We start from the raw sequence: 576,716 nt of genomic DNA, 5'->3' as shown, positions 1-576,716 counted from the left end.
AACACAGGGCAACGGAAATGGAGCCCCTACCCATCTCTGCCCACCTCTGCCCTAAGAGACGCTAATAAATAATAAATAATTAAATAATCTTGTTTCTCTAGGTTTGACATCTCCTCCCTGTTTCCCATGAATCCTGTCACATCTCTCCATCAGAGCCCTCAACAATCAAGGCTGTGAGGGGCCGGCCCAGTGGCGTAGCAGTTAAGTTCACATGCTCTGCTTTGGCAGCCTGGGGTTCTCAGGTTCGGATCCCAGGTGCAGACCTACACACCACTTGTCAAGACGTGCTGTGGCGGCATCCCATATAAAGTAGAGGAAGATGAGCATGGATATTAGCCCAGGGATCTTCCTTGGCAAAAAGAGGAGGATTGGCAAAAGAAGTTAGCTCAGGGCTAATCTTCCTCACACAAAAAAAAATCAAGGCTGTGAAATGGAAATCTGGTATACTAGACAGGTAGGTTGCAGAATTTTTTCCTTTCTATCTTGTTTTCCTCTGATTGCAAATTGCTTAAACTGTACAAAAAGGTTAAATGTGTATTTTTATTTTTGTCTTATGTATTTATGCCCTGCCTTGTTCCAGAAATATTTTGGGGGATTATTAAAATGCATGCCTTTTAGGATCATCACAAGACAAAATTACTAATTATAGTGATTGTCATGTCTTCAGCTTATAGCTACCCCAAGCACCTTGCCCTAGACTTCCTGTTCAAGCTCCTTTTTCAAGTACAGGTACTAGTGCAAGTTCTTCCCAGAGAAACAGCTAAGAAACTGCAGGCACCACCAACGAGGGACGCTTCACTTCTAATTAATAAAAAGTAGCTTAGAAATTCATGTTCCACTTTTATATTTGAACTGCACATTTACATAAGGAAAGTGTTTTCCCACTACGCTTGGAATTTGTGTTTCACTCTGCAAATGGCCCACGTCATTGTAGAAGTTTCAGTGGGATCAGACTTGATTCGAGGGTTTTCAACCAAGTAGAGTTCATACTTTCTTGCCATCCCTATCATTTCTTACTGTCCAACCAGGAAATTGAAATTAAGAGGAAAACAAAAACCCTAATGATTTAATGATGATGTAGCCTTAAAGTCTTTGCCTACATTTTCTTGGTCTTCTACTAGCCTCTTTTTGGGGGATCTTTTTTAATTTAAGCACCAGCCCAAATATTTGCTCCTAGGATTCAAGTCTTTGTCCCTTTTTCAAACATAACATGACATCCAAATTTACTTCGCTCATGTATATAGCTTTTTTGAAAGCCTTTAGAATTTACCTTTCTCCTGAAACTCTGCTTTGAGAAAAAAAGAATATGTAAATGGGTTTCCTTTCCTGTCTCTGCCAAATATAAGCAGTGTGTACATGAGCATGAGCAAGCGTGTCATTGTCCTAGTGTAACATGAGATATGCCCAGGCTGCAACAAGCCTTGTCCAGCTCACTCTGGAAGGAGACCTCTTTATCTGGTCCGCCTCCTGAGACCTGAATCTCATATGAACTTATCAGTTGACTTCACCTGGCACAGACACGTATATAAAAAAATCCGAACAGACTCTAACTTAAGACTTGATAAAGAGTCCATTGAAAGTGATGAAGCCCATGCTATGAAATAAAAACTAGAGAGAGATGACTAATTAGTATAAGCGTGTGCGCACACACCCAGCAGGACCGCAGCTACCACTGCCACACCCAGAAAGCAAACTACAATACTGTTCTGAAAAGTTTTGGTATTCACTTCCAAGCGTTTCTTACTAAGGAATTGGTGGAAATTCTTAGCCCCATAGGGCTAAAAGTCCTATCCTTGTCCTAGCCTCTCTGTATGCTCTCTTGCTGCCATAGTCCCAATACTGTCACCTGAAGACCCATTTCCAGGGGTTCTGGGCTTTTTCCTTGTAGCAAGGCATTTCATATCAGCTACAAATGATTCTCCGTCTGCGGTTGCTTTAAGTGGCAATTTTAGGTGTACAGTCTTTATCAACGACAGCCCTACACAGTTGCTTTCATTTGATGCCCTCTGAAATGCTGGCACCTGTTTGACCTGGGCATGATGGTTGTGCTTGGGAGACTATCTAACTCTACCTTTATTCTGCACCTTGAGTGATCTCGCCGTTGAGGCTCTGTTCAGCCTCCTCCAAGGGACTACAGCATTTCGGAGGGTATTTAAAGCAACTGACTTTAACTTACAGATTGGATCCAAACTGAAAGAGGTTTCCCAGATTTGTGGAATTCTTGATAGTCCCTGGACAGCCCCATTATACATGGTCCCTGGGGCCCATGCTCAAGGCTTTAGAGTTTAATCCCTTAGTCCTCACAGTCTTGTAGGAACACCAGGGGTTTTCAACCGTAGGGTCAGGACATCATGTATATTAGGCATAAGGTGTATTGGAAATAATTCATTACTGAAGTTGGAAAATAACTGACTTATTTAATAAGTCAGAGCCTGTTCCAGGTTATTCCTGTAACAGTGGCAACTCCAGTCACTCTTTCTTTGGGGAGAAACAGCTGTGGACATCTGTACTGGGAATAAAATGTATCCCAAGGTCTATTTTATCTGCGCCATAGGCTCCTAATTCTTGTGAAGATAAAAACTGTTATTGTTAGTAGTCCCTCCATTCACCCCCCTCCCATTTTGGTGTCTCAATAAAATCTGAGTACATCCAGAGATTGTGTAGCACATGGAAATGTCAACTAATCATAACAGTAGAGAAAGAAGTGGCAAGAGGAGAAAATTTAAATGCCTGAGCTACTATTGATCAGTTTTATAATCAACCTGTGCAATATAAACCTAGAAACATCCATTCTAAGTAGGACCATAAGAAATTGCCAATATTTGACCACTTCTGACCCATGAAAGCAACAATTTCGTATGGTTCAATTTAATGTTATTCACATTGCATTAAAACAAGCTGGGGAACAGACGGACAAAAGTCATCCAATCCTACCCAATGGATCAGCAGTAGGGGGAAGAAGGCTGCTCAAAATGTTCTTATTTTGTTTTGTTTTATTTTGTTTCATTCCATTTTTAACCAAAAGGACTTCAACAATACACAGTGCTATAAATGCTTCCTTGTTTTTACCCAAGTTTGGGTATATACATCTGAGAATAGCAATGGAATTTCTTCCTCAGCTCTGGAACATTCATTGCTGAAAAAAAGTGCATCAACAGAGTTTAAGAATGATTGGTCTAAGTCCTCTAGAAATGGAAAGCTATTATTTTAAAGTTTCTGAGGAAACACCTAACAAAGAGAAATAAATTATCCTTTTACTTGAACTTCTCTGAGTTTCTCCATCAGTCCCAGGGTACTATTTATCTGCTGCTATAATTTGATCTCAAAATACAAATAAAAATGAGATAACGTGCATGAGGGATTTAGAAGAATGGTTGTATTCTTTTTAAAATTTTTGTTATATTTTAATTTCCCAAGCTAATCTGTTGTTGCAAGAAGAGTATTCACTAAATGTATTATAAATAAGCATTACCTTGCTCAAAATTTTTCAATATGGGAAGTTTTATTTCCTTAATTTATTTACATGTATATATGGAACCAGGTCATCCATTGCCAAGATCATAACACTACAATCTCAAAACAAAGGTGTAGCTATAAGTAGTTTAAACATTAACATCCTTTCTCTTCCTCTGCTTACTACCAAACTGTCATAGACACAGAAATGCTCAGCTCTTCAGGTCTTGCCTTTTAATCAAAAACTAAAAATCTACACATGGTGGAAATGCCTTATCACGTGAAGGCTAGTTTTATCAAGTGAAGGTCAATTTGGATCAGAACAGGTATTAGGAGCTATCTTTACCTGTTGATATTTCCAAAAGATTTCATTCTTCAAAGATGAAGGAAAAAAGAATATGGAGAGGAACAGAAATGCTTAATTGGTTGTTCCTTGATTAGGGAACAATAACCATACAATTTATTTTTTCAACACAACAGTGGCACTACACGTTGTGTTAGTCTGCTGGGGCTGCTATAACAGTATACCACAGACTGGGTGGCTTAAACAACAGACATTTATTTCTCACAGTTCTGGAGGCTGGGAAGTCTAAGATCAAGGTGAGGGAAATTTGGTTTTTGATGAGGGCTCTCTTCCTGGCTTGCAGAAGGCCCCTTCTCACTGTGTCCTTGCATGGTGGGGAGAGAAAGAAGAGAAAGAAAGAGAGCACCCTGGTGCGTCTTCCTCTTCTTGTGAAGACGCTAATCTCATCATGAGCGCCTGATCCTCATGACCTCATGTAGATCTAATTGTGTCCCAAAAGCCCACTTCCCAATACCATCGCTTTAGGGGTTTGGGCTTCAATATATGAATTGGGTGAGGGGACACAATTAGGTCCATAGCACCAGTTAACAAAAGAAAAAAAAGTACCTCTTAAAGTTCTAATTCATCTTAGAAAGCACTCTGTAGACATCTGAATTTAACCAATATTTATAAAATACAGAATGGCCATTTTAAAACTAATGTCCTCAATGTTCTAGACATATCTTGCATCTTTAGTAAACTGTGGCTACACACCAAGAAGCATAGATTACTTTTTCCTTTGAATATTTATATTTCCTTTCTTTCTACTTATTCTCCTGGCTTTTTTTTTTTTTTTTAACAATTTGTCTTAGTGTGCTAAAAATAGCTTGTGTGCACTGTTTTTCCTTTTGGCTTTATTGTTACCAACTGATTTCTAATTGTTTTGCGACTCGGAAAATCTCATATGAATGCAGGAAGTATATTCCATTGAAGCTCACGAGTGGATTATTGCAACCCTGGATTTGGGGCCACAGTTCTTCCGGCCTCTTCAGCACTACCACTCCACCACGCTTCATCATACACCCTTTTGGAATTTATTTCTGCCATTGTAGAATCTGGGTATTAAATGCTCTCAGTTGCTATAGTTAGATAGAGTCTATTTTTAGTTACAAACTGTTTCCCTGAGCTACATACAGCTGCTCGTTAACACTGGAAGCCTTTTTCACAAAGCTTATGTTCTTGTCCTTTCTTTTCAATGCCCAATAGGCTTATGAGGGAAAACACGAACACCGGTTATATTTGGTTTTCTACTCAGCCATGTCAAGCTGTAATCGAGAGGAAGTTATAAATACACTATGAGGAAAATACTCTTGTTTCTCTTAAGTAGCAGTTTAGTGCCACACAGTATTGTGGTAGAAAGGGTAGAGAGGAGCCTGTATTAAAATAAGAGGTTAAGTAAATTAAAATTTGACTTTTTGAAGGCATCGTCCAATATGTGGTGTTCATGTTCACGTTACACGGCATCAAAGAGCGCCTGAGACACAATAGGCACTCATTCCATATTTGTGGAATTCAGAAGGGTTAACAATGTGTAGCAGGTATTCACAAAAGATTGATTGCTTGAATGAATATATTATTTTGCATAGTTTACACTTTGAGATCAGAGAGAACATTCTCTGAAGCAAATTCCCTGAAAAGGTGAGCATTGCAAATCCACAAACTGTCCAACACATTTCTAGCAATGGGTTCAACAGTCAGAGTTTGCAACTCTCTCCTCTGTGGTAATGAGCTTTCAGTAACACAGATGCAACAAGAGGCATTCCTGCATCTGGAACTCCCGGCTTGTTAAAATTCTGATACCTGTTACCAGCCAATTGCCCCATGCTCAATCCCATCTCACTCCTCACCAGATCGTAACACATTTCCTAACTTCTCTTGGGGGCCTAGTGACCAGCACCAGGAACCCACCCAACATCTTCTTTGGCACCTGTTTCATCCTTCTCAAAGGGCTCATACACATCATGACCACCCGCATCTTCCATTTGTTTACTATGCTCAGTGTAGTCTAGGATATATTGTAATGGAAAGGCAGTGGCTTTGGCACCCAACAGGCTTGCATTTAAATACAGACTCATCTACTTTTACCTGGAGTGGGTAAGAGAGTACCTTGAGCAAGTTGTTTCATCTCTACACTGTAGTTTCCCTGTCTGAGTCATAAGGGGAAAAGATCTAATTCACAGGGTTGTCCTGAGAATTTCATGAAATAATTAATGTAAATAATCGAGTTCAGTTCCTGGCTCTGGAAGGAAATGTTCTATAAGCGGGGACCATTATTATTCATAAGTCTAGGAATTTCACCTCCAGCAATCATCCTAAACTTTGACTTCTTCCTTTTTTTCTTTCTTTCAATTTCTTCCCATCACACCTAAGTCTCTTTTTCCCTCTCAATTTATCTTTCTCTTCTGTTCTTTGTTCCAGTCACAAATCAAAACAAGACTACTTAATGATTCTAAGAGCAGTGCTACTGATATACACACAGACAAGAAAGGGGAAGGCATCAACATTGAAATGAAATATTTGAGATGAAATATAGGACTAGGGTTAACAAGTGCAAACACCTTAAAAATAAGTCCAGAATATCCCAAAAATCTTCTTCAAAATGTCCATAGAAGTCTCCCTCTACTTCAAAGTTTGATGTGCTTTTCTTTGAGCAATCAACACTTCAAAAGAAAACACTAGTTCTTATTCAATTTCTCTTTTGGAGAGCAGTATCAAATAATTAATATTGCTGGGTTTTGATGTGGGTTTCCATTAAAAACTAGTACTCCAAGGCCGGACTCGTGGCTTAGTGGTTAAGTGCGTGCGCTCTGCCGCTGGCGGCCCGGGTTCGGATCCCTCGCGCGCACCGATGCACCGCTTCTCCAGCCATGCTGAGGCCGTGTTCCACATGCAGCAACTAGAAGGATGTGCAGCTATGACATACAGCTATCTACTGGGGCTTTGGGGGGAAAATAAATAAATAAATAAAATTATAAAAAAATAAAATAAAATAAACTAGTACTCCACAGAAGTATTTTCTAACATTTTTATTGCAGATATACCATATGTCAGCTCCATGATGGGTAAATAGACAACCAGAGATTAGCCTTGGAAACTAGCAAATTGTAAAAGTGCTTCCATAGAGAGCATGTTCCAAATTCCAAAGAAGTGGGTTACAATCACATACGGAATGACTTGGTAGCAAGTTGAAACGGGCATCGTCAAGCATTTGCCCACACCTAACACGTCTTCCTTTCTCTGTTTTATTGTTAAGGAGTTAGACAGCTCTCCAAAACAGATAAAAGTGCAGGAACCCAGCATCCAAAAATGAATGACAGTAGGACAGTGGTCCACTTGCTGAGATAGTACCACTTTTCATCACAGCAAATGTTTGGCCAAGAAATAATCATCTGTCCTTCTCTAGGAACACCTGTAACCTCAGCTTTATTTTTTCTTTTCATTTCTTTTCTTTCTGGTTTTTAATGAGGGCCTTATTATATTGCAGGTGTGTGTCTTGTTATTATGATCAGCATGGCAGCTTCATGAGAAAAATAAATGGAAACTTCCAAACTTCAAAAACATGCACCAGACATTGTCTCCATCAATTTTAAATTGCACATGAAGCAAGTGCTCACATACATCCCTGCTTCAGTTTCTCTAGAACTTTACTGTCCAATATAAAATTCTTTAGAAACATGTGACTACTTAAATTAAAATGAATTAAAAATAAGTAAAACTAGGGGCCGGCCCAGTGGCATAGTGGTTAAGTGTGTGTGTTCCACTTTGGTGGCCCAGCATTCACAGGCTCGGTTCCTGGGCATGCATTGATGCACCACTTGTCAAGCCATGCTGTGGTGGCATCCCATATAAAGTAGAGGAAGATGGGCACAGATGTTAGCCTAGGGCCAATCTTCTTTAGCAAAAAGAGGAGCCCTGGCATCAGATGTTAGCTCAGGGCCAATCTTCCTCACAAAAAATAAATAAATAAATAAGTAAAGCTAAACTTCAGTTCCTTCATCTCAGTAGCCACATGTGACTTGTAGCTACAACATTGGACAATGCAGATATAGATCATTTCCTTCACTGGAGAAAGTTTTATTGAACAATGCTGCTACAGAATATGGATTTTTCATGGTAAAACAAAGCTGGAGGTCTGCTACTATACCCAGATGATGAATTTTTGGAGAGAACCTTTGCTGTTCTGGACCAGTGTTCAAATAAAGACTTCTCTATTTCACCGCTCAACTCTTTTGTACTTAGTGTGGTGTCATACAAGAAAGTCATCACTCTGCTCCTCTGACTTAGTGACTTGTTGCTTCAGAAATAGCTAAAGTCACAAATTCAGACTTCCGACCCTCTCACACAATTCAGCAGGCAGTGAGCAGCCAAGGCGTCAACCTTTGTTCTAAATCACTTTATTAGCAAGCGAATTGGGCAAGGGCAACAATGTAGTTATCATGTTCTCCCCAAATGCCACAGAGACTGTGAGCATGTAGCCAAGGCCATAACACGGTCTTGGAAATAAGGCTTCCGTAGTTTCCTGGGAGGCATTTATGACACTTATAAAAGTGACTCTTCACATTTTCAAGAACCTCAACACACAGATCACCTGCTCAGGGAGGGACGGCAGATAACAGAAGACTATTTCAGCCTTAAGACTGAGCCAGTCTCTTGCAACAGTGATCTTAGAAAATATTCTTCTGACCTACTGCCCTTTATTATTTAGACACTAATTTCCACCTTCTAAAACACATCTATTAAATTTGGTAGCCCAATAAGTGTTTTATTAAATATGGGTTGAGCTGGCTTTCACTTAACTCTGCCACAAGCTGATTAAATTAAAAAAAAAAAATTGTTAAGAAGATCAAAGTTCCTTCTTTTAATTCCTTTAGATCCTTTGGGGAAACCAATGTTTATCTCTGTAAAGTTCAAGTCTGCATAACTAAAAGTCAGCCATATCTGACATCCAACCACAGAATCTTGAGGAGGCCATTTCCCCTTCCTTCCTCAGTCTTTGTATTCCCATTCCCTGCTTAGACTACAGTTTGGAAGTCGCTGAATGAATTCACAAGTACTACTGTTTGCACTTTCACACACTGTTTACAGGCAAAAGTATCAGGTTTCACAGCGCCGTAAGGAAGTTGGCAACCACTTCAAAGCAATTTGGAAGCATCTATTACTTTATTAAGCAAGGGCAATAATGAGCTACGAAGCGCCAACGTGCTCATGTGTTCCAGCTTTTCCTGCGTTTCATTGCAAACACCACGGTCTCTCTTTTCCTGCTTAAACACCAGTTAGTACATTGCCGTTAAAATTACAGATCTGACAGAAATCACAAATAAAGAGCTAAAATCACATAGCTAAGTGACTTACACAGCTATGAGTGCTACGGAGGGGTAGAAAAGTCTGCTGTAAAATAATTGGTCCCTTGTCACTTTGCCTGTAGCCATATGCGTTTTGTTCCCCCATTCCCTTTATTTCTGCACTTTCTGTATTTCTACAGATATTGTGAGACCCAACATTAGTTATAAATGGTTAGTCCCTACAATAACTCAACAGATATTTAACTGTGTGTTTCCAATTAGTCCAACACTTGCTAACCCAAGTGGAGATGGTGTAAGTGCAAGTATTCTGTACTATATTCAAGGAACATACCATCTAGTCTTGGAGATAAGTCTAACCCACGTTAAGCAACAATGACAAATTGTACATTTATTAAATGTGAATTTGGGAAAAAGAATTATCCTCCTTGGTCCCTTTCTATTTTAATGCCATATGAATTCTAGGACAGTGTAACTAGGGGGTTCCATTGTGCCTTACAGGCTGTAAGTCCTGTATATGTTAAGACCTGAGGTGACAATTGAACTGCCATTCCTAAAACTTGAACTTGTCCCTTTTAACAAGGCTGGTTCTTACCAAGTGATCCCTCGCACTTAGCATCTATTTGTCAGCAGCTAGTGAAACTCTAGCCTAGCTAATATCTACACGTACCTCTCTCCTCTCTGATGGTCCACACTGCGGTGGATACATGGAGGTGAATGACTTTCAAAGCCACAGTAACCAGGTCTGTCTTTTTAATGTTATCTTTTAGCACTTGGTCCTGCAAGCTCCTATAAATGAATAAACTCCACGGATGCCAAATGTTAAATCTGATTATTGGTCTTCCCATTTACCTGTAGAATAGATGTGGTTTGGTGATTATAATCCCTCTACCACCAAAAAAATACAATGCTGAAGAAGATGGAAATGGTATCTACCTGGGAAAGCTGAAGCAAAGTTTAGAGATTATCATGAATATAGCTAGCCAGGCACTTGAGTATTTCAGGACTCAGGCCTGAGGCCAAAGACTGTTTGAGGAGCATAGCATACGGCACAGCATAAAGCAGTAGGAGAAGTGGAATGTGTTGCCATGTGTCCCCAAATCTCCTGTTCACATGATGTAGCCACTGCCTGCCTTTTCCTTTTTATTAAGGTCAAAGTTAATTACCTCCTTTGACCATATCAGAAATATTCATCTAATAATTAAATAATGAGTAGCAAAACTCCAATTGCATTTTACCAAAAATTAGAGTTAAAGAGCTGAAGTTTTGCTCTTTGCCCTACACTGTTCTTGAGTCATGAGGTCATTTCCCACAGACACAGCTAGCCCAAATCCAAAGAGGTTCAATTCCAATAAATATAGAAGGAGAAAAAATATTTCCGTATGCAAAGGGCTAGTAGAAGGAATTGAGAGAAATGAGAAAATAATCCATATTCACAATTGTGAAGAGTGAGTTACTAAGAAGTGATTCTGCTTTTTTAAACAATTATTCATCCAAATGAGTAATGGATTTCAAAACAGTCACCTTAGAAGTTGACTTATGCCAAAGACACACTTCTCCTCAAAACATTTTTCAACCCTGACTTTGGAATTGCCTTCAGCTCCAATATATGAGACACATCTGAAAATCTAGCCCATTATTTTAAAATCACTCTTCAGTTGAAGCCCAAACAGTATTGTCTGGCTTGATCAGTCACTTTATGAACCCAGAATGTCAGTTGATTCAGGCTGTTTTAACAAAATACCGTAGACTGGGTGGTTTATAAACAACAGACATTTATTTCTCACAGTTCTGGAGGCTAGGAAGTCCAAGATCAAGGGGCCAGCAGATTCTATGTCTGGTAAGAGACCACAGTTCATAGATAACTATGTCTTTTTGTGTGTCCTCACATGGTGGAAGGAGAGAGGGAGCCCTCTGGGATCTCTTTTATAAGGACACTAATCCCATTATGTATTAATCTCCTGAGAGCGCTCATGACGTAATCACTTCCCAAAGGCCCGATCTCCTAAAACCATCATCACCTTGGGCATTAGGATTTCACATATGAATTGTTGGGGAGGGACACAGACATTCAGTCTATAGCACCCAGCTTGATCCTGAACTACTGTTGGCTTTTCTCAAATATAAATATGTTCTCTAATAATGAAAGATGCCACTAGTGAGAAAGCTCAAAAGAACAAGTCACAGTCTCTGAAGATCATTTCCAAAGGGTCTTTCACAATTGTTGGAGCAGAGGTAGTATTATTGTAATAAATTCACTGCTTCCTGAGATAAGTTCTCTAAAGGACTTCCATGTAAATATCTAAGGGCTGTGTCATGCCATATTGTACCTCCCAGTGCTATGGGTTTCTCTAGTCTTTCCCATAAGGGATGTACCCTTTAGTGTCCATTTCTCTACCACCATCACTCCTGCTCCGTAGGTTTCATTTCTTTCTTGTTAAATCCTGCACCCAATGTCAAATACTACATTTTCCAGGAAACTTCTCTTGTTCAAGCAGCTTACCCTCTGTCAACTCAGCCAAAGTTGCTCAGACATTCCTTTAGCTCTCTCTGTTTTTCTGCTTGAGATATCTCATATTATTTTCCTGTGTTGCTATCTTTTTGTATATGGTTTCATATCTTCTTCTCCAATTAAATTGTAAGATATTTGAAGGCAAAGACGTCTCTTGAGCTTCATTGTATTTACCATACCTTCCAACATTGTGCCTAGTAAGTAATAGGCACTCAATAGATATTTATTAATTCATTAATTGCAAGATGACTCTCTTTCCATCTAACTTTTATCTCATATTTTCTCCTTAAAAACTTTTGGGGACTGGCCCAGTGGTATAGTGGTTAAATTTGCGTGCACCACTTCACAGGTTTGGATCCCTGGTGCGGACCTACACACCGCTCATCAAGCCATGCTGTGATGGCACCCCACATACAAAAAAAAAAACAGAGGAAGACTGGCAACAGATGTTAGCTCAGGGCCAATCTTCCTCACCAAAAAAAAAAAAAACTTTTGGCTATGTAAAGAATAAAAGAAAAATGCATAAGCCATTAGATACACTCTTAACTTTGTGTGCATAATAAAGCTCCTCATCCTTGGTTTGGTCAAAACAAACATTTACTTAGCACCTCCTATATGAAAGCCACTATTCTAGGTGCTAAGAATACAACTGCATAAGAATGGAGCTTACAATTCCAGGGAGGAGAGATGGAGATAGTTGACTAACAATAATAACAACTACAAAGCAAAATATATATTTTATCAGATGATGACAGTTGCTCTAGAGAAGGAAATAAAGTATGGAAGAAGAGTAGGGAAGTCAGGGTAAGTGGACCACGAAGAGGGCACACTTTTAAGTAGGATGATCAGGGAAGACCTCAGAAGGAAGGTGGTATTTGAGGAAAGACCTGAAATGCGATATCAAACCTTGTAACGTGTAGAGAACATTTGGGATGCTCAAAGAAATAATGATGCTTACAGGCTGTTGTAGAAATTTTTGCCCTTTCAATGAGTAATCTGAGCCTGATATTCCCTGTCTGGAAGCCCAAAAGTGGCTCCAAAGCCTCCTGTGCTCACTCATACCTAAAAATTAATCACAGTGTGCCATTAATGTTTTATTATATGTCTCCCTCCAAAGACTATGAGTAATATGAAGGCAGGAATTATTTCATTTATCAATACAAACCTTATAGTATTTAACACAATTCCTGGCCAATGGTAAGAAATCAATACATGTTGGTTGAATATTGAATAAATCTTCATTCAGGGTAAACAATTCATCTCATCTAAATTCAAAGCATAGCTTACCCTAATTTGAGTCAAATGATGTTTGTGTAGATACTTTTATTTTTTTTAAAAGATTTTATTTATCTATTTCCCACCACCACCCATCCCCCCACAAAGCCCCAGTAGATAGTTGTATGTCATAGCTGCACATCCTTCTAGTTGCTGTATGTGGGACACGGCCTCAGCATGGCTGGAGAAGCGGTGCGTCAGTGCGCGCCCGGAATCCGAACCTGGGCCGCCAGCAGCAGAGCGCATGCATTTAACCACTAAGCCACAGGGCCGGCCCTGATACATTTATTTTTAATGTAAACACTTGGCAAACTTCTTTTGAAATAAAGAATTAAATTTCTTATAAAAGGTCGAGTAAAGCTGGCCGCATCACCTCTTTTGACACTTCTGTCTAGATCACGGAGAATTCACCAAAATATGGATTTAAAACTGGGTAGCACAGTTGCTACTGTCCAGTAAAAGAAAAACAACTAGTACAACAAGAGGTATTGTGGGTTCCCAAAGGAAAATTTTGAACTAGCACACATAGTACTAATTTAGCCCTAGAGTTATTAAGATGAGGAAAGAGTAAAGCTCAAGTCATCCAATCACTCAAAGACAAATGAGATGACTGCACAGTCTCCGTGGCATAATCACGGTTGTGTAGAGACATAACTTTCTTGCAGGCTTTTAATTTGGGGGAAGGAATGTGAGGAATGCCAGTTTCCTAACAATGATCCACACGTCATGGAAGACAAGTTTTCTTTCTCTTTTAACTTGCCTTCCGTTCCCCCTCTTATTGACTGTTAGAGCCCCCAAGACAGAGAAACCTAGCATTCAGTCATCTAGTCATCCGTCCAGAATGGCTGTTCACCTGAGAAAGGCTATCTGTGGAACGACCCTGAAAGCTGACATCAATTCTCCTGTTGATGAGTTCCCTGGCAACACAGCATTGTAAGGAGTTTTATTCCAATCAAATAAAATCTATGGTAATTATAGTTGATACAACAGGCCAAAGTCATTCGGTATCACTCAATACCCAACGGTGAGCATTCCACAGTGTCTCTTGAAGTGCTTAGAGAGTGCAGAGGACTCAGGGGTCCTATCATATGCTCCTTGGCCCTGACTTAGGGTGGCAGTTCCAGTGAAATCTGCTGCTGGCTTCCAGCCAGCCAGGATCCTGTTTACTAGTATTGTCCTAGTCATTTAATAGTTGGCCAGGTCCAGTTGTTGTTACTAATGGTAATTCCCTGCCATCTCCAGAGGTGACAGGGTGCCTATAAAAAGCTACTATAGTCACTCTCACAGCTCAGGCTCCATCTCCCTTCCACTTCTGATCCGCTTGACTCTTCTGGTTTCCCTCCCACCGACGACTCTCTTTCTCTGCAGGGGTCCTTCAGATTGGCAAACTAGCTAAGTGGTTTTATTTGATGTTATTTTCAATTTCTGGCCCAGATGCTCCCTCTTGGGGCTACTCCTTTAATGACTGAGCATTAGCACCCAAGGGCATGGGACAGCCATCCCTGGCCACCTCGGTACCATCCAACAAGTGTACCAGGCTACTGCTCATCCAGGAGGGCACATGGATGGAATATCATCTATGGCCCGATACCAAAAAATAAATAGAAAACAAAAGAAATAAAAGGAATGTACTTAATATCTGTGAAACAATATGAATCTGTCATTTTATCATTCTAAGACACACTTTAAGCCAAGGAATAGTGTAAAGGGAATCAACACTGTGTTCCTCGATGCTCTGGGCTCTGGGTATGGCCAAGACATCAGTGAGAAAAAGATGTGGTGTCTAGATGAGTGAGCACAAGATGAATGGAAGCTCAATTTTGACAATTTTTATTATAAAGAAATTTTTTTTGAAAGACCTAATCATGAACTACTTCAGGAAGCTTCCTAAGTCTTCTGTTTGTCTGTGAACACAAAGTTCTGCCTTTGGGGTACAGTGAATATTATGGGATAGCCTAGAGATCACCTCTAAACTGGTAGGCAGAAACCCCTGAAGCTTAGATTTCAAAGAAGGCTGGAGCTGGGTTTGAAATAATTAATCTTTGTTTTACAGCTGAAATAAACCAAGGTCTTGAGAAGTTAAACGGTGAACCCAAGACCTTACTGGAAATTTCTACTGAGTCTATTCAGACTTCTGTCCCTAAGTGTTTAATCGAGTTCATACATGGTTCACTTTAAGTCTCATCTTTCTCCAAACTCTACCTAATGATGCTCAATAGCCCTTCCCTGGGAGAAGAAACACCATGTGTTAATAAACAAGTAAATTATATGTAGTTTCCCCCAATTTACTCAAAGAAATGAACTCTGAGGTCTCCCTCTGACTCAGCACTCCCAGATTCTACTTTACCTTTGTGGACCTCTATCTCCCCCAGTCAACTGTAAGCCCCATAAAGGCAGAGACTGTCCTCATCATGGTTTTCCCAGGATTTAGCACATGATTCATTATTAGCACTCAATATGCAGTTATTGGATAAATGACAAATCCTCCTAGTGTTAACTGTAGGGTGGTCAACATTTAGACGTATCGACTTACCTGTCCCTATCAACTCTGACTAGTGAGCTATCTTGGTTATTTCATGGAAGTCATGGTTTGATTATCCTATTAACTGGTTATATATATTCTGTCTATAGATATTATTTTCATCTATAAACTCTACTAGTCTACCATGGGCACCATAACTGAAAAATAATTTGCATCAAGGACCATAAAAATATTTATGCTATTTGATTAGATAGTTATACTTTTAGGAAATCAAATTTTAGGAAATAACTCCCAAGGTAGGTGATTTATAAATGTGCCTAAAAGCATTCATAGGACTATAATTTATTTTAAAAAATTGTCCATGACTAAAGAGTGAACAAATAAATTAGAGTACATTCATAATATATAGAACCATTTAATAACTATCAAGTGCCTGCTATGTCCAGGCACTATCCTAGGCAACTGATGGACATTGGTTAGCAAAACAGACAAAGACCTCTGCCATAGTGGAGTTTGCATAATTTGAAAATTATGTTCTTAAGTGTTTTTAGTTATGCAGAAAAATGCTTAAATATTATATTAAGTAAAAAAGCAGAATACAAAATTATATACTCAACATGATCCTTATATATTACTATATCTACAGAAAAATTATTTAAAAAGTCAAAATCTCAATAGAAGTTGTCTCTGAGTGTTGAAATTGTGTCATTGTTATTTTTCACTACGCTTTTCTATATTTCAGTATTTTAAAAAATTATTTTCACTAAGAAACTTTCATAATCAGATAAACAATGGAGTATGTAGGATAGTAACACATCCACCTGAACCACAGGAATCTGGAACTCTTGTTCTAAAAACTCCTGCTCTGTGTTCCTATAAGTAATATCACTTTTTTAAACTATAAATTTCCCAACCTACAAAGCCGTTTTTAGCATCCCTTCATCTGGCAGCCAAGAATAGCAAGCAATAACCTGCCATGAACAATCACTGCTCAGTGTTAAATGTGTTTGGGGCTGATAAGTTAACAAGTTGATGGGTCAATGTAAACTGCATTATGAGATATTACATATTCTAATACCCATGGAATTATTTATATAATGCTACTTGTATGCAAAGTAGATTGAGCATTTATGAGCATAATACACACACACACACACACACACACATCCAACAAAGGTAACAACAGAATAGTAGCCAGGTGCTGAAGATTTCTAAATCAGTCTTAATGTCATAGAATTTTATTATTATCAATACAGGTAACTCTTAAACTAAACATTCTTTAATTTTCACCCCTTTGTAAGACTTTGACTAAATAGATATTTAAACACTAGGAAAAAAAACTCTATCAGACCATGTGTCCTAATTTTTGTTTCAGAATCTAAGGTCACCTAAACAAAAGAGCAGTAGACAAATGCTCATGGAGTAACCTAAATAGAGAATGACATTTTTAATCCCAAACAGGTTATCAAATGCTTACAAACGCATCAAGTTGCTCTACTGTCATTTTTCTATATATCTGCATTTCTTAAACACACACACACACACACACACACACACACACACACAAATGAAGGTGAGAAAGAAACTAAGCTGAGCAGAAGGAGGGTGATTTAAAGTCATAATAAGTTAGGTGAAAGTGAGTAACAGGGACAATGACACAAGGATCAGAAATTATAGCATCTCGGCTCTGGTGAGTGGGATTGGGGGAGGATGTGGGGTGGAAGGAGAGGTGAGTGTTAGACTTTTCTGAAGTATATGGAACTAATCAATCAACACCTTTGAAGAAAAAAAAAGGCCTCAAACACTGTATTAATACTCAAAGCAGAATAAGTTCAAGATTATCTGTCTAACCAAAAGATTAGCTTTCAGAGTAAAGCTAATGACTACATGAAAGGAAAGAATGACAGGCTCAACCTCTTGCAGTAGGTACAAGTACCACAGTCATTGTACAATAAGTAGTGACAACTTATTGCTGCCCTCCCAACTAGGTGACTTGCAGAAAGAGGACACTATGGAGGGATAGGAAAGCAATACAAAAGATTGTTCGAATTCTGTTCTAAATTGGTAACTAAAAGAAAAGCAATCTCTTTCGTCCTCAAGGTCCAAAGAGCTTCCCTACTATGACATGTGCACAAGCCAGGCTTAGAGAAACACCATGGAGGTCTGAGAGTCTGTGAAGCCATGCCACCAAGGGCTCAATTCCGAGGACACAAGTGGTGGGAAGAGGCCGGCTGTCCTGGAAGTATGTATAGATTCCATTCCCTAAATAGCTTGACCCTGTACCAGGTGAGGAACACTAAGAGAAAGGGAAAGGGAAGGGGACTCAGATTGATTTTTCCTGTTGTATTAATTTTTCCTATTTGTCTTTGCTTTGTTGGGCTTATTTCTTAATATAACGGCAATACATACTAATACATGTTTATTACAGAAAACATATAGATTCACAATAACACAAAAATAGAAATAAATACCCCCTATAACCTCATCACTCAGAGATACTCAACCTTAACATTACGACATATGTCCATCCAGCTGTCTTTTTCTTTTTTACAATGTATAAAGTTGTATTTTTTCAATTGGGGATCATTATGAACATGCTGCTTTGTAACCTGCCTCTTAAATTTTAAATAATATCCTGATTAAATATTCTTTTAAAACGTGATTTTTAATGGCTGATGTAATGCTGTCATATGGATGTCCTCTAATTTAGCTAACTATTACCATACTCAGATTTCAACTGATTCTGACCTACACATAGTTTCTGAGGCATATCCTCATACATAGGTCTATAGCAAATCTCTTCTTTATTTTTCTTCTAGATAACTTCCTCGAGGTGAAACTGCGTGAATGGCTATGCATACTTTTCAGGTATGTGATATTTGATGTCAAATTGTCCTCAAGAAAAGTCTGCTGATCTATACTTCACCAGCAGTGTATGAGGCTGCACATTCTCCCCACATCCTCACTAACGTTAAATATCACTGCAAAAAGAATCTGTTGGGTTGATATTTAAATATAAGTATTAATTGTAGTTTTAATTGCAATTTTTTCACTTATTGGTGAGGTTTCCCTTATACTTATTCACTTCTTGTATGGTAACATGAAAATAAAACCAAAATGCAGTTTTCTATTGCACACAGCCTTTGCCACAAAAGCGGATGGAGCCTACACACTTATCTCCACTCTTTCCCAACTCCTGAGGTACTATTCCTCACTGTCATTTTTCCCACTAAAGTGACAGTAAAAGGGTTAATGAAGAGAGGAAAGAATAGCAGAAGAGGGTGTCAAAAAGTTTGGAACAGGGAAAGTGATGGACATGCGGGAAGTGCCTTAGGTTTCAACTTCGGTGTTCCTGAAGGAGAGGACTCAACAAGGAGCACATGAATTTTTGTCAGAGAATATTGGAAAAACTCAGAACTTGATATTAAGAATAGTTCAATCCTGGGGCCAGCCCAGTGGAGTAGTGGTTAAGTTCACGTGCTCCACTCATCAAGCCATGCTGTAGCGGCAATCCACATACAAAATAGAGGAAGATGGGCAGAGATTTTAGCTCAGAGCCAGTCTTCCTCAGCAAAAAGGGGAAGATGACAATGGATGTTGGCTCAGGGCCAACCTCCCTCACCAAAAAGAGAAAAAAAGAATAGTTCAATCCTCATATTTCCTCTTCTCACATGGCCTGACAGCTGCTCCTTCCAGAGGAAGATGGTGGGTGGTTATCTAGAAGGAGGTCATGTAGCTAGCCCACTGTGCCCAAGCAAGAACATCGGACTGGTATTCTGTACAATTTAGCATTTGTTAATCTCAAAGTGTCTTGGTTTGGACAAAAAACTGTATGGTCACCATACTGGGTTGAATTGTGTCCCCCAAAAGATACCCACCTGGAACCTCAGAGTGTGACCTTATTTGGAATAATCTTTGCAGATGTAAAGAAGGTAAGGATCTCAAAATGAGACCCTCCAGAATTAGGGTGGGCCATAAATCCAATAAGGAGAGCACTTATAAGAGACAGAAGGGAGAATACAGAGACACAGGGCAGAAAGCCACGTGACGACTGAGGTAGAGAATGAAGATTACACTGCCACAAGCCAAGAAACATCAAGGATTGCCAGCAGCCACCAAGGCTAGGAAAGAGGCATGGAATGGTCTCCCTCAGAGCCTCCAGAAGAAACCAATCCTGCCAACATCTTCATTTAGTCCTCCTGGCCTTCAGAATTGTGAGAAAATAAATTTCTGTTATTTGAAGTGACCTAGTTTGTAGTCCTTTGCTATATGGCAGCCCTAGGACACTAGTACAGTCACCCTGATCTGGAGGGTCCATCGTAGGGGGTTGAGGGAATAAGGCACTCATAGTTGGAGGAAGGTAAAGTGAAATGTGCATGTTGAGAGATCAGACACCTTCATCAGCCTCCTTTCCCTACCTAGTTCCAGAACTCAGTTTCCAGCCCTTCCCAGCACAGGCAGGAGATTGGAAGAGATTTCTCTGGAGAAGCCAACTGCCCTGGCTAGTACCCTCTCCTGTGAGGCCCACATGTCCACAAGCTCTGCCCAGGCAGACACAGCTTCCAATCATGTTTCCATGCAGCACTCTTAACTATAAATGGACATCAAATAATCATAAGTGGAAACAAATGCAGAGAATTAAGAGAATGGTGTGCAGACATTCACAAGTCATTGGAACACCACATTCTCTAGGAAACTGTCTCTCCTACCCGCAGCCCCAGATCCCTCTATCTTGCTCTGAATTCCTACAGTATGACCTAGCTGTCTTAGTCCTGTGGCATTTATGAGAACGTTTATATCTATTTTACTCTCTCTTTCAGATGCTGAGTTCTATATTTTATACATTTCTGTCTTCCACACAGTGCTGGTTCCTGTCAAGAGTCTCCGTAAATATGACTAAAGCTAAAATAGGACTCAGAGTGTAGGACATTTTCCCCCCATACATATATATTCGGCATAACCTTGATGAATCAACCAGCAAACCCATGCCCTAGGAGTCTCCATGGTTGGACACGTTATTCATAAGTGCTTCCATGGATTGAGAGCTTCTAGATGCCAGGCACTGCACTAAGAGCTTGACTCAGATTATATGGTTCAATCTTCACAGCAACACTAGAAACCAAGAAATGCAATTGCCCTCCATTTTATAAGTAAGGAAACCAAGGCTTCCAAAGGACTCCCAACTTGCCCAGTGTCACGCAGACCAGATTCAGATGCAGGCAATCTAACTCGTGAGCCCGGGGCCCTTAAATCTTAGCCAGGTTCTTCCTCTGACATCATATGGATCATTTGTGGTCTACAGCAATAAGATTCACTCATCCCTCCTCCATTTATAGCATCCCCAGCACTAGAGGCTGCAGGCACTCACAGGTTAAATCTGAGGGCTTATCCCAGGAAGACTGAGAGGGAATTCACTGGCCAGTGTCATAGGTGGGGCTCCCATTTGTGGAGAGGAAAGCAGCCAAGCCCAGAGCCTCACACAGGATCCTTCCAGGCCTAGCTGAGGTTCAGAAGAGTCCCAACCAATAGGGCTTCCAGTCAGTGCTCCTGTGTGGTAATTAGACTTGATTTGGAAAAGTGAAGAGCACGAGAAGTGAAAGGAATAATTCTTCTTCTCCTTACCCTTACCTTCACATCTGCACAAACTCAGGCAAACACAGCCCACTCCAGACAGTACTGTAGATGGAATATAGTCTTGGTAGTAGATGCTATGGATAAAAATCTAATCTGGTTCCCACACCCCTCCTTGGGAGCATCATGGGGCAGTGATTGACCCTACAGAATTAATTATTACTCTTATAGAATTAATTATATACTCTTAAGAGTATTAAGTTAATTAAATACTCTTAAGAATTAATTATACTTAAAATGGGGGGCTCATGTGTACCCATGAGGAAGCTCATTGACCTTGCAGACTGTAGTCAGCTGAATAATGATCCCCTAAAGATATTCAGGATGTAATCCTTGGAACCTGTTAATGTTACCTTATACGGCAAAAGAGACTGTGCAGGTGCAATTAAATTAAGGATCTTGATCTGGAGCGATTGAATGCCAATCAATTGAATGCCACTGCTGATGGCTAGAAGATCTGCTTCTCATTTCTTCTGACCTTCAGCGTGTTGGCTTAGAGGAAGGTGTAAGTATAGGGCAGGCTTCAATAGGATCCATATGCCCCAAAATCTATTGAGATCATCTGCTTTTCCTCAACAGTAGCAAGTAAAATACCGCAAATTCATAACAGTCATCATGATGTCACAGTCGCAGACCACTGTTTCCCTGCAAGCCCACCCCATATAGGTGTACAAAGGCTGAAATCACAGTGCTGTGATGTCTACAGATCCAGGGCAAAGTATAAAGTTCCTCTCTCTCATCATCAATAGGAGGGCAACGAAGCCAGAGAACAAAACGAATTTAGCCACTGTAACTCAATTCCTGTTGTTTGGGTCAAGTAGACTTTAAGTAAGAGCTCTGAGGATATTGTTCAAGACATTTGATAAATGGTGTTTGGCCACATTCCAGGCACTTCTGATCTTCTGGCAGCATTGGGTGGTAGAAAGCAGGCTGGTCTTAGAATTAGACAAACTCACCTTTGACACTTCACATCTGGGCCTCAATGTCCTCATCTCTAAAGTCCAAGTATTGGATTAGATCTGGGTTTACACACCAGAATCTTTTATTTACTGATTTCATTGGTCTGAGTTGTCAAAATAGTTTAAACATCATTTCTCTACGTAGAGCTTAGAAATAGTGCTGCTTTTTTAGAATATAAATGCAATGAAAATTATTTTTCCTTTTATAGATAAAAATGTGTAGATTAAGCAGCATCTCTTTTTAATTCTAAATAGAAATGACTATTTTTTGAAGGGAGTATTTCAAGAGAGCAATCAAAATAATGCCAGCTGGTACTATAACTATCATATTTATGATAGTCAAGTCCTGTGCTGTTTAACCAAACATTTAATGAAATATTATATTTCAAAGCCCCTCGTTTGATCCTAGGTGTAAATGTGTCTGCATGGTTAGATCTTTTGCTGAGCTTGAACGAATGATATAAACTTGTAGAAGCTATCACAACATACACTTTGTCTTTAAACACCTCCTGAAATAAACTTATCAAGTCTCGAAAATCAAGACACTCTGTAGAAAGTGCTGATCATTACTTGTTAAAGAAATTAATTTATGCAGTACCACAGGTGCCATAGGTGAGAAAGTGCTTATCTGTGAATATTTTCCACAGTCATAAACCTGCTAAGAAAATGCATTTGCAGCTCATCAGGCTATTAACTCTGTGTTATTTACTTTGCAAGGGCTTCCTCTTTCTCTTTCACCTTTGTTGAAGGAAGTGTTTAAGTTGCTGGAAGGCAGAGCTGGAAGGTTGGAAAGACCCTCTGCACAAATGAGCATTTCCCAAAGACTTGGAGATGAGAGTGATTCTGTAGGTCTGCACAAGGCCGAGCTTCCTTCCTGCCCCCTTCACACAATGGCTCTTCCTCTGCATTACATCACTGCCCTGCCTTTTGGCTGCTCTAAATTAACTTCTAGGAATCAAGAACACCCATGTCTACTGTAGATATGTTCATCTCTCTATACAGCGGCAAGGCTAAAGGCTTCGAAAAGGGATCCCAACTCCACGACTTGTGACCTTGAGCAAATCGCTTAACCTCCCTAAATCTTGGCTGGGAGCATTTGAAATGGCGGAGCAGGGTGACCCTCATTCTCTCTTCCCCTTCACTTCCTCCCTGACTCAACACTTGTTATTTCTGGCCTCACCAAGATCCAAGCAGGGAGAACGGAGCAGGAACCAGGCGAAAAGTTCTGACTTGCTTTGGACTGTCTTGAAATGGTCCCATGCCCTCTGGGACTACGATTGTTCAACCTGATATTTTCTCTCATGTGTGCTTTTATGGGTTCTCTAGATACCTGTTCCTGGGATACTCCAAATACAACTTTGTCAGGAGCAGAGCCTTCTTCATCAGGTTCCACTGAGTCCCTGTCTTCTTTTGTTCCCAGGACTCTCCACAGCTGGGATCTCCAGGACGGTATTCCAGTCAAGGGTTCCACACCTGGGTCCTGGAGTCATACCCCTTGACCTTCCATCAGAAGGCAGGGTCAGTAGTTCCCAGATGTAGCCCTTGCTCTGCTGACACAGCCACTTTGGTTTGCTTAGGTTTGTGTCAGGCACCCAACTACTCTGATCTATAACTACAGAGATTAGACCTAGCTCAAAGGAGAAAGTACTCCTAACCTCAGCCCTTGGAGAAGGTTGGGACTTCCAGCAAAACTCTTTCCACAAAAATCCTCCTGACAAATCATCTCCTAAATTGGGTGTTCTTGACTCTTTTATATCCTTCATCTAGGTGAAAGTCACTTGGGTAAGGAATCCAAGAGATATAATTGGTTCTAGAATATATCTTTTTGTTGTTGTTGTTGAGGAAGATTGTCCCTGAGCTAACATCTGTGCCAGGCTCCCTCTATTTTGTATGTGGGTTGCCGCCACAGCATGGCTGATGAGTGGTGTAGGTCCATGCCCGGGATCCAAACCCGTGAACCCAGGCCGCCAAAGCGGACTGCCCAGAACTTAACCACTATGCCACAGGGCTGGCCCCTAGAATATATCCTTTGAAATGTGCATATGGATGATCTTCTCATAGGTAAATTTGGTATCTAACATTTATCACATCTTTTTAAAAAATGAAGATATAATTCATAAACCACAAGATTCACTTGTTTCAAGGGTACAATTCAGTGGATTTTAGTATATTTCCAAGGTTGTGCAACCATCACCACTATCTAATTCCAGAACATTACCATCACCCTAAAAAAGAATCCTCATGGGGCTGGCCTGGTGGCATAGTATTGGGTTTGTGCTCTCTGCTTCGCAGCCTGGGGTTCACAGGCTCGGATCCTGGACACAGACCTGCACACCACTTATCAAGCCATGCTGTGGCATGCATCCTACATATAAAGTAGAGGAAGGTGGATGTTAGCCCAGGGCCAATCTTCCTCGGCAAAAAAAAAGGAAGATTGACAACAGATGTTAGCTCAGGGCTAATCTTCCTCACACACGCACACAAAAAAGAATCTTCATTCTCTTTAGCAGTCACTCCCTATTCTCCCCTCCCCACAGCCCCTGACAACTACTGATTTACTTTCTGTCTCTATAGATTTGCCTGTTCTGGACATTTCATATACATGGAATCATATAATACATGGCTTCTTTCACCTAGCATAGTATTTTCAAGGTTCAGCCATATTGTGGCACATATCAGTATTTCATTCCTTTTTATGTCTGAATAATACATTGTATAGATATGCTACATTTTGTTTATTCATTTGTCACTTGATGGACATTTGGGTTGTTCTCATTTTTTGGCTATTATGAATAATATGTGCAAGTTTTTGTGTGGATATGTGTTTTCAATTCTCTTGGGTATATATCTAAGAGTGGAATTGTTGTGTGACACTGTAGCTCTGTGTTGAATCTTTTGAGGAACTGCCAGACTATTTTTCAAATGGCTGCACCATTTTATAATCCCAAATGTATGAGAGTTCTGATTTCTCTACATCTTTGTCAACACTTGTTATTATCTGTCTTTTTTATTATAACCACCCTAGTGGATGAAATAGTATCTTGTAATTTTGATTTGCATTTCTCTAATGACTGATGATGTTGACTGTCTTTTCATATGCTTATTGGCCATTTGTGTATCTTCTTTGAGAAATGTCTATTCAAATCCTTTGCCCATTTCTTAATTGGATAATTTGTCTTTTTAGTGTTGACTTGTAAGAGTTCCTTATGTATTCTCGATACTAGACTCTTATCAGATACATGATTTGCAAATATTTTCCCTTATTCTGTGGGTTGTCTTTTCACTTTTTTGATAGTATTCTTTGAGGCATACAGATTTTTAATTTTGGTGAAGTCCAATTTATCTATTTTTTTCTTTGTTTGTGCTTTGGTTGTCGTATCTAAGAAACCATTGCATAATCCAAGGTCACAAAGATTTACACCCATTTTTTCTAAGAGTTTTATTATTTTACCTGTTACATTGAGGTCTTTGGTCTGTTTTGAGTTAATTTATATATACATTGTGAGCATTTATTGTATCTTGACACCACATTAAAATGTCCAACTCAGCAGCCTGTTACAAAAGTAAATCAACTATATTTTTGTAAATAAGAGGTAGCAAAAAATATCTATGCCAGGGGCCAGCCCGGTGGTGCAAGCGGTTAAGTGCATGTGCTCAGCTGCGGCGGTCCGGGGTTCCCGGTTCGGATCCCAGGCGTGCACTGATGCACCACTTGGCACGCACCACTTGGCAAGCCATGCTGTGGTGGCATCCCATATAAAGAGGAGGAAGATGGGCACAGATGTTAGCCCAGCGCCAGTCTTCCTCAGCAAAAAGAGGAGGATTGGCAGATGTTAGCTCAGGGCCCATCCTCCTCACAAAAAAAAAAAAAAAATCTATGCCAGAGTGACATCATAAACATGGCAGAGTGAGCTGTTCCCTGTGTCTTTCCTGCTTCCAACTACAACTAAAAGGACATTCATTGATCAGCAGAGAATACCCACACAGCACACCAGGACACCTGAGAGACTCGAGCAGCTGTATATCTGAAGGTGGATGGACTACACCCCCACCAGGAGGTGGTGGAGATAGGTGAGCACCCTCTGGACCCCTGACAGCCCAACACACATGGGCGACTACTTTCCTGGCTGGAGCCATCACAGCACTACTGTGGCCCCGAGGGTGGGCGCATACCTTAGCGCAACTGTGGAAACAGGTGACGGCAGCCCTGAGGCCCCCATGTGATCACTTCCCTGCCTAGTGGGGGAGCCCTCAGGGCCACACAGCCCACAGAGAGCAGCACAGGCTTGGACCCAGTGGGGAAGCCCCACCCGCCAAACACAAAGGCCGGTGCTACCTAGGAGCAGAGGGCAGCTGAGCTGCCTCTCAGGCAAACAAGTTCCCAGTGGCTGTGAACACCCATAGTACCGCTGAAGCCCCAAAGGGAGGAAGCGTGTCTCGAGGGGACTGTGAGAGCAGGCGGCAGTAGCCATGAGCCACCCCCCCACCCCCCCACCCCACCCCCACCCCCCGTTAACAACACTCTTGTCTGGTGGGAGAATCCACAATCCCACCCTGTCCCAGGGAGTAGCTTTGGCTCTGTCCGGGAGGGGAAGTCCCACCCACAAAGCACAACAGCTGGTGCGACCTAGGAGCAGAGGGTGGCTGAGATCCCAGTCTGGGCAAACCAGATCCCAGCTGCCGTGAACACCCATAGTACTGCTGTGGCCCCGAAGGGAGAAGCATGTCTTGGAGACTGCGGGAGCAGGCGGCAGTAGCCCTGAGTCCCCGTGTGATCACTCTCCCATCTGATGGGAGAATCCACAATCCCACCTGGTCCCAGGGAGTGGCTTTGGCTCCTCCCAGAGGGGAAGTCCTGCCCACCAAGTACAACGGCTGGTGTGACCTATGAGCAGAGGGTGGCAGAGATCCCAGTCCAGGCAAACAAGCTCCCAGCTGCCTTGAACAACCATAGTACCGCTGTGGCCCAGAAGCAGGGAGCACAATCCCTGGGGTCTGTGGGAACAGGTGGCAGTGGCCCTGAGCCCCCCCACATGACTACTTTCCCATTCAGTGGGAGACCCCACAGGGCCACCGCGATCCCAAGGAGTGACCCAGGCTTGGACAAGCACAGCTGACAGGGATCGCAGCAGTGGGCTCAGATTACACAGCTCCTGCCCCCCGGCAAAGTGGCAGCAGATGGAACCTGCATCCAGAAACTATCACTATGCAGCGGCACAAATCCACTCCATCAAATGGTATAAAGAAATTTATTAATACTCCAGACCAGAAGGAAAAGACAAACACCCAGAAACCAATCCTGAAGGCATGGAAATCTATGATCTAAATGACAAAGAATTCATGACAGCCATCATAAGAAAACTCAATGAACTACAAGAGAATTCTGAAAGACAGTTCAATGAAATCAGGAACCAAATTACTGAACAGAGGAAATTCTTCACAAAAGAAATAGAAACTATAAAGAAAAACTAAACGGAATTGTTAGAGATGAAAAATACAATGGATGATATAAAGAAAAATCTGGAGTCCTTAAACAACAGTGCTGATAACATGGAGGATAGAATTAGCAATCTGGAGGATAGGAACACAGAAATGTTTCAGATGGAGGAGGAGAGAGAACTTAGACTAAAAAGAAATGAAGAAATATCTGACTCAAAGGAAATGCAACATAAGGATTATAGGTATTCCAGAGGGAGAAGAGAGGGAAAAAGGAGCAGAGAGCTTGTTCAAAGAAATAATAACTGAGAACTTCCCAAACCTAGAGATGGAGTTGGAATTACATGTAAAAGAAGCCAACAGGACTCCTAATTACATCAATGTAAAAAGACCTTCTCCAAGGCATATATTAGTAGCTGGAAAAAGTCAACGAGAATGAAAAAATATTAATGGCAGCAAGGCAGAAGAGAATAACCTATAAAAGAAGCCCTATCAGGCTTTCAGCAGATTTTTCAGCAGAAACCTTACAGGCTAGGAGAGAGTGGAATGATATATTCAAAATTTTGAAAGACAAATCTTTCAGCCAAGAATACTATATCTAGCAAAAATATCTTTCAGGTATGATGGAGAAATAAAAACTATCCCAGATAAACAAAAGCTGAGGGAGTTCATTGTCACAAGACCTCCCCTACAAGATTTGATCAAGAAAGCCCTCACCTGAAAAAAGAAAAAGAAAGGGTTTACAAAGCCTTGAGCAAGCAGATAAATAGGCAGACAAAATCAGAAATTACAACTGTCTATCAGAACAGATTAGCAAACACTTAATTATAACTCTAAAGATAAAGGAAAAGAAAACATCAAAAGTAAATATTATCACTTCATTTTAACCACAAATTTACAACACATAACGGAAGAAGTTGTGATAACAACAACTAAGAAAGGGAAGAGGAGAGAGATGAAACCTGCATAGATTAAGAGAACAAGAGACTATCAGGGAACGGACTATCTCATGTACGAGATCTTTTATACAAACCACACGGTAACCACTAAACAAAAAATCAGAACAAAGACACAATGATAAATAAAGAGAAAACTGAGAAAACCATCATAGAGATTCACCAAACTGAATTAGCAGTCCAAAATACACGAGGCAAGAAACAAGGGAAATACATAACAACTGAAAAACAGATAAAATGGCAGCATTTAGCCCTCATATATCAATAATCACTCTAAATGTAAATGGATTGAATTCCCCAATCAAAAGACACAGATGGCTGAATGGATTGAAAAACAAGACCCAACAATTTGCTACCTCCAGGAAACACATCTCAGCTCTAAAGACAAACACAGGTTCAGAGTGAAGGGATGGAAGACGATACTCCAAGCTAATGGCAAACAAAAGAAAGCAGGTGTTGCCGTACTTATATCAGACAAAGTAGACTTCAAGATAAAAAAGGTACTGAGAGACAAAGAGGGGCAATATATAATGATAAAAGGGACACTCCACCAAGAAGACATAACACTTATAAATATATATGCACCCAACACAGTAGCACCAAAGTACATAAAGCAACTATTAACAAACCTAAAAGGAGATATCTACAACAACACAATAATAGTAGGGGACCTTAACACTCCACTTACATCAATGGATAGATCATCCAGGCAGAAAGTAAATAAGGAAATAGTGGACCTAAATGAAAAACTAGACCAGATGGACTTAATAGACATATACAGAGCACTCCATCCAAAAAGAACAGATTACACATTCTTCTCAAGCGCACATGGAACATTCTCAAGGATAGGCCATACGTTGGAAAACAAGGCACACTTCTATAAATTTAAGAAGATTGAAATCATAACAAGCATCTTTTCCGACCATAATGCTATGAAACTAAAAATCAACTACAAGAAAAAAGCTGGGAAAGTGACAAAGATGTGGAGACTAAACAACATGCTACTGGACAACCAATGGATCATTGAAGAAATTAAAGGAGAAATCAAAGAATATTGGGCGACAAATGAAAATGAAAATACACCGTACTAACTCATATGGGATGCGGAAAAAGCGGTCCTGAGAGGGAAATTCTTAGGTATACGGCCCACTTTAACAAACAAGAAAAATTCCAAATAAGCAATCTTAAACTACACCTGACAGAATTAGAAAAAGAAGAACGAACAAAGCCAAAAAGTCAGCAGAAGGAGGGAAATAATAAAAATTAGAGCAGAAATAAACAAAATTGAAACAAAAAAAAAAAACAGTAAAAAGGATCAATGAAACAAAAAGCTGGGTCTTTGAAAAGATAACAAAATTGACAAACCCTTAGCCAGACTCACCAAGAAAAAAAGAGAGAAGGCTGAAATAAACAAAATTAGAAATGAAAGAGGAGAAATCACAATGGATACCACAGAAATACAAAGGATTATAATACTATGAAAAACTATATTTCAGCAAATCTAGAAGAAATGGATAAATTTTTAGACTCATACAACCTCCCAAAACTGAATCAAGAAGAAATAGAGAACCTGAATAGACCAACCACAAGTAAAGAGATTGAAACAGTAATCAAAAACCTCCCAAAAAATAAAAGTCCAGGACCACATGGCTTCTCTGGAGAATTTTACCAAACATTCAAAGACGATTTAATACCTATCCTTCTCAAACTATTCCAAAAAATAGAGGAAGATGGAACACTTCCTAACACATTCTATGAGGCCGACATCACCTTGATACCAAAGCCAGACAAGGACAATACAAAGAAGGAAAATTACAGGCCAATATTGCTTATGAACATAGATGCAAAAATCCTCAACAAAATATTGGCAAACAGAATACAGCAATACATTAGAAAGATCATACACCACGATCAAGTGGGATTTATACCAGGGACAAAGGGATGGTTCAACACCCACAAATCAATCATGTGATACACCACATTAAGAAAATGAGGAATAAAACCACATGATCATCTCAATAGATGCAGAGAAAGCATTTGACAAGATCCAACATCCATTTATGATAAAAACTCTCAACAAAATGGGGATAGAAGGAAAGTACCTCAACATGATAAAGGCCATATATGACAAACCCACAGCCTACATCATACTCAATGGGGAAACACAAAGCCATCCCTCTGAGAACAGGAACAAGGCAAGGGTGCCCACTCTCACCACTGTTATTGAACATAGTGTTGGAAGTTCTGGACAGAGCAAGTAGGCAAGAAAAAGGAATAAAAGGAATCCAAATAGGCAATGAAGAAGTGAAACTCACGCTATTTTGCAGACGACATGATTTTATACACAGAAAACCCTAAAGAATCCATCAGAAAACTATTAGAAACAATCAACAACTACAGCAAAGTTGCAGGGTACAAAATCAACTTAGAAAAATCAGTTGCATTTCTATACTGTAATGATGAACTAACAGAAAGAGAACTCAAGAATACGATCCCATTTACAATCACAACAAAAAGAACAAAATATCTGGGAATAAATTTAACCAAGGAGATGAACAACCTATACAATGAAAACTATAAGACATTATTGGTTCGGGAAACAAAAGAAAAAATAAACAAGTGGGGTTTCATCAGACTAAAGAGCTTCTGCAAGGCAAACAAAACCAGGATCAAAATGAAAAGACAACCTACCAGCTGGGAGAAAATATTTGCAAGCCATATCTCCGACAAGGGGTTAATCTCCATAATATATAAAGAACTCACACATCTGAACAACAAAAAAACAAATAACCCAATCAAAAAATGGGCAGAGGATATGAACAGACATTTTTCCAAGGAAGATATACAGATGGTCAATAGGCATATGAAAATATGTTCGACATCACTAATCATCAGGGAAATGCAAATCAAAACTATACTAACGGGCCGGCCCCATGGCTTAGCGGTTAAGTGTACGTGCTCCGCTCCTGGTGGCCCGGGTTCGGATCCCGGGCGCGCACTGACACACTGCTTCTCCGGCCATGCTGAGGCCGTGTCCCACATACAGCAACTAGAAGGATATGCAGCTATGACATACAACTATCTACTGGGGCTTTGGGGGGAAAAATAAATAAATAAAATCTTTAAAAAAAAAAAAACTATACTAAGATATCACCTTACACCTGTGAGAATGGCTATAATCACCAAGACAAAAAATAACAAATGTTGGAGAGGATGTGGAGAAAAGGGAACCCTCATTCACTGCTGGTGGGAATGCAAACTAGTGCAGCCTCTATGGAAAACAGTATGGAGATACCTCAAAAAATTAAAAATAGAAATACCTTATGATTCAGCTATCCCACTTCTGGGTATTTATCCAAAGAACTTGAAATCAACAATCCAAAGAGACTTAGGCACCTCTATGTTCATTGCAGCATTATTCACTATAGCCAAGACGTGCAAGCAACCCAAGTTTCCATCAACAGATGATTGGATAAAGAAGATGTGGGGGGCTGTAACAGTGGCACAGCAGTTAAGTGCGTGCACTCCACTTCAGCGGCCTCGGGTTCACAGGTTCGGATCCCAGGCATGCACTGACGTACCGCCTGTCAAGCCATGCTGTGGTGGCATCCCACGTAAAGTAGAGGAAGATGGGCACAGATGTTAGCCCAGGGCCAATCTTCCTCAGCAAACCGAGGAGGATTGGCATCGGATGTTAGCTCAGGGCTGATGTTCCTCACAAAAGAAAAACAAAAACAGAAGACGTGTTATATATATACAACAGAATACTACTCAGCCATAAAAAAGACAAAATTGTCCCATTTGCAACAACATGGATGGACCTGGAGGGTATTATGTTAAGTGAAATAAGCCAGACAGAGAAAGACAAACACTGTATGACCTCTCTCATATGTGGAATATAAACTAACACATGGACAGAGAGAACAGTTTGGTTGTTACCAGGGGGAAGGGAGTTGGGGGGTGGGCACAAGGGGTGGAGGGGTGCATTTATATGGCGACTGACAAATAATAATGTACAACTGGAATCTCACAATGTTATAAACTATTATGACATCAATAAAAAAATTTTTAAAAAACAATGCCATTAAAGAAAAATATTTTAAGCACTTTAATATACTTATTTGTTATAAAGTATTTATTGGTATGTACATTATAAATCATCCTTATGTCTTAAAAGAGATTCCCTAAGGTCTTTATTAGGCAACAAATTATTGACATTATTTGACTTACTATTTTTACTGGAAAGCAATGCAAGTAGCATTTCTTTAAAATGCCATAATGCATAACTTTTAATGCATTTGATTTATTCTAATACTCAATAACTAATTTCTCTAAAGAAAAATATCTATACAAATTAACGTTATTACTCCTATGGCTATAACCTATATCAGGCACATTTTAACAAAATATTATTACTCAAAATTGTTCTTGCTAAAGTGTAGGTGGATGATAAAGCAAAATATCCTTGCAGCATTCTGATCTCTTCTTAAACCATGCCTTAGATGAGATGAAGTGTCAAGGAATAGAATTGTTGGTAGGCTACTATTGGAACTCATTGCATTTAAAGATTTTTGTTTATTTATTCATTTATTTCTTCCCCCTAAAGCCCCAGTAGATAGTTGTGTGTCATAGCTGCACATCCTTCTAGTTTCTGTATGTGGGATGCCGCCTCAGCATGGTCGGAGAAGCGGTGCGTCGGTGCGCGCCCGGGATCCGAACCCGGGCCGCCAGCAGCGGAGCGCGCGCACTTAACCACTATGCCATGGGGCCGGCCCCACTCATTGCATTTAGAAATTCACGAAAACACAAAGAGAAGAAATTTCTAATTCAGTGGGTGTGAGAGGAGAAGTGGGGAAGGAATCTAAAGGCAGGGATGTAAAAACAAAACAATTCTTATGACAGACACACCTGAGAAGCAATGCAGGATGTAATTTTGAACTTAGACTTCCTATGTCTGCAACTCAGTTCCACTACTGATCTGTTCTGCGAACTTGAGCAAGCTAACCTGTGTAAGCCTCAGTTTATTCCTCTGTAAAATGGGTTTCATGCAGTATCTGTCTTGTAGGATTGTTATGAAGATTAAATGAGTTAATGCAGGTAGAGCCTCTAGCTCAGTTCCTTGTTTATAGACAGAACCTAATAAATATTAGCTTTATTATTTATTATCGTTATTATTCAAAAAACAGAAAGCTTACACAGGGCCCCCAAATGAATAAAAAGTCTTAGCTTCCAGAATTAAACTCCAATTCCTTGGAGTTATTATATGATACATAACTTCAGAATAAGACCCCAAGCAAAACGTTTCTGTACACAGGTGAATTTAGTTGTCATTCCAGTCTTTGGCCATAAATTTCAGAGACCTAGTTCCCACCTGGGGGAAAACGAGCTTGGAAGAAACATGGAGTGGTTATTACACAATGAATACAGTAGTTCCCCCTTATTCACGGGGGATACGTTCCAAGACCCCCAGTGGATGCCTGAAACCGCGGATAGTACCGAGCCCTATATACATTGTTTCTTCCTATACATACATATATGAGGTATGACAGCAAAATTAGCACAAATTTCTTTTTCATTTTTCACAATTTCACGAATAGAAGATTCATTCTTACCGTAGATCTTAGCAACCTCAGCAAACGATTTTTTTCTTTCCTCCTTAGGTCGAGAACTTGCAACTTTTCACTTCAAGGAAGCGCTTTATGGCTTCTCTTCGGCATATCTGAATTGCCAGCATCGCTACTCTCGCGCTTCAGGTCTATTACTAAGGAAAATAAGAGTTACTGAACACAAGTACCGTGATACCGGTCTCTGATAATGAGACAGCCACTAGTGACTAACACACTCTATACCTGGGTACACTGGACAAAAGAATAATTCACATCCGGGGCGGGACAGCCGGATGGCGCAAGATTTCATCATGCTACTCAGAAGGGCGAGCAATTTAAAACTTTGTTGTTTGTTAGTGCCATCCAGTGGATTCTGACTCCTAGCGACCCTGCGCACAGCAGAGCGGAACTCGGCGCTATCTTTTTGCGCCATCCTCTCACTTTCCGGCGCTGTCTCAGACAATGCTCCGCTCTATTCGTAGGGTTTTCACGGCCAATTTTCTCAGAAGTGGGTGGCCAGGTCCTTCATCCTAGTCTGTCTTAGGCTAGAAGCTCCTCTGAAACCTGTCCACTATGGGTGACCCTGCTGGTATTTGAAATCCCGTTGGCATAGCTCTCAGAATCACAGCCACACGCAGCCGCCACAGTCTGACAACCGACAGATGGTGTGGTTCCCTGACCAGGAAACAAACCCAGCACCATGTATTGTTTATTCCTGGAGTTTTCCATTTCGTATTTTCAGACCGCAGTTAACCGAAGGTAAACCACGGAAAGTGAAACCATGGATAAGGCGGGACTACTGTACTGAGGAAGAACCACCTAAGTAAGAACAGTGGAGACAAAATAGCCTAAAATGAATTATATATATGATAACTAAAGTTGCCAGTGAACCAATAGGAAAGTGCAAGACGCCTCAGCTCTAGCATAACTCTGACAATAGGTGGAACAGACCTCTTAACGTGTCTAGGTTTCAGTCTTCTCACTTGGCTAATGAGATTTTGGATTTCATCAGATGATCATTCAAGTTCACTCCAGGTTAAAAAGTCCTGTGGTTACACTTCCAAAATAATTGTGACCATTCATTTAGTTTCAATTTAACCAAGACTGTATCAGAAAGCAACAGTGGAAGGCTTATCATGAATAGTGAGAGACCGTATAACCACAGTAGCACAAATTTTTAACTTGCTTTTCAAGTTATCTATTTAATATTTTGGATAGATAATAGGTTCATATAATTCAAACAACAAAAGGTATACTATAAAAAGCCTTCCTTCACCCATCCAGTTCCAACTCTGCCTCCAACACACACGTGTGCACACACACCAGCAACCATGATTTCAACTTCTTATTTTCCTTCCAAATACTGTATACATGCAAGCCAACACAAACATCTTTTTTTCCTCCTTTTCTATGTACTGAAAATATATAGTGCTCTCTCCTCTGCCCCTTGCTTTTCCCACTTAATATATCTTAGGGATCCTTCCAAGTCAGTAATAAGGATTTTCCTATCCACACATCTATGGACAGCCAATTTTCGACAAGGGAGCCAAGAACATACAATGGAGAAAGGAAAGTCTCTTCAATAAATGGTCTTGGGAAAACTGGATAGCCAGCCACATGCAAAAGAATGAAAGTAGACCCTTACCTTACACCATACACAAAAATTAACTCAAAATGGACTAAAGACTTTAATGTAAGACCTGAAACCATAAAACTCCTAGAAGAAAACATAGACAGTATGGTCTTTGACATCAGTCATAGCAGTATCTTTTCCAATACTGTGTCTCACCAGGCAAGGGAAACAAAAGAAAAAATAACCAAATGGGACTACATCAAACTAAAAAGCTTCTGCACAACAAATGGGACTACATCAAACTAAAAAGCTTCTGCACAACAAAGGAAATCATCAGCAAAGTGAAATGACAACATAACAATCAGAAGATGTTTGCAAACCATGTATCTGATAAAGGATTAATATCCAAAATATATAAAGAACTCATACATCTCAACAACAAAGAAACAAACAACCCAATTAAAAAATGGGTAAAAGATCTGAACAGACATTTTTCCAAAGAAGATATACCGATGTCCAACAGACACATGAAAAGATGTTCAACATCACTAATTATTAGGGAAATGCAAATCAAAACTACAATGATGTATCACCTCACACCTGTCAGAATGGCTATAATTAATAAGATGAGAAATAACAAATGTTGGAGAGGATGTGGAGAAAAGGGAACTCTAATACACTGCTGGTGAGAATATAAACTGATGCAGCCCCAGTATGGAAAACAGTATGGAGATTCCTCAAAAAATTAAGTATAGAACTACCGGGGCTGGCCCCGTGGCTTAGTGGTTAAGTTTGCGTGCTTCGCTTTGGCAGCCCAGGGGTTCACAGGTTTGAATTAGGGCACAGATCGAGGTACCACTCATCAAGCCATGCTGTGGCAGCATCCCACATACAAAAATAGAGGAAGATGGGCACAGATGTTAGCTCAGGGCCAATCTTCCTCACAAAAAAAAAGAAAGAAAGAATGGAACTACCATATGATCCAGCTATTCCACTGCTGGGTACTTAACCAAAGAACATGAAAAGATGAATGTGTCAAGATACATGCACCCCTACTACTTAATGAAGGAAATCATATGGTATTTGACCTTCTCCCTCTGACTTATTTCACTTTGCATAATACCCTCAATGTCCATCCATGTTGTCACAAATGGCTGGATTTCATTGTTTCTTATGGCTGAGTAGTGTTCCATTGTGTATTTATACCACATCTTCTTTATCCATTCGTCCCTTGATGGGCACTGAGGTTGCTTCCAAGTCTTGGCTATTGTGAATAACGCTGCAATGAACACAGGGGTGCATGTATCTTTATGCATTGGTGTTTTCAAGTTCTTTGGATAAATACCCAGCAGTGGAATAGCTGGATCATATGGTAGTTCTATCCTTGATTTTTTGAGGAATCTCCATACTGTTTTCCATAGTGGCTGGACCAGTTTGCACTCCCACCAGCAGTGTATGAGAGTTCCCTTCTCTCCACATCCTCTCCAACACATGTTGTTTCCTGTCTTGTTAATTATAGCCTTATGTTCATTGCAGCGTTATTCACAATAGCCAAGACTTGGAAACAACCTAAGTACCCATCAAGGGATGAATGGGTAAAGAAGATATGGTATATATATACAATTGAATACTACTCCGCTATAAAACAAAAGCTGAATCTTGCCATTTGCTACAACATGGATGGACCTCAAGGATATCATGCTAAGTGAAGTCAGACTGAGAAAGCCAAATACCATATGATCTCACTCATAAATAGAAAATGAAAACAACAACAACAAACAAACACATAGAGACAGAGATGGATTGATCATTATCACAGGGGAAGGGGGCAGGGAGGAAGATGAAAGGGGTGACAGGGCATATGTGTATGGTGATGGATGGTAATTAGTCTTTGGGTGGTGAACATGATGTAGTCTACACAGAAATTAAAATATAATGATGTATACCTGAAGTTTATATAATGTTAAAAACCAATGTTAGCTCAATAAAAAATTAAAATTAAAAAAGTCAAAAAAGAAATATATCCTTGCAAATTGCATGTTGTTTTTTTTTGTGCATGCATTCTTTTATTTACATAAATGATATTGTGATGTATGCCTCATTCAATTTGTTACCTTTTCCCTTAAGCACTGTTTTAAAACCTATCCTCGTCACTTTGCAAACATGGAATCCATTGCTTCTAATTGTTGCGATAAACTCAAAGGTGTGCATTCACTTGATTTTACATCTCCTCTCTTCCTGTGATGGGCACCCAGATGATCCTCAAGCCTCCTGCCGCCACAAGTTGGTCTGCGATTAACATCCTTGTACTTGGCTCCTTAGGAACACGTGTGAGAATTCATCTGGTGGAATTACTAGATCATAGGATATGTATCTATTAAATCTGACTGGAATGACTGACCAGCCTACACTCCTACTAGCAGTATATAAGGATTTCTGTTCCCCAAACTCCACTGATTATCTAGTTTTCTAATTGTTGTCAGTCCAACAGGTGCCCCCAACATATCATTGTCATTTTAATTCTGATTTTGATTTCTCTTCAAATACTAGTTAGCTTTTGGGATCTCCTCATCAGTATTCTGCCTGTTTATATCCTTTGCTCACTTTTCTAATGGAGTTGCTCTATTTTTATTTTTATTTTTCAAGAATTTCTTGATTAATCATGATATTAATCCTTGGCTTTAGACATTGCAAATACCTTCTCTAATTCTGTCATTATCTATCCATTTTAGTCATGATGACTTCTGTTGGATGGAAATCCTTATTTTTGACATAATCAAATTTCTCAGAATTTTAGTTTATGGTCTTGCTTTTGAAGTTTTATTTTAAAAATCTTTCCCCACTAACTTTCTGATCACCAATTTTGATTCATGTTGGGGGGAGCAGGGCGGTCCCACACATCCAAGCAATTATCTGACACCAGCTGGGTATCCTACAATTCAACTGAATTCTAACACTACCTACCTGGAGATTAAGGGTTCAGTGCCACAAGACTGCCCCTCTCCCCCTTCAGACACCAGTCACAAGTCCAGGTTGTCCCCTACGCTTCTGACTAACCAGATATAGACTGAAAGTTCCAATGACCCCTTCCTTGGGTTCAATTAATTTGCTAGATTGGCTCACAGAACTCAGAGAAACATTTTATTTACTAGATTACTGAAGTGTTATAAAAAGATATAACTCAGGAACAGCCAGATGGAAGAGATGCGTAGCGCAAGGTATGCAGAAAGGGCACAGAGCTTCCATGCTCTCTCTGAGCGCACCACTGTCCCCAAATCTCCACATGTTCGCCAACCTGGAAGCTCTCCGAACCTCATCCTTTTGGGTTTTTATGGAGGCTTCATTACATGATTGGTTACCTGGAGGCTTCATAGCATGATTGATTAAACCTTCGGCCATTGGTGATTGAATTCAATCTCCAGCCCCTCTGCCCGACCTGGTGGTAGGGGGCAAGACTGAAAGTTCTACCCTCTAATCACATGATTGGTTCCACTGGCAACCAGCCCCCATCCATAGGTGACCTAGGTGCTTTCCAAAAGTCACCTCATTGACATAACAAAAGACACTTTTATCACTCTCAACACTTACAAAATTCCAATGGTTTTAGAAGTTATGTGCCAGAAATGGGGATGAAGGCTAAATATATATTTATTATAAATCACAATATCACACCTACTCTAGGTAACAAAGATATTCTTCTACACTTTCTCCTACTAACTTGAGATTTTTCTTTGAGATTTAAGTATTTAATTAAATCTATTTAGAGTTCACCTTTATTTGAAATACCCAAGAAGAATCTAGTTGCATTTTTCTCCAAGTTTTTCTGATACCACCTTAACTAGATGTGTAGTTGTGATGGTTAACTTTATGTGTCAACTTGGCTGGGCATGCCTAGATATGTGGTTAAAAATTATTCCAGACATTTCTGTGAGGGTGTTTTTGGATAACATTGACATTTAAATTGGTAGATTTGAGTAAAGCAGATTCCTCTCCATAGTGTGGGTGGGTCTCATCTAATCAGTTGAAGGCTTGAATGGAACGAAAGTTGGACTTCCTCTGACCAAGAGAGAATTCTGGAGTGGATAGCCTTCAGACTTCAACCGCAGCATAGGCAGCTCTTCTGTGGGTCTCTAACTTGCTGCAGATATCGGATTTGTCAGGCCCTATAATCATGTATTATGACTTTGTTAAATTAACATTTATTAAGTAGAGCTTCGGAGTGCTGGATGGTGAGCTGTAGTTCAGTAAAAACCAAAAGAGAAATTGAAATGGAGAGGTTTATTACTCACAGGTCCTGGAGGAAGTACACAGCACACCTCGAGGGGCCACGTGGGAGGTCAAGGCAGAGTGCAAACAGAAAGAGAGACAGGTCCTGGGACACATGCCTTTATTAGGATCTATGGGAGGAGTGCTTTGGAGTTCCTGAGCTAAGTCTGGATTGATCAATTCAAACCAAAAAGAGCAGGGTTTTGGTAAGTTCGGTGGGGTCTTATCTAAGGGGCACACAATGGGAAGGTCCTGGGAGGCAGGGAGACTATTTGTCACAAGAGCCCTGGGCAAGTCACAACAGGAACTTACATTTACTTGTGACTCTCAGGCTGTTATATAGGACATGTGCTTGCATGAGGGGCTAGTGTCAGTTTAAGGCCCTTACAGGCTGCTTGGCCACACAAAATGGAGGCTGAGGCAGCAATGACATGGAGTATCTTAGCTAAACTCTCAACACCATGTGAGCCAACCCCATAAAATAAATCTCTTTCTCTCTGTATATATATATGCACCCATCTTATTGGTTCTATTTCCATAAGGTAGCACTGAAATTATAGGTAAATTGTCCCAACCAAGAGCATGGATATCTCTCCATTTCTCTGAACATCTTTGACGTCTTTTATTAATATTTTCTCCATAAAGGTCTTGTGAATTCTTGGTTAGGCTAACTCCTAAAAACTTTATACTTTTGTTGTTCTTGTGAATGGAGTATTATTTTTTATTACATTTTCTAGTTGAATATTGCTGTTGTGAAATGTTATTGATTTTTGTAAGACAATTTTGTATCCAGAGGCCTTGTTGAACTCTCTTCTTAGTTCTAAAAATTTACCTATTGTTTTATTTTTCTAGATTAGTGATCTTACCATCGGCAAATAATGACAGTTTTATTTCTTTCTTTCCAATGTGTACTCCTTTGTTTTTGTTTTTTGTTTTTGTTCCTTGTAGAATTGGCAAGAATAATTAGTTCTATGTTAAGCAGAAGTAGTGGACAGCTTTGTTTTATTCCTGGTGTTAAAGAAAATACACCTAAAGTTTGTCCATTAGTTGTAATGTTCGCAGCAAATTTTCAATACATACATTTTTTAGTTTAAAGAAAATCCTTTCTAATCTTAGAGGACTACGGTTTTCATGATAAATGGGTGTTAACACCCATCAAAAGATTTCTTTACATCTCTTGAGATAATCACCTGGTTTTTCTCCTTTAGTTCATTAATGAAATGAATTACATTTATAAAGTTTGCAATGGTGAACCATCCTTGTGTTCTTGGGATAAAATCTCCTTGATCATATTGTATTTTGTTTTAAATACATTATTGGATTCAGAGACTCCTGTTTTATTTAGAAATTTTACACTTACAATATTTAATGAAATGGGCCTATAACTTTCTTGAGTGTGATTATGTGAATTATTTTTATTTGGTTTTGGAATTAAGATTACATTAGTACATAAAATGAGCTGGACAGACTTTGCTCATTTTCTTTCTTCTTTCCTTGTTTATTTCTCTTTTCTTTGTCTTTTTTTTAACTACTTCTGAAGACAAAAATTAACTGTTCCTTACAATATTGATAAAACTCACATGTAAAATTATCTGGGGTAGGGGTTTAAGGGGGACAATTGAGATTTTTCACCATCGTTTTAATTTCTTTAGCACTTGCTGTTCTATTCAAGTTATCTATTTTGTCCTTCATTTTATATTTTATATTTTGACATTTTACATTTTGCCAGAAATGTATGTATTTCACCTGGACTTTCAAACTTGTTACAAATAAATATGTATTATACTTAATTTTTTTAAATTACCCCTTAAGTTCATAGCTATTCTCCCTTTTTTCTCTGAATTCTATGTTTATTTGTACCTTCTCTCTTTTTTTCTTCAGCAGTCTTACCAGGAGTCTTTCTTATCTTATTAATATTTTCTAAGCATTTTGCTTTTGTTGATCTTTATTATTGTTTTGTTGTGAATGCTGTTTCCATCCTTCTTGTTTCTTTGGATTTTCTCCATTGCTCTCTTTCCAATTCCTTGAGTTGATTAGCATTTTTATTTTATTTTTGTACCTTTCTTGTTTTCAAATAAATGTATCTAATACATTTAGAGACATTGATACATAGATCAATACATTGATAAAACTCATTCAAAGCACTACTTTCTTGTCAAACAATTTTAAAAGTCAACTTTATTGAGATATAATTTATGTAATATAAAATGTAGCCATTTTAAGTGGACAGGTTGATGAGTTTTAACATATATGTGCCCCTGAGTAACCAAGCAGTTAAGATACAGCACAATTCCACTACCCCCCAAAATGTCCCCTCCTTCCCCTTTTCAGTCAATATTTTTTGATCCTTCACCAAAGTAACCACTGATCTGCTTTCTAGTACTACAGATTAGTTTTTCCTTTTCTAGAACTTTACATAAATGGAATCATACAGAATGTACTCTTTATGTCTGGAATTCTTTACACAGCATAATGTTGTTGAGATCTATCCATGTCATTGCATGTATCAATAGTTCATTCCTTTTTATTCCTGAATATTATTCCACTGTATGGATATACCACAATTTATTTAGCTTTTCACCTGTTGATGGACATTTGATTTGTTTCCAATTTGAGGTTAATATGAACAAATCTTCATGAGCATTTGAGTACAAGTATTTGTATTGTCCCTCAAATTTTAAACTATAGTATTTTCATATCTTTCATTACTAAATATTTTAAAATTTTCTTTATAATCTTCTTATTAATTTGAGAGTTATTTAGTAACATGTCATTTAGTTTCCACATATAGAAGAGTTTTTAGCTTTCTTTTTGTTAATTTTCTAATGTTTGCATTTCCCTTCTATTCTGGGGTCAGTTTTTATAACTTGTTATCCTAGAAAAATTATGCATTACAACTGAGTCCACAAATTTATTTTTATGAAGTTATGCAGTATAGTCCCTCCAAGTCTTTTAATGCCCTCTATTTCTGTGGTTATTTTATTATTATTGGTTTTTATTTTCTGTATTCTTTTTCACTTGTTTAGGTTAGCTGATAGTCTTCTTTTGCATTGTCTGGGTTTTTTTTTCCAAAAAACAGATTTTTGCTCAACTCTTTTTTGTTTTCTCATTAATTAATTTATGCTTTTCTCTTTGATACTTTCTCTCTCTACTTTCCTTGGATTTATTTTTTTCTCTTTGTTACTTTATCTTCATTTCTTATATATATAAATGGAATAGAGTAGAATTTCTAGTTTTATAACATAGGTTCTGATATGTAGTGTTTTCATTTTTTTTTATGTCCTAAATATTCTGCAGTTTTGGTTTTGGATTCCTCTTTGACTCGAGAGTTACCTAAGAAACTTAAAAAAAAAATTCCAGGTGAATAGAGCTTTTGCTATTGTTTTTTGTTTTTTTCTTCTAGTTGTTTTCAAGTATGATCAGGGGATGATTTTTGTATAGATTCTACATTTTGGACTTCACTTGGTTTCCTCTGTGTCCTAATATATGGCCCTTTTTTGGTGAATTCCAAGGACACTTGGGGGAAAAAACGTATGCTCTGTGTTCACGAAAGAGAGTGTGATATATATCAATTAGATTTCCCTTGTTGATCTGGTTATTTAGGTCACCTACTGTTTTTATTACTTTCTATTCACTTGATCTGCCATGGACTAAGAGAATGCATGAAAGTCCCTTCCTGTAAAGTATTTCAGTCTACATTTTGTTGTATTGAGATTTTTTTCTTTATGTTTGCTAATACTACATTCTTAGGCTTATGTATACTCAAAACTGTAAGATTCTCATTCTGAATGGCACTCTTTACCATACTAAACTATGATATATTTATGGTTATAAAGTCAACCATTAGATGGGAATTATTATGGTTCTGTTTCCTGCCCAACGCTCTTTCCTCCACTATTCAATTTTAGTTTATAATATTTATCTTTACGCTTTAAATATGCTTTTACTTCTACCACTTGCTTTATCACTTATCAATTATATGTTGTGTCTCTTCACCTGAAAGATCAGGAAGTCAGCGTACATGCATGAGCTCCATTACATGATACTATTACTATCATGTTGACATCATCAGGGTTTATAACATTTACACTCAGTTCCATAACAAAATATTGGTAGCAATCTAAATGGAATCTATTACCACTGCCAGTCCTTTGCTGTGCTTTTGATTCTGGTTCCCAGCCCTCCCCCACAGGTCTTCGTTCTCAGAAGAGAGGAGGCCTTTGTCCCTGTCCTGTCAGGCTCCAGGGCCGGGAGGACTAAAAGGAATGCAGCCGATTTGGAAACTTGGGACTCTGGAAATTTGGAAACTTGTGGAACCATAGGCAGGGAGTTAGCCCAAAGCACAGAGTCCAGGAGCCTGTGGAGACTGCAGTGTCCAGCAGCAGAGAGAAGGCAAAGCAGTGTGAACAAGAAGGACTTGTCTGTGAACACAGCTGATGTGCCCCTGAAGACTAAGGAAAATCTGTGCAGAGACTGAGCAGGGGACGTAAATCTTCTTTGAGTAGATGGGGACACTGAATCACGAACACTTGGGTTTAAGTGGTAAAGTGGTCACATGTGACCCTCCAGGCTAGATAGGCCTGGGAACACTTAGACTACATTTGAAATTAAAATGTGACTCAGTAGGAAAATACATTTTTTGTAGATAAACAATGAGGTCTGCTTAAACAGAAATGTGGGATTATAGATGTTTATACGAAGCTCTTACTCTAATAGAGACAGATGTGTACTTTTGTCTTTCAATAAGAATCGAAGTTAGAACAGGATAAAAGAAGAAAATATTCTCTACTACAATTACCATCTTTCTGTGAATGGAATTTAAACCCGTTTTGTCTTTCTGGCCTTTCTACTCTCTACTGTAATGCGCACACACACACACACACGCACACACACCCATGGTAGCCTTCTGGTGTTTTCCTTCAACACGCCTAGGATTTTATATTTCATTTCCAACTGTCCAAATCCTCCTCCCTCCCTCCCTGGAGTCTTCAGGGGCACAGGTCCAGAAAAACAAAATCACCTTGTCACAACCCTTTCCTGTTCCCCTCATCCAGAGGCCACTTCTTCCTCCTTTGAATTCCCGTGATATTTTATCTGTACCTCTCATGGAGCTTATCTCCTTCTGGCTTGTATTAGAGTTGTTTACGTGTATTCGACATCACGGTCAAGAGGAAAGAACAACTGCTGGCTTGAGAGTCAGACCTGTCTGAGGATGGATCCCAGGTCCATCCCTCACTAGGTGGGTGGCCTTGGACAAATCCCAATTCTTGGGAGTCTCCTTTTTTTTTGGCAAATACAAAAATAATATTCTCTCTCCTAATTGTTTTGAAGGTTAGAGATAGTATACATAAAGCACAGTGATTGGTAAAATACAAAAAAGAAGTCAATCATTATTATTATCATTAGTTATGAGGTTATTTTTGTTATTTCTTACGTCCCCTACTAAAGTATTTATTTACTCATTCATTCAACAGATATTTATTGAAGACAAACTATGGGTCAGGCACTGGAGGCCACATGGAGAAAAAGGCAGAAAATAAACAAGTAAGCAGATAAATACAGAAATCACTTCAGAAGGAGATAGCACTATAAAGAAACTAAAATAAAATATACAACAGAGAGCGAAAGAGGCTGGGGAAGATAAGCAAAGGCCGCGCTAGGAAGGGAGCCTTTGGACTGAGACCGGGATAAAGGGGACGCACCTGCGAGAAATTCCAAAACCAGAAAATTTCAGGAGGGGGCGGTGAAAGTGAAGGCACTGAGCAAGGAATGAGCTGACAGCAGAGTGAGCGAAGGAAAGCATGGTAGAGGGTGGACAGAAAGAAATATGCAGGGGCCAGTCTCTCAGGGTCGCGTTGGCCCTATAAAGAGCGTGGATTTTATTCTCAATGTGATTGGGAACTTCCTTGAAGACATGGTCCACTGGCTTGAACTCAGGGTCATATCTGCCATTGTATTTGCCTCCTGGAGAGCTGTTGCCCAGCAGCCAGCCCACAGGTTTTTGTGAAAGGTGGAGACGAAGGGAGAGAAGAAAGAAAAGAGGAGAGAAAAAGGAGGGAGAGCTGGAGGGAGGGATTGAAGATCACAGTGGACATCCACACAGACGAATCTGATGGTTCTCTCCATTGTCAGAGGCTCAAGGACAGACCCAAGCCGGCCTTGGTGGGTGGAGAAATTTTCCATCCTCCCGCGAACATTTGGTGTCACACTGCTCTCTTTCCTCGGGTGGTCCCAGATGGTGGTGGGGGCTGGGGAGCTGGGAGGTCTGTGAGAAGAACAGCTCATCGCTGCCTCTGGCTCTCATCGCTGGCAGTTCTGTCTCTCAGGTCGCAGATAACAACTGTCAGATGGTCTTACTGTGAAGCAATAAGCTTCCCCAAAACAAGAGGCCGGCCGAGCTCCAGAAAAGCTGCAGTCTGGACAAAACACACAAGCCTGGAAAAAATTAAAAGTTCATGAGCAACTGCACAGAGCACCTCAGGGAAACACAAGGGGTTAAACCTAAGCACACAGTGTTCCCAACGCCCTTGAACCAGCAAAAAATAATCACACATCCTTGGTAAAGGGAAAAAGAAATCATGAGAGAAACAAGTCACTGTTCCCACAAGAGAACTAAAAATAATGCCATGAAAGGTTGGTCCAGCCCAAAAATGGAGGGAAAGAGAAATGAAAAACAGTAGGAAAAGGCAAGAAACAAGATAGGAGGAAGTTGGCTAGAGGCAGGGCCTGCTCAGCACAGCCCAGCTCCTTTGTCTTCTGGGGAGAAAGCCCCCCCTTCACAGCCTTGGGGTGGCTGAACCTGCCTTGGCAGGGTCCCCCCGACACCCTCCTCTCTAAGAGCACCGGGGTGAGGAGAATCTAGACTACAAATGAGGCAGAAACAACAGCCTCATCTTAAATATTTTTCTTTATTAATTTTGGTCTTAAATATAAAAAGAATTGAACTCAAGCCTGGCCAACCCCAGCGGCCAAATGGTGCAGGGGGTATTTGCTAATAGACAAGCACCTCCAAAAGAATGCTCATGGGTCAGAACAAAAGAGCAGCATTTGGATGAGAAAGAAGAGTGAGAGTGTGAGACTTGAGGACCGTATATGAATCCAACGTGAAGGTTAGCAAGCCTGGATGGGAGAGTTTCTAGACTTGCCTCATATCTTGAGGAAGGTAATGCAGTAGTTGGAATTAAAGGTAGAACTAGCTCATGTGTTTGTTATTGTTTTGTGTGTGTGTGAGGAAGATGGGCCCTGAGATAACATCTGCCAATCCTCCTCTTTTTGCTGAGGAAGACTGGCCCTGGGCTAACATGCATGCCCATCTTCCTCCACTTTATATGGGACACCGCCACCACATGGCTTGACAAGTGGTGTGTCGGTGCGCACCCAGGATCCAAACCGGCGAACCGCGGGCCGCTTAACCGCCTGCGCCACCGGACTGCCCGTGTTTGTTATTCTTAATGTCCAGTTTCCTCTTTGGTGCCAGTTTTGTGCTCAGAAAGTTGCACAAGCTCATTTCTGAGAAGCAGTACCGTGATCGCAAAATTCCATCTGTGGCTTCAACATTCACTTTCCTTGGAGCACAGGCCTTTTTCACCAGAAAGATTGGATGAAGACTTCAAGCAAGGAAGTACTCCTTGTGTCTAAAGCCTTTTAAACTTCATATTTATAAAAAGGTAGACCAAACTGTTTTGGCACGAAGGAAGAGATTTTGTCCAAAAGTTGTAAAAATGTTGAGAATTAAAATTATTATACAAGGTCTACAATGTATGGAGTGCCAGCTATGGGCAAAACATTATTCTAAATGCTCTGCATATGGCAGGAGTGCCTTTAATGCTCACCAAACCTCTGCAAAGTAAATATTATCATCTCCACATTACAGAGAGTAAAACTATGGCTCCAAGAAGTTAAGCAATTTCCCCATGGTCTCTTAACTAGTAAAGTGGGATTTCCAGGTTGACCTAGGACTGTCTAATTCCAACACTATAGCCCTTTTCTAGAATAAAAACTCATCATTCCATGACCACAATAGAAAAAATTAAATGGCAGATTTCAACTGCATGGTCATCTTTGGTGAAAATCTTTAATAATTGACTATATTTTCATTGGAGTTTCAACATTTTTATGGAAGATGTATGGTGGGCATCGTCTTCTTACCTGAAATACTGTAGTGTAGTTTCCTAGGGAAGATATTTTGAGTTTATACTCTCCAAAGAGAAATGCTCTTTTTAAATTTTTGGCTGAGGGTTTCTTTGTGTCATGAAGATCAACTCCTTTGCTGGGGCATGGGAGTAAAAATAGATTTCCCATTAGTAGCAACGAGTAGGAGTTGTTCGTCAGCCAGAAGAAAATTCTTTCATTATTTTCCTGCTTTAGTTCTTTTTCTTGCCAACAAGTAAGCAAGGTTCATTGTAAACTGGGTCAGAGCCAACTTCATGTATGGGTGGAGTAGGTGGTTACCTACAAAAGATGTCTTGAGGGACGTGAGGACAAGGGTATGAACCCAGGCAAGTCTTGATAGCACCAGCCAAGCAGGGGCCCCCACCCCCCAAAAAACAAAGGAGAGAAAAAAGTTAGCTTTGATGAACTTATCCAGAATTAAAATTATTCAGAAAATCTAGAAAGAAGCTATTTTAATTTAGCAAACATGCAAGTTTTATGTCATTGTCAAAATAAAGTTTTATTTTAATTACATATTGAGGAGAAGGACTGCCACATCATAATACTTTTCAAGTCTCAGTGCCTATAAAGTGCTAAATCTGCCCCAACTAAACTAACCATCTCCCACTAAACATCTCCCCATGCGGGTACCTAAAATCCTACCATTAGCAATTAGTTCCCATTTGCTCAAGTGTTCTCTTGCCACTTGGTAAGTTGTCTTTTTTGAGGCAAATGCCCCGGCAGTTAATACATTAATTTCATATACTTGTGGGAAAAAATAACTAGTTTATCAGATGTTTTTCTCCACTCCAGAAAGACCCAGGCTCCTATGAAAGCATTTGGCAAAGGGGGAACACTCAACCTCAACCAATGTGTAGAGTTGAAGGGAGAAAAAGTAGAGGCTTTGCTGACCTAATATTTTGCCCTAGGCCAGTCCCTAACTCTATAAAATTTGCTAGGGAATCACAAAAATCATGAAATTCTATGATTCTAAGAAATCATCTCTCTGCTTTGAAACTTTGGTTCACAGCCATACCCATGAAAAACACTGCCTTTGACTTCAGAGTGTTGACAAATTTCTGAACCCCAGGTTCAGATCAGATAACCCTCCTATTTTATAAACAAAGTAGCAGAGGGCCAGAGAGAATGCTTTACTCAAAGTCACCCAGTTAGTTAGTTAGAGGCAAGGCAAGGACAAGAACTGAAGTATTCACTCGGTCATTAAAAGAAATAACCTCCATCAGATGTGCGTCTGTCAAACATTTCAGCGAACACAAATAGTAGGGTTACTCTGTTCAGGAAAAGTTTGTTTAGCTCAGCCAAACTTATTTTATTTTTCAACAGATGAAGTAAACCAGATTCAGAACTCTACATTTTTTTCACATATGGGGCATGGGAGCCTGCTAACTGGAATAGTTGGTGTGTGGTGGGGATAAGAGGGGGAGTAAAATTAAATGAACAATTTGAATTTAAGCCAGAAACACGCTGCTGATGTAAAAAATAAGTTGGCTGTTTTAGACACATCGTTAATATTTACTCCTTAAGTTATCGGGGGGGAGCCTGTAGTGTACGTGTGTGTACGTGTGTATGTATATGAGTAGTGTGGTGTGGTATGGTACGTGTGTGTGTGAATGGGTAGTATGATGGGCATGTGTGTGCGTGTGTCTGTGTGTGAAGGGGTGGTGTGATGTGCCTGTGTGTGTATGTGTGTATAAGTGGTGTGGTGTGTGTGTATGTGTGTGTGTGAGTGGTTTCGTGTGCATGTATGTGTGTGCGGAGGGTGGTGTGCTATGTGTTGTGCATGTGTGTATGTAAATGGGTGGTGTGGTGTGCGTATTTGGCTATCACTTCTGTCAAAAACAAGTGGGAAGCTGCATTTAACTCTGTGAGGAAAAGCCCTTAATTAAGAATTGAGCTATAAGAGGTTAATGAGAGACAGCCAAGGAGCGCTCTGTCCCAACTGAACCAGAAGCCCTCAAAAGCACTAGAGAGGAAAGTTGGACTTGGGACGTGGGAGTCGGGGAGGGTGTACAGGTTGTGTCTGGAGTATGGAAATCAAGAACTTTCCACATGGCATTTTCTGACAACCCAGTATCATAAATGTATATTAGGATTTCAAAGAACGTGGATCTTTTTTTCAGTTTCCCTGTCTTTCAATTATTGAAACTTTAAAAGTTTCTGGAGTTAGGTGGAACTGAGTTGGAATCCCAGTCTACACTCACCCACTGAGTGACCCTAGACAAATTCCCATCTCGACCTTAGTTTATTTTACTCTGTCAAATGGTGTTGTATATAATATCTACAAAGCTTTGGGATGAAGGGGTAGGTGGGTTGAGCTGATCCATGACCAGCGACAGGCATGGAGCAAAATGCTCGAGAAATGTGAGCTGTAAGCATTATCGAGTTTTCGCTATACCTGGTCCAGGAGGAGTTCTTAACTCAGGGGCAGCAAACTGGAACCTTAGTTTCTTGCTTTACTTGAGAATAAGGAGTTGTAGCAGCTGATAAGGGATTCCATCCTTTGTGATTCTGTGATGCTTTCTGGCCTCTTTGAAAGTCAGCTGTGGGAGCCTTTCCCCCCCGCCCGCCTGCTCTGATTCTCGTCATTTCAGCATTCTGGCCCTCAGTGCTGTCCCATGTCAGCGCTGCACCTGTCCTCCACTCTCCACCCAGCTGGCTTCAGGACGAGTTCTGCAACCCTCCAGGACAAGACTTCTCAAGTCTGTGCGCCAGCTTCACACACTGCATACTAGGCCCATGAGAGTACCCCAAAACTTGCCAAGAGGGGGGCATCAAAGCATTTTTGGAATCCATTTTAATCAACCTGGTATAAATAGGATTTTAAAATAAAGTCACACTAAATGCGGGTGGAGCTAAAAACCAAATTCCTTAAGCTTAAAACAAGTGGTCCAGACAAGCTGAGATCTGAGATCACTTCCAGAACCAATATGGGAGCTCCAAGAGGGCAAGAACTGTGTCTTGTGCCATATCTCTCACACATAGCATATAATAGTTCTTCAATAACACCGCGGGTGTGATGAATGAATAAATATTGGGATTTTATAACAAAAAAAATACCTAGGAATTGCCTTCCTATCTAATGACTCAGTTTATAGCAATGATTCTTTTTTTTTTAATCCAGTAATCCTCAAATATTTTATCTTCATCTCATAGGTTACCAGGTATTACCTTCCCGACCGGAATTCATGCTCTTGGCCCTGATTTCCATTCTCAGCACTGCAGTTGAGGATAAGTTAGAAATGGAGACTGTCAAAGGATGCCTGTTGATTGTCTCTCCTATGAGTTGAGGTCCTGCTGTTCTGGATATCACAATCTGCCTTGAACTTCCTTTGGAATCTCTTGAGGAAACCCAATCTCTATTTAAAAAGACAAGCTTTAACTGAGTTCTACCATTTTCTTTTGGTGGGGGGGCTGTTAATCTAGAAAAACTGAGGCACCAAGAAAAAGGTATCATCTTAGGTTTACTCTAATTCAACTCCACATGCCTAACTGTAAAAGTATTTTAGTGATTGTAGATGAAATTTACAGAAGTCCTTTTAGCACTTCAATGATCATCACATAGGGATGAAGAGAGAAGAGTAAGCTCTGTCCAATAGCACTGTGATTGTAGAAGCAGAGCTCCATGATGCTCCTTTAGCAGGTCCAGGAGAATTTCAAAGACCAGGGCAAGAGACTTTGCCTCATCCTAATTCTTTCTCTTGAAAAACATCTATCACAGGGGTCAGCAAACGTTTTATATAAAGGGCCAGATAGTAAGTACAGTCATGCATGCATCACTTAACGATGGGGATCCATTCTGAGAAATGCATTGTTGTGCAAATAGCATAGAGTGTACTTACACAAATCTAGATGTTATAGCCTACTACACACCTAGGCTGTATGGTAATAATCTTATAGGACCACTGTCATATATGTAGTCTGTCATTGGCTGAAACACATGACTGTATTTTACTTTTGGGGCCATTTGGTCTTTGTCACGACTACTCACCTCTGCTGTTGTAGTGCCATAGGCAATATGTACATAAACGAGCGAGGTTCTGTTCCAATAAAACTTTATTTACAAAAACAGGCGGCTGGGCTGGATTTGGCTCACAGGTCATAGTTGGCTGGCCCCTGATTTATCGATCATGGAGTGGTGGGATGGATGGTAATTCTAACATGTGGGGATTCACTAACATTCTCATCCAAACCCCTTTGTATTTTTTATAATATTTTGTTTTATTTCTCATTATGAAAATGAGATACAATCATTGTAAACAATTGAGAAAAATAGAAAAGATAAAATAAAAATCATCCATGATGACATCAGACATACACCACTTAATATTTTAAGATATTTTGTTTTGTTTTGTTTGGGATCTTCTTTAATAGAATCAAGATAATGTTTTATAATATTGTAAGTGCAAATTTACCTAATTCTCTTATTTTTATGCTATTTTCTACATAAGTTTAGAGTGATTTCACTAATTTCTACTTTATAGATTGTTTGATTTGTTTTTTCAGGAGCAGTGAGGAACTCCAGCAATATCATTTCTTCTCTCACATTTACAATTAGGGGCTATGGTGGCTGAGATCTGGAGCAACTTACACAGAGAAGGGAGCAGAAAGTATATATCTAGTGACGCCAATAACAAGCTTCTCCAAGGTCAGGGCGGAGAACAACCCTGGAGAGAAAGTGAGTGTGTGTATGTCTGTGTGTTTTGGGGAAACAACTTGTTACTTATTTAGTTTCCTGAGGCCCTTGTTAAAGTCTGTGTGTTATAAGCCCTTCAGGAAATTCTGTATAGGAAGCGTACAGTCCAAGCTTCGAGAAGTACTGTGGGTTGACGGGGTTCAGGACATGCTACCCCAAAATGTGGCACCTTGGCATAGCGAGTATTTTAAGCCAAAGCAGTTTGAGAAAACAGCAGAAGCAGGAAGGTCACTATGACCTTCTTCCCACCCTTGTCTCCTGAAACTGGTCATAAAACCCTCATGTGACTGGTGCCCTCCCTACTCCTAGAGGAAAGGAACAGCCTTATCTCCAGAGACAGAGATGCCGCACAGAAGAATCCCAACAAACAGGCCTTGCTCTTTCCCCCAGTTTCCTACACTAACCTCCAACTCCTTAACCCATCGTATTCCCCCACGACTACCTACTCTTCACCAAACCTCGCATAAAAATACTTGTCTAGTTGCTGCTTTGAGTCTTCATTTCCTCATGAAGGCTCCCATGTCACGTAAAACTTACATTAAATAAATTTGTTTGACTTTCTCCTGTTAATCTGTTTTTGTCGGTTTAATTTTCAGACCCAGCCAGAGACCTCAAGAAAGTGGAGGAAAACTTTCTCCTCCCCTAGAGGGTATATTAGAGAGGGGATTCCTGTATTGAAGGAGCTTCAACCATTCTTTCACTTCTGGTGAGGACTCATTCTCCAACTCAGATGATACTCAGGCATCCGCCCCCTCCACATTTTCCCCATTGCCATTCTTGGTCACTTATCTAATCATTGGTATCCCTAACAGAGAACGTAAGAAGTTCTGATGTAAAAGGTTTATAGGAGGTGATATGTAAGACCAAATGCCCAAAACCACAGGTGCTGGGATTTTATGTGGCTTTCACATTTCACCTACTGCCCTTGTGTGTTCCTAAAAGAAAACCAAATATTTCTATTCTGTGGCTGAAAAGGGGTGTCCTTATTGAGAAAAACAATAAGGAATCATAAAAAGATTTTTGACACAAATGAACTAAGCCAGACACAAAGATAAAGAACAGAAATAAATGTCAAAAGGCCCCATTACTTTGTAGAGTGAAAGTCATAAGTTGCACAGAACTTTACTTTTGGGCTCATGTGAGATCATATTTGCTCAGCAAATTAGTAACGCAAGGCAGCTGGAATGATAGTGTTTTTAATGTACAGAACTGATTTTTCTTTAAGTATTTGGAAACCAGAGACTTGCAGTGGTGTCAATGAGCATACAAACTTTGCCATCCATCGCCCTTGGATGAGACGCTGTTCCACCCCATAGTAGCCCAGGACCACAGACACACTCCTTTTCTCTTCTGCTGGCACATTTGGGAAAGAGGGCTAAGGATAGTATCTACCTCTGGGTTGCTGGAAGGACGAAATGAGATAATTGATGTAAATCCTGGTGGCTAATCTAGGATGAATGCAGAATAAATGTTCCTATTGTTTATAATAGAATCAGTGAGGTGAATTACAAATTCTCCTTGACTATTAATTCTCACAGGCCTTTTATTGACAATATTTTAGTTGCTATAGTTTTTCTGTAAGTGTGTAAAGGTAATAAGACAATTATGCTATAAATTGCACCATTATTTCATTCCAACTAGACTTCCCTCAAATTAATACTAATTAGTGATGTTTACACGTAATTTCAATAGAGGTTAGAGTGATGTTTGCTTTGCAATACCCCTGGGAGGGATAAATCAGTTTTTTGATTTTTTTTTTTAAGAATAAAGGGAGGAAACTAATATAAAGTGAAGCTGAAATAATGACTTCAAGCATTTATTCAATCATGTTGTATGCTGCTTCTTAACAATGAAAATATCATTTACAATGCCAGGCAGAAGGAAAATCCCTCTAGGTTGGTGCATCAAATGAGGAAAGACAGAAAACTCAACTCAGTCTTTTTACTCTCAGGGAGCATCATGCTCATTAAAAAAATTTTAATTAATCTTAACTCTGTTTCTAAAATGTTCAGTAATTTGAGTTCACCCTAACAACATAAGACTCATCAATCATCTACTTAAATTGTTTAAGCAAGGTGGCTCGATTTGGGAGAGGTGGGGGGAGTTGGCTGTTTCTATATTGGCAACATGGTTTACTATTTTCAAAAATCATTGGTGTTCTATCCCTTCTAGCGGTGAAACAATCCAAAACACCCCTCTCGTACAGAAATCAGGATTTCTCAAACTTGCCAACCCTAAGAGTCACTTGTTTAAACACACAGTCCTAGACAGCCCCAGGGAATCAGCATTTCTAATAAATGACTCTAGTAATCAGACACATTTGGGTAACACTTCCTAGCAGTGGTTCTCAGCCCTGACCATGTACTAGAATCTCCTGGAGAGCATACAAAGGAGCAGCTGTAGCAGCAGCAACAACCGATGCCGAGGCCTCATCCCAAAGTAAATCAGCATCTCTGCAGTTGACCTGGCCATTGATGTTTTTTGAAAGCTACCCAGAGGATGCCAATGTGTAGCCGGGGCATCTCAGGCCCCATCCCCAGACCCCCTCAATGGCAATCTGCATCTGAACCAGCTCTTCGGGGATCCACGTACACAATGAAGGTTGACAAGGCTGCTCTAGTGCCTATAAGAGAACACATATCCTTCCACCCTGGGGAGGATGGATTTTTGCTCCCCTCTCCCTCTTCCCATTGCACCACCACCAACAAAAGCAGCTTAAAATCTTTTCAGAGGTCTTTTTCTTTATACTCTTGGCCATGGAAAGTCAACTGAAGAGGGCCAGGGTGAGGCAAACCTATCTGTTCCAAAATTATTTATTAAAGTATGTCAAATACTGTAATCTGCTCTTGCCCAATCAAATGCCCCAGCAAATTTTAATTGGCAGTTTGTTTCATGTCTCATAGTCAAAAGCATTAAGGATCACTAGCATTCACATCTGTGAATTCATTTAGACAGTTTTCTTTAATTAACGATGAAGACACTACAGTTCTAAGCACCAGACAGAATCAGGGGGGAAAAAAACTAAAAATAAGCATAACACTATAAAGAAAACTTGGAAAAGTGAAACACTTCTAAATAAAAATATATACCTGGCCTGGTACCCATTACATATATACATAATACATATGTTATACACATATATACAATAAATGTTTTGGTAGCAATACAGACCATGCATTGGTCATTTTGTACACAGATGAAGTAGCACCATGAGCAGCACCACCATCTTAAGATGATAAACCAAACTGCACATACATTAAATGAAAAAATATATATGTATTTAATTTGGCCCACCCTGTAGCCAAGAGGTGTAAGGAAAGAACTGGGTAAGAAAAATTGTTCCGGGAACTATATTCTTAAGCCAATAGCAAAGTTCTAAAAAGAGAGAGGGAAAAAAAACAACACAGCACTAAAGATGTCTATATAAATACAGACAAGTTTTCCTGTTGACTGATTTTATCCTATCATGTGGCATATTGGTTAACACTGGGGAAATTAACAACAGAAGCAAAGAGAGAGATTTAAATGCCAGCTGAAGTAAAAGTCTAAAACACCAGTTCTCTTGGTGTATATATCACAAAGGCCAAGTCATCAAACTAGGAAAGGAAGACAACTCTCCAGCTACATCACATGTTTTCCAATCTTATTAGCTAATTATAAGCTCTTTATTACTGATAAATTCCTTAAGAGTAGGGTCAAACACCTTCAATATCATTCTACCTCCTCTGAGAACCTAAAGTGATGCTCTGGTCACAAGCAGTGAGGGAAACCCAACATGCCATATGACCCACACATTCTCTGTCCACTCTTAGGAGACTGATTTACAGAGCTATCGAAGGACTTCCAAGATCTCCTCTGGCTTGGCTTTGGAAACGACCCAAAGGCATCAGTGTTTAACTCTTGATGTTCTACTGACTACAAGAAGGCTATTTTTTGCTCTCCACAACTAAGTTCACAGACTGGAGGTCTTTCTCTTAGTATTGGCGAGGTCGTATTTCCTCACATCCCTAGAAGTGCATGCTTCTTCCTCTCAAATTTCTCAGCGGGCCGATATGAATGCAGCATTACCTCTAACAAACAGACACGATGTCCTAGGAACACTAACTCCCCTGTCAAGTCATTGCAAAGAAGCAATTTCATATTTGGCCTCCATCCATTCTCCTTTGCATGCTTTCCAAAGGGTCCTGTCTCTCTCCAATCAAGGTCTTAACTCCCAGTGTCTCTGGTTTCAGCACCTCCTGGTGTGATGGGTTGACCTAGAGTGCTGCCAAAGCAGTGGGAGCACTTCACATCTATCCCATTTTTCATGGCTCTTTTGTCAGTGGACGATGAGCTCCCCTCCCCCCGTGTTAAACCACCTGCAGTAAACAAAATTCAAGTTTTCAACTACATGGCATATTGCACTCAGGATGCAAGATTGAACAAAACCGGGCTTCAGTATTGAAAAATACTGTTTCTCACAGTATAGTAAAATTGTTTCTTAATAGTTTAAATGTCTCAAATTTACAAGATGGCTAGGAGACAAGAGTCAGAGAAAGAAAAATTAAAAATACCTACTTCTGGCTAGATGATTTTTAGTAAATCCATTTTCACGGTCAACCTAGATTAGTCAAGAGAGTCTCTGACCTTTTGAAAGTTAGCAAGAAATAGCCACAAATGTAACATCAGTACTGAATTGTCATTATTGACTCAGGTGGTTGATCATTAATGGATTCTCTTCACTTCTAGCTGGTTCTGGGACCTTTTTTTTTTTTTTTTTTTTTTGCCCAGAATGAAGATATCATCAAAGTCATGAAATCTATTTGTTCTTTCCACAAAGGAGAATTTTAAAACTCTGCCTAAGTCTCTAAGAAAGAACGCTGTGAAAGGTTGGTTTCAAGAAGAAAAAGCCACTAACTTACAGCTTAACCAGAGGCCACTAGAAGCCCCATTAATGTAAGCCCTTGGCTGGCCTACAAATACTTTGAAATGGATAAAAGCCAACACTCCTCAATAGGAACTGAACTCAAGGACTTAGCAGCTGATGTTGTGCAAGGTCAACTCCTCATGTAGCCAGACCATGAGTTTTTGCCTTAAGATACCAGCAACTTCCAGTTTTAAATCAGTAAAGTTTGATACCACCACCAAACCCAGCTCAGGGACCACTAGAAGCAGCTTAAATAAGAATTTCTACCTTTATGTTATTGGACTCAAGAAAACATCAGAGATGGCTTTTCCAGTCTGTTCATCTCTGTTCTCACCCACAATATGTTGATAATTCCACATGCAGAGGTATCTTGGTCATACATATTCAAAGATTAGGTTTCTTGAAAAGTAACAACCAGCTTTACAGGAAAATGGTTGGGGCTTTTTTCATTGATTTCTCTTTACTTACGTCCTCAATGGAAGAGAGCAGGAAGTTTGCTTTCTTTCCACACTAGCAAAAGTATGAGTCAGAACACTTGAAAAATGAAAGTTAGTTTGACCAAGAAAGTCTTTTTTATAAAGGAGGGAAAAAAAAAAACAACTTTCATATCAGATTTTTAACATTGGTAGTGTTCTCTAATAGGAAATGATGTAATCCAGCCAGTGCCTTGAAAACAATGGACTCTTATGACTACAGACCTATTTATCTTAGAAACTAATGAGCATGCAAATGGTTAGGATCTGCGACAATGAACATCAACAGTCTGTGAGGTACATGCCATCCGGTTGAACTAACAGTAACACAGGTCCCAGCAGTGTAAGGGGTTCCATTGATTTCCAGCCCCTTTTCAGTAGAGCAGGGGTCCCCGACCAGTCGATGAGGGGCAGCAGCCACTGCAATGTCCCCCAACCCTGGCCCCTTTCCTTGTAGCCCCTCCCCCACCCAGGAAGCTCAATGCTTTGGAGAAATAAAATATTGCTCCTCTCAATAGCAGGGGTGGGAATTCCTGATAGCGAATTTACACAGAGCCTGATATTGGCATTAATTCACTTTACCTTTAGGAAGTTTCCTGGTAAAAAGATGAAAAACTCTGTAGGCAGTATCTTTAAGTACGTTCATTGCCATTTCTTTTTCACAAGGAAAAATTCCAAGATGTGTGTACTTTCCAAACAAGAAAAGGATTAACATTTTCACTGCTGGCTAGATGTTTCAATAGCAGGTCATTATGCTTTGATGTGCTCTTTGTACACTGGGTTTGATTGACGAATCACTAATAGGCCAGTACCCACCAGGGCAAATGGGCCAAATTATATTTGGTTAAATAATGTAACACTGGAAGTTTTCCAAAAACATGAGATAAGGGTCTTAAGGAAAGTGACATGTAGCCCTGGTCATGATAAAAAACACTTTCTGGAATTTTAATTTCTGGTTAGAAATTAAAGACAAGTAGTCACTTGTCTTACCATCTTTCTTGAGACCATGCAGGAAATGAAATACCCTAACGTGTGCACAGAAAAAAATGGTGGTAATGGACCAGGAAGCTTACAGAAGTCGGGGGAGGGGGAGAAGAGAAAAGATCAACAGTCTCTAGTTTATTATGAATAGAAAGAAATTTCCAGAATTTACAAACACCCACATTGTTCATTCCAAAGAGAGCTTTTGATTTGAAGGAATCACCCATGTTTCCTCCTCTTTACAGTATATACAATGGAAGACTTTGATCTCCTTTTCTTATAATTTTGCTTCCATTCAATTGCCAATTTTAAGCTGACACTTGAAAATACCCAGTAGACTATATCATTCTTCAGTTTAATTAACATGGCCTATTGCCTTACAGGAAAAATACAAAATTAAGATCAATTCTTGTAAGGATCTCACCTCAACATCAGGGCTATATTACAAGAGATAGTATCAGCAAATAAATCTATACAATTGAGAATCATCTATGGCACTAGGATTCTTATTATATTATTTTTCTGAATTACAGTCTTAAAACAAGGTTCGTACCCTATCCATACCTGTTAGCCTTGTTTTAAGCATTTGCTTCACTCTTTACAACAGAACATTGTATACCTCAGTTCCACATCCAAAAAAAAGATGTGCTGTAAGAAATGTTACATTTTAATTAAAAAAATTACACATATGAATCAAAACCTATGTTAAATATTTAATACTCTCTCCACCCAATGCGAACAGTTTTGTATGAAATAATTTACAATGATGCTTTGTCGTACACAGTTTCAGCAGCAGATGAAATAAATGTTATCTTGTAAATGCAATGAGAGTAAACCCATTCTCTCGTGGCATGGTGGTGGGCCCAACAGCTCATGTGGCCAGCTAAGTCCTTAAGGTTGAAGATGAAGTTTATGCAGACTCATTGTTCTGGTGTCACAGTGCTTTTTTGCTTGGCACAATATAGAACGTGCAGTTCAGTCAACGAACTCCTGAGGATTGTTATAAAGTAAACAAACTGAAATGGATGCATCGTACCATCTACTGAGGAGGAGGATGTGAGGTCCTGGTTGTGAATCATGAAATATTTAGAGTCTGGGTACCCATGAGTTAAAGGAGGATTTGCTGAGGTCATTTAGGTCTTCATTCTGAAAAGGAAAAAGAAAGAATTCGTCACCACAGCACCTCAAAATGCATCACGTTTTTAGGATTTTTCTTTAAAAAGGGGGCAGTATCACCGGCCCAATGGCGTTGCAGTTAAGTTGGCACGCTCTGCTTCAGTGGCCCAGGGTTCACAGGTTTGGATCTGGGGCATGGACCTACACACCACTCATCAAGCCATGCTGTGATGGTGTCCCATATACAAAATAGAGGAAGATGGGCAAGGATGTTAGCCCAGGGCCAATCTTCCTCAGCAAACAGAGGAGGATGGGCAACAGTTGTTAACTTAGGGCTAATCTTCCTCACCAAAAAAATAAAAAATAAAATAAAATAAAAAGCGGGCAGTATCAGATAAACTGAAGTTACAGCAGAAACAGTACTGTGTGCTTAAAAAAAAAAAATCAACTGTATTTTTTTTCTTTCAAAATCCAAGAGTCTAAAGCAATCACAAACTCAAAATAATCAACATTAGACCAGTAAACAAATCGATGTGATCTGGAGGTTTCAGAGGTTCAGCAACACAAAAATACAAAATGCTTTGATGTTCTTATGATCAAAAGAAAAATGTACATATAGTTATTGTGTAAAACTACTACAAAATATGGTAAGCAGGTTACAGTCATGTTATGCTTAATCTTCTTTTGGTTAAAAGTCAACGGCAGATTTTAGAATTTGAAGTTGCAGGGCCTAACATTACAAAATCTGCAATCAGTTTTTGAAGTGACATTGTTTGCCCTGAGAATTTTAGATGTAAAAGGAGACCCAAGTGAAACAGACCTAGTTAATCATTAAATAAAAAAAGAAAGGGATTCTGATTTAGATCTAATAGAAATAAGTAATTGTGGCAGAAGCACAACATTTCTTCTATGCAGTTCAAGAAGGCAGACCTCAGGGGGCATTATCCCTTCCCCTCCAGAGAGGAAACACCTTTTTCAACCTCATAAAGCCTCTTTTGACCTCAAGTATTACACTAGATGGTCCTTCTGAGGTCCATATTTTTCAAGTATTCAAAAGTTGTCTATAAATATCAATATTTATAGAATGTCCTGAACAGTATTTGGCACAGGGTAATCAATAAAAACTTGCTGAAGGAATAAATGGTTGCATTAAGTACCCTGGAGGATACGAAGTTGAATTCTGCTACAGGCCCTGCTTTCTAGAAATTCTAGAAAGGAAGGTAAGCTCCGTTCATAAATAGATAGAATACAAGGTAGAAAGGGGGTGAATTCCATGATAGATGCACACGAAAGAAGCTCTAGATGCACGGAGGAGGGAAAGAATCCTTCTAGCTAATATAAGGGAAGTACCTTGCTGACACATTTAGCTCAGTTTGGAAGAAAAGGAATAGTTTGGGGATGCGGAAACAGGGATTGTATCTATCTTGCTTTAGTGTTGCATCTGCAGAGCTTAGCATAAGGGCTGGCATGTAGCAAGTACTCAAGAAATATGAGTTAAATGAATGATAGGGACAAAGCACACTTCCCACTGAGGGCACATGATAAAACAAGGCCCAGGGGGAGGAGAGCGCAGGCAAGGACTGGCCAAGTGAAGAATGTGGCGTCCCTGGAGAACACGGTATCAGAGAAGCGGTCGAAGGAGTTAAGTCTACAAATGTAGGTTGGGGTAGATGGTGAAGAACCTTGAATGTCAAGTCAAGACATCTTTATCTAAGTGCGGGGATAACAAGGACATGCCTTGTGACACAATCAACGTCCAGCAGTAATAATCCATGTCAGCTACAAGGATAGTGATGGATTCTAAAATTCACTCCACGTACACGTTGACCAATATAATTTTTTTGTCTCTCTCTGTCCTCTTCAAAGGAGAGGACGGCTGGGATCAGTGAGCATTCACTATTTACGTAATGGCTTTCAGGTAAGTTGAAATTTACCAAATGAGGAGTCTAGTTTTACGAGCAGATTTCGTTTATTTTAAAATATTGACTCCACTCCTAAACAACAGTCTGTTTTTCTACTTACAAATAAAGACTTGATATGGAGACACCAATGTAGAGACAAAAAAGCACTCCAGGCATCTCTCTTAAATTGCCAGAGAAATAGGATTTACTTTGTGTGGTTCCTACAAGTGAAAGGAAAATCCATCCTTTCAAAAACCCCGGAGAACCATCTCCAGATCTCTTGACTTTCAAGTTTCTCCTGAACTCATATTGTGATCTATCAGAATGTTCCTACCAGAATATCTAGATACGGCTTAACACAGCTTCCACAGCTCTGGGCCTACAATTAGGAAGGAAGCCCATACTTTATTATAAGGGCAGAGACACACAAACTGCCAAAGATAAAATGGGGGGAAAGTGAAGGTCACACTCATGCTTTCATTTTACATCTGGCTTTCATCCAGAATGGCTGAATGAACAGCTTAACCCAGGAACACACTGTATCCAGTTCTGTCATCCTGTGCGCCAACCTGCACAGATGCAGAAGGGCGGAAATTGGGGGCCCTAGGAGGAAAAAAAAATATGACTTCACTGGATGCTGAAATCTACTGCTTTGGGACACTCTTAAACCGTCCCTGTAATTTTCCACAAGTCTGTATGTTCAAAGAGCAGGAAATAAAAGGATATATCAATTCCATAATATACCTTCCCTCTAAAGTCTTAGAATATTACTTCTCAAAGCCTTTCATCATAAATCCTGATTAATACATGTCTCAGCCACTAACGCTACCAACCGGTGCTATCAACTTAGGAGTCTATGAAAAAGTGCAAGTGGGAAGTGGGAGGTGACACGGACATGGAGGGGATGGGAACAGAAGGCTCTAAGGCAATAGAGGCCTGGAAAAGTCTAAAGGGAAAGTCTGAAGTTCACATCTGTTTATCTTTGTACAAGGATGTGTGTGTGTACATAAGTTTAGCTACTGAGTAAATGACATGGATTTTTAACAGACATCCATCAATGAGAAGTGTCCTTCATTGCAGCCACCTTGGGGTCTGCGTACTTATTCCAATCATGCAGCCATTGTTCGAAGCATCTCTGGAATGCCTTCTCAAGTTCCCATTTCTTTTTTGCAACTGCCTTCTCCGCCTTGGGCATATTCTTTTGAATGGTCTCTATAGCAGCCAGTCTAGGGCCTTTGAGGGCACATTTGATCTTTGGAGACAACCAAAAAGCTTTGAGAGCCAAATACGGCAAATAAAGGGGCTGATTAAGCTGGTAATGGTTCCCAGAGAGGTATTTTCTATAGCCAAAGAACTCCAAAACTCAAGTTCTGAAAACATAACTGTTCACAATTGCTCTGATGAGTTTTGTTGGAAATGAACTCTCATAACATGATAGACAGACCGTAGCATATGCTTCATGGGACTTAAGTTCATCTGCCTCTACCCCTGCCTCTACACACTTGCAATCAAGAAGGCTGGGCTTGAATAAAGCAACTCAAAGAAAAGCAAACATGTATATCATACATTTTTGTAATTTAGGAATATGTTTTTTAAAAAAAGCAATACCCATACTAGGCTTCTGCAGTCATCCAATTCAATAAATATCTGTTGAGTGACAAATAAAAATGCAATGATAAAGACTACCATAAGCACTGAACAGGAAGATATGGCTACAAGTATGTTTAATGCACTTTATATATATAACCCCAACTGACTCCAACCAACCATATGAGGCAAATATTGCTATGAGGTTTTACAAATACAAAAACTCATTCGTAACACGCACAAACTGGAAACAAAAAAGCAAAACATTTCCTTGGAGAAGAGCTGTGCAAATATCAAATGGTGATGTTCCTGTGATATGTTCTCTCTAGTTACACCATTGGGGAATAACTTCGGAACCCAGAAATACAATGCACCTGTCAGGAGATTTAGCAGCAGGAAATTGCATTTTGACAAAATTTCATCACCACATCAGCATCCACTGTACTCTTCGTGTGTCTTCTCGTAAGATAAAACCCACTTAATCCTGTTGCCAGTAATGAAAAATGTAAATTTTAAAGCATTATCAAATAAGTCAACACTTGAGCAATGCTACTTGAGACCTATGGATTATTGTATTATTGCATCCGGGAGGAATTTACATCTTCTGGACTGGACCCACTTAAACTATGCCTACTAGAGGGGAAAACAAATAAAGCTTCTGCTTCCGTTCACACTGTCTCAGCCTACTGATTAGTCTTCACTGTGAAAGCAGCTGAAAACAGTATAAGGTTATGATATAAATACAGTAAAGGGATCCACACCCTTTCAGTAACGCATTTTTAGTCAAACCCATTGACAAAAAGTTTTTATCTTGTATTTAAACGCCTTGAAACTTCCTGCCAATTTGTTGAGTCAAATGCAACATAGTTATAAATATCTGGTTAGAGCATTACCAGCAGTTTCCACTTTTACTAAGAAAATAGGAGTGGAATATTATAATTTGCTTGGCTATTGTCATATACTAAAATGTAGCCAGAAAGTAACTCTTTCTCATCCAACTAGGCTTGGAAAACAAATGTCCATAGTAATGACTTTTCTTCAATGGAGATCATTGTTTGTAATCCTATATTGTAGATTCAACTAGAAAAATTCATATAAATAAATTCCTCCACTTAAAGAAATGTCTCAAAACAGCGTATTTCTTTTTCTCTTAACATAAACAGTTGTGACTTAAAAAAAATTCTTGAGTATAATATAGAAAATTTAGAAAAGACAGCAAAATGTAAAGAAGAAATAAACATTACTTGTAATTCCCATTCCTGGGAAAACCACTATTCAGCTGTGGTTCTAATTTAACTATTTACTTAAAGGATTTGAACTTTTAAAATGCTGCATTTAATGTCAAAAATGTTTGAATAGGAGAGGAAAATAATGTTTTAATCATATTTAGATCTTTCCCCATTTGTCAAAATCTGTGATGAGAAAATACGTGAAATGTTAAAACTAACTTTTTATTCATTTTTTTCCCCCCAAAGCCGCAGTAGATAGTTGTATGTCATAGGTTCACATCCTTCTAGTTGCTGTACGTGGGACTCGGCCTCGCGTTGGACGGAGAAGTGGTGCCTCGGGGCGCGCCCGGGATCCGAACCCGGGCCGCCAGCATCAGAGCGCGCGCACTTAACCGCTAAGCCACAGAGCCGGCCCTAAAACTAACTTTTTAAACCTTCTAGGTTTTCTATCGCTTTCCCATCCTCCCAATTCATTACGTGTGGGGAGAAGTACAGCAGTTTGAAAGCAGAAAAAGCCTCTGAATTCACTCAAGTCCTTAAGTGAATGGCACAGGCAAACTATTTGGAAGAACCAGGAGGAAAGGACTCTTCTCAGAGGAGAAAAAGATTCCCCATTTCAACTGGGAATAGAGAGAAAAAAGATGGAAGGGATGTCAGAGCAGAGAGGTCGGTAGGTAACTCTGCTCCTTGTAGGAGGCTGAGCACGGCATCCGTGACATCTCTCTACATCTTGTCTTCCCAGCTCTGTTGATTTTCACACACTTGCATTCAACTGCATATCACTACTATGACCACAATTCATTTCCTTAGCTACCTCATTGATGCTGATGCAATTAATTCAAGGTACCACTAATTTAGAGCCCATCAAGTCTTCTAGAATGCTTACAAATTAATAAAACACTGCAAAAGTATTGTTCTTAAGCATACCTGAAATCTGGCAAACGGCCCAGTAAATATTTTTTGTAATCATCAGTATCAAACACATTTCTAGTTTCGGTAGTGTCTAGGTGTTCCTCATTTTAATACTCACACCACGCAATCTCAGAGGGATACACGAGACCACTGATCCATTTGATGGACTGTGAAACCCCTTATTAAAGGAATTTCCTGGCTTAGAGTTTGGCTTCTACCATGTGGGTTAGATGGTGGCATCTAAGGAGGAAGCAGCATTCCCAGCCCAGCTCTGTTAGCTATGGTATCACCCAAGGAAAAAGGAAAGAAAAGGTAAATCCAGAGAGCTTCAAGTTTGGGACATCAGGCGAATCTCTTTTTTTCACAAGGTACAGCTGGGAAGTGTGGGGACAAGCTGAGACTCTGGGAAAGAACAGACCTAAGTGGGGGAAAAGCATCTGTTTTAAAGCTTTCAGACCATAATCACCATTTAAAAAAAAAAAAAAAACATCAAGTTAGGATTGAACTAAAGAACTGAAGTTAGAGGTAAGACCATGATATTTGCTACTTGTTGAAAGGAGAAAGAGGATGTAGCTAAAGAAAGGAAACCAATATCTTTTAAAATAGGCCAGAATTGAGCTGGAAAGACTTGGTTTCATGGTCTTAAATGGCAAAGGGGAACTGACCAGCCAAGCCAAGTGCTTTAATGGAGCTGCTTAAATAGCACTTTCGCCTGGTGCAAGTCACATGGGTGAGGGCTGGAGAAAATAACAAGGTTGCTGGCCAGCCCTCCTCGTGTGCAGGTTGCCAAGGAAGAAAATTCAGGGAGGGCTGCCAACATGTGAGAGGGCATCTTGCTGCAGTTCCCCTTTTGTCCCAGGGAAAGACCTTCTGGCAGGGCTGGTGACTCCAGGAGACCACCAACGAAGAAAGGCACACGTGTTATGAAAAGGAAGGACGAGAAGGAGTGACCGAGGAGCCCACCATCAAGCCTGTGGGCTACCGCTGTGGTCCCACCAGGGTGAATTCTGTCAGCACTGGGGATTTCTCCCTCCCCAGCAACAAAGGGCAGGAGAAGGGTCTGGAAGCTTTTCAAGAGGGTTAGGGATTTATGGCGAAGATAGATGAAAACACAACATACGGCTGTCAACAATTAAATGTATTCTGTCAATGATATATTTAGGAAATCTGAATAAACACTCAGAAATCTTTTAAGCCAAAGAATATTCACTTCAATTATTTCCCATTCCTTTTATTAACAGGAGCATGCTGAGAAAACAAAGGATAATTAACAGATAATTAATGATAAAGTAAATGGAAGTCAACACCATAAAAGCCCCTCTCCAAAAAGATCAACAAAATGTCTCCAATCTCTCTTCTACCAAAATTATAATATGTCTGCACGTATATGACAGGCAAGGTAGAGAAACTCAGAAAAATAATCCCTCTATATTTCAAGTCAGACCACATGTGCTGTGGGACAGGAAGCTTTAATTTTAACAGACCTCAACCAAAATAAACCTGTTACTTGAAGACATGAAAGTAATATGATATCATCTTCCCTACCTGAGAAAGTCATAAAAGTCAGCCTTTCTTCTGCTTTCATGGGAGCGATTTCTGCAGTATTTTTTCCCTCCCAGGAATTACATTCCAGTTCTGAGGTTTATATTGTAATTTCACATCACTTTTTTTGGGGGCGGGGGGGAGGCGCGGAATGTTTAGAAATATAGGATATAGGTTTTATTGGTCTGGCTTTGATACAAACCAGTAGACTTAAATGAAAATCACAACTTAGTTTACAATGTGGTGTAGAGATAGCAAAAAAGTGTTTGCAATACTGTTTCTGTAATTAGGCAAAAGGGACTCAAGCCGACCTTCTCCCACTGCTTTTAGTTTTTTGGTTAAACACTAAATAGATTTCATTTTCTTTGCCCTCTCTCTGGAGTCGTATCATAAATTGCTTCAAGAAAGCAAGGGCCTGATTTTACATTTGAGTAATTGTCCGGCTACCCAATTGTCTCTTATCAACCATCATCAGCTTTTCCGTAATAGCACAGGAACCAGAACACAGAACAAGCGTTCACACAGACGGCCCTGGGTTTGCAGCGGGCTGAGGTAAGGATCATTAACACCACTGACATCACTTCTGGCAGCCGGAGAAAAGGGAAAACCTGTGTTTAATCTATTTCCTACTCACCACAAGTCTTAGCCGGAGTCCCCGATAATATGGGTTGTGGTTGACTTTATGGAAGAACTCAGTAATGCAAGAAAAATGTACTGAACTGAACAAGCCTCTTGTAAAGGAAACACGAGGTACCTCAGCTGTGTGCCCTTGATCTCTTTCCCGTAGGTTTTTTGGTCATTCAACTGGCCTAACAGAAGACAGGGCCATTCCCAAGGGTTCTTATGCAAGTCAAGCTCAGAAGAAGACTTTCCCTATTACACACACCTAATTATTATCTCCTGGAAACCATCATCATAAATCACAAACAAAAAGATTTCAGCCTTTGTCTTCCTTCTTGCTTTGAGAGTACCAAGGGGGAAATGTTGGGAAGAATTTAATCTGGGATTCTTTGAAGTTAAGTGAGCTGTTTTGTTTTGTTTTAAGCGGTCTAAATAATGAATACTCTCTGAAACTGGTCATAAATATATAAGTATACGGCAGCATATTTCAAATGTATTCAATACACAATTCTCATTCATTTTACCTTAAGAATTCTTGTTAAAGAAATGCAAGTCTTAAAGATTTCTGGGCTATGAGAGCGATTCTTAAACAAAAGTCAGTGTTCAGGAGGTTAGAAAACTGTACCGTCCATCTTAGACTACAGAAGCCACAGGTGGGACCTCTACTTAATTGGGCTACGTTAAAGATAAGCTCTAACATTGCTTGCAATAAAGTAATGCAATAAATGTGTGTTTCCCTTGAGCTGCCACTACTTGAGTGATACGTGAGTGACCTGTATACAATTTTGAATTCAACAACGTAATTGAGGAAACTCAATCCAAAAACGGTTATTTTGAGAATGAAGATGGAGCTATGACATGGCTGTTCTGCTTTTTAAAGACAGCTCAGTTTTAACTCAAAACTTATTTCCAAGTTAAAATTTAAAAGGAGACTAAGACAACTTACATTATCTCTCCTTGTTCTTTGTGATTTTGAGTAAGTTACTAACCCTCCTAAATCTCAATGTTTTCATCTATCACGTGGAGATACCAGTACCCATTTCACAGAGCTATCATTGAGGTTAAATGAGATACTACACAAAAAAATCTTATCATTGACATAATAAGCCCTTAAACATTAGCTCTCATTGTAACCACTCGTTAAGAGCTAGAAATCCTTGGATTGTATATCTTCTCCTGATACCTGAACACACACCAGCCAAAATGCCCTGGTGGAACGAGCAAGCAAGAATGAATGCAGAGACCAGATGCCAGCCAAGGACTGATGCTGAAGCCAAGATTAGGATGTGTCTTGGGAAGAGAGACCAAGCTATTTCAGAGAGAAGATGGATATGGGGGAAACGCCAGAGCAAAAAGTGAAAGTAGTAGTAGTGAAGCTAAAAAAGAGGACCCTGTGATATGATTTTAGACAAAGACCTGCCTACCTACACAAGGAACAGCATGAGTTAAGTATTAGGACTAACGGCATTAGCGTATCTTTGAGTGTATCTGAGACTCACACTCTCTACAGAGACACCGTGGAAAGGCCACATCGACTGCTTTCCCAGAAGAAATGAGAAGCTTGAAGCCCCCCACGCTTTCTAAGTCAGCGAAGGAAAGACCTATAATGCTCCAAGAAAGAATTTACAAAGAATTCTCATGAACAGGCTCACATGGATGTTCAGCGAGATTCCTACGCACTATTTCCAGGTTCTAAAGCATGTTTCTAATTGTCGGGGGGAGGAACTGGGTGGCTTTTGTTTCCGCATTCTTTTCCCCAATCTCTCATCTGAGGGAACTGAACAGGAGTGTGACCCAGCCAGTCAGTGCTGCCCGAGTAACTTGATGAAAAACTGAAATTGCTGCCAGATGCACACATCTAATCGTTGGCAGCTGCAAGAAGGAAAAAAATCGGAAAGATAATCTGAAATAATTGATAATGTATACATTGCTTGCATCTCGAAGGTCTTTGAAGCAGACAATGGTGCAGATTTCTAACCAAGCGCAAACACTTCTTTACTGTCTTGGATAAGGAGGCAAAAGTCTTCCAGCTGACAAAGAGGGGCTGGACTTCCACCCGCTGACCCCAAAACTCCAGGTCCTTTGCTTTCATCTTTCAAGTCTCATTTCCACTTCGCTCTTGTTCTTCTCTCTTTTCTCCATTATCTGACATCTCAGCCTTTTTAATTTGGAAAGTGGCATTTGCTGAGTTTTCACACAGCACGCCGAATTAAACTGCATCGCGTTATTGTGGTGCTTAGCTGGCTGTCTGGCTGAACTAGAAGCATCCTGAGGACAGTTCCGCCACATTCTTAATTAAGAGGTGGTGACAACTCCTAACTAAGGGATCCTTATTAAGAATATTTACCAGCGAGGGGCTGGTGAGGGGCTCACCGTCCCAAGGGAGATAAATGGGGTCTGTGAAGGTGACCCTCAGGCCCACTGGAGTGCCAGGCAGGAGCCACCTGGACTTCAGCTGAAACATGCCTGTGGGGCTAAACCCACTTCTCTTTACAGAGACCTTCTAGCCTCTAAGCATTTCACTAAATCTCTAGAGCAATAGTTCTCAATTTGGGTGGGCAGGAATAATTTCTCCCCCTAGGAGACATTTGGTAACGCCTAGAAACAGTTTTGGTTGTCACAACTGGGGTTGGGGTGAGGTAGGAGAGATGCCATTGGCATCTAGTGGGTAGAGGCCAGGAATACTACTAAACATCCTACATTGCACAGGATGGCCACCTGCAACAAAGAATTATCTGACCAAAATGTCAGCAGTGCTGAGGTTGAGAAACCATGCTTCAGAGCTATTGCCTTTAGCTGAGGAATGGAGGAAGCCACCAAATACGCTTGTCCACTGTTTCTGGGGTCCGCACCAGTTCTAGGGATGAGTGTGAGGGAAGAGATGTTCCTGTTCTGAGGCCCTCCTTTATTTCTGACTGCCACGCCACGGCTTCAGAGTCCCAATGTGTGCCTGCCATGCACATGGCCTTTCCCAATTTATCACTGATGGAAACTTACCAATGCTGTGTCCCATTCCATCACGACCTTTTACTAGATTACAGCTAGTTAATCTGATTAACCAGTCCTGGCCCATGTTTTCATGTGTCCCTCCTCCAAAGAAAAACAGGAACCTTGTGGATGCAATGTAAAAGCAAGGAGTAAAAAGGGGCGAGTATCAGGCATTATGGAGGCCAAAGCAACAGAGTTTGGGCAAGACTAGCAGGGTGTGATACTGCTTCACCTCTTCCGACCATGAAAGCGAGATCGACCCCACAAGGAAACACACATTTTATCTCTCCCAGGTTTGTATCTTCACCCAACTTAGCTGGTGCCTCCTGTATGGTCTTGGACAAGTCCTTTGACCTCATTTTGCCTTCACAATTTAATAAAATGGAGAAAATATCTAGTCCTCACACAATCATTGACAAATCCAGCGAGAAAACAGAGAAGGTCATTGTGAACATGAAGATGCTTTCCTTATGCTACTTGTGACTATTAGTCCTGCTCATTCCCCTTCAAATATCTGGGACTAAAACAAAATTAAGGATAGGTCCCCTCTGTTCCAGAATTAGTTGACTTTTTAAAATAAATCCACTAACTTGAAGAGGCTACTTCTAAGTCAGAAAACTGTCTCCTACGTGTTTTTTTTTCACTTCATGAAATAAATACCCACCTTGGAAGATGATTTATTACCAAAAAAAAAATAGTCAAAGTACAAGACTGTGATAGAAATTCCAGCTGCCGTTTCTAAGTATAAGATGTTTTCCCAGGAAGACACTTTTAGGTCTGTTTTCCCTAAACTTAAAACTTGAACAAAAAGAGTGGGGGGCAGGGCATATCATCAATGAGAGTACACAGCGTTCAAAATTCTAAAAATTAGACAAGGAACAAAAAGAACAAGTTGATTTCCAGGTGGTTAAATACAAAGTTTTTGAGATTGAACCCTAAGGTAATGGTAATAAGAACAGATCCTCTTTAAATACAGCCACAGAAGCTGCTGTGGTCTACAGTACACAAAGAAAACAATAGCTTCTATTCTTTCTAGCCTGTAGCCTGAGACGCTGACAAAATGCCTTCAAAATAAAACCGAACCACGCAATTTCGCCATTACTATCCAACAGCGACAGGCTATAATTAACACTTAATTAACAGCCCTATGAAGAGCTTTGCTTAATGCTGCTCAAAAATTGCCTTAAATTTTTTCCATAAAACGATGTCACACATGGACAATGGGCTACCTCTTTGGTTTCTCCAAAAACTTTCCTTCTGTCACAATATAAGAAAGAGCATGACTAGGTCAATGTCACGTCAAGCCTTATTCTTCAGAGATCTCCTGTCTTCTTGTCCTTCCACTCTGAGCTCTCCTCACTCCCAACCATCGGCAATACCCAACAGGGCCCCTAAACATAGCCACTGACTTGCCACACATCATTTCTTCTTGGATCCTCCCTAGAGAACTTCCAGTAGAGACAAAGGCCTTCCCAGAGTCTTTCAAAGAGAAGTGCAAGGATTGAGAGCAACCAGATCTTTGCTAATTCCCATTCTAACGCATAGATAGAGAAAGTCATTAGGAAGATGACTTGGGAACCATTTGATGTAAGTAAATAAGCTGGGACCCTTCACCCCGGAGGCCTTCTGCCCCTGCCTTTCGCCCTTTGGTGGTTTAGTAGCACTTCTTCCAGGGATACATCCAAGAAATAAAAGGACAACGCAACAAAAACTCAACTTAGCAAGTTTTTCCAGCTGAGAGTTATGAAAGTGGTAAGGAGGATCATACAACAACTAACCAAAATACACACATTACAATTATTCCCATTTTTGTTTTAGATGCCCCATTCCTATTTCTACAGGCAACTTCCACAGCCTGACCAAGTCACTGTATAAAGAATTGATGGATTAATATGAACCGAACAATCAAAGCAGCCCCAGGCCTGGTATTCTGGGGACTTCCTTGATCATGTGGCTATTGTTAAGAATTAGAGTCATCATTAAATGAGTTGCCAAGCTCATGAAACTGTAGTTAGTAGATAGAGGTAAGACTTGGGATCTCCTCACTCCCAAAGTAGGACTCTTTCTAACCATGAGTCACTAAAATCTTAATAGGCCAACTACTTAGAAAAACAAAATGATCCCAATAGAAGAAAAACAGGGTGATATTCAGTAAAAGTGGGAAGCAAGATTTCTAGCAGCCAAGTCATTCAACTACAAAATGGAGACTTCTACAGGTGATGGGAGTAAATATATAGCAGAAAAAGACCCCCTAAAAAAGTCTCTGAAGACTACATATTCATTGTAAATAAAGAATACACATCAATTTAGTTTGAAATATTTTAACATCATGGGTATTAAATTAACAAGAATGTAAGACAAATGCTTGCTAAAAATATTTCCACTCTTCTAGTACCAAGTGTAGATTTGGTCTCCACTGTCAAGGCATACTAGAGAAAGTGCAGAGTACATAATAACCAAATTATGAAGAGATAAAATAAAGCAGTGCTTGTCAAACTTTAATGTGATAGGATCTCCTGGGATTTTGTTAAAACGCAGATTCTAATTCTCTAGGTTTGAGGTGGGGCCCAAGATTCTGCATTTCTAACCAGCTCCCAGGTGATCCCAACGCCGCTGGTCTGAGGATCACACTTTGAGTAGCAAAGGAGTAAAGAACCTCAAATGAAGCGGGAAACATACTATTTAATTTATAAACAAGAATAGTAAGAGGGCTTAACTTAGAAAGAGGGCTGCAGTATAAGCCATCTGTTCTCTACCTCCATACGGTAAATGGGTTTCAACTGCAGAACCAGCTTTGAACTGGAACAGGAAAAAAAATTTCCAGGTGGAAAGGTTCTAGAACAGTTAACTGGAGAAGAGTGAGAAAGCTCCGCCTTGGGGGCTCTTGAACAACACAGGAGATCTGGATGATTGCAAAGAGGACACTGGGAAAGACAACAATAGCTAGAATTCCTTAAAAGACTCCACACTGGTGGGTTTATACCCTTCTTGCTGTTCAGGCTAAAGGATAAGAGACTGTTGGATTGGGGGCCGCCCCGTGGCTTAGCGGTAAAGTGCGCGTGCTCCGCTGCTGGCGGTCCTGGTTTGGATCCCGGGCGCGCACAGATGTACTGCTTCTCCAGCCATGCTGAGGCCGCGTCTCACATACAGCAACTAGAAGGATGTGCAGCTATGACATACAACTATCTACTGGGGCTTTGGGGGAAAAAATAAATAAAAAACAAATAAATAAATAAATAAAAAAGAGACTGTTGGGTTGGGAAGAGGGGGATGGAAACTGTGACCCAGTACGCTCCTCTCTCTTTAACAAATGAATGCTGATTACTTTGATGTCTGGCGGTCTTGGTCAAGAGGAACTGAGTAGGGCCATGTGTGTTAGCTCACAGATGTTAGAACCAAAATAAACAGGCCTTCTCCATAACTCAATGAAATACATACACCCTGCCCCTCCAGGCATCTTTTACCAAATAAACCACAAGGCGCAAACTGAAGGTTAGTTCCCAACATCACATCTTTATTATTTGAGGGGACCAGCAGGTAGTGAAAACCACCAAATTGCCAACTCAGATCTCATCTCTCAAATAAATGAGTAGAACTGACATAATTAAATGATTGTAACAATCTACATCTTCAACTTGAAATATCAAAAGTACTGATATCAAAACATGCTCCCATTTTTCCATTGACCATTAACTTATCCTCCACAATCCTTCTTAAGAACAAGGATGATTCCACGTGCAGATATCTCACCCCTAGAACCACAGATGCGTGCAGAGGAAGATCCAGAATTAGCATATTTTGTGGTATCAGGGGAAGCATCAAAGCCATAATGACTCAATGATACCAAAATTTGGAAAAGACTAAAAAATAAGCACAAAAAGATGGTCTGTATGTGCCAATAACTGCCATTCAGGTCAATAGACAGAAGCCAACTGGTCCCAGTTTCTACAGGAAGGCAAACAGCTTCGAGTCAAGAGCATGCCCTTCAGTCCGATTTATTAGGAAGTCAGTTACAAGATTCCATTTTGCCATCAATGAAGTTTTACAGCAGTGCACAGGCCTCATCATTTGATGGCAATTTCCTTTACTGGTCCTGACCCTGTGCTCTGACTGGGCGGAACAGCTTTAGTGGCCCGGAAGAGAGGCCCTGGGAAGGCAAGCATAGGTTTCTAATGGCTTTCAGAGATGGTGGGAAAATGATGAGGTGACCAGAGTACACCCCAAGAGCTAATTCCAAAACCACTGCTGGGCAGTGCAATTCACATGCCATTGCCATTCACATGAGTTGTTTTCCTAACCAGTTGGGACAGAGTGAGAACACGTCACCAAGGGCTACGGGATACAAAAGGAATGGAAAACGCCTGCAAGGCGCTTACTGTCAGACCCATGTGGCCAGAAGACAGCAGTAGGACCCCAGCACCCCCCGTGCCACTTACTGGCACTCAGATACTTGATCAACCTCACTGAGCTGCAGTTTCTGGTAAAATGGTGATAAAAGTGCCTAACTCATTGGGGGTTGTTGTAAGGATTAAATGAGATGATAACTGTAAAACACGTGGCACAGACTCTGACAATTAAGCAATTATAGAACAGTTCATTCATTCCATCCAGCAGCAAGAAGCCACCAGAAACGATCGTGGGAGGGGGACGGCAGAAAGAGGAACTGAAAGGGGATAGAAGGTGCCTGACACTGAGGCTCTCTGCTCTTTGCAATACTGCTAATGTGTCTCCAGAGAGGAGCACCTCAAAAAATGGTGTCATTGAAACCCCACAATTACCCTCATCATATGACACCACAGGTCTTAAGGAATATTGTCCAAGTTACAACTGTTTTATCACTGGGTATGAAGGTGCTTCCTATTTTGCTTTGAACTCATATTTTTAATAGTTGATCCATTATTTAAAATGGATTGTCCTTAGCAATTCTAAAGCACCCTAAACTTTTGTACCCTGAATTTTATACTTCATTAGCTGAAACATATAATTATATCTAGGCATGGTAGAATCATACAATACTCCAAATATGCCATGAAATTTAATTTTCTGAGCCTGTGACTAAACTGCCATTTGATTAACCTCCTTTACCAAATTGCTCTTGAGGTTTCTTATCTCCAGCTCTCTACTTGATTCATCACAGTGTTTTATACATCATTGACACTTAATATATAACTGTTTATACTGTCTAAACAAGCGTCTACATATAGGAAAATCATATGTACTCACACACAAATTCTAAGGTCCATATGACTTGAGTAAGGGTAACTTCAGCCAAAGAAAAAATGGGCTCAAGTTTTTGTGAACAGACCCTAACATTTGGCACTGATTAAAGGAGGGGTCTCTTGGGCGGGCCCTGTGGCTTAGCAGTTAAGTGCGCGCGCTCCGCTACTGGTGGCCCGGGTTCAGATCCCAGGTGCACACCGACACACCGCTTCTCTGGCCATGCTGAGGCCGCGTCCCACATACAGCAACTAGAGGGATGTGCAACTATGACATACAACTATCTACTGGGGCTTTGGGGGAAAAAAAAAAAAAAAGGAGGAGGATCGGCAATAGATGTTAGCTCAGAGCCGGTCTTCCTCAGCAAAAAGAGGAGGATTAGCATGGATGTTAGCTCAGGGCTGATCTTCCTCACAAAAAAAACAATAAATAAATAAAGTAGGGGTCTCTTAACCTTTTAAAAGGGTTATCCCCTTTTGATAAATATACTAAAAAAAAAACAACCTATTTTTTTAATGCTACAAATTAAATATCATGACTAAGAACATAAAGCAATTTTAATATTTATTATAATTGTTTTTAAATTACACTTGTATCCTCCTCCTTCCCTGAATATTTCAGTAACAGCCAACATCTGTTCCATGTCTGGCAGTATGTTAGAGGTTTTAATATGCATTATTTCATTTAACCCCCACAACCATCCTGAGATTGTACTACTAGTCCCATTTTAAAGATGAGGAAACTGAGGTTCAGAAAGGATGAGTAAATGAAAGATCTCGAAGCTAGTAAATGGGGCAATTGGGATTCAAAACCCATGCTCTTTACCACAAATTTATAGACAATGCTATAAAAAAGCATGGGTGGAAGTGCTGTCAAATCTCTCATCTAAATAGAGTCCACTGCAATATACAAAGTTATTTTTATAAAAGGAAACAGGGGTAAGTTTCGTGTTTACAAAGGGTAATGAGAAATTACATAGCGAGATGCCATTCTGATAATCTAAACTAAATCAGCTAAAACAACATTTCACATAACAGGCACCCAGATATCAGAAAGACCTTCATTTCTGGAAAATAGTCTGCAAAAGAGATTGCCATCATAAAAGTACACTTTTATCCTTACTATGTGCCCTCCTGTAAAAACACTCAATATGAAATCACTCATTTCTTGAAGAGTCTAGACAGCGGCAGACACAAGCAACTGGGTGTGACTAATAGATTCTGACACACAAACACAAACAGAGCCGAAAGGTAAAGCACGAGCCTTGACATTTATGGGCTCCATAAAACAGAAACCCTCTTCTCTCCACGACTGCAGCTCTTCTGGCCCACTGCTTCCAGGGCAAAGATCTAGTATATCCAGGGATATTTTTATCCAACAACTTTTCCTTCAGTCCTTCCGTCCTTTATTTAGAAAGCCAAAATAAAAACAAGAAAAAGTATACTTATAGAGATATAAGCCATACACTGTAATAGGTGAAGTCCTTTGACTTCAGTCCTTCTGAAGAACAGAAGATTAAAAAGTAAATCAGAAGCAGCTGCACCTCCCCTCCCAATTGTTTACATTCTTAGACATCCACTTTTTAAAAATATTCCCCACGTAGATCAAAACAGGCTGTACTTTGAGAAGGGGAAAACAATGACGTTAGCTTTAAGATATTATACAGTTTACATATAAACAGAGCTGAGTTTATGCGTATTATTCCAGTTGGCAGCAACTGGTCTGAATGGTCAAATGGAGGAGCTATAATTGTGTTAATTATCTCCGTCTACAGAAAACTCTAAAAGATATATGTAACCTTTAAAATGGTATCTAGCTTGAGTGTATGTTCCCTATCGGATGGTATCGGATACAACTGGTTTAACAAATCAAAATAGTCCAAAAAGCTTTTTCAAGTTGAACTTGAGTGGTGCTAGGCCTAGGTGACACTGGATACAATTATTGGGGGCACTCTGTCCCTTCATCCCCTAATTCCTTCCCTCCTCCTCCCAATTTTTTTTTCCTTTCCCTTAATACTTTCTCCCTATCACTTAGTGCTACCCATAAACACTTGTTAGCATCATTATTGATACTCAGGCTTGTGTGGGTGGCCCCACAGCAACAACCATTTTTTTAATTCTTGCCTTTGAGCATTAAAACATTAATGCAACAAAAAGCTAACCTTCAGAGTATGGCTCCCCCACTCCCAACAGCGTATATGCTTATGGAAGAGGAGGAGAGAGGTGTCAAATCTCTCAAATTCTAGTTTGTTCCATTTTCAAGAGATCAGCAGTTGGCAAAAAGTCTTTAAAACACCATGTCCATTCACAGACCTCATGCAGTTAATTTGAATTGTCCATATAAAGGGAGATACTTCATTCTAAGTATCTTTTAAGTTTTTACCACAAACCCACTTCCATCAGGAGCAGCCAATTAATATCAATGGTAGGAGAGCCAATAAGTTCAGGCAAATAAAAGCTCTAGCTGCCCTGAACGATCATCAAGAAAGCATTTATCCTATTCCCAAGCGTCTGAGGTACAAGTCAAGGTGAATCACCGACTTCACCTCATTGAGAAAGTTCTGATGTTAAAATCCCGCATCACCGACCTCACTGAATCAAAACATACGCTCTATTGAAGGTGGTGAAACAGCCCCGGATATGAATCCCTTGTCAGTGAATCACCGTCACCCAAAAGTTACTAACCACTATAGTCATGCGCCGCATAATGACATTTCGGTCAAGGATGGACCACATGTACAACAGCGGTCCCATGAGATTAGTACCATGTAGCCTAGGTGTGTAGTAGGCTGTACCATCTAGGATTGTGTAAGTACACTCTGTGATGTTCCCACAAGGACAAAATCGCCTAACAACACATTTCTCAGAATGTATCCCTGTTGTTAAGCAACACGTGACAGTATTTGTAAACACTAACCTTGCAACTAGAAGTCAATGTCTTGACATACAAAGAGGTGGCTCTCCGTATTAACACACACCCAAAGGTTTAATGAGGACGAATAAATGGAAACAATATATTTTTCCTTTAGAATATAAGAAGATAGTTCTTGAAATCAGATGACTTATTGATCAATTATATCCTTATCAATGCATTACATAGCAATGTGAATTCAGACTCAATGGTCCAAACCACAACTAGGATAGAATTACAGGGAAGCACTAAATTGTCTCCTTTAAAATATTATGTCATTTAAAATAGTTCCTTTCCTTAACAGGCTTCAGAGAAGGCAGCCATATATAGCCAAAGAGAGGTCTAAACGCTTGTGTGTTTGCTTTCAATGATGAAGGGCATATATAAGAAGCATAAATATGTTTGTCTATTTATAAAGTACTGCAATTAATGGGTCAAGACAATGACTCCAACATTCAGGGGGACCTACAATAAACAGAGTAAGGAGCTTCCACTAGTAGAGGATGTTGGTACTACTGAGTTTGTACGCTCCTGCAGACCCAGGTTGGGAATGCAGTAAGCCAGCAGTTCCAAACGCTTTCTACAGAACATGAGCTCCATGAGTGTTGTGTGTTGGTTTGATATGATCTCAGATCCACTTGTTTATGACAAAGACAAAAAAAAAAAGTTGTTGTTTTGATATACGAATGAAGTAAGTTGAGTTGGGATGTCATCATCTCATCTGTTGTGGTTGGTGAGAACTCAGCAGCCCTGCTGATGAGGGGCCCCAGTGGGGGCTTATTGATAAGAACATGTGGAGACACAACTATGGCAAGGGGATATTTAACTATCAATACCCAGAGTTTGTGAGGAATGTTCGGGAGTTTTGGTCTGGGCAAGGTGACTCTTTGCTGACCCAAGTAAGCTCTCCAAACACCCTTGGGCATTAGCTCCTACTGTGGTAAAGGTGACTCTTTTACTGACAGTGGCCCCGAGAAGATCATCGAACACTATCATGCCGCCAACACCAGCGCCATCATTCCCTAGCAACGTGCTACAGCAACAGGAGACTCTTCACTTTGTTTTCCACTGGCAGCTGGACACCAGCTCTTGGTTGGCCAAGTCATGTCTCCTGTCCCAAGAGCTGCCTACTTGTATAAAAAGGTACACCTTGATTTAATTTGGACTTTATTCCTTTTATCTTTCCTTGCCTGGAACAATAGTGTGGTTAATCTATCATTGATTTGAAGTGTGTTATTTTTTTATTGGCTTATTAAGAGACATTATCCTGTATGCTACTGGCTCGTGAAACTGCTATAAATCCCACAGTGAACCTGTGTTAAATAAAATATTGGCAAAGACAATCTCAGTCTCCAAGCATAATTTTCCCCCCAAAACAAAACAATAAGAAAGAAGGTTCTGCGGCCAACGATTTAGGAAATACCTCCCTCTTGACATTTAAGCCTTCACATTTTGTTTAACCCTGTGTGTACCTTAAACTGATGATCAGAAAATACGTAGATTTTATTTCATACTAACAACTCTAACACCCTGTGAAACCCACCTTGGGAAGGACTGCATTAAAATATTCCCCCCAAAAAAGTGTTCCCCTGAATTTTGCTCTTCAAAAAGCATTCTGATAAAATATTAGGCAAACTATATATAGGTATAAACAAAAGAAATGTATTTTAGGACGGAAAAGTTGATAAAAATTAATTGAACACAAAAAATAGACTTTGAGAATACCAGGTTTGTTTTCTATCCCTAAATTCCTAATATGATTTATAGTCAAAAAGGAAGATATTAATGCATCAATAATTTACAATTTGGCATACTATTTATATGTCCAAAGAATTGTTTGCTGTTCTGATTTCCAAGGAAAACGAATATATAGAGAGAAAATGAATCAAAGAGTGAAGACAGTCAGCTTCCTCCCATAATTATTCATAGACTCAGTGTGAGTTCAGAAAACTGCTCTTCAGTTTTCAGCGCTCATATGTGAAAGTTCTTATTTTTACCTTCATGGCATTGGTGGATGAATGCCATATAAATGAAATGCTTTATTACTGCACAAATAATTTTACATAATACTTAAAGAAACATAGACAAAAGTAAAAATATTTTACATTGCTAGAAAAACCAATTCTACCATTATCTACCACTCTGACCAAACATATGTGATGAGTACTTACGAAATTATAAAAAGCATCACAAAGGAAAATATAATGCTTCTTTTTCAAAATATTAAACAGAATGTTATATTAGTTTTTAGCCTAAATACTTCCTCACTATACGGTTGTGTATAATGGGAAAATGTAAAGTTTGAATGTCTAAATGTGAATATTTAGACTTGGGTAGAAATTTTACCTTAAGGGGTTAAACTTTGATGTTGTATAGAAATAATTACAATAAATCAGAATATTACTTTGATCTCTTTCTGGGTTTCCAAAAGGCTGTCATGATGTACATATTTTCCAAGATATCTTTATACGTATAAATTATATATCGCCAGAAATATGGAAAGGAAACATAACAAGCATTATGTTTATAGGGAGTTAAAAAAAAGGTAGCAGGGAAGGGATGAAATTAAATTACTAGATACAAATGGTAGCAACCCCACAATTAGCCAGAGAGGACAAAATCCAATCTAAGAGTCCTAAAATGTCCAAGGAAGTGGAATTTTTGAAACTCTACTGAGAGATATGGAGATTGTCTTAAAGATGTTTTTGTAAATTCCTTTAGCAAAGATGTTCAGTGTACATTACAAATTATTTTATCCAGTAATTGTGGAATAAGACAGGCTGTGCAATTATACATTCACTTCTGTTTGTGCCCAGAATATGACTCAGAGAGGCCCAATGGGAATGAAAAAATATCCTTAATATCCAAAAATGCCTGTTTCGGGGGGGAAAAATATTACACAAGGCTCAAAGCACAAATAAAAGTCACAACTAACAAGTAATATTCATTAGGCATCCATGTGGTTTTGAAAGCCAAATCCAAATGCTTATTTATAAATGAGAGAGAAAGTCACTGTATTTTTACAACGCCATGTTGGTAAATGGAAAAGTTCTTTCTACAAAGCAAAACATTTTGTCCAGAGAAAACTTTTACGGAGGTCTGGAGCAAATGAACTTCCAAACATGGTACCTGTATTTAATAAAGGGGCAAAAAAGGATTGGGTTCTTGAGTCTGCAGTTACAAAGCTTTTGACATAGCCAGCAAACCATGGCAGCTGGCACATGTCCTGAGCCATTACCCACCAAACAGCAGCTGAAGCAAGCCACATTCCAAAACTCTGTACACTTCCTATAATATAGTAAAATATTGACACGCAGTGAAACGTATTTCTTCACCAAGGCTGAATGAAGATCATGTGAGCAGAAAAGAGCTATTATGACTAAAGCAGATCTCCATTTCCAAATGTATTTAAAAACTGAATGAAAAACAACATAGAAACTTCTGTTTTCAAAATTCATGTACAGACAAATGAAAACTTTTTTTTAATATAACAAAACATAAAACTTTCCTTACACAAGCGAAAACTCAAGAAAATCCAAAGTCACAATCGAATGCAAATACGCCAACAGTGCCGTCAATATGGAAGCCACGGCAATACATTGAAATGCTTTGTCTCCTAGGACTGTTAAAACACGTATGCAGGCTTAGATGAGAAAGAAAAGTCACGCATAGAATAAGCCCACCCTCCAAACAAAAGTCTTTTAATTTACGTGCATAAATTTGGGGTTTGTTTTTGTTTTTGCATTGCTTGTTTTATTGTCTTTTGCCCTAAGACAAGATTAAAACTTAATTTTAAAACCAAGGTCCAATAAGTGCCTTTACTAAAAGGTTGCCTGAATATTATCTCAACAGAAGGTGACGTTAAGAATCTCCTTTCTGGGGTCTGCCCGGTGGCGCAGCAGTTAAGCGCGTGTGCTCTGCTTTGGCGGCCCGGGGTTCGCTGGTTCAGATCCCAGGCGCGCACCGACGCACCACTTGTCAAGCCATGCTGTGGCGGCGTCCCATATAAAGTGGAGGAAGATGAGCACGGGTGTTAGCCCAGGGCCAATCTTGCTTAGCAAAAAAGAGGAGGATTGGCATCAGATATTAGCTCAGGGTTGATCTTCCTCATCAAAAAAAAAAAAGGAATCTCCTTTCTATTCCTTGGAGAGAGCTGAATATACGCAATTAGTCTATAAAACGTCAATAGAAGAGGAGCTCACGACTGGTGAATCTAGTAGTGTCCGGTCCACACTTCCGTCCAAATATATGCAGTTATACTTTTTTTATTCCTCTTAATCTGCTGTGGCTCCATTAGTAAGCCCCTAAAAATGTAACCTGGCATTTACACTCTTGTCCATCTGGAATGTCTCTACGTCAGAGGAAAACCCTCACCCCCAGTGAAAGATGAACAAGTACACAGCTGGCAAAGATCTGGGCACGTATGAAGAAACCCACTTATCCGCGTGCAGACACATGGCTAAATGGTTAATCCTTCTAGCACCCTCTTCTCATTTTCAGAGGAGGCTAGCAAGGAAATGCGTTGTTTTTTAATTGAATTCTGTACTATTATCCGACACCAAACAATTCCCCGAAAAGATATTGCAAGAACAAAGCTTGAAAACTTGCCATCAAAGCTGTCTCAAGTCCAAGGTGCTGTCTTTTACCGTCACTAGAAGGCTTGGAAGCCAATACGCATGATGTTAAAACCAATTTTGTGAAAGTAGCATTGTGAAACCTAACCCTGCAACTCTGTCCTCCTCAGAGCAGCAGACTCACATATGTGCATTTCAGCAGAGATTCAGGAATTGCTGAGGTTTTCCACGCTGCTTCTATGAAAACCAATACTTCTAGGTTTCACTGCTGGCTCATGATGTGAAGCTAAACTTAGACATCAAGCTGGGTTCTATATCAAGCTACACCACCTAACTCGCTGTGGGCAGGAATGATATACAGACAATTCCAATTCTTAACTACTGGCTTTAATGAGCAAAGCAGGGCAATAAAATCCAACTCTCCAGATAACTACTAGAACAACAACATAATTGCTTTGGAACGCATTTTGGTATTAAATTTGGCTTTTGTTGTAACCGAGGTTTTGATATATAAGGGGCGCTATTTACATCATTGTCTGTGTGAAAACAGTCCCACTGAGTTGTGCCATACACAACCCGGGGGGGGTGTGTGGGTTTTATTAAGTCATTCTAAACCAGTTACCTCAGAAAAAGCTGGAAAATTATCCATTTTATACCCGATATTTTCCAATGTAATTCTTCCCAGCCACCTTCTCCAAACTGGTCGTCATTCACAGTGACAAAGTTTTGCTTCTGATCAAACCTTAAACTGAATAAAGGCTAGTTGGGCTTTCAAGGAGCTTCCTTCATCCCACAAAGAATCCTAAGCTGTAGATGACACAGGTTCTAAAATTTGAACAGAACTAGGATTTTATAGGTATCTCGATCAATGTGAAATTCTCCAAATCCAAGGAACCTGCCCAAGCAACCATTGTGTGACCCAGTTAAGCTACAAATTATGAATCTTGAAACTTAAATGACTATTTCATGAATGTAATTTGGAAATTATGACAGAGCCATAAGCATAGTCACGAATAACAGAGATTGTCCGGTGACATTATTTTCCATCATAAACTATAGGAAAATTAAAGTTTCTCATTATTTGTAGCCAAGACACCTGGTTTCTGGAATACACAGGCACTTCATTCCGATTATCTGAAAAGCATATAAGACAGGGCCAAAATGACTTATCAATACAAAGGGCTGATCTGTAGCCCTACATCCACACAGTCCTTGCTCATTACAGAAGCACTCTAAACACAAATTAGAAGGCTCCCTTAGGTTCACTTTCTTCCAACAACCAGCAATCATTATTTTCTAGAAAAACATAGATTCACATTTGGTTTGGTTTATCAATTTCGTTAAGTTTTTTAAAACCTTGCTCTAAGTGAATATAAATAAGCACTATCACCATTTGAACTGCCCAGAAGTCTTTGGGAAGTCTTTACATATGTTATATATATTGTACTGACAATCAAAGATACATTAACTCATACCTCCCGCGATATTACCATCTAAAATGCCAGGAGAACATAGAAATGTAAAAAAAAGATAGCAAAAAATCACAATATAAGCTTTACCTACCATCTCCACTTACTATCTCTACTGTAAGGACTCAACTCTGCTATTACAGCTCAAAAGCAGCCACAGATAACACATAAAGAAACAGGTGTGGCTGTCTTTCAGTAGAACTACAGAAACAGGTGACAACCAGATTTTGGCCCGTGGGCTCTAGTTTGTAGACTCCTGAACTAGTGTCAAGTGAGCAGAACTACATATTTCATTGTAAATCAGGAGTAAGAATACAAAAGGGACCGCACATAAGAACCAAATCGGCGCATGGTAACAACCCCGCCAACATACAACACCTTTCTAACGCAAGGAATCAGGTAAAGAAAATAGCTAACAAGTGATCTGCCAAAGTATAAATTGTATTTGTAATTCTTACAAAATATTATAATACTATTTTGATCATTCAGAAGAGAAGGATAACTGCAGAACATTCTGTGTCATTAACTTCTTTTAAATGCTTTTATAAAGAATGTACAGTGATTTTCTAAATGGAAAGATAAAAGGAGAAAACAAAAATCTGCTCCAATTCACCTTCGAAGTCAAGAAGGGACAACTGTTAGTGTAAGCAACAAAAGAGCTGGAGAGAATGCACTGCTGAGGGTCTTACACTGGAGGGTCTCGTTAGTTTTAATTCATCATTCCTTAAACCTTTCCCAAACCATCCTATTTTTGGTTCCTTTTTATTCAAATTACTACATTTTGGGATTTTTTCTTTTTATACCATGTTGCGGTTTCCTCAGTCCTAAAATTATGCAAGATTCTGAGAGTCCTGTATTGAGGCTCTCTGCGAAGGCTGCTATCCACATTTATGACAAAAATATTACAAGCAAAATCCACAAAAAGTGCCATAGATGCCACATCTCAGATCTTGGTGGTTATCCCTCTCGAATGCCAACATGAAAATGAAATGAGCAATCCAGAGAGCATGCATTTCAAGGGTATTTTTAAAAAGATGCCATCTGCTTTCCAAAAGCAAAACAGTAACAAAAATAGTCTTCTTCTCTAGCACCAGCTATCCAGAATATTAGATCATCGTGCGTTTGATTCCCAATGGCCAAGGTATCAACATTTTTGTGGTCTTTCTCTAGATTTCTATCATATAAGTCAAGTTTTATTCCATCTGGAATTATTCATTATCCTCACAATAATTCCAAATCAACTCTAAATGTCATCAAAAAACATCCTACATAAATCCTCCATTCACAAAAACTTAACTTTTGAATCAAATTTCTCTTTAGCAATACCCAAGCTACTCTTTTCTTCATTGTCAACACCAACAATCAATCTCAGGCCATTAACATATCCTACTTAATATGATAACCTTTGGGCCAATCACTTAGCAATCAGGGCTTCAAAACTCATTTGTATCAATGTTGTCCAGTAAATGAACTTCAAATACTAATAAAATGAAAATCCCTATACATAACTGTGTAATTCCAGCCAAATGAGGAAAGATAGAGCATGGATAAACTTGAACAGCACACAATCCAATCCCCATTTCTCTTCCCTCTGAAAATGAATTCTATGATTTCTCCCCATACCAGATTTTCTAACCAATATTTTGCTTTTGCTTTTACTGCACTAATAAAAAAGTGTATTCCTTTGGCAATAACAAAGGATCACTAAAGGAATGCGATAAAGAATTAGACGTTAAAATACAGATTTTTAAATTGCTATGGAAAGTACTCCATAAGCCTGAAACATGAAGACTAGGAAAAGAGAGAGAATGAACAAGGATGATGTTACGCACTCATAAAAAGGAGTTAAGGCGGAGGCCAGTGGCGGCAATCCACAGCATCATCTCTGTACACGAATGATACTACAATTTATCTTGTATGTTGCAGTTGTCAAGGTCTTAATGCTCACCTCCAGGTGAGCAGATCAGAAACTGATCAGCTGCCTAACTGGTTTTTCTACAAGATTATGTACCACAAGACACTAATCAAGTGCTCCCTGAAGACCTAACAGCATACAATCACATTAAGTGGTGGTTATAGGAGTGCCATCAATATAGTACCTAGAACTCTATTGCACAAACTGCATTTCTTGGTAATTCTCTTCAGAGCCAAGAAAATCTGCTTATATTTCCATTTCCCTCTGCTTGGATTATATCCCTATCTATCCCAACCCCACACTATGGCTTCACCAATTCATAGTCCTTTCTTAGAAAAAAATCTGCTCAAACTCACTTCCTTCAGGAAATACATAGTTGAGCTGAAATGAGAATTAGACATGAGACAATGCCTTCAAATTTTAAAATCGTATTGACTAGCAAGTAGCAAGCTCTTCATGAATGGCTATTTGTTGTCAGACAAACTCCTTTGGAGGGTTGTCTCTACGCAGCCTTCTTCAGGACTGGTCCATATCCAGCTGTAATAGCCAGGAAAAATTTTTATTGGGGCCCTACGGGGAATCGACAACTTATTTATGTTTTCTACAAAGTTGGCTAGCTTCACTGTGTTCCAGTGAGTTCTTAGGAGTGAAGTATCCCTGGAGCTTTGCCATCTGTCTGCTCAACAACTGGCCTCACAGCTCTGGAACAATGAGAAATGCCAGTTTCTACTTTGCAAATTTGGGGAGGAAAAGGTAAGAGATTCCCATGACTCTTTTCTGCCACAAAAAGAAATATGCAGGATGTCTTGATTATCAGTTGAACACAACTGGTACCACGAAAAGGCCACTTTTTAAAAAAAAAAAAAAAAAAGTAAATCCACCTAAAACAAGGACTTGAGTTTTTTGGTAAAAAAGGATTTAAACGGAATTTTTTATTGGAAAATGAAAATATTGGAAATACTGAAACTAAAATATATGGAAAAAAGCGATTTTACCTTATGTTTAACCAAATATGTCTTAGTTGCTTCTACTGGCCAAGTCTTAGAATGAACAAAATGTGATCAAGTGTTCATTTTGGGGATCATTTTTCCTTCATGTTTCATCTTCGACTTCTTGTTCGGTTTTCATAGAACCATTGTAAAAAGGATTACTTCTGTAGAAATATCCAAAGGCTTTATCAATTTCCTCAAGCACCTCTCTTAATTCTATATTTTCATTATGTACTTTAGAAGTACTAAAAGTCATTATCTTTGATTTGTTTTCTCAACAGTTGACTCATCTAATTCTGCTAGATCCTTACTTACCATTGACTACTTGTGAATCCCAGCAGTTATTCAATATCACTTACATTGACTTTACGAAATCCTGCATCTTTTGCAAAATGTATATTTTCAATGGTGAATAAAACTGATGGAGGAGTATTCTCCGGTATTAAGTATAGAGAGACAATAAGCAAGGAGACAGTTTAGAAGTGGTTAGTTCACTAGTGAATATTTTTATAGCTTCTACTTCCCTACTAAATCCTTATAATTGCAGGAACTCAGGTAATGAAGACCCCTCTCCTACCACCACCCACCTATTCATCAACCCACTAGCATGTCCCCACGAAACCACTTGAACCAGCTGTCCAGAGCAGCTCAAAACAAGAATGATCACAGAATTAACACCTAAAAGCAAATGGCATATCAAAAACATCATTAAAAGTTAACTTGGCCAACATTTTCCAGGAAATAGGTAAAATCCGGTTAAAAAAAAAAAAAGCAATAAAAGTCAAAGCTAACACTCTTCCTGAATGATGCCATATGTTTCCATTATAGGTTTTAAATGTCACAGAAAAACTGCTCTGAAATGTACGTGCTAGAGGAGACTAGTATGGAGCATACAGGAAGATTAAAGGATTAAAATGAACTAATACTGTACTTCCTAAAACATACAGACTTCCACCCAGTGCCAGTCAACTGACAGCCAAGTGTTATCAGCAAGTCTAAATTTGGATCTCATAACCTAAAAACCACTTCAGATAAAAAGAGTGCTCAAATATGTACAAGTACAAATAGGGCCAATATGTGAACAGGTCATGTCAGGTGACAAGGATTCCAAAACAAAAACGACCAAATCAAGGTATATAAAAATTAAGTTAAATTATTTACGGCTAGAATGCCTGTTGGAGGCTTAAATCAAGAATCCTATCCCAGAAGGAAGAGCCTTTGCCATTCTTTATAAAAGAAGTGTGATCTGGCTTTAAAGAAAACAGAGTAGGCGTTTCTTGCAAGGAATGTGTCAATGACCATCAGCTGGGCGGCCAAGCAACCAGAGAGGCCCGACACTAGGACTAAACTGTAGTCACAGCACCCAAAGGGCCTGGTTTGGCCAATGGGCATCCCAGGGGCTTGAGGAGTATGCTGCTGTGGTGGCAAGACTCAAGATGAAATCTCCTCGAGGCACCCCTAAAATATGTCTGGGTGATGCTGGGAACAAATCTATGAAAATCGACTCAGGGGTGGCTTTAGGTCATATCTAAGAGGTCCCAGATGATTGCCTCAATCAAAAGTGAAGACAGAGAGAGTAAGAGATTACACAGACAGAACCCAACTTAGGATACTTCGACTTTATAATGGTGCAGAAATGATAAGAATTCAGTAAAAACCGTACTTCAAATTTTGACTTTTGACCTTTTCCTGCACTAGCATATGCAGTATGATCCTCTCTCACGATGCCGGGCAGCCGCAGCAAGCCGCAGCTCCCAGTGAGCCACTCCATCATGGGAGTAAACAACTGATACACTTAACACCATTCCGTACCCAGACAACCATGCTGTTGTTCCCTTTCAGTACAATATTCAATAAATTACATGAGCTATTCAACCCTTTATTATAAAATAGGCTTTGTGTTAGATGATTTTGCCCAACTGTAGACTAACGTAAATGTTCTGAGCATGTTGAAGGTAGGCTAGGCTAAGCTATGATGTTTTGGTAGGGTAGGTGTATTAAATGCATTTTCAACTTACTATGGGTTTATTGGGACGTAATCCCATTGTAAGTCCAGGAAGATCTGTACAGAACTCCACGTCTCTCCAATACAAAAGTTGGTAGGCATGTTGGGTGGTCCTGGCACATACGCTAACCTTTTTAATGGGCTTCCCATCAGACTCAGAGTGAAATCCAAACTACTCACTATGGCCTATCAAGCCCTCTAAGATCTGGCCCTAACCTGCTACTCCAATCACATCTCCTATCCTTTTCTCATCACACCCTAGAATGTGCTGGAATGGTTCCCATTGTAGGACCGCATCTGCTGCTCCTACAGAGAATACTCTTCACCAGCATACAATTACACAACTCGCTCTTTCACCTCATTCAGGTGTTTGCTCAACTACCATCTCCTTTTCTGACTACCCTTATCAAAAATAGCCCCCCCACCCCTTCTTCTCTATCATTTTACACTTTAATTTTCTTTGTAGCTCTTACTCTCTGAAATTATTACTTTTGTTTACTTGATTATCATCTGTCTCTTCCACTAGAATCATGTGTACTCCATGAGAACAGAAACTTATTACTCTGCCTGATTCACCTCAGAGTCTCCATTTTCCAGAAACGTCTCTGAGCACATAGTAGGTACTCAACAAGTAAATATCTGTGGAATAGACATATGTCAGTTCCATTGATACAAATATATTTTATGAAGTAATAATGAACATAATAAGCAAACAGTCTTTGATAAAATGAAAATAAACCAAACCAATGCCAAAGGGCTAATCAAAACTTATGTGTTTGTGTACTACATAATATGCCAAGAGGTGCCTGGTAAAGCTGCCGTGAGCACTTCTCTATGTTTGCTGACCTTAAAATCCATTTGAAACTAGGATCTGGCTGTTACTAAACCAATATGGATACCCTTGGAAGTTCACCAAGATCTTGATTCTTCTTTAAAGTCATCAGAGCTGACTGAGGCAACCCATTCTCCAACAACAATGTGATAACACTTGTTTGCATAACAGGACCACTCATATTCTATATATTTTATGTAACTATATTCAACATATTTCAATATTGTTTATGCAACTGAAGACACAATCAGAAACTGGAAACTGGTACTAGAATTCTCCGAATTCAACACTACCACCATCTCCAAATCACTCTGAGACCACAAGTATGCTCTTAAAGCACAGAAGAAGACCTACCAAAGACTGCAATCCACGGAGCAGAGTCAGAAAAGAGTTATGAACAGACAACGAAACTGAAGACGACTAAGGACACCAGCTGTGCCCAGCCAAGGATGGACACTGGCAATAAAGGGCATGGGCACTAAAATCAGGACAGTCTAGGTTCAAAGGGTCAGTGACCGACAAGGAAAAGGAAGCTCAAGGAAGACTGCCTGGTCTCTTCAGGAAGTTCAAACATTAGACCAAAACAACACAGGCCTCCAATACCCCATGGAACCACAGAGCCATTTCTGGGTCTGTCCTTCCAGCCAACTAGTTCATAGATGGAAGACCTACACTTGCAGGAGATGTCATTTTAGGCTTCCTAAGAGTTTCACAGGAGGCTAGAGACTTAACTTCCATTTGAAAAGCAACAACTTATCAACCCATCACTATCACATCAAAGTAGTTTAACCAGGCTATCCTTTTAGTGGGAACAGGGGAGATAATGGGGAAATTCTCCTCGGGTCATTATTTCTAGAGAACATTGTATCTATGACTCTGGGAAAACAGGTATATATAAAAATAAGGCAGAAACCAATGGAATGGTCTTCCAACTTTTCTGAATGAACTCAGGTCACTCATTGATAACAAGCATATGTTCTTAGTTGAGACATATCATCCACTGATTGCCTTACTATTATATAAGGTATGGCCTTTCAAGTTGTATAAAATACAGCATCACAGTTTCACTGCTCTCCTATCTGATGAGTGTTGCACAAACGCTTCCAGAAAGGAAATAGGAGGTTGAAAAAAAGAGCAGTAATAAAGTCCTAATAGTCATAAATGCATTTTTAAAACTTTATGGCTAGGGTCGACTAAGTCATAGATACAGGCAGTTAATTACCAGTGTTCATAAATTATTTTCAAGTAGAGCTAATCATCACTCTACATATAAAAAAGGAAACTTCATTTAGCAAGCTATCTTTTAAATCCTTTAATTATTCTCATTAATTACAATTTTTTTCCAAATATATCTTTGAAAATCTGAATGCTTCTTGCCCAGTAGAATTTTTTCAAAAAAGAAAAAAACTCTTCACAAACAATAAATTAAAACTAAATTTGAGTGTGGTGCACTTAGCTTCTTTAATAAATTTATGATCAGACATTTTGCCCATAAACTCCTCTACACTGCTTGATTTGTCTTGAGTACTTACCACTATCTGAAATAACTTTATCTGTTTATCATCTGTTTCTCCCACTAGAATATAAACTCTCTGAGGGCAGAAACCAAACCTTATTCTCAGCTATATTCCCAGCACCCAAAACAGTGCCTGGTGTCATGGTATTATGGCGTTATAAATATTTGAGGAACAAATGAACAATTAAATCTCTAATACACACACTCTCTGTATATATACATACATGTAACATTTTTTGTTGTTAGTGCCATCCAGTCGATTCTGACTCCTGGTGACCCTGTGCACAGCGGAACCCTGCCTGGATCTCTTGCACCATCCTCTCACCTTCCGGCGCCGTATCAGATGCTCCTCCACTCTACTCACAGGGTTTTCGTGGCCAATTTTTTCTGAAGTGAGTGGCCAGGTCCTTCTTTCTAGTCTTAGTCTGGAAGCTCCGCTGAAACCTGTCCACCATGGGTGACTCTGCTGGTATTTGAAATCTCAGTGGCACAGCTTTCGGCATCACAGCAACACACAGCCGCCACAGTATGACAACCACAGACGGGTAGTGTGGTTCCCTGACCAGGAAACCTGGGCTGTGGCAGTGAGAGTGCTGAATCTTAACCACTAGACCCCCAGGGCTGGACGTAACATTTTATATACATATATAAATATAAAATAGACAAAGCATTACACACATGCACATCTTTATGCAGTATAGCATGGGGGGAAAACATCAAGCTGGAGATACTACATCAGGGGTTTTGATGACTCTACCATGAAATGGCTGTATCATCTTGAGTAAGTTACTTAACTTCTCTGGGCCTGAGTGTATCTACAGAATGAATATTTTAAGCTTTATCTTTAAGGACACTTTCAGTCCCGATATTTTTCTTAGTAAATTCAAGAGACTCATACGATGGTTTACATTAATTCATTCTACCTGGAAAACAAAATAGCAAAATAACCAAAATTTTACCTCCTGACCCCTAGGTAACTATAAATCATTAACTAACTATCGCCAATGGCCATCTATAAAACTGTCATGAATTTTACTCCTCCTCCAACCTACTCCTTTGTTCTTCCCATTTTCTATTTTCTTTCTCCTTGACCAATAGAGCCAAATGCTCTGAAATAATTTTGGAACATAAATGAGCCTGGTGAGCCACTGAAGTTATTGTTCTGGATAGCTGGCTAATACCATGCACCTGAGCACAGGAAAGGGGACCCAGCTGTAAACTCCTCTACAGACATCTGTACCCTATTGTCATTATCCTTCCCACAAACCTGTGACCTTGACAAACCAAAGTCAGGACCAAGAATGAGCTGACACCTAAATACCCACTCTCCTCCATAAAAACATAGGTAACTTTGAAAATCACAACACAGCCAACACTACCAAAGTTATTCTATAACAGCATGGGTCACATAGCAGGAGAGGATTTAGCCAGTTTTTACTCTCCAAAGCTTCCTTTCTTTGGGACAAGTGAATTGCATCGTTTAGATTCTATGACCAACCTCATAGAATCAAAAGTAGAGATATTTATCAACAAGAATTTTGTAGAAGAAAACATTCAGTGCTACCCAGTAATACTTTTACTTTCCATATTTAGGGTGTAATTAAGTCCACAGAAACTATAAAATGCATGCACATACCTCCTTTTAAAATTTAATAAATATATTTCAGTCTTTAATCCTGATTTATACTTACAGCTTATAAAATAATTTAGTCCACGTGTAGAACTTTGTTTTTTTCCATGCCAAGCTAATAAATGCAACCGAGTTTCCTAGAATTTAAAACAGTACAACACACTCATATTCCATGAAACAAATATCTGAGCTACACAGTCAACATTGACTCATCTTTTCAAGCACTCAATCACAGTACACTCTTCCAGCCAAGAGATCTAGGAGACTGACTGAATTTGGAAAACATTTTCAATAAGGAAGGGGCATAAACCAAAAGCACCTTTGTGTTCTAAGGGCAAAAGGGGGAGTGATGGGATTTAATTCAAAGCGTGACTAACCTGAGGCTCGAAGGGCAATTCATAGTTTACAATCGTACTTTCCTATGTTCGTCTACTTGATCCTCAGAACAACACTATAAGATAGATTGGGGAAATATTACTACCTCCAACTTAGTGGACCAGAAAATCAGGTCAAAGAATGATGGATCCCAGGAAGTGGCAAGATCAGGAATAAAATTCCCATCTCCTCTTTCCTGTCCATGCTGGTTCTATTCTATCATTCGCCCTTTCACGTATAATACTCAACCTAGCCTTGCATTACAATATATATAGAATCAATAGTATACACACACACACAATAGATACAGCCAATGGAATGAGTAGCATCCAGTGTTTCTCTCGGTGAAACGAATACTATTGAGTGGTAGGAAATGAAAGAATCTTATCAAGACAGGAAAAATGATGCTGGTAAATGCTTCCCCTCCCCACACTGACCTTTTTTTTTAAATTTTTAATCCTCTTATAAAAGCTGATTACAAGAAAAAAATCTTGGGATCAGGAAAGCAGAACTGAAAGCTAAAGCTTATCATACTGATAAGGATTCTTACACAGGAAACAATAAATTACCACTGCTTCCTGTTTTAAGTATTCTTATCTGTAGGACACTAAATTTTTTTCACCACAGAACCTCACATTTAGGACACTTCCCAAAATAGAATCTTCTGATCTTCAGCTGTCAGCTTAAGTTGTTTCATAAATAGCCCAGCATATGTACTCTGGAGGGTTGCTAACACTCTAAATGCAAATATAGTCCAGTCATACCAATTCCTTTTAGAATTTGGTGACAACCTGGAATGTGCAAAATCAAGCAGCCCCAGAAATTCTATGGAGGATACCATGAATGTCTCTAGTCAATGACCTAAGGAACTCTATTTGGATATTTCTGGAAATTCTGAAATAAAGGCCATTAGCAGATATATATTCCTATTTTTAAAATATGGTTCACAAAAGAACATGAGATTTGTTTCAGGTTAGTTAATTTTTAAACAGTTTTAAAAAGAACTTTAATCCAGAGATTCATCTTGGTGAAAAGAATATGTATAAAGAAACTCCTAACTGTTCTAGAGACTTTCACAGTCAACAAGCACAGACAACAAAACTGATTATAAGGGAATGTGGTTGAACAATTATACATGTAACCCAAGGTTAAATATATGGAGAAAACACCACACACACATACAGATATAAAAGATGCCTAGCTGTAATCTTTATGATCTAGTATGTCAGGAATTCTAACGCCAGAATTACACAACAAACTGGGACAATTTCAGAGAGAGAAAAATCAATGTCTGTGTTTTTAAAGAAAAAATAAAAAAGGACTATATGGAATAGGACTATGGAACATAAATGGCCCAGGATTTTATTATTTTTCTTTTGTGTCCCGGAATTTGAAAATAGCTATGCCTTTATGGCCCTCTTATCACTCCCTCCTCTGGTTACCTGCCCCCCAGCACATCCACCCCAGGGAGGGTAAAAAGGGGTTTTGCCTTGGTCAAAGGGAGCCACCCTCCGAAGAGTGGCCTTAAGGTTGATTATACCTGTATATAGCAAATGCTCAAAATTATTTGTTAAGTGTTGAAAGACTGAATAAATAGGATCTTCAAGCCCCTTTTAGCCAATTGCTAATCGATGCCTTTTTCCACAGAAAGGTGATAAGCACTGATTCACTGCAGAGTGGCCCCTTTATGAGCCCAGGAACAATTTCCTGCAGTCCAGGAAGAAAAGTCCTATCTCCAGACTACAAATCCAGACAAGGATGAACTTTGTGGCCACCTAGTATGAACCATTCTGCGCCCAGACTAGGCAGGAGTGTCTGGCCATTTCCAGATTCCCACTGGACATCCAGAATCAAGCTCAAATTAAATTAACTTGATTCTGAGACCTGGGAATCAATTATGGTAAGAAAAAAATGATTTTTATAAATATCTATACTGAGGCAAAATTACAAAATAATTGTTTAAAAAGACTGTCAGTAGAAAGATTAAAATAACTCTGTGTAAAAAATCCAAATAGCTATGTTCTTCAAGAAGACAGCTTAAGAAGGCTCTGATGATCACAGTGGCCTCAAGGTGGTACAAAAATCTATAATGTTCTGCTGTCATTGAACAAATAAACACTGACATGGAGCAGATTAAAATGGGAAAGGGCCGGCCCCGTGGCTTAGCAGTTAAGTGCGCGCACTCCGCTACTGGTGGCCCGGGTTCGGATCCCGGGCGCGCACTGACACACCGCTTCTCCAGCCATGCTGAAGCCGTGTCCCACATACAGCAACTAGAAGGATGTGCAACTATGACATACAACTATCTACTGTGGCTTTGGGGAAAAAAAAGGAGGAGGATTGGCAATAGATGTTAGCTCAGAGCCGGTCTTCCTCAGCAAAAAGAGGAGGATTAGCATGGATGTTAGCTCAGGGCTGATCTTCCTCACCAAAAAAAAAAAAAAATGGGAAGAACACAGAGAAATGAGGAAGCAAATCTCCAACTGTACCCTGAGTTGATCTGAAACACTCTACTATAGAGTGTTGGCCAATTCAGGGCATGAAAAAGATGTGGAAAACTTTATAGGTTTTGAAAGAACCACAAAAACGATTGAAGGTTTGAGAAATCAGAATGATGAGTAAAACCTAAAAATGGTTAATATTAAGGGAAAATTGAGAGCTGACTTCACAAAGGTCTTCAAATACATGTAGGGAAACATCCCATAAAATGTCAGTGGGCTAGATAAACAAACTGCAGTACATCCGTACAATGGAATATTATTCAGCAATAAAAAGAAATGTGCTCTCAAGCCAAAAGACATGGATGAATCTTAAGTGCATACTGCTAAGTAAAAGAAGCCAGTCTGATAAATGTATGTAACTGTACGATTCCAATTAGATGACGTTCTGGAAGAGGCAAAACTACAGAGATGATAAAGGAGATCAGTGGTTGCCAGAGGTTGGGAAGAGGGTGGGAGGGTTGAATAGGGAAGTGCAGGGGATTTTTAGGGTGGTGAAACTATTCTGCATGATACTGTAATGGGAAATACAAGACATTAAGCATTTGTCAAAACCCATAGAACTTTACAGCACAAAGAGTAAACTTTAATGTACACAAACTTCTAAAAAATCATTTAAGAGGTCAGTGATTCCAGGAGGGAATGCAGGATGTGACAGAAGAATCTAAAACTATTACAAATGCATGAAACAACCTCATTGAAGGGGGTGGGGGAATAAGGTGCTGACCTAAGCACCTTTGGAAATGAGGCGAATCTACAAGGCTAAAGGCAAAAGAAACTGTACTTAGGCACTGTACTCTAGTTGGAGGATCAAGTTGTGGATAAAGTTGTTTCCTATAGGGGCATGAGTTAACAATTCTGACACTGCTGTGTAGATAGATGCAGTGGAACTGAACAAGCAAGTAAATGGATGAAGGATGGTGACAGCCAGGTTTCTCACTGCTGGAGTGGGAGGTGACAGATAAGCAAAGGGAGGAGGCTAGAATGATCCATATGGAAACCGATTAGAGTTAAGAGACATCAGGAGGAACTCATGCTTAGCTTAGTATACAAATGGTTACACACAGAAATATTTATAGATATGTGTATACATATGGGTTAGTGTACACACATACTATTTCCTTGCTCTGGCAGCTGAGAGGGCCAAAAAGAAATGACGTCCCAGTAGCAACAAACACATCTAGTGCCACAATCTTGGTTTCTAACACAATTCTCCAATAAAAGGAACCAGGGCTCCTTGGAGAAATGGATGATTTTAAGACTGGGGCAGGAAATAAACAAGATGATCCTGGAGCATCTTGTAGTGTCAGAAAGTAAGGAAATGCTTCAACGAAAAAAACCACTGAGTTAAAAATGAGTGATAAACAAGTTTAGGTAATTAAATAAATATTCATATATTCTGCTCTTTAAATGGTTTTCAAACAGCTTTCAAATTTCCTGGCCACTTTAAAGAACCCCAAATTGTAAATTGTATTTGATGAATTACCGTTTTTAATAGAAAAGTTGCATGATGCAAAATTTCTTTCAGAGGAAGCTGACTCTATAATTAAATTTCAGCAAATGAATATATATATTTGAAACCCAGAAAGTCATATTCAGTTTAATTAGCATCGTCTAATCACTTATGAAACATTTTATGTTTATGGCTGTTTTCTTCTAAGAATTTCTGTTTAAATTCATTTCCAGTCTTATTTCCTCTTTAGCAAATGGATTAGTAACAGTACCAAGATTGTTATGATTCCCTGTTTTATCTTCTGCATATTTAAATGTATTCATTGTGTTTTATTTTCAATTTGTTTTTAGAACTTTTCTGTACCTTACAGTAGATTTTTTATTATATAAATTTAAATCTGCTAATAAAAATATAATTTAGATCCTCAATTAAAAATAAAAGTAGAGGGGCCATCAGTTGTCACCACCACTAAAATCAGAATGAGGGACATGCTCTCACTTAAGAATGAGGGATTTAAGTTAACTATAAAGAAATTTCCTCACCATAAAAGCTGTTAACCACTAGGAAAAGTTACCTCAAAATTGTGAGATTTCCTCTTGTGATGTATGGATTTAACAAGAATATACCTGAAGATCCTTACTAGTAAAATACACAGTAATATCAAAATAAAAGCTTTTTACATAAGAGTAGTTTCAGGATATTGGTCTTTCTTCCCAAACATTTTGTACAAGGAATAAATGTAGAGAAAAGCAAACTTTAATTAAATACTTTTCCAACAGGATTTTCAAACAAAAATTTCAGAAAAGAAGGATTGGTATTACATATTACCAGTTTTGCATAACAGCCTTCAAAAGAAAACTCTTAATACCCAGTGAAAATTACTAACATAAGCTATGGTTCCTGACACCAACACACACATGTGGCTCAACACACACCAGTGGTCGCGCTTGTGGCCAGTCCCAGTCTCTTCCAGGACCTTCTGGAGCTACCATACACTTCTCACCCCCTTTCCCTGCTTGTCACCCTTCCAGATCTTGCCTTGCATGTAAGACAATCTCTCCCAAGCAGACACACATCAACTTCAATTCTTACTTCCTTCTCTTTCATATCCTGCCCTATTACATCAGAAAAACCTGACTTTGCTTCATTTGTGAGTCACAAGGTAACCTTAATCATGACTGATAAGCCCTGAGGAATGCCAATGATGTATTTACATCCAGGCAAAGGGACGTGATGAATTTTAAGGTGAAACTCATGTACTAAACAATGTTGTCAACCCCTCAAGTCCATAAAAGGGCTCAGAGTCCTTGGTACTTCTCTTAGTAGGTCTCATTCGTCCCCTGGGGAAGCTGATCCTTTATAGTCTTCTCACTGGATCTGTCCTCAAAAAAGGAAATTCTAGGAGAGCCTGAATTTTTTTCTGTTTTCTTTACAGTTGTAACTCAAGAATTTAGGAATGTGCATGACACTCAGTAGAAACTCACTAACACCTTGTTGCATTAATTAACCAGAACATTCTCTCATGTCTGGTTTACAAACATTTGAGTCTTTGGCAATTCCCCACCGCTATCTTCATGACTACTTATGATTTCCTCAAACTTCCAAGTTTAGTAATTACCACAGCTTAATTATGGAATGAATGGAAAAATTTAAGACAATAAATAACCACCAAGTGTCAGACAGTGGCAATGTAGTTAAGAAAAACTCGCTGTCCTCCTAAACAGAATGTGATCCTGGTCTACAAACAAATGAGGTGCTGGCGTATTTCCCATGCTGTGGTTTAAAAACATATGGTCCCTCATTCATTCACTCAGTATCTACAACAAATAGTATCTACCAAATACCAGACTCATTGCACTGGGCATTCGAACCTAGTCAACCATATTGGCAGAGAGAGAAATAGACTAGTTCAATTCCAGACACACACCTGTTGGAAAACACTTTCAAGTTTTAGAAAGGAGCATAAATGTCAAATGACTGCAAAGCGACAAGAAAACTGAAGTCCTATTTAACATAAAATAGAACATATTTATATTACAGATCTTGGGGAGTTGCGAGATTTTATATTAAAGGGTGACAAATGTTTTGCTATACATAAAATTGCTTGGATCCTAAGTTTTAGCTTAATACTTGAAATCTCAAGCAATGTTTAAAAAGAATTACCACAATAGCTGATAAACTAGTTTAGAATAAACATTCTATTACTTTGTTCATCAAACTAGCTCAACCTTGATAGAGTGTGGACACAGCATGCAGGGGAAAAGTCTCCTATCTTGGCAATTAGGTTCAACTTCCCAGACCAAGGTAACATTTGAGCAGATACCTAACAAGCGCCACACGGGCAAAATGGACTCATTTAAATTTTTGAATTCCTTTTCCCAGATCTTACCCATATTTTAGTAGAGGGGCTAATTAGTAACAATATACCCAAGAGGAGGAAAAAGAATGAGCATATGGATAAATTAGGAGACTCTACAAATCACATACTTAATAACTGGCCTCTTTTTAAAAATAGAGGTCACTATGATACAATAATTATTTTTCAAATAATTTTCTCATTGCTTTTGATATCTTTAAACCTCAGTGAAAATGCTCTACTGTGACCTAGATCAGTAAGCTACAATTAACATCAGAAGAACTCTCCTAGAATAAAAGTTCAACTACTGTTGGAAGCAGAGAAATAAATCTTGTCAAAACAAAGCAAAGTTTCTGTCAATCTTTCAAAGAATGGTTTGGGGGAACAGAGGAAGTAACCAAGGATTTCAGACAAACGAATGATGCAGTTGTAATTCATTTTACCCAAGTTTTCATATCCAGTCATATCAGATTGCAAGGACTCCTGCGATTTTGATTATTTTTAGAACATTGTTAAATCTGAATTTGATTTTTAAAATATTTCGAGAATGAAATGCTTTGAGGTACTCAAAATACATCCACAGGATTGTTTTTGTTTGGGATTTTTCTAAAGCCATCCTCTCCCTTGATTCAACAACTCTCTCCTGAGCTGTTGATAAACAGGTTTTCAGTCTGGCAAGTGTTTTGTGAGCACCTCCTCAGATACTGGAGTCATGAAATAAATAGTGAGTTTACTCTCAAACAGCTCACGATTTTTAGTAGCAAAGAGTGCCATGAAACCAGTAACTAGAGGGAAGGACAGGGGTTTCCATCCTCTCTCAGGAAGGGGTAAATTTTCTGAAAGAAAGGAGAAGTTGGATGGTAGGCACACTTGAAACCAGCAAATAAAATACTCAGAAGTGTTTTCTTTGATCATTTAAATGTATTGATTTTACATTGCAAATGCAATTTTACCTACTTATGCTGGAAATCCATTCTGAACTCTTCAGAGCTAAGAACTCTTTATTTTTCTTCCTAAATACCTCCTGCCACTAGTTTTCAAAATAATATTCCCCAAGTCAAAAAAAAAAAAAAGCCTCTCCTTATCTAGTGAGTCACAATAAATCATCTCAGTTGGGGTGGGGAGGGAACAGTAGAATAGGGCTCTATTCTTAGAGAAGAGACACATTAATTTAAAATCCACCTAAAAGTAGCCAGTGAATCAGATCAAATTGGGTGGCGCAGGTTTTGTTGTGCACTTGATAATCCAAGAGCCCAGCTAATACAGCGTGGTGGGAAGCAGGCTTTAAAGACACAATAACATTCCTCCAGCGAGTTTCAGGCTGGAGGCTAAAAGCACCAGCCATTCATTTTTCCGTCTTGAGACACATTCCTCACCCAGTTCAAAGGCCCGAGAAACAACAAGCCTGCACACTTTCTGAGGGTCCTCCCTTGTAGGGACTTGTGAGGGACCACAGGCTCAGGCTGCAAAATATTTTTAAAGACTTAGTTTTAGGAACATAACCCTGTTTATTAGACTGGAGTTTCCACCCCCAACCCTCCGCCCCACCTCCACACACACACACACACACACACACACACACACACACACACACGCATGCACGCAAGCAGTAAAGTTTAGGCAAAAGGGAAAGTTTTAATTATAATCCCAACAACTTCCAGGGTACCCTCCTAGCCGAAGTAAAATATTTTCAGAAATTAAGCCAACAGCCATTCTTTAAACAAAATGTAATATTCATATTCCTTAATCTAACCAGAGGGAATGGATCAGCTTTGAAAGGAAGTTATTGTTTAGCTGGGGTTCAAAGGGTGTGAGGGAATTGAGAAGAGGGGGGTGACTGTTACCAAGATCAAGATCTAAATACCCCACTCAACCAGCCCCTCAAAACACTTCAGGGATCTCCTTCCCCTGCCCCCACCGATGTATTTTATACAGTGTTCCATTTTGTTTTGTTCTGTACCCTCAGGAACATTAAAGGCATTTAAGATTCTGGTAAAAGACAAATGTAAATACTGCCTGGTAGGAGATCTGGAGCAAAGAATTAACAGAAATACTGGCTTGGCTTTGAGTGGGATGTGGCCAGCCGATGTGCATTTGCTTCCCAACAACCGGCAACTCCGCACGACCAAGATCTGGGTTTGTGCTCAGGTGGGAAAACCTCTTTCAAACCATTTAAAAGTCTTTGACTCCATTTCGGTCATTGCTTCCCCCCTCTCCCCACAAAAGGTCTAGTTCTCTGAGCAAGTTCTCATCCAGTCCATCTTGTGTGCGTGGGGAAGGGGCAGTCAGTCAGCGGTGAAGGGGCAAAGGGAGGATGGTCCACGATGCCTAATGTCCTCTGGCTCTGGGTTCCCTTCTTGTACCGTATTTCATCTCCAGGCCTGTGTGAGCCACCTGAGGACTGTTATAAAGTGTAATCCTCCAGTCTAAGACAAATAGCATAAATATTTTCACCAATGGTATTAAAAATATAGACAACAGCCTCTGGTACTAGAAACCTCAGTATCATTTTTTAGGTTTTTCTTTTCACTCATCCAATAAGAGGCATTCTGTAGAGGGAAATCTCTTAAAAAAGATACCATCCCAAGACCTGACTCTGCACCGGGCCCAATGAATGTGCAATATAAAAATATTTGTTTCCTCTTCACAACCAAATGATAGAACTACATGATTTATTACTTTCTCAAATTGTTTCCTGCCCCCACATTTAAAGTGGTTCCCCGTTATTCTGCTTCATAACATCCTGCCCTCTTCATCATACCACATTTTGCAGGAGCACAATTCTTTGTTTATTTCTCTGTTTTCTGCCTCCTATAAGCACTACCAGGAGAGGGGCATGACTATTTCAGTCACCAGTGCCTGGCTTGCAGTATGAACTTAATACAGATTTATTGAGGGAACAGAAACTTTCAGGTTTTTCAAAGAAAAGAGGATAAAAGTGATACCACCCTAAGATGAGGGAAATCACTGATATTTCACCCAAAGCTAGGAATATTCATTATAAACATCTAAGAATAGTTTTATTCTAAGTGTTCAACATGCAACTGATAAATGATTGTTGATGACATAAGTAACTATACTTATAAACACACTTATATACTGTATAAATCAGAAAATATGGCTTCTCCTATCAAGAAGTAGTATCTATTTTTCTACCCCTTAAAACTGGGCATGGCTTTGTGACTTGCTTTGGGTGATGGGATAGTAAGCGAATGTGATGTAAGCAGAGGCACAAGAAGTACTTATGCATGCTTGCCCTCTCTGACTGCTGGGAACTCAACCAGTACCATGTGAAGTTCAAGTTAGCCTGCAGAGGACACGTGGCTCAGTCAATAGCAATCAATAACTGACAGTGAGCATAATCTACCAGACAAGTGAGGGAAGCCATCCTAGACCAGCCACACCCAGGCGACCCTCCAGCCACTCACCCATGAGCTCACCCAGGGGAAACAAGCAGAACTGCCCAGCTGAACCCAGCCCGAATCACCAACCCACAGAATTGTGATCGAACAAAAGACTGATGTTTTAAGGCAACCAGTTTTGGAGTGGTTTGTTACACATCAAAGCTGAACAACGCATACACCTAAGAAACCAGATAGCTTCATATATTAACCTGTTTAACAGCTTTTTAAAAAGATCCTTCATGTTGATGAATTTCATTTCTCCTTACTCTAGATGAGCTAGAAGAAAACTGAATTATTGCTTTTAGCATTCTCTTATTGACAAGACACCAAAAATGATAACATGCTGATAATTCTGAGTTCAATGTTATCTGTTATCACATTCTTGAAAGTTCCCACTTTGTAACAAGAGCTACCCCATTCTCGTCCCATTCTACCTGGACCACAATCAGCAAGAACACCAGGTCAACAGTCACAAATGTTTTTAACCATTAGAGTGTTCCTCTTTGGTTCTAGAAATTATCTCACTAACACACGTATCTTCCTTAGAAGACACAACAGATTCTCTAAATTCCACTCATTTTCTCTAAAGTTTTATTAATACTTTGGAGGAAATCACTAGTGTAAAGGAATTTATATATTATTTGTATGCAATTCTATGTCTAAAATGAACTGCTCCCAGAATCTGAAACAGTGAAAGACTATTCTAATTAAAAGCATTCATTCTTCTCAACTCTCAAACCTATGAGACCTTGGTGTCCAGAAAGTCTTCAAAAGGATCTTTAACCTTTATACTTAATCCTACTACACTATATTAAGAACTAGTTATTCACTGAGTCTGGGAGGGGGTGGGGATGCCTGAGGACTACCATGACAGTGAACAGGGGAAGTAAATAACGTCATAAGATGAAAAATGGTAGTATTTGAAAACTCAGCCACCTTTCCCTACTTAATCCATTTCCACAAATGCTTCCACGTTAGAAAAGTAGATCATTCTTAACTATTGCTTTTCCTCTTTCACTGGGTTATATACTTTTTTTAACCTGAGGATTCCAAAAAGGCATGGAAAGTAAGGAGTACTTTTCTTTTTCCCTTTAGCAAAAAAAGCAGTGAGTCTATTGTAAGAGAAGATATTGTCTGCTGTGTTCCTTTAGTGCGGACATTTAGGATATGAGCATGTTCTTCCATGGAAGACTTTGAGCAGTTGGGCATTTAACCAACTTTCTATTACTAAGCTTCAAAATTTACAAGCAATTCACCTCTGGAAAGATAAGCAAAAACCCAGCATTGATGGTGGCCTATGAGAAGAAAAGCTGGGAAACAAGAGAGGGAGGGGGCCTTGCTTTTCACTCTGTACTTTTTTAAAATTCTTTTAAACCACTTGAAACTTATAACAAGTGCATGCATTGCCTATACCAAAAAATTAAAGAAAAAAAATAGTGTGAATAGACCCAGCAAGTGGTCATAAAACTTAGGGTCTGAAAAAAATTCATTTTTATATGTTTCTATAAGAAACTACTATAAACTTTAAAAAAAATATGACTGCACATCAACAAAACAGAGAGAGAGTGCACGAATTTGAGAGCAATGTCAAAATCTCAAAGGAGATTATACATCCACCCAGGAGCAAGCACAGGAACCAGAGGTCAGAGGGTTAGAGGCTCTCACCACTAAACATGAAAACCACTTACCCAAAGGGAAAAAAAAGTCCTCGAATAATAGCGCTTCTAAGACCAAAATAAAACATTATACAACGCCTTTTGCAGCTCCCACACCTTTACCTGGTGTTTCCTAACGCTGACCAACCCATAACAAGTACTCATTAAACTTCTGTTCATTTATCACCTGGACCCTCTCCTGGCTGCTTTGGATGAAAGATCCAAAGACATATTTTTCTTTGCTTCTTGCCAATATTATGTTTGCTAGCTGAATATCCAAAAATGCACCGCTCTTCCAAATAGCGTCCCCACAGCCTTATAAACTACCGAAGTATGATGGTGCAACTGTGAGGCAGGAAGCCATGGTTAGAATCATTAAGAAAAACACAAAACTTTTAGATGGGCACTTTTGCCCTGTAAGTATGTGAAAAAGGCTGACTTTCATGGATTGCATGATCTGAATTTTGATGTCTTCCCCAGATAAGTGGTGCCATAGAAATTTGGTAATTACTTGGATGAACTCCTCTAGCTTCCAGTTTTCCTCCGTTTCCATGTATCCACCTCTATCTTCTTTCAACAAACTATGTGCTTTTTGGAACACAGTAGGTGCTCAATGGTATTTACTAAGGCAAAGGAGGGAGAGAAGATCAACAAGAAATTGTGGTTTGGGGTGTGTCTGGTCAAGAGCAGATCATTTATGTTGGGGTTGAGAGGTGGGTGGCCTCCAATACTGCACTGGAGATGCTAAAGCTCTTCTGACAATCCCTAAAATTCAAGGGTAAGTATGACTATTTTTTGTATCCTAGAGAGCCCTTCAAATAATTTTAAAATGAACAAGGAAATGTTCATTGAAAAATATCAGATGAATAATAGTTGAAGACATAGTAATTACTATTTCAGAGAACTTCAAGTGCTATATTTTTGTAAATGTCTTTTTTTTTTAATTTTGCCTGTCTCATTTAAATCATAACTTTCCTAAAAGTAAGAATCACAACTCTCTGTGCAAAATATAGTTTGTTTGCCACACTACATATATTTGAAGGAAAAACAGAATGCCTCTCTGATCATTTCAACCAACATAATACAACTATATCAACTTCTCAAGATTAAGTGATACTGTTCAGCAACATGACCTAAATATGTCAGAGAGGATAAGAGAACTCACATCAAAGTATTTTTTGGTCAACAGAAAAAAGGGTGGCAGGGGGGTTTATCAAAGTGTTTTTCCTTATTACAACTTGGGTTTCACTGGCATCTTCAGCCCAACCAATTAGCATCCAATGTATATCGGTTTGGCTCTCACTAGGCCAGGGGTTGATGGCTGAGAGTGTGACACAGAGAAGAAAAACACATGAAATTACAAAAGGAAAACAATGAATGCAACTGAGCTTACTCAATAAAACATTCAGGGTAGGGGAATAAAATCACAAAATCTCCTCTCTGCTTGAAGATAGAGACAATTAAAATTATAGTCTGACCCATATATTCCATCCTACTGCCATCACTAAGGACAACACAGAAAGGGGGATGAAACAGAAAAGCAGCCTTTTCAACATAAACACATCATTTTTAAAAGCTCTATTATTCAAAGATCACTGACTCATTGAAGAAGCACAAATAACATTTATCCCACCAAATTTATTTTAACAAATAGATTATAGCAGAGCCTGCAGCAAGAATATTAAAATGGAGAATGTTCCTTTTCCTGTAGATGACAGTAGCTTATATTTATCTAATCCATCTTCTCCCATTTTCTGTGAATTAAGAATGGAAGAGAGACTACCATTTCCACAATGTCAGACAAGAATAGAAGCCAACAGATGATATTTACTAGCCTATCATTTTAAAAAGCTTTACAATGACTTTTTTTTACAACTATTTCATATTAGCTTGAAATTAGTCTACTATTATACCGTACTAATATTAAAATGTCATTCTGTTAAATTAAAATTCAATGTGATTACAACTTCTCAACATGCTTCAGTAACGTTTTAAAAAGAGCTTTTAAAGTATGCCACATAGCTAGGGACTCATAAAGTAATAAAATAATAAATTAATTACATAACTATAAATGTGGTAGAGAAAGTATCTATTATTTTAAATACAAAAAAGTATTAGTATGAATAAAAGTTACAGAACACTTAGTGTGAAACTGACTTCAAACTGAATTCACAAGAAGCTGTTTTCCTTGAATACAATTTCCACTAACTCTGAAACATGAGGAAATATTTGCTTTAATACAAAGCAAAACAAAACTTTAGAATCGTGAAGTGTTCCATTATCCTAAAATTACCAACCCACCAAAATAAAAGAAACCATTTATATACTATACAGCTAAGGAATATATCTGATTATGGCAGGAGATTGGAAAAGAGTAAGTCAATGGAGTTCTGAATGAAAGAGTCAATAGACTATTCTAATGATTTATGAAATCCACATGGAGGTGACCAAAGGGTCGGAACTTCTGAATACATTGGCAACCTGGCAGCCAGCGTAACACTGGGTCAGCAAAGCAGTGTACAGCTCAACTAACCAATCAAAATCCTACAGCACAAAAAAGCCTGACAACACTCATTTTGCTGGCAAGAGAAATATTGAGCTTTTTCACACACCTAACAGAGAAAAGCAAAACTAAACAAAAAATTGTGGAAGACTTCCGATAGTCCCCAATTGGCCTCTCAGATTTCCTTTCCATTCACTCAAGTGGATACCTCACTGAAGGATTCTGATGATACAAATGAGAAACATTATCCACAAACAGACCATTCATGCAAGAAGGGGTCATTTCCAACAGAATAAACAGAATAATGTCACAGACATGAATTGGTTAAAACTTGACCTGCACTGTGGGGTAGAGTAGGGTGGGATGCTTCCAACAGCTGACTTTAGGATGCAGGAACTAGCAGGTGACCTGCATTCCCACATACATTTTATTTTTTTTAAAAAAAGGAGGAGCCTAATCCAGTCTAGAGAAAGTTCTGAAAACTTAGACTGCAGTCAGAAGGGTTTGTCCTAAGGTCTGTTAAAACCTGAAAATGCCTTCTCTAAACAAGAAAGGTTAAAAATCAATCCTGAATCAAACCATGAAGAGTGATCCAAAAGCTAGAACAGGACAGAACAGAATATTCTAATGCACTTCATTATGACCCCATCAACAGCTTCTTCACAAACAGTCCTCATTACAACTGACCCATTAAAGCACATCAGTCATTTTCTCCAAAATATTCCTATGTTTAGAGCTGCAAAGGAGGTTAGAATAATTTAGAACAAAACTCTCAAGTTACTGATTAGCAAATAGGTTCCAGAAAAATTAAGTGACTTGCCCAAGGTCACTCAACTAGCGAAGGGCACAGGCTGTGTTACCACTCAAGATGGCTGGCTCCCAGGAGCTGCTATTTCCATTGCATCATTCAAGATAGCATAGAGCAGTTTTCCAGGAATTTTGATAAACCAAAAAAAAAAAAAGGGAGTGAGGGAGCATGACCTTTTGGATTCCAAGTCTCTTACTATAAGGCAATATTAGAGATAGTATTTATTTGGGGAACAATCTGATAAATGACTACAATATATGGAATTTTTTATGGATTTATTTTTTAACATAAAAAGCTTCTTAAACAACAGCAGAAATTAAGAAGATTGTCAGATGCTCAAAGTTTTCTGGAACAAGAGAGAAACTCTCTCCCGCTGCTAAGAAGCAGTACTGGGGCATAGCATTTACACGGGGCAGACCTTCTTTACATTTTCATCTATGATGTTTCAATAGACACCTAAATCCTTCCAGCTTATGGTTCAGTGATGCCACAGGGATGCTGGCTGGTAAGAAATGCTTATGTGAGAGGGATAGGGGGATGGAGGGAAAACAAAATACTTCTATGGTATTTCTCTTTCTTATTTTCCTTCTTTATTTTAGAAAAGACAAATCTGAACAAAATTTCCATCCCATTTAGTAATACATCTCACATCATTTTGGTTATGCGAGGGAGCACAACACAAATCCAGCAGTTCGCCCAGCCTGCCCTGATGAGAAGTCACTGGTCAAAAAACTAATCTGTTTTTGAGAGCTTAAAACAGCATTTCCTCCAACCTCAGTGAGGAACCCTACTCAAGCTCTTGCAACGAATCTCTAGATTCTCACGATTTGCAAGCTCTATCAGACGTTTTCATTTCACTCTGAGCTCCCTTGGGCCTAGAAGGGTCAGTTTCTGTTGATCTTTCCTGCTCTCTGCTTTGCAAACTGCAGGCGTTCAATACAACGTTGACCCTAATGCGATTTCAAGCCAAATGAGTTTTTTTCCGAATGATCCCCAAACAGTGCCAGCCACAGCACTTGTATTTCCTTCCTCGTTTTTTTTTCCCCCTCCTCCCTCCGATTAGCAAGACATGTAAATATAAGAATCTTGAGCCAACCCAACCAATCCTACAACCACGTGCTGAAGCTCCCTCCAGCTCGCGGATTTCAAGACAGGAAGATGAAGGAACGCGGCGTCGTAGTAAACCGTAGTAAAGAGAAGAGGGAAACAAAATGGGGCACGTCACATGGTCACGGCCTGGATTTTTCTCAATTAAAATAAGAGGAAGTGTGTATTTCCGGCCTCTGTCAGTGGGCTGGTTGGACTTTCTCATTCTTAGGATTCTGGTCTAGATGCACGAATAAGGCTGAGTGCATAACATCCTCTGGAGGGGGGTGGGAGGGGCGCATATTTGGCTCAGTTCTGCGGCTCTAAGGGGAAGGGGTGGAGGGAGAGGGGTGGGCGAAGGCCTTCCGGGACGCCTGGCCCGCCGCCACCACCGACTCGGACCCAGGCCGGAGGGCGCCCAGGCCCCCCGGCCCAGCCGCCCCCGCCCGAGGCCCCTCCCCAGGCCCCGCCCCGCGCCCACCGCAGCTCGCAGCAAGTCGCGCTGATTGGCTGTAGCAGGGGCCAATCAGCGCCCGCCCGCCCCGCCCGCTCAGAGCCAGTCTCGGCACAGCACTGCCCCGGGGGCCAGGCTCGCCCCCCATCCCCGACCAGCGGCCCGGGAAGGGGCCCCAACGACCCCGGTGCCCCTGGGCGATCGGAGATGGGCGGGGTGGGAGACCTCTGAGGGCTGAGCCTCAGCCTCGCTGCAGATTCCCCTACCTCGCCAAAGGGGGCTAGGAGGAGGGAGGGGGAGCCAAGTGCCAAATAAATAGGGAGGAATGCAGGAAGCGGAGGTGACCCGGGAAACGGGCAAGTGCCAGAGCCGAGGGGGTCTGTGCCAGACAAAAAGGCCACACAGGGAGGGGAAGGGAAGGAGCGAGAGGGAGGGAAGGAGGGAGGGAGGGAGGGGTGGGAGTTAGTCCTGGAGGTACTGAATCCTTGAAATCACAAGGAAATAGAATGAAAGGAAGAGAAACGGCCCTTTTATTTTTTTTAGGAAGACGTAACAAAATGCCAAAAAAAAAGAAAAAATGGAACCTAAAAGGAATGGCTCGGGTCTCTGTCTTTGCCAAAGGGTGCTCTAAGCGCCCAGCTGCAGTTTCAAAACTAAAAAACAAATCTGAGGTAAATGCTGGTCAAAGGTAGCCAGGCTTCTGTGTCCTTTCTGCCCTCCTCCTTGGGCTTTCAATTTACTCTCTACAGAGAGTAGGCCATAAGTACTGCGAAATTCTGAAATGGAGCAAAAAGAGACAATGCCAGGAACATGAAAGAAGAGGTGGGCAACAAAGGGAATGGGAGAGGGGGCATTCTGGAAAACAATCCAGAGAGTCAGAACTAAGTTAGGGGAGAGACAGACTGACAAGAGAAGAGAAACAGAAAAGGTGGTTAGACAGGAGGTGAAGCACAAGGGCAACCAACAGTCCTGAGCACCTGAGCTCCACACCTCCCAAATGTTCTGTAAGAGACAGTGAAAACTACAAAACCAGGGCAGATGCTGGAAATGAGGGGTGAGAAAAAGAGCACACCCCTCATAGCACCTCATTCCCTTTCCTGTTTCAGGTTTTACCTGAGACACGGGAAAGAGAGGCAAAAGTAGTAATTGGTGAGGAAGTTAGGAAAACAATGTTTTCACAAACTAACATACACATTCCTAGGAAAAGTTGTTTGCCATGGAGAGGGTTGATTTCTTTTTGTTTCAGTTGGTAATTGACTATCAAATTACAACTTTCAACTCAACAGAGCAAAGGCAAGCAAGCAGAATTCAGGAATGTAAACGTGCCAAGCAGCATTTAGTGCCTCACTTAAAACACACACACACACACACACACACACACACATCTCTCCATTTACATCCAACAAATACACATTGTAGAATTTTTCTGGCATGGTGCTGTCAAAGCGTGGTCTACTGCTACTCCAAGATTATTAGGGGCACGATTATATGATTATTTCAGAATATTATATTTTCCCTAAGAAAGCTAAGAATAGAAGATTGATTTTTTGGTTGGTTGGTTTTTTATGTATCCTCCACATAAGGAAGATTTATTTTCAAGGTCTTTTTAAAAACAAAAACTCTATTTGGTCCTCAATTTCCTTCAGAACAAATATTATTTATTCTACTCTATAAAAACAAACCTGTTTAAATTAAGAAAGATGAAGAAAATTTACTGTTTCTTAACCTCTTCTTTCATATCCTATAAAATCAAAATTTCAGTTCTGCTGGGTTTTTTTCCTTCAAATGCTCATGACTTTATAAATGAAACACTTTGCAACACAAATGGTTAAAGTGTTAGAAGGATTCAGATTCCCAAAAGCATTATTTGAAGTAATCAAAATTTTTACTGTGACATTGATAGACATTAAATATCTCCTCATGAATCATGAAAATCAACGTTGAATACTGATCAAATAAATGCTTTTTATATCATATCACCTAAAATCTTAGTTTGAATGTTCATATACTTATAGCTTGTTCTGAAAAATAATGATATGGGTCAAATATTAGAAACTTAGAATCAATGAGACTGTGACCACATAATAAACAAATACCTATCAATAGAAACCCCATGCACAAATTAATTCCTTATGAACAGACACACATTAAGAAGAATAATGCTTTTAAAAACTCATTCTGTGAAGCATATATAAAAATACTATCACAAGATAATCAGTTTGTCAGAATAAAGTGTTCCCAAATGCTGGAAACTTCTGCATTGCCAACTCATCACATTATTTGCAAACTATACTCCTCTCTTCTTCCCACAATTATGACCACCAGAAAACAGGCTCCAGAGAACCAAGGGCAGGCTAATTTCCTATTACAAATGTTTTTCATTTTCAATACAGCCTTAGCCACAGAAGACCAAAAGCCAACTTTCAACGTTCACCGAGGCGTCCACTCTAGAACCCAAAGACAAACAATAAATATCCTAAAGTCAAGAGTACAAGGTTTAGCCTTTATGTTCAATGCAAAATAAAACAAAACCTCTCGATTTCCCTGCCTCAATACTCCTTTTCAACATAAGAAAGTTAAGTAATTTCACAGAAGATGTATGGTAGCCCCCAAATGATCTGTGTGGTGTCTCCGTGCAGGCCTTTGTGAGAACAGACAACTGTAAGGCAGAACCGCTGAGATGAATTTCCATAACTCCTAACTAATAATGGGTCCCAGACGCATGCAGACTACCCTGCATATTCTGTATAGGAGCTGCCATGGCAGCCTGTGAGGTGGTGGGTCAGTGTGTGAATAATATTTCACAAATCCTGGCTCAGGAACAAAAAGAAAATGTCACCCATAATTACTTTCTAAAGAGAGCCATAGATAGACAGGTATTTCTCTCTAAACATGTAAACCTAAACAAGCTCTTACTCCTGAATCTTTTTAGGGCAGCAGGAATAAAAATTGATGTTTCCCACTGCTATTTATATTGCCTTGGTATTGTGAAATCACAGAACTAAAGTACACAGAGCAACTTGATAAGATCACCTTTAAGAGTTCCGAGGAACTAACTTAAATGAAGGGAGTAGCCCCTGTGTTAACAAATATTTTCATAGAATTGTCTCTTCCAGGGACTGACCTAAATATAGTCAAACGAAAACTTCAGTAAAGAGATCAAGGTTTTTATATTGAACTTCACGAACCTCAGAACTGGTATTAGAAAATATGTTTTGGAAATGCTACAGCAAGTGCTTCAGCAAGTATTTGAGACTTGGGAGTCTCAAATGAAAGAGCCCTCCTGTATGGCTGCTCCTGCAGGTCTGTTTGACTACCGGCCAGGTGTCATTGTGGGGTGGGCATCTCGTGTGCCCTGACCTCCCCTCCTGTAAGTGCACTCCCTAAGGAAGCAGTGGGAAGGAGAGGGAAGAGGCGGAGGCAAAGAGGAAGAGAATTGGAGCACAAGGTTAAAAGCAGTTTTGTCTTCTGACTTTGCCACCATGAAACGCACCTGCTGTGATGTCCAGTTGAGCTACTGGAGGTCCTCTGGCTGCTTCTGGAAACTGATGCTGGCATAGGCGCTTAAATCCTCGCTAGAGCGGCTGGTGGAGCTGCTCCCACTGCTGCCCAGAGGCTGATGAGGGGGCGGGGGTGGGGGAGGCTGCTGTTGAGGGGGGCGCTCCTGAGGGCGCTGTTTGAAGTCCTTGACCAAATCCAGGTCTATGTAGTTAAGACCGTTCTCCAAACCCCCAGCAGCCCCGCACACTTGGGCCAGCTCCTTGGGGGCTCCCCCGAGCTCCCCAGGCCTCAGCCACACGTTCTCAAAGGAAGCAGAGCTGTGGCGTTTCACATCCTCAGTGCTGCTGCTGCCACCACCACTGCCCCCTACTACAGCCCCCGCTCCGAAGGGCACCGTATTGCCCACCCGGGTGGCACTAGGTGTCGAGGAGAAGGTCTCGGAGCTATGCCGCCTCCGGCACCCTTGCGGGTCCGCACGGATCACTTTGGCACTCTGGTTGCGGTTGGGGCTGAGGTTCACTCGGGTGAAGGCGCTCATACCCCCGGGTCCCTGTGGGCCCCCCAGCAGGGAAGAGCAGGCCACCAGGTCCCCCGCTCCTTGAGGTGCAGCGGGGGAAGCAGAGGCTGCTGAGGATGAGGAGGGAGCAGCCGCTGTGGCCCCGGGAAGGCTCACCTCCTCCACGACAATGCCCGTCCGCATGTCAGCATAGCTGATGGGGGCAACTGGCGAGGTGTCCACGTAGCTCTGACGGGGACAACCCATCTGCATGGTCATGTAGTCACCCCGGCTGCTGGGCACTGCCCGAGTAGGCCTGCACATGCTAGCAGACCCAGGAGGTGCAGGGCCCACTCTGCCCTGCTGGACCCCAGCACTCTCCTGCCAGGTAGCCCTCCGGCCCGGCCCCAGGTCCATGTTCATGTATTCTTCAGTGCCAGTCTCTTCCTCTCTGGGAGCTGGCTGGAGCTGGGATGGACACCTGACAGAAGGCAAGCTGTGGGAAGCCACAGGGCCAGATAAGTAGCCTGGCTGATCAGTCCCAAATTCAATGTTCACATATTCCCCTGGGCTCTTGGGCTCCGGAAGGTGCAGCAAGGGTGGCTGCTGCTGCTCTCGGGCCCGAGGTAAGGTGCTGGCCTTGGGATCCCCCAGGGACAGCCTCGTGGGCCGAGCCAGGCGGCTGTTGGTCTGCGCAGCTGTGTCCACCTTTCGAGGCAAATGCGGCTGCAGGACCTGATGGTGGAGATGATGCGGGAGGCCGGGCTCGGGCCTAGCCCCGCAGTACCCCCCACCCAGGCTGTCACTGCTGGTGGAGGAAGAGGAATCTTCTGCTGCTGCAGCATAGAGAAGGCGGCCAGAGCTGGAGGAAAGGCGGAGGTGCTGGTGCCGGGCAGTCTCCTCCAGCTCCCCGGGGGGCTGGGTGTGCTTAAAGGACCTTGGCAATGAGTAGTAGGAGAGGACTGGCTTGTGCTGGGGGTCCTCAGGGCCGTAGTAGCAGTCGGAAGGGCTGCTGGTGTTGGAGTCCCCCACTGGCGACATGTTCATATAGTCACCTGTACAAGACAAGAGCTTGCTGCCACTGCTCTCCATGGGTAGTTTGGGGTGCGGCAGGGCATGAGAGTGGTGGCCCCCTACACCATTTGTCCATAGCTTCCCATAGCTGCTCCCAGAAGGCACAGCACTGCTACTGCTGCTGGAGCCACCTCCAATGTCAGGGGAGCAGCTGCCGCTTGGGGACATCATCATGTAGCCATTGGGGTCCACTCGCTGGGGATGGCGCCTGATGGGGTTGATGATCTGCTGTGGGGCAGACACGCTCTTGGGGCTCATGGGCATGTAGTCCCCACTGCCCTTTCGGTTGCTGGGCACTGGGGCCACCCCTGGGGACATGGGCATGTAGCCATCATCTGTGTGGAGGGTGGAGGTGTCTGGGCGGTGGTGGCCCCGGCGCTCCAAAGGGTGCATTTCCAGACCCTCCTCAGGGTAGGAGTGGGTGGGCACGAAGGCGGAGTGCCGGTAGCCAGGCAGCCGGCCTCCACTGCCACCTCCTGGTGGGTAGGCAGGCATCATCTCTGTATATTCCTCAATGGAAGCCACGGAGGACTGGGATGGGGTCTTCTGGTGGGAAATGGTAGGGGATGTGCCAGCAGAGTGAGTCCGCTTTCGGAACCGATTATCCAGATCTGCAGCACTGGCTGCTTCATCCCCAGCCAGGGCTGGGCTCGTGCCCAAGCCAGCTCCGGGGATGTAGCGGTGACCATTGCCACCCCGAGGCAAAATGTAGTGACCATTGGGGGCGGTGAGGGTGGAGGCCCCCTTGCCTCCCATGCAGATGTAGTTGCTCAACTCCTCCTCACCGCGGGCCGGTGGGGTGTGGCCCAGGGAATCTGGGGTGACACTGCGGAAGGAACTTCGGAAATCGCAGGGACTGGAGCCATACTCATCCGAGGAGATGAAACCGCCATCGCTGGGGGAGCCGGACACAGAAGCACTGGACCGCCGCGGGAAGAGACAGTCGGAGGTGGAGCCATGGCCACTGGTGCTGCTGGACGACAGACTGACCGGGCTGGTGGCGGAGGGCGAGCAGCGAGAAGAAGGCATGGGGATGGAGCGGCTGTGGTTGAGAGGGGGGTGCAGCCGGGAGCTGCCCCGATGCCGGTGGGCATGGGTCCTGTTGGTGCTAGGACTCACAGGGCTGCCATCCACTGAAGCCGGGCGGGACATGGTGCCTTCGCCGTCGCTGGAGGCACGGACACGGAAGGAGCCCTGCTTCCCGCCCACCATGCTGGCCGGGGAGGTGGCGGTGATGCTCTCGGTGCGCGAGCGGCGGGTCAGCCCCACCTGGCTGGGCGGGGGGTTGTTGAGGTGGTGCCTGCGCAGGGGGACGCTGATGGGGTTGGAGCAGTTGGACGAGGACTGGCTCTTGCTGCGAGGGCGGAACTCATCGCTCATAGCCCGCATGGCCTCCAGGATGGTCTCGTGCATGTTCTGGGCCACCACCGAGTCATCCACCTGCATCCAGAACTCCCCGGGTCCCGTCACTGCGGAACGGCCCACTTCGATGAAGAAGAAGTTCTCTGAGTGGCCACAGCGCCTGATGTTCATCAGTTGCAACACCACGGCCGCCGCCTCCGAGTTCAGCTTCACGAAGCTGATGGTCTTGCTCGTCAGGCAGAGGCGGTAGATGCCAATCAGGTTCTTTGTCTGACCCAGGCCCTTGGGTTTCAGGATCACCTGCCAGACCTCCTTGAAGGCGGGTCCTGGGGGCACGTCCCCGTAGCTCAAGTCCTCCCCAGCCTCGCCGAGGCCCGAGCTGCCGCTGCAGCTGCCCCCGCCGCCTCCCGCCCCGGCGGCCGCGGCCCCGTCGTGGTGGCCCTTGGCACGGTTGTGCAGCTGCAGGAGGGCCTGGTACCAGCTGTCCTGCTCGGCCTCGCTGTCTGCCGCGATGGCAAAGTGCTCGTCCCGGGTGTAGAGGGCCACCAGGTGCTTGTTCTTGGAGTCCGCCCGCTTGTTGATGTTGAAGCAGCTCTCGAGGGGGATGGAGCGTTTGGGGGCGCTCGACTTGTGCCGCCACTTCTTCTCGTTCTCGTAGTACTCGAGGCGCGCCGGGCCCCCCGCCTCGCTGGCCGCCCGCAGCACGAAGAAGCGCTTGTGCATGCTCTTGGGTTTGCGCAGGTAGCCCACCTTGCGCACGTCCGAGAAGCCGTCGGTCTCCGGAGGGCTCGCCATGCTGCCGCCGCCACCGCCGCCGAGCAGAGGGAGGCGCGGAAAAACAACCGGGTGGGGGACGGAGGCTCCTCGCCGCGGTCCCGCACATGCAAACAGGGCTGGAGGCGGCAGAAACCCCGACTCCGAAATCCACGCCGCCCCCCGCGCCGGGGAGGGGCAGCCGAAGGAGGACGCAGTGGCTGCGCCAAGGAGATAGCTCCGACCGGAGTTTACGGGCGTTTCATGCCCTGGGGGGAGGCGGTGCGTCCGGCGTCAGTGCAGCCCAGATCCTCCTAGAGTCAAGTCTCCTCTCGGCCGCCGCGGCTGGGAAGGAGCGAAGATGCATCTCTCGCCGCCCAGGCTCGAGTCCGGCACAGGCAGGCGGCGGCGGCCAGGGGTCCCTGCGTTGCCCCTCCAGGCGCGCGCGCCTTCCCTCCTGAGTTCCCCTCTGGAAGTAGCGATTCCCGAAGCAAATTAAATATCCTTGGGCAGGGGGAGGCGAGCTGCCAAGTCCCAACGTTGCACGGGGTTCTCCCTCCTCCTCCTTCGCCTCCTCCTCCGCCTCCTCCCACCCCCCAACCTTCCCCGCCGCCACCAGCCGCCCAAATACCAGCTCAATCGCAGAGACCGCGGCGCTGCGGCTGTTGCTGCTGCTGCCGCCGCCCGCGGACGCGTCCTCTGCAGCCCCCATTCGGGTCCATCTCGGCGGGCGGAGAAAGTGGCTTTTCCACGCGAAACGCTACCGGGCAGCTGGGGGAGCTGGGGACGGGCCGGAGGGACAGGCTCATCCCTGCCCCTCGCTCCAGTCGGCTGGGGAGGAGGGGAGGGGACGAGGGCGGAGGTTTGGGAAAGAGTCGGGGAAGACGCTTCTTCCCCGGGAGGCGCTGCCTCTGCAGTTACTTCTCCCCTCCTCCCTCCTCCTCCTCGGAGAGTTGCCGAGAGCCCCAACCAAAACAAGCGGCGGCGTCTGGCTCTGCGCGCCGGCCCCCTCCGACCGCGCCGCCGTCTCACTCGGAGGAGAAAAACACGTGACGGAGCCTCCGCGCTCCGCAGCCCGGCCGCCGCCGAGAGGCTCCCGCCCGGGTCTCTACGTTCCCGGCCGAGCCCGCCCCGCGCCCGCCCCTCTCCGCCCCCCGGCCGTGCCGCAGCGGCGCCCGCGCCCGGCCTCGGCGCAGCGCTCGGGCAGCGCCCCTGCGCGGCCGCCCGCCCCGGCGCAGCGCCTTCCTGCCCGCGCGCCACCCAGGGCGCCCCCGGCCCGCAGGAATCCCCGCCGCGGGCGCGGGCGGGGGTGTTTGGGTGGCTCCCCGAAAGCACGAGGGGAGTCTGGGAAAACGGCGGGGGGGCCGAGCTCGGGAAGACGCAGGAGTGAGGGTGGGGGGCGGCGGGGGGGCACTGCGGCTGCAGAGCCCTGAGTGGGAGGGCCGGGGGAGGAGGGGGCGCGGGAGCTGGGCTGGATCTTACCGAACAGGTAAGATCGACCCTCCGGAGGGAGGTTTCTAGTCGAGGCTTTTCCTCCCAGGAAATAGAAAAGCTGGATTTCAGTTTCAGGGTGATAGGCCATGGTGAGCAGATCTGTATTTTTATAAGGTTTTGTAAGGGACTTCTGGGCCAGCCTTCCACCTTGGAATCCCCGCATTTGCTGCAGGGAGTACCTAGAAGGAACAGAGGGACGCCCAAGGGCAGCGATTGTGGAGTTCTGGGCATTCCAAAACAAGAGGGATCCCTGGGAAGCGTCCTACAGCCGACCCCGTGGGGTTAGCTACTGATCAATTAGGGAGAAAATGCAAATATCGCAGCTTCTTCCCCTCCCCCCCCATTTTAGCCAGCGGGCGAAGATTCACACCTAGGGGTGAAGGCAAGGGGAGAAAGTGAGATGCCCCTTACCATATTCCGGAATCTATTTGTGACTTTAAAAAGATGTTAGGGACCTAAAGAGGGTTAATAGAGCCAAAACCCTACTGCGTAAATACTGGCTGAAGTGTTTGTTTCACACACAGCTTCCACACCCTTTGAACCACTCCATAAAATTTTTACCCTTGACCACAAGGATAATCGGGAGAAAAGGATAGTGCCAGCTCAACTGTACAGGAAAATGGGTACTTCTGGAGTAGAACAGTCAGCAGCCTGCGTCTACTTAGACTCTTACACAATTACTTTTGGGTATTAGTCCCACCGCAGACAAACGCTCCCCAAAGTTTTTTTTTTTTTCAAGCTGACCTATAAACAAGTGGTTTGTCCCCTGCTTGCCCAGCTGGCATAAAGGACCCTACAAAGATGACGTTTGTCACTCTGTTTAATGCTATCTTATTTTTCCACCCATTCTTGTTCCGTGGGGGTTTCCGCCCCCTCTCCACGCGGGAGACCCTCCTCTGCAGCCAGCTCCGGGGCACTGCTGGATGCTCGTGGGGGAACGCAGCAGTGGAGGCGCTGGGCATGCTCAATGACCAGACTGGCTGGGCCGCGGAGGAGCGCTCCTGGGCCTAATACGGGGGTGCGGGGCGGGGGGACTTTCTTGGGGAAGCCTACTGATTGGTGGGGCTGCCAGTCTTTCAAGCCTTGCATTGCAGGAGGGGAGGGGGGAGAGAGGGTGAGGGTACCAAGGTAGGTTGCAAAGCGTAGTAAAAAAAATAATAATAAAAATGAAGAAAAAGAACCGTAGGCGCCATTCAGCGGCGTGTGATACGTGAATTGGGGGACCAGGCGTCTGCAGAGGGGCTCCTCCCCACCGAAGCCTGGGAGCTTCTCATTTATCCTCTTACCTTCTTGTTCCCTGCCGTCATGCAGCCTCATATAAACTTGGTTAATCTATAATTTGTGTACACACTGTTGAATTGAAAGCCCGCCCTTCCTTCCCTCTGATAGCTTGGTGATGTGGGCACACGTGCCCACTACAGCAAAGCTATAAATAGCAGATGTTTGGAACTGGTAACGAGGCGACAATAACAGTGACCGAGATTCTGGGGGTATAGCGTGTTTTATAGGGAGCAGGCGAGGGGGATTCGGAACAGAGAAGCTTGACGTTAGTAGTAAAGTGTAACCGCGTGAGGTTTTACCTTTGGCAAGAAAAAAGAAGATAAAAGGGCTGTTTACTGTTAACAATGTAATCTAAGGCCAAAGGGCTTTTTACAGGTCTGATGTTTAGCGTGGGGTAGAGGATATTTCACATTTTGTAGGAAAGGAATCCAAATCTATAGACTTTTACTTTTCAAATGATACCCCCTCCTTAAAAAAAGCTAAATGAAAGGAATATACTTATATGGAAAACAAAATATTCTTTCCTAAAAGGAGAGGGCAGGAAGATCAATTTAATTTACAAATATTCTACAAATAACCTTCACAGAAAGGTTAGGGTTTTGATCATATAAAATAAATTATTATAAAAGCTTTTTAAAAATATGTCTCAGTGGGAACAGATTTCTGCTTTAAAAACTCGACTTCAGTGGCTAACATATTTGATAGACATCATGAAATAAGCCATATTGCCGTGACGAATTCTGTTCAGACCAATGGGTTTCACGTGGAAGATAATCACTGATCATAAGATGTTATTGTCATTTCTTCCTACTTCCTGATGTTTTACTACCAACGTTAAAGGTGGTTAACATTCATTATAGTTATAGTATAGTAAATTCATTTGTTCTCTACATTTTTTTAATTAATGGATTGAGATAACTCTGGAAATGCACATTGGGTTCATATAATACACAGAATAGAAAAAGATGCTTTTGTGGAATCTAACTGAAGTAATTTTGAGCAGGTACAAGTATTACCCTTTCACCTTACACTAAATTAGTCTTGTGGTGTAGTGTAATGAAATACACTGTATGAAAAATTCACTCCTAACTGAAAACTCATAGAAACCGAAAAGCAACCTGTTACTAAATGTATTGCTCAATGCTGCCATCTATAGGACAGTTAGAGATGATTTGTGTAATAGACTAAAATGCATTTTTAAACTAAAACAGAGCTGAAATAATGAGTCATCAAAACACTGGGACAGCTATGTTGATATTCACAAAGGCAGTTATGATTCCAGGAGTTAAAACTTTACATACCGTGGGTGCACCATTGGGCAATATGTCTACAATTAGCTTTAAAAATGGAAATATTGGTCTATGTATGATACTATCAGAGACATCATAGAAACTTTATAAATTATTACATATATCCCTAAAATGACCTCTAGCTATACATTTATTTTGGTTATGAATTAATCTGTTATAAATTAAACATTTATATATGGTCAACATAGAAAAGTATAAGTTACTATCATAAATAGAAATTAGAACTGAGTTGGCTGAAGGTGTAACTAACCGTTTGAAAATTAGAAAGTATTTCTTACATCAAAACAGATGTTTTACTTAAGATAAATAGGTCACAACTGGAGGAGCTGTTTAAATATTGACATCTCTAGAATTAATTTTGGCAATTTAGAATGATGCTTGAAGGAAAATCAAAACTTGTAGATTTTCTCATTTTAATGTCTGTTTTTATTTTAAGATAGCTCAATAGTAACAAATGTTTGAATGTCTATTCCTCAAGGCAGTATGAAATATACAAAAAGAGACAACTTCTCACAGCTTTGATGGAGTAATAAGAGAGATACAAAATAAAGATAATTGATAACTAAAATTCTGTGTATTAAATGTAAAATAAGTGGTATTTACTTAGAGCAGGTGGAGATCATGGTGGGTGAAATAACCAAAGAAATCTTTATGGAAGAGAGGAGCCTTAAGCTTGAACTTGAGGGGTGGACAAGTGATTGGCAATAACTCGGATAACACAGATAAGTGATTGGCAATTTTTTTCTTTTTATTCTTTTTTTTTTTTTTTTTTTTGCCATTCCGGTGTTTTTGGAACACCTCCTTGTGTTAGGCATTGGGGGCTAGGCCCTAGGACTTAGATATCTAAGACATGATCCTGCCCACAGGAAGCTTACAGTGAAGATGAGAGACAAATGAATACCATCACAGAGCACTGTGATCTCTTTTCTGAAGAAGTAGACACAGGCCAAATGAGATCATAACAACCAATTGCCTTCTGACTTAAAAGTCATGGATCACAGACAGTACAATTTTGGAAACTGGAGATGCCCCTCCCTTAATAACCTTGTTTTCTCTTGTAATTAAAATCTTTCATCCTTTAGGATCAAAAATATGAAAAAATATGAAATAGCTAAATGAAGTGAGCTGGAAGGTCACATTTGGCTTGAGAAACTGCTAGCTCAATGCTTCTCAGACCTGAGGATCTTGTCAAAATGCAGGTCTGATTCAGAAGATCTAGGGCAGGCTGAGGTTCTGCATTTCTAACACACTCCAGGCGATGCTGATGCTGCTCGGTAGGTGTGGGCACCACCCTTTCAGTAGCACAGTTCTAGATGACCGATGATTAGTTGAAAGCCACAATAATAAGGTGCTGTGAAATGAAGCAGTGTAGTTACATTAGAGTATTATATGCACACCAAGAGAACAACAGCAATAAAAACTTAACTGAGGCATTATTGCACTGAGTTTCTCTGTTCCATCAAAGGTATCAAATCTTTCTGACAAGTGTGAAGAGTTACTCTCTCTCTCTTAAATATTTGTGCTAGTGTTTTCCAAGGTGTGATTAAAAATGCAGAGTTCTGGCTATATCCAAGTCCTACTGAACGAGAAACTCTTAGAGAATGCTGGACCCCCACCATCTGCATTTTAAGCAGCATTCCAAGAGACTCTTATTTATGATAAATTTGAGAATCATTGGCTTAGGTACAAAGGAAAATGTTTAATTAAATACCTTGGGAGCAGGTGAGTGCACAGCCTTAACCAGAAAACAAACGTCTCCACCTGTGGGGTATTTACTACAGCTGGATGAGGCAGGCAATGACCTAGCCCTGGTGAGTCTCAGGGCCTTTGAGAAAAATCAGTTACTGGCAATCAGCTAGTAAGAAGCCAGTTCTGCCTTCGTCTTGATTTCGAACTCCATCTATCCTGGAGAACTCAGGGAAGATAAATGCACTAACACACACAGGATTTTGGAAAGACACTAATACCTTAAACAGGTGATTTCAAAACATTTGCTGTTTTTGGCATAAATAAAGCATGAAATAAACACATGGAAGAGGTTGGAGGAGAGGGAGAAGGCGAAAACTCTATGCACCTATTTAATTTTTCCATTTCAGAAATTTTACTGATGGGTGGTTTTTTAGGTTAGTCTCTAATAACTGGCACTTGTCTAAAAGACTTGCTTTTTCTTTTTAAAAATTTTCCTGATTTCCTTAATTATTATATTCTCATTTTCTTTTACATCCTTTGATAAGGTTTGGGGATTTGTCAGTCATTTGTCATCTTAGATAATGCCACCAACTCTTTGTGTCATTTCGTCTAAAGAAAGAACCCCCAGCTGTTTCTTGTCTTTAAAGAGACACATGTTTTATCTGGAAAAGCACATGCCGAGAAGGATTTGTAGACTTTACAACACCTCTTGTTGACTTTGCCCCATTATTTATCTTAAAGTTGTCTTTTTGGTGCAATGCACTCAGCCTAAAATTTGATAACCAAAAAATGTCTTCAAATTAATTCTTCAAATTTACTTGTTTTTTTTTTTTTTTTCTTTTTTAATGAGACTTTTCAATGCCCTCTATTCACTAGTCAAGATCTGGAGGTAAAACTAGTTGGTTTTACTAAGAATCACTGGGTCATCCACAGCCCCTAGAAGTAGATTTCTAGAAATAATCTTTCACCTAAAAATATAAAAAAAGGTTTGGTAAAAAATTAGCACATATTATCTTTGAAATCTTTTTTATGAATTTCTCTCTCTTTCCCCCCTTTAAAAATTTTAAGAAATGTCTGGAAGTCTAGATCTCAGAGACAAGAAGGCTAAAGTCCCTGGTGAGAATAATCTAAATACCACATTGAACATACTTCAGTACCTTTATCTTCATGGCAATTTTTAAAGTTAAAGTTATTTAGGAAATATGAGGGGGCCGGCCCCATGGCTTAGCAGTTAAGTGCGCACGCTCCACTACTGGCGGCCCGGGTTCGGATCCTGGGCGTGCACTGACACACCGCTTGTCTGGCCATGCTGAAGCCGCGTCCCACATACAGCAACTAGAAGGCTGTGCAACTATGACATACAACTATCTACTGGGGCTTTGGGGGAAAAAAAAAAGGAGGAGGATTGGCAATAGATGTTGGCTCAGAGCTGGTCTTCCTCAGCAAAAAGAGGAGGATTAGCATGGATGTTAGCTCAGGGCTGATCTTCCTCACACACACAAAAAAAAGTTATTTAGGAAATATGAAATGTGTTGCCATAATTATCCATGTAAGCACCACAGACTTAGTGTATGCATTTATGGTACTGTACACATCTGAGGAATATGTTGAACTCTAGCAATTTCCCTGAAGAATTAAATCATACCCTAAGCATTTTGTGTGCACCTGAGAGCAGTGTGGATTGGTCTTACACACTACACACAAACACAATAAGGCTAAAGCCTAAGCCAATTCCAAGGTTTCATTTGGTTTGACTATCAGCAGCAACTGACTCAGTAGTTTACTCTCTTCTCCCTGATGTGGTGTCTTCCCTTTGCCTTAAAGAGAACAACCTTGCTAGTTGCTCTTCTCAGTCTCTTTTGATGGTTCCTTTGTCTTATTCTGTTCTCTACTTTCTCTCTCGATGATCTTGTCCAGTATCATGGACTTTAAATTCCACATATGCTGACAACCTTCACGTTTCTGTCTTCAGCCCAGTCCAGTCTTTTCAATTGCAGTCTTATATATTTAAATTCCTCCTTGATATCTCCACTTGGAGGTTCAACAAGCATCTGAAACTCAACATGTCTAGAACTGAATCTTCCTGATCTTCCTCCATCATCCTTGTACCTGTTTACCCACAGTCTTCCAATCTGTGGTAGTTTTTAAAAAATGGCTACAAATTCTTTGATATTCCTCCCATGAAGAAGTATGGTCTAGGTTCCCTCCCCTTTAATCTGGCTGGGCTTGGTGACCACTTTGACCAACAGAGTACGTACAGTAGAAGTGAAGCTCTGTGATTTCTGAGATGACGTCATAAAAGGCTGCACAACTGCTGCTTGCTTCTCTTGGAACACTGCTTCTTGGCATGTTCACTCTTGGAATGCTCACTCTGCAGACTCTCTTCTTTGGAATTCAGCCTCCATGCTGTGAGAAACTCTAACCACATGGAGAGAGAAGGTATGAGTACTCTGGTTGACCCAGCCTTTCAGTCATCCCAGCCCAGATGCCAGACACACAGGTGAAGAAATTTCCAGATGATTCCAGGCTCCAGCCATTCAAGGTGCCCTCAACTATTCCTGCATCTCAGCCAGGGTCCCAGACATCATGGAGCAGAGCAAGCCATCCCCACAATGCCCTGTCTGACTTCCTGACCCACAGAATCCTAGAGCATAATAAAATGGTCTAAGACACTTCCTTTGGAGTGGTTTGTTAACCCAGCAATAGAAAACTGACACACCATCTCAGTTGATGGAAACTTTATCTTTCCAGTCGCACAGATTAAAAATCTTTCCTCTCATGTCACATCCAAACCACCTACAATTCTGCTGACTCCACCTTCAAGATATATTCAAAATTTGGCCATTTCTCACCATCTCTACTGCTGACTGGATCTCCATCTCTTGATTGGATTTCTGCAACAGTCTTTTAACAGGTCTCCCTGCTTCTGCCTTTATTCCTGTCTCCTCTATTCCCAACAGTCTATTCCCAACAGAACTGCCAGAACGAGTCTTTAAAATGTAAGTCAGATTATGTCACTGTTCTGTTAAACGCCTTCCAGTGGCTTCTCATCTCATTCAGAGTAAAATCCGGAGTCCTTAAAGTGGCCCACATGATCTTTTATGATTTCATCCACAGTTCTCTCTCTAATCTCTCTTCCTCCTATTCTCCCCTCCTCCACTGCACTTCACTCACACTTCCCTCCTTACTGTTCCTCGATGTTATTACAAATGTCTGGAGTTCAAATTATGTAACTAATACCTTCCCAATCCACAGAAGGCTAATATTCCTAAGCTTCTACTCAGTTGTTTTGTGTTTTAGATGAAGGACCCTGGAGTGATGAGCCCCAGTTTGAGGAACTATTTTAAAGAAAAAGAAAAAGAAAAGAAATAAAGATATGATTGTTAACCTTGCAATTAAGGACAGGGGTGTGAAAAAAGCAAGGGGCCTCACTTTTAAAAATAGATTTATTAAACTTTACTGATTTAAAAATTTCCCCAATAACAAAGAGTAGCTTTCCCCTTTATCTTGAATTACTTTTAAGGATTAATGGAAAATAATTTAGTGCTTTCAAAGGATAAATATCAACACTAGCACTTAGTTTTAAGCTGGAACAATACAAAATAAAATCTTATGTAAAATAAATCAATACCCAACAATATAATTATGTAAAATAAAAATGACTCTATCATTGGTGGACATACAATTTACCAAAGAACAAAACATATAACTCTTGGAGTCTCTATAGAACAACAAAATATACTTAAACGCATCTCTGTGAATTGTTAGACTTTATTACTGTTTTAGTTCTGCAATTTCCCCCATCATGATATAAAAGTAAAAATAAAGAAAATCTATGTACAATTTGTTATATGTCAACTGCGAACGGTAGTTGACCCATCCCACCTATGCCTAGTGGTCATCTGCCCATGCTCCCAGGTGACCTTGCTTGTGCACGTGGACATTGGCACAGGTCAACAATGCTCTCCACAAAATTGCCTGCTCTCTCTCAGTTTGGCCAAGGTTGATTGTGGTTTCTTTGTCAGTAACCGAGAGTATTTAAAAATTGATAAGACAAAAATCTTTCCTTTTCTCCCTCAACAGTTTCTTCACCTTCTCTGTTCCCTAATTCCCCACCTATCACATTTCAACTGACTGGAAGACAGAGCACTACAGGGTGGTTCAGGACCACGGAGAGCGTGAGGAAGGGCCTCTTCCAAAATATTTTAGTCATGTAGATGGGGAAAGAGATGAGCCTGGAAGTCTCGCTGGACTTAAGCTTTCACTTAAGGGACATTATTATAAGGAAAGCAGTGGGATTCTGACTCCCTGATATTTGGGAGGAATAATTTTTCTGGACATTCAACCAGTGCATTCTAAACTTCTCCATTGAATTCTATCTAATGACAGATGAGAAGACACCAAAAATAGGGATAGCCAGAAGTTGCCAGTGCAAAACATCTTTTGAAGCTTTGTGTTTATAATATGCTACCTTTTATGTAAATTTTCACATTTTTGACAGTTAGGATACCCACCAGTATACCATAGAAGAGAATTAAATCGTACAGAGATATGCAAAGTTGGAAATGGATAGTTAGAGGGTTGTGTGCAGGCTTTGGTCCTAAGTCTCTAGAACTGCTGGAACCTGCAGCTCGTCTTTCAATTCCACGAGCTACCTAGAATCCTTTCAATAACTATCCTCCCCTCCCCTTTTAATTTTCCTTATGCTAGTTGAAATTGTCTTGTTAATTGCAATGAGTATGTCCTACTAATGCCTATGGGTAGGCTTTAAATAGACAAATGAGAAAAATGGTAATTCTAGGCTAGGCTAGGAGCAGAACAAGATTACAGGCAAGGAGGCAGGAATGTAGCTTGGGGTTTTCTGGGACAGTGAGAAAGTTGGCTTAAGAAAATTGAGTGGTTTATAAGGAATGTATTTAAATAGCTTCTCTATACTACAACTGAGTAGGAGTATAAATTCTTTCAGCCTCTTCAGAAGGCAGTTAAACAAGAGTATAAAAATTTCAAATACACATACCATTTGACCCAGCTATTCCACTTCTAGAAACAAAGTCTATGGAAACAATCATACAAAAATATTCATTGAAATGCTATTTTGTCCTAAAAAATGACTGAAAACAACATACATGTCCATCAACAGAGAACCTGTTAAATAAGTTATGTCACATTTACATATTGAAATACTGCGTAGCCTTTGAAGATAATTCAGTGGATCTATATGTGCCAATATGGAACAATCCTCACAGGAAAAAAAAAGGCAAGGTACAAAACTGTATCATAAATACTGTCATTTATCTTTTTTTAAAAAGCACGTCTGTTTTTATATACATAGAAAAATTCTAGAAAGGCAAATAAGAAATCTTAGAAATAGTTTTCTCTGGGAGAAGGATTCTTTTTTCCCCCACATTCTCTTATATTGCTTGTATGTTTTTTAACCTCAGTCATGTATTATTACTACTTGAATTAAACCACTATAACTAAATATAACTAAATTAGAGAACAATGAAAACTTCAATGATGTGTAATAATTATCACTTGCTTAGGAGTTTCTATATAGGCATTGTTTTAAGCCCTTTAATATATTATCTTATTCAATCCTCACAGCAACCCTGTGAGGAAGATGTTGTCCTCAAATTGCACGTGAGGCTGCTACAGATGAGGCTGCTGGAGCTCAAAGAGTCATGGTGCCATGATCCAAACTCTGGCTCCAAAGCCCTTGTGTTTTACTATTCCTTGTGTCTCCCTGAGCTATCCCTGACTTTGCTGCAATACCCCCCAAGGACAGATTTCTGTGGATAAAAACTAAATTTCCTTGCAGACAGTCTATCAATGATATCCAGTAAGCATTCTTTTTGTAATGGCTAATGAAACAATTCACTAAATAGACTTTTCCTTCTATACCAGGTGCTTAGATTTGGGCTAGAGGTTTTCTTAAACTAACAGTTACCATACACACCACCTCATAAATTTCATTAGAGAGCAATGTAGAATAATGGTTTCTCCCTCCAGCAATGGGAGCCATTGAATTGTTTAATCAGGATAATGACAAAGTTGGACTTTCATGTTGGATGGATCACTCTTGTAGTTTCGGAGGATGGATTTGGAAGAAAGGAAATTCAGGCAGAGAGGTAATAGACATGGAAATTTGTTGGGCATCTACCCCGCATTCACTTTCTCCATCTTTTTCCAAGAGCATCCTGATATCCTGTCGGTCAAATCATAGAATGGCTGTTGGTTTAGGCCTTTGAACTGGACTTCCTTGGTTCAGTTGGCTCTGCCACTTACAATCATTGTAACTGTTGACAACTCATTTAATCTCCCTTATGTCTCAAGTATCAATAACATGGGGATAATAATAGTATCTCACTGAATCATTGTGAGGTTTTAAACAGATAGTGCTTGTATTATGAGCACTCAATAAAAATTAGCCATCATCATTATTATTGTCGTTGTCCCAACCACATGTTTGGAGTGGGATTAGTCCCACAACTCCTCATCTCCCCCACTTTTCAACCCCTACGCCATTGCAGAACAGGGCCTACCATACAGTGGTGAGGATCACAGCAACTTAATCCTTAAAGAAGGGGCAAGACTTTGTCAGTTTGACTCTCTTAATCTACTTTATTTTTCTTCCATTTCACCAGATATGTTTTATATTTATTTGCTCTCAGAAAGTAGACAATTTGTATGATTTGTTCACTGTTTGTCTTTGAGTGGGCAGTAAATATGTGTTAAATAAAAGTGGCTGAAGAAAGCGTTCCAGGCGTGGGACTATATGAACGATGGTGGGAAAGTCACGAAGAAAAGCAAGCATTCCATGTGGACTGGAGCAAAGGGAACATGCAGCCTGTCTATAAATGAGAAAATCCTTTTGAAGCATTTAGCATCTGGTAACCATCATGATACCCATTATAAAGAAGTGGCAGCTACAAACTCTTTAAGGGGAAGAAGAGTGTCCTCTTTATTTGAGATTCAGAGCATTTAGTACCTATACTTGTTGCATAGCAGGTACTCAATACTCAGTTGTAGAACTGAATGTTATTGAATAACCTTGATGACTTGCTATAAATAACACATAGATGACTTTGAATGCAGATCAAAGAATTTGGACTTATTTTGTTAATAATGAGGAGTACTTGGTATGATAAACAGGGGGAGTAACATGAGCAGATCTGGGAAATAGAATACAAGGTACACCTTGGGCAGGGTAGGCTAGCTAGGAGTCTGTTTCGATAGAGCAAATGAGATAATGAGGGTCTTGGTTAGCTTGGTTGGCAGAAATGAAGAGGAAGAAACAGGTGCAGAAAAAATTCAGAGGTGGAGATGATAGGCTTTGAAAACAGATAGAATGTTTGGGACAATTGTGAGAAAGGTCAAACATGACTGGGATTTTAATTCTGAGTGATTGGGAGGCTGGTGAGACATCTGATCACTTTTTTTCCTCCCAGAGATACAAGACTTTATTACTCACAGAAAAAGCAGTAGCCAGAAGCCAGCATTTGTGTGCCAGTACCCTGTCCCTCCGAGTCCACAAGGGTAATGCAGGTGGCCAAGATGGATGCTGCAGAAAGGATGGGCTGTGTTTCAGCAGAGAAGCCCGGGGCCACAGGCCCAGCAGGAAGCAAATATTGCAGCAAGCAGCAAACAAGCCATCCTCTGTCCTTGCTGTCTCTCAGGGAGCAGGTAGTTACCGGCAGTCACACTGTGTGCCCCTTGATCTACTTGGTTGCTTATGTGACTAGCTATAGAAACTGCTCAGCATCGGGCCGTGGATCAGCCTTCTGGCTGCCCACTCAACAAGAATTTTCAGAGACTGCTTCTGGCCCAGGCGGATACCCCTCCCAACACCATTCATTTAAAGTGCATGCGAGCCAGCCCTGATGGCCTAGTGGTTAAAGTTCTACACTCTGCGTTTGGGCGGCCTGGGTTCACTTCCTGGTCGTGGAACCATACCACTCGTCTGTCAGTTGCCATGCTGTGGCAGCGGCTCACACAAAAGAACTGGAAGGACTTACCACTAGATATACAGCCATGCTTGGGGCTGTGGGGAGAAGAAAAAAAAACAGGAAAGATTGGCAACAGATGTTAGCTCAGGGTGACTCCTTCACTGCAAAAAAAAACAAAACAGAAAACTATACTAAAGTGCATGCATCTGATCGCTTTTCAGGTATAACTGGCATGAATTTATTTTCTTTACCCAAACCTGACCTCATCAATTTTTTCTTCCCTTAATCCTTATTCATGAACTCTAACTGTTGGTAACTTTGAGGGCACTGGTTGTCTTCATGTAATTTCCTGTCAGTAATTATGTGACAAGTTAATTTCTGCAATGGGACCAGTTGAAATTATTTTTCTAACTTCTAAAATAATATTTCATCATGAACAATTTCCTAGAATTTGGCTTCTCATCTAGTTTGGGGATTCTCTTTTCTAGAATAAGGATCAGCACATCAGATAATACAGTTACTATATATTTCATCCAACCTTTAAAAATGCATTAAATATTTTGCCCCTTAATTCCTCTAGGTAACACAAAAGTCTTTTGGAAATTTTTATATTGTATTAATTAAAGCTTATCAAAGTTGGTTGATTCTAAAGACCATGAACTCTACCTATAGACTAGAAGACAAAAGTACAAATTAGAACTTGCCATTTCTATTCCACTTCATTAATTCTAGTTGAAGCTATTTGTGATAAGTGTGTTCCATGGAGAAAAAACGTTATTTGAAAAGTTGTTACTATATTTGTTTCTACCAAAAATAATGTTTTTTTTTTTCCCTTTTTTTTGTGAGGAAGATCAGCCCTGAGCTAACATCCATGTCAATCCTCCTCTTTTTGCTGAGGAAGACCAGCTCTGAGCTAACATCTATTGCCAATCCTCCTCCTTTTTTTCCCCAATGCCCCAGTAGATAGTTGTATGTCATAGTTGCACATCCTTCTAGTTGCTGTATGTGGGACGCAGCCTCAGCATGGCTGGAGAAGTGGTGCGTCTGTGCGTGCACAGGATCCGAACCTGGGCTGCCGGTAGCGGAGCGCGCACACTTAACCACTAAGCCATAGGGCCTGCCCCCTAAAGTTTTTTTATTCCCATTGCTCAACAAATAGAGGACTGAGTTTTCAAGGAGTTCTTCAAAATATAATTTTCAGGACTCTGGCTACCAAAGGTTAGTTTTTATCTCTCTCTAAGTTATAATATATTCATGGATTCTTTGGACATTAAAATAAAGGTCAACACTTTGGGGTGAGAGGAGTAGAAAATTTAAAAGCCATTTATAATGGCTGTAAGTTCTTTTTATAAATTGCCCCCTGCTCTGTGTCTCTGGTTTGTGAGGTGATGCTGATGGCTCATCTGTTAGTGTGCAGGTGGGGCTGCCTCTGTCAACGTGTCTGGCTTCAGCTAGGAGGTGAATTCAATTCAGTATGCTGACTTGCAGGCTATAAAGCCTCTGACGAAGGGTCATCACATCTGCAGCCTGATTTTATGTCAGTAGCTGACCTTCCTTTCACCTTCTTCCCTGTGGACTTCTTAACTTAGTATTTCTAAGGATATTATACAGTGCTGTCTTGCTGACTTAGATGAGGCAGTGACAAATTCAATGTTAGTTCACCTCTGTGAGGGTGAATTCAAGACCCATCACTGGGTCCAGAGCCCCACTAGCATATTTGAATATTCTGAACTGCAAGGCTGGTTGCATTAACTAGAGTACTATGGAAATGATGAAAAAAAGACAAGCTGTGCAAGAAATTATCAGTTTATCTTTTGCAGAAGGTTACCTTGGAGGTCAAAAATTTCTTTTGTCTAACAATGCTTGGAATAGTTTAAGAAACAGCCTGCTTTTGTCTAGGCTAAGGGATGAATAACGTCTTGAACTGTGCCCCATATCCAAGATTCTTTTGTTCACAGGGTATGAACACCAGACAGAAAACACAGGTCTGATGCCTTTTCCTGATCTCAGTGTTTTTAAAAGACAACTTGCCTTTTGGTTCATTTTTCACTGAAGCAAAATAACAATTTACATTTCAATTGTGGATTTCCCTAGACACGCTAAAATGTGTAGTTCATTGAACATGTCAGTCTATCAGCATTTTTTACAGCTAATGTTTCCAGTGTCTAAAATAGTGTGACTATTCCTCTTTCATGATACTATTTTTGTCCAGTATAAGAGCGCATAATGAGTTATGTTAAAGAACAAAATTCAACCGAGTAAATTTGAAGATCTAATTGGCTTTATTAAACGATTCATGTACTGGACAGCATCCCATCCAGCAAGGGGAAGGGCACTCTGAGGGGTTGTACAAAATGGAAGGTTTTTATAGGAAGGAGGGTGAGGCAGGGGAGATATTAGCCAAAAAAAAAAAAGGGTTATTTTGGGCCAGGACATCTTCTCTTTCGGGGGAAGGGGATGGTAAGGACTTTATCACACAGATTGCATCTTCTTCCTCTGGGGGATGGAGAGGGCCTACATGACAGATTACTTTACCGGCGCTTGACCAGAAAATTCCAGACTGGTCGATTAAGATGACATTTCTGGGAGAGGTTGAAACTGCAATGAGATCAGGCATTAAATCTGGGTTTGGCATGATGGGATTTGGCACGAGTGACTCCATCTTGGGCCTGTGGTTTTCTTTTTAACAGCTCTATACTCCTAAAAATATGTTTACTTCCTGAATTTAAGAGCAGGCAAGGTCAGAAGTTATATTAATTATTTGGGGATGAGCTCATTTGGTCAAATGTCATCAAATAATGTTCTGAGAGCTAAAAATTAGTCAAATTATTGGCTTAACTAAAATGCCTAGTGGGTTTTGTTCAGTCACAGACAGTTGATCTGGTAGGCCTAGTTGATGGTGTTCTAATTAATGCATTATAATAGTCAATCAAAAATTACTTACTGGGCACCGATCAGGTACATTACACTGATACTCAGTAGGGAGCCAAGAGGAAATCACCCACTAAGACATTAGCTAAATGAAGACATATACTGAGCAACCATAAACTGCAAGCTAATGAGGTAGACATTTGTCATTATGAAGTATCAACCTGTAACTATGGAATTGAATGACCAAAAGCACAGATGTGTTCTGGATCACCCAACCAAGCGGAGAGCTGTCTCTGCCCGAGAGAATAGGGAAGATATAGAAATTAAGGCTGGCAGTGAAATGACCACATAGCCTGCATATTCTCAAAGGGAGGCACTCCATCAATGGCTGTATTAGAATTATCTGGGGATAGGGTGCTTGTACAAAGTTAGATTCCTGGGAGCCACCTGAGACCTAATTAATGCAAATCCAGCACGCACATTTTAAATAAGCTCTTCAGTCAATTCTGAATTAGGTGGTGTATAGTTCACACATTGAGGAACACACTTTATGATTTCACATAGAACCCGAGGTCTATACCATCTTTCCTGTTTGTTTTGGTAAAGTATAAGTTAAATGCATTTTTAATGTTATGTAAGGCTATATAGAGGTATAAGAATTCAGAACTAAGAGATCATTTTCAGATATTATTTCTATTATTATTTGTCATATTTCCTTAAATCAGAAGTTGCAAACTGGTAGACTGCTGGCCAGATGTGGTCCATGGGTGGTTTTGTAAATTGGCCCAAATAGTATTTTTAAAATTGTCAACATTAAGCATTAGAAGATGATACATCAAAATTTGAAATTCTAATTTCTCTTTAAAAGTCGGATGACCTGACAGCAATGGACCCAATTCCCAAATGGCCTCAGTCAGCCAAAATTAAAAGGCAGCTGCCCCTTTCGATGGCCAGTTTGCCATAATCCCATGGCTCTAGATCATCTCACTGACACCATGGCCAAGTGTCAGGTGCCATTTGTCACCATGATGCTTCAGATGCTTTCTTCCACCCAGCCCTCTTGACTCATTTATATCACCTGTCTACCTCCTCTAGGCACTGGAGTTTGTGACCCCTGTCTTAAGGGTACTTCAAAACCAATTGCTTTTGAACAGTATTTGATGATGAAGACAGATATTCCACGTTCAGACTTGTTCTGCTGCATTCCCCTGGGATGCCCACACTCTGCTCCTGGGCAGAATCTGGGCTAATTCATTTAAAGAATGCCCATTAGTCAAAAGAAGGTCCAATCTAACTCAAGTCTTTCTGAGAAGCTACACAATTTGCCACGTCTAATTGATGTGCATATTTTATTTTGTGAGTATTTTTTACAGCAAAAAATATACTGCATACAGAGACTGTATATATGCAATACTTGTATACTGTATATGTGCATGTATGTATACTGTATACTGTATATATGCATACATACTACTGTATATACGCAGTAGTTTACTGACTACTTCTTGGTTCTATTTTCTTCCTTCCAAAATATAACAAAACTATATAGTTTATTCATTCCATTTTTCTACACTATCAAAGTTTTAATTAAACTTAAGTGAATTTTTAAACATTAAATGTTTTATAGAACTGTTTTATAGAAAACACAGTTATAGTATTTTACCAAAAAGCAAATTAAATAATAATTTTAAAAATCCCTCTAAAAATTCATCTTAAATCAATCACATGTGTTTAACAACCCAAGAATATTCAACGGGCAACGTGTCCTATATTTCTTTCATTTCATAAGAAATACAGTTAAAATGTTTCATATGATTTCTCAGTAGGGTCTTGAAAATTAAACAACATGTCGCCTTTTCACAAGAGTAAATATAACCTGGCACCGGAACAAGACTTTCCCTTCATTATTTTTACTCAATTGATTATGTGCACTGAAAATGTCTCAAGAAAATTCAAGGTAAAAATCTGTTGATAGAGCCGGCTCCGTGGCTTAGCGGTTAAGTGTGCGCGCTCTGATGCTGGCGGCCCGGGTTCGGATCCCGGGCACGCCCCAAGGCACCACTTCTCCGTCCAACGCGAGGCCGAGTCCCACGTACAGCAACTAGAAGGATGTGAACCTATGACATACAACTATCTACTGGGGCTTTGGGGGGAAAAAAAATGAATAAATAAAATCTTTAAAAAAAAAAAAAATCTGTTGATAAAATATTAAGTCGAGGTTTAAGTTTGCAAACCACATGTTATGGTAGTGTTTTCCCCTTGCAATTCACGTCCCTCTTTTAGCCAGGGCAGCTGAAGATCTGTGGAGGAATTCATGGTGATTTAGGTTTGGGTTCCAAATCTCTCACTTTTTGTCTGTGTGAACTTGAACTAGTCACTATTCTGAGGAGTCTGAACTAGTCACTAAGTCTGAGCTCCTTATCCATAAAACGGGATAATAATCCTACTTCATAGACTCATTAGGAGGATAAATGTAGTTTGATGGATAAAGTACGTGGCACAGATTCAATAAACGATAGGCTTTATTTTAATCAGTGGGGGTGATTCTTTTTCTGATATTGACTAAATGGTATTTCGTAGGACCTGAAAAAACTCCCCCAAAAAGTAAGTAGTAAACCCTTGTTTCAATTTTTCTTTTAAGGAGTCTTATTTACCCAACAAAAGAAAAGGCAAATGAGTCTATTATCTATGACAGAGCATTGTTTAGGCTAATAGACAGTCATCACTCCTACCTAAGACTCTTGTTGAATCTTACATTTCTCAGTTGCATGTTCTAAAGAAGTCCACAGAAAAGTAAATATTTCTTTTAAAAATTAACTTTTACTTTTGAAAGTAAGATCAGAGAAGCTATTAGCATAGAACAACAAAAAAAAAAAGTTGCCAGAAAGTTAGCTGATGTTCCAAAGAATGGTGTTGAAGAAATGGAGCCTGTTAACTGGTCCAAGGAGGTGGGCCCACAGCACCCCCACTATCAGTTGGACCTTTCCTCCTCTTCCTCTTGGCTTCTGACACCCCCATCCTCTTGTATCTCTGCCACCCAAGCTCTTGATTTTCCTCCCCAAAGCAGAAAATGGAATATGAATGATGGAAAGGTTGATATTATAGTTAAAATTCCTTTTTGAGCCCTTACCATGTGCCAGTCACTAAGATACACATTTTACATGCCTTATCTCAGTTAATCCTGACAAGAAGCCAGAGGAATTATTGCCCCATTTAAGAGGCTGGTCAGATCACCCTGTCCCTTGGCTAGGGCTGGGACTGAAGCTTGGTTTGTCTGAATTAAGCTACTTATAAATGCAATCATGATAGTAGTGTTTTCTGTATTTTTTAAAAGCAGTGAATGAACTTTTAATAGTTTTCCTATTATGTTAAAAAATAATCAACTTAGTCTTTGCTTGAGTTGGTTCCACGGTTGCTGACTTTGTTTAGTTATATTTTTTTCTTTTTTTTCTCTATGGCTTACTGGCTTTTAATAGATAGAAGTTTTTAAACTTAAATTGTTTTCTTTTTCGAGTCGTGCGTTATTCTATAATTTAGGAGATTTCTCTTTCCACAGCTGTAATTGCTTCTCATAGAAAAAGACATTTATTAAGTAATTGTGAGTTGTATTTGTTTACTGACTACTTCTTGGTTCTGTTTTTTTCATTCCAAAATATAGCAAAACTGTATATTTTATTCCTTCCATTTTTCTACACTATCAAGGTTTTAATTAAACTTAAGTGATTTTTTTTTTTTTTTTTGCTTTTTGCTGAGGAAGATTCACCCTGAGCTAACATCCATTGCCAATCTTCCTCTATTTTGTATGTGAGCTGCAGCCACAGCACGGCCACTGACAGACAGGTGGTGTAGGTCCGTGCCTGGGAACCGAACCCAGGCCACCGAAGTGCAGTGCGCTGCACTTAACCACTAGGCCACTGGGGCTGGACCTTAAGTGAATTTTTAAATGTTAAAAATTGTGGCGATTCTTCATCTATATCTCAAAACTTTATCTTCCCTTTTTAGTATCTTACTGTCTTTGATTTTTTTCTAACATGCTATTTATTTTTTCTTCTAGATCTTAGAATCTTGAAACACTTAAGCTGAAGGAGACTTTAGAAATAATTTCATGTGATTCTCTCATATTATAGTTGAGAAAATTAAGTTTCACAGAGTTTGAATGGCTTACTCAAGGCCACATAGCTAATGGTAGAGCTAAAATCATATTCTGTGCACTTTCCAATTTTCTATGCTTCCTTGCTCATTGTAAGTCAAAAACATTAGAAACAAAAACCTCTATTAAGTTCCCAAATAGCTTTAAAGCTTTATGTAACAATAATTTCTGCCTAGCCTAGTAGACCCATACTCCCCCGCCTGCCCCCATCCTAGATATCTTGTTCCTTTATGGCTTATATTGTATTCATTCAATCAATTAATTTAAGGTTCTGGGCTACTATTTAGTTAGATGAATTTAATTTTGTTGGAATACTTGTTCTTTTGTGCACATGAAGAAAGAAATGTTTGAGTTGTGTTGGCAGTTCAGCCAAAAGGGTCAATTTGCATTTTATTTTTTTTAAATCCAGTTTGTGCTCTACCTAGTATTTGGATGTATCATCCAGAATAGAATGGATGTCAGCATTTCCTCACAGCTGAGCCCCATGGCATCTGGATGTTGGCAACTTAAAATGAATAGAAGAGTGTGCTAGATTAGCCTGGGAAATGTAAGATTAATAACTTTTTTCTTAAAAAACAAATTCTTGATTTTTAGGAAATGCCTACTGAAGCAAAGGAGCATCTTGTCTGTAATTTATGTTAAAATGATTTTTTAAAAAATTGTGTGTGTGTGTGTGTGTGTATATATATATATATAAAATACAGCCAGCACTGGTAATCTAGTAGTTAAGATTTGGTGCTCTCACTGCCTCAGCCCGGGTTCAACTCCTGGTCAGACACACCATCTGTCTGTCGGTTGTCATACTGTCGGTGGCTGTGTGTTGCTGTGATGCTGAAAGCTACGCCACTGGTATTTCAAATACCAGCAGAGTCACCCATGGTGGACAGGTTTCAGCAGAGCTTCCAGACTAAGACAGACTAGGAAGAAGGACCCGGCCACCCAGTTCCAAAAACAATTGGCCATGAAAACCCTATGAATAGCAGCAGAGCATTGTCTGATACAGTGCCAGGAGGTGAGAAGATGATGCAAAAAAACCAGGCAGGGTTCACTCTGTTATACACAGGGTCACTAGGAGTCGGAATCCATTCAATGGCACTAACAACAATATATATAATACATATTAATTAATATATTAATACTAACACTAATATAATATATATAGAGAGAAACAAATGTTAACACTCAGGACATTTTGTGAATATTCAGGAATTTTCTGTACTATTTTTGAAACTTTTCTATGAAGTCCACAATTATTTCAAAATAAATTTAAAAACATAATTGGCAGCATGAAAACTTGCATGATCTGATATCTACTTAAAGTCTGGCATCCTGGTAACTTAAGAAAAATAAACCATGACCTGTAAAAAACCTTTTTCACATATATATTTAGCATTCTCAGATAAATGACAATCTTATACAGCTGGCGCTCAAAAAACAAATCCCATGGGAAAGAAATGCTTTGGTTAGAAGTCAGATGTGTTAAATTAAAACAGACAAAGAAAAATCTAAATTATATGAAGTGGAGCTCTCTGTGATTATAGGTGATGTAAAAAGTTCCCCCCACCCCATGCTCTGCCCCATGGCTTCTATTTTTCCTAGTCCTATTTTAGTAAATTGGGAAGAAACATAGCAATCATTCTGCAAATTTTTCAGCTGTCTTTTGTCCCAGGTTCCCTCCACCCAAGATCCCTCTGCCTCCAGTTCCCTCCGGTCACTACCCAGGACAGCCATGTGCCAGTGAACAGGTTGACCCATTGACCTTTCCCATTGACCGAAATTCATTCTCTTCTAAGTGTTTCCTCAACAGCCCTCCGTTTTAAACATCTATGTCTAATTGTGGATGGGAAGGCTTTTTTGAAGGGATTTTAATTATTAGCAAGCAGTGGTGGAGATACAGCTGTGTGTATGTGGGTGTGGACATGCTTGCATGTGCCCAAAGGAGGTCCTAAAATCACTTGTGGACTACTGGCAGATGGGAAAGTTGGCCAAAATGCCTGCGTCATCTATGACTGCTCTCATCCCAGCCTCATTTCTCATATTTTGATGCAAGTTCCTTTTTGGACATTTTTTCCTAGCAAGAACATTCATAGCTCTTCCTTTTCTAAGAATGCATTATCTAAATGAGTTTTTCATAAAGCACAAATGCAGTATTCATGATACATTCTGCCAGATTTAAGGAGATGTGGTTTCGGAAGGCTCCTATGAGGTCTCAAATGGCACATACAAAATATGATTTGGCAGTTTGGAGTAAAATTATTCATTGTTGTCATGGAAGCATCAGAATTTTAGTTGATATAAAAACAGAAGTGGCATTTGCAGATGTAAAAGAAAAACACTGTTAAAGGAATGATTATTAAAATGAACTGCTTATTGAGGATTTATTATTTGAAAGAAACAGGAAATCTCAAAAAATATTCCATTATTATTTGGTAAACATAAGAACAATGGGACATCTGTAAACCCAGTTTAATTTTTAGATAATAATCATAATGCATTAAAATAAGATTAAGGAAGATTTATCCAAAACACTCAATAGAAAAAATACGTCCTAAAATAGAAAAATGTATAAAATTGAAAGAAACACAGTCATTCAAAATAATTATGAAATGATAGTGAATGGTTGTTGTTTTCATTTTTTATAGTTTTGATAAATAATGAAAATTAAAACTTTAAACACGTACACGAAAAAAACACAAAATTACCTCTTATATAGATGATGCTGCATCCAATGACACACAGTACTAGATATTTAACATTCAGAAGTAGAAATAATGGACTAGAAAGAAGGTTTGAACCATTAATCCCTCTACCCATTAGCTATGTGAGCTTTCGTAAATTACTTAGACCCTATGACCCTCTGTTTCCTCATTTTCAAAATGGAGGTGAAGTGCCCAGCACGTAGTAGATATTCAACAAATGGTACGTAATAGTAGTTATAATAACAGTTAGCATGTATTGAGTGTTTATGGTGACCCAGATATTTTTGATAAGAGCTCTAAACGCATTATCTTACTTAACAAATAGAGCTCAGAGTGGTGCTAATAGTGAGATCGTATAGGATGTTGGAGGAGTGAGAAAACAATTTTACAATTTACTAAGATAATATTGAGTTGTAAGAAAGTAAAATCTGTGCCTGAAGGTCTCAGCAGGAGCAGAGAGGTCAAGGGTCCTGTTGAAGTTCAGGGTGTCGCAAGGTGGTCGAGCTAACACCCTTACCTTCCCTAGATGCTTTGTGAGGCGCTCAGTCTCCAGCTCTCCCACCGACACCCTGCCATTTCTGGTGCTGAGATAACTATCGCCTCCAACAATCTCCAGATCCTCCTGAGTCCAAGTCCCAACAGAGAGTCTTTGACTGACAGATTCCCCCGTTATATTCCTGCTCTCTAGTGGTACTGGGGCAGGGAGAAGGAAACTCTGGCTTATTCATCTTCTATGGAGGGAGAGAATTACTCCTTAGGAAAAAAGACAATACATGAGGAGAGAATGAGGTTTCATGGTGTAATGCCCCAATTAAGAAAAAAAATGATCTGTTTATGGTATGATTGGAAATCAGGGAGTGGCTGATCTAGGGGCAAGAGTTTAAGCATTAAATTGTAAGCATTAAAATACATGCAGAGTAACACAAATTATTTTAGTGTTACCACAGATCTTCTCAGTTCCATTAGATTAATTGAGTGTTGATTAGTGAAAATTGATATGCAATTATAATAATGTCCATAATAATGTCAGGATAATTAACCATCCCAGGTCTACTGAAGTACATTGCTCCTATTTGTAGTTGTAGTAATATCTTACTACTGCCAGAACTTTTCTCACTGGCTGTGGAATGAACTCAATCGTGACAGATTCTTAATTCTACATTCTTCTTTTAACCCAATGAAAAACCATTTGAGTTCTAAAGCAACACATTTCCATATAAAGACTCAAAGATCATTATAAGAATTTCTAAGACATGTTAATTGATTGCATTTTTATTATTAATGGTGTTTTTTTCAAGTAGGATTTAATATTCTCTGTATTTTACATCCATAATCTACAGCTAACCTTTCCAATTATTCTCCTAAATAAATTATCCATTCTGTTTAGTCCAGTGTCTACACTGCAATGCTCATACACCAAGAATATATTGGACATCATGGCGTACCCTTTTCACTCCTTACTATTGATCAAAATAATATCCTGCTCAAATGCTACGTAAATCACCCTACTGATTCCTCACAATGGTGTTCTCACTTTACTGGCATTGTTTTTTTGGCCTGGAATGTTCTATTCCGTTCACCTCAGTAGATTCAATCCCACTTATAGATCAAGGATAGTATTCAAATGTCAGGTCCACAAAGTGTTCTCTCATCTCTCCAGCTCCTGTCAGTATTCTCTTCCTTTAAAGGCTCAAATTAATTTAACTAAACCTCACTTAGAGCACATAGCTCTAACTGGTTTCACTGAAATTTATGTACATCCCTTGGCTCCTTTATAAGACTAGAAGTCCCTAGAGAATGGCATCCATGTCTGATCCTCCATCTCAAGAATAATGCCTTGAACGTAGCACTCAATGGGTAGGCCCTGGGTAGGCTTGCCATGCTCACTCTTTACTAGGCCTTGTAGATAACCGACTACACGTGTCCACAGACTGGTTTTCTTTTCTCTTTAAACAGATTTGTTGAGGTAGAATTTACATACCATAAAATCCACCCATTGTTTGTATGTAGAATGTGTGTGATTTTTAATAAATTTATAAAGTTGGGCCACCGTCATCACAATCCAGTTTTAGAACATTTCCATCATCCCAAAAAGTTCCCTCATGTCCATTTACCATAAACTTGACTCCCATCTCCTTCATTCACATTGTAGGATGAATCAGTAGTTTGTGTCTTTTTTATTGCTTTATCCATTCAACAGTTGGTAAGCATTTGGATTGGTTGCAGTTTTTGGCTATTATGAATAATACTGCTATGAAATTTGCATACAAGTCTTTTGTGGACATACGTTTCATTTCTCTTGGGTCGATTCCTAAGAGCGGAATTGCTGGGTTGTATCAGAAATGCATATTTAAATTTTTAAAAAACTACTTATTTTCCAAAGTGGCCACACCATTTTACATCCCCACTAGCAATGTATGAGGATTCCAATTTCTCAACATTGTTGCCATAACTCTGTCTTTTTTATTATAATCACTCCAAGGGCTGTGTGGTAGTATCTCATTGTGGTTTTAACTGGCATCTTCCTAATAACTAATGATGTTGGGAATTTTTTAATATGTATATTAGCTAATCATATATCTTCTTTGGTGAATTATCTATTCAAATCTTTAGCTCATTTTTTTTAAAACTATTTTATTGAGGTCATATTGGCTTACAACATGGTGTAAAGCTCAGGAGTACATCACTATATTTCAGCTTCTATATAGACTGCATCAGGGCCGGCCCCGTGGCTTAGTGGTTAAGTGCGCGCGCTCCGCTGCTGGCAGCCCGGGTTCGGATCCGGGCCCGCACTGACCCACCGCTTCTCCGGCCACGCTGAGTCCCACATACAGCGACTAGAAGGATGTGCAGCTATGACATACAACTATCTACTGGGGCTTTGGGGGGAAAATAAATAAATAAATAAATAGACTGCATCATATTCACTACCAACGATCCAGTTTTTCTCCATCACCATACATATGGGCCCTTTTACCCCTTTCACCCTGTCCCCACCCCATTCTCCTCTGGTAACTATTAATCTGTTCTCCTTATCTATGTGTTTATCTTCCACTTGAGTGAAATCATACCATATTTGTATTTCTCTGTCTGGCTTGTTTTGCTCAGCAAAATACCCTCAAGGTGCATCCATGTTGTTGCAAATGACACAATTTTGTCTTTTTTATGGCTGAGTAGTATCCCATTGTATATATATACCATATCTTCTTTATCCATTCATCTGTTGATGGGCACTTAGGGTGCTTCCATGCTTTGTTTTGCCCATTTTTTCTTTTTTAATTTTTTTTTCTTGTGAGGAAGATTGTCCCTGAGCAAACATCCATGCCAGTCCTCCTCTTTTTGCTGAGGAAGATTGGCGCTGGGCTAACATCCATGCCCATCTTCCTCTACTTTATATGGGATGCCGTCACAGCATGGCCTGACCAGCGGTGTGGTGTGGGCCCAGGGATCCAAACCCGGGCCACTAGCAGCGGAGCGCACACTTAAACGCTGCACCACTGGGCTGGCCCGTTTTGACCATTTTTAAATTGAATAGTTTATCTTCTTCTTGAGTTGTAAGAGTACTTTAAATATTCCAGATACAAATCCTTTATCAAATATGAAATTTGCAAATATTTTCTTCTAATCTGTGGCTTGATATTTATTTTCTTAATAATGTATTTTAAATAGCAAATTTTCTTTAATTTTGAGGGGGTCCAATTTATCAGTTCTTTCTTTTGTGGCTTATGCTTTTGGTGTCATAGCTAACAAGCCTTTGCCTAACCTAAGCTCACATCTATTTTCTCTTACATTTTCTTCTAGAAGTTTTTATAGTTTTAGCTGTTACATTTAGGCCTACGTTGCATTTGGAGTTAATTGTTGTGTATTGTGTGAGGTCACAGTCCAAGTTCATGGTCTTTTTTCATATACATGTCCAATTTGCCCAGCATTGTTGAAAAGACAGTCTTTGCCTTGACAATTTTGTTGAAAATCGACCGACCATATAAGGGCTTATTTAAGTTCCATTCTATTGATCTCTATGCCTATTCTTACACCAATAATATACTGTCTTGATTACTATAAGTGTATAGTACATTTTGAAATTGGGTAGTGTAATTCTTTATTATTCTTGTTCAAAATTTTGGCTATTCTAGATCTTTTATTCTAAATAAGGATCAGCTTGTCAATTTTCACCCCTCACCCCCCACCCCCCAAAAAAGCCTGCTAAGATTTTGAGAGAGATTGTGTTGAATCCATAGGTCAGTTTGGGGAGAACTTCCATCTTAACAATATCAAGTCTTTCAGTCCATGAACATGGAATGTCAATTTCTCTCAACCATTTTAAGTAGTTTTCAGTATACAAGTCTTGCACTTATTTTACTACATTTATTCCTAAGTATTTTATTCTTTGTGATGGTATTCAAAATGAAATTGTCATTTTAATTGCATTTTCACACTTAATTTGTAGTGTATAGAAATACTTTTTTATCTTGATGATGTATAAGACTGTGCTACTCATTTATTAATTCTAGTAGTGTTTGTGTGTGTGGTTTAAGATTTTCTACATACACAATCAGGTCATCCGTGAATAAAGACAGTTTTACTTCTTCCTATTCAATCCGAGGCCTTTTATTCGTTTCCCTTACTGCACTGGCTAAAACTTCCAGCAGAATTTGGAATAGAGGTGGTGAGAACACACATCTTTGCCTCGTTCTTGATCTGAGGGGGAAAACATTCAGTGTTTTACCATTTAAGTATGATGTTAGCTGTAGGTTTTTTTATACATGCCCTTTACTAGGTTGACGAAGTTCCCTTCTATTCCTACTTTTTTGAGAGTTTTTATCACAAATATGTGTTGGATTTTGTCAAATGCTTTTCTGTATCTATTGAGATGGTGATGTGGTTTTTGTCCTTCACTCTGTTAATATCATGTTTTACATTAATTTTTTTGATGTCAAACCAAACTTGCATTCATGGTATATAATCCTTTATATATATTGCCAGATTTGGTTTGCTAACACTTTGTTGGGAATTTTTCTATGTTCATGAAGGATATTTTTCCGTAGCTTTCTACTCTTGTAACGTCTTTATCTGAATTTGGTATCATGGTAATAACATCTTCATAGAATGAGTTGAGAAGTGGTCTCTATTTCAGAGTTTGTGTATGATTCTATTATTTCTTCCTTAAATATTTGGTTTAATTCAACAGTGAATCTGGGCCTGGCCTTTTCTTTGCAGGTAGATTTTAGAGTATTAATTTAATTCCTTTCCTTGTTATAGGTCTGTTATGGGTTAAACTGTGTCATCCCAAAAGATTTGTTCAAGTTCTAACCCCCTCAGAACATATTATTTGGAAATAGGATCATTGTAGATCTAATTAGTCAAGATGAGGTCATATTGGAGTAGTCTGGGATCTTAATCCTCTATGACTGGTGTCCTAATAAGAAGACAGATATGAGGGGAGAACACCATGTGATGATGGAGGCAGAGATTTAAGTGACACAGCTGCAAGCCAAGGAACATCAAGGATTGTCAAAAAACCACCAGAAGCTAGAAACAGTCAACAAAGGATTCTCCCCTATAGGTTTTAGAGAGAGCAGGCTCCTGCCAACACCTTGATCTTAGACTTCTAGCTTCCAGAAGTGTGAGACATAAATTACTGTTGTTTAAGCCACCCAGTTTGTGGCACTTTGTTATGGTAGCCCTAGGCGAGGAATACAAACTCTTCTCAGATCTTCTGTCTTCTTGATTCAGTTTTGGCAATTTGTGTCTTTCTAGGCATTTGTACAATTCACCTACATTGTCTAATTTGTTGGCATAAAAGTTATTCACAGACTCTTATAATTTTGGTAGGATGGGTAGTAATGTACTTCTTTCAATCCTAATTTTGGTTATTTGTCTCTTCTCTTTTTTTTTGGTCAGCTTAATAAAGGTTTGTCAATTTTATTGATCTTTTCAAAGAAGCAACTTTTATTTTCATTGCTTTTCTCTATTTCTCTCTTATCTATTTCATTGGTTTCCAGCATGATCATTACTTCCTCCCTTTTGCTTGCTATGGGTTTAAGTTGCTCTTATCCTTCTAGCTTGTAAGGTGGAATCCTAGATTGCAACCCTTTTTCTTTGCTAATATAGGTGTTCAAAGCAATAAATACCCTTCAGATCACTGTTTTAGCTGCATTCCATAAATTTCAATGTTTTCATTTTCATTCAGTTGAAAATATTTTCTAATTTCCTTTGTTACTTCTTCTTTAGCCCAGGAGTAATTTAATTTCCAAGTTTTTGAGAATTTTCCGAATTTCTTTCTATTGTCTATTCCTAATTTAATTCCATCTTAAACAGAGAATACAATTTGCATGATCCCAATACTTTTAAATTTATTGAGACTTGTTTTATGGCCTAATATATGGACTGCCTTGGAGAATATATCTCTTAAAAAGAATATAAATTCTGTTGTCATTAAGTACAGTGATCTATACATAACAGGTTGATAGTGTTGTTCAAGGTTTATATATTCTTGGTGGTTTTCTGTCCAATTGTTTTACCCTTTATTGAGAGTAGAATATTGAAATATCAAACTATTGTCTTTTGCCTATTTCTTCAAGTCCATCAGTTTTTGCTTCATGTATTTACGGCTCTCTTGTTGGCTGCATGTACATTTTTAACCGTTATATTTTCTTGATGTGTTGACCCTCTTATCACTACGAAACGTCTGTCTCCAGAAATATTTGTCTTCAAGTCCGTTTTGTCTGATATCAGTACAGCCACTGCAAATTTCTTAAGATTACTGTTTGCATTGTCTATCACTGTTAAGTATTGTTGATCTTATAATCATCATAATACATGATGCAATTTTGGACTTTTATAGTTCTTAAATTGTTCTCGAACTGTGTGATTTGCAAGCTTTTTCATAACAAGAAAGCTGTAAATTCTTTGATCAGTTTTATAAATCTTTTGCTACAGCATTGGGTATACATTAAAAGCAAGTGGATACCAAAACAAGCTCATCTTTTAAAAACATAGTCCAATTGTGTTATTTGCTCATGGTGTTGTTGCCTGATGCTCTCACTTTCAAGCCAGGTTTTAAAACCTGAGAATGATACTCATCTGCCTTCTTGCCGGTTCCAATCCTAGATTTATGAACTGTACAAAGGTTTTTACAACTCCTGTTTGTACACAAGAACCACATTTTAGGAACACTCATTTAAGTCAGATAGCTTAATCTCAGGTATTGTTGCTTTTCTGCAAATCTTTGATAAAATTAGAAAACCATTCAGACCTTTAGATAAGTCTTGAATATTACACACAATGTGCATAATTCTGCTTTTACTCATGACTAAAATACAAGAGTACTTTTGAGCGTTTAGGAATCATTATCTTACAAGGTAATGGAACAGTTGCATAACTTTTATGTTAAAGGACTTCCTCCGGCATTGATGCTTTGGTATTTTTAAAGCCTTTCCTCAATGAAAGGATGCTGCTGCCTCATATGTTACTGTTTAAGATATACAATTGTTATCTAAGTGATGTTTGTCAACTTAAATGGGACTTGAGTATAATACAACACACTGATTTAAATCGGAACTTTAGTTCCAGTCTGCTCAATTAATCATATAAGACAAAAAAGGTCAGTTTTAAAAGGTAGAATTTTTCTTTCCTCTTAAATGTCTATGAAATTTTTCACTGATAATATTTTAAATTGAATATAATTGCCTGATCATATTCTTAATCCCTATATATAATGACAGTTTTATGAAATTACTGTACTGAGACTTTTTGATTTGTGCTTCCCTTAAAATCACCTTTGCATTTGATGTATTAAGGATAAGAAAAATGATGCAATTATAGCCAAGTGTAAAGGGTGTTAGAGAACAGAAGATAGGATTAGTATTAATTGAATTGATGCAAATGATCATGGATCAGAACGACAAATGGGAATCCCTTCTTTTTGAGAAATTACATTTATTTTTTTCTAGGGAAATACATAAAATATTTCTACAGGTAATTCACCTCTCCCCCCTTCCCCCATTCAGTTGACTTTCTATTTCCAGGAATGCAGTTTCTCATTGTCAGCCAAACTTCCTGATCAGCATATTGTTTTTAGAAGAAAGGGATAACTTGTAAGGCTCAAGGAATACACACTTGCCATTTGCTAAGACTCCTCCTTGTCATTTGAAAGGCTGTTATATACCCTGTACACAAGCCAAATTTTCATTTAAATTTCAAACTCCAAAATAAACATTTCCATGAAGAGTTCTTGTAGCACACAATCACAAAAGATAATCAAAACTCTTCTGATTTAGGCCATTTTAAGTAGACAAGCTAAACACAGCTGCCACCACTTTCAATGAATATAGAACAGTATAAAACCACCTGCATTTGGATTCCTCCTTGGAAAAGGCGTACCTTCCCCCAAGTTATTGGAAAATTCCGTTTCAAAGTTAAGACAGCTTTCTCATATTGTAGGAAATAAATGCAGCATTACAGCATTTAACTTAACCTGACTCCTACAACGGAACATCAAACGTGTTCCAGAATAGAAGCAAAACCCATAATTAAAATGGCATCAAATGATATATTAATCGAAATACGTAACACCTGAAGCCCTTAAAGAGGCAAACAGACTAAGAAAAGCAGTCTCAGACCTAAGCTTCGGGGAGTGAAAAGTCCACCCACCACCTTGTTTTGCTGGCCTACTTGGTAACCGGGGGTTCCACCACTGAGACAGGCAACGCGCATGCTGTCTGTGGATAACTCATGAAGGGGGGCGTTTGTCTCTCCCACCATCACTTCGCAGGCTGTGTCCGATCCTCCACGCAGCAGCATGAACTTGCGGGAGGGCTGACCCCAGGACAGCTTCTCAGCCGCGATGGGGATCCAGTCGCTGCTTCTCCCCATGTCCTGGTCCCTCGAAAGCAGGCCGCTCCTTTGCTTCACGCGTGGTAGGCGGCCAATAGTTATTTACGGCAGGAAGGAATATTATTACCCACGTTTCACTCGGAGCTTGGGGCAAGAGTCGAGGGTACCAACCCTCCAACACAGCGCTCTACTGCAGTGCCCTCCCGGCTGCGCCCTCGGAGGCTCCTCCAAGCCACCGCAGCCGCATGCAGCCAGCAAGCCCAGGCCGCGGGAAAAAGAGCGCGGGCGCGCGCAACTGAGCATGCGCGGCGGCCGGCCCACCCGCTTTACCGCCCTCCCCTTCTCCACCCGACCGCGAGAGCCGCGTCGCGAGATCGCCCACGCATCCCCCGCCCAGTCCCGGCCATGCCGGCCGGGGAGACTGGGAGCCTCCGGGATTGGGCGTCCGTGCGTGATGACGCACGTGCGCGCGGAGACATGGGGAGGACGCAGGCGGGCCGTAGAGAGCGTGAGTTTCCGCGTCTGCTTGGCCCCGGTTGTGGGGTCGTCGCCGCTTTTCTCTCCTTTTCCCGGGGCCGTGGCGCCGGCGGCGGGGCGGGGACTGCGGGGCGGCTGTCGGCGCCTCCCGAGGGGCCCAGGCGGGGGCGGGGCTGGAGGCGCAGCCTCGCATCCTGGGCAGGTCCGAGAGGGGGCAGCGCGTTTCCGGGGGCGACTCTTCATCGCGCCCCGTCCGTGCTGGGGGCCCACGGCACCGGGAACGACGAGCCGAGGGCTCCGAGGGCGGGCTTTGCTCTGTGGGAGTTTTAAAGGAGTCCTTTCCTAAGCAGGAAGTTTAAAGCGACGTTAAGTCAGCAACAGCTAGCAGTTTCAGGTGCTCTTGGAACAGGAACTTTCTGTTTCTCTGAACAAGCGTGTAGCAAACAACCCTAACCTGTGTAGTCGTAGTTCTCTTAATAGAACACAGGAAATCCACCCGAGTGAATTTAACCCTTCTCTGTCCAGACCGTAATCTTTCCAAAAAACAGAACACATGCTTATTTGTTTTTCCAAACCGAGCACAAACTCTTTTGAAGTCTCAGGGTTACTGTGAAAATGGATTACGTATTGCATAGTAATGATTTCGTCATCTGGATGTGTAGGTCCTTTTGCAGCACACTCAGTGACAGCTGGCCTTTGGTTTTTTTTTTTTTTCTTTCGAACTGCTTCTTAAAAGTCTGTCTGATGTCTCACGTTTGTAGGTCATTTTTTGCTGGTTCTGATAAACTTTAAAGACTTCTAATTTGCTGCTGGCATGGCAGGGATCAGGAAAGCAAGGAAGCTTGAGAATAGTAGGGCATTAGGTTCCTGAATTGTCCCAGGACCATTAGCATCAGCATCACCTGGAAACCTCTGGGAAATGCAAATATTAGGGTCTTACCCCATACTGACTGAATGCGAAATCTCTTTTAACAAGCCTTCCAGTTGATCCAATGCACCTGGGTGCTAAAGTGTGGGAATTACTGCCTTAGTGATAAAGAACAACCATTGTGAAGTCACAGAATGGAATTTGGATTCAGGTGAAGTCTTTCATAGGTGTTAGGACCTTGGACAAGTTACTTCAAGATTACTTCATAGGGCTGTAAGTATTCAATGTGAAAATACAGGAAGAGTGTTTAACAACACATGTAGAAAACACTCAAAGATGAGATGTTATTTAATAATTTGTTAGAACTACATAAGTTCATAGATTGTGCTGGAAGGATTGTTCATTGGGTTAGATATGGGTTGTGGTGCACCATATTGTGACCACTGCTTAGAGGGCATTTTATTTGTTTATTTCTGGATTCCCAGTTATATTCTATATCGTCAAAGTTGTTGGGTGCAGGATGTTCAGTTAACAGTTGTAGCAGTCCTTACTGACATAGCAATGCTATTGTGGCTGTAGTATTTTTAAGAAGCACGTTAGTAATTATGTTAAAGAGTAGTTTTTAATTCTTAGGACTTCTGGTCTTTTCAGCTTAATTATACGCTCTTTTGACCCAGAATTTGCTCAAGAAGGTAGGGTGGATAACCAACCAGAGGTAAGCCTTAGTCTTAGAGGTGAGAAATATTATGGAGCAGTGACTTGCGAGCAAAAGACAAGGCTGAAGATGTTTCTGTGCTTATCTTTTCCATATGTCACACAGCTCCACCATAGCAGAGAAGGCCTCGTCAGATCCACTCTCCATACCTCTGTTATCTGCAAGCATCACAGGAGTTAGGTTAGATGTGCCCTGTGCCTGCTGCTTTTTCTGATTGTCATTTGTGGTCTTTTTTTGTTTTTTGAGGAGGCTTGGCCGTGCGCTAACATCTGTTGCCAATCTTCCTCTTTTTTCTTTTTTCTCCCCAAAGCTCTAGCACATAGTTGTGTATCATAGTTGGAGAGTTGTAGCTCTTCTGTATGAGATGCCGCCTCAGCATGGCTTGATGAGTGGTGAGTGGGTCCACGCCCAGGATCCGACCTGGCAGACCCTGGGCCACCAAAGCGGGACGCGTGAACTTAACGGCTACGCCACTGGGCCGGCCCCAGTTGTGGTCTTTACTTACAACTTTTTCCTTCCCTTTTGAGGGGGCTAGTGTGGGGGGGAGAAAGAACGATAAATATTCAGGATTTGAAGCAGCTGCTCTAAAGCCTAGGCTCATTCTGATATTGAGAAGGGTCAGTACCACACTGTTCTAAACAACACATCAGTTTGACTAGCGCACCCTACTCCTCAGCCACACCGTGGCTCCTGGATGTTATGGGTGAGAGTGTTTTCAGATAAACATGAGTCACTTTGGGTATCAGCTACTGTAAATAATTTTGTTAATGTTGCCATTGAGTTGACGCTGTCCTGTCATAAAGCATTCATTTTTGGAAGGCCCCAAACATTTCTCTTGTTCTCTGCGTCCGAGAGGCAGATCTACGGCAGTGGTTTTGGGTCAGGCGGACCCTGCTTTGAACCCAGCCTCTGTTACTTACTGATTGTGGCCATTAGACAAGTTACCATCCTCGCAGCCTTCGTTTCCTCTTCTATAAAGTAGGAGTCATGTGTGCCTACCTCAGGACATTGAATTAAAGTACAGAACATGGCCACTATATGTTAGGCATAGAGGCTGAATAAATGCTGATGTTGGACGGGGAAAAAGGGTAGTTAGAAAAGAACCTCAAACCTAACTTCATCTCCTCATATTTTTATAAATGAGATAATTTTCTTATTACCTAACCACACTGCTTTTGTTTTTTTGATGAGGAAGATTGGCCCTGAGCTAACATCTGTGCCAATCTTCCTCTTTTTGCTTGTGGAAGGTTGTCCCTGAGCTAACATCTGTGCCAGTCGTCTTCTACTTTGCACATGGGACGCCACCACAGCGTGGCTTGATGAACAGTATAGGTCCGTGCCTGCGATCCAAACCCGCAAACCCTGGGCCGCTGAAGCGAAGCACGAAAACCCAACCACTGTGCCACTGGGCTGGCGCCACACTGCTTTTCTTTTTAAATGATAAAAGATGCCAAAGTGGGGAGTCAAAACTTTCATATTATTGTGAACGAGAGAAAGCAAACACTTGGAGAAGGTTAAAACTCAATAGAAAAACACTATCTTCAGTTTTATCACTATAACAGAATAATTTCCATAAAATTGTTTTGGGTGTTTACTGGAAGGTCAAGCTGAGGAGGTGAGTAGTATCTAAGTATCTTCAGTTAGCTAATAGGGACAGTCAGCTATAGAAGCTATGTTACAGGAGATGAGACCTCACTGAAAACATGCATCAAGTAGAAGTCAATACTGTTAGCTCTGAAATAATTATTTTTTTAATATGGATGCTTAATGGTAGTAAAGTGAAAAGTTTTATGTTCCATATTTTAAAAAGTGATAAAAAACTCATGTATTTTTATGTGTATGTATTACATATGGATATATGAGCATACCAGGTTGTAATTTCGGTTACTTGGCAATGTATTGTAATATGGGGATGGGGATAAAAAATCTATAAATTTATGTAGAGTTAGATGTGTGTGTGTAAATGTAAACATTCTTTAAAAAAACTGTTAAAAAGATAGAAACAATGCTTTAAAAAGATAGATTTCCTTTTATGCTGCAGTTATAGTATCTAAGTAGTGGTCCTCAAGATTTTTTAGCACAGAACTCTCTTTGGCAGAATCTTACCTGTAAAGCTCAGAGAGCTGAAAGGCTTTAAGAGAAGAGAGGTCGAAGGGCCCAGGCCCTGTCTGCTGGTGCTGGTCTTGAACCTCTCGCAGCGACACTCTGAGGCATGTCATTGGATCCTAGGAATCGAGGGCACTGGGTGTGAAACTCTTCATCTGTGGGCTGGAAATCCTGAGGAGATGAGCCATACCTAAAAAGTCACGGCATTTAGGATTCTTCTGAGTGGGATTCACAAACTTCTTCTGAAGACGACTCCCAGGGTTTTCAGCAATGTCAAACATATGTATAGTGTCTCATGCAGAGGAGTGAGTGAGTGTTAAAAAAAAAAAAAAAAAATCCAGCCTTCAATCTGATCCATATTTTACAAAAGTAGTGAGGAGTCTATGCACATTTTTTGAGAAATCATCTAAGTTCTTTTTTTTTAATCCCTCTAAGCTGTGACAGCTGTATCACTGTTAAAGCTATTTAATATTTTAACAGGCTGTTGTTTAGAATTACAAATGACTCAAGAAAAAGAAACAAGGAGTCGATGGAAATGTATTACTCCTGTTTACCGTCCCCCTGTTTTTTGTTGTATGAAAGCAGCTGGTTTGCATTTATATGGCAAAGGATTTTTCCTAAAGAGTTAATTTTTAGTTAATAGTGAGCTTTCATAAGAAAAATAATTTCAAATGCTAAGTGTTTGTTAGATTGTTATGAACAGTGGTAGTAGTCATATCACATTGTCTTTTTTCACACATTGAAGAGGGTTTCCTGGTGACAGCTGGAGTGTGGAGGAGGGGGGGGTCACTCTCAATCAAGCAGCTGCTCTGTGCAACATCATGATGGTGATATTTCAAAGCCCGTGGATCATTTTGGCTGTATTCAGAAAAGAAAATGTGTCAAATTTCTGGGAAGCAGTAGATAGCGTGCCGGAGCCCTTTGGGGTCTAGATGATAGCCGGCTAACAATGTGTGTATTCAGGTTTGCATGTCGGTGTTATTTACCATCTAGTTTCTTGGACGTTGTTACATGCACATCATAATTATAAAGCAATAAAGTCTAGTTCCATGGGGGAAAAGGCTCATTACTTTATGGAGAGGAAGGGAGAATGGACAACAAACTTCGGGAGTGTGTTACGTGCTTTCACATAATATACCATTTCATTTATTCTTCACAACGACTCTCGGAAGTAAGTGGAATGTTTCTCATCCATAGATAAAGAAACAGAAGCTCAGCAGGATTGATTATATGGTTTGCCCACGGCCACATACTACTAAGCAGTGGCATCCATGTTTGACACCAAATCTGGCTTCAGCTCCAGGAATGTTGTCATTACACCAACAGCTGCTTCTCCATGGTGTTAACTTGCTTATGCATTTTTAATCCAAAGTCAATATCAGGATGGTTATGAATGAAATTTATATACATATTACAGTGACTTCAATTTTATATAAATAATATATGAGTGTGTGTGTATGTTGGCAGCTACTTCTAATTTTGGATTTTTTTTCCTGGAGGAAAGTCTCTTGGGCAATGCTGTGAAAGAAATTTTGCTACATTTTTTATGTTACACATACCAGCAATTTGCAATTATGTGTGTTGTCATGAATCAGTTGTGATTCTAAGTTTGAACAAATGTCGGAATAAATACTGTGCACACTGCCCATGTGGTCCCTTCCTTCATCCCAAAGTATTCAGGATTTCCTTGTTTCTTTCAAGGTATGTTAATTTCGTGTTCATAAGGGATCTGTCAGCTTTATAAATTTGCAGCTTGTAGCTGTTATGTCCACCAAGTGATGACTTAAAACAAATCCTGTTATTTTTGTGAGATGGCTCCACTGCTTTTGACTCTCAATTCCATGGGTCATTTCATCTCTATTGCCGTTGCTCACAGGATCGTGCCTGCCCCAGTATCTTCTTCCTTTCACTCGCTCCCCTCTGCACCCCATACAAAACTTTAAAACTTATTTTTGCTATTTTCTAAACACTACACGCAATTTTTTTTGTGTGTGTGTGTGAGGAAGATTGGCCCTGAGCTAACATCTGTGCCAGTCTTCCTCTATTGTGTACGCGGGATGCTGCCATAGCATGGGTTGATGAGCGGTGCATAGGTCTGCGCCTGGGATCTGAACCTGAGAACCACAGACCGCTGAAGCAGAGCACGTGACCTTAACCACTACGCCACCGGGCCAGCCCCACTCCATGCACTTTTATATACAATCCTGTTATAGTTCTTTATCACACTGTAATGTTGCTGTTTGTGTCTGCTTCTGTCTTTAGGCTGTTGACCTTAAACAGATAGATAGCCGGTTATTTCTTCAGCAAAAATGGGTTTATTCGGGATCAACACAGAATTATAATTCAGGGTCTGCAACCGTAGTGAGCCATGTGCAAGGCCCCCCAGCAAAAGGGAGGAGAAACTCTGTTATAGAGGGGAAGAGGAAGTTGGGAGGGCTCTTGTAAACAGAGAGTTCAGGTGGAGTGGCTCTTCATTCATTGAATTGTGAGTCTCTCATTGGCTGAGCTTCGAGTGCTGGTCAAGAAGAAGAAGTCTGTCTTCTTCCTCTTGGGCTCTGCTGAGCTCTCATAGGGCATGAGAGCTCCCCCTTTTGGTGTCCCAACTCCACTTTGATGAGGTTTCTGTTTATTAATTTGCACAAGGCTATGGTTGCCTGAAAGGACAGTGCTGCTCTCTTAGTAGATGTTCAAATATTTATTGGAATGAAGGGATATAGACAGTGAGATATAAAATTATATGCTTAATGGTTTTATTGCTATGGTTTTACATTCACTGGTTTTCTGCTCTGGGCTCACAGTTAGAGAAATATGATATTTTATGTCTGTTAATGAATCACATTATGGTGGAAAATGAAGGAGTGAGCCAGCCCTGATGGCCTAGTGGTTAAGTTCGGCGCACTCTGCTTCAGCAGCCCGGGTTTGGTTCCTGGTCAAGGAACCACCCCATCATCTGTCAGTAGCCATGCGGTGGCAGCGGCTCACATAGAAGAACTAGAAAGATTTACAACTAGAATATACAACTATGTACTGGAGCTTTGGGGAGGGGAAAAAGGAAAAAAAAAAAAGAGGATGATTAGGCAACAGATGTTAGCTTGGGGCGAATCTTTCCTAGCAAAAAAGAAAAAAAAAAGAAGGGGTAAATCTTTCCACAGAAAAGCATGCAGGATACTTCCATGTTCCTTCCTGAAGGCTATGAGATTGAAAAAGGCTCTTATTCATTTTTTTTTTCTATTTCTTTCTTTTTCTTTTTTTGAGTGGTTGCATCTAAAAATGATTCATTGTCCTAAAGTTCTAGTCAGAAGTTTTCATCACGTGATAACATTTTATTAAATGTGTAGACTAATCTTATTTTCAGTGAAGAAGAAAGGCAGGGAGTACGGTGTTTTGAAAATCACTTCAGTAATTAGAAGTATTCTTTAAAAGCATGAACCTTGTGTAAATAGAAAACAGATTTTAGACCATCAGTTTTTCCTTTTGAAATAATATTCTTCACTCAGTGTCCAAGTTCATACACTAGGCATATTACTTTGAGAGGACTTTGCCTTATTTATGCAGAAGGCGCTCTTGTGCTCACAGCCTCAGCTCTGTGCACTCCTCTTTCTTTAGGAATGGCATTCCTGTGGCTGACCTTCGAGATACTGCTTACATACCCTCCATGTTTTGGTTCTCCTATCGGCTAGAGTGTAGTACTAGTAGAAAATGAGAATTGGTGATGCTTGAAATAAACTAAGATCTGCTCGCCAGCCCTTGGCAAATGCCCTGGTATTTTGGGTAGGGTTCTTTGGCAACAAACAACAGAAACTAAGTTAACTGTTATCCAGATGACTATTCAAAAACAAGAAATTTATTGGAAGTCTATGGATAGGCTCAGAGAATCAACAGAAAAATGAAACCGCCAGGCCATGGGAAAGGACAGTAGCTAGGTGAGCTCCCGAGGTTTGGGTAGACTTGGTAGATCTAGAAAATTCTTTAAGTTAATGCTCTGAGTATGAGCTCCAAAAGTTGTTGGTCTTAGTGTCTCTGCACAAGTTTTAGATTTCAGGGAAAGAGTTATTATTCTAACTTTGGTCACCATCACCCTTGAATCAGGATAGGAAATGGCACCCTTGATTGCTGGCCCCCCAGGACCGCATCCAAAGGTGGATTCCTGTTACTGAAAGAATGAGGTATTGATCCAGGTCAGGCAAAAACCCCAACCTATCCCCACCACCTAGTAATTAGTGGACGCCCCTGTGCTTTGTGGGAACATAAACATCTCTGAAGTCTGGTGTGCTTTTCCTCCTCTTCACTAGTTCTTGTGTTGGGAGGATTTCAGTTACATAAATCACTAGCAATTCTTACACAGATTAATTTAAGTGGAGAGGACGGCTATTATTTTTTCGTTGATTTTAGGTAGACAAACGAAGAAATCTTGTGTGGAGCAAATGTGAGAATGGAATGACTTAACCCCTCTTGAAGGGATTGATGCTGGGATGCTGGCATTGCTGCTCCCTGTGTGCCTGCTGGTTTAAGGACCTAGGTCTGAAGGGCTATCAGTTGGAGAACTTTAATGAGCCCTCGTTACACTAAAACTTGTAGTCTGTGAGAGAAGAAACTGGCCTCTGATTGATACTGGAAGTCATAAGTGATGATGGATCAGAATTGGAGTTGACACTAATTCACCTCGCTGTGGAGCAAAAGTCAAGATTATGTACAAAATCCAGTAGTTTCATTTTTCATGTGTAAAGATAATTGAATCATTTCTGTTGAGACTGTAACACTTTAAAAAGGAGGGAAAAATAAAAATTTTGCCATCTGACATGTTGAGATTTTTTTAATCCAAAAATGGAGACTCATTAAATTCTCAAATTATCACATAATGTTGACAGAAACTCTGGTTTGAGATTTTATTATAAAATTTATTTTAATTAAAAAATCATTTCTAGTTTCATGTACCTTTCACATACCCCATCGTATTGTTTTAAAATGTGTACGCATCACATGATGCAGTTTAAAATGTAGGATCATAGAAAGCCCAGAAAAAGGCTAATTAGTTACTGAGTTATAAAAACACTTCAAAGCGATTTTAAATTTTTAATCATAGGCCTTATTTTAATTTGTTTATATGGATAAAAACACTATTGTTTCCCAATTTATGATTTTCTATATATAATCTCATTTAATCCTCACAAACCAAATGAGCCTGCGTTATCTCCTTTTACAGGTGAGAAACTGGCAGTTAAATAACTTAAGGTCACATAGCTGGTGTATTGTAGTGTTCTTATCAAAGACCATGCCCTTAACTACTGTCCTATACTGCATATGTTAATATTCCTAGCCCTGTAGATCATTTTGAGAGAAAGCATTGGGACATTTCTTTTCCCAGAACCTGTCTGTTTACTCCCAGTTCCCTGACAACTTGTTTATGTTCAAATGTGTTGTATTATCCATCATCCTGTGCTTCTGTTTGCTGCGAATGTGGCGACAGCTCCTACATTGGAGCAGTGTGCCCTGTGAAGCCTTTTGTCCTTTATGTCTTAGAGCAGCCTGACAGCCTTTCATGTTGAATTCAGTAAGATTGCTTTTCACTTAACAAAGCTGAGTGTTGCTTTCTAGATGAAAAATAATTAAATGCTTTTAAAGATGTATTTGATTAACAGGAAGCTGATCTGTGTAAATTCATTATAACTGTAATGATGTCATAGCCTTGTCTTTTGTTATTAACCAGGTAATTGACCAGGAGTTTGGAAGCTTATTGTAACTGACAGCAGTTTGACCTTGTATGCTGTCTAGAAGTGAAACATGCACAATGCATGTAAATGCAGTGGTTCATTGAGCTGCGTGGGTTGTCGGAGCATCTGATCTTGGGTTCTTATTTTTTCTCTTACTTCTTTGCTGAAATTGGTATACTTGAACTGAATGTTATATTGATTTCTCTTACTGAAGCATTCAGCCAAACACAAATGTTGTCTGTGTCCTTGAATAGTTATAATCAGACACGGAGCCTTGGCACATTTAGAACATATAGTCAAGTAAACAAAAATGCCAAAATTAAATGAATCTTATGTTTAAATGCCATGCAAAGGAAGGTAAAACAGCTTTTGGTAGAGAAGACATAAAGGGGAAAAATAGGCACATATTTGATAGGTTGAGAGAGAATTTGTTCCCTCTTATTCCAATTTGTCCAAGAAAGTTCAGGGGCTGGCCCGGTGGTGTAGTGGTTAAGTTCACCCGTTCCACTTCGGCAGCCTGGGGTTCTCAGGTTCGGATCCTGGGCACGGACCTACTCACTGCTCATCAACCCAAGCTGAAGCAGCGTCCCACATAGAAGAAGGACCTACAACTAGGATATACAACTATGTGCTGGGGCTTTGGGGAGAAAAAAGAAAAAGAGGAAGATTGACAGCAGATGTTAGCTCAGGGCCAGTCTTCCTCAAAAAAAAAAAAATACTACCCTTCTTTTAAAAAAGAAAAAAAGAAAATTCAGCGCACGTGTTATTTTAAATTTTTGGTGATGAGACCATCTAACTTTGGTGAGTTTGGTTAGAGAATGGGATCGTGGCAGTGAAACATGGAGGGGAAATGGGATAGTAATGGCTAACATGCAGTGATTGCTGAGTGCAGGCTGTCTTCCCTCCCACAGACTTGATGCTAGTGGTATAGTCGGCTTTGCTGGAATATGACATAAGCGTTCCTGAAATCACCACGTTATACAAAATCATGTGATAAAAACTACAGAGCTTATGGGGCAAGTGGTGTGAGGAGCAAAATACTCAAAAACTTTGTCAGCAGTACATTAAAAAAAAAAGCTGGGAACAGAGGCTGGCCCCGTGGCCCAGTGGTTAAGTTTGGCACACTCCGCTTTGGTGGCCTGCTTCGGTTCCCGGGTGTGGCCCTACACCACTCGGCGGCAGCCGTGCTGTGGTGGCATCCCACATACAAAATAGAGGAAGACTGGCACAGATGTGAGCTCAGGGCGAGTCTTCCTTAAGCAAAAAGAGGAAGATTGGCAACAGATGTCAGCTCAGGGCGAATCTTCCTCAGCAAAAGAAAAAAAAAAAGGAACCTAATAAAAAGGCAGCAGCCTTACACGTGTTAAATGGTTAAGAAATACATAACTACTACAATAAATATGGCACTTTACCTTCAAAAAGTCCTGAACTTTGCTTGTGGAAGTGGTTGTGAGATGGGTTGCAGTTTGTGAATTATTGTCAAGTGGTGGAAGGAGGGTTATCTGGAATTGGGTGGCAAGTCATAACTGCAGACGTGGAGGGGTGCAACTCATAATATGCTCTGTGAACTAAGGTCGCTGGGAGATGTTTGAGGTGTGCAGATGGGTACATTTTGTGAATTCTTATGCAACTTGCTTCAGCTAGGTGCAGGGTTCTGCATTCACCTAGTGCTTCTTGCTGATGAAATTGTGCGTAATCAGATGCAAAATTTGCGTTATGCTTAAGTTGTTCCCTGATATATTGCATTTGAACAAATTTACTTGTTTCAAAACAAGCACTGTAGCAGGACTGACCGCGCTATAATTAACTTATATTTCCCTGATATATTTTTCTGTCTCTGTGCTAAGCATATACATACTGTTTCCTCTCTTTAAAATACCTTTCCTTCTTTTACTCACTTTCTATCTTTTAAAGCCCAGTGCAGATGAGGAAGCTTCCCTAATGTATTCTGCAAATTGAATTGACTTACCATTTTCTCTGTTGGCACATATTTGTACATTATTTGTCCATTTCCAAAAAGTGTCAATTTTGGATGACGTAAGTCAGGAGTTAGTAGTGAAGGGGGAGAAAAAGCAACCAAATGGCTGAGTAGCTCTCAGCAGAAGAAAGCATATTCATTTATTAGGTGAAATTAAGTTTTTTTTAGCTCTGATAGAATTTTGCACAAGGAACGGTGAGTCTGAATGAGGTTTTACAACAAGGTGAAGATGATTCCTGTGTGGCAGAGACCTATAAGGCTTCTAATAATATGAAGATGTGTTTCTGCAGAAGTCATTCTTCAAAGGCAAAGTGATATGATCTGACCATGCAGCTTTTGGAGATTTGGGAAAACACAGGCTAAAAGTTGAGATAGTGATCCTTTATTACCAGTGATTCTTAAAAGGTAAAAAAGATGTTTTTGCCTCTCTGTGCTTCTCTCTCAGACTAAACCTTACTCTGCAGGATAGGGTCTTGGGGTGAAAGATTGCTAAACTTGGCACACTTCACACCCTGCCCCCCCTTCCCCCACTTTCCAATCCTTGCCAGCCAGATGCCTGGCCTCGGGGGGAGAAAGTTGGAGAAGGCTTGGGGGCCTTTGGTCCTCAGCTTCCCTATTTGTGTCAAGTATATTCCAAAATGAGAAAAATCACATTTGGGTTATTGTTACTTTTTTGTTTTTAACTTGATTTGAAAAACTGATTTTTTTGTTGTTTTCTTTAGCTATGACTGTGATAACAATTGGCAGAAGAAGTTGGGTATTTGAACATGACGTTGTGGTGCTGTCAGGGCCCTGCCCACATCCCGGGCTCTTAGTGCATTCTGACAGACTTCTAGCCTCCAGCACCCGCAGTTCTTTGCCTGAGTGCTTTCTCTGGCTCCCAACGCCTGCTTTGTCTGCTGCGCCAAGCCACGAGTGACAGGGAGTTAAGGCAGACCCCTAGCCCTTTGGGATAGCACTGGGGCATATCCGTACTTGCTCCCAGAGTTCCCAGTGAGATTAAGCTCCCATAAGTCATTTTGGCTGCATTGCCTTCCCTGTCTTGCGTCCCCAGTCCCCTACCAGTGTATTGGTCACCTCCCAAATAAATTACTTGCACAGAGACCTTTGTCTCAGAGTCTGCTTCTGGGAGAAGCCCAAACTAAAATAGTAATGCATAATAATGCCAATGACAAATAGCTACATTCATCAAGAGTGTGCTAATTGAATCCTCATACCAACTCATTTCACAGATGGGGAAACTGAGACATGGAATGATGAAGTAATTTGCTCAAGGTAACTAACACAACTAATAAATAGACCAGCTGAGTGGTCTGATTCAGTTCAGCCATCCTAACCATCTCTTGGTACTGGGATTTCTGTGTCTCTTTCATGGTTTCACATCAAAACTGCTGAAAGGATTTCCACTAAATCAGGCAGTTGTGTTTGGAATGGTGAGACTTAAAAAATAAGCTGTGAGTTGTGTGTGAAATTCACTTTGGTGACCTCTGGTGGTGAGAGCGCCCCTTGTGACTCCTCTTCTGTGGAGAAGGCCATACTCATTAAGCACCTTGGACAGAGAAAGCTGGGCCTGGAATTTGAACATCCCCAGAAAGTCTAAAGGACAGAAGCTCCATTGAGCTACTTCTTATATGGACAACTGTCAAGCATGCTTCAGAATGGGTAGCAGAATGGTTAAGTGATTTTCTTGGCAAGCGCTGTGTAGACCAGCTAGTAGATAACATGGAACTAATTTGTCTTCACAGGATTGTGAAAATTAAATGAAACAAATTATACATAACTACTTTGTACACTATAATTGCATAAATATTAGTTATTATTGGGGAAGGCATGTAACTATTATAAGACTTTGAATCCTAGGCTGAAATGCTTGAAGTTGATCAGATGATGATGATGATGATAAAGATTTAATATCAGCTAATACTTTTATAGTGCTTATTATGTTTCAGGCATTGTTCTACATGTTTTATGTGTATTAACTCATCAACAACTCTATGGGGGAGGTCTTATTATTTAGTATCTGTTTTATAAATGAGGAAACTTAGGCATAGATTGATTGAAAACTTGCCCAAGGTCATACAGTTCTAAGCAGCTGAATCAGAATTTGAACCCAGGCCATCCTATTCCATTCATTCAGAGTCCATTCTATTAACCATGACGCTATTCAGTCCTACGATGATGAAGTATGGAAAGCCATTATAGGTAAGCAGGCATGATGGATTGGGGGCAGGGGATAACATGATGAAATTGGATTTTAAGCAAACCGAGTCAGGTATTGTGTAAGGGGATTAGGGAAAGTGTGTCAGGTGATAAAGCCTGACCTTTGGGGGCATCTGTCACTGCATAGCAATTGCCCTTGTTAGCGGTTGCTTGTCTCGAACATTCTTTTACTGCTTATGTCGTTTTAGTGGTCTTAAATCCTAACTTCTCAGAGGTCAGGTATTCTGCCTTCCACATGGATGGCATTGATACTTAAGGCAGGCTATTATAAAAGATAGTTGGGCATTGTCCCACTATGGTATGGGTAATTTTGTATTTGTTTTCATTTGGAGAGATGGTGTATGAGGGAACAGAAGAAGGAGGAGCTCTTGTGTCTTAATACTTGCTGTCTGGTAGCTTAAAATTAGAAAGGTTTAGCCAGTTGGCATTAGGGAGATCATCTAATGGTTGTGTAGAGGCAGATGAGGCAATTTCTTATGTGGTTATAATGGTGAAGTGTATGAGGTTGGAGAACCATTGTACAAATGGAGGTCTCCACAGCCCTCAAAAGGGGAAAATGCTCTCAATTCCCGATTTCTTCTGGAACAGTGTCCTAGTAGTAGATATTTCCATGAATAGATACTGGAAAGTAATTACTGAGAGTGTCAGAATATTCATACAGACTAGATTCCCATTACCTTCTTAATATAATTTGATTCCAGTTTTCATTTTTTATTCATGAAGTCAGTTTTCATTCATTGGATTGTCTTCATTTCTTTGTATCTCTCTGACTTTAATGTGAAATAAGAAAACAGAGAGCGCTACTCTTGTTCTCTTTGATTTTATCATTAATGTAGCTCAGGAAGCCATTTAACAGATTTAGATGGTCAGAAAAATTTGTCATTTATGTGCAGCTTGTCATCAAATGATTGTGGTACTCTGACAAAGATTCTACACTGTACCCCCAGGACTCCACATTTACTAATCAACTCAGGTAGATGCTGCATTCTGGTAAATTGAACACAGTGTAATGATGTGAGGCCATACCATCTGCTGTTACATTTAATATTTAAATATTAAGTGTTAAAAGCATAATTTACATGTTATTTGCACAGCTATGTATTGCATGTATCAGCTATGTATTGCACATAAGCTATTTAAGCTTTTTGAAATGCATTGATGCATTTGAAAAGAGGAAACAAATTACTTTGCAAGTATTCAGTTAATAAATTCTCATTTTTCACTAACTGCGAGTATGTAATACCATTTTCTTATTTTCAAAAATATCTTAAAAATCTGCATTTTGTAATTGTGTTCTCTTGGGGTCTAAGGAAGCTAACACCATTTAGGAAAAATAAAATTATGCTATGAAGTTTTATTGGAAGAACGAAGAAGTTTGTTGTGCCGGACTAAAAAGTTGGCTCTATAGTAACAAGTAGAGAAAACAGTTTCTTATGTTTGGGTTAAAAAAGCTGTGAGTGATAAGATTCCTGAGAGAGTTACAGGAGAGAAGAATGTCCAGTCCAGTTCATTCCTAGATAAAAGTAGACCGTACTGAAACAGAATGAGAGAAAAAAAAAATGCGTCTAGTGTCTTGTGTCTGTTCTGACCGAGTTACTGTGGTATTTATGATGCACTAATTTGTTGTCCAGCTCTTGTCATTTAAAAAGCAGAGGAGGTTTTTATGTTTAGCGTAAACAGTCTGCTGTTTCCATAGCATTTTTGCTTTGTTTGAAGCAATAAAGCATACTAACCCTCTATTTCTTTCAGAATTACTTTACAGTATTTATAGTCGAACGTCTTGGCCTGAGCCCCGCCCTGCTGTTGAAGTACCTTGGCATTCACTTTCAGCACATCACATCACAGAGATGGTGGTGCTAAAATCCTTTCAGTTTAAGCAGGATGATCTCTTGGTGGCTTTATCTTTTTTTCTGAAGCTTTCTTTTGACCTGAACTTGTTAAACAATTGCTTGTAAAGAGAGAGAGAGTGTGTGTGTGTCTGTATAGTTACATGTACCTGTGAATGTGTGTTTATATTACGTTTTAAACAATGAAAATTTAAGCATTTGCTCAGCATCATTAGTCATTAGGGAAATGCAAATCGGTACCACCTCACACCCATTACGATGGCTATAATAAAAAGATGGATCAAAACAAGTGTTGTTGAGGATGTGGAGAAATTGGAACCCTCATACACTGCTGGAGGGAATGTAAAATGGTGCAGAAATTTGGAAAACAGTTTGGTAGTTCCTCAAAAAGTTAAACATAGAGTTATCATGTGACCCAGCAATTTTACTCCTAGGTATATGCCCTAGAGAACTGAAAACATACATTCCTACAAAGAAAATTGTGCTTGAATGTTCATAGCAGTGTTATTCATTATAACCAAAAAGTGGAAACAGCCCCAATGTCCAGCAACTGGTGAATGGGTTAATACAGTGTGGTATATCTATACAATGAAATATTATTTGGCCATAAAAAGGGACTAAGTGTTGATAGTTGCTACAATGTGGATGAAACTTGAAAACATTATGCTAAGTGAAAGAAGCCAGACACTAAAGGCTACGTGTTGTGTGAATCCATTTGTATGAAATGTTCAAAATAAGCAAATCTAAAGAGAAAATAGATTAGTGACTGCCAGGCACTCGGAGGAGGGAACATCAGGGAGTGACTGCTAGTGGGTACAGGGTTTCATTTTGGAGTAACGAAAATATTCTGGAATTAGATAATGGTGATGATTTCACAACTTGGTGAATATACTAAAACCCACTAAATTGTACACTTTAAGAGAGTGAATTTTATGGCATGTGAATTATATCTCCATTTTAAAAAACCAAAGCTTAAGCATCTGGAAAGTCAAGCATTAGCAAAATACTGAACCTGAGTGATAGTAGCCCTTGGATAAATACTTGCCAGATGACTTGAACAAACCTACATTCTCTCCTATGATTTTTTAAAGAGAATATACTTAAAATATATGGAACTGTTAAATGAAATTTAGCAGAGGCACAAAAATAGTAGCAATGACATAGCATTAATCTCTCTCAAATATGCAGCAATAAACTTTTTCTTGAGTCGTAAAGAAAAACCTCACAATTTAGAAAGATCTCAGTGAATAATTTTAAGATTTGTTGCACTTTTAGTGATGTGGAAGGCTGTTTTCAGAATAGCATTCAATTACTCCCATTAAGACTCTGTAGTTGCTTTCTTTCTTGAGAGATTAATTTGGTTACTATTAGATGCTAAATTGGGAATATAATTTATAACTGGTATATATTCTTGTGATTTAATGGTCTGAATTCTTCTTGAACATTTAAACTGAAAGGTGAGATAGCTACCTCTGTGGTAAATGATAATGATGAAATATTTTCTGCTTTGTAAGTAGAATGGAAAATCATCATAATTAGTTTCTTTTCCCTTTTCATAAAAGTCTGTTCTCTCCCCCATGAGACACAGTGGTTTCCCAAGTTATGAATTCAGTTTCTTTTGTTTTTCTAGCCACTTAATTTTGCTTATTACATACCTGTTTAATTTTTAATTTCTCATTAAAAGTAAATATGCTAATTTTCCTATCAATATTTCAAGGTCTTCCATTTTTCTCTGTCACAACCTTGATGTAGTGCTGTCTGGTGTGTATTACTACATAATTAAAATGCCATATTTTTTCAAATAGTTCTGGCAAAGCAACCTGTTAATACATTTTAAATGGATCAGAGGTTTATTTCTGTAAAGTTGGGATAAATGTTATGAACACTGTTCTGGAACTAAAAACGGTAAGTAGAATAATATGTATAGTACTGTGGGGAAGGTTGTTACAACTGTAGGAAAATGACTTAGAGATGAATGTATCATAGGTATTCAGACCTTTTCAGTCAGTCTCATTTGTTGTATAATGTAGATACATTAAAAAAGTACTCATCTTGAGTCATTGGGTAAATACATCTTAAGCACTGACTATATGTCAGTCACTGTGTTAGGCTCTGGGTATTCAGTGGTGATCAAAACGGGTAAGGTAATTCTGCCCTCAGACGTTTATGCTGTAATCATGGAGCTCCTGATATGGGAGCACCCAGGTGGCTGGAGCATAGTGACTGAGGCAGAGACCAGCCTGAGATGAGACCAAAGAGGTGGGTAATCACAGGCGTGTACTCCAGCTGTAACAATAAGGTGTTGAAGGCTTACTGCAGGGGAATGCAACTTCAGTTTTATAAAGATTATTCTGTGCAGTGGTAGACAATGATTGATGGGTCTAAGAGGAGAAAAGAGAATCCATTTAGGGAGTTTGTTGTAATCCAGGCAAATTATGGTGGTGGCGAGACTAGAGTAGTGCCCCTAGAACTAAAAAGAAGATTGATAACAAACTGGAAGAATTAACAAAATGTGATGGCTGGGGTTTGAGGGTAGTAAGGTGATGAGGGTGAAGGATGTGTGAAGGATGTTTTCTGTCTCTCTGACTTGAACAACTGGGTAGCTTGAGATTCTGTGTCCTGAGATGGGGAACGTGAGAGGAGGGGCAGAACTGGAAGGGACAGTCCAGTGTTCAGTTGGGGGCACGTTGAGTGAGGGGGTAGGAAGTGTTTATGAGGTGGGGGGGTGCAAGGTCTAGCTTGTTCTTCCTGAGCTGTGATAACTGGTTTACAGTCTGGTTACAAGTTAGAATAAATAACTCACTTCCCAAACCAAACACATTATACTGGTTTCCAGTTCATAGAAAAGTTGTTGTAATTGATCATACTTCTGTGGTCTCTCTTACAGCCCCGCACTCTAAAAATTTCTCTTTATTTGATGAGCAGGTCAAAACAATGTTCACTTTATAGCCAGTGCTCACTTATTGTGATCTGTTCTCGTTGGTGTTCCTAGAGCTGTACCTGCCTGGCCCACAAGGTCGAGTTACAAAATTGACCTTCACATGGACCAATTGGATTGTCTAAGTTACCTTGTTACAGATTGCATCCCTCATCTTGGACCGCTGACTTGATAACTTGGTAGGAAGGAAACTGGGCTAGAGTTGGTATGAAGTAGTGCCGATTTATCTTTGCTACTTAAAACTCAAAACTTATGTTGTGCCTACATCTGTGCTCCAGTGGCCTTTGTTTGCGAAAGTGAAGAACAACGTAGATTATGCACTTCTCACATTGGCCTTGGTTATGTCCTCACGTTCAGTATACATTTGTGGAGAATGTGAACCACATTATGTTATTCATCTTTTGATTTTCTGCAGCCAAAGTTTTTATGTCCTTCAATAAATAGAAATGGGCCATTTAGGGGCTGGGATTGTGTTTCATTCTTTGCTATACCCCTAGTGCCTGGCACAGGGACTGGCCTGCATTTGGTGCTTCATCTTTATTAAATAAATGAGTGAAAGAAGAAATGGCTGAATAGTCAGTCTGTGAGAAGGGGAGATAATTCAGTTTTCAGAAGCCAAGAGATCGAGCAGACTCTATTATTCCTATAAGATTATGTCTCTGCAACCTACTGAGAAATCAAGACTGAAAAATATAAATTTGGGAATCATCCTGATGAAAAGAATTATGGAGACCATGAGAGTGGAATTCCATGAGTGAGTGAAAAAGAGAGTAAGGGTAGACAAAAAGTGAAAAGCAGAGGAAAGGGAATGGAAGGAGGGGGTGCCGCAGGACGGCACCGTGTCCCAGGATGGCACTGTGTCCCAGGGGAGCAGGAGCAGTCAGCAGTGAGAGAGAGCTGAGAGGTAAGAGAAGGCAGGTGAATGGAAAGGGACCTTTGGATTTGGCCAGAAGTCAAGCAAGTGTAATATGAACCTGGGTGCACAGTGTGAACTTAGATTGGGGCAGTTCCACTATCCTTTTGTTTATACTCTTCATCACTAATGATTCCAATCAAGGAGGACCTTTTTCTTAAACAGAGCCATAGTTAGTTTTGACTTTCTGCTCTGCATGGCCTGGCATCTTGGGACACTGTTTGTACTGATACTGAAGGGTTTAGTTTGTGATTTCTTGTAAACTGATTACTTAATGATTGAGGCCATATTTTTCCATTGCTCCTATTACGGGTAATGATGTTTGATATATATGATTATTTGGGAGAATGGCAAGAAAGTCACAGTAGTTGGAGAATTGAAAACCGACTTAAACGCCAATGTGAAAAATATAGACCACTTCTCCAAAATTATTTGGGAGCTTTTCGGTTGAAATTTCATTAAGTTCTGTAGTTCATGAGAGTGCTACAGAGCTATAATAATAAGCCCATGGCAATAAAGAAGCTTACTTATGCTAATAATGGGGAGATATATACACACACAAATATGCAAACACACACATATATGTATGTATAATTTTTTCTTGGGCCTTTCTTTTGGGTGCAATGTTGATAAGAATCCATATGGGGGGATGGGGAGTACATTTGAGCCTTATTAGGATGCTACTGTTTGCAAAGGATTTTTCACTTGAGTGAGATTACCTAATAGTCGTGAAAAAAGTAGCTACCGTTTATTCAGCACCTGCTTTATTCCAGACATGTTACAGTAATCCTGGGAAGGAGGTATTATTCCTAATTTAAAGTGAAGAAATTGAAGTTCAGACAGTTTAAGTAGTTTGCCTTAGATCACAGGGCTAGTAAGTAGGAGAATTCGGCCCTTTTTTACTCCAAAGCCTATGTACTTTTCAAATGTGCTGTCTGAATGAGAATCTTTAGGGTATCAGAGTGAGTTACCTATTTGGGAGGGAGCCAAGAAAGCTCCACAGAGGAAACAGAACCGCTAGATGAGCACTTTTTCAGCATCATGTCCCCTAATCTGCCTGGTTATCCATATCTGAACCTGACATTTTTCTTCTTCCTTCATGTTATGATGGACAAGGCTCTTTCCTCTAAGGACTTCCTTCTTTTTGTTCATATCTTGAATCTTTAGTCTGTGTCTCTTTCTCCCTCTCTTTCTTTACTAGCTTCTTCCCATGAGCATAAACCAGTCGCTTACCAAAGCAGATACCTTCTGTATTGGTTAGCAATTGCTGCATAACAAACCACTCCAAAACTTGGTGCAATAAAGTATCATTTAGTTAGCTCACTGTTCTGTGGGTCGACAAATTAGGCTTGGCTCAGCTGGACTCACTTAAGCATCTGTGAGCTGCTGGTCAGCTAGACAGCTTTGCTTCTGGGGCATTAGCCGGCCAGTGGCCAGGACCATCAGGGTGACTGGAGCATGTGTCTTTCATCCAGTAGGCTAGCCAGGACTTGTCCACGTGGTTGTTTGGGAGGGTTGCAAGAGAGAGCAGAAGCCTGCCAATCATCTTGAGGCCTAGATTCAAAACTCCTACAGTGTCCCTTCTTTTGCATTCTCTCAGCCAAAGCAAGTCATGAGGCCAGCCCAGGCCCAGGGGGTAGAGAGGCAGACTGCTGAATCATGGAACTCTTTTTTGTCACTAATTGCAATTCACCCTTTAAGGCCATAGTCGCATCACCAACTCAGGCTGAATCGTAGGCCTAGGGTCTGGGCTCCTTCTGTCACTGTGTTTAGAAAGTTGTATGGCAGTTGTTGGTTTACTTCTTAGTGGTAAGTGAGCTCCTTAAAAACGGACTGTGTTTCAATCCAGAATTTGGCACATAGTAGGTATCTTATGAAAGCTGAAGTTTTTGTTAAAGTATTCCAGCACTTGACACCTGGCAATGTCAAGAATAGAAGATAACATATGCTTACCTTTTAAAATTTGCTTGTTGATGTTTAAAAACTTTGGAGCAGACTCTATTTAATATATCAAAATCGAATATTTCTTTAAAAAAAGGAAGGGGATAAAGAATCCTGACCAGCATTCTGAGTAGAAATCATTATTATGTATTTGCATACTCTTTATAGGTTTTTTATTAGGTTACAAGTTTGTATATAAGGAAGACAAGTCATATTTTCATGGCATATTTGTCATAGAAAGCATACCCATCCACTAACTGGCCCATTGGGATTTAGAATAAAATTTCTGTTTTAGAATGAAAAATGAAGGAAGGATCTCAGCCAGTGTCCTGGATGTTACTCTGGAAGACACTAAAAATAAATGTTTCTGTTAGATGGGAGCTGGGATATACATAATGTAAGTTCATCCTTAAGTGAGTGTCTTATCAATGTATTAATAAGATGGATTCTTGTTTATGGATTAAATAAATAAGAATCGATGGATTCTCATGTGCGTTCTATTTTATGTTTTAGGTTCAGCTGTCTGTAAACCTCCCTGGAGTCCTAAAACCTGACCACATTTTCCTGTCACTCCGTTGATAGCTAACCATGCAGCGGAGATCAAGAGGAATTAATACTGGGCTTATTCTGCTCCTTTCTCAAATCTTCCATGTTGGGATCAACAATATTCCACCTGTCACCCTAGCAACTTTGGCTCTCAACGTCTGGCTCTTCTTGAATCCTCTGAAGCCACTGCTTAGCTCCTGCCTTAGTGTGGAGAAGTGCTACCAGCAAAAAGACTGGCAGCGCTTACTACTCTCCCCCCTCCACCATGCAGATGACTGGCATTTGTATTTCAATATGGTATCCATGCTATGGAAAGGAATAAATCTGGAAAAAAGACTAGGAAGTAGATGGTTTGCCTACATCATCGCCACATTCTCTCTACTCACTGGAGTGGTGTACCTGGTCTTGGAATTTGCTCTTGCAGAATTTATGGATGAACCTGGCTTCAGAAAGAACTGTGCTGTAGGTTTCTCAGGTAAGGCAGACAAATTTCTAAGGTAGCGTGCATGAAGACAGTAAGGGAGGTGCGACCACTGTCATTTTATGAAGAATAGGTGCCTAATTGGTGAGGAAACTGAATTCTGAGTGGTTAAGGGCTGTCAGGGCTTGGATTTTGGAGAGGAGGTTTATTGGAGCACAGGAAGGACATAGATTTTGCTATTCCGCAATATGCAGCATCATTCACTCTTTAGACTAGGGTCTGTTCAAAGATAGTTTTTTAGGAGATGTAGTACTGGAAATATGCACTGGTTCCATCATCGTGGGGCCAGGGAGAGACCCATGGGTGTATATGTGATAGGGCATTCTCCAAAAAGATAAGTGTGCCTGTCAATAACTTCATTAAAATAAGTGCACCACACCCTACCGTGGCGTGCTCACCATGTTTTAGGAGCCATGATCATCACTCTAGGTAACTCATGCTATTTAATTCATATAACAGGTCTGTAGGGAGGTGGCATTGTCTTAATTTTGTAGATGAGGAAGCTAAGACTCAGAAAGGTAAGGTAACTTGCTTAAGGTTACACATCTAGTAAGTGGTAGAATTGGGCTTTGAGCCCAGTCTATGTGACTTTAACTACATGTTGCACTCTCTCTCACTTTTCCCCCTCACTAGTTCTTTTTTTTACATATATCTCATAGGACTGAAATTGCCATCAGGACTTAAATTAGGTGTTCTGAAAATTAGAATGTGAAGGGGAGGAGGGAAATAGTCCTGAAACAGAAGGAATTCCAACCCTTCTCTCAACTTTCCCTGCCATCCCTCTAACATGCATCCTCATGCACCTAATTGTGGGAGAAGAAAGGAAATATGCCCTGCCTTCAACATGTCTTTCCATAGAGGTTAGAAAAATACACATTACTGGTATTTTTTTTATTGAGTTAAAAATCAGCATAAAATTAACAATTTTGAAGTGTCCAATTCAGTGGCATTTAGTACCATTGCCAGTGTTTTATTCCCATGTTATGTGTTATATATTTAGTAGCGTACTGAAAGTCAGTTTGAACTTTGGTGTTAAGAAACATCAAAGGAATGATTGCCTTGACCGTTGTCTTTGTACCAAATACAGGGTTGACTTGTTGTAAGGAACAGAGTATGTTTCAAAGCAAAAAGTTGGATGTGATCAAAGAATCATTTTCACTTTCAATTAATTTTCTTTGCAGATGTTATTATCTTCACATTTGGGTTGTTGACATTTGTACGCTCTTGATTCTCTTTTAGGAGTTTTGTTTGCCTTGAAAGTTCTTAACAACCATTATTGCCCTGGAGGCTTTGTCAACGTTTTGGGCTTTCCTGTACCCAACAGATTTGCTTGTTGGGCAGAACTTGTGGCTATTCATTTCATCTCGCCAGGGTAAGTGTTTACTCTTAGAGAATACAAACGAAGAACCTGATGTTCCCTGGAGAAAGATTGCAATAATAATGAGGCCACCAATTGTCTTTTACAGTGAAGTTTATTCTTTAACTATAAGCATAGAATTGAGCCTAATGGTTTTAGTGTCAGACGTTCCTGAGCTTGAATCCTGTCAACTACTGAGTTGTGTGATTTTGGGGTACTTGTCTTATCTGAGTTTCAGTTCCTGACCTTTCCAGTAGGAATAAGAGAACCTGACATACAGATTTGAGGATCAATATTAACCAGCCTATTAATTAATTAATTCTAATAACAACAATCCAGAGGGGCACATGGAAACCACATAATTATAAAGATAAAAAAAATCACAGGGTACGTTGGTCCAATATTTTGAAACCATTTAGCTGTGAATTATCTTGGTCGTAGAACTCTCTACTCACAACCTCAGTATACAAAATGGATCAACTCTGTGCTGTTTTGGGTTGAGAAGAAGCATGGGGCCCCCTTCCTTTTGCCTTACCCCCAGGTCACTGTGGCTGCCTTGGAGGCACCTCCACAGAACTCGAGGGCTCCAAGGAACACAGTTTGAGAACCACTGATCTAGATGACTCCTTTCCTTTGCAGATGAGGACAAGAATTCAGGAGGTTAAGGGACTGGTCAAAAGAGCTCTCGTGGTAGACACTAGACTAGTAAGGATTCGGGGCTCCTGACTCCTGGTCTGGTGCTCCTGCCTGGAGTGCTGTTCTTTTCCACTTTTGTTCCTTTCTCTGCTTTCTGCTTAGAAAAAGGAGGGTGAATTGTGTTATTTTCCCCCCTCTTCTACCAGCTTCACTCTGTTAATCTGTATAATGCAACTGGAAGCACATGGTTTGTTTACTGTGACTATGGGGACCTGGACACTGGAGGAGGAGGAGATTCAGGAAGATTCAGGAAGAAGTAAGGTGGATTTTGTTTTTGCTGCTGTTCTTTTCAGACAGGAGTTTTTATTTTGCTTTTGGTTTGGGCGACTGTGTTGGGTGTCGTACTTCATTTGAAAATATTCTCCTCGGGCTGTATGTCAGCCCAGTAACCTTGAGGCCTTCTTTGATGCTAATTTCCCGTCATGGGCAGCCGCTGCCAGCTGGTCTGTAAAAGGTGATCATGTGGCCAGTGAACGCCACTCATTTGCAACTGTATTGTAATCTTGTGACAGTTCCATGAAGAAAACCTAACAATCTTCAAAGTTTTCTTTGAAAAAGGGTCCAGTAATGTCTGTCCGTTATCTGAACAGCCCTCTCTGTACCTTGTCACTCACAGCTCACTGACTTGGTTCTCTATGTGGCTGAGAGACTCTTATGTGTATGCTGGCAACACCCAACATTCATATGAAAATCACTCCCTCTGGTACTTGAACTTTTATTCTGTAATGAGTCCGTTGAATAGCAGTGCCTTTAATATTCTCATGCAACTATTTCTGAAGAGTCTCATCAAGCATTTTATTTTTTTAGGGTCCCCCCTCTGCATGGTAAAAGGCATGGTTGCATTTTTATGTAATATGCTTATTCTGCCTGGAGGGACCTGGGAATTAAATGAAGTTTCTTATCTTTGAAGTTTGAAAGAATAAATCTTTTGGTTTTTAAGATTTGACTACTTTGAATGATAGACTTCTAATATCCAACCATCTACTTATGCATGTGTTCAAATAAAGACCCAGCTAAACACTGGCCCAGGAAACCTAAGATGTGAGTGCCTCTTTGAGGTGGATCTTGGAAGAATGGGAGAAACCAGAGCTCTCTTTGCTCTGCATTGTTATTCTCCTGGTGGTTGTCAGTTAGAATTTTCACTGGGAAAACACTGTAAATCTTTAGAACAAAGCCTGCTTTATTGTCAGACTTAATGAGCCGCCCTTTGAGAGAAAAAAAAAAATCTGCCAAGCAAACATTTGGTGGACCTCTGTGTTTTATGAAAGCCATGGAATTAGCAATTTTACCCAGTTACAGAGTTTTATGGAGGGAAGCCACTCCAAACAGCCAGCCCTTAGGCATTGTGAGGGGTGTGGACTTGACCAGCAGAGTGAAGTAATCACTCTCATTCGCTCCTGCTTTTGCTTTTCACGGTACTTGTGTGTGCCTTGTTTCAATGATTGCTCTGCCTCACATGGTCTTGTCATTTCCCTGCATGTCCTGAGACCCTGGTACGTGATTGGGTTTGAAGAAGTGTCCCTGCACCTGATATGGCACAGGAGGGAGGTGTGCAGGCTATTCGGGAGGCTGCCTCCTCTCAGACTGGGCTCTTCTGTTAATGGAAGGAAGGGGGATCTGATGATGCTAAGTGTTATTTTCTACCCTAAATTATGAACCTCTGCAGTTTCTCATATAAGCCTAAGGCTATTTAGTCCAAAAACTGAAGCTCAGGGAAATGAACGTTATCCAGAGTATGACAGCCACTCGATGACCAGGCTAGAGGACTGTGGTCACGTGTGGGAGGCCCTGGGCTCACGTGCTAGCCGTGGGACCTCAGGCAAATCATACAGCCTCTCTGAGTCTCAGTTTTCTTATCCGTAAAATGGGAATATTACTTTCTCTGTTTCATGTCAGTTTTAAGGAGTCAAATGTAATCCGTATGAAAGTGCTTTTTAAACGATCAAGTACTTAAGTCATTATTTTTATTATGAGATAAATCACTGAAAGTGTATAATGTCCCTGAAGGGAGTCATACATGATTTCTTTTTCTTCCTAAAATGAATAAAATAAATCAAGTGTTATTTGATTTTGTTTGCCTGAGTTCTGTCTATCTCCTGCCCCTTGTTTCTACTTGACATTTTCATCCTGAATGACCGCAGTCTAAAAATTCCTGTGAGCTACTCTTGAACACGAATTAAGCAGGCCACGACTGCGTTTGGACCTTAGGAGATTCTTCAGTATGGCAGTTCTGAAAACATTTGGATGCTGCTTTATTGCTAATGTTTGAGGAGAGTAGTTACTTTCACCCTACTAAAAACTTCTTGGTGAGATTGACCAAATGAGAGAAAAATAGATTTAATATATTTTTCACTGTTCCAATTTTTTAATTGTAAAAATTTTCAAACATAAAAGTTGCTCAACTATTTGAAAATAAGTTCAAGCTTCGTGATAACTTCACCCCTAAAAACTTCACATGCGTCTCCTAAAAGTAAAGATTTTTTTTACATAACCACATTACTGCTGTCATATGAAGAAAATTAATAGTAATTCCCCAGTGTTGTCTAGTAATTGGTCCATATTCAAATTTCCTCAGTTTCCAAAATGTCTTTTGTAACTCTTTTGGAGAGGAGGGATAAGGGAGGACCGGGATCCAGTCAAGGTTCACACATTGCATTTGATTATTATATTTCTTTGTTTCTTTTTACTCTATGGCAGTCTTTCCACCTTTTTACTTTGCCGTGACATTGAAAAATAAATGTCATGGAAAAATTTTGAAGAGACTAGGTCTCTTGTTTTGTAGAATGTCTCACATTGTAGATTTCTCTGCTCGTTTCCTTAGAGAGTTATTTAACTTGTCCTTCTTGACTCTGCATTTCTGTAAACTGGAAGTTAGGTCTAAAGGCTTACTTACACACAGATTAAACTGTTTTTTTGGCAAGAATACTTCATAGGGGTGATACTATACACTCCACATTGCATCACGTCAGGAAGGACATCATGCCAGACTCTCCCTCTTGTAGGAATTCTAAGTTTAATCACTTAAGTGGTTAAGTCTCCATTGTAAGGGTATATCTATTCCTTTGCAGTTGGCAAGTAATCTGTGGGGTGGTATTTGGACGTCATGCAGATAGCTTGTTTCCAATAACCTTTTGCCTTCTGGCTTAGTAAATATCGATGGTGATCCTTGTCTGAATTGGTGATTTCAGGCGGCATTGTGAAGGACGATTTTCTGATTCTGTCGTTCCTTCTACATGTATTAGATGGGGTTAATCCAGGGGTGGAGGTTAAGACCCAAAGGCAAGCAACTGAGGAAGATGAGTTTTCTGTCAAGGGCAGATCTTAGTTTTGTGGGCTTGAAGCTGATTCAATTTTGTGGGTTCTTTTTAAGAAAAAAAAAATTAGAAACAAAAGTAAAAATTTTAAATGAGAAAAGAAAGCACAACAATTTACATATTTTTAAGAGCTGACAAATTCTATAAATATTACAAAATCCATAAAAGTAAAATATGAACTCCCTGTCACACGTCTGTAATATTTTTCGGCACAGGTTTTGCTGCATACTTTTTGATCTCTTCTTCATATGACAGTAATTCATTAACAGCATTTCTGTAGAGAGAATGGCATGGTGCATCAAAATTAATTTTTTTTTAATTAAAAGTTTAGAACAGCTTCTTTCACAACTTATGTAAATTTTTAGAATTGTTGTCTGATTTGGGAAAACCTCTATCAAAGTGTTTTTACATACGAGCTGTAAAATTGCAGGGCTTTTCACATTTTCTTGTGTGGCGACTGATGTCAAATGTTCTTTGAGTTGATTTGATTGTCATCAGTGATGATCTTTAGTTGGCATAGCATGAGCTTTATGTTTTCTTCACTGATATCAATACGTTGTGCTGAATCAGCAAGAAATTTAACTACTTTTCTAATGTTCTTACGATTCATTCCCTTTTATTAGGCGGATTACCAGAAATCCAAGAACCTATTCATTACTCTATTTACAGCTTTTGCTATGATTTGAGAATTTTTTTGTGTGAGAGCTATAAACACAAGATTTCTGATAAAGTTTATTTTGCAGGATTCTCAAAAAAAAAAAAAAAAGGAAAGCAGATGGTGTATTTATAATTGCATACACTGCGTTATTGTGTATATTCCTGACAGGAGAAATTCTGTTTAATTTCTGTTGTCACTGTGTATTAACGAGAACTGAATTCTCTGCTTACAGCTTTACGTGCTTGCTTATTACAAGAATTTTGCAGACATTGGGTTCTGACTCCAGCACAAGGACTATACTGTCTAAGCCTTAGGATGCTTGAGAGTGCTGTAGGACTTGTACTCTTGTGCCTCCTGTTATAGTCCTGGTTGAGGTTGCGTAGTGGGTATTGAGAGTATTTCTGGAAGCCGTTTGTACACTGCAATGGCTAGTAGTGACTTGACTATGCACTGAAATGACTGTGAGCCATATAAACACATCCTACTGGACCCAAACTAAATGTATCTTCAACCCAGCTTCCCTTTAGTTGAATCCCAAAAATGTCTGTGGCCACTCCAGCAGTGCCACCTGACACAGGAGGAGGTATGACAGAGGGGAAGTTGGAATGGAAGGAGATAGCAGTTTTAACCAATGTAGTTAAGATTTCTCACTTTCACAAATTTTACAGGCACATATGACCATGTGAACACGTTGCTGGCACCCCTCCCATGGCTCTGAAGGATCCCTGGCAAGTGAGGGGCCTGATGCTTCATGAGTTTCTTGGCAAATTCACCTGTGGCTTCTGTTGAAAGGGTTGTCACAGTGATGATTGAGGGGAAGGGAAAGAAATGAAACCAAGAGGCCTCAAGACAGTGGGAAAATGGAGGGAGTAAGAGAGAGAAGATTCTGTCAAGTTTGAAAACTGAGAAAGCTGTAAGAATAGGAATTGGTGGTCAAAGGACAGGATTTGTTTTACTGGTGACATGGCCCAGAGCATGTCTGTGGTGATATGAGACTGAGGAATGGTGGAAGAGAAGATCATTGGAGTCAAAGAGGTAAGGGGTTGTGAGGTTTAGGAGTTGGATGGATTATCTGCATGGGCGGTGAAATTGCCCAGGATGATTGTAGGGGGTTGGGTAGAAATGAAGACTATGAAATTATTCTAGAGTCCTCCATGGATGTTGGGAAATGATCTAGAGGCAGATAGCAGACAGCATCTGTATTAGTTTCTCATTGCTGCTGTAACAAATTACCACAAAGTTGGTGACTTAAAACAACAGATATTTATTCTTTCACAATTTTAAGCTAACTGTCCAAAATCTGTATCACTGGGTTGAAATCAAGATGTTGACAGGGCTGCACTCCCTCTGGAGACTGTGGGGGAACTCCATTCCTTACCTCTTCCAGCTTTTGGTGGCTGCCAGTATTCTTTGGCTTGTGGCCGCATCACCCCAAGGCCTCTGAGCTCACGTTGCCTTCTCCTCTTCTATCTCTGTCAAATCTTCTTCTGCCTCTTTCTTATCAGGACACTTGTGACTGCAGGTAGGACTCACCCTGGTAATCCAGAATAATTGCCCTGTTTTAAGATCCTTAACCCAAACACACTTGTAAAGTCCTTGCCGTATAAGGTAACCCAGTTCCAGAGATTAGGATGTGGATGTCTTGTGAGGGGTCATTATTCAGCCTGCCACACCATCAAAGATTGGTAGGAGATGGTGAAAACTCAAACTCAAAATACCAACCATGTGTTTCTAGGCCTTTGGGAGGGCATCTCCCTTCCCTATCCCTGGCATGCCCTTTATTCTTTTCTCCCTGTGAAATCCTGGTTATCATTCAAAACCCTAATCAAATAATATCTATTCTGTGTTGCTTCCTCTGGTTCCTCCAGGCACACTTAATTACTTCTTTGTCTTTGCTCCCATAGTTTTTCTAGATTTCTCTACCAGAAGCACTTTCTCCATCATAATTTGTGTGTTTTTTTTGCTCCTACTCTAGGCTAGGAGTTTCTTGAGACTAGACTTCTTATTCACCTTTGTAACTTAATCATTGGCTTGACACACAGTAGGTACTTAGTAAATATTTATGGTTGAATGAGCTTTCATAAGTTAAAGAATACCAGTGTGACAGTTAGTTTTATGTGTCCACTTGACTGAGCCACAAGATGCTGCATTATTTTTGGGTGTGTCTGTGAGGATGTTTCTGGAAGAGATCAGCATTTGAGTTGGTAGACTGAGTAAAGAAGATGGCCCTCCCTGTTATGGATGGGCATCATCCAGTCTGTTGAGGACTAAATAGAACAAAATAGTCAGAAGGAAGTTGAACTTGCTCTCTGCCTAACCGTTTGGGCTGAGACATCAGTTTTTGCAAAACTCTTTGATGTCAGGCTTAATAGAAAAAAACAACCGACTCCAAGATTTGCTTCTCCAGTTAATCTGTTGAGATAATATCATTTTTGTTCAAAAACATTTTGGTCTCACACAGATGTGTGCTTGGAAAGGGTAGGAGGGAGTTTTTAAATATCCTTTTCAGATAAGTATGTATCCTTTCAGATAAGTACTTTGTACTACACCAGACTCAGCAGGTGGTAGTTTCTCAAAGGTTAGTTCCAATGTGGAATCTGAAACCATATCAGTGAACCCTTCCGTGCTCTGTTAAAATCCATTGGTCTGGGCCTGCCCGGTGGAGCAGGCGGTTAAGCGCACACGCTCCGCTGCGGCGGCCCAGGGTTTGCAGGTTCGGTTCCCGGGCGCGCACCGACGTACCGCTTGTTAGGCCATGCTGTGGCGGCGTCCCATATAAAGTGGAGGAAAAAGAGCATGGATGTTAGCCCAGGGCCAGTCCACCTCAGCAAAAAAAGAGGAGGATTGGCATCGGATGTTAGCTCAGGGCAGGTCTTCCTCACACACACACAAAAAAATCCATTGGTCTGTCTGAAACTTTGAATGGATTTTTTACCCATGTGTGATTTTCTGATATCCTATGTTGGTCATTTGGAAATACTGGTTTGCTGATTATGCAGACCTTGTAAATATGGACAAATTTAATTATACAATATCAAAATATCACATTTATTAATATCACCACCAGTATCAGAAAAGTCTTTAAGTATTGGGAAGCTGTCAAGCTCCTGGTAGCTGATAGAAGTTTTCCAAGATTCTTATTTTCACTTAAAAGCTCAAATTTTGTCGTTGACAATAAATATCGTCAGTTGTGTTTTTTTTGAAGGCTCACTTTGTTCATTTTTGAGAAAATGTGTGCCGTTTTCTTTTATTTAACCATAGTCTGTCAGTTTTTCTTTCAAGGAAACATGAGGGGTGTGTCCATGAAAACAGCAGTCATCTCACAACTCAAACCACCACACAAGTGCTTTTCCTGGAGACAAGCATCTTACTTTGGTATACGACGGAAGCGCTTTATGCATATTTCCCATTTTGGTACATAGCATATTAAAAAAATGTGTACTAATATTGATATTTAAAGAATTAAGAATTTTACTGCTTTATCAAGGATAGTCCTTTTTTTTTTTTTGGCTGTGAAGAATACAGTGACTGTTGGTACTGTTTGGGCCGCTGTCTTGATTCATGCTGAGGCATCAGCAGTTGTCCCCACCGTTGCTTTTATACCGTTAGTGCAAATGTAAACACAGTAAAAAAGGCAAATAATGGCTTAATGTTGTTATGAAAGTAATTTTGACCTCATGAACCTCTGGAAGGGTCTCTGGGACCTCCAGTGGTCCATGGAACACCCTTTGAGAATTGCTGTTCTAAACTCTCATGCTACCTTTTAGCCACTTGAGGGTTTCTAAGCTCATGTGAAAGGAAAGTTGGGGATGTGGAACTTGAACAAGTAGAGCCTTTCCCAAGGGAGCTTCATGCAGTCAGAGATGAGAGAGAGAGGGACGCAGTAGAGTGTGTGAAAATATGTATAACCCCTGAAATTGCTAACTAACACTGTCAATATGAACTGTTAACTCTTTGTCTAAAGGAGAATGGCTACTTGTCTCTCTTCTTATGGAAACTGGCTATCAAGTCTGCCTCTGTTCCATATGGGACAGAATTTCTTAGGCTGCGTGGAACTTGCAAGCTACTTGAGTTCTCTTCTTGCATCTGCTTGTATTTTGTGATAAGTTGTGTCTGGCATGTTTGTCTTAAATGCAACATACAGTTCTTTCCTCCCCAGAAGAAAGATAGGGGACATAAAAGAAGAGGACAGTGAGAGCAGCTTGGACACATGTTTGAAGTGCCAGTTGTCACCCATATGGGTCTAGCAACAGAGTAGACTGTTGGGTCTTTGCCTCAGGAATTAGGAACAAGGTTGGGGAATAACAGTTTAGAAGATGACTGTCACACCATTTCCTGTCCCACATGTTCTTGCCACTTCATTAAGAGGTGGGGTCCAATTCCCCTCATCCTGAATTGGGTGGATTTATGACTTGCTGTAATCAGTAGACAGCAGCAGAAGTGCCACATGACTTCTGAGGCAAGAAGTTTCTTGCTTTGTGAGCTGAAACACTTGCCCCTGGAGCCCGTGTAAGAAGTCCAACTTCCCTGATTCACCATGCTCTGAGGACGTGGCGTGTGACATGTGAGTGAATGGCCTTTAGATGCAGCCGTGAGTCAGCCCAGCCTCGACATTGTGGAGCAGAGACCGGCCACCCCCCTGTGCTCTTTCTGAATTCTTGACTCAACAGAATCTGTGAGTCAAAGAAAACGCTTGTTGTTTTATGCCACTACATGTGGGGATATTTGTTCTGTAGAAGCTGTAATGGCAACAATGAGTTGAATGGAAAGAAAAGGGGAAAAGTAGAAGGAAAAGCAAAGAGTACAAAGAATAGTGTTCGGGGAATGGGGGAGAGAGTGGAGTGAAAGTAGAAGAGAGCAAAGGCTAGAGGCTTGGGGACGGGTCTGTGCTGAGATGCTGTGGCACTGTGAGTCATAACAACATCACCCATCAGGTAACAGGGCTTCAAAGCAATGGTTTTCAACTGTGAGTTCTAACCCTTAAAAAGGTCCTGCAATCAGTTGAGTCGGTCACCAGCAGAGTTCCAAAATATTTTTTCCTGAGGCTTAGTAAAGACTGTGCCAGCTCTCAAGATAGCTGTCTGTATATGGAAATGCGTGCTAACAGATTTAGACTTCACCTAAACCAGAAATGCTAATAACAGTTGTTCAGTTATAAGTAACGTTATTAATAAAATCCTTTGAAAATTCAAGAAGGGGTTATCTAGAGCAAAGGAGAAAGTAAGGTGTTTCCCAAATGAAAGTATAACATTCCTTTCTAAACTTTTTAAACGTAGAAGTATTTCCAACAGTTTAGTAGAAAATAAAACAAAACCCAAATGGAATAGGGTTAACGTATACATTGGGGGTTTGTATAAATAAGCAAGTGACAAATAGGTAAATCCAGTGGTACCCAAATTAACCGTGGTTGGGAGAGGAAGTTCCTTTAACAAAAATGGCCTGAGGGATGAGAACTAGGGAGGAACCATGGTCTTTTCAGCGTTGGGGCAATGTCGTGGCAGCTCATTGAAAGGAGAGAGGGCTGCTGTCCGGGATTCATGTTTTTCAAGGATGAGTTAAGTTGTTTTTCAAGAAGTTATGCCAATTCCTTATGTAATTTTTAGCAGTTTTAGCATAAATGGCTTGCATTGGGTTTCATTATTTTAAAAAAAACATATTTAGTAGGTATAATGTGATGTTGCAAAGTTGTTTGGTGTGTGTATGTGTGTGTGTGTGTACAGAAGTTTGTTTATTATCCAAGATGAGCATTTTCTGAAGCTTTGGTTTTCTGTATTGCACAATCATATCTTTTTGTCTTTGTGTCTACTTGGACCGTTGCATTTTTCTGATAAGCTTGGATGACAAATGTATATAGAATTGATATTCACCCTCTGTTTTATTTCATGAAAACATGTTTTTGCAGCCTGTTAGAGAGTTCAGTTTGAATCAACATTCCAGGACTGTCCTGAGGAGATTTTGTGAAGTAGGGAAAATTTTTCTTCTGCGTTTCTTGGGTGTTCCTTTATACATTTCCTCCCTCCCCTTTTTATAGGATCCCATAGAGGAAAGTGATATGAGTCATATAAAAGAGTTAGTTAATTTGTCTGTCTCCCAGGAGGGTTTACAGTTGAACAGAACTCAAGGTGAGAGCAATACTTAACCAAATCAAAGATTTCCCTTGAGTTAGATTTTGTGAGATGAGAAGGAGAAATTTTGAGGCAGGGAACTTTCCCCCCACTAGAATTGGGACTCGTTGGGGAAAAGGGGATGTATAAATCATCTCTCTGGCTTTGGAGTCCAAGCTTGTGGAAAGAGAGAAGACCCAGCCCTATCCTGGACAGCTGGACAAAGACATCAGGCCCATCCCTGACCACTGTAGGAAGAACTTCCAGCTGAATAGGAGGCACATTGAGAACAGAAAAGACAGTTTTATCTGACTACTGAGTTTTCTTGTTATTCTTTTCTAAGAGATTTAGTATAACAATTTCTTTTAAAAAATGGTTAAATAACAATTAAACTGGAAAGAAAGCAGTAGCTAAATGAAAGTGTAACCTAATTGCTCAGCTCCTAATTGAAAGAACGTGTTCATTGTAGAAAATTTGAAAATATATAAATGTATGATGAAGAAAACAAATTACCCATAGTTTCCTACCCAGAGAAAACTATTAGCATTCTGCTGTCACACACGCGTACCCTCATACACAATTGGATTTTCTACTTGGTCATTTAACTCGTTATTAGCACAGTTCTTCAAAAGCCTTAGTTTTAATGGCTGCACGATGATTCCTGTGGTGGTTCTTTAATTTATTTTCTCATTCACTAATTTTACATACTAATTTTACTACCTAAATATTCAAATTACAAGTGAGGATGTCTATCAGAGCATTATTTGCAAATCTTGGCTCCCAGGTCTGAATATGTCGACGGAGTAGATTCCCAGAAATAGAAACGTGAGTTAAGGGTTTGAACTATTTTCGTGGCTCTTCATACATACTGCCAGCTTGCCTTCTGCAAGTTTGTTCGGGTTTATAGTCCACCAACAGCATGTGCAAGTGCCTGCTTCCCCACTTCCTGGCCAGCCTGAAGATTCTCTTAAGTTTTTTGGAAATTTGATATGTAACGAACATTAGCCATTGCTATTATTCACAATTATTTTATTAGTGAAATAGGACAACTTTTCATTTCCTTTTTAGTAAGTTGGTATTTCCTTGTCTGTGATTTGTTCGTTTGTGTCATCTATGTATTTTCAAGAAGCTGTAATTGTTCAGTGTTAATGAGTGGTGATATTAAAGACCTAGTGGTTCTTCTTCTTAGATTACATATACTAAGAGACTTCTATATACAGTCAATATGGGTTCTATAGATAATAACCCTGACAGTGCTTATGGAGAATTTCTCTTTTGCTGGTGTTAATTGACAAAGATTTATTCTAAACAATAGCTAAGAACAGAAAGTCTTTTTACACTAAAAATAAAGAAATGATATGATGGGTTGTTTTGAGGGGAGCTCAAAGATAGGTTTTATTTATTTATGTATTTTAAATAAATTTTATTTTTTAGAATAGTTTTAGATTTGCAGAAAAATTGTGAAGATGTACAGAACACTCCCATATAACTCATACCCGGTTTCACCTAATTTTGACATCTTAACATTAGTGTGGTACATTTATTACAATTAATGAGCCAATATTGACACATTGTTGTTACCTAAAGTCCATACTTTATGCATATTTCCCTAGTTTTTACCTAATGTCCTTTTTCTGTTCCAGAATCTTATCTGGATACCACGTAACATTTATTCTTCGTATCTGCTTAGACTCCTGTCTTAGTCACCTTGGGCTGACCTAACAGATTACGATAAACTGTGTGGCTTAAACAACAGGAATTTATTTTCCTGACAGTTCTAGAGGCTAGAAGTCCAAGTCCAAGGTGCCAGCATGGTCAGTTTCTGGTGAGGACTCTCATCCTGGCTTGTGGACGGGGCTACCTTCTCACTATATCTTCACATAGGAGGGAGAGAGAAGAAGAGAGAGACAAGCTTACTCTCTGATGTCTCTTTTTCTAAGGGTACTAATGCCACCAGGAGGGCCCCACCCTCATGACCTCATATAAACCTAAGTACCTCCCAAAGGCCCCATCTCCAAAAACCATCACATTGACAGTTACGGCTTCAACATATGAATTTGGATGGGGACAAAATTCAGTCCATTGCAGCTTTTCTTGGCTGTGGCAGTTGTTTTTATTTTTAACGAGTGATAAAATATCATTCCTGATTGTGTGTGTGTATAAACATTAACTTCCTGTCATTTGCCCTCATGTGATTCAGAAGCAGTATTTAGCCACTAGCATGATTTCTAAGCAAGTTTTAATTTGTGTATGAACAGTTGTTGTCTTCTGTAATTGGACATTCTTACTGTGGTTCCATATTAAAATGCACACGTCATACACAGAGGTGGATATGAGAAATTTCCATCCCAACCAGAGCACACCAGCATGGAGGACCCTTGCTGTCTATAAATTAGTCAGACCTTGTTTAGAGCCTGCTTTACCCTCTTGGCTGGCTCAGGATAGCAGAGAAGAGCAGTAGGTAGAAATAAGGAAGCAGCTGTTTGTCCAGTTGAACACAGAGTTGTCTGGAATAAGGCTCACTACCCAGGTTGAAACTAATTGGCCATCATGCTGTGATGTAATTGTGGGTGTGTGGATGATAGCACCTACCTAATCTGTGCTTAACTAACTAGACTTGTTGACAGTCAATTCTGGTGACTTGGTGACAGGTGCAAGACTTGGGTTTACTGTATGCATGTCTCAGGTAATGGTGACTGGAGGCTATTTTAAAAAGATAAAATGTTTTAAAAATTGAAGAAAAGTCATATGTCCTGGGTTAAAAGGTGATGCCAATAAGTGCATCTTATTAAACTGAAGAGCCGTGTGAAATGTGTTTTTTAATCTGAAAAGTTAATTACCAAATATAGCAATTATTTTGATTTTTTTTTACTACCAATTTTTCATTAAAAAAATAGTCCTGTGTAGCACATTTATTTCCCTTTGGAGTATTTATAATATGCACTTTGGCCTGTTGGGAATTTTTTTTTCAGGAGACACTATTGGATAAATGTTATAGAATTACATATTCACTCTCAACTAATAAGATGATAAATCACATCTCTGGAGATTTCCGGTGTATTTACTTAATTCTTCCTATTTCATTATAAGGAGGAATGTTTGTAAATAGGAAGTCCTTTATATTTGCTAATTTTCCCCTTCCTCTTCTGCAATATTAAGTGGTTTTTAGTTAAAAGTCATGGGAGTTAAATAGGCAAGAGAACTGTTTTCCATTTACATTCAGGTTTGGTTCAAATTATGTGAAATGAAGACAGTCGCTGCTATGAATTGAAATCATTAGTACATCAATTATTCTGTGATAACCAGCTGAGAACAGGCTGCAGCCTGCATGAACATTCCTTCCATTTAAAGTTGGCTTATCATTAGTGTATATGAGAGAGACAATAATTTGATTCTAATTTATCTCTCTTTAAATGGACATTGTTCCCCTCTGAATTCAAGAGAAGAGCATTTTAATTGTCTAGTCGTTTATAACACACAGGTCAAATAAATAACAAGTTTTATTTCTAGCAATATATGTCTCTTCTATTATTTATATCGCTATAGTTCTTTGATTCCAAGACATTTTTTTTCCCTACATCTTCTTAGGACAAAATAGGCCACAAACATAAGAAAGATAACATCAAAAATCAGTAGGGAAAATAAGGTTACTTAGCAAATAGTACTTGAAGAATTTTTTAACTACTGGAAAGAAACTAAAGTTAGAGCTCTACCTCACTATACTCCAAAACAAATTTCTTAGAGATTATGTTTAGAAGATTTAAAAAACAACATCTGAAAAATATCTAAGAATATGTGATGGAAATTTTTTAGTTCTTGAGTTGGGAGGAAATTTCTAAGCATAAAAACAATGAACATAATCTCAAACGAAGGCAAAAGCAACAATTCTTTTTTCCAGATCCAAATACATTATAAATCAAAACAAAGGGCAAAAAAGAAATAAATTAGGAAAAGGAGGGTCACTTCTTTGTGGTGAACAATACTAACTACAAGAAAAATACCAACAGGCAAATCAGAAAAGTCCATCAATAGACAATTTACAAGAAAAGAAGAAACAATCAGTGGCTAATAAATGTATAACATGAAACTTCATTGTTAACCAAAAAAAAGGAAAATTAAAATAGTGAGATATTTACTCGTTAAACTAACAAGATTAAAAAATTATCACTATTGTTGAAAGTTTGGTAAAATAGGAGTTTACGTGAACTTCTAATGAGACTGTATATTGGTACAAACTTTCTGAAAAGTAATTTGATGATATGTATCAAGAGCTATAAAAAGTTTATACTCTTTAATTCAATAATTATCTTTCTGAGAGCCTGCCCAAATTATAAATAACCAGAAATAGAGAAAATGATTGACATAAGCATATGTATTGTCATGAAGTATTGGAAAATTGGAAACCACTTAAATGACCGATAGTGGATAAATGATTTAATAAATCATGATGTAATAGAATATTATACAGCTATTAAAATGGCATTTTCAGAGATTATTTTAATAGAATTGGAAAATCCTTAAGGGTAGAAAGTAGAGTACAAAGTATTATAAATAATGTGATTTCAATTTTTTTTCCGGAAGTAAAAATAGTCACAAAAAGGCCTAGAGAGAAGCACATAAAAATAGTATTCATGGTTAACTTAAGGTTATGGAATTATTTATCTTTCTTTTTTTATTTATTTATTCTTTTTGCCAAATTCTCTATAGTGAGCATGTGTTCTTTACAGGATAAAAATTGAGTTATTAAAATATAAATAGTAGCATATTTTCATGAATATTTTCATATTTTCACAAATCGTCACTTGTCACTCCCAAGTTCCGGGAGGGCAGGGATATCATCTGTCTGTCCCCAGTGTCTGAAACAATGCATGGCACATCATAGTTACTCAGTAAATGTATGTTTGTTGAATAAAGCCAAGAGTTCGGGATAGCTGACCCAACTAAAGATAAAAGGCAAAGTGTAAATAGCTGAGTTATTGACCCAAGTCCAGAAGTCTAGAGTGGACAGTAAGGAAAGAAGTCAGACCCCAAATCTGAGTACAGAGCTAAAAGGCAAAGTCTGGGATTCAAACGAGAAAAGGGAAAACTGAGTATTCAAAAGACTCGAAAAGGCGTCTCAACAACTGGGCTAGAAAGGTTGCAATGCCCCTCAGTGCCATGCAGTGTGTGGCCTCTGTGGGCCCTGCCTGATCCCACATGGAGACCACACATCACTACACGAGGTAAACAGGGATTATGGACTAGGCTAAAAATACAGAGATTTTATAGGCCATATTCTCTGATCACAAAGTAATAATAAAGACTTAAAACACTAAATATGAGCCAAAGGAAAATACAACCCCAATAATCATAATCACTTGGAAATTTAAATAACTCCCTGATTAAGAGGAAATTAAAGAAAGAGACTTCAGAAATGAGCAGTGAGAACATGCCATATCAAACCTGTGAGCTATGGCAAACTCTTAAGTGCTTTTTATAATATAGCAAGTTTAAAAAGTAAATAACTTAAGCCCTCAATTTAAGAAGCTAGAAAAGGAACAAATAAGAGAGATTGGAGGAAGATGGAATTGATACTGATAAAAGTAAAATTTAAAAAACTAAAAAGGAAAGGAATTATAGAATTGGTCATTGAAGAGCCATATCTTTGAAAAGACAAATCAAGTAGACAAGCCTGTGGCAAGTTTAATTTAGAAAATTAGAAGGAAAACTTGAAACAGTAGATATGCAAAAGGAGACGTGAGCATAGATATGGAGGAAGTTAGATCAACTTCCAGAAGGATGTATATTTTGAGGGGGAATATCTTTTTCTGTTTTAAGAGACCACCATTTTTTTGTTTTTAAGTTTTGGACTAATATTAAAACCAAATTTCTTTTTTAAAAAAACATTACGGAGATTTCATGATCCAAACAATATTTAATATATAATTTTTAAAATGTCTTTGAGTTTCTCTGATATATTCCAACTGCTGCATCACTATTGCATCAAAAGTTGTAGAATTAGAGCCAGCCCTGATGGCCTAGTGGTTCGAGTTTGGCGCTTTCTGCTTCAGCAGCTGGGGTTTGGTTCCTGGCTGCAGAACCACACCACCCATCTGTCAGTAGCCATTCTGTGGTGGTCACTCACATAGAAGAACTAGAAGGACTTACAACTAGAATATACAACTATGTACCGGGGCTTTGGGAAGGGGAAAAAAAAAAAAAAATAGAGGAAGATTGGCAACAGATGTTAACTCAGGGTGAATCTTTGCCTGCAAAAAAAAAAAAAAAGTAGAGTTTATTTGATGAGTTCTTACCTAGAGAACTCTCAATTATAGTGTCAGTTTATTGAGGACTTATGATCCTCTAACTTTTGAGGGAGGATCTCCCAGTGTAACTGACATTGTTTAGGTTGTGATGAACCAGTTAATTTTACTTTGAGGGTAGTATAAATTCCCTGTGGGATATATACCAAGTAATTTGAACTCTGAACAAAGGATCATAGTTCCTCCTGTTTTTCTCAAGTGATTTTGTGAAGTGTGATGCACCAGTGGGTAAAAATACCCTAGGACTTGCTAATGAAAGACAGTGAGTACAGAACCTGCTTTTCTAGCACATATTTTTATAGATGTTGAAAATGCTGTTGTCAAACAGTATTTTAAAAACTGTCAGGTGTGTGTGTGTTTTTCAAATGAGTTTTAAATAATTCAGTACTATGCAGGCACTAGAAAAATGACTTTATAAACTTGCAATGTTCTTTTGTACTGAATATACAAGTAGAGTCTGTGAATTAAAAATGAACTCTATCCGATCCATGTTTTTACTGATAACCAATGTATTGTTGATGGAAATTCGCTGTTACTAATGTTTTGTTTGTTTGTTTGCATTTTCCCATTAGAGAATCACCTTAAAGTCATTTCAGTGTAGATACTACATGTGTACTTACGGTGAAATAGGTTTCTGCTAGGGAGCCTTGTCTGGTGTATCTAACTTGATAGTGACTCATGGCAGCCTCCTTCCCTTTTCTTCCCTCTTGTGTGCTGCTGAATGAAAAATGAGGATAGAGTAGACCTGGAAGTTAGGTCACTTAGAATAAGTGTTAAATTCCTCAGAGCTTGCCCATCCAGCCATTGAGTTGGTGAGCAGCATTGCAGAATGTTAAAAGTCCCCTCCCTAATTCAAGAGTCTAATTGGGAGTGAAAAAGTAAGAATCATCGATTATTATGAGTCTTAGCCACATTTCTCATTGACTCATTACTCATGACTCTCACTTTATCCCTGATCTTCCTGTCCCCAGGTTCTTTTTTTTTGAGGAGTGACAAAGGAAACCTTGTTTACATGAAAAGGCTGAAATGGAACACATAGTGCTATGTACTGTTCTTCCTCTTGCCAATACAGAATTGTGGCTTCTCTGAAGGCAAAAAAATGTTTTTCTTCATCATCATCATTATTATGACCATTATTTGGTTTTGTTTTCCTCAGTCAGGTATTTTACACTAATAATAGTGGTATTAGTCATGTTCTAGAGTTATCAAATCTCTAATCTGAGAATTGCAAAGTTAGGAATGAAATGACTTTCATGGCAAAAAATTTAAGATGTGTTTGCAGCGATTGGGAAATGACTGAAGCCGCAGTGATTGGAGAGGGTTGTAGTTAGACAGACACAGAAGGTTGAAAACACCTGTCTTGGAACATTAAGTTTAAAACTTTTTACATTGTAGCAGTAATTTTAAAGATTTCCCCTAAGAAATGGTAAAAGTTTATTTAAAATTCATAAATTCTCCAGTGTCTTTGTGAGTACACTGCATATGATTGCTATCCAGTGTCTTGAGCATGCTGATTATACACTGTTTAACATACATTGTTTGTAATGGTATTTCAAATGCTGCAGGACTGACTCGTTCTGCGTATTCAATCCAAAAAGACTCATCAGAGCTGTGGTTCCCCATCTAGGTGGAGGTGGACTGCCCAGCTAGTAAGAAAGGTGTTCTTCATTGCTCTGTATTCTAAGATCCTCCTCAGAGGTCTTCATTTTTAATGATGGCTCGAGGTCCCCTTTTGATCTGGATTTCATGGAGTTTTACATGTTAGTTTCAATTGAGTTTTCTTAAGGTTCAGCTCAGAATCAACAGTAAAAAGAAGACTGGGTGGGAAAGGGGCAGCAGAAGATCTGAGAAAAATAGTAGAGGAAATTAAAATCACCTGGTGAAATCTCTTAGTAGGTCTGAAGAAGGCACATATTGTGTTTTGAAAAAGTTTGTTGAGGAATGCAAATTAGAAATCAGAATAGGTTATGAAAGTTTTGGAAGTATTTTGTGAGTCCAACATGATCCATTATTGTCAGCCTTGTTTTACATGAACAATTGTATGGCTCGTAGTCATACTTTTGGAGTCTCGTTCTCATGTTCCTCATTGCAGATTGTACATCCTAATCGTACTTTCCCAGATGCAGGGAGGCTGAGCAAAGGCAGGCAGAAGGTGTATCCATCAGTGAGGGAGTGCTGGGGACGGATTCATTACTGAATTCTCTTTTTAACACACAGTTATTGAGTCCCACTCGTGCTTTCTCCTAGCTCTCTACTTTGGAATGCTAGACCTTGGTTTTACTTCTCTAAGTTTCAGTTCCTTATCTGTAAAATGGGACCAATAATAGTGTCTGTCTCATGGACTTGTTGAGAAAGTCCCAAAATCAGTGTCTGGCTCGTTGGGAGAATTACAGCCACTTCAGTGCCCCTGAGTTGTCTTCTGTGGGTGCAGGAGGAATAGCTGGTGAATCTCAAGCCAGTCAGAGCGTATCAGGGTCTTTCAGAACTACGTAAGTCCTGCAATCCCCTTGAAAGTATTTGCTAACAACTTACCGAATAATGTGTCTGTGGATTTCAAAGAGCTCTTTAATAGAGATACTAAATGAGTACTTAAAAGTAGTGTTAAGAAGTTAATAAGCAGTTAATAAGAAGCAGTTAATAAGAAGTGAGATGTTTGGATTTTGACTCTCGTTTTGTTTAACACCTAAAATGTGTCAGGCATTGTATGGAATGCTTATATATGTATTTTCTCTTTTAATTCTTGGAATATTATTTTTATCCTCTCCCACACATGCGGAATGGAGTTGTTTCTAATACAAGGATGTAGGTTCTGGGAATTCAGTGACTTGAACATCTGGGTTAATATTTCTTCAGTATGGTGACATTCTTTGTGATTCTTATTAGAATCATCAAGTCCTCCATTCCACCTGGAGTTTTAGCCCACACTGGAACTGAAATAGTGTATAGCAGAATTCTCTTTGAGACTTTGAGATCTGTTGGTTCTGGGTTGCCTCTGTCATCTTTGGATAGTTTCATCAAGATTCTTTTGGTTACAATTTAACGTTACTTTAATGGTTACTCTATTGTCTTATGTAATTAAAATTTCCAGTGGTGCATTTCAGGGTTTCAGAGACTTCAGATGCGGTGGGATTCAGGGGCTTAAGCAACAGCATTAGAATTCTGTCTCTTTCTGCTGGCTTTGTTTTTTTTTCCCATGTTGGGTTCTGTATTAGTCTATTGCTGTGTAACAAATTATATCAAGTGTAATGGCTTAAAACAACACACATTTATTATCTCATGATGTTTTTGGGTCAGGAGGCTGGGCATGGCTTATCTGGGTCTTTGGTTTTTGGCTTTCTCACAAGACTACAACAAAGATGTCAGTCAGCACTGAGGTCTCATCTGAAGGCTTGGCTGGGGAAGGATCTGCTTCCAAGCTTATGTGGCTTTTGAAAGAACTCAGTTCCTGTGGGTTGTTGGACTAAGAGCCTTGCTGTCAGCCAGAGGCCATTCTCAGTTCCTTGCCACTTGAATATCTCCATAGGGCAGCTCACAATATGGCAGCTTCCTTCATCAAAGCCAGCAAGGAAAAGTCTACTAGCCAGGAGGAAATTACAATCTTATGTAACATAATCATGAAAGTGGCATGCTTTATTCTCTTGGTTAGAAGCAAGTCACAGGTCCCACCCATGCTCAGGGAAAAAGGACTAGGAAGAGTATGAATACCAGGAATCTGGAATCACTGGGGCTCATCATAGAATCTGTCCACTACAGCTTCGTTTTCAGGAAACCTCTTTCCACATGGCCAGTGACTGAGTTGACCAACTGCTCCTGTCTTACGTCATCTAAAGACTAGTAATTCTAGAGAAAATAGAGCCACTAGTCCTCGCAGCATCTCTATATGTGCCTGTACCTTACCAGTCAGGATTCTTGGTTGAAAACAGTAGAAATCAATGCTGGCAAACTTAACCATAAAAGGACTTATTGGAAGGATATCAGGTAGCTTCTAGAATTGTTGAGAATACTGAAGTTCTGGGCTGGAAAAACCTGTGAGAACTGGATGGACAATTCTTGCTACTGGCCACTCTTCACTGGACTCCCATCACGAGATTCTCAAGGTTAGACACCAGGTGGATCTCATTGGCAAAGTATAGGTCCCGTGCCTGTGCTGTACCTGCCAAGAAGGGAGAAGAGGGACTGTCTGCCATCCTTCAGCCTCCACTGGAAATGAGACTGTGTTTCTTTGACTCTGACACTGCTCTGAGATGAGCCCATATGGGTTATTTTTGTTTGCAGGTGTTCAGCCTAGCAGGTTGCATTGCTTAAACAGATTCCACTCCAATGGGCAGTTTTCAGAGCTGTGTAGCTGGTGGTTCTGTGCTCTTGTTGAACATTGACTGTGTTCACTGTGCCTTACAGGCATACCAATAAAGCTCCTACAAAAGCAGTATGTGATGTCAATGGCACGCCCAGGTCTCTGAGTTATAATAGTAGATGGGGCATTCATAATCAGAATTTTGATTCAGACCAGATTTAACCACAAATAGAATTTACTTTCTTTGAAATTATAGGCTAACTTTATGATCCAGTTTTATTTTCCAGTCCTTTTGTTGGATCTAAGGATTCAAGGATTTCCTTAACTCTTTACTGTCATCTTTGGCCATGTGTATATGACTTTCTTGGATGTATGGGTACACTAGCTGAATTATCAGGTTTTTATAAGTCCAAAGAACTTGTAAATCTTTTGAAGTACGTTCATATGTTTTGTTGCATGAATTTTCAAAGCTATAGTTACTCTCTTGCAGCATTACAGTAGAATATATTAAGACCAACTTACCAAGAAGGGAAACAGATGTCACTTCTATGGAGTAATTTGTAGGGTAAAGAGTCTTGCCTACACTCAAAATGTTTTTCCTATTGGCCTAATATGGCAGCTGAAATCTCACCATTAGAATTTGAACTTTGCCTTAAAATCAACGGTCCTTGACCTCAACACATTAAAATCACCTGGAGAATTAAAACCAACAAAACCAAAGAATAACCCAACAAATGAGAACAATGTCAGGGTCCCACTCCAGAGCAATTTTGCTGAATTTGCTGAGTGGAGTCCAAGGAGCTGTAACTTCTAAAACCTCTTTAAGAGATTCTAATGTACAGCCAGGGTTGAGAACCAGTGGATCAAGGGCACCTGGCAAGGGCAGCCCATTCATTCATGTTGCGGTGTATAAGGAAGTGTAGAAATCATTTCCACAGCTCACAGTTGAGACCATTCCCTACCATCCTTTCTTCAACCTCTGCAACCTCAGAGAGCCCGCTACCACAGGGCCATGGGATTTCCAGTTATGACACTACTTCTGAAAATACCTCCAAAAGGCTAAGTTCACAGGAACATCTATTTGCTTTATAACAGTAGCACATGTTAAAATCAGGCTATAAACAATCCAACTTCTCTTTCATTTTATATTTACTTTCTAGAGGTGATGTGCAAATAATCATTCATGTGGGGTATCCAGAAATATCTTTGTCTATAGTAATAGCATATGGCAGAGCATTTTTCACGTGCCAAGTTGCATTTATTCTTCCACAGTGCAATGTGGAAGTGATCATGGCCTTTTTCAAATATTCTAACTTCCCATGTGCATTTCAGTTGTGGTGGGAAGTGTTCTTGCATATCAGTTCAATATGTTATAGATTTACTTGGAATCCGTGGAATTTGTGCATAGTGTAGTCAGATGAGAAGTACTTTGAAAAGAGATATTTTTGAGGCCTAGTGATTAAAGGTCATCAATTCAGCAAACATTGAATAAGCGTTTGCTGTGTGCTAAGCCAGTGGTTTTCCATTGGGATTGGTGGCTTGGTCCCCAGGAAGGATTTTGGAAATTCGCAGAGTTGTTTTTAGTTATAATGATTAGCGAGGATGCTACTGGCATTTGGAGTGCAGGGGCCAGAGGTGCTAGCTGCCCTGTACCATGCAGGACAGTGCCCTACAACAAGAATGGTCCTGCACACACACACCCAAATCTGTTGAAAGGGCATTTATGTAGCTACAAAAGCTGTTTATGATTATCTGAGCCTAAAACCGAATTGTGTAACACAGATATTGTTTTTTGGCATGGATTTAATATACAAAGACTTTTTCCAGGAAAATTTTAAATGTAACTTAAGGGAAGATTGTATTTTGCTTTATTTGGAGTCAAAAGTTATTTACTCTCACATAAAACCGTGTCACCAATGGAGCCCTGCCTATGGTGTTTGAGTCACAAAAAGCCCATCTGTATCTGCCTGCATTTTTTATTCCTGCCTTCATGTGGATTCGATCCATAGGTGCGTGTATGTCTTCTGGCAGTGTTGTGCCTGAGCATTTATTAATTCATATTATTTTGTTACTCTATTTTTATTTTTTCAGCTAAGGCATTATATTGAGTTGTGATTATGTGTGTGTATGTGTCTCTGTTTTTAAAAGTATGTGTGTAGGTATGTTGTTTATAAATTCCATTTCAAGTAAATAGAGGGAGCATTATAATATATGTGGGTTATAAGGGGGCATTGGATGTGATAGTGTTGAGGGCCACTGGATTAAGCAGCAGGCTAATGGCAGACCAGTCAACAGAGAAGGGAAGTCCTGAATGCTAGAACTCGGAGGATACTGAGGGGCCAAGAAGCAGCCTCTACCCTGTCCTAAGGGAAGACACTGGCCAAGTGTGACCAGGAAGGCTGTTTTGCTAGGGCTCAGCTGGGTGGAGTGGAGGGCAAAGAGAATAGTGCATACAAAGTCAGGAAGGGTGGAAGCATGGCTTTTGTAAGTGGCTCAAGCTTGTAATGGGGTAGGGCTGGGGGCTGGCAGTAGAGAGAGAAGGCTAAGAGGCAGACACGTACATGAAGGATGTAACAACCCTTGCTTGCATTTTATTCTAGAAACATTGGGGAGCTACCAAGGGGCTTATGGATTGGAATCAGGCTTGCAAGGTTGACTAAGCCAGGGAGAGGCCTGAGCTAGGGCCGTGGCAGTGGGGAGAGCCAGTGAAGGTTCACATTGATTCTGGAGGTGTCAGACCCAGGATTCAGTCCTGAGCAGTCGAACTCTAGTCCCGGTGCTCTTAACCACTTTCCTAGATCATCCCAGGGGCTGGGGTGGGCATGGGGTGGTGCAGAGCAGACGGAGAGACTTTTGGCAAATGGAATCTACTCAAGAGTGACTATGCAAGATATTGGAAAGGGAACTCGAGGACGTGTCTAGTTACATGAAGTATCTGATAAGGAAAAGAACACAGGCCTCACTTAGAGAATTGCACTGACTCTGTAACATCTGTGGCCCAATTAAGTGTGTGTGGGGAGACTATTGTTCATTTATTTTGTATGTAATTTCACTTACCTGTTGCTTTCATTTAATTTGGCACAACCTTTCATTTTGTTTTGAAAGAGATTTGAATAACAACACAGATTCTAAAGAAACAGCAATACTACAAAGCTAGTGATTATGATTTTCATCTGGAGTGCTATTTAAAACCACTCGCGTGTGCCAAATCGGGGACGCAGTCTTAACGATTTACCCCAACAACAACAAAAATATTTAGATTTATCCACCACATTGATGAGAGAAATACTGTTCTTTAAATGAGAGCCTTGCTCAGTTTCTGTTCCTTTTATATTTTTTAAAAAGTAATGAAATTACTAAAACACTATTATAAGAAGTTTGGAAAATAGAAAGGAGGATGTTACCCCCTGTATTATCTGTTACTGTTTTTTGTGTATTTCCTTTAAGTCTTATTTTTAGATATGTATATGAATATTGTGGGTATATAATGTTATATGTTATACATAAAGATACTATAGTCGTATTGTGTACATATATTCTAGGAGTCAAATAAAATGAAATATGGGAGCAACATTTTGAATCATTCTTCCTCTCAATTTCCACCTTGGTATCCAGCCACCTGCTGAATGCTGTAATAGATATCTCTATTTAATTGTCTTGCAGGCATCTCAGAGTAAACACATCAAAGCTGAGCTCTTGGATTCTCCCTCACCCTGACCTTTTCTTTTCCCAATCTTCCCCATCTCAGTAAATGATTCCATCGTCCAATCTTCCCCATCTCAGTAAATGATTGCATCGCCCAATCTTCCCCATCTCAGTAAATGATTCCATCGTCCATCTTGTTGCACAAGCCAGAAGCCTAGATTTCTCCATTCCCTCACTCCCCACACTGAATCCATGAGCAAGTCCTTTAATCTCTGCCGCCAAAATAGACCTCAAACCATCTACTTCTCTCCACCTCAACTGCCAGCATCCTCTTTCAGGCTGCTGTCATTTTTCACCTGGACCACCTTAGCCTCCTTACTGATCTTATGCTTACACTGGCCATTCTTGCCTCTTTAGAGTCTGTTCTCCCAGCAGACAAAATACATTACTCTTAAATATTCTCCTGTTTAAAATTCTCCAATGGCTTCCCGGTGGACTTAGACAACAACCCGATTTCTTCCCATGGCACATAAGGCCTATAGGATCTAACTTTTCCCTGTCTTTGCAAATTCGTCTCATGCCAAACCCTGTGTTCTTAGCCCTTGCCTACTATGCTCAGCCAACTAATAAACATCTTGATATTTTTGAAACACCAAGTTCTTCCCTGCCTCACAGCTCATACGTATATGCTCTTCCCTGCCGAAAGCTCCCGTCCTCACCTCTGGGCGTGCTGGCTCTAAGTCCTGTGGGTACCACTTTAAATGCTATGTAAGGAGCCATCCTAGACCACTCTAGGGGGAAAGGAGCCTCACTTTCTTACGCTTATCACAATTTGCAGTGTGTGTGTGTTTCCCCCACTAGACTGTAAGCTCCATGAGGCAGCGACCATGTTTGTCTTGTTTCCATAGTAGACATGTAGTAGTCATGTTTACGTAGTAGACAGTCAGTAAATATTTGATGAATAAATGAATGAATGCTACTTCCTTGAACCAGCTCATGGAATTATCTTTTTTTGTGTGTGTGTGTGTGAGGAGATCAGCCCTGTGCTAACATCCGCCAATCCTCCTCTTTTTTTGCCGAGGAGGACGGCCCTGGGCTAACATCCGTGCCCATCCTCCTCCACTTTATATGGGACGCTGCCACAGCATGGCTCGCCAAAGCAGTGCGTCTGTGCGCGCCCGGGATCCGAACCAGCGAACCCCGGGCCGCCGCAGTGGAGCGCGCGCACCCAACCGCTTGCGCCACCAGGCCGGCCCCTCATGGAATTATCTTGCTGCCAGGCTGAGGGACGTGGAATTGAGAGCCAAGGAATTGCCAGTCATCATCTATGATCTTTGAAGCTCTTTTGTCAAAGAGACTTCTCCTATCTTTGCAATACTCTGACTTTGTCTAGATAGTGTTTGTCTGGGACTCAACTAAATGTCAGTGGTCAGCTCCCAGTCTTGTGTCTGAGTGTGGTGCCATGTTTAATAAACCAACATGGATAGTAGGGATTGCATTGCCAATATAGCTACTTTTGGGGGGCTGTCATGTTGGAAGGTGGCTAGTTTTCACTTCTGCTGCCAAAGATGGCAGGAGGGGGGGCACCAGGGAGTAATGGTAAAGAGAGAGAACCAAATTGCCCTCCCAAATTGCCATTGCCAAAGTATGCTGGTATAGTGGTTGAAAAAGCATCCAGGACAGAAACCAGACAGTTTAAGAACAGTTTATCTTGGGAAGAAGCAGTCCTATCAACATCTTTCCTAGTGGTATTAATGTTAAAAAACCTGAAAAATTCTCGTCATATCTTGTCGCTGTAATGCCAGTCTGGGACCATTTATTAAGATCCCCAAACCCCGGAACTTTCTCATCAACTCAGTCCCTACCTACGTTTACAGGAGGAAATTATGGAACATACGGTACAATAGGCCACTTCTAGCTGACTGCCTCTTACCTTACCTTGTTCTCTTTCCTTGTCCAACACTGTGTCTCCATCAAGTTACATCCTTAATGAGGTCATTTGCTCTATATACACGGTGAGATTATATCTTAGAGTAATACATTTTCTGCTTTCTGAGCTATGCCTGAGAGGGCAGCCTCTTCAACTGTGGAGAGAGGAGGACCTTTATAGCTTGTCACAACTTTCACTCATAGCTTTAGTTTTTGCTTCTTGAACAGTGGCACTTGAGAGCAGGAACGTTTTGCATAACAACTTAGCTCAACCTTACAAATAGCCTCTTAAAGGAATGAGGATCAATTTATTGTGCTGGCATGACAGGAAAGAATGCTGTGTGTTGGTGTTAATATCTGCATATAGTTTGCGTAACTGAAATCCACAATAATATCTTTTGTTTTCCAGCTTTGTTGAGATATAATTGACATATAATGCACAATAATGTCTTAATCTTAGTTTTGCTCCAAAATTACCTTTCCACCATCACTATCCCTTATAAGTAATTTGTAGCAATATTGATTTGATTTTAACTTTTTTTTTTTTTTTAGTTTTTTTCTATAAACATGCAATGAGCCCCCATTCTGTGTCAGAAAATATGCAAGTGCTGCATATCTAGAGCTCCACAGGACAAAAAATTAATGGCTGAAGATTTTTCAGAGTTCTCGAAAGACATGAGACCGCAGATTGAAAAAGCCCAGCAAATCTCAAGGAGGGTAAATAAAACAAATCTACAACTGGAATGTGTGGTATAATGACAGTATATCCAAAATAAAGAGAAAATCTTAAAAGCTGAGAGAAAAGACAGATTACCTACAGAGGAATGACTGTCCCATTGACAGCACATTTCTTAGCAGCAGCAGTAGATCCTACACCTATCGTCAAAATAGGATGCTGAAATAAAGACCTTTTTGGACATACAAAGACTAGCAGAATTTTTTACCTTCAGACTTTAACTGAAAGAATTACTAAAAGTTGGATTTTAGCAAGAAGGAAATTGAACCCAGAAGTAGGTTACACCTTTACGGAGCAATGGCACAACACGGAAATTGGACATGTTAGTTAACTTCATAATGGAAATAAATGGCTGCCTCTGTGTTAGGATTTGAGTACAAACGAAATGTTTTTCCAATTGACTGTTTAACTGCTTAGACTTGGTATTGATGTCTGAAATTCTTCGGTTTGTGATGAATTATTTTCACTTCAGGCAAAGGTTTTTCAGGAGAGGTCCATGGCTGGAATTCAAGCTAACCATGAATTTCTTAAAATTATAGGTGACGTATTTTGTGTATATGTAGTTTTTTCTGTAGACACGATTCATGGCTTTCATCAGACATTTAAATGGATTTAGAACCTGAACAAGTTTAAGAACTACTGGATTAGGGTATTGTCCCCTATTAAAATGAAGTTACATCGATACTTAACTTGCTCTGAAGTTGAGATACAATGACCTGAATTTGAATATTAGATCTGTTGGTTACTTTGGGGAACTATTGAGACTCGGACAAATTATTTTTCTTCTCATTACTTTGTGCAGTGCACAAGCTGTGTGGCTCTGCAGAGCAGTGATCTATCTGGACCCTGTGACTATATCTCACCATCACAGTCAGTGTTTGATTATAGCTATTAGGATTTTCTAAAAAGAGTCACTATTGAGCTATCAGAAGAAATAAAGCTTCTAAGTGACCAATTTTAGGGTATAATAGTAGGTTTAGGGCTGCTGTTTTGTTAATTGAGCACGTTTTGCATAATACATTGTCCACGTGTGTATGTTTGGTGGGGGGCTGTGTTCAATCATTATCTCCCCCAGTGAAATTTGGTACTAAAACAACTATTAACTGGTGACCCTGTGTAACTTGTGTTTTTATAATACAATTGTAATGTATGTTAGATATGTGCATTTTATATGTACTTTTAATTCCATTCCTCCACTCATTCAGTAGTTTATTGAGTGCTAGTATCAGGTCATTTACAGCACTAGATGTGGTCGTGGATATAGAGTTCATTACGGTGGTCCTGTGTCTGAGGAATTACTTTGAATTAGGATACAGGGTGGTGGGTCGTAACCAAATCCTCAGTCCTGGCCTATGACCTAGTCAGGTCAAGAGGAAGCTGTTCCTAAGAGCGGGGTTTTCCCAACCTGCCGCTTGGGGTGTCAGCCTCCAGGCGTAACTAAGAACAGAGTAGCGCGCACACCTTTGAGGAGGGCTGCTGTGAAGCCACGGGCTTCCTCCGATGCCACAAAGGTCAAAACGTCTGTTTAGCGTGTATAATTATGATCATAATCACACAATCTGTTTCTAAAGCTGTTACATTTGAAGATAGATCCCAGCCACTGATTAGAGCACTCAGATGTGTTTTCTTCTCCCAAAATCCAGGGCCTCCTTGTGGCTCTGCCCCGCCCAGGGATTAAGAATCCCTAATCCCAGTCCTGCTAGGGAGAAGACAGCCCCCAGCTGCATTTCCGTTTCCTCTCTGCAGGTCCATTTCCTCTCTAAGGACAAAGGTGTCTCTTAGGGGCAAAGGGAGGTGGTTTTCCACATGGTTACGAACAGCACAGAGACAGTTAATTTACCTCTCAAAATGAGCTTATATTTCCTTATTCATTGGTAGAATCCTCCCCATTCTTGTGTAATGTTGAGAGAGTCTCAGTTTTGATTGAATAAGATCATAATCTCTTCTTATTTTTATTTAAAAAAAGGAACACCTTTATAGAGCTTAAATGAGATGAGGACAGCTAGAGTTTTGAGATGGGGCTTTTGTGGAAAATGCTGAATGTTGGAGGGTAATGCAGTACAGTCTCTGTTCTGCCACCCTCCCTTCCCTAGTTATTTGTAGTTACATTAGGACAATTAGATTATAACTCACACTTCTGCAAACCCATTTAGAGAGATAAGGTATTCATTTAACTGTATTGTACTCTAAATTGTAAGTGAGATTCAAGATTGATTAAAATGTTTGGGTTTTAAGTTGAAATTTTCTCCCATGTTATTTTATATGTATATGAGTCACCATAGAGATTGGTTTTAAAAGTTTCAAAACGATTGAGGTTATTTTATTCCTTTCAGTTAAATTGAGGTTACTATTTTTAAAAAATTGATTCTGGCCTCTTTTTGTATCCCTCAAACTACCACTTTCTTTGCCATTCCTAGAACTAGTTGGAGAGTTTTCCTTAGCCTAAAAATAGAATGAAATAAGTGCGATTTAATTTTTTTTTTTTTTTTGAAAAGCTAAAGAAAAGTGCACTTCATGCTGTTCTTCCCTGTAAATGGGAAACCAAGTGTCTGATCCCATATTTTTATTATCAGGTTACACATACTGTGAGATGGATATATTTGATGAAAATAATAGCTCTCCTGAAGGAATGATTGTGTGTGTGTGTGTGTGTGTGTGTATGGGGTGTATGTGTATGTGAGAGACTTTCAGTGTGTGTGGACTTGTTTCGGCAGTAGTGTGATTGACTTGGCTAATGGGAACAAGCAGCAATGCCATCCTGTCTACAGAAGGCTTCCTTTCGTCTTTTTCTCTGGAGTGTTCCATCGCCTGTTCTTTTCCTGGGAGCCAGCAAGTCTTTCACCAGCTCTGAGACAATGAAGATTACTGGTAGCTGTCTTGCCTGCGGTGTTCCAGGCCTTTCCCCTGTCGGTGGCTGCTGTGGGAGGTGAGGTGTGTTGGTTTTGACTCTGGGTCTCGTATGGGTGACGAACGTCAGCTTCTCAGCCTCCTCCCTGCCGTGGCTCAGCGCACGCTAAGTTGAACGCGTAGCGGTTTTAACTTGCCTCCTGGTGTTCTCGATGAAACCATCCTGGGCCACTCGAATCATTCATTCAGCACATATTTGAGTGTCTGTCCTGTGCCAGGCACAGCCCTAGGTGTGTGTAATATAAATGTGAAAACCACAAAAATCACTGTGCTCCTGGAGTTTACATCTGGCTCCTGGATAACTTTCAGTTGCCTTCCTTCTGGAGTAAGGAGTCACTTCCCAAGCTATGAAATGTATTCATATACTTGACCTTTTTTGGGTTTTTTTTAGCCTTCTAGTTGAGCGTAACAGATGAATAAGACACCGTGGCTGCCCTCAGGGAATTTGTAAGAGAGACAGACCGACAGGCAAACATGTAGACCCTTGCTACCCAGCAGGCTGGATACGTGTTGTAATAAAGGCACAAACAACAGCCTTGAGGGAAGGCAGTGGAAGTAAAGAGACTCTTCAGCTGGGGCATGGTTTTTATGACAGAGCTGCTGTTCGGCTTGGCCTTGTGGTCACCTGTGAGTCGTGAGGGGTCTGGCAGTGGGGTGTGGGGATGGATTTAACAGGCGATGAGGGAGGAGGGAAGAGATGGGCAAGGCCAAGTGTGGAGGGCTTTGACTGTGTGCCAGAGTGTTCTGTAAGCAGAGGAGTCAGTGAGTTTCACAGGATGGCAGTGACATGATGTACCCTGTTTCAGGAGCATAACTGGTGGCAGTGTGGGATCCATTGAGAGCAAGAGCTGGGGGCAGGGAGACCCGCTGAGTGATTATCTTTCATTTCTTCTTTTACTCATTCAACATATACTTCGCTGGGCTTGGCTTGTATTTATATTTATAAATGATTGCCAATCTTAGATGCTATTTTAAGAAGAGTGGAATCAATTTAATGCCCTAATTCATCTTTCAAGCTTGAGGTTTACCTTTTTGTTTCCTTTTTGCTTAGTGACAGAAAGATACATATGAAGAGGACTTTAGGGGGACATCTCAGTCTCTTCTGAGTTTCTGCTGCTCTCTGCTTTACTCGTCAGTGGTGTATAAAAATGCAGCAGTCTGCTCCACTGTGAACCCAGATAGATACTGTCCCTCGCAATGGCTGGATAACCCAAGATTTAAGTCAGAGAAAACTGATTTCATTTATGTTTTATGATAAGAGGTACAGACAAAAACTGGAAGAAATATAATAGGCTGTCTTCACAAAATGCTTCTTCTGCTCTGAAGGAGCCAGCCCCTTCTCTTGGTCCAGGAGGAATATTGCATTTTAAACATGTGGTGGTGGTTATCCATTGTACTTTTTTTTTTTTTAAGGTAGGAAGTGTTCTTTGGACTGAGTTAAATGCTGCTCAGCATAAAAGACGTGATGTGGAACAAAGCTGCAGACTGTGACTAATTGACGTGCACTGGGCTCATGAGAAGACAGAATGTATCTAATCGGCAGCAGAACAAACACTCACAAAGGGTCTCCTTCTCTCCTAGGGCTTCCTTCGCCGGGCATCTGGCTGGGATTCTTGTTGGACTAATGTATACTCACGGGCCTCTGAAGAAAATCATGGAAACATGTGCAGGTACAGAACAAAACGCCTTTGGCATGACAACAAGTTGGAAGTTCATCTTAATTTTAATGGGAACAGAAGCAACCCCAGTTTCCCTGTGGTTCAGCTTAGGAATTCCCTAACAGGCTCTTTTTAAACCAAGAGGTAAAACAGCTGGGTGCAGTTCTTCACGCTGCTCCAAAGAGGCTGTAAACCCAAATTTTAAACCTGAGGCTTTCTTAGGGGGCAAATAGCGGTATATATTTGTACCCTCAGCATTAATGCTACTCACAGAAAACCACGATTTCCTTAAAAATGAAGAGAACTGAAGTGGGTCTAAAATAATGCATTCTTCTATAATATTCCTTGAATTAATATATATGCAAGGCAGAGTTAAAAAAGAAAAACAAATCTGTACTGAAGTGCAAGGCCAGTATTTTAAAGAATTTAGAATGACCACTAGGTCCTTGGTGGGCGAGGCGTATATTCATGCATGGCCAAACCAAGTCTGTTATTGCATGAAGCTCGGCTCCTGCTTTAAACTTTTTTTTTTCTTTTTTTTGCTTTTTTCCCCTTCAAATTGATGCTCAATGAAAATACTTTATTTTATTTAGTAATATGTGAATTTTTTAGACCTCTTAATTTAAAATGCTATACTGGTTTTGACTTATAAGGAAACTATGTTGCAAACACTTGTTTTATAGACCTTATGCGTTCCCATATTTCATCTTTTATTCATGGAAAATCTTCTGAGACTATTTTACCTTTTCTTGAACCATAAATAATTTGTTTTCGTAGTTTGTGCCAATGACTGGTATTCTTGAGAACCATATAATATTCATGATATTAGCAAGCTTTCCAGGCACTGCGCTGTCGCTTTTATGAGCAGGTTGCATTTACTGTCAGATGATTTTTACAGGCTGTGTTGAATCTAAGCAGATTCCCATTTTCTTATATTTGCTTAATACTGTATTTTCAGTGTGTGTGTTTGAAGGAGGCAAAGGGAGCTTCATTTATTGAAAATGTCCAGTTTTATTATATTTTTGATACAACTTAATTATGGAAATCTAGTAACGAGCTTTGTTGCTCAAATGCTCTCAGTACTGGTAAAGGAAAAGCAATGGGTCTCAAGGAGTTTAACGTTTTGTTTCATTTTTCTATGTGTGTCTGAAGATTAAGTGGTGAGTAAAGCTTTCTGCAGCCATATTACAAAATTTAAGCAAGTATTTTGTTTTTAAAGAGGATTTTCCCCACGATTAGAACATTTAAACTCTTAGTTTTCCTTCTTAAAACCTTGCCTATATAAGTCTCTGTGGAGACTTATTTTTACATCCTTCTATTTTCAGAGTAATACAATAGAAAGTTACATACTAAACGTTGAAACAAACATTCAGTACTATTTACAAATAGCCTGTAGTCTCTCTGCCTTTTTTCCAGTGAAGCCAGAGAAAGATCTAGAATGATCTGAGAATTGAGGTGACACAGGAACCCTGTGGAAAATAGTCAAGCACATGAAGGCTGCTGTCTGGTAACTCCTGGAAGAGGAGGATCACACTGAAGGTGTACCCTGTCACTTCTCCCTCTCTCCCTTCCTTCAGCAGTGCTGAATCGACTGTCCTATTGCCTTTTTAGAGACAAGAAAGGGGAAGGTCCCTTAGGAAGGGTAAGGGTCCTGGCTCTCCTAAAACCTTTGTTGGGTGCAGGTTCTCTCTATAGCCAGTGTCTCTACTTGTACAGAGGCATCAAAGCCCAAGCTTGGTGCCTTGAGAGGCAAAGCCTCTTATGTTGAGAGACCTTTAAAGAACTTCAGAGTGTAAATTAGGGGTTCGTTGTCCTACATACATTCTGTTCCCTATAGAGCTAGATCCAAACAAAAGGGAATTTATTTTTAACAATTGTTAGAAATCATTTGAAATGACCTTGAGCTTTGTTATAAAGAACCTCCTAATTTTTGGAAGCACTAGAAGTTAAAGCCTTATGGTTATTCTGTTCCATTGGTCCATGTGTCTGTTTTTATGCCAGTATCCTACTGTTTTGATTGCTATAGCTTTATAATATAGTTTGAAATCAGGAAGTGTTAGGATGGCTATTGTCAAAAAGACAAGAAATAACAAGTGTTGGTGAGGATGTGGATAAAAGGGAACCCTGGTACCCTGTTGGTGGGAATGTAAATTGATATAGTCATAATGGAAAACAGTATGGAGGTTCCTCAAGAAATTAAAAGTAGAACTACCACGTGATCCAATAATTCCACTTTTGAGTATATATCCAAAGGAAATGAAATCATTATCTCAAAGAGATATCTGCACTCCCGTGTTTATTACAGCATTATTCACATTAGTGAAGATATGGAAACAACCCAAATGCCTCTCAGCAGAGGAATGGATAAAGAAAATATGGTGTATATGTATACAATGGAATATTATTCATCATTAAAAGAAGTAAATCCTGCCATTTGCAACAAAATGGATGAACCTGAAGGACAATATGCTAAACGAAATAAGCCAAACAGAGAAAGACAACTACTGTATGATCTCACTTATATGTGAAATCTAAAAAAGTTGAACTCATGAAACCAGAGTGTAGAACAGTCGTTGCCAGGGACTGGGAGAGAGGGAAATGGGAAGGTGTTGGTCAAAGGGTACAAACTTCCAGTTATAAGATGAATAAGTTCTGGGGATCTAATCTACAGCATTGTGACTATAGTTAATAATACTGTATTGTATACTTGAAATTTACTGAGAGAGTAGATCTTGAGTTCTTACACACACACAAAAATGGTAACTATGTGAGGTGATGGATGTGTTAATAAACTTGATTGTGGTAATCATTTCATAATGTATATGTATATTAAACCATCACATTGTATATGTTTTAAAAAATTACATTGTACAATCTAAGTATATACAATTTTTATTTGTCAGTCATACCTCAATAAAGCTGGGTAGGGAGACGCCTTATGGCTGTAATTAAAATGTTTGTTTCCTTCATATTTAGGCATTTTTTCCTCCAATATTGGTTACCCAGAACAGCGATACTACTTCAATAATTCAGGTAAGCACTTTATTTCATTTAATAAATTTTAACTTATTTTTAACAATTTTGTTGGAGCCGGCCCCGTGTCTGAGTGGTTAAAATTCCACATGTTCCGCTTTTGCGGACCAGGTTCACGGGTTGGGATCCCGGGCGCAGACCTACTCAACTCATCAGCCATGCCATGGAGGCATCCCACGTAGTAAATAGAGGAAGATTGACATGGATGTTAGCTCAGGGCAAATCTTCCTCACCAAAAATAAATAAATAAATAAATATAGTGTTTGCTGCTGTAAGCCACTTTAAGGTAATACTAGTTTATGCTGTTGTAGAGTAGTTCACATGTTATGTAATTGTTATGTAATTGTGCTTCTAACATGCCTGAAACCAAATGGAGGGGTAGCCCAGGGAGCATGTTTGGGTGGGTTGGTAGGGAAGGCCAGAGAAGGAGGTAACTCTGGCATGATATTATTGTGTGATTGGTGGGAGGTCTCTCAGACATGATAGATTCCTACTAGACCAGGGCCCTTTATTCTCTTGTCAGCCTAAGAGACTGTACTCCTGGCTAAGTGTTAGAAGTTAGTTTCAGATAAACAATTCTCCCTAGTCCACCCTGTCTACGTATTCAGGAAGAATCATGCTTACCCTAAGAAGCTAAGATCGGCATTCCTCTAATAGTTGATACCATGTGACTTTCTAGATGTCTGTGTAAATAGGTAGAAAGGACTTCCTGTTAAAGCGTATGACCTGTTTTAGGCTAAGGCCCTTACATTCCAGCCTAGGGAGCCTGCACTGTAGTATCCCAGACCAGGACCAGCAGACAGGTGTTAAAGAAGCCATCGGCTGTGGAGGCACTGGGTGTCTTTTATAGTCATGCCAGTTGAGAACCGCTGTAGCTTAAATCTGGGGTCAGCGACCTTTTCTGTAAAGGGCCAGATAGCTAATGTTTTAGACTCTAAGGGCTTTGTTGGCCATATGGTCTGTGTCCCAACTAGTCAACCTGTCGTCTAGCTTGAAAGCAGCCATAGACAATTCATGACCAAACGGGTGTAGCTGTTTTCCAATAAAACCTTATTGACAGAAGTAGGCAGCGCGTTGGATTTGGACGGCAAGTTGTAGCTTTTTGACTTCTGCTTTAAATAATATAGCTACAAAGAATTATTGATCGGTATCTATATCTATATAGTGCTTTTGCTTTCTTTTCCCATAGAATGTTCTTAGCCTCAGTCTGGTTTACCCAGTAGCACTTCCTGAGTAGCCATGTTGTGCAGAGTGCCAGACCAACCGGTGTGGGAGAGAAGAAAAGAGCTATAGTCGCTATCTCAGAGAGTTTATAACCAGGAGTTATATGTATAGTTTGTTATACTATTTATACTAAAATGTCTCCTAGTCAATCTCCCTCCCTCCTCATGGGCAACCACTGTTCTGGTTTCATTTCCATCACTGTAAGTTAATTTGCCTGCGCCTGAACTTCATATAAATGTAATCATTTATTGGGCTGGCCCTGTGGCTTAGCGGTTAAGTGCGCACGCTCCGCTACTGGTGGCCCGGGTTCAGATCCCGGGCACACACCGACACACCGCTTCTCCGGCCATGCTGAGTCCGAGTCCCACATACAGCAACTAGAAGGATGTGCAACTACGACATACAACTATCTGCTGGGGCTTTGGGGGAAAAAAAAGGAGGAGGATTGGCAATAGATGTTAGCTCAGAGCCGGTCTTCCTCAGCAAAAAGAGGAGGATTAGCATGGATGTTAGCTCAGGGCTGATCTTCCTCACAAAAAAAAAAATAAATGTAATCATTTACTAAGTACTCTTTTCGCATCTGACTTCTTTCATTCAACTTCACTTTTTATGATCCAGATATGTTGTTGTATGTATCAGTATATTTTTTATTGCTGAATGGTACTTTATTTAAATATACTACTGGTTTTCTAGATGTCTTTTCGTTAATTATTTTTAATTTAATTCTCTTGTTGTTAGGGAACACATTCTGTATAGTTTCAATCCTTTTAATTTAATGAGAGTTTCTTTTGGCCCAGTGTGTGTTCTATCCTGGTGAATGTACCATGTGCCCTTGAAAGGAATGTGTATTGTGCCATTGATGAGTGCTTTATACGTATCAATTAGGTCAAAGTGGTTTATAGTCTTATTTATATCTTCTGTGTCTTTACTGATTTTTTTAATCTAATTTTTTGTCAATGTTATGGGGAAGGGAATTTAAAATCTCCAACTATGATTGTGGACTTATCTTTATCTCCCTTTAATTCTGGCAGTTTTTGCCTCATGTATTTTGCCTTTCACTAAATTTGGAAGGGTTTCAGATATTATTTCTATAAATATTTATTCTCCACCAATCTCTTTCTCCTTTCCTTCTGAGAATTTAATGACATCAATTTTGGACGTTTTGATAGCATCCCTCAAGTCCTTTAGGCTCTATTTTTTTCAATCTTTTCCCCTCTGTATTCTTTATGTAGGATAATTTCTCTTGATCTGTCTTCAAGTTCAGTGACTCTTTCCTCTGTCATCTCCATTCTGCTGTTGACTCTATTAAACTATCCAGTGACTTTTTTTTTTAATATTATATTTTTCAGTTCTAAAATTCCCATTTGGTTCTTTTTTATAGTTTCTGTGTCTCTGCTGAAAACTCTGCCTCTCCATTCATTTCAAGAGTGTTCACCTTTATCTCATGGAGCATGGTTATTATAGCTTCTTTAAAATCTGTCTGATGCCAGCATCTGAGTCCTCTCGTATGTCTGGCATCTGTTGATTGTCTTTTTCTCCTGAGAATTGGTCACATTCTTCTGTTTTGGTTTGGTTTTGTATGTCCAGTAATTTTGACTTGTATCTGAACATTTTGATTATTGTGAGATTCCAGATCCTGTTAAAATCCTCTGCGGAATGTTGATTTTTTTTGTTTTTTTTTGTTTGTTTGTTTTAGCAGGCAGTCACCCTGGTTAGGTTTAGACCACAAATTCTGTCTCTCCTTCTGTGGGTGGTGGATTCCAATGTCAGTTCAGTTTTCAAATCCTTTACTGTGCTATTTGGGCCTATCTTATGCATGTATCACTCGCAGGTTAATCTGATCCTTGTGTGGTGAGTTATTAGTAGTTTAGTTTTCAAATCCTTTGCTTTTTTTATTCCCCCTTGGGTCTGTTTATCACATGCATAGCTCAGGATGGGCCCAGGGCTTGTGTCAGCTGATCCACGGAAATAAGAGATTCCTTTTGTGTAGATCCAAATTTCCATGTGGTATCATTTTTCTTCTGCCTCAAGAATTTTCTTAAACATTTCCTCTAGCGCAGGTTCCTTGGCAATCAATCCTTCCAGCTTTTGTTTTATTAAAGAATTAAAGAATATCCCCCCTTTTTCTGATTTCCAGTTACACCAATGTTAGACAGCATCATATTGTCCCCCAAGTCCCTGAGGCTCTGTTTATGTTATTTGGTGTATGTGGGCTTCAGTTTGGATAGTTTCTGTTGCTGTGTGTTCAGACTCACTGATGTTTCTTCCTCAATGTCGAACCTGCTGTCCATCCCATCTAGTGAATTTTTCTGCTCAGATAGTGTTATTTTTCAGCTCTAGAAGTTTCATTGAGTTCTCATTTATATCCTCCGTTTCTCTCCTCGTTATATTCATGTTTTTATTTAAATCGTGAGCATAGTTATAATAGCTGTCTTTAAGTCGCTGACTGCTAATTTTGTCTTCTCTGTATATTTTTTGCCTCTGCTTCATTAGACTGCTTTTTCTCCTGGTTGTGGGTCACAATTTTTGGTTATCTATTAAGTTTTGATTGGATGCTAGACATTGTGTATTTTGTGGCATTGAGTGCTAGAGCTTATCTTCTTTTAAAGAAAACTGGACTTTGTTCTGGCACACGGTTGTTTCTTAATGATTAGTTTGTCCTTTTGAGGTTTGTTCTTAAATTCTTTAGGGTGAGTCTAAAGTAACTTTTGTTCTAGGGTTAATTCTACACTACTACTGAGGTGTTTCTTGTCTGGGATTTCTCCTGAATGCCGTTTGTTCAGTAAAGACTCTCTACTCTGGCTAGCTGGAATGCACAGGTCTCCCAGCTCTGGGTGAGCTCTGGGAATTCAGCTTATAGCTGTCAGTGATTCTTTGCCTGGTCTCATGGCATTTTACCTACACACGCATGACTTAATATCCAGCAATATCTTCAGGGGACCCCATGCAGATTTCTGGACGTTTTTCTGTACACGTAGTTTTCTCCTTTGCTGTACTCTGCCCTGCAAATTCCAGCTCCTCTCAGAGAGCCTGCCCTGCCTACTTATGTTCCCCCATCCCTGCACTACAGTCTGGAAAGTGCCTCCAGGCTCATTTCCTCTATTTCCTTTCTCCCAAGGTTCAAAATCCTGTCCTGCCTATTATACAATGTCTGTAAACATTTGTTTAATATATTTTCTCCAGTCGTCTACTTGATTATGGAAGGAGGGATAGCCCAGTCCCAGTTACTTCTTGCTGGCAGAGGCAGAAGTCCAGTCCAGCAATATTAACATAGTGCATTCAGTGCTCAGCCTGTGAGGGCAGAGTAGGGTTGCAGTTACCAGAGGTTATCCAGAGGAAGTGGAGTGCTGGGTCTGATGAATGAGTAGAAGTTAAGGAAAGCAGTGGGAGGAAAGGGCTTTTCAGGCCTTTATGAAAAGACCTGTTTGGGATTATCCAGAATGTGCTGGAGTGCCACTGGAGGATTTAATCAGTAGAGTGATACTACTGGGGTTACATTCAAGCTATGTTTTTGATGTAGTTCTGCCTGCTTGGATCATGATTGTCAATCTGGGCTATATATATGAATCACCTGAAGGGCTTTACAACCTACACATGCCTTGAATTCACTCCAGACCAATTAAATCAGAGTGGGGATAGAGAAAGGGACTTAGACTTTTTTTTAAAGCTTCCCAGGTAATTCTGACGGGGTCAGGAACAGAAATTATAGGTTTAGATTGAGGTTCTCTAGGCTTGGGGACCACAGAAGAGAATACTGTCACTGCTCCAAGAAGAGGCTTCACTTCTGAGGCTGTCACCTCTGCCGATTTGGATGCTTACGATCCTAGAAACGTGGTCTTGATGCAGGAGAGGAATGATGCCAGCTCACCTGCTTCTGTCTGTGGACTCACCTGAAGAGAGGAGGTGTGATGGTTAGTTATCGACAAAGCGATAAATATAGTCATTTGAAGCGCATTGGGTCCTTTTGGTTGTTGGTTATGGACACCAGTTATGGAGACACTGACTTAAGTATAAGAAGAACTTTATTGGTCTATGTGACAAGAAAGAGGTGGGTTGGACAGGAAGACCATTTTGGTTCTAAGTCCCACTGTGATTTCTCTCTTCCTGCTGACTGTACTCTCCACTAGGCAGGAGACATGGCTCCTAACACCTTGAAGTTGCTAGAGGAAACAGGGCTTCCCTCCTGGTTCATGTTTTAAATCCTCAAAAGAAATGGGAATGTTCCTCTGGACAAAGAGAATAATAATAACATACTTGTGCACAGATATGGCTTAAACTATCGTAGATTTCCTAGTCCTAAATCTTGTGTGAGAGCTGGGAAATTGAGATTTAGAAATGTTAAGTAATTTGGTAAAATCATACAGGCAGTTAGTGATAAACTAAGACTAAAAATGCAAGTCACTGATTCCTGGTCTCTGCTTTTTCTGTTGTGCTGGGATACGAATTGAACGTTCTGCTGATTTAACCTTACAAAATACAGCAGTTCCTCCTATTGTCTTCTGTTTCTTTTTTTGTTTGTGTTTGCACTTATAAAAAAAAAGAAAAAAGGGAAACCTGCTCCTTTCTTCCTTTGTATGGAAGAGACATAAACACAGCAGACACACAAACCAGAGAATTAAAGGCAAAAATAAAAGCTGCTTTTACCTTTCTTTCTTATCCCCTGTAAGATGACCATGTTTATATTCCTTCCTCTGAAGTGATTGGATTTCTTCAAAGGCAGAGCTACATAAGGCCAGGTGGCCATGCTAATGGTCATCCAGGGAACTTTTATGAGAGCATATGTATCTCTTACAAGTAACGATTTATTCTTAATATGGCTGTCCTTAGCTGGAAAAGTCTTTATAGGTCAAAGAACCTCATGAATGTTTAAAAAGCTGTTACCAATTTTTCTAATCTTGGTGGTGTTTCTTGATCTCTTTTGCCGTGAAATCCTGGTATGTGTATAAGGAGCAGATGGAGTAGTTAACAGAATAATGATAACCAGAATTTCTTTTACTGCAGAGCCAAAGTATATAGCGACAAAAGAATATTAAACGAGTATTCACTGTGGGATATAATTTAAACTTACTTATCTTAAGTGTTTGATTGTTAGGTTTTTCCAGCCATGTTTATTATGAAGATTTAAAAATATCTGATTGGGCCAGCAGAGCAGCTGTAGAAAATTTCTGGTCCTGGGAGACCTGTTCTCATTATAGTAGATATTTATGGGATTTTTGTTCTTGATGATTTATGACTGATGATATAGACCCTTTAACCACACTAGTCTTTTTGACTTAAGGCACTAAAACTTTCCCTTTCTCTCTCCGCATGTTTTGTCTGACAAGTACCAAATTAGATTTTATAATATTCAGATGTTTAGAGTTGTAGACTCATTTCATTAAGGCACTGCTGGGTTGTTTTTTAAATAAGAAATAACATGAAGAAAAATGTTTTTCTGTATCAAGAAAATGTTACCGCAAATCGTGGCACATTTACCTGGCAATAAAAACTCTCTAGATGTGTATCATATTTCTGGTATCTGTCTAGATGGGTATTCAGAGCTTTTGGGTTATTTTGGATTTTGAATTAGCTGAACATTTTTGAGGGTAGATAGGTAGAAATGCTGCTTAGACCTTCTATAACAGAATGACTTTCCACAGGGTGTTGAAAATGGTAATGAGCCATATGGGAAAGTGCCCAATATGCTTTTTGTGTTGCAATAAAATAATTGGCACTCATAGGGAATTGGGCAGTCTCTCTATTCAGGGATTGCTGAAGCATCCAATGGTATTCAGTGACTTATCCATAAATATTCTATTATGTTTTGGAATGGTTGTCCCTTTCTTTTGGTCTTTGTAAAATAGATACATTGATTGTGTTTTGACCATTTGCCCTTAAATGAAAGGTTTGTGTTTTTTTGGTGAGAAGTGTAAAAAGCAAGATTTGTAGCAGTACCACCGTCTTCTTTACTCTCAGGATATGAAACTTGCTGGTGGGTACTCCCCAACACAGCAGTGGGAGTTGAATTTTTCTGATGCTTCTATTGAATAGAGACCAATTTGAGGAAGGGTGTCCATATTTAGAATTATATCCAGATCACACTTCAGCCCTAAACCGTTGTGAGGATTTGGGAAATTTACTGATATCCTTCTCCATTTTTAAATATCATAATGTTAATATTCTGACATGGGAAACATGAGAGAGAAAATGGAAGTTGGCTTATTGGGGTATTTAGTAAATCTCCACTGATTTTTACTACATTAAGAGCAAGGCTTGTTGGAATTAGCCCCTAAAATCTTGAGCAATTTTATTTAATGTTTATTTAAATCATTCATTTTTGTGACTTTCAAGGACATTCAGTAAAACAGTACCAACATAGAAGAATATTGTAATAATCAGTAAGAGTGGGCAAAGGCTCTGAATAGACAATTCTACAACGAAAATATACAAATGGCTAGTAAGCACATGAAAAGATGCTCAACATCATTAGTCATCAAAACCACAGTCAGATACCACTGCATACCCACTAGGATGGCTATAATTAAAAAGACAGATAATGACAAGTGTTGGTGAAGATGTGGAGAAATCTGAACCCATATACATTGCTTGCATGAATGTAAAATGGTATAACCACTTTGGAAAACATTCTGGGAGTTCCAAATGGTTAAACATAGAGTTACCATATGACCCCGCAGTTCCACTCCTAGGTATGTACCCAAGAGAAATGAAAACATATGTCCCCATAAAAACTTATCCATGAATGTTTATAGCAGCATTATTCACAATAGTCAAAAGGTAGAAATAATCCAAATGTCTATCAGTTGATGAATGAATAAACAAAATGTGATATATCTGTACAATGGAATGTTATTTGGCCATGGAAAGGAATGAAGTACTGATTCATGCTACAACATGGATGAACCTTGAAAATGTTATAATAAATGAAATAAGCCAGACACAAAACACCATGTATTGTATGATTCAATTTATATAATTATGCAGAATAGGCATAGCTGTAGAGACCATTAGTGGTACTTAGGACTGGGAGGGACGGGGATATGATAGTTATAGGGTACAGGTTTCTTTTTTGGGGTGATGAAAATGTTCTAAAGTTGATTGTGGTGCTGATGGCATAACTCTATGAATATACTAAAAGCCATTGAGTTAAACACTTTATTTTATTTATTTTTTTGTGAGGAAGATCAGCCCTGAGCTAACATCCATGCTAATCCTCCTCTTTTTGCTGAGGAAGACCAGCTCTGAGCCAACATCTATTGCCAATCCTCCTTTTGTTTTTTTTTTTTCTGCCAAAGCCCCAGTAGATAGTTGTAAGTCGTAGTTGCACATCCTTCTAGTTGCTGTATGTAGGACACGGCCTCGGCATGGCTGGAGAAGCAGTGCGTCAGTGCACACCCGGGATCAGAACCCCGGGCTGCCAGTAGTGGAGCGCGTGCACTTAACCACTAAGCCATGGGGCCGGCCCCAAGTTAAACTCTTTACATTGGTGAATTATATAGTATGTCAATTATATCTCATTAAAGCTACTATAAAAACATAACCAATAGACGCAAGTACTTTACATGACAAATATTTATATAAACATGTATAATTACATTAGTTTATTAGCTGAAACTAGATTAGTGTGTTCTATTGTCATTTCATTGTTTATGTGAAAGTAAAGACTTCTAGAGTGCCTGAAAATTTTTATGAGAAGTAGTTAAACTATTTCCCTTTTAATCCTGTATATTAGAAAAGCATTTTATTCATAACCAACACAAAAGTAAATTTTAAAATAGCCTCAGGACCCATTATCAAAAATTCTGAATATGAAATCTCAATTAACCAGCTTCTACCATACAGTGTTTCTCTTTTTGGCTTGATTATGTTTTTTTCTCTAGTCTCATTAAAGCAATAAGAGGCTTAAATTCAGGCGTGTACTATGTTAGGTGATATAGAGACATATGACACTAGACTCACAGTGAAGGGTAGGAATTTTCATCAACAAAAAAAAGCACGTTAATTAAACATTTGAAACATCATCTTCAAAGGGTATGATAATGGAAGGAAAGAAGAGGAAAAATTAAATGACTATTACTTTTCTCTTATTACACCAGAATTAGATTGGTAATCTTCTATGGGAAAAAAATCTCTTTCAAATTCCATGAAGGTGGGCAGTTAAAGTAAATGTAAGGAGTAAACTCAAACTGACTTGAAAGGTCATTGGCAATGCCTCGCAGAAGTGAACTTTGCTCTGTAATTGACCTTTGTTAATGGGGTATCTATGTTTGATACTTAAAGTATTATTTAATGACCAAGCTGTCCCTTCTCTCATTTTATCTAGCAACCAGTTTCTTGAGGGTGCTATTAATACAAACTGTGATCTCTGACATAGAATTATAGTTACAGGGACATTGGCTTGTATATCTTAACATAGTTATCACCATTCGAAGTATCATACCCAGCACAGAATTTCTGTAGTATATGTATTGAATGTTGGTCTGCCTGTTATTGTATGGAGCCACTGGACAGTAACGCTTTACCCACTATCATTTCAGCCATTCCCTTGACTCCAGTCAGGACTTCATTGAAAATACTGCACGTATTAAATAGCTCCAAACTATAAGAATCCACTCCATATATCAGTAGCCTATTCCAGTCTTCTCTCTAGTACTGCTCATACCTTCTAAATTAATATCTTCTTCGTCTTCAACCCATAAAGACTCACTCATGTCCAGTCCCGTGTTGGGCACTGTGGATACAACAGTGACAAGACAGTCATTGCCCACCCTCCTGGAGGCATTCTCCATTTGTGATCTTTTCTTATTTTGAGGATTATTACTATACCCAAAATAATGACATAAATTATGTTATTGTCTTTGCTTACAAAATAGAAAGTATGAAAAGAACAGTCCATGGCAGTGTTCTCTAACCTTCTCATTGTGCCTGTAGGCTACTCTGGATATCAGGATTCGTATCCATATGGCAGGCCAGGTCACTATGAAGAAGTACCCAGGAACTATGATGCATACACAGCAGGACTGAGTGAAGAGGAGCAGCTAGAGAGAGCATTAAGAGCCAGCCTTTTGGACCGAGGTAGGAATTTTGCACCCTTCACTTATTTTAAAGCATACCTCACATGGTGAGATGATCTGAAAAAGGAGTATTTGGAGCAAATTAAACTTTAAATAGTTTATAAAAAGGATGCGTAGATGAAAAAATGTGTGCAGATTGTGATTACAAAGAAGTGAGTGTGATGCCATAGTCCCAGCAACCTCAGCTAATAAGGTGCCAGACTATGTATGTATTGTTAAAGTGGTTCTTTTTATAGGCCTGCTGCACTCGATGCTTTGACATTAAAGTCAAGAAACTTAAAAAATAAATCTTAGGTGCATGAATAAAGGGGTTTGCTTTGTAATCCATATCTGTAAAGCAGGCTCTATGTCACTGTGTATCAAAGTGTTGCCCACAAACCTTCCTCAAAATCAATGAGATTGATGAGAAGTCAAACTTAGGGTTCCTTTCCAGACCTCCCGAACTAGTCTCTCTAGGGGCAGAGCCTAGGAATTTGAATTTTTAACTGGCTTTCCAGAAGATTCTTTTACATACTGATATATGAAAACCACTGTATTTATTTTGCCATCTTTGTTCTGAGTTTGACTTATGATTTTGGGTGTTACTGTTTTTATTGTTTTAATAGTGACTAAAACTCATCTATTGATTCAGTAAGCATTTATTAAGGTCTTAGTATGTTTCACGTACTGTGTTAGGAATTCAGAGAGGTGACAGATGGAATCTGTCCTCAAAAAGTTCACAGTCTCTGGTAGAGGAGATACCATAATGCACAAGTAACCATATCAGGTGCCTAAGAGAGCTCAGGCTAAGTGCTAGAGGCAGTGAGAGGGGGAGAGCTTTTTCTTAAGTAGAGCCATCAGAGTTTCACGGAGGAGGTGGCATTTGAGTTGGACCTTCAAGAATGTGTAGAGTTTGCAGAGATGTGGAAGGGCCTTCCAGGCAGGAGTCAGTATCTGCACAGACACAGAGGTAAAGGGCGTGGCTAGCCAGCCCTCACTTTTGAATGGAGCATTAAGAGAAAAAGGGAAAGAAGAGTGGGAAGTTAGGCTGGGGCCTGGTCACAGAGGCCCTAAAATTAAATAACCAAGTGGAAAATGGATCTGGTATATGGTGTACATGCCAGTAGAGTTCTGCATGGGGGAGTGATGTGATCAGAGCTGTGTTTTATGAATCTGGCAGCAGTCATTCCGCAGACAAGGATTCAGCACCTGTAGGGGGTACCAGGCATTATGCTAGATGATGGGAATACATAAATTATGACAACTTGCTTTCACACTTGAAGGAATACAGTCTTAGCAGCTGCAGTGTGCATGGAGGTGGGGAATGACAGCAAGAGGGGAGAGAAGTCAGAAGACTATTGCAGTAGTCTGAACAAGAAATGAAAGCCTAAATTATGAAGGTGGCAGGGAAATGCAGAGGAAGAGATAAATCAGTATTTCTCAGGTGAAGCGTATCAGAACTGTGGTGTATCAGTCATCTATGGCTGTGTAACAAGTCACCATGAAACCTACAGCTTAAAACAATAAACATTTCTTCTTGTTCTTGAGTGTGTGGGTCAGCTGGGCCAGGCTATGTGATCTTGGCCGATGTGCTGAGGTGTCTGCAGTGATCAGCTGGGGCTGGCTGCTCTAGGATGACCTCATTTACATGCCTGCCTGACTGTTGTCTGAGGTAATGGTGGAGACTGGGCTGCACGTCTCTCCGCATCCAGCAGGCTGCCCAGGCTCATTCATAAGGCCTCAACGTGAAGGTTCCAAGAGGGAGTGTGGAAATAAGCAAGGCTTGTACTGGTGCATCGTCAATTCTGCCGTATTTTGTTCTGAAGCAAGTCACAAGACCAGCCCAGGTTCATAGAATGGGGAAATAGACTCCACCTCTTCATGGGAGGAGCTGCAGAGTCACATTGCAAAAAGCATGGATTGAAGGAGAGGTGGAGAATTGGGGCCATTCTAGTAATCACTGTATCACATATAGTCAGTGTACTGCCAGGATCGTGATCACTAGAAGCATGACTTAGCCAAGGAATCCTAACCTCGAGGGTAGGGCCCCAGAGTCTGTATTTTAACAAATTCTCGTGGTTATTCCTATGCAGACAGGAGTTTAATCACTACTAGGTGAGACATGAAATATTATGGGACAGGTAGGTCAGCGCAAAGCTACTCAGCACAGACTTGGTACAAAACTTTATTTAGGATCACAAAGGGACAGTGTGAGGGAATTTTTTGGAGCGATGGAACTATTTTGTATCTTGAATGTAGGATGGAAACACAACTCTTTGCCTTTGTCAAAACTCACATAAGTGTACATCACAAAGAGTAAATTTTCCTATAAAGAAATTTTAAAAGAAGTAAATAAAAATTAACAAGAAACCCAATGGAGTAACTGGTAGACTTGCAAAGATCATCAAAGACTACAAAAACCATTAGTTAGAAGGTTGTTGAGAAACAGGACATTCACACAGTGATAAAGTATCACTTCATAGAGGAGATGCTGATAGCAAAGGGAAAAATGTACCTGTGCAATGGAGAGATTCGACAGTCGCCACCTGAACCCAGAGATCAAACAGCGGTGTTATTAGTGGGATGGCCTCACAGTGTGTCTCCTGATATGATGCATTGTGAGGAACACAGCATCATCTATGACGTGTTCTTGCTCAAAATGTTTAACCTGACTCTAAGTCTCCAAATGTAAGTGTCGATGTACAGGAAATACATGGAATCAAGGAACAAGTTGAAGAACACCATGGAAAAATAATCAGACAAAATGTGGGATTGCTACAATTCAGTGAGACTGGTCTCCTAAAAAAATCAATATCATAAGAAAAGCAGGATGTGGTTTTCATATTAAAAAGAACTAACAACCAAATGTAACATGAGAACCTTGAAAAACTAGCTATAAAAGACATTTTTTGAGAAAACGGGCATTTTGTATTTGGACTAGATATTAGATGTTATTAGGGAAATAATCTAACTTTCTTTGATGCGACAGTGATGTTGTGGATAAGTAGCAGAATGTCCCTTGTTCTTAGGAGATACATACGAAAGCATTTAGAAGCAAAATAATATGATATCTGCAACCTGCTTTCAAAGATCAGCCAAAACAACTCTCTCCCCTCTCCCTTTTCCTCCCCCTCTCTCCCTCACAACCCCCGACAAGTTCTGCATTCAAATAAATTTGGGAGACTCTGCAAACTATACCCCCTTGAAGATCCAGAATGACACTGGTATACTGACAGCTCGAATTAGATCTGCAATTAAGAAAGCAATTTATTAAATTAATGCTTTCCAAACTTGTTTGACCACAGAACTTTATTTTCAATGAATGTTTTTAAGAGCATATGGAACTAGTTCCAAGGAACTGATCTAAAGAGACTTCTTGAAGTGCGTTATACAGTAACGGATGACAACAAAGGAAGGAGCTTTACAAATGTTTATATTAATTTCAATTTTATGTTCCTTAAAACACTTCATGATTGTCTTCTTAAGAATGAGAAACCAATGAGACATTTTTTTAAAAGGCCTTTATTATTTTTTAGTCTTTTTTCTATGGAAAAATATTTGGTTTGAGTTTATTTTATAAAATTCTGACCATACAGTACATACTATTTTGCACCTTACTTTTTGTCATTCAATATTATGTTGTAATCATATTTTCACACCACTAAATTTTTTGAACATACAGATCCTCCATATATTTTCTTAGATTTATATCTAAGTATTTCTCTTTTTTTTGGAGGGGGAGGTATGCTATTATAAATAATACTTTTTAAAAAAATTCTATATTTGTTGAGACTATTATATACTTTTTTTGTGAGTCTATTGATTTGCTAAATTATTTTGATTCTCAAAGTTGAAGCAGGCTTGCATTTCCAGGCTTGCAATCTCACCTGGTTGTGATATTTTATGGTCCATCCTCATGAAAATGCCACGTGTACCTGAAAAGAATGTGTATTCTGCTCTAGTTGGGTGTGTTCTACAAATGTTAATTAGATTAACTCGGTCAGTCGATAGCCTTGCTCAGGCCTTCTCTGTCCCTCCTGATTGTCTGTCTACTTGTTCCATTGAATGCTGTGAGTATGTTTAATTACACAGAGTTACTGTGAGTAATATTGACTACATATTGTTGCTCTGGTTACCCTCGGTACACCAAAGCCTTCCAATTCCTCTAGTGTTACCTAGTTTTTAGGGTGGGGGCCAATTTGCCAGATTCTGTTTCTCAGTATCTGCTTGGACTTCAATTTCAGGTCTTTCCTTTGTGCTGGAACTTGGAAGGTCCTCCTTGCACTCTCTTATCCCTCTCGCAGTGGGGCACTGCTGGTCCTGGTTACTCTGTGCTTCTTAGTCTGGTGGTGGGAGGCAAGTGGGGGGTGTGCTCTGATTTAGCCTTAGTCTTAGGTGGTCGCTTCCTCCCTTGGTTTGGAGGTGTGGCCTTCGCAGTGTTCCTGGCCCTCCCCCAGGTGTAGAGGTGATTTTTCCCCCTCTTCCCTTCTCTAAGCTACATAGGTTTTCTCCATTTCCCAACGGGAAACAGTGGTTTTTGCCTCCCAGACGTTTGAGGCTTGTGTTCCATAGGGACAATAGGGGAGAAGGAGGTAGGCAGCCTTTCACACAAACCTTTCCTGCAGTCGCTATTGTTCTTTCCCCCAGGGCTGCACCCAGAATGACCCTAAAAGGATGCTTTCTCTGGACTCTCACCCTTCTTTGGTGAGGACCACGTGAGGTCCTGAGAAGAGCCTGAAAGTCCGGGGAACTCCTTTATATTGCAGCCCGCTGTATATTCTGTTATATATGCTGTGAATACGTTCTGTGTTCTCCTGCTGGCTCACGCTCAGCCTTTAGCAAGTTGTTAACAGTTCCGGCTGGATTCTTTTTATTACCATCCAGCGGAGTCTGTGCCAGGTAAGCAAGGGTTCCTGTACTGTTGTAGACTTCTGTGTAGTTGGTTGTCCTACTGCCTCAGCTCTCCCATGGGTTCAGAAAAAGTTATTAATTTGCAGATTGTCCAGCATTTATGTTTATTATAAGGACGGGAGTGATGCTTTTTCCAGCTTTCTACATCTCAAATGGAAGCTTGGAGCATTCCTTCTTCTTTGTTGGGGTTTGAGTCTATCGTTCCTAGTACATTTATTTATTAGCTTTTTTTTTTTAATAAAGAAGATCTTTCCCTCATGAAGTAGGTAGAATCTATAATCCCTTCTTAAAAGGCTGGGTAAATGCTTAATTGTTTCTCTTTGATTCCCAGTTTTCAAAGTAAGAAGTTAGTGTAATAGTCACCAATAATACTGAGTTTTGAAAGGGCCAGTGAATCGAAATTCATTTGGTAGAATGCCAGTCCAGCAAGAAACATCCAGCACCAATTAGTTTCAAGCTGTTCTTTAGTTAAATATATTGGAAGAGTAAATTAAAGAATCAAGGCGGCAACTTTTTAACCTCAGAATTTGCTATTAGTATATTTCTTAGCAATACCTGGCCATAATTGCAAGTCCTAAAACTCATGCTGGGAATAATAATACCACAATAGCCTTTGTAGAAGAAATATCGAAATCCCCATTATTTCAAGAGGCTTGCACTTTTACTACTATTAACAGAAATCTTGTCTTGTTCTGTTGGCAGTCTCAGCTTTTATAAACGAGTCCAAGAGGCAGCTGATACCACCATAATAGAAAAATTTTGGAAAAGAGCCATCTTTTTCTTTGAGTCAAAAGGCAGATGCCAACTAGGAACATTAGCTCATTGCATTTGCCTCTCCCCCTGCCCTACATCCTTCCATGTATAATTTGTGCTTTTTTTTTTTTTTTTTTTAATAGCCTGCCACTAGGTTCAGCTGGCGGCTGGGTACAAAGCTGTGTCCTTTTCAACTTCTATCTGCCAGTCTGGAGCATGTGTCCTGAGTAAAGCTGGAAATCCTTACTGACATGTGGAGTAGCTGGTGCTTCTTTTCTTAGACTCCTCTAAAAGGCAAATGGCCGCAATCACACTTTGGCTCTCTTGTGACAATCAGGCAGAGTTGTCAGCCCCCTCCCCACATGGTACAGATGGGGTTGCTGGTTAGCCATATGTGAAACTGGGGTGGAATATACCACAAAGGTCTTGGCTTCAGAATGAACCTGGTTGCTGCTTTGTCTCTCAGTCTTCAGATGTAAAATTACCAGGGAAGCCATGCTGGAAAAAAGTCTTCAGGTTCCAAATTAATATCTAGTGCTTTGTTATTAAAAGATCATTTGATAATATCTTTGAATCCATTTTATAAGCATCATGCATAGGGACCAATTGAGATATATTTTAAGTAAAAAAAAAAATTTATTTTAACTAAGTTGTCCATTTTTCTTTTACTGAAGCTACATCAAGGTATACAGAAGTGGCATGTCTTGATCTTTATTATTGTATGGAAATTTTTGAGAAAAATGGAATAAACTATGTTCATGTTCTTTTAATCTTTCATGGTGTGGTACAAAGAGAAAAGGATGGGAATTCCAGTGGCCTGAGTTTCAGACCTGGAATATCAATTAACTGACTTTACTTGAGGTGTCTGATCAGACCTTTGTTTTATTATTATTTTTTTGTAATAAAAAAGATGAATTGGGTACTCTTCAAAGTCTGTTCCTTTTCCATTATTCTGTGGTGATGGACTGAGTAGGAGAGGTGTAGCTAGACAGAGATGGCAACGTTGGGAAATGTCAGGAATATTAGTAAGTGTTTGACACGTAGGTCTCAGGGCTTACGGATGAAAGACCATTTCTGGAAGATAAATTCACACAACTATCTAAGGCAGATTTAAATTGATAAATACATGCATCCGATGGTAGTACCTTCTTCCCTTACGTGATTATGTGGTATAGACTTCATTGTTCCAGTGCAGGCAGAGTGCAGCTGGCAATTTTTAACATATACACATGTTCACTGCTGGCCTGCTTAGCTTCACAGGAGCATTGCAGGCCAGGACAGAGATGTACAGCTAATTCTGTGTGACCACTCAACTTTTTTTTTTTTTTTTAAAGTAATTTGGTGAGTTTTCCCCCAGGAAAACTTTCTATATAATAAAAAAAAGTACCATCTGCCAGATTGTGTAAAAGCAATTTCATTGCAGAACACTGCCTTTCGATTGCTTGTTTTGACTTGCTCCTCTCTATGTTGGGGATATTCATTTCAGTGAGTAAAGTTTGATATTCGAGACTGTATCTAGATGTGAAATTGTGCATATAAAGAAATATAAGTACATACTTTTTCAGATTTGTGAAACAACATTTGAATATCCCAACCAGGGAGAGAAATAATAAAATGAGTGGACCAGAGTTCTGTTTAGATCTCTATTGGGAAGAAGCAAGAATCGGTTTGGGTTCCATATTTAAAAATATTAACTGTAGCCCAGCCGTTATAAATATATATATATAAATAAAAATATACATGAAATTTAAACATATTTGAGAAATTGACATTAATAGTTATGTGTGAATTAATTTATAGTATTCTGCCACCTACCCCCACATTCACCATTTATTGAATGGCATTATTCAGATGCTAGTGAGTAGATTTACCAATAAAAGTATAAACCAAACTCTAATGAATTCATTCCAACCACCCAGGTGCCTTGCTTCTTCCCTGCCCACATGGAGATCACTTTTGGACTACCAAATCTTAACGGTTTCGGAAATTAGCTTGCCTACTCATCATTTTGCTCTGGATCATTATTCACCTATTACTCAGCATATCTGTATTTGATCCCCTCATATGTGTCAGATATTGTTAAACTTTGCAGGCTACAGAAATGAATAAATTTTGTTCTTTACTATCAAAGCAAAAATATTCTTTTTGCTGAATAACAGGAGATTTAAGTGACTTTAGTTCTGCTAAGTAATATATTAGGTTTAGGAAAGAGAGTAACTTTTGAAATGAGTTGATCACTTTACTTACCCACCTATGAAATTTTCTACTTCAGCAACTCTGTTTCCCTAAGTTATATAACAATTTTATAGACTATCAAGTTTACTAATATGATGATTTGGATACTCAAATTATCTATATAATTTTTAATCTCGGAAGTTATTGATATGTATGTTTAATGTTTCATAAGATCAAATTTAATTGGAGAAAACTATTAATATATATGGCTGATTAAGAAACTTGTCATTTCTATAAAATGTATTAATTTGGAAGATAGACATCAAATAGTGCTTTAAAATTGCAATGAATCTTACATTCTTATTGATCAAACAATTGAGGGTGTGAAGAAGTTTTGAATCATATGTATCTATATTAAAATATGAAACAGTATCTTTTTTTTGAGCTGAAGCCCAGACTTTGTTTCATAGACTTAGTAGTTGATATTTTCAAAGGATAAAATTTTATTTTTTTTTATATGAGCCTTTCTATTTCCTCTCTAAGCGTTGTTAAGTACACATCAAAAGTGTATATAACATTTTGCATGGCTGTATCTTAACGTTTTATATTCAGCGATGAATTGTGGTCTCTTTTGGTTTCCATAAAGAGCCTGTTGAGCATATGAAGCACCTAAGTGCAGTTTAAATCTTGGGGAGGGATGTATTACTGTGATCCTTTGCTTAATTTATTTAAATTATTATTATTATTTTTGTGTGTGTGAGGAAGATCTGCCCTGAGCTAACATCTATGCCAATCTTCCTCTTTTTGCTGAGGAAGACCAGCCCTGAGCTAACATCCATTGTCAATTCTCCTCCTTTTTTTTCCTTTTTTCTCCCCAAAGCCCCAGTAGATAGTTGTATGTCATGGTTGCACATCCTTCTAGTTGCTGTACGTGGGACGCCGCCTCAGCATGGTGGGACAAGCGGCGCGTCAGTGCGCGCCCGGGATCCGAACCGGGGCCGCCGGTAGCAGAGCGCACACCCTCAACCGCGAAGCCGTGGGGCCGGCCCCCTATTTAAATTATTTTTAAAGTGGATGATGGAGAACGAGACAAGGCAGCACCATTTTCAAATAGAACTGTGATGCTGACACTAAGAGTGATCCTAGAGGTCATCATGTCTGACACCTCGATTAGACACAATAAGGAAACAGACTTGGAGAAGTCAAGATATATAATAGTCCGTCACAGTCTGTATGCCTGTTAACTATGGCCCCGATTACTGTTGACAGTGTCCTGCCCTGGGGATGCAGTTGTGAAGTGGGTTGGGCTCCATAGGCGTGAGGAGCCTGGGAGTCAGGACCTCCCTGGAAGGTGCTAGATTGGACCCACATTTCCTAGGGCTCTTGTGAGTTCACTCTAGGGCAGAGCTGAACCCCTGAGTGAGCTTCTGCATCAGGCTTCCAGGCTTGGCTGCACACGGCGTCTCAGCTCTCCTTGCCACCAGGGGCAGAGTCCGCCTGGCCTTCTAACATAAGGGAGACGGCTCTGATGTGTGTGTGCTAACACCTGTTAGATGTGTGCTGCGGTTGCTGTGTGCTTCTGCTTTTGTTTTGCCATGGGAATTGGCAGTACTCAACTCTTTTTCTAGAAGTCCTGCCTGAATTCCAGATATCCCGGGGTGAACCATGCTGAGGGCCTGACATAGGTGATATGGTTACCTGAGCTCATCTATTATGGCCTTTTAGAATTTGGGTAATATTTGTTCTGGTTATGAATGCAATGCATGTTCACTGTGGAAAATACAAATCAGCAAAAGGAAGACAAAATCCATAACCCCACCACCCAGCAAAAAACCACTTAACATGTGAGGTATATCCTTGCAGCTGCCCATAATGTAGGCACGCAGGTGAAACCACTGTAATCGTTTTGGGTGAAATTCTGTCGATGTCAGCAAGCATTAAGCTCCTCTTCCCTGGTGCTTACTGTGCTGGGAAGGTTTACATACCCACACAGACCCCTACAAAATAAGCATTTGTAATTATCTTCATTATTTTAGATTATGAAACAGTGGCACAGAGAAATTAAATGACTTGCCCAGAATCGCATTCTAAGTGTAAACACCAGACGAGAAGGCCAGACTTCTCTATTCTTAGTCAGGACATTTATTACACTGTACAACACAGCCTCTGCCGAAAAACCGTATCAGGCTGCCGCTGAGTTGTCAGTTACAGTAGAGAGTAGCAGGATTCTAAGACTGTGAGTCCGCATAACTGAGCCGGAGTTATATTTGTGTTCTTGGAGGCAGATTGGCTTTCTGATCAGCCTGAATTCAGAAAACTGAAAACTCTGAGGTGGTGTGGCCACTGTGGCAAGACTATTATGTATAGAATACCAGTGACGTTTCTCTTACTGTTGTCTTCATCTGTCCATATACAATTGAGTACGTTCTTTTGTTTGGTTGTTTTTTGTTTTTTTTTTTTTTAAGCAAAAATTCTTGGCAGTAATTAAAAAATTGTGAAATAAATACTTTGTATGTGGAAAGAATGCCCTTCTTACACAGAAGACTGCATCTCAGGTGCTTCATAGGACAGACGCCACAAAATGCTTACTGTGGACAATCATAAGTAATCTGGGCTGTCATTGGTTTCTGCCAAAAATGATAGCATATGGGTTTGAAAATATTTTTTTTTTTTTGTGAGGAGGACCAGCCCTGAGCTAACATCCAATGCCAATCCTCCTCTTTTTTGCTGAGGAAGACCGGCCCTGGGCTAACATCCATGCCCATCTTCCTCCACTTTATATGAGACACCGCCACAGCATGGCTTAACAAGCGGTGCGTCGGTGCGCACCGGGGATCCGAACCGGCGAACCCCGGGCCGCCGCAGCAGAACGTGTGCACTTAACCGCTTGCGCCACCGGGCTGGCCCCGAAAATATTTTTTTTAATATGGATACATTAGTGACATTTGAATTAAGGATATTTGCATTGTTAATTTAAATAGAGCTCAATTTTTCTTGAATAGTTTTCCTTTTAGAAAAAAAATGATTCTTAACAAAAAAGAGTATGTGTTTTCACATTAAGTGTGCCTTAAGACATCAGAATTTTATGTTGAGCTATTACACATTATTGCAGATACTTAGTGGGAATTATTCACATGAGAATTTTCCCCATCGTCTGCTCTGCCTCTTGAAGCAATCTCATCAATAGCTGCACACATTCTTCCATCCGTTTTGTTGTGTTGTGTTGCTAGTGAGAAAAAGCCAGAGTCATCTTAGTTTCCATTTATGATAGAGTCACAAATAGCTTTCAGAGTGGTCTAGTTTCATCACATGGCAGTTCTCCAAGGATTCAGAACTATTTATAATTCTGTTGTACTTAGTTATGAAGAGCCAGATGTGCGAGTCATGCAGAATATGTATTTATATATCTTCATGAATCTCAATTAGGGACCAGAGATCTTTCTGTGTCACATCTGTGTTATTTAAATCCACTTTTGTTGTAGGACAGGACTGAAATTGCGTAATGTTGTTGCGATTACTATAAATATTAAGCTGATTAAAATTACGTTGTAATCATCTGCTTTGGAGAAATTGCAAATGGCCTCATCATTCTGCAGTTAGAATCAAGTTAAATAAATCATGATATAGACTAGTACTTAACCATTAAAAAGACAGAGAAGCAAGTTCACATTGTGTCAAAGCAGCAGGATACCAGCAGTATTTTTAGTAGAAACTCATTTATTTTTGTAAGACCTAGTAAATGTACTATAAAAAAGGTTGAAATAATATTTAACAAAATGCCAGTCATTCTTATTTCTCAGGAATAAGATTATGGTGACTTTTATTTTCTTGTTTTGGCTTACCTCCATTTTCTAAAACTTCTGTAAAATCGTATAGGACCTTTATAAAGAAAAAAATATTATTAGAATAAACCTATGCATTGTTAAAAATGTTCAATAATAGCCTTGCTCTTCTCTGATGTTCTCCACAATACCATCCCATTTAAGGCATCAGGTGGTTTGTTTGTAGAGAAATGCAGAGGAGACCATACCTCAAGCATTCCCCTCCGGCCTCTGCAGCCGAGTTAGGGATGGTCAGGGTGGTGAGGGAGGTCGAGCAGAGCAGAGTGTCTGAACTAGGATCTCTCCAGATCCTGTCTCCCCTTTTCCTTTTGGCTTATCCCCTTCTTTCCCTTCTCATCTCCACTCCAAACCTTTCAGGCTAAAGTTGTCCACACGCTTTGGGCAAGAAGGCCAACTGCTCCTGTTATTAGTAGCTAGCTCTTCCTGGCCACTGAATGATTTCTTTCTTACGGGTTCCAGGACACACGGGATTCTGTTTAGTTTGAGGCTGCTTTAGCACACCGTTTAGGAACCACGGAACTTCCATTTTACCTTACAGTGTACGGAACTTAAAGCTTCATACCTTTTATCGAGTGCAGTCCTTTCACATCTGTTTCGCTTCACCTCAATGAAAGGTTGCAAGTGATGCTTGGAACTCAGAGGTTTGGGTCGCCAAGGAAAGGAGGAGTCTGGCACATTTTCTCTGGCAAAGCATTTTATTTTGCAAAATACACTTGTGTGTTACTAGAAAACAGTATGGCTTGACTCTTGAATCATTGTGTTCAAAATTCTGTATAAATCAACAGAAACAACCCAAAGCCCAGGAGTTTTTAATTTTCAGCTCAGTGAGACTGAAAGGAAACAGTTTGCTTTTGGCTAGGGTGATGCTGAAATAAAATAAAATGCAGCTAGCCCATCAACATTAAGGGAGATAAAGTGTTTAATAAGTGTCTTCTAGAAGAAGTGACATCTGTATAGAACACCTGCTGTCTTCATTATAACTGTAAGTAATCTGCATCTCTGGGGGTGAGCAGGGCCCTTCTTTGGGCACACTGTGCTGTGGAAAAGATAAATTTTAAACCCCCGAGTAAATTTACTATTGTGTAGAGGGTGCTTTTGGGTGAGACATGTAGGGAGGCAGAGAGAAATAACCCTGACTTAGATAACTCAGGCCCACTGAAGCCCATTTTGAGCATAACTTTGACTCTGTGACACTTGTCAGGTTATGACAAGGTTTCCTACCCCTTGGTAGCCCTGATTATTTGCTAACTATTATCATTTTAGTGTTTTATATATCACAGAAGCATATGGACTGTGCTTCTTGGTATGTGGGCAGAGCTGTTTCATGGAATTCTGAACGTCTTTGTATGCTTTGAGGAGGGGATCTGCGTGGTCACTGAGCATTGCCTGTGTCGATGTCTTGTTTCTGTTAGGTTTTTGCTGATTACAGTCCTGCATGTAGGGACAGGAGTGAGTGGAAGTGAGAGAGCGCCAAGCAGTGCCTTTCTCGGGGTGCATTTTAAGTCAGTTGCCATTCTGGCAGATTACCACCTAACCAAGAACGATTTCCATAAGCACTGGCTGTGAAAAACCTTGTACGTCAGAAAATAAGATTTTCTGGACAACAATGTGGTTCATCTTATAGCCTGAGGAGAAAATAACTCACACCAAAGTCTACTGTATGATAGATAGGATTTTTTGAAAGCAAAATCAGAACATCTGCTGTTTTTTATCTCTGCGAACCTAACGTTTTGTCCCCTGAAAGCAGCAGCCGTTGTCCAGCTGCTGTGCACCCTGGATCTCTTAGACCTTGACACCAGACAAGGGGGACACCTCAGAGTTAATGAGCAATTAGGACGTTCTTTCCTGTCGATTAACTGGTGGAGTAATGAGATCAAATGAGCACTGTCCTTACAAACACCCAGACTTGTGTTTTCTAAAAAGCATGTCTTTGTCTGCTGTTTGCAGTCACATGGATAGACAAACAACTACTTCACATGAAAATAAATTAAAAATCGCACCTACAGCAAACAGAAGAGCAAGGTATGCAGACAGGATACCATTTACTCTAAATTCACAATTCAGGGGTTTTCCTCCTGAGTGGCTGCAGTGACGTCGTAACATCTGCTATCACCTTAATTGTCTTAAAGATTGGCAGACAGAATATTTAGGTCATGAGCGTCCTTTTCAACGTGAATGAATTTATAATATCTAAGTTTGGGGCAGTCTGGGTGTTGAACCAAAATTTGAATTAGTGGGTTCCAGATCATGGCCCGTCTGTGGATTTTGGGTTTACCCTAAATGTGACGAGAAGCTAGTGAGCGGTTTGAACAGAGGAGTGAGGGGCGTAGAGAAAGAGGATAAAGGCCCTGAGACGGAGGATGGCCTGTTGGAGGCACTAAGTTGGTGGTGACTGCAGTATATTTTTCAGTGTGGGGGGCAATTCATCAGGGTGGCAAGATAGTGGGAATCGGGTTGTGAAGGGCCCAGTATGCCGTGTTTGACGGTTTTGTACTTGACCCTGAGGACAGTGGAAGCCATTGAGAGTTTTAAGTAGGGGAGCAATAACATCAAATCTGGATTTTAAGATCGCTCTGCTATGTGAGGGGATTGAAATAGAGCGGGGAGAGATGGAATTTAAGTGAGTTATAGCATACCAGCACCATTGTAAGTGACTTCTGTATGCATCTTTATGGGCGGCCAACCAAGGTCCCATAGCTAATGTAGAGCTGAGATTTGAGCCGGGCAGTCTTGTTTCCAGAGTCTACATACTTAATCATTGCATTATTTTGCCTTTCATATTGCACTGGTAGGGTCATCATCATCATCATCATCATCATCATCATCATAATATTTTAATTAAGAATTGTTTAGTTAATGTAATAATACTATTATAAGTATTCTACTAAATACTACTAGTACTTTACTAGTTTAGTGAACTTTTTTATTCATTCTCATTCCTATTGGAATGAAATTAGACATTTTAGTGAATTAGACTTTTCTGTAAAATATTCATCAAAAAGTTTCAAATTAAGGTTCTCAAGTACAGATTATTAATGTCTTCTTGGTCCACTTGAAGCTTCCCGAGGGCATTTCTACTGCAGATTTCATGGTTGAGTGTTTTCAGGGCTTTCAGGATACCTGTGAAAGTCCGGGGAATATGAAATCTCAAAATGTTTTCCAACCCACAAGTAACACTCAGCTAACTGTAGGTATAATCTTCCAATTCAATGGAATGAAAGAAAAGGCGATATTAAGAATAAATAATGGCAACTAGACTTTTGGTGGTAAACACGATGTAGTCTATATAGAAGTCAAAATATAATGATGTGCACCTGAAACTTATATAATGTTATAAACCAATGATACCTCAATTAAAAAATAAATAAAAGAGGGGGCCGGCCCTGTGGTGTAGTGGTTAAGTTCGTGCATTCCACTTCGGCAGCCTGTGGTACGCCGGTTCAGATCCCGAGGGCAGACCTACTCACTGCTCATCAAGCCATGCTGAGGCGGCGTCCCATATAGAAGAGCTACAACTCTACAACTGTGATATATACAACTATGTACTGGGGCTTTGGGGAGAAAAAAGAAAAAGAGGGAGATTGGCAACAGATGTTAACACAGGGCTAATCTTCCTCAAAAATAAAGATGTTTAAAAATAAATAAATAAAAGAGAGGGGAGTTGTATGAAATACAGCTCACTGACATCAAGGAGATCTAAATATATTCCTAATTGCAATGACCTCACTTGATTTCTGAAAGAAAGAGAATGGCCGTTGTTGTGCAGTATGTTTCAGTAAATGAATGGTGACTGTAGGTGTGTCCAAGGACTATAATTCAAGAAAGACCAACCATATCGGTCTTTGTTGACTGCTATTTGCTAAGTAACTAGAGGAGATGTTTCAGAGATTTTGGTGTTCCCAACCCTGGCTGCCTGTTAGAATCGCCTGGGGAGCTTTTTAAAATTGCCAATGCCCTGGCCCCCAAATAAATTGGAATCCACAGCCCGTAGGGTTGAGGTGAGGGAGTGTGCAGAGACAGCAGTGGAGCGCGGGCCCAGGCACTGGGGTTGCTTTATAAACTTCCCCAGGTGAATCCAGCAGGTCTTTCCTTTAGACGAGAGTTCCTTGAGGACTGAGGTGAGAGACTCCCGTTTATCTCTGCTTTGCTCTTAAGAAGCTCTAGCAGAAGGCAGTGGGCACCTTTTTTTTTTTAAATTGAAGGTACAGATAGTGCCACCTATTTCAATAGTTATCCAGATTTCCTAAATTCTTTATATATAATTTAAAAAATATATAGAAAACACATATTGTGCCAGATATGAGCAAGGTAAGCTGCCTCCCTCCCCCAAGATAAAAACCAAAGACCAAATTTTCTGCCTTCAGGTAACCTAGTGAAGTGGAAGAAAGAGGGAGGGAGGCTGGAGAGAGGGAACTAGTAAGGCATCACCAAAAAAGCTATTATTTGGGTAAAAATAATGCTAATCAAAGAGAAGGGTGGCTGATGGTTGGGAATGCTCAGGAATGGGATGGGTGGATGGGTGGATGGGTAGGTGGATGGATGGGTGGGTACATGGGTGGGTAGAGGGAAGGGAAGGTAGATGGTTTCCTAATAAGTCCCCATGACAAAAAAAAAACCCTTAAGACCAACTTACATCACATACAAATTCTTATTGGAAATCATGCAATTGAGAAAATGTAAAATAGCATGTTTTTGTTTATTCTGTTCTCTAGGCTTAAGTCTTCACTGATAAGGAATGTTAGCATAATGCATTGAATTTTAATGATTATTGCTCGTAGTGCTTTTTTAAAAATTTTGCCTTTTAACATGTTGCTTATTAGAGAGGAATGAAATTCTTTTTCAGGTCTTTTAGTGGTTAGGAAAGTTGCAATTTACGAGAGCACCAATTAGAGACGATTATAACCTGACTGCGCATGGCTGTGCCGGTTAAGGAGAGCTCAGCTGACAGCTGTAGAAACTGTGCAGAAATGTTAGCCTAAGAGCTCTGTGGCAGCAGTTTGGCCTTGTGATAATTACACAATTCTTGTTAACATAGTTATTCCTAGGATTGTAACTCTGTAAGAGCCTTAGAAATGCCCTTGTCCTAACCGCCTTGGCACTCTGCACCCTAGAAAGAGAGGTTGTCATTGGCTAGAGCCACACGGCTTATCCGTCCCTGAGGTTGTCCTGGAATCCACATCATTACACTCCCCATTTAGAGCTGTTTCTACTTTATCACCTGAGTTCATTTTTAAGCATAATATGCAATCAAAAAATTAACTGAGTTCTTTGAAGAGTAATAATATGCATTCTGACCGTTACTAAAGATTCCCCCAGTATCTTAGAGGATTGTCAGTAGGATCCTTTGGCAACTACATTTGCCTTGAAAAGTATCTAGTGAGTGTCAGGGTGGGGAAAATCCCCTTTCTTCCCTCCTTGTGTTCTTATGGCTGGACTGATAATAAAATTGACACAAGACCAGATTAACAGGAGAAAAACCCAGTTTAATACGTATGTATTGGAGATCATAGAGAAGTGATGCTCGGAAAGTGAACAAAGCAGGTAGTATATGTATTTTTTTCCACAAAGAAACATAAATTTGTGAGGAATGACAGGACAAAGAAACTTAGATTTGAGGTATGTAATTAGTGAGGACTTTAAGCAGAGTTTAGGCTTGAAGTAGTAAATTAGCAAGATTTGTTTATGCAGGCTCCTCAGCCCTGAATCCCCTACTCTGGTGACAAGGATGCAGGGAGAGCACCTTTCACAGAGAGATTGATTTCCTGCTCTTAGGGGGAACAGAGACAGGAGGCTCAGAATGCCCTTTGTGCTTCTCAAGTAACTTTAATTTAAAATAATCAATATGCTATTGGGGGATGTTTGGGGGTGGCCTGCCCTGGGACCCAACATGAGCAGCTAGAGTAGAGGTGGGAAGATATATCCTTTAAAATGACTTTTAACAGATTCCGATGATCAGCCTGGATCAGTGTGCTTGCTAACATGTCGTTAGGAACTCCAGTGGATTTTCCGGTACCTTGTATTTAACTGAGCATTCTCGTGAAAGGACCCAGGACATCTTCCAACTAGATTTTCTTTTCATGTATTGATTATTTTGATGCTGTAGAGTTTTGGCCAGATTGATTTTTAAAACAAAATTTGGGGTTATCAACTTACCATATTTGATTAGTTGTCTAGTTTTATATTTATACAGAAATGGATTTTCAATTGAAATCAAATCTAATATTGACATCTTGCTTTGTCTAGAAATATGAGATCTTTGAATTGGGAGGGACCTTAGCAGACGTTCTCCTCAGTCATTCCCTACCTGCTCCCTGCAACATCCATGAGCTGGGCCATCATCATACTGTCAGAAATATGAGTTCTGGAAGGACCTTGTAAAATGAAGCATAGAATGAGAATAATTCTTTCTTTTGTGGACTGTTGCCAAGTTAGGACTTAAGGGGATTAAAATTGAAATGACTTGATTAACTGACTTTAATTTAAAATTGTTATATGGTATTATTTTACGGTAGTTATCAGGTGAAGTTTGCCAGCCAGCCAGAACAAGCTCTGCCTGTTAAGAATTTGATTACTCTGCTTTTAAATATATGTAAAGGGAAAAAGTAGGCAGAAAGAGCTTGGGATCTGTGTGCCCCTCAGTCTGTGAGGCAGCCCTGTGCAGCCTTGCTTTCACGCCCCGACGTGGTGGGCTGTGCAGTCAGTCAGGCCCCAGGTGGAATCCCAGCTGTCTCTCCTTCACCAATGAACAAGGTAATTGAGTGATTTATGGGGATTTTGTGGCCAGGCAGTTAGACCCTCCTGATGGGGCTGCGTGGATGGCCACCTGGCACAGAGAAGGCCCTTGATACGGTTCCTCCTCTTACCTCTCCATTTCCCTTTCTCCTCTTTCATGTTTTCTCTCTCCGCTTATCTTAGGTCACTTACTGAAATTTTTCTTTTGGCGTCCATTTCAGTCAATTTTGGAGATTTCTCCAAATAAATAATAATAGTAATGAATACTTAAGCACTAACATTTAGCCAGTCCTTGTTATGTACCAGGCATAGCAAGTGCATTACATGCATTTTTTTCATTTACTTTTCACAAGAACCCATGAGTTAGGTGGCTACAGAGGCTTAGAAGAATCTAAATGAGCGATAGAGTTGAGATGTGAATCCCGGCCTGTCTGACTCCAAAGCTCCTTCTCACTCTGCGTGTTGTTCTGAGAATCTCATTCTAGGAGTGCTCAGTTCTGTTTCTACCCCCATCCCAGGTGATGATGAGTATTAGGAAAACAACAGTTAGTACATACCTTGTGCTGGGCAGTGGTCTAAGCCCTTTATGTGTATTGACTCATTTGAGGCTCACCACAACACTTTACAAATTCTGTTGCTGTCTGCATTTTTCAGACGAGGAAACCAAGGCACAGAGAAGGTAAGTAACTTGTCCACTTACCCAGCGTCATATAGAGTTAAAACTGGTGTTCACACTCTGGTTCTTAATCCCCCCGCCGTCTTTCCCCTATCACTTAAGCAGTTCTTAAAACTTATTTTATAATAGCTCTCAGACTAATCCCTGCTCAGTGTACCCATCCTGGCTCCTCTTTCCAGTTTTCCAGTAACTTGCAAAATTCTTTCCTTATTCTTGCTACAGCCCTCTAAAGTAGTGATATATTGGATATCTCGTCCAAAGGCTAAACCGAGATGAATGCCTAAGCAAGGAAGAACAAATAGCAAATTCATTAACTAGGAATCTATTTACAGTCAATTCCCAAGGCTCATTGTGCAGTCAGTGCTTCTACATCATTTAGAGTTGCTCATAAATGAAAGTCTGCATCTTTCCAAGTGTCTCGATATTTACAAGTCTCATATTTTACCATAGGAAGCAGCTTCCACAAGCATATTCATGTGTTGACAGTTCTAATTAATACAAGTAATTAGTCCTGACAGTAGAACTGTGAAAGAAGACCCATTCATAAATTTGCTAATTATGTTACTCTGCTCAGAATTTAATTGCAGTCTAGTCTTTAATCATTTCTGTAAATGGGCAAAAGGCCGTCTTACTAAATTCTTTGGACTTGCACGTTTACTTCTGGTAAAGGAATTTTTTCAAAATTATCTTAGAACTTAATTCTCAAGTTCAGGAAATGGAGAAGAACAGAAATCTTTCTGGAGAGAAATACACAAGAGAATGGGAAAATCCAGGCAAGGAAGGAAGGAGGGAGGAAGAAGTCACCAAGCGTGTACATATGCTTTCTTACATATCTAATCTTGTACCTTTTTGTGTACTTATCTTGATGCCTTTTCTGAAAACTAAGGCAGTTTTATTTAGGTTGTTGGATGTTTATGGTACAGAAAATTTAAAGATAGTTTGTTGCTTTGATCCGAAGTTGAGCCCCCTCCTCTCCAATGTAAATAGTCTTCTTTTTCAAGGGTGTTGGTTCTAGAGCAGGGTTTCTCAACGTTAGCACTGTTGACACTTGGGGCTGGATAATTCCTTGTTGGGGTGGGGTGGGGCTGTCCTGTGCATTGTAGGGTATTGAGAAGCATCTGGCCTCTACCCACTAGATACCAGTGCACCCTTCCCCTAGTTGTGACAGCCACAAATATCCCCAGACATTGCAATTGTCCCCTGGGGGAGCAAAATCACCCTGGGTTGGGAATCACTGTGCTAGAGAGTAACTTTATTATTACAATGCTAAGAAGGCAGTTCTTGATCAGAGATGGGTATAGTATGCCCCCCAGGGGGCATTTGGAAATGTGTCTGTGGGAGAGCTTTTTGGTTGTCACAGTGACAGGGGTGGGGGTGGAGAGGTTAGAATCATCATTCAGTGCCTGGGACCCAGGAATGTTCGATGCCCTGCAAGCACAAGACTGTCCTGTACAAGGAGGAGAAACACAGTAACCTATCGGTGGGTGATAAAAGTATCTTCTTGATGAAATCACCTCCAAGGCTGTGACTCTCCTTTGCTAGTCCTAGTTCCCCATGAGCATTGTGTATCAGGTTTACTTCTTTCACGGGAGGATAAAGCACCCTCTGTCCTGCTCTTGCATAACATAATTTAATTCTTCTAGTGAATATTTATTCATATGTAAGACTAAGTGCTGTGTGGTTTACAGAGATGTCTGAGGCATGAGCCTGCCTACAACGAAGTTACAGTACCAGCAATAAGCTAGTAATGACTTAAGAATCATATAAACGATAGGAACACAGAGGGAACATTACCTGGTGAATCAGTCAGGGTTCAACCAGAGAAACAGAACCAGTAGGAGATACATATTAAGAGATTCATTGCAAGGAATTGGCTCGTGCAGCTGTGGGGGCTGGGCAGGCAAGTCTGAAATCTATAGGGCAGGCCTTCAGGAGGGGTGGGCTGGAACTTGCAGGCATGTGCTGAAGCTACTATCCACAGGTGGAATTTCTTCTTTTTCAAGGAAGCCTCAGCTCTGCTTGTAAGGCCTTTCACCTGATTGAATCAGGCCCACCCAGATTATCTAGGAGAATCTTCCTTAAAGTCAGCTGATGATGGACTTGAATCACATCTACCAACTGCCTTCACAGCAACACCTCAATTAGTGTTTGATTGAATAATTGGAGACTGTATCCTAGACTAGTTGACACACAAAAAAGACCATCATGCTTGGAGATTGAGTGTTTAAGGATCCTTTCTTGAAAGATGTGGTATTTGTTCTGGTCCTTAAAGGGAATCGCCATTCTTGAGAGTGTGACTGTTAAAAATTAATCAAAACAAACAATAAAAGATACCAAGACAGGAAAGTATTATTGGTGTTTATAGAATGGCTGGTTGTTGCTATATGACCTTTTTCTGAATCTCAGCAGTTTCCTCATCTAAAAAATGGGTTGAATACTTGTCATGACTGTCCCCCAGAATGGAATGAGATGATGTGTGAGGGTACGTTTTAGAATTAGTAAACCCCATGAATGGTAAGGTACTTTATAGTAGTGGTGGTGGTGGTAGTATTCTTGTGTGATGTTCGTGTGATAAACAAAAAAAAAAAGCTGGGCAGGTAAAACAGAGCCTAATTATTGTGGGTTTTGTCTAAAATTTGCATCTTTAATTTAGGGAAAAAAAAGTATTCTCTTGAAGTTAGTTCTGAATGGATTAAAAGGAAATAAAAATGCAGCCATACCCAGTTGTCACAAAGATGTGGTAGCCATTTGCTCTGGGCCTAAGATGGCTCACCATTTTTTACAGAGGTAGACCTCTATTATTTATTTATTTATTTTTTTAGTGAGGAAGATTGACCCTGAATTAACATCTGTTGTCAGTCTTCCTCTTTTTGCTTGAGGAAGATTGTCCCTGAGCTAACATCTGTTGCTTGAGGAAGATTGTCCCTGAGCTAACATGTGTGCCAGTCTTCCTCCATGTTTGTGTACGTGGGATGCCACCACAGCATGGCCTGATGAGCAGTGTGTAGGTCCACGCCCAGGATCCGAACCGACGAACCCTGGGCCACTGAAGCAGAGCATGTGAACTTAACCACTATGCCCCTGGGCCAGCCCCAAGACCTCTATTTTTGATGCTTGAGATACTGGGGGTGAAGAAGTGTTCTTTATTATAAACTTATTGAGTACTTTGCCTAAATAGGGAAAGAGAGTTAAACCATTTCCAAGAAAGTTGTTTCAAGTTTTTTAGGCAATGGCCATTGTAGCCAATTGACTCAGTCACCAAGGAAAGAAGTAGAAAAGAGGTGCTAAAGTGAGTACAATTTGACAAACTTCTTTTTTTTTTTCTTCCCAGAGCTCTGCTTTACAAACCAAGCTAATTTTGCCAGCAAGTTTCCCCCTAATTTTTAAAGCCATATGCATTTTGAAGGAAATTTAATCCATATGTTCCTGAGTCACTTATACCCAAGTCATTAAAATGTTATTTTGTAAATGTGATTTCACGTTTGAAGTCGTTGTAAAGTATTTTTAGATTTTCCTTCTTCATAATGCTAAATTTTTCTTGGTTTGTTTTCTTGTTTTATTTAAACACATTGTATATCATCTTAACACACATCCTGTGGTGAGACACAACGAGGATCGTGAAGCCAGAAGGAGGGGCTAGTCTGACACTTTTGAAGGAGCCAGTTTCTATTTGTAGAAGTTTACAACTGTTATCCCTCTTCCGTTTTTTATGTTTCGTCCTGGGCTGCTTTTGACCTGGTCATATCCTGCCCCAGCCCTCTCCCACCCCACTCCCCAAAAGGGTGCCTATGAAGAACAATAGGGAAAAGAGAAAAAGAACAAACAATAGAACCATATTGCCTCCTAGGATCTATTTCTGGGTCTTTTTTTTTGGTGAGCAGATCAGCCCTGTGCTAACATCTGCCAATCCTCCTCCTTTTTTTTCATGCCGAGGAAGACTGGCCCTGGGCTAACATCTGTGCCCATCTTCCTCCACTTTATATGAGACGCCGCCACAGCATGGCTTGCCAAGCAGTGCGTCAGTGCGCAGCCGGGATCCGTACCGGCGAACCCTGGGCCGCCGCAGCGGAGCGCGCGCACTTAACCACTTGCACCACCGGGCTGGCCCCTAGGATCTATTTCTATGCTATGCCACGTGATCCTTTCTTTCCAAAACAGTTCATTTCCCCGTTTTACCTACCTAGCTTTGCCAGCTGGGAGGATTAAGGTGTTTCATAAAATGTCTACAAAGAAAGAAGTAAAATGGAATTGAGGAGCACTCTACAGCTTCTCGTTCTTAGGGCAAATGGATGGTGCTGTCTGCTCGGGGCTGATGCTAATTGAAAAATGGTTTCATTTTTTACTAAAATAAGCTTTATTTTTTAAACTTCTGCCTCTTTGGATTCTCATGATACGCACCAAGTTTCATCTTTACATGAAGTCTCCTGGTTTATGTGTGTCTGTCCAGAAACACCTTTCGGCTGCAGAAGGGCACCACAGCAGCCTTCTTTTTCGAGTGTAGTTGAAATTTGCTTCTGTTCTGAGCCCCTGTTTCTGCACAGACAGTAGGTGTAGTATTGAACATACTAAGAGACATTTACCACCTGGAGGAACAAAGATTTAAGGGGTTAAAACTTTTACTTCTCATCTCTTTGAGTTTATGAAATACTTTCCCATCTTTTTTTTTTTAATTTGGTCCTCAAAACTGCCCTGAAGGCTATGGTTTATGGTTTTGGTTGGCTGTTTTTTTCATGAGGAAATTGAGGCTCAGAGAGGTTGTTTTCTTAGATATTTCACAAGATGATTGTGGCTGTTGGTGTGGGCCTCTGACTCCACTAGACTGTAAACTCCATGAGAGCGGGATGTCCTGTCCATCATGTGGGGACAGTTGAGGACCTTTGTGGGCTTTTACTTTTAGATCCCCACCCCCATGTCATTTCAAATGTATTGAAACATATGCAAGCCCATCATAGTATATAAATATATATAAGTAAAGGAATATAAATCTATATATCATATATATGAGTTGAGTTAAATGGTTGATATGGTACATTTCATGGGCATTTATTTAATTAAACATTATGTTTCAATTTTATAGTTTCTTTTTTACTAAGGAGCCACTTAATTATTTTGAGGTCTCAAACATTTTCACAGGCCTTTGAAAAACTCCCAGTCCCTGAGCGCTGTTCCTACAGTGGTTAAAGCTACACTCTGATCTTATTCACTCATTTATCCCTCACGCCTATCACAGAGCCCAGGGAAGGGCTTAATAAATATTTGTTGGGTGAATGACTCATTGAGAGAAGGAATAAAGGAATGAGTGAACAACTAGTAAGTGGTAAAGTCTGGTGTTGAAGCACATGTAAACCCTTGTAGGCTTACAGTAGTCTCTGCTTATCCGCAGTTTCAGTTACCCACGGTCAACCTAGGTCTGAAAATATTAAATGAAAAATTCTAGAAATAAACAATTCATAAGTTTTGAATTGCCTGCCATTCTGGGTAGTGTGATGAAACCTTGCACTGTCCTGCTCTGTCTCGCCGGGGACATGAATCATCCCTTTGTCCAGTGGATCCACGCTGTATACGCCACCCGCCCGTTAGTCACTTAGTAGCCGCCTCAGTTATCAGATCAAGTGTCGGGTATCACAGTGCTTAAGTTCAAGTAACCCCTGTTTTACTTAATAATGGCCCCAAAGTGCAAGAATAGTGATGCTGGCAGTTTGGATAAGCCAAAGAGAAGATGTTGTTAATTTCTTACTGTCTTATTTATAAATTAAACTTGTCATAGGTATGTATGTATAGGAAAAAATATAGTATATATAGGGTTCGGTACCATCTGGGGTTTCAGGCATCCACTGGGGGTCTTGGAACGTATCCTCCAAGGATGGGGGGACTACTGCATTTCTTTTACATTGCCATGATGGTAGACCTGAAAGGACATCCCCAAACTGTGTATTCAAAATATGCTCCTTGTAATTTCTCTCGTTGTTCTTTCCCAAGCCAGTTCTCTGCTCTCTTATAGCTGAGGTGCAAGAAAGAATAGACTACAGGTTATTTGACTCTTGGTAGCTCTTATGAAGAAATAGCCACTTTAGGGTCATAATCAATTCTTTTCTTTTTGTTTAATTGCTAAAGTTTATTTGCTTGGCCTTACAAGTATGAGATAAATGTGGCTATTATTAATATTCAAATATTCAAATAAGTTTCTTGACAAAAACCAAAGAGGTGTTTTTTGCCTGTCTGGTTTTTTGGTTTGTTTATTTAGAATTCTAAGTGTTTGCTCTTAGGTATTTGTCTTGCCAGGTCTGTGTTTTCGTGAGATGTGACTTTTTTTAATCCAAAGGTGAATCTTTGTGGTCTTTCTTCAAAGCTTCGAGGATTTGGTAGCGAGTGACCTGTGGAACGTGATGAAAAGATAGAGAGAGGACCACCTCCTTATGAAGGAAAGAAATACAAAAGACTAAATGAGAGGAGAGGGAGAGAGAGAGACGAGGATTATCTAAGGGGAAGAGCCATCCTTTTCTTCCTCAGCCCTGATTTTACCCCTGGAAAAGTGGGCCTGCACTTTTCTGTGTAAGTGGACACTGGGAGCGGTTGCTCCTCTAGGCTCGTCTGGACTCCCAGGGCCGTGATGGACCTCACTGGATGGATGGCTCCAGGGCAGACTTGGGCTGAACTCATGAACTTGCAATGCTGCTTGATGGGCGAGTTTCTGGGTCAAGGCAGGAGTTGGAAACGGTGGAATGTGCCCTCCATCCATGAAAATTCTTTGGGATTCAGTCATTCAACAAACACTCATTGACCACCTGCGCTAGGAATACCACAGTGACCAGGACAGACTTGTCCCTGGAGTCCAGAGGTCTGTCTCTTCACACTCAGATCAAGCTCTCGCTCCTCGGGGTACCTTTCCTGAGTATATTTGAAATGGCTTTGGTTTCTATTTCTCATTTTTTGGTTAGATTATATGTGCGTGCACAAGTGACCTTGTGTATTAAAAAGACTGAATCCTTCTGTTTATAAACTGAAGTTAGAGAGGGGAAGGAAGCCTGTAAGCATGAAAACCGAGCATGTAAAACTTCAGTTTCTCTGCTGTATTATTTTTCTGTATTTCTTTTTTAAATCTCTTGGTGGACCTGGACTTCAAAATAGACAGATGCAGAACCCTTCTGGAGTTTGTGTTTTGCCCTCTGGCGCCATCCTTCCTCATGGTGCTTCCTCCCTGGACTTCCAACCTAGGGACTCATGTTCACTTTCAGTATTTCCTTTGTGCAGTGTATATATATATATATTTTGATTGTTCTTAAAAGATTTTTTCTAAACTCATAAACCATTTAATTTGTGGCAGGAATCCCAAAGTATATTCCCCCCAGAGAAAGAACAAGATTTGCCTGGCGTCAGTTTAAGGAAATAATTACTCAGGAAAATCATGTGAGATGTTTTCTTGCACTGGAGCTGTTGGTGACCACAAAGTGGGTGCCAGAGGGGAGACATCTGGCCTCATTATCTAAAGAAATTGGGAAGGTAGTATTTTCATTTTCCCTTTTCCACTGTACTTCCTCATGCTTTGCCATTTACCCAAAACGATCCCCATTCGAACATTGGTATTTATTGAGAGCAAAGCTCCATTGCCCTCAGAGTGTTTCCAAAAGCAGCTCCTAGATGTAATCTTTCATATTCACTCTTTCTTCCCTGTCCAGTCCCCTTCAACAGGAACTTTTCTAATATTTTATATGTGAGTTGTTTTCTTTTTAGAGAAGAAGATAAATTAGACCAACAGTAAACAAGTCTAAAAGTTCTGGAGATTGTTATCCTGGGAAATGCCGGGTCTTTATTATCGTTGTTTTAAGGAGTGATAACCAAATGAGAGGAACTTGGACCTGCTTCATTCACTGACAAAATTGCAGTTGATCATATCTCCCTCGCAGCAGTTCTGTGAGCCTCGGCACAGCTCTAGGGCCAATAAATAAGAGTAGTCTGCCCTGAAGTTGTACTTCTGACTGTCTGTCCTCCTGGCTGCCCACTCCTGCGAGTCCACTTGTTGTTCACATGGACCAGTTGGTAGGAGAATGGTTTCCCCCATCACTCTATTGCGATGGACTTGAGAGTTTGCAGGGAGGAGGCTCAGACTGTCTCCCAGCCTTCCCCCACTGGTATTTCACCGGCCTTGACAGATGGCCGGTGTATTTCTCATCCAGGATTCCTTTTACACAGCACTGAGTGTAACAATTTAAGTAAATAGTTAGGATACTGATCCTTCTATGCCAAACACTCGAAGTTCTAAGAATACTTTCCTGTCAAATATAGGTCTGAAATTTGGTTTGGGCCACTTGGTCACTATTGAACCAGGTGGGAGAAGTCAGTTGAGGAACACAGAATTCTTTGATGTAAGGTTAACTGCCTACCAACTGCATGTTTGAGTATTTGTGGCCTGACTTCAAAGAGAAGCCACTGTTCTGACAGTCGGGTTGTGTGTTACATGAGTAAGACTGACAATGCCTCGTGGCCAGCTGAGCCATTGGAGTGACCCCTTTAATTGAAACCTTGTTGGAGCACACATATTGTTCGATGCTCTGACTCATAGGCACGTCAGTGTAGTCAGTGAGAATGAGGAGAACTAGGTTCCAGAGTTATCACAGCCGGCTGAGGGACCTTGGGTAAATTTCTTAACTTTTATCAACTCTTTCAGCATCTGTAAGACAAGGGGGTGTCTAGGTAATCTCCAAGGCCTAGCTAGCTTTAGAAATTCTGTATACAGTTAACATTAGTTTTATTGCACAGGTTTCATGGATGTGAATATATGCACTCATTTAAACCCTACATTTATATTCATTTTAGGCTTAAATAAGCTTCTCAAGAGAAGAAACTGTACCTTACTCATCCTTATATCCCCTCAGTCTAAAATAGTGCCTGACACACAGTAAGTGTTTTCTATTAACATTGGTCATGTTAATTAAGGAAAGAAGGGAGAGGCAAGTTGCTAAAATTAATCACAATCTGGGCCGGCCCGGTGGCTTCGTGGTTAAGTGTGCGCGCTCTGCTACTGGCGGCCCGGGTTCGAATCCCGGGCGCGCACCGACACACTGCTTCTCTGGCCATGCTGAGGCCGCGTCCCACATACAGCAACTAGAAGGATGTGCAACTATGACATACAACTATCTACTGGGGCTGTGGGGGGAAAAAAAAGGAGGAGGATCTCTGGCAATAGATGTTAGCTCAGAGCCAGTCTTCCTCAGCAAAAAGAGGATTAGCATGGATGTTAGCTCAGGGCTGATCTTCCTCACAAAAAAATAAATAAATAAATAAAACTGTTTAAAAAAAACAAACACAATCTCAGAAAATTTGGTGGAATTAGAAATTACAAGTACTAAACCAAAATAAAGGAGAAGTTGGGGAGATAAAAGTGAGAAAATTAGCTGTGTTCTCCGCTGGGCTGTTACTGATAAGGCAAACACCCTTTTGTCCAGAATTGTTAGAGAATTGCTTCAGATGCTGTACATCCAGTGCCTAACTCCATACCTGACACTTAGTAAGTATGCAATACGGCATTAGCTATTATTAGTGGGGAGAAGAAGAAGAGTTTTCTAGTTAACCGAGGATTCTCAAACTAGGTGGATCAGCACTCAATCAACAGAACTGAATCTGAGAACATACATACTTTTTACGAAATTTTATGGACTTAACATTTGACTCAGAGGATCGTGCCACACACAGGTGGGTGTCAGCCCTCGGACATCAGTTCTCTGGGCACAGTGGTGTGGTTAGGCTGAGCAAGGACTTGGACTCCCCAGTGTTGTGTGCGTGTGGCTTTTTTGAGTCCCAAGTATCCAAGTGGTAACTTCTGCAGGGTCTCTGGTTAATTAAATGAAGATGGACAAAAGACACGTCTGGTTATGGGATTCTTCCAGTTTGGCTGAAAAATAAATGGGAGTTTACCCCTGGAAGTGATTTGCATAGGGATTTCCAGTATACTCTTTAGGGTCTGGTCCCCATCACTAAGGACAGGTAGATACCTGTCTGTCGTTGAGAGGTGGTGACCCATTGGGAGCTGAGGGCGTCCTTGTGTGATTGGAGATTGCTCCTGTAATGTACCTAGCCGTGCGAGGCTCAGGCACATCCTGGGTGTCTTGGTGCTCCCTTTACATTTTTAGGCCGTGCATCCCTTCTAGACTCTGCTCCATGCACAGATGAGGCCCAGACGCACTGCTCTAATGGGCCCATATGGACAGCAGCAGTGCCAGGTGCCCCACGTCACTCACTGCAGTGACACAGTGGAGGGCCTGGGGAGAATCGGGTCTCTTGGTGGTGGCAATTGTGTTTTTAAAACCACCAGCTATTCCTTCTCTTTAGTCAGCAGTTCCATTTCTAACATCAGATCTTTCAGATCTGAGCTCTTGTTGAGTCTCCCGAGGTTTAACCTGGTGCCAGGATAATAGAAGAGAATAAAGAGAAACCCTTTTTGACAGGACCATGTAGAAAACTGGTGGAGTAGATGCCCGTAAGGCCCTGACTCAAGGACCCTTTGCTTGCCCTCCTCAGCGTGGTCACCTCTGTGAGGAAGGACCCCTCCTGCTGGAGGGAGCCACTGCCTGATTTTCCTGGTCCTTCTCATTTCCCCTTGGGGCCACTTAGAAGCCACACCAATCCTACCTACATTACAGAAAATGTTGTCAGTCCTCTTAATGAGAGGGGTGGTTTGGTGCGGAACAGGGAAATCTGCTTGGATGCAGAGACATTGGTCAAAATGTTGTCCAGTGCAGAAAGGCATGGAAATGCGTTTACTTCTATGTAAAGAAGAAACCCTTGAAAGTCTATTGGGTCTAGAATTTTCAGCAGTCGATACATAAACTCCTTAAGTATTGCCTTGTATAACTGGCATATTAAAAGTTATGGTGATGCTTATAGAAACTGCATGTTATCTGGAAAATAGTTGAAAAGAGAGAATACGCATAAGCAAGGTTCCATCATTCTCATAGGAAGCCGGAACTGACAGTATCCCCCTCTGGGCCCATTGAGTGCATCTCACTGCAGGAGTAAGCCGCCTGGGACTGGGGTGTTTTATTCTGGAGACTAAATGCAGTGTGGATTGGTTCAGGGTGAAGTCCCCCAAGTCTTTGGCACCAAGGACACTGTGAAGGTGTGACAGCACAGGCTGTTCTCCCCTCTAGACCAGCCCAAATGTAGTTCCCAGGCAGGGCCTGTGGGGGCACTCCAGGTGTGGAGCTACTGTCCATCGTCACATGGGTCCTCCGTCTACACCATCTGGTCATCCTGAGTCTTATTACTCCCCAACCCCCAGGAACTGAAACACCACTAGGCAAAGAGGGACCAAGGATGCCTAGTCATGACTTCCAGAAGTCCAAAGCAAGGCTTGCTTCCGCTGCTTTAACATGCAGCAGCATCAGGGGCAATATCGCCGAACAGTAACGGTTTGTTGTAAATTACCCCCCACACACCTCACCTCTACTGTCTCCCTTTGGCTTCGCATCATTGCTGTGTTGAAAACTCACTGCCGCATGCTGATGCAGAATGTGCTGCTAGGCTGAGTGCTGCTCCCACCTTTAGCTGTTCTAGAACGTTCATTTCCCTGAGAGGAAGTGAAGAGAAACCAGTCTGAATTCACCTGTTCAGTTACTGTCTCATTATGGGGGGAGGGGGAGGGGAGGGTTAGGAGTGTATCTCCTGGTGCCTAGGTGTGGTTCACAAACCCTGCAGGCACAAAGGACCATGATGGGCCTGCTGCGGGTTGTCTGCAGTAGAACCCCTGCCTGGGGCACCGGGGCAGCAATAAGCCGCGTTGACCACAATCTTGTTCCCATGATTCTTTTCCACTTGGTGGTATCACACGTATAAAACTAGAGACTTCATTTTTTCTGCCCCCTGCCCTTTAAAGAGGCATTGTCTTTTTCGAAGAGGCCCCAAACCAAGAGGGTGGTGGTGAGAGGCCTCGTGTTTGGTCCAAGACACAGGCTCTGAGTGCTGTGATAAAGCTGGCCTGACAAATAGGGCTCAGAAAACAAGCCACTGCTCTCCTGAGGCTCCTGTCTTCGTGGAAGAGGGACCTTCGTGGTCGTTTGGTTCTGCGCCTTTCTTTTCAAAATGAGGAACTCAAGGCCCAGTGAGGTGAAGGACCATCACTAGAACTTCTGTCTCTGGTTTCCAGTTGGGACTCTTGTCTACCCCTCAGCTTGCCCCCCTTTCTGTTTTGTTTTGCATTCAGTCTGGTCTTGCCTTCATGACTGCCTCTTTTTCTCTGTAAATGAAATATATTTGCTTTGCCTTTCGGCCCTGCCTGCCCCCTGTGTGTCCAAATAGCTGGCTGGAATTCATGAGAATGTTGTGTCTTCAGATGTTTATAATCCGAAAGAATCCCTTATGGTTTTTTTATAATAAAATGACTTGGATGTCGGTATTTTATGTTGGAAAGGCGAGCCAAGTTCACGATGCGGCAATTACAATGCAGCGCATTATGTATAATTTGTAGCGCGCCCCAGGAGCGATGGTAAACCGTGAAATGCCGTCCCGGCCCCACAGCATAATTAGCAGGATCAAACGCTGCCCAGAAAGAAGCACAATACTTGTTGTCCTAGGTCAATAAAAGTAAGGAAAAGTTCGGATTAAAGCAGTACACCCCAAATTATATAAAGAGCAGCCCCTATATCAGGCCGCAAAGATGTCAAGAGCCTTCATTGCTAATTGAAGAAACCTTTTGAGGTTTAACAGCTCATAAATTCGCACTGGGAATGCCCATTGTTCTGAGGTTATAAGTCTTGTCTTTGAAATTTAACAGTTGTACTTTTATATTGCATTCCTCCAAGAGTACCATTGTAAACATGAAGGGTTTGCACTTTAACATAAATTTGAACAATGTGATTTTAAAAGAGTTCGCCAGATCAAAGGGAGGCCATTTGGACATGTTTTATAAATTCTTTTTGTATAGTATTTAAAGCTACAAATGACTCAGAGAAGTATGTTCTCGTTAGATCAGTTGTGTTGGTGTAGTGTCTTCGCTGGGGATCTTGCTGCCCTTAGTTTTTCTACCTTAAGAGAATTGTTTGCAAACAACTCTAGGCCTTTTGCCAAATCAGTTGCCCTTAATCTTTTATCTTCAGATCCATAGAAACAGTTCTGGAAATGTTGTTATACTTGGTCTAAACAGCAACAAATTTTGTGTCTTTTCATAGTCATCTTTTTTTTTTTTTAACTCAAAATATCCGCTATATCAACTTGCAATTTCTTCTTTCTCCATATAACAATAATTACGGCCGCTCCCGTACCCTCATAGCCTCTCGTTAAAAAAAAAAAAGCCGCTAATATTTTGCTGAGCCACTGATTAAGTCAAAGAAAGGTCGATGGTGAAGGGAGAGATGTGGGTGCTGGTTTCCGAAGCAGTATGGTAGACTGTAAAGAACACTGGGCTTCGATCCAACCCATGGTGTCGAGGCCATTCTGTTTACTGGCTGTGAGACCTCAGGAAATCACACACCTCCCTTGAGCCTCAGTTTGGCCATCTGTAAAATGAGGACAGTGGTCACCACTGTACACTCCTCCCTCCCTCCCATTCCTGCATCGTTAGTTTATTTATTCATCCCTGGGAAGAGAAGGTGAACACAAACCCCCGCTCTTCTAGCCCCCACAGAGCTCACAAGCTAATGAGGAAACACGTTACTGAAATAGAGTCAGGCATAATTACTAACTGTGGCATCATGTGCTTTGAAGCAAGAGGACGTGGTCCTGTAGGAGCTTAGGGCAAAGGGGGGATGCAGTCACTTTTCTTGAGAGTATGGTGTTTCAGTTGAAAGCTGGAGGAAGAGTAACCAGTGAGTCAGAGTTGAAGGAGGGCAGGCTAACTGGGCAGGTACAAATTTTGATCTTTGTTCTTAAATAAAAGGAAACCCTTGGAGGCTTTTAGAGGATAACGTTGATGAGATGTGTGATTTTGAAAAGCTCTTGCACTACTATGTGGAGAATCGCGGGTAGGAAGACCAGAGAGGATGCCAGGAGATCATGTAGGGGCTCAGGCACTGGTCCAAGCTCACGAAACAGGGGCTCAGCCAGGGTTGGTGACAGGGCAAATGGAGAGGAATGGATGAGTTTGGGGAATGTTCAAGTTAAAATGACAGGATTTGGTGATAGGTTGAAGCGGGGGCAGGTGAGGAAGAGGAAGGTGACTAGGATGACTAGGGTGACCAACTGGATGTCTGGTGGGGACATTCATGGGATGGAGCAGCCTGGAAGGGGGGTTGTTAGTGTGTTAATAGGTGCCGCTTACCCTTGACTGCTTTGGCCCAGGCGCTGACACCCTTTAATTCATTCATTTCAGAGCACATCTATGAGGGAGGTTTCTGCATTGCATAGATAAGAAAAGTGAGGGTCAGTGAGGAAAGGAACTTGTCCAAGGGCACAGAGTAAGGGGCAGAGCCAGTATTCAAACTCAGGTCTGTCTGTTTCTAGAACCCATTCCCTTCCACTGTTCCCCACCAGAGCCAGGCAGCAGAAGGGCACTTTTGTAAAATACCAATGTCCACTCCAGATTTGACAAGGGAGGTTTGGGTTATGCAAGATGAAATGGCTAAAAGAGAAAGCAAGGAAGCCGAGCGATGTGAATGGACCATCGAGAGACCTGGGTTCTGGTTCTGTCCCTCTTAGCTGTGCAAAACAGGAAAACCATTTATTCTCTCTGGGCTTCCGTTTCCTGTCTCTGAAGTGAGCACATTGGATGCCACCGTCCCAAGTGCTCCCCCTCCCTGCTCTGGAAATCCATGATTTTTACGATGTGCTGGATGGAATTTTTACGATGATACTTGATGGAATCTCTAGAGCTTCTCTTTTTTTTTAAGTTGATGTTCATCTTTTATCATAGCTTTAAATAGCTGCAGAGGATCTAAGTCAGGTATTTAATAACTCTTTAGATGTATCCAATGAAAATTATGTATGCTAGTGATTTGATGCCCCATATCATCCATTTAAAAATACATGTACAAATTCTTGTATATGTACAAGCTTAACAATTGGAAATTTTATATTATTCCTTTATCTTTAGAGCTTCTTTCTTAAAGCTATAGATGGGCCTTTCAGTACTAGCTTTTAATCTGGCCACAGCACACGCTTAGATATTTCCAAAGATGCTCAGAGAGCAACATATTCCTCCCCACTTATCTAAGTCTCCAGTTATCCGAGGTAAGCCTAATTGTAGATTCCTAACTTGGAATTTAAAGTTCAAAAATTTAGCTTTGAGGTCTCCCTTTCTGTTCTTAAAATAAGTTTTATTTTACTAGAAATTAACAGACATGTAAGAATAAGTAATTTTTGTTGTTGTTAAATATGTCTCCATAGCATAGGCCATTTTAGAGTCATTTCTGAGCAATTCTAGGTCAGTTTGAGGCAGTTTGGGAGAGACTGTTTCAAAAGTGTGAAGCAGTCTGAGAAAGCCCCTAGGTCTCCCTGAGGTTGGCAGCGCTTGTTTATTAGAGATGTTTCAGTTGCAGGGCTGTGTGTGTGTAAGTTAACACACAGACTCGCACAAGCATGCACACACACACAAACACACATACTCTCTCTCTTTAATGGATAAGAACTGAGTGTGAGTGAGGATGAGTTAATCAGACCTAAAAAAAAACACAAAAAGGAGCAATTAGGCTCAGGGTTAGGTTAAATACCGTTGAGTACAGAAACAGGCATGTTTTTTAAATGATCGTCATACTTCTGGGGTAGTTTATCACATCCCAGAGATTCACCACCGTCACAATTCTAGGCTAACTCTGACCCACATGAAGAATTTCTCAGCTTGAGGTGCAAAGAGCAAGGCTCCTGCTTGTTTGTGTATTTCTCCAGATGGCCTCCCACTGCCACTTATCTCACGGGCTTATCCACTACGAAGGCTGAAAGGTTGAGTCGCCCTCACCTTCCAAGTTATCTAGGCCTTTGTGGGGGAGCCCGCCCCAGTTCCCTAAACCACCAGATGTTGCTATTCAGAATTCACGGCTCTCATGCTGTCGATAAGTGTGTCATTCTTCTTCTGCTTCTTTGCACCTCCTCCCTCTCCTGCCTTTTTTTTTTTTTTTTTTTTTAACCCGGCAAGCGCACATCTGGCCACCGTACTTGCATTGCTTTATTTTCTTGTGGTGGCGTTGGGCTGGTGGTCTCCGAGATGCCCTCATCCTGCCCCCTGCTGATTCGAGCACCTTGAGACTAGCCGTGGCACACCGTCCTTGCAGATTTTTCTCAGGGCAGTTTATCTTCCTCTCATTCCACCTGCGAGAGAAGGACGCCAGGAGGCTTTCGGCTTTCATGAGAACTTTGAACCACGATGTCCTCCTTGGCCACTGGAAATCTCAGGGACGGTTTCCTGGGTCAGGGGTTGTTGTTGTAGTTATGTGTTGATATGGGCATCTCTAGACACGTAGTTATGTACTAGTCAGGCTTATGGTATTTGAAGAGTAGAAATAATTTGAATTTTTAAAGTCTTTAAGACAGTATTCAGCTTAGATGTACATAATACATCTCATATCTCAGCCTGTTTCCAGCTACTATTAGTTCTCTATACTGTATCTGGAACCCCAGAGCCCAAGCGAACTTCGTGAATTTCATAGAGGAAACAAACAGGCTGAATTGTATTCTGAAGCCTGTGGGTTTGTAGCCTCCCCTTACCTGTTCCTCACTGGTTTATGTCTTGAGATTTGGGAACTGGTTACTGGCTGAGATCAGAAATCGAGATTCCTGGGCCTTGAAATTCTTTCCCTGCCACCATTTATCTTCATTTCTCGCCTGTAGCCCCATCATCCTCTTGTCCCCATCTCTGCCCAGCCCTAGTGGCATGTTATTTGGCTCTTTGTTCATTTGCCAAACATTTATGATACACCCACCATGTACCAGGCACCCAGGATCCAGAGGTGAATCCCTTTGTTCCTAGGACTGGGTGAGCGACACTGGGCCAGTTTCTCTAGTCTAATGTTGTAACTAATAGACTCTCCAGGGCAATACCATAACTGTATTTGCTTTGTCCTTCAGGGAGCTAGGTTGCATTGGTATCTTACTTTTAAAATCCACATCACCCAGGATTGAGCATAGCACAACCTGGGAAACTACCAGAGTCTCCAGCTCATGGAAAATGTGACAAAAGACCTACTTATACCAAATGCGGTGATGGGGCTGATGGTCAAGGCCAAGTAAAACCCCAGAATGCAACACGGCCATCCTCTGATCCAGGTTTCTCAGGATGGGGCTGGCCGTGTCAGACTCACTCGAGGTGCTTGTGAAAAATGCAGATTCCTGGGTCCCACCACAGACCTCGATCTGGGATCTCCCAAGTTAGAGCGTGGAATCTGCTTCTCACCAAGCTCCCCCACTTGAAAGTTCGGGAATTACTGTTCTAGATCCAGTCTCTAGTCTTCAGTGCTTTGACATGCCATGTTTTTTGCAGGACTGTGACATGGAGCTATTGACGTGGAACTCTGCGGGACCTGATACATGGCTCATCTTATTTGCAGCTAGTCAGTCCCAGCCCCCTTCCCACCCCAGGGCCCACAGCCTCATTTGTCCCGACACATGGTTACCTGCAAGGTTGTCCAGTGTGACCTGGACTTGACCCCGAGTGGTCACTCTCCACAGAAGTTTCCAATTGAAGTTTCTTTATCCCTTTCCAAAGTTCTCCTCTTCCTGGCTCTCCATCTTTTTTTTTCCTTTTTCCTTGATTTCTTGGGATGATGTATTTGTATTTTCTTATGCACAAAGATTAAAAGGTATTTTCAGAAGTTTGAGGTTTCTGAGGGAAATATTGGCTAATTTCAAATGGTCTGTGATTTCAAAGGTCAATGAAAACATTATCTCAGGCCTTTGTTTAAAAGAGCTGGAAATCGTGCTGTCTCTGATTTGAAACTCAAGTCGAAGGGAATGAGAAAAAAATGCAACAGGTCTAAATGTCCTGAAAAATGCGTCTCCACACTTCTATCTGAACAGGGCATTTGAGAACCTGGGCAAAAATCAGTGGTGTTGAGGATTTTGATATTTCTGAGTGGAGGACCTACCTCCGTGCATGAAAGAGGGTGGACTGTGCACCTGGCATGTTACTCCTTGGAGGGAGGGAGCTGCTGTCCCAGGCAGTTATGAACCACTACTTTGAAGGGCTTCACCCACCAGGAAGCACATCCGTGCATCCCTCAGATCGCTGGGGGTCTGCCCCTCAGCAGAGACAGCCAGAACCTGCTGAACCACTGGTTACCAAGCTGCCAACTTCAGACGCCGTCATGGCATCTCTGAGCCTGGGCCGACCAGGACAGTAGCAGCTAAGTCTGGGGTCATAGGCTAAGGAATTAAAAATGTTCTCCAGGGAGGAACCATTGGTGCTGGAGGCCTTTGGACATTTACAGGACTCAGGGAATACTCCATTTGTAAGTCTTGCACATTAGCCTGTTGCCAGGCCAGAGAAGTCCCCAAGTCAAACCATGTTCTGACTGGCTTTAGATAGCTGTCCACTCTGAACCAGTGCGATGTCAGGCACAGTCAAAGTGAGCTCTAGACGGCTTCCTTCATCTCACTTCTGCCTCCCTGACGTTCTGTTGGGGTGGTACAAGAAGTGGCAGAAGGAAGGAAGATTGAGGGAAAGTATAAGTGGGGGTTTGGGTGAAAATGTGAACCAGTAAAGAGAACTACTTTGATTAAGTTTAAAAAAAAATCATTTTTAGTTTTACTGCATCCAGGATTAATTGTCTTATTACCAGAGATTGTATCGTATCTCTTCTAATTTGGAGTGAGAGTGATACAGATCATTCCAGTAAAAGCACTCAGCTATGCAAGGCAGTGTGTACAATAGCAAGAGTAAATTCTGAGTTAGAACTGGTTAAAATATCTATATCCATATCCATGTCCATAACCACATCTGTCTCTCTCTCCCAGTGCCCTGTCAATCTCCTCTGCTCTGGAAGAAAGCTGATATTACATAGAAACTGCTAGATGCCAGCAAATAATTCCCGGGTTTCAGACCATCTAGACAATAAACAACTCCGTAATATTCAGTGCAGCAGCTTCTGTAGAGCCCATCTGTTTCAAAATAACCCTCATTCTGCTTACAGTACGGAATGCTTTGTTGACTGGAATTTGTCCTGGTTTTCTTCAGATTCAGTGTCGTAGGCCTCTGGTTCCACCTGCTGGCCAACGTAAATACTGAAATGAAACCCAGGGTTGGTATTTTCAGTTGAAAGAAAAATCTGAGCTGTAGCTTAATGGTTCCCAAAAGCTAGTGTACGTCGGAATCACCTGGGGGCTCATTAAACATACAGTGGCCTGGGCTCTGTGCCAAGCCTGCCGAATCGGAAACTCTCTCAAACAGCTCTCCTGGTGATTCACACGCTCACAGCAATGTTAGAGAACCACTTCACCTGGAATTCAGGGACCTGGAGCCCAGCGAAAGGATGGGATGCCCCCCTATATTACTCAGCCCCAAACAGAGAAAGTGACAAAGGCTGCTTGAGGTCCCGCTCCTATGTCTTCCGGTTTATCCTGGTAACTCTCGGTAGCGAGGATCAAAGCTTTATTCCCTTGGAACTCGTGCAAAAAGTTTAAATGTGGAAGAGGAACCTGGCAAACACTACTTAAGCGAGTGCTCAAGGTTACATCCCCACTGATCAGTCGTGTGGACAACACGAACCCCTGATGTGATGTGATGGAAGGGCGCTTCATCTGTGCTCTTCTTCTCCAAAACCCATAGCCGCAGTCTAATCAGGAAAAACGTCAGACGTAGCAAATTGAGAGACATTCTATAGGCTACCTGGCTGGTACCCCTCAAGATTGTCAAGGTCACGGGAAACCAGAAAAGACTGAGAAACTGCACAGACCAGAAGAGACTGAGGAGATGTGACAGCTAAATGTGCTGCTGGATCCTGGGATCCTGGGACAGAAAAAGGAAATGAGTGGAAAACTGGTGAAATCCAGGTGAAGTCTGGAGTTTATTAATAGTAATGTACCCATCCTTATAAATGGTTTCTTAGTTTTGACAAATATACCTTGATAATGTAAGGTGTTAACATTAGGGGAATTGAATTGTCTGTATTATCTGACAACTTGATTGTAAATCTAAAATTATTCCACAATAAAACATTTATTCAGTGCGGGGGCAGAGGGCACTGAATTAGACTGAATGAGTTGGAGGACATTGCCAAGGAGCACGGCATGGCCTGTTCTCTGCCCAGCGGCCAGAAGTCAGGGCGAGGCTGGCCGACAGGGCAGCCAGTGCTCTCTGGAGAAGCCGCCAGGCCGCAGGCGTAGAGGAGGCAGGTTGCTGGTGTGGCCCATGTGCCCTCTCCCATCTGTAAGCCAGCCAACCCCGATGTCTCAGTGGGGACCAGACAATTGTGGGATCTTGCACCTCTGTGCAGAGGTCTGAAATGTCTGCTGCAGCCCCCTCATTGCACAGACGAGGTGCCTGAGGCCCGTGGAGGAGAAGTGACTTGTCCAGGGTCCTGGTGGAGCCGGGATGCGAACCCACATCTAGTGAAGCGTGATCTTTTTCCACAGTGTTTCTCAGTGACTTGATGAGTCATCTGCAATCGAATCACCTGGGTGCTCATTAAAATGCAGCTTTCTGGGCTCCAGCACCATTTAATGCATGAGACTCTCTGGCAGTGGGATCTGCTAATCTGCATTTTTAACAAGTTCGCCATCATTATACACACTAAAGTTTGAGGACCACTGTAGCAAATTGGGCAACTGTCCAGTTCATAGTCTCTCCAGGATTATCTGGCTTTGCCAAAGCCTCTTGCCCTGGGGCTACTGAAGGGCTGGGACCCCAGCTCTGACTCCTGCCTTTATGGACCAGTTGGTTGCTGTTCCGTGGAAACTATGCTTTTAGGGCCGGGGCTGTCAGGAAGCCAGGAAGGGGAGAATTCAGCCACAGCCACTCTTTTAGGATGAAGGCCTTAGCAAGTGGCCAGCAGCAGGGCCAGAACCCAATATGTCTCAGAGGAGGCAATTTTTTATCTTTTTGAGCTCAATTTATTATACTTTAAATACCCTTTTACCCACTACCCTCACCTTTTTTTAAAATAATGAAATTAAAACTTACTCAAAGATAACCCAAGATCAAGAATCAAGAGGAGGTTGGCAATGGGACTTGTATCCAGGCCCTGAGGAGGCCACTAGAAGTTCCTTCCTGCTCTTCCTTCCACACCATGGCCCCACCTTAACATCACATTGGCGAGCCTCCTCCACCTGAGAGATGAAGGCCAGAGCTGACAAAGGGCCTAAGGAGTCCCGAGACTGGAGCAGGCCTGAGAGTTCCCAGAGTGGAGTCCAGCAAAGGTGCAGGACCTGTGCTGGTCCTGCCACGGCCCCATCTGCAGGCTGGTGTGGAATCTCAATCAGAAACATCAGGAGAGATCAGGGATGGCAGCCACCCTTCCTGGGCAAGTCAGGCACGTTTGGCCCTGGGGATTCTAAGAGGAATGTGAGGTTTTAACATTCCAGAGGGTTTTGATCCTTTTTCTAGCATTGCCCATACTCACATATATGTTTTTGATCAGAACTCCCTCCCTCCCCACAGACGACTTCCTTCTTCTACCTTCAGTTTTCTTTTTCTGTTATAAAGTATGTTCTCAAATCTGTGCCTCAGGACAAGGCCCACGTCCGGTTTCTCTCTGTCGTCCCAGCCAGGCGCATCAGGCCCCTCATGTGTATGAAGCATGAGAATACAGAAATGACAGACATCCTTTGTCCTCAGGGAGCCCTGTGTCTAGTTTTCCAAGAATTTTCATAAATTTGTCCAGTGAATAAAAATAAATACAGTCCCAAAGTATATGGAATAGGGAAGGAGATTCTTGAGATCGTCAACCTCTTTCAGTTTCCAGAATCAGCTGATATGGGTAAACTGAGGCACCTGCAGATTGCTGACCCAAGGGCACTCGGTTTTAGAGCAAGGAAAATTTGAAACATCCTAAGTCATCATTAAATGTATGTAAAAGATATTTGAAAATCATTTCTAGTGTCATTAAAATTCCTCTTGATAAAGTGCTCATGTGGTGACAGCGTTTTCAAAGGATTTAAGACAGGTTGATTAAAAAAATAGAAAAGTTTCTTTAGTATTAAAATCCACATCCATTTGTTTTAGAAACCAGCTTCGTGTTACAGTGATTTCTAACGAGAGCCGGACGCTCTGCTCCTCAGCCTCTTTCCTTTCTTGCTGCTCCCCTAGCACAGTGTGGTAGAAAGCGCATCGAGAACTATTTCTGTAAAAAGTTATAAACTGTTCTGTTTAAAAAATACTTGATAGTTAACTACCAACGCTGACTTTTGCAGCTGGGCCTTTTGCTAAAATATATACCTTGTCAAAGGAGATCCTAATCCTAGATGCTTTCAGTTGTCAAAAAATCTTACTATTTGCAATAAGCATTATCTAAGGCAAGAGGTCAATTCTTTTGTTCTTACTGCTTTTTAAACAGATCCTGTCTCCAAATCACAGTTAAGGCAGTAATAATGTTCAGGTTTACCAATTCTGGCTCGGGATTAAGGAAGACGACTAATACACCTCATGTCTGGAGCAGAGTAGGGAAGGATCTGGGTTTGGATCTTGACTCAGCCACTGACCAGCTGTGTGGCCTTGGCAAATTACTTGAAATCTTTAAGCCTCAATTCCTTGTCTGTAAAATAAACAAGGAAATTCCACTTGGAAGGATAAGTAGAATAAAAACCATGCATAACAATATGGATGAATCTCACAAACATAACGTAAAATGAAGCCACTCACAAAGGGTACATTCGTAAATGTATGAATCCATTTATGGACAGAAATAGACAAAACGAATCTACACTGTTAGAAGTCAGGATGGTGGGTACTCTTGGGTATGGGAGTAGTGACTGGAGGAGAGCACGTGGGGAAATATTCTGTATTTCTATCTGGATGTTGGTCCCATATGTTCAGTTCATGAAATTAATCAAGTTGTACACTTCTGAAAAAGGAGGGAAGAGTAAGGGTGAAGGCGTAGCAGTTGCCCAGCAAATGTTCACTGTCTCCCTCTTGACTTTCTGTTCTAGAGGTCGGACCGTACATTGTCTTTATTGCAAGAAACACTAGACCTGACATAGCGGACCCAATGTTCTAGGTTACTCAAATTGCTGACTGGATTATAGCCTGTTGATTTTCAGTCAGTCGTGGCCATTAAAGGTCCCCAAAATTAACCACGCAGAACAAGGAGAAAAGTACAACAGGTAAAGTAGCAGCTGAGTTGCTCTCCATTTCAAAGCTTCTCATTTTGAGATTCCAAATATTGTTTCAGAATGAGGAAATCCCCACTGTTGCTGACTTGACTGGGTGAGGAGTAGAAATGTGAATTTTTCTCTCTCAAGTTACATCTAAATGTTACCATTCTTGTAAGCCATAATGAAACTTCCATTTGTATGAAAGTTGTGAGGTTTTAGGTGAATTTCAAATTATTTTTAGAGAGAGAGAGAGAGCTCGATCGATCGATGGATGATTATAGTTAGTGACTCGAAAAGTAAAGAGGTCTTAGTGTCCTTAAGCATCTCCCATTTTCAGAGACTGTCTTGCTCAATTGTTGGACTTGGGGTTTCTTCCAGGCCCTTTTGGTCTTTGTCAGTAAATGACTTCACAACCATCCTTTCCGAAGGCATTTTGGAAGCTTTATCATTCATAGAATTCTAATAAAGTAACATTTTTGAAAGAGAGAATGTGGGTCCCGTGCTGCTGCCCTCACCTGACAATAGAAATCCCGGAGAACACTGCTGATATATTTAGAGGTTTCCTCGTTTGTGAAAAAAATTTTTTTTAAGTGATTGCTTCTTTAGCCCCCTAATTTAAGGGAAAGATATGCCCTCCTGCAACTTCACTTTAGTATAATTTCACTGAATGGTGTAGAGTGCTCATCAGATCATGGGCAGGATCTATGAATAGCAGCAGATTAAATGTCTCTATTTATAGGGACGTCGAACAGTAGGGAAAATGGCCATCAACTCATGGCATTCTTTTTAGCAATTCTGATCTGGATGAAATTGCTTCTCCTCCCTTAGATGTAAAATGCAGAGGTACTGCATTATACATAAGAGTAGAGAACTGAAATTTTTTCCATCAAGAACCACGAATCAATAAATCTTACGATCTCACTACTGGTGCTATAATTGAGCTAAATTGTCATAAACTGGGCACTGTTCCTGTGGTTCTTTGAAGCATGCTCACTGTTTCCTTGAGTAAAATTGAGGGCTGACCTCCATTTACAGGAACACAGAGGCAAGGCTCATAAATACTAATATTCTGTACCAAGTTCATCAGAGCAGGGCCATTTCACCCCAGACTGTAGACATCCAATGCATGATTTAACTCAGCGGGGAAAAGAAGGTCTTGGCTGGGCTCTCCAGCTTCCCCAGTGACTGGAAGGCTCTTGCAGGTGACAGAAATGTGCTGCTAACTGGAGGTTGTTAATTACCTTTTTTGTATCTATTTCTTAGAAGGCAAATATTTAGTAATTAGCAACTCCATGTTGTGTACAAAACACTGCTAAATGGTCTGCAAACAGAATTGGGCTCTATCTTTTAAGAAATCACTGCTTTTGTCATTTTATTTTATATCTGTCTATACAGAGTTAATGATACTAACAAGTAGACATTTAACACATGGTTCCTAATGATGTTAGAGATTAAGAATCATTACATCCACTGCTCATCAGGTATTTACTGCACACCTGGCACTCAGCTAAGCATTTCATATGCATCATCTCTTATCCTCTCAGCAGCCCAGCAAAGGAGCTACTCTTACTATTCCCATTTTATAGATAAGGAAACTAAGGCCAAGCGAAAGTAACCTACTTACTCAGGGATATGTAGCTAAAAAGTAGTGAAGTTGGGATTTAATCCCAAGCCGTCAAATTCCAGTGTTGTGGAAAGGACCCTGGCAGCCTCCCTCACAAGCAAACCAACTAGAGCCTGCCAAAATGAAGACTTGCTTGGGGAGCCCCCTGGGGTTCCAGGCAGAGCTAGGAAGTCATCTCCCCATTCCCTACCAATACCTTTTCCATTATATCCCTGGGGACCTCCTGTCTTTTCACCACCCGGCTGAGGCCTGTCCAGATCTTTTCTCCATGCTTAACAAATATAAGTACATATTGAAAACACATTTCTAAGACCCTTTGAGAAATGCAGAAGATCCTGGAGGCTATGGAGAGAAGTAATAGACTATGTGACACAAGTGGAAAATATAGAAACGGTTTAAAAAGTAAATGAAAAAGTGGGGAATTGGAAGACAGAACTTAGCTGAAACAGAGTAGAGTAGCCAGAAGGCCTTGTCCGCAGTGTGGCACTTACCCAAAGCAAAGATGTGACAAACGGTGTGGGTGGGTGGCTGACTGACATCAAACATGTAATTGTCTTCAAAATATCAAAGATTAATTTACACTTGGAAGCTTCCCCCAAAATTAACTGAGATTGAGAACAGTATAGTGTTCAAGCCTGAAATGAAGTAATTAAGTCATTCTTCAGGCAGTAGGGTGGCTTTGATATTATCAGAAACACTGAGTTTGAAGGATTTAAAATACTCATAAAATCAGGCCTGATTAAAAATCGGGCATTGTCATTGTTGTTGTTGTTGTTGTTGTTGTTGTTGTTGTGCTGTGATATCCAGGGTCCTTCTGGTGATGTTAGAAAGCCGAACCACTCTAGTAGCCAGTGGGATTTAAGGGGACCCAATGTGGGAACTTTGTAGTCACGTCTGTGATGATAGCAGAGTTCCATAGAGCTGAGGACTTAGGCTGGATCTTATTCTTTTTCTCTTTTCAAATAGCAGTGAGCTCCCCACATATCCACAAAGAAAAGGGACACTCTGGGTTTGGCGGGAGGGTAGGGATGGTGAAAGGGTGTGAGGCTTAAGGCATTTGGTGTATAAGAAGTGATGGCGATGGGGGGTTGTGGAAAGAACCAGAGGTGCCGTCAGAAGACCTAGGTTCCAGTTTTTCTTCCCCTCGTGCTAGCTTTGTGACTTTCGGTGTGTCCCTAACACTCTCTGAGCCTCAGTTTCCTTGTCTGTAAAATTGGGATCATAAAATTGCTAGTAAAAGGTAATTGAAATAGGGCACCTTAACAGGGCTCTGTCAGCAAAAGAGTGATTATTGTTCCTCTCTTGATGTGAGATTTCTACTTCAGCGTGTGGCATTTCTTCTGTTGGCTCAGCCCTGGTTCTCTTCTAAGGCCCTGTGAATGGGTCCAGAGAGCCTTTGTACTGGCTGCGCATTTTGAGAGCTGGACCCCAGGAACCTTCACAGCCTGCCTCTTCTAATTCCTCCCTGCGTTTCCCTTTGTGGAACTGTTAATGCTCAGGCTTTTTCTTTTGGACTCTGATTCCCTTTGGGAGTCGGAGCACTCTTTCAGCTTCCGTGGGCTCGTGCCCTGTGGCCCAGAGTCAACATGCCACGTTGAGCTTGCTTCTGACTCTGCCCACAGCTGTCCCAACATTTCCCTGCCCAGCTGGAAGCGGGTGTCACATACTGGCCTGCGCTCATAAGTGCAATTAAGAATAGTCTTGTTGTTAAAAACAACTGTGAAAGGAAAAGCAGGATTTGGATCTCATCATATAAAACAATTTTAAGCAATAAACTAATGGTAATTGGATTCATGAGTTTCTCTGTAATTTCAAAGCATTTACCACTCTGAACAAAGAGACATTCCTTTTCAAATATATATGTCCAGTAAAACTGTTAATCTTATAGTATTCATAAAAGCTTTATGGTGAAAGTTGTATAAGCCTATAATGTGTTTGAACATCATCTTTAATGAAAGTTGATAAATTGACGATTATTTCACTGTGTCAAAAAAACCTTGAAGTAGAAGTTACCCAGCAGGAGTGAGTGTGGAGCTAGGCCTGCCCAGTTCACTTTAGAGTGTACTAGTCAGGAAGAGTTACGGGGGAGTCAGGAGGGGGCATTCTCCCATGGTCTCAAAAGGAAAGGAGAATCAGATATGGGCAAGCATTGGGCTCTCCATTACAGTGGGGAAGCAAAAACATTAAAAGAGTTACCGTTTGACTGCCGTTTTTAAATTTCTCATCGTCTGACAACTGAAATTCCAGTGTGGATTGAGGGAACTGACTCTGGGTTTCACACTGCTTTCTCTAACATCTTGTCATTACAGTCTTAACAATTGCCATGTCCATATATTACCTGTAAACATCTTTGACAAGGCACCACACTTGGAGAGAGAGCAGGTGGGATCAGCTGTTCGCTTGTTTCCCCTCCTGGCTCGAACCCCCTCGCCCACCCACCCTTCCCAGCTGAGCCAATGCATCCAGAGTATTTGGCTCCCCGAGTCAATTGTTTCAGAAGTTCAAGGGGCAGTGTTGAATGTAGTTGTCTGGCTGTAACATATACCTTTGAAAGTTATAGGCAGGTGCTTCTGAGTCAAGACCGTATGTTTCCTGAACAGCTACTGTTGTCCGGAACTGTATCAGGTCCTGGGGAGCAGAGAGAAGTGTCTGAGTGGTTCCCTGCCCTGTTAGAGCTTATGATCCTAGCAGGAGAGAGAAGAGTGTGAACAAACGGTTGCCCTGTCTTTCAGGATGTGATGACTGTTACATGAGAACTACCAAGAGGAAGGTGCTAGAGGCTCAAGAGCTTGGATTGGGAGAGAGCTCTTCCGTCAGGGGTGGCCAGAAGGCAGTGCAATTTTGTGGGGGCATTGGAAGATGAGGAAGACTTGGTTGATGTAGATGATGGGAGAGGGCCTTTCAGAGAGAGTTAATAGGGTTAGCAGAGGCACAGAAATGGAACAGTACCATCTTTCTGGTCCACGTGCTTAAAAGTAAACCTGCTGCTGACCTGTGTCTATTGGTGATGCTCTGCATGGCTGCCTCCTGGAGGACATTGAAGCTCTTTGATTAGATTTAGGTTGCTGCTTCCTTGAGGTCAAGGACTGTCTATTTTTATTCTTTTATTACTCAACATGATGCCTGGAAGAGTGTTTTTTATGTAGTGATTGAAAAGCTTATATCATTGTAAACTGTATTTTTGGTATGTTTGCAGCCCAAGAAACCCTTTTCAGTAATGATTTCCATGATCCTTCATATGATCTTCAAATATTATGCCTGAATTTTTGTCTGTCTGCCTGGATATTGGTCATTATGGTTACACAGTCCCGGCTCTGAGGTCCATGATGCCCCATGGGTGCTTGTGCATGTCAAGCAGGCGTGATTCCCACTGGCCAGGGAGATGCAGGAGGCGGCAGGTTGGAGGGAAGAAAAGGGAGTGGGACCTGAAGGCTGATCCAGAGAAACCAACCAGCATACTCAGTGGGGAAGTTAGAGATGGTGAGAAGTTATTTCTGGGCATTAAAAAATAAACGAAACCCTTGAGACGTTATGGAAGTTAAATGATGCAAATTATGGAGCATGGTGGAAGAAAAAGTAAAAATGCAAGGACTGTTAAGAAGCTTCAAAATGCGTCAAATTAGGTTTGTGGACTGGACCACACTAACAATATTTACTTGATGTTGAAATTTAGTATTGACAGCTGAAGTTGAAATATGTTTGTTATGTTTCTGTCTTGTGCTAAAATAAAAATGACACTCAAGTCATTGGGTGTTTCCCCCCCTTGGAATCCTAGGATACGGTGCCCTATAAATGTCAGAATGATGAATAGGCACTGCTTCATTCTCCCTTGTGCTTTCTCACTGCAGGAAATAGCAGAAGTAGCCCCCCGCCCTATGGGTTCCGGCTCTCACCAGAAGAAGAAATGAGGAGACAACGGCTTCACAGATTTGACTGCCAGTGAGGTGGCACAGCATCTCAGGCAAATGTGATCCAGTTGTGTAATTATTGCCATTTGGTTCATCCCCCAAGCCCTACTTGGTTTTAAACCAAAGCAGCGTGCACTATTGTCCCAGATTGCTCCCGTCTGCCTTGGCCACTGTGAATCTAGATTCACAAGCACATTGACTTGTCTTGAAACCAGACTTGAATGCAGCTCACAGCTTTCTGGGAGTGGCCCTTCTCCTGGCCTCGTCCTATCTCACAGACAGGTCAGTTCCTCCATGTAGGGACCAGTTTCCACCCTCCATTCTCTCCCTGATGACTCAGCGGTACCTCTGCCTTGTTTTGTTTTTGAGGACTGTGACCTTCACCAGGAGGTTCCTTTTCACCAGCCCGGAAGATTAGGCTCTCATTCTGCCCGGCATGCCCAGTATTTGATGTGGCAAGAAATGAGGCCCCATCCCTTGTCGTCCTGGCCCATTGCCATGGTGACTTTCCAGGAACACGATGTGGCTACCATGGCAATATGCTCTTCTGGTCTCCCTTGGGCCCCTGCGTCAGGGTGGTGTTGACAGTGTACTAGCTTTGCTCCTATATTGCTCTGCCTTTAAAGAACGTTCTACTGGAAAAGCTTGAGTAAGACCTCAGGTGGGACACCCACCGCCACAGTCCATTAGATAGTGGGTGGCACCAACAATTTGGGCTCACACAGCGTCGCCAGTGACAATATATGTTCCTGGAGATGTGACTCGTGTTAATCAGCAAAGCAGCAGCAGGTGCCATGTACAGAGTAGAGCAAAGGCCTTCAGGAGGTTGGTCACTGAGAAATCCCTCTTGAGGAAGTATTTTTTTCCTCATAAAAGTGCCTTTTAAATGGCCACTGTAACAGCCACTTGTCCTGCCCAAGTGTCCGAGACACTCTCCTGGCTCCTGCAATGTTATAACCCACAGACTATCCAAGTCACTTAAGGAGCTTCCTGGTGCTTGTGTTTTATGAATCAAAGGCCAAAGTCAAATATCACTGATGTCTTATTGTGACTGAGATATTTATTTTTAAAGAGAATTGCAAGCAGAAAAGAATCTTCCTATTTTGATTCATCTAGCATTTATATACAGTTTTCTGGTTATGAAAGTAATATATATGCCCTATATACACAAAAAGCAAACAGGAGGGAAATATATCCATATATTAGTAGAGGTTATTTAGGGGATAGAGTACATAGGATTTTGCTGTCTGTCTTTTTACAATTTTATATTGTAATCTTTTTAAAATGTGTGTATGTGTATGTACATGTAATCTTTCCGCAATCAGGAAAACTGATTTATATAATAATAAATCAAGAAATATATAATCAGAAAAATGGACTTAATAAGAACTGTGTCTCCATTGAGGAAATTTACAATATAAACAAAAATACAAATAAATAAATGTAGAATTTTAAAATCACCTATATTCCCACCACTTACAGGTGCCAGGGTTAACATTTTGGGGATATTGCCTTCTCAGTTCTTTTATACATTTGAAAAATTTGGAGCATACCAACTGTGCAGTTTAGTATCCGGTTTTTAATCTGAACTGACCTGGGAGAGGCATTGACACTTGCATATAAATGAGCTAAGAAGCCACTGAGTCCTGGGAGTACTTTGACCTGCCTGCTGCCCGCATGATACCTGAGCTCCTTTGGTTAATTTATAATTGATGTAAAGCCACAGCTTGTTTCTAATAAGAATTGTATCTGTAAGTCTGGTAACTTCAAACGTGTTTAAATTCGTACGTTCAAGCTAAATGTCATTCCTCTCTCTCCCAAACTCCAGGAAACCCCCATTCTCCTCATTAGAAATAACCTCATTCTTACACGCCATCTTCTCATAGCACATTGAAAAGGTAATTCTGTTGTAACACTTATATCTTGCCCTTATTATTATTTGTGCACAACTAGACATGCTTTCTACACTGGAGTGTGGCTTATGAATGGCTCCGGGACGAGGCTTGTGTCTTGTCTTTCTACACTTTCCCACTCTCCCCCTCCACCACACAAAGGCTGTCCCTGGGAGGGGCTCATTAAATGTTTCTCCAACCAGAGTGTTTTTTCAGTTGCATTAAAAGTCCCACCACTGTATATGGAAGTTTGGGTTTTTTTCCTTTATTGCTGTTGAGTCCAGTTGAGTACCTCCATGTTCTATTTGATGTGTCAAATACGAAGATGCCAGAATTGGATTTCGGATGGTATAACTATAATATTCATGCCTTCTTTATTTATGGAGTGGAACATCACTAAACTTTTAGACATGTGGAAAAGGCCATTTTAGTTATAAATATAAACCACTTAGCAAGACAGTAAAGATGTTCTAGAAATTATTATAATTACTTTGTTCAGGTAATAGGCTTATTATTTTCAATGTCCATCTTATTTTTTTCTCAGAATAAGAAATCTCCAAAGTTATAACAACAAACTGGAATTGGGTTGAGAAAGACAAACAAAAGCAAGTGTATTAGACTAATTATCTCTAATAGGGAATAAGCATTTAGAGCTGGTTTTTAAATTTGGTTTCTTTACTGAATAGTAATTTCCTGATTGTCTGTTAAGCATCCAGTTCCCACAGTTTGGTTGTGGTCAGTCAACTTATGAGACCTCTCAATTCAGAATCTCTCCTGGGTTCTCAAGATGAGGGAGTGGTTAAAATTGCTTCCTCTTAATGATCTTGAGTGTATTGCCTGTGATCCCAAAGTTGTATGTAATTGTTCAAGCCTCCTCCATCCTTTTGAGTTGTCTGCTGCTGAGGCTCAAGCAGTAAATAGCTGGTTTTAGTAGGATCGGGGCTAGTCTACATATCTGGCCCGTGTTCTGCCACCTGGGGAGTGAGTAAGCTAGAGGGATGAGATCCACTACCCAAAACGGACTGCAAGAGAGGGTGAGGCAGGCCTGGCCTCCTTGTTCCCAGTCTTAGTTTCTCTAGAGAGATTCAATATTCAGTAAAGAATTGTAGTTAATTAGTCATTTTTAAAAAACAAACATGTCATTTTTTCCTTTCCCTTCCCATGGATTATTGCAGTCATTTCCTAATTATTATTATTATTTTTGCCCTTAGTCTTTCATTGTAGAATTGCAGACTCTCTGCTTAAAAGCACCTTGAAATCTCTCAAGTCGTTGCTTTGCTCAATACTTAAAGCACCTCTTCACTCAGTTGTACAGAGCTCTGCCAGTTGATCTTGCAGAATCTGCTCTTGATGCCACTCATCGTCTCAGTACCTTTTGTCGTCTCTCTGTTGCCAAAGGATAAAGGTCAGGCTCATTAGCCTCAACCATGGGGCTCCAGCCAGCCTTTCGACCTCATCCCCTCGTATCTATAACCGAGTCTGCGCTTGTGCTGACTGGTCTCCCCACCCAAGCCATGAGCTTTCCTGATCCTGTGACTAAATTGTGATGTGCTTTTACATGGGACAGCCTTTTCCTCTTAGCCCATCCAGACCTCCCTGTCCTGCCCCCAGACACCGCAGCCGAGAAGGATCCCACCCCCATCAGATCCACTGCTCTTGTTAGGTGTTCCTCACAGTTTCCACAGGCCACTTGAATGCTGGTTATCCTGCAATGAGAGGATGTCTTTCTCTTTAGATTGTAAGTTTCATGAGAGCAGGGACCATGACTCTGTTTCTGTGTGTCTCCTCACAGTCCCTTGAAAAATGCTTTGTCTAGAATATCAGAACTAATAAATGCATGTGGATTGAAACAGAAGCTCATTTATACCATCACCAGGGGCACGCATAAAAAGATATGCCTGTTGCTTGTTGGTATTGTAGTTTTTTTTGTTTTCCTTGAATCACATCATCAAAAGAATAATTTGAAGGAAAGCATTTGCCCATAAAAACCGAGAATTTGGGGCCTTTCCCAAGTCTTCATAAGATGACGTGCTTACTGATCAGGTTGTGGGGAGAGAGCACTAACCTCGTGTGTCGGTCTGAAGGCACACTCCACTCCGCTGAAAGCTGCAGCCTAGTGCACAGAACTCCAGATTCCAGCATGCCCAAGAAAGATCCCCAAGGAGTCCCTGTGAATGCCACCAAATCTGGCCACTGCACTTTTGCAGGTATGTGTTTGATATGTCTATGTTAACATTGTTTTTCTTCTGTGGTATGGAGGGGCAGGGAGAGAGTCATCTCGACATCTTGTTCAGATGACAAAGGAACTGGCAGATTTGAACATACGACTTATACTTTATCAAGGAAAATGGAAACATTCTAACAGAAATCATTACATTGGGTGGTAATACATGTTGCTGCTTGGGAAGAGAATGGGGTAGTAAAATCAATAGTATCGTGTGGCCTAAGGAGGCTATTGGAATCTGGGGTACACACAAGCAAAACCTGAGACAACACTTCCGCCACACAGCCCTCTATACACAATACTTGACGTGGGTCCCTTCTCTATGGAAACGAGCTGCTCACCCACTGGCCAGGCTTTCTGCCTGGAAGTTGTTTCCTTCTCTCACTTTATTTCACCCTAAATACCTTATGTAGTGTCTGGAGGGAACTGCTAAAGCAAATAAACCAAAAAACGGTGTGATTTTATAGATTCTTGGTATTTATTTGAGGTCCTTAAAAGTTATTTCACTTTAACCTTGAGATGTTATCTCTTCATAAGATCCTCTCCCTCAACAATTTAAATTATCTTGCTTACCCTTAGTAGCAGGTAATTTTCCAACAGTTGAACAAAGTCTTCAGAATCTCATTAAAGAATAGCCCCAGGGCCAACCTCCCTGCTACTCAGAGTGGGGCCCCCGGGCCAGCAGGGCCAGCAGCACCTAGGAGTTCAGACTCCTGCCCTCAGACCAATTGAATCATAATCTGCATTTTAATAGGTCCCAAGTGCACATGAGTGGATAGAGAAGATGTGCTACATATATACAATGGAATATTATTCAGCCATGAGAAAGGAAATCCTGCCACTTGTGACAACTGGATGGACCTGGAGGACATTATGCTAACTGAAATAAGCCAGAGAGAGAAAGACAAACACTGTGTGATCTAACTTATGTGTGTAATCTAAAAAAAAAAAAAAAAATCCAACTCAAAAACAGAGTAGAATGGTAGTTACTAGGGAGTGGGGGAAACAGGGAGATGCTGGTCAAAGGGTGCAAGGTTTCAGTTAACTATGAGATGAATAAATTCTGGGTATCTAAGCACAGTGACTTTAGTTAATAACACTGTATTGTATACTTGAAATTTGCTGAGAGAGTAGATCTTAAGTGTTCTCATCACGGGAAAAATAAATGAGAATGTAGATGTAGAAGGACAAAAAACTGGTCTCAGGTGGGTTTTTTTGGTTTTGTTTTGAGAAAAACAAAAGTCCTTCTCAAATTGCACTGCACACAAATGCATTTCAAGATGATCATCAGTTATCTGCTGGGATTGTAACAGCCATCTCAGAGAACCAGTCGTCCTGTTTTCAGTTTCAATGCCAAGGCTCAGAGAGGTGAAGTGAGGGATCCAGGATCAGCAGCTAGGAACTGGTAGCACCTCCTGCTGTTTCTGTTGTGCTGAGCAGGAAAGAGAGGAACTGCTCTCAGCAGGAAGATTAAGTTAGAGGAAAACAACTTACCTGCAGCCACACACCACTTTCCTCCAGCAAACAAGGTGCCATCACCAGTGCTTGTGAACAGCAGCTGTGTGTGTCAGCAGTGGGCCGGCCGGAAGTACCAGAGGTGGAAGTTCCTCCTCGTTTATCAGGAGAGCAGAATAAATGGTGTAACCAACCTGTGACAACATGTCTGGTTGGATCCACCATTTATTGTGTGAATTGTAAAGCAGACTGCTTTGCGACTAGAAGAACGTTTTACTCCTCCTTTTAAAACTTTCCTACTTTTTCCAGACAAATAAGTTAAAATGATTACTGATTGATAATTTCATCTTTAGCTGATAAAATTCTAAACACTAAGTATATAATCATTGAGGAGGCAAACCACCCCCTAGAATAACATGTGACAGGAAGTGCCTGGCTGAGAAATGGCAGAATGAAAACAGCTAAGTTGGCTGGTGCTGCAGTAACTGGGCCTCCAGGTGCTTCTTTCTCCAACTCAGAGCAGTTTTCCTGGATGGCTGATCTCAGACATCAAGGGGCTCCAGAGGCCTGGCTGGTTTTCATGACGCTGCAATATAGGCCTTCTGGGCTTCCCCAAATCGCTCTGGCCTCATGGGCTCCCCACCACCATCCCTCCAAGAACAGCTGTAGTCTCCACTGAGCAGCGCGGGCTGCCTGAGGACCCATGACTTGGGGCTTTGAGTGATCGCAGCAGTTCAGGGCCCCAGAGTGACATCTATAGGGGACCCTCTATTTTCTAATCGATCCACAAATGAGGAAGCTCCTGGGAGGCGACGGTGTAGTGAGTTAAGACCACGGTCTTGAGCAACAGACAGAATAGGATTCACATGCTACTGGGCGCTGATGGTATGACCTTGAGCAAGTTACTTATTCTCTCTAAACCTCAGTTCCCTGGTCTGTAAAATAGGATCGTCAAGAGGCTGAGAGGGAGCACATACAGCAGAGTCAATACAGTTCCTGTCGCATGGAAGGGGCTCAAGAAATGTTAGTTAAATATCATTATTTCTCTATCAGCTGAGAGGTTGGACCAAATACCACTGACGTTCCCTCCTACTTAAAAAGAGTAACTCCGTGAAACAGTTACTGAATATCAATGCCTAACCCCTGACTTCCAGTTACTAAGGTTATCAGTAACGTACCTTACATTGTATATCTCCTTGTAGATGTATCTCGTTTAATCCTCAGAACAACACTGTGAAGCAGGTAGACTCATTCTCTTTCAACTAATGGGACAACTGAGGCCCACGGGGTCTGAGCCCTGGCCCACTGCCCACGCAGCTCACCAGTGGCTGATGCAGACCCTCTGGCCTGAGACCTGGTTTCATGTCCACCCTGCAGGCCATCTTTGTATGCAGGACAGTGTTTCCCAGAATCCCATCCTGCCCCCAGTAAAGGTGGTCACATTCCACACCCTGCACTCACTCTTCCCATCAGCAGTTCACACTTTACCATGTGACCTGTTTTCCCCATTAAGCCAGGTGCAAGGTGGGTCATACTAGAGGGAGGTAAAAAAGGAAACACTCTTTGGCTTGAAAGAAAAGAAATGCACCAAATAAAACACAGTTCTTTTGGGAGGTCATCACAGAATTTTATAGATAATAAACGATGTTATAAATTGTAAGGCAACAAAGATTTAAGTGTCAATAGCAGACCAGACATCTGGCAAATGTTACATGTTGAAAGTCTTTAACTTTATAACCATAGGTTAGAGAAAGGGATGAAATTTATTCGACACGTTTCACATTTTTTTCCTATGAATCATTAAATATTTAAGCACCATAAAATTCAAGCATTTCACATGGATGTGGCAGCCAGCCTGAGTGATTTAAAATGCATTATGCAGAGTCTCTGGCAGATAATAACAGTGACAATAGCAGAGTACTGATTTTTAATGTCAATTGTTTTGTTCCCTGCAGAACTTCCTGATAACGTCCCTGCGGGAAATTGTGATTTTTTTTTGCGTGTGGTACAGTAACTTTGAGACTTGAAATAAAATAGCATTCCCAAAGACATTAAGAATTGGCCAGGTATAAATAACTCTAATCAGTAATTTATATGCCCTGTGAGAATCATAATATAATTCTACTATGGAAAAAAAAACAAGGAAATATTTTTCATATTAAATGGTTTGTTTTAAATAGAAGATATGACCATAATAAATATACAATGACTGCTATGTGCTAGGCATAGGATCTAACTTAATTTTCAATGCAAGTGTAGGTGTCGTGTCCCATTTTATAAAAGGAAAATGGGGCTCGGGGAGTTGGTGTAACTCACCCAGGATAACAGGCTGGAAAATGACCAAGCTGGATTCAAACCTGGATTCAACCAACTCTCAAGTCCATATCTTTCCACTATTCTTGCAGCCATACCAAATAAAAATGACAATGATCAGATTAGTCTCATGAGCTGATAGAAACACAAATCTAATGGAGTTTCCTGGAACACATAGAATGATTTGCCTTATTATAATCTATAAGAGCCTCAAAATAAAATCTTTGATAAAGTCCAGTTTTAGTGGACCATTCCGTTGACTATTTTCCTAAGCACCGATAACATGTATACAAACTTTGTAGACGCAATCTTGTACTAGGAACCTCTTATATCGTGAGGGAATGCAGGTTACAGCATGAGTTAAGTCACATCACATTTCAATGAAGAGTCTTCTCTCAGCCAAACCTCTCAAATCTTATCCCTGAAATCTCAGTTTATGGAAAAAGAAGCTATTTTTCAGGAGTGGGTGATGGTTAAAGCTTACCAATTGGCTTTCCATCAGCAAGTGTAAGAGAAGATTGTGGGTGTGCAGATAGGTTGTCACATTCGAATATTTTGAAATAAGAAATGGTTCATACTTGTTACCATTTTGTCGAAAAGAACCCTATGTGCAGAGTTGAACATCTAATGCCTAATGATGCTTATTGAATTGTCATTGAAAAAAGAATTGTGTCGATAATGTGCTCAGCTCTGCGTAGGCACTGGGCATACAAAGTGAGTAAAGCATGGTCCCTGCCCTCACGGAGCTTACATTTTAGCAAGAGAATGAAGGAAGTGGGATGAGACATTCTAGGAGCAATGAGGGAACAGAGAGAGTGGACAGGCCTGTTATTTGTGCTGGGAGCAGCAGAAGAGAGTCCAAGTCTTCCTGGGGAAACAAACACACACACCAACTAATTCAGTTTTAAAGATAAGTAGTTGGGGTCGGCCCCGTGGCTTAGCGGTTGAGTGTGCATGCTCCACTACCGGCGGCCCAGGTTCAGATCCTGGGCGCGCACCAACGCACCGCTTCTCCACTGAGGCCACGTCCCACACAACAGCAACTAGAAGGATGTGCAACTATGACATACAACTATCTACTGGGGCTTTGGGGGAAAAAAAGGAGGAGGATTGCCAATAGACGTTAGCTCCGAGCCAGTCTTCCTCAGCAAAAAGAGGAAGATTAGCATGGATGTTAGCTCAGGCCTGATCTTCCTCACAAAAAAAAAAAAAAAAAAGTAATGTCTGCCAGGTAAACTTACCTGAGTTGGGACATCACTGGTAGAAAGAGCAGGAGCAAAGTCACAGAGATAGGAACACGGCTCTGCAATGAGCATAGAAGAAAGCAAGGACAGTTCCTGCAGGCCCATTCCCCCTGGGCCTGTCATTTGGACTTCATAGGCAGTGGAGTCATTGAAGGATTTTAAGCCAAAGAAGAACAAAATCAGACAACTGGGATTTGAAACTGGAGGCATCAGTTGGGAGATGCCTACCACAGGAGTGTGGGGGAAAGACAAAGGCTGTGTTGGGACAGGTGCAGTGAGGCTGCACAGGAAGGTAGCAATCCACAGGAAGAGGCGACTGCAGTTTAGGGCTGGGGAATACGAGAGGTGATGGACTGGGGTCCACTCGCAGCATGGAGGCCTGGATACCTGGATGGATGGGACTCCACTCACTGAGATTAAGAACCCAGAAGGAAACATCCCCTTCCCCTAGCAATGACCCAGAGCAATTCCCACTGGGCAATCTAGATGCATTCCAACCAAAAAGAGCGAGGGAGTTCTTGGGAAGGAGATTTTGACAAGGATAATAGTCATCAGTAGTGGCTTAGGAGAACAACTTGAAAGCTTTGTTCATCCCTCACAGAGAAAGGGTATTTCAAAGTGCATGGATAGATAACCAGGTGAAGAAAATAATGGCTTGAAATAACATGGTCTTCTATTCCAATAAGTTACTTTTTTCCATTGTTTTGCCCTTTAGATCATTTAAAATACTTGTTCAAAATCAGAAGGCAGCGTTTGTGCTGCATTTAGAGAGGGCTCTTGCAACATTAACATTTTGAACAGTCAGTCTCATAGACTATCCCAGGCTCACCGTGGAGTAAACTGTCCACTTAATTCAGCCTGTTTTTTTAAAATTTATTCAGCAAGCTTATTAAGACAATATTCTAATACCAAAGTTAAAGTGTTTGAAATACTTGAGCAAGCAAGATATGTTTCTTAAGTTCCATTGGTCACCCTTACCTCTTCCCAGAAAATGTCCTCAAACCAAGTTCATGAAGGAAGGAGATGAAATTTTAGGAGGCTTGGCTTTTAGTAGCATATGATAAAGCTTTTAGAAACAGAAAAGTGTCATTATAAATAAGGTTGAAATTGGCTTAAATTTCAGGTGTGCAAAAATATTTAACATGACATAGCATGATTAAAAAAAATCAATAAATGGTTCAAATACACTAAGAAATATCCTAGAAAATATTTCATCTTAAAATGTACATTTTTCTTTTTACCAGAAAATATTCTTAAAATAAATTGCCGTCCCGGAGGCAGCCCATAGCAAGTCTCATTTGAAATATTTTCTTCATGTAAGCGCTCATTCCTAATCAATGTTTGGCAAGGAAAACATTTCTTATAAACAAAGTTTTAATTGAGTTATTCTTCTCTCAATGATTTTTAAGTGCATTGAAACTAAGCACTAAAATGAGAATTGCTCTCATGAGAAATTTCTTTAGTTTTCTCTAAAATGACATTTTTTTTTTTAAATGAGGAAGGCAAGTTTCCTAAAACTCTTTTCCAACAAGCCTTTTGACTTTTAGGATCAGACCACTGAATTCCCAGCAAAACAGAAAATGTATCCTTTGCTATTCAGAAAACCACTAATTATAAATTGACGTATCTTCTAAACTTTCACAGAAAATATTAATGCCAAATGTCAAACTGCTACCTTGGTGTAATACTGATATAAAATATAAAAATGTTTTTAAAATTGGGAAAACAGAATGATGCTCCTGTAAAAACTAATAACGGGAACATAAAATTCAAACTGTAGGTTGTCTTTGTTTCATTTAAAATAGTGCCATGCCTTCCTGGTGGGGTGACCATGACTTATAGGAATCTTCTTACTTAAGTTTAATTAAGTCGGCCCTTAATTTTCTTCCAAGTGCATAATGATAGCTCTGTCACTTCCCCGTCTGAGATGCCATTGTGTGTATGGAGGGAAAGTGTCCATCTCGGGCTGCTCTGCAGGCGCTCCTGGGGAGGGGAGCGAGATGCTTTGTGTGAACCGTGAGCCAGTGAGCCGGTGGAGTAAGCCCCATGTGGCTTCAGTCCCATTAGCACGCACACACCAAAGAGAAGCTGGACCCCGACTGGGGAAAAGCCTTCTGTTTGGAAGTTCACTGCAATGGGGAGTCAATTTTTGTGAATCACTGCTTTAATATTCATTAATAGCTTTTAGGCTCTTAATCCCTTATTGAATATATTTTTTTCCATAATTGCTACTTTTCAAAAGGGTTGCCAAAGTAGGCATTTCTAGTCTCTGAAAAATGCAGAAGAGAACATAATGTTTTATGCTCATCTGTGATGTGTTTATGCTAATGTCACGTCTCTGGAATACGGCGACTGTGGTCCTTCCTGGCATAATGATTCATTCTGCTTTGAAATGAACTGTTAACGCTGGCTGTGTGGGTTTTTTGTTTTTTTTTTTTAACTCTCCTTGGGTCATGGTTTGACAATTATTTAAAGTGCATGGAAAAACAGATTACAGAGGAAATCATTTTGAAATATTGGAAACCTCTACTTTCTAGTTTCATTTGTTGGCCTATTTATTTTTTCCTGTAAAATCCATCCAGAAACCTGCTGTATTATAGAGTCATTGACTTCAATTGTTTGAGGTGCGTTAACCAATGAATGAAGTTTTCAGTAATGTAGTTTGTAATCTGGCCTTTATCATCTATTTGCCTTGCTGTGAATTACCATATTTTTAAATAAAGCCAGCTCTTCTACCATGCTCAATAAAATATGAATATCTGAGTTTCATCTAGATTGGTAAATCCAAGCAAATCCATACATGTAGCATTTGCTTAACCCATCCCTAACAGAGTAATTCATTACAGTACTATGTGAATAACCACATTGAAACAGAAGGGACAGTGGATACAGGAGTCTGAAATGAGCACCATTAAATCTCGTAGCACAGCCTAGGATGCCTCAGCCCTGTAGGAAGTGTTTCTAGGAAACATGATGGCAAGTTGTGGGTTCTCTAGCTGTGCTTCAGGCAGACCTGGCACCTGCTGACTTTCTGGCGCTGGGCCTGGCTTTCTTTCAAGGTGTCCGGTGATGGTGCCACGGAGAACTCCAAGTCGGGTTTCACCGTGGTCAGCCAGAAGCTATACTCATTTGCAAAAAAGTGGCAAGTCCCCCGCCGGCCTTGGCATTCAAGGAACGGTGCCGCTCTGAAGTCTTCCAGGCAGCTGCCCGGTGACATGAGGGCCTGCCCTCCTCCTTGGTCCCCAGCTCCTGTGTGCTACCCGGACAATAAGAGAGAGTTAGGCTCAGAAACGCGCAGACAACCCCAGACCTGATTCGGTGGGTTGCTGAGGGCTGGGCTTGACTTTACATTTTTCCTGAAATTATTCCAGAAAGAACAAACTACGACCTGCCAAGGGAAGGAGAAGCAGCGGACATGTTGGGTGTGCACACAAAATCAAACCACTCTCACTGAGGGCTGAAGCAAATCCATCTTCTAAAGCCTACCAAAGTCATAAAACAATTAATCGACAATAAGGAAACAGGAATGGCCCTGCATCTCAACAGGTGGCCTTCATGATCGCATGTCCTACTGCTGTCCATGTGTCTGCACAGAGTTCACGGAATTATGGTCCGATCCAGACGGAAGGGGCAGGAGAGGGGTGTACGGGATGGCGGGTGTGCAGGGGCTCACCATCAGGAAGGAGTACCCGATCCAGAGGCTCCTCCAGGTCCGCGGACATGGCGGGATGGACTGGTCCTGGCTGTGCACCGCCACCGCCTGAGCCGGGGCCTCGCACACAGCACAGCGGCTGATGTAGGGGCGGATCTCCTCTTCCGAGAGTGGCTTCATGGGCAGGGGCGCGGCGCTGGCCAACCAGTAGGATCTGTCATTTCTCTGGGCATAGTGGCACACTTGGTGGATGTTGCAGTAGGCAAAGGGCAGTGTGCTGAACATGGGAAGGCAAGACCCTGCCAGACCTTGGGAGGGAAGAAGGGACAATGTGGCCTATGAGCAGCCCAGTGACCCTTCCTACACGTGCCATTTGCAGACACACATTCTGGCGGATGGAGGCCCTTGCCGAAGCCTACTTCTGTGGTAGTGAAAGCAGGGTATGCACCTGACCATTTCTGGCACCTCCCTGGTGCTATGGGCCAGCCTTCATTCACTTAATTCACTTATCCACTCATCACTCATGAGCCAAGCAAGGGACCAGGTGCTGGAGGTAGAGCAGTGAGTCTACTTCTGTCTTCATGAAGCTCATGGCTTGGCCTGGCAGGGGAGATGGATGAGCCAACGGGCAATGAGAATACAGCATGAGCCCTGTGAATGAGAGGTGCGGGGCACTGGGACTTATGGGAAGGATAACTGGAAGAAGTGATTTTACGCCAAGACCTGAAATATGAAAAGGATTTGGCCAGGTTTGGAGATGGTGGTGACCATTCAAAGAAGAAGAGACAGCAGTAAAGAGGACCAGAAATAACAAGGGAACATGGAGCTCAAAGAACTCCATGAAGTTCAGTGGGGCACAGCTGGGGAGAGGATGTCTGTGTGTCTATCTGTCTCAAGGTTGTGCAGAGAGAAATCAGACCAGAGGATGCGGGCTTTGTCAGTCTTGTTAAGGAGTTTGGATTCTGTTCCTAGAGCTCCAAGGAGCTCTTTGATGTACACTCTGGCTAGACTGGTGGGACAGAGACCAGGCAGGAGAGAGACTGATGGCAGAAGGGAGAGGAGGAGAGCAGTCAATAGAGTCAAGATACGAAACGTTATTTCTTTCTTTCCCCCAGGACCCTCTGATGGCACAGGCCACGGCTGAACGCAAGGGAGGAATGGAGAGGGACATAGAAGTAGCTGCCACCCCTAGGCCTGTACCCTTTGACAATGCTTACTAACAAGGGTCATGGCCCAGTGAGAGCTGTGACAAGACTCGCCTCACGGTCGCCTGTCCCTGTCGGCATGTCCTTCCTGCACCCACCACCCCAACCACCATTATCTTGGAGAAACAGTGTTTGCCAGCACCCAGGCCCTTAAACCCGTGGCTTGAAATCAGTCCCTGCAGCTTACAAATCTACTCTTGAAAATTGACAAGTACCAAGGGATGACTCTCAAATTAAAGGTCTGGAACTTAAAAACAAATTGGATTAGGGTGGGGAGCTGGTGCTGCCTAATGCCACCCCGACAATCATCAGGGTGCTATCGACACACCATTTTACACGTAAACACAGGAACTGACCGTGTCCTGATTCAACAATTTACAGTTGGAAGTAAAAACTGCATTTTATATCAGAGTTACATTTAACTTACTGAGGAAGAATCATTTTTTGTGAACTAATACCAAGCCAGATAATAATAATGGCAGCCAGAATGAGCTTCTTTGGCACCTCATAGGATCATAGGTTTAACAGAATTTGTTGAGAATTAGCATGATACTTTAAAAACAAAAATTCCGTAGAAGATGAGTGATCATTTAAGATGTTGATGAATCCATAAAATTTACCCTAAAGTTTTGCTCTTAAGTGATGGACATGGGTGACCCTGTGCCGGATACGTACCAAGGTCTTGATTGTGAGCTTTCTCCTGTCCTTCCAGGTATAAGAGACTGTAGCCCGTCCAGAGCCTGGGCATGCCCACGGGGCAGGTGGGCTCTCCATCTGTCTGACTGTGGAGAACCAGGAGGAAGCCACTGAGGTATCCCAGGCCAAGCCCTTTGGGCCCAGGATCCCCAGTGGGCCCAGGGGGACCTGGAGGAATAAGAAAAAACAATGAAGGCAGTTTAGGGAGTTCAGGTTAATAAACATTTCTGAGCACCTCTGTTCTGGTGCTCTGCGTTCCACAGCCCACTCCCAGGAATGCCCCCCTCACACAACTGCAATATATACAGACAGCTCACTCATCGAGTATTTGTTCCAAGCAACTTCTAGGTGCTTGGGCTACATTAGCATAACAACAGACAAAAAAAAAAGAAAAATCCCTTCCCTCCCAGGGCTGACATCCTACTTGAAGAGAAATGACAGATAATAAGCATAATAAAAAGGTGAATTATGAAATACATTAGAAAGTGATGAGCATTGAGAAGGAAAGAACTAGAAGCAGGTAATGGCACACTCCATGTGTGATCTCCCAGCCTTGTCAGACTGGACTGGGAGCCTGCTCATCTGAGAAGGTGATTCTCAAAGTCGGTCTCTCTTACCCCTCCCAGACCCGTCTCACGGTGCTGCACATCGTCAGTTACATTCTAAGAAGGACAAGGACTTGGGGTCCACATGTATGACTTGCATCTCTTCTTTTTTGAGGGAGATAGGTGGAAGGAATGTCTGGTTCTAGAATTCTTGTTGGCAGATGGGAAATGAACAGTTCTACAGAAGGTGGACAGGGTCTGTCTCCTTTGGCGTCTCTAAGGGGCTGGCTTATTGCAGAAGCCCAGTGGCTATTTCTAATTGCCAAGAGCAAAAGGTGAAGCTAGACTTTAAAACCAAAGGTTTTTTTTTTTTTTTAAACATGTTTCTGGAAGACTGGCAGTCTCTCCCCATCTACACTGTAAACCCGAGGTTACAAAGTGAACTGAATCAGCCTGCTCATGTGTTTGATTTGACTTGTCAAGATTTCACAAGCTGAGGTTCTGGATTTGACGAGCAGAGTGTAGGGAACCCTGGGCCTGCATTTCTACATGGTAACAACTGGTCGAAGCTGAAGTGCAGCTTTCAGACTGCAGGTTCTATTTTGCTGCAGGCCCCACCCAGCCCTCTTCGCTCCTTCTTATTACTAACCTGGTATTGCCAAATACTCTCCAAAGATGAGACTGTATCTTGGAGTCTTTGGGTCTCTGGGGCCTAACGTGTTGCCTGGTGCATTATATTTCAAATTTCTGTTCTGAAGTGTCTTATCTCTCCCCTCACCCAATGCCCACTCCCACATTTTTTCCTTAAGAAACAGCCTTGTATTCTGTATAAATTTATCAATGGCTCTACAATAAGATGAAGTGAATTCAGAAAACTAGAGACCAAGCAGTTCAGCCAGATGTAAAGGGTGAGACCACCCCCACCATCCCCAGGATCTTAAGCACAGACTCTCAACAGTGATCACACAGCAAATGCCGGGCTGACCTCGGAAAAGTGAACATTTGAAATGGCTGAGCCTTTTATGATAATATATAGTCATTTGGGCAAATACTAAACTGGAGACAGGGCTTTGACTCGTTTTTATGATTGAGTATCAACAGGAACGTTGCAGATACACCCTGTTCTGTTCTTGTGGCTTCCATCTCCTTAATACTTGGTGAGTTGGTTTCTAAGGCAAATGCTTTTAATAGGATAAGTTTGGAAAGCTGCTTGAGAGGCCAGGGATGTTGTAGACAGTTCTCAGATCTACTGTGGCAGGGGAAAGAAGAGAAACAAACTCTTTACCTGGTGCTCCAGGGCAGCCGGCTTCTCCCATGTCGCCTTTGTGTCCCGGAGGCCCAGGAGACCCAGGGATGCCATCCTCGCCCCTCCTGCCATCCAGCCCGGGTTCTCCTTTGCACCCTGCACAAAAGTCCAGGATGGCAGTGATGAAAATAACATGACACCCGCTAGCATTTACTGCAGATACACCATGTGCCAGCCCTGGGCTTCCCGTTTTGCCTCTGCTGCATTAGCTCATTTCATCCTCCCAGCTACGTGAAGTTGGGATTAGACCATCTCCACTTGGCAATGGGGTAGTTGAGGCTCTGAGAGGTCAAGTGACTTGCTTAATTAAGGTCAGTGAGCCAGTAATGGGGGCGGAGCCAGCATTTGAAGCCAAACTAGGGAGGTGTTGAAAGAGAGGTTTTCACATGTTCTTCATATTATTGAATATTTGACTTTTTTTTTTTACATTGAACATATATGGCTTTTACAATTATTTTCCTTAATAATAACTTTTTAGAAGCCTGAATAGAAGAATGAATGTAATTTAATAGGATTCAGTTGGGGGTCAAATGAAATTTGGAGCAAGAGAAGGGCAGCAATCTTTAAAAATAGCTTTTTATTGAGTGTTTACAAGGTGTGAGGTACCACGCTAATCCCTCTACATGGATTATCTGATTCAGTCGTCCCAGCAGCCATATGACTAGGTGCTCTCCTATACCAGACTACACTGGGGAGACTGAGGCTCAGGGAGGCCACAGAGCTGATCACGTGTGGAGAGGAACCAGGCCCAGGCAGGCCACGTGTAGAGTGCCATCACCCCCGAGCACTCGCCTGGTGACAGCCACAGAGCTCAGGTGTGCTCCTCGGAAGGTGTAAGCTGGGGGACTTGGCAGCAGTCATACTGATCCTTGAGGGGTTCTTTAAGTGTTGGGTTGTTTTTGGCTAAGACATCATTAGCCACAATCTCCTCTGGTCAGAGCTGCAGATATGGTCCTTGTCTGTGGGGGGTTTATTGCCATTAACCCTAATTCCCTGAATTACTAGTCCTCTCGAGGTTTCCAGTCTCTACCTATTATTCTCTCTCCCTTTCTCTCTCTCTCCCTTTCTGTCCTCTCTCTCTGCCAAAAATTAGCCTAAAACCAACCATTAAATCAAAGAGGGCTCACTTAAGTAGCTTTCACTCTTTTTCACTCTTGGACTTGTTCCTCAAGGGCATGGGGAGCCACCTGAGGTTCAGAGCAGGGGACTGCTGTCTTCAGGTGACAGGTGGATGTCTCACTTGACTTCCTTCTCTCACACAGGCCCCCTCTTTGCAGCCATCTGAAATGCATGCCCCACCACACCTCACTGCTTTTAAATTTTTGTTCTAATATCACCTGCCCGAGAATGTCCCCACAACCAGCCAGTCCCTCCCCACCACACCCTATGTCGGTTAAGCTATGTTCAGTATGGGCGTTCGGGTGTTCCTGGCTTTCGGGGTGCTGTTGTCTCGCTTTCTCACCCCGATTATAAACGAATTCTCTTGGAATGTCATGCAGTGCCTGGACTGTGTTCTCTACATGGTTTTCATGCAGTAAGTGAGAAAGGGACCTCTCCTCCTCATCTGGATGAGAGACGCCCTCTCCTTTCTTGTAACTGGGCAGAAACCTCCTCTATCTGGATGGCGCTGCTGTATGCAAGTTGGCGCATCTCTTTCCACCAGTTTCAAAGAGAATATCTGTTATTTTGGAAGGAACATAAGGTCCCAACAGTGATCTCAGAGCATTTGTTCATCTCACCCACCCAAAGAGATGATTACAACATGCGGCCACTGTGCTGTTCTAGAAAGGGCTGCCTAAATGCGGACAAACCAGCGAATGGGCTTATCACTGAAAAGGCAGCAGGCATTCCTCCTGAAGTATCAACGTGTGGTGAGATCACTGTTGATCTGGGAAAAGAGTTCCCCCACCAGATGTTATAATATATACTTTGCTCCCTTTAGGGGAAGACAAAGAAAAATTGTCAGGTGGATGTTTCTGAGAGACAGGAAGGAAGACTTTTGTTAACCCAAGTTCTGTGCCCAGAGCTTTCCACCACATGGACTTGTTCTCTACTTGGAACTGGTTTTAAGGAATAGAACTACACCTAAAAGCCCTCCAATGTTCCAGGGATTACTTCCTGTGAGAAGGCCACGTGTTATCTTGAAGATAAACACAACATAAAGGATGTGGGTACTTCCATTAGGCAGTAACAGTTCAAACCAAAATGGAAACCACCTTTCTGTTCATCACAGGAAGCTAGCCTTTGAGGGCCACCCAGGAAGGAGATGTTGCAGATCAAAGAGACGTGGGAGTAGAAAAGCATTAGACCTTCCATGGTGGAGGACTCTCAACAGACGCAAGTTATACTTAGTGTGGCCATTACCCACGCAGACTGGTTAGGAAAGAGCCGGAAGTTTGTTGTTCTCTACATGGACAGCAGCTGCAGGACTTTGTTACAAAATCAGCTCAGCAATGAAAGAGGTTTTGAAGGGAAAACAGGAAGAAACCAACAATGGCATATTAAATGGTACTTCCTAGTGGCAACTGATCCTTCACAACCAACCTTGGGGGTGGTATATACAACCTCTCACACCTTGCTGAAAGAATTGCCTTCCGAAAAGGATGCATGGCGAGCAACATGCCCTGCAGATGACCCAAGTCAGTCAGGGCTGGGCCACTCCAGACCCTTAAAATAGACTTGTCACTCTTTAGTAACTGGACAGTATGGCCAGCGTATCCAGGGTGGCCAGCAGGAACAGACAGGGAGAGGGAACCAAAGAATACATTGCCGACAAAGTGGAGTCCTTTATAACAAGAGCCGGGAGCCCACATCAGAGAAGAGGGGGCCCAGAAGAAAGCAACAGCTTAGAAGGGGGCTCCTGGGAAGCTAGGCCATGGACCAGTGCAGCCCACGCTGGGAGACCATAGGGAAGAATGGGTGACGCTTCGCAGGAAAGACGGTGCACTCTTATTTTTAACAGAACAATCACACTCTTTGGCACAAGGCTGGTCTCGGGGTATCCCCACTGCCCACAGGCAGGGTCGGTGACATCAATAAGGAGATGGCACAGGAAGCCAGAGATGGCCCTTCTGTGGCCACCTGCAGCTGGATGAGCCCATCCAACCCCAAGTCAGGAGGAATTAGAGATGACAGGTGGTCACACCTGGGTCCACATAGACTATTGGCTTCTCTCAGAAGCTCACAATCTGTAGAGAGAGAATCTTGTATGTGCACAAGACAACTACTGAGTTAAAGTATACAGAATTTGCCCATTGGACTATTTTCTTCTTTGTTACTTTCTTTGGTTATTTTCCAAAGCCACCACAATGGGTGAACCCAACCATCCATCTGGTCTCAATTTTGATGTTGGGATGAAGCAGTGGGTCTCAACCCTGGCTGCCCAATACAGTCAAAACACTGATACTCAGGCTCTGCCTCCCTCTGCAGTCTATTGGTCAGGAATGAGGCCCAGGGTATTAGCATCTCTTCAAGCTTCTCTAAGTGACTTTAACCTACAGCTATGACTGAGTCATTAGGGAAGGTGTCACTTTTAGCTGACTCTTTTAAAGACAGCATTCATATAATATAGTTAGGGTTTCTCAAAGTTAAACATACATACAAATATTCTGGGGATCTTGTTAAAACGCAGATTCTAATTTGGTAGGCCTGGGGCGTGGCCTGAGTTGCTACTGGTCCTCGGACCACACTTTGAGTAGCAAGGATGTAGCTGACTCTTAGTTACCAGGTTATTGGCTAACCTGCCCCATCTGTGCTCCTACCGTCTCCCTGCTGGACAATTCTGGTCCCTCAAACCCAACTTTCCTTAAAACTTCTGCTCAACTGCCAGCTCTTGCTGGGGTCTCAGTAGTCCTGTAATCCTCCACACTGGAATTCATCTCTCCCTGTCCCATTCTCCTGATGCCTTTTGCCTGAACTCCTTTAAAACACAAATTATAATCTCCCATTATTTAGTGGGACTTATTTTCTGCCGCCTATATCTGCCATGAGGTTGTGAGACCCTGGAGGGGGGAGAAACACATCTTACTCACGTTTGTATTGCCCACAACACCTACTACCATACTTTATAAAGAATAGAGGGGATCTGGAAGTATTTACTGAATTGAATTTGCAGAACCCCATTCTAGGCCACATCTTCCATTTGAAAGTTATTTTTTCACGGGTGGGGCGACCGGGCCCTCAATATTGGAAATATATACACAACGAGGCAGCTTGGTTTTAAAATAGGGTTGAGTGACAAGTTATACTGACTGACAGAGCTTTATCCATGCAGTGAGTGCCAAAGAAAAGGGAAGTAACTGCTCTCAATTCCCAGTGCTCGTGGGCTGTTAAAGGAAGTTGCTCCAATTGACACCCAGTTAACTTAGTGCACAAACACAGATGCAGTGCAGCAAATACAAGCAACAAAATCCCCATACTAATGTGAGGAAGGCTCCAGAGCTGTTCTGGACTCTACCCAAGAACTACTTAGACTCTAGTGGAGGGAGACATCTCTTGGGCCCTTAGATACTTGGGTTTGGGGAAACACGAGGAAATTAGGTGGTGCAAAATTCAGTTCTACTTCCAATTCCTTTGGCCCTGAACCAAAAAGAGCCAAAGCCACTGCTGGGCAATGGGAAAAATGGAAAAAGGAATGGCATCATGCATCATAGAATAATTTGCACACAGGTTATCTATGGGCACTGCCAATTGGTCAGAAGAGATCAGTGACCTCTAGATGACCAGCCCCGGACTCCCTAACCTCTTTGTAAATTATCCAATGCGGTGGGGATATGTTAAGAGAAAATAAACCATGTAGAGGACACTTTTTAAAGGAATGGTTTGGTTTAAATACTTAAATAAGGATCTTTCTGCCTTGACAATGACTGAGCAATGTTCAAATCAATGAAATGAACGTGGCCATCATTGAGAGCAACCTGCCCCCTTTTCCCTCTCCCTCCTCCACGTGATAAACCTTCTTCGCCCTTCTTGTAGGCTGTTTCTGCTCCACTGAGCCCCAATTGAATTGTTTTCAATTCAGAATCAAGTCAACAACTATTAATGACTATTAATAGAGCATCTACTCCATTGTGCTAAGAGGTTTCAAAAACTCACGTCCAAAAGCTGCCCAGGTATAAAAGATTTAAGTAGGAATTCAACATAAAAATAGAAGCGATGTGTCAATTCAGTTAGTACGTGATTAAACCTTCGGAAAAATGTAGAAAAAATATATAAGGGGAAGGAGATTCTCATTGCTTCATCCTCACAGTTGTTTAGGCTCCATATAAAAAATTATGTAGCAAAACACCTAGATTTTCATTGCAGCAATATATGATGCAAATAATGACCCATCAGCGTGAGGCTTGTACCTGGTCCTGGGGGGCCTCTCATTCCAGGGGGCCCCCTGTCTCCTTCTGGTCCTCTTGGGCCTGGTACCCCAGGAAGCCCCGGGATTCGGGGGCAGGAATCCACATCTGCAGGTGGCCCTGGTTCACCTGAAATGGAATCACACTTGTGTGATGGATTTAAATGCTTCTGAACAAGCTCCTTCTGCATTCTCAAGCTAGACGGGCTTCTGACCTTACGCTGCAATGTTATCCAGAATGTTCAATGACCCAATATAAGCTCCATGAAGCTGGGACTTGGTCACTGCAGGGTGTGTGAAAAACTTCCAGAAAGTGTTTTGTTAAATATATGAATGAGTGACCGAATGAGTGAGTGAGTGAATGAGTGCCTCTCAGGGGAGGCAAAAGAAGTATGAAACGGTGAAGCTTGGTTAAGGTAGCAATAATTTGGTGACCTTCACAAGATTTCCCACGTTTGGGCCCACTTTTTACTGGGGTACCAGCCACAGCGTCGGGAGAGGTGCCAGTAGGTTCCTAACACTTAGCTTAATGTCCTTTTAATTCATGACTCTACACTGCAGCCAGGTGGGTTTCCATAGTGTCCATTACTCAATCAGATAGAATTTCAGGATTGCTAGAGGCATTAAAGCAATGACTTTCAACCCTGAGTGCACGTTAGAATTATCTAGGGGAATTATAAAAATATACTGATGCATGGGTCCAGCCCCAGAAATACTGGCTTAATTTGTATAGGACATAGCCCATGAATTTGTATAGGCAGTGCCCTGAAGCTCTGTTAGACAATCAACCCAGCTGGGGAGCTTTTCAAAAGTACTCATGCCAGAACCCCATCTAGACTTATTAAACAGGAATTTCTGAGAGTGGGACCCAGGTATCTGTAATTTTTTAAACTTTCCAGATGATTCCAATGTCAACCAGGGCTGAGAAGCACCAAGGTAAAGCTGTAGTTCTGACTTGAGCACATCAGAATCATCTGGCTGGCTTGTTAGGGGCTAGAGTTTCTGAGTCAGTAGGTCTGGGGTGGGGCCCAATATTTGCAGGTCTAGCACATTCCTGGGTGAGGGTGATAGTACTGATCTGGGGATCCCACTTTGAGAACCACTGCCTCAAAGTTTGGAATTTTTTTCTTCTTGGTTATGTTCACATCTTTTAGACATTTTTTCTAAAGCTTCATTCACTCACCCTGCAAACACTCCATAAGGGAAAAGAAATAATTATAACACTAACCAATAATGATAACAGCTAGTACTCACTGAATGCTTTATCTAAATCAGGCCCTGTGCTAACTACTTTACTATTAAATGCTCCCAACAAGCCTATGTGTATGGGCTGCTGTTATTAGAATGTTACAGGTAAGAAAACTCAGGCTCAGGTAAGTAAGTGACATATCTAGGGTCACACAGCTAACACATGGCAGAGTCTAGATTAAAATCCAATATGTCCTGGCTCCCAACCTGTGTTCATAACCACCACACTCTCCTGCCTTAAGAACTCTTAACCTCTGCATGGTGAATTCTAATAAATGCAACAGATTTTAAAACACATCCTTTATTAGCTTAAAGTTCATACAAATGTGCAAAATAATTTTAAGAACAACAATGATAAAGCAGCAAGAAAACCCTAGAATATGTGGCCATAACTACAATGTTGTCTACATAGTAATTCATGTGCCTGTGCAAAATGGACTTGAACCCTATAAGCTGTTTGGAACTTAATCTCTTGTAAAATATTGTATGAAACCACAAGTAACACCAAGTTAGATATATTTATTTTTGGTGAGGAAGATTACCCTCAGCTAACATCTGTTGCCAGTCTTCCTCTTTTTTTGCTTAAAGAAGATTAGCCCTGAGCTAACATCTGTGCCAATTTTCCTCTATTTTGCATGTGGGTCACCTCCACAGCATGGCTGATGAGTGGTATAGGTCCACGCTTGGGATCCAAACCCACAAACCCAGGCTGCCAAAGTAGAGTGCGCCGAACTCAACCACTACGCCACAGGGCCAGCCCCCAGACTTGGATATATTGTTATAGTATGTACAGTTTCATGTAAAACCTGGCTCTTCTACTCTGGGTGACTTCAGAGAGATGCATGTGAATATTTTCTATTTCCCTTGAATAACCTGGTGACTTATGGTGGTAATTCACTAGTAGTGGTGGAATGGAGGAAGCAGGTAAGGAAAAGAGGAGTGGGCATTTGGCTGGTACTCCATATTTAGGATTTTTTTTTTTTTTTGGTGAGGAAGATTGGCCCTGAGCTAACATCCGTTGCCAATTTTCCTCTTTTTGCTGAGGAAGATTAGCCCTAAGCTAACATCTGTGCCCATCTTCCTCTAGTTTTTTGTATATGGGATGCCACCACAGCATGGCTTGATAAGCTGTACATAGGTCTGCGCCTGGGATCCGAACCTGCGAACCCCGGGCTACTGAAGCAGAGTGTGCAAACTTAACCACTATGCCACCGGGCTGGCCCTCCATATTTAGGATTTTGATGTTATCTTCAAATGAGTTTATACATATAGTCAAAGAGAGATATGAAAAGGATTGAAGTGAAAACTCATTAAATATACAACTTTAATTTTTGTGTGTGTGTGTGAGGCAGATCGGCCCTGAGCTAACATCTTCCAATTCTCCTCTTTTTTTGCTGAGGAAGACTGGCCCTGGGCTAACATCAATGCCCATCTTCTTCCACTTTATATGGGACGCCGCCACAGCATGGCCCGACAAGCAGTGCACTGGTGCGCGCCCGGGATCTGAACCGGCGAACCCCGGGCCGCCGCAGCAGAGCACGCACACATAACTGCTTGCGCCACCCGGCTGGCCCCCAACTTTAATTTTTAAATATAAACATTTGAAATAGCAGGATTTTTAAAAATTCTGATTATGCTTTTCTTTACTTTTTAATAAACCAGAAGCTAAAAGAAAGGGGCCGAGGAATCTCTTTTAAGGGCGCTAAAAATAATATATGGCATCTGTATTTAGGGCAACTTTCATTAGGGTTAATAACAGATGCCTGGAAAGAATAGAATAAACGCACGCATTCACAATTTTTCTTGTCTTCTTTTGAGAAACTCTTTTTATTCTCTTTGAAAATGCCAGACACAAAATAATATGTTGCTTTTGCCTCATGGAGGATTAAGTGAACACTTAGTTGGAAAGCATAATGGCATTTTCATTTTAACACACAAAGAAATTTGCTCCTTGAAAATGGACTTTGGGTGAGCTAGGAAAGGCTTGTCATAGCCCCTTACTGGGTGTTAAAGACCCATCTTTTCATGTTGTTGATACTACTTATTTTATGGATGTTCTCTGTATTTATATTGTAGAATTTATAAAAGAAACCTACATTGGTATGTACTATCACATTTGACAGAGAAAGTACTCGTACTCTAAGCCTGAATTGAAATTACATAAGCTAAGAATCTACACAGCCTTGACAACCTATAATGAGGCTTGGCATTGGGACAGTAATGTGGGGTTACTGTATCTATAACGAGGGAGCAAAAGCATTAAAACCTAATATAATTACAGCATCTCATCTATAAAAATGTAACAAAGTTTAACTCACAAGTACAGTGAAAAAGCCAAGAACAGAAATGACTGGAAACCAGACTTAGAGAAAATTTCTGCTTACCTCTGGAACCTGGAGACACCCAAAGCCAAAAAACGAGGCCGCATAACGATTTTCATATGGTGGGAAGAGATTTTAAATTTGTGAATTAGGACAAAGATGAAAGAGATTGCTGGAGAACATAAATAATAATTTGAAGACAGCATCCATGACTAGCAGAATGAAAGCATCTTATTTATAAAAAGTCCACGTCAATGTTACTGACATGAACAGCTATGATTTAGGAATGGAGTTTTCACATCTAGAAAGATCTGAAATGAAACTATCTTACGCAATATAAAATTTGAGTTGATTCCGTATAGCAAATATGCCCTAATTTAATGTATATAGAAATTCTGTCCATTTGAAGGCTTCTGAAAATTCCATATTAATTTACCCAGTTTTATAAGTTATGCACAGAAAGGAAATATGAGATGAATCAAAGTGTATGCTCTTTGTCATGTTGGACTACGATCCATTATAAAGCAGTGCAGTTTATTTATTCTTTGGACTAGGGAGTGCTAAGTTAGGAGATTGCAAAATATTCTGAATTGATACCACATTACCATAATATTGATTTAGGATCTTGAAAGATATTACTTGTGCCAATCTCAAACACATTTGTCTGTTCGCCCTTCCAGCTCTTCCTTGGCTTATTTTGACCGTATGATGCAAACGTGTTGTCTATAGACCTTAAATTGAACAGCCTTTCATCTTCATAGGAAATAATGTACTTTACAGAAAAAGTTAAATCAAACATTTAGGAAAATCAATGGGAATTCAGGGACAGGAATTGAATATACAGTCCTCACATACAATAATCAAATCCTTTTGCCTCTTGTATGAGGGAACACAGATTTATTTACCTTAGAAATATTATATGAAAAATCAACTCCTAATTTTCAAACTTACTCATTCTGATAATAAATATTAATTTACCAAACATGTGGATTTGTGGTGCAGCCTGAAATAAATATAATCTTTATGTCAGAAATATAATCTTTATAACTTCATAAGAATTTGCTGGTAATTTCAGAATCATTACTTTCTGAAAGATGACTCTCCTAGTAAATATTCAAGCAAAATGCCACAGGTAGGCTGCTGGGTGGAGATGATTAGGCATCAGAAGCTTACCTGGAGGACCAGAGGGCCCCTGTCTGCCTGGAGGTCCAGGCAAACCTTTCTCTCCAGGTGACCCAGGAAGTCCAGGTGGCCCCTGCGGCCCTGGGAATCCCATTGGTCCTACAAGGAAACATATAAAGACCATGGCAGTTTGATGGACTAAATTCAGAGCTTTACTACAACAAAATGCAGAGCAAAGTCAGCCTTAGAGTCCGGATAATTCTCCCACTTTTTTCTGTGAGGCTGAGAAGAGTTGCCTCTGTCTGAAGGAAACACAGTCATCTCTCAAAAGGACTAAGGAAAATGGGTCCATGATCAAGACAAAACTAAATTAGAACAAAAGCCCTGAAATCCTGAACTTTCCGTGGAGACAGTCACAGGACTGGAACTGAAGGAAAAATAAGGAAAGAGGTTTGCTGTCTGGGGATGACGTGCCTCCCCACTCTGAGTTCCTCCCACCGTCTTGCTCGCCCTCCCAGTTTCAGCTGTTTCAGCCGCACCAGCCATTGAGTGCCTCGCATATTCTCTTCCTTCCCTTCCTCTCCGTCCACGGAGTCCTCCTCATTCTCTAGAGTGCAGATCAAGCCTCACTTCCTCCGGGAAGCGCTCCCTGGAACCCCACCCCAAGTCCCGTTGCTTTTTGATGAGCTCTCACGGAAGCGTGTCCCTTCTCTTAGAGCATCATTTCAGTTGATCCCTACGATCCTTTGGTGAGAATGTCTGTCTTCCACCTTGAAACTGTGCGCTTGGTAAGAGGGGCTCTGTTTAAATTTGTTCACTACTATATTCCTATAGGTGCCTAATAAGTGTGGAATAGATAAAATGTTTCCCACTGTGTGTGTCTAAAAAGGTAATCTGAGGACTCTCTCATCTTTTTCAGTTATGTGCTCTTTGGCCCTTATGCCCATTGCAATGGGAGTTAAGAAGCATGGTTAGCGGTTCCACCAATATTTCTAACTCCTTGTATATCATTCTGTTAAAATAATAACTTGAATATATTATGCTAAATGAAGTAAAGTATGAAAGTTAATTTCACTTGTTTCTTTTTACTTTTTAAAATGTGGCTACTACATCTTTTAATTACATATGTCACTTGCATTATATTTCTGTTGTTCAGTTCTGGCCTAGAAGATTATCAATTATATTATTAGGGGCTCAAGATGAACTTGTGTTTCTTCCTTTTACTTGTCTATCTTTTACCCAAACTTTAGGACTCTGGGAAAGTCAGGACATTCTGGAAATGTAGTCACTGTTTCCATGGAAATAGGAATTACCTCATGGTGGCTCAGTACCCCGGACCCTATAGGCAAAATAAGGAAAGTCTTCACCTACTATTAAGGGAAAACTTGCGTTCATACCTTTCTGGCCATCTTTTCCATCACATCCTGGGAAGCCTTTGTGTCCTGGAGGTCCTGGTGGGCCCGGGGGACCTGGTGGCCCTGGCAGACCACAGTCACCTGGTTCCCCTTTCAGAAGGTCAACACTCCCAGGGGGGCCTGGGGACCCAGGTGTTCCTGACCACAGGGAGGAGGCAAAAAGATTCTTTCAGTCAAAGACAAATGTGTGTGCTGGCTGCCCAAGAGCTTCTTAAGGAAAGTAATTTAATGATTTGTAAGCAAGGAATGGAGGGAATTAAAGAATAAGAAAGTCAACAGGATCAGAAATGAAAGCAAGTATATCTCATGGAGCCCAAGTTGAGAAATAGTGTAAATAGTTTGTTAATAACTGTTAGACAAAATGAAGCCAAGCAAAGCCTTCCTTCCCTTCAGAACTATTCCCTTTGGAAGAGTCAGTTTGTGATTTTTCTTTGCATTGCATCTCACTGCTTTAATATGATGGATGGATAGGTGAATGGATGGGTGGATGGATGAAGGGATAGATGGATGGATGGATGGATGGACACACAAAATAGATAGACGACAGGCTTTTGAGGAAATCTGGCTGATGGGAAAGGAATGTTCACTCAATTAAATTTATAATCCTATTTGAAAACAAGTGTCTACACATAGGAATTGAGCCCAAATTTTATTCCTACTTAGTTTCTATACTTCTTAGCAGATTTTTAAGCCCTTTCATTGTTCTCAGTGTAAAACAGAATTATATAATATTTTATCCCACCCTTACTAAAATTCTAAAGATTTAAAGGCAGTGGGTTTGTGTCTCTCTAGAGGAGTTCTATGAGCTAGTAGGAATGTGGTTGATTTACAGGACACTGCACTGAGCCATGCTCTTTTCTCAACTCCCCAACCAGCTCTGATCCAACCCTACTTTGTGAAACACTGCCTTGCTAGAGTGTGTCCCTGGGAAGTGATGAGAGGAACAAAATGTACTGTTGGAAGCACAAGAAGAGACTCTGTTTTGTGCATATGCCGGACCTGGGTCCTGTCACTCTGGGCCAGGGCGGTGGTTTATGTGGCTGGTGCAAGAGACCTGCAACTAGGGTGGGATTCCTCCTGCTAGCCACTTCTGAACCCTCATGGTCAGCATCAAGCTGGCAATGGGAAAGGCTTGCTTCAAGTCAGAGTTTGTTGCCATAGAGGGGTGAGCTGATAGAGTTGAAATAGAAGAGTGACGGGCCTAAGCTCTGGTCCTGACGGCCCTTCACTGCCCACACTCCCACCTTTTCCATCTGCCAAATTGATGGGGCTGCTATGGTGCTTCTACTCTGCTATTCTCTCGTCCTACATCCCTACAGAGTGGTAGCATCTAAGGAAAGGAGCGTCACCATCTTCGTCATGATTGTCTCATACCTCTTAGACCATCCGGGCCAGGAGGTCCCTGATCTCCAGGTGGACCTGCATCAGGAATGTCACCCTTAGGAGCTCTTCCTGTGGCACCTGCAGGACCAGGTGGTCCAGGTCTCCCTGAGGAGGGATGTATTCAGATGTTAGTTTCATTACATTTGGAAGGTTTTGATTTAGTTATTGAGTGAGGAGCAAAGCATGCTGCATCTTACCTGGGGGACCCGGGGAACCTTTTTCTCCTAAAAGGCCTGGAGGAGAAATTCCTGGGCTCCCAGGGTCTCCTGTCTCCCCTTTCAGCCCAGGTAGTCCCACTGGACCGCGTGGGCCCATTTCATGCAAACCTTAATGAGGAAAACAGCGTTAGCCCTGCATCTTCTCCTTGTTTGTCCCTGTGGTGGTGCCTGGAAACGAACTGTTTCCAAATTGGGGCATGACAGGGAAGCAGCTGGTTCTGCAGAGACCAACCCCTGGCCGCAACACGATCCAAATGGCTGCATCTGCCATTTACTCTCTTACGACCCATTGCGCTGGTCAACCATAGGTTTGATTTATTTCGTGGTTACTTCTCAGATTTAAAAAAAACCCACAGCTTAGTGACAATACTAACCCTCCAACCCCAAATGAGATCCAACTATAAGTAATTATGAATAAACTGGTTTGAAATTAAAGGTGGAAACTGGCATGTAAATAGAACTATTGTGGAGTTTCTCATTGAAAGGGAGAATATCCTTGGTTTCTTGGAGGGGGCACACATTTTTTCAGACTATTTGGAAGAGCCACTAAATGAATCCTAACTGACCTAAATGACGTCTTGAGAACCTCCAAACCATATTAAGATGTCATCTTTCTCCAATAACAGATTCAAACCCCACAATGATTTAACCCTTTTCCTATAGTCCCTCAAATCTACATGTCTGATTCCAGTCACCTTGTCTGGTTATGAGCTATTTATCTGAAAAAGTAATGCAACAAATGTGCATTACTTATTATACTAAAATAACAGAACAAGCTAAAATGTAGTTGAAGGTCAGCCTCTTTGTGATATCAAAAATAACAGCAATTTGTTCAGGTAATTTGAGCAGTGGGCTATTGAGGGATGCTGAAAGTACTCATTAGAGCCACATGCTCATATTTGGCATTACTACACTTAAAACAATATGAAAATAATCTTAACTATTTATTTCTTATTCATAATATTTTGAAATCGAGCTCCACCTAAGCAATAATTCAGAGTATTTTCAGTAGAGAGATAGTCCCAAGCAATATCAACAAAAGGCACTGTTAACCAACCATGTCCTTTTTATATGTCATCTACAACACTGAAAACAGTTCCAATATTGTGTCTCTAAGCTAAGACAGTTTCTTAGTTTCGCGCCCCAAATCTTGTGACGTGGAAATACCAGCGGCATCTCACGGTCCACCAATTGCAGTTCAGTCTCTCACAAACGGTTTTCTCTTACCTGCAGCGCCTTTGGTTCCTTTCTGACCCTTCAAACCATGCAAGCCATTCAGGCCGGGTGCCCCGGGGGGACCTGAAACACATCACAGGCCTGTGACCCACAGGGGAAGACCAGCTGTTGATGTTCACCGGACACAGGTTGCAGGCACCAACCAGCAGAGGGTGGGCTGATGGAGACGGACAGATTCTCCAAGGGGGAACCATGAGATCTCACCGTTATCAGGGCTGAATCTGTGCCAGTGGTTATGATTTAACACATTCATTAGATGGATGTTTTCTGCCAAGATAGCTTAACACATACATTTCTTTGGTTTTACAGTACTGCTGTTGGTTTATGACATATCATGAACATCTCTCTCTCTAACCAGATACAGTCTAGAATAACTGAATCTTGGTGTATGAAGTGACCTTCTATTTTATGACGATAAAATCATCCTAGATGAGGAAGGAGATTGGACAGGAGCAAACCCAAGCTTCCTTCCTCCCTGGCTTAGGATCTTTCCACTCAGCCACGGTCTGCAGATTCTAATTTCTTCAGGATCTAGTCAGGTAAATGTAATGAGACAATAAGGACGGGTCGGGTCTGTGGCATACGTACTGGGGAATACACGCCCTACCTAATTTTTTTAAGCACTGTGCTACTCAGAAAGAACAGGCCTGCAGGTCAATGGTTTTGGCTTCAGCTATTTCTTTTTCTTCCTGAGGAAGATTAGCCCTGAGCTAACATCTGTATCAATCTTCCTCTATTTTGTATATGGGTCACTGCCACAGCATGGCTTGATGAGTGGTGTTGGTCTGTGCCCGGGATCTGAACCCATAAACCCCAGGCCGCCAAAGCGGAGCTTGTAGAACTTAACCACAACGCCACGGGGAGCTGGCCCCTGACTGCAGCTATTTCTTTGCAACTAGTTCTTTCAAAGAGAACCGTTCTGATGCCTCTTTACAGAAATTAAACTTATTTCATGATGATGACTGAAAAGTCCAGTCTCTAATTAAATATGATCTCATCAATGCCTGCATCCTCTTTCAGAACCTTCCATCAGACATCGGTATAGTTCTCTAAGGGGACATCTACAACCTGACTTTACTTAAATTGTCACTAACACTGAACACCTATACATCTATAGGTTTATAAATATATAGATATATAGATATTTATAATATCTATATTTATAATATACTTATAATATATGACATATTTATAATATATACTATATAGGTTTATAGAGAAGGAGTAGAGAAAAGAAAAGGGCGGAAAGAGGGAGGGAAGGAGGGAAAGGAAGGGAAGAAGGCAGGTAACTAACATGTACAGAAAATCCCACGTGCTGAGTCCTCTGCCAGGTACTTCACACACATCTTGTCCCACTGATTGATTTGGGAGAAAGAATCTTCTCCCCAGGCCCTGGCTAAGCCTGGTAACCTTCCTATTTCATTAATGGATCTTCCATCCAGTAGCTGTTCTTTTTCATCCAAGGCTGAAAGCCCCTCAGTGCACAGCCAGCCATTCATTCAGTTTAGGGTCTCATCCTTCGAATTTGCAATAAAAACACCCTCAGCTTATATGACTAACACACAGAAAGTGCCTGTCACCGACCCCCATGATACTTACATAGAGCTCCTTCAATGTTCTTATGCTGGTACCTGTCCCATGTTGTACAACAATTATGTTTTTGGGTGACTGGTTTATTTAGGGCAAATTCATTTTACCCCAGGTTCTATAAGTCTTTCTATCCCTCCACTTAGTATTATCTCCTGACACATAGTAGGTGTTCAATAAATGTCTGTTGAATGAGTGAGTGAGTGAATGAGAAAATGTGGAACAGGGAGGGTGAGGGATTGAACGGGCAGATAGAAAGCTATAAAAAGGAGCAGACTACAATTTCTGTTTGTATGTCACATCTTTCTTTGATAGATTTACAGGATGAATAAGATTTGGGGAAGTTAGAGGTATCCATGTGTATATAAATAATTCAAGTGCTAATTATCATTTATTCATTAAAGCAAGTCCTCTGTGGACTTCTTATTAGAAGATGAAACGGATGGTTCCATTCTATTTTATTTTCAGTACTTGAAACAGATAGTTACTCTATTTTTAAAATCTAAACTTTAGATTGGTGCAAATGAGCCATATTCTCTTGCAACAACAACAAAAAATGGAAATGCACCCTTAATTTCCCTAAAACCCTTATTTCCTAATTACTTTTAACAGTTCTGGCTGAATTTATTTTCCAATCCTCTTTCCTATTTACGAGAGAATATTTCAAGTTTGCACCAAAAGAACACACAGACCTTCATCTGCCAAATCTGGATATTTATTGCAATCTATCTGAAATGATGATAAATTTTTTGAGACCATTTTGCTATTTCAATGTGATTTGATCTCCAGCTTACGCCACCAAGATTGATGGCTTGGGGGACTTGGCTGGGCGTGGAATGTCTCAACTTCTGCCAGCTCTCCGTTGTCACATCAACACATCCAGATCCTGCGTTGTCACAGTCCCAGGCCCTGCCATTGTTGAACTAGCCGACCCTTATCTGACCCAATGTTATCTTTCTAAATTGAATGCAGCTACATCTGGGCAGGGTTTTAAGGGCAATTTTTCCTTTTTACTGAAAGCTTTTTATCAATCCCATCTCTAAATCAGAAAACTGTTCATGCATAAAATATATACAGTGCAGACGAGAGGCAATTAGGCTAACAAAGCACATTCCTGGTAATGAGGAATTTTTATTCACCTCTCTGGTCCTGCTTAACAACCATCATTTAAGGCTGCATCATGCTGCACTCACAGGCTGGGGTGCTCTTCCTCTAGTCAAAGACTCGAATCTCCCACTCCAGCCGTAATCTTAATCATAGCTTCCATCTGTGTTAACCGAGGAGCCGACTCTGTGGCTGGATTCCCACTCTGAGGTTTCCTTTTGTTCTAAAGCCTGAAAATGCTACTCCATCCCCAGGGGCCTTTGTATAGGTTTATACTTTTAATAGGGTGACCAACTTGTCCTTGTTTCTTGGAGCCTTTCCCAGTTCTAGCACTGAAAGTTCCGTGTCCTGAGACAGCCCCTTCCATGCCAGGCAAACTGGGACAGCCGGTCACCCTAACGTTAAAGCTGATGGGGAAAAGAGACCTACGTGACTTTGGGTCATGGTTGAACAAAGTTGAAAACTTATCAAAACAGATTCTGAAATAAGATTAAAAAAAATTTTTTTTTAGTTCAGAAAATAGATGTGTGCCTACTGAGGGAATGCACAAGAGCATATGACATGGTCTCTTAACCCACGGAGCTTCAGTCCCCAAATGTACCTAGTGACAGGCGCTGATGAGACAATGGGGAACAAGATGGAAACAATCCCTGACTTGACAGAATAAACAGGCAATTACATCAAGAATGGTAAGTGCTATGGGGGTGGGGCAGGAGGGGAACATTCTAGTCATGAAAAGGGAGGAAGAACATTTCTACGATTTTCATAGCTCTGAGGTGCATGGCATTTCTTTTCTGATAAAAGACATTTCAAGTTGCTTTTTTCTTGTGAAACATTTTACTTGCCACCAGCCAACATAACCCAATCTGCATTCTTTACAGTTGTCATGCTACAGATAATTGTCTTTAGGTTTCCATTATTCTAATCTCATATGAATGCCCAACGAGGAATTGTGTCTTCCTTTGAGGGGGCATATGTATTTGAAGACTTAAATCTAGGAATCAAGCCATTTTTAGCATATGTTTGAGTTAAAGTTTAAATGTGATTGAACACAAGCAGGACCCAGAATCCATATGGCTTGTTCTAGCAAAGCAAACAACCTTGAGTTCAGCAGCTGGTTTGTTCAAACAAGATAATCAGTCCCCTTGACTTATTTAGAACATACTTCAAATATTTAGTTTCTCAGTTCAAAGTGTTTCTGCCGGAGTGTGGTTCATTTTTATATCAGTATGATAAACTGCAACGATGGATTTATAATGTAGATGTTTTAATTTTTAGGAACGTATTTCACTGTTTTGTTTTTTTAAAGACCAATCGGTCCTTCATTGGGCTGTTTGCAGCGAAACAGCATCACTGCCTGGTTGGCAAGCACCACTGCAGCGTCTGTCTACACTGGTGTGAATATTTGGGTTGATATATTCATTTCCTCACCTTCTCTTATTAACAAACTCATTATTTCATAACACAGAATTATGACGTGATTGGAGCTTACTTTTTGAGTCATTTTGTCATTCAATCAAATTCATTAGCTATTAGTTTTTTAATAATATATCATACTGAAGTTATGTGATACATGCAAACTAATTCAAGGGAAGGAGGAATCAACAATAGTAACATGAGCGTGGTCATTTTATACAAACTGAGTGCATATTGTTACGGCACCAAGATGCCATTTTACTAAACTAGGAGGGTAGGAAGAAGTGGAAATTTAGTAGGATGGGTTAATAACGGGAAAGGTTGTCTTTTGGCTCTTTACCAATTTTGTCTTCCAGACACTCAAAAAAGTGTCAAGGAGTACCCCAGGGCTGCAGGGATTGCCAGAGACAGGAAAGAGCCACAATCCCTAGACAAGCTTTTAAAATAACAAAATTATCATCGTGCTTAAATTTATCACACATCACTGGACTTCACATTATAAAAATGTCAATGAAGAGGGAGGAGAACAGTCCAGAGATATCTTGTTTAGTGATGGGAACTATAAGCCAAATAATATTGGGCTGCATGGAAATACGTTAAGTGTACCAACTCTCCAAAATCAATGGCTTCCCTCTCTGCAGACCTGCACCAGGTAACACATACCACGCTACTTGTTGGAAAACTGGAATTATTTGAAAGCTATCTGATAAGTGAAGAGATGAGAATACGGAAAAACATTTGGATTTTCAAAACAATAAAATGATTAAGCCCAAAAAGAGAGGTTTGCAAGTCTTCTGAGAGATGGTATTTTTCATTTTACCAAAATTTAGGACATGTATGAGTCAACAAGCAGAAGGTAAGTGGGAGGACAAGGGAGAAAGAAGGAGAGGGAGGGGGTTAGTTACAGAAATCTACCCAGTAAGGCTTGAGCCTTCAACTGTTAGTTGCAGCGAAGACCCTCAACTTCACAGCTACTAGCTCAGTTGTTCTTCCTTCCGTTTGTCCATTCCTTCATTTATTAATTTATTCATAAATTTAAAAATACTTACAATAACCCATCAACAGACTCACTGGGTATCTACGGGGTCCCAAGGATATAAAAATGGTTTTTGCTTTTTAAGAATCTTATTCTACTTGGTGAGAAAGACCTCTACACAAACAAATGTGGTACAACATAAGTGTTATGCTAGAGGTATACACAAAGTACCACGGAAAAACATTTTTTTTCTAAAATGGAAGAAATGGACTGAAGAGGAATAAGTAACATGGATGAATGGAGGGCATGAAGATTTATTAATAACAAATTTATATTATTGTATTATATTATATTATATCATATTGTATTATTATAACCAGATCTGTATAATAACCAGTCTGCTATTACCTGTAAAGGCCAAAAAATTCAACCCCAGCAAAAAATGTTTCTTTATCTAACAAAGATAATGAATACTAGTTACTCTTTCTCCATAGCATCGTATTCTTTTCTCTTCCTTCCACTTATCATAATTGGTAAATATATATTTATTTACATATATATTTTCAATATCTGTCTTTCCTACTAAACCATGAGCTCCATGAAGGCAGGAACCATGTTTATTTTCTTCAAAATTATGTACTGACTGTCTAAGACAGAATCTAGGACACGATAGAAGCTTAACCTTCTGAGGAGAGAGTAAATGAATAGGCTTGAACATTATGGAAAACACTGGGGGAAATGCCGTCAATAATGAGAAGGCAGCACCATCATTTTGGTAGAAGGCGGGTCAGGAGCCTGGATGAGCAGTGCCTGAAGCCCTGAGTGAGAAAGAATAGGAAGATGCTAATGGGCATCTGTGGGAAGAGCCAGGACCAAGCTCAATGTCACTGGGTGCAGGCAAGATGCTATGAATTTGCCCTCATTGGGCTGGAGCTTTCTGATGGGTCAGGCTGCCTTTTGACTCACCTTCTACTCCCGGAAGACCTGGTGTCCCTGGATCCCCCGTGAGGCCTCTTGGCCCAGGATCCCCCATTTCTCCTGGATGTCCCTCCAGCCCAGGCACCCCTTGATCACCTGAGGACGACAGGGAGGTTTTGCAGACACCCAGATGATATATAAGTTACATTAGCTGGGAAGGTCATCTATCTTCTCAATATATGGGTAACTGGGAACATTGTTTTATTATCTTTTCTTCCTAGACCTCCTCACTCGAGAGAGAAAAATACGCTTAACCTCAGGAGGAGAAAGTATATTTCTGAGTGATTAAAGTTGCCAACTACAATTTTAAACTTTCACTTTATTCTGAATCGGCAGGAAGAGGAGCCATTAAAATGTTGTGTTGTACATGTGATATTTGCCTTAAGTCTAAAGGAGGAAAGAAAACCAGCATCCTGCTGGCAGGTGAATTAGGGAGGGCTGGAAAGGAGCTTTTATCCGCCAGACCATCACTTTGCACCTGGCACCCTCCTAGGCACTTAACAGGTGTTGTCTTAGCTTACTCCCAGACCAACCCAGTGACCTAAGACTGGCTCCAGCTACAGGGGAGGAATAGGTAAATTTAAGTGACTTGTCTAAAGTCACGGGTCTGGAAAATGGCAGAGCCAGATCTGAACCCAGGTCTAAGCAAAGCCTGTCTCTTTCTGATACAGGAAAAGATAGATGAGTGCCCAGGAAATTTCCAGGCTCCTTTCAAGGTACCTGGACACCCTGGTGGTCCAGAGGAACCAGGCACTCCTGGTCTTCCAGGTGGTCCTCTGGTCCCTTGAACACCAGGCAAGCCCTGCTCTCCAGGCACGCCAAAAGCTCCTAAAGAAAGAAATATCCAACATCTGAGTAGTTTTACATTGCTCTTTGAGGCAGCAAATCTACAAAACCTCCAACTTCAGCCCCTGCTATTCTTTTGTATTCCTACTTTTTTATATTTATAATTTTTCTCTTGAAAAGATAACATTAAGGAAAAATTGAAAACAAAACATCTGTAATCCCACCACCTTAACACAATTTTTCATATGCATACAATGTGTAAATAATACCCACAATTGTATATTCTGATTTTTTAAATTAGCATTGTATCATAAGTAATTTTCCAAGTTTGTCATTGTTTTCCCAACTATCATTTTTAAATGACTGGCTGATAGCTTATAGAGTTAATCTTAATTAAATTAATTAATCTAATTTTCTCCTACTATCACCATTCAAGTTATTTCTAACTCTTTGCTGTTATGCATAATGATCTTTATACATCTTCCATCAATTTTTTTCTCCTATTAAATTATTTCCTTCTGAAAAATTCCTGGGAGTAGAATTTCTGGATAAAATAGTACGATATTTTGGTTCTTTTAAAATGAATTTTAAAATGCTGAAGTATTTTAGAGTAAATCATAGACATCATGGAATTCCATCCCTAAATGCTTCAGGGAGTACCTCTGAAAAATAAGAATATTTTTCCTATGTGGCCAAAATAATATTATCACAGCCAAGAAAATTAATAACAATCCTTAATATCATCTAATATTCATTCCATACTTGAGTTCTCCCAACTGGCCCCTTAATGTCCTCCACAGCTGGTGTGTCCATCTTGTGTTCCATTCCAGAACCTCACATTGTATCCAGTCGATACAGCCCTTAAGTTAAAAAAAAAAATCTACTACAGTTCCTTTCTCAGGACAGTGACTTGCTGAAGAGAGCAGTCCAGTTGTTCTCTAGTTTTCTAGAATACACCATTCAGCATTTGGTTCTTGATAGAGGTTGCCAAATGGTTTGCATAAATGCTACACCAACTCACACCACCATGTGTAACCCACTCACAGCTCCGTGATGGCAGCTCTAAGAGCATGCCATGTGTTCAACTGAGGACTTTTTGGTTTGTTGGCTTGTTTTCTTGCCAATTTAGTAAGGAAGAAATGATATTTCAAACTTACTTTACATTTCTTTGATTACTAGAGAAGATGACTGTTTCCCATGTGTTTATTTATAATGTGTGACTTTAATACAATTCATAGTTAAAGGATAAACCAATAGTCTGTTCTGAAAACGACCAGTTGAATCTACAAATAAAATATATGGCTCTGTATTTACAAACCCATCAGGGAGTTAGTCATTATGATAACACACGTGAAACAAGTCTGTGCTAGTCTATACATGTTCCCTGATTGAATTTAAGATCTATGCGCCTCACTGTGTGTTATTTTATTTAGCCAGAAAACATTCCTTCAGCAAAGGTAAGGCAGCATTATTCTCATCTCCAAATGAAAAAACTGAAGCATTAAAAAGCTTGCCTCCCCAATTGCAGTTGTATTAAGAACAGAACGTCTGAGTTAATCTGTCCCATATTTTCTCTCTGAATTGAAGGGGGAAGGTAGAACTGAACCCAGTACACTCATATATAGTCCCCTGAGACAGGCAGTGGCTCTGTGCCTTCTCCTTAGGCTCCTTCAAATTCAATGCAGCTTTTTCCAGTCAACGGAAATTGCATATTTAGGTCAACTCTGTGCTGGTGAATAACATAGGATGTAATTTAAAATTTTAAAGCTAAAGCTATGGCGTATGGGAAAAAGAACAATTGGAATGGTGATAACCACAAGACACCAGGGAAATTACGCCAAGGCAAATTTTCTTGAAAAATTTAGCCTAAGTGCAAAATAACTCAGATTTATGATTTTTAACTAAAAATGTTAGGTAACATCAAAGGCCTCCATTTTGGACTACTTGCAGCTTATAAAATCTCACTATCTTTAGGGTTTACATAAAAATACCAGTAAGTGCGGAAAAATCTCTTAATGTCTTGCTGACTGATGATGATGAGGATGACAATGACACTTTACATTTGTGTACCAATTTTCACTTTACAAATTGCTTTCTCATGCAAATTTAATTTCATTCGATCCTCAGAACAATCCTGTAATAAGCAGAGGGACACTTTACAGGTGAGGAAACTGAGCTCAGAGATGACAAGCAACCTGCCCAAGATGATATGCACAGCGATAATAATGGAGGTTGACTCTGAGCCGCTGATTTTCCTTTCTGAGACTTCTCATTCTGGTATCTATCATGAACCCCCACAATGCTAATCTCAAAACCATTTTCCCCTCCAAATGTACACTCAAACTGTACATTTCAGTATTATATCATCTAAATATATTGACCATGTCAGAAGTAAAAGACCCATATGAAAGAGAATAAGAAGTTTTTACCATTGTAATAGCTTGTTTTTCTGTGAGACTTCCATTTAAGCCATGATATGAAATAAAAACAAGAAATAAAATTTCCCATAATAGTTCTGTTCAGATATTCTTTCTGTTATATGGAATGAAACATGGCATTGCCACAGAGAATTTTAAGATAATGCACAAAACTATTAATATGAGATATTTTAATTTACAAGGGACTGATCTAAATACAAAGCTGGGGTCTAGCCTGTCCGCTATCAGCTGAATGACCTTGGACATAATTTATTGAAGCAATGATCTGTGGATGGACATTTTTTCTCTCCACGTGGTGGATATTCCCGTGCACGCATCTCTGTACATGTCTGATTATTGACTTAAGATAAATTTCTATGAGTGGAATTACGCAGTTCAAGGGTATGCGTATTTTGTCAGCTGTGGGTCATCTACTGTGGCCAGCTGCAGCCTTGACTGGAGGGCAAGAACTCACTGGTAGGTCATAATCCCTTCTGAGGGATGCCATGTCAATTGTTACTATTAAAGTATTGTTTTGAACAACTTAGATTTATCGTTGGTGATGAGGTTTTACATTTGTTTTGTTTGGTTTTTAGTAAACTAGATATTTAGTTATTCTTCAATTCAATAATATCTCAACAATGGCCCTCCTCACTGGTATTCACATTTGCTTTTCTGAGCAGGAAAGAAAGGGCTGGAATGACAACCTGCAGCTGTAGTCAGTGTGAGTGGTTATTGCTAATGTATCATTTTTAATTATAGAGATTGCAAAATAGCCAATAGTCATTTTCGACTGTGTTATGTCAACATCGTCGATCGTGGGAACCATGGTGGAAAAAAGATGGTGAATCCCTGGTGCATAATCCTAGTGTCCTCCTAGGCCAGGGATGCGATGACAATGTTTATACATAATCCTTCTGATACATATCTTAATGGGCTAAGGGGAAAGAAAATACTCATACAATCATCACGAGCTAGGAGGATACAGTAATTATTCTATTTTTCAAACCAAACTTATTCTTTTTTGTTTTAATAAGAAAAATATGTAGCTATACCTGGACATCCAGGGCTACCTGGCTCACCCTTTGGACCAGGTGGGCCAAAGTGACTTGCAGGGTCACCTTTGATTCCTGTAAGTGATAAAATGCACATAAACATTATTTAAGAGAATTAAATTTTGTGTCACACAAGTGACTTAATAACTTTCATGGTATTTGTCTTTATAGTCTATCTTCAAATATTCTAGGAGAGGATTTTTGAAAAAATGCCTTTTTTTCCTACATAAGAACAAATGGAAACATAGATGCAAGATGTAATTTACACACACACACACACACACACAATTTTATAGTTCATAAAAATCATAAGAAACTATAGATCTTAATAAGTTTGAATTTTTGAATTCCCTAAAATAGTTTCAGATTTAGGTATCTATTATGAAATTACTTGGCATTGAATGACTATATCCTTATATTGTGTTTTAGAAACAAAAAGCAGAAATTGTCACTGTTTCAGCCACTGCAATCACATTTCAAGCTTTCTGCAAGGAAGCTCAACTCAGTGCCCTTGTAAAAACAAAATCAGAAAGGCACACTTTATGGATGACTTTGCCAGAGAAGGCACATTCAAAGGTCATTGTAGGCAACGACTCCCACAGTCCCACAGGGCTGTTCCACATCCTTCTGGACACAAGGACTTACATTATAGCTGGGAGCCAGTTATAAATGGAGGACTCAAAATGGCGTGGTAGGGAAGGGCAAGACAATAGACGGCATTATGAGAGAGCAAGAGAGCTAATCATGCATGTTCTGTAGTACATGCACACCAACATTCCTTCCTAAGGGGTCCCACCCGCACCTTCTGGAAGGTGCAGATTATGACCCTACTCATAATTGTGGCTGATCGTTTGAGGGGTAGGAATCTGGTCCATCCCAGGTCAGCCAACATTTCCTTGAGAAGTTGGAATAAAAAGTGAGAATTTGAGGTCCTTGGCTATTGAGGCAGAAACCAAAAGGATTATCATGATGAAGATTATCACGATGCCCCAATGCAGAGCATGTTGGAGTGCAATCCAAACGTATCCAGAAAGATCCAGAAAGGATACTGAATAGAGAGTGATGAAACCAGCTGATAGGCAGGTAAGTAAAAAACAGACCATGGAGAAAAGCAGAAACGTCTCAAGAGAGAAACCATGGGTTGCCTGAGGGCTGGGTTCCGTTAGCTTTATGGTCTGGTGGAATTATAGCTTCTATCTGTGGACCCGGTAAGACAGCTTTTACTCCAGGTACCTTGAGTACATTTCAGTTCCTTGTAAACATGGCCTCATACAAGTGTAAAGGAAATGAGAGGATGTAGGTTTTGTCCTTTGAGAGAGGCAGAGGGACTATAATAAATTTATAGGTAAGTAGACGAGGAGTGAGTTCTGAACCTTGAAGCTTTAAAATATCAAAATCAAATATGAAAACTTCCCTATTTGTAACCATTTCTGAGGAAGAGATCTAGATTATTCTTTCAGAATAAATAAATGTGCACAGTTCATTTTTTATTATAGCAATTATCATATTATTTATGGAGTGTCCCTCAAAGTGTAAAGTGTAAAGTTTCATTGGTGGTAAGGGAGAGGATTTTTAGGTGGTTCATGAATTACTGTTTTATATTTTAAAGTTATTTATTCTAATCTGTATTAAAATAAAATATAATGCACATCAAACCTGTGAATTCACAGATAGTGAGGTTAAGGCTACAGTTTAAAAGGCGAATCATTTTAAAATAGATTTAAAGAAAAATATTAACCAAATGGTATACAGACATAGTAAAAATATTAAAGGTTTTATGCAAACATTGTTATTTAAGATATCCTGATTTTTTTGTTTGTTTGCTTGTTTGTCTGGATAAAGGGTTAATGAAACCTCCCTTTCTCTAAGGACATTTTTGACCTTGGTTTAACTTTCTATTTCTCTTTCCCTGGAAACCTGATAAAGATAGAATGTCAATTGTGTTACAAGGCAACATTGTTTTTGGCAGAAGGTAACCGAGGCCTGCAGCCTGTTTTGTAAATAAAGTTTTATTGGCACATAGCCATGCTCCTTTATTTGTGTATTCTCTATAGCTTTCATGCTATATGTGCTTTCATGCACAATTGAGAAGTTGTGACAGAGACCACACAGCTGAAAATATTTCTGATGCGGTTCTTTGGAAAAAAACACATTTGGTGACCCTTGGCTTACGGTAAAAGTAACCCAATTGTAAGTTACATGTGGCTCAGAAATTCTTAAGTGAACTATTGACATCTGGTGAGAAGTCATGGCTTTGGCCTTCTCTGTGTACTGTGACTCCTGTAACTGGGACTCTAAAAGCTGTGCCTATGGAATCCTTAGAAGAGATCCTGGCTCCTGTGGGGCGTGGGGCTTCTAAGCCAAGGTGGACACTGCCCACCGATGTGGATCTGGTCTGCTTGCCCCTGAGCTGTCACTTATGGAGCTGCAGTCACTCAAAGGACTGCCACAAAGACTCTCCCTGAGGAGGAAGACCTGATGTGCCCTGCAGGCATGCTGTTTTCTCTCTGGTGCTCTTGGATCTGAATGATAAATGTGGATGATTCAGGTCATGAGTGTTTGATTATCTAGCAGAGGCTAAAAAGACCCCCTTGGATGTTGCAGTTTGTTTGACACACTTCACTTTTCATGCCACAGGTGCTGGCTCACAATGTTACAAACACCCAGGACTATGAGCTTGATGGGTGGCTGCTGTATTTCCAAATCTTACCTTTAGGTCCTCTCGTTCCATCAATTCCTGAAAGTCCAGAGGGCCCTGGAGACCCCGGCTTACCCTGATAGTTTAATGAAACAGAAGTAAGACCTTAATTGGGTTTCAAATACAAATGACACATGCATGACATGATCCAATTATAATTTTCCATAACCAATTTGGTTTTTATAATTTGAAGTGGTAAAGAAAATTGGAAATGCGTTGCAAGCATACCACTACACGTATCTAATTTTTAAAAGTTGAAAAAACTCTTCCAGAATTAGAGATACAACAGGTAGCATCCAATTCTCTATACTTGATTGCAAACAGTAACTGCATCATATAACTTTAAGTTTTGAATCAACAAATTGATACTAAATAAAATATTATTATAAGTCATTTCATACCAAAAACTTTAAAAATCTGTTTTATTCCAAAAGATGGGTAGCAAATTATATTCTACATTTTCCAGAAGTTGTGATACATATTACTACATTTATTGTAACTCTTGGCTTCTCGAGAGGTATTTTATTCATGATCATGAAGACCAAATGTATTTACAGCAAAATCTGTGATATCTGCAATCAGATAGGAAGGCCGAGAAACCAGAATTGAGTCATTTTTCAGATGACTCCTTATTCTGGTAAACCAGCAGTCAGGAGGCAAGTCTCTATGGAGCTGTTTAAACTAGGCAGGGAGACTGGAGTCAGTGACTTGGTCATCTATGTCACAGGAACCAGGCATGAGCACTGGTCAGAACTTACAGTTACATCATGGCGTTCTAGAAGTCTCCATTCTTCCCTTGGCATACCCCTTACATTCTAAAAGCCAGCAAAAGGACAATGATGTACACTGGCAAATTGTGACTCCTTCTGGGCATCCTGAGAGCAGAAAGGTTTTATTATTTCTTTCCTCTCAAAACAGCAGCCACTTACCTGGTCACCTGGGAATCCCGGAAAACCAACGATCCCTCTCAGCCCGGGTGAGCCTGGAGGGCCAGCAGGTCCAGGCAGTCCCGGCTGCCCATTTCTACCGGGTTCCCCTCTGTGAAATCCAGGTGGTCCGTATCTGCCCGGCTCTCCTCTCCTCCCTTGCATCCCAGGATGGCCTTTATCACCTGATGGGGTTGGAAGTGTTACAAACCTCTTCGTGGAAATCTTGGGCTGGACAATAGTTAGGCTGAGGATTTCGGTCCTACTTTTAGGAGATGAAGCCAAAGGCACTGGGAATCCTAATTCCTGCCCTAAGCCGCATCGCTATGATTTTTGGCTTCGGTGACCTCACTATAAAAGACGCTGCCCAGAAACAGACTCAGGGCTATCCGAGGTAGGAGCCGCCACGCAGGAGCATTTGCTTTAACACGCTCATTTTACAAATGAGGAAGAACTTACCCAGAGAAGTTAAAACATTTGTCCCCTAGCACCTAGTTAAGAAGAGAGCCAAGACAAGAACCCAGGTCTCATGCAGATTAAGTCTGAACTTGGGAAAGAGAACACAAACGTGGTGGTCAAAATCCTTGCTGCGCAGTGTTTCTGAGGGCCAGTAGCACAGGAATCAGGGTACTTGTCGGAAAGGCAGAGCCTAGCCTGCCCCAGACCTGATTCAGCATCTGCATTTTAACAAGAGCCCCAGGGGATTCATGTGCACATTGAACTTTGAGAAGCACTGGTCGAAATGACTCGGACAGTCATTGTTCTATTCATTTTAACACCAGCCACCAAATACTTTAAACCTGGAACCAGTGTTATACGCACATCCCGGGATTGATCCTGGTTTGGAATATCCCAATCTATAAATACTTATGAACTTCAGCTAAGTTCCAACATGGGAGAGCACAGAAAAAGTGTACCAATGAGATTCATTAGTGTATGTTTATATCCAAAATACGACCTTTCCTAGTCTCAGTGTTACTGGGAAAGTCACCTAATACATGTGCTTGTTGGAATGATCTGTAAAGAAGTCAACTTATTTGATATAGTTAAAAAACATAAGTGTTTACCTCCTTCTCCTGGGAATCCACCATCTCCAGGAGGTCCAGGTTCCCCGGTTTCCCCCTTTCTGGAAATTATAACTGTTTCTCCTTCATCTCCTGGGGGTCCTCTCGATCCTTTAGATATTAATTATGCAAGAGCAAAATAAACAGAGGCACCACACGTGAGGATTCTGTTATGACACTTCATGTCCAGTTTCCAAATGCCCATTTAATCTACTAAACTATTGATGCTTATAGATCACACAATATCAATCTTGTTGATTAATTTCCTAAAGGAAGAGTTTTAATATTCCTCTCCAAACTTGGCCAGTAACGGAGTCTGGTGTACAGTGAATGTTTGCTAAATTCAACCAAACTGGTCTCAAAGTCATAAGTGAAAAAACACAGGCTTGAAAATTCCAGGTCTAAAATACGTCTCTTTATCCTGTAAAATTTGAATTGCCCATCTCATATTTTCCAGTTACCTATTTTCTCCTTCCTAGCCACTCTTAATTATTTTCCTTACATTAAAAGAGGAGACATTTCAACTTGGTTCTCTACATAGAGAATTCTCAAAAGTGGGAAGGGTATACCATATATCTGCCTCATTTTCGTAAACACTGTCCAGTTGCAGAAGTGTGCTAGAGGGGGCTCACACCAGCTTGGTGAGAGCCAATTATTAACAATCCAAGAATTTTGTAAGCCAGTTGTTAAACCATTGTATGCTTTAAATCAGTCATGGTGGGAGCATTTGTGCCATGGTAGGAGTATTCACACCACAGCAATCAGCAATCACTACAAGTCAGGACATTTTTTAAAAACTTTATTTTAGAGAACCAGTTTACCAGCACATCACTGGCATTAACCTAATTTTTAATTTTTTTTAGTAGGATAATTGTATAGTAGCATAATAGTGCAGCAAACATCACTTATCTAAGCCAGCCAAGAGTGACTCTTTGATTCATTGATTCTACATAAATAATTTACAGGCTAGTAAAACAAAAAATAATAGCAGAATCAATCAACAACGAAGTAAAAGTAATTTGAATTAAATATGAGGCAGTTTGCCCAAAGGGCTTTAACGACAAAAACCTTGTTTCTAAAAATTGACAAGCATTCATTCTTGACACTGGAAATGAAATGTTACGTTCACCCACTGCAGCCTCATGGCTAATATTTAACAGGGATAGACATAGAACATTTAAACCAGGGGTCTCAAAACTTTTATTTATTTTTATTTATTTATTTATTTTTTTTTTCCTGAGGGAGAGTCTCCCTGAGCTAACATCTGTTGCCAATCTTCCTCCCTCTTTTTTTGCTTGAGGAAGATTAGCCCTGAGCGAACATCTGTGCCAATCTTCCTCTACTTTGTATATGGGATGCCGCCACAGCGTGGCTGCCGACGAGTGGTGTAGATCCGTACCTGGAATCTAAACGCACGAACCCGGGCCACCGAAGCAGAGCACACCGAACTTAACCACTACGCCACGGGGCTGGCCCCTCAAAACTTTTATTTTTTATAGCAATGAAAAGTTTCTTTAAATGAAGCTCAGAGGAGACTCAACTCAAGGCTCAGACGAAAGTACACTCATTCTAGTTCAGAGGCCGGCAAACTACAGCCCGCCTGCCAGTTTTTGTACACTCCGTGAGCTATGAATGGTTTTTACAGTTTTAAATCATTGGGGGAAAACTCAAAACAAGAATAATATTTTATGATATGTGAAAATTAAATGAAGTTCAAATTTTAGTGTCGATAAATAAAATTTTCTTGGAACACAGCTATGTTCATTTGTTTGCCTGTTGTCTCTGCCTGCTTTCTTGCTACAAAAGCCAAGTTGAGTAGTTACAACAGAGACCATATGGCCTGCAAACCCTAAAATATTTACTCTCTGGCCCTTTACAGAAAAAGGTTGGCTTTTTTGTTAAAAAAAGAAAAATTGAAACAGAATCTGGGGGCCAGGATTTCTCCCTGTACCCTGTTCCTGATACGTGAGAAGATTCTCTGAAACCCAATAGCTATAAATAAAAGTCCTTGTTGATTTTTTTCTATTAAGAGAGCAATTCATTTGCCATAGTTATATGTAATAAGATTGGGAGGTAAGAAAAATGAATTTTGTTTAAAATTCTAAATCAAACACCATAGCACCAAAAGAAAGAGGAGCCCAACCTGTGGGATAGTCCCATTTTATGTTTCATAGATCATATTTATAGGTTCTGATCAAACACCAAAACAACCCAGGTTGCATCACTGTGCTGTTGACTGCATTTACCTTTGGCTCCTCTCACTCCTGAGTCTCCCACGAAGCCAGGCCAACCCTTCTCTCCTATTTCTCCCTTTCGGCCAGGGTGTCCATCTGGGCCAGGCTTTCCTCTCTCTCCTGGAAAACCTGGGAAGCCAGGCAGCCCCTGGGGTCCTGATGAAATGAGAACATGAAGTTTTAGGGAAACAGTTTAAAGGCTAGTATGGTGCCTAGATCTGTGTGCCTTGTTGTCCACGTAGAGAGGCGCATTCCCACCTAACTCTGAGCTTGTACTAAGGCGAACAACCGCTCTCAACCTCACCGTGTAAGAGCTGGGCTCTGCCACCCACTCCTCAGTTTTCCACCCCACAGCTCTGAAGTGTAGGCCCTTATGTTTCTGAGTCCTGATCCCATAAGGCTTTAAGAGAACTGGGCATGGGGGGGAGGTGGGGTGGAGGGTGGGGGCCCATCCAAAGTGGAAGTACGTTAGCCCTACGCTTTATCGGCTCTACCCAGTCCGTTGAGTGGAAATATTTATGGGTTCTGTGGACCTACATCCCCACTCCCTTTTCCCATTTACCTACACCAAAACATTCTGCCACTGGAAATAACAATACAGAGGACAAGAAGAAGGGAGATGTCACTCAGGGAACGAAAAAGCCAGGCTAACATAATGGTACCTTGTATAGTTTGGTCTAACGTAATAGTTTTCACTTGGGAGTGGATTTCACGTTTATAAAATGGAAGGAAATAATGGAAAAGCACTACCTACCCTTAGGGCCTGGAAGACCAGGTAGTCCATCATCCCCAAAGGGGCCTGGAACTCCTGGAGGTCCCAGGGGTCCATCTGCCCCTGGCCATCCTGGGACTCCAGGGAGGCCCTTCATTCCAGCTGGTCCAGGAGGCCCCACATCCCCTCGCTGTCCTTTCCACCCTGGGGCACCTGAGACAAACCACAGTGACAACAACATACGAAGACTGAAAACTGGCTTCATGTGCAGGCAGGAAAAAAATATAGTAGCTTAAATTGTGTATCTACGGCCAATTAAACAATATTTATCAGCTAAAATAACAGTCGCAACTCTTTGTCAGTCTAAGAATATATTTTTCTGGCTGCTATTAAAAGGAAGGCAGATAACTTGAATAAATATTTCCCAGTAGAGATGCGTGAATATTATAAAGAGTTTTTTTTTTTAATGGAAAATGGATAAGGGTGAAGAACAAAAATATTATTTGTATTTACTCTTAGGGGGGAAAAAACTGATAGAAGAAAACCTTCCAGGTATTTCCTGAAGCTACGGCAAAGTGAATTTTGGTCAGGGTGTTCACTGTGATGAGAGAATAGCAGAAATCAGAGCAACATCATCTAGTGTTATTGGTGCTAAAAATAAAGTGGCAGAGTTTGCCCCAATCTCATTCTGATCCTGCAAAGAGGGCACATTCCTGCCTTTGGATAAATGCAACAGGATTTAAATAACAGATGACAATCTGAATGGGGAAATGAAGATCATATTGAAAATAGCCACCTAGCACCGTATGTTGAGAGACACTCCTTCGCGGGTCTCTTGAGCCCCTACACGTCTTGCTGGGTGTGCCAAGAATACGAGGCCCTGACTGCTCTTTATCTGGGCTATTTCTCAAGGTTGTGCGTGCAGCGAGCAACCTTGACAGATGATACAGCGCCTCCCCTAGGACAAAAAGCAGGCTGCCTTGCAGGCTACTAGAAAGTGGAGGTTCCCAGGCTCCGTGCCCCTCTCAGATCCTGCCACCCACTGTGTGCATGGTATCCATCTAGTCCCTCTTATGTAGCCCACATGACTTGGGTGACATGGGGAAATAACAGAAACCAACATGAAGCTCATGCTACTTTCTGTCCATGAGTAATAAAGTCCTTTGTCCCTGCCCAGGAGTCTTGCTTCTGCCATCATCAGTAAAGGCAACAGGCAAGCTTATTCCTTTGTAAGTGAGGTAAGCCCCCGACCCTTCACAGTTTTTGACACCTGCTGACACTTACCTGGACTACCTGGACCCCCGGGGAGTCCCGGTTGTCCTGGCATCCCCGGAGCACCTCTTTCACAGGAATGGCCTGGGGGACCTGGGATACCTGGAAACCCAGCACTTCCCTCTCTGCCTTTGGGACCTTTGAGACCCGGGAATCCGGGCATGCCAGCTGGCCCTGAAATGATACAATGCACCTGTGACACTCATGGCATAAAACTATATGGATGGCCTACAACAAAGGGTTCATGCTTATCAATACGGGAAGTAGACATTTTGATCCTGGCTCAGTGCTGAAATGGGTTACGTCTCTGAATGGGCTTTCTTATCACAGACGATAGCGAGCTCCAAATGAAGGGGAAAACCATGCATTGCTGACAGTTACCTGATAAGGTTACATAGACAACAAAGAAGTTGCTTACGCAAATTAAAAAACCATGTGGTTATTCCTGATTTTAATCAACCTCTAACATTGCATTGCAGCAGGTTTTACTACAAATCTCCACCATACTTACAAACCCTGTTTGCACTGTATGAATTTGCATTTTGTAAGCTATTTCATCACGTGAATGCTCAAACTTCTATTTATTGGAAAGGCAGTGTCATAATCTTCAGAAAGAAAAATAAATCCTCCATAATTCCACACCCTAACCTACAAATCTATTTGATTTTTCCATGTTTTCATTATATTTTAGTTCATATGCTTACATTTTTCAAGTCGTAAGCACAGTGCACATTCAATTGTGGGATTATTTCATACAGCATATTAATCTGTTTACACACAGCGAATGTTTTCCATTTTGTTGTAATCTTTACAAATACAATTTTAAGTGCTAATAGCTGAATAGTATTCCTTTGAGTGTGTGTGTATACTACTTAACTCTCTTGTTTCAAATTGTCCCTCCATTGTGGATAATACTACAAGAGTATTTTCATATTAACCTTCATCTTCTGTTGAATACTTCCATTAAATACATTTTCGCAAGTGAGATTGTAGGATTACTGGGTCAAAATTATTTTCATTGACTCACATAATGTATTAGCTTGTTACTTTCCAGTTAATTGTGTTTTTGTATATGAATATTTTGACTTACAAACTACCAAGTAAGCTCCCAGAAGACAGAGAATGAGGCTCCCCCATCCTCCACGTGCCCTATACTATTGTACCATCATGGATACCTGATAAATGCTGACCTGTCCACTATTAGAAAGAACCAGAACAGTGTTTGTAAAAGTCTGGTCTCGGGTCCACTTTTGGTCACTATCACCCAAGAGGCTAAAGTTCAGACTGGACTGCTGGGTCTCACTCAATTCTGACGTAAGGAATCACAGTTCCTGAGACTGAGGCCCAGAAGACTGTGATGTTAATGACCCCCAACTCGGGTTATTTTTAAGTACAATAAAATCTGAAAATCTCTGCTGGGGATCCAGAAGAATCCTTAGTGATTTCAGAAAAGGATGTAAATCAGTGCCAGGGCCATGTTTCCATCTTGAATTTCGCTGCCCTGCCTGCTACCTTAGCCGGAATGAAAGTCCCTCCACCCTGTCACCTGTCCCAATAATACAGCTTGCCTGCCAGGGCTCAGCTCATGCCCAGCTCTCCCACGGAGTTTTCCCTGAACCCCAGCCCACACTGCTCTGCCCCTCTGAGCTGCTCCTCTCTTACAGTCTGTCCTGTCCTCCTTCAACCTGGCAATGGCAGTGGTCTCTGCTCTTTGGCATTAAGATACTGTCCTGAGTTCAGTGACCTGTTCCAGAACCGAGCCAGCCCGCATACCCAGGAACAGCACAGCCCGCATACCTGCAGCCCCTGGACGTCCTGGATCACCTCTGAGTCCTTTCAACCCTGGCACTCCTGAAAGACCCCTCCTGCCTGGGGGTCCTGGGTGGCCATAAGCAGAGTCTCCCGGGATTCCTTTCTGACCATTTGCACCAGGTGAACCAGGAGAGCCTGGGGGCCCAACAGAGGAGGATCCCTTTTCCCCTCCAAAACCTGGATCTCCCACGTCACCACGAAAGCCTGTTGAACAAAAAATTGTTTAAATTGTTAAAGGTACAACTATAGAACCAATACACATATAAAACTACTGCTTTGATAAAGATACATTTTTTAAAAAAATACAGGAGTACTTACTAAAACAAAGAGTAACTTAAAAGGCAATGTTGGTTTTGCCACCTTTTGCAGGAAAATAAATTGTAACTTAGTATTTCCTCTAAGCCAATGATGTTTTCCTAATTGTTTTCATTCACTTGCAAACGGTCTGTCTGGACTGAGCAATTTCTACAACATAATAGACCATTAAAAGCCTACAATTTATGCTTCAGGTGGAAGGAGCGCTGAGAACAACAAAATTACCATAACCTAAAAGTTATCGAAACCCAGCTAAGAGCTTAATGTATCAAGAAAAACCATTCCCCCATTATCTAGGGATCCCTGGGCCATTTGCTTACTAACGTCATCCATTAGAGGTACATACACATTCCGAAATGAAAAACACTTATTTACCAGGTGGACCAGGTATTTCCGATGCTCCTGGTCTACCACGCTGACCTTTCTCCCCATCCAAACACCTCAGCCCAGGAGCCCCCCGAGGACCTGGAAATCCCTTCGGACCTAAACGATAACAACAAAACACAGACTCAATAAAACACAAAACAAATGAGAACAAAACAAGGTGATTTAAAAAAAAAATCTATGTTAAGTCTTTTCTAGAGTATTTCTACTTTATGGAAGTAGAGGTGTTGCCTAGCCTGGTTTACATAATCATTTTATAAGTAATGTGCTCCAAATAAGTGTTTCATAGAGAGTGGTTTTGTTTAGGTAGTTGCTCAGAAGCCATCCTGTAAAGGATTCTTCCTGAAAGCCTTTGGGGGACACACCACCATTCAGATGAATCTTTTGGTACTTTCTCATGCTCTGTCTCAAATATGAATATGCAAGCATAGCCCGTCCTTGTAGGAGGAAAGAGATGGTGGCCAGTCTGTGGCTTGATGACAAAGCCCCAGAGTAAAGGCCAAAATCTATTTCCCTGCATCTTACTCCATTTGCCCTTAAATGAAGGACAGCAAAAAGCTCTGTAAAGGAATTGAGATTTTTTTTAAACGTTCTGTGATTTCCTACTAGGAGCTCTCAGCTAAAATAACTTTACAGAAGGTACAACTGCCAACTTAGAGTTTGTGTTCACTTCCCTGGAGCTGCTGAAAGTAATCACAAAATTTTTTGATCCATCCATAACAACTCCCAGTAAATGCGAAAATGAACATTCAATCAGTCAACCAGTAGTAATTCTTCACATTGCCTTGTGGCGGGTGGAGTGTACTTCCCACACTTTGATCTGGGCTTGGTCATGTGACTTGCTTTGGCCAATGGGATACTAACAACCAGGAAGCAATGAGAGGTGTGAACTGTGTCTGTGAAGCGGGGCCTGCCCTCTTGCATTTCTGCAATCACATGAGCAGAGCACACTCTGGCCCCTCAGTGGAGTCAGGGACCAAGCCAACAGAGACCATCTTATATCAGCTGAACCCCAACCAACCTGTAGACCTACAGGAGAGAAAAATACTTGTTGTTGTAGCCCACTGAGATTTTGAGGTTGTTACACAACATTATTGTGATGAATGCTAATGGTTATAAAGGGCAATAGAGAGTCATTCATCATTCAACCTTTAAATACTTTTTGTAGTTGTGTGGGACAAGAAAGGCCAACATTAATAGCCATGCTAATATTTAATGGGTCAATTTAAGTGAATGCCAAACGAATAAAAATCAGGCAAAATCTCTTATATAAATTTGGGGTTTAATTCAGCTATAAACAAATGATTGATTTAAATGAGGCTGTTGCATAAATGTGCAATCAAGGATGTAGATATGTGGGCAATTTTCAGACTGTTTCTGGTCAAAAGTTTGGGTCTTTTGAAATCAAGAATAGAATAAAACTTACAATCGATAAGCAAATGATCTTTTTCACTCTTGGGGCATAGGAAAAGAGAGAAGATATAGTTTTAAAACTCAAAAATGGCAAATATTTTTACTGTCATGTGATCAAATCAAGGAAAATTTTATTGTAGAGAGATATAAAAAGCCTATTCGGAATGTGCCTAAACCAGTAGACTAGAGACCCAATGGGAATTACTACAAATGCTGTTTTCCCATAGTCCCTCAAAACCATATAATAATCTAACTAGTTCCCTGAGGATTTGCTATTCATTTATCTGTCTTGCTGGTTCTTTTACTCTGGGGAATGTGTAGGAGAATAACTTCTCATTGATCATACCTGGAGGTCCATCAAAGCCCGGAGGGCCTGGCCTCCCAGGGTAGGTTACATTACAAGGAATTGTATCACCTGGAATGAAAAAAAAAAAGTGACGTTCACATACTTGATAGCCCAATGTAATGTGACTCTCAATGACAACTCAATCAAGATATTTTTTCATATGGTGAGTGTGGAATTCAAAGGAAAAGAAGACTCGTCATGTCTCATTAGACCACTTGAACTACTTTTATTCTGAATTTCTAGAAGATCTGTCCTGAAATCTGAACTCCAACTGCCAGAACAGTTATAAACATAAGGGGAATAAGAAAAATATTGATTCCAAAAGTGTCCGTTTTAATAACCTAGAAAAAATCATGTATTTATAGGCCCATGGATATCTAATACAACGAAATCGGAAGCTCTGATATATCACGAAATAGCAACAAGCGTCCAACACTGAGTTCAGAAGATTTGGCTCCTAGTTTGGATGTGAGGGAATTGTGCAAATAAAGAGACTGGGAGAGAAATTAATAACAGTTGCCATTATTAAGGGGCTGCCGTGGGTCAGGTGCTTCAAATATATCGTCTTTTGTTTTTCAAATGACTCTGCAATGTGGTTATTGTCATTCCTCATTTTAACTGTGAAGAAAATAAGACGCCAAAGCTTGTGCCTCTGAGTTCCCTTCTCTTTTAAAATGGAATGTTTCTCTTTTGTATTAGATTAGATTATAATATATAATACATTTTAGATTATATTATATATAGAAATTATATCTCATAATGTATTACTGCATATGCTCTCAAATCAAAAATGTATTAGATGAATAAAAATAACGTTAAATTTTGATGGGTCCCAGACTATGATCTTAAACCTTATCGAATTCCAAGGTATTTGCCTTTCTATGTTGTCAAAACAAGAACCAAAGATATTATTTCATTCTAAAATTTCACAATAAACTATGTAGCCCAAGGTATACGTACATATTACAAAGGAAAAAATCTTAAATCTTTTTCCAACCTTTTAAAGTTTTCAATTATAATACTGCAAATCACTTTATTGTTTGAAATTCATATAACTGTCAAATATATTTGAAATCCCTTCTTTTTTTCCTCCCCAGAATGCTTATAAATGGGTTTTCATGGACAATGATATATTTTTGAAATGAAATATTAGTGTTTTTATTAAAACACAGTGCATTATCTCAAAAGATTATAAAAAATAGATATTTTCAATAATATATGTAATTTTAATACAGTCAGATTGTATAAATTGATACTGAGATATGAATGAAAGGCAATTTTGATACCCCAGGCAAATAAAGCAACAAAGACATCTTAGCATTTTAAGGACTTGTTTTAAATATTGATTGTGCTGTAATGCTTTTATTTGTCTGACAACATTCAAGCATTCAAGGTTTCAACAGCAGCTCGATGGACTTTTCTTTAACAGTTCTGCCATAGCTACAATAACTTTACCCAGAAGAGAGGCTCCCTCACTTTAGCCTCCATGATTTCACTTGACATTCTGCCACACAAAACATTCAAAATTACCTTTCTGACCCTTCAAGCCCTCGGGGCCCCTCCTTCCCGGGTGGCCTGGAGCTCCTGGTTGCCCTCTCTGTCCCGGTGGACCAGGAAATCCCAGTCCTGGAGGCCCCCTAGGCCCCGCTCTGCCAGGGGGGCCCGGCGGTCCAGAAGACCCTTGATCACCTGGGGCTGCATCTTCATGATCCCCCTGGGAACGTTTGCATCATGAGTCAATTACCAATCTTTCAAAGTCCATGAACTCAAAGCAGTCATTGTTATAGGCTAGAGAAACACACATAGAAAGCTCATAATTCTAGGAGACAGTTACTCAATAGCAAACGTAATTTAAAATGATTAACTTAGATTCACCTTAATATTTTACATACATGTATATGCTGGGGGGGGGTGTGTTATGCCTCAAATACAGAAAGTTATGTGTGTGTTATGTCTTAAATACAGAATAAGAAATTTTATGTAGAATCACTCTTTAATATTAAATACGAGAAAATATAGAAATAAGTAAATTAAGGGAGGTAGTGGGCTTACAAATTGAATAAGTTCTTATATATTCGAAATTGTTTTCCTGCATTCTTATGAGAAGATACAGGGATAGACTCTATCACCCTCCATGTCTGTGGGCAAAAGGCTGACAAATCCTTTCTCCTCCTGCATAAGAATTTGACCTTTGGTTAACTGTCTAGTTCTGTTCCTCTGGAAACTTCATAAAAATTGGATGCCAATTACATTACAAGGCAATATTGCTTATGGTAAAATCAATTCCTGGCTGCAAAATTTGCATCTGGTCTGGAAGAACTATAAAGATCTGTGTGGAGCCCTTGTTGGGGCTTCCTTGAGTGGTGGCTCCTGTAACTGGTAAGTTCTTGTGGGGTCCTCGCAAGCTGTGCTGTGGAGATAACAGCTCCTGTGGGGAATGAGGCTCTCAAGTCAGGGCTGCTCACACTTCTGCCATATGTGGATCTCATCTCCTTGCACCCCAACTGAATGAATAGCTGCAAGGACTCACGCTTTTAGGAATGCCTGACACTGCCCTCCTGGCATGTTGAGGATTGTGTCTTCTAACCTTCTGAGTAATCTGGTCCCAAATGTGGTCTTTCATAGTGTTGTGAGTCTGGATTATTTTCATGAATCTAGGAAGACCCCACAGGATTCTGTCTGAAGGAGTTCCTATAAAATCAGAACGTGGTCCTTCCCTATTACAACACTCAGCAGCAGGCAGCACAGTCTGGTGGAAGTAGCCCATGCTTTGGAATAAGGCAGACTGGCATACTCTAAGCCTCCATTTCCTTGCTGTAAATTTGGAAAGATAAATGCTCTTCAGAAGACTACTGTTAATGAGTAAACATCTAGCTCAGTTTCTGTGACATTGTGAGCATTCAAAACTACTTCATATAGCCAAGATACTTTAAGTTCCTAAGCATTGGATCATGTCTCAGAGCCTTTTTCTTATGGCTTCCATTACCTACACACGGTCTCCACTCAAAACATGTTTGAAAAATGCAGAAATATCATTTGTCGGTGGGATTTTCCATCAGCCAATATGTCAATTCAGTGGATTTGTTTCCATCAGCCCATATGTCAATTTCAGTGGATTTTCTTTTCTTGCTTGCCACTTTTCCTCATGTGCTTCTTCACCAGGGAACAGAACTGAAGATAATTATCAGGACATGTGCTCTAGCCTCTACCCCATAGAGTCAACTGAACAGACCTCAAATCAGTGGGGGCTTTGTAGATACAAGGGCCCCAGAAAGAAATAAACACCATAAGAATGATACAAAGAATGAGGACAGAAAGTCTTGCTATAATTCAGGATTTTAAACCATCTGCAATTATGCCTCACATTTTATAACCATCATCTTTTTGTGGCAGTGAATCAAGGGAGACTCTGATTTACAGCATGTTGATACTTACTGAGTTACAGTTCGGTAAATTGAGAAGGGGAAAGTAGATACTTGTGTGACCATATAAGAAAGTGGACTTCTATAACAAGAGAAGAATATACATACTGGGGGTCCTGGATCCCCTTTCTCTCCAGCACGTCCATCCTGACCATGTTGTCCTGGCTGCCCTGGAAATCCTGAGGGCCCAGCAGGACCTCTTTCTCCTTTGTGCCCTAGGAACAAAAGCCAAAAGATATTCAATCCCTTTTCAGCAGTGGGTGAAGCAGAAGGAAACAAAGGATTCAAGATAAAGGCAATGACCTTGACTCTGTGTAGGCTGGGAGAGTCCTCTGAGTGTCTCAGTTGACTAAACTCACACAAAGACAACCATGCAAAAGTTAGAGGGGAGAATGACAAATTCCAAACCCAGTGAATCTCTTTCTTTGGGAAATGTTCCCCTTCCCATTCCAATAAGGAGGTTGTGAGTGGAGGTGCCAATCACAACAGCAACCTCCCCTTCTTGTGTGATGCCAAGCATGGTACTCCATCCCTTGGCCAAAGGGAATGGGGGAACAGTCTATGGTTGGGCACTTGCCCCAGGCTACTCCAATCCTTCCTGAAAATTTTTTTCTAACTGGAGCTGAAAAAGTAGAAGTCTCTTTCATATTTGTTTGTAAGAACTTGGAGCTGCCTGGGGCATGTACCCATAGCCCAGACAAAGCCATCCATGGGGAGAAAATGCAGATGGCACAATGAAAAATGCAAGATGCAGGGGGAGGCTCCTGACGCAGTTGTCCCAGTGCAAACTCTACATCTAACCTTTCAAATTTTGTTTCAGTCAGTCACTAAATTACTTTTTTTTCTTAAACTACTTCAAGTTGGATTTCTGTCACTTACAACCAAAATATTCTTGATTAATACAAGATACTATAACGCAGTGAATAAACACTAGGCAAGTCAAAGGAGGTCTTGTGTCAAACCCAAGTTCACAATGATGAGGATGTGAATATATGGCCAAAGGAGCATTTATGAGACAGAAGATTGGAGGCTCAATGTTCACACTACTCTGAAGGCAGAGAGTATTTTTTTTAAACAACCTCAACAATCCTAAGTCTTATTATAGAATTGATCTGTGGTCACAGGGGAAGTTAATGCAAGAAGATGGTTCGTATATCATTCACAAAATGGCAGGGAGCTAAGTGAGTGACTAGGCTCACCTTTAACTCTTGATACAACCATGTCGCCCTTTTCTCCTTTGCTGCCAGGTAGTCCTGAGGCACCAGGTTTTCCCTTGGTGAAAGATAAGAGGAACAAATCAGTTTAATTGTGATGGGTCAAAAATTATTCGTGTACATCTAATCTCTTCTTTCCTTCTAAATCACCTGTTCTAGATTCTAGTTTGGCACTCTTGGTCTCATCTTCCCTGCCTTCCAAGGTGGGTCCTACCTTGCAAAACTGAGATTCTTGAACTGCATGTAAAAGCTGGTGGAATCTGATTAAAGCCTGTACCTGAGTCAATGGAAATGTATCAATGTCAATTTCCTGATTTGGGCAACGTGCTATGGTCATGTAAGATATTGTTGGAGGAAGCTGGGTGAAGGGTACATGGGAACTCTATAATTGTGCAACTTCTTGTGAGTTGTAAAATAAATATTTATCTCAAAATAAAAATTTATAATTAAAAAAATTTTTTTAATTATTTTGGGCATTGTAACATAGAATTGGGAGGAAAGAAGGGGATAAGTTAACCACAAGAGCTGCCACTAGAGCTGAAGGTAGAGGTTTAGGGATGAGTGTGTGATGAAAAACATTGTGATACTGAAGGAAGTTGACAAGCCAGAGAAGGGAAAATAAGAATCTTTGCTGTAGTAAATATATTTCCTCTGTATTGTAAGTAAACAACTAATTTTGGCCAATGAGCTCATCATTTGACCTCAACATTGCTCTGAGATTGGACTATTTGGGTCATGGTTTTGTAAGTGTTATATATTACTGAATATTAAGCCATGTCAAAAATCTGGAAACCTACTGTTGGTATATTAGAGAGGCCAAGCATTCTAATAAATACAGTTATAGAAACACTATACATAGCTTACTTATCTGGTGACCTCAATAATCGAGAAACTCAGACAAGAATTTGGAAGGAGATAAAAATGACTGACCAGACCATTTGCTTTGCTCATACAGATGCCACCCTGTCTTATTTTCATACAATCTAACCACGTGTTCAAGCAAGCTTAATTATATTTTTAACTGGCCTCTACTTGTTCGTAATCAGTGAACTATAAAGGTGAGAAAAAATCAAGCAGTAAGATTGAAGAAGAAGCCAAAAATGCACACAACAAGCATAAAAACTCAAATGGGCAAAATGGTTGGGAGCCATTTAATGTAGAGAAAATATAGCTCCACATACACCATTCAGTACTTCCAAGAACATCACTCTAGAATAGCATCCTGTGTGTAAAATGTATATGAGGCATCAAAAAGGTGGTTGGAACAAATTTCTTGGTAGACATAGCCAAATTAGACAGGAAAAGAACTTTAGAAATCATAAAGTACTAAAATGGGTTGAGTGTTGTTTTAATTCTTATTTTTATTGTATATGCCAAGTCGTAAGTGACAGTAGGAGAGGGCCAAATCGTATGGCGTACAATATCCGTCCAGGAGATGGATAATGAAAATGTCCTTCTGATGGATAAATTATCAAGATGTAGAACTATTCACATGGCAGGCTGGCCCCGTGGCTTAGTGGTTAAGTGCGCGCACTCCGCTACGGGTGGCCAGGGTTCGGATCCCGGGCGCGCACCGACGCACCGCTTACCCCGCCATGCTGAGGCTGCGTCCCGCATACAGCAACTAGAAGGATGTGCAACTATGACATACAACTATCTACTGGGGCTTTGGAGGAAAAAAAGGAGGAGGATTGGCAATAGATGTTAGCTCAGAGTCGGTCTTCCTCAGCAAAAAGAGGAGGATTAGCATGGATGTTAGCTCAGGGCTGATCTTCCTCACACACACACACACAAAAAACAAACAAAAAAAACTATTCACATGGCATATGAACCAATTTCTCTCCAGAAAGAGAATACCAGTGGTGTGCTTAATAAGTAAGACCTTGGTACCCTGGAAGAATGAATACACCCTGGGAGTCTGAGCAGTTTATTAGCCAGCACATTAGAGAGTTAAAATGTATTATGAATTACTCTAATGCTCTGCAGATGTAGAATCTTAAGGACTAGAGTCAGATCACAGACTTAGTTGAGCTAGTAAGAAAAAAAATTACCAGTGCTGTCTTTGGATTTCATGAAAGAGACACTTACTGAGAACCTACAAAGTGCCAGGTGTTTTCTGAGTACTGAAGACACAGCATTTAAGGAGACCATCTTGCCTTCATGGCACTTAGACTATGGTGAAACCAGTGTTGAACCTAAGAAATTCCTGGGGCAGAGGTTCCCAGTTGCTTCGGGATCGAGAACTACTTTTCACAATTCTAAGATCAGAAATCACTAATCATGAGTGTTAATACAACAAATCTCAGCAACAATAAAAAAGTCCTCTGCCAGGCGTGTACTAGTTGTTTTACACACAGTCTAGGTCAGGGACTTTGACCACAGATGCCCGCAGTGGCCACGTCCTTCTGAGGGAAACAGTGAGTGGGCGTGGTGGAGATGGGAGCACCCAGACTTCCTCCCACAGGCATGGCCACCTCTCAGCTTCTGGCAGCAGTGGGAAGGCACTGACCCAGTGGTAATGAACTTCCAGTTTCTCAAGGGCAGCCATAAATCTCATATTAATAATAAGCCAGCAGGTCAGATTTAGCCCATATCAGTTTGTGATATTTGGTTTGCTCTGCAACTCCTCAGGGGCGGTGACCCTGGCCATCTTGTTCACTGGAGTGTACCTTGTAGCTTTCAAAATATATTGCCCAATTGAATATAAGATGAGTGTTGGTATATCCATTTCATCAACGAGGCACTGAAGCTCAGGAAGACTGCAGAGCTCAGAGTTGGGATTTGAAGCTGGGTCTTCATGCTCCTAAGCCCCAGTGTCTTGCACTACAGCATCCTGGTGGGAAACCCCCATCCCAGGGAGCGCTCTCAGACTAAGGCAATGAATACAAAGCCTTGGTCCAACCACAGAAAAAAATTGCAAAGAACTTACACCTACTTCTCTGTTTTCTACTTTCCCACCAATCTGTGGCCGCTGGGGCCAGGCACCAGCTGTTGAGACAGGACGTGTATAGAGGAGTGAGAGCACCCATAGTGGTTGTCTGTGGTTCCTTCGTGTTCTCTCCTTCTGTCCATTCCTCCCTCCCTCCTTTCCTTTCATAGTGCCCCCTGGTATGAACCTGGTTCCTAACTGTGACCACAATGTGATGAATTAAATGCAGAGAAGTTGTATGGACAGAATCACACACAGAAAAAAGACATCAGATATATGGCCAGTCCAAAGAGGTAAGCCCTGGAGCAAGTGAATTACATAAATCTGAGCCAGGATAAACCTGGATGAACCAGTAATCCACACTGCAAGATGTTAGCTCTGAGAAGCAACTCAATAGGAAATATTTTAGAGCCAATAAAATCTTCATTAATAAGATTAAGTAGCAACACAAAAAAAATGACTATGATAAAATGTTGAATTCAAAAAGCGACTATAAAATGCAAACTACTTAATAATTGCAACCATGTTCATTCAACATACATGCATTAAGGACCGAGCTCCCCATTGAGTAGACTTTGCAAGTGTGATGAGGATGGTGCACGGAGAGCTTACTCATCACCCTCACTAAAGGCTGTCAGACTGGAACCTCATTCTCATGGGAAAATGGAAAAGAGTACATTGGGGCTGATGGTTAGGCTCCAGGTCACCCCAGGATTAAGCCTCTTAATAAGGAGGGGACAGGAGGGCTGTCTCCAGCCTCCAGAGGAGAGCCCCAGGGGGCAGTGATTTTATTCTGAGGGACAGCTGAAAGGCTGTGCCTCAACCTGGGTCCCTTGTAACTGTCAGCCAATGAGAGCCATTTCAAGATAGATCTCATCCACTCGCTGGCACAAAATATCATGAAAACTCTGACAAAGCCAATACTTGTATCTCCAGCCTGGACCTCTCATCCAAATCCTTCACTTGAATATCATCCCACTGCCTACTCGACATCTCCCCTTGCTTGTCTAATAGGCACCTCAAACTTTAAATGTCCCCAACAATACTGCTTTTCTTCTCACCCCATGGCTGCTTCTCATGTTGTCTTCCCCATCTTGGCTCCATCCTTTACCTCTCTTCTTCTCATATCCCATGTCCAGTCTATCAGCAAATCTGTTGACTCTATCTTCAAAATATATCCAGAATCCAACCACTTCCCACCACAGCCAGCACTAACATGCTAATCCATCCGCCATCATATTTCGCCAGGATTACTGCAAAAATCTCCCAGCTAATATCCCTACTTCTTCCCTTGTCCTCTATGGTCTGTTCTTAGCAGAGCTACCAGAGTGATCCATTTAAAACTAATGTCAGATTATGTGTCTCTCTTCTTAAAACTCTCCACTGGCTGTTCCGTATCATCCAAAGTAAAAACTCAAATTTAGCCCTCCTGCAAAGCCCCATTCTCTGCAACTCCTCCTACCCTCCAGCCATTTCTTTGACTTCATCTCCTCCTGTTCTGTCCCTCAGTCTCTCCACTCAAGCCACACTAGATGGTGATGGCCTTTATTACTATCTGCCATACTGTATATTTACTTGTCTATTTGTTATATGGTATATGTCCTCCCAAAAAAGTAGAGGCCCCAGGAGGGAAGAGACTGTGGTCTGGTCTATACTGTAACCTCAGCACCTAGAACATAGTAGGTACTCAATAAATATTAGTTGAATGAATGAATGAGTGAATTCAGATGATTTTTTTGGTCATTAATATATCTATAGGTTCAAAACATTAAAAATATATAACACTATAAATTAGAAAGTGGTATAATTGAATTCTATCTCTGTCTCTTTGAACTAGAAAGATTGTTACTGGTAAAAGTTACTCACTGGTGACCCTGGAGATCCTTCTGCACCAGGAGGGCCCGGGTAACCTTTTTCTCCAAGCCACCCAGGGAGCCCCAAGTCTCCCTTATTACCCTGCCTCCCAGGAAGTCCTGGAGGGCCTGGTGGGCCCATGGGACCGGGCTGGCAGGCACAGAGCCCCATGCTTCCTAGACAGAGGATAAAAGGCAGCTTTGTCATATTTCCTTTATTTCCCAATAAAGGCTTTACTATACAAAACCAACAGTGAAAATAAGAACAAAAAGTGTCTGATGTACACGATTCTTATCACAGAGAATTGATAATGTGTGATGTGAGGGGCATGGGGCATGATGTGCGGGTACCTAGGCATGGTCTATGTGGGGTGGGTATACTGTTTCTAGACAAACGGGGTGTTTTGTGTCTTAATAAACTCATCCTGACAAATTCTACGAAAAAAGGTAATGTCCAATTCTACTGAAAAACTTTAAAAATAAGGAATCTTCTTATTTTTAAAAGTTTAAAAGTCTCTTATTTGATTCCTACTAAAAAAAAGTCTCTTAGTTGGTTTCTGCTGAAGAAACAAAAACAAAAAAATTGGTTAGAACATAAACTCCAAACGTTTGGAGAATCAAAATAATATGCAAAGAGGAATTATTGACTGCATTGCATATTACAATTGTGAATTCACTACAATGCATTTTCTAATCATCGAGACTTTTAGTCTAAAAAAATGTCTATAGGATAGTCAAAGTCCTCAGCTCTCAGACCCACCTGACTCAGTTGGTCAAAAAGACACCAAACAATTTAGGATGGAGAAGCAAAGAGCCATAGGTATTTGATGAGTCTGGGAAATATGGGACCCACAGAGAGAAACTGAAATAAAAGATCAATACTATCCTATTTCTGCTTCTTTCAAGGAACCAAGAGGAGCTCGTGAAAAAGGTCACCACTTTGAGGAAAATTCCATGGCCAGTAAGTGTCTTCTTCATACGTGAGATACGAGGATTTGACTTTTTGGTGAGTTCTAATCACATCATAAGCACATAATGAGATGGAATACTCACAGAGAGTAACTAAGGTGAGTAACAATTCTACATGAACTGCTATCTCATATATTTCATAAGTGCCTCCCAATCCTCCATATGTTGTCATCTTCTAGAATTTCTACTTTTGATGCATACTTGCCTTTTTCTCCCTTTGAGCCTCTTCTTCCTGGAGGACCCACTTTGCCTTTCATTCCTTGTGGTCCAGGGTGCCCAACACTACAATATATAACTTTACAGTGGGGAAAGGGATGGGCAGAGAGAATCACACAGTTTTTGTGAATATCTTCTATAGAACAAGTAGAAGTGTCTCTTGCACTCACATTTTCCTCTCAACCCCATTCTTTCTTCCATTCCTTTCCTATGATTCTTTCTCTCTGATATAAGAATATATACAAAAATAGACCATACAATTGTCACAGCATGTTTCTGCTACCATAACCTTGATAAAGCCATCCCTAATCTCAGCCCTAATTTAGTGGGTTAAAGACCAACGTAATAGGCAACAAAACAAACATACAAAAACAAAACAAATAAACAAAAAAATTAAGAGTAAATGTACAGCAAAGATCTTTTTTCCCCTTCAATTATCAATAATTACCTAATGAAGAAAGCATGGAGGAGAGCTTGTAAAACAAAAAAATCAGAGACATCTGGTTAAAGACGACAGACAAAATGCAAACAATAAGTTCTTTATTTTCCTTAAATCCCAGTAAAATAACAGAAAGTAAAAGAATATCATAAAAAGGCATAAGCCTGCAGGACAAAGAAAAATGGAAAAGAAACAACAGCAGAAAATGTGAAAGGACTTAGCAGAATCTAAAAAGCTGAATTCTAAGCAGCCAATGGGGAAAACAGAGAAAGAACACAATTTACATGGGAAATCTCTCCCAAAGTTCAGGAATTGGTAACTCTGAAGTAGAATGACAGTAGGGCCCAAAACAGGATGGTTGGTTAAAGAAAGAGTTAAACCATAATATCTTCTTCTCAAAAATTGCAGCAGGAAAAAACAACAACTCCTTACAATTGGAGGAAACAGACAATACAGTAAGCAGAAAACTTTAAAAGAAACTTTATCATTAAAAATGCAGATGAGGGAGGGCATTTCATCCCTGAAACATGAACAGGCTGCTGCAAAAGGAAGCATTAAAAGAAAGCAACAACAAAATCTTTGGAAACTAAAAAAAATTGATTATGAAAGCAAAAGTTTAAAAATTCAGGAGCAGAGTTAGAAGATGGAGTTGAGGAAGTCTACCAGAAAGTGTTACAGAAAAGTAAAAAGGTGAAGAATAATAGAATAAAGATTAGAAAAAGAGACATGTAGGATTGATTCTCTAACAGACAAATATATTGAGTCCAGAAAGAGAAAACTGGGGAAAAAGTAGAGGAAAGAATATCTTCAAAGAAATTCTTCAATAAATTTTTCCAGAAATGAAGGATTTGTGTTAAATTGAAACTGCTCACTGAGTGCCTGCAAATAAATGCAAATGTATCCACACAGAGGTAAATCATTGGGAAATTTAAGGACACTGAAAACAGAAAAATTCCTATAAACTTTCAGAGAAAAAAATAGAACTCAAACAAAGGCTCAAATATCTAAATGTCAGTGGACTTCTCAGTAACAACACTAGAAAACAATGGAAAATGCCTTCAAAAACCTGAAGGAAAAATATTTCCAACCTAAAATTTTATACTAAGCCAAACTATCAACCAAATTCCACAGCAGAATAAAGGCATTTTCAGGCAGTTAAGATCTCCTAAATTTACACACTTTCTCAGGACATATAATGAGGGAGTAAACCATTGAAAGAAATATATGAGTTGTGGGAAACAAAGGGACCCAGAGAGACAGAGACAAAGACAGAGAGACAAAGAGAGAGAGAGAGAATTCCCAGGATAATGGTGAAGAGAGATCTCAAGAGAGTCTCAACAGCAGCTTAAAATTACAACCTGACCTCATTTGAACAGATCAAAAAGCTCCAGGAGAGATTTATCCGTGGAGATAATACTGATAGAATATTGAATGAGTTAGAATTCATGATTAGGATATTTATACAATTCTAGATGGTTTGACGATGAATTAGCAGTAAGTATATTGAAAACCAAGCAAACACGTAGACAAGAAAATTAGACAATTATTAACACAATGTTGTGCTGAAAAAGTAATAATACATATTATTATATGGCTGAACTAGTGAATAGCATTTCTATAGCCCTTCAGTGTAAACACTGAATCTTTATTTAACTAAGATTATGATAATAACTATATTGATAGGTTGTGGGAGTGGAAAATGTGCACATGTGTGGTAGGGAGGAATGAAAGAGAGCTAAATTCATCTTCTACAGAGAGAAGTCAAAAGATGATGTTCAAACTGAAAAATTAAGAAATAGCAATACAAGTATGTTAAATGGCAATATAGAAGCAAATAACAAAAGATCCAGCTAATTGTGTGAGAAATAATCACCCCTAGGGAGGGAGGACTAGGAGAAGGGGTTGCCTGGGATGGCAGTTCTTCACAATAAGCTTTGTAAAACTGTTTGACTCTTAAGCTAGGTCCCACGTATAACTCTGATAAAAATGAAAACTACATTTAAAAAATAAAAATTGTATTAATTTACAAAATTCTATCATCACACTTAAATCTCAACCAAATATTTCCACTATACTTCGATGATAGTCCAACATCCATTTATTCTTTTGTACTATTAAGAATACTAAGTTGGCTCATGAAATATTAGATAACTTTTGAAAAATTTGGAAAGTCACATTTTCTGAATGACACTGCAAACATCAAATGCAACATAAATGTTAAGGAATGTGAATGAAGAGCACTTTACCATCTGATCCTGGAGGTCCCTGCAGCCCTGGAGCTCCAGGCAACCCAGGTGGTCCCGGGTTCCCTGATTTTCCTGGAGCAGAATCAGCTCTCCCAGGAACACCAGCTGCCCCTGGAAATCCTGGATGACCAGGAAACCCTCGTGGCCCAGGGGGTCCCATCATGCCTCCAAGAGAAATCAACAATGAATACCACATATACTCTCAGATTACACTTTCCTGTAGAAGAAATCAAATCAGTACATTCTTCCCTAGGCTGTGGAATTTTTTCAAGGAAAAAAAAATGTAGTTAAAAAATAACTGACTATCCTAGCCATCAAAATGCCTCACCTTCTTTGAAACAAGCACATCAGTGGAAACAAACAGGTTTGGGGAATTAGATTTTCTTCCCTTTTCCCCATTCTTTATGGTTACTGGGAAAGAAATATACATTATTTAATTGAAATTATTTTTTTCAATCTTTCCACCTTGATAACTTGGTAATAATAAAACATATTAGCACATTTAGTGAATAAAAATATGGACTCACATAATCATCTACATAGGACATCAAATAGCATAGCAACCTTGGTTGGTGGGGAGCATAGAGGTGCTAAATTTGAACCTGGCCTCTCCCTCTCCAGCCACTGGTACTTAAGTAGGTTACTTATCTTCTTTAATCCTCTATATCTACCCCAGAGGGTTGTTATGAGATTAAATAAAATAATCCACACCAGGAGCTTAGCGCAATATCTGGCAATAGCATGCACTCTGTGAACGATTAGATGTTCAGTGTGTTCAGAGGAGGTCAAAGCCAGTAATGCCACAGCAGCTAAATCCTATTTCCTCTTGACATCCTACTCCTCCTTGCTGGTGGCTTTGGCTTAAAGACAGCTGGAAGCCTTCAAATGAGAGTGACCACTTCTCCTAGCTGCTTCTTAAGCATGCCTGGTTCCAGAATCTCTCTGTGGAAGACTGTCGTTTTCAAAGATGGCCGCCACAGTAGCTCTTGCCTCTGACGCTCCTGTAGACTTGACACTCTCATACCAAGAGGTTGAATGTGCCCCTCCCCCTGAATGTGGCAGGCTTTTGTGATTGTGTGGACTAATGGAACATGGCGGGAGCGACACTAAATGGTTTCCCAGGCTAGATTATTCAATGTGATTCAGCTTCCGCCTTGTGAGCTGCAACACTGGGGAATGAAGTCCTGACCCACCATGGAAGCATCCTCACTGCTCTGAAGCCACCAGGCTGTAAGGAAGCCTAAATTAAGTACAGAGCCACACAGAGAGGCCGTGAGACTATATGAGAAATACAGAAGAGAGATGCCCGGCCAGTCCTCACGTTCCAGTTCCAGCCACTGTATGGCTGGATATGGAAATCCCTGATCTAGAATTGCTCAGCTTAGCCCTTTCTGAATTCAAAAACTGCAGAAAGAGTGAAGGGTAATATACTGATTGTTATTGTTTTAAGCCACTAGATTGTGGGTAATTTGTTCAGCAATAGACAGCTGAAACCTTGTCAGTAACCACTAATGGAGCACACTAGTTAAATTCATGGCTTTCATTATTGTGTGCATATGTGCTGGGGCTTTACATATATTTTCAAACATTATCTTTACTCAAACAACCCTGCAAAGTTTGTACCTTGTAGATGAGGCACAGAAAATTTAGGCCAAATATGAGTAATAATAAAAATAGCTAAGACAGTGAATCTTTACTAAATGCCAGGCTGTATTCTAAGGACCGTATGTATATTATGTCTTTCAACTCTAACAAGAACTCCATTTTGCAGATGAGAAAACTGAGGCACAGAGAGGTTTAATCAATGTCTAAGATCACACTGCTGGTAAGTACTAGAACATGGAATGTCTTTAGTGCCTAGTGTAAACACATAACTATTTCAGAGGAAAGGCGGGGATTCAATCACAGGGGCCTGACTCCAAAACTCACCTTATCTCGTCGTGAATACTGTAGATGATTATAAAATAAAATATGTATAATAAAGGCTATATATATTGGTGTACTTAAAACAGAATGAAAGGTGCTCCTGTGGACTTGGCAGCCATCTTGTCTCCATACTGTTCCTAAGACCTGACTCTGAATCTCTACAAACAGTCATTGGATGGACCTGGATGCTACCTGCTGTCTCATCCCCGTGCCAGGAAGAATGCTCAACTACCTTCCAACAAGGAGAATGAGTTATGGTGTATAGCATATCGCAGCCTTGACCACCCATTTGTAGAGCATCAAATTAACGAAGTTGTGGCCAGGCCAGTATTAATAACTTTTTTTTTTAAAGAATGGAATAGAAAATAGAGTGCATCGTATACCCAAAAGATATTATTTTATGAAATTTGTGTTTCAATCATATGTATATGAGGGTACATATATGCGTGCATAATGTAACGTAAATGCAATATAATATAAAATGTATTTCTTAACAGTGGTTTGTGGTCAAAATATGGGTTAATTCTTTTTTAAAAAGTTGGTGGAATTAAGAGACTTCCTGTCATATTTAGTTTTGAATCTGCTATAGACATGAGTTACTTATGCCCACTGGGTTTTGATTTCAATCTGCTGGAGGCACTATTTTATTATAAACAAGCCCAAAAGGAGAAATCTAAGACCAGAGTCTAGTGCTTCCGGACCAACAGAGTCCTTGATATAATCTATGTTGTCCTGGATCAATCAAGCCAAGGCAACCATATCTAAAGATTAAACGCACTAGACAAAGCTTTACTACCTTTGTGGTCATCAGATCCTACAAAGTGGAAGCTAGATGCGTGTAAGAGTAAACAAGAATTTTGCGGTTAATGGTTGAAGATCTCAGGAAACTTCTTACTCCTCAGTAAATATAACAAGAGACACAGACTGGATAAAATTACATTTATTCAAGACTTTTCTCCTCACATGTTTAATCAGTTCTCCTGGGTTCACAGAATGCAAATATCCTCTAGACTTCTATTCCTAACCTTACTAGGAATATTAACCAGCACAGTACTTGAAGGAGTTCAAAGTTCTTATGTCAATAGAATTCTTTCCCAGGCTCTTCATCAAATATTACCATGAGCTATAGGGGTGGGTTTTTTTTTGGGTGGGGGGTGGGGAGGCAGGTACTGTTGTTTTTTGTTTTTGGCAGTGGGGGGAGAGGGCTGTTTTTTTATTGTTTTTTTTTTTTAACTAAGGCTGAATCAAAATTTTCTTTTTAATTCACAATTTGTATTTCCACATTTCATGTAGGAGATTTAAGTTGGGTTCTTGGTGGATAACTAAATTTTAATAAGTAGATGTCAATAAAGAAAGCCTTCCAAGAGGGTAGAAAAACCTAAAGAAACACTCTAACCTTAGCAGTGGTCTCCAAACTTTATCTGCATGTGATACTCTTGTGGGAAGCCTGTTATACATACATATTCCTCATCGCACCCCTGAGATACTGATTGAATATTTCTGAGGTACAGCCCAAGAACCTGTATTTCTTCCAAGTGATTAATTGGTTTGAGTTCAGTGGTTCTTAACCCTGGCTGTACATTGGAAATATGGGGGCGCTTTTATAATAGCAGATGCCTGGGCCCATCCCCCAGAGAGCCCAACATTCTTGGTCTGGAGTAGACATAGCCATCAGTATTTTTGAAACGCTCCTGAGGTGACTTCAACATTAGCTAGAGTTGAGAACTGCAGGTGTGGATGAGAATGTAGGAAACCTGGCACATAAAAGCCAGTGGATTCATACCTGCACAGGCTTCCCCTGGTTCACCTGAGTGACCGGGGGGACCAGGTAGTCCAATATCCCCAATTTCTCCATAGTGGCCAGGGAACCCTGGATCTCCTGGAAGGCCTGTCAAAAATAATAACACGTGTGAACATAATGAATGTACATATACATTTTAAAATTCACACACAATTACTTTTTGTGAGGCTTGGTAAAGTACAACTAGGAGACTGGTTTGCAGTTTTCACCACATTGAAAATGCAATATCTTAGATATGAAACCCTTCAGCTGCCTCTCCTCTGCAGACACATGAACTCTGAGTGGCACTGTCTTTGTCATTGATTTAGGCCTCTCTTTTCTTGGAAAAGCACCTTGGTAGGTCTTAGTCAAATGGTTTTACACATTTTCCAGCAATTAAAAAAGCCTGTTTTCTGAAAGTTGATATAATAAAAAACCCAGCCTACAGTTTACATACTAAAATAAAATTTGATGTCTAATGCCAACAGAGATCATCCAAGATGCACATCTCTGCCTGCCCTTGCATAATTATATATCCCCCAAAAAGTTCATTTATTTAGCACAGATATCTCTACCTGCACTTGTATAATTATACATTTACCGTAAAGTTCATATATTTAGCACGCCTAGTGTGCAAACTACCGAAATACTGGGCCAGACTCTTCTGTCACGGCCACTCAAATCCCATTTCTTTTCTTTTTTTTTTTTTTTGTAAGGCAGATCAGCCCTGAGCTAACATCCATGCCAATCCTCCTCTTTTTTAGCTGAGGAAGACCAGCCCTAAGCTAACATCTATTGCCAATCCTCCTCCTTTTGTTCCCCAAAGCCCCAGTAGATAGTGTATGTCATAGTTGCACCTTCTAGTTGCTGTATGTGGGACGCTGCCTCAGCATGGCCGGAGAAGCGGTGTGCCGGTGTGCGCCTGGGATCTGAACCCGGGCCACCAGTAGCGGAGCATGTGCACTTAACTGCTCAGCCATGGGGCAGGCCCCTCCCATTTCTTAATAATCTATGAAAAAAGTGAACAGAACACAAACCTTTGAGTGGAGGAGGTGGAGTTGCCAAAATACCTGGTGGTCCTGGGTTCCCACGGTCTCCAGGATCCCCCTGAAAAATTCATTTATTTGCTTTTCTTAGAAATACTAATATTTTTCTCATGTTTCCTGGCACTAAATAAATATTTAGGACCATGAGTGCATTCATATAAGAAACAAAACTTATAGGCTGACTAGAGAAATGAATGGTCCATGGAGGTCTAGGAGGAACAAAGTTATCCAACCTCCCACCTACTAGCAAAAGTAAATAACCAACTGGCAAAGTTCTCACAAAAGAGAAAAAAACTTAAATTGCAAAAAATTATTCTATGCCCATAAATTAGATACCTCTGAAGCCATGAAATTTCTCAGATATACCAGGAGCATTAATGTCTAACTTGGCACTCTAGGACAAATAGTTTATTCACGTACAAGATCTGAATCTACCTTTATTTTAGCAGCAAATATGGTCCCCATTAATTGTGTCCCCTTAATGCTACCATGGTTTGCCCCAAGCAAGTGCTAAATGTGAGGTCACAGAGGTTACAAAGGAAAGAAAAAATGCCTTGGTGGTGAGAGCAGAGAGCTCTCCATAGCTCCCTCTGGTTTCTAATCTTGATACAAGATGATCCCCATGGAATTTTTGAAACTTTCATTATTATTCACTTTCAAAAGGATCATTTCTCAAATGTAATATGTAATCATTCCAACATGCATTAAAATAATATATACAAAATTAACTGTCTCTTTGAAAAGTTACATTTTTCAATGATTCTTTGCATTTTTTAGAAAATAAATTAGATAACAAAAGGGATACAGAATTTTACCAGACTGAACTCAAATAGGCTCACTTTTTTACCTTTGCGCCAAGAAATCCAAATGGCCCAGGCTCTCCAAACAGTCCTGGTTCCCCCTACAAATAACCAAACATGCCTTTTTTAAAAAAAATGTGAATGGGTGACAAATTATCTCACTCTTGTTTAATTTGAAGGAAACATGCTCACTGAGATTCTGTGCAAAATCTTAACACTGCTTTTGGGTTGCATCAGACAGTTTTGTATTTTAGTTTTTGCAGCCACAGCTAAATTATGCAATTTATAAAATGAATGTATTTCTCTTTCCAATTGCTGTGTGTGTGTTTGCATGCAATAGTACAACTTTTGAATGATACTGAATTGCATCTACTAATGAAAATGTATTTATCATCTTTACAATGATGTACATTTACCTTTAATCCCGGAAAACCTGGAGATCCATGGGAACCAGGGTCACCCTAATAAATTCACAAAAATCAACACAAGCAGAATTAAATAAAAATGCATGAACCTGTTCAATGCATCATTCTTTACCTTACGAGATTGCTCCATGGATATTTAATCTTGTCTGCAAAGGTGGTTGAATAAAAGGAAATAAATATAAAATCGATTCCATTTCTTTATAAGATTTGCTATTTTCATTGATCTTTAGTCTTATTCAAAAAAGTCATGTCCTTGCCAGTGTTTTAAATTAAGAACAAATTTTTGCTGCTGTTGTTCCATTTTAATTTATTTAACTTAATTCTTGCACTGGGCTAAATATCTTTGAAAGCATTGCAACGTAATTTGTCTGGAGATTAATAGTTGCTCTATGCATTATCAGCAATAAAAATTACCATAGAAGCCAATGTAGTCCCATTAAGTACTAAATCCAAAGCCAAATAAACTCAGTGCCCGTGCCCGCTGGCATCTGGCCCCCATAGTGACTCTATGGATGGGGAGCCCATGAGTGACATGTGTGGTGATGTTTGAGGCCTAATGCTGTGGTTTTTTTCTAGCTACTGCCCCGAGATCAGTACCTTCTTTTATCAAATAGGCTTAAATGAACAATTCCAAGCTACTGTCACGCTGACACTGACCCAGGCAGAAAATGTCACAATCCTGTTACTTCCTGCCAATTCTTGCACCTTCTGCTTGCCTGTTTTATCTAAATGACATCAATGGAAGGGATGTTCCATTGGGACATTTGGCTATTGCACAATTCTCGTTGTCCAAAATATATTGTTTCTATTTGCGATAATCTCTGCTTTTGAGTTCTCAGAAATATTGATCAGGTCTTATTAAAAATGTGACCGAGAAATGCCTCCAAACTCACTGAAGTTAAGGACCGCATGAATGATCCTTACCCGAGGTCCTGGGAACCCAGGAATACCTTTCTCTCCTTTTGCTCCAGTGCCAGGTTCTCCCTTAAAGAGATGACAATAATTTTGTGACGTGTATGCAATATTTCAGCAATATGGAATGCAAAAACAAAATAAGAAATAAAAATTATTTCCAGTAGCTTAAAGAAAACAACTCCTTTAGAAGAGCTGCCTTACAGGGTTAGGATAAAATAGTAAAAAATTCTAGTAATATGTATTAACGTTTAAAGCAATGATCAATACCGTGCAAAAAAAATTTTTTTAATTGAGATGGCACATCATACAAATTAAAAAAGTACTTAAATAAACTACCTTGGGTCCAGGTGGTCCAGGAGGTCCCATCATTCCAGACATTCCTTTTATACCCTAAAAATCACAATGGATACAATCTGGCTCATTCTTATTTAACATACTGAATTTCATCTCTTTCCGAAATTATCTTTTTCAAGAACCATTTTACTAATTTTTTTAATAAGGGATTATTCTTCAACTGTTGCTAATTAGCAACTAAGATCCCAGCACACTTATAAACCTGACTCTCTTCAGGCCAGTTCTGCGAGAGGTGTAGGGTCGTGGGGCACAGGGGTGGGCCACCATGGAAGCAGGGCGGCAGACGCAAGCTGGGAATGTAGCCATCGAGAGGGGAGGCTCATTTTGAGCAAGGTAGTGAAATGTAGTCCAGTAACTGAAAATCAACAGCAGAATCTGCACATGGCATCGATCACGTCAGTGCTGGAGGCTGTCAGAGGGATTATTCTTTGCCAAGAGTATATTACATGCTCAGTTCTATGCATCTGTTACCTTTTCACTTATCAAAACATCAAACCCATATGTAACATCTACAGGACAATTGGACTTCCAGTCGTCTTTTCAGTCCACATATCAAAGACAACATTAATGGGGGGACTATATTTTGGAGGACGTGTCACAATTTAGCAGCCCAAGCTAAGTCTGCGACTCAGCAGCTGGGTCAACTTGAGAGCACTAGTAACCTTTCCAAGCCTCATTTTCCAACTCTGTGAAATGGGGCTAATAGTACCAACCTGTTAAGGTTGCTTTGGGATTAATGCAGTGATGCCTATAGGTGCTCAGCACTTTGCTGGCACAGATATGTGTTCAGAAAATGTTGGCTATTACTACTTTGCCAACGTATATGGATTGGGAATTACCTTTTCTCCTTTATAGAGACTAGCATCGGGTGGCTGCACCAACAGAGTGGGTCCAGGAGATCCTTGCTGGCCAACCTCACCCTTTAAAAAAAATTAAGATAATGAGAATTTCAAATTAACTTTATTTTGAAATAAACTTTGAAAGAAAGAAGACTTTCACTCGTATATTGTGATGTGATGCTTACAATCCTGTGTGTCATAGATTTAAAATAAAAATCATGACAAATACATCATGTAATTTCAAATATTTATTGCTTTTCATTAGTAGTACATACTTATTATTAAAAATAAATTTTAAAAATAAAAGTGATCCATGATCCTACCATTTGAGGTTAATTTCTGTTACAACTTTGGTATAGTTCTTTGTGGTGTGTGTGTGTGCTCGTGTTTATGTGAGTGTATATACCTGTGTTTATACATGTGTATATGTGTATATATACATGTATATGCATAATGTGCATATGTACATACATGTATATGTGATTAAATGGTGTGTTAAACATAATTTATAATATATAATCAGAATACTATATAATAATACATAAATATAGTTTAAAATATAAAATATAGTTTATATTTTACTAAAATCTTAAATCATTTTATATTTTTCTAACACTATTTTTTGCACATTTTCCTATTACAGTAGAAATTTTTCAAAAATCTGATTTTTAATGCCTATACAATAATCTACCATAAGAATATACTATCACTTGTTAAGCCATTCCACTCTGGTTAGATTTAGGTTATTTCTAATTTATTTTCAGTAATATTTTAAACCTCTCTGTATAAAATCATTAGCACAAAATTTTCATTTACGTCATTATAGATGTTTATTCTCTTGAAGAATAAAATGTTCCTTGAATTGGTTTTGCCATGATACAAACATAAATACTTACCCTTAATTAGAAGATAATTATTTTGTACTTTTCTGAATATTTCTATTATTCTACACTTAGAATTATCTTCCCCTCTTGTGTCGTAGTTGAGAACAGGCAGTAGAGCAGATCACCTATGCTTACAAGCTAGGTCCTTACTGACCATGTTACTTTGGGCAAGTTCCTTAAAATCTCTCTTACCCGTAGTTTCCTTAATTCCTCTAAATCTTACTTTCTTGCTCTGTGAAATGAGGATTATAATACTGCCTACCTCAAAGTATTACTTTATGGAATACATAATACACAGGAAATGCTTACTACTTACCACATAGAGTGGAACAAAGTAAATCCTCAAATATATAATTATTAAAACCATCCATGTTTTTGACAAATGGGATTTGGAAGTGAACAATACTGTTTCAAGTTTAAATGAAAAAACACAACCAATAATTCAACCTCTACCTAAACCTGGGAAATGACAGAAGAACAGGGAGTTTAGGGACACTGGTTGGTTTTTCTTTTTTCTTGACGTACACTAGTACCTAACACAGTGTTGGTGTGGTAGCGGCTCTGAAGATATCTGTTGTGTGTATAAACAACTGAAAAAATGCATAAACAATACATGAGTTAATGTGTGACATGGATTGGTAAAGGTAACCATGCTTATTCTTGCAGTTGGAATAAATCTGAACAAAAGATCAGTGACGAGATGATGAACACAAGATAAGTGATCACCAGAACAGCCTCCACAACCCGGGAGCATATACATTTTAACTTCTGCTCCTCGTGCAGAAGGGCATTCTTACCGGGTCTCCCATTTGCCCCTTTACTCCCACGCCAGGATTACCCTGGAAAAGAAAAGAAAAAAAATCTAATTGCTTTTGAATATTAAAAAAGTAATTACAAGCAAGTAAAACTTCTGGTTAAGCAATTTGTTGAAGTTTATTAAATTCTGTGGGAAGTCTAATAACAGGAAAGACATAATTCTGACAAGTATCAGAGGTCACTTTTTCCATTGTACATGAAATTTACACGAAATCTACATGTATTTTATTTGTGTATTTTATTCAAGGCCACCTACCTTCAAACCTGGACTCCCAGGATGGCCCGGAGGTCCCTAAATCAATGGCAAAAACACAAAAATCAAGTATTAGTCACAGAAATTAGAATTTTTTCTATGTTGGTTGCCACAAGTTCCTCTTTAGGAAACCCTTAATTTTAAAACATTCAGGATGGACTTTCTATCATAGCTGGGCTGCCTTTTACCCAAGGGTGACGCCTGCTTCAAGATGGACTCATACTGATAATGGCGGATCTGCGCTGGTTCATCAGGTGATAATCTCTCAAAAAACCCAAGACTGACCCAAGACTGCAATTTTTCTTTTTCTGCTTTATTTAAATGTCAGGTCAGCATTTTTAGGGGACAGAATGAGCAGTGCTGTACTTACTGCTAACCCCGGCTCTCCTGGATATCCCATTGGGCCCACTGGTCCTCTTGCACCCCTTGATCCCTAAACATGAGAAAAATCAGAGCATTCATTACCAAAAACTGTAATCATCGTACACAGCAAGAGCTACATACGTTGCCAGGTGATAAAACCCTCCAAAGAAAGCACGGTCCCGGACACATGTGCCCTGCTGGAACATCTTGGACAGCAGCTCTGACACAGCCGTTGAAAGGTCACTAGCGGCAGCAGCATCTGGTAGGTGTGACAAACTCCTACACTTAGGATTAAATTAGGACCCAGAGATCAATGTACTTATTTACAAACATATCTTGTAATACCAAAAGTAGAGAATAAAGAAAACTTACTAGCCACTCCTAAGTTCCATATATGTTATAATTTTGACATACATCAGGATGCTTTTAAAATATTAATATTAATTAACATTAATTAATATTAAAATATGAATGTATTCATGCTCTTTAATATATTCTTTAAACACGCCCTATAAGATCAATGTGAATAGAAATGTTGTGCCCAGTTCAAGATCAAGGCGATTCAGCCATAAACAACTTTCTGCAACATGTAAGTTGTGGCATAATAACACACAAATTCACAAGGAAAGTTATAGCTGGGCACTCCTGGAACTGTGGAGAGAGGCCCTCTGTTCTTCTGCTAACTCTGCCCACATCAAATGATTTGTGAGTGTGCAATGAAATTGCCATGTCCCAGAGGATGAATTGGTATTTACTTTAACAGTGAGAGCAAGGTATTTCATTGACCACATAGAGCTGAGCTTCAGGAGTAGTAAGGAAACCAACCTGGGTAAGTAATCCTGTCTGCAGCCAGAAGTTACCAAGCAAAATTGTAGGTTAATCATTGGGAGGCAAAATTGCTTTCAATTTTATTCTTGTAAACATTGATAAATTTCCACTTGACACATATCAGTGTAGTTTCTAAGCAGACTTATCTTCTTAAATATTAAATGATTATATATGCCTGAGAAATGCCAAATGATCATTAAAAGATAGAAGAGGAAGGTAAAAGGAAGCTTGCTGAGATTCAAGGATGGTTCCATGGGCATACAACCTGTGCAGACACATAGGGTCTCACTCTTGATTTAATGCTCTGCTGTCACCATCTTGAAATTCTTAATAATTTTTGCACGAGGGATCTACATTTTCATTTTGCACTGGGTGGGCCCCACAAATTATGTAGCCAGTCTTGCTGGTATACAAACCAGTGGGGACCATAGGCAATTTGAGGAGCAAATAGAAGTACATTGCCTGCTCAGGAGACTTACTGGTAAGCCTGGAGGTCCTGGGTCCCCTCTGTCACCCTGCAATAACAATGATACATTGCTTTAGAAGAGTTACACCATTTCCCCAAAACACACATAAGATAAAAGTAAAAATATACACAGGGATTATTTGGACTGTCTACCTGTGAAGTCTGTTCAATCTTTCAATATTGAAAAGACAATTATGAAAGGGCTCTATGGAGGTGATGTTCTGTCTCCATTCTTAGGCTCTGAATTCTACTTCTACTAATTGTAATTCTGCTTCTACAAAATGAGAGAAATACTGCTGGGGTCCTGACAACATGGAATCAAGATGAGATTTCATCTTTCAGTTTAAAATGTTCTAGGGGCCAGCCCGGTGGCGTAGTGGTTAAGTTCACATGCTCCACTTCAGCAGCCCGGGGTTCGCGGGTTCGGATCCCGGGTGCGGACTTACACATCGCTCATCAAGCCATACTGTGGTGGTGTCCCACATACAAAATGGAGGAAGATTGGCACAGATGTTAGCTCGGGGACAATCTTCCTCAAGTAAAAAGAGGAAGACTGGCAACAGATGTTAGCTCAGGGACAATCTTCCTCACCAAAAAACAAACAAACAAACAAAAACACAAAAGCATTTAATTTACCAAAAATAGTGCTATAAGGTTTCCATAATTTTCAAGTTCAATAGTGGTGACTTCTATTATACTGGATAGCAAGTATTAATATTGCAATATTTTATCTACAAATAAATGAATGGTTCTCAACCAGGAGTGATTTCCCCCAGGGGACATTTGGTAATGTCTGGAGATACTGTTGGGGGGTTGGGGGGACCCTACTGGCATCTAATGGGTAGAAGCCAGAGATACTATTCAATATCCTACAATGCACAGGTCAACCCCTACAACAAATTATTATCTGGCCCAAAATGTCAATAGTACCAAGGTTGAGAAACCCTGAAAAAAATGTATCATTGCAACTCTGCAAGAATAGTTGAGAAGCAGTGGAATTTTACTGCCAGGGCAACTAAAGCCAGTGTGTTCACACAAGAAGTATGGTGCCATCCTAGAGGGTCAGGGTAATGATAAAAACCAGTGTGCTCAGGACACTTCAAAAAAAAGTCTCAATCCATGTGTTTCCTGTGTGGGTTTACCTATGCGCAAAAAAGATTTTTTTTAACCCACCATGATCATAACACTTACCTGAATACCTTTAATAGCACCAAAAATGAAGACTGAATTTCCTTTTTCTCCATTTTCCCCAGGAAGGCCCTGAAAATAAAATATTCACTTAAGAGGGGAAAAAAAGGCATATTACTATTTTAGTATTTTCTTTTCTATATGAAATATTACTCACAATTAAATTATCATTATAATCATATTTCACTGGTGGAGATTTCTTTATTCTCTTCATTATTATTATCATCCAAAGCTTCTCATATATATTTATTCAATGTTCAGTTAAGGTCTATTAAGGAATCTCCTAAGACGTAACATATATAATATAATATAATATAATATAATATAATATAATATAATATAATATGTGTATATTATATGTAATATGTATATATACACATATATTTATATATTATCTTATGTAATTAAACTTGAAAATATATTATGTTAATTTATATCATATTATATTTATATAATATATAAATATATTTATAGCTATTTGCAAATTATTCAGCAGGAAAATTGTATTTTTCTTCACAACACAATGCACATAATACTTGTACTACTAAGTAAATAATTTTGCACTTGTCAGCTAATAATTTATGCCCCAGAAATAGTAAAAACATTTACTTTATTCATGTCAGTATTTTTATTCAAAATAGAGCCTATGTATCCTTTGTAAGGTAAACTTTTAAAAAGCATAACATGTTCCTTTTGGAAGGTTTTTGTATGTAGCTGCAAGTTTGTTTACTTAGAGTATTTTTAAAAAGTGAATGAAACACTCAGTGTATTCCTTTTCCCTCAAAGTTTTCCTACTTGATATCTTAATTTCCTACTTAATATCTCAATACATCTTAACTTGATTACCACATAAAAATCCTACCATCCTCATATATCAAGCTTCTATGAAGGACATACAGATTTCAAAGTTAATTCCTCTTAGAAAAGTCCCTGACTTTGCTTCCAATGAGAGATACTTAACAGTTTTATGGTAAATTGTGTCAACAGTTTCCTTGAGAAATCAGATTTACCTATACTGTACAGGCAGTCCTTGCTTCACTCAGTTCCAATAGGCACAAATTTCAGTTTCACAGTTGACTTGAATTGCCCCAGTCCTCCAACAGACTGGTTCAAATTTCAGTTACCACCATGTATTAACTGAGCTACAGCATAAAATACACACTTCACTGCTAGCTTGTTAGCCCAGGGATCACTACATAAGTAACAGATGTGAATCATGATCACTGACTGATCATATCAGTCCTTTCAAAGTCTGTTGGTGCTTGGTCACTGCACATCTGTTAATCAGTTCACACACACACAGACAGCAAAGTGTGTTGTAGTGTTGCCCCTTATCTCCCAGCGATAAGCCCAAATGACATTTCATAAAAACAGACCATTGAAAGAGAGAATTGACCAACAAAGATGAAAATGAAGTGAGGAAATGAAAAATGATAATGCTGGAGATGAAATTCAAATAGAATATAAACAGTGTCATAGAAGAAATAGCTGATGGTGAGAATGTTGACACCACTGTCATTGGAGCCAGAGGAACTTAGTGAAGACAAACTTATCACCATAAAAGATGGAAGTGGTTGTGACAAAAAGGAGGAAGATGCGCCAGAGGAAGTGACACAGGAAAAGAACTTCATGTTAAAGGAACTCTTCCAAATATTTCACAACCCCAGAAGCTGATCCCAACTTAGAAAAGAGTATGACAATTCACCGAAACATAAAAAACATATTCACTTGATATCATAAGTTGCATGACAAGAAGAAGGCAAGCACTGTTCAAACTACCTTGATAAGTTTTTATAAAGAAATAAAACACTTTAATTCTCAATGTTTCTAATGTATTAAATTACAGTGTACTAAAGAAATATTAGTTTTTTAATAATTTCCATATATATTTATTATAACTGATAGTAAGAGAGTTTTTAATGTTTTAAAAAACGTTTTAAAGGTCATGGAATAAAAGTAATGTTTCCCATTGGATGTTAAGGTTGCTTTGTGTGTTTTCAGCTTGCATGGTTATTCTTTTTTTTTTTTTTTTTTTGTGAGGAACATCAGCCCTGAGCTAACATTCATGCTAATCCTCCTCTTTTTGCTGAGGAAGACCGGCTCTGAGCTAACATCTATTGCCAATCCTCCTCCTTTCCCCCCCCCCCAAACCCCCAGTAGATAGTTGTATGTCATAGTTGCACATCCTTCTAGTTGCTGTATGTGGGACACAGCCTCAGCATGGCTGGAGAAGCGGTGCGTCGGTGCGCACCCGGGATCCGAACCCGGGCCGCCAGTAGCGGAGTGCGCGCACTTAACCGCTAAGCCACGGGGTGGGCCCCTGCATGGTTATTCTTAAAGTTTCACACTACTGTGCAGTGAGCACTGCCAATATATGAAATGGGTCAAAGGAAAGAAAGTTGCTTTGCAAAGAGAATATTATGACAAGCTTCAGTATTGTGGTCAGTACTACACACTGTGTTAAGCCTAAAATCGAGAAACTCTGCTTTCTTGAATGTTCATAGACACTCGATAGAATGAGGTTTGACCCAATTTGAAGATCTTAACAAATGTGCATTCACCAGACTGCACTCAAGCCTTCAAATGGCTGAGTTTGAGAACAAAGGGTGGTTGAGATGCTTAACAATGAAAGCCAGTTGTTCTTACTTGATACCACAAAAAAGATGTGAGTATGGAAATTCTTTTTGAGTTCTGTGTTCAGATCAGTTCCACTAGGATCTGGAGCAAAAGGAAAACTCATGAGAAGAAAGCAGGATGACTGTGGTAGTGATGATAAGAAAACTTCTTAGAAGGAATGTTGAGAAATGATATTTATTCAGGTAAGTGGAAAGCCTAAAAAATAGTCACAGAAAATGAGTTTTGAAAGGCCAAATCATCTCCAACCTTTATTTAAGCGAGAAAAAGGAAAAGAAACAGAGAGAAGGAAATACAGGAGGTAGAGAAAAGAGTAATTCTTGCTGAAGTTATGTTTAGATAAAAGTCCAAATTTTTGAAGAAAAATTAAGAGAGGTAACGTTTTCTCAAGTGCTGGATATTGTTAACTGTTTCTGGACCTCCATTCTAAACACCTTCCATTTATAGTTTTGTATTATGGGGACTAGAAAGCTAAAAGCTACATTTCCTAGACCGCTTTGCAGCTAGATGTGAATTAGGTTCCACCTGGGAGATGTACTTAAGAGATTTGGAAGGCAGAAGTGAGGAAGACATCCTTTTCCTGGCCCTGTTGTTGTTGCCAAGCAGGAAGGTAGAAACTTGAGTGTTTGTTTGCTGCTGTCTCGACATGGGGATGAGAGGCAGTGGTTATGGTGCAGAAGCAGCTTCCTAACTTCTGGATCTCAGCTAAGTATGAGCCCTTGAAATCAATCATCCTGTGGTGGCCCCTGAGTTCCCCTCCTCCAACCTTTACAATAAGTGCCAAATTCCCTGTATTAAATTCCTTTCTGTTTGAAATACCTAGAGGGGTTCACGTGTCTGCAGTGAACCTTAAATGATAAACAACATAAGTTTTGCTCACCCGCCTCCCTGCTCCATTCCCCCATGCATCCTCTGCGGAGCAGCCAGGAACATCTTAATGGAACATCAATCAGATCACACCCCTGCCTTAAAGCTATCCAGTGCTTTCCCATGTCATGGAAAAGAAAATCCAGCTTCCCTCCACAGTCTACAAGTCCCCAAGTGTTCTAGGCCCTGCCCACCTCTCTGTCCTCATCCTTGGTCACCCCCATTTGTTCACCATGCTCCCAGCACACTTGTATTAACTCCATTTCTTGAACACATCAGGCCTGTTCCCATTGTAGGGCCTTTTCACTTAAGATTCCCACTAGGACGAACTGTGGATGTCTTACTCGGGGACCTTCTGGGCCAGGAGCACCTCTTTCTCCTGGAAGCCCTGGATCACCTCTTGAGCCGTTGTAGCCATTTATGCCAGATTTGCCTCTGGAACCAGGAGGCCCTGGGTGCCCCTACAGGAAACAAAATTATAGGTGAAGTATTTTTGCAAGAATACTATAACACAAATGTTAGGCAATATGGAGACCAAATTATGGCAATTGTGACTCACATGTTGTTTAATTTTGTAAAACTTCCTTCCCTACCCACAAGTACTATGCAGTATAGTAAAAATAAATAAATAAATATGAATACAACCCAATTTAAATTAATTTAGTTTGGAGTATTCTGGGAAACTTGAGAGGAAACCAACCTCAAAATCCTTAGAAAAGACTCTGATGATTGTAAAGCACCCAAAATACCTCTTTGTTCATTCATTGGGTTTTTATATCGGAAATGAGAGTCTTAAGCCCACTTCTGCTGTTAGGACTTACCAGCAAACAAAAACTTTTGGTATGAGTATACATTTATTCCCAGAACATCGCACTTGATATGACAAGTATATCTAGCTCCTATTTTGGATGGTTTTTCTCTAATCTGTTTGGAAACCTTACTCTTCAAGTAAAGTGTTTTGGTCTCGGAGGTATTACTATACAAAACTGAAATGCAAACACCCTTTCATGCACCAAGATAAGAAAATAAAGAAGAGTGTCCTATATATGCATATTTTTTGAACATGTGATTTTAAAAGTTTTGATGAGTGTTTTCTTAACACTCTTTAAAAAATTACCTTCTTTAAAAAAATGGAGAAAACTAGGGGCCGGCCTGGTGGTGCAAGTGGTTGGGTGTGTGCGCTCCGCTGTGGCGGCCCGGGGTTCGCCGGTTCGGATCCTGGGTGCACACCGATGCACCGCTTGGCAAGCCATGCTGTGGCGGTGTCCCATATAAAGTGGAGGAAGATGGGCACGGATGTTAGCCCAGGGCCAGTCTTCCTCAGCAAAAAAAGAGGAGGACTGGCAGATGTTAGCACAGGGCCGATCTTCCTCACAAAAAAAAAAAAAGAAAAAGAAAAAATGGAGAAAACTTACAGATACTTACAGGTATGCCATCCAAACCTGGAAATCCAGGAACACCCGTTGGACCCTAAAATCCCAGAAAATAAAACAAAGATATAAAAGTTACTAAATTATTAGGTTAACAAGTTGATTTACTTGAAAACATGAATAACTAATAACTCTTTTAAAAAACACTTAGCAGTCATTGTCACCTATTTTTACATTAATGAGCTTAAATACCAGCGTTTAAGAATCAACCTTTTGTACTTTTCTTTTTGTACTGAGGAACCCAACTTGGCAGTATCAATTCAAAGAAAACATTCAACACCCTATAAGCCAGAAATTCGACTTCTCAGAATCTATCTATCCCAGAGAGACAAACTCTTACAGTGCACACAGGTAATTTAGAGGATTTTTTTTTGCACTCTTGTGCTACACAAAGGTGGGGTAGGATCCCAAATTCTCATCAACAGGGAACAAACTATAGTTTTATCCACACTATGGCATATTATGCAGTATTTTTAAAGGATTCAGTTCAATCTACATAAGTTGACATGGAATGATCTCTAAGCCATATGGTTGAGTAAAAAAAGAAAGACTCAGCATGATATAGATCATATTACTTAGGTTTTTAAAAAAGTCATTAAACAATACCACTCCTCACTGTGTACACTCATGTATTTAAGTGAAAAGAAAAGATCTAGAAAGACATGCTCCTCTGGAAAGGGATTGGGGAATGAGGGCTGACTATGGAAGAGGAGTTTAGACCTAATTTATTATAAGGTGCAAGTAGGTACTACTTGAGATTATAAAAAATCTGGCATAGTGGTGCTGGTGAGCGGTTAATAGGAATCTTTCATTTAAGAAGCAACTCACCTTATCTCCTTTGTCACCTGCTGCTCCAGGAGGGCCACTGTCACCTCTCATCCCTTTCTCTCCTGGAATTCCAATGGGTCCTGGAGGTCCCAGGGGTCCAATAGGACCCTGTGACCCTGGTGGTCCCGGTTGACCCTAAGAAGGAAGAGTAAAGAGGGGTTGATTCTTAAGTAGCATCTTCTACCAAAAATATATGGTCACTTGAGCTTACAGAAGACTGAAAAATTAGAATTTGAGCAGATTCTAACAATAGAAGCACAAATGATCAATTAACTACAGTAATAAGAAGCAGCAACATTGCCTTTTTCAATCTGAATTTGTCATACGATAAATTTGAATTACTACTTGTGTGTACACACACATACATAAACTGATTATGGTTCTCTTACTATTTTCATGCTGTCAATGACATTTATAAATCTTGAGCTGTTTAGTGAAGCAAGGAACTTAAAAAAAAAAAAAATCAAAGACTTATTACCAGTATGTTAGTGGCACAAGTTGAGAGTGAGAAAAAACTGCCAGATCTTTTATTTACTTCAAATGGCTAATGATTTGTCTGCCCTTTTAGAAGGAAATATTTCTTTTTTAGCTCCTTTTACCTAATTTCTTATTCATAATGTGGAATTAGGCTCTCCATGTGACATTACATTTATGCAATCCAACTTTCCATGAATGAAAAGGTCACCTCTTATTTTAGGTGAAGAAGTTTCATGAGCTCAGTTCACCCCTGAGCCCACTGTGGGAACATTTCTGGCACAAAGATGAGGAACTCCCTTCTAGACTGTTCTGCACTGCATTTAGATGGACTGACCCGTCGAATCAATGCTCAGCTGTTGCCTGTGAGAGGCAGCTGCGAGTCTCATAGCTCTTTCTATTTTGGAGTCAAGAAGTTTGGCCTCCGAAGAGCACACCCCCTTGTCCCCCCATGATAATGCTTCCTTCTCTCTCTCCACAATCCCTCACATACGTTTCCCTCCAGGACTGAAATTTTAAATGTTGTGGATTCTAATACCCTACTTCTCTGTCTCAGCTCAGACTTCTCTTCCAACTTCCAAGCGATCATATCTAGCTGCTTCCTTAACATCTCCTTGGATACAATGGTACCTCCAGCTTAAAAAAATAATTTAAAATGGAACTCTTGATTTTGCCCCCAAATATGATTCACCATCTATCTTCCCTGTCTACCCACCAAATCCAGCCAGAATCCTGGGAGCCATCCTTAATATACTTCTTTCTGTCACCTTTACATTTAATTCATGATCAATTGGTACCATTTCACTTCCGAAATAGATCTGAAACTCACCCACCTCACTGTCTCCCTTGCCGCTGCCCTCTGCAGGAGAGCATCAGGGAGCCTACTGCTCTGGCCTCCTAAATGGTCTCCCAGCTTCCTCGACCCTCCTCCAAGCCTCTCTCCACAGCACAAGCCCGGTGACATTTAAACAGAAATCAGATCACAGCACTGCCCTGCTTTTTAAAACCCTTCCTTGTCTTCTCACTGCAGGGAGAATAAACCTCACGCTTTTTACCTTCCAGGCCACACAGGGTGTGGCCCCAGGTTCCTTTGCACCCACGTGCTGTGCCGGCCCCCCACTCACTACTTTCCAGCCATGTGGCTCTTCCTGTCTTAGGGTCTTGTGTGCTTTCCCTCTGCACTGCTCTTTCCCCACGTCGTCACAATTCTTGGATCTCCACCCGACTGCCACCTCCTTAGAGGCCTTCCTTGATGCCCCTCCTCCAGTGAAGCAGGATCTTCAACCATTCCCAACCCCATTAGTTTCAATCAGGGCGTGCTGTCCATTTCCCTCTTAGCATCTTTGCATTTCATAAGTTTAAATTACATATTTGCTCATCAGTTTATTGTTTGCCTCTCCAATTAGATACCAGCACTATAAGGGCAGGGATATTTGCTCACCAGTTAAGTCTCCCATCTCCCATCGACTACATCCTTTGGCTCAGGAAATTCCTTCTGAACAAATAAGGGAGAGATGGACTGCAAGTGACTATGCTCACAGACCAAGCCTGACCACCCATCTGACTGGACACACTCCACCTGGGCCCTGTGTGGTTAGGAAAGTGATTTTTGTTTGTTTGTTTGTTTGTGAGGAGGACCAGCCCTGAGCTAACATCCAATGCCAATCCTCCTTTTTTTTTTTTTTTTTTGCTGAGGAAGACTGGCCCTGGGCTAACATCCATGCCCATCTTCCTCCACTTTATATGGGACACCGCCACAGTATGGCTCAACAAGCGGTGTGTCAGTGTGCCCCTGGGATCCGAACTGGTGAACCCTGGGCTGCCGCAGAGGAGCGCGCCCACTTAACCACCTGCACCACCGGGCCGGCCCCAGGAAAGTGGTTTTTAAACTTTGAAAAAAGTAATCCTATCAAATGTAATTTTTATGACATATAAATTTATTTTATACATTCAAACTTATTTACTTTTTATAAAATAATCAATGTACAGGAACAATGAGGCTATTTGAATGAACTCACCTATCTAAAATCAGGGTTTCTAAATGTTTTTGGACTCAACATTCAATCTTTGTCTATAATTTGATGTGGGTAGAGAGTATCTTTGATTCCTATGGTTTTTTAAGTAACTTTGCAATCTTAGGATAATATCTTTACATTAAATAAAGAGAAGGTTTATAACAAGAAGCTTCTAACAAGGCTTTCACTGATGCAAGGTGATTCAGCTGCACATTACCATGCACTGTGGTGTCTAATGTGCTCAGTTGTGTTGTCTAATACATTTCAGAGCCCATGTTGTATTTCATTACACTTTGCAAACAGTCTTGGTATTCATTTGAAGCCAGGATGTTCACCTGTAATTTTTTGTGCTTCTTAAAATTTTCCAAAGATTTAAGAAAAATCATTTTACATCCCTTTCTCCTCCCAAACAACATGGATAACTGTATTTGATGAGCAAGTCAGTCTTGGCATGTGGAAAGAAAAGCTAAATGAATTTCAGGAGATACTGGCTTAGATCAGATCTCTTAAACTTCTGGGCAATTTTGAATAATTAGTGGTCAACTCCAAGCGTGCATAGGACCATATACAAGAATATAGGGCTGCCCCTTGGGGGTTAGGGTCCCAGGGCAATATATATTGTGCAGAGCCCCACCTACATAAAAATCGGAGTCACCTGAAATCAGTGTGTCAGCACCACTCTGGCGACCCAATCTCATGTGATCCCATGAACGAAATCCTGCACTAGTAAGTGGGGATGTTCTGTTAGCCGGCCACCCTCCTGAAACCAGGGCCCAGCCATGACGATCCAGACAGGCTCATAAGCAAGAACCCCAGAGCTCCTCACGTGGTCAGCCCCACATTGGATAAAGGGTCAGAGAGCACTCAGAAGAAAAGAAACAGACCCTGGGACCCACCCGGTCAAGGCTGCTGGCCTTGGTCAGGCCCAGACACAGGAGAGAGACCGGGCAGGGCCCTGCCCGAGACATGGGCCCCAGGGGCAGAAGCCTGCTTGCCCAGTCTAAGGACAACAGTGCAAGAATATTCACCACATTATTTGTAATAGCAAGATAAACTGGAAATCCATGAAAATCTGCCCAAATGAGACTGACTGAATAAGTTATGGTACCTTCATACAATGGAACAGCACACAGCCTGTCTCAGGCTGGGGGCCCAGAAGCAAAATGCAGGACAAGGAGTCAATGCACACGGTCTGTTTGAGAATCAAAGGAGATGGGGTGAGAAAGCAGGGCTGTGACACAGAGAAGGGAAGGCAACCCAAAGGGTCCAGTATCAAGCCAGTCACCACTGTGCGGGCCTGAGGGAAATGTATAGGGCTTGGACATTAAAGAGAGTGAAGGAGATCTGTCTGCTCTGGCATACAACATCCTCGCGACGCTCATGAGGAAGAAACAGAGGGACTGAGCTGCCAGGCTCTGCAGTCAGGCCCCTGCATTTGAAGCCCAGGCCCACGCTTACTAGCTGTGTGACCCCAGGCACGTTTCTTAACCTCTCTGTTCCTCAGCATCTTCATCTGTCAGTGGCATGTGGATATAAAAAGAATAATGCAAGTAAAGTGTTCAACATAGTTCCTGGCACAATAATGCTAGCTATTGTTATTAAACATTATTATTATAAATAGTTCACTGTCAAATGTGGAAAAACAAGCCATATGTCATAAGATCCCAGCTGTAGAGAAAAAAAGGACACTTTCCCTCAATATGTGTTTATAAATGAACATTTCTAGAAGGATATACAAGAAATGGCGTATTGTCATGTCTCAGGAGCGAAAATTCAAGACTGGGCGATGTGACATCCTGTTTTGTGAGCGTCTTACCATCAGCAAACGTGACTTTTATAATAAAGATTAATTACCGTTTCTCTTTCACCATTAAGGTATTGACTTAGCAAACACTGTCGACAACAAGTCAAAATTGCACTTTATTTGTACTTTCCCTTTTCTTCATGCTTTTTCATCAACATCATAATAGCTACTGTTTATTGAGTATCCATAAAAATACCAAAAGCTTAGAATTTTCAAGGAAGCTTAAATGTACAAATATTTGTTACAAAAAAGACAAAAATAACATATAAAATATAATTATATGGGCACAAACCATTTGGGGTCATTTTGAGGGCATGTCAATTTACTCTAGATATTGCACGAATTCTAAACTACAATCTAAAAGTAAGAATAAAGAATGACTTCAGCGAACCTTTTTTAACTATGTTAATTAATCTTACTTACTTAATTAACATAAGTTAAAAGCTTCCATTTTTTCTAAATGTAAGGCTCAGGAAATAACTGCTTTTTCATTAAGTTTGGGAATTAAGTTTTCATCTTGCATGTAATTTATACGAAAACTCCTCAAAGTATCTTTTGTGAATGCCGTACCTTACAATAATGTGTTATTTAGAAATATAACAAAATGCACTTTTGAACATAAAGGGTAACTGAGAAAGAGACAGCCAATTAACTGGCTATAAATCTCTTTAATGTGTTTCATTTTAGGCAGGCAGTGTTGTATCCAGTGAGCTAATGGAACTTTGGGGAGAAAAAAAAAAAAGAGTGGAAATGTTTAACACAGCGGTTAAACATGATGAAATTCCATTCATTATAGCAATGTCTCCTGATCTGAGAAAGTGCCATCTAAAACACTTTCAAAAAGAAAGAAAACAAGGAATGGTTATTTGCCTTATTAAATCTTACTGATCCCCCCTTTTTCGTCCTCATCTGCTCCCTCCTCCTCTGACTCGGATCTGTGACACGGACTTCCTTGTCATTTCTGAATGAGCTCTGTTCTTTCACAGACTTTGGTGTCCTGCCCCATAAGTGTCCCTCCCATTCCCCCCAAGTCATCTCTCAATGCTCCCATGGGAAGACTCCCTCGCTCTCCTGCTCTCCCCACACACTCCCTTCAGAATTAGATGCCTCTCCAAGATGCTCCTGTAATAACGCTTCTCATCTGTTAAGGTGATCATCTCTTTATCACCCCAACCCCACACCCACTGGACCATGAGCTCCTGGAGGGCAGAGTCTAGGTGTCCAAGGTCATGATGGTAAGAAAGGCAGAGAACAATAAATAATAAAATAATACTATCAGCACCCTCCACACCATCACCCAAGGGAAGACGTGTGTAAATGAGGAAAAGGAGCTGCTTTCTTGTGTCTCTGAACTGCCATCTCCAGAACTTTGGCTGATGGTAGATATGTGGACATGTGACGGACGTGGGAGCAGAGCATAACCTCACACCGCGAGCAATGGCCCTGAATGCAGTCATGTTGGTGTCTTTTGTCGCTGAGATGTAACACAGACATTGTTATCCCTTCATTTCAACCATATTAAACAGCAAATACAACTTCTACTTTGCAAGTGGAAAAACTAACATAAAACACTAAATGCCTGCTTTTTTACGGCCATTGGAAGACTTGGTGGTTTGTCTTATATTTAGTGCTGTTTCTTTGTAGTATCAGGTATTTTACTATTTTAATTTTTAAAAGAAATACACTAAACTTTGTATAACAGTACTAAATCTCTCAGAAAGCTACTCACGGAAATTTCCCACATACCAATGTTTGAAACAATCATTGTTAGTTCACCCAATTTGAGTAAATAATTTATCCACAGCAATGTAGAGAATAATTCCATTTTCATTAAATTATTTCCTATAAAAGGAGTCAGTTAAAAAAAACTATTTACAAGTAAATATTCGAGCTTACTTATTTATGGGGCTGTAATAGAATAAAATTCAGGATGAACAGGCATAAATAACAAGCCATAAAATTCATTTCTACAACTAGAGAATCATCAAATAATCATAGAAATTTTGCATCTTTTAAAAAAATGTTTAAAGAAATATTTCACTCCTAACCATGCACCCACCACCCATGAACAATAACACAATATACAATGGATTAGTACTCTGGATGCAGACTAGCAAAAAGAAAAAATGTCCGGTGGAATGATGTTCTGACGTAGTTTCCCTAATTTTGTTTTTGGCTACTGTGTACACAGAGTTGCCTCTGCGGTTTACGACTTTCAGTGAGAGACGGTGAAGTCAGAAAGCAGATTCACTGAATCCAGAAATGACAATCAACTGGACAGCTGAGGAAACTTTGGCATGCCAGGGGAAGACACCAGGTCATCTCTTTCTATCTACCCAAAGGCCAAGCTGACACTGTGTCATCAGACCTGTTAGATGCCCCTCCTGCCTGTGGCTACAACGCGCTGGGCTCTCGGGCCAGCTGTGCAAATAAAGGATGAAGGCAATTAGAGCGGACAGAGTCACACGCCTGCCCAGCCCTCTGAGGCCAGAGCATTCCTTTAGGATTCTGTCCCTTGTTTATCGTCCATGTCAGGCACGTCTCTTGAGCAGGGCTAAGATCAAATTATTTTTATTCCACAACAAGTTGGTAGAAGAGACAACTGATAAGAGGATATGTTTTTTCTTAAAACCAAAATTTTCAAATCAGCCTCTTGTGCTGCCACTGATCTGCTCTCTCCCAGGGACCAAACTCTTCAGGAGTGACAAAAATCTAAGAAACTCTTTGTCATTTTAGCAGTATGAGGATTGGGAGAAATAACTACAGATAGACAACTACAAATATGTGTACAACCACACTTTTTTCTGCAACTGCTCTTTCCTAAGTTGAATCAGTGCAAAGCAGTATAAATAAATGTTCATTCATTCATTTATTAATGAATTTATTATGAATTTATTTTTAGTATTTTATAATGAATTTTTATATTTTATTATTTTATAATGAATTTTTTATAATGAATTTATTAATGAATTAATGAACAAATGAATAAGAAAGATGCTTTTATTATACTAATTACACAGAAATTTCCAAATTGCCATTGGCCCCTAAGACCATGACACTGATCATCAAAAGTATCACAGGAGGGGCTGGCCCAGTGGTGTAGTGGTTAAAGTTCTGTGCACTCTGCTTTGGCAGCCCAGGTTTGTGGGTTCAGGTCCCGGACCTACACCGCTCACCAGCCGTGCTGTGGCAGAGACCCACAAACAAAATAGAGGAAGACTGGCATGGATGTTAGCTCAGGGACAATATTCCTCACCAAAAAGAAGTGTTGCAGGAAGAGGAAGGCTTAATTATTAGCTTATTTATTAAACTTGGTTGTATGCCTGCCACTCTCCATAACTTATCTCATTTAATCCAACCAGCAACCCTGAGAAATGTGGATTATTATCCCCATATAGATGAGCAAAGCCTCTTCAGAGGGTATAACTTACTCAAACTCACATACCTGGGAAGCTTGAGTTCATACCTAGACCAGTCTGTTTCTCTCCAAAAGCTCTCCTCTTCCGCTGCCCCAGCCTGGCAGAGTGGAGGGTCCCTCCACTAAACCACACTCACTCACACCACGCCTGCAGGGACATTTCAATTGCTTCCAGACTCATCTTATTTTTAAACTTTTAAAAATTTATCTCAATGTACTCTATGTTCTTTTATGAAGTTTTTTTAGAAAATGATAGAATTCATCAAATTAATTAAAGATCTCCATTTTTGTGATTCTCAAATCTAATTTTCTAGTCCCTTCCTATATCTCTGTTTTTAGAAACCTTCTTGAATCTTCTTCCCCTGTTAATTCACACTTATCATGTCAGAAGTTGAGCTCATCACCCCCAAACTGGTTTCCCCGCCATCTTCTTCTCTGACCCAGAGGATGGCAACTTCGTCCTTTCCATCATGTAAGCTCACCCCCCAGCTGTCAGCTTGGCTCACCCTCTGTCCCTCATTCTCCATGTCCACCCCCTGACCAAGTCTATCACATCTTTCTTTGAATTAAATCTCATGTCTGTCTCACTTTCTCCCCACTGCGGAGACCTGGGTCATGGTCTCCTCATCTCATGTGGGTTATCCAAGCACCAGCGTCCCTCGCTTCCTTAGCCCCCATCTTCTCCCCACTCCCACATACAACCGTCAACTCATCTTCAGTCTTACCTTCCCTGAGTCACTGCTCTCATCAACACCTGCAGTGGGTACAGTCTACCTCCCACCACCCAGCCAACCCTATTCCCTGTGATGTCCACAGCTACACCCTCTGCTCCAAACACACTTGTATCTTCTGTTTGCCTGAAGCCATAGCAGCCTTTCTCCACCTGTGGTTCAAATTCTACCTTCTTCCAATCAAAGCGATGATGATGGTGATAATTATAACCATGACTATTCACTGAGTACTTACTCTGTTCTAGGCACTGACATGGCACTCAACAGTCTTCTCATGGAATCCTTACATCCATAAAGCAGAAAGTCATCCCTGTATCTACTTCTTTATTCCCAAACGAGGCTCAGAGACATGAAGCAAGTGACCCACAGCCACTCAGCTATCAGCTGGGGAAGCAGAGATTCGAACTCAGCTCCTCTGACTTCGAAGTTGCTGCTTCCCTTTTTACCCCAGTCCTTACCAATCTTTCTCCTACAAACTCTCATATCCTCCCTAAAACAATTAACACCTAGATAGACTCATCATCTATTTTTCATTATTGTTTTGTGCATGCTACTTTAATTAGTATCTGCTTGGGGTGATGTCTTCTAGTAAGATCTTTGAGGTCAGGGATCCACGTGCATTTTTATTAATGCAGTTGGCCACTGCCTTGCACAGTATAAATTCTAGACACATACTCATGGAATGCTGAATAGATTAAGGCTTCTATAGGAAAAATTAACAAAGAAGCATTTAGCAGCACTCTTTCACCCTTTTTAATGCTTGACCGTAATTCAATGATTTGCCACTAGGTGGCACTATAACATCACTTAAACCCTCAAACAGGACTCAAGGTGCACCATAAATCCTTTAGCTGGTGCCTCCAGAGTCTTCCCCTATTAAGGAGGAAAAAACCGTTGGATATCAGGAAGGGTTATGAAAATAAATAACAAAAAGGTGTTAGAGTAGACAGTGCAAGGAGACAGCACTTTTCTTGTACCTGAAGTCCACCTCACTTGTTAATGAGGGGATAAATTGGTCAATTTAGCCTGGAGTAACACTGACCAGGGATTTTCAGCTGTGTTCTTAAGAGGCAGCATGGTGCTGTGGAGAGAATATCGCACCGAGAACCACAAGACATGGCTTTGCCGCTGAACAATACGGTCATCCCTTGGACCAGGTCATCCAAGAGCGGTTTTCCCATTTTTAAAGATGGCATAACGTCAGCCCAACATCATACACCTGCTGTGGGAACTGAACGAGGCAGTGCTGAGAGCTCGTGGTAGGCTCCCTGAGGCGCGAGAATCCAGCTGACCCTCCCTCCTTCTTCCTCGCTCTATTCTCCTAGTCTCCCTGCCCCTTGCCCTCTCTGTGTTTTCCTCCGACCTGTGTCTTCTGGGCTGGCTCTCCTTCCTCCTGGTGGGAGGATTCTCCTGCAGCTCCTCAGGGTTTCCCTGGCCTCTTCTCACTTTCTCTTGGGCAAACTCCTCCATTTCCGTGGGGTCGATCACTGAACAACCCCTCCATTTCCCTCCCGAGCCCAGACCTCTCTTCTGAGCTCTGGCCACATATCCAACTGACCTCAAGCTCCACGGTCCAAAACTGGACTCGTGGACTCATGACCATCCCCCTAGATGTGCTCCTGGGCCATACACCACTGTCCACGCAGCTGTTCACGCCTCACCTGGGAGTGCTCCTGCCTGCCTCTAACAGCCTACCTCCAACCCTCCCACATGCAGCCTCCCTCTCGTTCCTGTCAATTCTGCCTCCTGAATATTCCTGACACCCATCCCCCTCCTCTACACTCACCCACTTGCTAAGCCACCATGACATCCCACCAGTGGTGGCCTCCTAAGAGGTTGCTGTCCCTCCACTATGTTCTCCAAACAACAACCAGAACAATCTTCTCATAACGTAAAGTCAACCTGCTTCCACCCTTCTTAAGATCATTCAAAGCCTTCCTTATTATCCAGGAGAACCTGTTCTGCTTTTTCAGGTGCATCTCATGCCACTTGCTCCTCACCTACTAGGATCAAACCTTCCTGCCCATCTTGCAGTCCCTCAAACATGCCAGCCCGTCTCCTTCCTGCGTCGGGGGCTGAGGAGAGGCTGTTCTTTCTGCCCAAACACTTGCAGTGGACTAAATGGTGGCCACAAAAAGATATGTCCATGTCCTAACCCCTGGAACCTGTGGGTATCAACTTGGACAGCAAAAGATGCGAGAAAGTTAAGGATCTTGAGAGGAGGAGTTTATCTTGGATTACCCACATGCGCCCTCAGTGTCATTACATGTACAGAGGAAGATCTGATACAGACACACAGAGGAAAAAGCAATGTGAAGATGGAGGCAGAGATGGGAGTGATGTGGCCACAAGCCAAGAAACACCGGCAGCCACCAGAAATGGGAAGAGGCATGGAACAGATTCTCCCCTATTGCCTATTATAAAGGGAGTACGCAATGCCCTTGCTTTTGGACTTCTGGCCTCTAGAATGGGTGAGAAAATGAATTTCTGTTGGTTTAAGCCACCAAGTGTGTGATAATTTGTTACAGCAGCCCTAGGAACTAACACGACATGTTTCTCTCAGGCTGTTGCTAGGTGGTCTCTGATTCCACCAGGTCCAGCTGAAGTGGACAGCTCCCTCTGCACCCCCTCCGCCCCCCCCATACACACACTGGGGCTCCTATGCAAAACCAAGCTAGGGCAGCAAATTATCCACCCAGGGAGGGAGAAAGGATCTTTGTCTTTTTTTTCCCCAACGCATCCCAAGCATCTAGAACAGTGTGTGGTGCTCACCAGGCCCCAGAAATAATTGCTGAAGGGTGAATCACCATCTCTCCTGCTGGACTGAGAGCTCCAGGCTGCGGGGACTTTCTTCATTATCACTGAGGCCTCACAGCCTCATATGCCTGGCACAGAGCGAATGCCCAACAGCTATTTTCTGAATGAATGGAGGGAATGAATGGTTATTTGCTGAATGAACTGCAGATAAGATTGTACGACAGAGGAGTGAAAAAATGAGGAACTTGGAGACACAGCTGTCTCCCTGTGGATCTCTTGGCAACTTATTGAAAATGGTGTTTGGAAGGAGAATTACCTTTTTCTTTCCTAAAAACGCCGTAATTCAGCTAATTTAGTGGGATGTTACTCTTGCCCTAGAGAGTTGTTCTTAGAGTCACAAACACGGCTTCCTATTTTCCTATAGGGACACGCCCTGGTTTGGGAGACACCATATTTCTCACCACCGACAAGGCTGCCTTCCCTTTGGTGATGACCTTGATCCTCCCAAGTTCAGCAGAGTCCCACATTTGCTGAGCTCTGCGCCAGCCTGGCCTGGTGGACGCCGGGTCGCAGAGCTCAGCAATCATCATTGCTATGGAATTGAACTCCACAGGAGGAGACCAAAGGCTCCCCTGCAAATCGCTGGCAATTTAATGAGGTGACTGATTAGTGCAGACACGCCATAATCTACCTTCAGACCCAAACTGCAACTAGGATTCCCCAGCGAGGTTGTGGACACTTGGCCTGTTTGGAAAATAATACATTTTAGAACAGAGTAGGCAAATATAAGCTGGTTTTCTCTCCTTCTTTGTCAAGCACAAATGCTAGATTTAAAGAAAGAGACGTGTCAGCCTACTGAGAGCCATGTTAGCTAGTTGGAGTTATTCTTCTATATAGATATCAGCTACTAACACTTCTTCTACCGCTGTGGTTAATAATAGGCCAAATAGTATGAAATGATAGACATGTCTCCTCCCTCTGCCCCCAGACCCCCACGCCCTGTTCAGAAGTATTTCCTCAAGCACCTGCATAAGAAATCCTACAACTGAAGATTCCTTCTTTTAACTTTTGCAAGTTTTCATTCTTCAAAAATCAAAGTTAAGGGGCCAGCCCCTAGTGGCTAAGTCCAGCATGCTCCGCTTCCGTGGCCTGGGTTCCCAGGTTCGGATCCCCGGGGGAAGACCTACACCACTCATCACACTATGCTATGTTGGCGACCTACATACAAAATAGAGGAAGACTGGCACAGATGTTAGCTCAGAGTGACTCTTCCTCACCAAAAAAAAAATATATATATAGCAAGGTTAATATTCTGACAGAGGGAAGACTTTAACAAGCTAAGCCAGAATTGTAAACTGGCAGCTGGTGGGCTGAATTCTACCAGGAAATTTGTTTTAATTCTTAGGCACTGTGTTTCTTCACAATTCTGAATTCTGATTCCTTTACATGACAAATGGGTTGTCTAGCTCCCCGTGGTCTGTCCCCAAAGCCAACTGTCCTATCCCCGCCCCCCCTCACTCAGGTTGCCTGCTGTCCCCTGAAGGCACCGGAGTCTGTCCCCTCAGGCAGCACTTCATTTATCAGAGAATTCTCCAACAGAGACAAAATGAGTTAGGGAGTTAGTTCTTGGAGGAGAAAGACATAGCAAGAAAAAGAAGAAAGCAAAACCAAAAATCTAAGGGGCTGGTGAAAGACTAAATTTGCCAACTTCTCAGTTGCCATTGGAACTTACTTACATCAAAATATAACATAATTGACTTATGTGAACTTTGGGGCATAAGAATGATTGCTCTGAACCATTTATCAGGCTATAGTTATAATGTGTGCTAGAATACAGCTGTATGAGTGATGAAGAGATTAAGTTCTAGAACTTTGTGTGCAAATAATTTAATGATATGAAAAATGTTAGCAGTAATTAAAATTTCCCAGGTAAATTCCTTTTTTATCATGGAATGCAGGCCCTTAGGAGCATCAGGAACAAATGAATGAGATTGCAGGAAAAATATTTATACATTTTTTAGTGATTTAAAATTCCCAAAGGAAAGACTCAATTGCCAATGTGGGATTTTAGTTTTCAAACCAAAAAATCTAAGACAGATCTTGAGTTTTAAGACATTTCTCCTCCTTGTATATAAAACCACCGAACTGTAAAATTCCATTGACTTAACAGTTGCTAGACTCCCTTAAATGGAAAACAATATGGATATATTTTATTCTAGAAAAAACTATGGGAGGTATCTTTATTATCTTGCTAGTTACTAAAGCAGAATTTATAAAAGGTCCCATCCTAGTCTATAAACACACATAATTTTCCCTGCAAGGAGACAACCATCAAAAACGTGGAGGCCCGGCCCCGTGGCTTAGTGGTTAAGTGCTCGCGCTCTGCTACTGGCGGCCCAGGTTTGGATCCCAGGCGCGCACCGACGCACTGCTTCTCCGGCCATGCTGAGGCCATGTCCCACATACAGCAACTAGAAGGATGTGCAACTATGACATACAACTATCTACTGGGGCTTTGGGGAAAAAAAGAAGGAGGAGGATTGGCAATAGATGTTAGTTAGCGCAGAGCTGGTCTTCCTCAGCAAAAAGAGGAGGATTAGCATGGATGTTAGCTCAGGGCTGATCTTCCTCACAAAAAAGAAAACAAAACTGGTTCCCTTAAAAAAAAAAAAAAAAAGAGATTCCTCCCTTGAAATTGATGATGAATAATTTAAAATCCTGCCCAACGCCACCTCCTCCCATCCTCAAAGAGGGATTATAATGAGGTTTGGGGAAATGTTAGGGAATTTTGGAATACTTCGGAAGACAATTATCTAGCTGTCGTATGTGAAGAGCCACGCCCTGTATCACAGAACCATAGGCTGTTAGTGCTGGGAGGGACAGGACCAGCCCTCTCATCCAAACCCTTATTTCCCAGGTGAGGGCTCTGAACCCAAAAGAGACCAAAGGGGTAAACCCAAAAGAGACCAAAGGGCTAAGTCCTGAGACTCCAGCTCTTTCCAAGATACTATTGAACCCTTAAAAGTTCCAAATGCAGCAATAGTCGTTTTTGTTGCTGCTGCTCAAAGTACTTACTTCTGCCCTACCTGAGATTCACAGGGGAATTTGAACTGTGTGAGACTGCTCATTTAATAACAGGTTGAAAGGCTGTGTAGTGGGGGGGGCAAGACTGGGAGAGAGACTCCTGCTAATTCTGTTCCCCTTTCTCTAGGATATGGCAGGTATCCCTCCACGTGTGCTGCATGCTGCCCTGGCTACCAGCTCAGCCTCCCCAAACCTGTCCAGGCTGGAGTCTGAATTTTTTTTATTTTTTTATTTTTGGTGAGGAAGATTTTGCTCTGAATTAACATCTGTTGCAATCTTCCTCTTTTTTGCTTGAGGAAGATTAGCCCTGAGTGAACATCTGTGCCATTCTTCCTCTATTTTGTACGTGGGTTGCCACTGCAGCGTGGCTTGACGAGTGATGTAGCTCCACACCTGGGATCCAAACTCGTGAACCTGGGCCGCTGAAGCAGAGCTCGCCGGACGTAACCACTACGCCATGGGGCCAGCCCCTGGAGTCTGAATTTTAACTTACTGATTTATGTGTATTAACTACCTATTAGGTGCCATCTACTGTGATCATCTCAAAGAAGCACCAAAAATTGACCCCACTTCTCAAAGGGGAGAAACAAAGGTAGGCAACTTAGATTTCTTGAGTGTCCACTCTGGGCCAGGAGCCAGCGTAAACATTTCACATGTGCCCGCACGACCACCTTGCAGAAGTGTGTACTTATATCTAATCAAGACGGTTGGGCACATCCACATGCAAACCTAAACAGAGCTGCAGGCCAGGGAGGGAAAAGTCCCAGGAGAGGGAACCAGATTCCACCAGGGGGCATCAGCGCTGCCTGGGATAAGCAGGAGGCTTTGTGGGGGCTGGCGTCTCCGCTGAGCCTCTTTGGGGAGGGCAGGAAAGACGGAGGCAGAGTGGAAGTGGGAAGGCACTCCAGAAAAGGATGAGGGGTGGGGATACTCAGATGATGCTCAAGGGAGAGTGAGGGGGCCAACGGATGCAGCTGGAGATGGCTGAAGGGGAATTAACAGTGATGACTGACGAAAACACGAGTTGAGGCCAGACCGTGGGCCTCCAATGGTTCATTGGTGAGGCTGAGCTTCGTCCTGTCGGCACTGAAGGAGCCACCCATGGTCCCCTGCCTTAGATACAGCCCAGCTCCTCCTCAGACTCTAGCTTCAGGCTCCCGATGAAACCCTGACCACAGTCATTCTACAGCGTGGGGCCAGCCTGGCTTCCCAACACTCGCTTTAGAGACAGCAGTTTTAATTTGGAGCTTGAACACACTACTCTCTCAGGCATGAAGCCTTTAAGGCATTAAGGCATTAAGCCTAAGAGAGCACATAATAATTTCCTTCTTAGGAATGCCTGGCTATGCCACTAATGGGCTGTGCCGCCTCAGGCAGATGCTCAACCCTCCAGAATTTGGTGTATTCCTATTTTTATAGTCCACTTTGAGCTGTCACTGCAGCTCAAGAGATGGTATGAGAGCTGGCGGCTGCTGAGGGCTTGGGAGCTCCCGCCTTCCAAACCACCTCCCAGTATGCACAAGCCACGCCACCCAATTTCCAGCTGGACAAGGTCAACATCAACTTGCAGCCTTCACAGGGGACCCATGTGTCTCGGGAAGGGCAGAGGTTGACCGGTGTTCCACACACAGCTCTCCCTGACCGCCCAGAAACAGGGACACAGATGGCAGAGTGCCATCTGCCGAGGGCCCCCATAACCCGTGGCGCCTTAAGACAGTTATAGGACGCAAACTGTACCCTCTACGAGGCCCAAGGAAACAGAAGGGAAAGGACCAATGGCGTAAATAGGAGGAAACCCAGGCCTGGGGAGGTTAAAGTGTCCACCAAGTTCACAAAGTTATGACTAAAACCTGGTGTTTGAACCTCGGTGTAACCACCTTCTCATGCTCACAGGGTAAATGCTGGGATTGAAGCCAGATATGAGGGTGTGGTTCCTGCCTCTTGCACATACTAGCAAGATATTTAAAACTCTTGGAAATTCGAGTTCCTTGTATTGATGGATGGAAATAATAATCATACCGGCCTCACAGAGCTGTTGTAGGATTAGAGCAGGGTTTCTGAGTCTCGGCTTTATTGGCATTTGAGGACCGTCCTGTATATTGTAGGATGCTGAGCAGCGTCTCCAGCCTGTAGCCCACTAGACGCCAGTAGCCTCCCCCTCCACCCGGTTGTGACAACAAAAAGTGTCTCTCAACGTCACCAAATGTCCCTGCTAAAACTACTCTCAGCCTCATTTCAACCAGAGGACCACATCAAGCTGGCTTTATCCAAGCAACTGTTCCTCTTTGTTTTGTAGTGTCTCTGTCTCCTTCCGGCCACAGAGCTGATCAATCCATTTTTCTTGGGTCTCAAGTTCAAAGGGTCTTAAAATTAAGATGCACTGATTTCTTTTTTTATTTATACAATCTTAGTATGTTTATATTAATAACCTCACACAAAAGCCAGGCTATTTTTTTTTTCCTGAATAATGTATCCATTTACATGGAGAAGGCTAAAGCACTTCTTAGATTGCTAATTTTTAGCGTCTTAACTTTGTTTCCTTGCAGCTTCAGTTTTTAAACTGTATCATGAAAGTGGCTGGAAAAAGCTCAAGATAAATTCTGATCACCAAAGTTTTTGATGTATTGAAGAAGAAACAAAAGAGTTTAAGCAGAAGGGGATTTGTCACAACTTCAGCTCAGTAGGGTAGATGCTTACAGGAAAACAGCTTGACAAAGGTACCCCATACATATTGCACACCTACTGTGTGAGGATAAAGCGATGCTGTGGGAGAAATACATGGTCCTTCTCTCAGGAAGGTAACGTTCTGCATCCTTGAAGATTGATGTTAACTGAATTGAGCTTTCTCAGCATCATGCACAGCCCTGTAGGATTGATTTGGACACATTTCAAAAGGATGATCTGACTCAAAAATTGTCCAAAGCTTCTTGTAAGATTGTGGGAGTATTTTTAATCAAAGGAATTGTTTGATCCAATACTCCAGAACAAATGAGTTAGTGGGCTGCCAACTGCTGCTGTCAGAATACAAGACAGAGGTTCATAAATGTTCAAGAGACCCAAGATACAGTAACCAAGAGAGTACTTGTGCCCTGCAAGACAGAGAATCTAGTGTCATCATTAAGAGCACCGGGGTGGACTTGAGCAAGACACCAAATTGCTCTGTGCTTCCGTCTTCGGCACTGCAAAGTCAGTACAATAAGATGATAAGAGAGTTCTTGTGAGGAGTCAGTGAGCTAAAGCATTTTGAGCACATAGAACAGTGCCTGGCACGTAAGAGGCACGCAATAAATGCAGCTATGGCTTTGATTACAGAACACTATTCCGCAGGATTTCAAAAGGTGTTATCCAGAAAAGAGTCTTATGGTCAAATGTCTGGAAAAAGTGGAAACACTGCTTTAAACAAAGTTAAACAGGCTTTTTTTTTTTCTTTTTCTCACTTCAGGACTTAGAGCCTTTAAAAGGCTGATATGCGACATGAATATCAAGATGGCAACCCAGTACGTACCATTTGGCACCAGGACCCTTTCTGCATAGGGCAATTCCCAACACTAGTGTTGTGTAAAACATTGTATAAAACTGCTTCCCAGACTATCTTATAAGCTTGACACACAGTCTAATATAATTGGGATTGCTTATCAGCGTGTACAGAACTTTGACTGTAAAAGATGTAAACATCACCACCTTCCAGAACACACTAAGAATCTGGGACTACTTAATGTGAAATAATCGCAATAGCTCCAAATTCAGGATGCTGTTCACGTTGTTTTTTTTTTTATTTTATTTTATTGTGATAAGAACACTTAACATGAGATCAACTCTCTCAACAAATTTTTAAGCGAACAATACATTATTGTTGACTATGGGTAGAATGTTGCAGAGCAGATCTCTAGGGCTTATTCATCTTGCTTAACTGAAACTTTACACCCTCTGATTAGTAATTCCCCATTTCCCTCTCCCCTGCTGTCCGTGTTGGTTTTTACGTCACTTACCCGAGACCCCTTTTCAGGAAAACACTGGCAAACAGAGCAATCTCTTCCTCCACAAGGGCCAGTAAACTTCTTTCCACTCTGGAAGGTGAAGCATCTGATTTAGTATATCGATATTCATCACTTAGCTGGGTACATGATACATACATCGTGACGGGCTCTCTGGTTTACCTAACTCATGAGAACTCCCCAGTACACCTTTACCTCTGAATCTGTGAAAAGAAAAGACTAATATTGATATATAAAAAGGCAACGAACTTACAAGGTGGCTTGACAATAAAAAGGTTGATTATGTGAGCCAAATAAAAGTTTATGTGAGCTAGGATTTTTTTTTAAAGCCTCCTTCTGAAACCACTTTGCTTTAACCACAACCTTCTCCCATTTCTCTTTCCTGGTAACACTTCGTTTACTAAGTTATGAACAGTCTTAGAGTGTAAACTATATGGTTAGGAAAACCAGCAAGTACACAATGGTGCCTAATTTAAATTAGAAGCTTGGCTTTTTTGTCAGGACCCTCTTGCTTTACCTCCAAGATCATCAGGTTCCTTCTGGGTCAAAGTTCCAGTCACAGCCTTGGACTGCAGGTTAAAATTGTTCTTCCTACAATTTGCTGATACTCCAAGAGGGTTCCTCTAATGTGTCTCTCAACCAGAAAGCTCCTGGACTTGAATAATTTGGGCCCTTTCCCCACTTTCAGCTAACTTTTCTTCAACACTCTCTTTAAAGAGTTATTCCACACTCACATATTTTCTTGACTTGAATGCTTCCTCCAAACACACAAACATGTGTACACAAGCACACACACACATGTGCCCCTTTGGGGAGAGTCAGCCCCTTGTTCTCACAAATCCTTATTATCTATATCCAGAGTCACCAGTCACTTCAATATGAAACTATAGTCCCCAGAGTAACTGTTTCCACAAGTAGATCCCTTCACGACAAAGAGCCACCATGATGCACCAGCAGTGAAAATGAGCACCGAGCGTTCATTCATAGACGGGGGCTACCGGTCGGGAGGGAGAGGTAGTAAAGGCAGCTCTAGATGCTAGGAGCTGAGGGTGTGGATGGGAATATCAGAAAGGCATCAGGGATAAACCCTGCCTCGTTCATGGTCTTGCCTCATCCAGCTCTCACAGCAACGTGTATGTATTAACCACACATTTCTATAATTGATAGATCTTTTTAGTCTCAAGGCTATACACTTAAGCCTTTGGACCAATGTATAATGGGGAAACATAAAGTAGTTGAACCAATATTTATAGTTCTGATGGAAAACATATATGTATATATATAGAGAGAGAGATTCATACACATACTATATACATAGGTATGTACCTAGGTATGTATGTGAATATATATGAATATGTATGTGTATATATGAATATATACACATGTATACATATATATGGACATGAGAGGGGAAGGAGTCTATCCACTATGTCTTTTTCTTTTCAATCACACAATTTAGACCTTTTTTCCCCTGGAAAAATAGGCTCAGATACAATCCAAAAGAAAATATCTTTACCTTAAGCATTAATTAAAAAGACATCTTTATAAACAAAACTCTTATGGGTCATTGAAAGTATACAAGAATTTGAACCTTGACAAGAGCTAAGCAATTAGATAATTTAATCTAAAAAAAGACATTTGAAGTTTCTAAAATATATGCCTCTTGAGTTTTGAATAACATTGTTATCTATGAATGCAGAAACATTAAGTTCAAAACTATGATAAGGTAAAAAAAAAATTAAATACCCAGGCCCAGGTCGGGAGAGCATGAAAGCACTCAGAGTAACTAGTCTGAACATTTGGGTTCATTTGAGGTTAGGATACATCACTCTGTTCAGCGAAATATCAAAATAACCAGAGGAAAAAGAAGGTCAGCTGATTAGATGGCTTGATAATAAGGGCAGGTTTGTTATTTCATAGTATTTTTTTTTTCACTTAATTGTGCCAAGCATCACTGAGATGTTTGTAGCAAAATTACATTTCAGGGAAGAATCAATTTAAAATAGATTAGCAGATTCTAAAAAAGAAACAAGAATAGTCACATAGAAAGCTTTGACTTGGACCAATAAAAGAAAAAAGCAAGAGGTCATCTCAGTCTCTACAAAGCTCTTCTACATTAGACATATCCCAATAAACATCACTTTAAAAGGGGGAGGCATTTATAGAGGAGGAAGCTTAAAAACAGATTGTAGAAACCCATTAAAGAAGATAAAGACAATGTCACAGACAAGTCAGCATTCAAAGGATAAACCATATTCATTGGGAATACACTGACATTCTCAAAAACCAATGTTACTCTTCTTCAAAGAGAAAAAAGGAAAAGTCACTGTTTTATCTCAGATATTTCTAAACAAATACTTGAGGCATAGAAAGTTCAAGAAAATAAGTTATTAGTTTCTAGATTAATAATCTGTCCTATATTTGTACCTCTATTTTCTTTTTTTAAAAAATATAACATATGCACATGATAAAAATTCAAATAGTGCAAAAGAATATAATGGGAAAAGACATTTTCTCTTCCAACCTTGGCCCCCAGTTCCCTCCCCTATAGGCAATCACTCTCTTCAAATCGGTGTCTGGCATTTATGAGCATATTGCCACAATGATCACACACACACTCTCTCTCTCTTTGGTGATTTCGGCCTTGTTTTATTTTTTACCCAAATGGCATATTTCTCTGTACATTGCTGTTTTCACTTAATTGTATGTCTTCAAAATCATTCTGAATTAATACATATGGCTATCCTTCAGACAAAGTACTATAACTTGTTCAATCAGTCCTTATTGATGGACAGTTATTTCCCTTCTTTGCTAAACACTATTATTCTTGTGCATTTATCTTTATGCACAAGTCAGCATAAACGTACAATAAATTCCAAAAAGGGAAATTCTTGTGTCAACAGGTATGTGCATTTAAAATCCTGATGGATAATGCCAAATTGCCTTCCATAGATATTGCATCAATTTACATGTCTACCTTTAAAACCCAATTACAGCATAGCCACTCTGTGTGTGAAATCTCTAGACTCTCTGAATACCACAAGCTAGTAGGAGGGTCCAGGATAGAACAATCTTTGGTTTCAGAATTATATTCACTCATAAGGAACATAAGAAACAAAGGAAGTGAAATTTAGGACTCTGTAAATTTTTTAATGGAAAAAAGAGAATATAATACAAAAATAAACTTAGAAAAATCAGGCAAGAGAAATAGAAAAAATCCACCCACACATATATTTCAGTGTGTTTCCATTCATTAATTCAGGTGATGCTTTCAAATGCATGTGAACTAAGTTGGGCAAGTCTTATCATCCCTACCTACTTCATTTGGAGAAAACTGAGGCTTGGATAGGTTAAGGGATGAATCAATGGCAGAGCCAAGAACCAAGGGCTTCTCATTCCTTGATGCATGTGCTTTCTGCTTCTGACTGGTAGGAAAAGGAGAATGGGAGGCAACTTTCTATTTTGATTTGCTTTGAAAAGACCGATGGTAACTTGAATCACAGAAATTGGATTGGGTGGCTCCAAGCTAGAGAGGATGAACAGCTAGAGACGTGTTTACTAGAGTGATTTCAACCAGTGCAGCTGTCTCAAGATCAACCTGAGTTACAGGCAGCCCATAGTGGGACTTTCCAGAAATGTCTGAAATTGGGTTTAATAACTTAGATTCTTTAGTGAGGAAATAGAAAAAAAGAGGGCTTATTACAGAATGTTCTAGGCTTATCTTTCTCCAGAGTTAAAATGTTCATATTTAATCTTATACTTCTTGATTTAATCCTGAAATGGCCGAGATGCTTTCTGCCCCTCTCTGAAAAAAGTTTTTAAGGAAGGGTTATGTTGTAAAATAAAGGAATCCCCAATACCTGGGCAATTTGGTAAGCAGTCTTGACTGTAAAATACAAGAGAAACCTTAGAGTTAACCTAGTCCAACATTTCATTTACAGATGAGAACACTGAGTCCCAGGGAGTGACTTGTTTAAAAGTATAATAAAAATAATGCATTCAATAAAGTGAATTTTCAACATACAATCAGAGCTAATTAATGTACTTACCCCATATACATGGTGTACAGAAAAGAGAATGAGTATAAGCGACCTAGGAAAAAGCGAAAATGCAGATTAATTTAAACTCTTCATTTTCATGCAAAATAAACTGAAATGAAAAAGAACAAAGGAATTAATGTCAGAAAGCTTCTTTTTATTTCTAATAGGCTGCTGTCACCAGCTGATTGTCATCAGTGACAGGATAAATGTTATCCTTTCTCTGGCTGTCATCATTATCTTTACTCTTTTTAATCAGTCAAGAAGTACTCACAGCCTGTGAGTGGGGTCCTCATTGTGCTGGGTACCATGGAGATACTCTGAAAGTGAGACCTGGAGGGACAGACGAGTCAAGGAAGATGACTCTCAGAACAAACACTGGAGGAAGTGGGAAGGAGGCAGCTTTGTTCAGGGACAGTGCAAAGACTATTGTGTCCTGGATGCCATTAAGTGGAACCAATTGGAAGGAGGGAGGATGGGAGAAAACCTAACTGGACTCGGGAGACGGCTTGGAGGAGAAGAGAAATAATATGACATAGTTAGGGAAGAGTTAGGTAGTTCAGGGTCTTATCAGTGAGGCAGAAATCCAACTAGGGTGATGTCATTATTATAAAGAAATTTTAACATGAGAGGTGCAATCAAAATAGACCACTGTTAAGGACTGAATGTTTGCATCCCCCTCCCCCCCTCAAATTCAAATGTTGAAATCCTAACCTCTTGCATGATAGTATTAGGGGGTGGGGTCTTTGGGAGGCGATTAGGTCATGAGGGTAGAGTGCTCATGAATGGGATTAGTGCCCTTATAAAAGGGACCCCAGAGAGCTTTCTCACCCTTTTTCCATCATGTGAAGATACATCGAGAAGTCGGCAGTCTGCAATCCAGGAAAGGGCTCTCACCAGAACAGACCATGCTGATCTCAGATGTCCAGCCTCCAGAGCAGTGAGAAATAAATCTCTGTTGCTTATAAGCCACTCAGTCTAGGGTATTCATCATAGTAGCCCAATGTAACTAAGACAACCACTAAACATTCACATACATTTGCCTTGGGCTTATATTTGTCAAAGAGCTTCCATATCCATCATCTTGTTTGATCCTTAAAACAGCTATGATGGAGTTGGAGCTTCCAGTCACATCATCCCCATGGATGGGAGGAGAACTGGGGCCCAGACTCGCTGTGATTTCTCTGCCATCCTTGTCGTTTGTTGTGCATAGAGCCTTCTTCTCTCTGAAATATCACGTCCTAAGAGAACCTTCTTGCTCTACCCTCTACACCTTCCTCTTGTGCTGAGATGCTGACAAAACTACAGAAATCTACAGAGCCACACCCTGGGTGAGCCCCTGACTAGGAGATGGGAGACTGGGGGCAGAGCTAGCCCACACATAGTGGCTGCCACTCTGAGGTCCCTATTCTCCCTGACACTTCTATTGGAGTTCATGACAATTCCAATAAAGGCCACGTTGGCATTTCAGTGTAGCAACTAAGTAAATAAAGAGAATAAAAAGGTGAACGAAGTGTTGAACACCGGGAATATACTATTATAAACCAAGTTAAAGTATTTACAACTACTGTTTGTTAAATGGGTTCTTATCACCTTGGACATTTGTAAATAAGGATAGGTTATATCTTTTAGCAGTTTTGGCCTCCATATATATAGTGTCATTAAAACTGTAGGCAGGGCACATTTTCTCACATTTTTCCCCAAGAACAAACATGCTCAAAAGGTTGCAGGCGGAAGGGCACAGAGGGGGCTGGCTCAGGTCAGGTCTGAATTCCTGTTACTGTTCCTTCACCCTGTGCTCTGTTCCTCCCGCTCCTGGATATATTTAAAAATACAATAATTCTTTTTTTTTAAGAACCATTCAAAATTAAGATTACATTGCATTTTCCTCCACATCCACTCCAAATAAATATGACTTGACTGCATTTCTGGAATAAATACATTCTCCTTCCCACCACCCTCTCCTTCTTCATTGCCTATAAATACATGTTCATCAGCTCCAAAACTTTTCATATATTTCACTATTTATCATTTCCTTGTCTTAACTCCCAACGTTTTTTTAGTCACTTCTAACAATCTCACATTGGTTTCCTACTGCTGCTGTAATGCATTACCACAAACTCGGTGGCTTACAACAACATATATTTACTATCTTACGGTTCTGGAGGTCAGAAGTCCGAATGGGCCTCACTGGTGAGAATCAAGGTGTCAGCGGAGCTGTATTCCTTCTGGAGGCTCCAGAGAAGAATCAGTTTCCTTGTCTTTTCCAGATTCCAGACACTGCCTGCATTCTTTGGTTCATGATCCCTTCTATCTTCAAAGCCAGCAATGGTAGGTCGAGTCTCTTTCTTGCTGCATCCCTCTGACCTCTGCTTCCATTGTCACGTCTCCTTCTTTGACTCTCACTCTCCTGCCTCCCTCTTTCACTTCTAAGGACTCTTATGATTATACTGGGTCCACTTGGATAATCTGGGACAATCTTCCCATCACAAGGTCAGCTAATTAGCAACCTTAATTTCATCTGCAACCATAATTCCCCCTTGCCATGTAACAACACGTTCACAGGTTCCAAGGATTAGGATATGGACATCTTTAGGGGTCATTATCCTGCCTACCAACTCGTGAAGTGCATTGTCCTAACTCTACTAGTTATTGGGACCCTGCTGCTCTGGGCATCTAGGAAGGTTTTTGCTCTTCAAACCTAGTGAGTAAGAGAGTAAGAATCTGCAGCCTTTAGATGTGTATCTTCCCATTGGGTGATTATGCGGATGCAATTCAGGGAGAGTAGAGAGGATTGGTGTTTAATAATAAAAATGAGTCACAAAGTGGCAGGCATAATCCACAGATTTCTGGAACGATTTGGCTTTTTGACACATGAAGCATTTGTATTATTTATATCTATAGAACCAACATTTAGGAGAAATTATTAAATAAAAGCAAGTGATCGCACTGAGGACACTCACCACGGATCCATGGCCAAGGGCTTGGTCCACCCAAAAGAGCGCCTTATTAATGCCATGTGCGCGGATTACTTCACAGTCAAGTCTTGGTACTTAAAAAAAATTCTGCCAGTCTTCTCGTCTCTTCCAGAAGACTCCCATTTATAAGTGAAGTTCTATGTCCTGGGTTTAAAGTCTGTATATGTTAAATATAAACATATCTCTTAAAACACAGTATTCATTACAATGTTGAAAATAATTACTTCATTATTCATAGTGATGGAAATATTTTCTAAAGGGGAACTTCAATAGTTTTTTGACATAATCTTTGCTTAGTGATGGTTAAGCTGAATAAATATCAATTTGTATTCTTAGAAATAAAAATATTCTCAAATTCCTTATAAGTCATAATGCATTTTTGAGAAACAGAAAGATGGATATATATATAATGCTTGTATGAAAATTATTTGCTTCTTTTTGCTAAGTAGAATCTTTTTCTTTTTTTTTTTTTTTTTTTGTGAGGAGATCAGCCCTGTGCTAACATCCGCCAATCCTCCTCTTTTTTTGCTGAGGAAGACGGCCCTGGGCTAACATCTGTGCCCATCTTCCTCCACTTTATATGGGATGCCGCCACAGCATGGCTTGCCAGCAGTACGTCGGTGCGCGCCCGGGATCCGAACCAGCGAACCCAGGGCCGCCGCAGCGGAGCGCGCGCACTTAACCGCTTGCGCCACCGGGCCGGCCCCTGTAGAATCTTTTTCTACTTAATCTTTTCCCTGGAAAATCCAAGTTAAAATTCACTCAAGTGCCTTTTTTACTTTTCAAAACTAGGAAAGGAACCCCCAAATACACATTTTGCACACATACAGCAAATATATATAAAAATATGTCTATGTAAAATAGCACAACTGCTATGGAAAAAACTTTGGCAGTTCCTTAAAAATTTAAACTTAGAGTTACCATATGACCCAGCAATTCCACTCCTAGGTATATACCCAAGAGAACTGACAACATATGTTCACCCATAAACTAGTACATGAATATTTATAGCAGTATTATTCATAATAGCCAAAAAATGGAAACAACCCAAGTGTCTATCAACTGATGAATGGATAAACAAAATGTGCTACATCTATACAATGGATTTGGCCATAAAAAGGAATGAAGTACTGATACATGCTACAACATGGATGAACCTTGAAAATGTCATATTAAATGAAAGAAGTTACATACTACATGATTCCATGTATATAAAATGTCCAGAATAGACAAATCCATAGAGACAGAAAATAGATTAGTAATTGTCAGAGGTTAGGGGAAGGAAGAATTGGGAAATACAGGGTTTCATTTTGGGGTGATGGAGATGTTCTGGAATTAGATAGTGGTGATGGTTACACAACATTATGAATATACTAAGAACCATTGAATTATAAGCTTTAAAAGACTTAAACTGGTGAACTTTATTTTGTGAACTTTACCTCAGTAAAAAAAAGAAAAGTATTTTAAGTCAAAGAACTCCATACTTTGATATGGCCAGGACACCCCAACAGGGAGCTCACTTGGAAGCCTACCTCCCAGAGGGAAGCTGAACATAAGCTCTCTGGGCCATTGAGATCCTCCTTGCTTACCACCCCAAGTAAGGTCCACAGGCTCTTTCCCAGTGTATATTTATTTCAGTAATTTCTAGCATGTATATTCAGTAAATATCATTTTGTTATATTCCACCAGCTCCCTGAGATTCTTTTTTTTTCTTCACTCCTTTATGAAAATTCGTGGACTCCAATTCCTCTGGGACTCCTTATGAGTCTCGGCCCAATGTTTTCCAAATGCTAGGTCTGGGAACAAGATCTGAGATCTTCCAAATCATTATCTCTACCATGGGGAATTTGTTTTCTCTGCAACCTAATCTTGAAAAGAAATACATCCTGCTGAGGTTCTCATCAATTGGGGGATGGGGGGGTGAGCAATGGACAAAATTGGAGGACCAGATAAACAGGAGACTGTATCAGAATCTTCCAGTCACAAAAAGGTACCACAACTATAATGTCCATTCTTTTCCCAAGTAACACAAAGTATTTGAATTCTTTTTTAATAATACTTTTCATTCTTTCAGTGAAATAACTTTCTATTCATTCAATGACTACATGTTCTTTCCTTTTGACCTTCTGACACAGAGCTATCTGAAGACTCTCTTTCCAAAGCTAAATTTTTTGATTGTCTGAACACTTATTTGTATATACCTTTCTCTTTTCAAAATAGAATTCCTAAAGACTCAGCTTTTGTAAAGATTTAAGAAAGGGCCTCAGAGGTTAGAAAAATGCTCCCAGAAAAAGAATGGCATGTCCTGTCCATCTCAGTGGCTGACATCTCTTTTCAAGGCATACACTTTCCCTGTTAAGAGATCACCTGACCTTTCCCCAACATAAAACCTGGTTACCTGGTTTTGCTCTCTCTAAAATCCCCCATCTTTGGGTTGACTCTACCTGCAGACTTTCAAAGACTTCAGGTTAGTTTGAGATTTTTAGCAAGAACAGTCAATCTCATCAAACATCACAAGGTTTTTAAAGAGGGTCATGGATCTGTGTGGTCCATGGACCACTGGAATGTGGCTGGAGCTTCATGTTCTCTGAGAAGTAACAGGGAAAAAGTTGAGAACTACTCAAGTGAATTCTTGAGAATGACTGAGTTCCAACTTGACCATAATGTTGCTGGATTATGGCCGAGCCCGCCCCCACCTCTCCTTCCCTCTAGGTTCAGTTGAATTGTTTGAGTGCTGCAGAGTCCTCACTTGACCTTGGAGTCGAGTTTGCTAGTCCAAGGCCAGCTGGACCATATCTCAGCTAACCCGCCATTCTGCCAATATAGGCTTTCATTATTATTTTCTCCTTTGCGGTCTCCTCCCAATATCAACAGAAAATTTGACAACAATCACAGCAATGTCACCACTTGGAAAACACATGGAGGTGATACGTGTTCTAAAAATACACAAGTGATTTTCAAAACCGGATGAGCCCTTTACCTCCCAGTTAAGAACGACATTCTTGAGTCAGAATGCTGTATGTCTCTTGCCAAAAATACTAATTCCCCAAGTTTCTCTTGGTCTGTGACTTTCCCCTCTGGGCAGGGCTGGAGTGACTCTATCTGAATTCTCTGGACCTTCCAAACCTCCAGGAACTGCCTTTGGGGTGAGCTCCAGCAGTAACACTCCATGAGCCCACTAGGCAGGGCCCACCCCTGACCATACTGTGAGGCTGGCATTTGCCTTTGATGACTTCTTCCCTCCTCCATAGAGACTGGCTGTCTTCCTCTCCTGGTGCCTTGTGCTCTCATGGTTAGGGATGAAAGCAGTGCTCTGGAATTAGACTTGTATTCAGATCTTTGACCACTTAGCAGTGTAACCCTGAGCAAGATCAAGGCTCCTCTGAGCTCTTGACTTCTCAGTATGTAAAATTAACACCTGAGAGAATTTCACGCATCTAACTTAGTGCCTAACACAGAGCCTGGCATGTGGCTCAATAAATATTTATTTCCTTCCTTCCTAATTTGTCACAGAGGCAAAAAGAGTTCCCAATATATTGGAGAAGGGCTAGAAAAATGGGAACTGGGGCAAGCCTGGGCAGACCTCGGGAAGGGGGCAAGACTTGATCTGGGAAGGAAGGAAGATCTGGGGAAATGAAAAATGAAAAGGAGGAATAAGTTAGGATGGTCCCTCCTAAAGTACCTTTTAAACTTCAGGAAAGAGAAAGTATTGAGAGGGATGACCCTTCAGTTAATGCAGACGGAGAAGGTATGCCGACAGACAGTTCTAGTGAGAATCAGTTACCATAAGCTGACTCTGAGAGGACACTAGGAAAAGGCTGGCATTCGGTTTTATCAACCAGAAAGCTGGTCCTTCTCTTGTCACCACTGCTGCTACCGCTGCTGCTACTGCTGCTGCTGCTGCCTCTCCTCTCCTTTCCTCCTTTTTCTCCTCTTCTTCCTTCTTTTCCTTCCTCCTCCTCTTCTCCATCATCATCACCGTCACCATCTTCTCCTTCTTCTTCTTCCCCACCATAAGAAATTATAATGAGTAGCATTTTCAGAAGCACTGTGCTAAGGGTTTATCACAAATCTTCAATCTTCAAAATAACCCTATGGGGTAAGTAATATGATTATGTCCTTTGAGGACTAAGTCACACAGTGAGTAAGTGACATTTCTAGGATTCAAACTCCAAAGCTTTCCTTATTGACCACTACACTACACAGCTCAAAATTCATGGAGGAGTTTCAGGGAATTCATCTGTGAGAAGAAAATCTTTCAATATGGCAGTAGCAAGGGAGTCAATTATAAATGCAACGGTGCGCTATGCTACAAAGACATTCTGTTCCCTGTGAGTCCCAGAAAACTGGGGTTGTCATGTGAAGGTCTTCTTGTTTGGAATTTCAAATCTAGAAACTCCTATAGGACAGTGGGAGATCTTAAAGGCACCATCTCTAACAAGGATATAGGAAAGTCAAATGTTAAAGCATTTAAGGCAGCGATGTAGGCAAAAAAAGAAAGAAAGAGATTTCACAAAATGTCCAAATGAACTTTAAGGTTAAACAGAAATACTGAGGGTGGAGGTGGGAGTTGCAATTGGTTCCAAGATAAGAGGAAATCTTCGTCTTGGTGAGGAAAGAGCACTGTATTCATGTGAGTCTTGGGCCTTTTCTAAGGAGAGCTTAACCACCTCCTTTTCCTCATGGCTGTATTCCATTCTTCTGCCCAGACTCTATCTGCCTTGCTTCCAGCAGGAGTTGGTTCCTAGAGACTCAGAATCTCCTTACCGGGTCTCTCCCTATAGGACATGACCTAGAACTAGACTCCTTTAGGAATGGTTCTGCCACTCTGGAACCTAATAAAGGATTCAAGGATGTCCCTCAAACCTGGGCTTCCAAGCTATGCCATTCCATAGTCTGCCACGGATGATAGAAACATTCCGTGTTTCAGTGCGGACTTTAAACATTGGTAAATAACCGAGCAAAGCCAAGAGACCATGCTGTGTATTGGATGAGGATGTCATGTGGGCAGAGTGTCCAAGACAATTGACAGTTGGAAGTTTCACAAAACTATAAAGAATTCCATTACTAAAGTAAGATTGCTTCCGCATTCTAAAATTTAAAAATGAGATATTTTTTGAAACTTCAGAAATTAAAGATAGAAAGAGGTCTATATTAAATTTTTACAACAAAAATATCAAGCATGTGGGAACAAAATAAAATAATACATAGAATCTTGACTATATATGAAAATTACCAGATTTATAAATTCAAATGCACTAAAACTGTAATAATATTTTATTATTAACCAAAATTAACCAAAAAATTTTTTCTGGAATTGTATCCATATACCTTTGATACAACACAAATAAACATCTATAATTATTATTCATTCAAGAAATATCTATCAATCTCTCATTTTGTACCAAATCTCATGCTAGGCACTGTGGATACAAAAATGAATTTGATTTACCTGAAGTAATTCAATATCTACTTTTAAGTACATTGAAAAAAGTTAAAGAAGTATATTGTAATCACTAAAGTAACCATTAAAAATAATGCAGAGATATAACTAGAAGCCAATAAAAAATTAAAATGGAATACTAAAAAAAATTTTTGATTAACACAAAAGAAGGCTCGAAGGAAGAAAAGGAACAAAAACAGATGAGACAGATAAAAAGTAAATGGAGAAATGGCAGACCTAAACATAACCATATCAACTGCATTAAATGACATTGTACTAAAAACTCCTATTAAAAGGTAAAGACTGAATGGATAAGGAAGATGTGGTACATATATATACAACGGAATACTATTCAGCCATAAAACAAGACAAAATTGTCCCATTTGCAATAACATGGATGGACCTTGAGGGTATTATGTTAAGCAAAATAAGCCAGACAGAGAAAGACAAACACCACATGATCTCACTCATATCTGGAAGATAAACAAACACACGGATAAAGAGACCAGATTAGTGGTTACCAGAGGAGAAGGTGGTTGAGGGATGGGCAAAAGGGGTAAAGGGACACGTATATATGGTCACGGATAAAAATTAGACTATTGGTGGTGAGCACGACCACCAGTTTGTATCTATATACAAACTGATAAATAATAATGTACACCTGAAATTACACAATGTTATAAACCATTATGACCTCAATGTAATAACTGAAATTTAATAAAAGGCAGAGACTGTCATATCGAATTTAAAAAAGAAAAGAGAAAAAGCCAACTATATGCTGTCTACAAGGTACACACTTTAAATAAAAAGACACAAATAGATTCAAAGTGAAAGGCTGGAAAAAGATATACCACACAAACAGCTAGCATAAGAAAGGCAAGCTGGCGATAGTAATAGCACACAAATAGACTTCAAGGTAGGAAGCGACAACAATGATCAAAAAGTTAACATATCAGAAAGCCATAAATATATGGGCTTAATAGCAGAACTTCAAAATGCATGAAGCAAAAACTGAAAATCTAAACGGAGAAATAAATTCTCAAACATAGTTGGAGACTAACTCTTCTCCTGGTAATTGATAGAACAAGGTAGAAAATTTCAGTCAAGACACAGAAGATCTGAACAACACTGTCAACCACCTTGCCCTAATTTATATTCATAAAACATTACATCCAACAACTGCGGAATATATAGTCTTTTCAAGACTGTATGGATATGGTATCTTCACCAAGAAAGACCTTATGCTGGACCATAAAACAAGTCTTAGTAGATTTCAAAAGATTGAAATCTTGCAGAGAACTAAATTAGAACTCAACAATAAACCATCTAGGAAAGTTCCAAATATTTGGAAATTAAACAACACACTCCAAATAACCCAGGGGTCAAAGAAGAAAATACTCTGAACTGAATGATAATGAAAACAACGTATCAAAATTTATGGGATACAACTTACCCAGTGCAGATAAAGAAATTATATTTATATTAGAAAAGAAGAAAAGTCTAAAATTAGTTATCCAAGCCCCTAACTTAGGAAACTAGGAAAATACGTGCAAATTAAAGCTGAAGTAAAAGATGGTAAATAATAAAGTGAAGGGAAGAAATCAATACAGGAGAAAACATTCAAGCAATAGAGAAAAATCAATGAAACCCAAAGTTGGTTCTTTGGGTTTTTTTTTGAAAAGGTAAATAAAATTGATCAACTCGACAGATTACCAATGTCAGAAATGACAAATCACTACAGATTTACAGATATTAAAAGAATAAATAGGGCCGGCCCCGTGGCTTAGCGGTTGGGTGCGCGCGCTCCGCTGCTGGCGGCCTGGGTTCGGATTCCGGGCACGCACCGACGCACTGCTTCTCTGGCCATGCTGGGGCCGCGTCCCACATACAGCAACTGGAGGGATGTGCAGCTATGACATACGACTATCTACTGGGGCTTTGGGGGGAAAAAATAAATAAATAAAATCTTAAAAAAAAAAAAAGAATAAATAGAGAATCTTCTGAACAATTATATGTCAATACATTTGGCAATTAAGAAGAAATGAACACATTTCATGAAAGATGCCAATTATCAAAACTGACACAAGAAGCAATAGAAAATAGCCCCATATCAATTATTAATATAATTAATATTTAGCCGTATATCAATTAAATTCATAATTAATTAAATTTGTAATTAAAAACCTTCCCCAAAGAAAATTCCAGGGCCAACTGGAATTTTCCAGTTAAGAAGAAATAATATCGATTCTCCACATGCTTTTTCAGAAAATAGAAGAGAGAATGCTGGTCAACTTATTTTATGATGCTAGTATTACTCAGATACCACATCAGACAAGGATATTACAAGAAAACTACAGACCAATATCCCTTATGAAAGTAGACACAATTCTCCTTAACACAATATTAGCAAATCAAATCCACATATGTGTAAATTCAAAAGACTTAGGATAGCATAAGCTATTTTTAAAAAGAGCAGCAAACTTGGAGGACTTACACTACTTGGTTTCAAGACTTGCTATAAAGCTATAGTAATAAGGACAATGTGGTATTGATGAGAGAAGTTACATGTAGTTCAATGAAACAAAAAGACCCAAACATAGATGATCAATGGGTTTTCCATGAAAATACCAAGGCAATTTAATGGAGAAAGAAGTCTTTTCAACAAATGGTGCTGGAACAACTGGATATCCATATGGAAAAGAACATTAAAAATAGATCCTTACCTCACACCATACCCCCAAATTAACTCAAAATGTTCATTGACCTAAATGTAAAAATACTATAAAAGAAGAAAACATAGGGGAAATCTTTACAACTTTAGCATAGGTGAAGATTTCTCAGATAACAAGAAAAGCACAAACCATAAAAGAAAAAGTTGATAAATTGGGCTTCATCAAAATAAAAACATTTGCTTTCCAAGACATCAATAAGGAAATGAAAAGACAAGCTACAGAATGGGAGAAAATATTCATAATAAATATATCTGGACAGGATCCTGTATCCAGAATATATAAATAACTATTGTAAGTCAACAGTAAGAAGATAAAAGCTCTGTATCATGAAGGCAGAGGGACCAGCAGATACAAAGGCAAGCGGTAGGAAAGTTTGTGCAGTGAACTTGAGAAGTGTTACACAAGGATGATAGAGATTTTTTAGAAGTTGATTTTGGACCACTCTATTTTATTCTAAGAAATGTGAAATTAGCTGCAAATTAGACAAAGAAGAGTTTCCAGAAGCTTTAAAATAAGCAAGTAGCATGATGTACTTGATGAGCATTACTAACATTCACCAAATACTTTCACCTCTCTTTCCAGGCAAGTGGTAGATTTCATTTCTCCACCACTTACAAAACGAAGTGCAGTCACGTGACCGCTTTGGCCAATGAAATGTGAGTGATGCGTCCCATCCAGGCGGAAGCTTGTATAGCAGTTTTTGATTTGGCACATTCTCTTCCCCTTCTGAGATGATCAGAGAAGAACATGTTGAGTGGGAATTTCCAGGAGGTTCCTGAATGGCTATGATAAGCACAGCCCTCACCCCTTTCCTATCTCCCTAGGCCTGTGATGAGTATGTAGTGTAAATGGAGAAAAAAAATCTTGTTACTGTAAGCCTCTGAAATTAGGGGATTGTTTGTAACTGCCCCAAAAGTAATCTATCCTTTCTGATGCAACGTGCAATTTTAGGTGGAACTCTGACAATAATGTAAAAGATGGATTTCAGAGGAAAGAACTTGCAAGGGACAAGCTAAAAGGCTATGGTAATCTATTGATGATAAGTGCAGGCACTAAGGCAGGGACCATGAGCTTAGAAAAGCAGTGAAAGAATCCAAAGTGTAACGGCAAGAACTGACATGAGTTGATAATGACTCTGAGATTCTAAAAGAAACTACGAGTTGAACTGTTTTAGAGGTGTTGAAAAGAGAAGGTCCTTGAAAGAAAAAGGATGACTAAGTGGGGAGATGAAGTAAAAAGAAGATTAAAGAAGTTGCTACAGGCATCTCAGCAAAAGCATTCACATCCCTGGGGAGCAACAGCTTTGGCCTGCTGGAGAGCTGCTTAGAAATGCAGAATCCCAGGCACCACCAAAGACCCACTGAATCAGAGCCTGCATTCACCAAGATCTCCAGGGGATTCATCCACACAGTAAACTTTGAGAAGTGGCTTGTCTAAAAGCCAGATGTAACCACCCATACCTCACCGCCCCACCATACACATGCACCCACCTAAGGCTGTAGAAAGATCATGAACTTTGGAAGAAAACAGACCTGGGTGTGAATCCTGAGGGAATTTGTTAAGTCATTCAACTTCATTCATTCATTTATTCATTCAGCAAATAGTAAACAGCTTCATTCACTCAATAATGGTAAAGAACAACTCTCTTGACCCTAAGACTATTTTTTAAAAATCAAAAATTCTGGGAAGTCAAGATGGCGGCGTAGGCAGACTCTGAACTCACCTCCTCCCGCGGACACAGCCAATTTACAACTACTCGTGGAAAAATTACCCCGGAGATAGAACTGAAAACTGGATAAGAGGAACTCCTGCAAAAAAGGACAATCCTAACTGAGGTGGAAGAGGCAGAAACTCCCTTCTGGAGAGGAAAAACGCCACCTTCACAAGCTGCAGCGCCTCACGGCTGCCCGGGAGCAGCCCACAGGTCCGCAGCCCTCCCTGGAGGCGCGGGGCCCTGAGCTGGGGAGCGCCCCCACTGTGGGCATTTTGTGGACCGAGCACAATCGAGGCGAGTGGCATAATATCTGACTTTGCCTGCTACTAAAACATTGGGGAGTACCCCCAAAAAAGCTGGTTCACAAAGAAATTAAAACCGGCCTTTAAAGGGCCCACGCGCAAACTCACCCGTTTCAGAAAGCAACCTGAAATCACCAGAAAGAAAGGTGCACAGTGCTTTGGTGAAAAGAGACTCACCTGATAGGCCGTGAGTGCATCTCGGTGAAAGGTGAGACCTCTCCAGGGACTGGGACATTTGTGGTGGCCATTGTTGTGGCCTGGTGTGGGCGTGCTGACACAAATGCCATTGGAGTTCTCCCTGGGGCCTGCTAGCCCAGGGTCTGCCCCAGCCACTAAAGCACGGATTTAATCCACCTCAGCCAGGGTGGACAGCCCACCCTAGAGAGTGGCCCCAACCAACAACAAGCCCTCAGGCAACTTGTGGGCCTGCATAGATTGGTGACTGGATTCTCTGCAGCCTGGCAACTGAGCCCACTTCAGAGGGGCAGGACATGTACAAGGAGCAGGTGGAGAGTGTGAGACAGTGGTGGAGTGTGTGGGGCTCCCGCCGTGGAGAGACTGGGTCCACTTCAGGAGATCAGGGCGCACACACAGGGCAGGACTGTGTTGACTGTGTGTGTGGACCTGTGGGTGGCAGGGCTTGTCAGCTGCAGAAGACCCACATAGGGGGTTTGCCGCACCTTCCAAAGCCTGAAACAATTGGGTGCTCCCGTGCCTGAGGCCAGCCCCACCCAGCTGCAATCCTCTGAGAGCTGACAAGAGACCTAAAGGCTGGAGGCTTACAGCAATTGTAAGGCCCTGAGCTTAACAACCTGCCACGCTGGGGGCCTACTCACTTAAAAGAAATACTGCAACACAAATGTGGTATTAGAACTTGCAGCAAACTGTGCTGGGGCTCCCCACACCTGATAAAGAGACTGAAGGGCCCACAGCAACCACAAGCAGCTGAGCATTACAACAGCTGGCCAGGAGCATAACTCGGCCTCCCTGGGAGCCTACAGGGAGAGCAAACAGGCCACAACAGAAGGACACACGTAGCCCACATAGGAGTCACCCCTGGAACATCGAGAGCTGAGGGAAGCACACTGCAGGCCTCCTAAGGCATCACTTATATAACGTCACCTATCCAAGAGCAGGAGACGTAGCTGACCTACCTAATACATAGACACAAGCACAGGGAAAGAGGCAAAATGAGGAGGCAAAGGAATACATTCCAAGTAAGGGAACAGGACAAAACCCCAGAAAAGGAACTAAGTGAAACAGAAATGAGCAACCTACCTGACAGAGAGTTCAAACAAAGAGTGTTAAGGATGCTCACTGATCTGGGGAGAAGAATAGACGAACTCAGTGAGAATATCAACAAAGAAATGGAAGATATAAAAAAGAACCAATGAGAAATGAAGAATACAATACTGGAAATGAAAAATTCACTAGAGGGACTCAAAAGCTGAGTAGAGGATACAGAAGAACAGATCTGCGAGCTGGACGAAAGGCTAGAAGAAATTACCCAAGCTGAACAGGTAAAAGAGAAAAGAATTAAAAAGAATGAGAACAGTCTAAGGGACCTCTGGGACAACATCAAGCACACTAACATCCATGTTATAGGTGTCCCAGAAGGAGAAGAGTGAGACAAAGGGGCAGAGAATCTATTTCAAGAAATAATAGATGAAAACTTCCCTAACCTAAGGAAAGAAACAGACATCCAGGTACAGGAAGCACAGAGAGCCTCAAACAAGATAAACCCAAAGAGGCCCACACCAAGACACATCATAATCAAAATGTCTAGAATTAAAGAGAGAATCCTAAAAGCCGCTAGAGAAAGACAAGTTACATACAAAAGAAACCCGATATGGCTATCAGCTGACTTCTCAGCAGAAACCTTACAGGCTAGAAGAGAGTGGCACGATATATTTAAAGTGCTAAAAGGAAAAAACTTACAGCCAAGAATACTCTACCCAGCAAGGTTACCATTCAAAATGGAAGGAGAGATCAAAAATTTCCAAGACAAGCAAAAATTAAAGGAGTTTGCCAGCAAGAAACCAGTGCTACAAGAAATGTTAAAGGGACTGATTTAAGGGGAAAAGAGGAGACCACAAATGGGAAAAATTATCTATTTCCATGATAAGAGGGTAATGGATACAAATGCACAAAAAAGAGGTTAGATATGATATCAAAAACATAAAATGAGGGAGGAGGGGAGTTAAAGAGTACAACTTTCAGACAGAAGTCAAACTAAAGAGACCATCAATTCTGTATAGAAGGAGAAAGGAACAGAGAAGGACTACTAAAACACTGAGAAAAAAAAAGTTAAAAAAATGGCAGTAAGTACATACTTATCAATAGCTACTTTAAACATCAATGGACTAAATGCTCCAATTAAAAGGCATAGGGTGGCTGACTGGATAAAACAACAAGACCCATATATATGCTAAATACAAGAGACACACTTCAGACCTAAAGACACTCACAAACTGAAAGTGAAGGGACGGAAAAAGATACTCCACGCAAATGGCAATGAAAAGAAAGCTGGGGTAGCAGTACTCATATCAGACAAAATAGACTTTAAAACAAAAACTGTAAAAAGAGACAAAGAAGGGCATTACATAATGATCAAGGGAACAATCCAACAAGAGGATATAACACTTGTAAATATCTACGCACCCAATGTAGGTGCACCTAAATATATAAAGCAATTATTAACAGACATAAAAAGAGTAATAGACAGTAACACAATAATAGTAAGGGACTTTAACACTCCACTTACACCAACGGATAGATCATCCAAACAGAAGATCAATAAGGAAACATTGGCCTTAAATGACACACTAGAACAGATGGACCTAGCAGATATATACAGAGCATTCCATCCAAAAACTGAAGAATACATGTTCTTTTCAAATGCACATGGAACATTCTCCAGGACTGATTACATATTAGGCCACAAAACAAGTCTCCATAAATTTAAGAAGATTGAAATAATACCAAGCATTTTTTTTGACCACAATGGTATGAAACTAGAAATCAACTATAGGAAGAAAATCAGAAAAGCCACAAATATGTGGAGATTAAACAAAATGCTACTGAACCACAACTGGGTCAATGAAGAAATCAAAGAAGAAATCAAAAAATACCTGGAGACAAATGAAAATGAAAATACAACATGCCAGAAGTTATGGGATACAGCAAAAGCGGTTCTAAGAGGGAAGTTTATAGCAATACAGGCCTATCTCAACAAACAAGAAAAATCCCAAATAAACAATCTAACAATGCACCTAAAGAAACTGGAAAAAGAAGAACAAACAAAGCCCAAAATCAGTAGAAGAAGGGAAACAATGAAAATCAGAGCAGAAATAAATGAAATAGAGACTTAAAAACAATAGAAAAATTAATAAAACCAAGAGCTGGTTCTTTGAAAAGATAAACAAATTGACAAACCTTTAGCTAGACTCACCAAGAAAAAAAGAGAGAAGGCACAAATAAGTAAAATCAGAAATGAAAGAGGAAAAATTACAACAGACACCTCAGAAATACAAAAGATTATAAGAGAATACTATGAAAAGCTATATGCCAACAAATTCGACAATCTGGAAGAAATGGATAAATTCTTAGAATCATACAACCTTCCAAAACTGGATCAAAAAGAAGTAGAGAATTTGAATAGACCAATCACCAGTAAGGAGATCGAAACAGTAATCAAAAACCTCCCCAAAAACAAAAGTCCAGGACCAGACAGCTTCCTTCGTGAATTCTACCAAACATTCAAAGAAGACTTAATACCTATCCTTCTCAAACTCTTCCAAAAAATTGAGGAGGCGGGGGAAGCTCCCTAACTCATTCTACAAAGCCGACATTACCCTGATACCAAATCCGGACAAGGACTGCACAAAAAAAGAAAACTACAGGCCAATATCACTGATGAACATCGATGCAAAAATCCTCAACAAAATACTAGCAAATCGCATACAACAATACGTTAAAAAGATTATACACCATGATCAAGTGGGATTTATTCCAGGTATGCAGGGATGGTTCAACATTCACAAATCAATCAATGTAATACACCACATTAATAAAATGAAGAATAAAAATCACATGATCATCTCAACAGATGCAGAGAATGCATTTGACAAGATACAGCATCCATTTATGATAAAAAGTCTGAATAAAATGGGTATAGAAGGAAAGTACCTCAACATAATAAAGGCCATATGTGACAAACCCAAAGCTAATATCATCCTCAATGGTGAAAAACTGAAACCTATCCCTCTAAGAACAGGAACCAGACAAGGATGCCCACTGTCACCACTCCTATTTAACATAGTACTCGAAGTCCTAGCCAGAGCAATCAGGCAAGAGAAAGAAATAAAAGGGATCCAAATTGGAAAGGAAGAGTGAAACTGTCATTATTTGCAGATGACATGATTTTATATATAGAAAACCCTAAAGAATCCACCAGAAAACTTTTAGAAGTAATAAACGAATATGGTAAAGTTGCAGGATACAAAATCAACATACAAAAATCAGTTGTATTTCTATACACTAACAACGAAGTTGCAGAAAGAGAAATTAAGAATACCATCCCATTTACAATTGCAACAAAAACAATAAAATACCTAGGAATAAAATTAACCAAAGAGGTGAAAGAGCTGTACACAGAAAACTATAAAACATTGCTTAAAGAAAAAGAAGACACAAAGAAATGGAAAGATATTCCGTGCTCTTGGATTGGAAGAATTAACATAGTTAAGATGCCCATACTTCCTAAAGCCATCTATAGATTCAATGCAATCCCTATCAAAGTTCCAACAACATTCTTCACCGAAATAGAACAAAGAATCCTAAAATTTATATGGAACAACAAAAGACCCCGAATAGCTAAAGGAATCCTGAGAAAAAAGAACAAGGTGGAGGTATCACACTCCCTGATTTCAAAATATACTACAAAGCTATAGTAACCAAAACAGCATGGTACTGGCACAAAAACAGACACACAGATCAATGGAATAGAATCGAAAGCCCAGAAATAAACCACACATCTATGGACAGATAATCTTAGACAAAGGAGCTAAGAACATACAATGGAGAAAAGAAAGTCTCTTCAACAAACAGTGTTGGGAAAACTGGATAGCCACATGCAAAAAAAATGAAAGTAGACCCTTACCTTACACCATACACAAAAATTAACTCCAAATGGATTAAAGACTTGAATGTAAGACCTGAAACTATGAAACTTCTAGAAGAAAACATAGGCAGTACACTTTTTGACATTGGTCTTAGCAACATATTTTCAAGCACCATGTCTGACAGGGCAAGAGAAACAATAGAAAAAATAAGCAAATGGGACTACATCAAACTAAAAAGCTTCTGCATAGCAAAGGAAACCATCAACAAAACGAAAAGACAACCTAACAATTGGGAGAAGATATTTGCAAACCATACATCTGATAAGGGGTTAATCTCCAAAATATATAAAGAACTCATGCATCTCAACAAAAAAACTAACAACCCAATTAAAAAATGGGCAAAAGACCTGAACAGACATTTCTCCAAAGAAGATATACTGATGGCCAACAGACACATGAAAAGATGTTCAAAATCATTAACTATCAGGGAAACACAAATCAAAACTACAATGAGATACCACCTCAAGCCCATCAGAATGGCTATAGTTAACAAGACAGGAAACAACATGTGTTGGAGAGGATGTGGAGAGAAGGGAACTCTCATACACTGCTGGTGGGAGTGCAAACTGGTGCAGCCACTATGGAAAACAGTATGGAGATTCCTCAAAAAATCTACCATATAGATAGAACTACCATATGATCCAGCTATTCTACTGCTGGGTGTTTATCCAAAGAACTTGAAAACACCAATGCGTAAAGATACATGCACCCCTGTGTTCCTTGCAGCGTTATTCACAATAGCCAAGACTTGGAAGCAACCTAAGTGCCCAACAAGGGACGAATGGATAAAGAAGATGTAGTATATATACACAATGGAACACTACTCAGCCATAAGAAACGATAAAATCCAGCCATTTGTGACAACATGGATGGACATTGAGGGCATTATGCAAAGTGAAATAAGTCAGAGCGAGAAGGTCAAATACTGTATGATTTTCTTCATTAAGTAGTAGATAATAACAACAATAAACAAAACATAGAGACAGAGATTGGACTGGCGGTTACCAGAGAGGAATGGGGGAGGGAGGAGGGCAAAAGGGATAATTGGGCACATGTGTGTGGTGATGGGTTGTAATTAGTATTTGGGTGGTGAACATGATGTAATCTATGCAGAAATAGAAGTATAATGATGTACACCTGTAATTTATACAATGTTATAAACCAATGTTACTGCAATAAACAAAAAATTTTAAAAAAATAATTCTGGTTAATTGACACCACCTAATGAGAGTACCAAACATTGTACTAAAGGAGGGTGTGTGTACGTGATGAGGTGGTTAGGTATGGGTGGTTACATTTGGCTTTTAGGCAAGCTACTTCTCAAAGTTTAATGTGTGGATGAATCACCTGTAGCTCCTAGTGAATACAGGCTCTGATTCAGTGGGTCTGGGGTGGTGCCTGGGGTTCTGCATTTCTATCCAGCTCTCCAGGATGCCAAAGATGGTGCTTCCGGGGATGCCAAGTAGCAAGGTTCTAGATGCCTTAGCATCCGTTGATCTCAAGGGAGCTAGTGGGGTGTGCTTGCCTGCCCCTTTACTACTGAGCTGAGAAGAACATCTCTACCTTGTGCCACCATTTCTCATCAGGTCCACCTTATTTTCCTTGATGCAACTGGAGAATCTGATTCCAATATGTGATTGTTTGTGAAGACCCTCACAAAAGGCTTCCAATGGACTACTACATGAGATTCCTACAACTCCTTGAGGTGGGTACAACCATTATGCTCATTTTACAAGAGAGAAGACCCCAGCCCAGAAAGGTTAGGTCACACTAATAAATGTGAAAAGGATTCAAAATCCAGAGTCTATTCCAGAGACCAAGCTCTTAACCACTGCTTCCTCCTTATTGTATTGACATCACAAGTTTCTTTCCTGTTCTGTTGCAGCAGCAGAAGTGAAGTGCGGTTGACTGCTGCCTCTCATTCCAAAGTTGATAAAGCCAAGTCTGGTCTTCTGTCAAAAGGACTTGGTTTCAAGAAAAGGCAATTAAAATCCAAATCGAGAAATCTTCCAGAATTCAGCAAAAAGAAGGAGCATTTAACGCTAGCACTGAAAGATTTTTTTTTTTTTCTAGGAAGTAACTTCAATCCCTGCAAGATTATCATAGGCCTCTTGGAATTCTTGGACACTGTTCTTTTATCAACAGAGCACCTGATGTCCTATCTAACAAGGATGGCAGGAAAGGGTCCGTAGGAGCCCTCTCTGTCAATGAAGAGAAGCCATTACGTACTACACTGTAGCATCCGTGGCCTGGGCACACATAAGTCTTAATAAAGAGTTTAATATACATATGTCCTTTTTGTTATTCTACTAAGAAGAGACCCTAATTCAATGCAGCTAACTGAAATATGCATGTAAAACAGTGGCTCTCAGACTTGCTTGCACATGGGACTCTCCAGGGAGCTTGAAAACACACTGATGCCTGAGTGGTACCGCTGGAACAGCTGGTGTCATTGGCCTGGGATGAACTGCGTATCAGGACTTTTAGAGGCTCCTTAGGAGATTCTAACGTATAGCCACAGTTGACAATCACTGGCAAAAAAAACAGAGGGAAGACTATAATATTCACTCTATAGCCAAAAAAAAAAAACAGGAGAGTATCTTCATTCATTCACTGTCAAGGTTTTGCCAACGTATATATCTACATAGGTCTAACACACTAATAGACCCCATTCTAATTGCAAGCAAATGATTCTCCACAATCAGTGACCAAACCACATATTTCACACTTGGTGTTTGAAGACCAGCTACTACAGATGTCAGCAACACTTCCCCAAAGCAGGGCTTCTTCTCCTGGAGATGGAATTCAGGTGGTCTGTGAATTTGCATGGGATGGGAACAAAAGTTACACCTCTATTTTCACTAACCTGTCCTGAAAGTTCAGCACTTCCTTCAGTTATGAATCTAGGCAACAAACCACAACGGTATTGTCAGTTCTCGAAAGTTTGCACCCACTGGCATTTTCATGTCACATGTCAGTTTTGCAGTCATCACCACTTGGAGATTATAGTTGTTTAATAGATCTGCTGTTTGATCTAGGTATTTAATGCAATAATACTGATGCATGCCTGTTCGTATATCATGACTTTAATACTTTGATAATTGTATTCCAGTAAAACTGATTTAATTGCATTTTATGTATTTAATAACATTATTCTGAGAGGGGTCTAAATGCTTCACCAGAGCCAACGTGGTCGGGGCACAAGAAAGGGGAACGAGCCCTGCTCTGAAGCCAGTGCCCTCACCAGCCAGACACTGTACATTTGCATCCAAGGCCACCTCCACTAAGGGCACTCTCAGGAGGGAGACACCCTGGACAATGCTGGCTCTTGCTTTCCCCCCGCATTTCCGCAGATAAGATTTAGCCTGAAAAAGCCAGTTCAACGCAGCAGAGAATAGGATGGTCTTTCTCTTTTCCCTCAGCTGCCTCTTGCTCTTGGCAGTTCACAGTGCCCCGACTGCCAGGCCGGTAACTCGAGCCTCCAAATTAATCAAAACACACTGCACCCAGTTCAAGCCCAAGCAGATGAGCCCCGGAGGCAGACAAGCTCTCCTCTGGTGACCCTCAGGCCCCAATTCCTCAGTTCCGCCCGCCTCCCCGCGTGCCTCACCCTTGGATGCCAGGCTTCCTCCACTGCCTCCCCCAGGCAGGTGCCCAGGCCCTGGGGCAGTGCTTGCCCAGATTGGGTGGTGGGCGCCTTATCCAGGGGTCGCCCGAAGCGCCGGGAGCCGCCTCCTCGGCCGCCCGCGCGACGAGCACCTCCCGGCTGCGCAGCGCCCAGATCCACGCGCGCCCTGGTGGCCTCTTCACTGCGCTCTCACTGCCAAGTCCGGGGGCTGCAAGCTGGAGGAGGGTTGCAGAAGGGAAAGCGGCGAGATGGCACAGCCGCGAGAGCCGGGAGCGAGCGGGGCCGCCGAGTGCCAACGCCCAGCGCGCCTCTTGCTTAATTTGGGCACGGCCTCTGGCCACTCCCTCCGCCCTGCTCGGCCGCCACCCCATCGCACACCCCCAAAATTCCTCACCTCCGACCCGCGCCCCCTGCCCCAGCTAGGCCTCAAGACCTTGGAAGCATCACCTTCCTGACCTCTTACCCTGGATCCGCGCCCACCTGCCCCGCAGGCGCGCAGCCCTTTCTCGCCTCCTGGGCACGATGCCCAGCGGCAGAGGCGCATTGCCTCGCGAGTCGGTGGGGGGGTGGGGGGGTGGGGAGGGCGGGGAACGAGGGCGGGACCTGAGCCACTTCTTCCCTCCCTTGGAGCCACAGTCAAAAGCTTCGGTGGCGAGGGACGGACAGCGCGGCTGAGCCCTACAAAACCCGCCCCGGGCCGGCTGGCGAGGCGAGCTTCCCAGCCGGGCTCCCCAACCCGCGCCGCGCAGGGGACGCGGTGGCCGGAGAGCCTGCGTGTCCCTGGACACGCCGGGGCTCTGAGCGGGCGCCCACCATGCGCCCCGGGAGGGCGCCAAGACCGCCCGCACTGCTGCTGCCGTTCCTGCTGGTGCTCCTGGCGGCGGCACCCGCGGCGGGCAAGGTGAGTGCGGGGCGGCGCGACCCCGGCCCCACCCGCGGGGCCCTGTTCTCGAGCCCCTGCCCGGTGGGTGCGGTGGCTGCGGGCCCCACGCAGGTCCTTGGGCGGGCAGCGTGGGGACCCGAGCAAGCGGGGATGCCCGGGGAACAGGTGGAATGCGCGGGGTTGAAAGAAGAGGCGAGGAGGAAGATTGACCAGTTCCCTAGGAGTCGAGGGGGTGGGGGTGGGGGGGCTTCCAGAGGTGGATAGATCCATCGATCGATCTATCGATCGATCGATGGATAGATAGATATTGCCAGGGGTAAGTGAGAACGCCGGATATAGAGGCACGCGATGTCCCCTTGGTGAATCAGAGCAGGCAGCATGGCCTGGCAGAGAGCAGAGGGCTGGGAGTGGAAACCTGCGCCGGAATCCCAGCCCTGCCACTTCCTAGATGTCACCTCACACTGAACTCTGACCTCTCTGGGGCTCGGTTTCCTCCTTGTCAAAACTTGCCCTCGAGTGCCCCATTAATATTGTTGGGAAAAGCAAATGCCACCACTGAAAAGTTAATAGCACCTTAGAAATAGAACTCATGTTAGGATAAATTAAACAGTCTGTCACCTTGATTTCTGTTTGGAGCTTGAGAGACCCTGGATTCATTTAAATCTACCCCATATTTCTTATTCTTTGCAGTTAAAGATAAATTGGGTGTCCTCGAAACTGTTATGAGTCCTCGACTTGCCTGACTTGATTTTAACTTGTGAAAGTGAAATTTAACTTCGCAGATGTCTTCTGTGATTTTTACACTTAAAAAATTAATTGGGGATGGTAACAGTGTAAGTTTCATTTCCAGGAATGAGCAGATTTTTACAATTTCATGATTGAGATTGTGACTGGAAATCAGTAGTCACATGGATATGTGTTATGTGAAAAAATTTTTACAACGTACAGCCACGTGTAATTAAGTATTTTTCTTTTAAATTAAGACATTGTGTATTAAGCTAAAACCCTTCTGATCACTTCGATACCTTTCCCCCTCCTCATCTAAACAGAGGTATCCATTCTCACCACTTCAAGTTTCTTTCCAGACATTTTCTATGTATTTACGTACAGATATATGGGCCCACAAACAATGTGTTTTTGTTTGTGTTTTTTAACATAATTGATACCATATACCTATGCTGTATATACCCTTTTGCAACCTACAGATCTGTCCGTGTCACTATTTAAGATAGATTTCCCTCTTTTTCTTTTTGCCCTGTTGCGTTGTTTTCCACAATATGAATATGCCAAAATTAATGGAACCATTCCCCTATTGATGTACATTTAGGTTATTTAGTGTTTTACGTTCTAAAAGATTTTGTAATCCATGGAATCTCTTCATGTAGCTGGTTCTAACAAAAATACACTTTGCCCAACCCAGGTAGCTCAGTATTTCTGGGCATGATGGATAAAGTCAGTGTAGACTGTCTACAGCTTTCATCCAGGAACAATTAAATCAACAAGCAGAAAACCTAAAGGAAGTGTGTGTTGTGGGAAGGCCTGGGGAGGAGTTCCAGAGCAGGGTTTGCATATCCTTCTAGGCTCTAAAGAAGAGCAGAGCTTAGGGGGGGAGGGAGAAGGAGGGGAGGAATTACACATGTGTAAAGATCAGCCTGAAAAAGTGATGCTAGGTGATCATGCAACCTCGAATTATACCAATTTTCAATTATATTGTCATATTTCCTTATTATTTCTTACATGTAAAATATTTTGGCTTGAGTTTGGCCAAATCTTGATGATTTTTTGCTGATATTACAATTAATCCATTTGTATTATTTTTATGATCACGTGAAGCAAGCCTTTGTTAAAATTTACAAGAATTATCATTTCCATTGCACCTGCTGAATTACACAGAAAATATCATTAGAAACCAGGAAACCTTCACCCCGTAGAGAAAAAGAGTCACAGCAAGTTAACTGATAACTGGTCGACACGGTGCCAGCATCGCTTCCTCCACAGGGTGACTCTGGTGCTGAGCGAGGCACTTGACCTCTCTGAGCCTCGGTTTTCTCATCTGTAAAACGAGGGAGTTGAAATCCCTGGTGGGGCCAGCAGGTGAAGAATGAGTGAGGCATTGGGATAAGAGGCAGTCCTCAGGGGCAACCAATTCTTGGCATTCTAGAATTCAGGCTCGGGAATGCAGAATCCTTGCTTTTTCGGGAGAGAAGCTGGGAGTCTAGTTTCCATGAGAAATCTCTCAAATTCTAGATATTAGCAAATAAGTCAAAACTTTACAAAACACAGTGTTTTTTTGTAAAGAGTTAAACAAACGTATGGCCAAACAACATGTAAGTGAGGGCTAAATTTAGCCTTTGGGCCATCATATTCATCATCTTTGTGATGTGCTGGTTAAAGACATGTTTTGCTCTAAATTTCTGCAATTTTGCTTTAGCACTTCTTAAAACAGGGAGACAGTAGTGGTGTCGGGGCCACAGTCTGAGTTCAGACAAGATGGAACTGTCCACCCACACAATTTCTTCTGAAGCCCCTGAGTGAAATCCCTCTACTGCTTTGCTATAGGCATCCAGTTCCAGGCCAGGCTGTTTAGTGCATCCCCAGATTTTCTAGCTCTTTCAAGCCCAGCTCATCAGCTTGAAACTGGGAGGCACTTTGTTATTGCCTTAGACAGTAGGTCTGGGAGGACAGCTAGAGACAGCTCCTTCTCTGGTATCTGGAGACGGTGAGGGTCATGGTTTGAGATACCATCACGGTTTATCCTTCCTCTTTTTGCCTTAAAATTCCAGACAATGCACAAATGTGACAGGCAAATATCAGAAGTTGAGCAACAGCTGCATTTAGGAAGGATGATTTCTTGACTGCTTTTGTTTTTAAATTTAAAAAATTAAGTTGAATTAGAAAACATTTCAGACAAACAAAAAGTAATGTAACAGACACCAATTTCTCTCTCCCAGAGATTAAGCAAGTATTAATAAGCTTTGACCTGTTTGCTCTCACATCTCTCCCTTTAAGAAAAACAATATATTAATACAGAAAGTCATACACATATTCTTTGCCCCCTCTTCGTGTGTGTGTGTGTATTAGTCACAATAAAAAATAAATACTGTATTATTATTTTGTGGTCCTTCAAATGTAATAATTGATTTCATGTTACACATACCTATTGAAGATTGCTTGTACCACTCATATTTTATTTTTGGATTTTATCACTGTAGATACATATAGATTTGATTTATTTATATACATATAGATGTGATAGCTGCTGCATAGTATCCAATTATATAAATAAAGCACAGTTTATTTCTTCATCCCCTAAACACAGTAAGTTTATTTCCATGTTTTCATTTTACAGAGTTGGAAGGTACATCTTTGTAGATGTACCATTGTGACAACTAGATTTTTAATTCCTTGGTGGACTTCAAAGAGGGCTCATAGACAAAGCATATTTTAAATTTTATTAGGAATAGTCAAATTGATCTCCAAAAGGGTTATATCAACAGTGTACCAGGTTACCTATTTCCTCATATCCTCTGCAGAACTTGGTGTGCTTAGATGTTAGTGGGTGTGAAATAGGATCTTGTTTTGACCAGCGAGTTTATGAATCTTCTTGTGTTTTAACTGGAGGCTTTATATTTCCCTCAGAGTGAATTGCGTGGAGAACTATTTTCATATTTGTCTGTTGTGGCCTTTGCCTTTTTTGTTGCTAATTAATTAGGAGTTATTAGTATATTTGGACACCAGACTTTTGCCATTTAAATGTGCAGCAAATGTTTTATTCCAATCTTTGGTTTATCCTTTCATTTAGTTATTGGTGCCTTCATGTAGAACATTTTCTTTTCATTCTAATCTCAAACTTATCCGTCTTTTCCTTGATATTTTGCATTTTGCATCTTGTTGAAGAAATCCTTTCCTCCCCTGGGATTATAAAAATGTTCTTCTACATTAAAAAAAAAAACAGTTTTACAGTTTAACTCTTTTCCATTTAGGATTCTTAATCCTGGAATTGTTTTCTACTTATGGGATATGATTTTATCTTTTTCCATATAGATAATAAATTAGCCCAGCGTTATTTATTGAATAGTTCCTTATTTCCCTCACTGCTTTGCAGTGTTACTTCTGCAAACACGTGCACCCAGCGCTCATTCATATATGGGTCTGTTTATTTAGGTCTTTAATTTCTCACAATATTTTAGAGTTTTCTGTTTCTTTAATTTCCAAATATTTGATATTTTTAGTGCTATTGTAAATGGTATATTTTTTAAAATTTAATAATCTATTAAAGATAAGGCAAAACATAGTTGAATTTTGTATTTTGACTTTGATCAAGCAACTTTGAAGAGTTCCAATGCATTTAAGGCTAAAAAATTCCCCCCATATACTGCTTTAGCTGCATCCCACAGATTTTAATAAGCAATATTTTAATATCAAGTTCAAAATCTGTTCTAATTGATTTCTTTGTCTCATGGGTTGTTTAGATGTTTATTTCTTAATTTCCAAACTTAGGGAGATTTCCTAGTTATCTTTTTGTTATTGAATTGTGGTAGAGATTATATTCTGACTTCAAAGATCTCTATGTATGTCAATTAGGTCAAGATTTTTTATGATGTTTTTAAAATTGTAATGCATGTGTACATGTGTTTTTCATATATCCTACTCAGTGGATATTTAATCTGAATTCTGTACTTTTCATCAAATCTTCAAAATTTTCAGGCGTTACTTTTTTATGTTCTCCTTCTCCACTCTCTCTCCTCATGGCATTCCTAGGATACATGCTGGATCTTCTCATCTTTTTCTCCAGTTCTTCCAACCTCTTGTTTTTGTTTTTGTTTTGTTGTGTTTTTTGTGAGGAAGATTAGCCCTGAGCTAACATCTGTGCCAATCTTCCTCTATTTTGTATATGGGATGCCGCCACAGCACGGCTTGATAAATGATGCGTAGGTCCATGCCTGGGGTCTGAACCTGCGAACCCCAGGCTGCAAAAACAAGCATGTGAACTTAACCACTTTGCCACTGGGCCAGCCCCTCTCCTAACTTCTTATATCAGATACCTTTCGTATACCACTCAGATCCTCTTGGCCTCACTTTGCTCCTGGGCAATGGACTTGTACTTCCCCCAGCTGCCACCTTGGCCATAGACTTTCTATGAGCACAGCCTGATGGTTCCTCTAGACTCTGTCTCCTGGCTTCCTGTTGTACCCTAGAAGTGTAGGCCATTAACACCTGTGGGGCAAATCTTTGAGCAGTGCAAGATGGGAGCCATTGGATAAATTCTTCTCGTCTCCCCACAGAAGAAGGGTCCTGAGTGCACACGTTCACACAGACTCTCCATGAGACCAGTCACCAGTTGTCCTCGAGACCAAGCTGTAGCAAATCGAGGTTTTCCCTCACATGCTGTTTCCCTTATGCTCTATTCTGTGCAAAGTCCTCACATCTATCTTCCGATTTTTAATTCTTCTACTGTTTGTAATTTTCAGTAGATTTTCAATCTATTGTAATTTTCAATAATGATAAAGAACTCTGGAATCATTCAACATGGGTCATAATCTCAGATCTATTAATTACCAGCTTTTAAATTTTTGTCTCAGTTCCGTCCTCTTAAAATGGAAGTAACAGACCCACTTCAGGATTTTATGAGGATTAAATGACTTAACACACAAACACACAATTTACATGCCTGTCACACAATAATCAATCAATCAATTAACTACCATTATTGTGATTCAGTAAGTTTTAATTTTCAATGACTATTCCTACTTCTAGAATTTCTATTTGAAGTCCAAGTCTGTCTGGGAATTTTTTCTTTTTTTTTGGTCTTTTCTTATCATACTTCCCCACCCCCCGCCCGGCCTTTTTTAATGCCTTTAATCATTTTACATAGACCTATTTTATATTATTTTTCTAATTTTTTTTCTATTATTTCAAAGTCTGGGAGTGTATCTTGTTTCTTCTGTCTATTGATTCCCACCCATGGGGAGACAAGGTGAATGAGAGATTTGGGGAAAATAAGCCTCCTCTGTCGTCACAGACTGCCCCACCCATTTCACCTCGTTGCTCACAGATGGAGCTATCCTGCTTTGGGAGAAAAAAAGAGCAAAGGAGTTCTGTGGCTTCCAGGGGATTTTTGCCCCCTAGCATGGACATCCCCTGGGGGAAGGGACAGCACCAAACATATTTCCTTTCATGTTCTCAAGGTTATCCTCCCCCAGTTCCCTCCCACTGCCCACTTCCTCCAAACACACTAGCCTTCTATTTCATGGGCTAGAGGTCAAGGTCAACAACAGCAAAGCCGCCAGCTTCCTCTCTCTGATCAGACTCAGGCCCTCCTCCTTGAGTGTTTCTCTGGAGTTACAGTAGCTGGTTTGTTTCCAGGCATGATCTTTGAAAAAACTATGAATTAATTTGTCCCTGTAGTTCCCTTATAATTTTTGTGGTGTTACCCAGAGCCCAATAATGACTGCCTAGTGTGAACTATGAGTCAAGTTAACTTTGTTAAACATTGCAGTTGATTAAAACCCTCCAACCCATCAGCGTATGATTCTGACGGCAGAGCTGTCTGGTTTGCAAATGCCCTGTGGTCCTTCATCCGTGTGGATTGGACCATATCATGCTGTGGCTTTCAGCCAAAACACATCCATCCACCACGGAGTAAAAGATTTTCCAAGATCAGTAAAAACGCACAGCACTCAGAGCATTTTGTTCTACAAAGTTTATATCTGGCCTCAGCCTAAACTTTTCAGTCATAACAGGCTTTCACTGTAGGTCATTTATTTCACCTCTGTTTTCAGTTTAAGAAAATAAGGAAACCAGGATTATATAAACTTCTTAATGGAATAGATATTTTCTGTGTCAGCCCTACGACCATGGCCTTCAACAGTTACTTAGCCTCTCTGAGTCGTCTTTCTACAAATCTGATAAGAACGCATCTTACTCCCAAGTTCTACATTTATCTCACGAGATATAATTGCTGGCTCTTGTCTTCCCAAAGCGCCCATGTCAGTCTTTCCATTCTTCCTGGAGTTCCTCATGTTACTGTCAATTAAGGCCTCTGGCTTCTGGTACATTTTCTAGCCAAGACTGAATTAAATTATATTGGCTCTATAATTTTCCACTTTACACGCTTTCATAAGTTTAGATAAACAAACGTCTATGTCTGTGTCATCCAATAGAAATGTAGTGTGAGCCATAATTATGAGCCACACAAGTAATTTAAAATTGTCCAGTAACCACGTTAAAAAATAAAAAGAAACAGATGAAATTAACTTTAATACATTTTATTTATCCCAGTACATCCATAATATTATCATTTCGACATGCAATCACTATTAAAAACATTAATAGATATTTTACGATATTTTTTCCGATTAAGTTTTCAAAATCTCTTGTCTATTTTGGACTTCTAGAACATCTCAATTCAGATTAGCCACATTTCAAATGTGGCTACCATCCTGGACAACAAAGAGCTATATAAATGGCATCCAGATATGAGAGAGGGATACAGTCCGTAAGGTCATATCTCTGGATAGAACACACTTCGTATGATTATTTGCCATGAGAAATAAACACGTGTCAAAATGACAAATTTTAATTAGAGACAGTAAATCAGCATGGGTTGTGCCTAAATATCTGTGCAACTTTTTCTCCAGAAAATTAAGATAGTTGGCCTTGGCTGCAATGCTTAAAGCTACACAAATTACCATTGGTACATATTTAATTATATTGCCTCATTATCAAAATATGAGTAACTCATGTACGTGAATAATTGAAGAAACATCACAAAAATAGCAAACACTTAGTAAAAGTGATGGAGAAAAGGAGAAATATATTGAAAACCAACCTGCCATCCCTTGCCTTTCATTTTAAGCTATAAACTAAATTGTCACTGGAATTCAGCCAGGTAACAAGTTTAGTTTTACCTGGAACAAATTACTTCCAAAAGGATCTCGATATTTCTTATCTGAAAATGCTAGTACTATATCCATTGCAGATAAAGCACTCAACACAATGCCTGGTACAAACTAAGTACTCAGCTTTTATATTCTAGCTGTAATTACTTTATTATTATTATTCAAAGCAGGAAGGAAATAGGACAGAGACATGGGCATATGTTTAGGTGCTGGGGATTCACTGATAAATGAAACAGTCTGAATGGCTGGCCATAGTGGAGTTGGGAGTCTAGGGGACAGGGAAGAGAGACAACACCCCAGTAAACAAACCTGTAACTATGGCTTGTGGTGCCTGCTAGGAGAGACTAGGATGAGTTGATGGAGAAAGAGAAGTTTCACCTTGGCTGGAGGTGGTTGGGGAACACATTTCTGAGGAACCAGCTCACAAGCTAAGGCCTGATGTGGAGATAGTCTTGGGAAGCACTGAAGAATGTGGTCTAGGCAAGGGCATCTCAACGGTGGAGAGAGGAGAGACACTTCCAATTTTATGGCTCCTGGATTGTCAAAGAATAAAACCAAGACCAACAGAAGTTTAAAAAGAAGAAAAAGAGAAAGCTGAGTTCATTTACTCACCACGAAGGGAACTTATTCGCTGAATATTTTACTTGAATGGGGCGAGGGATGGGAAGCAGGGAGTCAGGGTGCCTCAGAGCGGGTGGGCGCATGATGTTGTGTTAATTAAGGATGGAAAATTGCTCACTGGATAGGATGGAATAGGTCCGCAGGCCTGCATGTGGCTGATCATTGTATAATTTTAATGTTAGTACTCAAATTAATATTTTAACAAAAAAGAGACAATGCAGTATGTTTATGCCATTCACAAGACAGTTGTTGCGTTAGTAGTGGATGAGTAATGAATTCACACTGTGACTTGGAAATGGGCCCATGTATAAAGGGATGTGATGAAAACGTTCTACTTGCCTTCCTGTTGACATGTGTCTGTCATCCTCTCCTCAGCCACACTGGGACGGGTCTGAATTTGCTGAATGTGGCTGTGAGGCCCTGGGCTGGAAGGTGAAGCTGGGCCAAACAGCCCTTGTCTCAGCTGACGCAGGCCTGGGCCAGAGAGGGCTCTAAGCCAGGGAGAGATGAAACCCAGTTAAGGATGTGGAAGGAAGTCAAGAGCTCTTCACTCAGAGGACCGGCAGCACCAGCCTCCCCCGGGCTGGTTAGGAAGGCAGAATGTCATGTTGGGCCCCACCCCTCACCTCCCTAACCAGCATCTGCGTTTTAACCAGCTCCACCAGGGATTCCCGGGCACCCTCTTGTCTGAGAACTGCGCCGGCCTTGGTAAGGACTCAGGAGGGTCCTCCAAATGCAGTATGATGGCACTGGAGTGTTTTACAAATGTGATGTGATCATGATTTTAAAGATCTGTATGGCTGACGCATGGAGAGGGTTAACTGCTCTCTCCTTGGGAACCCAGTCTACATAAGAGAGAAGTGACAAAGCAATAAACAAGTCTTGTTGATGCTTTTTCTTTCGATTCTGGTGCTTTGGAAGTCAGAAAGAGAGGAAGAGAGGAGAACCAGTTTAAATCAACATAGCAATTGCTCAATCTGTCCCTCTTAATTGATTCAGTGCAATTAATTTGATAATCATTTCTGTACATACAGAGGAAGGTTAAAAATCCAGTCCATGGTCTAATGCTCTGTACATACAATATCAGGCTATCAAAAAATATTTCCACATATTATGGTAGGTATTCTATATGTGCGTGTACATATAAATACCCACACATGTTTAAAGAGTCTTTGATATTCTCAGCATTTGGGTATTAATTGTTTCAGTGAGATAATGGTAAGAGAAAAACTAGTTCTCAGAGCTATTTAAAATGTAACCATATAAAAATCTTTGATTTTTCTGACAGTAGTTTTGGAGTAAGTTAGGAATTTTTCATTTTTAATCTTTAAGATGGATGTTTGTTAATTAGATTGTCATTCCAAATTGGTTTCTTAGAGAAGTGATCCTAATGTTTAAAAATGAGTTCAAGTGTATTTAGAAACCTTGGGAGATTTGTCATTATGTAGACAAAACAGTCAGGTCACTGGATTTTTTTCGCACCAGGATATTTTGTTGTTACATGAACTTCTCAGGGAAAAAGTTCTACAAGCGGAAAGTTGAGAAATCTGCAATATTTTCCCTTTGAATCAAATGACAAAGTAAGTCTGGAGAGACCCACGGCAACAAGGCTAATATTCATTTTCTTTGTTTAACCAGATGATAGGATAATTTTACGCTGTTTATTTATGTCTGATATTGGGAAAGCTGAAGAATTCACACGCTGGCTTCAAAAAAATATTTGTGTGTTGTACAAAATTTGGAAAATGTTTAAAAGTACAAATAGAAATACAAAAATAGAAACTATCCATATCATATTATCCGTAGACGACTACTGTTAACATTTTGGTCTATTCCCTTCTAAACTTTTTTTATTCCACTTTTTTCATCTAACGAGAGACTGGTGAAAATTTTCTGAATAATTATTCTAAATATCATTTCTAAATGTCTGTAGAGTACCTCACTGTAGCTTGGTACCATAACTTGTTTAAGTGATGCCCTTCTATTGAATATTTTGGTTATTTCCAATTGTTTAAAAATAATGCTACAGTGGAACTCCTTGAAGATAAACATTTACGAAAATCATGTTTTAAATAATTTTGTATGTAGATGCTTTCTTATCGAATGTCTGATTTTTGTGCATTTCTGAGTAAGATGGCAAGGTAATATCATTCCTGATTTACAGATGAGGGTCTGATCCGAGGGCATTCATCAAATTAGTGCAGGAAGTGAGTTTAGAATTGAGAGTCCTGGTTATTCAGGCTCTTTGGTGAGGCTCTTTCCTACCAGAAACTTCCCAGATAATAGAAAAGGAGTGTCAGATGCCACTTGATTCATCATTTAAATAACTAAGTGATATTTGAGATAAGATTGACTTTAAAAATGCTTTCTTTATCAAGAATGATTCCTGACTTTTATCCTTTTATAATCAAAACATCAGTGGAATATTTTTATTTACTGAAGTATTATTTGTTTCTGCAATCTAGAAACAGTTTATCCTAATTCCACATTGCTTCCCCTACTGATCCCCTTGAAGACAGGTGTCGTGTCTTATCCATCTTTGTGATCGCAGCTCATGGCATCACACTTGGTATTACTGGTCCTCAATGAATGTTTATGGAATTGGACCAACATTTTATTAAACACTAAAACTAAAAAAATCAATAAAGAAATAGTAGATTCTTGAGTCCTTTGGCATAAGAATAAAAACAAAACATTATTTCAGATGAAATAGTGAATGCTTCATTCATTAATTCGGCTAGATGTTGGGAACAAAGGCAGGTGAAACCAACACGGTCTCTCTTACTGTCATGGAGTATGCCACCAAATGAGGGGTTTAGATAAGTCCACAGACAATAACAATAAAATTATACATGCTATAACGGGGCAAATATAGAACAGCAAAATTTGAGTGAAGTTGAGAAGGCAGAATAAAGATCGATAAATATACAGAACAGTGAACACGCAGGCTTTATATTAAGCAAATATGTAAGGGCAATGGAGCCGGAAACTAGTAAGATTTCGGTGGCTTAAGAACACAGTTTATCTTTAAAGTCAAGTACTTGACAATGTTGGAATGAGTGCAGAAAGCAGCATGTCGAGTCCCTGGGTGGTGCCTTTACCTTCTTCCAGTCTCTGCCCCAGCTGGAGCCCTTCTCAGTTCTTAGCAGCTGTGCTCCAGGGTTTACACACGGACTGGATCCTCCTTATTTTGCCATGTTAGGCAAAAGCAGATTCTGCAATCCCTGCCAAAAAGTGATAAAAACTAAGAACAGTACTATATCTGAAATCTCATGAGATAAGGTTCCTACTGATTGGAAGCCAGACTACATGCCCTCGCAGGTGTCAACGCTCTCTAATTGCAGATGTGGCTGGAGAAGACCAAGAGGTGGATTGATCCAGTATTACATGTGCCTGTGGCTGGTAGAGTTTCTACTCACTATGACCTGCTCTGGCCTTTCAGAGACAGAGCATTCAGAGCGCATGTGACCTAAGTGAGCATCATCCCTAGACCCTACGAGGATAGTCATGTAGGCAAGGACATCTGAGGCAGCCTGCCATCCAAGAGAGGCAGCCTTTGGCAGCAGTAACAGCCCCTCCTCTGGTATCAGAAGAAAAACATTGTTGTGACAGTTTGAGGCAAGTCACTTGAATTTCAAGACTCCTTTTCCTCAACCAAAAAATGTGGCAGATGAAACTGACCCCTCCTATCTCCAGAAGTAATACAATTGAACGCATTTTGCACACAGTAAAGCGTTCTACAAATGCCAAGTAGTGTTGAGACAGGAATGAGTTTCAATACCAGAAGAGCAATACTCCAAATATCTTTCTTATACTCATTTAATTCTCCTGTTATTTTGTGACCTGGTATCAACTTCCTGGAATGTATTAAGGAGTTTCTTATTTTCAAAAATATTATTCAGTGCATTCTTTGCTGCTGGTATTTTCTAATAAGATTATTTGGAAACATCAGCAGAAATAGCATCCTCCCTTAGCACTGTCCTCATTAAAAAAGGAACAGTTTATTTACCTTTCACCATCCCATGAAAATACTGATGCTAAAACTTGGCCAATGATTGCATCACTTTTATGGTGACTTTCCAAAGACCTCAACTAAAATACCTGTTAATTAGAGAGATAATCCTCAGTAATATTTAATCTTAATAACTCATTCCTTTCTCATGTTTAAAATATAGGACCTTTCACATGTATTTAAAAGAGAAGCCGTGTAACCAGCTGTGGCACATAGCCTCCTGCAAATTCCATTAATGTGTAATCGAAGCAACAGGGTTGAGAGTGTAAACTCATTTTGTGCACATTCACTGAGCACCTAAGTGCAATGCACTATGCTAAAGAAACTCTTGGAAGATCCTTTAAATAGAGGATGGATCCTTGGAAATTTTCAAAATGAAGTTGCTGGAACTAATTATCAGACTAGGCAAAGATATTTTTTCTATGTTGATCTTGTCTTCCTAACAATAAAAGTAATATATACCCATTTGTGAACATTCAAGATATATAACAAGTATAAAAACAAAACAACAAGCACTACTAATATAAAAACCTAGAGGTAGCCAGTGTTAATATTTTGATGTATTTGTATAAAAACGAGGTCATACAGCATTTCGTATTTTGCTTTTTTGACATTATATTATATTATACTGTATTATTTTATTTTATATATTATGTTGTATATTATATTGTTAGTACTTTCTCACATCATTAAATATCTTTTAAAAACTAATGCATACCATTCCATCATGTTTACACACCATAATTTAACCTAAATTTTTGATATTATAAACAAAGCTATGATGAATTCTTGCCTACATATCTTTTTATAACAGACTCATACAATAGAATTATTAATTAGATTAACAGGTATAATTTTTTCTTGTTTTAGACCACAAGTTCTACTTGTACAATAATTGACATAGTTTTAATACTGATAAGCAAAAAGAAAACAAAATTATGTCAAATCTTATCATATAAATATAGCTAAAGTGAACATTTTGATATATATCTTATCTTCTTTTTTTAATTTAACCCAAAATATGTTTTGGTGTATAATGTGAACTGAGAATCTAAATTATGAACATTTCTCCAAACTAGCCAATTTTTCCAACATTATATCTGTATTAATCTACCCATCCCTCATTTACTTCTAGTGATCTCAGCGCTGCCCAAAAATGAACCAAAATAATATCTTGAATAGGGCCAGGATTTTCTTAGAACGCAGATCTGGTGATGAGATACAGCTAACGGCCACAAATAAAATAGGATTTTACCAGTTATTTTCCTTGTTACAGACATAGCATGAGATAGATTTAAAGGCTCTAGCCTCAATCAGCCCACCATTTCTCAGTGCCCCTCCACCCCTCGCCCTCATCTGCAAATCTGGAATGAGGTGGGCTCAATGTCCCCCATTAGCCATCACCATAGGAAGTCCCATTGGTTTTAGGTCATTCCAAGCATTTGGAAAGAATGGGCCATTTCCAATCAATGCGCCAAAGAGCAATTTGTTTCTTTCCCAACCCCACTCCACCTACCCCATCTCCTTGTGCTTCTCTCACCCACTTTTATGACCTCCCAGCAGGTGACATTTGGGCTTAGAATCTATTAGACTTTTTTCTAGGTTTCTTGGAGGCCAATCTGGCTTAAACCATGCATCTAAACTAGAACTAAATTGATTTCCTTATATCAAGTTGAGCAGTAACCTAATAAGCATTATAATCCCAGTAGATTATATAATGGCTCCATTATAATCTCAGAAGCAAATATATATATGTGCAGAAAAAACAAAATTGAAATAAAGAAAGGACCTTAAGACCCATGATTTTGTAAAGGAGGAAAATGTTGGAAATTTTGACCAGCACCTATTGAAACAAGATATCACAGACCCCTCTTGAGCCATCACACTTAGGATTTGAAAACTTTTCACCTAAGCAAGTTAACATGAATGCCATGTGTTTAACATTTTCTGATGTAAAACCAGAAGACTGATTACCCTTCACACCCACCCACTAACATGCTGTAAATGATTTACTTGGGAGTCTATTTCAATAAAGTTCACCTTCAGAAAGGAGCAGTCAGGAAAGCTTCGCTGTAGCCGGAATTGTTTTTACATGTGAAAATGCTGTGCTTTTTCATTTGGAGAAATCACTGAGTGGGTTTAAATAGAGTGGGTTCTTTGTTGTTGTTATCATAAGCTTTTCTTGGCCTAGAATTTTCCTGTTTATTCACTATGAAGAAGGAAGTGCTTTTTGTTTTCAAAATTGGAATGCTGGTTCCTGACTCTGTAAGAAAATTGAAGATGGTCATGTTCATCAGAAAACCACCACAGTGAAGCACAACCTTTAAGAGATGATTTCCAACAGTCTGTCTCCAGGGCCTTCTGGAGAAGTACAGATGTGCGTAGCTATGCATCAGAATAAAATTAAAGGATTGTTAATTCCAATATTTTCTCCCTGAACTCTGAATCCATCATTTCTGATCATTTTTAATATGAGGACCCTTTTCTCATGTAAAACTTTTTTACAGACCCAAACTTGTTAGAGATGATAGTTAGAAAGTCAATTGTTACATAACTTGCTCCACCAAGAACTAGCTGTGTGGCCTTGGCTAATTTGTTGAGCTTTATTTTCCTTATCTGTAAACCGAGGATAACAATATGAACCTATAGATTCATATATATGGTGATTAAATACGACAATGTAAATGCTTAGCCCTGTGCCTGGCACTTTGAGAGCTCAGAAAGTATTCACGGCGGTGAGCGGTGGTATTTGACCAAATTATCATCCAGTTTTTACCTGCTAGAACCCAGCAGTCAAAACTCTTTCAGTTTGCTTTACAAGCTCTTCCTACACACTGAGAGAGCAGTTGAGCTACTCCTTTTCAAAAATGAGATTCTGATTCTATCACAAGGTATTTGTTCGCATTTTTTAATTTAAATTTACCAACAAGAATAAACATGAATGAAGTTAGAATTGTTCCTCATGAGTTGTATTTACTGACATTGGATTTTTGAAAGATTTGACTTTCGAATACATATGGCATAATTTCTAAGCAAATAGATTCCTGGTGGCTATGCATTTCCAGAAGAGGTAGAGTGGTTCTGTTTGTTTGTTGTCCTGCTTTGGCATTTTCAAAAAGTTTGGGAGTACATAAACAAACATCTTGGATTATTCTGCTTAAAATAAGCATTTGGGGCAAAAGATCCCCACTGGATAACAGTGACTGGCATAAGGACAGGGTCAATCTGGGGAATTTCTCAGAGATCCGTAGCCCAGGAACATCTGAAAGTTTCAACCAGAGATCAGAGCAAAGTAGTGGGTGGAAATGAGGGAGCCACAAATCAGAGGGCTTATTGGAGTAGTTCATGAGACTTTAGGTCAAATCAGGTGGAAGACTGACGCAAACTTGATGGCTATCAAACCCAGGCAGAAGGACCCAAACTAAGAGGAGACAGAATGTCCAAGGCCAATAGGCAGGCAGATGGAAACAAGGCGACACCAGAAAACAGAGGGCAGTGGACACCTGCTCTTTTTTCCCTACCACTCTCCTTTCCTCCTTCTGATCATAGCATGTTGATTTTACTTTAAGGATCTAGCCTCCCCTCATCTCTTGTCAGTCCGCTAGCCAAGCGGTTGGGCACACGCCCTAAGCTGAGCCAGTCACGTGCCCTCTCCCAGGATTTTGAATCTTCATCTGAAAGTGCAAGGAGCTTATTCATCTTGACAGCAGTGCCCCGAAAAACTCTCCGTTAGTTTTTGTACCTTGATCCTCACAACAGCCCTGGGGCTGGTCTTTTCTGAGGCCTGTTTATTTAACTTTTCTTATTTAACATCTGTGTGCTGCCCCATGTCATTCCAACAAATTCCTCTTTTATCGTTGAGTTAGCCTAAATAATTTCTGTTGCTTGCTACCAAAGAACTCTGGCAGGGAATCCAGACGGCAGTCTGGCCAGTAGAACCGGTGGGTCAGCAACCTTCTACCCCAGCCAAGGAGCCTCTTATATTAACATGTGAAGAGAGAGTTACCCTCGGGAGCAACAAATTCAGGTCAGCAAGCGCACATGGGTGAACTCTTGCTAACAGACTAATCTGGCAGTTACCCACGATGGACTGGGGAATGTGAGAACTGGGTTACTGATTAATCATTGCTTATCAACAAATTATGAGGTTTGTATACATCTAGTATGAGTGCCAGCCTAGGTAAAATCAAGATTGACTCAATCAATCTACAAAAGAAATGGTGACTATTGAAATTTTATCTCTTCCCAAAAGATGTAACTTGGAATAACTACTTGATTTAGGATGTTCATCGAGGTAACCTTGCTTGCCAGCTTGGTCTCAGCCCTCTGCCCTGCTCATCCATGCCCCTAGAAAAGTTATGATCCTTGCCTTTTCTACCAAGAAGGACCTGGTCAAAATTTTTGCAACACTGCTGTATTTTGGTGTTCATTTTCAAGTCAATTTCCGTTAAATATATCCTTTTACTTTGCAAAGCTTGCCTTTTCTTCTCTACCAGTAACAATGTTTTTAACTGCTTTAGATAACTTAATTTGAACATGTTTAAAGTTCATACTCAGAACCAAACAAACCAAATAGAACATTTTAAGTATATAAAAAGTCTAATCTTCTTTTTTCATTATGCACATTTTGGAAAAATTCTCTCTCAAACCCTCACTTTGCATAGCTGCCTCACTGGACTTTTGACGTTAGGTTAAATTTTTTTTTTAAGAAGTGCATTCAGTCAACCCAATTGTAAAAAAATAAAAAACTTGTGGTCAAGTGCAAGGTTTGGTTGGTTATTGATTAAATAAAGGATGGGTGATTTGAAGTGATTTGCCACAGGGGTCTCAGCAATTACCCTGGTAGTTAGTGCATGATGCTACTAGTCAGTACATAAAGATCAGATAAAATCTCCGTATAAACTGGTTAACTTCCAGCTCTTTGAGAAAAAGAACAATCTTACAAGTTGTTCTTGCTCTGTACTACAAGGCAAAGCAGTCATTACTACTGGAAAAGTAATGAAAATGTAGATTTAAGGTAGTATGTTCATCTTTAAATATAAAATGTTTATATTCAAACTATCGTTTTGGACAATCTGAAATATATGTAACAATAAGTTATGTAGTAATTAATTTCATTGAATTTCTTGTATGGTGCACCAATTTTCCCCAATGTCCGTGTGGGAGTATTGCCATGTTGCTACTTTAATCTTTATAAATATTTGTCCCTGTTGAGACCAGAGGGTGAAGCCCTACCCCATGGGTAATTGTGGTTCCCCCAGAATAGGGTGAATATTTCCTGTCAGTAGACAGGGAAAAAGTAAAAAGAACTGAAATTCAGAAGGAAAGCCTTAGACCAGTAGTTCTCAAACTTTAGTCTGCATAAGAGTCTTTTGGGGAGCTTATTTTAAAATGCAGATTTCCTGGCAAAATCCTCACAGTGTGGCCTGGGAATCTGCATTTGTCACATCCCGGTTGATTCTGGTGCAAGTGGTCCTTGGAGCTCTCTTGTAGAATCACTGCCTCAGACGATGGAAGAGAGGGAACTCCTGCCTCTCTCTGGACCTTGCTCTCCTGGGGCTGGAATTCCAGACCTGGGGGCCACTGGAAGAGTTCCCAGATTCTGAACCAGTCAGCCTCTCCTACAGGGAGTCTGCCGAGCATTGGGCAAGCAGGGGCCCAGCAAAATAAGAGTGTACTGTACATTGTAAGCCAGAATGGCTGGTTGCATATTAGTTACTCCTTCTGTTTCTAAGCCTTTTAAAGATATTGGGGGGAGGGGGAAGGGACTTATTTGATGTGATTTTTACTATATATCCAACCTCTATTGTATCTTCATCACAGTGCTGTTGTGAGAATTGATTGAGCTAAGTAAGGCACATGACATAGTAAGAAATCTATGTTAGCTCTTTTGATGGTGAGATTGATTGATGATGACTGTCCAGCAACGACGATTATGATAACACCATGTCTCAGCTGCCCTACTGAGAATTAAAGGGAGAATGTGGTATAAACACCTCTCCCACAATGGCCAGTGTTAATGGTGGCATCAGTGGCTCTGCTCTCCTGAGGCCAGGCTAGCACAAGTAGCAGCCAATAGAGAGAGACCCTCCAAAGGGAATTTGAATTTCAAAGCTACAAAGTCCAGCCACTTCTTCACACAAGGAGTTTCTTTGTCTATGTCAACCTAGGAGAATCCTGAATTGGGTTTTATTAAGGGGGCAAGCACGCTCTCCTATTTGTGTATTTTAATAGGATTGGTACGACATGGAGGAGAATGCATACCATCCATTTCTGAGGGGTATTCTATAAGATGAAATGTCTTTGTTTCAGGACACAGTGAAGAATCTGAATGGTTTCCTTCCTTATTCTCCTTCATAACTCAACTTGTGAGAATCCTACTAATACTTACCTTATAGATTCACTTTGCCACATATTGTTTATTACTGTGGTCATTTATTATTCAGTTTTGATTTGGACGATGTGAAATATATGTAACAATAAGTCATGTAATAATTAGACTTCACTGTGTGGGGGTTAAAAAATGCAATTAATTTAGTTGGGCACAAAAGCTAGTGTTTGTTTATCAATATAAATATGAATCACTATACATAACAGATACTTCCTGGACAAAGCTCCGGCAAACACATGTTCAAAAATCAAACTATATTGTTAAATTAACTTGTATCTTCAAAAGAAATATTGAACCCATCAAGAAGTAAGCATCTAAGAATCAGCTGTATATTTAAGTATTTACTGTATCTTTAACACACTTAGCAGGAAAATTAAATAATACATCAATACTAGCAATATAGAGCCAAAATGTAGAGAAAATAAAAAAATTTAGTTCTTGACAATATCACAAACTTAGATGCTCATCAATGCACAGAAAATTCTCCCTGGAACCACTAGTTAGAAACTACTTAGAACAACTCCTCTCTTTGATGGTCACCTCACTTGTTTAGACATTTTCCAGATATTTTCAGTACACATGGTGAAATTGTGGGTGCATAGCAGTGCATTTCTCCTATCCTTGTAATCAAGATGACATAGTGTCTTTAGAAGTTCAGAGCACCCTACTCAGGATAATAGAGTAGTTCTCTGTCTTTGTGAATCAGGGATCCCGGCAACCTTTCAGATAGGGACTTACTGAGTTGCTGAATTGGTTCTTCCGCAAACTGAGAAAATTGGAGGGAGGATGAGAGTGAAGATGGGGGAGGGATGGTGATCACACTCCTCCACCTGGGATAAAACTGGTAAATCTGGCAATGCTTTCACAGAAATGGGCTTTGAATGATGTCCCATGGCAAGGGGAAAACATGGCAGCAGGGAACTGCTGTGTACCACCCAAATGAGTGCATGCTGTTTTGGGTGTATATATCTGAGTGAGGCTTTTTTTGGTGGGAAACAGAGATTCTCTTTGTATCTCAAGAAATCGAGTTTTCTGTAAGTACACACGCTTAGCAAGAAAAGAAACAGGATTCTAAATCTTGAAGCAGGTCTCCTGGATAATAGAAGTTATTTTAGGAACATGCAGGTTTAGTGACCAAGTTACCTCCTTGTCCCTTCAACAGTAGATATTATTGCAACTCGGTGGAAGTTTCTGCTTCTGCCATTCCTGCCCCAGCCAACCAGCCACCTCACCCTCTACCCTGTGTGTGTTCTATCTCGTGGTTTCTGCTTACCCAGCTTCCGCTTCCTCATGGTTTCTGCTCATTCACATCTTCTCCTGCCAGAGTGTCTGCCTTCTGCCTTCTCCCTGTTGATCTGGGCTTCCACTCCCACCACCAAGCACCTAATTCCTTACCTCTCCAGAGAGAATCCGATTGGTCTAGTGAATCATTTCGTCTTTGCCTTGATATAGCTTTCGAGTCAGAGCCTATCACAGGACAATGCACTCACCTACCTTGGTCCAATCCTCTATGTCCAAGGATGTGGTCCATAATCAACTCCCAAACAACAATTCCCATTATTTTGCTTCAATGGGGTCTTAGGAGAACAATATCCCCAAATTACTTTTTTTAAAAAATTAAAGTAAATGTTAGTAATGCCAGATATTATCTGATTGTTCTGATCCAATAGAAAAGTATTTGAAGTCCAAATCTAAAAACCTTTTTTTTAATATGAATCCTGGCTTCTTTGTCACTAAGTTGCTAAAGGACTTTATTTTTTTTTTAAATCACTTTCAGTACTAGCATCAGATTTTTAAAAAAAATACCTGGAGTTAGAAAGTGATAACTATTCGGACATTGTACCCTTTTCTCTAGGAGATTTTTAGTCTATTTCTGTTTATAAGCAGATTATTTCACACTGAAAAAAAGGATCCCAAATAGCCTTTCAAAGCTCAGCGATCCATTGTGAGATATTGGCTTAACACAAAATACTTTTACATAACCCAAGCCACCGAGAGGGATATCCGGTCAGCTATTTTTAAAGCCTTCTCCCTCACGCCATCTCACGTAACAGAGTTACAGCAGTTTGCTAGAAAATTGGCACAGGTTCTGTGATTCATGAAACGAAAACCCAAGTGAAATGTTTTTAGCTTGTTTAAAACCAGAATCATTTTCACTTAAAAGTGCTACAATACCAAAAAAAATAACTTTCTGGGTTAGACACACATATATGTATGCAGAATATAGTTTTTTGCGTTGATATATGTATGGTGTTATGCATAGGGTTTATCATAGGAATAATTTTCTAATTCATTCATTCATTCAACAAGTATTTATAGAGCCCTTATTGTGGGCCTAGTGTTACACCTAGGGGCACAAGAGTGAGCAGGGGGGACTTGTCCTCATACAGCTTCCAGTCCAGTAAGAGTTAGGCAACTGCAATGTCGGATAATGGGATTGTAATGTGGTGATAGAGAGTGCTTGCCGAAGAAGCATATAGAGGAGTGTCAGAGAAGGCTGCCCAAAGAAAGCAGAATCCACGCTGAGACCTGAAAGATAAGGAAAAGCCAGCCAGGAAGGATGGGAGGGAAGAATCTTCCAGTAGAGAGAACAGTCCATGCTGGACTGGGGCTTCCTGTTTGAGGGCCAGAGAGAAAGCCAAAGTACCTGGATGTAGACAGGTAGGGGGAGGAAGGAGAAAGGAGGCTGGAGAGGTGGACCAGGTTCCATCATCCATCATACAGGGTCATGTTAAGGACTTTAACTTGCTCCTAAGAGTAATGGGGGGCACAGAAAGGGCTCAAGCAGGACAGAGATATGATCAGATTTATGCTTTGGAAAGAGCACCCCAGCTGTGGTATGGGGAATGAGTTGCAGGCAGGGAGAAACTGAGGCATGCTGGTGATCCAGGTGAGAAATGGAGGTGATCTGGAGGAGGATAACGGTCAAGAGGGTGGCGAGAAGCAGGCACATCTGTGAGTTTTTTAGGTCTAATCAATATAACTTGATAAGGATAGATGGATGGCTCTGCCTCTACCCAGAGTCAGCATCAAAACACTCCCCTCAGCTAAGGACTTGTGCTTCATTCATTTTACAAATTAGTGCCAGTAAAGAGCTTGTCTGTTTTGATCTATGAGTATGCATTCCTTTTATCAGGTAAGAATTAAATAACCCACAGTTCCAATTAGCAGCCTTGTAATTGTTAAGTAACCTAAATCTCTATTCAAAATGGCATAAACAAAAAGAATTTATTTGTTCCCATAACTTAAAAATCTAGCAGTCAGGAGGGTTTCAGGTGAGGCTGGATCCAGTGTTTCAATGATATCATCAAAGACCTAGTTTCTTTTGTCCCTGCTCTTTATATGATGTCTGTTTCACCCTAAGGTTGCTTTCCCTCATGGTCTCAACAATATACTTCTGAATTTGTGTTATACCTACTATGAAAAGAAACCACCTCCACCAGTTACTCCCCCCACCCCCAAAATCAAGAAATTTCATTTCCCAGAAGTCCTCAGGAAAATATTTTGGAGTCCCATGCTCTAAAGCAATCACAGTGGCTGGGGAGAAAGATGTGTTGCTACCAAGAGGAAGGAAAAAGGATGTCAAGTGGAGGAAAAAAAAGGCAAACATCCACTATTTTAAGCAAATTTTCCCTTTGCATCTTAACTGCAGTCACTGTTGTAAATGAATTGAAATAGTCACCAAACAAGGAGATTTTGAAATAAATTCTCATCTTTTAGTGAGAGGCACATGCAGGTCCCTCTAGAGCTGGAGGTGTACTCAAAAGACCAGTGTTTCTCCCTCACTGCCACCCTGGACCACCAGCTCCATGACACTCTCCTACCTTCTCCACTGGCTCTACAAACACACCTTGAATCTCATCTTTTGCAGATCTTGATACCCTTTCGAAACATGGACATAAAATGATGCTTCTCATAGCAGTCTGTATCCATTCCTGAATAACTAAAATTGAAATACTGCTGCAGTCTAAACCAAACACACAAATAGATAAATTTATTTTATATATTATCTAAAAACATACAGAGTTTTATTATTTCAAATCCAAATATGTAATGGATAAGAAACTTTGTGTGTTCTCTGTAATCAAGCTGGGATATATGATGATTTAGTTAAAAATAAAATGTATTGATGATTTTCTATTGTGAAAGTAGTGTAAGCTAATTAAAGAAAATATGCAAAATTCTAAAAAGTTGAAAGAAAAAAGTCAATCATAGTTTCATTACTTAAAGACAATATCATTAATATTTTTTGGTATTTTCCTCTAGCATATTTTACGTACAGGATTTTTAAAAATATAGATGTAAAGATATTGTGTATACAATTCTATGTCCTTTTATATCCTACAAAATGGAATCCATAAATAATATTTATATGGTCTTGTAAACATTTCTTAACATTCAAGCTTTCTTGGCCACTTTTAATGGACATTTAGCACATTTCAAATTTTTTATTACTGTAAATAATGTTACCACAACCACGTTTGTATATGGCATTCTGTTTCAGATTTAGGATTATATTCTTTGTATAAATTCTCAGGAATGGAATTCCTGTGTCAAAGGATGTGAAAGTTTAAGACTCTTGAAATGTACAAAACATCCATTTTTTGAATTCAGACTTTATGCAAAAAAAAAGTGAGCGAGGGAGCAGGAAATATAATCAGCTTTAGAAAAGTATTTTGAAAAGCAGTCCACAAAATCGCTCGGCATCAGCAATATAAAATTGTTGACTGGCTCCATCCAAGAAGGATTTATGGAGCACCCCTGGTGGCCAGGCCCTGCATCAAGGATTCACCGGGTTGCAGTAGAAGATTACAGTGACTCAGCGAAACAGAGTTATCAGATTTCAAAGTCAGTCTAACAACTCATCTTGGGGACAGATGTGGATAAATTGTTACGCTGTTGCCTTCAACTTCAAGAAATTCCAGTGTAATTCCGATCGAAATTGATTGTGAAATCTAGGGTAACTTTTAATGGAAACCACTTTCTTATTTTAGTAATGGCAAAGGCTAAAAATAAAGATTTTTTTTCTTTTTTAATTCATTTCTGGAACGCTCATAATATTGAGAACTTAGAATATTACAAATGCTCTTACAAAGCACAAAGACCTTGGAATACATTTGATAATTTCTTCAAAGGCAGTGCCCTTATCAAAACAGGTTAATGAGAGCCATGGAGAGTAAAATATATATATATATATATATATAGAAGGAAAGAAGGAAATTTGTATTTGCTTAAATTTCTCTAGCTATGAATGTATAACAGCTAATTTCCTTGTTCTCTAAAGCACACCTTTTAGAAGAAAGAATTTGTTTGCTCTAAATTCAAGTGTTCACTTTTATCTCTTTGGTTATACAATGAAAGGCAAGACATGCTTTTAGCACACAGTATAAATGTTCAGTTACATTATACCATTCAGATGCAAAATGTATTTGAAAAACTGATGGTTAATTAATTCCAAACAAGTGTTACTCCAAGTGCTGACAACCGATTTCATCTTGAACAGCTCGTCCAAACCTAGTTAAAGGATTGTGAACAAGGCTGTTTGTTTCTGGTTGTTATCTTTCCCCCTAAGTTTTATTGAATTTCTTCATGTATGCATAACGTTTTGGAATGTCAAATGCAATTTAGCATACACTATCACATCTGACTTGCTCGTTTTATTTTCCCCAGAACCTAACACAGGGGTAATAAAAGTCAGAGAGCGGGATAAATACCAACCCCAGGCTTCGGTTTTCTCATCCACTCCTGTTACATCTCAACTCACTGTGGGGATCAAATGATGTAATAAATATAAATGTGGTCCTCTTGTCCTGGGGTTGGTATTGGGACTATGAGAGTCTTCAAAATAGCAGCAACTGTCATTGGAGAAAGACCGCATGACAGTCCTCTGCTGTGCCCCAAATCCTCAATCTCTGAAAGTGTCCCTTTTCCTGGGACTTTGCTGTGTGTGTGTGTGTGTGTGTGTGTGTGTGTGTGTTAGGGAGAAGGGAGGGAAGGCAGGGAGAGAGGTTTAATGTATCCTCTCTGTGGTGAGAGTGGTTAGTGAATAAATAAAAGATCCTTGATAAATCAAGTTGACCAAAATGAGTAAGAGTTTAGAGCAATGTCTCTCAAACTTCCTGTAATGAATGAACAGTTTTGTTTTAGTTTTTACTTTTCATTCTCTCGTGGACCAAAACTTTGGTAAAATAGAATGAAAATGAGTTATAAGAAAGTAGAATAAAAAGATGTAAAATGTAAGCCTGAGTATTTTATTTTAGATTCAACCAGCGTAAAATTGCCCTGTCAAATTGCTCTAAACTTTCTAAATGCTTACTCTCAAATTCTGTACTTATTTTGTCATGGACAGGTAAGAAACTGAGGCCCATGCTTTAAATTGCACTAGTTTAGAGGACCTGAATAATGCAATTAATAATTAACCTGATATGTCACACTCTATCTCATACATACAAGAATACATCTTTCCCAGTGCTCATAGAATATTTATAAAAATTGACTATAATTAGACCACAAAGAAAAGCTGAAGGAATCCCACAAATTCCACACATAAGGTGAGACTCAAAATCTGTTAAAATGCAATAAAATTACAAACAAATAAAATTAGAAACAACAACAAAAAGCCTACCTGTACATTTTAAATCTTCCTTCCAATTAATTCCTAGCTTAAGGAGGAAGTCAAGGTCACAATTGCAGGATATTTAAATCAATATTGATAATGGGAAGATGAGGAATAAAATCATATGGGATGTGTTCAAAAGTGTCCTGCGAGGAAAATGCATAGCTGTTGTGTGAGGCGGTGTCCCAAGAAGAAACACATGGCACATTCAAATTCAGATCACTTGGTCAGAGTTTATTTATGGAGAGACTGTTGACGAAGGTGAGGTTCAGGGAAACTGTCAGGGATAGTACAGCAGCCAAACTCTTTCCACCTCTGCTTCCTTTTCTGGGGCCCAGAAATACAGTGGTACTCAGTTGGCCACCATCTTGAGGGGTGCAGGGACCGTCGGTAGAGGGACCTGGGAGTTCAAGGCAACACTGTGGGGGAAGGAGCCAGGAGAATAAAGACCCTGATCTCATCTGCTCCCTCCCTCCTTCCTTCCCTCCTTATCTCCTTCCTTTCTTCACCAGGCAGAAGGCTGACAGCTCTGGAGCCCCTTGTTGTGGGAGCCCCTCGCTGTGGACCTCACAGTCAGCCTCACAGGACAGAGGGCAGGCCTGCAGGGAGGCCTGGAAATTACCTACCACCTCTGTAAACTACATTCCTAACAAAATAAAGAAGGCAAATGTACTAAGCAATCAACTCAAAAAATTTTCTGAAAAATTCAAATAGAGAGCATTAAATCACAAAGGGAAAATTAAGTAAAAACATAAAAAGAAGAAAGTGCAAAAGAAAATAGAAAAACTGTACATTCATAAATCCAATGGCTAGGTCTTTGGAAAAAAGTTGGAAATAGAAAAATCACTGTTGTATAAAAAGAGAATGTGGAAATAATGACATACAGGTGAAAGTAAAAATAGTTTGCATACTTTATGCTAATAAATTTGAAAACATGGATTAATTGGAATGATTTTTAATTAGAATATAAATTATCAAAATCAGGAGATAGAAAATCTAAATAAGCCAATAATCTTGAAAGAAATAAGAAAGTTCTCTAATAATTATCCTTTAAGGAAACTCTTACCCCAAAGTTGTCACAAGAGAATTGTTTCACCATTTCAGGAAATAGTTAAGCTTCAGGCTATTAAAGGGTTCCAGTGCAAAGAGAAAAATAATGTGTCCTAACTTTTTGTTTCCATTTTTGTTATTTTACAAATCATCATACATCAATTCTAAACTTGAGCAAGATAGCACAAAAAAATAAAATCATATCATGTCAATGTCCTGAAGAAAAAGTCCTGAATAAAACATTAGCAAAATAAAATAAAATAAGGAAATAAAAACAGTATATTAAAAAAATAAAACACCAAAACCTAGTAGTATCATTCCAAAAATGCAAACTTGTTTAATACTTTTATTTATAAAACTGACCGTGTTTATAGGTCAAAAAAGAAAAACACAACCTTATCCTTAAAGATGTTAGAAAGCATTGGAAAAACTTCCAATCATTTCTCACAACATGCACACGCGCACACACACACAACTTAGAAAAGTAGAAATAAGCGGATAAGTACAATAGTTAATATCTCCTGAGCGCACCTACTATGTGCCAGGCATGGTGGTAAGCATTCCATATGTGTTAATTAGAATTCTCCAACACTCTTGTGAGGTAGGTTACAATTATTATCTCCTTTTACTACAGAGGAAATGGCAGAGAGAGGTAACGTACTGTACAGGGGTCACCAGGTTGGTGAGTGATGGAGCTGGGATGTTAACCCGGCAGTCCAGCTCTGGGTGTGACCAAGCCAATACATCGCCTTTCCCGTGTCCTCTGTAAATTCTGGAAATCATATGTATGCCAAGGTGAAGAACAGTCAAAATGACAAATCTCTTGGAAATAGCCCATTTGACTCTCACCTGAGTATTAGTGAGTACCGTTGGCTTGTTGTAGCATTGTGGCATTTTTCTCTTGGTCAGAATAGACTGAATTCAGTTCTTAGCCATCTATGCGGGTCATCCTCTGTAAGCGATAGCACGAGCAGCTATCTTCATGATTGTAACCACTCGTGGCATTGAAACCAAAGTCTGGAGCTGAGATGTTTGTTTCCTGCCTCAAGGTTTAATCAAGCAAGCTTGGATTTGTGAATGGCCATCAGAGTCTAATTAGTACTAGGTTCTTAACCTCAAATGTTGATTTTTTAAATTATCACAATGCTTGTTTAAAAATTCAAATGTAATGTAGCATTTATTAAGAACATAAGCCATTGTGTCAACAAAGTACTAAACCGTTTCAAATGAATCAAAGTTGAATCTATTGTTACAAATATATCATTTATGTTTTTACTTTATTATATTTATTATTTACTTTAAATGAAGCGCATGAGATGTATACATCATTTTTTGAGACGCTCAAGTAATTTCTTCATTCATTCATTCATTTTTTAAAAAATTTATTCATTTAACAAACACTCTAGGCCATGTGCTGAGTGAGAAAAAAATCCCTGACCTCGAGGAATTCCCATCATAGTGGTAGATAGAATAGTTTCCAAACTGCTTGTAGAACTGTTATAGTGAGGTAAATATTAAAAGATGAGAGAGAAGAGCCTCTAGCAGCCTGGCAGAGGGTCAGAGTTCTTAGATGGAGGTGGAGGGAGAGGGGCAAAGAGTGGGAAAGAAGAAGAGGGAGAAATATTCCATATTTATGAAAGCCTCTCCTGTTCGTTTTTTTTTTCCCCAACTTAAAACCATTTCGATTTTATATTGAAGGCAACGGTAAGCCAATGTTGGTTTTTTTTTGCAGGGAATCAACATAGATTTACATTTTAGAAGGATCTAGAGACAGTGTGAAGGAAGTATGATGGATGACCGGAAAGGGAATTGAATGACTGGAAACAGTAGGAACCAGGATGGTCCTACTGAATCAGAGATCAAAGCAAGACGCCTAAAACTTTTATAGCTCCCCCCATCTCATCATCGCATCATTGCACATGGGCTGGCCCACAGTGGGGATGTGACTTTAGAAAAGGGAATTCCCTCTCTAAAAATTGAGAAATGTTCACAGAAGACCCAAAATAGTGCTCACAACACTTGAAAATAAGATGACTAAACTGAAGGGCTATTTTAATACTTTCCACACATATAAAAAATTGCCTGTCAGTTTGTTTTGCAGTGACGTGTACCAGCTGTTTTTGCTCTTAACTAAAGACAGAATAGAGCAAAATGAATTAAGGAATGAAAAATTCGGGTTAGGTACAGAGAAGCACATTACCAGTAAGTATAGACTGGTAAGTATGGCAATGGACCATCTCAAGATAAACATTTTGAGATGTTTATCACAAGAAAAGTTCCACGTTCCTCTGGAGGATTTACCTGGGTAATTGCAAACTCAGCAGTTTTATAGCAGAGTTAGTTACCAATTTTTTTGTCTATTGTCCCTCCAGTGCCCCCAACTGGGTTGTTTCTATCAGTGATACCCCTTGGAAATTTTTGCCTCTGGAAATTCTTGCCCCTGGCATACCACCATTCCAGAAAAGAAGTATTTTAGAGATTTAAATATAACCAGGTAATCAATGCCCTCTTGTAGTTCATTTTGGCTGAGGCTGCAATCATGACTGGATCAAAACAGATCTAGAGGATTTATCTCTAATCTGAAGCATTCCAAAGAGATTGATTTGAAACTTCTCTAAAGTCCCTGAAAGTACTCAGCTGGAGAAATGACTTAGGGTCAGGCTTAATCCCATGCTTCAGTGTTCCCGCATTGTTGTCCTCACCTAGGACAACAACCCAGGACCCATGGCATCAGAGTCACCTGGGGGAACTTCATAAATATGCAAATTCCTGGGCCCAGCCCAGACTTACCGAATCAGAATGAGGACTGGTTGCAGGGAGCAGAAGTTCCCAAGGACTTGTGCTTTTACCATGCTCCCTGGGTATTTCTTGTGCACGTAAAAATGTTAGCAAGCTAGTATGAAAGATGGGTCATGCCTTCAATGGTTTTTAAGAGAAGAGGAAGTTTGAGGCAAGTGCTTATCTTTATATTTTATATGTTAATTCATAAATTATATTGACGTTTACTCACAGCCTTGAAGGTACCACATTCTGTAGTATAAGCATAGTTTGGCCTCATCATAGGATGCTAGAAGTAGGAGAAACCATAGACATGGCCTTGACCAATCTAGAGAAACTGAGGACCAGAAGGATTGAAGTCTTCTTTAGGTGCACAGGGCTAAATGTTAGCATAGGCTGACTGTGAGCTGAGCACTATCTATCACCCCACTGTCTTAAGACATTTTGTGAGGAATAGTCATTGGAAGAGAACGAGCAGAAACAAATTTTGTGTCTTTACATAGTGTATATATAGTTCTAAACAGGGGTTTTTTTTTTCTTTAATATAAAGCTACTTTCCATTAGAATATTTGATTCCAGCATTCACAAAGTCCCTCCTGAGTGCCAACAGCCCAAGGCACCCAACTCTTCTCCGTTGTCTCCAATAGTACTGGATCCACATAGGGTTTCAACCCTTGATTGTTCTCTTATTTGTTTTCATCTCTCTTCTGTTCTACATCCTTGGCTCCTTTGAGGCTGGCCCACAATGGGATTTTTTCATAGTTCTAAACACAACTATGGCACACGGTACTTTAAAAATGCAAGTAGATTTAATCGTTGTCCAATTTTAGAAAATAAGAAAGATGATGGTGGGTGTTTCTGGTATATACTAGAGCTAGGACTCAAAACTGCTCAGACTCCTGAAACCATTCATAGCAGACCCTTTGGCAGTGTAGAGGAGGAAAATCTCTTCCTCTACCCTCTTAGGTTCAATATCTGAGGCTTGTGAATTAAACCAACAGAAGACAGATTAACAGAAGGAAAGCATACAACTTTTATTTGATATTAATATTTTTATATAATATTTACTTCACAAAAAAGAAGTGAAAAACCTAAAGAACTGGTTAGACTTAGGGGCCTATATACTATTTTAACAAAGGGCAATCAATTGTGGAGCAGTGACTTGACAGAGAAAAGAGGGTTGGGCTTCTAGGAGTGGTAGATTTAAGAGGGAAACTAATGTAGCTAAGAATTATTTGTTAGGGTTTGTTTATGTGGACTCATCTCGGCTTTATCTCCATCTCTGGTGATAAGGGGTGTTCTCCCCTTCCTGGTACAGAAAGGGGAGATAATTTTGCAAGGGGAACATATGCCCTGCTTTTAGGCAGATATGGGGGAGTGGGCGAGTGGGAGAGGGTGCAATGGTAGAGAGTGCTTCCTGTGTCTATTTGTCCTCAATTGCCTTCAGCTCAAAATAATCCTTATACCAAAGTGACATATTTTCAGGTGACATATTCTGACCCCTTTTCAGCAGCACAAATAGAGCTAAAATGTTTGGGGTCTAGATTGTAAATTCTAGAAAGCTATGTACACATCACAAAAGCACGTTTCTCTCAGAGAACATCTTAATTCTCTGTGCTTTGTCCTTGTAGAGGTGTCTCTGTAATCAGTTACGTGGTGTTAATTCACAGTAGAGGTTATGGCTTCAATGTTCAACCACAAAGGACAAATCTCTGCTTATTTTTTGTATGGTTTTGTTTTGCATTTTTTCTAAAATTGTATTACGAAAATTTTCAAGCATTCAGAAAATTTGAAAGAATTTTTCCCTTAAATTTAGGTTAGAAGTTGTATTTTTCACATCTAATTTTAATGTAAAAATCTTCAAGTGTCTTGAATGTTTTTAAAAATAGTTTGTTTCTTTGTGTGTGTGTGAGGAAGATTAGCCCTGAGCTAACATCTGTTGCCCATCCTCCTCTTTTTTTTTTTTTTTTTTTTTTGCTGAGGAAGACTGGCCATGGGCTAACATCCATGCCCATCTTCCTCTACTAATTGGGACACCGGCACAGCATGGCTTCGCTTGATGAGCGGCACACACGTCCCCACCGAGGATCTGAACCTGCGAACCCAGGGCCGCCGAAGCAGAGCGTGAAAACTCAACCTCTATGCCACCGGACCCACCCCTAAAAATAGCTTTGCTTGAACAAATAAATTTATTTTGATTAGATTGAGATGTTACCTTGATGACTCTCTGTTCTAGATTCTAGAACAGAGCCAATTAGCCCCAAGAAGAGAGAACCAAGAAAGTAAAAGTTGAACAATAGTGACTTAGCATCTGTGTAAAGAATAAGAGAATATTTTCTGTGAAAAAATCCTCTTATTTGCAAGTTCATGAATAGTGTTAAGACATGAAACTTTTCCATTGAGGAGGAAAAAAATTTCTCCTGTTGATAAAAATTTAATAATAGTTTAATAAGAGCAACATAGTTAAATGGGATCGGGAAGCAAAATCCAAAATAAGAAAAAAGAAAGAAAGAAAATTCAACATATTTTGGGTTGGAAAAGCTACTTTGTCACAGCCCAGACTTACATTGTATTTGAGGCTATCCTCTCAGTCAATGGTTTTAGTTGAAGTCTGAAGGCGCAAAAAGAAGAATGGAAACACAGTATTAGTTTATGGTTGACCTTGATTTCAATGGACTGTGAAATCCAAGGTGTGGGGTTGTATGTTCAAAGACACAAATAGATCTTTCTAAAAACTGAGAAATAATTGATGTTACCACAGACAGCGGTCAAAACCAACTGCAAAATAGGATTCTGAATGGAACAAGAGATTTGAAACCATCTATACCATGCATTCCAGTCGTATGTATTTCTGCAATTGAAATTAATGACTCCTGCCTATTGGAAACGGGTACCAGATTCATTTTGTCCTAAGCACCCCTACTCCCAAATGAGGCATTGGTCTAGTTTGCCATTCCTCGTTTTGACAGATTCTTCAGACACCCCGGGATGATGTATCATTAACCAAAGTACTGAAAGAAAACTATAGTACACTTTGAATACCAACCCTTAACCATTAACCTGAACGCTGGTAAAAAGGATTTAAGGATTTGCCAGAGCACTAAGCCCTATTTAGTAATTTGATTTCAAGGTTGGTTAGCAGCACGAAAATCCAGGTGCAGAATTCCTTTCCGGAATTATCATATTATTACATATGTACTAGTAAATAAGAGTTCATTGGAATTCGATGTTTCGAATGGAGTGTAACATTGTAGGGTGCCAATATCAGAGCATCCCAAGTTCTAGCTTACTTGCAGGATGTAGTTCACCTGTGTTCAGACAGCTGTGTAATTTATACTCATCTGCATTTTCCTTGTGGTTATTCCTATGTATATTTTCATGTTTCGTTGTCCTTCCTATCAAATGTTACTATTTTTACTATATGTATTTCTTGAAGCCCTAACTTGTATAACTATGGCTGTCTTTCTTTGGCACCCAAAGTTTGCTGTCTGTGTTGGACTGATGATGCTGGTATGCTGGTTTAAAAAAAAAAGCCATATACCACAGGAGCAAAGTGCATTTTTAACTCCTATTTCGTTTTATTTTCAGCAATGATCTTCCACAAATATTTACCACCTATCAAGCACATTCCCCTATAATATAAGCTTCTCGAGGGTGGGATGTTCGATGCTGGATCTTGTGCACCTAGACCAGTGCCAGGCACATAATAAGTCTTAATAAATATTCACTGACTCACATTAATAAATATTCACTGACTCACATTTAGTCATTTTTTTAATAAGTTTTTTTATTATTATTATTTTATTTATTTATTTTTTCCCCCAATGCCCCAGTAGATAGTTGTGTGTCATAGCTGCACATCCTTCTAGTTGCTGTATGTGGGACGCGGCCTCAGCATGGCCGGAGAAGCGGGGCGTCGGTGCACGCCCAGGATCCGAACCTGGGACACCAGCAGCGGAGCACACGCACTCAACCGCTAAGCCATGGGGCCGGCTCCACATTTAGTCTTAAATAGAACCTGAGGATGCAGGAGTGAAAAAATGATACAATCCTTGGCAGCATGGAGCTTGCATTCTTTTTTTTTTTTTTTTTTAATTTTATTTATTTATTTATTTTTCCCCCAAAGCCCCAGCGGATAGCTGCACACCCCTCCAGCCGCTGCATGTGGGACGCGGCCTCAGCACGGCCGGAGCAGCGGTGCGTCGGTGCGCGCCCGGGATCCAAACCCCGGCCACCAGCAGCGGAGCGCGCGCACTCAACCGCCAAGCCAGGGGGCCGGCCCCCGGAGATTTTGCATTCTTCATGAGAACAGCAATTGACAGGATGAATATCATTGGGTGGCATCTTGATAGCACATAATAGATCTAGACCACCAGGATTCAAATCCAAGTTCCATTATTTACTAGCTGGGTGACCTTGGAAAAATTACTTAGTCTCTCTGTGCCTCAGTTTTTTTAATCTTTAATATGTTATAAGGATTAAGTGACAATAGAAATAGCATACTTAGAACAATGCCTGGCACATGAAGGTTCAATAAATCTGAGCTATTACTTTTAGGCACCACCCGGCACTACCTTTATTGCAATCTTTTCTTCTCTTGCTTGTCTCTCTCTCTCTCTCCATCTTTCTTTCTACCTCACTCTTCTTTTCTTCTCACAAACATTACTTAATCCACCACATATGAACAGGCCCATGCAAATGATGGCTCAAAAATACAGAATTTTGGGGTCTGCCCCGATGGCATAGTGGGTAAGTTCAGCACTCTCTGCTTCAGCGGCCTGGATTCACGGGATTGGATCCCAGGCACAGACCTACACCGCTCATCAAGCCGTGCTGTGGCAGGCGTCCCACATACAAAATAGAGGAAGTTGGGCACAGATGTTAGCTCAGGGCCACTCTTCCTGAAGCAAAAAGAGGAAGATTGGCAACAGGTGTTGGCTCAGGGCCCATCTTCCCCACCAAAAAAAAACCCAGAATTTTTGAGTTTCTAGAGACAGGCTCACAGAATTCCTTGTTTGTATTTTCCTTATGAATGCCTCTTTCTTAGCTTAATCCGGTTACCTAACAAATGCCTAGCTGGACACAGGACCGAGAATCCAGGGATTTTCAAATTTTATCCCCAGACTTGCCTCAGCCACACTTTGTCTCTTAAGTTGTTGATATGTAGCTTTCCTATTTAATCAGGGAAATGTTTCACGAAAAAAACTAAAAATGTTCTCTCACTGTGTGTCTGGATCCTCAGAATAAAAACTTATAATGTCAAGCTTGTTTGTGAATGTGTGTGCACACATAAACACAAATCTTAAAAATCAAGCCAGTTTTGGGGCTGGCCCTATGGCCTAGTGGTTAAGTTCAGTGTGCTCCGCTTCGGGGGCCTAGGTTTGGTTCCTGGGCGTGGACCTACGCCACTCATCGGCAGCCATGCTGTAGTGGTGACCCACATAAAATATAAAGGAAGATCGACACAGATGTTAGCTCAGGGCAAATCTTCCTCAAGTGAAAAGAGGAAGATTGGCAACAAATGTTATCTCAGGGCGAATCTTCCTCAACGAAAGAAAAAAAAAGGAAGAAAAAAATCAAGACAGTTTTTAATATTTCCAGTACACTTGACTAATGACTGGTCATATGCATGGGTATGCAGTACATGTAATTGCGTACAGGTGCAGCAGCAGTGATGAAAAACAGGATTCATGTGTCTTTTTGGTTCACTTTAATAAATGTGTAAATAAGAATTATAGAAACATTCAATTATATTCCAAACAAGAAACAGAAGTTTCATTAGGCGGAAATGTAGATTTGATTACTTTACAGAAATTGTATCATACTTCCACATGTTTTCTTGAAATTTAGAGGATGATATATTTTCTTTTATTTCACAGTTTTAAACAATCTTATCTATATATTAAAGCTAAAACTCAATAATAAAATTTTATTGTTCTAGATTGGCAATCTCTGCAATATCACAAACATGATGATATTCCTTTATAACATAAGAGAATTTATTTTCAATGCCTCAGGACATCCCAACATTTTTATTATACCCCATAGTTACAGAATTGATATTTTATATTGGAAATTATTTTTGTTGTTGTAAACAATCCCAGAGATGTGTACATTTTCTTGAGAATGTTAATTTATAGCTGAAATTATTGTTGATCAAAATTAAAAATAACGTGGAAGCAAACAAATTACTTCAAAAATATTTGTCAATGATGGTACTATATTCCATCCCATAATGATTGAAACTCATGCTAGTATACAACTCAATACAAGAAATATTTTTTGAAATCTTACTAAGTTCAAAATGCTCTCTTAAGACTTTCGTGAACTTTAAATATTATTAAGACATGGTCTCCACTTTCAAGGAACTTTCATTTATTTAGGTAGAGTAAGACCATGTAACTAAATAAAACAGCAAGATGCCGAATGTCATAAGAGAAGTGTCGTGGCCGGTCAACCTGTTTGTCTGGGGAGATCAGGAGCCACTCAGCTGAGGCTCTATGACAGTGGTTCTCACCATGGGGTCCTCAATGGAACCCATCTGGGCAGCATTCAAAAATACTGATGACTGGGTTCAGCCTGCAGGGATTCTGATTCATTGGTCTGGGGTGTAGCCTGGGACTTCAGAGGGCTTTAAGAGTTCCCCATGTGATTCAATCAATAAGAGTATGGTTCTGAAGAATGAGTAAGATTTTGATAGATTGAGATGGGGACTAGGAACAGGGCAGGAATAAAAGGATGAGAGAGTAGAAAGAAGAGAGCCAGAAAGGCAAAAAAGTGAGTTATTGTGGGCATCATAGAAGGAGTAGAAGGAATTGGCTGGATCCTTCTACTCAAAGAGTGGCCCATTGACTTGCACCATGGGTTTCACCTGAGAACTTCGTAGAAATGCAGACCCCTGCCCCAGACTTACTGAGCCAGAATCCGCATTTTAACAAGACTTCCATGTGATCTGTACTCACATTAAGGTATGAGAAGCTCAGGCTAGATCACAGGGCAACAATAATGATAGCAATCATTGACATTGACACACTGGTGTGCAATTTTTCATGTTGTCATCTCAGCCGAGCCTCATACCAACCCGTAAGGAAGTGTTCATCATTGCCCCATTTTCCAAATGAAGAAACTGAAACTCAGGATGGTCTGGTAGTTTGCTCAGCTAGAAAGTAGTGGAGCAGAGATTCAAACTCTATAGACTCCTAACACCAAGACTCTTACACCATATTCGTATAATATGTCATGACTTCTGTGGTCTGAAGGTGTAATCGGACTGAAGAGTCCGATCACCCAGGTTCTTGGTCAGCGTGAGAGGAATTCAAACACTGACACAACGGCAACAGCGAGCAAGCAAAGATTGATTAGAGGAAAGGGCGGATACACTCAAGTGAGCAGCGGGCAGGGCCAGAGAACGCATCCGCCTGTGTCTTGGGTTAGTTTTTTTTTAATTTGGGCTGTTTAGAGGGAATTTACATTATCTGGTTATCCACCAATAATGGTCTTTCCTCCACCCACACGTCAGGAGGGGGAGTTCTTGACCTTCTGGGGAATCTCTGGAACTGTCATGGCATTCATCCCCCGTGGAAGGGAGGCTAATGCATATGGAATTTGTCTGTAAATTAAAGAAATGTCAATGTCCTCTAGAGGTGTACAGCAGAAGGCTTTGTATGTGCTGTCTGTGGACTCGTTATTTTTATCGTTGTGGTTGATGGCCTCAGACTCCAGTGGTGGTGCCAGGCAGGTCTCAGTTCCCCTTTATCTGCGTCTTGTAGGATGCCAGCAAGACACTCCACTGATGCAGCAAGGTCTCCAGCCATGATCCCCTGCTCATGTCTGGATGCCAGTAAGATGCTCCACTGATGCAGCAAGATCTCCAGCTATGATCCCCCACTCATGTCTACCTAGCTACCTATCTCAAAGGGAGTCCAGGGGACACCTTGGAGTAGGAGGGCTTTGAGATATCTCCAAGTGGAAGCCTAAGTCCTGGGCTAGGAAGAGCAGGCCTGTGAAAAGGAAGGACCCCAGCACTCCCACCCCACCCCCACACCAGAGCCCTGGGGAGGGCAACCCCAAGAGGCTTGCTCTCTGCGCACCCAGCACGCTCCATTGGTATCATCTCTTGCCTTTCACTCCAGGTTTCTAAACTAAAAGAACTTCTTGATGCCTTAGAGGAAAAGTTCTAGAAAAACAATAACAAAAATGGAATGCCTGGTCACCCAGACTTAAATACAATTCAAACACACACTAAATGACATGCATTTTAGTATAATGTAAAAATAAATATCTCTTCCAAGTATTTCTCTCTCTCTTCACTTCTTATTTACTTCCCTGCCTCTTCCCTCCTCTCTCTCACATGCACACTTGCATATATGGAAGTTACATATGCACAGAGTTCTAGAAAGAAGAGCAAGACGTGCACACACACACACACACGAAAGAAATAGAGGACAGGCAGGAAGCAAAAGAATCTGCTGCTGTGTCCAATATTTCTAATACATTAAAATTAAGTTTTACCTAAAGTTTTCATGAAATCATTTTTCTTTAAAATAAGAATAGTGAGAGAAGAAGGAAAGAGAAGAGGATAAGAGTTGAGGAATTCCCAAGGGAAAGCAGAGGGGGAGGAGGGCATTAAAAGGAAACTTTAAGGACCTAAATTTGGGCCTAAGCCAGCTGTTTTCGAACAACACAAAATATGGTGTGAGAAAAAGGAGCTCTGCCAACTGTGGTCATATGTCACCAATGTGGTAAGTCACCAGCACAATGCTAATTCCTGTTCCACACTGGGGCACTTGGAAGGTTATCCCAGGTAATCCTGGGAGATTCCCCAAGGGCGCATGGTCTAGGTTGCGTCCAACTGTGTCAGATGGTCCAATGTCGGCTGTCTGGGAAGTCTAACCCGCTTTTCCAGTCCGCCACCATCTAGCATTTCCCTTCCTGCCCTCCTCACTCGAGCCAGCCGGATCCAATAGCATGAGGTCCTCAACATGCCTTGCATTTTTCACTTCTAGCCTTTGCTTATTATTCCTTCTTCCTGGTTTCTCTCTCCCAGTAAATTCCTGTTTTGAACTTTCAATCTTTATAACCCCACTCTGACCCCATCTCTTCTGTGAAGTCTCTGTAACCCAATCTTATGTGAACTCCACTTTCTCTGAATTAGAACATTAAGAGATGAGATCCAAACCCTGGTACTGTGCATTGTCTTTTTGTGTGTGTGTGTGTGTGTGAGAAAGATCAGCCCTGAGCTAACATCCGATGCCAATCCTCCTCTTTTTTGCTGAGGAAGACTGGCCCTGGGCTAACACCCATGCCCATCTTCCTCTACTTTATATGGGACGCCGCCACAGCATGGCTTGACAAGCAGTGAGTCGGTGCACGCCCGGGATCCGAACCTGCGTACCCCAGCCACCAAAGCAGAGCGCGCGCATTTAACCCCTGCGCCACTGGGTCGGCCCCTGCATTGTCTTTTTATATGGACGTGTCCTGACCAACCCTCAGATGCTTGATGGGTTGAAGCTGGGTTACGGGGATGTTAGGCAAGTCACTTAATCTCTTTTGCCTCAATTTTCTTGTCTGTAAATTGGGAATAATAATGCTATGTTCTCAAAAAGTTGTTGTAAGGATCTAGTGAGCTACTTTAAGTCAAGTCCTTGCTACAGTGCCAGGCACCTAGTGAAAACTGTGTAAGTGTTCTGTATGAGTCTGGCGACCTTTGGGACATTGCTGAACCAAACCTAAACTGATGTTAACTATTGTTGCAGACTCGAGACAAAGGCTCCAAAATATCCTGGTAGGTCTGCAATAAGTACTGCAAACTATCCCACGTTATCAACTGCAACAGCTCTATACAAGAATGTACATATTGTATGTGCACGCTGTAAAGAGTCAAAATAAACACCCAGGCACATGTGCTTGCGTGCACACACACAAACACACACACACGTGCTTTAAGATATAGAACATTACCAGTGTATTTAAAATTCCAGTGTGATCTACCATGACTACGTTCCCTTCCTACACTCTTCCTGCCACCAAATGCAATCTGGAATTTTATGTTATTTCCTTATTTTTCTTTATAGTTTCACCGTCTATATATTTACTCCTAAACAAGCAAATATATATATACATATATTAGTTTTGCCTATTTTTGAACTGAATGTAAGCAGAATCATGCTGTGTGCATTTGCTGTGACTTACTTTTTTCACTCTACATGTGTTTTTTTGTCATCCTTGTTAATTGTAAAGCTGTAATTTCTTCATTTTCACTACTGTATAATATCCCATTCTGTGAATGTACCAAAATTTATTTTTCCATTCTACCTGGAAGTATATGTGGGGAGTTTCAGTGTTCACTATTACAAACAATACTGCTGTGGCCGTAATTGTACATTTGTCCTAGTGCACAGTGTCAGAGTTCCTCCAGGGAATACACTGGGTGTGGAATTGCTGTGGGGAAGAGTGTGCACACATTTATCTCGATTAGGAAATGCTGCATTCATGCTGGAAAACAGTCTACAGTCTCTCCTGCAGGATATGAGAGCTCTGATTTCTCCCCATCTTCACCAACATTTGGTGTTGTCGGACTCAATTTTTGCCAGTCTGGGACCCATTTTAAATTTTTGCCAAAATAATGTGTGTGAAGTCACTCCAGAGTTTGGGTTAAATTTGCAGTTTTCGTGGTTACTAACGGTGTTGAGCATGCTTGAGTATGTTTATGGACTGTTTGTGTTCCCTCTTCTGTAAAATGACTGGTCATATCTGTTGTCCATTGTTTTGTCTTTTTCTTATCAATTCCTAGGATACTCATTCTTTCTTGATTATATGTGTTGCACATATCATATCATAGTGTATAGCTTATCTCTTCATTCTCTTTGTGGTATCTTTTGAGAAATAATTTTTTTTCATTTTAATATGGTAGAACTTATGGATCTTTTCCCTTCTAGTCGGTGCTTTTGCGTCTTATTTTAGATAACCTTCCCTACCCCAAGTTCATAAAGATATACTCTTAAATTTTCTTCTAGACCTTTAAAAATTTTATCTTTTCGATTTGAGTCCTTAGTCCATTTGGCAATGATCCTTCATAAGGTATAATTTGGAGAAACTTTGCGTTGTTTTCTTATGTATGACCGATTGACTCAGCACCATTTATTGAATTTCCCCAGGGATCATGCCGTGCTGGCTCTGTCTTATTTCAGGTTTCCATATATGGCAGGGCTATTTCTAGGTTCTCTATGTTGTCGCATCGGACTATTTGTCCACCTTCACACCAACACCACAGTGTCTTCATTACTATAGCTTTATTAGCTTTACATAATGAGCCTTAAAATCTAGAATGGCACCCTCCCTCCTTGGTTTTTTAATTCAAATATGTCTTGGCTGTTATGGACCCATGGCATTTCCATATACATCTTAGAAAAGCATGTCACATTTTTTGTAGCTCTTGGTCATTGCCAGAGCACATTGCTCTTGTCTTACTGCTAAAATAACATTCTCAGCTCTCACTCTGATGCCTCAGATGTCAGGCCATAGCATGGGTGAACATCCACAACGTGTAGGGTCTTGGTGAAAGTGGTTGAGAGGTTTCAGAGTCAAGTCACAACATTGCCCTTATTGTCTGTTTGGACACTATAGACCTGTTTAAAGTAAAACTCAAGACACTTACACTAGAGATGGTTCTTGACTCAATGAGAATAGCTTTGGCCATTCATAAACAAACCAGTTTTGGTCAAACTTTTTGGTTTGACATTTAGAAATTTGTAAACACCATAATTGCTTCCTTTCCTCCTGACCCAGCTTGGCTTCTTCCAAAGCAAATCAAGGTCACAGTGCTATTCTCTAGGTGCTGTGGAAATTAGGATTGTTAGGATTTCTTAAATAGCTACAGTGTATCCTGAAACACATACTAGAGTTAAATTAAAAGAGACCATATGTATAGAGTATGGAGACCAGAGACGGTCCTTAACCAGCCCAAGATCACACAATCTGAAAAACAACCCAAGTCTTTTTGCTCTCTGTCCAGTTCCAATTCTTTCTACTCTATACCAAAGGTCAGCAAACTTTTCCTGGAGAGTCAGAAAGTAAATATTTTAGGCTTTTCAGGCCAAGAGGCAATGTCCTCAACTCTTTGAGCATCCGTTCTTAGAGGATCAGTTCTGAAGATGGTTTTAGTAAATTGGAGTCTGGTTCATTTTATCTTCCACATATTGACAAATCTCTATGCCGCAGGGGCTCTTAGGTAACAAACTACAAAATTAGGAATGGTAATTGATATAAGAATTCTTGATAATCTAATAAAATACCATGTCTGTGGTTTTTTTTTTTTTTTTGGTGATGAAGAGTGGCCCTGAGCCAACATATGTTTCCAATCTTCCTCTCTCTTTTTTTTCTTTTGCTTGAGGAAGATTGTCACTGAGCTAACATCTGTACCAATCTGCCAATCTTCCTCTATTTTGTATGTGGGACACCACCACAGCATGGCTTGATGAGCGGTATGCGGGTCTGTGCCTAGGATCCGAACTGGGCTGCCAAAGCGGAGCTTGAAAACTTAACCACTACACAACGGGGCTGGCCCATGACTGTGTATTACAATCCCTTATATGTACGCACTAAGAAAACAGGGTTATAAATATATATTACACTTTTTCTCCATTTAAAGGTTAAAAGGTTGTGTTGAATTATTCTTAGAGCTTCTTCAAACCCAAGTATATTGTAACTGTGAGGAATTCAGACATGCCATCAACATTTCCAGTGTTCTATTAGAGAAGTCTTCTTTGATGGAGATTTGTCATTCATGTCTTCTCTGGTTTAGACCCTTGTTGTTTGCCTCTACGCATTTTAAAGGGAGTTGTATTTTCATGACATATTAGCATCAGAAACTTTTCTCTGTTTTTTGCTCAAATCCAGATCACTATGGAGGGTGTCTGGAGCTGTGTCTTTTTTCATTTTCAGTTCCTTAAACCGGAGCCTATAAAAACACTTAATGTCCTAATGCTATCTCTGGGCGTACAACTGGCTTTCCATTCTTCAAATACCTGTACCTTCTGAATTATAGGCACTGGCTGTGTAAAGTGAGAAACATTTCAAAGATCTGTGTGTAGAGAACTTGAGACATGCTGCCGAGTCCTTTGAAATATGGTCGCTGCGTATTGTTAGCTTCCTTCTCATTTATTTAGTGTCCCGTGTTCTGAAGAGCCTTCTTGTAAACTCATAGAGCTCTGTAGTCTGGCGTCGGCTTTAAGAACCTTCTTATCACACCACTACCTAAGGGCTTTAAAGGGCACTATTCATCAACTCCAAAAAATGAAAAGTATACCTGAAAATATTTGTTTTCAGACTGACTCATTCTTGAATGTCTGAAACTTATATCAGATTTTTTGTCTGTTTGTTTGATTGGCTTAGACTGTAGGATTGAAATGAGAAATTACCATAAACTAAACTTAAAACATAGACTTTTCTCAGCAATGAATTTTTATTTTTGATTTTGGTGGATAGGTCAACAGCCTACCATTCCCCCATCATCTTTTCCTTTTTAAAAAAATAATAAAGTAAAAATTGTTATTGTTTTCTTCCTGATTATGAAGTAATATACATGCAAAAATTTTAAAACAATTCAAGAGTGTAAAAAGTCAGATATGAAAGGCACCATAATCCCACTCCCAGAGATAACCATTTTTAACAATTCTATGTATATAATTCCTGAATTTCTATGCATATACATATGTTTCATACAAAAATACGATCATACTGTTTAGCAGCCTATTTTCTTCACTTAATGTCATATCTTCTCTCCGAGTTAATACACATGGATCTGCCTCATCTTTTTATGTGTCTCCATAATATTCCATGGTATTGATGTGCCATAATGTATGGGACCAACGCTTTACGAAATCTTGTTTGGGGGCCGGCCCGGTGGCACAAGTGGTTAAGTGTGCGTGGTCAGCTGCGGCGGCCCGGGGTTTGCCAGTTCGGATCCCGGGTACGCACGGACGCACCACGTGTTAAGCCATGCTGTGGCGGCGTCCCATATAAAGTAGAGGAAGATGGGCACGCATGTTAGCCCAGGGCCAGTCTTCCTCAGCAAAAAGAGGAAGATTGGCATGGATGTTAGCTCAGGGCTGGTCCTCCTTACAAAATACAAAACAAAAACAAAACAAAACAAAAAGAAATCTTGTTTGTTTTGTGGGAAGAATTATACTCCCTCAGTTTTTTCTAGCATCATATATGCAAGCATGCATTTCATGACCCTGGCTTTCAATGATGGATGTTTGTATTACCCTTTTGAAATTAAAATTTTAAATATGATAAAAAAAGAAAAAGGTGTTTACACGCTACAGCATGGATGAACTTTGAGGACATTATGCTAAGTGAAATAAGCCAGTCACAAAAAGACAAGTAATGTATGAGTCCACTTATATGGGGTACATGGAGTCTTCAAATTCAGAGACAGAAAGAATGGTGGTTGCCAGGGGCTGGGAGGAGAGGGAATGGGGAGTTGTTGTTTAATGGGTACAGAGTTTCAATTTTACAAAATGAAAAGAATTCTGCAGATTGGTTGCACAAAATGTGAATGTACTTAATACTACTGAACTGTACATTTAAAAATGGTTAAGATGGAAATTTTATGTTATGTATATTTTAACACAACCAAAAATTTAACAAAATAAGAGGGTGTTTAAAATATGACCATGTATATATTATTGTAACATTTACTTATTAGTTATATAAACACCACTCTTACCTAGCGATTTCAATTATCTAGAAGGTAATCAAAAACCAGGACAATGTTACAAAGCTCCTAAACTTTGTTTATAGTTGAGGCCTTCAGACCTCACCCAGAGTCTCTTTATTCGGAATTCATAAACAATTCTACCAAACTTTAGTTACCTGGTTTTTTAATCAATAGCATATATAAAACAATTAATAATGCGGGAAGAGGTACAGACAGCTACAGGCAGGAAACCAGCAGTAGAAAGAAGGAAAGGCAGAATGCCACTACCACAAAAAAAGCCTCCCTCCAAAAAAAAAAACATATTTAACAATTGAAATCTTACACCATCCTGCATCAAATGAAATAGATGCAAATACCTCAGTACACACACTAGCATCACTCAACACCTCTTTCTTAATCATGAGTTATGTGCCAAGAATCCATTAGGGCACAAAAGTGTTGACAGTGACAGCAGCGGTGTTTAGAAAAGGAGGATTATGTCACATACAATCTGTTTACAAAGGCAGAGGAGCGTGTAATACAATGACAGATGATCAAAGTTTGGGCACTTTTAGGGGTAAACTTCATTTATCTAAAAATTATACTTCTTAGAGTCTTTCATGTTTCCCAACAACCCCGGGTCCAAATGAGACTCCTTTTAATAATCGTATATAATCAAATGACTTTATCTACATTGACATCAACCACTTGGCTCCTTTTGTGAGCAATTTGTAAGCATGTTATTCACCAAGCAACAGGTGTGCATATTATGAAGGCATATTTGCTGGGTTTAAATATTTGCAATAGCCTGTCTTGATTTTAACCACAATGTTTTCTTGGCTATAGCCCTGTTTCATTTGGGTATTTGTGCCAATAGCCACAGTTCATAGATTTGGGCCATAGATAAAGCTGATATTGGACAGAAGAAAATAATGCTTGGTGTACCATGACTACATGATGGTGAATTTGGGGGTCTTCCTCCCTTTTTCCAGGGAAGCTATAAATCATGAAAAATTACCAATACATCATCTAGCAGTTTATTTACCATGGGAAGATTCAGAAATGAAATCTGTGGTTTCAGCCACTGAATTCAATAGTAGAGATAATTGTTCAAGAAAAATGGGCTCATGCAGAATCCTTGATCGCCATAGTCTCTGATGGGACCTAAGTATTTTTCTTCACAAAGAAAGTATTAAAATTTGGAGCCCTCAAAGTTAAACAGTATTTTGGACATTACTGGCTCTGCTTGTTCAATTGTGCAGAATGTTTCTGTAAGCAAGACTGTGCTTGCTGGAGGGCAGAAGATACCCTTCCCACATCTGTGACATTCACATTCATCCATTGAAATACACATTCCAACTCCCAGAGTTAGAGACTTTTGAAATACCTGAATGTGACTGAATATCAACATTGTATAATGACTATTATACACAACCTGCAACACTGCTGTTCTCATAAACCCTGACTGCCAAAGTCGTATTTAACGACAGTTGCACGTTTCACAGGTATATGTATATATATATGTATAATATACATATGTATATATACATATATATAATTTTGAATTTGCCAGAATAGCTAAACCCCCTTTTAGGTTTTTCTAAGTGCAATCGCACATTTGAAAAGATGTCATGTAAAAACACTGCATTTTTTATTAGGATATGATACTGATTACATCTCTGTCTTAAGAAAACTAATTTAAATGCACTTTTGTTGTTCTTTCTGCAGCTTCCTTCCAAAACTAACAGCAAAGCAAGCTATCTAGATGCCTGCTCTGTCGATCTGAGTTTAACAAACTCTATTTTAGCAGTAACAAAAAGATATTTTTAATATTAAGAGGGGAAAAACAGCAAATATTAGGAAAGTGTGAAAATATAATCATCTGGGAGAGCTCTAAAATCATGCTTAACATGTAGACATTTAGTGACCTGAATTTCAATTGCTTTGCGTTCTAAATTATGTTATTTTTGCCTGCTTGTATTTTTGATTCTAAAATACAGAATTTATTAAAATTTCTTTTTTCACATCCTTTTGTAGTCCTACAAAACAGATAATAACTATTTTGCAGGATTTCTCGTCTTCCGATCTAAAATAGCACAGGGTGAAATCTCTCTCCTCTGACCCATTATTTCTATCTTGTCTTTGCCTTTTCCACTGATTCTGCTTCTGGCTCATGCATTTGCCTTTTTCTTGGTGCCCCTCCTATTTATAATACTGCACTCTGCCAGCTTGTGGATTTTTTTTCCCCAGGGCTAATCCTAAGGACTCTGGTTAATTCTCTTGTGCCTTTCTTGTTTTTCTACTCCTAAGATTTCATTTACTTGGCATTCATCATCTGGATGAAAAGAAGAATTCAGTCAATCATCAAAATGTCTAAAATATCCAAATGTTTGTTTTCCCAAAGACATAGCTTGCTTACACTTTCTTATTTATTTTTGTATGACTTTTCGCTCCAGCTGTCATCATGTTTATATGCTTATCTCTCCACAGTCTCTTTTCAGTGTCATGAAGCTCTTCACATTTGTCCAGTTTCACTTTTAACCTTCTTTTGTTACTTTAATAATAGTTATATGTCCTGTATAGTTATATAAGTTACACCTACCACCAACTTGATGTTTTAGCATCCTGTAATCTATCTTTTCATATAGTCAATATTTATTGAGCATTGACCATTTGCGATTAAGCCCCAATGCTATCTAAGAGTATCCTGTCCTTTGAGGTTGAAAACTACTTGAAATTCTTTGAATGCCGTCTCAAATCCATGGGAAGTCCAAATTCTGCCCAAGATTTCTGCCAGTTCCCTGGGGCCTGCATTTTCTTGGTAGCTTCTCCTTCTGATTTCCTGTACTTGCTGAAGACTGAATCGCACCAACATCTCAATTTCCACAACTGTTCTTCCATCCATGGACCAGAGCAGAACAGAATGCCGCTCGTTCAATTTCCCCAGAAAATTGTGCAGTTTTATAGAACAAATTTAATTGAAGATTCAGAGACAATACAGGAGATTTCAACTGTATTTGTAATGTGCTATTTCTTACGCTGGGTGGTAGGTGAAGGGATATTTGTTACATTACACCTTGTCACTTTCCATATATATAGACCCCTACTCCCACCATTCCAGTACATCTAGAGGACATTATTTTATATCAAACAGGCCCATTAAGTCATGTGACGTAGCTAAGGGGACAGTCTCCCCCTGGGAGCACTGCTCCTCCTCTCTCCAGCCTCTTGAACTGGCTCCCCTGCTGGGAACACAGAGATGCATGAAATGTGGCTTCCTAGGAGAAATTTGGCAGGTGGTGTAACAATATTTGTTACAAAATATTGTAAACAAGTAATTACAATGCAATTAGATATGTTTCATAAGAGCAGTTGTGCACAAAACAGATGAGGGAGCAACTAACTACCTAGACGATTTAGGGAAGTAGTCTTTCAGAAAGAGGTCAATTTTGAACCGCTCCAGAATGAGCACAACTTAGCCAAGCAGAGTAAAGGGTGGAGAGCAGTTGGATTCAGGCCAAAGGAGGACCATGTGGAAAAGCACAGGAATGTGAACGAGAGCTCGGGTGACCAGTGGCCTCTGAGGCTGGGGAAATAGGGAGACCAGAAAACAAAGAGCCTCGTACGTCATGCTGATGAGTTTGGACTTGACAATGCTGGCCGTGGGGACTGGACAAATAATTTTAATCAGGGAAGTGACATAATACAATTCGGGGAATTTATTTAGGGTTGATAATTAATCCCAACTATCCTCTATTTTTTAAAATAAGTGCTGTTTTCTTATTTCATAAATACCACAGAGGTCAGTGTAATAGTTTTCCAGATGAGTCTTCATTTCTGTGTAATGCCTTTTGGGTCTGGGGAACCCAATCTCCTGGGCTGCTTATTTCCAATGCAGATTCTAGACCCTCAGACCTACTCTCTGTGGATGGGATCCTGGAAAAAGTCAGACTACTAAGGGCTCCAGGTAATTTGTGTATACTAAAAGTTGAGAACTGCTATCTTCAATTTTAGTTGGAATACCATGAAGCAAAACAGTGAGATTTTCCTTTATCACAATTTGATTTGAACTGGTGCTATCAAAGAAGTATGTTAATCATAACAAATGCAACAAAAACATCTCAAACATATATAGCATGTATTTTAAAAAGCAAATGCAGGATATCAGATTCTCTTCTTATTCTTTATAGAGAGTTACATTTGTGCTTTGCTGATTTATGTCCAGCCCCAAAGTGTTAATTGGACAGCATCTCCTGTCCTCCACTTTTAGAGAGAAGATATTTTGACAGTAGCGACCAACCCAAGCCAGGAATCAAGCCCAAGTCCAATTCAGCCATAAGGAGTTATTCTTCTCTAGGTGAGCATCCTTGAGACAAAGCCCACAGGTCTGTGGGCCCTGGCACCTGAGCACTGGGCAGGAGAGCCAGCACACAGCGTGGTTTTATGCTTTTAAGTTTGCACAGTCTCCCCAAAATGCAGTCAGCTTATCTGCCCAAGGGAAAATTAGAAATTCCAGGCTCCAAATAAAATCTGGACCAACCTTGGAATAAGTATAAAACAGATAAACCCTAAGGCCTCTTGGAGTCTTAATATTCTATGATTTATAACCATAGAGAGAGTAGGTCTCCCCCCACTAGCAACCTCCAGGATTTACCTTTGTCTGCAGAGAATTGTCAGCTTCAGGTTTCTTCATTGAATGTCTGAATCATTTTTCCTTAAAATTTTCCTATGTTTATTCTTACTGCATTTTTTTTCTCCCGGGAAGTCAAAACTAAACTTGTAATTTTCCAAATTGCAGCAAAACATCACATAAGATGAATTTAGAATGCTTATTAGGTTGAGAAAACAATAAATTCTAGGACCTTAAATGTAAAGTAACAGGACATTTTCCAGTTTTGAGATGAACTTTCTTTTTTATTGTTAATTTTTAGCAAAGTGAAATATACCGATGGAAAATAATAATAATACTAATAAAACACTTGTAATATTAAAGACTTAGGACAAAAATAAAGTCCCTCTCCTGGCTACCCTCTCCCCAGTTCCCCTCTGCAGAGGCAATCAGTTTCAGCTCTTACAGCTGTTTTCTCCATTTATTTACCTCCATATTTCTGAAAAACAGGCTTATCGAGTTATTTCTCAATTTGTCAATTTTAATGTTATCTGTTGACTAGTAGTTTGGTAAATGAGGACTCTTCCAGGACCCACCTCCCTCCTTTTCCTCAAATCTTCCCAATATGCTCATATCATAACTTGTGGTTAAATCAATAGTGCATGATTTTGGAAATTTTGTTCTCTGCTAAGCCACTACCTTTTGTGTTCGTAGACTTTCTTGGACAAATTTTTGTTTTTCCCGAAGTCTTAAAATTTTCTACTGTCAGACAATTTTCTTGTTTTCTTGGGGTCTCCTGGGACCCTCTGGCTTCCATCTGGGTCAGCTGTACCCTCGTCATCCTGAGACAGTCGTTCTGAGTTAGATTCTTTCTCCTGGATCCTGTATCTTTCCCTTTCTCGACCTAACTCCCTTTTTGGGTGGAGCACATTCTTCAGTAATTTACTATGAAAGTTTGCCTGGAAGGTAATATTGTTGCTTCATTACATATCTGAAAATACCTGTGTCTCCTCAAACTTGATGTATCATTTGGAGAGTATAAAGTCTGGGTTGACAATCAATTTCGCTCAGAATTCTGAAGGCCTCATGCCATATCTCCCTTGTGGTGTTGCAGCTGAGACATCCAAGGCCATGTTGATTCTAAGACCTTTGTATGTTGTTGTTTTTTTACTTCTAGGATCTTCTCTTTGTCCTTAATGTTCTGAAACGCTTTGATAATGTGCCTCAGCTGTGTGTGTTTGTGAGTTGTAGACATCTAGTGAGCCCTATTCAGCCTGAAATTTCATTTTCTTTACTTCAGAAAATTGTTTCTTGTATTATTTCTTCGATAATTTTCTCTCTATTTTCTCTCCCTTGTCTTTCTGGAACTCCACTTGGTCAGACACAGGACAGCCTGGATGGATCCTCAGATCTTCTCAGCCTTTTTTCCTATTGTTCACCTCTTTTTCCTTTTGTCCTGTTTTCTGAGAAGATTTCTTGAATTTGTCTTTCATTATTTCCATCAAACTTTTAATTTTAGTTGTGCCCCTGTGTTATTTATTACTACCTAACAGATTATCCCCAAATTTTGCAGTTTAAAGCAGCAAACACTTATTATCTCATACATCTTCTGAGGGTCATGAATCTGGGAGCAGCCTAGCTGCTTGGCGCTGTCTCAAGATCTCTGCTGGAGTTCAGAAGCTGTTGGCTGAGACAATAGTCATCTAAGGCTTGACAGAGGTGGAAGATTAGCTTGCAAGACATCTCACTCACAGGATTGAGGACTCAGTTCTTCAATACATGGGCCTCTTCACGAGGCTCCTTGACTTGGCAAGGAGCTGGCTTCTTCCAGAGCAAGAATCCAAGAGATAGAGCAGATATCACAATGTCTTTTTATGGCATAGTCTTAGAAGTGCCATAGCATCACATATGCCCTATTCTATTGGTCATACAGACCAACCCTGGTTCACTATGGGAGGGGAATACACAAGGGCATGAATACCAGGATGAGGGATCATTGGGAGCCATCTTGGAGCTGACTCCCACAGCTCTGGATTCTAACTTTTGTTGTTTCTTTTCTCTTTCTCTTCTGTCTCAGCCCACCTTTTTGGAACTGCCTCTTTTGGGAATCCTCCATGACCCCAATCCAGATAGCGCTAACATGGTGTTTCTTGGCTCATGCTCCCTATTACATACAGGAGCCAAAGCCCCAGGTACCACAGTACTCAGACTCAGTCCAGCCACTTTAGGCATCAGCCCCTCCCACGGCTTTGTGTTGCCATGGCGTTTTGCTCACCAGAAACACTTATCTTGCTTTTGAGTTTATGTCTTTTTTCATTTTCTGTTTTTATATCTTATCTTTTATTGGAACAAAGGATATGTGCCAAAGTGTTCACAAATGTACTATTCTACTTGACTCAAAGCTTCCACTCACCATCCATCTTCCGAAAATTAATTGATATTTTCTATCTGTTCTTGTCTTCTCACCTATTTTCTTGTCTTGTGGATCAATACTATTTTTTATTCTTTATCCATCATCTTATTCTGTTTTTCAAAAGGAGAGGACACATATAAAGGTATTTAAACAACTATCTTTCTGGATTAACTCTCACATACATAAGTGAGTCTGTTTATTCTATTATTCAGAATAATATTGCTACTCAAACAGTGTCCATATTTTCAGATAATGTGATATAAGAGTCTTCCTCAGAATCGAAAGAAGTCTTCCATTTGGAAAAGTGGCCTTGTCTTCTGGGTGACCCTCAGCTTCTTACGTTCCTTTTAGGTTCCTTTTAAGTTCACAGATAGAAAATAGATTTTTCCTTGAAATGTCTTACATTTCTGTGATTAAGTATAAAGTTTCTAAAAACCCCTAGCAACTCTCTCAGAACCCAAAGCTGAAAAATATAAAACTTTAAAATTCACTTTAAATTTGCTGTTGACAATTTGTATGGTTAGCCAAGTAACAGCTTGTGGAAGTGGTGAAAGGCATGTGGTCGCCCTCCACGTGGACAGGAGCCGAGGGCCCCTTCTCCAGGGAGGTTTACTCCCATCTGAAGTAGCCCACTTGCAGAGATCAACGAGAACCTTGAAGCGCCTGGTTCAATTGTCAGTTAACAGGTAAAAATCCCAGCAAGTGCTTCTTCACTGGTCGTCAAATGACAAAGGGAGAGGTGAGTTTTGTGTACAAGCTACATTTTATTTTTTAATATTATCAAAGATATTTTCTGAAAGACCTGGTCCTACCCATGGGCACACCAGGCATGCAACCTAAGGGGCCCCATCTGCACCAACATGTGTGTCCACCTGTCAGTCTGGAGTCTGAATTTTCTACCATTTGTGGCATTGTGGCAGGTGTGTGTGTGTGTGTGTGTGTCTATCTATCTTAAGAGGCGTTGGTTTTTGAAAAATGTGTCAGTTACCAGGCAGATTTTTAAACATGAATTGATTAGCATGCATTACACTGTGTGAGATTAGCTTGCTGGCGCCTCTCAAAGAGAAAACTGTGTGGCAATAGGTCACTAAGCAAATAGTGGCCAACCAGAGAGATGGGGGCGGCAGCGAGGGGGCAGCCGTGGCTGCTTTAGTGCTTCCCAAAGTCGTGCCTGGTTGGCCCTGAGACTTTCACCAGACCCAGACAGATGAGAAAAATAACAACAGTGTAGATACTGTTTGTGAAGCAAAAGCTATTTGTTTCTATTTTAAACGGACATCTTGTGTTCCATGAGAATTTACTTGTTTCCTTTACAGTGGTTTAGTTTTCTTGTCTTGTGGAATGGTGGTGATAATAGATGATAGATTTGCAGCTGGTGGATATGGGGGGTAGATTTGTTTATTTGTGTTTGGAGGTGGTCATTGGCCTTGCTGGTGGTAGAGCCACTGAGTTGATTCTAAGTCCCAGTGACCCTGTGGACAGCAGAGTGGAACCCTGCCTGGTCTTTTGCCTCATCCTCTCACCTTCAGTGCTGTATCAGACAATGCTCTGATATTCACAGGGTTTTCATGGCCAATATTTTCAGAAGTGCGGCCAGGTCCTTCTTCCTAGTCTATCTTAGTCTGGAAGCTCCACTGAAACCTGTCCCATGGTGACTCTGCTGGTATTTGAAATCCCAGTGGCATAGCTTTCAGCATCACAGCAACACACAGCCACCGACAGTATAACAATCGACAGACGAGTGGTGTGGTTCCCTGACCAGGAAACGAACCTGGACCGTGGGGATGAGAATGCCAGATCTTAACCACTAGACCACCAGGCCCTTACATAGCAAAACATAAATAAGACAATCTGATGTTGGTCTCCATTCAAAAAAAAATTTTTTTTTTTTTTACTGCTCTGTGACGTTCTAACATTAGGAACTTTTGGATTAGATTATCTACTGGATTCTTCCAATCCTTAAATTGCATTACTTATTCCCTCCCCCCAACAATCCTTGGACTGAAGTGTGGTGGGGGAAGGGGAAGCCAAAAACGGAGGGCTGGGAGGAAAACAGAGAGATTCCTGTGTGCCATTCTGAGGTGGAAGACCATCTTCAGCTAAAGCTCTGTGCTGATCGCTTCTTTAGTTTCTCTCTTAATTTTTTGTTTTTGTGCTAAGCTAGATTCACCCTGAGCTAACATCTGCGCCAACCTTCCTCTATTTTGTCTGTGGGTAGCCACCACAGCATGGCTGATGAGTGGCATAGGTCCCTGCCTGGGATCCAAACCCATAAACCCAGGCTGCCAAAGTGAAGCATGTGGAACTTGAACCACTCAGACAAAGGGCCAGCCCCTATTAATCTTACATGAATGGTGAAGACCTCTCAGTCCTATTGGACTCAAAACCTTTTAGGGCAAGAAAAAAAAAAAGAACATGGAGTTAATAATTATAGGTATAAATACTCTTCAACGCATTACACAAGATGGGCAAAACTTTCTTATCATAGTGTTTATTCCCAAACGTACCAGAGAACTCTGACTGCCACCTTCTTTGTCAAACCCAGTGATCTGTATGTCTGCTGTCATCCAGAGAATCAAAAACGGGCAGCTGGCTTAGATGTCTAGACTAGTGACATCTCTCTGGACAGGAGATGAAAGATAGGAAGTGACGGTTGCAGGGAGGGCTGTGTGATACCCAGGTGTGGTGACAGTGGCTTCTGGGCAGGGAAGAAAGGGCCACTGGGGAAGCAGCGCATGAGTGTCATTCTCCTTTACTGGAGGGCATGCTGCCAAGTCTCATGGGCAGTTGCTTGAGGCGGACAGGGGACGGGGGGCCCTGCAGAGGACAGCTCATGGAGTCTGTCTGGCACAGTCGCTCGCACTTGGTCAGCTCTTCTTTTCACACACAAAAACTTTTGCCTCAGGCCATTGGCTGGGCAGAGGGTCAATAATCATAATGCAAAATCAACAGACCTGCTCAGTAGAGTGTTAACCAACTTTGGACGTTGCCAATTTCCCCTTATGCTAAACCAGGCTGGGCTGGGCATGGGGGAGGAGAGACGAGAGAGAGGGCTGGGAAGGTCACTCCTGATTCCCGAGAACACACACAAACTGGGCATCTGGTGTTCTGAGAGTAGAAAGGAGACATCCAAGATGATTTGAAAATTATTTCCTGGCCTGTTAATGAACAATTAAAAATATATGTGCATATTTGCTGACCTATTAATGAACAATAAAACATGTATGTGCATAATTAGATCCTTTATTAGTTTTAAGAATAAAGGATAATTTTTTCCTGCTTGCCAGCGCTGAGGGGGTATAAAGATTGTGGGACATGGTTCCTCCTTGTGGTCTAGTAAACGGAACAAGCTCTCAACTCAAGAGCATTTAAGTAGCAATATTAAGTGAATAAATTAGTAATAGCCCATGTTGTTGATAGCCCACAGTAACAGCTGTAGGGGAGGAAAAGGTTTTCCTCAACCCTATTAGGGTCGCTGGCTGGGTCTGGAAATTAAACTGAAAAAGACAGATGAACAGGAGCATACAAATTTTATTCAATATTTACACGTGCATGGAGCCTTCACAAGAGAATGAATACCCGAGGCAGCGACCAGAGCAGGAAGCTTTTAGACTTTTTAGACAAAGAAACAGTAAATTTATGAAGAATTGACAAGAAGAGGGGTTCGGGCTGGGGGAGTAAATGGTGAAGAAGTAACTAGGAAGATGAGGGTGAATTTAACAAGGTTTGTTTGCAGATTCCTCTGGTGATGAGAGTCTGTCTCTAGCAAAAGGAGAATTTATTTCCTGCCTTTAGGCAGAAAAAGGGTAACTTTTTTTGCATTTACTCCTTATTAATTGCCTTCAGCTCAAAATAATTTTTATGTCAAAGAGGCATATTTAGGCGGTGACATATTCCGGTTTCCTTCACAGCCCTCAGTAAGCATCCTATGTACTCGTCTAAGTTCTTTAACAGTGTCAACCCATTTGACCGCATTTTACAGATGTGGAAACCGAGGCACTGGGGGGGCACCTAAAGTCACACAGGTGACTTGGCAGAGCTGAGATTTAGACCCAGAAAGTCATCCCTGGAGCCCGTGCCCTTAACCCCTCTGCCATACTGCCCCATAAGAGAAGGCAATGTGTGGGTGACACATGGGTGGGATGGGAGTTGAGACAAAGAGAAGAGTATGAAAGCCCGCTGGTTAGCATTCCTGGAAGTGCTTGCTGCCTTTGTATAATATATTTGATTTGGCTCCTTTCATTTATAGGCATCAAGTACCACTGGGGTTTCGAAGCAATATATTATTATTATTATTATTATTATTATTTTTTGCTTGAGGAAGATTAGCCCTGAGCTAACATCTGTGCCACCCTTCCTCTATTTTGTATGTGGGTCGCCGCCACAGCATGGTGTAGGTCCATCGCTGACGAGTGGTGTAGGTCCGTGCCAGGGATCTGAACCCACAAACCCAGACTGCCGAAGCACAGTGCGCCAAACTTAACCACCACGCCGTGGGGCCGGCCGCCTCAAACCAGTATGTTATTAAACAAGTAAAATAAATTGTATCTGTGCTTATGTACAAATAACATCTGGTTCATCGACTCATGTATTTAGTATACTCTAAGAGTACTATTAACATTTGTAGTTTAACAAAAGTACTTTTCAGTCTCTCTTACCACTGATCTTAATCAGGACCAGTTCTTGGGCATTGGACAAACGGCTTTAGGAGGAAATGTCTGGGAAGACCATGGCTGGTTGGGACTGACTGAGGAAAGGATGGGACAGTAGCACGTATGTCCTTTGAGGATTTTGCAGCAAAAAAGAAGAGGCAGCCCCCATCTACTGTGTCTTTTACTGAATGCAGGGCTCTCTGCAGGCTCCCTATTGACAGCGTCTCAGATCCTCCTCACAAAAACGCTGCAAGAGAGATCTTAATATCTTCCTTTACAGATGAGGTAACTTGGAAGAATTAAGTAATTTATCCAAAGCTCCAGTTAATAGCCGGCAAATCTGGAAACACATCCTACATAGGTTTGGCCTACAGCTTGTGATTTCTGGATTTCTAAACCTTTTTAAATTCTATACTATGAAAGTTTATTTTGCATTCAAAGTGAGGTCGTTAAAAAATGAATGTGACTGTTAAATGAATGATTCTCACAAGTTTAACTGTTTAATATGCAAAAGTACTAAAACATCATGTAATCTTGGATTGCTTCCTGATGTGTTAATGGTTAGCAGGGGGAGAAAAGCCATAAAATCATTATTAAGAGCTTTCTGCTCGTGACAAATGATTTCTTACTTCATTAAGATAAATGGAAATTATGAGGTACTTTATTGTTGCAAGAGGAAAAAATCATAAAAATGTTGCTTAAGAAATATTCATCAGTCATGCTTTTTTAATGGTTAGTAGTATTTGTCCATACTGGTTTTTAAGTGATTTAGCACTTGAATAGTAATTAATGGGTTATATTCCATTAATATAATGATGGTGGTTCGAAAGCGGGTCCAAAAAAGTGGATCAAAATCAACGAAAATGAAAATACGGCCACTGTATCTTTTGGCCAAATAATCTATTTGAATTATTGAAACACATTTACATATTTAAAAATTTACTTCAGGAAAAATAACATAATTGAGAGAAATGAATATCTTGAGTCTGGGGCTGCTGCCATTACCACCCAAAAACAGTGAAGCATTTCATTTCACGTGGCCCTGTGCCAGGCTCTCTGCAGTATCACACAAGCAGCACTTGCTTCTAGAACAGCGGCTAGACAACTGCCAGAGAGCTGCCCTGACTATAATTTTGAGTTTATTCAATCACGTGGTGCATCCCCATGTCAGCAAAATTGTCACATACTCTGAAGTCCTAATCAACCCAGTTGTGCAGACGTATAGGCAGGCCACGCCTTGCCAACTTAACTGAAAATTAAAGCTGGAACGATTTTGGAGCAGTTCTGCTAACCTGGCCGTAGAAACACAGACCTGGCTCTGGAGTCTTGCCAACAGGGCTGACCACCTGCACATGGATGATGTGGTAGATATTTACGAGTAGACAGTACAGTAGACCCTTTCCCAAACACTCTCCATTTAACTGACCACTGGACTGGCCAGAACTTTCTATACCTTCTGTATAATAGACTAATTGACGCCCACTGCTCACTGCCCACTTGAGACCCCTTAGGCTTCTCCCTAGTACACTGGCACATGTCTGCTGCACTGATGGAGCTTTATGATTGCCAAGAGTTAGTTGTTTCTGCCAGTTGCACTTATTATTGTAACAAAGTAACTTAATTAAATATTAAATAACAAATCGGTTAAATATGAATGCATAAGAGACGTGTTTCTGTGGAACTAGGTTAGAAGATTGAATAAAATAAAGTTGATAGGAAAACTGCTATTCAATTAAGTGTGGCTGAGATAACATTTAAAAAGTTAGAGAAAAACATGAATTAACATCTAGAAGGACTCTAAACTCAGGTTGCTCCGCAAGCATCTTTAAGCAATTGGCCTGGTTCAAAGAAAGCAACACTAGAAATTGTTGATGGTACCTTATGTGTGTGACGTAGCAAGAATGATGTCATAGAACTCTAAATAGCAGATCCATTCCCAAAGAAAAGACCTGCATCCTATTTCACAAGATAGAAGAACTGGTGTGCATTTATGTGTTTTGAGTTAAAATAAAATGTCTAAAGTGTTCATGTATCTGTTTGTGTTTTTGATTCCTCGCTTTAACTAAATTTTTCAACTAACCAACCAGCTGGCTCTGAACCATCAAATAAGCCTTCTACCCTAATGTGAAAACAATGAAACCAAATATAAACAAACTAAATATGTTACCCCTAATGGGTCAAGACCCAAACTGACGGACAATAATGAAAAAAGTCAGGAACTGTGATTTTGATGACAAAAACAGAGGAGCAAAGTTGCAGTGGGTGGTGATGGGAAGCCAGACCCCAGGCAGGAGGGAATTCAGGGGAACAATGTGCTCACATGCAGAGCCCCACGCCCGACCTCCAGGGGCCACCGTGTGAGTCCTAAGAATTCTTAGAACTGTGACAGCCACTCATTGAGATCAGACCTCATGTGTTGATTACAGGTCAAAGCATTGATTGATACCAAATCTCTAGTATAAAATGAAAAATCTGCTAAAAATTAAATAGCTTTTCATTTTCTAATGGTCATCGAGGGCCTTGTATAAGGCTGAAGATTTTATTTAAAAACCAGTAACTTGAAGTTGTTGGATCACTGTTGACTTCTTAGGTTTGGGAATGATGTTGTAATTGGAAAAAAATATATTCTTGTTTTGGGGAGATGCATGCAGAGGTATTAAGTATCATGGTGTCTGCAGTCTGCTTTTGAATGGTTTGACAAAAAAGTGTGTGTGTGCGCGCGCGCGGGCAGAGGTGGGGGGAGAGAGAGAGAGGGAGAGAGAGGAGGAGGAGATGGGACTACATGTTAACAGTTGGTAAAACTAAATGAGAAGATACGTAATGGGCCGGCACCGTGGCTTAGCGGTTAAGTGCTCACGCTCCGCTACTGGCGGCCCGGGTTCGGATCCCGGGTGCGCACCGACGCACCGCTTCTCTGGCCACGCTGAGGCCGCGTCCCACATACAGCAACTAGAAGGATGTGCAACTATGACATACAACTATCTACTGGGGCTTTGGGGCAGAAAAAAAGGAGGAGGATTGGCAATAGATGTTAGCTCAGGGCTGATCTTCCTCACACACAAAAAAAAGAAAATATGTAGATGTTCATTATACACTTATATGTTTTCTTTATACATCTATTCTGTATGTTTTACAACTCTTCTGAGGTTTAAAATTTTTCCAAATTATTTTGATATCCAAGCAACTAACAATTAACCTCGTGTTAATTTTAACATGTGTTAAAATAGCCAAAGCTGCTAGTTTCATTCTTTGCCACTTCAACCATAGTTGTTCATAACTCATACATGTAGAAAACATCGTAGTCATGGCAGCCCAACAATAGCCATATAATTTATATGCCTGGAAATTCCAGGTGCAAATTGGATGCAAACAAATCACCCATCACCATCTACTTATTGATCCATTCACTCAATCCACAAGCATTTGTTCAGGACATATTATATGCCAGCATTACCGATGTGAACAAGACTGGACAATTCCTTCTCTCCTAGGGGTTAGGGTCATCAGGGAAAATATACATCACACGCATAAATGCAAGAGGTCCATGGGAGCATATAAATAGGGAGACCTGATCTAGTTTGAAGGAGTTCAGCAACCTTTTATTTGCTTAAGCTAAGATTGAAAGATTTCCAGTAATATATAGTGAATATGATTTTACTCCAAGAAACACAATTGAGGTGGCCTCCATGCACCTTCTCAGGAGTCAGAGGTTTGACTGGCAGTTTGCCTCCTCGTACCTGTGCTCCGGAGATGCTCAGAATCCAGGTGTTGTGTGGGAGGCACACGAGTCAGAGATGCTCACTACCAATTTGAAAACAGTGGCCCACCCCTGCCCTGTAAACTTGAGCACCAAGTCCTTGCCCAGGTTAAGCGTCCTTGCCCAGTATCTGGTCCCCTTGGGTGTTGGACTCAGACTTTCCTTTCTGAGGCCCTGCTGCCTCTACCAGACACCAGATGGGAGCAGCATGCTGGTCCCTCCGCTCTCGGGACCAACCGCCAACAGGTCTTCACGCTTCCAGAAACAAAAGTTAGGGGAGTCTTGTCTTCAGGCAGCTTTTGCTTTCAGCCCAGTGACAAAAGCACGCCTAGAGTGAGGGGCACCCAAGCCTGGCTACTTTCTGGGAATGAGAGGAAAAAAGACACCCCAAACAAAAAATAGATGTGCAGGTTAGTGTCTCAAATGATCTAGTGTTCAGAAGCCTGTACAGAATTAGCTCTACCCTACAGACTGGAATTTTAGGTGTTAGTTTAGAGCAAGTGGTATCAGAATCACCCAGGGGGCCTGTTAAAACAGATTACTGAGACCCACTCTCAGGGTTTTTGATCTGTGGGTCTGGGGAGGGGCCAAGAATTTGCATGCTAGTCTAAAGATCTACACTTTGAGAACTACTGCTTCAGTAGATATTAGTATGCTAGTGTACCAAATTAGTACGCTAGATCTAGTAGATATTTAGTATACTGATATATATGATGAAATGAACATGAAAGTTTAAAAATCTAGAAAGATAAGATTAAAATAATTAAGTGGGATATGACCTAATGACCCCAAGCGTCTGGGACGAAAACTGAAAAAATTTAGTCTTCTAAAAAGTACCAAATATCCAAACCTTGGGGAGAATGTAGACTTTTCTTTTCCATCAATCACTTTCCATTCATATAAATTGTGTGATGTATATAATGGTGAGGATTAATGTGTGTCTGAAAATTATTATGTACTCTCCTTCCTTGAATGACAGCGTAGCCTACTGCCCTAGGCTCAGGAAATATATTCCATTAAAGTTATTTTTGTTTGTGTATTTTCATTTTGATTGCACAAATAGGGCCCCACTCTGGGAATATCTGAGGCAATTTCTTTTTATTTTTCCTACCAGCCAGCATATCTCCTAGCCTTGTCCTGACTCTGCCATCACTTATTATTTTTTTCTAGGGAAAGCAAACTAATTTTCAGTTAATATTAACCTGAAGAAAAAAGATAAATATATAACCATAGAATGTGGGTCAAAACAAATTTTAAATCCACTATTGGAAACTATTTCTCTCTTTGTTCCTCTGCTGGCAGAGAAAATTTTAAAAATTGACCTTCATTAGTGTTGGCGTGGGCATAGGTGTGCAAGTTGGTGTTGTAAGTGTATCAAAGTGACCAGTTAGACAGGTAAGAGTCCCCAAGCTCACAGAGAAATATTTGGTTTTTAATAAGAAAGAACATTTTGATATTAGTGAATTAGTTTCTTCTCTTTAAAGACACATAATGGGTATCGATCCTCTTTTCTCAGTCTTGAACATTATTTCATGAAAAGAAAACCTTAGAATCACCTGTAGAAGATACAATCCATTAATATGCACAAATACATACGGGTACATTATGCCGAACCTAAGAAATTTGCCAACATTGGACCCCTTTCTACCCACAACAGTGACAATTTCATATGGTTCAACTATGTTTTATTTTGAAAAAAGGAGAGCTGACTGTCTTTTCAAAATAAATTACTTAAAATTCCTAAATACAATAAAAATGATGTCTACTCATCTGACAGTTTTCCTATATGCAACATCTTCTCACTCTCTTCTACTCTATTTCTATTAATATATTGCCACAGTATCACATGGCTCCTAATGAATAGTGTTCAGTGCTCAAAGAACAGAAAAATACATTTGCTTTTTCCCTGTCCATTGGGATTTATTAAGCTGTGTTTAAACAAAACCCTTTCTCTTTCCTTCTTCCTAGGGCTGTGTCTGTAAAGATAAAGGCCAGTGCTTCTGTGATGGGATGGAAGGGGAGAAGGTAAAAATGAAACTTCAATTGTGCTTCTTTTCTCTATACTCATCAAGGGATTCACATGCTTCTTTCCTTTGTAGTAGAAAGATCAGCAGTGTGTTATTCCATTCCCCAAATCCAATTTTAAAGCAACTGTGTATAAACATTAACCTGAGGAGGAGAAAAAAGGCTTTCAAGGAAGCATCAGATAACTTGTGTAAATACCGGCAGTTGTTGTAACTCTCTTGGTCTGTAAAAAAAAAAATAGCAAGTTAGAGAAAAAGAAAGTTTATAAGAATACCTGCATATGTATATATATCCTATTTACAATGTTGCTAAACACGAGAGAGCAACTGAAAACAACTTGATTCGCTCACTTGGACATAAACGTTGAAACCCTGGTTTGAAGTCCCGTAGCATTGGTGCAAGGGCGCCCCCTCGTGGAGGAATCCTGCATCAGCACTTTAGTTGAGGCAAAAATTCCTCGGAGGGAAGTAGCTCCATTGCAGAATTCAAGGAAAAAAAGGAACGCCGTGAAATCTCATTAATTCGCTCCATTAACTTGCAATTTGTGATAATTAAGACAGAAGCAGAACTAAAGTTTTTCCTTTGTTTACGCAACCCTTTTCTCAGATACGTTAATGAATTGCTTAACAATACTGAAAGGTGACTGCTTAAAAATATTTTTAAAAGAACATATTTTAAGCTCTTTGGCTAAAATAATTTACATATAACTTATATGCTAATTATAATAATTATTATTATATTTATTTTAAATTATTCTATAATTCAAGTGTAGTTTAATTTAGGGATTTTCTTGATGCTATGAATATAGTACTTTCAGATCCACGTAGGAAAGCTATGATTCATTCTCGCATTCAAGAAGTATTTATTGAATCCCTACTATGTGCAAGATGCTATTCTAGAATATGCGAAGGTACCCAGTATTGACAGGAGTCTAGCAAATTCTTTTATTTCTCTTTCTATTGGATGTGTATGTGCACACACACAATGTGAAATTGCTTACTTGATCTCTCTTTTCTTTTAATTTAATTTGCCAATTGTGTAACTAAATTGACTGAACCAATTTACCTTTACTGTTAAAGAGTAATTCCGGGATCCATGTCCGTGGAAGATTATTTGTTGGCAGAACCATGTCAATCATTGGGCCCAAATTACTTTCACTCACTCATTTCTAGGGGCTTTCCCATACTATCATTTGACTCTTTCTAAAGAAATTTTTAGCTCATACTTTTGGTTATGCCACTCTTGATATCTCCCCTGCATCTCCTACACAAATAGCAGATTGAATTACTAATTCCCGTGTAATCAAGACAGGACTAAAACTCATAGTCTGCATGTTGTTCTTTTCAAGCTGCATAGCAATTAAGCACACTCCCAGACACATTCTTGTGCCTTATCCTTACTCTCTCTCCATCTCCCAAGAAACACACTCCACTAACCTTGATCTTTCTAACTGGGTGTTCCCTCAATTCTCGATTCCTCCCCTTAATCTCTGCTCTCTGTAGCTCTACCATTTGGGGAAAAGTAAAGTTTCTACAGACCGAGGACCAGCACTTCCAAGTCCATAGACAAATGCTAATAGCTGGCAGCTTTCCAGTTACTGATACACTCACTGCTGAGTGCTAATTATTTTTAATCCAAGAAAAAAAAATGTAAAATGTTATTAAGTCATAAAGAAAAGAAAACAATGGTATGGCTGTGTTTGTTGTTGGGTAGTTGCTATTCTGTGTGTTTCTTGTCTTGTTTTGGTTTTAACAGGGGGAGAAAGGTTTTCCTGGACCCCCTGGCTCTCCTGGCCAGAAGGGATTCCCAGGTCCTGAAGGCCTGCCTGGACCACAGGGACCCAAGGTATGTTAGCCTGTCGGAAAATCTTCAATCCACCTAACCTTCTTTATGCCTACCCCTGGGCTGCTGATAACATGGAGAGAATTGCACATCTTAGCCAACTGGTGGGTGCCATGGCTAATTCCTGCTCTCCAGTCTTAGCTGGGCCCTCAGAACTACATCTTATTCCAAGATGATTCAAATGATCATCATCTTCAAGTCCCCTACTCAACGTCCTCCCCATCCCCCATCTACACAGTTTCTACACCTGCATCTGTCCCTACCTTCTTTTGTTCTACAGGAAAGATGAGTTCTTTTCACCTTCCATTCAGGACCTATCCATCCACCTGTATCTTGGTCACTGGGATTCCCTCTAGAAGCTCCTTCCAAGAGTTGTCTCCCCTCTCTTGGACATTCCAACTTTCCTTTTGATGTTGGCTTTTCTCTTTCAGTCCTTAAGTATGCAAATATTTCCCTAGCCTAATATAAAACTTCAGGTCCTGTAACCAAAGGATTGCCATCCTCTCCCTGTCTTTCCTTTCTCCGTCAAGCTTCTTTAAAAAACAGCTAACATGCCGGCTGTAGTTCATCTTCTAGTCACTCCCCAGCAGTGATCATTTGCCTTCTGCCCCCCTCTCCTGATCCCCTGCAGAGATCACCCACGACCTCCAAATAGCCAATGCCCATGGATATTTGTGTGTCTTTATCGGACTTGAGCCCATCTGCTTTGTTTCAAACTGTATGAATCACCCTCTTCTCCTTGAAACACTTGTCTTTTGTTTCTAGAATCCTCCTTTCCCCAACTTTTTCCCCACCCTTCTCTTCTTTTCTGGGTTCCTCTTTCTCAGCTGGTCCCTTAAACATCAGGTATCCTAAGGTTCTTACCAGAGCCAACTGCCCTTCACACTCATCACACATTTTTATCCTAAAATCTGTGATACAACAAAGGGCTTTGTTTAAACGAATACCCTAGAGGATTTGCTAAAGAACTGCCTAACCTCTGGATTTGCTGATGGCTCCTTCCTGCCGTGGATGTGAGCTAGACTTAAGCCTGGGCTCTCACGCGCTCACACATTCACTCCCCTGACCGCTGGCCTCCAGTAAGCTGTGAACTAACTAATAAGTTATGAAAGATAATTATAATTGATCCTTTTTAATTTTCATAAATAATGTATAGAATATCGAAATGGTATTCAGAGGCAATATTTACTGCAAATTTACTCTGTGTCAGGCATTGGGCCATTTATTCTCATTTACTCCTTACACTGATTCCATAAATCATGACTATGGTCACTCATAACTTAGTTCCATTATTATCTCTATTTTATGGATGAGACAACTGACACTCAGAGCGGTTAAGTAATTTGTCCTTGGTGACACAGCTAAGAGGTGGCACAATCAGAGTTCAAAGCTGGTTGGACATGATGCCAGGCTCAAACTCCTGTAGCCAAAAAAACTAGACCCACACCTACAGTTTCTAAGGAAAAATGCACAAGCTTGTTGTTTTCCAGGAATTGTACCATTTCAGTCGATCATATTCATGTGTGTGTTCTGTTTCTCCATCTCTCCTTCTTCTGATCCTGATTATGAAAAAGTGGTTCCGATTCTGGACATTCTGTGTCTAAATTCGGATACATTCAGTATCTGAATGTTCCACTGCCTTTCTCCAGGGTGTGACCTCAGATTTTCCTCCATTTCACCAGTAAAATGAATTTACTGCTTCAATCCTGGACTTAACATCAGCCTAAGGTCAACTTCTTCCTTTTTCTTTGGTTCTCTACACCCCACTCTGCTTATTTCCTTAGCATTTCTTTGAGAAGCCAGCAATAAATTAAAAGAATGATTGTAAACACATGGTGCTTACTATGGGTTACATGATGTGCAGGTAGTGCATAAAGTTAATCTAGAAAATCTGTGTGCCATGTTGTCATGGAGTTCATATATTAAAGTATAGCTTATCAATGTAGCTGCAAAAGATAATTTAATCAAAGGCAGATAATTAGGGGGTATTAAAACCTGACCAAGAAGATTTTTTAGGTTCATAAATTTCCTATCTTAATTTTAAATATTTTCTACAGGAGAAAATTTACAATGGGGAAGTAAAACCTGCAAGTCACTCTTCTGCCTTCCACATAACACACTAGCATCCTGCAGAGGAGGGGAACATTGTCACATTACCGCACAAAGGGCATGATCTGCTCACCGGGAGACAAAAGCCAATCGTCAAGAGGCAAGACGGTGGCAGAGAAACGGCATTTTATTACAGCTTGTTAGCAAGGGGGAAGATGGCTGACTAATGTCCAAAAGAACCATCTTAAGGAGGCACAGAATCTTGAAGCAGTTACATAGGCCAGTGGGTTATAGGGGTGGGGATTAGGAATGTTGACCCTCTGGTGTTACAGACTAGGAGTGGCCACACCAGAGAGACTATCTGTCCAGGGGGTCATCACATTCCTAAGGAACAAAGTTATCGTCTTATCACAGCTGGGAGGTACATGCACAAGCAGGGGTTGTAAAATCCACAGAGCAGGTAGATCTCCTGGAGGGTGCAGATCCAGCTGGGTTAGTTTGTCAGAAGTCATTCAAAGTTACAATATGGTTTCTTTTCTACAATATGGCTTCCCTTATGTCAACCTTGTGTTGAGCCGGTATCAGTCACACACCCAGGAATTCTATCTCAGTCAGGAAAGGCTGCCTTTGGCCTTGACAGTCTAATCTCAGAAGACTCTGTAACAATCCTTTTCTCAAAAAGTCAAAAATACCAAAACATAGTGAAACTCTAAGGAATGATGAGAACAGCTTTTGGACAATGGAACTTTCATACCAAGTGGCCTAGTTAAAATAATCTCCATTGAAGGTTATTCTCCAAAAAACAGGTCCTCAAAACTGTATTCATTATGTGCCCAAAGCAAGTTTATCTCTGGTTCAGGCTGTCCTTACTTTGCTATTTATTTATTTGTGCATGCCAGGCCCATTTTGTTAACAAAGTATTTCTGATGCACAGAAATATTGGCTGCCATTCTCATCCACCATTGAGATTGTGTCATTTATCCTTATCAGACTTCAGCAGCTGTCTGGCTAATGTGGGGCTTTCACAGCAGCATTGCTCAGACACGAATGTGAACAAGAATCATCATCTAATCTTGTTGAAATGTGGATCCTGAATCAATAGGTCTGGGAGGTGGGGGAGACCTGAGATTCTGCATTTCTAACAGGTTCCCAGGTGATGCTAATGTTGCAGGCCCCTCCATCCTACACTGAGTAGCAGAGGTTTGAATGAATTTTTGTTCATCCTGTTAAAAAATAAAATTCAACTGAGTAAGTTTAAAGATCTAATTCATTTTATTCAATGATTCATGAATCCGGCAATATCCCATCTAGCAAACAGAAAGAAGCTCTGAGGAGCTGTACAAAACACAAGACTTTTATAGGCAGAAGGGGGACAAGAATGGATTGTTTCAGACAAGGTCACCTTCCTTTAGGAGATGAAAGGGGTCTATTGGGCATATTACCTCACCGGTGCTGAGCAGGACATTCCATACTGACTGGTTAAGACCACATTCCTGCCAGTGGCCGAAACTGCAATTGGGTTAGGTATTAAGACTTGGTTTGGTGACATGGGCTTAGCACAAGTGACTCCATTTTTGGCTGTTTTTTTATTTATTTTTTTTAACAATCCTTTCTGATAAATGTTTTAGCTCCAATGAAACAAGCAAGCAATTGCACCATGTTAACAATGAAATAATCATAAGAGCAAAACAGTTTGACATGTGAATAAAACTGGGACCTTTACGTTATGGCTTTCTTAATGCCAAATAATGTTCACAGTGTTTACCTTTTGTTTTTTCATTTGGATCTAGGGTTTGCCAGGACTGCCAGGACTCACTGGTCCCAAAGGTGTAAGGGTTAGTAGTCCAACTGGTCCATCCTGATTGTTTGATGAAAATTCTTCTTCTTTTAAAAAGAATAACTCTCCACTGCAAAAGTTATACAAATGTCGCAAAGGAATATGTTGTGTATGGTACATTTTTGTAGATAAAGTTCAAGAACAGGTAAAACTAATCTATAACATAGAAGTCAAAATAGTGGTTACTATGTTGGGACTAGGTATTAATTGGCTCCGAAGGGGCATGAGGGAACCACCTGGGGTGGTGGAGATGTTCTGTGTCTGGATGGGGTGGTGGTAATACCAATATGTATGTACGCACACATGTAAACATTGGCCAAGTTGTTCATGGAAGATTGGACCACTTTACTATAATAAATTATACCTTAAAAATCTAAAAAAAGCCAAAAACAATCTTAATCTTCTCTTTTTCAAAGTAATATAAATGTAAGATTTACAAAAGTTTGTCAACCCTTTTTGTGTTTTTCAAATAGTTTCTAGCCATTCCCAATTATAGTCGTAGGATGGGGTTATTGGAATGGTAAATAGTGTTTATGTTTATAGGTTGAACAGTTTTAAAACATTTTTCTTGCCATCTTTTTCTATGTCTTTAGGGAATGACTGGATTACCAGGATTCTCAGGTCCTCCTGGACTTCCAGTAAGTAATGGGAAAAATGCATAACTAGAAAAATTAAAAGCAAGCTCATCTTAGTAAAGATGTTAAAGGAATAGCACAAGGAAATGGGAACTGATGTATTTGCTACATGATGAAGATGGCACAGTAGAATCACCTAATGTATTAGAGTGTGGATTTGTAGGACACACAAGTCAAACTGTATTTCCTGAAATGTAAGCAGAATTGGATAGGGTGGGATGGGGTGGGATGGGATGGGATGGGATGGGATGGGAGAGAACAGAACAGAATAACTCTGTTTAATAGCACAGAATAATAAAATAGTTACCTCTGTGCACATTTCCCTCTTCTTTTTCTTTTCCTTTCCCCCAGCTTAAAACATCATGTTAAAGTACTCCATTTTCTATAGAAAGGTCTTTTGTTTCATCTAAAATATCTGTATCTCACTTGATAATTTTTGGTTTTAATTAGCCCATTTTTATTTGCTATAATTTTTATTTAACTTATTATCTAAAATAACTTTATTTATAACTTAACTATTCAAATATCCACTTATATTTAAGAACTATCTAAACCAGCCCATCTTTTTCCCCACCTTGGGTTCCTCTCTGTTTCACCTGGTCCCAGGGCCTGGTGATTATGTCTCCTTTTTGAGACTCTCTCTATTTTCAGGGCACCCCAGGCCATCCTGGAACTTATGGTCTTCCTGGTGTGCCAGGATGCAACGGTTCTAAGGTATGTACCTCTCATGCAGGAGATGGTTAGTCAATGTTTTGCTAAATGAACAAATCAAGGTGAAGTAGCAATGAAATGGGATAGGCTTTCCTTGAGACGTTCTTCTAGTTAGAACCAATGCTATGTGTCTTCGGGGCAAATATATGATGGTTTTCTTTCTTCTCATGCCTTGCTTTCTGACTGTCATTTAAGGAAGTTCTCTCATGTTCTCCCACAGAAAGATAATTGGGGGATCAACTGGTTATTTTCATCAGAGGTCGCGAGTATATATAAATCAGCAACTAATGCTTGGAATGCAAAATTAGTCTTTGGAAGAGAATCACTGAGCCTTCGATATTCATTCATCTCCTTTCTTTCCTAACTGCGCTCTCCTTTTCCCCAGAATGGTGGCCATGAAAGAACTAATTACTAAAGTTTCAAAGAAACAGCAATTAAAAAGTTCTTGGCACAATTAGACTTTTGCCATTTATGCACAATTTGAGAAACAGTAGAATCTAATCCTGTTTTCAATTAAGATAATGGTTTTCTGGCCTTCAGCCTCATGACCCAGTAGCCATAAGGAATTTGGGTTACTTTCCCTAGATTTACCACAGCAGGACTGGAAGAGAGAAACAAGGAAAATCTCTCAATAGGCTGTTCTGGAACAACTGAAAAGAATGATGAGCTTTATGTGTCTTCCAGGGTGAGCAAGGGTTTCCAGGATTTCCGGGGATACCAGGCTTCCCAGGGGCCCCGGTAGGTATGCATTTCTAACTCTCCATCAATAACAAAGTAGAAATAGAAGTAGTTTCCTCCAGAACGGCCATCTACTGAAATCCATCATGACATTGGGGAAGTCTCGGGCGGCCAGTAGTAGACATTCAACTCATAGCTAGAGAATGAATGAATGAATGAATGCATTATGAGTTCAGGTTTGCACTTTGAGGCTTTGTTTTGTTTTTGAGACATCTAAGTGGATGTCTCAAGACATCTAAGCTCCAGTAGGGAGCTGGATTTGCTCAGAGGAGAGGCCCGGGATGGTGGTGACTCAAGGAGTGAGAGTAAGAAGAAAAGGGTCTTAGAACTGAGACTTAGAGAGCTGCACTATGTCACGTCTAGGTCAAGGAGAACAAGCCTGTAAAGGAGGGGTGGCCCTGGTCATAGAAAGAAAACCAGGAAGAGTGTTTTCTGGACGCCCAGGAAAGAGATATTTCAGTAAAGGGGAGTGGCAGACAGCTGCCTAATGCTGCTGAGAAGTCCAGGAAGAACTGATACCTTGTCATTGATTTTAGCAATGTCAAAGTCATTGCAAGACCTTAGCAAGGGGTCCTTCCATGATGGATAGAGGCAGGAAGCGGACGTGGGACAGAGGAATGAATGGGATAGGAACAAAACAAGAAGTTTGCAGATGACGTGAAGGAAAGACAGGGCAGTACTGGTGGTGGTGAGATTAAGGGGAGACTTTGTTTAAATGAGAGAAATTTGAACATGTCTAAAAGCCAGTGGGAAGTATACGGCGGGGAGAGGCAGGATAGCAGAGACGACAAAGCAGGGATGTCGTTTATTTGATCACCTCTAGTTGTTCATATGCCACTTCTTTTCCTAGGGTGCTGTTGGTTTGAAAGGAGAAAAGGTAAGTGATTTGTGGCATGTTATTATTGAAAATCTGTAATTGTACCTATGAAAAGGACATCTATTAAATGAGATATAAGTAATTACATATTAGGTTTCATAATTAATTCAGAAACCATAATAATTGGGACATGATACTTATTCATATTCAACAACAACTTCTGGCTTTTGTCATAAATATGTCTTAAGGAAAACAAGGAAAAAGAGTCTAGGGGAAGAGAACTGACCTCATGTTCAGGGCCCCACATTCTAGATCAGGAATTGCCACTAATTTACTATCTTGGGAGTTGACTTATCATCCTTGTGTCTTTCTTCCTTCCACAGTAACTTGTCAATTTTAGGATATATGAAAATGCTCTGAATTCTTCAAAATAGAATAGCTACATAATCCTAAATCATTTCTCTAAGTATATATCCTGGAAAGCACTTTTATCCTTGAAGCAGCGTGACCTTGAATAAGCATTTAAAAGGGTTTTGAAAATAGAACATTGATTATGTTTGACGAACTTCTTCATTTTCAAGGGTGCTCCTGCCGAAGGAGAAGGTATAGAACTTGATGGAAAAGGTGACCCCGGGTTGCCAGGAGCTCCAGGATTCCAGGTAGACGCACTTCAGAGAAGATCCCTATCATTCTCAACCTCTCTCTCTCTCCCCCCACTATCCCCTTTTCTCCTCTCTCTCTCTCTCTCTTTGTCTTTCTGTCTCGGTCTCTGTGTTTCCTTTTTCTCCTCTCTCTGTCTCTCTCTTCTCTCTTCCCCCTATATCTTTCTCACTCTTTTAAGAACACTTTTAATAGACATTCATATTTCTTCTATTTACATATCTACCTCATTTCATTCTAAGATGCTCACCTTATTATAAGATATTACGTGAAGCTGATATAAAAAGATAATTTTGTACATATGTCTTTTCATCTCTTCTTAAATCTCAATCACCCAAGCTTTCCTAAATCTAAGGAGGAGTCTTCAAGGAATAGTTATGTTCCACTTACTCTGTATTTGTTGAAATTCAGGATTAGTTTGTATCGTACATTGAATATGATTTAAGACTATAATGTTAAATAACATCTCTATTGTAAAATTTGTGAAGGGGAGGAAGACTATCCTCTACCCATTCTGGGTCCTTTCTGGCTGGGCTACAAATTAAATTGACGTGAGATTGAATAGCAGGAGAAAATCAAACAAAGCTTTATAGCATGTATATGTGGGAGAGACCTGGAAAAACTGGGTAACTTGACAAAATGGTGGAGGTTCTTATCTTAAATACTATCGTCAGCTAAAGACAAAGGAGGATGTTGGGGGTAGGGGGAGTCAGTTATGGGAGGTTACCAGACAAGCACAGTAAACAAAAGTAAGATTATTATGCAGATTTAAGGCCTTCACTTCCTCACTGATAAGTTTCTAGAGATGAGGTCATCCCCCCTTCTTCCAGGTACAGAGAGGGAGATACTTTTACAAATGGAGATTTCCCTTACAAATGTAAATGTTTGGTAAACAGAACTTTGATAAGAATGGGCTTAGCAAGGACCCTCCCAGTCTATCTATAGCCAGAGTTATCTATGGTGATGGCCTGTTCTGGGGCAAGGCCTTCTATCCTTAAATCCTTTTAGGCAGTTAGTTGCTGGGAATGTCAAAGTTTCTTTCAGAGTCTTCTGAGCCTTTATTGTCTTCAGCTGGAAATAATCCGCATACCAGAGTGGCACATCTTGGGGCGGCCTGCCCTGAACCCCGTCAGTTGCATGATAGTAAATAACAGGGTTTTATCTAAATGTATCTTTCCCCTATTGAATAGTTTGCTTTCTAATCTATATGTATGTAGCCTGAGAGTGATCCAGAGTGGATACAAAGAAACAGCTGTGTGGGGAGTTGTGTGTGCTTTACTTTGTGATTCAAAAGGATCTTTTGGTAAGTACTAACTTTCAGGCTAATTAACCAGGAATATTTTAACTTAGTTCAGAAGTAAGAAACTGTGAAAACTCCTGGGTAGAGATTGGTATTTGCCTGAGTGAGTCAGAGTTAGAGTTAAGCTTGTTGCACTCCTCTATGGCGAGCCATGCCATCTGGTGATGAGCTGCAAAACAGCGGAATGATGCCAATAAGAGCCATTATAGGCTTTCAAGAAGAGATACAGAATACAATGGCTCTTGGTTTGTTGCTCAGGAAACATTTAAGGGGCCAGATGCTGAAGGCAGGGGATCCAGTAAGAGTAGATAGTAGCAATCTGGGACCTGGATGTCTCCCTTCAACGTGTCTTGACTGCTGGCTACATTGTGCTACTGCTGAAGATATAGCAGCGGGACATTCATTTATACAGGAAATATTTCTTATCTGCCAATTATGTGCCAGGAGCTATTCTAGGCTCTGGGGATACCACAGTGTACAAATCAGCTAAAAAAATAATTTTAAAAAAATTCATGCTCTTGTGGAGCTTACATTCTAGTAGAAGAAAATATAAAAAATATAAATTAGTAAGTGTATGGTCTGTTAGTAATAAATGCTTAGGAGAAAAATAATGCAGGAGTAGGGGATAGGAAGTGTCTGGCTTTCGGCTTTAGATCAGATGGGCGGGGAAGGCTTTATGGAAAGGGTGATCTTTGAGTAAAGATAAGAAAATAGAGAGGAAATGAATCATACAGATATCTGGAGAAAGAGGATTCTAGGCAGAGGGAGAGCAGGCAGAAGGCTCTAAGGTAGGAGCATGCTTTGGAACAAAAAAAAGAAAGAGAGAGAAGCAAAATTACCCCCCAAAATTTAAAACTCTTCCAAAGTAAAGCAACTGCTCTGGTCATTTTTCTGGAAATAGTACCATCAGGATGGTCCTGGGAGCCTGTGACATATGGTATTTATTGTAACTAACTGCAGCCATAAATGGGAAATGTTATGCTCTGATTTTGTTAAAATATTTTAATGCATTTAAATAATGGACATAGTCCTTCAGTGTGAAGTAAACTTGAACTTACTGTTATTCTTCTCTTAATTTAAAGGGTTTGCCAGGCCTTCCAGGTTTTCCCGGACCTGTTGGCCCACCTGGCCCTCCAGGATTCTTTGTGAGTATTAAGTCACCATTGCTGTTCACACTGTAAACTAATAAATTAATTATAGCTAAAAACTTTAAACAGTGTTCTAGATTGGTGCATTTCCATCTGTAATTTTAACTTATGGATTTTCCTAGGGCTTTCCAGGAATCATGGGACCTCCAGGACCTAAGGTAGATTACAGTTCTTATGTCATATCATCGAATCAGCCAGAGCACCCTAACCAATCTAAAAGCCAAACCTGGTCTGATTCCCCTCATGGGGCACTGCCAGGCACCTCTCGGGAACCACAAGAATTCCCAACAGGGAAGGGAGCATGACTGGCAGCTAGGCATCTCTTCTCTCTCTTTTCCCTGCACTTCAGTAACTTGATCTCTGATACAAAGAGTCTTACTTCAATTATAAGGAATTCCTTATCAGGAAAAGGGCAAGGATTCCTAGTCCATAGGTTTCCCATTTCTGATAATCCTACTGGTCACCCAGCACTTTATCCTATAAATTTTTATAGTGGGCTGCTTCCCAAAACCAAGCTGATCTTATGCTGGTAAATAAAAGATGATTATTCGTGCACTCATTAAGCAGGGTCCTGCATGTCTTTCTATTAAAAAGGCCAATTAGTGTTGGGGAGAAAAAAAAAATCTTTCATCTATCCTCTTATTTTCAGTGACTGGACCCTGCAAACTGAACTGACAAAAGATAGTTTAACAGGAGAAAAAGATTTATTTTATATGCCTATGGGGAGGAGAGCCTCATAGAAATGAAATGAGAACCCCAAAGAGACAGTGAGACCCAGAGGCTTGTATAGCATTTTAACAAAGGGTGATAAATTTGCAGAGAAATGACAAGACAAAGTAACAGGGCTTTGACCTTCTAGGCATGGTAAATTGTGGGAAGGTAAATATATGGGGGAAACTAATGGAATGTAAGGGTTATTTCAGGAAGGTTTGTTTATGCAGATTTAAGTCCATGCCATTTCCAGTATTAAGAGTTGTCCTTCTTCCTGGTACAGGAGAGGGGATGGGTGACACCTTCACAAAGGGAAATCTATGCCCTGCCTTTAGGCAGAAACGGGGAGGGTAGAAAACATTTTCTGTATTTGCTGTTCCTCAGTTGTCTTCAGCTCAAAATAATCTTTATGCCAAAGTGGTGTATTTTGGGGTGGCGTATTCTAATCCCCTTCACTAGTTTAAGTAAGAAAATATTGAGCAGTCTGAGCTCACCAGGAAATTAGTACTAAACACAGTATCTGTTACTTACTATCAGGTTGCCTTTGCGTGTAGCTTTCACATTTATTATTTCATTGATATGCGGGCGTGCGTGCACGCGCGCGCACACACACACACACACACACACCCTATGAGATGGATAGATTCAAGTTAGGTGAATTGTCAAATAGACAGTAAATGGCAGAGCTGAGGTTTGAAGTCTTTTGATTCTTCATCTTGAGCTTTTATCAACAACTTTTGGCCTAACGGGGAGAAGATTTGCTCTCAAGAGCAAAAAAGCAAGGAGACGTTGGCTGAAATGGTAGACTGGCCATCGTTAGTGAAGTCCACAGACTAGTCACATTAGACTTATCTTGTGTCACTAACTTACTAGTGAAGTCAGGTAGCTTGAATTCTATTCTTAGCTTCTCTACTAAGTTTTGAATTTTGGAATACTGTAGTTTAGCTACCCATTCCACCTTTTTTTTTTTTTTTTTTGGTGAGGAAGATTAGCCCTGAGCTAACACTTGTTGCCAATCTTCCTCTTTTTGTTGAGAAATATTGTCCCTGAGCTAACGTCTGTGCCCATCTTCCTCTATTTTGTATGTGGGATGCCGCCACCACATGGCTTGATGAGCAGTGCGTAGCTCCAAGCCCGGGATCCGAACCTGCGAACCCCTGGCCTCCAAAGCAGAGCATGTGAACTTAACCACTATGCCATGGGTCCAGTCCCTCCCTCTTATTTTTAAGACAAGAAAACTAGGGCATCAGGAAGTTAAGTAACCAGCCAGTAGAATCAAAACTAGCTAGTAGCTGAGCCAGAAAAACATCTTCTGAGCCGGGGTTCCTTTCTCCACCTCACGCCACCTCATGTCATCACTTGCCATATTAAGTAAATCCCTTAAGCTTTCTGCACCTCAAGATCTCCAGTTTTTTGGGTTTTTTTGTTTGTTTTTTTGCGAGGAAGATCAGCCCTGAGCTAACACCTGTTGCCAATCTTCCTCTTTTTGCTGAGGAAGACTGGCCCTGGGCTAACATCCATGCCCATCTTCCTCTACTTTATATGGGACATCGCCACAGCATGGCTTTACAAGCGGTGCATCAGTATGCCCCCAGGATCTGAACCTGTGAATCCCGGGCCACCGAAGGGGAGCGCACTTAACTGCTACGCCACCGGCAGGCCCCTAGATCTCCAGTTTTAAAAGAAACATATTGCCACTGCACTCCAAAAAATAGCTAAAATAACTTTTATAATTCTAATATTGAAATTTAAATATAAATGTTCTTATACAAATATTGGAACTTTAATGATAATGAGTTTAAATTATTTATTCATATTCATTTTTTAAAAATAGTTTGGTTTTGTGTTTTCTTACAGGGTCACATGGGCGATAATGTGATAGGACAAAAAGGAGAGCGGGTAATTTAAATACTGTGGTTTATTTATGGACAAGATATTTTCAGTTCCATACCAATCAGCCTGTACATTTTATTTGCTAAATCACGCTGAAATGAATGCACTTGCTGTGTCTCAAGCTTCCATTTGCTCGATCTTCTTACAAAAGAACTAAAGGGGAAAAGTAGATTTCTCAGATATAGTAAAGCTGCTGTTGTTTAGTTTTTCATTTCTGAGTGTATTTGTCTTTAGGGTGTGAAAGGATTAGCGGGACCCCCTGGACCACCAGGAACAGTTATTGTGACACTGACCGGCCCGGAGAACAGAACGGTAACTTCAATTTTATGATTAGGGTTGTGCCTTCTCGTTTGGGATGAAGTCTTCTGATCCCTTACCTCTTTTATAAACTCTGTCATCTAAGCCCAGCTCAGCCCAGCCCCCTCATCCGTCCTGAATCTCTGGGTTTTATTCCTTTCCCGTCTTTTACTTGAGAACCAGAAAACGTGAGATGAGGAAGATCCGAGGCAAGCAACTTCCAAGATTCTTGAAGGTAGAGCCCAGGTCTGATTTTGGTCACCCTTTATCCTCATCCTCTCTCTCATTGTTCCTAATGCAGAGTGAGTATTCAGTGAATATTTTTGAATAAATGATAATAAAATGCATGTACAGCTCTGATCCAATTGGATAGTAAAGCTCTAAAGATGTGGTGAAGGGGGTATGATAATCAAATGGGACATTTTTACCCTCTCATTGTCACCCCCAGGACAATGTGGCCCCCATTCCTCTCCAAGGACACTATGACCCTGTTATTTTTACATTAACATTTGCTTTTTGCTCCCACAGTGGAGTAGCTAGGAGGACCAGGATATGAAACTGAATTGCTTGCTCAGAAGTGAATTGCAATATAATACACCAACCCTAAACACTAGATGGATCCTGGAATGTCTGGGAGAGGGGATAGAGAAGTGGGGGGGGGGGAGGGTAGCTAACAATTTTCTTGTGGATTAAGAAATAAACATAAACCATTCTTCTCTTTTAAACTTATAATTGTTTTTAATAATAGTTTCCTCTTAGCCATCACTCTCAAATATAATTAATTTTCAATGATGGAAATTATCAAAACAAAACTAACAAGAGTTAAAACATAGCGAAATTTGAAATATCAAAATAATAACTCACATTGAAGATTGGAAAAAAACTGACCTGAGGGAAAAAATTGAACTTTTCAGGGGAAATCAACAAAAATAAAATTAATAAAGCCTAAAACTTTATTGGCTGAAAATTGAGAGAAAAAAAATCTTATCATCACAAAATCTACATCTGGATAATTTGACTCAGGGGAAAAACAGTTGAGTTAGAAGAAAATGATGCCCTCAAGAGAACACTCACCTTGCAAAAAATATAATCAACAAAATGTGGTAAGGGTAAAAACAAACCTGATTAATGAATCAAATCCTCATTGTAATATTTACTCAGAAAATAATGGATCCTAATGAAAATAACTTCAGTATACTAAAAATGAAAGTAAAATGCATAAGAAATGATCTGATTGTGCTTATAGAAAACTGCTTCAGGAATCAAATTCATTTAATGTAGTTTGCTCCAAAAGATACTTTAAAAAAAGTTTGTGTATAGTTTCAGTGGGTTCACAAGTATAAAATTTGAAATATGAAAAACCGTGGGCTGGCCCCGTGGCTTAGCGGTTAAGCGCCAGCACTCCGCTGCTGGCGGCCGGGGTTCGGATCCCGGGCGCGCACCAACGCACCGCTTCTCCGGCCATGCTGAGGCCGCGTCCCACATACAGCAACTAGAAGGATGTGCAGCTATGACATACAACTATCTACTGGGGCTTTGGGGGAAAAGAAAAATAAATAAAATTATAAAAAAAAAGTTTAAAAGCCCATTTAAATAAATAAATATGAAAAACGATAAGGTTTACCGTGTTGTGTTAAGTGAGGTCCATAAGGAGTTTGTGAATCCAGTTTATTGAACAGATAGAGGAACTTTCCAACTATCATCAGTCAAGTCTGGTTTGATCTGTTTGTAATGACCTTAACTTGTTTTTGTGGCAGGACCTCAAGGGCGAGAAGGGGGACAGGGGAGCCATGGGCACATCTGGACCTCCTGGACCCTCAGTAGGTCATTTAGAGTCATATCATTCCCTTGAAACATCAAGTAGAACCTTCGTGCATATTTTGATGTATAATCTATGTTTAAAGCTTAATATTAGTTAAAGCACAATATTTTACTACAGAGGTCATGAATATACTAGGATTATTGGATGGCCACTTCTAACTGAAATCCTTGTACTGTTTTGCATGCACCCAACGTCACCCATCTTATGATTTATCTTCAGCCTCTGGTTTTTTAGAATCTATTTTTTAATTAAGACTCATAAATAAGCTTTCCCTCTTAGATGACCCATCATTTGAACATTTTTAAATATAGTAGAATAATCAGAAGGGGAAAATTAATAAAAATCAATGTAAGCAAAAAAAATCAATAATTCATAAAACTTGACCTAAGTCTGATTAATTAATACAGGGACTGCCTGGAGAATCTTATCGCTCTGAAAAGGGTGCTCCTGGAGAACCTGGTCCACAGGTAAGTTTGGAAATTCAGTGTCATGTGCAGCCATATTGGTCACTACTCAGGACTCTAGGTTGAAAGGATAAAACGCTCAACTCAAACTAGCTTAGATTTTTAAAAACATTTTAAAGATTTAGAGAGTGGAACCTATTTGTTCAATCATCTGAGAAATTTAAGGCTAAAATAGGCTTCAAGGACTTCAGAGCCTGAAACAATATGGGCAGGACTCTCTCTCCATTTCGCTTCTGCTTCTCTCTGTGTGTCAATCAGCCTCCTTCTCTCCTTTGACGAATGATGGGGAGAAAGCCTGGGATGTAGCAGCAGACTGCATCCGAATGCATTCAGGTTAACGGCATTTGAGGAGAGAGCGTTTCTCCCTGTGTCCATATAAAATCCCAAAGACTTGCTCTGATTGGCCCATCTAGGTCTCACCCTGAACCGTGGCCAGGAGGAAAAGGTACCATGATTGGCCAGGCCAGTGGGACGGGAGCTTCTGTGACTGCAGCCCCATCAGAACCACACAAAGGGAGGGAAGGGCAGCTCCCCAAAGGACACAGGGCACACTGTGACGAGAAGTGGGATGCTGGGAAGACAGAAGCAACAGGGGCCCACTCTCCCACCCAGCTCTATCTTGGAAAGATTTAAACACATGTATTGTTTTAAAACTCTAAAAATTATACACCAGAAAAGTATATTTTTTTCTAAGAAAAAAAATTCAACCAATATGATTTTTGATGCTATCATCAAGGGTAAATACCAGAATAGTTCATCCAAAAGCCATGTCTGTTTGGATATGCAATATACCTTTATGCATATATTTAAATATAGGGACATCTGTAGTTCAGGGAATTACCAACATTTCAAATAAATAAACTGACTGTGAACACTTTTCTCTTTCTAGGTTTCCTTGTTCACTTCTCTGCTTAGTGCTTCCTTGATTTTCCTTCCAAACTTGAATGGAAAGCATCAACTCTAGTTTAAGCTTAGCTCTTAATTTTCTCTCTTTCTTCCTTTGACCCTCCCTGATTTCCGATTCTGACTGGCTTCTGCCTTCCCTGGCAAGAGAAGGTCGTCCTATGTTCTGTGATTAATATTTTTTCCTTCTAACAACTGAGTGGGGAACCTCATTCAGAATTTCTTGCCCCTGGCCAAGAGTAGATTATCCTATTTTTCAAGTTTTCCATGTTTATTAAGGTTATCCACATATATTTAATTACATGTTTTTGTTTTAGGGGAAACCTGGAAAAGATGGTGCTCCTGGGTTCCCTGGCACCGAGGTAAAGACATGATTTGACCCATTGATGTTGTGAAAATGTCAATCCTACTAGACGAAGAAGGATTCTTGAGAGTCACTAAGCAGTTATAAACTAATCAAAAGCATATAGCTTTTTAAAATTACATTTGAGAATCATAGTTTTACACCGTCATGTGAAGAGAGGTCAACTGAGCACATTCTTCTCTCTTTTTTTTTTTTTCCAAAAAGGAGTTCAAACGGTTCTGCTTCCTACAGAAGAAATTGATTAGTGTGTCTTCTGACCCATGCTCTTTGCTCTTTTCTTTAGGGAGCCAAAGGCAACAGGGGCTTCCCTGGGTTAACAGGTGAAGATGGCATTAAGGTAATCCCCTCCCTATCATCCTATCTTCAGCCTTCTTTAATTGGTTGGGTTGTGCCCACCCTTTTCCCCCACGCCCTGGAACTAGGTAACGTAATTGCAATCAGAGTTCATTAAAATACCTCAGTGTATTTGTTAAGAAGAAACAGGAGATGTGGCAACTTTAAACACTTGAAGGGTGGTCTTGTGGAAAAGATATTAAATTTGTTCTGTCTAGTAGAAGCTGGTTGACTTAGGACCAGTGAGATTTCAGCTCGCCAGGAGGAAGCAGTTGGAAAAGTCCTGCAATTGTAGGAAGTTTCAGGTTATTTGAGAAGCCAAAAGTAGACAACCGTACATTTAGCAATCAATGTCTAATATCTTATGTTATTTGGAAATGATCTACTCAAGTGAATTTTTTTCATAAATTTTAGCAAAACTCTAAAGTTTTAAGTCACCAAAAAGAGTTTGGAAGCTGTAACCACCATAACACATAATTATTGTGTAAAGTTCATCTAACATTTATCTTTTTTACAGCTATTTAGTTACTTATTCCCAATAATTATTTAGATTGTCTACAAGGCTTTATAAGACTTCAGATAAAATTAGCCATCATTTAAATTATTATTTTTGTTAACCAGTTCTGTAATAGAAATAACATCAGGGCCGGCCCTGTGGCTTGGTGGTTAAGTGCGCGCGCTGCGATGCTGGTGGCCCGGGTTCGGATCCCGGGTGCGCATCGAGGCACCACTTCTCCGTTCATCTTGAGGCCGAGTCCCGCATACAGCAACTAGAAGGATGTGCAGCTACAACATACAACTATCCACTGGGGCTTTGGGGGGAAAAAATAAAATAAATAAAATTTAAAAAAAAAAAAAAAAAGAAATAACATCAGTTTTTTTCTACAAAATTTTATCACCTCTTATACCTCTAAACATAGTTTTTATTAAGATTTTTATCAATAGGTCTTGGTCTTATAATTTTGGACAAGGGAAGCATTCCCAGTCAGACATTTTAAAACATACTCAGGCAAAGTTGATGTAACCTCTTTATATAAAATTAGCTCAAACATTTTAACCTTTATAATCTTATCAACACTTACACTTTTACATGTTTTCAATTCAATTGTAATCTGAGTCAAGGTCTAAGGCTATTTAAATTTTTTCCTTCTTTTTCCTGGCCTTTTCTTAGGTACTAATTAAACAATTATGTGAGAGCTCTCAAAACATTTCTTTTCTTTCCCTAATTTAGAAGTTTTTTTAATTTAAAGGATCCGTTGTCTGGCCATTGACAAGTAGGATCTTCATTTGTATATTTATTCTAATAGTGACTCAATCTAATAAGCCTTTTTAAGGAAAGACCCGGAGGTAACTTTCCACGCTTAGAATAAATCTTTACCATGGACGCAAGAGGCGTCCCTGGTGAGGGCGCAGATGATGTAGCCCCAGGATCTACAGAATTCACTCTCAAAGATATTCAGAGAAAGTAAAGACCTTCGTTGCACAGGCGGTAAGGATGGTGTAGTGAAAATGGTGTCTCCAGTCTCCCACAATAGTGTGGGACGCCTCCAGTCACAGACCCGCTAATCTGTGACACTGGGCAGGTGATACTGGAATGGGATTTTTCCAGCACTAACAAGCAACAAAGGTTAAGATGACAAAAGCCCTTATGGACTGGGCCCTTTATGACAAACTCCCCTGAGAGCTTGGCACAGCCGGACAAAGAGACAGTTCGGAACCCCAGTCTACTCAACTGGCCACCAAGGGGCACCCCGGTAAATGCACCTTCCGTATGGTGGAGACCAAGGAGAAGATTCTCACTGGTCACAAAGCCAAGTTTTCTCAGGACACAGAACAAGACAGAGACTACTCTGGGAGGAAAAGAGATCAAGATCAAAACCAAGAGTACTCTACCAAATTTAAACCAAGAGTCACTAAAAGCACAAGAAACTAGTTTCCCAAATATTTTCTCCTGCCAATCTAAATTTAGAAAGAGAAAAAATTCTCACCATTTCCTTCCGCCGGACTCCGCAGATAGAGATTCCGGGAGGCTGACGTGGTAAGAAGTCTTACCTTTTTGCCGGCTTTTGTCAGGCGTTCCCGTATCTCACCATCTGCAGTAGTCCAGGGAGAAGGGCAGGTCTTCCAGCCAGAGAAGGCAACTTGCCAGCCAGTTAGGGTCCCTTCATGGTCGCCAAAACTGTGGGGGAAGAGGGAGAATCTCCCTCTGCCCTTTTCCTTAAGGTTCTTCTGGCTGGCCAAATAATCAACAAGACAGGTTAGCAGGAGAAAATAATATTAAGTTTAATAACATGTATACATGGGAGAAAGCAGGGACACTGCGTTTCTCCACACAATAGCAGAAATTCTCGTCTTAAATACCACGTTTAGCCAATGACAAAGGAGGATTTTGGGGGTGGGGGGGTCAGTTACAGGAGATCACCACTAAAGCACAGTAAACAAGAGTAAGGTTATTATGCAGATTTAAGGCCTTACCTTCCACATTGATAAGCCTCTAGAAATGAGGCCATCCCCCCTCTTCCCAAAACAGAGAGGGAGATACCTTTATAAATGGAGATTTCCCTTATAAATGTAAATGTTTGTCTGGCAACTCCTTGCAGGGCCATCCAGAGAATGTGGCCAGAGAGACAGAACTTCTGATAAGATGGGCTTTTGGTGCCTTTCCTATTGTAACATTTATCCTACGTTATCTTTACAGCCATCATGATAGATCTGTTCCAGGAAGGAGCCACCATGTCAAATTCTTTAGGCAGTTAGTGGGGGAGGTCAAATGTCCCTCAGAGAAAACAATCAAGGTAAAGAGATAGATTTCAGGGTGACCAAAACTTGATCTCCCACAGAGGTCAAGTGCAGGCTGAACCTCAAGAGTCTCAACCTGGGTCATGATACGCTGAAAGGTCATCATCAATTAATTGTGAACTGTATTCCACGTCATTTGTGTCTGACAACACGTTACAGACGTTTTCAAATAATTTTCATATTTAGGTATATGTGCAGATTCAGGGTTTATCTTATAATAATATCACTTCTAGTAGAATTCTGAGTAGCTAAGAAAGGGGGTTGGTTATAGTTGGGATACTGGGAATTGCATTCACCCACAGCCTAGTTTTCCCATGCCTCTAATCTGGGTGAGAACGTGGGAGTCTGCAATGATGTGAACGTCCTTGGATGGTAGTGGCATGGAAGAAAACTGGAGGACCACTGGAACAACAACCACTTCAGGACCTTGTTAAGATTCTTGACCCAGATATGACCCTCCAGGAAAATAATCTAAAGCCAATGTCCCTTTCACTTTAACTTGCTTTGTACGTTACATCGAAATAACATTACTTTTAGCACTGATTTATTGTTTGTGCATTTTGCTTTTTAAGTATACCAAATATGTAAACACTTTTGATGAATGTACTCCTAATTTGTAACTGTCTTTCAACACAGGGGTGGAAAGGGGATGTTGGCCCTCCAGGATTTCGTGGTCCAGTAAGTATAATTAAAGGCAATATCAATGTCACGTTTGTTTGATCAAGTCCTTCAAAGTATCGAGGAAATTTTGAATCAGTATTTCTCATTAACTGTTATGATGAAGATTATAGTATTTACCTTTTTATCAAAGCAAGGCAAAAAATAGCTGTTGTCATTATTTGTCCATTTGACAATGGACAAATGTTTCTATTTGGTCCTACTTTGTCTCTGGAATGCACTGGTAATGCCCTGGGCTGTGGAGAAGAAGAAAACCTTTGTCTAATCAGACCTGGCCCAAGGTGATCCTGTGCCCTCGAGGAGAGCAGGAGGCCTGCAGTGGAGGACAGCTGGGGCAGCAGGGGCTAAGGGAGCCCGCTCTACCCCACTCCAGCAGGCCCGTTATGACAACTCCTGCTCTGTCAGGCAGCAGAAGCTTAACCATAGGTTTAATGCAGGGCCGGCAATAACCAGTCTCTTCAGCCTCAGCTCCATCACAGCCGACAGTCTCCCCTCCCCAGCCTGCACATGCATTTGATGTCTGTCGGCTCTTGACTGCAGGGTGGACACATTCTACACAGTGACTCTGTAGCTTAAGGAGATGAGTAAAAGGGACCCAGGCTCTGAGTTCTGGTGTCCCTTCCTCTCCTGCCTCAAAAGACAGCGTTTCTCACATTCAGTGTGCTGAGCAGGGCTGCAATTTGTGATTGTGCAGGTTCGACAGAAAGGTCCATGGTGGCAAAAGAGTCATGTGGGGGAGGAGTGTCCTGTTACAAATGCAGTTCTCAGACCCCTCAGGCGAAGTAAGTTAATTTAGTAACTGGAGGAGGATCCCAGAAATCTGCATCTTTACACTCAAGCAAAAGATTCAGATGCAAGTAGTCCCAAAATGCTTTTATGGAGTTGCCAGGAAGATGAAACGGGCTTTCTTTTTTTGTGAGGAAGATTGGTCCTGGGTTAACATCTGTGCCCATTTTCCTCTCCTTTATATGTGGGACACCTGCCACAGCATGGCTTGATAAATGGTGCGTGGGTCCGCACCCAGGATCCAAACCTGCAAACCCAGGGCCAGAGAAGTGGAGTGCACAAACTTAACCACTACACCACCAGGCCGGCTCCGAAACGGGCTATTTTGTGAAAGCACTTAGCAGAGTGGTCAACACTCGGCAGGTGCACACAGGTCATTATGGATTTTATGATGGAGATTATTAGGTTATTATATTATTATGAATTATTTTTTTGTGATTTTGTATATATCGCTTAACCACAAAGCTCTTGTTATCTCATCTTTAAACGTCAACAAAGTAATTGGCCCCATGCAGCATATGAAAAAACAAAACAGAGTTCTTTTAAACTTTTATATTTCCATCTTCTTTCCCTTGAGATAAATGTACTGAATTCTAAGTGAAACCTACTTACCAGTTGCACTTTAGAGGAATTATTAGCATCCCTAGCTTACTGTGTGTTTTCTTATGCTCAATTCCACATAACTCTGCTGCTTCTAGTAACTTCAGAGGAAGTTCTGCTTAGGAAGTAGAAGGTTAAGGAGGCTAGCAGTAGGTCCTCTGAGCATGTCAGAAACCATGGTCCTCGATTGTTGCAGGTCAATGGCGTCCTGAAATTTAAAGAAATAATCAATAGAGTATTTTTTGATGTGTGAATTCCAACATACTTTGAAATAAATTAGTCCATCAGGACAAGCATTTTTAAAAAGTGAAATAGAAGGCCAGCCCTGATGGCCTAGTGGTTCAAGTTCGGCGCACTCCGCTTTGGCGGCCCGGGTTCAGTTCCCGGGTGCAGAACCACACCACTTGTCTGTCAGTAGCCATGCTGTGGCAGCAGCTCACACAGAAGAACTAGAAGAACTTACAACTAGAATATACAACTATGTACTGGGACTTTGGGGAGGAAAAAAAAACAAATGAGGAAGATTGGCAACAGATGTTAGCTCAGGGAGAATCTTTCCCAGCAAAAAAAAAAAGTGAAATTAGAATAGAATAAAAAATATCAGAGTTGATTGTATGTCATAAGGGAAAGTCACTATTTTGTGAAACTTTAATTTCTGTATACATAGTCACACATACGTAGATTTGTGCGTATGTATGTGTATATATAAATGTGAGTGTGTGAGTTGGGTTATATCATAAAATGTATTTCTAATTGAAAACCCATGAAATATATGATATCCTGATACAGGAAAGATAAAGATACTTTTATCTTTAAATTTATCCATCCATATATACGCATAACTACCATATTCCTGCTAACACATAAACCTATGAATTGAGGAAAATAAGCAAAGTATCATTTTGACCAAAAAGAAGAAATTGAAGTAATTGCATTTGGTGAGCTGTCCGTAAATAGATATTCTTTTTCTTTATTCATTTCTTTTTCCTTTAAGACAGAATATTATGATGCTTACCAGGAAAAGGGAGATGAAGGAATCCCAGGCCCTCCAGGGCCCAAAGGAGCTCGTGGCCCACAGGGTGAGAATAAATTTATTCCTAAAGCATTTGCTGATCATGTCCATGTCTTTCTTTCAAGGTAAAGTATAATGTGAATATACACCTAGAATTTGCAGGGAGAGAAGGGAGGTCTCCTAATTTCCATGGATGGTGGTATTTTTTGGTGTATCCTAATTTTCCTAAGAAAATTTCATAGGTGGTATACCATAGGAGGTAATTAAATTATCTTTATATAGGAAAGCATGAAGTTCAAGTCTGGCAAGAAGACATTAACGTGGCTGGAGGGCAGAAGGAAAGAGAGAGAGTGAGGAACCAGAACTCTCAGGGACTGGCCCCGTGGCCTAGTGGTTAAGTTCAACGTGCTCTGCTTCGGCGGCCTGGGTTCCGTTCCCAGGCGTGAACCTACACCACTCGTTAGCAGCCATGCTGTGGTGGTGACCCACATACAAAATAGAGAAAGGTTGGCACAGATGTTAGCTCAGGGCTAATCTTCCTCAAGCAAAAAAAAAAGAAGAAACCACCAATCTCAGTGGGATTACAAAAGAGAAAGTGGAGACGCTGAAAAGCTGTAATTTTAGCAAATCCACACAAATAGTGACGAGGAGGGACTGAAACCTTGGTTTCCTGACTCCTGGAACAATGACCTGTCCTTGGCACCATGAATTAAAGTCACATTTACTTACATTCTACTGCTTTTGATAGATTGAAAAGGTCTAGGCCAATAACTCTCATCTCTGGCTGCACATTAGAATCCCCAGGAACATCTAAATAATGACCATGTCAAGGTCGCATCTCTGTGATTCTGATTTAATTGTCTGGAGGTGGGCCCTGGACAAGGGCAGATACTAAAAGTTCCCCAGATTATTCTAATGTGCAGCCAGGATTGAGAACCACTGATCCAGGCAAGTTATTGATATAAACAGGATTTCCAAGGAGAATTTTACTTTAAAGAGTAAAAATTACCTGTGTATTTAAATAAATGGACAGATAAGTACAGACATAGACATAGATTTTTAAAAATCTGATATGCTTGCTATAAATCATTCATCTTTATCAAAGAATTAGAACCCCATGCGATGTTACGTCTAGAAACAATCTGAGGTGGAACATCAGGTAAACTACAGATCCCTGAAAAGTTCAGCTGTTTGACTTTCTTGCATCTGAACCATCCCAACCAAGTGCCAAACACAGAGCAGGCTTATAGTAAATCTGCTGAATTACTTGAAAATGATAAGGTAGCATGATTCACTTTTGAGTGTTGGACATCTAAGATTACCTTCCTCTCTGCAGTTTGTCTAAATAAATGAAGTTTTCTAATACCGATCTATGTGAGAGCGGAGAAAAAGTATAAAAAATATTTATTATTCATTATTATTATATCATCATGCAAGATTTCAAAAATGAGAGGAGGAGAGTATTTATATCTTTGTAAGCAATTAAGTACTGTTGTGTATTCACAGGTCCCAGTGGTCCCCCCGGAGCTCCTGGAAGTCCTGGTATGTACATGTTTCTTGGATTACCAATAGAAATGATATTAAAAAGAAAATGCACTGCTCTTTAGTAAGTCTGCATTATTTACATAAGATGAATGTTTCATTAATTGATATAAAAGTGTTTCCAGCTTCTCAATTGTTAACTTTGTGACTTGCAGTGGGAAAGGGAGTAGAAGCTGACATAAGTGATGTAGGAATGCCCCTTTTTACTTCTCGGTGGTTTAACTCAGTGTAAGATAGTAACTTTGGAGTATGAGCAAAAGGCTTGAAACTCAGAGGAGGCACAGAGATAGAAAACAATAATTTTCTGGTAATTAGGTTGGTTAAAATGATAGTTTTCATAATGTATCACAAGTCTCATAAGGATACATAGATTACAGTTTTATGTAAAGTTTTAATTTTTACAATATATTGTTTTTTGAATACATAGACAATTTCTTGAAGTCTAGAAACATCCATGAGTCATTACAGTGGTTGCCTCTTGAAAGAGGAAGAATAGGATCAAGGATGGTTACCAAGGATTAATCACAGTGGCCTCAATTATAACTGTAATGACTTTAATTATACATTTTATATAGGAAACCTTATTTCCTATATCATGTCATTATATAAAGGAAACAAAACTAAGAAAAAAAATAGCAAAGATTTGATAAGCCCTGCTGTTGATTATATTTTTCTCTATACCATCTTGTATATGTAAACTAGTTCATGATTTTGAAAACGAATTAAAATTAAGCAGATTGCAGAACTATATGTATATTATAATCCCATTGTCAAAAAATAGATAAATGGGTTGATAGTATGTGTACTTGCATATGCATGGGAAAATGTACACCAAACTGTTAACAGTGGGTATCTCTTGAAGTTGGAATGGTATAAAATGATATTTTAGAGGTCTGGCCAAAGATTAGGGAAGACTTCTTTCTCCCTGCCAGGCCCCCAAGTAGTGAATAGGCTCCTTTAAGAAGCCAGTGAGTGAAACTTAACAAAGGTCTCAAACAGATATCAATCAGAGGGATTTGCCTTTATACCAAAATCCTTACGATCAACAATCAGAAATAATCAGCTATTACCCTCATTGGTTTCTCAACCCTTTGGTGGTGAGGTCTTTCTTCTTAACAGTTAAATTGCAAGACAGAGCTTTGAGACTGCCCCCCTCCTCACATTCTTGTCATCTTCAGAGGGACAGGTGAAATGGGTTTTGTACCATGGGGCACAGCTCCTTTCCCGAGAGATGCCTGCCTCCCCCACCATGCCCCTTTATACCTAACAATGGGCAGGAATAAAGGTCAATTACGGTTCAAGTTCCATTTCTCTCTCTCTCATTTGGAACACTGAAATGTAGATATCTTCTAGTCTCTAATAAAAAAATCTACAAAATAGCATATGCTGAAGAATTTCTCACGAGTCCTTTTAAATAAAAAGACTACAGTGCATCCCGAACTCTGTTCCAGTCTCTTGTAATAAGTGACGTAAATTATCTCGTGGGAGTGGAATGTTCTGAGCTTTGCTGTACCGTGATAGTTTAACAAGGCCACAAAAGAAGGAAGGAAGATAATCACTTTTTATTTTATATGCTTTTATACAATAGCAACAGTGCAACTTTTATCAATAAGAATACGTCATTGTTTGCCATTGAAAAATAAACATATGTTCATCAGGAAAAAATTTAAAATACAGTGAAATGATTATTTTCTCCAAGGGTCATCAAGGCCTGGCCTCAGAGGAGTCCCTGGATCACCAGGCGTGAAAGGAAATAAAGGAGCGCGAGGACCCCCAGGAGAGAGTGCAGTGGGGCCTCCCGGGTCCCCGGGTTGTCCTGGTTCACCTGGCCCTACAGGGTCGCCAGGACCTCCAGGACCACCAGGTAAAGATGCCCAATGGGGCCCTGTTGGCGTACATTGCCCAATGACAGATGTGTGCAAATCAGGGACAATGGACTTTACTTGCAGCTCAGCCATCAGTCCGTGTGGATTTTAGGGGTTCTCTTTCCCCTGGTGTTTCATTTTATTAGCCATCTGTGAAAGCAACTCTGGTGGAATGACTGCTTTGCAGACGCAGCAAAGCCTTAGCTGAGTGCCCGCAGAGGGCAGAGTGGGAGGCAGGGACAGGGGAGCCAAGCAGGGAAGGAGTGAGGGTTAGCAAGCCGGCCCAGGCCAAGAGGAACTGCTTGTTCAGTCCCTGGAGACCATCTTCCAAGAAGTGGTATAACTTTGTCTCAGGATAATCTGTCCCGGAAGAGAAAGAGTCAAGAATTTATCCCCCTGCTCCGGTTTCTCATGGGTCAAAGATGTGACCCCCACCGTACAGGACTAACCCCCCCTCCACCACATACCCACTTCCAGGCTGAGTTTGCATGGCTCCCAGGGCATCTCATGCCTTGGCATCAGCAGGGAGTCCCCAGGTCAAGAGGCTAGAGGTGTGCAGCATGGGCACGAGGCAAGATGCTGCCAGGTGAAGTGGGTCAGAGACCACAGAGCTGCTGCCCAGAGGACTTGAAGTGGTGCCCGGAGGTTCTGATGTGGGTGTCCTTTCCTCTCCAGCCCCCTACAGAGGCACTTAGCATTTTATGTTGGCTGCTAGGTACATAGAACCTCAGGAACACATAAGTTGCTCTCTGTGTTTTAAAATACCTTTCCTGGCAGGTGCCTGTGGAGTCTTGTGTTTTATACTCAACGCTCCTAATAGCCTTAAGTATCTTCCATGTATCGGGGATTTTTTTTTTTTAAGAAAGGTAGAGATATTTATTGTTTATAGACAATATATGATTATAAACGTAGAAAATCCAAAAGAATAATCAGGAAAACTCTTAATACAATCACACATCACTTAAGGACATAAATACGTTCTAGAAATGCATTGTTGGGTGATTGCATCATTGTGCGAATGTCGTAGAGTGTACTTACACACACCTTGGTGGTATAAGCTACACACCTAGGCTATCTTGTGCTAAGCTCATGGAACCACCGTCGTATAAGGAGTCTGCCGTTGACCGAAACGTCCTTATGTGGCACGTGACTGTGTTAAGATAATTCAGTTAAGTGCCTGTATTAAAAAATAAATAAATAAAAGCTTTTGTTTAGGCCAACCACAATTTAAGAAATTATCCCGTTAATAAAAAGAGACAATGTCCAAGAACAAATCTGTCAAGCTATGATGTGGGCTCACGTGAAACACTAAAACTCTTGACAATGTCTCAGGGATTATAACACTTGCTAGTCCTCCAAGTCTTTTTCAAGGTGTAGGTTTTGTATCCTCGTGTCATCGATGACAAGCCTGATGCGCACAGCTCACGTAGCTCATGAATGCTGAAGTCGGGATCTGACCCTGGGTGGCTGCAATAGAACCGCTCCCTCCCTGAAGACGCCATGGCTCCCTCTCCTGGAGACTGTCATTGTTTCTCACCTTCTCTTCTCGAAGCAACACCTGTCTGTCCTTCCCGGGGCAGCTTAAAGTTCGAGTCCTGCAGAAAGTTTTCACTGAGCCCACATCCTGTAACACTCAAGTTTATCCTGATCCCTGATCATAGAGTTTTCACATTGCCTTGCCTTTGTCAGTTTCCCCTGCAAGACTCAAGGCTCTCGGAGGTCAGGGACTGTGTCTTGTTTACCGTTTTAAGCCCAGCGTGCAGCATGGGGGCTGGAACACTGTAGGTACTCAAATGTTTGTTGAATTAAGTATGAAATGAGTATGAAAATATATAGGTATCTACAAATGTATACCAAATGTAAAAGTATACATATAAGTCTACATTAAATGTAAAACTGCCATCAGGGGGCTGGCCCGGTGGTATAGTGGTTAAGTTAGCGCACTCCGCTTCGGCGGCCTGGGGTTGCAGGTTTGGATGCCAGGCGCAGACTGACGCACCGCTCATCAAGCCATGCTGTGGAGGCATCCCATATACAAAATAGAGGAAGATGGGCACAGATGTTAGCTCAGGGCCACTCTTCCTCAGCAAAAGGAGGAAGATTGGCAACAGATGTTAGCTCATGGCAAGCTTCCTCACCAAAAAAAAAAAAAATCTTCCATCCGATTTTACTGGGTTTTTTTTTCTATATTTGTTAAATTTAATTGTTTTTTATTGAGGTATTATTTACATATAACATTATATTAGTTTCAGGTATACATCATAATGGTTCAGTATTTGTATATATTGTGAAATGATCACCATAATAAGTCTAGCTAATATCCATCACCATATATAGTTACAGAATTTTTCTTCTTGTCATGAGAACATTTAGGATCTACTCTCTTAGCAACTTTCAAATATGCAGTACAGTATTATTAACTATAGTCACCATGCTGTACATTACATCCCCATGACTTATTCATTTTATAACTGGAAGTAGATTTTACTGTTTACAGATAACTATTCATCTTAAAGATGCAGAAAACTGGATCACAAAATGGGCATTCCTTTCATAATCAAGCAGACATAATATAACACACACCACATTCCATCTAAATTAAATGTTTCCATGGTTACCTGTTGTTCTGAAATTTGGGGCAGCTATAGGTATTGTTTTTGAATATTTAGCTTCATCAGCACTGCCTTCAACCTATGTTTGAAATGGTAAGACCTGAAATTAGATCACAGAACACAACAGTTTAAGAGAATTAACTATTCATGTAACATTATAGTAGCAGATATATGTGGAAGGCTGGGAACAGCTTTCTTGAAAAGCTGCTTTAAGAATGACAAACTCAATTGATGTGAACAAGCAATGAGGAGAAAACAGATGACACCTTGAGTCAGAATCCATTTTCTTCTCCCAGTATGTGTTAAGCATCTGCAATCTATCAGGAAAATACAATGTATCCGAGATACACAGAAGAATGAGATTTGACCCTTTGCCTAAAGATGCTAAAAGGATAGTCTTGGAATAATTGAAAGCAACTGAATAAGATAACATGGGTTGGGCCAGCCCCGTGGCTTAGCGGTTAAGTGCACGTGCTCCGCTGCTGGCGGCCCAGGTTCGGATCCCAGGCGTGCGCCGACGCACCGCTTCTCCGGCCATGCTGAGGCCGCGTCCCACATACAACAACTAGAAGGATGTGCAGCTATGACATACAACTATCTACTGGGGCTTTGGGGGAAAAAATAAATTAATTAATTAATTAAAATAATTGTTTAAAGATAACATGGGTTGATTATGTGATAAGAAATACCATACAGTGAGCTTTCAAAGAATCACCACATCAGTATAAAATAATATCACACGTGTGTGATGTGAAAGGAAAAGCTCGTGAACATGCATCAGTCTTTTCAGTGGCAGATAATCTTCAAAAGACTCAGATTCCAAAACAAAGTTGGGGGAAATGTATAAAAAATAATATATATTACTAAAACACTGGCTAATTGAAAAAAAAAACACAAAGAAATGAAAAACTAGCTTTTGTGTTGTCTTTTTGTAGGTGACATCGTTTTTCGCAGAGGTCCACCTGGAGATGGTGGGCTTCCAGGCCACGTAGGGTCTCCAGGAATCCCAGGCGTCGATGGGCCCAAAGGTTGGTTCGATCAGTGGTGCTGTTCTATTAGAATAAGTCACCTCATCATCATTGTTGTCACTGATTTTTTTTTTTTCCTGAGACAACAATGATCCCAAACAGCAGACAGTCAAGGATGGCTTCTTTTCTAAAAGAATTACCTACAAGTATTCGTTTATCTGTAAATCAATCAGTTAGTTAGCACTCCTGCAACAAATCATTGGATATTCGTAGAATGTGAGTTTTACCCTGCACTCAAAGAGATAAATGCTTAAAAAGCAGATATTTTATACTAGACTCTTACGAGTTTCTCTCTAAGAACACCAAGAAGCTCAGATGGATAAATTAAGCAGATTTAATAGATGATTTTTTTATTAATATGTGCAATGTCCTAGATGATTTTCACTACATGAAAAAAATTTTAAGTGTAATGAATGATTGTGTGGTTGGAAAATATCGTCCTTTCTGAGGACTCGGTGTGGATTCATGAGTAAAGCAAGCATGCTCTCCTTACAGGGGAAACGGGCGTCTTGTGCACACAGTGTCCTTGTGTCCCAGGGCCTCCAGGTCTCCCAGGATTGCCGGGGTTAGACGGCGTAAAAGGAATCCCAGGTACAGACAATTTGCACACAAGTGTTTTCTCAAGTACAAAAGAGTCAACTCATTGGGCAGTAAAAAAAAAGGTATCAGACTGCTGGATGACATGACATGGTTTACATGAACTTGGAGGAAGACTTTCAAAAACATACTCTGTTAACAGAAAGTAAGCCAAAATCCCATAAAAGCTAGCATCTCTCCCTGTTCCATTTTAGTTGCTGAACTATAGCAAGCCACTGTTATTCAGGAATTGTAAACTCAGATTGCTAGAGGGGACTAGCAGGCAACTCAGAGGAGTGAAGCAGCCATACTAAACACACTCCACTTTTTTCTTCCATAAAGAGATAAGCTCTGTCCTATTTCTTTCTCAAAAGACATGACTCTTTTTGATGCATTTTTTTCATATCCCTAGTTTTTTTTTTTTTTTTTTCTTGGTGAGGAAGACTATCCCTGAGCTAACATCTGTGCCAATCTTCCTTTATTTTTTGTATGTAGTGGTGTGTAGGTCTGCACCAGGGATCTGAAACTGTGAACCTCAGGCCACTGAAGCAGAGCATGCAAACTTAACCACTACGACACTGGGCCAGCCCCCTCACATCCCTAGTTTTTATAGAATTGTGAGCATATGCACTATTTCACATTCTTCTCACGGATACAAGTGCAATAAAAAAGTGTACCAATGGGGCCAGCCCCAGTGGCCTAGTGGTTAAGTTCAACACGTTCCACTTTGGTGGCCCAGTATCGGTTCCCAGAGGCAGACTTGGGAACCTGGTGCAGTCTGTCAGTGGCCATGCTATGGCGGTGGCTCACATACAAAAAGAAGAAGATTGGCAACAGATCTTAGCTCAGGGCAAACCTTCCTCAGCAAAAATAGGAAGATTGGCAACAGATGTTAACTCCGGGTGAATCTTCCTCAGCAAAAAAAAAAAAAGTATACCAATAGCCACAGTGCTGGAGACAATAGAGAGTGCTGAGGACTGCAGTAAATTGGAGGGCACACTGAAAGGGGCCATCAGGCACTTAACTCCAGCCTAATGTTACTTTGCAACATTTTAGGCCCTGTGTTAATAAATCTTCCAATTTTTCATGAGAATAAAGAAATTATGATTTTTATCTGAAACCTCATTTTTTTTTTACTATTGGGTACTAAATCAATTTTTGAAGAAAAGAAACATTTCATAAGCCAATATTCTGAGGCCTAAATAGAGCATCTGTCACTTCACTTATCAACCTCTGGGCCAGCTCAGGACTCTCCACCCCAACACTGTTGCTCTAGGCTGTCACTGCCTCTGCTGTCCAACTCCCCCTTCCTCAGTCACAGAACTGGCCAGGGACAAGGCTTGAAGTACAAAAAGTTGTATTTATTAGTTGAGTTCCTCTGCCTCTTGTGCCACTCCCCTGGCTAGCCAGGGCCTCTCACATGGTACCACACACAGTCTTGGTTCTGCTGTCAGCATCTTGGTCTTTAGACACCATCGTCAAATTATTTACCATAACAAGAGCTCAAGTTATGGAGCCCCTGGTCGGCGTGCTAGGCACTGTTCTAGGTGTCTTATGTGCCTCCACACCTTATTCCTCACATCAGCCCTCAAGGTGAGTGCTATTCATTAACTCCATTTGGCAGTTGGGGAAACTGAGGCATAAGGTGACATAGCTAGTAAGTGGTAGAGCCTGGACTCAAATCCAGACACTCCTCCAGAGGTGTGCACTTGCCCTCTACCCTGGCATCCCTTAATTGCTGTCCCAGCGGTTGCCCTTTGAGCAAGTTAATCCAAAGGTCTACCTGGCAACATAGATAAGGGAAGGTTCGTATGTTACCACCTCCCAGTAGACATTTGCATTGGCACAGGGTCTCTGGGGAGGCTGGGTCTCAGTCCAAAGAAGACAGGCTAATGGTGGCAGCCACGGGCACTGTGGCCAGCCAGTAGAGGACATGCATTCGGGCAGGGATCCTTCGTCACCCTCAGTCCCACACTTCTCCTTTATAAAGACTTTAGTTACCTTGCAATCACTGCCTAAAACAGGCTTGAGAGGGAAGGAGGGGGTAAAGGGCGAGGGAGTGAAGGATAAGGGGGTGAAGGCAGGGGAAAGTGTTCCTCACACAGCTCCTATTCAGTGCCCAAGTCTCTAGGAGAAATGTTCTACTAAAACAAAAACTAAAAGTAAGGGAAGGAGGGAGGGAAAGAAAAAAAGGGAAGCAATCATTATTTTCCTACATTCCACTTGAGGGACCTCTGGCCCAAGGTTACAATGCAGGGGGGCAGCTCATTGCTGCTCACCAACTAGTCGCATTATTGTGTTTTCCTTGGTTTCTCTACATTTGGCACACGACAGGTATAGCTCAAAGAAGATATATTAGCAGTAAAACAGTTTAGATTACTATCAAAAAATATATTCTGGCTCAAAATCTTGCAAAAAATAGAATTTGAATAAACTGACGAGATACATTCAAAAGATCTTCTAAAGGGATCATGTTTACAGATATATATATAATATATATATATATATATATTTTTTTTTTTTTTTGCTGAGGAAGATTCACCCTGAGCTAACATCCGTTACCAATCTTCCTCTTTTTTTTTTTTCGCTTGAGGAAGATTAGTGCTGAGCTAACATCTGTGCCAATCTTCCCCCATTTTGTATGTGGGATGCCCCCACAGCATGGCTGATGAGTGGTGTAGGTCTGTACCCAGGATCCAAACCCGTGAACCTGGGCTGCCAAAGCAGAGCACACCGAACCTAACCACTAGGCCATGGGGCCCACCCCCAGAGATATTTAAATACCTATAATTATAAAATTGTACGATAAAATGAAATTTGGCAACAGATATCCAAAGCCTCAGAAAAGTTTTTGCCCATTTGGTCCTGGAGTTAGACTTTTAGGCATTTATTATAAAGGAAATAATTGGGTAAATTTGGAGAACTAAATATCCAGAGATATTTATCATTGCATTGTTTACAATGGCTGAAAGTTGAAAAAACAGTGTAAATGTCTAAAAACAGCAGTTAGCTGAATAAATAATTCATCTACCCAATAGGCTACTATGCGGCCATTTAAAGTGAAGCTGTAAATCTATATTTATTGATATATATATAGTAGGATTCCAAAATAGTGTGTCTATAAGTCCTATGCATTTATGGATATTAAATTTTATGAGTAATATGCATGACAATTTTAGCAAACATTATCTTCTGGTAGTAGATTTATGGATGATTTTTATTCTCTTCTTTCTATATAATTTCTTTACAGTGAGCACACAATACTTTTATCATTAGAAAAAATAAATCTCAAAATTATAAAGATAAGAATTTTAGGAAGCTAAAATTTAAAAGAGTTCTTATTTTTGACATTATCTCTTATCCACTTATTTACTCCTGCTCTCTTCTTGCACTGTGTATTTTAAGACAGAAATTGTCTTTCCTCAGAAGAAAACACCCTGTTTTCTTCCTACACTGCATTATCCTAGCTACTCAGAGTTGGTGTTCCATGAATATTTAATAATTAATTACTTTGCAGGAGGACGCGGAGCAGCTGGCGTTAGAGGAAACTCAGGGTCCCCAGGAAGTGTGGGTCTTCCAGGATTTCCAGTAAGTTTTCATAGTTTTGAGGTTTAATTTCAATTTGGAAAATGGAGCCCTCTGGAAATACAGTTGCACCACACTTAGGTTATCAGTTTGGTGCCTGGCAAAGAGTAGGCACTTAATAGAAACCTGTTGATTAAATGAATAAATGAATGATGTGTGAATGAGTACGTGAATGAATTAATGAATTTATAATCATTTAAAATGGTATCAGAGACATTGTAGATCAGTGGTTGCCTGGGGCTGAGGTGGGGAACAAGGATTGACTGTAAATGGGTTGGAGGGAATTTGGGGAAGTGATGGAAATGTTTTAACACTGGATTGTGGTGATTGTGGCATAAATGTATAAATTTACTAAAAATCATTAAATTGTATTCTTACAAAGGATACATTTTATGGTATGTCAATTGCACTGTTATCAATAAAGTTGTTAAAAAGTTAAACTTGTAATTATCCTAGTGAATCAGAAAGTTACATATGGATAAATATATTTAAATCAATTTATCCAGAGGTGCATGTTAAAATTTACCAATATTCTCACATACTCTAAATTATGATGATGGGTGCATCCTATTGAATTATATTATTGTGTGTTGCATTGAACTGTACTAACTGAATTCTTTTCCAGTTTTGGAAGCAAAAAACCCCCAAAAGATTGAAATTATACTTGTGGACCACAGAAAGTTTCTGAAAAAAAAAAATCCACGTTCCTTAAAGTTGAAAAGTTCTTGTTGACATTTTTTTTAAGATTGACACAAGAACAACTCTAAGTGAATGCAATGCAGATGTATTTCTGTACCGCCCTAGGGGTTCCCGGGTGCTCGGGGTGACCCAGGACTTAAAGGAGAAAGAGGTGAAGCATCTCAGCCAGAGGGACAGGTGGGTGCCCCGGGGGATCCTGGGCCCCGAGGGCATCCTGGAAGAAAGGGCTTGGATGGAATTCCTGGAACTCCAGGAGCAAAAGGATTACCAGGACCGAAAGGCGAACTGGTTGGTATTTAGTAACTTCATTCAAATTACTCTTCCGATAAATTAAATGCTCTGAAATTAAGAGGTAAGGTGATTTCCTTTCAAAAAATCATTTGGCCACTCAGCACAGTTCATCATTCCAACTGCAGAGTGGGGCATCTTCAAATGAGCGGTAATACCACCAGTAAATATTTAGAGTATTTTGACAAAATAAATAGGTAGCATTTAATAATTTTTTTAGCCCAAAGAAAATTCTACATTGATAATGACCTTGCCTCTTATACCAGTTACAATTCCATATTTGTATCAAATGAGTTTATAGAGAAGTTCAGAAAATGACCAATAAAGGAAGGTTTTAGTTAATACTTTTGGGGCAATGATCATACTTTTAAATAAAAATAAATGCACAAAAGGACAATATTTACAGGTAGGGTTGTCAAATAAAGAGATCAAATGTTTTGTGATTCATAATATTTAAGTTTGTGTAAATTCTCTCTCTTTTCCTGGGATAGAATCTCTCTTCATTTGAGAGATTCCTACTAGGATCTGTTTTAAAATGTCACGGAGTCAGAGGCTGAGCAGCCCTCACAATGTATCTATGAGAAGTTTGCAAGGCGTGCTGCCCAGCCTGGTCTACGAAATGCCAGTTTCTCTCAGGGTTAATCAGTGTTATTCAATGAAAAGGTTCCATCTCGAACAGGGAAACATGGCAAACAAATTTAAAGATTCATTTACAGACCCTTAATATCAGAATATGAACTGTGACTCCCCAAGATGTAGATATGATATTCAGTCTTTCCTAAACCTTTTTGACTACAAAACACTGTTTGGCTGGGAGCAGCCAGCAGGACTAATGTTTCAGACTCTCCTTTGGCCAACTGCCAGGCTTCCCCCAGGTGGTATTTTGCTTATAGAGGGACAGAGTCTAGAATTCTTTTGGTCTAGTATTAATACAGTTCACATGATGCTCCCATCTATATCTCACTAATTTATTTATTAGTTCCAGTAAAGATATCCCAGAAAGTGAGAGAAAATCAAGGAGCTGATTTGAGTTTTATGCCCTGTCACTATAAAAAAAGGACTACTTAGCCACCTGTTAATATTGAACAAAGAAAAATCCAGTCAAATTTATTATTTGGGACCATGTTGGGGAAAAAGGGGAACTTTTATTATTTTGTCAAATTTAACATCTTTAAAATATACAACTCATTTTCAAAGCTACAGCCTATGTAATTAAAAAGATGGTATTTTATAAGAAAAAATTAATACAGATAGAATATCTCTTTTGTAATGAAAATACTAGTGAAAACCAATCAAATTAAAGTTTGCTGTACCAGTTTTATTTTAGAAATATGCCATTAACATGAATGTCGCCTCTAATGTCATTTAATCTGTTGGCTGATTTGAATTAAGTTTTAAGGGCTATTATCATAGGGGTGGTATCTCACTGTAGGACGTGTGAAGTGGGACTCAAAAGTATTCCAAGTTAATGAAATTTGCTAAATTCCCAAAAGCACAAAACAGCAAAAACCATACAGTGCTCTTATTTTAGTAATAATTCCCTTCAAATGCCAACTGCTTTTTAATTCAAGATCTTCTCAATGATGACCTAAGTGTATTCATATTCACGGTAGGATTAACTTGTGTGAGGGGATACAGGAATGAAGCACTATTCAAACATAATTCTATTGTCACAGGCCCTGAGTGGTGAGAAGGGGGACCAGGGTCCTCCAGGGGATCCTGGCACGCCTGGGTCCCCAGGACCCGTAGGACCAGCTGGACCGTCAGACTACGGACCACAGGGAGAGCCTGGTCCAAAGGGGACCCAAGGAGTTCCTGGAGCCCCTGGACCACCTGGAGAAGCCGGTTGGTTAGTTTTCTTTCCAGTCCTGTTTTCCTTTGGAGCGGGTTGATGCTTCCTAGAACTAGTGAAGCTCCCTCAAGACCAATGAATGTATAGAAACTTGCTTCTAATAACTAGACTACGTCAACTCGTAGACACTAGGAAAGAACATGTAGGGTATGTTAGAGAAAATCCGTTTTTTCCCTATTATTGAGCAATTCAGCTGAAATTTCCTAGGATAGTCGATATCCATTACTAATATAAATATATGGAATGAACAGATCCTAAGGGATGAGTGGAAGTCAGTTATGATAAACAAAGAGGAGGCAAAAACCTATGAAATTGATCTTAAGAAGCCCCTTCCAGGACTCAAGGGCCCACTAATGTTATTGCAAATTTATTCTTTTTGATCTATAACCCAATAGACAATTTATAAATAAAACTTCAAAATATCTAAGACAAATGAAGAAAAGTCGTCTGATAATAGTTTTAAAGTCCCAGTAACTTTGCGATCCACACGTACTGAACATAGTTGCTGGATTCAGGAGAAATCTGATCCTCAATGTTTGTGGCGAAGAACACGGCAGAAGATGAGAATTGCATGTTACTGACAGTTTTAAACAAATAATGCCACCATGGTCATTTTTTACTTCTAAAATCACTTTAAAGGGTGAGACCCAATAAACCAGTGTTCTCCAAATCTTTTTATAATATCTTTCACCAGTAAAAAATTTTGAGTGTACATCCCCATAGTGTTCATATATATTACAAATTGTAGTCATGCATTTCTGTCCACACATATATGTAAAGTTTATTTTAAGATTATTTATATGTATTATTTTCTCACGTTCTTTTTTTTTTTGTGAGGAAGATCAGCCTGAGATAACATCCGATGCCAATCCTCCTCTTTTTTTTTTTTTTTTTGCTGAGGAAGACTGGCCCTGGGCTAACATCCGTGCCCATCTTCCTCTACTTTATATGGGACGCCACCATAGCATGGCTTGACAAGCAGTGCATTGGTGCGCGCCCAGGATCCGAACCTGCGAACCCCAGGCCGCCAAAGCGGAGTGCGAGCACTTCACCTCTATGCTACAGGGCCGGCCCTGCACCTTACTTCTGAGGCTGCTGTTCTAATCCAGGGATTGGCCAAATATGGCGGCCCACAGTCCAAATCCAGCCCACCACCTATTTATGTATGGCCCACAAGCTAAGAATGGTTTTTATATTTTTAAGTGATTGGGGAAAAAAACTTAATATTTCCAAAACATGAAAATTACATGAAATTCAAGTTTCAGTGTCCATAAATAAAGTTTTATTGGCACACAGCCACACTCACTCATTTACATCTTGTTTCTGGCTGCTCTCAAGCTGTCATGGCAGAGTTGAGTAGTCGTGACAGAGACCATCTGGGCCACAAAGCCTAAATGATTTACTATCTGGTCTTTTACAGAAAAAGTTTACTGACCCCTCTTCTAATCCATCTTTAAACCCTCTTCTATTCTTTCTAAATGTGAATTTTTAGTGAAGGACTCCATTGTCGTAAAATATATTATCAAATTTTTCCCATAATACTACTGTAAACCGATTTTTTCTATAAATATATGAATATATGGACAACGCTAATCACTAACATGTTTTTAACCTCGGCCACTGTGGTCAGAACATTATCTCAAATCTTTACCGGCTGGGTAGGCATGATTTCCCCGATGACACATGAGGAACTTATCAGAGAGGTTAGGAAATGTGCCCACGTTATAAATAACAGGGCCGAGATTTAAGCCCAGTTCAGCTTGTCAGGCTACATTCATGTGTTGTTCAATATACCGTACAGCCTTTCTGTGAAAACTAGTCACCCAATAAATAAACATCCTACCAGTAATCACCAACATTTAAGCTGAATTCCATATTATCAATTTTCTTTAGAATAGACCCTTTTTCAATAGACCAGCATATTGAGCTGTTAATTAAAACAAGACTTAGACAATACCAGATGTTTATAAATATTTGTTGATTGAATAGGAAAGAGTCTATGGGCTGGTCACCTTTAAGCAAGTTTTAAAGCCTGGGGAAGCAGAGCCTGCTTTTTATATTACTTGGGATATGTTTGTAAATAGCATGTAATCATATTTTTTTCTTCTGAACAAAGAAAAGCTTCAACATGCAAACCAATCTTACGATCATAAATTTTCTTAAGGTCCTAAGGGAGAATTCAATGTTTTGACACCAGTCCCCGGGCTCCCAGGATTTCCAGGGCCCCCAGGCCGTGCTGGCCCCCGAGGCCCACCTGGTGAGTATCCCATCTGCCCAGTCTGGTGCACGGCATTGGAGGGCACCCTCACCCTCCTGGAAAAATACTGTCCCTGTTATAAGGAAAAAATACATTCACTGGCTCCAAAAGAGAGTACAGGCCAGAGTCCTGTCAGATAGCAAGCCAACAGGTAGGGGACTTGCTGTTGTCCTTTGAGATTATTCAAATTATTCCTGTTGCTGCTTCTGATTCCAAAGGAGAATTGCTATAATTACTTAAGAGGAATTCAAGAGCAGAACTACCTTCATGGATTTTTGGTGGAGGAACAAGCAATGTTTGTCAGTGGTGAATCAGGATAGTTCCCACTGCTTCTTCATTTGAAAACTTAATTTCTTGCCAGTATGATCTAAAATTTAATTTTTCATGCATGGAAAGAGACTTATGTAGTTCAAGATATCTAGAATATTTCTTTTTAGGAATTAAATTATATTTTCAAAATTATTTGCAGCTCCTAATGATTAGTGCTTTGGTTAGGAGAAAGAGTATACAGTTGGGGTTATGTTAAAATTATTTCTAAACTTCCAAAAAGGTCTGGGAGGACACAGAAACTTAGACATTTTGTTCTAGGGCAAGATAAAGGAAAGTTGCTAATGTGGATGTATGTGTGTTTCTAAGGTATCCCTGGATTCGTAGGAAAATGTGATGATCCGGGTATTCCTGGGGCTGATGGTGAACCAGGAATTCCAGGAATTGGATTTCCTGGGCCTCCTGGACCTAAGGGTAAATTTTAAAATTTTTAAAAATAAGGTTCATTGTGGATATTTAGAAAATACAGGGGCTGGCTCCGTGGCTTAGCGGTTAAGTGCACGCCCTCCGCTGCTGGCGGCCCAGGTTCGGATCCTGGGTGTGCACAGACGCACCACTTCTCTGGCCATGCTGAGGCCACGTCCCACATACAGCAACTAGAAGGATGTGCAGCTATGACATACAACTATCTACTGGGTCTTTGGGGGAAAAATTAATTAATTAATTAAAAAAAAAGAAAATACAAATACATGTAATGAATAACATAGGAGATAGCCATAATATCCTTTAAAATGATGTGTCCCAAGAGTCTTAAATGGGAAAAAAATTGACAATAATGTTAGGCAGCATTCACATTGATTTATGCAATCTCATCTCGGTCATATTTTTCTAATGAATAGAAAAAAATGGGGAGGAAATTCATCAAAATGGTAATAGTGATTCTTCTTCTTTTTTTTTTTTTGAGGAAGATTGGCCCTGAACTAACATCTGTTGCCAATCTTCCTCCTTTTTTCCCTTTTCTTTTTTTCCCTCCCCAAAGCCCCAGTAGATAGTTGTATGTCACAGTTGTACATCCTTCTAGTTGCTCTATGTGGGATGCCGCCTCAGCGTGGCTTGAGGAGTGGTGAGCAGGTCCACGCCCAGGATCCAAACCGGCGAACCCCAGGCCGCCAAAGTGGAGCGCGCGAACGTAACCACTATGCCACGGGGCCGGCCTCAGTCATTCTTCTTGATTGTGGGATTATGAGGAATTTTTTGTTTCTTAAGATGTCTGCACTTTTTACATTTATACATTTCTTCACTTTATACATTTCTTTTATAATAAAAAAGGAACTATTAAATCACAAATAGCTGATTTCCCTCTATGCTCCAAAATAAATTACAGAAGTTATTTTCCTTTAGGGAAAAGTGTTCTTTCCCATCAAAGGGAAAACACTGCAAAGAAATCCAGATGCTGAGAACTTATTAATAACCCAAGTCTCCCCACTGAAAAACACAACAAAGTGTCCTGTCCAGGATGACATATGAGTCATCTCAGTCTCTGTGTTGTCATCAGATTTTATGATAATTTCATGTTTGTTTCAATTTTATTTAAAATGTTTGTCAAAATATAATCCCTCTTTTTGGTGCTTCATCTCTTGGATTAATATGTCATCAATGTTTATCAGACATCAGTTCTGCCCAAATATGGGAATATTGGTTTTAACGTACGAGTATTTGAAATGGAAAACATCGTCACATTTCTCATTTCCAAGAATGGCTTTGATGCCAATTTCTTGGATTTCTTCCTAATGCTATCTGAAGTAATGCAGCCTGTCCCATATTTTTGCCTAGTCCTTCTTGGACTCTGCATTAATAAATTGTATCTTAGTGTGTAACTCCTACGCAGTCACACTTTGGAAGGAGACTGTAAACTCTTGAGAACCAGAACTAGCCTAAGAGCTCCTTGAAAGTACAGATTCAAAATTTCCCAGTTGAACCTAGTGAATCCCACGAACTAAAAGTGAATTAAAAATTGATCAATAGGAGCATGAAAGAACTCTCTGAATGCAGCCTTACTTCATGGAGGTTTCCTTTTCCGAACCACAGAACAGAGAAAATGATGTGTGTGACTCCTGTCTCAATCCTCCTGTTATAAATACATAAGAGAGAAGTTACTTCATTACATTCAATGGACACTATAGGGCATTAGGGAGGAATTCTCCTGAGCAACTCGTGTTGAGAAAGGCTATCTGGGTGCTGGAAATGCTTTATATCTTGATCTGGGTCATGCTTGCATGCATATATATACACATGTAAAAATTCAGTTGGCTATACACTGTATGCAAAGTATACTTCAAAGAAAAAGTCAGCCAAATGGTCAACCAGTATCAGTATTTAAAGAATTGTTAAATTAAAATTGTAGCAGTGGTAAACAACAAAAATGGAGAAGGTCATTTTAAAAATTGGGAACCAACGTAATCTGATTGGGAAGTGAAATTTTTTTTAATTGGTAATTTAGCAGTTGGCTTTCTCATCATTCAAACTTTCATAAAAACATCTCTAGCTGCTTGCCTCATAAAAACATTAGATACAATAAGAGAAAAACTGCTTAGCATCTTTTAATAAGACTAATCCTACAACCTTTATTATTTTTTTCTCTGTAGGAGACCAAGGTTTTCCAGGATCAAAAGGATCACCGGGTTATCCTGGAGAAATGGGAAAGGCAGGGTTACCTGGAGAACCAGGCCTCCCAGGAGCCAAGGTCTTCAAGAATTAAAATTCAGTCTGATATGGGGGAGAGGAGGAACAATTACACTCGCCCACTTAAGATGCTCCTGCCAGGCGGGACATTCTGTGTGCAGAAATTATCGATATATTTGTAGATGATGATACATTATTTTTTTAAGTTTCTCTGAACCATCCCTCCCTTTAGAAAGGAAAATAGAAGAAGAATCTATTCTTCTTAATCTTCAGAAACATTAAGAGTATTTAAAACGGGAGAACGCTAGAAAGAAATGTAGATAGCTATGAAAAAACTATTAAAAGTAGCAACACCTAGACTATTTACAGAAAATTCCACAGTCTTCTAAAAAAGTGGAGGCTCTGAAGAAATTGTTAAGCGTAATTTTATAGAAAAGTCAGCAACTAGAGTTGAAAACGGAAAGTTGATGGAATGGTGGTGACTGTGTAAAAGGGACTTAGATCCTCTGTGATGGAAATATTATTTTCAAGTAAATAGCCCTAAAGACCAGTCAATAGCCAATAAGGATTTGGAAGCATTATGTAGTAAAACTAACATAATTTCTGTGCTATAGGGAGAACCAGGACTAGCCATGCCTGGAGAACCAGGAATACCAGGTTTTCCAGGAGAAAGAGGCATTTCTGGGGAAAATGGAGAAATTGGACACCCTGGACTTCCAGGTCTCCCTGGATTTCCAGGAACTGGAGGGCTTGATGGACCACGAGGTACAATAGCCAGTGTGATTACTTTTCTCCACTGTGAGCTCAGCTAAAATGCAGCAAATGGAGTGTGGAGGTGCTCAAGGGTGAAAAATTCTTCTCAAACAAACTTCTAGCTCAATAGATAGAATCTGTGGGGCCTAATTATTTTTCCATTCAACATTGCTGCCCTACCTTTGTTCCTTCTTTCCTTCTTCCTTCCTTCCTTCTCTCCTTTTTAATGAGTGTCCTCCATATAAGACATATTAATGGTGGTAAATATATGTCGGATTTAGGGGGAGAAAGTTACAGGACAATGACTGAGATAGCAATACTAGGATCTTGGGTTTTGGCATCTGAGTATATTCTTGGACTCTATTTTGCAGGGGATCCAGGGCAACCCGGACCACCTGGAGAAAAAGGACTCCCAGGAAGGTGCACAGAGGGTCCCAGGGGAGTCCAAGGACTTCCAGGCTTAAATGGATTGAAAGGGCAACAAGGTAGGAGGAGGGCCTCCAAACCAATCACCAGGTGGGCAGGTGATAGCATGGGCCTCCTGCTCTGACTTTGCTGCCTCACATGGGACCTGTCCAGCAACAAGTCCTGACCACTGTTCAATGGGAAATGTTATTTCAGAAATGTAAACTTCATTGTCATGGACTTGTTGCAGTGAGTACTACCTACAGAGGAAAAGAACTGAAGTTAATATAGTAGTAAAATTGGTTTGTGTCTTTTATGCAAGAAAATAGGAACACTGAAGGTATATTTTGATGTATACTTCCATATGTTTATATATATAAACTCGCAGAAAAAGTTTTACATTTAATACTTCCATTAAGATATTAAAGTGGTGGACCGGCCCCGTGGCCTAGCGGTTAAGTGCGTGCGCTCCGATGCTGGTGGCCGGGGTTCAGATCCCGGGCACGCACAGACACACTGCTTCTCCGGCCAAGCTGAGGCTGAGTCCCACATACAGCAACTAGAAGGATGTGCAACTATGACATACAACTATCTACTGGGGCTTTGGGGGAAAAATAAATAAACAAAATTATAAAAAAAAAAAAAAGATATTAAAGTGGTAAATTTATCCTGATTATTAAAATAGAGTGAATGTATGCAAAGATATGTGTTTAACAAGTTATAAACTAAAATACATAGTTGATTGCTTTGCAAGCAACATAAAAGAAAAGGTATAAAAATAAATTTAAATTACGCAGGCTAGATGGTTCAGATCATGGCAAACTTACTCTATCTTTTTGGCTCCTCTCAACTAGATCTGTGAACTATTTCTGGGAAGAGTCCTTTAGAACTCAGCTAATGCCTGTGGGCTATCATACTGTTTACATGTTCAGAAACAAATTTTTGGCCAAGACGTTAATTGTTATAGTGGTGCTATTATTGTTTCCAGAAGCATCTGGTGGCTCGCCTCCACGTGAGTGGCTCTATGTGTATTCTGCAGGTGAAAGACTGAGCCACAGTCATAAAGTGCAGTCCCAGGATGTGCCTGCAGGACTAGAAAATAAATCTAAATTCTACACTTTTATTACTGCATGAATCATTGAAACAGAGAATGTTAAAGCCAGAAGGGATCTTAGAAATTTTACAGAAGGGGACCTAAATCAATCAAGCAGATAAGTGTGTGGTTTGCCCAAAATCACAGAGCTAAATATTTAAAGCCATAAAATATTTCTGGAGTTGGTGGGGAACGCACTCGTGTGTTCATTCATTCATTTATTCATATATAGGCAGAAGAGGCGAAACAGGGCCAAGGGGAGACCCAGGTATTCCGGGCTTGGATAGGTCAGGATTTCCTGGAGAACCTGGACCACCAGGAATGCCAGGTCATCGAGGTGAGATGGGCCCAGCTGGTCAAAAAGGATATCCAGGAAATCCAGGATTTTTAGGGCCACCAGGTATCCCTTTTTGTGCTTTTATTTTTTTTTCTTCTGTCTTCTTCCACGTTTTCCTTTTAAAGTGGCTGTTTAAACTACAGATAGGCATAGGCTTTGGAATCTATGCCTCTCTTTCTGTTAGTATAAGTTTTTTCTTCTGAATTATCTGTAAGGAGCCACGGGGCTGGGACATGCGAGTGGTAGAATGATCACAATTCACAATTACCCAGGATATGACTATTTTTGCTGTGTCATCTTTTTTATATATTACTCCTAAAATATATTTGCTAGTATTTTGTTGAGAATTTTTGCATCCGTATTCACAAGGGATACTTACCGATCTGCCGTTTTCTTTTCTTGTGATGTCTTCGTCCGGTTTTGGTATCAGGGTAATGCCGGCCTTACAGAACAAGATGGGAAGTGTTTCCTCTTCTTGTGTTTTCTGGAAGAGTTTGTGGAGAATTGATGTTCTTTAAACATTTGGTAGAATTCACCAGTGAAGTCAGCCGGGTCTGGGCTTTTCTTTGTGGGAAGTTTTTAAATTCCTAATTCAATCTTTTCACTGGTTATTGGTCTGTTCAGATGTTCTATTTCCTCTTGAGTCAGTTTTGGTAATCTCTGCCTCCCTAGGAATTTGTCCATTTTGTCTAAGTTATCTATCTTTCTGGCATATAGTTGTTCATAGTACTCCCTTATAATTCTTTTTATTTCATCATTATTTTCATAGTTTGTATGTTTGGGGGAGAATATTCCAATAGTCCCCTCATGCCATAAAGACCTCACTGATCTCTCCACCAGAGAAGAGCCCAGAATAACAACTTAATCTGCAAATTATCCTTTCATTCATATCGTTGAGCTACTATCATGTGCCAACGCTGTTCCAGGCCCCGAGACACATCAGTGGACAAGACTCCCCTCCAACAGTGGAGGAGACAATCACAAATACGTTTAAGAACTAAGTTCAACTACAGATGAGTGCTATGAAGAAAATAAAATAAGAGAATATAACAAAGCTACTGATCAGGGGTTGGGAGGAGGGAATGCTCCAAAACTTCAACATATTCTAGTCTTATCCACAAATGTGATTTGCTATCAATAACTTCCACATACATGATGTAAAAAAGACCATTTACCGACCCATCGCAAATATGGTTATTTTCCTATTTAGCAAAATCATTCCTTCAACTCCCCATCTCTCTTTCTAAGTATAATTTAATTTATTTTATTTTGCTTTTCTCACTTTGCACAACATGTGCACTTTGTGTTAACTTGTTTCCATAGGTGAAAAAGGAGACATTGGGATGATGGGGTTTCCCGGAAACATTGGCTCTCCGGGGCCTCCTGGGAACCCAGGCACCCCAGGACAGAGGGGTAAGTGATAGACTATCTTCCCAGCCATCAGGAGGCATGAACAGTATTTGTTTATTTAGCAGCAAAATAAGTGACACTTTATTATTTGAGGGAAAATAGTTCCACGAGAACCATATATTTGATTTTGCAGATTTCGGTATTCCTTTTTCACATTTGAATGGAATCAGATTTTCTCCCTGCAAGCCTATACTACTACCCTCCTGTGGCTGCCTGTTTGGGGCAGCAATTTATCACGTTCTCTGCACTGTTAATTTTTTTGGTTTATTTGTTTTGTTTTGTTTTACGGGAAGCACTGTTAACTTTTGAAGCCTTAGGAGCTACTTAAAGAATTAAGGAGCTGATGTTGTTCCTCCTGTCTTTTAGGTAGCTTTGGCATTCCAGGAGTAAAGGGTGAGAGAGGACCCCCAGGAGCCAAGGGGGAGGAAGGAGACAAGGGAACTTCAGGACCTTCTCAAATATCCCATTTACTGGGGGACAAAGGACAACCAGGCCTCAAAGGTACAGACTTCCTCACATTTAGAACCAGAACATCAGAGCTGATTCTGAGACTAAGAAATTATCCAGGCAGATCCTTTAGTTGACAGATGGGGACAGGGAGGGCCAGTGTTTAATTTCCTGCCCAAGGTCACAAAGCATTTGGTGGCCAAGCTTGGACTAGAACTGAGTCTTGTGTGCCTTGCACAATGATATTGCTGCCCCCTTAATGCATAACTTTTTATTTCTAAGTTAATTCTGCATTTTGGTCTGCTGTATTTAAATTGTCACTAGTCAATGTTTTTTTCTTTTTGTTTTTTGGTTTCTTTGTTTTTCTCCCCAAAGCCCCAGCACATAGTTGTATATTCTAGTTGTAAGTCCTTCTAGTTCTTCTATGCGAGCCGCTGCCACAGCATGGCTACTGTCAGATGAGCGGTGTGGTTCCGCACCTGGGAACCAAACCCGGTCTGCCAAAGCAGAGCATGATGAACTTTAATCACTAAGCCATCAGGACTGGCTCAGTCACTAGTCAATTTTTAAATGATAAGCCTCAAATTCCCCTTTTTGCCAAGTATGGTGAAAATTAAACCCTTAAAAATGCCACATAAAACACTTTCCTGGCTGAAATAGAAACCTCCACCCTATTGCTACTTTATTCTTCCAGGATGAATTTTTCTGATTGCATCTAAACACTGTTTCTCATGGTCAAAATCCTTTGGAGAATAATTACTAAAAAGGAAGTATTTTTAATTAAAAATTAATGCCTCAGAAATGCTGTTAATTGTTAGCTGTAGCTTTTAGGCTAAAATTCAAACCCATTCAAATTATTTCAAGTTATTTGAGCACTTTCTACAACAGTTTTTGTTATATGATCAATACGACCAACATAAAATCGAATTTTAAGAGAGCCTGACTTGCAGTCTTCTTGATCAAATTTAATCCCAAGCAACTTTAGAAAAACAGGAATTGCTGGGTAAAACGAAACGTTTGCGAATCAAACTTTCATAGCAAGGAAAAAGAAAGGAAAAATATGTTTGAAGTTGCAAAACCATATCAAGTTTTGAGTAATTTGTAACCAATTTTGAGAAGTGAGATTATATTCAACAAATATTTATACGCTTGGCACACAAGGATTTATAGTCCAAGTACAGATTTCCTTGAAAAATTCTGCACAGCGTTCTGTAGACCACGCTAGAAAGACAGAATAGCTGTCTCTCCCAGAATCAGAAAGGATTTCACCCAAGTGACATCTGACCAGGATTCTGGATAGTGATTGAATCCAACTATTTGCCAACTTAAAAAATGGATAATCATTGGAAAAAATCAATTTATAGAAATTTTTTTTTCCATAAAGGAAAATTAGCAAGCAAAGGCCTTTGGGTAGTCTCCCATTCAATCTGGTGTCAAAGAGATAGTTTAGTACTGGATGCAATCAGAAGATTGTATTACATTTTTAGCAATTAAATAGAAAGTAAAATGAATTTTATAAAACTCTGCTAGAACTGGTTTAAGCCAAGATGTGAAAAAAAAGTACTGGCAGAAATGTCCAGTCTTCACAAACTATCTGTTAGACTGGACTATTCTAGATGGTTAGGCAATGTTGGAAATATTTTGAAAAAAAGATGACTAGCATATCTGTGCCTACATAAACTGAAATTTGGCTCTAACATCATGAATGTACAATGGGTACTAACTGACCATTAAAGAATTCCTTTTGTAAAGTGTAGAGGGACACCGCTATTTCTATGCTTCTAACACAGTACAACGTGCATGGAAGCTGTCCTGCACGTTTTCTTTTGGCCTTTCAAATGCATAACCAAGGAGCAGAGACTGAACAGAAACAACAAAAAGATCATACTATCTAGGCCTCTCTAATTTCAATAGGAGCCATTTTGTTATCTGAATTTCTAACTTAAAGACATCCAGTGTGAATGTGGGAGAGACATTGAGAGAACAAATAGCAGTCATTGTCCTCTCCTCAAGGAGTCTGCATGAGAGATTTAAGCATATATATGAAAAGATAATGAACAATACAAAAGGACCGCTATGTTATTTTAACACAAAAAGACCTATGTAGCGCTTACCATGTGTAGGTACTGCTCTAAATTTTATCAATATCGACTCATTTAATCCTTACAACAAGCCTAGGAGTCAGTTATTGCTATCATCCCATTTTACAGATGGGGAATGGAGAGGTCAGATTACCCAAGGTTACTCTGATAGGAAGTGGCAGAGATGGGCCTCACACTGATGTGGTTGGTTCCAAAGTCCATACTCAGCCTCCTCACTGTGCTGCCGGGTACCACTGACAGTGAGCCCGGAGGGAGATGAGGGAAGCAAAAAAACACAGCAACCAGGGTAGTCAGAGAAGCCTCCATGAAACAGGATTTAAATTGTGAGGTAGGATTCAGATGAGCAAATAGTATTGGTGGCTTAAAATTTTACAAAGGATCCCCTTGCTTCAAGAATTCAAACTTCTTAGATTGGCATACAAATTTATCACTTGCCCTTTGCTCGCCTCTCCAGCCACATGACATTTATTTACCCAACAATTATTTTTTAGTACCTATTGACTAGGCATTTTACTATGTCCTGAAGATACAGAGGTGAACAAAGCAGAGGTAGGTATCTCGGTCATGAGGAAACATACAGTTCAGTGGGGGAAAGAGACGTTGATGTATGTTAACATTTTATATATAGGGCCAGCTAGTAAATATCTTAGGCTTTGTGGACCACATGTGGTCCCTGCTGCATATTCTTCTTTGGTGTTTGTCTGTTTGTTCACATCCCTTTGCAAATGTAAAACCCGGGCCGGCCCCATGGCTTAGCAGTTAAGTGCGTGCGCTCCGCTGCTGGTGGCCCGGGTTCGGATCCCGGGTGCGCCCCGACGCACCGCTTCTCTGGCCATGCTGAGGCCGCGTCCCACATACAGCAACTAGAAGGCTGTGCAACTATGACATACAACTATCTACTGGGGCTTTGGGGGAAAAAAATAAATAAATAAAAATTAAAAAAAAAATCATTAAAAAAAAAGTCTACATTTAAAAAAAAAAAAAAAAGAAAATGTAAAAACCATCCTTAGCTCTCCAGCCATACAACGCCAAACCAGATTTGGCCTGCAGGCTGTAGTTTGCCAACCTCTAAAATACCAAAGCGAATGGATGCACTAAACAACATATATTTTTAGATTATGTTAAATGACATAAATGGAAAAAACAAAGATTATAGAAGAAAATAACCTAATCCCCTGCTACGCACCACTCCTTTGCATGTGCTATTTTCTTCCCTGGGAATCCTGTCCCATTCATGCTTTCTCTATCCAACTAGTTCCCACTTGGTCTTCAAGACTGAGCTAAAAAAATAATATCCCCTCTTCCGGAAATTCTTCCCTGTAGCATATTGTGCCCAACTCTCTCACAGAACTTATCACACTGGGCGGTAATAGTTTACTTGGCTGTCTCCCCAATTAAACACTAAAGGGAACATGATTTATTCATGTCTCCAGTACTCAGCACAAGACCTGTCTATTAATTAGGTATTCAATCCATATGTGAATGAATGAATAAATATGTAAGCAGGGAAACAGCCAAGGAAAGTAGATCTGCTTGAGAAGAGGCATAAAGCCAGACCATAGACAGATTGTAGAATGTGTCCAGTGCCAGAAGAAGGAGTTTGTAACTTATTCTGTAGGTAGTAGAGATTCAATGAATATTTTTGAGCAGGAGAATAACGTGATCCAAGCCACACTTTAGGGAAAGTAGGATGGTGTTGTGGGAAGTTTATGACTGTTCCAGCCTGCAGAACTGGGTTCAAATCCCAGTGTTACCACTGATTGACAGCATGACTCTAGATTAGTCCATTGACTTCTTAAAGTCTCAGTTTCCCCAATCTGGAAAGGCTAAAGAAGTAGACTGAGACTGCCTGAACATTAAATAAGATAAACAAAAGAAAAGAACGTCTGGGGGGCCGACCCAGTGGCGCAAGCGGTTAAGTGCGCGCCCTCCGCTGCGGCGGCCCGGGGTTCACCGGTTTGGAACCCCGGGCACCCACCGATGCACCGCACTGCTTGTCAAGCCATGCTGTGGCAGCGTCCCATATAAAGTGGAGGAAGATGGGCACGGATGTTAGCCCAGGGCCAGTCTTCCTCAGCAAAAAGAGGAGGATTGGCAGATGTTAGCTCAGGGCCGATCTTCCTCACAAAAAAAAAAAAAGAAAAGAAAGAAAAGATTGTCTGTCATATACCAGTTACTTAATAAATGATATTGTAATAAATGGATTGAGAATGGGATAGTCTGGACAAGAATAGTATAGTAGACGTCCTCTGTCATTAATTAAAAAAAAAAGAGCTATATTTAGGCCACTAGTTCTTGAAACGTTGGCTTATACTATACATATTATAATTGCTAGTGTCCTTTGAGAACTAACTCATGCCAAGCACTGTGTTATGCTTTACACATATTATCTCATTTAATTCTCTTTTTAAAAAGATATGAGCCCACAAGTACCCAGGCTCGTAACAAATACGCTATGCTGTATTACAATAATATCTCATAAATTGTAATCAGGATGTGGGTAAGTCCAATAAAATTCTAACTTGCATTTTTGATACGTGGTTTTTAACTTTAGGATTTGCAGGAGAGCCTGGGGAGAAAGGAAACAGAGGCATTCCAGGGTTACCAGGTTTCAAAGGACTCGAAGGGCCGCCTGGACCACCAGGACCACCAGGTAGAGCTGACTCTCTAATAGAAACATCATGTTCTCAGTCTTCCTAGATGAAAACATAACATAGATGTGTTTCTACACATATTGGGTTGAATATGAATTCTTCCCCAACAGTGTTTCAGCAGAAATTTGCTTCTGGAAGCAAACCAAAATGAAGGTGTTTATAGTCAGCCTGTGAACATGATGTAATCTATGCAGAAATAGAAGTACAATGATGTACACCTGAACTTTTTACAATGTTATAAACCAATGTTACTGCAATAAACAAAAAATTAAAAAAAATAAAAAATAAAAAATAAATATAGTCAGCCTGTATTAACTAAAAAATATTAACCTATACGAAGTTCTATTTTTGGACTCAAAATTTTATTTTATATTTTATTCAATATGTATTATAAACTATAATTTATACAATATCACATATCATAGAAGAAAACAAGATAATGCTTTAGAGGTTTTCAGATTTGCCTCTTTCTTTTTAGGACAAGTTATTGAGTTTGCAAAGTAATTTTTTAGACAATTAAAGTAGCCCCCTATTCACTATAACCCATCAGTGACAAAATATATTACATGGCAATAAAATTTCAGTGTTGCATTTGGTAATCTATCACTATATGGTCACAGGAGCCCTCTCTTTCCTGCGAGCATTAGTCCAAGGATGATTTTGATGTTTGAAATCTAGTCCTGCTGACGAGAATCTAACATTCTCTAATTTTACATTTTCTGAGTCCCCAGTCCCCTCCTTATTTGATGAAAAAGGCAGATAAACAAATACCCAAACCAGCTGGTCTGGCTGCTCTGGATTCATTCATTTGTGCAATCAACAAATATTTATTGAGCACCTTTCATGTCAGCAACTAGGAAGGGCATATGACCATTTATTTGTTCTCAAGGTCCCAGAGGAGATCCGGGCAGCACTGGGAATCCTGGAGAACCAGGACCACATGGTGCGCCAGGAAGCATAGGGAACATGGGGGTACCAGGTAATGCATAAAGTCCTGTTATGAGCCCACAAGCTCACCACGGGTCCCAATTCTAGATTTTCTGTGTTGTTTGTTGTTTTGGTTTTCCACTTGGTAGAAAGTTAGTATAAAACAACTAGATTTACTTTTAGACAAATGTACTGTGCACAACTAGAACACAAGTGAGAACATAAATATTTACTTTGTGTAAAAATCATCCATTATGACTACCTGATGTGTCGGGGATTCTGAGAAACCAACTTCTTAGGAGAAAGGTGGTTTGTGCAAAGGTCAGAAGTAGAACACTTCAAGATCCCCCATGTTCACCTATTTTACCTGATTTCTTTCCTAATTTCAGGTTCTAAAGGAATGAGGGGAACTTTGGGACTCCCAGGTCTACCTGGAAGACCAGGCCTCCCAGGTATTCATGGTCTCCCAGGAGACAAGGGAGAGCCAGGTTATTCAGAAGGTACAAGGCCAGGACCACCAGGACCAAAGGTATATATAGGCCACTGAAGTATTTACATTTTGGTGGTGGAGTGAGTCCCTGTAAATATCAGCAAATATCCAGATTCAATGTGGGCACAGAAAATTGACACTATTACTGTACTTTCAGGCAGTTATTTGGGTTTCGTTTAATGCTATCTCCACCACTGAAGATGCCTATCACACAGCTGTCAACTTCTGAGTTTATTCCCCCCAGTTTCAACCCCCAAGGAATTTCTCATAACTGTCTCTGCAATTTAAGTGCTCCCAGAAGGAGGCAGTGATCACAGGCCTACACAATCTGACAGGGCACGGTTTATTTTTCTTGTGATACAAAGTGGCCAGTCTCTGCTATGGACTCACCTCACACAGACTTATAAAATTAAATTTCTGGGCCAGCCTGGTGGCATAGTGGTTAAGTTGGTGTGCTCTGCTTTGGTGGCCTGGGATTCATGGGTTCGGATCCTGGGGGTGGACCTACATACCACTCGTAAAGCCATGCTGTGGCAGCATCCCACATACAAAAAGTAGAGGAAGATGGGCACAGATATTAGCTCAAGGACTATCTTTCTCAACCAACAAGAGAAAGATTGGCAACAGGTGTTAGCTCAGGGACAATCTTCCTCGCAAAAAAAAAAATTAAAAATAAATAAATAAATTTCCAAACCTTGTAATCAAAACCACTAGTCTTACTAAAACATAATAAAAGAGGTAAAATGAAATAACTTTAGAGCATCATTAAAAAGCAAACAAAATCCTCAGATACGTACATTTATCTTTCTTAACTGTTTTAGAACTTTAAGTATTTTCAGTCCATTACGATTTTTCATCTTGTTGCAATGTTCTCAGTGCTCGTGCTCTGTCAACTGGAGGTTGGATGTGAAAGCCCTCACTAGTGTGTTGGACCAACCAACAACCAAATGTCTCCTTGGGGCTCAGTTGTTTGTTTAGGTTTATTTTCTTCCAACCTTTCTGTGCATAGCAGTTACACTAAGAGCCAGAGCTAGATCACTAGAGAATAATTAATAGAAATTCCCATAAATGAGAGGTTTTAACATGGGATTCCATGGTCCCCTTGGGGAGTCTCTTGGATCCAAAGAAGCCCACTAATACCCTGAAATTGAATGCAAAATGTTTGAATGCAAATTTTTGTAGGAGAAAGTCTGTATTTTTCATCAGACTTTCAAAGTATATGACTCCAAAAAATATAAAAATTGTTACTCAGGGGACTTTCTCCCTGACTCTTTTTGGGTTTTTTTTTTTTTGGTGAGGAAGTTTCGCCCTGAGCTAACATCCGTTGCCAATCTTCCTCTTTTTTTTTTTTTTTTCACTTGAGGAAGATTTGTCTTGAGCTAACATCTGTGCCAATCTTCCTCTATTTTGTATGTGGGAGGCCTCCACAGCATGGCTGATGAGTGGTGCATAGGTCCACACCCGGGATCCGAACGGGCAAACTCAGGCTGCCAAAGCGGAGTGTGCAGAACTTGAATCACGTGGCCATGGGGCCGGCCCCTCCCTGACTCTCTTTTGAGCCAATAAAATACCACCTTTCCTAAAGATTTCCACCCATCATGTAGTCCATGATTTTTGTGACAACAAAAAGAAAATTATTAGAAGCCACACAGACCCAAGATAGTAACCCTTTATTACTTGCAACACAAACAAATATCCTCTGCCCTTTGTTTTTAGATTAGGTCCTTGGAAAATCAGGGAGAGACTTGTTCCACTGAGATATTTTTTCAATGAGGAATCGTATTTGACTTAATTCACATTCAGTTAATTAATAGTTTCATTTAGATTTAGGGTTTTCACAGGTAGCCACAGAAGAAATTTTTAGAACTGTGCATTGAACACAAAATGAGCTAGTTTTATCATGCTGGCAAATCATAGTAACAGTAGTATATTTTAATGAGCTACTATAGAGATTTTGTAAGTCACTATCAAATCCTTATGTGCTGGCTTATCATAAAACCGAAGTACAGATTTAATGAATATTAAATCATTGAAAATTTTATTTTACATGTGGTTGACATACATTTATCTGTATGCATAGTATTTGTAGGACACATATGCATTTGGTCTATTTCTTTCTTACTCCTGAGTTAATTGTCACAATTTGGAATTACACATTTGTGTGATTATTTAATATCTATCTCCCACTGGTCTCTAAAGTTCCAGGAAGGCAGGGACTGTGTATATCACATATCTGTACATGGTTACCATTATATTCCTGGTGAGAGCCGGCTTCACGGGCATGCAACCCGTGTGGACACAGAGGTCCACTGCTAAGAATGACTTCATGCTTGATTTCATGCTCTGCTGTTGCTGTCTTGGATCGCTTTAAAATTTTTTAAAAAGGGAGCTGCATTTTCATTTTGCACTGGGCCCTACAAACCATGTGGCCATCCTGTTCCCAGCACCTATCACAGTGCTGGTACATAGCAGACACCTACTAGGAATTGCTAAGTAAGTAAGTAAATAGATAAATGCAAACAAACATGGTTTATACTTAATTCTGATCACATATCCCGCTTATATGAGAATTTTAAAGGTGTTTGACTGAATTTAAGGGAGATCTAGGATTGCCAGGTGACGTGGGAAAGAAAGGAGAAAGAGGGCTACCTGGCACACCTGGACATTTGGGGCCTGCTGGACCTGACGGAGTCCCTGGACTTCCCGGAATTCCTGGCCAGCCAGGTGAGCGTTGGCTTTACCCAGCTGATTTCTTCTGAGGCCTCGCTCCTTGGCTTGTAGATGGCTGCCTTCTCACTGTGTCTACCCTCTGTGCATGTGTGTGTCCAAATTTCCTCTTCTTATAAAGATGCCAGTCATATTGGATTAGAGCCCACCCTAGTGATCTCATTTTAAGTTACTTGCTTCTTTAAAGACCCTATCTCCAAATACAGTGATATTCTGAGGTACTGGAGTTAGGACTTCAACATTTGAATTTGGGGGCAACACAATTCAACTCACAACACTGTTGTTCAGAATTTTTTTTCTGGCATGTTTCTGGGTTAAACATTGCTTTCTTCCTTATTTGCTTATAATTTGGGTCTAAGTTTTTGTTTTGTTTTAAGAACAACTGCTAAGCTACTGGGTTGCAGTCTTACTTAAAGATAATATTTAAACTATCCTTTCAAACACCGAAAGGTTCAATGGATTTTCTGTTAACTCCCAAATAAAGCAATAAGTCAGACATTGAGCTGTCCACGTGGTTGGTATACGCACAGCTTTGAAAATGATTCGACACATCTCAGCTGTGCTTCTCTGGGGAAAAAGAAGCCAGGACAGAATCCTGAGGTTATGTAGCAAGAGTGCTTCCTGAAGCCAGCGTGAGCACAGTTGACTGTAAGAACTGACCATTTCAGCCGTTGCTGTAATCATCTATCTTTTGGTGTTCTTTATTCCTTCCCTTCTCTCTCCATTTATAGGAAAGCGGGGTCCTGATGGTGATTTGGGTTTTAAAGGAATCAAAGGCTTCCCTGGCTCTCCAGGAATAAAAGGCCCTCCAGGTTCCATTTCTGTACTTTGTCTATTTCCCTTCTATGAGAGAGGCACATTTCTCCGAGGTTGGAGTCTGTGTATACCTACGTCTCTGACCCACAACTCCTCCTTAGAATGTAGCTCCTAGTTACTCAGTCCCCAGACAAAAATGCAGAAAAGCGAAGTTAGGTGTTTATACCTAACTCAAAGATCTGCTGATCTACACATTCCAGAGTAACAATCCTGGTGATAGTATTAATCAGTTCATAGTTTTCACTGTGAACTTACCTTCACATAGCTATGGTTCTGAAAAATGAACACCTTTAACAGAATTCCACACATCTGGTGTTCATATTAGGCCACTGATAGGAAGTTAGTCCTCTCTTTGAATGGCATTTTTTTTTCAGGCCCTCCAGGATTCCCAGGAAATCCTGGACCAATGGGTGTGAGAGGTGACCAAGGACGTGATGGAATTCCTGGTCCAGCAGGAGAAAAGGGAGAAACGGGTATAAGTTACTCATTATCTTGGCCCCACTAGTTTTATTTTACATAGAAAAATTAGTCTGTTGTAGTCCGTCACTGCTCTAGAGATTCTTTGATAGAACTGATGATCTTTAATATGTTCTGGGTGTGTGATAGTTAAAAATCCTTCTGTTACCAAAGTGAAATTGACCAAGCAAAATAAATTATATAAATGTATATAATGAAATTAATCACATATAAAATATTAATATGCCAAAATTATCTCTTTCAGGTTTGCTGGGGGCACTTCCAGGCCCAAGAGGGAACCCTGGTGCTCAAGGTGAGCAATTCTTCCTCCCGGACCCTAGTGATATACATTTTCAAGGACAAAATTTAATTTAATATTCCTGACATACAAAATAAACAACATATTGAATTAAAGAAGTCCAGTGGTAATATAGGATGTTTATATTCTTAGTATTCAAGTAAAAATGCTTAATTATCACTATCATAACAAAGTGATATGTGATCCAATTTTGGAATTTCCGTCTATGCAAGTCTTTAAAAATAAGACTTCTTATATATTCCTTTGTTGTTGTTAGTATGGTTTAAATGTACCACCTCTTAAAACGATGGAGGCAGGATTGATGGCTTCTCAATAAGCATCCCTCCCTGCTATTCTGAGATGCAGTAATAACACAAATCCTTTGCCACCTTGTTATCTTCATGGGTTTGATTCCAACCCTTAGAGCCAGCTTGTGGTTCATGCTGCTGTTTATTAAGGGCTACCCAGTAACTCTCTCAACACCTCAGATATGGCAATTTACTGAACATGTCTTTCAGAGTATACACAGTTTTTGGTTGACAAACAAGTCTGGATTTCCCATGTCAGTGTTTTATAAGATAAGCAGCTTCTTTTAACTTTTGCCATTTTGTAGAGAAACATGCCAGAAGAAATATTAGATTGTTTGCACCTTTTATTGACCCTTCTCAAGCCGTGGGTTCTGTGGATAGAAGTATTTTATTAGTCAAGGGGTCTAAACCCAATGAAGGCCTCTGGTTGTTGATGTTCACAAGAACCAACAGGAGTGGCCTGATGCTACCGAGAAACTCAGAGTGGCAGGAACTGCCTCTTGACCTTCCAGCTCGGCTGTGAAAGCAGACAAGAGCTGTTCTTTTCCCTTTGTTTCTGGATGGTATGATAGTCCTTTTGGTTGAGTTCAATGTCCCCACATCTCCCAGACCCTTCCCTCCCCCGTGAGGATAAAGGCTTTCTCAGTCTACTTCACAGTATAGTTGTAGAATTATGGTCAAAGAGAGAGTTTCTATTCATTTTCCCAGGCTAAGCTCACAGTTTAACCGTTTGGAATGAGATAATTTTAGCATTTAACTGGAAATAAAATTTGATATAAAATGATCATACCTTAAGTTAAAAAACCTTAAAAAATAACAAATAGCATAATTATGTAAGTGAATGATTATGCACCTCAATCCCTCTAGGATAACTAAATATGGAGAAGAGTTCAATGAGACTTGGAAGGTATGAATCCTTTTAATTAGTTTTAATTCTCCCAAATCCTAAAAAGAAATCATATCATAAAACAAGGAAGCATCATCATGGACATGGAATATAAAACCCAAGACAGCATCTTGGTGCCTCAGACCATTGCCAGACCCTGTTGTACAAATACAGCATTTCAGAGCTTCAAGTGAGCTGAAATCATCTAAATACTTTCTTTTAAAAGCATAAATTACAGGCATAAAGAAGCTAAAGAACATGAGAGACAAAGGGCTAGATTTTCAATGTTCATCAATTTTATTTTCATCATTGCTCTAAGTCTTCACCACATAATAAATTCCCTAGCCCTTTCCCTTTGCCACCAGCCTCACCCTCACTTTTCCTTCTTCTTCCTCTCATCTGTCTTCTATTTTCTTGCCATTTACTACTTTTAGAATAACAGAGAGATGGGAGAGATGATTTTCAATACATACAACATTTTCCATTTATAAATGTCAAAGCACAATTTCTTGAAGGTTCTCTGAGATGAAAAATATTAGTATTCAGTTGTGACCTTTTAGGGGTCTTCTTTAGTAAATTCATACCTCCTGCCACATTCGTCCTTTCCAGACTAGGATTTGTGTTACCGGGGAGAAGTAACCAGAGGACAGAATAGGGATTGCAACTTTGTTGTTCCTTTTTCTGGGTTTAGCTGAGCAACACACAAATCAGTGCTGAGAAGTTTAGCTTTTTACACTCTATCAAATTATCAGTGATTAAATAATGTCTTAAAGTTTATCAGATAATAATAATTGTGGCTTATATTTACAGAACACTTTAGAGCTCACACTAGGCTTTCCCGTCTCTATGTTATCTCACTGGATCTTTAAAGAACTGAGCTAGGTCAGGCATTACCTTCATTTTTTAAATAAGATAACTGAGACTTGTAACAGTGAAGCGACTTTGCCAAGATCAAACGACTAGTGGGAGGCAGAATTGAGACTCAGTTCTTGTAGACCTATATTTCATTTACAACCACTTTTCAAAAAATATATTGTGAATCTTAACATCTTTAAGCAAAGTGTCTACATTATTAGAGATAATCACAAACTATATCTCCAAGCATAGGGGCATTACAGAAACTTATCAAACCTTTTTCTTTGCAGGAGCCAAAGGAGACAGGGGAGCCTCAGGCTTGCCCGGCCTCCCCGGCAGGAAAGGGACAGTGGGAGATGTTGGGCCACAAGGTCCCATTGGCATGGCAGGACCCCCAGGGCCACCAGGTTTTCCTGGTGCAATCATCCCTGGCCAAAAGGGAAATCAAGGTCCACCGGGCTCCAGAGGAAACCCAGGTAGAGGGTCTACTTTTAAATAAGAAAAAAGTCTGCAAATAACGTCTGACATCAGAAGCCTTCCACCTTCCCCTTGTGTGACCTTGTTGCTTCTTTTTTTCCTCTGGTCTTCTCTATCCTCCCATACCCACCCATTCTCACATACAGCATGGTAAAGCTGTTGGTGTTGTTGAGGCAGAGGGGCCTGTTTGAAAAATTAGTAAATACCAAATCAATAAGCCTAAAAGAGGGAGATGCATCCATTCACCAATATTTATTGAGCTCCTACTATAAGTCAGGTACTGGGTTAGGCACAGACCCTGCTCTGATAGACCTTCATCAGGGAAAAACAGTTCCTGCCTTGTGCCTGGGGCTTCACTGGCATTATCTCATTCTGCCTTTACCACAATCCCATCACACCCCACAAGGGAAAGAATGTTTGGGGTAAGGATAAGGTGCAGGGTTTGTACTTCACTCTAAAGAATCAATGACAGAAACTGCCAAGCTCCCTGACTGGCAATACTGACACGTTCTTTGTGAATTCAGGTGAGCCTGGTCCCCCCGGACCTCCAGGGAGTCACGTAGAAGGCATAAAAGGAGACAAGGGATTTATAGGCAAGCCTGGCCCAAGAGGTCCACCTGGAACTGTAGGAGACATGGGGCCACCAGGTCATCCGGTAAGTGTGGAAAATTATTTTGACTTCTTACATTCTTCTAAGTCGATTGCCAGGATCCGATGTACCCAGAGGCAACAAAAGTCTCCCATTTGTGATGCTTCTGTGCAGTGCACCCAAGGGAAGACAGAGTCCAGAAGGTTCAAAGAATCGAAGAATCTTATGAGTTGGACAGATTTGACCTCTAAAAGTTTGGTCTATATGGGACCCCTCTCTATGTGATTCCTGACCTTTTCTTGTTTAGACTCTGAACAATTCCAGTGATGGAATCTTCAAAAAAACACCTCAGAGTTTGCAATCACTCTAGACGACAGCATCATTTTTCCCTATGAATACGCTTTTGAAGTCATCTGTGCTATCCCCTAAATGTCTATTTATTTTCACCCCAGGACATGCCCCAATGTTTGTAAATAGCTGCCATTTCCTTCCGAGCATTTCTTCCTTTACTAATTACTTGTTTTTTTCAAATTCAATTTAACCTTCATCAATCCTGCCTCTATTCTGAATATATCCTAGTTTGTTAATATCCCCCTTAAAAAGCAGCCCCTGGTATGAACACCCTCCAGGAGTCAGAACTCAGTACTCCATGGAGTGGCTAAGGGAAGGAAGAGTCTCACTGTTCTGAACATCCCTGTTCTATAATCTAACCCAAATTCCACTTGGCCAGTTTGGCTGCCACGTCACCACATTGTCATCGCACATTGAGTTTATGGTCAACGAAAGCCCATGTGCCTTTTCCTCATGAACTGCTTTTAGGTTTTCTCCATTATTTTTTGTCTTGTCTATTTATTTGTGACTTAAGTATAGAACTTTCACATTTATCTTTCTTAGATGTCATCTGGTTCTTTTAGGTTCATGCTCCCAGCCTATTAAGATCTCGTTTCACAGTCTCTTACTCAACACCATGGCCATCTCTCCTAGCTTTCTCTTAGCAGCATATATGAAAGGCCTGATTCCTCTGTTACATCAAATTCTTGGAGACAGATGAGGAAATCAGAGTTATGTCATAGATGTTCTGCGTTTTCATCAATGATGGGTAATGAGGTTCTTTGGCATGGCTCATTGACAGAAATCATGTTAAGCTTTCATTAGCTCTCTTGGTATTTGGTTTCCAGAATCTACCTTTTTAAAACTTTTTTTTTTTTTAATAAATGAGATATTTGCCCATCTCCAGTCTTAGGTATCTCTCACGTTCTCCATGATTCTTTGAAAGTGGCAAACACTGATCCTATGATCACACTGAAAGTCCTTCCAAGGACCTGGGATGGGGAAAGCGTGGTTTGGAAATGTGATCTCTCTTAAATACTCAGGTGTTTCCAAGGTCAATTTAAGCTTCTACATTTGCGATTGAAAGATAATTCTTCTTGAAGGATGTCTAAACTGGCTCGGTGCCCTTAACAGCTCTCTCCTTGCATGGAACAGCTCCCTCCCCACCCAAGGGCTGGGCCTGGCACTAGGCCTCCTCTCTGGTTACCTGAGAGAAGGCCAGGTCTCAGAAGCCTGAGAGTCCTTGATCAAGTGCTTCTGTTTTCTCTCCCTCCTTTTTAAACCTCATACCACCTTATCCAAGCAATAGGACTGTTCCTTCTTTGGTCTTCTTGCTCCAAAGACAGCTGGCTCAAAGCCCAGTTTTGTTATTCTGTAGCATTTTTCATGACCTTCAGTTCATTGTTTTCAAGTAATAGCATTCTGTCTCAATTCATATGGACAGTATAAGAGTATATTTAATATACATTCTGACATATAGCTCTTTTCAGGAGTCCTGCTCCCTCCCCTCTCCTCCTACGGCCTTGCTTGAGCATCTCATGGCTACAAGAGCAATTAGTGTCAGCCTCATAAGGAGGGAGCATCTCCTCCTGGTAAAATCATTGCATCCTTGTCAAAGGTGCCTGTAGAAACTCCCCTGACAACCCCTTCATGCTCCCATCCCTGGACCCTTTACTTCTGCCACCCTGACCAGGAGTAATTTATAACTTTGCCAGCTTAGTTAGAATGTTGGTGGGTGCTACAACTCTTGTCTTTGCAATAATTACAAATACAAAATACAATTTTCTTTCTGGCAGTCTGGTGCCTGCTCTTGCTGAAAGATCTCCAAATACTCTGTATCCATTTAGGATACAGAATATCCAATTGTATCCAATACTCACACAACATACATTCATATCAGAAGGTATGTTTGCTCCTGGGCTTAAAGGTAGTTTTTACTTCTTTTTATTGAAAATAATAGTCCTAACGAGAGGTCTAGGTGGCAGAGGAATTATGGGAGGTGAAACACAGGATTGAAAGGTAAAAGTGACGTCTGTCAGCTTCAGCTCATTCTGACGCAACATAATATTATATCCTATTTTTAAAAAAAAAAATACCTGCTGTGATTATTGTGATTTTTAAAGTTCATCTGTGGTTCTGCTCTCTTTTATTGGAAAAATAGGGACCACCAGGTACCCCAGGTCAGCCAGGGCTCCAAGGTGATCCTGGATTCCGTGGATTTCCAGGCATGAAAGGTACTGTTTTTGTGCACTGCTCTTTGGATGCAACTTCAATAACGGTGGTTCGTAATTTAGGGCACACAAGTGTTTACTGAACTCCTAAAGTCACCACAGGCAGTGGGGTTAATACGAGCAGGACCTCGGTATGAGTGAAGAAGGAAGACTCTACCAGCACCCAACCCCAGGGGGCTTAAAAGTCAAAACCGTCCCTAAGGATGGAGATTATAGAAAAATTAAAACCAGAAACAGTTTAAAGTGGTTACCTTCAGGATGTTGATGTGTGTTGGGTTGGGGAATGGGGAATGACATCAATATCAACAGTATTGTTTTGCACTGTTAATTTTACTATGTACACATTACTTTTATCATTTTAAAAAGCTGGAAAATCTACAAGAATATTCACTAAAATGTTAGTTGGGGAGGGTAAGTATATTTTTATATGCAGATTTAAGTATTGCTTTTCTTTATGGGGCACAAGTATTATATTTTAAATCAGAGAAAAACATAATTTTGGAGTTTTTAAGTTTAAAATATTCACACATAAATTTAAATTTCAGGTTTCAGAAAATACTTCTCAAGTCTTCCATAAGTGCACAAAGACCTTAAATAAAGTTTTGAATATTGGATTCGTTGTCTTAGCTGGTTAAACTCTCTGGTATTGTTTTTGTATGGCAGAGAACCTATTATCATAGACTATAGAGATGGTAAATAATAAGTGTATTCAAAGTGACCAAAGTCACATTTTCATGAAGGAAAACCTTTCCAGGTCCAAGGGAGGACAAGATGGTGTTGAAAGTGGTCCTTTTCAATGTTTTCAACACTGACACGTCAGGGAGCAAATTAGATAAGAATAACTCAAAGCAAGTGATTCTGAGGAGTCCCACTAGACATTGGATGTGTGAATACTGGCAGGCAGCCTGGGAAAAATGTGTAGCACCTGTCACTCCCTTAAGTCTCAGAATAGAAATATCTAAGACTTGAAAAATTATATAAAAGCATCACTAAAGAAAGAAACATTCTGGTGAAATATTTAGAGGTATGTATTTAGAAGGGAGATTTGTAAAATCAGTTCTTTTGAAATATGTTCTATGAAACACATTCAGTTACTCTCTTAGGTTTCAGAATAAGACCATCCTTTCGCTGGCCTTACTGATGAATTTGACTTCTTTATTTGGAAATTTTTAATCCTCAAATATTTAGGCTTCTTCTGGTGTATATAAGTAAATATTAACACCTTCCTCAAGTTCTGATATCAAGCGGATAATTTATAGTGCAGTTGCCAGTTAACTTTTGGTACTATAACTGTTTTATTGTGTTTCTTCTATTAATATCATATTTAGGATTAAAGTCTTTCTAAGTAATCAGATGTAATGTCTACATTATTTCAAGATTCTTTAAAAGAGTATTTCTCCAAATCAGCGGTTCTTGGTAAACTTTAGTCATGTCAAAGACGGTCTGGGAGAGAAACTTTACCACTTTGTTAGTTTACATCAAAGCAGATATTGTAGCTGTGCTCGTGAGAATTCCTAACATAACTAACTTTCGGCTATTAGCAAAGCTAGAGCAATAAACTGAAAAAGTAGATAACTATGACAACCAAGCAATATAATTCACCAGGAGGTGCTAAAATAGATTTTAATGTCACTTTGTATTTTACCTTAAATATGAAATTGAATTGGTTTCTGAACTTAAAAAGTGAGTTCTTAGGAACTCTTCCCCTTCAGTGCTAAAATACAAGTTCTTCATGCCTACTTCGAGAATATATTTCTCTACAGACATTAAACATGACTGACTGGGTCCAAGTGAAATGCCAAAACCCACGTGACTATAATTAAGTTGCAGCCTTTGTCACAAAGCTCATAACTTCCAGTCATAACTTCCAGTATCTATATCCTCAGAGTTGATCATCAACCTGAAGAGCTATGAAATGCATTGTTCTAACGGGATTCACACTGTTTTTTTTTTTTTTGGTTGTTTGTTTGTTTTTAAGGAGAGAAGGGTAATCCAGGATTTGTGGGATCAATTGGGCCACCAGGGCGAATTGGGCCAAAAGGACTACCTGGTAAATATTATTTCCCTAGTATTGCTCTCCATGAAGAAAGCATAACTCATCAGTGAAGCCATCATCTTTTTCTGTTCATGTCAACAGGTGTACGTGGAGACCCTGGCACAGTTGAGATCATCTCCCTTCCAGGAAGCCCAGGGCCACCAGGCCCAGCTGGAGAACCAGGGATGCCAGGAGAACCTGGGCCACTGGGGCCACCGGGAAAGCCAGGTGTGGGACTGGCAGCATTGACTTTGAGCACGAGGAAGTGGTTGAACCAAAATACCTGCAAATTGCTTTGGAATACACTTTCACGATACAACTTCACGAAAAATGTTAAACATTATAGTATTTTTTACGATCAGTTTTAGGATTGAGCTCATTTTACTCTCGACCAGCATATAAAAGACCTTGGAATCTATTGAATCTAATGAAAACTGTTGTGCATAGTATAAACTGGAGCAAATACACTTTAGGGCACTTATTTTTTTTTTATAAGGTAAGAGTATTATGTCTATCTTCTCTGACAACGGTCAGTCTTAGAGCTCTATTTCTAAATGATTGCCTGAATAAACCTTAGTTCTATGTATTTACACTTTTCTAACACTTTGTACAGCACTTGGAAGAGTAGTAAATGCAAATGTATGCTTACTATTATGAAATATTTTCAAAATATGTGTATGGAAATTGAACTAACTCCTTTATATAGGCTTAGCATACTGTAATAGGATTCTGAATGGAATTATGTTCTAAGTTTGCCTGAATCATCTGGGAGATGAGATATTACTTAGTACTTTGATCAATACAAAGACACAGCAAATTCTGGCACAGCATAAATCAAAGTGGCAGCACAGTTTTAAACTGCTGTATTTCATATACTCCTAGTTCATTTTTGAGGTCTTTTTTTTTTTCCTGGGAAGTAGGGTGTAACAAGTTGATGACCAACTGTCCCAGTTTGCCCAAGGCTGAGGGTCTGTTCAGTTTGCAGGACTTCCACTGCTGAAACTGCACAAGTCCCTGGTAAACTGGGATGGTTGGTCACCCTACTTTTTATCCTATATGAACCATTCAATACAATGTTGGTTATTTGCCTAGGACCCTGTGGGCCAAGAGGTAAACCAGGCAAGGATGGAAAACCAGGAACGCCTGGGCCAACTGGAGAAAAAGGCGACAAAGGTGGTAAAGGAGAACAAGGTAAACAGCTGGCTTGTCTCCTTCACAGGAGTGCTGTTTCAATGTGCAGAGAAGTCTTGTTTGAGTATGTGACTGTAAGAGTAAGCTTGGTCTTTCAGTTCGTGTTGATCAGATTAGACTAAAAGCCAGGGGCAAAATGTTTGTTTAGAAGAAGATAAAAAATCAAGAGTTACTGGAATACACCATTCTTCCTATCTCTTAACTGGGCAGATGTACTCCGGACTTAGCCTGAGGACAAATAGACCTAATGAAGCACTAATTCTATTTTCAGAAAGGCCAATACTGTTTTTAATTATTTATAGGAGTAATTAGTTAATAACATCTACTTATAGGAATGGCGCATAAGTACATAGTTAGAAAAATCTTATCTTGATATGAATAGAAGAGCAACTTAGTACCCTTACTTAGGAAAGCCATCTTTTAACTATGTCATTCTTGAATACAACTCAACAACTCCTGTGTATCCTGAAAAAGGGCCTCTAATATTTTAGTCTGAACATAAGCTATATGTGTCAATTTGATACACCTGGATCAAAATCTACCTTATGCAAAAGTTTCAAAAGCACCTGCTAGAAAAAACCTAGATGTCCAAGTCTTATTTTTCAGTTTTGCTGACTTTGTGAAAGTAAGAAAAACTTCTAAATGTGATTTCCCAATTTATTGACATATGACTAAATCTACTCTAATAAAACTGTAAAAACTAGAGATTTAAATCTTTAAAAATTCCAATATAATGTTAATATATTAATTATAATATTAATTGCATGATCACTCGTGATTTAGTATAGTCACGAGTGTACTTTAGAGCACTATTAATCACTGAACTTTCCCTAAAATGATTAAAAACAAAACTCTTATTAATAATTCTATTAATTTAAAAACTTGACTGACCAAGGCTGGGTTTCAGAATGGGGCCTCAGCAAGAGCCAGGGGGCTACAATACAAATGGCATTGAGAATTATGAGCAAGTAGACAGAATTAGTCTTAATGCTATAAAGGCCTCATAAGAATGATAAAGGGATCTAAGAGTCAAACAGCATTGGTATACACTGAGAGCCTTGGCCTCTTTCTTGGAAATGCAGAATCTCCTTGCATTGTGCATATTTGCACAATAGCTCACCTCCAGCTCCTGTCTTGCTCAGCTAGTCACTTCCTAATTCCTGTGCAAAGACCCGCAGGCATCTTTTGCTTGGGGCCAGTTGTAGACCCCTAGGACTGAAGGTAGATGTTAGGAAAAGTGAAGAATGTGTGTCATTCCTTTCTGATGTATTAAAAACTTGGCAAATTTGGAATTTTCAAGTAAAACATGAGACTTCGAAGAATTTGGATATGGCCTATTTTTCATTTCAAAGATGAGTCAAGGCCCCTGGAGAAGATAGGAATGGGTGGGGAGACTGAAAAAAATATAATTGGGGCTTTAACAAATCCTTGTGAGAAGTACTGACTGCTGAGCCGGGACTAAACCTGGGCACTGTCTGACTCTATGGCACGATTGTTTGTGGGCAACCACAATATCTCCCCTGACTCAGTAGGCCAAAAATCCAAGTCTGTGCCTTCTCTGCATTTCCTTAGGACCCTAAAGGACCATGACTCACACTGGGTTAGGGTGGGATTGAGGGTGCAGCGGCAGCAGAAATGGATCAGGGGTGAGGAGGGTGGTGGCCAGCCTACAATATCATAAATAATAACTATTTGATGAAGAAAGGGAGAGGGAAGAACAGGAAGAAGGAGACAAAGGACAGCTCACTGGTCCCTGTTTAGAAAGTGACAAATTATTAGCCGACTGCAAGTGCAGAGAAAAAAAAAGTACAAAAATGACTTGCTTTGGTTTTAACTCATATAAATACAAGAAAGTAATCCTTATCACAATTAAAAAAAGAAGTCTTTTCTGTTCTCATTTGCCTTACTAATTGAACAAAAACTTCCTTGAAGTTTGCACCTTTAAAAATAACTTTTGGGGCCGGCCCCGTGGCTTAAAGGTTAAGTGCGCGTGTTTTGCTGCTGGCGGCCTGGGTTCAGATCCCGGGCGCGCACCGACGCACCGCTTCTCCGGCCATGCTGAGGCCACGTCCCACATACAGCAACTAGAAGGATGTGCAGCTATGACATACAACTATCTACTGGGGCTTTGGGGGGAAAAAATAACTTTTACTGTTTTGCATGATTGTTTATTGAATTTATCAAAAGCATAGGTAACTTTTTATTATCTACTTGAATAGACTTTCAAATTATAGATATTTTGATTTCTTGTTTCCCTACACTGTAGGAAGATACATTCATTTATTCATAAAAGATGTCCATAGACCTACCAGATACAGATCACTGTCCTAGGCACCACAGGGGACTACAAAGATAAAGAAGATCTGATCTCAAAAAACTCATATAACATACACACAAATATCCATACCAGAGGCATTGTGTGATAAAGTAGTCAACATTTAATAATATTGTTTGTCCATTTTACAAGCCATTCTTCTTTTGGACTCCTTTCTATATTTGGGGCTTCTCAGTATACATAAACATTTAAATTAGTACTTTGGAAAAGCAAGTTTGAGGTTTAGCTTGTGTTGCCACATGTATGATGTGTTTTTTAAAGGACCACCTGGATCAGATGGACTGCCGGGTTTGAAGGGGAAACCTGGGTTCACTGGACCACCAGCAACCGGGACAACGATGAGAGGCTTCATCTTCACCCGGCATAGTCAGACCACAGAGATTCCTTCCTGTCCAGGAGGGACAGAGCCGCTCTATAGTGGGTTTTCTCTTCTTTTTGTACAAGGAAATCAACAAGCCCATGGACAAGACCTGGGTAACGTCCCAGTCCTAGTTCCCAGTCACTTTGTTATTGTAGCATTTCTCGCTGAAGTTAAGTGTAAACAACCTTGAGTATCTTACAGCCGCTTTTTAAAGAGAGTAAATAAAACCACATTGCCCTAATGTCTAATTTTCATTCTGGAATGTAGAGCTCTGGAAGGAGCCTTGCTTGTGAATGCCAATCTAGCTCGTCCTGTTCAAGGCAAACCATTTTCACTTAAATCACCTATCTGCTTTTTATTCTTTAAAGTGACATCTTTGGGACCGGGCCCATGGCGTAGTGGTTAAGTGAGCGCACTCTGCTGCTGGCAGCCCGGGTTCAGATCCCGGGCACGCACCATCACACTGCTCGTCAGGCCATGCTGGGGCAGCGTCCCATATAAAGTGGAGGAAGATCAGCATGGATGTTAGCTCAGAGCCAGTCTTCCTCAGCAAAAAAGAGGAGGATTGGCATGGATGTTAGCTCAGGGCTGATCTTCCTCACAAAAAAAAAAAAAAAGGATCCTTACAGTATGCAAAAAAATAAAGTGACATCTTTTCTAAAGCATTGTCTGGCTATTAGCTATTATGTACATATGAAGAATTGGGAATACCTTAAAGCAAAGACATTTTTCCAACCAACCTCTACCAGTCCTCGAGTTCTAGACTGGTTAGAAAGGGCCACAGGAAGCAGTAAGGCTGGGAGAAGGAGGATTTGTTTGTCTATTAGATCTCTGATTTCTATAATTTTTAAAACTTTTCCATAACACATTTTGCAAATAACTCTTTTCTGTTGTCTTTCTCCAGTTTTTGCCATAGTTATGTTTTAATTAGCCTCTATCTAGTAATGATACTCAAAATAATTTTAATTTACTGAAAGTGACACCCAGTCTGATGTTTTATTAGGAGCTCTTGGCAGCTGCCTGCAGCGATTTACCACGATGCCATTCTTATTCTGTAACATCAACAATGTATGTAATTTTGCATCGCGAAACGATTATTCATACTGGCTGTCAACACCAGCTTTGATGCCAATGGACATGGCTCCAATTACTGGCAGGGCCCTGGAGCCTTATATTAGCAGGTAAAAATCCAACCTCTCAGTTTTGTGATGGGAACAAGTGAATCCCTCCATTTGTAATGGAGTGTAAGGCAGCACATCACGGTGCAGAAAGTGGCGATGCCACCATATTCTTTGTTTCCTGTTACAGATGCACTGTCTGTGAAGGGCCCGCGATTGCCATAGCCATTCACAGCCAAACCACTGACATTCCCTCGTGTCCCCAAGGCTGGATTTCTCTCTGGAAAGGATTTTCTTTCATCATGGTAAGAAGAAAAGGAACAGCAAATTCATAGTAAAGATTACCCACAGAATCTTACAGTGGGCTGGGTGAAATGTGGCCCCCAGGAATAATGCTACCTGACATCAATATGCACAATATTCCATGGACATTTGCTTGAAAATCTGCAAATATACGTTTTGTTCTTACTTTCAGTACGTTGTTTTTGGTAAATAATGGAGCATTTAAAAATAGATTTCTTGGGGCCGGCCCCATGGTGTAGCAGTTAAGTACGCGTGCTCCGCTGCTGGCGGCCCGGGTTCAGATCCCAGGCGCGCACCCAGGCACTGCTTGTCAGGCCATGCTGTGGTGGCGTCCCATATAAAGTGGAGGAAGATAGGCACAGATGTTAGCCCAGGGCCAGTCTGCCCCAACAAAAAGAGGAGGATTGGCATGGATGTTAGCTCGGGGCTGATCTTCCTCACAAAGAAAAAAAAAAAAATAGACTTCTTAGGAGGAGATTACCCACAAATTCTAAATAAGACTTTTAGGTGAATAGTAGCTACCATATTGGCAATAGAATGCATATTTTTTTTAATGTGGCAGCTGTTTTATATAAATACTCCATAATCCTTATAGAAACTCTGCAAGGTAGTTTTTTTGTGTGTGTGTGAGGAAGATCAGCCCTGAGCTAACATCCATGCTAATCCTCCTCTTTTTGCTGAGGAAGACCAGCTCTGAGCTAACATCTATTGCCAATCCTCCTCCTTTTTTTCCCCAAAGCCCCAGTAGATAGTTGTATGTCATAGTTGCACATCCTTCTAGTTGCTGTATGTGGGACGCGGCCTCAGCATGGCTGGAGAAGCAGTGCATTGGTGCGCGCCTGGGATCCGAACCCGGGCCACTGGTAGCGGAGCGCGGGCACTCAACCGCTAAGCCACGGGGCTGGCCCTGCAAGGTAGTTTTTATCATCTTCAGTTTTACAAATAAGAATGAAGTAATTTCCCCAAGGTCTCACAACTAGTAAGTGGTAAAGCTAGGATTTGAACCTGAATCTGTCTGCTCCAAAATCTTTATGCCTTATACTGTGTCCTTTTGATGTTCACATGAAGATGGGGACTAACAGAAACAGCCTTTTAAAGAAAAATTCCCCAGATTTAAATGCTAAATAAGGAAATCTATGGACTGACCTTCTGTGATTCTGATATCTGCACATATGTGGTTGGTGGTCATTCATATTCTGTATAGCATCATTTATAATATATTATTATGTATCATAATACATGATGTTATGTATTGTGGGGGGAATCTTTCCTTACCCACAGACATCCATTCATTCAATCATTAATTCAACACATATTTATTGAATACCTACTAAGTGCCATGACTGTTCTGGGCACTGTGGACAGCAGCAGTGAACCAAAGTTCCTGCTCTATATCCTTGTAGGCAAGGTAGACAATAAGCAAGAAGACAAAATAACAATAACAGTAATGAGTTTAGATGATGATCGGTCCTATGAGGGAAACAAGGCACGATAAGGGGAGAGACTGTGACACGGATGAGGTCAAGGAAAGCCTTTTGGAGATTATATTTAAGTAGATCCCTGAATGACAAGTAAGAGCCGGTCAGACCTGGGGGAAAGGAGCATTCCAGGCAGAAGAAACAGCTTTCACTTTCATTTCGATGACTATACCTCAACTTGTAAGGTATCTGGGATGTTAGCAAATCTGGGTAAAGAAGCATAAGACGTTTAATTCATGCTTTCTGGGGTTTTTTCCTTATTTTCTTCTATTACAAAAAAAAATAGAGCATTGAAAATTTGAACACCACGCACAGAATTCTTATTCAGATATTTCTATTGCGATAGTTCACAAGTGCAGGTTCTGAGGGCGCTGGGCAAGCACTGGCATCCCCCGGATCCTGCCTGGAAGAATTCCGAGCCAGTCCATCTATAGAATGTCATGGAAGAGGAACGTGCAACTACTATTCAAATTCCTACAGTTTCTGGTTGGCTTCATTAAACCCAACAAGAATGTTCAGGTAACTATTCAAAGTCAAGTTTAATCTGACAACTCAACCACAGGACTATTCAAAGGTTGCCGATGTTAGATTTTCATTACCTGTGTGTTGATGTACTCACATTTAAAAAATCTCCCCGTGCCAATAAAATCCTGTTTAGCTTGGCACTTCCAGTTTACGAGTGTTCTAGAGTCAACAAGGAGCCATAGTTTTGTACTACTGTACCAATAAAGACAAATAAATGTGATTTTTGTCATTACCAAATATATTTAATATTTATATATGAATTTATAGTAAATTACTGAATAAAACTGCTAAATGATCTGCTGATCTTAATTTACTGTATTGAAAGACTTGTGAGTAATACAGACTATTTAAAGGGTAGGGGTAGTTTTTATGATGATCTGTAAGTTTGCATCAAGGCCTGTTTCCTAAGAGCTGCTAAAATACAACTAAAATTATAAAATGTCGACATATATATACCTCTTCAGAAATATACCTCCTGTGATAAAGTTTAGATGAGCTACAATATTCATTAATAAAACTCAAACCCAGCAAGTACTCCCTTTTGATCTATAAATTAATGAGATTTTTTGCTTGTGTTTTTTTGTTTTTTATTTCAGAAAACCTATTCCATCAACTGTGAAAGCTGGGGAGTTAGAAAAGATAATAAGTCGCTGTCAGGTGTGCATGAAGAGAGGACATTGAAGAAATAAAAAGAAATAGAACGGTTATTTTTCATCCTAAATAACCAAGTAATGATGCAGAACATGCATTTATTTAGGTATTTCTCTCCAACCAAACAATATCACTGTATGATGGCTTAGTACAAAGTTTCTATTTGTTTCGCCACAACAAAGCATTTCTTTTAAGTTGGTTCTGTGATCCTGGTCTCTAAATCTGTGCTGTTTCAAAGTTCCCTATGGCAAGGCAGCAGACTTTTCACAAAATATCACTGAAATTGTATTCCACTTGTATCCAACGCACTATCCAAACGGTGACTGTATAAAGTCTGATGCTACAAGTGAAGAGCTATTTGGTCCACTGGATTCCCAAGATTTTCCCCCTTCTATTCCAGTCTTTGAGACTCAGGGAGACTAAATCCGTTTTAGATTGCCCCACCACTTGCTTCCTGAACCTTTAGACTCTGGGTAGGAAAGGAGATAGAGGCATGTGGAGTCCTAGAGCTTCATGAACAGAATTGGACTTTCACACCTGTTGAGGAATCAAAGGCCTGAGGGAACCAGAACTGAACTGAGCTTCTTAGATTTTCTAGGGCTCCTTTAAACACACCCAAAACTAAGGCCAAAAGGGGGGTTCCCCAAATGGAATCATAATGGCCTTGGAAATACTGTGTGATCTTGTCTTGTATTTTTTTTAAGAGTTTGTTTGTCCATTGAATCCATTTCACTGCAGCAATATAGCCTGCTAGTATTCAAAGTAGATACAATTTTTACCCTTAGTGAATTAATTTTAACAGGATATTTTTACACACATGCTCTGAAATGTGTCTAATTTTAATTTCTCTTTTACCAGCACACCCACACAAATAACAGGACATGACTTGGTACATGTGCACTTTATCCCCATCCCTATCAACGTTGGTGCATACCTTATATATTTGAGTAGTTCAGTAATCCATGAAAGAATTTAAGGCTTTTGTTGGCTAATCAGGCTCAGAATATTTTTCCTTTGCTCTCAATCTTCCATTTAACCTGGGTAATTAGAGATTTATTTCCTTGTTACTTCTCTAATTCTTCCTTTGTAAAAGCACGGTTTTTATATTACTTATTCTTACAAACCATATTGAAAGAGTCCACTACGTAAAAATCTTAATGTACAAATCGTAGCGCTTGGCAGCCGTACATCTTAAAACTTGCTTTTCAGTGTGTTGATACATTCCCAAGGTTAGTTAATTCAACTTAATAAGCATTTCATTCAGTGCCAAGCCATGCCCCAGGCACTGTGCTAAATTATAGAAATATTAAGAGAAAAAAATAAAAAAAGAGACTTGTCTCTCACCTAATATCCCAGAAATTGTCACTTATCGTTTCTGTTAGGAATTCCCCATATCTGAGTTGTCTTTCCTCCTTGTCTTCCTTTGTCACTGTCCTTATAGTTCACCATCGTAAATCAGCAGGCCTCAATAAAATTTAAAAGTAAGGTCTATGCCCAGGGAGAGCCCAGGATTTCTAGCTTCTCCTAGGCATCACAGATGCCAAGGTCAGGACAATGTTAAGAAAATAAAGATCTGCCAAACATTAAAAACCATTTATACCTGATGGTAGCACTATTTGATGAGTCTCAGAAGCCAGGCATCTGAGACAAAGCTCTGAATATGCTTCCTGATCCACCGAGGTGGAGTTGGTGGTGCTGATATTTACATTCAGGTTATTGCTTCAATCTCAGTTGCTTTGTAAGTGAAGATGTGACCCCAGGGGACAGCTACAGACTGTGACCGTGGTCTGCATCCTTCACTGCTCACGCGACTGCTGTCAAGCCACTTTTACATCTAAACTAAGAAGTGCATTTTACTTAGATTATTTACTTAGACTCACCTACTATTAAGACTTTTTTGCTCTAAAAATATCTTACTGTCCCAATTGTACTATAATGGCATATAGGGCTAGCGGATCTCTACAAACTCTCTGTAGACCAGTAGTTCTCAAAGTGTGGTCCCTGGACCAGCAGCATCAGCAGCATCTGGGAACTGGTCACAACTACAGATTCTAGGGCCAACCCCAGACCTACAGAATCAGAAACTCTGGGGGTAAGGCCCAGAAATCTGGGCTTAACAAGCCCTCCAAGTGATTTCCGATGTACTCTAAGGACTGAAAAAAACTGCTCTAGGCAAACACCGAAGAAACAATTCTACAGGTGGTTAGTTACCAGGTGTAACTGGCTACAATTGCTCATTCCCTGCCTCTCTTTAAAGTCCAGAGTCACAAATGACCTAATTAGATTAGATCATCTAATCTGACTAATAAGTAAAAGCGCTAGATTGGTGCTAATGTCAAATGACTGGCCTTCGCTTGTCCCCAAGCCTCCATCTTCTCTTGCCCTCTATCAGTGTTAAACTTCCGAGGAAGACAAGTAATGCCGAAACCTTCAATTCCAATGAAGCCATATTAACAGTGGCTCAGACTGAGCATTAAAACATAGCTCATGTGCATTACTTTCCAGAGACCTATGAGTAACTTACAAGGTTATGAGGATTTGACTTTGTAGATAAAATGTAAATAACTTGTTTCTTTTACATTTGGGGCTTCAACTTTGGAATTTCACAGTGTGCTAAGATAATGGATTTCTCAGAGGTGTCTCTTTTTGCAAGATAAACATTATTAAGTAACTTATTTATAAAAGTATTACAATGATGCTAAATTTGAATTTTATTGCTAATTTAACTTACAAAGATTTTTCTATGCATCAAATGTAACTTACTGCTACTAAACTTAATTTAATATTTACTCTATAACAAAATGAAATATATTTAAAATATATTGAATATTTTATATTATTATATTCTGACAAAATTACAATATTGTAATGTACTAATGTTTCTGTAATTACAGCTAAAATCATATTTTATTGTATTGTCTAAGAATAAAATTGAAACACTTATATCTGGTCTTATTTTTTCAAAATGGAAATAAATGTATTTTTTTGGATTGTAAAAATAATATATGTTCACTGTAAAAACAACAGACAATACAGAAGTCACGAAGAATATAAAAATTGCCATGATTTATCCTCTCATCCTCACACAAGATAATTAATGTATATACCATCCAAAACTTTTTCCCATAAATATATTTTCAAACAAAAATGGGATAAAAACATGCTGTTTTGAAACCAGATTTTTTTTTTAAACTTAATACACTGTGGGCCTATTTTCACATCAATAGATAAGCACCAATCATTATTTTCACAGATTTACTACATAAGTCAATGAATCCCCAATTGATGGACACATAATTTAGTTTTATTATGGACATACTATACATATTTCATTTCACATTTGACCAATTATTTCCTCGGGATAAATCTCTAGAAGGAAACTTATAAAATCATAGGACTCACACAATCTTAGGCCTTTGATATATACAAAAATGCTCTCCAGGAAGGTTGTTAGAATTTCCAGCTGCATCAACAGTGTAATGAAAACATTCCTCTCCTTATGCTTTTACCAATATTGGATATTGCTGTTCTTTTACAATTTTGCCTATCTCATTTTAATCTAAATTTTGCTCATCACCAGTAAGGCTGAACATTTACCACTTTTATTTAGTATTTGTTTTTTTTTAATTACTATTTTTTATTAGCACTTGTTTTTGTTTTCCTGTGAAGGGCCTAATCATAATTTTGGTCATTTTCTAGTGAGGTATTTAAGAAGATTTTACAAATCAGTAAGAAAACATATAGATTACAGAAATTATGGGTCATAAATTTTGATAAATGTTTCCCATTTATAATACAAACACTCCTCATTCAAGAAAAACTATTCATAAAATTTCAAATGTAGAGAATTGGTAAAGAAGAATGCTTTTAATATACAAAATCTCTTCAGAAATTTCAGGCTGTGTTAAATGGCAATAAACATATAATCAAAGGAAGAAACAGAATGAACAGTGATCTTGGGTAATAGTCCTAAGAAGACCAAGAAAACTATTGCTCAAATAAATATTTTAGAAACATTATCATAATTGGGCCAAAAAATTTAATTTGAAAACATTTTGAGTCAAAAACTGTACGAATCCATTTTAATAAACTTATTTTTACTGCTGGCAAGTAGAAGAATGAATGCTGTCTTTGAGCTCATTCTCTCTGGCTACTTATAAGCCTGTATGGAAAGGAAACTCTTGACCAGTGTTAATGCATTCCTAGTACCCAACTGACAGAGCACTTGCCCAGCTCTAAGAGTGCTTAATTCACCACACCCTAAGCCCAGCTCTGCCTATTAGAAACTAAGAGACAACCAGACACAGGGGGAAAAGTAACTGATTTTGAACAGCCAGGCTAAATTTAAACATCGGATAAATATGATCCTCTCTAGGTTTTTGTAGACTCCACAGTTTTTCTAAAAATGCTGACATTGCTCAAAATCTTTGTAGAACTATTGCTTTGGAATTCTCTTCAATTCCTTTTTACCAGCCAGTCAAGGATATAGGTCGCAGCACTTTGTACCCAAGACCTACAACGTGCTCAATAAGTTTGGCTCCACAGTAGACATCCAGATGAGTGAGTTATAGACCTTGGTCCCAAACACAGAATTTATAATCCAGTACAAGAAAATAAGACAAATATATAGATATTTATAATATTGGACAGAATGTGATAAGTGCTGTAAAAGATGACAAATAGTGGTTCAAAAGTCGGAGGCCTCCAGGAAATAATTCATAAAAGATGGGACATTTTAGGTGGTCCTTTAAAGGCAGTTAGGATTTCAAGAAGCAGAAGGTGGTCAGAGGCAGGATGGCATTCCAGGTGGCAGAAATAGCATGGATAAAGTAAGTAGTTAGGAAAGCATGAAGCAATCTCATAAGAATCTTAGAGCTCTCGGGGAGCAATCTCAGAGAACAGCATGGATAAAGTAAGTAGTTAGGAAAGCATGAAGCAATCTCAGAAGAATATATAGAATACATACATATATATCAAATATACATACACATCCACACATACACACACAGAGTGGTAAATAAAGCAGGATAGTAGCAGGTTAGGGCCATATTAAGTAGGGTTTAGAATACCAGGTTGAACTTGTACTTCATTGGTTGATACTAGAGATCCAGTGAAGATTTTGAGCCAAAGAGTAGAATGATCATATAAATGGTATTTAATATACTGCCCTTTCAGGCTATTTCATAGTTTTAAGTGTTTTTAGAAACTACTGAATTGCTGTTACAGACTTTTGAATTTGTGCAGAACTATAAATCATTAATTTCTTTTTGAACTTGAGGCTTCAAATTTGGGATGTTACAAATTGTAAAAATAGGTTCTTTGTGGATCCAATGTCTAGGAAGAATTAGAGAAAGAAAAAGATTGGTGATGGGGAGGCCAGTTAAAACAGTAATAGCCCAAACGATGGGTAATGGTCTAGCAGCGGGAATAGAAAGGACAGAGAAAGTAGACAGATAGCATTGAGGTGGGAGAATCTAAAGGATGGGGACTTGGGAACAGTGAACGATGACTTCAGAATTTTGAACCTTGGTGACTGGGAAAATAATCTTGCCATTAACTAAAAAGGAAACTTAGGAGAAGTCATCTGGATTGGGAAGAGGGAGAAAATTTGAGTTTGAAACCCCGCTGGGATCAAAGCTCCAATGGGACACTTAGGAAGAACTGGCTAGAACTAGTGCAACAGGATGAGACTAAATGGATGTGTTAATTTATTTAGATTTATATACCATCTTTTCTCACAAAAGATTTGAGGCAACTGTGGGTGCAAAGATAATCAATGATGGATTGAATCATAAACAGGAGTGTACACATCAACGATGGAAGTGAAGGAAGACCCAGCATGAAGCTTTACCACAGAAAACAAGAGAGCAGAGTTTCCAGGTAGGGGAGAGAAATGCCTTCTTTTTCTTGGAGAATTTACTGCAAGACAGTGTTAGGCGCTTTCATGTACTACATTCTTTCTCATTTAATTTAACAGAATCAAATGATGCAGGAAGATTAAGGGTGATCACGATTAAGGGAGAAGACTTTGGATTTGGCAACTGGATCACAATTTCATTTGAAAGTTATTTCAAAACGTTTTTACGGGGGGGAGGAGCGGGGGGCAAGAATAAAAACCAAATTGCAAGTAATTAACAAGTGGAAGGGTACTAGTGGAAGCAGCAGCACCCTCACTCCTAACGGGTTTTGGTCATAGTTGGCTTACTCATCTTGGTCTCTATCTTCCCCCAAGAAGTTGGCTTGGAATGACTGATCATTCCTAAAATCAGTGTATTCTTAATAAGGATGATTTGCCACTATTAAGAACGGGCCCAAGAACGCAATTCTCATTGGACTTTCCAAATTATTTTGAAGAATGGTAACTTCTCTGAAACATCTTTAGATTCTAGAGAAGAGCATACTCAAGTGTATGTCTTTGTTCGGCTGTTTGCTAAAATCGAGGCATATAAAGTATTCCATGATTTTGCGCAGTCCGTCCCAACGCTGATGAGCACGGTACTGATTTTCCCGCGGCAAGTTAGTAGTTAGGTGGTTAGATCCAGAGAGAGCTCTCGGAAGCTAAACAAGGCTGCTAACTACTGTGAAACCTAACTTCTCCTTTTCCGTGAAATCTCATCTTGAAGGATTTGTGGAGCCAGTCAGGGCAGGGGTCACTGTTAACGAAAACGTCTAACAGAAGTCTTGAAGAGTACCCAAAACTGAAGTGTTTAAGAATCGCTTGCAGAACTGATGAAATATGCAGATTCTCAGGCCTCGCACCACAGAGATTTTGATGCAGATAGTCCTAAAAAAGTTATTTTAATTGGCTACTAAAGGCTTACCTTGTAATCACAAAGTTCTTAAAAATCACGAATTCTAATAAATCTAAGCGTGAACCAAACTTACATACTACATAAATGCTGTTACCTGCGGCTGGCAGACTTGCCCAAAACAAAGATGTCTCCCTATCGCCGTCGCATCGCCTCTGCTGCTGTGCGTGAGCCTCACGTCCGCCCTTCCTTGTGTCACGTGACCACGAACCTGCCTCAACTACGGCTCCCTGAAGGGGCCAGCTCCGGCCGTTCTCGAGTCTCTCCGGCCCGCTGAGGGCCGCTCCGGCGGGTGCCTTGCCCGGGCGCCTCTGTCCGCTCAGTCAACGGCCTCTGAGAGCGCCCACCCGAGCGCCCCGGGAGCCAGCGGGCGGCGGCCCTCGCCGAGGACCCTCCAGCGGGCCCAGGGGTGAGTGCTGACGTCTTCCCGACCCGGGACCCGCGGCCTGGGCCGGCCGCTGGCCTAACGCCGCGGCTGTGACCCTCCGGCCGACCGAGGGACCGCGATGGCCCCGGCCCGTCCGTAGTGTCGCCCTGGCCCTCGTCCCGACCCCCAGGCCGCTCGCCTTCAACCCTGGCCTTTCCTCGTCCTCTGGGCCTTGCCGCCGCCTCAGTCCCTGAGGAGCACAAGGGAGAGCAGCACACTCTCCTGCAAACGCTTGTGGGCTAACCTCTTCATCCTCTCTGGTTCGGTGTCCCATTTGTCGAGAAATTTGGACTTTCCTGTCTAGAAAATAGTTTGGGGGTTGGGAAACGCTAGGGCGTCCTGAGAGTCGAACGCGCGGCGTTGCTGGTCGTCTGCCCTCATCCCTCCCGGCCAAGGCCCTGGCATCTTTCAGTATGACCTTGAACCAACGCCTGCCGTCTTGAAAAGTGGTTGGTTGGTTGGTTGGTTGGTTGGTTTTTACTTTGTGGATATACATGTTTGAAAAGAAGGGCCTTCTTGAAAGCCCAGGCGTCTGCGGGAGGCCCTTTGTGGGTCCGGTCTGGAAGCATCCTTGCACATCCTTGCTGGCAGGTGTGGATGCAGGGAGCTGCTCCTGGGATTTTCTTCCAGGAGCTGGGAAGCTGGAGGAAGGCTCGGTTCCCGTTCTGCCAGCCTCTTGGTCTGCAGGTCTATTCCTCCCTCTAGAGTAAAAGAAACCCCCAGTTGCGTCTTATAACGTTAGAGCAAGGAGCATTCGCGAGGGAGGAGGACTCTTTCAAAAGTGGTGGCGTCTTTTAATTGCAGGAGGTAAGCCTCGCCGCCCTTGTTCCCAAATATAGAACTGGTTGTATCCAGGGCTGTCACCCACTGAGAGACTTTAACTGAAGGATGTTAAATGTTTTCTCTCTCTAGATGAAAAACATTCTTTTCTCTGTCAATTTCGCTGGCTAATGAGATGCCAAAGGAAAAACCCTTAGGAAAATGGATTTGAAAGGAATTAGAACGATTTCGTTGAACTTAGTAGTCTTTTCCCATGTAATTAAATTGTGTGTGGGACTTGCTATCTTTGGTTTCAAGGGCTGATGACTTGGTTTTGCTATTCTTTCCAAAAGGAAATTGTGTTCTTTCCTGGCTGATAGGGCTGCCTCATCTTAGGATTACAAAGCTTAGCTTTTATTCTCCTCTGTTCTGGTGTTGAAACTTGTTTTCTGTGGATTTGTAACCTTATTTTAAAATTGGTTCACTTATATTTTTACAAATTTTCAGCGACTTTTCTTAAAAAATTGAAATTAAGCCTGGATCGCTACATCTCAATTTTCTAATACACCCGTTTTTTAAGTTCAGTTGCTTGAAAAGAACTGAAACAGAGTGACCTATATAAAAACCTTGAAGTAGGCCCACAGAATAAGTGATAAAGAACTGGACATTTGTTTTTGTAATTGGAGAATTATATAAATCTTTACAACCACAATTAGTTTGACCCAAGTTGTTTCTGTGACTTCCTGGGCTATTTCTCTGGGTCCCAATGTTCTGATATAGAGAATGAGCAAATCAAGCTTGAATCATTGTGTCACAAAATTGGAACACTGTCCATGAATGGAATGTGACTTGACTCTAGGTGGTGTATGGATGAGGGTTTTTTGTAATACTTATGTTTTTGTTTGTGTGTTTATATATGTACATCAAGTCCATGGATTAGGGTAGTGATGTAAAATTTTCTTTTAAAATACATTTATTTAAGATTTTTAGGGCCAGCCCTGTGGCTTAGCGGTTAAGTGCATGCGCTCCGCTACTGGCGGCCCAGGTTTGGATCCCGGGCATGCACCGACGCACTGCTTCTCTGGCCATGCTGAGGCCGCGTCCCACATACAGCAACTAGGAGGATGTGCAACTATGACTTACAACTATCTACTGGGGCCTTGGAGAAAAAAAAAGGGAGGAGGCTCGGCAATAGATGTTAGCTCAGAGCCAGTCTTCCTCAGCAAAAAAAAAAAAGAGGAGGATTAGCATGGATGTTAGCTCAGGGCTGATCCTCCTCACAAAAAAAAAAAAAAGATTTTTAAAAGTTGACTTAAAGATTAAGTGTAGATAAGAGTAAATGTACTGTATGAATGTGGAAAAAAACCTGAAAAAAACATGAAATTGGTAAATAACTTACTGATGTTTGGGAACCACTGGGCTTAGAAAGTAGAGATCTAAGATCACCTATGATTCTGAGAGGGACTTTTGTCTCCTTAGTTACAGAACAGAGAATCATGTACTGGTTGCCTAGTAGATTCTAAGTGACAGAACTTCTGGGATTAATAACTCCAAATGAGAAGTTTATTTTATTTATTGCCAAAAGATATTATCAAAAATGCCATAGTCTAATGAGGGAGAAAAAAATTAGATTTTCAGCTATTTTACTTCAGCAGAAAACCCAATAACTGAGACAGTAAAGTGTTAAATCTTAGTAGAAAAGTTCCATTTACTTTTTTAATTTAAGTAGCTCAGATTGGCTACAGGAGAATTTAACTTTTTCCAGAAGTTGTCTTTTCAGTGTCCACCTTTATGATCTAAGTGTGTGCTACTTTACAAACTCAGAGATTCTCCTAAGACAAGATGTTGCTATAGAATGAAATGTTGAGACTAGTGGAAAGTTAATAAGGCTGAAATGTAGTAAATGGAGTGTGGAAAATGGCACATTTCAGAGAGATAATGTTGTTCTAGCAATTTGCATCCCCTGTTTATTATTATAAAACTTCAATTTATAATGTCCCAAGGCTATAATCCTTCTAAGATGTCTCTTTTCGGTGTTATTTCTAAATAGAAGCTTTAACTGTGCTTCAGATAACGCACAAGGATAGGAAGAGTATCTCATCTAGAATGATGCACAAAAATTGGTAATAGAGGTTGCCTGTGGGGACCTGGGTGGTTGTAGGTTAGGATCTGGTGGGACTTTATTTTCTCTGTATTTTTTTGTGTACTTTGTACCATATGCATATATTACTGGTTCAAATTAAATACTAAATGAAAGTTATGAATGAAATTAAATAAGTATGAAATTAAATTTAATACTGAATGAAAATTTAGCCAGTGCGTTTGTTCCTCCTTAATATGTATGTGTGTGTATATATATGTACACACACATATAAATAGTAAGATTTTTTTAAACACATATTTTTCATCTGCCACATTCTTCTAAATTCAAATCAGAAACGGTGGCAGTAGTCTTTTATTTTATCTTGCATTAACTAATGAATGGTCGTAGGGCCCTGTCTGTGGGGCTAAAATTGGTGGTAAGCTTGTTAATTTTTTCTTTCTTTATTTTATTGGTTTCTTAATGAAAGGTTGTGCATCTTTGGTGACTATTATCATTTGGAGGATCTCAGCAATGAATCCCTAATATTGGTATCATCTAATTTCTCATTTAGCTCCTGTTTTTCTCCCCCAGGGACATAAGTGGCTCTAAATCCAGCACATGCACATTGAAGCAAGTTAAAGGATTTAATATGAAGCACAGAAGCAGATAGTGCCAAACAGCAAGCAGTACTTGGTACACATTTGTGAGTAAAATTTTCTCTTTTGGCTCTATTTTCTTAGTCTTTAAACCATGTGCATGCCAGATCCTTTCATATATTTGGTAAAGAATAAAAGAAGCAAGTTAGCAGTCATGATTAAGCAACCTCTAAGAACCCTCCTAAGCATCTCAGTGAGGTGGAGTTTAGGGTGTGTAATACATCTCTGACATGGAGTTTAAGAAATATCCCAGCTATCGCTTACATTTATACTGTCTTTAATTTTTTATTGCCCTTGATTTATATATAATATCTTTTGCTGAAAATTTAGTGTAATTTGGTTTTCAAAGTTATTTCCTTTTAAAGAAACCATTACTTATACATAAAATTTTTAGTCTAGCTCAAATACATTTACTTCTGCCCTTTACATTCTCTTCATGATTTCTTCATTTGTACTTAGTCTAAAAAAGAAAAGAATTTTTTTCCCCTTCAGAATATAGTGCTTACAGGAGTTTTATGAGAAAATATTTTTTTCTAATCTGACTTCATATTTGTATATACGTTTGATTAGCTTTTCTTTATCCTGTTTGCAAAATCATAAAACAGTGACTATGCTTAAAAGGTCTTTATGATTTTTGAGGTGTAGAATAATTTTGTTTAGGAGAGATTTGAAAATTGGTTTTCAGATCAGGCCCCAAGCCTTTTAATTTTAAGTAGATATTTACTTTTATTTATAGATTTTTTATGAAATGAATTGCTGAAATACTGATTTTTATTCTTTCTTTTTTACAGCTGGAAAAGCAGTGTCCGTGTTGTTATGTACACCTCCAAAAAAGTTCAGATCTGTAGGGGAATTGTTGTGTAAAGTAAACTGAACTACAGGGTAGCAGTATTTTAATAGCTATTATAGACGTGTATTTACTGTATTAAACATGAGTAACAGAACAAGCATTGACACACCATTAGGAAGGTCAGTGACATTTTATTCAGTTGAGCTGGTGTTATAGGCTTGAGAGAGAGTGGCCTTAAAGCTGATTGCCATAGACTAACCTTGCTCTTTTACACTTTTATCAGCATTTTCTATTTTGGAGCAACTTTCTTTCTACTGCGTTTCCCTGGAGCATGGATCCTTCTCTAATTTAGAAGGTTACTCAATGCATTCGTATTATCTCTCCCCTTAAGGACATCTTGCTTTTTAAAAATATACATATAAATATGATATTAAATATAAATTAATAATGTGAAACTTTCAGTCCCTCAAAATGAATGCATACATTAAGGATTTATAATACATATTCTATATTTGGTATTCATTGCATCTCAGTTGTCAGGTATACATTCAGTAAGAAGTTTTAAGTTGTATTTTGTGATTTTTCAAGGAGTTGCATCTTCTTTTTCAGCAAATTTAGAATTAACCTTATTTACCTTATGAATCTGATTTTCATTTTAAAGGGTTTTATTTTTTTCATGCAATTTCTAATTTCATTTTTATAAAGTCCTAGCAACTTTCCTTCAAATAATTGATTAGGACATTTTAATTTAAGTTTTACTTCAGGCATTTTTGAGTTATAAGCAGCACACATATCTATTTATGCAGAGAGAAAGAGTGTATATGTCTGTGCACATTTGTGTTTTGATTATACAGTAATTTTTTAAATCTGCTCCTAAGTAATATCCTCAAGGTGTAATTTGAGCTGATAAATGAGAAGGCATTATATTGAGGAAAACATTTTCTTCAGTCTTTTATTTTTTCTTTGTATGTATTCAGTACTCACAAATGAGAAGTCTCCTTTTGGTCTTTCTATAAGGTATTGTCTTCTAACTTCACTATGTAGAGAAAACTTGACACTTGAACACTCAATCACCCTCATCTTTAAATTTTTTGCCCGCAGAGTGAGTGGGGCAGCATTTCCTTCTCCTACTGCTGCTGAGATGGCGGAAATTAGTCGAATTCAGTATGAAATGGAATACACCGAAGGTATTAGTCAGCGAATGAGGGTCCCGGAAAAATTAAAGGTAGCACCACCCAATGCTGACCTGGAACAGGAATTCCAAGAAGGAGTTCCGAATGCTAGTGTGGTTATGCAGGTTCCAGAGAGGATTGTTGTAGCAGGTATTTTACCTTTTTTTGTAAATTTGCCTGATAAGTCTTTGTTTTATATATTTTTATGAAACCTTTTGGGTTTTTCAAAATATTATTTAGAAAAGGGGTTGGGAAATGCTACTTTACATTTTTTTCAAATTTTTTACTTCTTACAATAGTCTAAAATTTCAAACATTTTTTAATAATTCAACTAATTATTGAGGTATAATTTACGTACATAAAATGTATGTAATTTTTAAGTGTATAGCTTAATGAGTTTTGACAAATGTATACACCCACATAACTTCCACCACAGTCCAGATATAGAACACTTTCAATTACCCCAAAAGGTTCCCTTGTGCCCCATCTCATTCAGTTCCTACCCCTCAATTCCAGGCAGCCATAATCTCCTTTCTATAACCAGAAACAAGGTTTATCTTTCCTAGAGTTTCACATAAGTGGAATGATACAGTATATATTCTTGGGTTTGGCTTCTTTTGCTTAGGGTAATGTTTTTGAGATTCTTCCATGTTGTTGCTTATATCAGTTGTTCACTGCATTTTATTACTGAGCAATTTTCCACTGGGTCGATACACCACAATTTGTTTATCCATTCACTGGTTGATAGACATTTGGGTCTATCTGTTTTTCTGTTTGGGGCTATTAGGAATAAAGCTGCTATGAATATTCATGTACAAGTCTTTGTGAGGACATGTGTTTTCATATCTCTAGGAGTGGAATTGCTAGATCCTATTATAAGTTATGTTTAACTTTGTGAAAAGCTGTCAAGCTATTTTTGAAGTTGTTGTACCCTGTTATCTTCCCTTCAGTGATGTATGAGAGTTTCAGTAGCTCCACATCCTTGCCAGCACTTTGTATTGTCAGTCTTTTTAATTGTAGCCATTCTAGTGGGCGTGTAATGGCAAATACATTTTAATAAAACCACTATCTTTTTAAAACCTCCTCCTTTCCTTTTTATTTTTTTACTCTCAGGAAATAATGAAGACATTCCATTTTCAAGACCAGCAGATCTTGACCTTATTCAGTCAACTCCTTTTAAATCTCTGGCACTGAAAACACCGCCTCGTGTACTTACGCTAAGTGAAAGACCACTAGATTTTCTGGATTTAGAAAGACCTCCTCCAACCCCTCAAAATGAAGAAGTAAGTATAGAGTTTTACAATCAACTGAATTTGAAATAATATAGACAAAAGCAAAAGTTAAAGAGGAATTGAGGCTGTAAATCATATCAGCAATATGTAATGAAAGCCTCCTGCTTTCATTCATGGACCGTTGGTTACTACAACTTCTGCTTTATAGATACTTATAAATAAGATATTATGCTATTGGGTTTTAAATTTAAATATTATGCTTCAGGAAAATGAAAGTTTTGTGGAAATCATTAACATTCATGTGGTCTGGAAAGAAGAGCCTTATGGCCGGGAGTTAACACCTCAAACAATATAGAAAAAATTGGGAAGTTTAGCATGGGAGAAAATTAATGCCTCATTTAGTTATAAAAGTGGTCTGGCAAACAGGGCAAGGAAAACTCTTTTTTACCTGGACACTCCCTGTTCTCCCTGCTTGCTGAAAAGTTTCTACTGAGTTAGTCACTGTACCATGTGATGTTAGTAGCCCTGTTGATGTAAACCTGGCAGTATGGACTAACAAGGTGTTAGTAGCAAAGTTCAAATCCTGCCTCTGTTATTAGTCAGGGCCAATCTGGTAAAACTTCTTTTCTGTGATGATTTCTGTAGTTGCACCTTCTTCGTTATAGCTTCTGAACTTCTCCTTTGTTGTTCTCATGAGGCTAATATAAAACAACGTGCAAACATGTGTTTTTATTGATAATAGAGCTGCTTATGTCTTTCATTTTTCACATAGTCCTTTCCAGAGAAGGTAAAGCACCCATATAACCTAGGCCAGTGCAGTTTCCTAGTACGAGGATGCCTTTTCTCAGGTTGGAAGTTTCTGCTGAAGTAACTGAGATAATATACTATAGGCACTGGTTTGGACATTCTAGATATTTGCTTGGTGAGAAGCACTAAATATGAGTGTTTACATGGTGAAAAGGCACTAAGATACTTGCAGAATTGTATTTATTTAACAAACATTTTTTGAGTTTTTGTGTAAGACGCTATACAGTGAGACATATTTCCTACACAGTGGTGTGAGTGAGAGAGAGACACCAACACACACAGAAGATATAAAGTTCTTTGATAGCAAAGAAAAATGAAAATTCTGAAGATCCTTCACAGGGCAAAAGATATCACAGCATGCTCCCAGTTAGAGGCCCAGCTTCCCATCTCGCCACAGTTCCCAGTGGGAATTACAGCTGTGAATAATATTGTCTTGGAATGAGGATTCTGCCAGGAGGGAAACCCTCTCTTTGATATTCTTCGAGTTTTGCTTTTCTTTCGATCTTTTCTGCTCCCACTTATGGCAATTCATGCAAGTAAGTGATTGAAAACAAGACAAGCACTTTCCTGGGTGATTACTTTAAGAGTGAGTGAAGAAAAAAGATTACCAGGATTGCCCTCAGGAGACCTAGGTTTTAAGCCTGTATGGGGTTTACTCCTGTAGTAATTGTGACATTTAGTGAAATGTGATAAATGCCCACAGTGTATAGCACTGGGTTGAAAAACTTAGGCCTACTTTTGAAGGCCTCCTTTGCTGCTTACGAACTGCATAACTTTGGGCAAGTTATTGAAGAATTCCAAGGCTCATCTCTAAAATGACGATAAGAATAATGCCAAGTGCCTCAGATTATCGTGAGAATTAAATGTAATAATGCGTGTAATATGTTTAGCACGTGTTCTAATTCATGTTAAAAGCTCAAGATGTATAAATATTATTGCTGTGAAAGTTAAAACCCTGTGGCAGGAGCCAAGTCCTGAGATACAAGAGAGGAGGTGCTGAGATTAGTACCAGCTGCTTATTGAAAGGAGAGCAAAGATGACGATCTGTACTTCAAGTCCATAGAAGGGTCAGGTGGCCCTCAAGAGGCGGTTAACCAGGGAGCAGAGGAGAAGGGTTGGGGCAGGGGGACCAGAGTTGTAGTAGCTTCTAGAAAATGGATTGAGATAAAAGGGCGATGAGACCCTGAGTGCTGATAACACTGATGATTCATTCAGATGCTACTAGGAATCTGTCAGGTGAGATCCTCTGAGTCATTTACTCTGTAGTAGTCATTTTACAGCATATGCCAAGGTTTTTCAACATCAGCACTATAGACATTTTAGACTGGATAGTTCTTTGCTGTGGTGAGGGCTGTCCTTTTGCACTGTAGAGTGTTTAACAGCATTCTTGATCACTTTCTACTAGATGCCAGTAGCATCCTCCAAGTCATTAAAATCAAAAATGTCTCTAATAGTCAAGAGGTGGCTATTGTTATGTCCATCAACTGATGAATAGAGAAATAAAATGTGGTATATCCATATAGGGGAACACTATTCAGCCATAATAAGGAATGAAGTACTTACAAATGCTACAACATGGGTGAATCTTGAAAACATTGTGCTAAGTCAAAGAAGCCATACAGAAAAGGCCATATATTATAGATTCCACATACGTGAAATATCCACAATAGGCAAATCCACAGAGACAGAAAACAGGGTCAGTGGTTGCCAGGAGATTAGGGGAGAGAGGAATTGGGAGTGACTGCTTAATCATTTTGGGGTTTCCTTTTGGGGTGACAAAAATGTTCTGGAACTGGGGGGCTGGCCCCGTGGTGTAGTGGTTAAGTTCGGCACACTCCGCTTCAGTGGCCTGGGTTCACAGGTTCGGATCCTGGGTGCGGACCTACATCACTTGTCAGCCATGCTGTGGTGGCAACCCACATGCAAAATAGAGGAAGATTGGCACAGATGCTAACTCAGGGCTAATCTTCCTCAAGCCAAAAAAAAAAAGAGGAAGATTGGAAACAGATGTTAGCTCAGGGCAAATCTTCCTTAACAAAAAAAAAAAAAGTTCTAGGACCAGATAGTGGTGATATTTGCACAAAATTGTGAGTGTACTAAATACCACCGGTGAATACTTTAAAATGGTGAATTTTATGTTATATGTATATTTTATCACAATAAAAAGAAAGAAGCAATTACCTCCAGACATTGTCAAGTGTCCCCTACAGGGCAAAGTCACCCCCAGTTGAGGACCACTAGCCTATGGCAAGAAAGGAGACTACCAGAAGGCAGCTTATGAGTAAGGCTATAAAATTGTTGTCTAAAAGCCTGACTGATGCAAGGAATAAATTTGCAGAAAGCAACTGCACTTGAATTCTTAAACTGTCTTGAAGAGTCCAAGTGAACCTATGAAGAAGGCTTAAAACATGAAGCAGATAATCCCCTAGCTCACAGAGGGTTTATAAAATCTGGAGGCTTGACTGGTAGATAGGAAATTGATGAACGCTTTCAATATGCTTAATCTCTACTAATATTTGGAAAGCAACTCTAGGACAAGACCATTGCTTGGTGATTCTACCTACAGGGAACTACTAAAGCAACTGAACATCTGATCTGGGCATGAAACTGCAAAATACCCAAATCATGACAACTCAATGTTCTTAGAGTAGAGTAGGCAATGTGAATGATGAGGGAAGAGTCTGTGACTCCTCCTTTCAAAAAGGGCTCCAAAGGGGAGCCCGTGAGAGAAGATCTTCCAGAGAACAAAAAGGAAAAACTAAAGAAAAAGAGTTAGAAAATGATGCCAGTAAGACTTGACATAGACTTGAAGCAACGTGGCCTAGTCGAAGATTTGGACTCCACCAACATATCCTGTCCATCAAGCAGTATTCTTTGGAAAGATCGACTACAGTGAATACCGAGAGCTTTGTGAGAAGGCTGTTGAAGTGGAAGAGAAAACAGATTGGACTAAAGGCAGATTGTAAGAGCTTTCACCTGAATTGACAGCTCCTACTTCAAAGAAGAGAAGTACGAAAATGACATCCATGTTTGCAATAAATCTTTGGAAGATCACTGAAGCCCAAATGTACCCAAGAATTGTCAACAGCCAGAGAAGATCTGGAAGAAGCAAATCTGTTGGCCTGTATAAACCCTGACCTGGTTTTGGAAGAGAAGAACAAAGGCAGTGAATGTTTTCAGAAAGGGAAGTATGTCCAGGCCATGCGAGCTTTATACAGAAGCCATCAGTGGCATCCACAGGATGCAAAACTCTCCAGCACCACGTACAGAGTGTACAGCTGGAGCTCAAGGACTAGGAGAAATATATCAGCTAGGACCAACCTCATCAAGGGTTATACTTGGAAAGCAGCTGCCTTAGAAGCTTTCATGAAGGATAGCACAAAAGCCGTGGATGTCTAACAAAAGGCTCTAGATACATAATCCAACAGTAGGGGCCTGGCAGGTGGTTATCAGTGCCATATGATGGTGCGGTTCAATTGACATGCCAAGCTTGAGGGTGTGAAGTGAAAGAACGTGGTTGACCTGAAATGTACTGAGTGACCCAGCCATATAGCACATCCTAAGACAAATGCCGGAGGACTCCCAGGCACCCAGTGAATACTGAAAAGGGTCTTGCGATAGCTCAGAAAACTGAGAAGCTGATGAATGTTGGTATGATCACAATTTGATGATGGTTTGTTTAGCACCCTTTCCTTTCTCCTCTTTTGGAAAAAGGAGCTGGGACTGTGATGAGCAGAGTGGAGCAAAAGGGAGAGAAGAGGAAAAAGAGAACACCTTAACTGTACATATGTGTACGCATTCATCCGTGGAAGATTCAGAGACGTGCACTCACATTCTTTGTGCAGCCACTGTGTCCTGGCCCTTTTAGCACAGGCATGGTCTATTCACTGCTGACACGTGTTCCATGTTTCCTTCCCATAACCCTCAGTCACTCTCAACTGTTCTCTCCATGGTTCATTATTTTAAATTTTGGACAGTGAACGTGTTTGGGGAGGGAGGGATGTTCATCCCAGTTGTTTGGCCCACATTGTTAACTCTGCTTTTACCTCTGCCTATGAAAGTCCCACGGCAATTCACAGGTTCATGTTTCTGAAGAATTATTTTAAAACAGAGATCAGTGTAGGGGAAAAATACTAAGGTCTCTGAGCAGATTCTTGTTTTTTTTTTTTTATTTTTATTTATTTTATTTTATTTTTGTGAGGAGATCAGCCCTGTGCTAACATCTGCCAATCCTCCTCCTTTTTTTTCTTGCTGAGGAAGACTGGTCCTGGGCTCACATCCGTGCCCATCTTCTTCCACTTTATATGGGACGCCGCCACAGCATGGCTTTCCAAGCAGTGCGTCGGTGCGCACCGGAATCCGAACCGGCGAACCCCGGGCTGCCGCACCGGAGCACGCGCACTTAACCGCTTGTGCCACTGGGCTGGCCCCACTGAGCAGATTCTTGAAGGAGAGATAAGCTCTAAATAGATTGAGGGAACCAGTAAACAAAGGCCTAGAGGACCTTTTGTTTGTCCAGGATTCTATGAACAATCAAATGTAACTTGGAGTATAAGCACAGTAGAGGGAAATTTCATGCCTATAACTAGACACAGAAGACCCTGTGACCTAACTTCCAGGAAGTTATCTGAAGCTAGGAAACTGTATTTCTCAGACTCAGGAGTGAATAAAAGTTTTTAAATGGGTAGTCAATGCAGGATGGTTCTGAATGACATTTAAAAACCTTAACTTGTCAATTAGATCTCGATAAAGCTGGATAAAAACTAATTAATTTTAAAAAATAAATAAAAACCTGAATTGAAAAAACAACCACCATGACCTTGAATTAAAGGGTGAAAATATTTTAAAGATCACTGTTCCTCATCACCTCAGGCAGGGTCAAAGTTCTTTGGTATTATAATATGCAAGTTGGTCATATTAGAAGGCATAACACATATATGCTTTTGTCTCAAGTTGCTTTTTTCCCCCAATATGGCAGTAATATCAATCTTAATGTTCCTCTTAAGATATACTTTAAATCAGATTTCAAATAGTGAAAATAACAGTAAACTTAGGATCCTCTAGTTTGTCAGGCTATTTTGAAGTCAAAGACATATTTGTCTTCTCCCATCACTTCCTCGTATCCTGCTTCATCTTAGTTCTCACCCCACAGCAGCAGGAATGGTTCTGATTTGGCAGAAAGTTCATCTTGATCCATGCACCGTGGAGGAGCTCTTCTCTAGGCGAAGTGAGCACAACTGTGCAGTAGGTAGGAAGGCTGGTAGCAGTGGGATTCTCACAAAGCAACCCAGCACTGCTGGCTGTGAGTCAAGTGTACTCGATTGTGCAGGTGTTAGATTTTATATATAACTGCTTTAATTTTGATTTTTAAAGAGCTCTTGCAGTAAGCTGCAAACTGACTCCTTTTCTGTTTTTATTTATTTTTTATAAGAATGCTTTTTTTTTTTAATTTTTATTTATTTATTTTTCCCCCCAAAGCCCCAGTAGATAGTTGTATGTCATAGCTGCACATCCTTCTAGTTGCTGTATGTGGGATGCGGCCTCAGCATGGCCGGAGAAGCGGTGCGTCGGTGCGCGCCCGGGATCCGAACCCGGGCCGCCAGCAGCAGAGTGCACGCACTTAACCACTAAGCCACGGGGCCGGCCCCTCCTTTTCTGTTTTTGGAAGTTATTTTTTTTCTTTTGTTTGGGTGGGTAAATAGTTGATAACCATAACCAAATCTAAACCATGCTCTGAAATTATGTGCTGCCTAGTGTGCTTTTAAGTTTTGTTGGCATGAAATAGGGATTTATTCTGTTTTGCTGGAGCTAATAACCTGATAATCTACTCCCAGATCTTTTTAAAAGCGTCAGTAGATATTGATTTGCCTTTTTTAAAATCTTCATTTTCAAATCCGTTGGTTCACATTCCACTTGTCCTTTACAGTAAAGTTTAAATTTTTTTTAACTATGAAGTTGTTATGGCTGTTTCTAATTAAAAAAAAAAAATTCTAAACAAGCAGGAGAGTTAATGATTGCCATTGTTTTAGTTATCTATTGCTGTGTAATAAACCACCCTAAACTTAGTGGCTAAAACGAAAAAAAATTTTATTTTGCTATGGATTCTGTGGGTTGGGAATCTGCAGTGGGCAAAATGGGGAAAGCTTGTCTGTCTTCTGCAGTATCTGGTCCTAAGCTAGGAAGTCTCAAAGACTAGGGATGACTCGAGAGCTTGAGGCTGCAGTCATCTGAAGGCTTCCTCACTCACTTGTCAGTTGGTACTAGCTGTTGTCTGGGACCTCAGCTAGGATTGTTGGCTGGTGCACCTACACATGGCCTTTCCGTGTGGCTGCTTGAGTGTCACATCATGGTGCCATTGTTCCAACGTGAACAGCCTGAGTGAAAAAGGCAGAAGGCTGATTGTTGTTTATGACCTAGCCTCAGAAGTCACATTACATCATCTCCACAGCAGTCACCAGCCCACCCAGTTTCAAGGGATCATGGATCCCATCCCTTAATGGAAAGAGGTCAGTGATATATTTTGTGAGAAGATCATGTGAGATAAGAGATTGTGGCTATTTCTCAAATGCCAAAACCTTTAAGCTAGTAAGACTCTAAAATTTTTTTAGTCTGGTTCTCAAATGTTCAACTAGATCTGAATGTTTTAACCCTTGAAGACAGGAACATTTATTTGTAGTACAAATAAACCCCATTTCATATAATATATGTGCCTTTAAAAACTATTATAAATTGTTCTTTAACAATATATTACATAGATTATAATAAATAAAAGTAATAATTGTACCAAGTAAGATCGATACTTAGAAAGAAACCAGAAGTAACTTTTTTCATAAAGTAAATAAGCATTCCTAAGTTTATCTGCATTATAATAAGTGGGTTTTTTTTCTTTAACATGTCTATACTACACAGGCAGCAGTTCTTGATTTTGTTCTTTGTAAATTTTATGAGTAGCCTTGGATTAGGTTCTTTTGATGCTAAGCAGCTACTAGGCTGCTAAGAATATCTTCTATCCTTTCCCTTTCTCTGTGCCTAACAGGTCCGTGCAGTTGGCAGGCTAAAAAGAGAGCGTTCTATGAGTGAGAATGCCGTTCGCCAGAACGGACAGCTGGTCAGAACCGACTCCACGTGAGTAGGACCGCTAAGCACTGTGTCTCCTTCGTAGATTGTCTGTCCCATATTATTCTATAGAATTTACTTTTTTTTTTAACTCCCAAATATTATAAAAAAGGAGGAGGAAGAAGAAGTGTATGTTTTATGCCTAAGAAGCTGAGAAAAAAGTAAATTTATTTCTAATAGTGTTTGAAATCTGTTTTACATTTATATCAATTTTACATTTTTGCAGTTCTCTTTATAGCCTTAAAATCTGACCATTTTGTTCATTGTGAGACTTTTTCAGTAGCATTATCCTTGTCTATGTGTAATCTGCTATAAAGTATACTTAAGAAAAATTGATAAACATAAGTGCTCAGTACTGTGCAGCCTCCAAAAATGTTTAGCATACAGGTTGAAAAAATAAGTAAATAAATAAAAGGAAAACGTTATTTAAGGAAACTTCTTTCTTTTTGAGTTACTCAATTTGTCATAGGATTGTGAACTAGCCTTTTCCAGCTCTGCTTCTAATGAGTCGTGGTAAACAATATATCATAAGCAAGTGGAATTTTTTTTTAGCTCTTTGCCTACTGAGTCATTGAATTATTAGATCCCTTTCATTTTCCAAAAATACAAGTATATTGTTCAAAGGACTATTTGTTTAAACCTTTCTTTCTCATTTGGTTATATTATCCTACTCTGATCTTAAAGCTACGCCACGATAGGATGTTTTAGATCAGGCAAGTGCTTTTTGTTGTTTTATTAAAATTAATGGGTTTTTACAAATAAAATATCCCTTTAAAAACTGGTCAGAATTTTTAAGTCTCAAAGCCATTGGTGATTGTGGCTTTTGAAATAGATGATTAAGATTATGTAAATTAATATTTCTTCCTCATTAAGTTTTTGGTAAATTTTCGTGAACTCATTCATCATAAACTATGTTTGATGCCAGGCATCACGTTAGCTACACTGGGAACTGCAAAAGAATCAGGAGATGATACATCTCTCGCTTCTTAGGGATTGCAAATCTAGATAAAAGCCAGACATTTAAATTTATATACAAAATAGCTAGAGCACGATACAGTTATACCATTTGTAATAAACCATATCAAGTCCTAGTTTGGACCTGACTGAAGACTATAGGGATGCAGAAGGGGCTTTGATGGGGATAGGGTCTCTCTTCCCTTGTGTTAGGTGCAGAGGAGAACTATAACTGCTCTGATTTCTTGGGAAATCTTGAAATGTCTCCTAAAGTAGTTATAATTGTACTGAAGGGTTATAGGGGAAGACAGTAAGTTAAAATGAATATTTTATCTCCTTCAGGGAGAACTTATCTGAAAGGTTCAACCATTATTGATATGAAAATTTTTATGATAATTGTATGTTTTCCTGAAGGTACCTGGTTGGCAGTGATGTCAGCTGGCCCATGAAATCCATTTTTCTAGAATATTTCCAAATATATTATACAAAGGGTAAAAAGGCTACATAGTTTATGGCTAAGGTAGGTTCTTGATATTTAGTACCCTCTCGGAATGATTAAACATTAAACTAAGGGCTTTCATTATTTTCTATTTGTAATATTTTTTAAGGCAGCAAAGGTTTCTAATAAACTTTTCTATTATATAAAGATATGGCTTATTATTTAGGTCCTTAATTTGAAATTTCACATTATTGAAATAAAAACAGGACTATTTTAGTATAGCATCACTTTTGTGTTTTTCTGGCAAGATATTATTGATAGCTGAGTTCAGTTGAAGAGAAAAGAAACAGCTTTATTATGTATAAAAACCAGCCTAGTGAAGTATGATTTGGAGTAGGTGATTAGTTCATAGATGTTTTTGCAGTTACCGATAACGTAAGTTTCTCATAACAGAAAAGATTAACAGAGTTAGCTAAAATTTGATTTTTTTTTCTTTAAGTTGCCTTAAGGGCATTTTCTAGATGTTTAATAAAAATGAAAATCTCCTGATTTAATTTTTGATAGTAAAAATAACCTGAATATTTAACGATACATTTTCACAATGAAGTGCTTACGTTGCTTAACCATACGTTTTGTTGTGTAGTTATGTATGTTACTGTCTCATGGTAAGATACTTAACTATCTTTTTGTTAATAATGTAGGTTTGGCTTTTCTTCTCTTATCATTATTAATTTTATAATTTATAATTGAATTCATCTTTTAATCTACATTTAATTAACTTTAGGAATTTTATATAATGAGCATATTATATTCACTGTTAGTTATTCAATGTTAGTAATGTGGTAAGGAAGAAACTATTAATATAATACAGCTATATTTTACCTCTACTAAAGTAATTATTAAACCCTTGCTGTCTTTACCTATTTTAGTCTTTTCTTTGGAATGTGAGATCAATTATGTGTCATTGTGCATGAACCTTTGCCTGCCTCCACTCTATTTTATTCCTTGGCTTTAAGAATAGAAGTACTCATGGGTATAAGAGCAGAGCACTGGCCTTTGTTTTCTTAATTACCTTCAAGAGGCAGTAGGATTGATTGTTGTCAGCTATTGACACAAAAATGAATGCTGACCAGTAGAATCATATCTAGCTTTTTGTTTGTGTTATAAAAGCTGAATATGTAAAAGAAGCATAATTATTATTTAAGGTGGCACAGATCAGATTCTGCCCCAAGAAATAAAATTTCAAGGTTCCAGGCACCGATTTCTGCACCGGAGTACACGTAAGATTTTATCTGCTCTGCTTTTCACGAGTAGGAGTTGTTTTAATTTTGCAGGCTTATGTTATACTAATATTTCACCGGGTAATTGGCATATAATACCCTAATTCTCTTACCGTTTGGCTTTTTAGTACCTCTGTTTCAAGATTTCTCAAACTGTCTCAAACACTTGGTTAAGAAAAAAAATAACTAGACCAACTAAGGAAGTTATGTGTGATTTGGGTATAACGGTGAAAGTAAAATGGAATAATACACATAAGGATCAAGCATCTTTTTCCATTTTCTTTATTTTGCTTTGGTTGGCATATTAGTTCTCTACAGATTCAACTTAACCAGATTCAGTGATTCCAATCTTTTTTTAAATTTTAGCACGCTATCTTTTCTTGTTTTATTTTGACCCAAGAGGAGAATGGAGTCTTAAGTATGGTTTGTCATTTAAGTTTTTTTTCAATCCCATAGATTAAAATTATGCTTGGAAGAATGTTTTGAGATCATTAAACCCACTCTTTCTGTAAGTCTGACAAAACAAGGCGTGGAAGTGACTGACCTCTCATGGGGGGGAAACATTTTGGCATGCAGTATAAGAATTCAGCAGCTAATGTTCTTAAGCAACAGAAGCCACTCTGACAACCAATGAATTTTCGCTTCTTCTGGTTCTCTTATTACGCTTCTAGGAACTAGTAAATTGCCTTAGATAGTGGCAACAAATTAAAATTTTCTCTCTGTTTAAAATTTTATGAGAAATGATGCTAAATTTGAAGTTTCAGTGAAAATTTTTTCTCCCCTTTTTCGCTGTTTACCTGTACTGCTTTTCGGAAGAGGCTAGAGCCTCACCAAAGAGGTTATCCTCACAGTTTGAGAAACATTATTCCTATGGAAACCCAGGGGGAAAGAGGTACTTGACTTTGGACTTAGCGTTTAATTATGACACAGTTATGCCAAGTAAATTTTCCCTTAAATTGAGTACTGGCGTTGGCTAGCATCGTTTACTTAACATTCATGTGGTAAGATTTCATGTAAGCATGAGGTAGAGCTATTACAGATGAAATAACATGGTAAATATCAGTGCTTTCTTCAAAATTTCCTAATCTTTTATGAAAGAAAAAGTTGCGATTTTGCTGTTTTATAACATTACTAAGATCAATTTATCGTCAAAGTGCATTTTTATTAAATTACTAATATTATAACATTTGCTTAAATAATCTCAGTACCTTTGCAATATGTTTACCTTTTTATTTTTCACAGTAGTTCACTTGTCAAAACAAAAAGTCAGTCTCCCCTGGTTGGGCGGATGAGTGGACAGAGGTGAATCTCAACTCTAAAAGCAATTTCCCTCCACAGTTGATGCCAGTGGTAGACATTCCAACTAGCATCAGACTGATTGCTAATATGGGGCTGATTCTTTTTTTCTTAAATTTTTTTATTTGTAAACAGACTTGCAAGACTGCTTAAAGCTTTAAAAAAGAAAGAATTGCTAAACTATTTATTGTTTCTATTTAGGGTAATTTTGGTCATCTTCTGATTTAATCATTCACTTTGTCTATAGATGGAAATAAATGTTAACAATCAAGGATATTTAATCTATATATATACGGCCCAAAGTGGTCATCAGTTTAAAAACTACTTCCTGTTCTGTTTTTGCTGTTTATGAAGTATTGCCTATATATAATTAATGGAAAGTTAAATTTCTTACTAATATTTGAAACTTTAATTTCTTTGGAAAAACAACCAGAAACCCAAATATGTTTCTTGATGTTGGTCTTTGATGAAATAAATATCTTTAATATTGATAAAGGCCTGATTTCATCTTTCTACATAAATATTTTTTCTTATTAAGTTGCAATTGAGGACCATATAAGGTTTTTTTTTTCGTTTATTACCATATTCCAAATTCATATGATTGTAGAATCTTCGAATTGGGGGAGATCTTATAGATTGTCTTAGAATCCAACCTTCTGTGTATTCCATCTTAAGAATTTTTTGCAGTTAATCTGAAGTTAGTTCAGGCTTCACGACTTTATAAATGACCATCTGATTTCCCACATATGGACTGGAAATACTTGTACTTTTAGAACTTAAACAATTCCTTACTGCTTGTTTCTGACAAAATGATTTCTCCCAAAGGAAGTAACCCTTCTTTCTTTTTAATTTTTAATGCGCAAAAATCCATCAAACTTTTTTCATGGATTTGGATTTAGTTTATTGATATTGTTGCTCTAAGATTATAGTTCTAAATATTGATTGTTATAGGTTTTAATATATTAGTATGTAGCTAATTTATTTACTAATACAGAATGATATGCAAAGTATCCAATTTAACCCCCAAAATGCAAAGACAAAAACTTTAATTACAGCAATAGATATTTTACTGATTAGTCTTTTTAAACTTTGTTATGTAAATTTAGGTAGGTACGTTGGCAACTCTGTCAAGAAGAGTGTAAGATGGATTGTTTGTGTTGATGCAGAACTGGCTGTTTTTATTCTGGCCTCTGGTGATGCTTTTCTAACATGAATTCAGTCTGGTTTCTCACACAAGAGCAAGAACTTGGGGTTTTCCCTGTGCTGCCTAAAGAGAATTCTGAGTGCAAGGCTAGTACCCAGACTTTGTGTCCCAGATATACTGATTTTTTTTTTACTCTTCTTGGGTGCCCAATTTGGGTTTTGCCGAGTACCATGGGTCACTTCCTAAGTTGGCTTATATATATTCCAGAAGATTCCTGGTCTCTGGACAGACATTTAGGGTAACCATCCACAAGCCTGCATCTGAAAATTTGCATTTGTCTTGACACCATTCGGCCTAATTCCTGTGGTGAATCAGCCCTGACAGATTAATTTCCCAATATGCCAGGATTTCGCTTAGATCTTTCTCTTCTAAGTAATCTTTGGAAAACATGGTTTTTGTATTTATTGTACTTCTCGCTTTGGATCATTAGGACATTCAGAGTTCTTCACCAAATTGTGGAAAGATTTTGATTTTAGTTTTCTGGGACTCTGGGAATAATATTAGATGACAGCTGTCCTTCAAAAATTATCCCACTTATTTTGTGGCTTCCCAACAAATACATGTTAAGTGAGAGAAGATACACAGGACAAAATGAAAAATTTTGTATTTGTTCACTGGCTGCTCCGCTTTTACTCTTTTGGATGTAATCCACAAGAATGAGGTTTAGTTTAAAGTTTTTGCCTGACTGAGAAAAAATGTTGAGCTCTTATCCCAGGGTTGTAGTCCTCTTACTGTAATAAAACTTTATTATAACAAAAAAAAACCAGATGCCAAGTCCATGCGTCAGTTAGATACCTCACACGGCTGGTCATGCTCTAACATGGAGCAGCTCTCTGAAAATGCTGCCACCAGTCTTAGGAGTTCAGTTAGAACTGTAAAATTGCTTCATTCAAGTGTGTTCCACTTTTAGGAAGCACTGGAGCCAAAAACTTGAGAATCTCAGCTCACATATGAAAGGATGATTAAAATTGCTGTCACTGAGCTGCCCAGAAATGGTTGTTTAACGTCCATCTGGATGATTTAAGAAGTATCCTTGCCTTCTTTCACTGTATTCACAGAATTGGGAGTAGTTTTATGTTTTAGTCATTTAGCTGGAGAACATATGCTTTAGTATAATTAAGCAATCAAAATGCTTTTGTTATAGTTTTCTGAAACTTTAATTCATCTTTAAATTTACTCGTCATAAATTCAGCTTGCTTCATTGTCTTTGTGAAGCATTTGAAACGGCATTTTCACGGAATCACTCTCAATTCATGTGTTTAAACTTTATCTGACACCTGTATACCGGAATTCTCTAGCTTACTCCTCTGATCATCCGTAAGTTGCAGTGCAGTGTTGTTTGTTAGAGGTTTGGGTGACTGAATTGGAATAAATACACTAAATAAAAAATGCTGCTTCTCCAGAGCTAGCGGTTGAACACACTCGTTGCTATAATTCTCTTCCGTCTCCAAAGTTGTTCTTTCATATTCGGTTTGTTTAATTTGATGTTTAAGGCTACACACTTACAATGCTGCATTGTAGCTGGTTTTTAAAAACAATTTAATATGTTTATTAACATCTTTGGTTTGACTTTTTCTTAGGGGAAAGTGAAGGGTGGGAAAAGGGGCAAGAAAACTAAGATAATTCTTAAAATATAAAAGTGTTGGGGGAAACTGCTCAGCTGAAGTTTTATTAAAATCTGACTTGAGTATTTTTCTCTTCATTTGCTGTGCTTATGTACACAGTGTGACACCGTCGCCACAACAGGTTCGGGTCTGTCCTCCCCATATGTTACCTGAAGATGGAGCTAACCTTTCCTCTGCTCGTGGCATTTTGTCGCTTATCCAGTCTTCTACTCGTAGGGCTTACCAGCAGATCTTGGATGTGCTGGAGGAAAATCGCAGGTGATTGGCCATTAGTGACTCTTGCCAGCTTTATTGCATATTTTTTGGCTCCTTATTAGTGGACTGTGGTGTCTACCTTTTATGTTTACAGCTTTGTCTCTTACTAAGATACAATGGTTTAAAATGGCTTGCTTTGTTTTCCTTTAATTTGAAGTTATTGTCCAAAATTCACATTTCACAAGATTCTCATAGCTTCTCTTCAGTCAGGGAGAGTGTTTAGTTAATAACTATACACAGGAGGTATAATGATTTTTTTCAAAGACTTTGTTGACTTCTAAGTACTCCATTTTGGGAGATGCTGAGGGATGCTGTTGGATTGAGTGTGGGATGTTGGACTGAAGCATACTAATTTTCTTTAGTAAGTCATTTGACTTAATCATTTATGATACTAATGTGGTTGGGCTAAGGAAGCAAATCTGAGAAGATGATGTCAGTGTAGCTGCCAGGACATTTTTTACTTTTCTCTTAGCTAGAGGTTTCTAGGTCTGTATGGAAAAATCCCAGTGCTATTATCTTTTTGATAATACTGATATTTTTCAGTATTGCTAACTTATCTCACTGTTGAACATCTCCAGAGTAAAATCATTAGTAGTATACTTAGACTTGTTCATACAAATAAATTTTTTTTTACCATTATTTCAAATATTTTTTGTCCTTGGTTCATTACTACATAGTGTTTTAAAAAGATGAAATGGGGGAGCTTTTTTGGCTTAGTATGGGAGAGGTATAGTCAGTTTCATTTCAACTCCCAACACTTTATCTAGTGACTCTGTGAGCCAGTGTTTGAATTTTCATGACCATTTTATTAGACTGTTAATTTTTTCATTTTGAAGAATTCCCAGTAAATTAAACTGGCCCTCCCAGTAAACCTTGTTTCTAACCTTGGGAAATTATCTGTCCTATGGCTTACTCTGAACAAATTTTTTCTTGTTGAGTGCTTTTAACTGTCAAGTCCTAGGTGTTTCACTGTACTTCATGAGCACTTGTCCATACTACTTGACTGGTGTTTCTAAGCCTTCCCTGAGTTAATCTAGTGGTTAAAGCTAGGACCAAGGACTTAAAGCTGCACCGGAAAGAGCTTAAAAGAGAAAGCTCATGGCAGAGGGAAAATTTTATATATATATATATATGTATATATATCTATATATGTATTCATGTATTTGCGTGTTTGTGTATATATATGTATATACAGTCGTGCCTTGCTTAATGACGGGGATAGGTTCTGAAAAATACATCATTAGCCGATTTCATCTTTGTCTGAACATCGTAAAGTGGACTTACACAAACCCAGATGGTATAGCCTACTACACACCTAGGCTAGATGGTGCTGACCTTATGGGCCACCATCATACATGCGGTCCATCACTGACAGAAAACATTGATATGCAACGCATGACTGTATGTGCGTGTGTGTATTTATATACATATATATCTCTCTCCTCAAGGGTTTAGAGTCCCTTTTAAGCTCTGTGAAGCTTCAAGGACTGTCTTAGAATATTCAGAACCTGTAAGAAGCAGCATGTTTCAGAAGAAAAAAAAAGCGTGGATTCAAGGAGTCAGTCATATTCCATCTTGATTCACCCTACTGAAGAACTAGCTGCATGATGGCCTTGAGCAAATTGGCTATCCTCTCTGGGCCTCATTTTTACCATCTATTAAAAAAATATATGGGTAATAATAATATTACCTGGTTTTCTGGATTCTTATGAGGAATCTTCTCCTGACACATACACACCTTTATTTAAGAGAGAGGGATAGTGGTCTCAAATTCTTTATTTAGTGTCATGGGAGATGCTTCAAAAGATATTGAATATGAAGTACCTGGCACTTAAGAACTAATATTTCCAAAGGCCTGTTTTCTTTTTTTTTTTTATAATTTTATTTATTTATTTTTCCCCCCAAAGCCCCAGTAGATAGTTGTATGTCATAGCTGCACATCCTTCTAGTTGCTGTATGTGGGACGCGGCCTCAGCATGGCCAGAGAAGCGGTGCGTCGGTGCGTGCCCGGGATCCGAACCCGGGCCGCCAGCAGCGGAGTGCGCGCACTTAACCGCCAAGCCACGGGGCCGGCCCCAAAGGCCTGTTTTCTTCTTCATCCTTAAAATAGATTTATTATTCACCAGGTAACCTCTTTAACTTTTTAATTACAATAGGTCCTTAGAAGAGACCAGATTATTAGGTCAAATTATATCATATCAAATGCTATCAGCAGTGAAAATATCTGAATGAGAAAGATATTTATAAATACTATGTAGATTAAGTAATAACTAGATGACAAAGCCCCAGTACATTAAAATTATTTGTTCCCCCCCATACGTACATAGTTCAAAATAATGGAACTTACAAAAATAGTTGGATTTTTTTTTTCTCCATAATGGAAAAAATTTTGCCTCAAGTTCAAATGTATAAAATCAGAAATCTTACTAATGTAGAATTTACTTTGTATTCTTTTATTATGAAAAACTGTTTTGCATCCTAAGTAAAGTTATTTTAATTTTTTTTTAATTGTAATGAATTGATAACGTTAAAATTCCTTTTTTAGGAAGAAATGATCTTATTCACTTAAATGAGATTTTAACAATTCATAAAGAAATTATATTAATAATTCTTTGCTCCTGGATACTCGCCATCAGTTGTTACCTTGGAGCCTAGAGAGTTAGATTCTCATTAGTCTTCTTGAATGCTTTCATTATTGAAAGAGTTGGGGTTTTTTCATTGTATTTAGATCTCTTACAATCTAAATGTGAACAAGATATAATCAGAGTCGTAAGTGCCAAACAGTTTTTACTTCTACTATGAGAAGTGTCTAGCATGACTTTTCAGATGTAAGAAATAGGAATGTGAAATTTGGATAATGTTCTATTTGCATGATTATAAAATGATACTGCTTATAAAGTTTTAAGTGCTTTTATCTTTCTTGCTCTGTACATCATTTTTTCCTTTCCATTTTCTTACTCTTGGCTGTTACGCTAATGCAGTATCTTCTCTTTGATCTTATGCTGTCACATTAGGTATAATTAAATTAAGCTAGAACTATTTGGCAGAAAGAAAGAAAGAAAGAAAGAAAGAAAAATACTTTTATTTACAATAAATTACTGTTTTATTATCATAAAGTAATGCAGATTCACAGTTGCTTGACAGAAGAACTATTTTTAGTTTACACTTCAAGGGATACTGTTGAAAGGTTTATGTGTTAGATTTTTGTTTTCTCATCTTATGAGAACTTATTTGATCTGAAACCAAGCTCAACATGAAGATGAAGTTAAATCCTGTGTATACATTAGAAAAGTTTATTTATATAGGACAGTGCTGTGCATTTGGAAAAGTGATGTATCAGAAATTTACCAAAACATCTGGGACAAGCACCAGGTGTGTTCTTTGGGTTTAAAATGCTGTTATGATTTAGTCCTTGGCTGGTTAAGAAATGACCATGTCTTTTGACACCTCCGAGAGCTCCGTATATCATTATCCGATGCAGAATATTAACATTTTCAAAAAGAAATGTAGTTCCTGTGTAAGAACATTATTTAAATATTGACCGATTAGTCATGCTTAGCGTGCTTAACTTTTATTTTTCGCAGGAGCTTGATTATTTTTATACAGTTTTTCTTTAGTGGATCGTACTAGCTTTGAGTAAATAGAGTAAGAAACCAATGTTTAAATAATTTATATTTTTTGCAAGTATCTGTATAAATATATTACTTGGAGGACCTAGAAATGCAAAGTTGCAGTTGAAACAGTGTTTGTTATTTATAATTTGTCTTTTTAAAAGATGTGTATAGTTCCTGGCCCCCCAATCAAACTGTTTATTTACTGTAGCAGTTTTCATTTTTTTTAGCAAAGAAACACATATCCTGTTAAGTCAGACCATTTATTTACTCAGAAGTGTCAATATACAAATTAACCCTGGAACTTGTCAAGCCTCAGATCTTATTCCCTTTTGCCACTTTAATTACAAAACATATTGTTGAACATATTATCAAACTCAAAAAAATTTTTTTACTGTATTAAATCATACTTACGGTAGAAAGTGGTACTTAAATGAAGTTTCTAACTTTGCCAAATACTTGTCTAATTTACTTTTATATTATATGTGTCAATTGCCAGTGTGAGAAGACAAAATGAAATACGTTGTGAAAGGTAACTGTGTTATTTTCTGGCTCTGCATTATAAAAGGGAGATCTCTGTGGTGGAATATGGCAGATCCATTGCAGCGTATTAGCATGAATTTTTTAAAAAAGCTTTAGGTAGCATGCAGTGGTGGCTTCATTTAGTTAACCATTCTCCCATTAGTGTGTGTAAGATTGTAGTTGAGTAACAGTGTTCCTAATGCCACAGGAAATACATTAGTAGGATGGGATGAGTTCAAAACCTGTCTCAAGCATATGTGATTTCTCACTGTTTTTTAGCCAACAAAATGGATGTCTAACATATCTCCTCCAAAAGTCTCTGAATTTCCTATCCTCTGGGTTCCAGAAATTTCTTTAAGCACCAGCAGTGTCTTTAGAAAAAGTACAAGCTAAACATTAAAATTTTTTGTACAAATTGACTTGATATAAAATAGTGATTTGTATTGTAGCCAAAATTCTACAGCTGTACCAACTTAACGGAAAAAACTAGTACATTCGATAGTAAATGTTTGCTATAATTAAAACTTGCCTTGGTACTTAAATTCGGGCAAAACCTGATGAGTACTTAGAGAATAAGACATTCAAAATAGAATGTAATAATTCTTAAAATCCTTATATGGATCCTATACCCCAGCCTCCTTTCTATGGTTAGTAAATATTGCTGATTACTTTTTGAGGAATTGACCAGTGACCACATAGAGCTTTTGTTTTCTGATTTAAAAAAATAAAATTTAGGGGCCGGCCCCATGGCGTAGTGGTTAAGTTCGACTCACTCTGCTTCAGTGGTCAGGGTTCACAGGTTCGGATCCCAGGCATGGACCTACACCACTCATCAGCCATGCTGTGGTGGTGTCCCACATATAAAGTGGAGGAGGATTGGCACAGATGTTAGCTCAGGGCTAATCTTCCTAAAGCAAAAAAAAATAAAATTTATTGGAAAGGTTACTGCTTACCTAGGTAGAGAACTAATTGTTCTCTAGAACCCAAGTATGTACAGAGACTAAGTGAAATCCCCACAGAGTTTCCCAGTGCACCTTAGTCTTTCTTTCTGGGAGCCCTATGTGTCACTCCTGGTTGTCTCAGGACCAGACTCACGTATTTGATTGCACTTCCTGTAGTGTGCTGTGGCCTGTCCCCTCTCTCCTCAGCTACAGGACTGAGGCTTACAGTTTTGTGCTTGAGAGCTGAGGGTTTGAATGAGACCCAGCTACATTAAGATATCAGTCGCTAATCAAAATTAATGAGGTGGGAGGGAAGGAATTGTGAGAAATGGGAGATACTTAAAATTTTTAGTTTTCAAGATAAAGGTCTTGCTGTCAGATGAGCAACCATGATCATGCTGGTGCTGCTAACCGGTTCTTAACATTCTTCTAACAGTGTTGGTGATTGTTTTTCTAACTAAGAGAGAGAAATTACCCTTTTTAAACAGAATTGTCCTCTGTCTTGAGTTTCATAAATTAAGATATAAGCACCAAAAATGTGATTTTATATATTGGTGCTATTTTGTTACATAAATATAGATTCTCTTTGTTTTTTAACCCATTGTAAAATATTAAATTTATGAAAATCATAAAATGGAGGACATGTGAGACAAAGATATTTAAAGTATTGGAAGTATATTATATTGTATTGAAACATACAATATAATCCTATTTGACATTTATCTGTCTTGTTTTTGCTTTTGTTTTATCACTTCTCTGTTTCCTGATTCTGTTTTGCGTCTTCTCCCGCAAAAACCTGCCTTAGACCTGTGTTGCGTGGTGGGTCTGCTGCCGCCACTTCTAATCCTCATCATGACAACGTCAGGTAAATTTTGAGACTCTGTGATTACCAGGGTAAATAGTTGACTGCTATTGTGTTTTGCAGGACATAATGCATGTAGTAGCCTTGCCTTTACGTTATAACTTGAACTTCTGCAGCTTTTCTTTATGGGTACAATCTGCTTTTCTCTGAGAACAATGGGTCTAATCATTCATGACTTTTGGCCACCAGAGTATGAGGAAAACTGCTTAATAATTATGGTACAGTATCGTGTGAACATCTGAGATGTTTTACTTAAATACAGTTTTAATAGCTTATAGGAGATCGTGATAAAACACAGAAAAAATAATCTTAAATCTTGTTTTATGTGTATCATTTTAATTGTTGCCTGAGGTTCTGTCCAGCATTTCCATTTTAGTTGTTAATTGTCTGTACTGTCACTTTCAATGTGTAGATAAACCTGTCTCTAAGGCATCATCTTAAATTGGGGGAAATCAGCATTGACAATCTGGAAGTTATTAGAAAGGGAATTTAGTTTTAATATTTTTGTCATCTGTTGATTTAAGCTTTTCTCTCGTTTTTGCCCCTTTCACACTTTCAGACATGCTTAGCCTGAGTAGTTATTTCTTCTGTCATGCGCAAGGACAGATAGAATGGCACATAGAAATACAGTCATGTGCTGCATAACGATGTTTCAGTCATCGAGGGACCACATACACGATGGTAGTCCCGTAAGATTAGTACCATCTGGCCTAGGTGTGTAGTAGACTATACAATCTAGGTTTGTGTAAAAGTACACTCTCTGATGTTCGCACAATGACAAATGGCATAGTAACGCATTTCCTAGAACATATCCCCATCGTTAAGTGACGCTTGACTGTACTTAGGTTCTCAAGTGCCAGAGTCCCCGTTGCCCATCTTCTAGCGGGCAGAACATCTTGGTTGGTATTCACAGATACCATTACTGTAATTTTTTAAGAGCCAGTTTTGTTTATTTTAGGCAGAAATGTGTTATCGGTGGCAGTAGATTTAAAACTGGCAGCATTATTTCTATGATGAGAGGAAGCTGACACGTTCATTTTTAGGCAAGAGAAGAGGGAAACATCAGTTTCTCATTAATACTGAATTCAGGTTAGAGCAGTTGGAAAGTGTGCCCTTTGTGGTCCCTTACCACTCTGCTGACTTGTTTCTTTTTACAGTAGTGACCATTGTAAGTTTTCCCTTGTATATTTTTCATAAGTTTGTGATCTTTTTATCTTTCTGTGAAAGTTATTTTCAGCCAGTGCTCTGACTTCGCATTTCTTAGAGTTTTCAGTTCTCATAAATACTAAAAGACATTGTAATGTTTTTTTCTGTTTTAAGTTGAATTATGTAGGTCAAGTCTTTTGCCATATCCTTAGATTTCTTTGCAAATGAAGATTTCCTTTACAGATATTTAAAACCTTAGTTAATTCATGATTTAAATTGTGAGTAATCCCTTTCAGTTATACTTCATTCTCTATGTTCAGTCCAGGTGCCTTTACCTTTGAAACAATTGCTTCTACTGTTTGATTTTTTTTTTTTTCCAGTTATTCGTCTCATATGTGACCTCATGGAAATAGGAGAGTTTTATTTTGAGGATAAAGTATAGAGAAGAGGAATCTTCAACCCTTAGTTTTTTCACTAATCATTTAATAATTCTGTTTTAATGCTCAAAAGATTAATTAACTCAGATATTTTTAAGCCCATAGTTCCAGCATCTACTAACTTAGTAGCTTACTTCTCTGATGCAGTTACTCTCAGTATTCCAGGATATTTACCCCATTCCCATGAAGAAAGGGGCAGTTAATGAGAAAGCAAGTTAATTTAGCCATAAAAGGAACATTTAGAGATTGTGCTAGATTATCTAGAGTCGGTACACACCATCTGTCCTTGAAACTGCAGCCTGTATAGTTATCACCAGTGTTCAGAATGATGACACTGCATGATTATAAAATTAAAAATTGTTTCACAGATTAAAGTATTTTGGGATTATTTTCGATGGCATTTGAAACAAAAGGATTTTTTGAATAGACCTATCTTTAACATGTCCGGATGAAAAATATAATTTTTGTCATACCCTGGTAATGTGCTTTTTATAATGGAGATTTGCTTGAAGTATTAGAATATATGATCTATGTGCCAACTCTGTAGATTACATAGGAGTAACTTTTTAATTCAATTTATTTGTATTCTGCTCATTTGGAAAAGTTAATTTGCTGTTTTACTGAAATAACCATGCAGGATTAAAATAGAATATAAACTTGAGGTGAATTGTCTAGTACATATAAATTGTATCTCAATAAAGCTGTCAATTAAAACATATTTAAAAAGTGGAAATCCAGGCAAAGAGGAAGAATAGCATTTGTATATATTTGTTTCTCAGAAGTTCATTGTCATTCATTTAAAAATCAGTGCCCTTTTACAAGTAACTGCTTTTCAACAGGAAGTACTTTTTAATATGCTTTCTCTGGAGTTTGTCTTAGTAGCTTTCCAATATTATTTTATACGCAGCCTCTTAATTATTTATTGTTTAGCCAATTCTGGATCTGAATGTAGTGGGAAGATGTATTCAGGTGACTTTATAATTGCTTCTATGGGAGACACAGTAGAAAGTCAATAATTAGAAATAAGAAGTAAAGAGTAAAAATGGCAAGAGAAGAGGCCATAAAAGGAAGAGAAAAAATAAAAATGGTCATCTTATTTTTGTAGCTTGAGTTACTTTACTTTGTGTTTCCTGCCAGTGAGTCTCAGCAGGGCCTCCGATGGAGCCACATGTGGACATAAGTTTGTGGAAGAATTGTATATTATATCCTAGAGCTTTCAATATTTTGCTCTGAAATTTTTTCAGCCAGGGATCCTTTTTAGGAATGCCAGCCCCTGAGAGTTGAAAAGTATCTCCTTATTTATATCTTTAGTCAGGGTTTCTTCTCATTCTCAAAGTTTCAGGACACTCTCCCAATGTTGTAGGTAGTTGTTATCTTAAGCTTTTTCCTTTCCTTTCCTTTATTAGAACTAATTCAGGTTGTAATATATTTTAGTAATTCATATTGTTAAATACCAGTCTTTTGAACAATTCTTTGAGCATTACACAACACATTACATGACTTGCCAGGTACTCTTAGTTCTATTCTAATATTAAATTGTATTTTTATTTCTTTTCTGCTAGGTATGGCGTTTCAAATGTAGACACAACAGTTGAAGCAACTTCAGATGACATGACTGTTGTAGATGCAGCTTCATTAAGACGACAGGTATTTAATGTACCAAATAAGATATACTCCTAAGTTATATTCATATAATATTTAAAGTGATAGTTTGTAACATTTTATCATTTCTCTCTTGTGGAACCCATGAATTGAAATATTTTATCTATCAAACTATTTATTAAACCATAATTGATTTTCCCATTTTGACTAAAGATATATTAAGCCACTATTTACATGCTTTGATCAGAATAAAACAGTATTACTGAAATGGATTGATGTAATTCTGGTCAGTAACGAAGAATCCTGACATTTTAGCAAACCAGTACAGCCATAAATTGCTTATTTGGCTTTTTGAAACGTGGAACAGTCCCTTTGGGGACCTGCATTTCTATGTTTGAGAACTCCATTTTGGAAACCATAGCTCTCAGTTTGCATAGTGTCTTTATATAGCAGTTTCTCATGTTCTGTGGTAAGTCTTGGAACTACAGTTGCATCTGCACATTTGTAATATGTACTCCCATAGCTTCTAGACTCACACAGACACACATGTAGGGAAGGCGTACTCAGTGTTCTAATTGCATCTATGCCAAATAAATGTAGAGGGGAAATTAATGAAATAAAGTATTTCCAAGTAAAGATCAAGAAACTAAATATTTTAGCGTAAGAATAAATCAGAATATCATTTTAAATATTTAATATAATAAAAGGATAATATGAAGCAAATACAGCTTTTTCATTTGCAGTCTTATTTATTGAAACATAAATGGAAGCTATATCATAAGTTCTTACATATTTTCACATATTTATTTATACTTTGCCTGTTGAAGAAAGGGCTTTCTTGGCCATTTATCATGGAATTCACAAATCTACCAACAATCTTGTTTTCTGAAAGTATAATTTGAGTTTCAGTGTTTTAACATTTAATCCTTAACATAGAAGGTGTGCTAGTAGAGGACAGAGATACAGCCCTTATAAACAAGTCACACACATGCTGTGAAACTTTAAAAGGAATAGAAAGCCATTTGGGAAACTATGCATTTCTAAGATAAGTAACAAAAACCAAATCACAAGAAGATTCTACAGAATTCACGTTTGTGACCCTGGCAGCTACTACTTCTGCAGCTTTCTTTGCTGTTTTGCTGATTTGGGAACTCGCCAGTCTGGACTCCGTTTAGTCTAGTGATGAGCAACTCGTGGGTCACCTCGCTTCAAGATACAGCATGTGATCCACTATCAGAGTGGAATATTAAAAAGCTGCCTGGGTGTTGCACTTCTCAAATATGCCCAGATAGAAATATATTAATGACTCCAAGCAATGTCAGTTTTTTCACTGACAATAAAATTGGATTGTTTAGTGTAAGAACATAGTATCCCAAGGGACTAAATAAATTGTTCTCATTTTGAATGGGGGGGAAAGGTAGTCTTTAAGCACTTTGATTTTTTACTGAATTGGCCCTAATGGAAAAATGGTTGCTCAGTACTGATCAAAAATGAGGTACTTTTTTCAGATTATTAAAGTGGTTGTCTCTGCACTGCTATGTCAGTTCTGTCAATAGACTTTTTTCCCTCCTATTTGGAGTTCTCAGTCCTTGAAATGCTAAGCGTTCAGCATTATGAAAATTCCCCTCCTCAACTTCTCTAACATAATGATAGTAATCCCTTGTACTCTCATAATGCTTTACAGAGCTCATAGTGTTTTGACATAGATGTTGCAGGTTGGATTCCCTGGGACGCAGGTTCTGGGATGAAGATTTGCGTGTATAAAGTTTATTGGAGAATGCTCTCGAGGTTAACTCCTGTGGGGGAAGGAAAGGAAGCAGGATTGGGTAAGAGGGAAATGTTGGGCTGCAATGTAGGCAGAATAAAGGCTGTATGTAGCCAATCCCATGAGGAGCTCTGAAACTGGGATGACCCTTCAGAGTTGGAGTAAGGGGCCTGGGCCTTTAGCCGCATCACTAACCAGTCATTAGATGCGTGCTGCCCCAGTAAGGGAGCGTGAGCTTGAGCAAGGCAGTCGTTCAGCTCAGGGCTCTTCACAGTATAAGGAGCAGCAGCTGAGGACAGTGCTGTCAGCCAGCAACACTCCTGGCAGCTGGGAGTTAGCCTTTCAGTCCTGAAGGATCTTGGCAGATCACAGGGCCCACTTCAATAGGTTATTTTATGGGATCCTTTCAGTAACTCAGAGAGGTGGACAGAGAAGGCAGGTAAAGCAGGTTAAAGATGAACAAGTGAGGCTGAGAGACAAAAGCTCATAGAAAGGGCAGAGGAAGGGGCAGGAGTCCCTCATCCTTTCTGCTATGGTAAGCCTGCCTGAATGTATACTTAGTCTTTCTGCCAGAATAGCAACACGCAGCAGTTCCCTTGCCTCACTATCTAATCAGGGGAGGAAGGAAAATATACCCTTTCTAACTCAGAAATTTGGAGAAGGGAAAGGGAGAAGAGTATTTAAGTGAATTGAAGCTATCATGGGTAACATTTTTTCTATTATATAGTTTTGTTTGCTCCAAGTGAAACTTTCCATGTTTTTAATAATTCTTTTGACAAATGATACTACTTAGAAGAATCTGATTGCTCCATGCATTAAAGCTTCTATTTTTTTGTGTGTTGTTATTGTCTGTTTTTTGCTTAGATAATCAAACTAAATAGACGTCTACAACTTCTCGAAGAGGAGAACAAAGAACGTGCTAAAAGAGAAATGATCATGTATTCCATTACTGTAGCGTTCTGGCTGCTTAATAGCTGGCTCTGGTTTCGCCGCTAGATGTAACCTCAGCTCTCGAAAATATTGTCTCAACCGCTGGAAATATAAAGAATTTGCAAACCTCTTTGTTTCTGTCTTTGCATTGTATGCCGTTTTATAGTCCATGCCCTGAAAGTGTATTTCTTCCAGAAAGGAGGGGGGGACTTGAATTTGCAGAAGTAAAGGTATATTCTGACACTCAGCTGTATTCACTTTTAACCAGTTCTGCAGTAACACCTACTTAATATTCTCCCTTTGCATGTTTTGTAAGTAGGCTCTAGTTTGGGGTTTTTTTGAGGAATTAATTTTTTGCCTCATCAGTCTGTACAACTGATTCTCTGAATGGGAGAGAGAGTGCATAGAGAACAGACTTAGAAAAGTATCTGTAAAAGAAAAATAATGCTTTATTTTGTCCTATTTCTCAAACTATTAAATAGTTTTGTTAATAGACATTTTTACATCCACATTTTATCATTAACACTTCTGAAGTCATGGTCTGGTGTCATATTTAATAAAATCAAGCCACCTCATGTTTCATGATCACCTTCATTAAAATAATTCCTAGCATTTTCAGCAGTTTAATATTTGTGTAAAATGTGCATTCTTATTTTTATTTTAGTTTTGCAGATGGTTTTCTATAAAGTATGTTTTTACTAATTCCATGTGTGAATGATTTAAAAAACTATGGAGTAAGGTAGTATTTAATAAACTGTCAACCAAAGCAATATTTGTCTATCAAAAGATGTTATTTCATCATATTGTGCTATATTCCTGTCATATTACCTTATAGCACTGGAATCCTCCCGTCTCAGGAGCAAGTAATACAATTAATGGCAGGTGGCAGGAACCCCCTGTGCTTCCTCTCTGTTCTTCATCCTGCCAGTGGTAGGCGCTGGTTGCATTACAGGCACTTTTCTAATGGGTAGTGTCTATAAAGTGGTTCAGATGAAAATACCCTGAGGTGTGCATGCTTTTTCTATTGTAAGATGTAGCTAATTTATACTAAACCTCATGAAAATTAAATGCACCAATGAAACCAAGTCCTGGGAACCTTTAGCTCTCAAAACTTTTTTTTTCCTTTCTTTGGTTCAGAAACAATTTTAGTTAGATGCAGTATTCATCACACATCTTCAGTATCTTTCTACCAAGGCAGTGAGTTTTGGGAAAGGCAGTTGAGGGAAATTGCTTAGATATTGGTAGATTTAATATTTCTGGTCTTGCTTCTCCCCCATTGTTTCAAAAAAATACTGGGAGGAAAGATTCATGTCTGCTTCCCAGGGTTTATCATGAGTTTGATGACAATTTTTT

The 576,716-nt window shown here is 40.1% G+C and overlaps 5 protein-coding genes across 23 annotated transcripts; 3 read left to right on the top strand and 2 right to left on the bottom strand.

The window, feature by feature from the left end:
• Nucleotides 1–59,133: 59,133 nt before the first annotated feature.
• IRS1 (insulin receptor substrate 1) lies at nucleotides 59,134–117,912 on the bottom strand. Its single transcript, XM_004427639.3, has 2 exons — nucleotides 114,056–117,912; nucleotides 59,134–60,163 (listed from the first exon to the last, which is right to left on the bottom strand). Exon 1 carries the CDS (start codon nucleotides 117,788–117,790, stop codon nucleotides 114,077–114,079), a length of 3,714 nt encoding a protein of 1,237 aa, XP_004427696.1. The 5' UTR covers nucleotides 117,791–117,912; the 3' UTR covers nucleotides 59,134–60,163; nucleotides 114,056–114,076.
• Nucleotides 117,913–150,392: 32,480 nt separating this feature from the next.
• RHBDD1 (rhomboid domain containing 1) lies at nucleotides 150,393–276,326 on the top strand. Of its 5 annotated transcripts, none has more exons than XM_004427776.3 (7): nucleotides 150,394–150,531; nucleotides 172,251–172,758; nucleotides 174,004–174,136; nucleotides 206,288–206,376; nucleotides 209,341–209,397; nucleotides 219,550–219,693; nucleotides 267,396–276,326. In XM_004427776.3, exons 2-7 carry the CDS (start codon nucleotides 172,326–172,328, stop codon nucleotides 267,488–267,490), a joined length of 951 nt encoding a protein of 316 aa, XP_004427833.1. In that variant the 5' UTR covers nucleotides 150,394–150,531; nucleotides 172,251–172,325; the 3' UTR covers nucleotides 267,491–276,326. The 5 variants fall into 5 exon arrangements, with proteins under 5 accessions (XP_087280877.1, XP_004427833.1, XP_087280876.1 ...); XM_087424750.1 differs by lacking the exon at nucleotides 267,396–276,326 and adding an exon at nucleotides 256,159–267,388; XM_087424749.1 differs by lacking the exon at nucleotides 267,396–276,326 and adding an exon at nucleotides 225,479–235,842.
• Nucleotides 276,327–276,384: 58 nt separating this feature from the next.
• On the bottom strand, nucleotides 276,385–396,982 carry COL4A4 (collagen type IV alpha 4 chain). Its single transcript, XM_087424752.1, has 48 exons — nucleotides 395,714–396,982; nucleotides 378,978–379,149; nucleotides 376,027–376,069; nucleotides 371,972–372,049; nucleotides 353,700–353,834; nucleotides 352,867–352,911; nucleotides 351,786–351,902; nucleotides 347,944–348,012; nucleotides 346,766–346,801; nucleotides 345,466–345,528; nucleotides 345,099–345,134; nucleotides 344,824–344,865; nucleotides 343,143–343,223; nucleotides 342,286–342,339; nucleotides 341,959–342,018; nucleotides 341,026–341,070; nucleotides 340,657–340,710; nucleotides 339,801–339,870; nucleotides 338,767–338,871; nucleotides 335,058–335,222; nucleotides 332,358–332,451; nucleotides 331,201–331,360; nucleotides 326,391–326,463; nucleotides 325,300–325,406; nucleotides 323,300–323,483; nucleotides 321,770–321,838; nucleotides 320,002–320,109; nucleotides 319,297–319,515; nucleotides 317,512–317,673; nucleotides 316,270–316,440; nucleotides 315,528–315,671; nucleotides 313,285–313,392; nucleotides 312,221–312,402; nucleotides 311,304–311,367; nucleotides 308,594–308,668; nucleotides 305,056–305,163; nucleotides 304,324–304,431; nucleotides 298,266–298,337; nucleotides 297,018–297,146; nucleotides 296,812–296,925; nucleotides 295,420–295,575; nucleotides 294,074–294,181; nucleotides 292,964–292,972; nucleotides 289,336–289,461; nucleotides 283,967–284,083; nucleotides 282,116–282,304; nucleotides 280,257–280,543; nucleotides 276,385–279,839 (listed from the first exon to the last, which is right to left on the bottom strand). Exons 2-48 carry the CDS (start codon nucleotides 379,031–379,033, stop codon nucleotides 279,576–279,578), a joined length of 5,061 nt encoding a protein of 1,686 aa, XP_087280878.1. The 5' UTR covers nucleotides 379,034–379,149; nucleotides 395,714–396,982; the 3' UTR covers nucleotides 276,385–279,575.
• Nucleotides 396,983–398,647: 1,665 nt separating this feature from the next.
• On the top strand, nucleotides 398,648–537,586 carry COL4A3 (collagen type IV alpha 3 chain). 2 transcript variants are annotated; one of them, XM_087424747.1, is made up of 52 exons: nucleotides 398,648–398,895; nucleotides 460,347–460,403; nucleotides 462,159–462,248; nucleotides 466,085–466,129; nucleotides 466,725–466,769; nucleotides 467,418–467,480; nucleotides 468,162–468,215; nucleotides 469,066–469,092; nucleotides 469,614–469,691; nucleotides 472,075–472,137; nucleotides 472,263–472,298; nucleotides 474,709–474,750; nucleotides 474,979–475,056; nucleotides 476,799–476,861; nucleotides 477,271–477,330; nucleotides 478,548–478,592; nucleotides 478,878–478,931; nucleotides 482,363–482,404; nucleotides 484,785–484,869; nucleotides 486,309–486,344; nucleotides 488,044–488,208; nucleotides 491,757–491,849; nucleotides 492,345–492,440; nucleotides 495,943–496,013; nucleotides 496,815–496,997; nucleotides 498,674–498,842; nucleotides 501,014–501,106; nucleotides 501,743–501,847; nucleotides 504,019–504,116; nucleotides 504,670–504,820; nucleotides 505,180–505,293; nucleotides 506,539–506,706; nucleotides 507,967–508,056; nucleotides 508,420–508,554; nucleotides 513,157–513,255; nucleotides 514,146–514,235; nucleotides 514,573–514,712; nucleotides 517,271–517,397; nucleotides 518,132–518,212; nucleotides 518,591–518,689; nucleotides 518,938–518,985; nucleotides 521,310–521,495; nucleotides 522,021–522,151; nucleotides 524,577–524,649; nucleotides 526,625–526,696; nucleotides 526,784–526,909; nucleotides 527,774–527,872; nucleotides 530,469–530,624; nucleotides 531,572–531,749; nucleotides 531,877–531,991; nucleotides 533,814–533,986; nucleotides 534,589–537,586. In XM_087424747.1, the coding sequence occupies exons 1-52, from the start codon at nucleotides 398,809–398,811 to the stop codon at nucleotides 534,671–534,673; spliced, it is 4,959 nt and encodes a 1,652-aa protein (XP_087280873.1). In that variant the 5' UTR covers nucleotides 398,648–398,808; the 3' UTR covers nucleotides 534,674–537,586. The 2 variants fall into 2 exon arrangements, with proteins under 2 accessions (XP_087280873.1, XP_087280872.1); XM_087424746.1 differs by having other exon boundaries at nucleotides 530,469–530,681.
• Nucleotides 537,587–541,695: 4,109 nt separating this feature from the next.
• Nucleotides 541,696–576,149, top strand: MFF (mitochondrial fission factor). Of its 14 annotated transcripts, XM_087424742.1 has the most exons (13): nucleotides 541,697–541,861; nucleotides 545,313–545,424; nucleotides 546,169–546,346; nucleotides 546,451–546,522; nucleotides 547,269–547,489; nucleotides 548,453–548,622; nucleotides 556,415–556,503; nucleotides 559,093–559,167; nucleotides 563,392–563,550; nucleotides 567,658–567,690; nucleotides 569,427–569,486; nucleotides 572,629–572,713; nucleotides 575,298–576,149. In XM_087424742.1, the coding sequence occupies exons 5-13, from the start codon at nucleotides 547,309–547,311 to the stop codon at nucleotides 575,427–575,429; spliced, it is 984 nt and encodes a 327-aa protein (XP_087280868.1). In that variant the 5' UTR covers nucleotides 541,697–541,861; nucleotides 545,313–545,424; nucleotides 546,169–546,346; nucleotides 546,451–546,522; nucleotides 547,269–547,308; the 3' UTR covers nucleotides 575,430–576,149. The 14 variants fall into 14 exon arrangements, with proteins under 14 accessions (XP_014640830.1, XP_087280868.1, XP_087280869.1 ...); XM_014785344.2 differs by lacking the exon at nucleotides 546,451–546,522 and having other exon boundaries at nucleotides 541,696–541,861; XM_087424743.1 differs by lacking the exon at nucleotides 546,169–546,346.
• Nucleotides 576,150–576,716: the final 567 nt, after the last annotated feature.

Source organism: Ceratotherium simum, chromosome 37 (genome assembly GCF_057802395.1).
Source record: "Ceratotherium simum simum isolate JZ-2026a chromosome 37, ASM5780239v1, whole genome shotgun sequence".
NCBI classification, from domain to species: domain Eukaryota; kingdom Metazoa; phylum Chordata; class Mammalia; order Perissodactyla; family Rhinocerotidae; genus Ceratotherium; species Ceratotherium simum.
Note: the sequence above shows the minus strand (reverse complement) of the source record. Positions and strands in the feature narration are given on the sequence as shown.

What these genes read in the sequence shown, in the direction of transcription:
- IRS1 (XM_004427639.3), bottom strand. Translation starts at nt 117,790, where the DNA reads ATGGCGAGCCCTCCGGAGACCGACGGCTTCTCGGACGTGCGCAAGGTG.
- RHBDD1 (XM_004427776.3), top strand. Translation starts at nt 172,326, where the DNA reads ATGCAGCGGAGATCAAGAGGAATTAATACTGGGCTTATTCTGCTCCTT. An exon ending in ATACTACTTCAATAATTCAG is followed by an intron (nt 209,398 to 219,549) that starts GTAAGCACTTTA and finishes TTGTGCCTGTAG; the next exon opens with GCTACTCTGGATATCAGGAT. An exon ending in AGCCAGCCTTTTGGACCGAG is followed by an intron (nt 219,694 to 267,395) that starts GTAGGAATTTTG and finishes TTCTCACTGCAG; the next exon opens with GAAATAGCAGAAGTAGCCCC.
- COL4A4 (XM_087424752.1), bottom strand. Translation starts at nt 379,033, where the DNA reads ATGGCATTAATAAGGCGCTCTTTTGGGTGGACCAAGCCCTTGGCCATG. An exon ending in GTGCTATTAAAGGTATTCAG is followed by an intron (nt 346,802 to 347,943) that starts GTAAGTGTTATG and finishes TTGTTATTGCAG; the next exon opens with GGTGACAGAGGGGACCCAGG. An exon ending in AGGAGTGAGAGGAGCCAAAG is followed by an intron (nt 313,393 to 315,527) that starts GTAAATGCAGTC and finishes TAATATCTAAAG; the next exon opens with GATCGAGAGGACCCCCAGGA.
- COL4A3 (XM_087424746.1), top strand. Translation starts at nt 398,809, where the DNA reads ATGCGCCCCGGGAGGGCGCCAAGACCGCCCGCACTGCTGCTGCCGTTC. An exon ending in AGGAATAAAAGGCCCTCCAG is followed by an intron (nt 518,213 to 518,590) that starts GTTCCATTTCTG and finishes TTTTTTTTTCAG; the next exon opens with GCCCTCCAGGATTCCCAGGA. An exon ending in GGGGCCACCGGGAAAGCCAG is followed by an intron (nt 526,910 to 527,773) that starts GTGTGGGACTGG and finishes TTATTTGCCTAG; the next exon opens with GACCCTGTGGGCCAAGAGGT.
- MFF (XM_014785344.2), top strand. Translation starts at nt 546,309, where the DNA reads ATGAGTAACAGAACAAGCATTGACACACCATTAGGAAG. An exon ending in GTGCTGGAGGAAAATCGCAG is followed by an intron (nt 563,551 to 567,657) that starts GTGATTGGCCAT and finishes GTCAATTGCCAG; the next exon opens with TGTGAGAAGACAAAATGAAA. An exon ending in AATGAAATACGTTGTGAAAG is followed by an intron (nt 567,691 to 569,426) that starts GTAACTGTGTTA and finishes AACCTGCCTTAG; the next exon opens with ACCTGTGTTGCGTGGTGGGT.